Consider the following 463180-nt stretch of genomic DNA (forward strand, 5'->3'; position numbering starts at 1 on the left):
ATCTGCAGCTTCTGCCCCTTACGACTTACCCCCGACTTACCCCCGTCTCTCCACACCTCCTAATCCTCAGCAGCCCAGCCCAGCCCAGCCCAGCTTGCATTCTGTAGCAGTTTCCTGGTCTGTTTTCTTTCAGTTTCTGCCTCTAATCTAGTGGCTTTTAGGATTGTTTGACTGTGACCTCTAGCAAGAAATATAGTTTACATTGTGGTAAATATATATGTGTCTATTTATTAAATGATATACATGTATATATTTACTAAATGAAACACATTTTATGATTTAATACTCATTGAATCACTGGGAATAATGTACCCTGATATTTCCTATCATATTAAAAAAATAGGCCTTGTGGCTATTGGTCCTGATCCTTCTATCACTAGGTTGCTCTCTGAGAAGTATATCTTTCTTTCTTTTTTTTTTTTTTTTTAAGATTTTATTTATTTATTCATGAGAGACACAGAGAGAGAGGTGGAGACACAGGCAGAGGGAGAAGCAGGCTCCATGCAGGGAGCCTGACGTGGGACTTGATCTGGGGTCTCCTGGGCTGAAGGTGTTGCTAAATTGCTGAGCCACCGGGGCTGCCCCAGAAGTATATCTTTCTACATAGGCTAAGGGCAGCTTTGCTTTTACCTTACCTGCATTTTATTTTATTTTTTAAAAGATTTTATTTATTTATTTGAGGGGTGGGGGAGAGCAGGAGCAGGGGGAGGGGCACAGAGAAAAGCAGACAGGGGGACCGATGTGGGGCTTGATCCTAGGATCTTGGGATCATGACCTGAGTCAAAGGCAGACACTTAACTGACTGAGCCACCCAGGCGCCCCAACACCTTACCTGAATTTTATATTCTAGACAATGCAGTCCAGGATTTCCTTAGAAGAAGCCACATCCCACTAAGATCTCATGAGGTTTCTTCTGCTAAATACCAGCCCTGGTATGTATTTGCCCTCAGCTAAGACAGGCAGTGGGCTCATAAGAATCTCAGCTCTTAGCTCCATCTAGCTGGGAAGAGGAGACAAGTATCTGAAATAAAAGCATAACAAAAGGCTGAGATGAGTAGGACAGGAGCTACTTCCTGTTATGGGGTATATTCAAGGCCCTGGCATAACTAGCAGATATGTCATGAAGAGTGGACCTTTGACACCTGAATAACTGTGAGGCAATCCTTGGTTCTTTCCCCTCAGTTTTTTTTTTTTTTTTTAAGATTTTATTCATTTATTCATGAGAGACACACAGCGAGAGGTAGAGACACAGGCAGAGGGAGAAGCAGGCTCCATGCAGGGAGCCTGATGTGGGACTCCATCCCAGGTCTCCAGGATCAGGCCCTGGGCTGAAAGCAGCGCTAAACCGCTGAGCCACCTGGGCTGCCCCTCTTTCCCCCTCAGTATTAAGGAGATTGCATGCAAGAAGCACCTGGATGGTTCAGTTAATCAAGCATCTGACTCTTGATTTCCACTCAAGTCATGATCTCAGGGTTGTGGGATTAAGTGGGGAATCTGCTTGAGATTCTCTCTTCCTCTACCCTTATTCCCAATCTCACTGTCTCTCAAATAAATACATAATCCTTAAAAAGAGATTGCTGAGAGTGGAATGGTAGAGATCAGACTTGGGTCAAACAGAACTTGTTAAAAAAACTAAATACTTGGCATCAAGGCTCATCTTCCTACTCAAAGTACGAGTAATCCCTGTCTTTTACATATTTCACCGGGCAAAAAATACATGTAGTATGATGGCATTATTCAATTCTAATTGGTACAAGTACTGTACTTATTTATCAACTACTTTGCCTCAGGTTTTGTGGGAGACAGGTTTGCAAGGATGCTGGGGCTCTAACAGAAAAATTCAATAGCAAAGTGGAACAATGGTATTTGAACTGTCACCAGGTGGCAGCACATCATTTGTTGCCAGAAGAATGATACAGAAATGGCTTTAGGCCTAGGATACTGGGCTGGGGTGATTTCTTTTTGGAGATACTGTGCTCTATAGCTACCAATTAATCTTACTAAAACAGTGTCCTCTTAGGGCTACTCTGCTCAAGAACCTTTGACAGCTCTCACAGCATAAAAAGAAAAAGTACAAATTTGGCATTTAAGCCCAATTCACATTTAATTTCCATTCTTATGTCCTATCACACATCTTTTAAAATTTTTTTGTTTGGGAAAAGAAAAAAACTTTTTGTTTTTGTTTTTTTGTTTGTTTGTTTGGGATGCCTGGGTTTTGTAAGGGGTGCCTGGGTGGCTCAGTGGTTGGGTATCTGCTGGTTGAGCATGGCCCAGGGCGTGATCCTGGGGTTCAGGATCGAGTCCCGTGCTGGGCTCCTTGCAGGGAGCCTGCTTCTCCTTCTGCCTATGTCTCTGCTTCTTTCTGTCTCTGTCTCTCATGAATAAATAATCTTTTAAAAAAAGATAAAAGTATTTTTTTTCGTTTAAGTGTAGTTGACACACAATGTTACTTTAGTTTCAGGTGTATGACATACTGATTGGACAAGTTTATATGTCATAGTATGTTCACCATAAGTGTAGCTACCATCTGTCACTGTATAATCCTTCTGCTGTGCCTTTTATTCTTGTGACTTACTCATTCCATTACTGGAAGCCTGTATCTCCTTGCCCATACTCCAGTGTTTCCTTGCCTGCTTTAGTCCTGGAAGCCTAACCCTGTTCCAATCTACCCAGGCGAGAGATTATGAGCACCTGAAGTTCATGTATATGAAAAGCATGAGGAGGGAAATGCACATGTTGAACGGTTGAACAGAATTCTTACTCCCTACCCAGCTCTTTAAAAATCTTCAGTTTTCGGGATCCCTGGGTGGCTCAGCCGTTCAGCGCCTGCCTTTGGCCCAGGGCTAGATCCTGGAGTCCTAGGATCGAGTCCCACGTCGGGCTTCTGCCATGGAGCCTGCTTCTCCCTCTGCCTGTGTCTCTGCCTCTCTCTCTATCATGAATAAATTAATAAAATCTTAAAAAACAAAACAAAACTTAAGTTTTCAAGCCAGCCCAAGTGTTATGTCCAGGAAGCCTTCGCCAAATCGAATCTTAGTCTAGATGAATAGTTGCCTCAGTATTTTAACCCTACCCATTACTCTTAGTATCTCCAGTAGTTTAGATTTATCAGTTTTCCCTCTACACTATACTGAGGTCCTGCAGGATTCTGCGTTCATATATTCAGGTAGTCCTCACTTAGCTATACCCCTCACCAACCGAGAAGCCGCGTCAGTCGAATCCATTTTCGGTTAGCTTTATTAATTACCTATCGTTTATGTGTTTGGCATTTTGATTGGTCCCTCTCGAGTTTACTGCCCCCTCTTCGGAGGCTCCGGGACTTGGGTTTCCCCCAGGTGTATTCCCTCCTCCTTGGTTCCGCCTTCCCAACACACTACCACCTCTGTTTTTAACCTCCTCTTCCTTCCTATTGGTTCTCTTCGTCCTCCCGAGTTGGCGCTTGGGGCTGTTGATTGGCTTTCCCCGACGCCCATTGAGTCCCCCTCATACCACGTGGCATTCCTAATGCTAATTGGGTAATTCCGCCAGCTCGTGTATCAAGGATTGGCGATAGATTGGCTGTTCGGAGGCTTGAGGAGAGGGGCGTGCTCACCTCAGGCCCCGCCCCCAGGCCCCCTGCCTGGCTGGGCAGGCGTTTCAGTCGCTCGCAGCCGCGGAGCTCAGCGGAGATTCTGCTGCCTCCCCTGGCCCGCGGTCGGGATCTCCCTCCTGGCCCCGCCAAGCAGACGGGGGGAACGGCCCCGACTGCGGGGCCATGGCAGTAGCCTCCTCGTCCTTCGCCGCCGCTAGTTCCGCCGAGTCGCTGGCTTCTGCGCGAGGGACCCGCACCACCTCCGCAGGCTGAGCCTCTGCCGCCTCCGAGCAGTGAGGGCTACTATGCTCCCGCTTTGCTGCTGCCTCCGCCTCCCGCCCGCGCAGTCACCCCTCCGGCTGCTCAGTCCCGCCTCAGGTAACGCCGAGAGAGCGCGTCGGGCACAAACTGCGGGCGCCCGGCCCGCGCGCGGCTCCCACACGCCGCGGCTCCGGAGTCCTGGCGCTAGGGTCTCAGCACCGACAGGACCCCTTCGGCCCCTGTCTCTTCCCTTTCCACCTTCGTCAGGGTCCCGGGCAGCCCCCACCCCTACCCTCGCTTTCTCGCCTCCGAGGCCGGGAGCCCATTAGAAGTTCCTTCGTATCAGGGACCTGGTCCTTGACTCCTCTCAGGGGCTTTTCTCACTTCGGAGACTCAGGAAGCCCTCATTTTCTCGGGGAACTCGTTTCAGATGGCTCCAGCTCCACACTGAGGGGCTCCCTTGTCCCTCAGAGATCTGGACTCCCTCACTTGACTTTTCTCAAACACACTCTTCCCTGGAAACTTGCCCCTTCTGCGTTAGAAGGGACTCCCCACACCCCCACCCGCGTCCCAAGACACTACCGCCTCGCTCTTCTCTCTTCTCCTGTCATCCCTCCTCCCATCCTTTTCCCTCCTCTGCCTTTTACCCTTCGCTTGGAAGACTCCAGATTAAGCCAGTTGTTTAGATTTAGTTAGAAATGAAACCCATGTTTGTGTGATTTAAAGACCTTTCCTTTTATAACTCTGAGAAAACCTTGCTGAAGAATTTGGACTTTATTCTGTACGAATGGGGAACCACTGAAGGGTTTTTTTTTTTTTTTTTTTTTTTTTAAGATGTAATTTGTTTATTCATGAGAGACACAGAAAGAGAGGCAGAGACACAGGCAGAGGGAGAAGCAGGCTCCATGCAGGGAGTCTGGTAGGTACTGGATCCCAGGACCCCGGGATCACGCCTTGAGCCCAAAGCCGCTCAACTGCTGAGCCACGCAGGTGCCCCGCCACCACTGAGGGTTTTGTAAGCAGGAGTTTGGTATGATTGATTATCTCTGGTGAAAATGTGGAGGAAGAATTGAAAGTGAAGGCAGGGTTGAGGCAGAAAGCCTAGGTGGGCAGGAAACCAGTGTGCTAATCCAGGTCAGAGAGGATGAACTGGAATAGTGGTAGGGAAATGAAGAGAATGGTGTGCAGTTCCAGGTTTCAATTCCATGAGGTTTCCAGAGTTGAGAGGGTTATTGGGTGGTTTCTGGTTTCGTTGGTGGGATGCATTGGTAGGGTTTTTTTTTTCTTTCTTTTTTTAAGATTTCATTTATTTATTCATAAGAGGCACACAGAGAGGCAGAGACATAGGCAGAGAGAGAAGTAGGCTCCCTGCAGGGAACCCTGTGGGACTTGATCCCAGGACCCGGGGTTCATGACCTGAACCAAAGGCAGATGCTCAACCCCTGGGGCACACAAACATCCCTAATTTGAGATGTTTTTCAGATATCACTGTGGTTTGCTGGAAACTTGGGTCTAAAAATTGGGAGACTCTGGTTTGCTAGAAATTAGGTCTAAAAATTGGGAGAGAGGGTCAACAGAGAGTATAACAGGGATATTTGAAGACTTAATATGGGATGGTAATACTGAAAGAAGAGGGGAGCCAGGAGCAACATCATTGTTTGAAGGGTAAGAGAGACTGAGAAAGCGAGGTTAAAGGAATGGGACAAGAATAACAGGATAACATTATAATAGAAATCAAAGGAAGAGGGTTTCAAAATGGGACAGGATGACCGTCACTGTCAGGTGCTGCAAAGGCTGAGTAGAATGAGGATTAGAATGAAACCACTGAATTTAGCAATTAGAAGATCATTTGTTTCCTCCGAAAGATACTTTGAATTGTGCAACAGTGGCAATGATAGCAATAGATCATGAAGGACTGAGGAATAAATGGAAGGCAGTGAGTAAAATTACTCTTTGAGCAAGTGTGATTGTGAAAGAGAGCTGATGGTAAGTAACATCTTTATTGAAAATATGCTCTATGTCAGGTTCTGTTAAGATGCTTTATGGATCACAACAGCCTTGTGGTATAGGTATCAGTATTCCTCTTTGACAACTGAGAAAACTGTAGGCAAGAATTTGAACAAAATCTGTCTAGCCCTGACACCTCTTTTTTTTTTTTTTTTTTTTTTTTTCCCCCACTATGGTACATGTAGTTGAAGGGGCACCTGGGTGGCTCAGTGGTTGAGCATCTGCCTTTGCCTCAGGTCATGATCCCAGGATCCTGGGATCAAGTCCCGCATAGGCTCCCCGCAGGGAGCCTGCTTCTCCCTCTACCTGTGTCTCTGCCTCTCTCTCTGTGTGTGTCTTAAATTAAAAAAAAAAAAAAATTAAAAAAAATGTGGTTAAGGACCAGTTTCTTTAAGAAATATAGAATGGAGGGGTGCCTGGCTGAGTCAAGTAGGAGGAGGAGGAGTGTGGGGCTTTTGATCTAGGGGTTGTGAATTTGAGCTCCACATTTGGTGTAGAGATTACTAAAAATAATAAAGAGGGGCATCTGGGTGCCTCAGTGGTTGACTGTCTGCCTTTGTTTCAGGGCATGATCCTGGGATCCAGTCCCACATTGGGCTCCCTTTGGGGAGCCCACTTCTCCCTCTCCCTATGTCTCTGCCTCTCTCTCTCTGTGTCTGTCAGGAATGAATAAATAAATTATTTTAAAAAATAATAAAGAAATATAGAATAGGACAGCTGAGAGTTCAAGAGTTCAATATTTCAAGGTAAGAAAACCCCAAAAAGGGATCCCTGGGTGGCGCAGCGGTTTGGCGCCTGCCTTTGGCCCAGGGTGCGGTCCTAGGGACCCGGGATTGAGTCCCACGTTGGGCTCCCAGTGCATGGGGCCTGCTTCTCCCTCTGCCTGTGTCTCTGCCTCTCTCTCTCTCTCTGTGTGACTATCATAAATAAAAAAAAAAAAAAAAAAAGAAAACCCCCAAAAACCAGCAGGGTATAACTGCCGTAGTGCAGTTGAAGGGGAATGGAAGTATAGGTTATTGAAGTAATGAGAGGTTACAGGGCTGTGAAGTATGTTGAATATGTCATTGGTATGGATGTCATAATTGCCCAGTATGATCTCAGGAAATGGAGTAGAGGAGGTACTGGGTTCTATAGGTGGGGCTGCTCAGAACTGAGGGACCCAGGATTGAACTGGAGGTTCCCTATTACTTGTTAGAAAATAGTACTAGGTAATACAGATGTTTGTGTGAATTAATGTTGAGTTCCTGTGCCCTGGATCTATGATGTATTATTCTCTCATACAGATGTATATTTGGAATGGTCTCAAATACAGATCTTTTGAGATTTGGTATATGGTGGGCCTGTTTAATTCTGTTTAAAAATGTAGGTGTTGAGAGGCTAAGCTAGGGACTCTCCACCCCAGAATCCCAAATAACATTTTGTGTTTATATTAATTGTAAAAGGAAAATTACATATTTATGTGTACTTATTCTCTGGCTTACTTAAAGTAGAAAGCTGACTTGCTTTAATGTTTTTTTTTTTTTTCCCTATGTGAAAGTGTTTTTAGATATATTCTTAATGTTGTATACTTCATTGTTCAGCAAAATGAGCATTGTGTTGGAATTTGAAACCTATGATAAGGGCTTTTATAAGAATTTCATCTCCTTCCAGTAAATGAAGCCCAGTTATTACAATGTATAGTGTGGGTGATGCTGAATGTTTCAGACCAACAATGGTATTATACTATTTTCCAAGTCATCATATGGAGATTACTTCAGTATGGTCTCACTAGGATTATTTTTGCTGAGCACTCAGAGTGGGTGGTTGTTTCAGAGAGAGGCCTACTTGTGATAATTAAATTTTTAATTGCTTTTTAAAAATTTTATTTTTTATTTATGAGAGACATAGAGAGAGAGGCAGAGACACAGGCAGAGGGAGAAGCCTGCTCCCTGCAGGGAGCCCGATATGGGACTCCATCCCAGGACTCCAGAATCACACCCTCTGCTGAAGGCAGGGCTTGTAAACCACTGAGCTACCCAGGGATCCCTTTTAATTGCTTTTTTAAAAAAGGATTTTATTTGTTTGAGAGAGAGAGAGAGAGAGAGAGAGCGAGCCCACATGAGTGTGGGGAGAGGGAGAGGAAGAGAAAGCAGACTCCTTACTGAGCAGGGAGCTGGTTGGTTGGTTGGATATTGAGAGGCTGGATCCCAGGATCCTGAGATCTTGACTTGAGCCAAAGACAGATGCTTAACTAACACTTACCTCACTGAGCCACCCAGGTGTGCCCCCCCAACCCCATTTTTTTAAAAGTAAGCTCTAGGCCTTAATTTGGGGCTCAAACTCAGGGCCCTGAGATCAAGAGTCACATGTTCCACCAACTGAGCCAGGCAGGACCCCTTTTATTTTTATTTTTATATTTATTTATTTATTTATTTATTTATTTATTTATTTTTAAAAACTTATGTATCCTGAATGGATAGTTTTTTTTTTTTTAATCTTTATTTATTTATGATAGTCACAGAGAAAGAGAGAGAGAGAGAGAGGCAGAGACACAGGCAGAGGGAGAAGCAGGCTCCATGCACCGGGAGCCCGATGTGGGATTCGATCCCGGGTCCCCAGGATCACGCCCTGGGCCAAAGGCAGGCGCCAAACCGCTGCGCCACCCAGGGATCCCAGGACCCCTTTTTAAAATAAAAAAAAAAAAAATAGGATCCCTGGGTGGCGCAGCGGTTTAGCACCTGTCTTTGGCCCAGGGCGCGATCCTGGAGTCCCGCGATCGAATCCCACGTTGGGCTCCCGGTGCATGGAGCTTGCTTCTCCCTCTGCCTATGTCTCTGCGTCTCTCTCTCTCTGTGTGACTATCATAAATAAATAAAAATATTAAAAAAATAAAAAAATAAAATAAAATAAAATTATTTGTGATAATTTTAAAATCTTCCATTCCTAAAAATTTTAGAAAGGCAGGTTTGATATAAGGAAAAAAAAAGTCCTAAATATAATCAACTTTATTATTAGTTAAATGATTGTAGGCAAATTTCTTATCCTCTGTGAGATTGTTTTATTTATTTATTTGGATTTATTTTTTTTTTAATTTATTTATTTATTTTTTATTTATTTTTTAGTTTTTTTTATTTAATCTTTGAATAGGTAATACATTCAAATGGTTAAATAAATTTTCATATTTATATATATATATATTTTAAAATTTTTTCTTATTTTATTATTTATTTATTTATGATAGTCATACAGAGAGAGAGAGAGAGGCAGAGACACAGGCAGAGGGAGAAGCAGGCTCCATGCACCGGGAGCCTGACGTGGGATTCGATCCTGGGTCTCCAGGATCGCGCCCTGGGCCAAAGGCAGGCGCCAAACCGCTGCGCCACCCAGGGATCCTCATATTTATATATTTTATATAAACAGTGAAAGTCTCACTCCTGTGCCTATCCCCTATCCTCCCAGTTCCATACCCCCCTCCCAACTTTTGCTATTTGTTCCTTCCTTCCTTCCTTCATGATTAATGTGGGGCTTGAACTCAGGACCCTGAGATCAAATTGCATGCTCTACTGGCTGAACCAGCCAGGCACTCCTACTTAGTTTCTCTATATTCTTTTAGACTTCCTTTAGGCAAATGATTACAAATATGAATATATAATCTTATTTTTTCTTATTTTTTTTTTAAAGTAAGCTCTGTGCCCAGCATGGGGCTCAAACTCACCTGAGATCAAAAGTCACACACTCCACTGACTGAACCAGCTAGGTGTACCTTATTCCCCTCCCCCACCCTTGTTTTTAAAGAGAGGGAGCAGGGAGGGGTACCTGGGTGGCTCAGTAGGTTGAGTGGTCAACTCTTGGTTTTGGCTTAGGTCATGATCTCAGGGTCATGGAATCCATCCCCAAGTCAGGCTACACACTTAGCAGGTATAGCAGGTAGTCTGTTTGAGATTCTCTCCCTCTCCCTCTCCCTCTTCCCCTCCCCCCTGCTCTTTCTTTCTCTCAAATAAAAAAACAAATACACAAACACTTGCATAGTATTCCATTGAATACTCTATCATAATTTATTTGGTTCCTTATTGTTGGACATTTGTATTACTTCCAGGTTTTTTATATTATAAACAATTCTGTAAGGAAGATATATGTCGTATCTTGAACATAGGTCGTTTTACATGTGTGCAAGGGTAGTTATAAATTGGCAGGAACTGGGTTTCTTTTTCTTTCTTTTCTTTTCTTTTTTTTTTTTGTTAAGATTTTATTTACTTGATGGGACCCTGGGTGGCTCAGTGGTTGGGCGTCTGCCTTTGGCTCTGATCGTGGTCCTGGGGTCTTGGGATCGAGTTCGGCATCAGGCTCTCCATGGGGAGCCTGCTTCTCCCTCTGCCTGTTTCTCTGCCTCTCTCTCTGTGAAGAGAGGAAAAAAAAGAGAGGCATTTACTCTCATGAATAAATAAATAAGATCTTTTTTTTTTTTTTTTTTTTAAAGATTTTATTTACTTGAGAGAGAGCACAAGTGGAGGGAGGGGCAGAGGGAGAGCAGGGAACTCCAGGCGGGGGTTGACCCGAGGACTCTAGGATCATGACCTGATCTGAAAGCAGGTTCTTAACTGACTGAGCCGCCCAAGCACCCCAGAAAGTGGGGTTGATTGATTGATTTAGATTTTATTTAAACTGCTGAGCTACCCGGGCTGCCCAAAAAGTGGGATTTATAAGTCAAAGAATATATGCATTTATAACTATGAAATATTGCCAAATTGCTTTGCTTAAAGTTGTTCTAATATACATTGCCTGTTCACTCACCAACATTAGCTATATCATAGGTAATACTTAGGTGCTTACTAAGTGCAGATATTATTCAAAATACTTTATATATATTCATTTAATCTTACTAATATCCCAGAATGCCTGGGTGGCTCAGTGGCTGAGAGTCTGGCTTTCGCTCAGGGCATGATCCCTGGGGTCTGGGATAGAGTCCCGCATCAGGCTCCCTACAGGGAGCCTGTTTCTCCCTCTGCCTGTGTCTGCCTCTCATGAATAAATAAATAAATAAATCTTTAAAAAAATTTACTAATATCCCTTTTTTGAAACTTTTTGAAAATCTTTATTTGAAGAGGGGAGAGCACAGGGGGAGACTAATCATTATCTCTCTTTTTCATGTGAATAAATTGAAGAGAATTTAAGAGACTTACCTAAAGCATATGAGTACTATGGCAAAAATTCAAACTAAGTACTCTAGCTCTAGGATCAGCATTATTAATACTGTACTTTGCTGTTATCAAAGTAGAATTTAAGAGACTTACCTAAAGCATATGAGTACTATGGCAAAAATTCAAACTAAGTACTCTAGCTCTAAGATCAGCATTATTAATACTGTACTTTGCTGTTATCAAAGTTGAATTTTTGCCGGTCTGACAGAGAAAAGTGGTACCTCAGAGTAGTTTTAAGTTTTAGAAAATTATGTTAAAGTTAAGCATCGTTTTATGTTATTCATATTTCTTTTTTAAAAAATATTTTTTTTATTTATTTATTTATTTATTTATTTATTTATTTATTTATTTGAGAGAGAGCACACACAAGTAAGTGAGTGGGAGGAGAATGAGAGGGACAAGCAGACTCCACACTGAGCACAGAGCCCAACTTGGGGCTAGATCCCATGACTCTCAGAGCACCACCTGAGCCAAAACCAAGTGTTGACACTAAACCTGACTGAGCCACCCAGGTGCTCTAGTTATTCATATTTCATTTTCTGTAAGCTGCCTGTTTAAATTCTTATTTTTTGTTGTCATATGTCTCTTTTCTGTTGATTTCTATGTCTCTCTTTACATATTATACATATATATACATGCACACATATATATTTTATATAATTCATATATATGTCATAGGTTTTTTTCTGTGGTATGTATTATGTATTACAGATATTTTCCCATTTTGGTATATGTCTTGTGACTTACTTTATTTCCCTGCAAAACTTTTAGATTTAGGTGCATTTTTATGTAGACCAATTTTTCTTTTTTTAAGTAGACAAATATCTTAATCTTTTATGGCTTTTGGATTTTGAGTCATAGTTAGAAAGGCCTTCTCCATTTTACTCCTTCACTTTTATCTTTCTAGTGGGAACAAGAAAAGAGAACTATTTTGATGGTCAAAGTACTTTGTGAACTATAAACTGTAAATCATTATACAGATAAAATATGTTATTTATTAATTTGTCTCCTGAATAAATTGTATAAAGGATGTATTCTCTTCTGCATTATTTTTTTTAAAGATTATTTATTTATTTATTTATTTATTTATTTATTTATTTATTTATTTATTTATTTATGGTAGACATAGAGGGAGAGAGAGAGAGAGAGAGAGAGAGGCAGAGACACAGGCAGAGGGAGAAGCAGGCTCCATGCCAGGAGCCCGACGTGGGACTCGATCCCGGGACTCCAGGATCGTGCCCTGGGCCAAAGGCAGGCGCTAAACTGCTGAGCCACCCAGGGATCCCCTCTCTTCTGCATTAATTGAAATACAATGACATAATTTTCTTTCTGCAATGTGGAAATTGGTGGTATTGATGTTGTGGTTGATGGTTTCCTTGGACTATTTGCATGGGATCTTTTTTCAAAAGTAGGCACTGTGGAAATTCTGAAGTATTTTTGCATATTTTAGTTTTGCCTCTGTATATTATTTATTTATATTAGAATTATTTTTTTTATAAGTTTAAAATTTTTTTTTTTTTTTTTAGTTATGATAGTCACACAGAGAGAGAGAGAGAGAGGCAGAGACACAGGCAGAGGGAGAAGCAGGCTCCGTGCACCGGGAGCCCGACGTGGGATTCGATCCTCGGTCTCCAGGATCGCGCCCTGGGCCAAAGGCAGGCGCTAAACCACTGCGCCACCCAGGGATCCCTATATTAGAATTCTATAATTAGAATCTGAAAGTTCAGGACGCCTGGATGGCTCAGAGGTTTAGTGCCTCCCTTCAGCCCAGGGCATGATCCGGGATAGAGATCCCGGGATTGAGTCCCGCATTGGGCATCCTGCATGGAGCCTGCTTCTCCCTCTGCCTGTGTTTCTGCCTCTCTCTCTCTCTTTCTTTCTGTGTGTGTCTCTCATGAATAAATAAATAAAATCTTAAAAAAAATCTTAAATCTGAAAGTTCTCAAAAATTGTTTTGCTATCACATTAGCTATGATCCACAAATTTATACATTGTTTACCTTGGGTATTGTATTTCTGCTGATTGGTAGGAATTTGTAATTTGTGAGGACACCTCGTGTGTGTGTGTGTGTGTGTGTGTGTGTGATTATAAAATTAATGCATTTTCATTAAGGAAAAATAGGGAAATAGGTTATTTTAAAGGAAAAGATATAAATTTTTCTTGTTTTTTTTTTTAAGATATAAATTTTTCATATCTTCCCTAGTTCCTAAAAGTTAATGGCCAATTTTAACAATTTGGACTATATACTCTCAGAATTCTTTTTGTACTTTTTGTGTATATGTCTGTTTTGTCATCACCAACTCTCTAGGGTTTGGCATAGTGTCTGTCACCTAGTAAGTACTAAATAAATGTTGACTGAGTGAATGAAAAATTAATATGCTTTTACATAAAAGTATGGAATGAATGGCCTATTGTCTTTTTTATCTACTGTAAATTTTGATTCATATTGAAATTTGTATGCCACAATTCATTTGGAGGTAAGTTTGAGTCTAAGTCCTTACAGAGCTCATAGTCCAATGAAAGAGATGGATAAACAACAGTTGAAATACTGTGTAATTACTGTAACAGCAGAGATTTGTGCAAGCATTATCAAAGCACATACACAAAAAGGAGATTGAGGGGTCAGAGGACACTTCCCCTGTGAGATGATTACTGAGAGAGCTATGTAGAAGAAGTCAGGGAGAAAGAATATTACCTGTTGAAGGCATTGAAGTGTGAGTAGAGCTCTATAAGTAGTTCTCTGTGTCTGCAGTAGATTTTGGCAGTGGGGAAAGGAGTAGAGAGAGATGAGGGTTGAGGCCAAAGATGAAAGAGCCTTTGTATGACATATGAAGAGTTCTTAAAAGTTTACTCCCCTTGGAGAATAGATTGGAAGAGGTGCAAGAGTGGCAAAAGGAAAACCAAGAAGACATTGAGTATAATAGCTAGAATGAGGTGAATATCACTTCAGCTGAGATAGGAAGGGAAAGCTACACTTGAAAGGTGAGTTAAGTCTGGGGCATGATTAGGCCAGTTTTACTAGAGCATGGTCTTTGAAAGCCAGACTAAAGAATTACACATGCAGCAAATGTCATTGAAGATTATCTGTCATGTGTGTTATATGAACTGTGACAGGTTATAGTTTACTTCCTTTTGGCTAGTCTGAAATGATGCTGAAATCTTTCATGCCTATGAAATAGTAGAAATTTTATCAAAGATAGATTATTTTAAAAGATTTTATTTATTTATTTTAGAGAGAGAAAGAGTGCACACTTGCTAGCAGGAAGAGGGACAGAGGTAGAAGGAGAGAATCCCAAGCAAACTGCACTGAGTCTGAAAGGAGCTTGATCCCATGACTCGGATGTCATGACCCAAGTGGAAACCAAGAGCCACCCAGGCATCCCAAAGACAGATGTATATATATATGTATGTATGTATGTATTTATTTATTTAAATATTTTTTTTTATTTATTCATGAGAGACACAGAGAGGCAGACACACAGGCAAAGGGAGAAGCAGGCTCCATGCAGGGAGCCCGATGCAGGACTTGATCCTGGGATTGTAGGATTATGACCTCAACCGCTGAGCCACCCGGGCATCCCAGACAGATGTATTTAGATGGGAGTGAAATTTTGGACTGAAAGTAACCCTTTATTTGCAAGGAAATATATGTGTATATATAAAGACCTATGAAGATGGGCATTATGAGAAAATACCTTTTTATTTTATTTTATTTTATTTTTTATTTATTTTTAATATTTTATTTATTTATTCATGATAGAGAGAGAGAGAGAGAGGCAGAGACACAGGCAGAGGGAGAAGCAGGCTCCATGCCGGGAGCCCGACATGGGACCCCGACATGGGACCTGATCCCGGATCTCCAGGATCAGGCCCTGGGCCAAAGGCAGGCACCGAACCGCTGAGCCACCCAGGGATCTCTTTTTTCTAATTTTATTTTTAAAATATTTTCTTTTTCTTTTTTCTTTTAAGATTTTATTTATTTATTCATGATAGAGAGAGAGAGAGAGAGAGAGAGAGAGAGAGAGAGGCAGAGACATAGGCAGAGAGAGAAGCAGGCTCCATGTAGGGAGCCTGACGTGAGATTCAATCCCGGGTCTCCAGGATCGCGCCCTGGGCCAAAGGCAGGCGCTAAACGACTGCGCTACCCAGGGATCCCAAGATTTTATTTATTTATTCATGAGAGACAGAGAGAGAGAGAGGCAGAGATACAGGCAGAGGGAGAAGCAGGCTCCAGGCAGGGAGCCTGATGTGAGACTGGATCCTGGGTCTCCTGGATCAGGTCCTGGGCTGAAGGCGGTGCTAAACGGCTGAGTTACCCGGGCTGCCCGAAAATACCTTTTTAAATAGTTGTGTGCTCTTTCCTTTGGATTTTTTTTTTTTTTTAAGATTTTATTTATTTATTCATGAGAGACACAGAGAGAGAGGCAGAGACACAGGCAGAGGGAGAAGCAGGCTCCACGCAGGCCCGATGCAAGACTCCATCCTGGGACTCCCAAGATCATGCCCTGGGCCGAAGGCAGGTGCTAAACCGCTGAGCCACCCAAGCGTCCCTCCTTTGTATTCTTAAGACCAGATAAATCCTCTGGCATAGTAAAGTTCTGGTCTTGTTGGGGCTTCATAATAAGTTTAAGGAAATCACATTAAAGACTCTCTTAAAGCATCATAATTATATCAAATAAAACGTTTAAAACTGGAATTGGATTTTTTTCTTGAACTTAGAAAGAAAAAATATATTTTTTAAAGATTTTATTTATTTATTCATGAGAGACACAGAGAGAGAGGCAGAGACACAGGCAGAGGGAGAAGCAAGCTCCCCTCAAGGAGCCCGATGTGGGACTCGATTCTGGGACTCTGGGTCGCGCCCTGAGCTGAAGGCAAATGCTCAACCACTGAGCCACCCAGCCATCCCAACCTTGTTCTTTTAATGACTATATAATATTAAATTATATGGAGTACTATAATTTATTTAACTTATCCCTGTTGATGGACATTTAGATTGTCTTTGGTTTTATCCTGTTACTGATAATGACAGTGTCTAAGGTAATATTCTTTTTTTTCTCTTTTTTTTTAAGGTAATATTCTTATACATATATCTTTTTTGTGCTTATTGTAGTTGTCATTTTTTTAATGGCTATAAAATATTGCCCATTAGTGGAAATAATACGTTTGAGAAAGAAACAAGGTTGAATAAATATATTTTTGGGAGAATATTCTTTGATAATACTTCATGCTATTATTTTTGTTTTCCCTTTTATCAGAGTCCTCCTTTGACCTTTGTAATGTAAACTATAGAATAGCCTACCTAACCCCAGAACTAACTTCCTCTTTCCTCTTGATTGCTTTCTTTCCCACAGTCTCTGAAACAGCCTCCTCCTCCTCCTCCTCCTTCTTCTTCTTCTTTTTTTTTTTTTTTTTTAAAGATTTTATTCATTCATTCATGAGAGAGAGAGAGAGAGAGAGGCAGAGACACAGGCAGAGGGAGAAGCAGGCTCCATGCAGGGAGCCCGACGCAGGACTCAATCCTGGGGTCTCTAGGATCAGGCCCTGGGCTGAAGGCGGCGCTTAACTGCTGAGCCACCCAGGTTGCCCTGAAACAGCCTTTTAACTCACTTTATCAGAAGAGATGAGTTGCCTATCTGACCTAAGTGATCATGTTCGTTCTTCTTAAAATAGGAACATTTATCAAAAGATATCCTGGAAATTTGCACATCCTCCTAGTACGTTAGCATTTCAGCTTATTTGAATGGGTTCTGATATCAGTTTACCTTGTGTCAAGTTTCATGTTCTAGTTTACAAAGTTATAGTTACATTTAGTATGCTTAGATCAGAAACTATGTTTTTTTATATGCAGATTATGGGAAATAATAGTCCTATTCAATTTTGTCCTAGTTAGATTATATATTTAATACTGTGTACATTTTTTTTTTGCTATTGTGTTTTTAGCAGGGCTTTGACAGTTTGGATGGCATTTAAGGCTAAACTTTAAAGAAGGTAGCCAGGAAGATCTTGATGCCATGTTCCATGGGAAACCTGAAAGACTTTGTATATTTGCCTTGGGGAAGGGTTGGTAACTGAAAAGCTATCATAAAGAAGAAAAAAAAAGTCTTAATTTGTTGTAACACTTGTAACATTCAGTACTAGGATTAAGGGTAGAACAGGGAAGGGAGAGGAAAGGGAATTCACATTTATTAAATTCTTACTGTGTGACAGGCACCTTGCCTGGTACTTCATATATGCATTTTTATCCTTTAACTTCTTAGTATTTTATCCTTTAATTCTTATAATAACTCAATGAAATATAGTTAATATATCTATTTCATAGATAAGAGCAGAATTTAAGTAATGTGTCCAAGATCATTAGGGTACTAAGTTGGAATCGGAATTTTTTTTTAAGATTTTATTTATTTATTTATTCATGAGAGACGGAGAGAGAGAGAGAGAGAGAGAGAGAGAGAGAGAGAGGCAGAGACACAGGCAGAGGGAGAAGCAGGCTCCATGCAGGGAGCCCGACATGGGACTCAATCCCGGGTCTCCAGGATCACACCCTGGGTGGAAGGTGGCGCTAAACCGCTGAGCCACCCAGGCGTCCCTGGAATCGGAATTTTTAAGACTTGTTCTGCTTATTTTAGTCACACACATGTATTTTAAATATATGATAATATTTTATTTTATAAAGATCACTCTTTTCCTGCTCTCATTTCATGAAATTTTATGCCTCTGTATACTTTTTCAACTTTGGTATCTATGTCATCACTAGATTCCTCTCGAATTATCTAGCACAGTTCACCATCATATGGTATTCCATCTAAACCATTTGAGAATAGCAGTTTTTGAATATATATTTGCTACTTTGTTAGAAATTTTGTTCCAAGCAATAAGTACTCATTCATACAACATAAGAGTAGTTGGTTTTTACATTTCTAGTGTTGGTGTTTGTGATATCTGTGCTGTACAGGCATACCTTGTAGATGATGCAGATTTATTCCATTCTGCAATAAAGTGAATGTCACAATGAAGTGAGCAAAGTGAAAATTTTGATTTCTTAGTACATATAAAATTTATGTTTATGCTATACTGTAGTCTATTAAGTGTGCAGTAGCATTATGCATAAAAAATATGTAGACAGGTTAAACAATACAGTGGACTCTGAATAACACAGGGGTTGGGGTGCCAACCACCTGCATGGTTGAAAGTCTGCATATAACTTAACTACTAATAGTGTACTGTTGATTGGAAGCCTTACCAATAATAGAAACAGTTGATTAACACATATTTTGTATATATGTTATGTGCTGTGTTTTTTTTTTTTAAGATTTGTTTATTTTAGAGCAAGTGTTGGGACAAGGCAGAGGGGGAGGGGGAGGAGCAGAGCAGAGGGAGAGAGAGAATTTCAAGCAGACTTCCCACTGAGCACAGAGCCCAACACAGGGCTTGATCTTACAACCCTGAGATCATAAGCTGAGCCAAATCAAGAGTTGGACACCCAATTGAATGAGCCACCTACGTACCCCTATTTCATGTATTGTGTTCTTACAATAAAGTAAGCTACAGAAAAGAAAATGTTATTAAGAAAGTCATAAGGAAGAGAAAATACCTTTCCGTATTGTACTATATTTATAAAAAACTCATAGCTGGGCCCATGTAGTTCAAACATTAGTTGTTCAGTGGTTAACTGTACTTTATTGCTACAAAATGCTAGCCATCATCTCAGCTTTCAGCGAGTCACAATCTTTTTGCTGGTGGAGAGTCTTGTTTCGATGTTGATGGCTCCTGCCTGGTCAGCACAGTGATTGATGAAGTTTGGGGTGGCTGGAGCAATTTCTTAAAATAAGACACTGATTTTCTCTTACTTGCATGAATGATTCCTCTGTAGCATGTGACCCTTTTTAATAACATTTTACTTACCACAGTAGTAGTACTTTCCAAATCGGAGTCAATCTTCTCAAACTCTGCTGCTGCTTTATCAATGAAGTTCATGTAATATTCTAAATCTTTTGTTGGTTATTTCATCAATCTTTGCAGCATCTTCAAGAGTAGATTCCATCCCAAGAAACCACTTTCTTTGCTCATCCATAAAAAGCAAGTTTTATCATGAGATTGTAACAGTTCAGTCACATCTTCAGGCTCCACTTTTTTTTTTTTTTAACATTTTTTCTTAGATTTTATTTATTTGAGAGAAAGAGAGGGAGCACGAGTGGGGAATCAGGTGATGGGAAAGGACAAAAGAGGAAGAGGAAGAAGCAGACTCCCCGCTGAGCAGGGAGCTGAATATGGGGCTCAATCCCAGGACCCTTGAGATCATGACCTGAGCTGAAGACAGACACTTAACTGACTGGGCCACCCAGGTGCTCCCACTTTTTTTTTTTTTTTTAAGATTTTATTTATTTGAGAGAGAGCAGGAGAGAGAGAGAGAGAGTGAGTGCATGAGCATAGGAGGATGAGCAGGGGGGAAGGGCAGAGATGGGGAGTGAGAAACAGACTCCCTGCTGAGCAGGGAGCCTGACTCCAGGCTTGATCCCAGGACTCTAAGATCATGACCTGAGCTGAAGGCAGACACTTAAATGATTGAGCCACCCAGGTGCCCCTTTAAGGCTCCACTTCTGGTTTTCTTGCTATTTCTACCCTATCTGTAGTCTTGGACCCCTCAAAGTTATCCATAAGAGTTAGAATAAACTTCTTTCAAACGCTTGTTAGTGTTGCTCTTTTGACCTCTTCCCATGAATTACAAATCATATATATTTTTTAAGATTTTATTTATTTTGGGGAGAGTGTGTGAGAAAGCACAAGCAGGGGGAGAGGCAGAAGGAGACAGGCTCCTCGCTGAGCAGGGAGCCTGACACGAGACTCAATCCCAGGACCCTGGGATCATGACCTGAGCCGAAACCAGAGGTTTAACTGACTGAACTACCCAGGTGCCTACAAATGTTCTTATTGGCATATAGAATGATGAATCTTTTCCAGAAGATTTTTAATTTACTTTGCCCGGATCCATCAGAGGAATCACTTCCTATAGCAGCTGTAGCTTTATGAAATGTTTCTTAAATAATAAGACTTGAAAGTCAAAATTAACTGGCTTAATTTCAGTATTATATCTCAGGGAATAGGGAGGCCCAGGGAGAGAGAAAAGCTAGTTGATAGAGCAGTTAGAGCACACACAACATTCATCAGTTAAGTTCTTCATCTTAGGGACGCCTGGGTAGCTTAGCATCTGCCTTCCGCCCAGGGCGTGCTCCTGGAGTCTCAGATTGAGTCCTGCATCCGGCTCCCTGCATGGAGCCTGCTTCTCCCTCTGCCGGTGTCTCTGTCTCTGTCTCTCTCTCTCTGTATCTCTCATGAATAAATAAATAAAACCTTAAAAAAAAAAAAAAGTTCTCCATCTTATTTGGTAGTTTGTAGTATCCCCAAACAATTAGAACATTACAGATCACAGATCACCATAACAGATATAATAATGAAAAAGTTTGCAGTATTGCGAGAATTACCAAAATGTGACAGAGTGAGATGAAGTGAGGAAATACTTACTGTTAGAAAAATGGTGCCAATAGTTAATTAATGCAAGATTGCCATAAACCTTCAATTTGTTACAAAAAAAAAAAAAAAAAAGACGGTATCTGTGAAGCACAATAAAATAAGGTATATCTATATCTGCTGGTATTTTTATTTTTATTTTTTAAAAGATTTTATTTATTCATTCATGAGGGACACAGAGAGAAGACAGAGACACAGGCAGAGGGAGAAGCAGGCTCCACACAGGGAGCCCGACGTGGGACTCGATCCCGGGTCTCCAGGATCAGGCCCTGGGCTGAAGACGGTGCTAAACCGCTGAGCCACCAGGGCTGTCCTGCTGGTTTTTTTAATTGACAAAATATTTTTGTTTCTGAAACCTTTTATTATAAGAAAAATGTAACACCCATTTACCTATCTCTCATATATAACAGTTTTTTAAAAGGTTTTATTTATTTATTCATGAAAGGCACAGGCAGAGGGAGAAGCAGGCCCCATGCAGGGAGCCCGACTCGGGACTCGATTCCAGGTCCCCAGGATCACGCCCTGAGCCGAAGGCAGACGACCAACCGCTAAGCCACCCAAGCGCCCCCCTTCTGATATTTTAATGCAAATGCAGACATACTGTTTTACCTCTGTTTCTCCCAAAATACGTTTCTTTTCTCCCCGCAAATAAGTCTTACATAATCTTAATGTCATTATCATACTTAATAATAATTTTCTAGGGCAGCCTGGGTGGCTCAGCAGTTTAGCGCCCCCTTCAGCCCAGGGCGTGATCCTGGAGATGCGGAATCGAGTCCCACGTCGGGCTCCCTTGCATGGAGCCTGCTTCTCCCTCTGCCTGTGTCTCTGCCTCTCTCTCTTCTCTCTCTGTGTCTCTCATGAATAAATAAATGAAATCTTAAAAAAAATAATTTTCTACTATCATCAGGGTGCCAGCCTGGACAGTCATAAGAGCATGTGATTCTTGATCCTGGGGTTGTGAGTTTAAGCCCCACACTGAGTGTAGAGATTATAAAAAAAGGATAAATAAACTTAAAATAATTTTCTGGGTGCTTGGGTGGCTAATTCAGTTAAAGGTCTGTATTTGCTTGGGTCATGATCCTGGGGTCCTGGAATTGAGCCCCACATTGGGCTCCCTGTTCAGCAGGGAGTCCGCTTATCCCTTTCCCTCTGCCACTACCCCCTCCCGCTCATGCTATTTCTCTCATAAATAAATAAAATCTTTTTTTTTTTTTTTAAGATTTATTTACTTATTCATGAGAGACACACACAGAGAGAGGCAGAGACATAGGCAGAGGGAAAAGCAGGCTTCCCACAGGGAGCCTGATGTGGGACTTGATCCTGGATCCTGGGATCAAGCCCTGAGCCAAAGGCACTCAACTGCTGAGCCACCTAGGAATCCCTAATAAATAAAATCTTTTAAAAAAACCCAATTTTCTCTTATCATCTAGTAGTAGTCCTTACTAAAATTTCCACAGTTGTCTTTTATTTTATTTATTTTTTTATTATTTTTTTTAAAAGTCTAGTTGATATTTTTTTTTTTTTAAATTTTTATTTATTTATGATAGTCACACAGAGAGAGAGAGAGAGAGAGGCAGAGACATAGGCAGAGGGAGAAGCAGGCTCCATGCACCAGGAGCCTGATGTGGGATTTGATCCCGGGTCTCCAGGATCGTGCCCTGGGCCAAAGGCAGGCGCCAAACCGCTGCGCCACCCAGGGATCCCCACAGTTGTCTTTTAATATCTAGTTTATTCATATCAGGATTCAGTCAAGTGTCATTATTGTATTTAGTCATTGTAACTCTTTTTTTTTTTTTTTTTTTTTCTGAGATAGAGGACATACACGAGCTAGAAGGGCAGGGAGGGAGGGAGAGAGAGAGAGAGTCTTTTTTTTTTTTTAATTTTTATTTATTTATGATAGTCACACAGGGAGAGAGAGAGAGAGGCAGAGACACAGGCAGAGGGAGAAGCAGGCTCCATGCACCGGAAGCCTGATGTGGGATTTGATCCCGGGTCTCCAGGATCGCGCCCTGGGCCAAAGGCAGGCGCCAAACCGCTGCGCCACCCAGGGATCCCGAGAGAGAGAGTCTTAAGCAGGCTCCATACTCAATACATGGCTCAATCCTAGGACCCTGAGATCATGACCTGAGCCAAAATCAGGAGTCAGATGCTTGGCCAACCAAGCCACCCAGGGGCTCCTATTATTAAAATGTTGTAATTATTATAAAAGTAATCTTTCCAAAGAAATAAAAGTGTAGGGAAAAGCATAGTGTTCGGGGCAGCCTGGGTGGCTCAGCAGTTTATTGCTGCCTTTAGCCCAGGGCCTGATCCTGAAGACCTGGGATGGAGTCCCATGTCAGGCTCCCTGCATGGAGCCTGCTTCTCCCTCTGCCTGTGTCTCTGCCTCTCTGTGTGTGTGCGTGTGTGTGTGTGTGTGTCTCATGAATAAATATATAAAATCTTAAAAAAAAAAAAAGCATAGAGTTCTATTCAAATCTGACTGAAGGAGAATTAAGAGTTATAATGACTGGGGCACCTGGATCACTCATTTGGTTGAGTGGCTGACTCTTGATTTCAGCTCAGGTCATGATCTCAGGGCCCTGGGATTGAGCCCTGCATTGGGGTGCTCAGCAGGGAGTCTGCTTGAGGATTCTCTCTTTCCCTGTCCCTCTGCCCTGCCTGCTGCTTGCTTATATAGTCTTTCTCTTAAATAAATAAATCTTTAAAAAAAAAAAAAAGAACTTTCTAATAATAGAACAAGGCACTGGAGGAATTAGTGAGTTGTTAGTGGTGCTTTTTCAATAGGCTGAACTGACTTGCCTCTGTAGTGTTCAGTCCAGTGAACTCTTTTTTTCATATTATTTGACTACCCTGTGGCATTTGATATATTAATCATTTTCACCTTTGGGTTGTGTGACATACTTTCTCTTGGTTTTATTTTTACTTTGTTGTTTTTGTTTTGTCCTATATATATATGTTGGTGTTCCCTTTGCCTCTTATCTGGTCTCACTTAAAGACCTAAAGAAGGGGCAGCCCCAGTGGCTCAGCGGTTTGGCGCTGCCTTCAGCCCCGGGTGTGATCCTGGAGACCCGGGATCGAGTCCCATGTCGGGCTCACTGCATGGAGACTGATTCTCCCTCTGCCTGGGTCTCTGCCTCTCTCTCTCAGTGTCTCTGTCATGAATAAATAAATAAATAAAATAAAATAAAAAGACATAAAGAAGGAGACTGGGCTTTGGCACATAATAGCAACTCAGTAAATATTAGCTATTACTCATATTCTCTATTTTGGGAAACTCTTTAGAATATTTGTAAGTGCTAAGGACTTTCAAGTCTGTATCTCCAGGCTAGTCCTCATTTCTGAGCTCCAGTGTGGTGTCTTCAACTGCTTTCTGAATGTTGTCACTTGGTATTCCTTTAGGCACCTCAAACTCAGTAAGATTAGAAGTGAAATTGAATCAATTCACAAATAGTTTCCTTTGGGTGAATGCCAACTGATTCCCCTAGTCACCCTAACCTGAAACATGGGAAGGATTCTAGTTAAACTTGGGAGTCATTATAAGTACATCTCATGCCTCCTACTTTCTAGTCACTTTTAAAAATCCCACTTACCTTCTTTCCTAATTCTCTGTTTTCACCATTAGTGCCTTAGTTAAGCCTTCCTTCTTTCTAATCTGTCATTAGCAATTTCCACACTGTATCGTACTCCTTGATTTACATGTGTTTCTAGGGGGAGTCTAAGCTCCTGGAGGATTAAGTCATGTTTTATTTAGTTTTCTATATCCTTATTCCAGAGAGGCAATAGTATAAGAGATTGAAAGTACAGGCTCTGGATTTGAATTCTGACTCTACGACTTCTTGGCTGTAAGAGCTTAGACAAGTTAATTAATTGCTTTGTGTCTTTGTTGCCACATCTATAAAAAGGAATAATAATGGTATCTATTTTTAGGGTTGTTATGAATATTAAACATAAAGCACTTGTAAAGACTATCTGGATTATAGTTAATATTCAGTAAATATTATAGCACTTACCATAATGCCTTGTACCTACTGGGAACCCAACTAACATTTGAGTAAATAAACAGAGGGGAATTCCTGAATTGACCAAAAGACTGGACTAGTTCATCTAAATGCCTTTACAACTTTCAACCTAAATTTCTGTTTTATGTCATGACCTAAAACCTGGTAGATGGTAGTTAAAATAACAGATAAGATGCTTATCCAAAAGAGATAATACAGTTTTAAGAACTGGCTTTTGATCTGTCTGACACCAATATATGCCATTGTGTAATTCTTGGCTAATTAAATAGGGGATGCCAGTTTTTATGTCAGATTGCCTTTGGTTTGAATGGAAACTGCAACTCATTATTTCACAGTAGGATGGCAAGTTCAGCAGTATTGCTTTTATTTTTAATTAGGCAGTCATCCTGAAATGTGTCTGTATTTGTTATGTTGGTCCATAGAAAGGATAGCAGCTGAGCAGACCTGTCATGTAGATTTGCTATGTGATTGGTCTTGATACACAGCTAATACGCTTGTCAGTATTCCTATTCTGGAAAATGGCCAGTTTTCTGAGTTACATCTTACCCATAACTAATCTTTGTTTTATTTTGACTTAGAAAGTTTTTATGATAATAGAAAACAGTATATAATTAGGATATTGTTTATATTCTTTTTCTACTCTTTATACCCAGTATATAAAAGTCCACTTAAATCTCAGCATTCCTTTTTACTCACTCTGTGGGACTTCATTACTAACCTTGTGCACACATGATTCTATATTTGGATGAGTATTGAAAGTTTTTGGTTGCTAGTTGACACTGCCATGTCCTGCCTGCTACCTACTCGTTGATAGCTACCCAGTGCAATGCAGGATTTTCTTTTCATCTCCACTGTTATGAAGTTTCCTCTACTTTGTTCCTGTGAAATGGTAGAGTAAGAAACAACAAATACTATATATTAGAATGAAAAAGAAGGATGATTGGGAGTTGGCATATCTTTCCTTCCAGATTGGCATCCATTCTTTTTTTTTTTTTTAAAGATTTTATTTATTTAATCATGAGAGACACAGAGAGAGAGGCAGAGACACAGGCAGAGGGAGAAGCAGGCTCCATGCAGGGAGCCCAATGTGGGAGTCGATCCCGGGTCTCCAGGATCACACCCCAGGCTGCAGGCAGTGCTAAACCACTGTGCCACCGGGGCTGCCCGGCATCCATTCTTTAGACAGTTTGTCCATTTAAACCAATGCTAATTTTTTAAAAAAATTTTATTTATTTATGATAGTCACACACACAGAGAGAGAGAGAGGCAGAGACATAGGCAGAGGGAGAAGCAGGCTCCATGCACCGGGAGCCTGACGTGGGACTCGATCCCGGGTCTCCAGGATTGCGCCCTGGGCCAAAGGCAGGCGCTAAACCGCTGCGCCACCCAGGGTTCCAAGTTACTGATTTTTTTTAAAAAAAAATTAATTTATTTATTCATGAGAGACACAGACTGAGAGAGAGAGGCAGAGACATAGGCAGAGGGAGAAGCAGGCTCCTCACAGGGAGCCTGATGTGGGACTCGATCCTGGATCCCAGAATCATGACCTGAGCTGAAGGCAAGCACCCAACCTCTGAGCCACCCAGGCGTCCCGGAGTTACTACTTTGAAAGACAAAGTATATAATATTGGATATAGGCTATTTAGCTCACTAATTCTTTTGTTGATAGCTTTTCAGATTACTTTCCTCAAAGCTTTTAATTGTACCTTCTTTCTGAAAAATAAATCAATCCCAGTATAAGTGACAATTAGCCTAAAAAAAAATATTTTATTTATTTTAGAAAGAGAGAGAGAGAGAGAGTGAATATGTGAGTTGGAGGAGGGGCAGAGGGAGAGGGAGATGGAGTGGTCATGGATAGATTCCAAGACTCTGAGATTATGACCTGAGCCAAGATCAAGAGATGGTTGAGGATGCTCAACTGACTGAGCCATCCAGGTGCACCAAAAATTAGCCTTTGAAAAGACATACTTGCCTATTTAAAATTTTTATTTATTTATTTATGAGAGACATGGGGATAGAGAGAGAGAGAGAGAGAGAGAGAGAGAGAGAGGCAGAGATACAGGCAGAGGGAGAAGCAGGCTCCATGCAGGGAGCCTGATGTGGGACTCGATCCCAGTACTCTGGGATCACGGCCTGAGCCAAAGGCAGATGCTCAACTGCTGAGCCACCCAGGCATCCCAAGAAAGCAAAAGTTTGAACTTCTGAGGTTATAAGTATTGAAATTGAGAATCCATTTACGAAAAACTGATTTGTGTCCTTACTAGCAACATACTTTTGTTATTTTTAAAAGACTGCTAAAGAAAAAAAAAAAAAGACTGCTAAAGGATATTTCCTAAAGTCAAGCTGATGAAGCTTTTCTAACACAGTGTTTCTTAATGAGAGCACTATTGACATTTAGGACAGGACAATTCTTTGTTGTGTAGGACTGTTCTGTGCATTGTAGGACATTAGGCTTTCCTGGACCCTGCCCACTAAAATGCCAGTAGTGCCTACCCCACACCCTCACCATTAAGACAGTAACTTTTCCATGACAAGGACCTTCCTCCACCTAAATTTGTACATGTCCCTAAATGAGAACGACTGGGATTCCAGTTGAAATGTTTTTAGTGAAGCAGATTATAGTATCACAAATTTTCATTTGAGAATTCCAAGTTTTGGGATGCCTGGGTGGCTTGGTGGTTGAGTGTTTGCCTTCAGCTCAGGTCCTGATCCCAGGGCCCCAGAATCGAGTCCTGCATCAGGCTCCTTGAGGGGAGCCTGCTTCTCCCTCTGCCTGTGTCTCTGCCTCTCTATCTGTATGTTTCTCATGAAGAAATAAATAAAATCTTAAAAAAAAAAAACACTTATTATAAAACGAAATCTCTGGGGACGCCTGGGTGGCTCAGTCGGTTAAGTGTCTGACTTTGGTTCAGGTCATGATCCCAGAGTTCTGGGTCCGAGCCTCGCCTCAGGTTCACTGCTTAGTAGAGTGTCTGTTGTCCCTTTCCCTTTGCTCTTCCTCCTGTTTGTGCTTTCTCTTTTAAATAAACAAACAAACAAATAAATAAATAAATTCTAAAAAAAAGTAAATCTCTGTGTTCTAGAATTTCACTAGCACTTAGACATAGATGAGTTATTCAAATGAATTAATATATTAACAGTATATAGGAAAATCATATGAGGCCATATAAGGCAATAAAACTGTTTACATTTATAATAAACAGTAAATTTATTTCATAAAATTTTAAAAAGATTTTATTTATTCATGTGAGACAGAGGCAGAGACACAGGCAGAAGGAGAAGCAGGCTCCACTCAGGGAGCCCGACATGGGACTCGATCCCCAGTCTCCAGGATCACTCACTGGGCTGAAGGTGGTGCCAAACCGCTGAGCCACCTGGCTGCCCCTATTTCATAAATTTTTATGTACTAAAATTGTTTACAAATACGTGAACTTCATTGTTAACGTTTCCAACACAAATAGTTTCAATTCCTGACCAGAATGGACAATAATTTTACATTTTTTTCTGGATGAAAGACTTCAAACATGTACCAGTTTTCACATCGTTAAGTTGTAGGTTGGGTATCCCAGCTGTGCCACATTGCCAGAATAGTGTTTTTGGGTGAGAACTCAAGGCAAACTGCCTTTGGAGATTGAAGGAATAGTCCCTTGTTAGCAACATTGATAATATTTATTTTTTCTCATTGCTTCAGGGAAATAAGATGCTATCTTTACTAAAAGTATAGACTTTGCAATGTTTCCCAGATTCCCTTGGAAACAATGTGCTTTCTGTGAAATGTGGTTGTCCATTTACCATATACAGTCCTTCTGATCCTCGGACTGTCAGGAGCAGTATGGACAGCACCATCTTGTCCTGGGAAAATTAGTTATTCTTGATCAACAGTGTAGTCTTTGAATTAAGTAGCCTCTTTAAAGTGAAATTGCATTTTTTCAATCATTATATCTTTCTAGTAAATGCATTATATCTTTCTAGTAATTGTAGTTGTCTCTGCTCCCTAAAATAGTATACATTAAGGGGACCTATTATAAAAAAAGTAATATTCTTTTAAAAAATATTTATTTATTTGAGAGAAAGAGAGAGAGAGAGAGAGCGCACACACCAGTGTATGTGAGAGAGTGAACACAAGCCAGGGGAGAAGGGGCAGAGGGAGAAGGAGAAGCAGAAGCAGGCTCCCCGCTGAGCCAGGAGCCAGATGCAGGCTGGGATACTAAGAACCGAGATTATGACCTGAGCTGAAGGCAGACATTTTTTGTTTTTGCTTTTAAAAATTTTATTTACTTATTTGAGAGAGAGAGGAAAGAGAGAGAGAGAAAGAGAATGAGGGAGCGGAGGGAGAAGCAGATTCCCTGCTGAGCGGGGAGCTGGACATAGAGCTCCATCTCAGAACCCTGGAATCATGACCTGAGCTAAAGGCAGGCATTTAACCTACTGAGCTATCCAGGCGCCGAAGAAAAGATGTTCTGTAAATAAGACCAAGGGAGGTAATTCAGAGGCTGAAAGTATTAAATTTCACACATTTCAAATAAGGTATTTTTTAATTTTAAAATTAATCATTTTCAGACTTAAAAAAATAGGGTGTGGTTTGAGAGTCTGTTCGTTCCTACCATTGTTACCTTTTATGGCTAATTTAAATTTGTCAGATTAAATTGAAAGCCATTTGTAGCTTGATTGATTTCATTTAAAATGTGGTCATTTAGTATGCAGGCTAGGGGAACAGAAGGCAGGTTTGGAAATTTTCCCATGCTCAGCACTTCTCCAAAATGGATTAATAAAATTCTGACTCCCATGAGGAGACTGTACTTTTTACCACTCATCTCAACTGTCTAGTAATTAATATTACTTTAGCATGTATTGTGGGCTGTACAACTAAATACCAGTGTTCTTCATGAATGCTTTTATATATATATTTTTTTTAGGATTTTATTTACTTATTCATGAGAGACACAGAGAGAGGCAGAAACGTAGGCAGGGGGAGAAGCAGGCTCCCTGCGGGAAGTCTGATAGGGGACCCTTTCCCAGGATCTCAGGATCATGACCCAAGCCAAAGGCAGACGCTCAACCACTGAGCCACCCAGGCACCCATGTTTGTGAACTTGGATAAGTTAGGCTATACAAATATTCTCTCAATGCTTTTGAGTTTTTAGTTTAAGATATAAATACTCCTTAGACCAAAATCTATAGTGGAGCTGTTGCAGAATAAGAGTTTGAGAATCTGGAGACTTGGCTTACACATTGGGATGCTATTTATTTGCCAAATTGTTTTTAGTTTTCTTGGATTAAGCATACTGCATAGTTATTGTATTGCAATAGATTTTTTAAAACTATTAAATTTCTTTTAATAAAAAATTAAATGTAGAAGAGAGCACAATATTTTTTTAGATGAGAGCACAATATAATACACAGAACAAATATTAATTAAGGAAAAACAGAATTAGCAAATGTATAATTTTCTGTTGTTTACTATAGGTTTCTTATTTTTATTATTTATTTATTTATTTTTAAAAGCATTCTTGAGAGACACAGAGAGAGAGGCAGAGACCTAGGCAGAGGAAGAAGCAGGCTTCTAGGGGAGGCTGAGGTAGGACTTGATCCTGGGACCCTGGGATCACTCCCTGAGCTAAAGGCAGATGCTCAACCACTGAGCCACCCAGGCGTTCCTGGTATTTGTCTTTATCTAACTTATTTCACTTAGCATTATACCTTCTAGATTTATCTCTCTTGTTGCAAATGACAAGATTTCATTCTTTTTTTTTTTTTTTTTTTTTTACTATTTTACTATTGTTAAAATATCCATACTACCCAAAGAATCTACATATTTAATGCAATCTCTATCAAAATACCAACAACATTTTTCACACAACTACAACAAATAATCCATATTTGTTTGGAACAATAAAAGACCCTGCATAGCCAAAGCAATCCTGAAAAAGAACAACAAAGCTAGAGATATCACAATCCCATGATTTCAGGATATACTACAAATATGGAAACACTATGGGACTAAGACAAAATAGACTCATAGATCAATAGAACAGAACAAAGAATCCAGAAATAAACCCACATTTTTATGGTCAATTAATCTACGACAAAGGAGGCAAGAATATACAACAGGAAAAAGTCTCTTCAGCAAATGGTGTAGGAAATATTGAACAGCTACAAGCAAAAGAATGAAATCAGACCACTTTCTCATACTATACACAAACATAAACTCAAAATGGCTTAAACACCTAAATGTGGGACCCGAAGTCATTAGAAGAGTCCTAGAAGAAAATACAAGCAGTAATTTGTTTGACATGAGCCATAGTAACGTTTTTCTAGATAGGTCTTCTGAGGCAAGGGAAACAAAAGCAAAATTAGACATTTGAGATTGCACAAAAATAAACTTTTTGGACAGTGAAGGAATCTATCAACAAAACAAAAAGCAACCTAAGGAACTTATACAACTCAAAACTAAGAAAACAAATAATCTAATAAAAAAAAGTGGACAGAGGGGGCAGCCCGGGTGGCTCAGTGGTTTAGCGCAGCCTTTGGCCCAGGACGTGATCCTGGAGACCCGGGATCGAGTCCCATGTTGGGCTCCCTGGATGGAGCCTGCTTCTCCCTCTGCTTCTCTCTCTCTCTCTCTCTCTCTCTTGCTCTCTGTCTCACATGAATAAATCTTAAAAAAAATGGACAGAGGATCTAAATAAGCATTTTTCCAAAGAAAATACAGATGGCCAACCAACATGAGAAGATGCTCAACATCACTCTTATGAACTCGATCTCGGGTCTCCAGGATCATGCCCTGGGCTGAAGGTGGTGCTAAACCGCTGAGCCAACCAGGCTGCCCTTTATTTGGTTTTAGTATCTATGGAATGCTGGTGTCAGAATGAATTTGGAAGCTTTCCTTACTCTTTTTTGGAGTAGTTTGAGAAGAATAGAATATTCTTCGGAAATTTGATAGACTTCACCTATGAAGCCATCTGGTCCTGCACTTTTGTTTTTTGGGAGTTTTTTGATTACTGATTCAGTATCATTGCTAATAGTCTGTTTGTTTGTTTGTTTATTTATTTATTTTAAAAATTTATTTATTTATGATAGTCACAGAGAGAGAGAGAGGCAGAGACACAGGCAGAGGGAGAAGCAGGCTCCATGCACCCGGAGCCCGATGTGGGATTTGATCCCGGGTCTCCAGGATCGCGCCCTGGGCCAAAGGCAGGCGCCAAACCGCTGCGCCACCCAGGGATCCCTGTTTATTTATTTTTTAAAGATTATTTATTTATTCATGAGAGACACAGAAAGAGGCAGAGACACAGGCAGAGGGAGAAGCAGGCTCCCTGTGGGGAGCCTGATGCAGGACTCAATCCCAGGACCCCAGGATCATGACCTGAGCTGAGGCAGATGCTCACCACTGAGCCACCTAGGTGCTCCAGTCAGTCTGTTTAAATTTTCTTATTTCTTTCTGATTCAGTTTTGGTAGGCTATATGTTTGTAGGAATTTATCCATTTCTTTTAGGTTGTCCGGTTTGTTGGCATATAATTTTTCATAATATTCTCTTATAATCCTTTGTGTTTCTTGGTGTTGGTTTTTATTTCTCCTTTAGTTTTGAGTTATTATCTTCCTTTTACTGGCTTTAGGCTTTGTTTATTCTTCTTTTTCCAACTCCTTTAGGTGTAAGGTTAGATTGTTTATTTGAGATTCTTGCTTCTTGAGGTATGCCTGTATTGCTATAACCTTCTCTTTTAGAACAACTTTTCCTGCATCCTAAAGATTTTGGACAGTTGTGTTTCCTTTTTCATTTTTCTCCATGTATTTTTAAATTTCTTTGATTTCTTGGTTGGCCCATTTGTTGTTTAGTAGCATGTTGTTTAGCCTCCTGCACTTGTGTTCTTTCCAGATTTTTTCTTGCAATTGATTTCTAGTTTCATACTGTTGTGGTTGGAAAAAATGTATATGATTTCAGTCTTTTTCAATTGTTGAGACTTGTTTTGTGGCCTAACATGTGATCTGTTCTGGAGAATGTTCCATGTGCACTTGAAAAGAATGTGTGTAATCCACTGTTTTTGAATGGAATGTTCTGAATATATCTGTTAAATTCATCTGGTCCAAGATGTCCTTCAGAGCCTGTTTCCTGTTGATTTTCTATCTGATCTATTGATGGAAGTGGGGTGTTAAAGTCCCCTGCTATTATTGTATTACTGTCAATTTCTTTCTCTGCTAATAGTTGCTTTATGTATATAGGTGCTTCTATGCTGGGTGCATAAATATTTACAAATTGTTACATCCTCTTGTTGAATTTTTCCCTTTATGATTATGTAGTGTCCTCCTTTGTTTCTTTTTATCATCTTTGTTTATTTTGTCCATATAAGTATTGTTACCCCAGCTTTCTTTTCACCTCCTTTTTTTCATAACTTAAAAAAATTCTTTTTGAATTAGATTTTAATGATAATACTTTCTTCTTTCCCCTCAATTTGTATTGCTTTTGAAATACATCTACATTGTTAGAGTTCATTCATTGCAAGTGCTGTATATTTCGTTGAAAAATATTCTGCAGTTTCTTTTTTTTTTTAAATCTTTTTTTTTTTTTTTTTTTTAATTTATGATAGTCACACAGAGAGAGAGAGAGGCAGAGACACAGGCAGAGGGAGAAGCAGGCTCCATGCACCGGGAGCCCGATGTGGGATTCGATCCCGGGTCTCCAGGATCGCGCCCTGGGTCAAAGGCAGACGCCAAACCGCTGCGCCACCCAGGGATCCCTATTCTGCAGTTTCTTATTGTTCCTATAGACTATCTTTGGGTTGCCCCCCCGCTTATTACAAACAATGTTGAAATGAAATGAATGTCCTTGTTCAGGTCTCCTGTGCTTATGTGCAAGAGTTTCTATAAGCATATACCTTTTAAATAAATACTTTTCTCCCCTCTTGAAAAGTACCATGAGCCAAGATACAAGTTCCTTGTTTTTTAAAATAAAAATATAAAAAATTTCAGCCTATAAGAGCTCCAAACAAACTAGTTCATTTGCTGTTAAGTATTCTTTACTTTCTCTCAGAACTGTTGAGCTGCAATGAGCATTTCTGTCTTCCAAGACTTACTATAGAGAATAGAATCTACCACCTTCCCAGGAAAAGTAGAGGGCATCGTGGAGGTTAATAATGTATTTCATTCAGAGTGAAAAAGTCAGTAGATGGTAAGTAAGCCAGTCAAATTGTTCAGTGATTTCAAAGGCAGCTGTGCTTTAGATAATTTTAGCTACAGTATTTTGTAATTTTTCTTTCTTTCTTTTTCTTTCTTTCTTTCTTTCTTTCTTTCTTTCTTTCTTTCTTCCTTTTTTTTTTGTTAAGATTTATTTATTTATGAGAGAGAGAGAGAGAGAGAGAGGCAGAGACACAGGCAGAGGGAGAAGCAGGCTCCTTGCAGGAGCCCTATGAGGGACTTGATCTCGGATTCTGGGATCACTACCTGAGCCAAAGGCAGCCGCCCAACCACTGAGCCACCCAGGAGTCCCCTTTATTTTTCTAAAGCTAAGAGTTTTTCTCCCCTTCTTTTCTCTTTTTAATTTTTTTTAGATTTTTTTTTTTTTTTAATTCATGAGAGACACAGAAAGAGAGGCAGAGACACAGGTAGAGGGAGAAGCAGGCTCCATGCAGGAAGCCTGATGTGGGACTGGATCCCAGGTCTCCAGGATTACGTTCTGGGCCGAAGGCGGCTCTAAACCACTGAGCCACCCAGGGTGCCCTCCCCTTCTTTTCTATTTCTGTCGGAATTATTGTCACCCTCATCTTCCTCTGCACTCAAATACTTGTCCTCTTTTCTATGTAGATGACTAGCTAAACTCTGTACAACTCTATAGTGGAAAAACACTGAGCTAAATGATATGAAATGGAAAAAGCTTGATGCTGGATGGACCATGGTTTCTGTTTCTACTAGTTGTGTATCCTTAGGCAACAAGGTACTTAACCTCCTGAGCCTACATTTCTTTCTATGTGAAATAGCAATCATACCTAGCTTCATGTTGTTTTGAGGATTAAATGAGGAAATTCTTGTAAAATTAATTTTTTAAAAAAGTTTTAATATACCCTTTCTCTAAGTAGAGGATCTTCAACTCCTATTGTACATAAGGATCACTGGGGACCTTGGTAAAATTTCCAGGCCTCCAAGAGATTCTGATTTAGTAAGTCAAGGTTGAGACATGGTAATATGGGTTTTAAACAAGCTCCTTGGATAATTTTGAAGCAGATGATTAGCAGACACACTTTTAGAAATGTGCTACCTTGCACTGAGGGGGGCACTTGATGGGATGAGCACTGGGTGATATGCTATATGTTGGCAAATTGAACTCCAATTTAAAAAAAAAAAAAGAGAAAGAGAAATGCACTACCTTTGGTTCCTTGGTCCTGAGGTTAGCTTTGCTAATAAATGGCTTATAGCTATGGGCAAATCATTTCCACATTCTGGGCCTTATGTTTCCTCACATATAAAATGAATGAATAAACTTTATGGTCTTTATTGGCTGTAAAATTTTAAAGATCTTGGTCTTACAATCCTAAATTTTTGATCTGCTGATCTGCCACTTTTTGACAAGATTCTATAGAGGTACTTAACTGTCTTATTCCTTTAGAACTTGGGTTATTTTTCCTTCTATGAAGACTTTGGTAAAATTAGCTTAAGCAAAGATTATTTTTTTGGAGAGAAAGTGAACACACATGAGTGGGAGGGGAGTGGTGGGGAGAGAGAGAATCTTAAGTAGGCTTTGTGCCCAGTGTGGAGCTGACTCTGTGCTGGATCTCCCAACTATGAGATCATGATCTGACCCAAAATCAAGAGTTGGATTCTTTTTTTTTTTAAGAGTTGGATTCTTAACTAACTGAGCCACCTAGGTGCCCCAAAGTAATCTATTTTAATGATACAAGGGTATCTCATGGAACCTTAAATCAGGATGCAATGAGGCCTCAGGAATTGGGAACTATAGCACATTGGGAAAATTAAGAAGTTCTCTTTTTGTCTTTTTTTCTTTGCAGTTTTGCCTCAATCTCTTGACTTTTTCTGCTTTCCAGGCTATATGGTAGATAATGGCCATGGCCCACAGCTCCTGAGTTTACATGGTTTCCTTTTTTTTTTTTTTTTTTTTAAGATTTTATTTTTAAGTAATCTCTAAACCTAACATGGGGCTCAGACTTACAACCCCAAGATCAAGAGTCTCACGCTCTACCTACTGAATCAGCCAGAAACCACTACGTGGCTTCCATTTTAGAAAGCAGCCAGACTGAGGCTAGGACATCTTAATTACAATTCCAAATTGCCAGGAAAGGAACTGTGATTGGTCCCTATTGGATAGAGTGCTGCTGACTTCTGGCTATGGCTAGGGAGGCAAGGTCATATTGTAAGGATGGCCCTGGAAGCCCTGCTGCTGTTCTCCATGGTTAGAAGTGGTAGAGGTAGCCTGGATTAAGTATTTATCAGATTTATGAAAGCATTTTACTAGTTGAAAAGTCACAATGCTGTATTCTGCATAAGACCCTTATAATCATTTCTCATGGAAAAAAAATAGAGGTAGGGAGACATGCCTAAAAGAAAAAGTAGGTTTGCATTTTTATTCTTAATCATGGACCAGATGGGGTAGAGCCTTCTATAGTCACTTTTGCTATACTGTACTGTTTAATCAATAATTTTTAAGTTGCTTAGATATGGTTTTCTTTCTTTTTCCCTTTTTTTTTTTTTAAAGATTGATTTATTTTAGAGAGAACACATGTGTGAGCAAGGCGGGAGGGAGGGGCAGAAGGAGAGGGAGAGAGAAACTTAAGCAGACTCCCCACTGAGTTTGATCTCAACCCTGAGATCATGACCTGAGCCAAAATCAAGAGCTGGTTGCTTAACTCACTGAGCCACCCAGATGCCCCAGTTTTCTTCTTTATTTTTTATATTTATTTATTTATTTATTTATTTATTTATTTATTTATTTATTTATTTTATTTTTTATTTATTTATTATTTTTTTATTTATGATAGTCACAGAGAGAGAGAGAGGTAGAGACATAGGCAGAGGGAGAAACAGGCTCCATGCACTGGGAGCCTGACGTGGGATTCGATCCCGGGTCTCCAGGATCGCGCCCTGGGCCAAAGGCAGGCGCTAAACCACTGCACCACCCAGGGATCCCAGTTTTCTTCTTTAAAAATAATATGTTTTGCTGGGAAACGAACTAGGGGTGATGGAAGGGGAGGAGGGTGGGCGGTGGGGGTGAATGGGTGACGGGCACTGAGGGGGGCACTTGACGGGATGAGCACTGGGTGTTATTCTGTATGTTGGTAAATTGAACACCAATAAAAAATACATTTATTATTTAAAAAAATAATAAAAAAATAAAGGTTTAAAAAAATGAAAAAAAATGTTTTGGGGCACCTGGGTGGCTTAGTTAAGTATCCATCTCTTGGTTTTGACTCAGGTTATGATCTTGCAGTTGTGGGGTTGAGCCTTGCATCTGGCTCTGTGCATTCTGTTTCAGATTCTTTCCTTCTCATTCCTATTCTCTAATAAATAAAAATAAAATCTATAAATAATTTTATGGTATAAAATCTTTGCCATTGTTTTATATATATTGGATTTAACTTTTCAAATAAAGAGAAAATGATGTAATGCAGGCTATGAAGGGCATTAGTATGAATATAGACTTTTATTTTTTTAAGGATTTATTTATTTATTTTAGAGACTGCGAGAGACCGTGAGCATGTGTGCATGTGTTGGGACAGGGGATGATGGGGGAAGGGGCAGAGGGAGAGGGAAAGTCTCCAGCAGATCCTGCACTGAACCCAGAGCCAGATGCAAAGCTGAGCCAAAACCAAGAGTACATTGCTTAACCACCTTTGCCACCCAGGCCCCCCTGGATATAGGCTTTTTTTTTTTTTTTAAAGATTTTATATATTTATTCATGAGAGACAGAGAGACAGAGACAGAGACACAGGCAGAGAGAGAAGCAGGCTCCATGCAGGGAGCCCGACGTGAGACTCGATCCCCTGTTTCCAGGGTCATACCCTGAGCTGAAGGCAACACTAAACTGCTGAGCCACCCAGGCTGCCCCTGGATATAGGCTTCTGAATTAGAAGGTCTTGCATATAAGAGAAGGGAGAAGAAATGTATGGGAAATATCAGAAAGGGAGACAGAACATAAAGACTCCTAACTCTGGGAAACGAACTAGGGGTGATGGAAGGGGAGGAGGGCGGGGGGTGGGGGTGAATGGGTGACGGGCACTGAGGGGGGCACTTGACAGGATGAGCACTGGGTGTTATTCTGTATGTTGGTAAATTGAACACCAATTAAAAATAAGTTTATTATTTAAAAAAAAAGGTCTTGCATTTTAATTTTATCTCTGCCATTTAATGACAGTATGACTACTTGACCTCTCTATGAAATGAACATAATTTTTTTAAATTTTATTTTTATTTATTTACTTATTTACTTATTAAAGATATTTTAGGGCAGCTCCAGTGGCGCAGCGGTTTAGCATCACCTGCAGCCCAGGGCGTGATCCTGGAGGCCCTGGATCGGGTCCCACGTCGGGCTCTCTGTATGATGCCTGCTTCTCCCTCTGCCTGTGTCTCTGCCTCTCTCTCTCTCTCTCTGTCTCTATGAATAAATAAATAAAATCTTAAAAAAAAAAAAAGATATTTTATTTGAGAGAGAGAGAGAATGAGCTGGGAGAGAGGCAGAGGGAGAGGGAGAAGCAGGCTCCCTACTGAGCAGGAAGCCCGACAAAGGACTTGATCCCAGGATCCTGGGATTGTGACCTGAGTCAGAGGCAGTCTCTTAACTGAGCTGCCGAGGTGCCCCCATAATAATTTTATATCATGGAATATTTGAGAATGAAGACATTCGTACAGCTCTTTAAAAATTTTTTAAATTTTTTTTTAAGATTTTAAAAATTTATTCATGACAGACACAGAGAAAGAGAGAAAGAGAGAGAGAGAGAGAGAGAGAGACAGACACAGGCAGAGGGAAAAGCAGGCTCCATGCAGGGAGCCCAATGTGGGACTCGTCCCAGGGACTCCAGGATCACACCCAGGGCCAAAGGCAGGCGCTAAACCGCTGAGCCACCCAGGGATTCCCCAAGCTCTCTTTTTTTTTTTTTTAAGATTTTATTTATTTATTCATGAGAGACACACAGAGAGACAGAGACATAGTTAGAGGGAGAAGCAGGCTCCCCATGGGAAGCCCAATGTGGGACTCGATCCCCAGACCCAGCATCATGCCCTGAGCTGAAGGTAGATGCTCAACCGCTGAGCCACTCAGGCATCCCATATGTACAGCTCATATACTATGTTTGCTAGATAGTAGACACTCAATGAATGATAGATATTATCAGTTATTTTGTTTTTTTATTTTTATTTTTTAAAGATTTATTTATTTATTTGTTCATGATAGACAGAGAGAGAGAGAGGCAGAGGGAGAAGCAGGCTCCATGCCGGGAGCCTGATACAGGACTCGATCCCGGGTCTCCAGGATCAGGCCCTGGGCCTAAGGCAAGCGCTAAACCGCTGAGCCACCCAGGGATTCCCCGTTATTTTGTTTTTTAGAATGTAGTTGACGATTTTTATTTTAGTTCACTCATTTTAAAGATTATGTCTTAGGCTTTTAATATATAAGTATTTTTTGAAAGTAAAGGTATAAAGTTTTTATCTGAAAATCAAGAGCTAGAATGTGAAAGAGCAAATATTTTTGCAATGATAATTCATTGGTTTACATGTATTTAATATTCATGGTTTTAATGAAATATCTTTCTGATCTCTTATTTAGCATCAAACCGGAAGAGAAGTAAAACTCAACAAAATTTTACTATGTGTGGAGTTCCTTCTTAAAAGAAGAAAAAAAAGTGATAATTGAGATTATGGATCGGAGCAAACGGAATTCAATTGCAGGCTTTCCTCCACGTGTGGAGCGTCTTGAAGATTTTGAAGGAGGTGGTGGAGGAGATGGGAACATGACCCAAGTGGGAAGAGTTCGGCCATCTTCATATCGAGCTCTTATAAGTGCCTTTTCTAGACTGACTCGTTTAGATGACTTCACCTGTGAAAAAATAGGGTCTGGCTTCTTCTCTGAAGTGTTCAAGGTGAGTGATGTTTCTGCTTTTCTCATTTTGTTTTGTTGATAATCAGCTTTACTGCTGAGTTGATAATCGTGTATAATTAGGATATTAGGCTTTGCCTAATTGGGATGAGGGTGCTGTGGCTCTTGATCAGTGTTCTAAACTGTCCTCTCCGGCTTCGGGACTGCTGATGGCTCTGGGCCTGGTCATTGCTGCTCTCTTGCTGGTTCACATGTGATGCTGTGGCCCTGGCTAAGATACTGGGTCTCGCTTGCTGGTGGGACCCTGGAGCCATCAGTACATGTGTTCCAAGATGCACTCAACAACAGGAGAATGCAGGAGGTTCCAGGGATGGCCTGAGCCAGCCAACAGACTGAAATCACCCTGAAGATGGAAACTCTCCTGTGATTTACATCATATCTGCTCCTTCCGTTTATGCCTGGGAGGCCTGACCTGCCCCTTCTCCATCAGTGTCTAGAGTCAGAATCTGGATATTTTTGTATTTACTTGGTGGTGCCAATCTTTGCCTCAGACACTTCGGAGCTGGAGGGGGTGGCTGGGAGAATTTTACCACTGGGATTTGTACATAATGGTTATTTATATCCTGTTTTTCCTCTCCTATCTCTCTAGAGACATTTATAAAGGCTCTTATTTTATTTTTTATTAATTTATTTTATTTTTCTTAAAGATATTATTTATTTATTCATGAGAGACACAGAGAGAGGCAGAGACTTAGGCAGAGGGAGAAGCAGGTTCCCTGTGGGGACCCCGATGCGGGACCCGATCCCAGGACCCTGGGATCATGACCTGAGCCAAAGGCAGACACTCAACCACTGAGCCACCCAGGTGTCCCATGTCTCTTATTTTAATAATAATAAAAAATATAGGTAAGCTGTCCTCTCACACTATTAACATCTACTTTAATTAATTAATTTATTAACATCTATTTTATTTTAATTATAAAAATAATACATACTGATCAAAAATCCAAATAATATAGGAGTCTCTTCTATTCTCCCACCCGGTATATATCTCTTTATCCAATAATAAGCACTATTAACAATTTGATATGTATATTTCTAGACTCTTTTCTCTGCTTATACACACATGTCTTATACATATATAAAAATTTATATATAGGGCAGCCCCGGTGGTGCAGCGGTTCAGTGCCTCCTGCAGCCCAGGGTGTGATCCTGGAGACCCGGGATCGAGTCCTGCGTCGGGCTTCCTGCGTGGAGCCTGCTTCTCCCTCTGCCTGTGTCTCTGCCTCTCTCTTCGCTCTCTCTGAATGAATAAATAAATAAATCTTAAAAAAATGTATGTATATATATATGTAAGAAGGTGTATATAACATATATATACCCACACATATAGTTTTATTTGGTTATTTTTTAAAAGGTTAAGCCCTTAGTGCTCCCAAGTATTCATATTTCCCTGGTTCATTTACTTTCCCAGAATGTTATTCCATATTTTTTCTTCTCTTATCCAACATTCGGTATTTCTTCTCAGTGATGACTTTGCTTCCTAATTCACTGAGAAAATTGAAGCAAGCTGGAGAACAGCCCCCAGTCACCACAAATAGCTACTAACTCACATCTTCACCTACTTACTCAATCTTTATACCTGTCATTATGGATAAACTACCCATGTTCCAATCTAAACCATATTTCCATTTGTATTCTATTTCTTTTTTCTAGTTCCCTACTCAAAGACATCACTTAAGAAATTCTCCCCTCTTTCCTACTTGTTTCACTTTCTATTAAATGATTCCCATCAACATATAAACCTTCTATTATTTCTCTCACCTTAAAAAAATTTTTAAAGGAGAATAAATATATTTTGACTCTAACAGCCCCTATAGCTAAACTCCCTCATGTTTTCTCTCTCTCTCTCTCTCTTTTTTTCTTTTTCTTTTTCTTTTTTTTTCTCTTTTTTATTTTTTTCTCTTTTTTTTTTAGAGAGAGAAAGAGAGAATTTGGGGAAGGCCAGAGAGAGAAGGAGAGAGAGAATCTTAAGCAGGCTTCATGCCCAGTGTGGAGCCCGATGTGGGATTCAATCTTATGATCCTGAGATTAGGACCTGAGCTGAAATCAAGAGTCAGAGGCTTAACCAACTGAGCCACCCTGGTGCCCCTCCGTCATGTTCTTTTTTTGAACCAAAGACACTGCCGTATAGTTGCTTACTCACCATTTCTTATACCTTTCCTTCTATTCTCTCTCTGTCTTTTTAATTTTTTTTATTGTAGTAAAATATAAAATAAATTTACCATTTTAACCATATTAAGCATACAAGTTCAGTAGTAAGTACATTTGCAATGTTATGTGCAACCATTGCCATTATGTTTCCAGAACTTTTTTATCATCCCAAACAGATACTTTGTACTTCACTAAATAACAACTCCCCATTTCCTCCTACCCTCATTCCCTCTTTTTTTTTTTAATAAATTAATTTTTATTGGTGTTCAATTTACCAACATACAGAATAACACCCAGTGCTCATCCCGTCAAGTGTCCCCTTCAGTGCCCGTCACCCACTCACCCCCACCCCCCCCCCTCCCCTTCTACCACCCCTAGTTCATTTCCCAGAGTTAGGAGTCTTTATGTTCTGTCTCCCTTTCTCATATTTCCCACACATTTCTTCTCCCTTCCCTTATATTCCCTTTCACTATTATTTATATTCCCCAAATGAATGAGAACATACACTGTTTGTCCTTCTCCGATTGACTTACTTCACTTAGCATAATACCCTCCAGTTCCATCCCCGTTGAAGCAAATGGTGGGTATTTGTCGTTTCTAATGGCTGAGTAATATTCCATTGTATACATAAACCACATCTTCTTTATCCATTCATCTTTCGATGGACACCGAGGCTCCTTCCACAGTTTGGCTATTGTGGACATTGCTGCTAGAAACATCAGGGTGCAGGTGTCCCGGCGTTTCATTGCATCTAAATCTTTGGGGTAAGTCCCCAACAGTGCAATTGCTGGGTCGTAGGGCAGGACTATTTTTAACTCTTTGAGGAACCTCCACACAGTTTTCCAGAGTGGCTGCGCCAGTTCACATTCCCACCAACAGTGTAAGAGGGTTCCCTTTTCTCCACATCCTCTCCAACATTTGTTGTTTCCTGCCTTGTTAATTTTCCCCATTCTCACTGGTGTGAGGTGGTATCTCATTGTGGTTTGGATTTGTATTTCCCTGATGGCAAGTGATGCAGAGCATTTTCTCATGTGCATGTTGGCCATGTCTGTGTCTTCCTCTGTGAGATTTCTCTTCATGTCTTTTGCCCATTTTATGATTGGATTGTTTGTTTCTTTGGTGTTGAGTTTAAGAAGTTCTTTATAGATCTTGGAAACTAGCCCTTTATCTGATACGTCATTTGCAAATATCTTCTCCCTCATTCCCTCTTTTTTTTTTTTTTTCCTCATTCCCTCTTAAAGTGTTCTGTTGTCTTTATAAATTTGCCTTTTGGGGATGCCTGGGTGGCTCAGCCGTTGAGTGTCTGCCTTCCGCTCAGAGCATGATCCTGGGATCTGAGATTGTGGTCAAATACACATAACATAAAATTTATTTTCAACCATTTTTAAGTGTATCATTAAGTAGTATTAAGGATATTCACATTATTGTGCAACCAATCTCCAGAACTTTTTCATCTTGCAAAATTGAAACTCTATATGCATTAAACAACTTTCCCCTTCCTTTGTACCCCACCTCCTGGCAGCAACCATTCTACTTTCTGTTTCTGTGAGTTTGACTACTCTAGATGCCTTATATAAGCAAAATCATGCAGTATTTGTGTTTTTTTGATTGCATAATTTCACTGGGTCAATGTTTAACTTTCAAAGGAACCACCATACTATTTTCCACAGCAGCTTCACCATTTTACATTCCCACGAGCAATGAATACAGTTCCAATTTTTTCATATTCTTACAAACACTTGTTATTTTTCAGTTTTTTAAATGTAGCAAACCTAGTGGGTATGAAGTGATATCTCACTGTGGCTATGATTTGTATTTTTCTAGTGACTAATAATGTTTAGCATCATTTCTTGTTTTTATTGACTTTTTATGTATCTTCTTTGGAGAAATGTCTATTAAATCCTTTGCCCATCTTTAAAAAAATTAATTCCAATAGTTAACATACAGTATTATATTAGTTTCAGGTATAACTAAGTGATTCAACAATTCTGTACGTTACTCAGGGCTCATCATGATAAGTGTACTCTTCATCTCCTTCACGTATTTCACCCATCCTCAGCCAACCTCCCCTCTGGTAACCATCAGTGTATTTGCTGTAGTTAAGAGTCTGTTTTCTGGTTTCTCTCTCTCTTTTTTTTCTTTGTTTGTTTTGTTTCTTAAATCCCACAGATGAGTAGAATCATAAGGTATTTATCTTTATCTGAGTAATTTCAATTAGCATTATACCCTCTAGATCCATCCGTGTTGTTGCAAATAGCAAGATTTCTTTTTTTTTTTTTTTAAGATGTCATTTATTGGGGCACCTGGGTGGCTCAGTCGGTTAAGTCTGCCTTTGGCTCAGGTCATGGTTGGAGAGTCCTGGGATTGAGCCCATCTTCAAGCCTGTTGTGGGGCTCCTGCTCTGCTTGCCACTCGCCCTGCTTGTACTCACTCTCTCTGTCAAATAAATAGATAAAATAAAATAAATAAATATAGAAATAAGTATATTAGTAAAAATCTTTTAAAAAGCTGAGAAAATATTTTCTTTATTTGAGAGAGAACAAGAGCATGAGTGGGGTGCAGAGAAAGGGAGAAGCAGACTCCCTGCTGAACAGGGAGTCTGATGATGGGCTTCATCCCAGAACCCGGATATCATGACCTTGGCTGAAGGCAGATGCTCAACCAATTTAGCCACCCAGGTGCCCCTGGATTTCATTCTTTTTAATGGATGAATAATATTATGTTGTAGATATATACCACATTTTCTTTATGCATTCATTTAGTGATGGACACTTGGGATGCTTCTGTAATTTGGCTATTGTAAATAATGTTTCAATAAATATAGGCATGCATATATCTTTTTGAATCAGTGTTTTTGTATTTTTTGGGTACTCAGCAGAGTTACTAGATCATATGGTAATTCTATTTCTTAATTTTTTGTTTTCTACAGTCGCTGTACCAATTTGCATTCCCACCAACAGTGCATGAGGGTTCCATTTTCTTCACCTCCTCCCCAACACTTGTTATTTCTTGTGTTTTGATTTTAGCCATTCTGATAGATATGAGGTGATATCTCACTGTGATTTTGATGTGCCTTTCCCTAATGATGCGTGATGTTGAGCATTATTTTTAAAGATTTTATTTATTTATTCATCAGAGACATAGGGAAAGAGAAGAGAGAAAGAGAGAAAGAGAGAGGGAGAGAGGGAGAGGGAGAGAGGGAGAGAGGGAGGTGGAGACACAGGCAGAGGGGGAAGCAGGCTCTTAGCAGGGAGCCTGATGTGGGGCTGGATCCCGGACCCCAGGATCACACCTTGAGCTGAAGGCAGATGCTCAACCGCTGTGCCACCCAGGTGTCCCAGTGTTGAGCATCTTTTCATATATCTGTTCACCATTCCTTTGCCCACTGTTGAATTGGGTTCTATTAGTATGTATGTATATGGTTTGAAAATATTTTCTCCTATTCTGTAGGCTGTCTTTTAAATCTCTCGATAATATCCTTTGATGTATACATGTTTTAAATTCTGAATAAGTCCAGTTTATCTATTTTTTTCTTAATGTTGCTTGTGCTTTTGGTGTGATATTCAAGAAATCCTTGCCAAATCCAATATCATGAAGATTTTCCCCAATGTTTTCTTCTAGTTTTATTTATTTTTTTAGAAGATTTATTTATGTATTTATTAGAGAGAAAAAACATGAGTGGGGAAGGGGGACAGAGGGAGAGGAGAAGCAGACTCTCCACTAAGCAGGAAGCCTGATAGGGCTTGATCCCAGGGCCCGGATCATGATGTGAGTTGAAGGCAGATGAGCCACCCAGGAGCCCCGATTTTTAATTAATTAGTTGATTGATAGATTTTTAAAAGATTTTATTTATTTATTCACGAGAGACGCACACAGAGAGAGAGAGAGAGAGAGGCAGAGACACAGGCAGAGGGAAAAGCAGGCTCCATGCAGGGAGCCCAATGCGGGACTCGATCCCGAGACTCCAGGATCATGCCCCAGGCCAAAGGCAGACACTAAACCACTGAGCCACCCAGGGATCCCCCTATTTTTATTTTTTTGAAGTAAGCTCTACTTGAATAACAGTGTGGGGCTTGAACTCAAGGCCCTGAGATCAAGAGTCCTATGCTCTACTAACTGAGCCAGCCAGGTGCTTCAGGAATTGGTCTATTTAATCGAGGTTATCAAGTTTATGGATATAGAGTTGTTCATACTATTCATTTATTATATTCTTTTTTATTTTATTTTATTTATTTATGATAGGCACACAGTGAGAGAGAGAGAGAGGCAGAGACACAGGCAGAGGGAGAAGCAGGCTCCATGCACCGGGAGCCTGACGTGGGATTCGATCCCGAGTCTCCAGGATCGCGCCCTGGGCCAAAGGCAGGCGCCAAACCGCTGCGCCACCCAGGGATCCCTTTTATTATATTCTTAAAAAAACTTTTTTTAGGGGTCCCTAGGTAGCTTAGTCGGTTAAGCCTCTTCCTTCAGCTCAGGTCATGATCCAGGGTCCAGGTCTTGAGTCCTGTGTTGGGCTCCCTGCTCATGGGGGAGTCTGTTCCTCCCTCTTCTTCTGCCCCTGTCCCTCATGCATGCTTGTGCTCTATCTCTTTCAAATAAAATCTTTTTTTTTTTTTTTTTTTTAAGATTTTGTTTATTTATTCATGAGAGACACAGGGAGAGGGAGAAGCAGGCTCCCTGAAGGAAGCCCTGTGTGGGACTTGATCCCAGACCCTGGGATCATGCCCTGAGCCAAAAAGTAGATGCTCAAGTCCTGACCCACCCAGGCAACCCTGAAGTGGTTTATCAATTGGTGTATTTAGACCAGTGATTTTTAAGGTTATTATTCATACAATTGGATTAGTATCTACCATATTTTGTTACTCTTTTCTGTTTTTGTCAGTATTCTTTGTTCCTATTTTTATTTTCCATTAATTTCTACCTTTTGTCTTTTTAATTGAGCATTTTCTATAATTCCATTTTCTTTTTATCTGTAAAAAATGTGAATACTTACTCTCTTGCTTAGCCATGCAGTTTTAGGATAAAGAATACTTGCTAATGAGGCAGCCCGTGTGGCTCAGCAGTTTAGCACTGCCTTTAGCCCAGGGTGTGATCCTGGAGACCTGGGATTGAGTCCCACTTCGGGCTCCCTGCATGGAGCCTGCTTCTCGCTCTGCCTGTGTCTGCCTCTCTCTCTCTCTGTCTGTCTCTCATAAATAAATAAAATCTTTAAAAAGAATACTTGCTAATGATGTATTTTTTTTCATATACTACTGGATTTGATTTGCTTGGGCTATAGTTTTTATTTTTTGGTAGTCTGTTTAATTTTGGTATTAGAATTATGTTGGTTTTATAGAAGGGGTTAGGAAGCCTTTCAGATTTTTTTACCTTATATTGTGGAATGGTTCACATTGCATAGGAACTTCATGAAAAGCTTAGTAGAACTTTCCTGTAAAACCATTTGGTTTGGGGAGCATGTAGAGGTAAATTTTTAAAGTAACTTTTCAAAATATTTTTATTTTTATTATTTTTTAAAGATTTTGTTTATTTATTCATGAGAGACACAGACACAGGCAGAGGGTGAAGCAGGCTCCATGTAGGGAGCGTGATGTGGAACTCGAACCCGGGACTCCAGGATCACGCCCTGGGCCAAAGGGAGGCGCTCAACCGCTGAGCCATCCAGGCATCCCAAAATATTTTTATTTTTATTTCTTTAAAAGATTTTATTTGTTTATTTATGAGAGACACAGAGAGAGAGAGTCAGAGACACAGGCAGAGGGAGAAGCAGGCTTCAGGTAGCGAGCCTGATGTGGGTGGGACTTGATCCAGGGTCTCCAGGATCATGCCCTGGGCTGAAGGCAGCGCTAAACCGCTGAGCCACCGGGGCTGCCCCCCAAATATTTTTAATTTGTAGTTAATCTTTTGAGATATTTTTCCCTTCTTAAGTAATTTTTGTTGATCTTATTATCTTTTTTTTTCTTAAGATTTTATTTATTTATGCATGAGAGACATAGAGAGAGAGAGGCAAAGACACAGGCAGAGGGAGAAGCAGGCTCCACGCAGGGAGCCGGACGTGGGCCTCGATCCGGGTCTCCAGGGTCAGGCCCTGGGCTGAAGGTGGCACTAATCCGCTGAGCCACCCGTGCTGCCCTGATCTTATTATCTTAGGGTATAATTAAACTTATCTAGGTTTTCAAATACATAGGCATAAAGATTGTACATAAGTGATGTGGCAGAGAGATTTCTAGTTTTCCCAATAGCTGTATTTTCCTTCTTTCATATTAATAGATCTTTTAGTTGGACTCATAGATACTATTTCTCAGCTTTCCTTATAGCTAGGTATAATTCTATGATTAGTTCTGTCCAATAGGATGTGAGCAGAAGTGTCATATGGCAGTTTTTGGGAATCTTCCTTTGCCCTCTTTTTGTCCCTTCTTCATATTGTTTAGAACGTAGACATCTGGGATTATAAAAGACCTTGGGAATGAAGACCTGTATCAGATTAAGACAGACCCTGGCTTTTACAGATCTTATGGAGCAGGACTGTGTAGTCCTATATTGCCTCCTCCAGACTTTTTTTAAAGATTTTATTTATTCATGAGAGACCACAGAGAGAGGCAGAGACATAGACAGAAGGAGAAGCAGGCTCCCTGTGTGGAGCCTGATGTGTTCCGCCCTGAGCCAAAGGCAGCCACTCAACCACTGAGTCACCCAGGTGTCCCGCCTCCTTCAGACTTTTATGTGAGAGAAATATCTTAAGACAGAAAATTTGGATCCCTGTTATTTGCTGCCAAACATAATTGTAACTAATGTAGTAATTACGTACCATATCGGTATCTCTCTCCTTCTCTAATGTGGTTGTGTCCTCTTTCCATTTTTTAAATCAAACTTAACACAGATTTATTTTACTTTTCCTCTTAAAAGATTTGCCTTTAAAAAGAAAAATGAACAAAACTCCTGTTTACTGATAAACCAAAGGCTTAAGAAATGAAGGATTTGGGGACTGGGGAGATAGTTGTGAAGTTCATTGTTCCTGCCCTTCTTCGTGTCTAGGGAAAGTTGACTCCAAGTGTTTGCCAAATCTGCTGATAACTCCACCTTGGGCAGAACTTGACACAGTCAAATAATTACTTTTGATTCTATTGATTATCTTCTATTTGCATGTGTTATGGTTCACTATTTTGTACTTCTATCTTTATTACTCTCCTTTGATTATTTCTTATCAGATCTATTTTGTTCTTTATCTAGCTTCTGTAATTTTATTCTTTTTTTTTTTTTTAAAGATTTTATTTATTTATTTATTCTTGAGAGATAGAAGGAGAGAGAGAGCCAGAGACACAGGCAGAGACAGAGCCAGAGACACAGGCAGAGGGAGAAGCAGGCTCCATGCACTGGGAGCCCGACGTGGGACTCGATCCCGGGTCTCCAGGATCGCGCCCTGGGCCAAAGGCAAGCGCCAAACCGCTGCGCCACCCAGGGATCCCCTAATTTTATTCTTATATCAGTTTTTGCCATTATTATTTTCTAATGTATACATTTAAACTTTAAAGTTTCCTCTTGATTTGGCCATATCATAGGTTTTTATGTGCTTTCATAATTTCTAAATGTAATTTGGTTTCATTTTCTTTTTAATCAAAGATTGTGTAAAATGAAGTTTTAAAATTTCCTTATGGTGAGTTGTTTTTTGGTATTTGATAGTCAATTTTTAATATTAGTGCATAATGATTAGAGGAAATGGTCTATATGATGTCTGTCTTTTGGAATATACTTAGATTTTGTTTTGACCTAATAAGTGGTCATATTTTTTTAATGCTGCAAATGTGTTTGAAACATTAATTCTCTGTTTTGTGTATTTGTTTGCATAAAGTTGCATAAAGTTCTATATGTCTCGGATCAAGCTTTTTGTATTGTGTTATTCAATGTTATATGCTTTAGCTTATTTTGGTCTGCTTGATCTATTTCTTAAAAAAAGGCTATTAGAATTACTTAATATTTATAGATTTCTCAGTGTGTTAACTATCAGTGTGTTACTTATTTCTAGGCCATTTTGTGAGTTAGTTATTAATAATGCCTATGATTATTATTGGACTGTACACTATATATGGATTGTATTTTTTACAAATATCAGTTCTATTTTTGTCCCATCTTATGCTTTTAGCTTTGATTTCTGTTTTCTCTGATACTAGTTTGTGTACCTTCTTCCTTGTTGTGTGCATTTGCCTATTGTTTTGGTTATTATTATCTTAGTATATCTTTTTTCATCTCTATTTTTTAAAAGATTTTATTTATTTATTGGAGAGAGAGTGAGTGAGAGAGAGAGAGCACGCACAAGCAGGGGGAGGGTCATAGGAAGAGGAAGAAGCAGACTCCCCTACTAAACAGGGAGCCTAATGCAGGGCTCCCTCCCAGAATCCTGGGATCATGACCCCAGCCAAAGGCAGATGCTCAACTGACTGAGCTACCCAGGCACCCTTGATCTTTAAAATCTTAACAAAAATTTTTCTATTTTCTTAAGAATTATTTTTATGAAGGATAAATGTTTAATTTTACCAAATGTCTTTTCAGAATCTGTGATATGATAGTTAATTTTATGTGTCAATTTACTGGGCCACAAGTGCCCAGATATTTGATAAAACATTATTCTGGGTGTGTCTTTGAGAGTGTTTTTGGGTAAGATTAACATTTGAATCAGTAGACTGAGAAAAGTGGATTGCCCTTCCTAATGTGGGTAGCCCTCATCCAAAATTTGAAAGTCTGAATAGAATAAAAAGACTGACCCTTGATTAAGAAGGAACCCCTCCTTGCCCTGACTGCTTGAGTAGCAATGTTGTTCTTTTTCTGCTTTCGAATTGGAACCAAAATATTCTTGGGCCTTGAGCCTGCCAGCTTTTGGACTGGAACTTACACCATTAGCTGTCTTGGATGTCAGGCCTTCGGACTTGGACTGGAACTACACCATTGTCTCTCCTGGGTCTCCAGCTTGCTGACTGCAGATCTTGGGACTTCTTGGCGTCCATTATCATGTGAGCCAATTCCTTATAATAAATCTCTTTCTCTCTGTGTATATTCTATTGGTTCTGTTTCTCTGGAGAACTCTAATACAAAAAGTATTTTTCTCTTTTGATCTCTTAGTAAAGTGAGTTATATTAGTAGGTATTTCAGTAGTGAGCTATCCTTGCATTCCTGGTATATTACTGTTTCATGTGCTGCCAACATCTTTTTGCTGGGGTGTTTTGTGATATTTGTGAGAACAGTCTGGTTTTCTCTTTCATGCTTTTATTAGGTTTTGATAGCAATGTTATTCTTGCCTCAAAAAACTTATTTGCAATTTTTTTCCCCTATGCTTTGGAATATTTGAAATGACATTAGAAATATTCCTTAAATATTTGATAGAATTCCCTTGTAAGGTGTTTGGTCAGGTACTTTGATACTTTTTTGTCTTTTTCTGGGGTAATTAGTCTATTTAGAATTTTGTTTCTTCTGGTTCAATTTTGGTAAATTATATTTTACTAGAAAATTATTATTTCTTGTAGATTTTCTAATATACTTTCATAGAGATGAGTAAATTTTGACCATATAATGTTTTTTGTTTGTTTATTTGTTTGTTTCTCTTTTAGACTAGTTGCAGTTCTTAGAGTGTGGACTCTGCATTATTTGGTCTGCTGGTTCTTTTTCGTGGATTTTCATTTCTCCTGTGATAATTTTTTTTATTGAAAGTCTGTTTTCAGTGGGAGATAATTTCCCTTGGAGTTCTTGTGTTCTAGGTTGTAAACCTGCTTAATATGGCAGTCTCACATTTGCCTCTCCTGGAGTCCAATATGTCTTAGATCTGAACCTAAAGGCTTTATTTCAATTTCTTGGCTCAGTCTTTCTGTATGGTGTGTATAGTACAAATCTCAAACCTGAACTTGGTCTTTATAGTTGGCAATAAGATCTAGCATTATCCCACTACGAATGCCCACTATGAAATAGGAGAAAGCTAGTTAATTTTATTTTGTGGTATTTTAGAAAGTAATTAGTTAATTTTATGGTGAGAACATTATCATTGGGAAAGAGAGAAACAGGTCTATTTATTTATTCTCACATGTAATAGTCTGATACAGGGTTTGATAAATGATAGCCTGCCACCTTCTTTTTTGGTAAATAAAATTTTAGGGACCTTGGGTGGCTCAGTGGTTGAGTGGCTGCCTCTGGCTCAGGTCGTGACCCCAGGGTCCCGGGATTGAGTCCTGCATTGGGCTCCCCGCAGGGCGCTTGCTTCTCCCTCTGCCTATGTCTCTGTCTCTCTCTCTGTCTCTCATGAACAAATAAATAAAATCTTGGGACGCCTGTGTGGCTCAGCGGTTAAGTGCCTGCTTTCAGCTCAGGGCATAATCCTGGAGTCCCAGGATTGATTCCCACATCAGGCTCCCTGCATGGAGCCTGCTTCTCCCTCTGCCTGTGTCTCTGCCTCTCCCTCTCTGTGTCTCTCATGAATAAATAAATAAAATCTTAAAAAAAAAATAAAATGAAAAAAAATTTTTTTAAATAAAATGAAATCTTAAGAGAAGTAGTTTTATTGTAACACATCCACACTCATTTGTCAATGTATATTTTATGGCTGCCTTTGTGCTACAATGACAGAATTGAATAGTTGTAACAGAGACCATATGGCCCCTAAAGCCTACTATATTTACTATCTAAACTTTTATAGAAAGTTTGCCAATCCTAGGTCTGATAACTATAGTAAAGGTAGGATATGATTAGTTTTTATCTTTGATTACAAAGTACAGATGACTACAGAGTTTTAAAGGTCAGGTTAAATAAAAAGTGTATCACTAGCAATAAAAGGAAATATTTGACTTCTGGTATGGGAAATACAAATTATACAGGTAACTTATGGACTTTCAGTTGCCCTTAGATAGCAAAAGAAAGACTGATTGAAGGATGACTTCACACTGAGGAATGTGGATTTATGTGGCTTGCTTGTATTCCCTTAAAAGAATTCAGTTTGGGGATCCCTGGGTGGCTCAGTGGTTTAGCTCCTGCCTTTGGCCCAGGGGGTAATCCTGGAGATCCGGAATCAAGTTCCACGTCAGGCTCCCTGCATGGAGCCTGCTTCTCCCTTTGCCTGTATCTCTGCCTCTCTCTCTCTCTCTCTCTCTCTCTCTCTCTCTGGGTGTCTTTCATGAATAAATAAATAAATAAAATAATTCAGTTTTAGGGGCACCTGGGTGGCTCAGTGGTTGAATCATCTGTCTTTGGTTCAGGTTTTGCTCCCAGGGTCCTGTGATTGAGTCCCATATTAGGTTCCTAGCAGGGAGCCTGTTTCTCCCTCTACCTGTGTCTCTGCCTCTCTCTCTCTCTCTCTCTTTTTTTAAACGTTTTATTTATTTATTTATTTATTTATTTATTTATTTATTTATTTATTTATTTACTTATTTATTGAGACAGAGAGAGAGAGGCAGAGACACAGGCAGAGGGAGAAACAGGCTCCACGCAGGGAGCTTGATGTGGGACTCGATCCCGGGTCTTCGGGATCACGCCCTGGGCTGGAGGCGGCGCTAAACCCGCTGAGCCACCTGGGCTGCCCTGCCTCTCTCTCTTTGTCTCTCTTGAATAAATAAATAAAATCTTAAAAAAAAAATCTGTTTAAGGAGTTGATTTTGAAGAAACTTGGGCTCCTTTAGATTGTGACTGTCAGAGGAATAGCACATTTCTTAGATTACCGACCTGATAATTTCATTGGTTAAATTTGGGCTGTCTTAATGGATTGTAAATCCCTTAGGACCTCAAAAAATGTTAAACTATTATTGGGTAATGTGTATTTTAGGTTACAATTAATGTGTCATTATTATGCAGATTGTCATGATAGAAGTAGAAGGTTTTGAAGGCAAGTTCCCCCCCCCCTTTTTTTTTAAGATTTTATTTATTTATTCATGAGAGACACAGAGAGGCAGAGACATAGGCAGAGGAAGAAGCAGGCTCCATAGAAGCAGGACTCGATCCAGGAACTCCAGGATCACACCTTGTGCCAAAGGCAGATGCTCAACCACTGAACCATCCAGGCATCCCTAGTAGAAGGTTCTTACCTTCTTTTTATACTGTCCTTGTTTTGTTTGGGAATATGATTGGAAGGAGACTTTCTAGGAAGATGATTGTTCCAGTGACTTGAGATAACTCACCTTTTATTACTCCACGACATAACTCTGTATTTTAACATACATACATACAACTCTGTATTTTAACATAACTGTATTATGAAAACTGTAAAACTTGGAATCCCATTCCAGGACAAAGTATCAATATGACTTTTTTTATTTTTATTAATAGCTTTATGGAGAAATAATTCACATACTAAAATTCTCCTTTTAAAAATATACAATTCCATGTTTTTTAGTTTGTTTATAAGGTTGTGCAGCTATCACCACTGTCTAATTAAAAATTTTTTTGGGATCCCTGGGTGGCCCAGCAGTTTAGCACCTGCCTTTGGCCCAGGGCGTGATCCTGGAGACCCGGAATCAAATCCCACGTCAGGCTCCCGGTGCATGGAGCCTACTTCTCCCTCTGCCTATGTCTCTGCCTCTCTCTCTCTCTCTCTCTGTGACTATCATAAATAAATAAAAAATTAAAAAAAATTTTTTTTGATCATCCTTAAAAGAAAATCTGTACTCATTATTAGTCACTCCCCATTTCTCCTTTCCCCCAGCCCCTGACAACCAGTATCATACATTTTGTCTCTATGGATTTACCTATTCTGGACATATCATATAAAGGGAATTGTACAATATGTAGCCTTTATGACTAATTTCTTAGCATAATGTTTTCAACATTGATCCATGTATGTTATAACATGTATCAGCACTTCATTCCTTTTTATGGCCCAGTAATATTACAGTATATGGATAATACCACATTTTTTTTAAACCTTCATCTGTTTATAAATATTGGATTGTTTTCTTTTGGCTCTTGTGAATAGTGCAGTTATAAACATTTGTGTTCAAGTATTTGTTTCAATACTAGTTTTCAGTTCTTTTTTTTTTTTTTTTTTAAGATTTTATTTATTCATGAGAGAGAGAGAGAAAGAGAGGAGGCAGAGACACAGGCAGAGGGAGAAGCAGGCTCCATGCAGGGAGCCCGATGTGGGACTTGATCCCGGGTCTCCAGGATCACACCCTGAGCCAAAGGCAGGCACCAAACCGCTGAGCCACCCAGGGATCCCCTAGTTTCCAGTTCTTTTGAGTATATACCTAGAAGTGGAATTACTGGGTCATAAAGTAACTGAAAGATTTACTCTTTGAGATATTACCAGGCTGTTTTCCACATTGGCTGTATCATTTTACATTCCTACCAGCAAAATACAAAGGTCTGGTTTCTCTACAACCTTGCCAGCACCTGCTATTTTCTCTCTTTCTTTTTTTTTTTTTTTAAATTAATTTTTAAAAATATTTTATTTGTATATTCATGAGAGACAGAGAGAGAGTGGCAGAGACAGGCAGAGGGAGAAGCAGGCTCCCTGCTGAGCAAGGAACCCTTTTCTCTCCCCCATTTGAAAGTAGTTATTTATTAACTGACCATACTACAAAATAATCATGGTAGATACCTCATTTCATCCTTCTTCTTCTTTTTTTTTATGATTTTATTAATTTATTTGCGAGAGAGCGAGAGAACAATGAGGGAGGAGAAACAGGCTTCTCACTGAGCAGGGAGCCTGACCTGGAGCTCCATCCCCGGACCCTGAGATCATGACCTGAGCCCAAGGCAGATGCCTAACCTGCTAGGCCAGCCAGGCACCCTCCGTTCATCCTTCTAATGAGCCTATTGACACAGCTTTCCCTGTTGCCAGCATGACTACAATAAAAGGAGTTTAGCTAAACAAACAAACAAACAAAACAAAACAAAACAAACCCAGGCGAGTGATCTTTGGTTTGGGAGGATTCTTATACTCATGCAATGAGGACTCTTCTTTTAATTTCAACGATGAACGTATTCGAAGTGGTAGTGGAAGAATACCACTGTCAGTCCAAAGCCAGCTGGTGTCCTCCGAAATGACAGCCAGAGATACCACAGGGAAAAATATAGCCAGAACTGCACTCTTTTTGCCTCAGGAGAGAACTTTATGTCCTACAAGGGGAATGCCCAAGTCACCCTGGATTCTAGGGATAGGAATTAGTTTCTAGTAGTTTTATTGTAGAGGAATTGTTTTTCTAATTTCATTTTTTTCAGACTGTTTATTGCTAGTATAATAATTTTTATATTTGTCTTGTATCCTGTATAACCTTGCTAAACTTATTTTTTAGAATTTTCTGTATATAAGATCATGTAATCTGTTCAACATAAATCTTGACTATATAAGATTAACCCATAGTTGGATCCTGGCAGTCTGAGTTACATACCCATTGTCTTCACAGAAACCTCTGTTACCTTTATTATATTCTGTTGAAATTATTTGTTTAGAGTGTCTGTCATCCCATGTAACTTTAAGCTCCATGAGGACAGGGACCATGTCTTATTTATTTTTGTTTCTCTAGGATATAAGACTGTGCCCAGCATAGCGTAGGCATCCATCCATTCATTCACTATTTTGTAGTTTTTTTATATGCTAGACACTGTGCTAAGTGCTAAGATACAGTAATGATTAAGACTTGTTGGGGCGCCTGGGTGGCTCAGTGTTGAGCATCTGCCTTTGGCTCAGGGCATGATCTCGGGGTCCTGGGATCGAGTCCCACATCAGGCTCCTGGTTCTCTCTCTGCCTGTGTCTATCTCTCTCTCTGTCTGTGTCTCTCATGAATAAATAAATAAGATCTTAACAAAAAAAAGACTTGTTATTCTTGCCCTTGTGGAATTTATAATCTAATGGTAAACATTAAATAATTACAAGGGTGATTGCAACACAAAGAGAAGTATAGCATATTGGTTACCTATTACTTAATAACAATATTACCATGAATGCAGTAGTTTAAAGGAACACCTATTTACTCTATTTGTTTCTGTGGTTCAGGAGTCCAGGCATGACTTAGCTGGCTGGGTCCCTTGCTTCATGGTCTTACAAAGCTGCAATCAAGGTGTCAGCTCAGGTGGGGTGCCTGGCTGGTGTGATTGGGAGAGAGTGGGACTCTTGAACTCAGGGTCGTGAGTTCAAGCCTTGTGTTGGATGTCGAGATTACTTACGTAAATAAAAGCAAACTTAAAAAAAATTAAAGGTGTCAGCTAGGGCTGACATCTTATCCAAGGCTCAAGTAGGAAAGGATCTGCTACTAAACTCATGTGGTTGGTGGCAGCATTTAATTCCTTACAGTCTGTTGAATTGAGGGCTTCAGCTTGATACGCTTCATATGGCAGCTAGCAAGTGAATTTCCTAGTGAGATGGGTTACAGTCTCTCTTTCTTTTTTGAGAGAGAGAGAGAGAGAGAGAGAGAAAGAGCAAGTGTGCATGCCTCTGCGGACAGGGAGGAGCAAAGGGAGAGAGAGAGATAATTTTTTAAAAATTTTATTTATTTATTTTAAGGGAAAGGCAGAGGGGGATGGAGAGAGAATCTCAAGCCAACTCCACGCTGAGCCCCAAGCAGACATGGTGCTGGATCTCAGAACGCAGAGATTATGACCTGAGCTGTAATCAAGAGTCTGATACTTAACTGACTGAGCCACCCAGACACTCCTATGTGATTTCATTTTTGATGATTATGTGATATCAGATACCTTCTTTTCTTATCATTATTGTGTTTTTCATAGCATGATTGCCTCTTCCCCCCTTTGTTTCTCCTGTATCCTGTACAGATTTTTATCAGAGCAATGATACTTTTTATGACATTTTGTTTACATGGAGTTTGCCTTTCTCTGTTAGATCAAACCTCCCTGTGTTTTTCGTCCTTGTGTCTTTAGTACTTAGCACAGATTTTGCCTTGTAGAGGGCACTCACTAAATATTTGTTGCATTAGGAAAAAAATAAGTATGTATGTTATAAGAATGTATAGCATTTGCTAATCAGTATACCTGAAACTTATATAACATTGTATGTCAATTATATTTCAGTATTAAAAAAATAATTAAAAAGAAAAGAATGCATCGAGTGGCAACATAAGAGAGAGACTCTGCCCCTATTTGAATTTTGGTTTTATCACTCATAAGCTTTTTAACCTTGGGCAAGTTACTTGCCTTCTGTGCCTCAGTTTCTTCATCTGCAAAATGGAGATAATGATAGTACCTACCTTATGGGGTTGTTGAGAGGATGTAATGAGCTAGTATATGTAAAATACTAGAATGTCTAGCACATAATATATCCTATGTAAGGGCTACTTATTATTTGTTACATATACAGTTAAGATTTTGAGTTCTTTGTGCTAAGTACTGTGTTAATAACATGTATACGTTATTTTAATTACCACAGCAATTTTTTAAGTGGTTATACTTCTATAAATGAGGAAACTGCTTCTTCCATGGGAGCCATTAAGAAGCAACAGCTATGGCTCTGTGCTACCCTATGACCTTGGGCCTCAGTAAAAGCCACAAGCAAGCCCAGGCACAGCTGCCATTGTGGACACCTCCCCAAGCACACCAAGTTTGTGCAGGGCATGATCCGAGAGGTGTGTGGCTTCTCTCCATATGAGTGTTGTAGCGTGGAGCTGCTCAGGGTCTCCAAGGAAAAGCGTGCACTCAAGTTCATCAAAAAAAGGGTAGGGACATGCATCCATGCCAAGAGGAAGAGAGAGGAGCTGAGCCAACCTCCTGGGAGCCATGAGGAAAGTGGCAGCTAAAATAGATTGAATCCCTCTCCTAAAGGGGTAATAGAGCTTTTTGAAACTTGAAAAAAAGAGAGAGAGAGAGAGAGGAAGAAACTGAGGTCCAAAAATTTTTAGTGTCTTGCCAATAGGTAAATGGTACAGCTAGGATTTGAATACCTATCTGTGTGATTGATGAATAGAATATTATACCTACTTTTGATCCAGTATACAAGAAAAAATTTAAAGATAATTATTTAAAAAAAATTTTTTAAAGATTTTATTTATTTATTTATTTATGAGAGACACACACAGAGAGAGAGAGAGAGGCAGAGACACAGGCAGAGGGAGAAGCAGGCTCTATGCAGGGAGCCTGATGTGGGACTCAATCCCGGGACTCCAGGGTCATACCCTGGGCCAAAGGTAGGTGCTAAACCGCTGAGCCACCTAGGTGCCCCAATATTATTATTTTTAAGGTTTTACTTATTAGAGAGAGAGTGGGGGAGGGGCAGAGGAAGAAAGTGAGAATCTGAAGTAGACTCCCTGATAAGCATAGAGCCTACACAGGTCTTGATCCAGCCATCCTGAGATCATGACCCAGGCTGAAAGCAAGAGTGGGACACTCAACAGATTGAGCCACCCAGGTGCTCCAAAGATTATTTTTATTAATTTTTACATACTTATACTAAATATCTAGGATATGATAATGTATATATGTGTGTGTGTATATATATATATATGTACACATATATATGCACATCACTGCGCGCACACACACAGTCTTTTTTAAAATTATTTATTTATTTATGATAGTCACACACACACACACACACACACACACACACACACACACACACAGAGGCAGAGACATAGGCAGAGGGAGAAGCAGGATCCATGCACCGGGAGCCCGATGAGGGATTCGATCCTGGGTCTCCAGGATCACGCCCTGGGCCAAAGGCAGGCGCTAAACCACTGCGCCACCCAGGGTTCCCACAAACACACAGTCTTACAGAGAGTTCAACCTGATTCAGTTTGTAAGTATACAGCTAGTTACATAAGCTAGAGGCTTAAGTTCCTACTTTCTCCCCTGGTATATTTTCCTAAATTGAAAGTACCATGTCTGGAAGTGCTAAGCTATAAGAAACAGTAAACTTATAAACTAAAAGAGTCAGATGTCTGCCATCTGCTTGGGTACTGAAAAATTGATTTATTCACATTCATAGTTGTACATTTATTATTTAGTGGGTGTGGAGTTATCACGTAAACTCTAAATTTGTAACAGTATTAACAGTTGTACTATAAAGAAAGTAAGGGGTAAGTAATTATAGGAAACAAACAGGGTTGCTGGAGGGGAGGTGGGTGAGGGGATGGGGTAACTGGATAATGGGTATTAAGGAGGGCACTTGATGTAATGAGCACTGGGTGTTGATGAATCTTTAAACTCTACCTATGACACTTACAATACACTGTAAGTTAATTGACTTTTTTTTTTTTTTAAGATTTTAACTATTAGAGAGAGTGCCAGTGCATGCAAGCACAAATGGGAGGAGGAGCAGAAAAAAAGGGAAGAAGTAGACTCCTCACTGAGCAGGGAGCCTGATACCCAGGACCCCTGGATCATGACCTGAGCCAAAGGCAGATGCTAAACCCACTGAACCACCCAGATGTGCTTAGTTAATTGATTTTAAATTAAAAAAAGGGGGGGGGGACATTTTTGTATGCGAATGTTATTTTGTTCTGATATGTTTTATTTTTGTGCTTGGGAAGGTAAAGATTTCATGTTCTCTGGTAGTTTTGTCTGCTTTGTCTGAGAAATATGATATTGGGTCTTAAAATTCTGGTGTTGTTGAAATGGTCTTATTGCCCTAACTGCCTATAATTTTTTAGCTTCTCAAACAACAACTTGTGAAAGTTGCAAGACAGTGAATCCTTTTTAAAAATAATATGATCAGGGGATCCCTGGGTGGCTCAGTGGTTTAGCGCCTGCCTTTGGCCCAGAGCGTGGTCCCGGAGTCCTGGGATCGAGTCCCATATCAGGCTCCCTGCATGGAGCCTGCTTCTCCCTCCTCCTGTGTCTCTGCCTCTCTCTCTCTCTCTCTGTGTGTGTCTATCATAAAATAAATAAATAAATCTTAAAAAAAAATATCGTTGTTGCAGCCTGGATCTACAAATACTCCAGAATTTTTTTCAAGTTCTCTGTATTTTATTTCATGGTTATGTTTGTACTTTTCCATCTGCCTCTCTGAGACTTCACTATAAAAAGTGTTTTAATCACACTGCAAGAGGTAATGACTGTATGTTTTAATAGTCACTGTGTCAGAGAATTAAACTGTATAGTTGTTTGAGGTGTATAAGGCAGCTTTTGCAAGATGACAAGAGCAAAATAGTGAGGATGAAGTGAGGTATGGTGCATGTTCTACCTGAGAGTGAAGGTTAGAAGAAGGCCCATTAGGCATTCGTGAGGTCCCAGTTTTTAGTGTTATAAGATGTCAGTTTATACCAGGGCTGTTTGGAGGAACAAAGTAATGAATTCTGGGAGTGATCTGAACTACCCACAACTCCAAAACATCAGTGAGCAAGGTGTGTGTGTGTGTGTGTCTGGCTGTCTATATTTGTCCCCTCATGTCAGACCAGCCATTTCAGAATTAAATTGCTCCATGGAGTCAGAGAATTAAGGTAACCTTCGATATCAAGAGTAAGATCGGGGTGCCTGGGTGGCTCAGTCGGTTAAGGATCTGACTCTTGATTTCAGCTCAAGTCTTGATCTCAGGGTCGTGAGTTTAAGCCCCATGCTGGGATTCTAAAAAAATGAGATTAAGGAAGAATAAATATAGAGAAAACCTTCATTGTGCAATATTACTCTGGCATGAAAGCAGTGTTATATAGGAATTGAGCACATTTTTTTAAACTATCAAAATGTTTTCAATATGCTATCAGAAATAGTCAAGGAAAAGAGTACGGATAGAGACACTAAAGCAGCGAGGCTTGAACTTTAAGTACCTTTATTTATGGAGTTTGTGAAGAAGGAAAAGAGACAAGTAGTAGTCAGAGATAGGTTCCTAAAGTACAAGGAATGTGCCAGATCTACCAAACATAATGTCTAAGGGACTGACACCATGTTACAGAGATTTACAAAAGAGAGTATAAAGAGGGAAACAAATGTCTCTCTCCACCTTCCACCACCCTTTTTAAGGAAGTTTAGCATTGAAAAGTATGGGAGAAAGGATGATCGTTCAATGCTGCTTAGGGCTTTGCACGTTGATAATGGTCTTTGTTGCATATCCTTAATGTCTGTCAAAACAACTTCTTGCTAAATTTCCTATTGTTTTCCTTGTTGCATTTATCTGGTTCTGCAACCTCTTTGAGGTACAGGGGGTTTCAGAGAGGGAGCTCTTCTGGGAAGGTTCAGTGTTTGGTGTGTGTGTGTGTGTGTGATGATGGATTTTAAAGGCACTATATTTCTATCATATGTACACTTAAGGTACACACACACAGTAGTGTATGATTGTAGCCTTTGGCCATATTCAGTACATTTAATATTTTCTCTAGAGCTGGGTGTGGAAAATTGGGCTAATTAGTAAAGAATTTTGTAGAGGTGTCTCATTGGCCTGAGCTCAGCACTAGGAGACATCAAGTGATAATTTATCAGGTAGCAAATGTTTGTATTGCTGTGCAGAAATACTTGCTAAGATCCTTTACCTTAATTGATAATTCATCTGGGAAAACAAAAACTAGAAGCACACAAGTTGTATGTACAACTTGCATTTGCTCAGTGCTTCTGTTTCTGTAAACATATGATATATGCGAAGGCATATGAGAGATATTAGAAACATTTGATTCTAGAGTGTATCATTTTGCAGCAAGGAGAGAGGGTTGGTTGCTTTCCTTTTGTGATCTCATAGTACTCTGCTGATAGTTCTATTCCAGCATGTGATAATTATTGTAATTATTTGCTATCTTATTCATTTTATTTACTCAGCAGATATTTAGTTAATGCTCATTGGGTGCTAGGGACAGAGGAATAAAATTGTGCCCTAAAAGAGCTCTTTGCTTAAGGTGGAAGACGGGAAATATATTTAAAACACAGTAATTTCTAAAACAAGCTTTAGCAAGAGCCTGAAATTGCTTAATACATATTTGCTAATTGTGTGAAAGTATGCATAGTGTACTAAGGGATGTAATACTGGGCACCAGTATAAACATTGTTTGAAGGGATCAGAGAAGGCTTCCTAGAGGAGATCACCCTTGAGTTTTCCTGAAGGAGAAAATACAGCTTGCCTGATGCACAAGTGAAGGAAAGGGCATTTCAAGCAGTAGGAAAAGCATGTGTGGGAACACAGAGGAATATTCTAGGAATGGTGGGAAATTTGGTTTAGTTCAAGTCTGGTGGGTACATGTAAAAGAATGGCAAGACTCTAATAATGAGTCTAGAGGGATAGGCAGGGGCAGGAAAATGAAAGATTTTTTTCTTGATCCAGAGTCACTGAAGATATTTTTCTTTGTTAGTTTTTTCTATTTCCAAATCAGCTTTTGATTTGTTGAAACTCTGAGTTGTTTCTTTGATTTCTATCATTAACTTTTGCTTTTATTTTTATTATTATTAAACTTCCTTTATTCTTACATTTTTGGTTGAACTGTAACTTATTTTGAATCTTTTGCAAAATCAGTTAGGATTATCTTTGGGAGTATGTTACAGAAACCTGAACGTAGTGGCTTATTCAAATAAGGGATTAATTTTTCTTTTTTTTTTCTCTTTTTAAAGATTTTATGTGTTTATTCATGAGAGACACACAGAGAGAGGCAAAGACATACACAGAGGGAGAAGCAGGCTCCCCATGGGGATCCCAGAACTCTGGGATCACAGCCTGAGCCAAAGGCAGAGCCACCCAGGCATCCCGGGATTAATTTTTCTTTCTTTCTTTTTTTTTTTTTCTGGGATTAATTTTTCTTAAGAAATCTTGAGAAATGCTTATGTTTTACAGCTTCTTGAGAAAGTCATCAACAAATCAGGCTTCTAGCTTCTGTCTTTTTTAGGGTGGGACTTCTGGCCTGTTGGTTACAAGGTAATTGCTCCTGATGCAGGCTCCTCATCTTTGCCTCAGGCTGTAAAAAGGAGGATGACAATTTCATCAGGAAAGCATTTCCAGAATCCCTTCCTAGAAATTCCCACTTACATCTCCTTACTTAGTAGTATGTTAACCTGGCTATTATAGCTGCAAGGAAGACTGCCAGATTGAATGTTTTAATTAACCAAGTACAGTGCTGCCTATTTGGTCCTGTTAGTCAATAAAAGGGAGAAAATCGATAGATGTTGAATAAATAATATTGTCTGCTTTGCTTGTTTTTAATTATCTTTTTATTGTTGACTTCTTTTTTTTTTAAATTATTTATTTATTTATTTATGATAGTCACACACACAGAGAGAGAGAGGCAGAGACACAGGCAGAGGGAGAAGCAGGCTCCATGCACCAGGAGCCCGACGTGGGATTCGATCCTGGGTCTCCAGGATCACGCCCTAGGCCAAAGGCAGGTGCCAAACCGCTGCGCCACCCAGGGATCCCTTATTGTTGACTTCTAATTTTATTTCTTAGTGGTCTGAGAATGTGGTTTTGGAACCATATTCTCTTTTTTTAGGTTCAAAAATTAATTACTTAGTTAACTACTTTATTGAGCATGAATGGGAGGGGCAGAGGGAGAGGGAGAGAGAAACCCAAGCAGACTCTGCTCCAAGTACAGACCCTGACTTGGGGCTCAATCCCATGGTCCTGAGATCAGACCTGAGCCAAAACCGAGAGCTGAATGCTCAACCAACTGAGCCACCTAGGTGCCCTAGAACTACATTCTTTGAAAGTTTTTGAGAATTCCTTTATGACGTAGTATCCATGCATTTTGGTAAATGCTTTTTTTTTTTAAGATTTTATTTATTTATTCATAAGAGACACAGAGAGAGAGAGAGAGAGAGAGAGAGAGAGAGAGAGAGAGAGGCAGAGACTCAGGCAGAGGCAGAAGCAGGCTCCCTGCAAGGAGCCCAATGTGGGACTTGATCCCAGATCCCAGAATCATGTCCTGAGCCGAAGGCAGATGCTCAACCGCTGAGCCACCCAGGCAGGCGTCCCTTGGTAAATGTTTTCATGTGGACTTGGAAAAAAAATAAAATAAATAAAGCCTATCTCTATTGGGATAAGATTAGATCAAGCATGTCAATTTTGTTACTAAAATGTACCATATCCATACTCATTTCTTTTAGAACTTTCAGTTTCTGAGAAGTATGTTAAAATATCCCACGAAGACTGTGGATTTGTCAAATTTGCCTTGTATATTGTTGGCTTTTGTTTTATATGTTACACATCTGTGTTGTTAGATACATACAAGATGATGATTATTTCTTGGCAGAATGATTGTTAGATAGTGTGCATGGAATTCTTTATTCTTTAGATTAGTTCTCATGCCTTTCAGGCCCACTATTTGCATTTTTGGGTTCAAATTCTGGCTCTGTCATTTACTAGATGTATGATCTTGAGAAAGTCCTTTAATCTCTCTGTGCCCATTTTCCATAGCTGTAAATGGGGGACATTAACAATACCTACCTCCCAGGATTATTTTGAGGATTAAATGAGTTTATATATATATGTGTACACACACACACACACACACACACACACACACATATATATATATATAGAGAGAGAGAGAGCATAGCAGAACCTAGTATGTAGCAAGTGCTATGAATAATTGCTATATTATTGCTATTATAACAATTTTTTAATGAACCCTGAAATGAAATTGATGGGTGATTAGGTTACTAGTATTCGTAATTATAAAGCATCAACGTGATACCCTAACTATGATGTGCAAAAAGTGAAAGAATATTAAATTAGTGAAAATATAGATTTCAATATATAAAAATTTGAGCCTGCTACTGTAGAAAACTTAATGAAATAGATACTTTTGCTCTCTTATAAATGACTAGTTTTAGATTTAAGAGAAGCAATTAGAAGCCACTTCGTGCAAGAAGAAAAATTAAAGAGCAGAGATGCCAGTGGTTATTAGAATAAAAGTATAATGGACCAAAAAAGAAAACCAAACCCACAACCAACAAACCGACTAGACTTATTTGTATATGCTAAGGGGAAGAGGGAAGTGACCTCAAATGAAATAGAGATAGCTTGCCAAGGCAAATTACAGTTTGATGAAGGAGAGAAAAGGAGTATGATATATCTTTACCAACTTTATCAGTGTTTCTTTATAAAATGTTCATGTAATCCTGAATATTTCATTGGGGAAAAAAGTTGGCAGAGTAGGCACTTTTTTTTTTTTTTTAAATCTCTCTCTCTCTCTCTCTTTTTTTTTATTGGAGTTCAATTTGCCAACATATAGCATAACACCCAGTGCTCATCCCATCAAGTGCCCCCCTCAGTGGAACATTTTTTTTTTTTTTTTAAGATTTCATCCATTTATTCATGAGAGACAGAGAGAGAGAGAGAGGCAGAGACACAGGCAGAGGGAGAAGCAGGCTCCATGCAGAGAGCCTGATATGGGACTTAATCCCGGGACTCCAGGATCAGGCCCTGGGCTGAAGGCAGGCACTAAACTGCTGAGCCACCCAGGGATCCCATGCAGAGTAGGCACATTGATTACTTTATTTGTGCACAATGCTAAAATATTCTTTATATTTATACTTTTATAAATACATATATATTTATAATATATATATAGGTTTTTTTGTTGTTTTTTTGTTTTTTTTTTAGAGAGAGAGAGAGACAAAGGTGGGGCGGAGCAGAGGGAAAGCAGTAGAATCTTAAGCAGGTTCCATGCCCAATGCAGAACCTGATGTGGGGCTGATCTCAAAACCCTGAGATCATGACCTGAACGAAAATCAAGAGACAGACATTTAACAACTGAACCACCCAGGCGTTCCTATAGTTGATATTTTAAAATAAAGGTTAAAAAAATCATTGATTACAATGGCTTCTGATACAGATATGTTATATTGGGATTTAAAAACCAGGAGCAAAAAAATAAAATAAATTAAAATACATACATACATACATACATACATACATACCTACCTACCAGGAGCAGCATTGCCATTGGTGGTCTGATTTTCTGAAATGTTGACCAATTCTTTTGTTGTTACTGTTTTTAGGTGGGGAGCAGCAGAGAGAAAGAGAGAATCTTAAACAGACTCCATACCCAGTGTGGAGCTTGAAGTATGGGACTCAATCTCACAACCCTGAGATCATGACCTGAATTGAAATCAAGAGTCAAACACTTAACTGACTGAGCCATCCAGACACCATTTTTTTAAAATGTTGATCAATTCTTTTTTTTTTTTTTAAGATTTTATTTATTCATGAGAGACCCCAAAAGAGAGGCAGAGACACAGGCAGAGGGAGAAGCAGGCTCCATGTGGGGAGCCCGACGTGGGACTCGATCCCGATGTTGACCAATTCTTAATGATGTTCTGAAAATAACAAAAATATGATTTTTCCTTAATTTATAAGGTAGTTGTATTTCTAGAGAATTTAGCATATGTTAAAACCATGCAAAGGGACTTTGTTTTTATGTAAAATAGAGTTAGAATCGAAGCTCAGGTGATAATAAATACATTATTCACTCACATGAATGTCTGGCAATATATTTGAATTTCATACAGCACATAGAACAGTGCTTCCTTGTGCAATACTGTCCTGTACCTTGCAGGATGTCTAACATCTCTGGCCAGTAAAACTCCCTGCCCCCAATCATTTTTATTACCCAAAAAACTTAACCTAAAAACTTCAAAAACACCTCCAAAGTGACTTGGAATAGCGTCTATTGAAAATTACTGCTTTAAACCTTACTTGTCAGGGTGGCTGGGTGCCTCAGTTAAGTGTCTGACTCTTGATTTTGGCTCAGGTCATGATCTCAAGGTTGTGGAATCAACCCTGCAGTCGCTCTGAGCTCAGCAGGGAATTTATTGGAGATTCTCTCTCTCCCACTGCTCATCCCTGCCCCGCCCCTGCTCTCTCTCTCTCTCTCAAGTAAATAAATATTTTTAAAAAATAAGCCCAATTTATCTAATATCTATGTTGCTATACCTGCTTACTGTATACTCACTGTGACTTCTTGACTGGAAGTCCTAAGCCATTCAGTTAATAGTTAAGGATTAATTGCTTTGTGACAGACAGTTGTTATGTTGTTGTCATTATTATTTAATTCTTTCCTTACTATTTCTCTGAGCTGATCAGAGGTTTATACTTTTCTCTTGCTCTAGAAATTAGGCTCCCTGATTCAAGTTAATTATTTAAATTCAGCTAACATTTTTTAAGCAATTACTGAATGTCCAACTAAAGGCACTGTGCCAGGGGATCCCTGGGTGGCTCAGCGATTTGGTGCCTGCCTTTGCCTCAGGCCGTGATCCTGGAGACGGGGCTGGGGGCCTGCTACTCCCTCTGCCTGTGTCTCTGCCTCTCTCTCTCTGTCTTTCATGAATAAATAAATAAAATCTTAAAAAAAAAAAATTAAGGCATTGTGCCAGAGAAGAGATTCTCAGCTTAGTTTTATATCAGACTGCTAAAAGTGAATATATTGCATGCGATTTGTTATTAAAAGTTGTTAGTGGGGCACCTGGGTGGCTTAGTCAGTTAAGCCTCTGCCTTTGGGTTAGGTCATGAACCCAGGATTCTGGGATTGGGCCCTGTATCAGGCTCAATGGGGAGCCTGCTTCTTCCTCTCCCTCTGCCTCTCCCCTTGCTTGTGGTCTCTCTCTCTCTCTGTCAAATCAATCAATCTTTAAAAAAAAGATTGTTAGTGTACCAACATCTGCAAATAATTTAATTTAATTTATTATTTAATTTGATTTTAAAAATATAAATTAGAGTTGAAGTGCACCTGGGTGGCTCAGTTGGTTAAACTTCTGACACTTATTTCTGCTCAGATCATGATCTCAGGGTTGTGAGATCCGGCCCTATGTCAGTCTCCACCCTGGGCATAGAGTCTGTTTGAGATTCTCTCTCCCTCTCCCTCTGCCCTTACTCCTCTCTCTCTCAGAAAATTAAATGAATAAATAAATAAATTAGGGTTGAATTAGAGGTACCTCTATATTAACTGTCACTCTCATTTGCATGTTAATATACTTATGGAATGGAATAAAAATAGGCTATGTCCAGCTAATGGACATAGGACATACATAACCTGTAATTTATTTTTTCTATTCATGAGTTTATAGTGATTATATAGTCTATACTAATGTCTGTTCATACTTGTATAATTATTGCCATGTTTCTCTTCCTGCTTACCTTCATAAGATATTTGAGAAAAATCTAGATTGTCCATATGAGAATAAATCCTGCATGGCAGGAGGTGTGTATGTGGGGTGTGGAGCTGAATTACTCTTCTGGGGATAAAGAAATTAATAAAGCAGATTTTCCTTGAGGCATATGGGAAATTGTTCCATATGTAGTTGTAGATTCTCTGTGTCCATGGGACGAGGTGAGTTCAGTATCTTCCTGTGTTGTTATCTTTTTTTTTAAATTTTATTTATTTATGAGAGATGCAGAGGGATAGGCAGAGGGAGAAAAAGGGAACCTAATGTGGGACCCAATCCCAGGACCTGGGATCACAACCTGAGCCTAAGCCAGCCACTCAACCACTGAGCATCTCAGACGGTCCCTGTGTTGCCATCTTGAATCTGAACTGCCCTTAGGCATATAGAAGACTAACCGCATATAATATGCATATACTGTAATACAGATAAATAAGGATAGAATGCTAAGAAAACACAAAGTGGAGCCATCTAGCTTTTCTTGAAATAAAATGAAATTTCCCACAGGTAAAGTGGTGTTTCTTTATCTTAAATATTGAAAGAAATTTAGTAGGGAGATTGGGATGGAACTTTGGGGGTGAAGATTGCATCAAGGCAAGGAGAATAGCATGTGTCAAGGCAAAGAAGTATGACAGAGGATGATGCATTTGGAAAGAATTGTAAATACATAATATGTAATAAGTAAAATAAGGAGAAGAGTCGGGTGGGGATAGTCAGGGAGCAGTAGATGGATTTACTTTGTTATGGAGTTTGGACTTCATTTCCCAAATAGTGGTGAGCCGTTGAAGAATTTTAAGTTGGAGAATGAGATAATTTTGTGATTTGGGGCCATGAGTTGCTGGAAGATCTGATAAGCTGATGCCTAGTGTTGATCTGCAGGCTTCTCAACATCCAGCACAGTGCCTTGTATTATAGAAGATACAATGTTTGTTTCTATTTGAATGTACCTGAAAAGATTAATCACAGTTTATTGGTCACTTCCAGGCTGCATGCACATACTTGACTGGCCTTTAGTGTGTGGTTTGTAGCTCTTGTTTGTAGATTTTGAAGTTATCTTCAACTCTGATTTTAGTTTTAGGGTCTGTTCTGAGTCTTTTTTTTTAAAGATTTTATTTATTCATGAGAGAGAGAGAGAGAGAGAGAGAGAGAGAGGCAGAGAGGCAGAGACACAGGCAGAAGGACAAGCAGGCTCCATGCCGGGAGCCCAACGTGGGACTCGATCCAGGGACTCCAGGATCTCGCCCTGGGCCACAGGCAGGCGATGAACCACTGAGCCACCCAGGGATCCCCCGTTCTGAGTCTTTGATCAAGGGAAGAGACTCTATTCTTTTTTTTTATTTTTATTTTATTTTTTTTAATTTATTTATGATAGTCACAGAGAAAGAGAGAGAGAGAGGCAGAGACACAGGCAGAGGGAGAAGCAGGCTCCATGCACCGGGAGCCCGACGTGGGATTCGATCCCGGGTCTCCAGGATCGCGCCCTGGGCCAAAGGCAGGTGCCAAACCGCTGCGCCACCCAAGGATTCCCAAGAGACTCTATTCTTGATGGTTCCCTACCTAATGCCACTATTTGTTTTCTTGGTGTCTGTGATCACTCATTCTAAGTGGCAACTCTCAATTTTTCTGGTCATCCTTTATATAGTTTTCTTTCTTTTGGTTGGCTTCTTACTTTTATCTTCCTTTTATTCATACTTAATCCAAAAGAATTGTGGGATCATGGAGGATAATCATTAGAATACTACCATGCTGGTAGAGAAACTCTTACACAGATTTTTCTAGTGACTTAGTATTGTTATTTGATTGTATTTTTGCTTTTTTTGTTTGTTTTGGTATACTCTTGAAACATCCTTACAAGCTGCGGGATACTTAGACTTTTGAGCATGTGAATAAAAGAAGCCTCTGTTCTGTAGAACTTTAGTTTTCTCTGAGGTTAGATGTCATGCTCTATCAGTTTCCGTGTGTGTATGTATTGGGGGAGATGTTGTCAATGCATTTTTTAAAGGCCTGGAAGGGTACTCATTAAGCTTAGGACAATAACTACTTCTTGGAATGGGCACAGAAGATTGGGCTTAAGAGATCTGATAGTCAAAGGAACTTAATTTTTATTCATATTGTTTTAATGTGCTACAAAGAAAATATATGCTTAGTTAAAAATGAATAGAAATTGAAGTTGAAAAGCTATATATATATATATATTTTTTTTTTTTTAAGATTTTATTTATTTATTCATGAAAGACACACACAGAGAGAGAAACAGCGACACAGGTAGAGGGAGAAGCAGGCTGCATGCAGGGAGTCCAGCGTGGACCTGGATCCTGGGACTCTTGGATCGTGCCCTGGGCTGAAGGCAGGCACTAAACCACTGAGCCATCCAGGGATCCCAAAAAGCTATATTTTCTATTAGAAAAGTTAGTCAAGAGTACTGTAGAAAAATTGAAAATGAAGAAAAATCATTGATGTTAGTTCTACCACCAATGACAATCACTGTTAACATTTGATCAACTTTTTTTATTTTTCAAGGAGATTCCACACCCAGCATGGAGCCCAATGTGGGTTGAACTCATGACCCTAAAATCAAGACCTGAGCTGAGATCAAAAGTCAGACACGTAACTGCATTAGTCACTGTAGGCATCCCAACATGTGATACATTTATTCTACTTTTTGTTTTAACACAGGCTCTGGTATATATCATCTGTAGGATTTTTTTCTACAATTAAAAAGTGGTTCTTTATTTCTTAATGCTAAATTTATGGGAGAAAATAAAATATAGTTTTTACTTATTTCTTCCAATTTCTGGAAACTTTAGAAATCTATAGAAAATTGAAAGAAGGGCAGCTGGTGTGGCCCAGTGGTTTAGTGCCCTCTTCAGCATGATCCTGGAGGCCCAGGATTGAGTCCCACATCAGGCTCCCTGCATGGAGCCTGCTTATGTCTCTCGGTGTCTCTCATGAATAAATAAATAAAATCTTAAAAAAAAAATAAAAATAAAAAAAATAAAAATAAAATTGAAAGAATAGTACAATAAGCCCCTGTAGTCTCTTCACCTGGATTTACCACTTAGTATTTTGCTACATTGCTTTATCTATCTGTATTTTTTTTTTCTGAAGATTTTTTTTTTTTTTTTTTTTAGAGAGAGAGAGTGCGAGCTGGTGAGCACATGAGCAGGGGGTAGGGACAGGGGCAGAGGGAGAAGCCAACTGCTTGCTGAGCAGGGAGCCTGATGTGGGGATTGATTCCAGGACCCTGAGATCATGACCTGAGTGAAAGGCAGACACTTAACTCACTGAGCCACCCAGGTACCCCTCTAATTGTTTTATGATTAGATTTTTTTTTTAAGATTTTATTTATTTATTTATGAGAGAGGCAGAGACATAGGCAGAGACAAAGGCAGAGGGAGAAGCAAGCTCCATGTAAGGGGCCCCAAGCAGGACTCGATCCTGGGACTCCAGGATCATGCTCTGGGCCAATGGCAGGCACCAAACTGCTGAGCAACCCAGGCACCCCTTATGATTAGATTTGAATTAAATATTTCAACAAGTATATTACATCAGAAGTTGATAATGCCAGTTGTTTCACTTTTGGTAATGCTAAATGCAACCCACCCATTGGTTTAAGGTGCTAGTCAGCAGATCTTTCCCTTGTAAAGATGTATTTTACCCTTTGTAATAAATAAGTAATCTTGGGGGCATGATACAGATAGGAATTTTATTACTGTTTCACTTAAAATTTTTTTAATTTTTTATTTATTTATGATAGTCACAGAGAGAGAGAGAGAGAGAGAGGCAGAGACAGAAGCAGGCTCCATGCACCGGGAGCCCGACAGTGGGACTCGATCCCGGGTCTCCAGGATCGCGCCCTGGGCCAAAGGCAGGCGCCAAACCGCTGCGCCACCCAGGGATCCCCGGTTTCACTTAAAATTACGTGCATTTTCTGTGTTATGTCAAATCCGCCTGATAAGCTAAATTTTTTAAAAAATGATTTGAGAGCAAGAGTGCATGCTTTGTGTGCACGAGTGCACATGCTGAGGGGAAGGGCAGAGGGAGAGGGAGAAAAAGGTTCTCCGCTGAGCAGGGAGCCTAATGTGGGCCTTGATCCTAGGACTCTGGGATCATGCCCTGAGCTGAAGACAGCCGTTTAACTGACTGAGTCACCCAGGCACCCGTAAGCTAAATTCTTATGGGCATGTAGTTTCTTATTTTTATTTATTTTTAAAGATTTCATTTATTTATTCATGAGAGGCACAGAGATGGCAGAAGGAGAAGCAGGCTCCATGCAGGGAGCCCCACGTGGGACTCGATTCTGGGTCTCCAGGATCACACCCTGGACTGAAGGCGGCACTAAATCGCTGAGCTACCCCCGCTGCCCTCTTATTTTTATTAAAAACAATAGCTATTTAATGTTTATTATGTGCCAAATGCTGTATTTAGTTTGTATACATTATCTCATTAACATAACACGATTTTATCCTCCATAGCAGTTCTATGAAACTATTATTCTCTTCATTATACAGAAGACTTCAAAGAGAAGTCGTTCTGAATTCGTTTAAGTGTTAAAGTCTTGGGTTCAGTTTGCTCTTCTCCAGAGCTTGAGCACTTCGCCACTCTGCTGTTCTTTTTTTTTTTTTTTTTTTAAAGATTTTATTTATTTATTCATGAGAGACACATACACACAGAGAGAGAGGCAGAGACACAGGCAGAGGGAGAAGCAGGCTTCCTGCATGGAGCCCGACGTGGGACTCGATCCGAGGTCTCCAGGATCATACCCTGGGCCAAAGGCAGCACTAAACCAGTGGGCCACCCGGGCTGCCCAATTTCCTTCCTTTTTAAGGCTGAATAATACTATTCCATTTTATGTGTATACCACATTTTTTTTATCCATTCATCTGTTAGTAGATACTTGGGTTGCTTATATCTTTTGGCGATTTTGAATAATGCTGCTATAAACATGGGTATACATTGTTTTGAGACCCTGCTTTCAATTCCTTTGGGTATGTATCCAGAAGTGGAATTTCTGGATCATGTGACAATTCTATTTTTAATTTTTTGAGGTCTTGATCTTTATGTTAACATTTTTATTTAAAAATTTTTTTTAAAGAGAGGGGCAGAGGAGAGAATCCCTCCCCCCCCCTTTTTTAAAGATTTTATTTATTTATTCATGAGAGACAGGGAGAGAGAAAGAGGCAGAGACACAGACAGAGGGAGAAGCAGGCTCCATGCAGGGAGCCTGACGTGGGACTTGATCCCGGGTCTCCAGGATTACGCCCTGGGCCAAAGGCAGGCGCTAAACCGCTGAGCCACCCAGGGATCCCTATTTTTAAATTTTTGATTAAAATATAGTTGACAAAAAAAATAAAATATAGTTGACATATTAGTTTTAGGTGTACAATATAGTGATTTGACGATTATATACATTATGAAATGTTCACCACAATAAGTATAGTTACTGTCTGTCACCATACATACTGTTATTACGGTATTATTGACTATATTCCCTATGCTGTAGTTTTCACCCCTTTATTTATTTTATAACTGGAAGTTTGTACCTCTTAATCCTTTTACCTGTTTCACCCATTCCACCAATTTTTTCTTCCCTAGCAACCACCATCTTAACTTTTCTTTTCTTTTTCTTTAAGATGTTATTTCTTTACTTATTGGGAGAGGGGCACGGGGGAACATGCAGAGTCCACACTGAGCACGGAGCCTGATGTGGGGCTCAATCCCACAACCCATTGAATCATGACCTGAGCCCAAATCTAGAGTTAGAGGCCTAACTGACTGAGTCACCCAGTTGCCCCATTAACCTTTTTTTTCAAAGATATTTAAAGATACTACTCTTGAGAATCTTCTTATTAATAGTAAATCTATGTGCAGAGGACAAACTTATTTTTACTCTGAAAATCTAAGTATATTTGTAGTTTTGATAACTTGAAATGAAGGTCATCCTGCATTTAGGCAGGTTCCCCATGTATTGTGGACCTCTATATTTGATGGTACTTTTTTTTTCCTTTATCATGTGCAGTCTATACTCTAAAAAAAACCTATTATTATCTATTAATCTTTTGAGGTTTCACTGAAGTCCCATGAAGTTTTTGCCTAAGTGGTAATTCTGTCAACATTTATGTAAATATCTCTTGTGCTATATTTGATTCTTCATTCTCTGACTAGCCTTATAGCTTATTGTTTGTTCCTTTCTAGATGCTATACTTCAGAAAATTATGCCCGAATTTTATACTACTTTTGTTTCAATCTGCCTCCCCCCCCCCCAAAAAAAAAAAAAGAAAATGAAAATCACTCCTGGCTCACCGATGCTCAAATAAATCACCTGGATAAATAAATGATTCACCGACCCTTAGAAAGTGTATTAGAAATTTTGTTTAACTGTTGTTATCATTGTTTTCACTGTGTCCTTATGATGTACCAGGCCTTCCAGGCACTGCAAGACAAAGATGGATTACAGTATAGATTCTGGTCTCAAGATGCTTTATAGCCTGGTGGGAAGATATTTATATACAGAACCATGTAATGAGTGGTATACTGGTGTTATGAATGTTTGTCTGAGGTAGTATAAAGAAGGAAACCACAAATAGTTCCCAGAGACAGTCAAGGAAGGCTTTAGAGAGGAGAGGATATTTGAGTGTGGTCTTGAAAGATAAGTAGAATTTGAGGGGCTAGAAGAAAGTGTTTTATATAGATGAAAGATGAATACGAGTTATGAAAATGTTCATCATCTTGTCTACTTGTTTAAGGAAGTGGTTTTTTTCCCCCTGATTGGTCTGAAATACACATCATTCATCCCTGAAATTCACACTGTTTTAATATCAAACTTTCTTAAAAGCAGATGTTTTGTTAAAATCTCTGAGTGATAGTTTTCAGATGATGAAAAAAGAGAAGAGTAACATTCAGAATGGAGAGCCCTTATTAAAACACAGATGTCTTCTGTAAATAGAGTTGGAAAAATACTGTCAGTATGTTCTTGTGTATAAATGTCTCTTTTAACTTATCCGTGCAGGATCTGAAAAGGAAAGCCACTTCTCTTTCTTGAATCACGAGGTGCATGACAACAGAATCATTGATGCACTAGGAAGGGAGATGGATTCCAAATCTCACTAAGTGATCTAGAAGAGGGGAGAGATAGCCAGTGTTCTGCCTCAGTTTTTCTGACTAGGGTTCCTGTGGCTCTTTAGTGTTTTGCTTCTTCTTTTCCCTTCTTTCTGACCACTCTGAAACATTGTTTCTTTGAATTCTAAGATAAAATGTGATGTCTGTACTGTATCAATAAGTATGTTAAACTTCTGGGGCTATTGTCATTTGAAGGAATCTCTGGAGATTGAAGAGTTAAGTAGGTTGTCATATTTTCTCTTGAAACTTCTACTTGTTAAATTATAACATAATGAAAGAATACTCAAAGTCCATAGGTTGTCGACATTTTTGGATAGTAAGTCCCTGTTGTGCAGGATCTGTTTTTTTTTTTTAAGAGGGAGAGGTGTGTGGGGAGGGGCAGAGAGAGAGAGGATTACAAGCGGGGCTCGATCAAATGACCCTGAGATCATGACCTGAGTCAAAAATCAAGTTGGACCCTTAACTGACTGAGCCACACAGCCACCTCTAAAATGATTTTTTAACCAGAAACTTCTGAAGTCTTTGGTATTTAGTAATCTTCCTACTGCCTCATTCATAATTTCTTAGTAGGAAAAACACATTTCAGTAAATAATTGAACTTCTTGAGGATCCCTGGGTGGCTCAGTGGTTTAGTGCCTGCCTTTGGCCCAGGGCATGATGATCCTGGAGTCCCGGGATTGAGTCCCGCATTGGGCTCCCTGCATGGAGCCTGCTTCTCCCTCTGCTGTGTCTCTGCCTCTTTCTCTGTGTGTGTCTCTTATGAATAAATAAACAAAATCTTTAAAAAAAATAATTGAACTTCTTTTGGGTAATATAAAATATTTTCTCTGGTAGTATCATTTTGCTACTACTGAGACATTTAGGGGTTGAAAACATAGGTAGTTTTCTTACAAGTATTACATTTTTTGAAACCTGTGGAGTGTGCATGGAAATTATAAAGCGATAGTTTTACATGTAAAAGTATATTGACTTCTATAGAGGGTGAGTGTTTTAGAAGTAGACTTTGTATATATGGGTAATAGGTTTTTTTTTTTTAAGATTTTATGTATTTATTCATGAGAGACACAGAGAGAGGCAAAGACACAGGCAGAGGGAGAAGCAGGCTCCATGCAGGGAGCCTCACGTGGGACTGGATCCCGGGACCCCAGGATCACTCCCTGGGCTGAAGGCAGGCTTGTATGGGTAATAGTTTGAATGGTGTGGCCCATGTTTTTTTGTGTCTGACTTGAGTATGTTTAAACAATTATAAGGTAATTTGGTTTGGCTTACCATAATATTAGCTCTAAATGGTTCACTTGACTTCTTTCTGTATTTAACATGCAATGCTTTTTTTTCATATATGTGTATGTATATGTATGTATTGAGGGAGATTTTGAGGATGGGGCTTTAGTGTCCTATAAATATAGTTCTACAGTTCCTTAAGTGTTATATAAGGCTTATGCATGTATCTTTTCTGTGCACACTTAAAATTACACAAAGGGGACTTTTTTTATCAGTGTCCTAAGACTCCACAATATTGGCCATAAGGAACCAACCTAATAAATTTCCTCTATTTTTCCCTAGGGAATTAAAAGGAACGATGTCATTTCTTGAGGTGTTATTAACAGTGTTTCTCTGGCCACCTTAATGTGAAATAGTTTTGGTCTTAAATGGAGTAAATCTATCTTCATTAATGGATATGAGACCCTAATGTGATCAGTTTACAGAAAAATATCCCTAATGATGTCTATTTTACCTAAACTGGCACTAAAACATCTTGGCATGTTTATATGCGGAGACTTTGAACTCATATTTAACTGCTGTCCTTGAAACAATGTTCTTGCTCTATTTTATTTTCTAGGTGCGCCACCGAGCTTCTGGCCAGGTGATGGCTCTTAAGATGAACACTTTGAGCAGTAACCGGGCAAACATGCTGAAAGAAGTTCAGCTCATGAACAGACTGTCCCATCCCAATATCCTTAGGTAATTGGTTTTCCTTCCTACTGGAGGTCAGTGAGAAAGCCCCAACATTGTTGGAGACTTGTCAGAATAGAATTAACAGCTGAGAGGAGGGATTAACAATTTCGTGCTCTGTCTTGTTGGGGTGTAGCTGTGCTGTAGGTCTTTTTCTATATATTAAGACTTAATTTTTTGGTAATTAGTTGCATTTAATGAAGCAACTTCCTTCTGTTTCTCAAATTGCCTTACTCTTAGTAGCTCCAGAGCTCCATCCTAGGACTCCAGAGACCATCACCTGAGCTAAAGTCAGACACTTCACCTACTGAGCCACCCAGGTGCCCTTAGTTTACCTTTTTAGAGGATAATTATTTTTATATGTTATACAGTTATATAATCATCACTTTCTAGTAATCAGTATCTGAACCTTTCTCACTTGAATTATCTTGATTTTTTTTTTTTAGTGAGATGAGTGTGTTTTCAGATGAAAACCCAATAAGACAATTTGAGCCAATATATATTTAACTAGGGTTTATGTGTAAGACTCTTTAAAAAGTTAAAAGTGCTATTTACTTATTTACTTAGGGTCATTTACTGCTTATATTTATATTAGACTAGAGAGAAATCATACAGCATAAGTAAGACATGTTTGATCAGTGATAGTACAGTATGGAATTAGATTATACTGCTTACTTGATATTTTCTACCTTTATATAGAATTCTTGGCTTCCTAGTCTACTACAAAAATGTTCAGCCAATATTTTTATTATGAATACTTTCTTCTCAATGCATAAATCAAATTAGCACATTTTTTTGAGCCTTTAGTATAAGCCTGGTGATTTGCCAGACACCAGAAAGGTATATAGACATGCATAAAATGGAATATCTGCCAGTAGGAAGGAGTTTGCACTCTTACTGGAGATCTAGGACTTACATATATGAAAAGAGAACTAATAAAATCAGCTAGGACCTCACCACTTGGGAAGAATAAACTACATGTTATGGAAGTTCAAAAGAGTGAGAGATCATATTAGGTTGGCAGAGTCAGGGATGATTTTTTTGGAGGTGATTAACTCAAATTGGAACTTGAATTTTAATAGGATTTTAGAAGAGAGAGAATGAACTCTGAAAAGAGAAGCAAAACAGTAATAAAGCTCAGAGGTGAAAGTGCAAAGCTTTTTGAGGAATCAGTGAATAAAAACCCATTTGGCTAATAATAACAAAAATGGGAAAACCACCATTTAATGAAGGCTTGTATGCTGGATACTTTACCTATATAAAAATTTATTTTTCACAATTAATCACCATTGAAGGAATTGAGGCTAAGAGATTGTGTGTTGGGCACAGTCTGTGACTGAGGCCTGGGCTCTTTCTACCATGCTTCTCCTAGAAGAACTGAGGATTCGATAGCATAGTATTGATAAAGGTGGAAACGTAATACAATTATTCAGGAATGGCTTTCATAAAGCCCAAAAGAGGATATTTTATGCTCTGTGTATTGGGTTCTGAGTAGTTAGGGGGCCTCTATTATTGAGAGTGAGATGGATGAGTCTTGATATTCTGCTTAGGAATTTTTCAATTAGCAATAATCGTGCCTCAGATAAACCTCATTGGCTACGATACTGCCACTGTGCAGAGCTTGCTTAGGAATTTTTAAGCTGATTGTATTTTCATATTGCTTTAAAAATAACATTTATATTGTTTTTGTTGTTTTTATAAAAGTTATACATCATCACTATGAAACACTTAGAAAACAGAGTTAGCAAAACAAGAAAATAAAAATTGCCCTTTATCTCAATGCATAGAGATCAAACTATCATTAACATTTGGTATATTTCTTGACAGTCTTTTTTAATTTCACTACTTGTCTTACTCTCCTTACTGTGAACTTGACTGGTGAATACATGGGAAGAATGACTTAAAATAAATTTTATTCTGGGCACTTGGGTGGCTCAGTGGTTGAGCATCTGCCTTTGGCTCAGGTTGTGATCCCAAGGTCCTGGGATCGAGTATCTCATCAGGCTCCCCGCAGGGAGCCTGCTTCTCTCTCTGCCTATGTCTCTGCCTTGCTTTCTGTGTCTCATGAATAAATAAACAAAATCTTAAAAAAAAATTTTTATTTTATCACAGCAAAAATATTAAATACAGTTATTATATAATAGAAATAGAATAACATAGTATAATGATTAAAAATGCAGACTCTTGGAGCACCTGGGTGGCTCAGCTGGTTAACCCTCTGACTTCGACTCAGGTCACCATCTCAGGGTTCTGAGATTGAGTCCTGAGTCCAGCTCTGCACTCAGCAGGGAGTCTGCTTCTCCCTCTCCCTTTGTCCCCACACCCTCCCCCGCACTGCTCGTGCTTTCTCAAATAAATAAATAAATAAATAAATAAAATCTGTAAAAAAAAAAAAAGGGCCCTAGATTCTAGCTCATGCTGCCTGGATTCAAATTGTAGATCTTGGGAAAGTTGCTTAACCTGTCTGATCTTAGTTTTTCCATCTATAAAATGACAGTAAATACATATAAAGTTGTTGAGGGTTAATTAAATTAGTACATATAAAACACCTAGAATAATATCTGGCTTATGTTAAATGCCCAATAAATGTTAGCTACTATTATTAGTTTCTTTTTCTCTGGCTAGTTTTTATTTTTTTATAATGGCCCATGGAAGCATGTCTTTTATCATTCATTCATTCACCAAACATTTGTGTATTGTTTTTTTTTTTTCTTTTTTTTTTTTTTTAAATTTTTATTTATTTATGATAGTCACACACAGAGAGAGAGAGAGAGAGAGAAAGGCAGAGACACAGGCAGAGGGAGAAGCAGGCTCCATGCACCGGGAGCCTGACGTGGGATTCGATCCCGGGTCTCCAGGATCGCGCCCTGGGCCAAAGGCAGGTGCTAAACCGCTGCGCCACCCAGGGATCCCTTGTGTATTGTTTTTAATACATTCAAAGGTTTTCTGCTGGAGTAATGCTGTTGAATAAAACTTTCTGCAGTGATGGGAATGTTCTTTATCTGTGCTGTCCAATAGCCACATGTGGCTAATGAGCATTGAAATGTGGCTAGCATAAACAAGGAACAGAATTTTTTTATTGGATTTAAGCTGCCACATGAAGCTACTGGCTACTGTATTGGGAAATACTGGGCTAAAGTCCATCTAGATCTTTGCTCTTGTTTTGCTTAATACATTTGTACAGCCTGGAAACATGGTGTGATGAGACCAATGATACCGTTCCTATTCTGATGTCCCCTTGATCTATTTTCTTAGCTTGTTTCTTTTTGGTTTCATTGCTCAGGAATAACCCTTTTAACTTTCAACAAGTAGTATTCTTTGCTCTCAGCTAAATTTTCTATTATATAAAAGGTAGTATTGACTCTGTCTTGATCTTGGCAATAAACCAGCAAATAAGATAGTACAGAATAGCCTGTGGATCTGTTATAATCCATAAAAGTACATAATACATGGGAAATTATTATAATTATTGTTAACCATGGTGGGTTTACACTGTGATGATGACTCTGTTCTGCATGAGCCATTGGTGTCAAATATACTGTGGTTAAAAGCCTAGAAATAGATTACTTTTTTATTATTTTATTATTTTAAAATATAATTTATTTAAATTCAATTTGCCAGCATATGGTATAACACCCAGTGCTCATCTCATCATGTGCCCTCCTTAGTTAGTGCCTGTCACCCAGTTACCCCATCCCCCACCTACTTCCCTTTCTGCAATCCTTTGTTTCCCAGAGTTAGGAGAGTCTCTCATGGTTTGTCTTCCTCTCTAATATTTCCCCACTCAGTTTCCCTCCTTTTGTATGTCATTTTTTTTTTTAAAAGGAGCTTCTAAATTCTACCTCTGAAACTAATAATACAGTATATGTTAATTAAATTGAATTTAAATAAAAAAATAAAAGAAGCTTCTAATTGTTCAAATCTTTCATGTTTTTGTGTCTTCACTTTTACTGTATATTTTGAATACAAGAAAAGGAAACGGTCCTACCTGTTGCCTAGAGGAAGAGGAAGCAGAGTCTTTTTGGCTTTCGTTATTCAGAAGAGTACAAACATAACAGTAGAAACATTTATTGTACTTTACTAGGATGCCTTAAATATGAAACTAAGCATGACTATATGACTATGTTCCATTCTCAAAAATACTTAGAATTTTTATTTCTAAATGCTTTTCTTTTTTTAAATTTTTTTTTAAATTTTTTATTTATTTATGATAGTCACAGAGAGAGAGAGAGAGAGGCAGAGACACAGGCGGAGGGATAAGCAGGCTCCATGCACCGGGAGCCTGATGTGGGATTCGATCCCGGGGCCCCAGGATCGCGCCCTGGGCCAAAGGCAGGCGCCAAACCGCTGCGCCACCCAGGGATCCCTGCTTTTCTTTTTTTAAAAATTTTTTTCCTAAATACTTTTCTAGTTGACTTACACATTTACTGTTAATATTTTTTTGTAATTTAAACTTTTTGTTACTATTTATTAGTCTACTATTATTGGTCTAATAGACTAATAATTAATTAGTCTAATAATCTAATTAGACTATTAGTCTACTATTATTTTTAGTCTATTTTCAAGCTGTGACACAAGCACACTTGTGCTTACAAGTTCTCCTTTATAGGGCACCCCCCGTGGCACAGTGGTTTAGTGCCGCCTGCAGCCTGGGGTCTGATCCTGGAGACCCATGATCGAGTCCCGCGTCAGGCTCCCTGCATGGAGCCCGCTTCTCCCTCTGCCTGTGTCTCTGCCTCTCAGTCTCTCTCTCTCTCTGAATAAATTAAAACAAAACAAAAAAACAAACAAGTTCTTCTTTATAGATGCAGAAGCTGAGGCAGAAATGTGAACCAAGTTTTTCTATCAGACCGAGATTATTGATTTAAATTGGGGAAAATCCATCTCTCAGAACTCTAGGTTTTTCAGACATGCCTCCTTAGAGGCTGATCCCTGGAGGGAGGGGTACTGCCAAGCAGAGGAGGCTTTTGGTTTCCCCCTCTGCTTTATCCAGCCAGAGCTGCTCTACTTTTTATCTGTTTTATGTTAAACTTCTGTATAAGAATTTTGAAGAGTTTCCTGCTTGAAAACAAAGAAAGGGTTGAAAATTGCTGCATTAGTGATTTGGAAAGTCTACTTGGGAAAGACAGCTATCTGCATGACCAGCCAGATGGTAGGCATCTAATCCTTTGGGCATGCCTTGGTCCTCTGCTGGCACAGCTATTTTGTGCCCAGCAGGAGTTAGTGAGCTGAAATTTTGCAGTTCTATTTCTCTTTTCCTTGACCCCAACATCCCTATTTCCTCTTTTTCCTTTTATCTTTCTCTCTCCTAATATTTCTCGTTGGAAGGAAAAGAATGGTCTTGGTAAGTCATAGAGGCAATAGGTGTGTATATTTTATTTGTGTATATGTTTTTTTTTTTTTTTAAATACACGGATACAGTTAAGATTGGTTCTTTTAGGGATCCCTGGGTGGCGCAGCAGTTTGGTGCCTGCCTTTGGCCCAGGGCGCGATCCTGGAGACCCGGGATCGAATCCCACGTCGGGCTCCCGGTGCATGGAGCCTGCTTCTCCCTCTGCCTGTGTCTCTGCCTCTCTTTCTATCTCTCTGTGACTATCATAAATAAATAAAAAATTAAAAAAAAAAAAAGATTGGTTCTTTTATCATCAGTTGCTCTAAGTTATCAGTTAAAACGGAACAATAAAGTACTTTGTTGACTGCATGGACTGATCCTTTGAGCCTCTTGTGAATAAGGTTGTTTATGCCAGGAAGTCTTATGCTCAAGATCTGTAATCCAATTCCATGCCCTGCTCACTTCCACTCGCCAGTGGTCTTTCTGAGGACCTGTACCAAGATTCGTTCTCATACCTCTGTTATTCTTCATGCCATGAGAAATTGAATATTTCTTTTAGATTCCTTCACATTCTTGTGCTTCCTTTTTTTAGGCCACATTCTGAATTTATTTTCCTATCTACTAATTTTTTTCAGAATTATTTTAGCTCCCCTTCAAAAGCCATTTGTGACAATCTGGTTGCCATTTTGTTAAAATGGAGAGTATGCTTTCAGTTCATCAGAGTATCAGCTAATACTATGAGAATGTGGCAGGATGTTTTCCCAGTCTCAGTTATTAAGATAGCTACTTTTCCAGTTATCCATTCTGAAAATTCTGAACTCAACTTTACTTATTACTTTTAGTCCTTCTAATCAGATGATAAATCTGATTTGATAAATCTTGATTCTAAATCTTCAAAGACTTTTGCATCTGTTCTTTCCTTTATGCATTTGTTGGTTGAACCCTCTTGACTTTTGCCTGGAGTGAATTATTTTTCCTGTCTTTTTGCTTCCCTTTTCTCTCTTCCTGATATACACGGCTCTAATTGCATAGCTTATTTCTTATAAACTTTTTATTTCAGAACTGAGTCGAAAATCCTTTGGACTGACAATTAAGTTCTGATCTGTTTTTCTAGCTTTATCTTCCATTATTGCTCATATGCACTTAACATGACTCCACAATTTCCTAATTGTGTTCTCTTGGACAAGTTATTTAACCTCTGGGCTTTTTTTTTCCTTTGTTAAACTAGGGGAATGGACCAGATCAGTGGTTAGAAATCCGCAGTGAATTAATGTTGAATAATTTGTAAATGATGAGGTTTAAAAAATATATTAAAAATAATAATAAAAAATAAAAAGAATAAAAAATATATTATATCTGGGGTGTACATGTGTTTGTGTATGTCGGGGGGCACGTGCACATACACACACATGTGGTCCAGAACAAATGGGAAGCAATTAAAAAATGCTGGATTAAAGTGGATCTTTCTGATTTTAACATTGCAATTCTAGTAAGTAACTAGGTGAAAGAATCTCAGTATAGCCCTCAAAACAAATTTTATAACATTAGCGTGTTAATAAAGAGGTCTTAATTTTTTTTTTCTCTTATCTGTGCCAAGGTAGAAGGTCTAATGACTTAGGACTGTGTCTAATTTCATATAACCAGAAAAATTCTGTAAACTAAAATATGAATAAGCTTCAGTAATATTTATGTCATTGTGTGTAGGTAGTGAAGTAGCATAACCCTAGAAAGATGATTTTTTTAAAATTATTTTTATTGAGATGAAATTGAGATATATAGATGATTTTTAATGTAAACAATGGCTACTATTTATTGAGCACCTATTATGGACCACTATTGATTATTTTTCTATTGCACTCCCATGTTTTCCTCTCCCATCTCAGCAAATGGAATTGCCATTGTTGCTATTATTACTTAGGCTAAAAAACCAAGGAGTCATTCTTAATATCTTTCCCTTACACTCTTATTCAAACCATCAGTGGTTGTACACCTGAAACGAATATAATACTGTATATTAACTATACTGGAATTAAAATAAAAAGCTTGGAAAAAAAGACAATCTTAGGTAAAATCATTTATATTATTATGACTAATAATTACCATGAGACCAAATAATGTATTATAACTACATTTTATTTCTTGCATAATTTTCTTGTATTTTGCCTGATTTTTCATTTACTTAGTTATATGTCTACCACTAATTGTTCCCAAGGCTTCAGACATCATATATTGAGGCTATAGAGCATAAAGCTTAAGCATAAAATTCTTTTGTTTTTTTAAAGATGTCATTCATTTATTCATGAGAGACACACAGAGAAAGGCAGAGACACAGGCTTGGGTCATGATCCCAGGATTCTCAGATCGAGCCCCACATATGGGTCCTTGCTCCATGGGGAGTCTGCTTCTCTTTCTCCCTCTGGCTGATGCTCCCCTTGTTCATTCTCTCTCTGTCAAATAAAAAAAATTTAAAAAATAAGGATTTTTTAAACAAATATTTATTTTATAAATAAAGATTTGAGAGAGAGAGCACAAGTGTGGGGAGGGACAAAAGAAGAGGGGCAAATGAGGAGGGAGAGGGACAAGCAGACTGGAGCATAGACCAGTCTCAGGGCTCACTCTTACAACCCTGAGATCATGATCTGAGCTGAATTGCACTCAACCAACTGAGCCACCCAGGCACTCTGCTATCATTTTTTTTTTTAAGATTTTATTTATTCATTCATAGAGACACAGAGAAAGAGAGGCAGACAGGCAGAGGGAGAAGCAGGCTCCATGCAGGGAGCCCGACGTGGGACTTGATCCCGGGTCTCCAGGATCATGCCCTGGGCTGCAGGCGGCACTAAACCGCTGCTACCGGGGCTGCCCCTGCTGTCATTTTTCTACCCATTTCTTTCTAGACCTTATGCCTTCCTTTCTTTTCTCTCTCTTTTTAAAATTTGTCATAAATGTGTATTATAATATCTTTTATTTTTATTTATTTTATTTTTAAAAAAGATTTTATTTATTTATTCATGAGTGGCACAGAGAAAGAGAGAGGCAGAGACACAGGCAAAGGGAAAAAGCAGGCCCCATGCAGGGAGTCTGATGTGGGAATTGATTCGGGACTCCAGGATCACACCCTGGGCCAAAGGCAGGCGCCAAATCGCTGAGCCACCCAGGCGTCCCTATATTATCTTTTAAAATCTTTTTTAACTGATTTAAATCCTGGGGTCTTGGGATTTTATTTATTCATGAGAGACACAGAAAAAGAGACAGAGACATAGGCAGAGGGAGAAGGAGGCTCGCTGTGGGGAGCCTGATGCAGGACTCTATCCCAGGACCCCGAGATCATGCCCTGAGCCAAAGGCAGATACTCAACCACTGAGCCACCCAGGTGCCCCGAAAAATCCTGTTTTTGATGGGGATTTCATTAAATATGTAGATTGTTTCGGAGACCCAAGATTTTCTTATATAGATATTGGAAGGGAAATAATTTAAGAGGGCTGAATCTTTAGTGTCCACACTGGAAAGTCAGTAGAAGGTGAGAAATAGCAGCATAATCAGTAGATAGCTAGAACTATGATGATAAATAGAAGACACAGCTGAAAGAGTTAAGAGTGGTTCCCTTTGGGGAATAGGATTCAGCAGTGATATGGCAGGCCAGGGGACTGTTTTTTTCCATTATATACTTATTTGAGGCTATGTAAATGTATATTTGATAAAAACTAAGGACACTATTGCAATTATCTAGAGAAAGCTGATGATGGCTTGGACTGTGTGGTAGCAATGAAGGTAGAGAGAAATAGTTGGGTTCTGGATATCTCTGGGTATTTTTTTAGTAGAGGCAATGAGATTTCCTAATGGATTTGGTGTAGGGTATTGGTACAAGGGAAGGAGTCAGGGATGACTTTTTTTTAAAAGGGCTTTATTTATTCATGAGAGACACAGAGAGAGAGGCAGAGACAGAAGCAGGCTCCGTGCAGGAAGCCCGATGTGGGACTTGATCCTGGGACCCCAGGATTACACCCTGAGCCAAAGGCAGACACTCAACTGCTGAGCTACCCAGGGATGCCTCAAGGATGAGGCTTCTGAAATGAACAACTGGGAGAATTAAATTGCCAGTAACTGCATTGGAGAAGCCTGAATAGGGGACAGGTTTTGGCGATAGGAAATCAGGGGTTATCAAATTGGCAGTGGGATAAACAGGTCTAGAATTCAGAGGAGAGGTTCAAGATAGTTGTGTCTCTTAGTAGTTAGGGGATCTTTGGCAAATTATGTAACTTCTATAACCTCAATTTTCTCATCAATGAAGTAGAGTAACAATAGTACTGCTATACCATGTTGATCAGAGAATTAGAGATAAAGAACTTACCACAGTGCAAGGCACTAAATGTTGATTATTATATTTGATTATTGTTATTACTGTAGTCATAACTATCTGATGCATCATATATTGAGGCTATAGAGCATAAAGCTTAAGAGTTAAGAATCCAGTTTGACTCTGCATTTGCAAGTTGTGTGACTTTGGGCAAGCCACTTAGTCTTTTCTCAATTTTCTTATTTGTAAAATGGAGATAATAATAGTGTCTATAACATGATGTTTTCATAGGATTAAATGAGGTAATACCTGTAAAGTACTTATTATACTTACTTGTTATGCATAGTAAGTGCTTAGTAAGTGTAATCCATCATTATCATTATTTGTCCATGAACTCCTTGAAGAAGGGACCATCATCTTTATTTCTCTAGCACCTACTGAGTTCCCTTTGCCTATCACTGTACTTAGTTTATATATAGCAGGTAGTAAAAAGTTTTTAAGTGTTCTGTTTATAGAGAGCACAAACCTTGCACACATTCATTTTCTTGACATGCTTTTTTTTTTTTTGAAGATTTTATTTATTTATTTGACAGAACAAGCGAGTGAGCTTGCACAAGTAAAGCAGAGCGTCAGGCAGAGGGAGAGGAAGAAGCAGGCTACCCAGCAGAAAGCCTGATGTGGGGCTCGATCCCAGGACCCCAGGATCACGACCTGAGCAGTTGCTTAACCAACTGAGCACCCAGGCATCCCAACACATGCTTTTTAGATTGAATTGTTCTCTTTCCTCTATATATTTCTTCTACTTTGGGAGAGAGTGAAGAAATAAATAGTGTGAGAGTGCTTCAGAAGTATGCTCACATAAATCGAAGTTTGTGTTTATTTATTTTTTTAATAAATTTATTTTTTATTGGTGTTCAATTTGTCAACAAGAGTAAACATTTCTTTTTTTTAATATGTTATTTACTTATTCATGAGAGACAGAAAGAGAGAGAGACAGAGACAGAGAGAGAGAGAGAGACAGGCTCCATGCAGGGAGCCCAATGTGAGGCTCGATCCCGGGTCTCCAGGATCAGGCCCTGGGCTGAAGGCTGTGCTAAACCGCTGAGCCACCTGGGCTGCCCAAAGTTTGTGTTTATATTTTGCTACTTGGGTGTTAGTTTGAGTCATCTTAGAATAAAGGACACATTTGGGAAGGAGGAAGCATTTTCAGTGCTTGGCGAGACAATCTGGATACTTGGATTTGTGGATATTAGTTCTCTTCTGAACTTCCCAGATTAAAAAATCAAAACATTTTGGGAACATATATGTATTAATAGTTCTGCCTTTGCCAGAAGATTTGGTATTTTGCTGTTTGCATGTCAGTTTTGAGCAAGGTGGTTTAAGATTTTCTGTGAAGTAAAATATTTAAAGAATGAGTTTAATTATCAGTCTCAGTTTACTTTCAGTTGTTATTTAAGATAGAGAATATTTGTTTTCTCTCAGAAATCTAGGATTTTAAAAATCTATTAAACTGCTTTAAGGGGCGCCTGGGTGGCTCAACTGGTTAAATGTCTGCCTTCAGCCCTGGGATTGAGCCCCACATCAGGCTCCTTGCTCAGCGGGGAGTCAGCCTGTCCCTCTCTTTCAGCCCCACCCCACCGCTGTCCTCTCTCTTTCTCTCTCCCCCCTCTCAAATAAATAAATAAATAAAATCTTTTTAAAAAAACAACTAGTTTCATATTTATAAACAAGCAGATCTTTTAATTTTTAAAATATTTGTACTGTTTCACTAGAAAAAAGTAGAATAGACCATAATTTTCATTGGTCCTCTTGTTATTATATGTAGTATTATCTACATGATCTAAGTGATGGCCGAGCAATGTTTATTTGCCTTTAGCTATCTTAAAATCGGACTATAAAACTGTGGACAGAAAAGAGAACGCCAGACTGAACCAGCCCTGTTTGGTGTCACCTGATGTGAGGCTTTGGTGGTTAATATCTGTTCAGCTGAGTTTTCTTTGGGTTCTCATAGCTAGGACCTAGCACAACCAGTTTTCCATGATGTAATACCTCTAAAACACGTTTGAACTGCAGCAAGCTTTACCAAAAGATATTACTGCTTTTTTTATGGGTCTAGATTCATAGCTCTTTTGGGACTTGAGATCTGAGGCATTGCCCTTTCTTCTCCTTTTTGGTTATTGGTAATTTTTTCTGGTCCAAGAGAGTGGTGGTAACTTTGCTTTATTTGGGAGTAGAATGCAATGCTTGCTACTGCTACTGCTAAAATGAACTGCTGTTCATTTTAGTGCCGCATATTAAAGCTTAGTGGAATCTGGTGGGATATGTTGTAGGGCCTTTCAATTATGGGAGGAAATCAGATAAAAATATAAAAAAACTCCTGGAAAAACTTTTTTAAAGAAAAGTAAACCAGTATAAGTAGATTTCACATGTAGGCATTTTAGAAAGCATATTAATATAAAAATCCTACTCACATTTTAATATTATATTACAGGTTTATTTCAGACCTCTTATTGTATTTACCATAACTTTGGAGCCAGACATTTTTTCTGGAAAACCAGTACAGGTCAGAAGAACTCCTGCAACATGGATGCTGCCTATTGCTCAAAGCTAGCAGTAGAAAGGTTTGTAAAACAAACTAGTTAAATTTTCATTGATTTACAGATAGGTAGTTATTTTTTATGAATAAAAAATAAGTTATTATTTTTAAAGATTTATTTATTTTAGAGAGAGAGCATATGGGGAGGAGGGGCAGAAGGAGAGAGTCTCAGGCAGACTCTCTGCTGTGTGTGGAGCCCCATATGCAGGGCTCAGTCCCACAACCCTGAGATCACAACCTGAGCCAAAACCAAGAGTTGGTTGCTTAACCTGCTGTGCCACTCAGGCGCCCCAAAAATGAAGTTATTATTGAACCACTGGTCCTTTTTCTTCCATACCCATTGTCACAGAACAAAACATAGCTTTTGGAGCCAACAGATCCAGATTCCAGTACTTCTCCAACCTTTGTCAAATCATTAAATGCTCTGAACCTCATTTTCCTAGAGAATAAAATGAGGGTAATTTAATCTCAGATGATACATATAAAACACTTAGCACAGTTTCTATGTGTATTATAGGTTAGCAACAAGTAGTAGTTTTCTGGACAGCTTTGATATAATAACCACAGAATTCTTACTAGGTCCTATTATGTAATATCGAACAGGTCCAAAACTAACAGCAGTGTCAGTGTTTTGTGTGTGTGTGTGTGTGTGTTTTTCCAGAGTGAGAACAGCTAGATGTGTTTTATTTATTATTTTTTTTTTATTTATGATAGTCACACAGAGAGAGAGAGAGAGAGAGGCAGAGACACAGGCAGAGGTAGAAGCAGGCTCCATGCACTGGGAGCCTGACATGGGATTCGATCCCGGGTCTCCAGGATCGCGCCCTGGGCCAAAGGCAGGCACTAAACCGCTGTGCCACCCAGGGATCCCCTAGATGTGTTTTAGATTGCTGTCACACCTCTCCCTCTTCTCTTTCAGTAATAAACTTTTGAAGAGGGATAGTATTTAAACCTTAATGTTTAACCCTGAGAACCGAACTGTGAGCTCAATAAATATTTGACTGAGTGAAGGTAAATGCTCCCACGGAACATAATAATGTTGTTTTCCTTATGCTTTGTTATTTTATTTTATTTTTTTAGTTTTTCTTTCTTTATTTTAGAGACAGCAGAGGAAGGGGCAGAGGGAAAGGAAGAGAGAGAATCCCAAGCAGACTCCACACTGCCCAGGACTTGACTTGGGGCTCGATCTCACAACCTTAAGACCATAACTTAAACCAAAATCTGGAGTTGGATGCTTAACTGACTGAGCCACCCAACCGTCCCTCCTTGTGCTTGTTTAGAAGGAGCCAAAGCCCAAAGTCTATCCTAGGTCTATAAATATTATAACATAAGATTATGTCATTTTTTATTATGTATCATTAGTTTTCTATGGCTGCCATAACAAATTACCTAGTGGCTTAAGACAACACAAATTCATTATCTTACAGTTCTATAGGTCAGAAGTCTGATGTGGGTCTTACTGGGCTAACATCAAGGTATTGAGAAGGGCTCTTTCTGGGGGCTCTAGGGAAGAATCTGTTTCCTTACTTTTCTACATTTCTAGTGGCTGCTTGTATTCCTTGGCTTGTAGCTCCTTCCATGCTCAAAGCCACCAGAGATGAGCTGATTCTTTTTCACATTATATCCCTCTAATACTAACTTTTTGGCCTCCCTCTTCTACCTTTGGAGACCACTGTGATAACACTGCAAGTGTACTTGATAATCCAGGATAATCACCTTATTTTATTTTATTTTATTTTATTTTATTTTATTTTATTTTATTTTATTTTTTACCGATTCCCCATCTTGTGTTTATTTATTTATTTTTATTTTTATTTATTTATTTATTTTTAATTAATTTTTATTGGTGTTCAATTTACCAACATACAGAAAAACACCCAGTGCTCATCCCGTCAAGTGTCCACCTCAGTGCCCGTCACCCATTCCCCTCCAACACCCGCCCTCCTCCCCTTCCACCACCCCTAGTTCGTTTCCCAGAGTTAGGAGTCTTCATGTTCTGTCTCCCTTTCTCATATTTCCCACACATTTCTTCTCCCTTCCCTTATATTCCCTTTCACTATTATTTATATTCCCCAAATGAATGAGAACATACACTGTTTGTCCTTCTCCGATTGACTTATTTCACTCAGCATAATACCCTCCAGTTCCATCCCCGTTGAAGCAAATGGTGGGTATTTGTCGTTTCTAATTGCTGAGTAATATTCCATTGTATACATAAACCACATCTTCTTTATCCATTCATCTTTCGATGGACACCGAGGCTCCTTCCACAGTTTGGCTATTGTGGCCATTGCTGATAGAAACATCGGGGTGCAGGTGTCCCGGCGTTTCATTGCATCTGAATCTTTGGGGTAAATCCCCAACAGTGCAATTGCTGGGTCGTAGGGCAGGTCTATTTTTAACTCTTTGAGGAACCTCCACACAGTTTTCCAGAGTGGCTGCACCAGTTCACATTCCCACCAACAGTGTAAGAGGGTTCCCTTTTCTCCACATCCTCTCCAACATTTGTTGTTTCCTGCCTTGTTAATTTTCCCCATTCTCACTGGTGTGAGGTGGTATCTCATTGTGGTTTTGATTTGTATTTCCCTGATGGCAAGTGATGCAGAGCATTTTCTCATGTGCATGTTGGCCATGTCCATGTCTTCCTCTGTGAGATTTCTGTTCATGTCTTTTGCCCATTTCATGATTGGATTGTTTGTTTCTTTGGTGTTGAGTTTAATAAGTTCTTTATAGATTTTGGAAACTAGCCCTTTATCTGATATGTCATTTGCAGATATCTTCTCCCATTCTGTAGGTTGTCTTTTAGTTTTGTTGACTGTATCCTTTGCTGTAATCACCCTATTTTAAAGTCAACTGATTAGCAAGCTTAATTCTGTCTGCAATTTTAATCAATTCCCTTGCCATATAGCATAACATAACAAATTCACAGGTTTTGGGGTTTATAACATGGACATCTTGGACATCTTCTATCATACCATCCCATTAGGAAAACAATTGAGCGGGATCCCTGGGTGGCGCAGCGGTTAAGCGCCTGCCTTTGACCCAGGGCGCGATCCTGGAGACCCGGGGTCGAATCCCACGTCGGGCTCCCAGTGCATGGAGCCTGCTTCTCCCTCTGCCTATGTCTCTGCCTCTCTCTCTCTCTCTCTCTCTCTCTGTGTGTGACTATCATAAAAAAAAAAAAAATAAAAAAATAAAAAAAAAATAAAAAAAAAAACAATTGAGCATATCCCCAGGTGCTATTATTAACCCATATTAAATATTACTAAAACTCATTTTCTCTTTTTTGTGTAAAAATAATATAGGTAAAAATTCTAATTTTCTTCCCATACTTTAGTGGATAATCTTGCTCATTCTCCATTTTGGAGACTGCTGGATAACTATGAACAAGGCAGTGTTTTAGGTATATATACAGACAAAACTACATGATATATTTATTCCAGGAGGACTAATTACTGTAATAAACAACACAAAATCTTATTTATTTAAAAGCTTGATTTGTTTGTTTCTTTCTCTCTTTCCTTCCTTCCTTCCTTTCCCTCTGTCTCTCTCTGTCTCTGTCTCTCTCTCAAGTTTTTAAGTAATCTCTACACCTAAAATGGAACTTGAACTCATAACCCCAAGATCAAGAGTCACATGCTCCACCAACCAATCCAGGCAGGTATCCCTTAAAGGCATTTTTTTTATTAATGTCCTAGTTCAATGCATGTTACTGAGTAGAGGTAGAAGGGGAGCTTTTTTTTTTTTTTTTTTTTTTTTTTTTTTTTTTTTAAACCTAGGATCGGGCCTCAGAGTCCTTCACTGGATCTTCTGTATCTGCTGACAGATGAAGGAAGAAAGTGTGGAGGATAGGGTTCAGGTTTTTATGGAACAGGCCTAGAAATGACATAATCATTTCTATCCCTATACCACTGTCCAGAACTCAGTATTATTATCTTAACCAATGGCTGTAGACACTGGGAAATGTCATTTACTTAAGGAAGAAGAGGGAAGCAATTTAGTGAATAAATAACCATTCTCTTCCACACATAAGATCCCTGCCCTCAAGAACCCTCTAATTTAGTGGAAGAAGCAGACATAGATAAAACTTGATGTGGAAGGCACATTAAGTTTTTTAATTTATAATATTATAAATGTTATAATAGAGTTTTATTTTTTTTAAAGATTTTATTTATTCATGAAGACACAGAGAGAGGGAGAGAGAGAGAGAGGCAGAGACACAGGAGGAGGTTTGGCTCAGGTTGTGATCTCAGGGTCCTGGGATTGAGCCCCACCTCAGGCTCTCTCCTGGGCAGGTAGTCTGCTTCTCAATATGGAAGTAGGAGATGTCCTAAAGGACATTTTTAGAAGTAGCAAGTTATATAACTAAAACATAAAGAATGTAGGTGGATGTAAATAGGAGATAAAGTAAGAGAGGTGTGGGTCAGATCATTCGCATTCTTGAATAACATCCTAAGGAATTTGGACTTTGATCAGGAGCTATAAGCTGACTCAAAAAATTTGAATTGCCAGTATCTTCTTAATGAAAAGTATTGTGTCTTCATTTTTTAGTCCTTTTTATAACTATAGAGAGAGGTAACATAACATTGTGATTAAGAGCACAGAACCCACCATTTCGGTTTGATGCCTGGCTCTGCCACTTATTATCTATACGACTTTGGGCAGGTTACTTTATTTCTCAGAGCCTAAGTTTCTTTCTTTTTTTTTTTTTTTTTAAGATTTTATTTATTTATTCATGAGAGACACACAGAGAGAGAGAGAGGCAGAGACATAGGCAGAGGGAGAAGCAGGCTCCATGCAGGGAGCCTGATGTGGGATTCGATCCGGGAACTCCAGGATCATGCCCTGGGCCGAAGGCAGGCACCAAACTGCTGAGCCACCCAGGGATCCCAGAGCCTAAGTTTCTTTATCAATATGATTGGGAGGATAAAAGTATTACTTCATTAGATTATTATGGGGATTAAATGAATATAATATAAAAACAATGCCTGCATAGTAAGTGTTCTTTAAGAGTCAGTCAGTTGCTATCATAATCATATAATCATTACCAGTGCCTGGCGCATAGTAGGCATTCAATAATTTTTGAGTGGTCAGAATTGTGTTTTAAATTTACCCAGCAAGTATTATATACTGTCATATGACAGGCAAGAGAATTCATTTCATTTCACAAAACATAGTTAAAGGTAGGAAATGGGGCAGCCCCGGTGGCCCAGTGGTTTAGCGCTGCCTTCAGCCCAGGGTGTGATCCTGAAGGTGTGGGATTGGGTCCCACGTCAGGCTCCCTGCATGGAGCCTGCTTCTCCCTCTGCCTGTGTCTGTGCCTCTCACTCTCTCTGTGTCTGTCATGAATAAATCAATAAAATCTTTAATTTAAAAAAAGGTAGGAAATGATGCCAGGTAGGAGAGTAGTGTAGATGGAGTGCTTTGGTAGTTCAGAAGGATGCTAGTTCAGAAGTACTTCTACTTGGAGCTATATTTGTTTTGTGGGAAAGGAAGTATATGAACTGGGCTTTGAGGGGCATTGTAGAAATGAAGGGAAGGGGCATTCTAGGCAGTGGGAATAGCCTGAGAAAAATCAAAGGATGTATAAAAGCATGATAATGACACTTTATGGAAAATAGTAGATCATGCTATAAGAAAGACTAAGGCAAATTAAGTTTCTGGTCAAAGTCTAGTATACCAGTAGTATCAGAGTTGTTTCCTCTTATGGTCTTACTGAGTGGGTGATCAGCTGTCTTTTATCTAGACTGAGCCTTCTTGCTCAGTGTATGGTCCATGGACCTATCAGCATCAGCTGGGAGCTTATTAGAAATTCAGACTCTCAGCCCCCTACTGCCCCGACCTATAGATGAGAACCTGCAATTCCCAGGTGGTTTGTTTGCACATTAAAATTTAGGAAGTACTTGTCTAAAAAACAAAAACAGCTCTTCCTACTTCTTTTTTTTTTTTTCTTCTTCCTACTTCTTAAGATGAGTGTCTGTATAGTACGAAACTGAAAATAATAAATTTCAGTAATCACTTGGTGTCAAACACATGCATTAACAAAATGCTTTGTTGGGCTGCCTGGGTCGCTCAACAGTTGAGCATCCTGCCTTTGGCTTAGGACGTGATCCTGGGGTCTGGAATCAAGTCCCACATCAGGCTCCTTGTGGGGAGCCTGTTTTTCCTTCTGCCTATGTCTCTGCCTCTGTTTCTGTCTCTCATGAATAAATAAATAAAATCTTAAAAAAAAAAAAAAAAACCCAAAACCAAACCAAACAAAAAGTGCTTTTTTATCCTGAGCTAAGTACTTCTAGCTGGCATGATTTTGGTTGGTGGTAGTGGGGAGTAAGAATCATTCAGAATGGGCAGCCCAGGTGGCTCAGCGGTTTAGTGCCTGCCTTTGGCCTAGGGCCTGATCCTGGAGACCTGGGATAAATTTCCCATGTTAGGCTCCCTGCATGGAGCCTGCTTCTCCCTCCTGTGTCTCTGCCGCTCTCTATCTCTGTCTCTCATGAATGAATAAATAAAATCTTAAAAAGTCATTCAGAATGTAATTTTTTTTTAGGTCTGGTCTCATACCAAAAAAGATTTGAGGCTTCATCTACAACTTAGATTTTATTTATTTTATTTATTTTATGTTATTTATTTATTTTACAACTTAGATTTTAATATAATTAGCAATTTCAGTGAAAACTTACGGTTGATATTAAATATTTTTCTAGGCAAATATTTTTCTGTTAAGGATAGTAATATTTCCCTTTTAATTTTAATTTTTATTATTTTTTAATATTTCCCTTTTAAAGTATATTCTTTTTATAGCAACTGGAATGATAAACTCTGCTCAAACTCTTCTTACAATATAAAGCTAATGCCTGTCTTAGTTTGCAAGCTCTGTGACACTATTTTGGATGTGGTGGGTGGTAGAAAGGAAATGAGGTTGAGGAGGCCAGTCAGAAAAGTCACACATAGAGGTAGAGTTGTGCGATACCACTGTGATGTGGTGATGTGAGTTGGGGGTGGGGAGGAAGGCAGGCAGAAAATTGTCACATGAAGCCAGTGCCTGCCTAAATGTGCTGGCTGTAACATCTCTGTGGATGATGTGGTCATAGTGAATGGTGGGTCTGGGAGGCGAGGGCGGAAGCCAGGATGTATCACACCCAAACCAAGCCTTCAGCTTCTAAGGGACCCATGACTTTAAAATGCAGCCATTGTTTTGCCAGGAGAATCCTATTGCGTACCTTCTATATAAATACTTGATTAAATAAAATAATAAGTCCTGGCTTTCCAGCTTTAACCTGCCTTTAACCGTTCTTTCTTAGAAAATGAATTTACATTGTGAAGTTAATTTGGTGATTATTGCTTTTGCATAATCACCAAACTTGCAGAAGTGTTCTGTTTAGCATTTTAAGTGCAAAGTAAAATCATCAACACTTTTGGAAGTGTTATGTTTAGGGAATCCCTGGGTGGCTCAGAGCGGTTTGACGCCTGCCTTTGGCCCAGGCATCCCGGAGTCCTGGGATCGAGTCCCGCATCGGGCTCCCGGCATGGAGCCTGCTTATCCCTCCTCCTGTGTCTCTGCCTCTCTCTCTCTGTCTATCATAAATACATAAATAAATCTTTAAAAAAAAAGTGTTATGTTTAGCATCTTATGTGCAAAGCACTGTATCAGGCACTGTATATAGAAACAAATGAAAAGAGATCTGTATTTTTTAAAAAGATTTTATTTATTTACACACACACACACAGGCAGAGACACAGACAGAGGGAGAAGCAGGCTTCTTGCAGGGAGCCTGATGCATGACTTGATCCCTGGACAAGGATCACGCCCTGAGCCTAAGGCAGTTGCTCAACTGCTGAGCCACCCAGGTGACCCGAGATCTGTATTCTTGAAAACCTTTCTTATTTTTTAAAAAATTTTATTTATTTATTCATGAGAGACACAGAGAGGCAGAGGGAGAAGCAGGCTCCATCCAGGGAGCCTGACATGGGACTTGATCCTGGGTCCCCAGGATCACACCCTGGGCTGAAGGCGGCGCCAAGGCACCAAATTGCAGAGCCACCCAGGCTGCCCGAAAACCTTTGTTATATTCCAGCCTGGAAAAGGAGAAAATGTTAGAAATGTTAAAAGAAGAAGAAGAATAGGTAACATATATTAGTACTTGTTATGTTCCAGGAGCCCAAGTTATGTCATATCATCTTCACAATGACCATATGGGTTAGGTAATAGTAATACTTCCATTTTGCATGTGAAGAAACTAAAATACGGAGAGATTATCATGAAGGGGCAGAGCCAGGATTCAAATACAAGCAGTCTGACTCCAGACCTGGACCATCTCAGTTATGCTTATGAACAATCTTTCAACGCAGGGTGAAATGTGCATAGCAGTACTCTTGGAGGGAGGAGAAGAGAGGATTAATGCTAGCTAAAGATATCCAGATAAAATCGAGGAGATGAAATTTTAGCTGATCCTGGAAGGATGATTTTCAGTAAAATGAAATAAAGTCTTCCTACTCAGAGGAGAGCTTGAGCTTGAGTTTGTAGGTCATAAAAATCATTCATGCCATTCAACAAACCTTTACTGAGAGCTTGCTTACTATGTGCCAAATACTATACTAGATACTAGAATGCAAGAATAAATAAAACTCTGAATCCTTCATAGTAAGGAAGTTACAAAAGAGTTATATGGGCAGAAGACCAATTATAATGAGTTTAAGAATGAATGAAGGTTAAAGAAATATAGATGGTGAATGTAATCTATCAACCAAACCTATTAAAGTTTGGTAACAAGTGAAAACAGTGAATTAGTATCCTATTTTAGGGAAGGGCAAGAGAAGCATTTTTTAAGATGGGGGAAATTTAAGAATATTTGTAGGAAAGAGCCAGAGGAGATGGAGAGATGGGCAAAGAATAAGGCTCGTGCAAAATTATGAGGATCCAAAGATGCTCCATGAGTTGGAGCAGATCAAGTTTTAAATACTGTGGTAAGGAATTTCAACATTATTCTATTGGCAGAAGGGAGTCATTGAAGCTTTATGAAGAAGGTAATGACATACTGTGTGTTTTAAAAGGTGACCCAAAAGCCATGTAAGGGATGGCATAATTTAGGATCATTAATAATGATAAATTAAAAGTCACTAAGTTTTATTTGAACATGGACTAGACATTGCTAAACACTGTAGCTGAACTATCATATTTAATCCTCCTTTTTTTTTGTTTGTTTGTTTGTTTGTTTTGATATTTAATCCTCCTAACAAGCTTCTAAGATGGTGTTATTTTCAGGTCTATTTTTGAAGCTGAGGATATTGAGATTTATAAATACTAAGTAACTTGCTTAAGTTCCTCTATATGGGAATGGATAGGCCCCTTTGCTCTAGTGCAAGGATCAGCAAACTTTTTCTGTAAAGGACTAAACAGTAAATATTCTGGTCTTTGAAAGTCTTATAGTCTCATCTACGGCCATACCACCCTAAACGTGCCCCATCTCGTCTGGAGGTCTTATAGTCTCTATTGCAACTAAGCTGCCATAGACAATAACGTGACTGTGTTCCAATAAAAGATTATTAAAAAGAATAGTGGGAGGATCCCTGGGTGGCGCAGTGGTTTAGCACCTGCCTTTGGCCCAGGGCGCGATCCTGGAGACCCGGGATCGAATCCCACATCGGGCTCCCGATGCATGGAGCTTGCTTCTTCCTCTACCTGTGTCTCTGCCTCTCTCTCTCTTTCTCTGTGACTATCATAAATAATGAAAAAAAAATTAAAAAAATAAAAAATAAAAAGAATAGTGGGCCATAGTTAGTCCACCCTTGGTAGGGCCTGTTCTAGTTTGGAAAGCCATAATAAAGAAAGAAATGTAGCTTATCATATTTTGCTTTATCTTTTTTTGCTTTGGTGGGATAATGGGAATAGAATTTTTCTTAGGTAGGGATACCATTTAATCTCAAGAGAAGCATCCTTTCTATAAGAGGCTCACTAGAAACAGCTATTTATGCATGCAGTTTAGCCACATTCTGCAAAATACCCACTTAACTTTTTTTTTTCCACTTAGCTTTTATTACAATTACCTTCTAACAGAATGAACCCTAGAATGAAAGTTCTGTGAGAGCAGGGACTTTGTTTTATTCACTGTCCTGTCCCTAAAGCCTTGCACACAATAAATAATTGTTTACTTGCAACAATGTGGATGAAACTAGAGTATGTTACGCTAAGCAAAATAAGTCAGCCAGAGAAAGGCACATATCATATGATTTCACTCATATGTGGAATATAAGAAACAAAACAGATGAACATAAGGGAAGGAAAAATAGGGATCCCTGGGTGGCGCAGCAGTTTAGCGCCTGCCTTTGGCCCAGGGCGCGATCCTGGAGACCCGGGATCGAATCCCACGTCGGGCTCCCGGTGCATGGAGCCTGCTCCTCCCTCTGCCTGTGTCTCTGCCTCTCTCTCTCTCTCTCTGTTGTGTGACTATCAAAAAAAAAAAGGGGGGGGGGAAGGAAAAATACAATAAGATAAAAACAGAGAAGGAAGGACACCTGGGTTGCTCAGTGGTTGAATGCCTGCCTTCGGCTCAGAGCATAGTCCTGGAGTCCCAGGATCGAGTGCCGCATTGGGCTTCCTGCATGGAGTCTGCTTCTCCCTCTGCCTATATCTCTGCCTCTCTCTTTCTGTGTCTCTTATGAATAAGTAAATAAATAAAATCTTAAAAAAAAAAAAGCAGAGAAGGAAGCAAACCATAAAGACTGTTAACTATAGAGAACAAACTGAGGATTGGGAGGGGCAGTGGGTTGGGGGGTAGGCTTAAATGGGTGATGGGCATTATTAGTAGGGCACTTGTTGGGATGAACACTAGATGTTATATGTAAGTAATCACTAAATTCTACTTCTGAAACCAGTACTACACTATATGTTAACTAACTTAAATTTAAATTAAAAAATAAAAAATAAATTAATAATTGTTTAATAAATGAATGGCATTCTGATTCTCATAATTCCAATAACCAAGGAGTTTATTTAGAGAAGATATTTCATTTAATTTTTTTTAAGATTTTATTTATTTGATATAAGCAGAGGGAGAAGCAGAGGGAGAGGGAGAAGCAGACTCCTCACTGAGCAGTTAGCTTGATACGGGGCTCTATCCCAGGACCGCAAGATCATTGGCCTGAGCTGAAGGCAGATACTTAACCAATTGAGCCACCCAGGTGCTCCAAGAGTGACCCATTTTAAAGATACCTGTACAACTACAACTCCCTCAGATTAACTGTTTTCTCATTCATCTTGTCCAGATTTTCTCTACTCTAGTATAGCTTGCTTTCTTTCCTCTCCTCTCCCCTCCCCTCCCCTCCCCTCTTCAGATTTATTTATTCTTTATTTAATAATCTTCCCTTCCCCCTTCCCCTTCCCAAGAGACACAGAGAGAGAGAGAGAGAGACAGAGACAGAGACACAGGCACTGGGAGAAGCAGGCTCCATGCAGGAGAGCCCGATGAGGGACTGGATCCCAGGTCTCCAGGATCACACCCTGGGCTGAGGGGGCACTAAACTGCTGAGCCCCCCGGGCTGCCCTTTTTTTTTTTTAAGTGACAGAGCATATAAGTGGGGGAAGAACAGAGGGAGAGGGAGAAGCAGACTCTCCACTGAGCAGGGAGCCGGACGTGGGGCTCCATCCCAGGACTCTGGGATCATGACCTGAGCCAAAGGCAGACATTTAACAGACTGAGCACCCAGGTGTCCCCAGCTTCTTCTTTTTTACCCAAGTTTCTGACGTTAACTGACACCTTCAGATGCTGTTTCTCCATGGGTTATAGAGACAGTGCCATGCTAGCCAGAAACAGTGTTCCAGATTCAGTCTTTCAGCGCCCTGTATTACTTAGGTTCATTATTTGTTAGACTTTTACCTGCCCCACATTCCTCCCCCTCCCCCTCTTCCATATTAGGTAGTGATTTTCATAGTAAACTGACAGATGAATGAAGTTAAATGTCCCACTTTTCCAAGGCAGGGAGTGGAATGAAGAGGAGACTGGACACATAGAAACAAGCTTTTCAGGGTGCCTGGTTGGCTCAGTTGGTGGAGCATGCGACTTGATCATGGGGTCATGAGTTCAAGCCCCATATAGGTGTAGAGATTATTTAAAAATAAAGTCTTCAAAAAAAAAAGAAACAAGCTTTTCTGCTCAAGCACCTTGCTACCAAATTAGATTCTTAACTAGTCCACATTTAGGTTATAATTATGATAATTGCTTTTTTTTTTTAACTCTTGCTGTATACCAGTCACAGTGCTATGAACTTTACATTTATTATTTCATTTATTATTTTCCAACAACCTTATGTTGTGGACAATGTTATCCTATTTTACAGAGAGGAAAACTAATGCTTGCCTAGTAAAGTGGAAGTGCGATTTGAACCCCTAGCCTCTAACTTCAGAGGCTTTTAACTCTTTTACCAATTTGCTTCCCATTTATTCCCAAGCCACAGGTAAGTTTCGACTAGTCTTTGGCACCTACATCCTATTTTCAGTACTGCCTAGATCTTTCCTTGGGTGCTTTCCTTTCTCAAGTTCCCACCAAACCTCTGGATGTACTTAGAGGAAACTAGTAGTCCAGAAACTACCTCTTGGAGAAACTCTGAAATTTCTACATTTGTAATTTTGTTTGGAGTGACATGTCTTTAAAACTCTACTGTGATATGACAGCCAACCAAGTGTTCTCCTTCAGTTCCTTTTCACTCAACAATTGTTTACTGCATGTGCATACTGTTTGCTGTATGCACATACTATTGGGTGCTGTGAGCACAAGGAAGACTATGACCTATACTCTGCCTACATGGAATTTAATAGTTTTTCCAGCCTTGTCACTGCTTTGCCTTACTCCCACTTATAGTCAAGTCTCCCCCTTTCTTTGCCCTTCTAAACTAGAGCTTACTTGAAACTTGAGGGCATTGGTGTTTTCTTTTAAGATTTATTTATTTATTTGAGAGATAAAGAGAGAGCTTACATGAGTGGGAAGAGGGGTGGCGGGAGGGAGAGAATCTCAAGCAGAGTCCCCACTGAGCATGGAGTCTGACCCTGGGCTCCCTCTCACAGCCCTGAGACCATGATCTGAACTGAAATCAAGAGTCAGACATTGGGATGCCTGGGTGGCTCAGTGGTTTAGTGCCTGCCTTTGGCCCAGGGCGTGATCCTGGAGACCCGGGATCGAGTCCCACGTCGGGCTCCCTGCATGGAGCCTGCTTCTTCCTCTGCCTGTGTCTCTGCCTCTCTCTCTCTCCCCCTCTGTCTCTCAAGAATAAATAAATAAAATCTAAAAAAAAAAAAAAAAAAAGAGTCAGAAACTTAACCAACTGAGCCACCTAGGTACTTCTTGAGGGAATTGTTAATGAGACTTTCTTCTTGGCAACCCAAACCCAATTGTCACTGGCTTTGTGACATTTATCTTCTCCCACTTTTGATCATCATCATTTATTTATGGTTTTTATTTAAAAATTTTTTTGTATAAATATAACCTATTGGGTTTTTTTTTTTAATTTTTTTTTTAATTTTTATTTATGACAGTCACACACAGAGAGAGAGAGAGAGAGAGAGAGAGAGAGGCAGAGACACAGGCAGAGGGAGAAGCAGGCTCCATGCACCAGGAGCCCGACGTGGGATTCAATCCCGGGTCTCCAGGATCGCGCCCTGGGCCAAAGGCAGGCACCAAACCGCTGCGCCACCCAGGGATCCTGGTTCATTCCCTTTTATAGCTGAGTAGTAGTTTATTGTATGGATATCATAATTTGCTTTATTCCTTCAACTGCTGATGAATATTTTTGTACAAGTTTTGTGTTGACATATACTTTCACCTCTTTTGGGTTAAATACCTAGGAATAGACTAGCTGGATCAAGGTACATGTTTATTTAAGAAACTATCTCAGTGTCTTCCAAAGTGATGTGCCATTTCATATTCCCACCAGTAATGCATGACTATTCCAGCTGCTCTTTATTTTTACCAGCATTTGGTACTGAAAGCCTTTAATTTTAGATATTCTATTAGGTGTATAGTATGTCTTGTGTTTTTTAAAATTTATTTATTTATTTATTTTTGTTTAAAGATTTTATTTATTTACTCATGAGACACACAGAGAGAGAGGCAGAGACACAGGCAGATGGAGAAACAGGCTTTATGCAGGGAGCCTGATGTGGGACTTGATCCTGAGACTCCAGGACATGCCCTGAGCCAAAGGCAGATCTTAACTACGGAGCCACCCAGGTGTTTCTGTTTTTTATTTTTATTTATTTTTATTTATTTTTAAGATTTTATTTATTTACTCATGAGAGACACAGAGAGAGAGAGGGAGGCAGAGACACAGGCAGAGGGAGAAGCAGGCTCCATGCAGGGAGCCCGATGTGGGACTCGATCCCGGGACTCCAGGATAATGCCCTGAGCCAAAGGCAGGCACTAAACTGCTGAGCCACACAGGGGTCCCTGCATTTCTGTTTTTTAAATTGAGTTATCACTGTATTTTGAAAGATTAAAAAAAAATCTAAACATTTTTTGTTTAAATTTTAAACAAATGTTTAAATAAAAAAAATTTTTAAACAAATGTTTAAATAAAAAAATCTAAACATTTTGGTGGTTCAGTCAGTTGAGCAGACTTGATTTCGGCTTGGGTCGTGATCTCCAGATTGTGGGATCAAGCACTCCGTGTGGAGAGTCTGCTTGAGATTCTCTCTCTCCCCTTCTCCCTCTGCCCATCCTTCCTCTGAGATAAATAAATCTTAAAAAAAAAAAAATCTAAACACGAATTCTTTCTTAGATATATGCACTGCAATCTATGACTTGTCTTTTCATTCTCTTAATGTGTCTTAAGAGATTTTGATTTTAAGAATCCAATTAATCAGTTTTTAATTTTATAGATTATGCTTTGGTATCATGTCTAAGAAACCTTTGCTTAATAGAAGGTCACAGAGATTTTTGCTCTACTGAATTGCCTTTGTTACCTACCTTTGTAGAAAATCAGTCATGCATTGTATTCATTTCCTGGGACTGCCTAACGAAGCACCATAAATTTGTGGCTTTAAACAATCTAAATTTATTCTCTCATGGTTCTGAAGTCTGAAATCAAAGTATTGTTAGGCAACGCTTCCTCTGGAGGCTGTAGGGGAGAATCCTCTCTTGTTAATTCTGGCTTTTGGTGACTCCAGACATTCTTTGGTTTATGGCAGCATAACTCCTATCTCTGCCTCTGTGTTTACCTGGTCTTCACCCCAGATACTTCTCAACTGACTTCCCCTCTTCTTTTTTCTCTTATTAAATTGAAGTATAGTTGATATTACAAAATTATATCAGTTTCAGGTGTACAACATAGTGATTCAACATTTATATATATTACGAAGTGCTTATCATAAGTTAGTCATCATTTGTCACCATGCAAAATTATTACAATATTATTGACTATATTTTCTGTGGTGTACTTTACATCCCTATGATTTATTTATAACTAGAAATTTGTACCTCTTAATCCCCTTCACCTGTTTCTCCCATCTCTGCCAACCCCCCCTCCCAAGCAACCACCAATTTGTTTTCTGTATTTATGAATCTGTTTTTGTTTTGCTTTGTTTTGTAGATTCCACATATAAATGATATATTATTATTATTAGTGCTTCTAGACATTTTCTGTTAATATACAAACTTTTTTTTATACAAATGGGATTTGTAGCTCACTGTTTTTGTTTAACAGTACAATTTGGATATCTTCCCATATCAGTGCATAAAGAAGATCTACTCTGTTCTTTAAAAAAAAAAAAAAAGATTTTATTTATTTATTCATGAGAGACAGAGAGAGAGAGAGAGAGGCAGAGACATAGGAAAATGGAGAAGCAGGCTCCATGCAAGGAGCCCGACATGGGACTCCATCCCGGGACTCCAGGATCACACCCTAGGCCAAACGCAGGCGCTAAACTGCTGAGCTACCCAGGGATCTCTTACTCTGTTCTTTTTTAATGGCTATATAGTATTCCAGTCTATGAGTATACCATCAATATTTAACTAGTCTTTTATTGGTGGATATTTAGATATACAGTGATGAAGTAGATGTTCTTTTATATGTAACCAAATTGAGTATATTTGTAACATACATTCTGAGAAGTGGAATTGTTGGAGCGCTTAAAATTTTTGCTAGATATAATCAATTACCCTTTGAAAAAGTTGTGCCAAGAACTTAACAGTGTTTCCTGTTCCTGTTTTCTCACCTTCTGGACAACACTGAGCATGATTGATCATAAATTTTGTTCATTTGATAGATTTAAAAAGAAATATCTTCTTGTTTTAATGTGTATTTCCTTAGTTATGAGTGAATTAGAGCATATTTTGATTTTTTATTAGACATTTTACTTATTTTTCTGTGAATTATATACTTTTTTTTTTTTTAAGATTTTATTTATTTGAGAGAGCAAGCATGAGTAGGGGTGAGGGGCAGATGGAGAGGGAGAAGCAGATTCCCTGGTATCATGACCTGAGCTGAAAGAGATACTTAACTGACTGAGCCACCCAGGAACCCCCTGCTTATTTTTCCATTGGGCTCTCTCTCTCTCTCTCTCTTTTTTCACATATTTGGAAGAGTTCTTTTAATGTTAAGAAGTTAGTCCTTTATCTTCCAGCAAATGTGTGCTTCCCCCACCTGCTCCTGTAGTTGGTAGTTTGTAAATTACACACCTTCAGCTTGGGTGGTCCAACCTACTTACTTTCTAGATGAAGAAACTGAACTTCAAATAAGGTTAGTGTCTCTCTCTCTCTCTTTTTTTTTTTTTTTTTTTTTTTTTAATGAGCATGTAGTCAGATAGTAGTGAAGCTGAAACCAGCATCAAGTTTCCACTTCCAGTTAGGTGCTTTGGTTCCTTTTCCCATATACCATGTTATTTTTTTTTAATTTTATTTATTTACTTATGAGAGACACACAGAGAGAGAGGCAGAGACACAGGCAGAGGGAGAAGTAGACTCCCTGCCAGGAGCCTGAAGCGGGACTCGATTCCAGATCCTGGGACCACACCCTGAGCGGAAGGCAGACACCCAACCGCTGACCCACCCAGGCGTCCCATACCATGCTATTTTTAAGGCTTACTCCTTTCTCTCCTCCACAGTTGCTTTTTTTTTTTTTTTAAAGATTTTATTTATTCATGAGAGACACAGAGAAAGAGAGAGACAGGGACACAGGCAGAGAGAAGCAGGCTCCATGCAAGGAGCCTGATACAGGACTCGATCCTGGGTCCCAAGGATCACGCCCTGGGCCGAAGGCGGCGCTAAGCCACTGAGCCACCCAGGCTGCCCCCACAGTTGCTTTTTACCACTAGATCTTGCTACAACCAGATGTCTCATGTAAACCTAGAAATTTACCAGCCTGGTTATCAAAGTTAGGCCACAGGGTTGTACAGGAACGCGGGAGACTTCACAGGTATTGGATTGGTTTTTAATGCACGAGTAACTAAACTAGTTTCTCAATATGTCAATTATGTTCTTTTCATTTGTTTAAAAAATGTGTTTTATTTCATAGGTTCATGGGTGTGTGTGTACATCAAGGACAGTTGCATGCACTCACAGAGGTAAGATTGAAGTAAGCATATTGAAGTGGCTTCTTTGCCTTAGTATCAGCATTTTTGGTTCCATAGTAATTGTTACTTGTGTATGTTAGCAAAATGTGTATGCATTTACATTTATGCAAAAATGGCAGTGTTAACGATACTTTATTCTCTTATCTGGGGACAATGGCCATTATCTCTAAATACTCTTGGAGTCCTTTATAATACTTCATGAGTACTCTGAGATTATGAGTGCCCAAATATTATATTGACTCTTGCTGCCTGAATGACCCCTTCCTAACCTAAGGGATGGCGTCACTTGGCTGCAGACTCATGGCAACAAATTCCCAGACTACCCATAAACATTTGCTGTCCTGATCTAGAATTCCACTCACTGTTCTATTGTCCTGATTGGTCTTATTACTCCTTGGAATCAGTTTACCTTTCCAATCTCATTTCATTTTCAGCCTCTTCTAGGCAGTTAATATGTGAGAGTCACTATTTAGCCTCTGAGGATCAGAGAATCCTCTCTAGAACAAAGGCTTCCTAAATTCAGGTACTGAGCTATTAGCTTCAGAATTTGCTTGGATACTTCTTAGAAACACAAGTTCCTGGAATCTTCTAGGTTTAGTAGGTCTTCATAAGACCCATATATATTCTTTTTTTTTTTTTTAATTTTTATTTATTTATGATAGTCACAGAGAGAGAGAGAGAGAGAGAGAGAGAGAGAGAGAGAGGCAGAGACACAGGCAGAGGGAGAAGCAGGCTCCATGCACCGGGAGCCCGACGTGGGATTCGATCCTGGGTCTCCAGGATCGCGCCCTGGGCCAAAGGCAGGAGCTAAACCACTGCGCCACCCAGGGATCCCAAGACCCATATATATTCTTAAAAGCTCCTCAAATTATTCAGGTGAGCATCTAGATTTGAGAATCTATGTTCTAAGATGTATTCATAATCCTCCTTGGGAAGTAAGTACCAAAATACAAAGTGAAGAAACTTGGGAAGGTAAATTTTTTTAAACGAAGATTTTGTTTTTTTTTTTAATTCAGGAAAGATGCAGAGAGAGAGAGGCAGACACATAGGCAGAGGGAGAAGCAGGCTTCCTCGGGAAGCCTGATGCAGAAGCAGAACTTGATCCCAGGACCCTGGGACAACCACTGAGCCACCCAGGTGCCCTGGAAGGAAAATTGTTTAACAGAATTTGTTAGTATTGGTTTCCTCTGGCTTGGTGCCTGGTATTAGTCCTTAATATCTGATGAAGGAAGGCATCCTATCTTATATGGAAGGCCAAGGAAGGCAGAATAATGAGGTGGTAAAGAGCATGGGCCTTGATGTCTTGATTGCCAAGGTTTGAATTTCTGTCTCAGTATTGTCATCTGTAAAATGGGAATAATAATAAAATATCTGCCCCAGGGAGTCTAGTTAGAGAAGACCAGTGTCTGAGCCCTAGAGTATTTCAATTTTAAAAATCTGAGAAGGGCATTTTGAGAGGGAATAGCTAGTAAGTTAGGAAGAAAACGAGAGTATTTTGGCCTAGAATGGAAAAGAAGGAGTTTCAAGGAGGAGGGAGTAAGTAACTGTGGCAGATCTTGCTGATAAAATGATGACCTCTCAGGGATTTTGTGAAGAGGAAATGTAAAATGCTTATTTAGCACAGTGCCTGGCATATAGTAACTGGTTAATATGTTTTAACTATTACAGCTTTAAAAAAAAAAGATTTTATTTATTCATTCATGAGCAACACAGAGAGAACGGCAGAGACATAGGCAGAGGGAGAGACAGCCTCTCCTCAAGGAGCCTGATGCGGAACTTGATCCTGGACCCCAGGATCATGCTCTGAGCTGAAAGCAGATGCTTAACCACTGAGCCATCCAGGCGTCCCATACAGCTTTATTTTTAACATTGACTGGTCCTTCTGAACTCCTTGAATTCTCAATCTTTTTCATTTGGTACTTAATACTCTTGTTCAGGTACTGCTGTTAATGTTATTAAAAATTTTTTAAACTTTTTATTGAAGTATGACATAACAGAAAAAGCACACATATGAAATATGTACGGCTCACTAAATTTTTACAAATGAACACACCCATTACCAGGATTCCAGATCAAAAAACATATTCTGTGTATTTCTTTTCTCAGAAGTGAGTATATAGATTTTTCAAAGACAAAACTCTCGGGGCACCTGGGTGGCTCAGTGGTTGAGCATCTGCCTTTGTCAGGTCGTGAGGCTAGGGTCCTGGGGTTGAGTCCTGCATCAGGGTCCCCACAGGGAGCCTGCTTCCCCCTCTGCCTGTGTCTCTGCCTCTCTGTTTGTCTCTCATGAATAAATAAATCTTTAAAAAAAAAAAAAAAAAAGAGAGAGAAAACTCTCTCCTCTCAAGCCTTCTATCTGCCAGAGCTCTGCCACTAAAAATCATTAAAGTATTTGTTGTACTTCCTGTTTATATCATTGTTCTCTGTAATGTGAGTTTACTGGAAGGGCTTGCTTGTATGTTGGTTTTGCTGACAAAGAAGAACATGCTTTAAAATCTGTGATCAGGGCAGCCCGGGTGGCTCAGCGGTTTAGTGCCACCTTCCGCCCAATGCCTGATCCTGGAGACCCGGGATCGAGTCCCACATCAGGCTCCCTGCATGGAGCCTGCTTCTCCCTCTGCCTGTGTCTCTACCTCTCTCTCTCTCTCTCTCTCTCTGTCTCATGAATAAATAAATAAAATATTTAAAAAAATAAAAAAAGATAAAATCCGTGATCATGTTGCAAATTCGGAAGTGGGGTGTAATGGAAATGGCAGAAAAGCAGCATTCTTTCGGCCATGTTGCACTTAAATAATATTTTTTGTTAGTTTATTCATAGCCATATATAACATGTAGTGCCTGCTTTGTGAAAGAGTATGTATTTCCAGTATCACTGATGAGATATTGGCATAGCTTATAATATAAATAGTTTTTATTATGGTGATAATTGGCTGATGATCATGCAACCCAAATAGGCTCTTGGTTATTTTCAGAAGGGAATCAGCAAAGGCCATCATGGCATAGATCTCTGGGGAATCCTACATTTATCCTGCAGTTTGACTTGGCAGCACAGCCTTTGGTTTTCACTAAGGATTATAAAAATGAATTACTAATAACATCTAGCACAGTACTGTGAACTTAGATGACATTTAGTAAATTTTTCTTGACTGCTGGAATGGCTGTTTTTTATAATAATGTGAGCATCACTCCTTATTTCTCTTAAAATAATTTGTCAATAATGACAGTAAACAAACATAGCTCTTGTTAGTGCCTATAAAGTATTGATATTATTAGGAAGAATATGTCTCCTTTACAGTAGTGATCTGGACTTTCCTAGGCTTGAACCATTTCTGTGTGTCTTCTTTAAAAGCAGACATTGGGGCGCCTAGATGGCCCAGTCAGTAAAGCATCTGCCTTTAGCTCAGGTCGGGCTCCCTGCTCAGTGGAAAAGACTGCTTCTCCCTCTGCCCTCCCCCTGCTTGTGCTCCATCTCTCTCAAATAAACAAATAAAATCTTTAAAAAAAAGAATAAAATTGTAGACATTAATTGAATTTGGAACAGTTATACAGTTAGGTACTACTAACTACTATAGATAGTTTCATCTGTAGTTAAGTATAGATTTCTGAGTTTTTTTATTTTTTTAAGATTTTATTTATTTATTCATGAGAGACAGAGAGAGAGAGAGGCAGAGACACAGAGGGAGAAACAGTCTCCATGCAGGGAGCCTGACATGGGACTCCATCCCGGGTCTCCAGGATCACGCCCTGGGCTGAAGGCGGCGCTAAACCACTGAGCCACCCGGGCTGCCCTAGATTTCTGAGTTTTTAAGCAAATGAGTTGTTAAAGAAAAAACAGTTTGATAAAAAGATCAAACAAAGCCTTTTAAGTTTAATGAGTTAAATTTAAAAATCCACATTGTAGCCAATAGGAATGCTCTAGAAGTATGTCTTTGACTCAGGAAACTGTAATGTCTTCCATTTGGTCATGAGTATTAAGGAAATCTTCTGTTTTGTTTTTCTTTTAAATCTTCAGTTTTTTATTTTTATTTATTTATTTTTAAATATTTTATTTATGTATTCATAAGACACACACAGAGAGAGAGGCAGAGACACAGGCAGAGGGAGAAGCAGGCTCCATCACGGAGCCTGATGTGGGACTCGATCCCGGATCTCCAGGATCACACCCTGGGCCAAAGGCAGCACTAAACCACTGAGCCACCAGGGCTGCCCTCTTCAGTTTTTTAAAGAAAGAAAATATAACTCTATGTATTAGTTAGCTATTGCTACGTAATACCCAACCACAAAACCTCAAAAGCATACAACAATAAACATTTACTCCTTGTGCATCTGTAGGGCTGAGCTGAACTGAGCACAATTGGACAGTTCTGCTAGTCTCATTTGGGCTCATTCATGCATCTGGCAGGTCAACTGGTAGTCTGTCTAGGTTGGGATTTGCTGGGACTGCTTTCAGTTGCTTCTCATCCTTCCTTTGGGACCAGCAGACCAGCCTGGATGTGATGATACCAGAACAGCAAGAGTATGCCAGCCATTTGCACAAGTGCTTTTCATGATTCTTCTTATATTCAAGTTTGCTTGGCCAACATTCCCATTGGACAAAACAAGTCACACACCTGAGTTCACATTGGGAACATACTGCAAAGTTCTATGTCAAAGGGCATGAATTGCATAAGGGGTAAAGAATTGGAACCACTGTTGCAATCTCTCCTATCCTATAAATATCTCAATTGCCAGATCATAATTTGTCTTTTCTACCCTACTTGAGGGCAAAGAGTTTTTCCCATTACAAAAATCATAGCAGCTATCAGTTAGTTATTAAACACTACTGGGGGCTAAGTGCCATGCTTGATGCTTTATTTTTTATTTTATTTATTTTTTAATGTTAATCTTTTTTTTAAAGATTTATTTTTATTTATTTATGATAGTCACAGAGAGAGAGAGGCAGAGACACAGGCAGAGGGAGAAGCAGGCTCCATGCACCAGGAGCCCGACGTGGGACTCAATCCCGGGTCTCCAGGATCGCGCCCCGGGCCAAAGGCAGGCGCCAAACCGCTGCGCCACCCAGGGATCCCCTTGGTGCTTTATATATTAGCTATAATTCTCACAATTCTGTAATGATATTTTCTCCATTTTATAGGTGAGAAAAGTAGGCTTAGAGAAATTGAGTTTCCAAAGTAGAATTTGGGTCCAGATTCCTTTGACTTCAAAGCCAAACCCTTTCTATTTTAACATACTGTCCTTAATTCCCTTATATATTTCCCATAGTGCTAAGGGCTTATGTATATTCCCCCACAGGTTCTTGAATGTATAGCATGTGTAGTATTTGTAGAGTTGGACTCTATTTTTATATTTTGGTTTACTTGGAAGAGATATTTTCTGGTTATTGGATAGATTAGAATGTGTTTGGTTGCAATTTATCAGCAGCTAAATAGATGTTATCTAGAGACCCTATGTCTTTCTATCTCTTTGCTCTGTCTTTACGTTGTCAACTTCATCCTAAGGTGGTTGTCATTCTACTCAAAAAGTAGCTGCCACCAACTTACATGCTATATACATTTTCTCTTCCATATCCAAGATGGAAGTGTGGGCCATTGCCAAAGATAGTAGACAAAGAGAGAGATGCTTTGACACAGATTATGCATCATCTCCTAATGTCTCCTTTTTAAGCTTGTTAAGAAAGGCACAAAGAGGGAAATATCCTCATATAATCAAATAGTTCAGGGAACCTCTTTGTGCAGAACCTTTTGGTGCCTAGAAAATTGGACGTTTGGGGAATGAGTGGGGTGTAAGGTTAGGTAGGAATCTCAAGTGACAATATTCTGTGCTCAAAAGAGTCAGCAAAAGAATTACTTGGCAGAGGTTTTGGAGTCTCTCTTGCCTTTTCTACCATGCAGAAACTATGCTTTTCTTACCGTTCCAGTAAGAACCACTCAGCTACAGACACAGCAATTACTTGGCCTGTGACGGTATTCATTCTCTTTATAGCAAAGTAACTTCAATCAGCCAGATACTTGGTACTAAAAGACACTTTTGGAGCTCTTAACTCATGAGGGAGTGGATCAGTCCTGCAGGTGGCTGAAAAGAACTTTTTATTCACATAGCCCTCATCCTCTTCTCACTCACCATTTCTACCCCTACTATACACCTTCTTTCTTTTTTAAAGAATACTTTGGAAATTCTTTGTCTATGTGGGTTCACATGCATTGTTTCTGAGTTGTTTTTTGTCAGACTTATAAGAAGCCTTATATAATCAGAGAGTTTATAATGAAAGGAAACTCTGTCGGTTCAGTGACCAAACTCATGCATTATTTATAAAAATGTGCAGCCAGACCCCGATTCCAGTTTCTTGGTGTCCTGTGATATTGCTATTAGTTGTGCCTGCTTCTTTTTTTTGTTCTGTGTGGCCCAGTACAGAGTATTCATGGCCTTATTTACCCAGCCAGATGCGGTATTGTCTGGTGCCTGCCTTGGGTTAACTTTTGCAGCATAGCCATACCTATCTTTCAAGCATGGGGTGACTTTGGGGAAGCTATTTCTACCAGATGCTAGTTAAGAGGACACTCTAGATGTAGCAACAATGAATGATTGCCCTATTGACTCAGGACTTCTAAAGGAGTGGTGAATGTAGGAGAAATGACAAGATGTGAATTAACATCTGCAAGGGAAGAAAGAAATTCCATTTACACATACCACTTTGAGTGGTTCTGCTAGGCTCTGGGCTTATCAGAATGGAAAAGAAGCCTATTCCCCTAGTTATTGATGTATAACAAACTACCCTAAAACTTAGTGATTTAAAACAACCATTTTATTTTGCTTGTGATTTTTGTAGGTCGGGACTTTGAAAGGGCTCTGCTGGGTGTCTGGTCCACGTGTATCAGCTAGAAGGACCCACTTCCAGGATGGCGGCTTCATTCACATATCTGGTGCTATGGTGAATGAAGGTGGCTTGGCCCCTGTCTTACACTACATGGTATCTCTTTCACTAGGTCATCTCCATATACCTTGAGCTCTCCTGAGCTTCCCACAGCTTGGTGATCTCAAGATAGTTAGACTTTATATATGGTGACTAGTGAGAGGTACAGGCCACGTAAGTGGAAACTGAAAAACTTCTTAGGACCTACCTTGGAAGTTCCAGAATGTCACTTATGCTGCATTCTCTTGGTCAGTTCTGATTCACAGGGAGGGGAATTATTAGACTCTACATCTCACTGACCATTTTATTCCACTGCAATGTCTTTCATGAACTCAGTGTTTAGTGACTGGGGTAGTAAGAAATTTCTTACTATGTCCTTCTTTAAAAGCTATTTAAAAATAAAAAAAAAAATAAAAGCTATTTTTAAATAACCATGGGGCATCTCAGGTGCCTCAGCGGTTTAGCGCTGCCTTCAGCCCGGGCGTGATCCTGAAGACCTGGGATTGAGTCCCACATCGGGCTCCCTGCTCCTCCCTCTGCCTGTGTCTCTGCCTCTCTTTCTCTCTCTGTGTCTCTCATGAATCAATAAATAAAATCTTAAAAAATCCAGCCATTACTCCATACTGTTAATTAACTCTTAGATCTCCATATATATTTATAGTTATTACTCATTATAGTTCATATTCGTTTTTTCTGTCATCTCGTTTTCCACTCAATTATTTTACTAATATTTTATTTTTAATTAATTTTATTATTTTTTTATTTTTTAAAGATTTTATTTATTTATTTATTCATGAGAGACACACAGAGAGAGGCAGAGACATATAGGCAAGAAGCCCAATGTGGGACTCGATTCTGGGACTCCAGGATCATGCCCTGAGCCAAAGGCAGATGCTCAACAACTGAGCCACCCTGGTGTCCCTAATATTTCATTAAAAAAAAAGATTTTATTTATTTATTCATGAGAGACACAGAGGCAGAGACACAGGCAGAGGAAGAAGTAGACTCTGTGCAGGGAGTTCAATGTGGGGCTCGATACCGGGACTACAGGATCATGCCCTGAGCCAAAGGCAAATGCTCAACTGCTGAGCCACCCAGGCATCCCTTTACTAATATTTCAAATATAACATAGCTCAGTTAGATCACTCTTTTCAATCTTACCATTTTCTTTTTTTTTTTTTTTTTTTAAGATTTTATTTATTCATGAGAGACATGGCGGGCAGGCGGGAGAGAGAGACAGACAGACAGACAGAGACATAGGCAGAGGGAAGAGAAGCAGGCTCCATGCAGGAAGCCCCATGTGGGACTTGATCCCAGGACTCCAGGATCACGACCTGACCTGAAGGCAGATACCTAACCGCTGAGCCACACAGGTGTCCCTCAATCTTACCATTTTTTATTGTTAGAATACTTATTCCTCCAAATAAAAACTACAGAATTGGTTTTTATATTTTCTCATCTCTTGAATTTAATCATTTCCCAATCCTATTATTTGCTTTGTGATATCTTTCTTATTCTTCTTTCTCTGCATGTTATTCCGTGCCTTGATTCCTACAAAGGCTTTGGCTGGTTTTCCTATCTCTAATCTTTCTTTGCTTTAGTTTGATATATGATTACTCAAATAATCCATTAGGCATACTTTGATAATGTGATGCTTCTGTTTAAAAACTTCTGTTTAGGGGCTCCTGGGTGACACAGATGGTTGAGCATCTGACTCTTGGTTTCACTCAGGTGGTGATCTCGGGATTGTGAGATCGAGCCCCACGTGAGGCCCTGTGCTCAGTGAGGAGTCTGCTTGAATTTCTCTCTCCCTCTGCCCTACCTCATTTCCCCTGTACATATTTCTCTCTCTCTCTCTCTCTCAAAAATAAATAACTCTTAAAAAATTCTTTAAAACTTCTATTTAGCAGTCTAGACTCTATTTGATTTCAGAATACACATTCCCCCCCCCCCCCCCTTTAGTTAGGCAGGTCTTTCTGCTCTTTTCTACACATACTGGCCTTAAATGTGCCTTCCAGAAACTGGGATGCCCTTATTTCTCTTCTTCCTCCCACTTTCCAAGTGATGTCAAATCCCAGGCTCTCTAATGGAGCTCAGTCTCCTAAATAAGGCCAGTGATAATGCTTTGTGTGGCTGGGCCCATCGTATATGTTTAGGCTGTTTGTAGTTAGTTGTTTAGTGTAGACTCAGCTCTCAGAAGGCTGAATTAGCCCCAGTGGAAAGAGCTCAAGGTTAGAGCGAATCACTCTGTGTGAAATGTGTAAAATGTCACATCTCCAGTTGTTTCACAATTAAAAGTTTATTTCATTTATACTTGTAAAAATAGATTAAAAAAATTCCTATAAATACCTCGTGGCATCTTTTTAAAAAGGGTAGCTATAATTTTTTGGTTTGGCCATTTAGTAATAAAAAAATCTCTAAATAAATTGTGGCACATATTTTCTGCCCTTATTTTTAGTAACTCCCTATGACATTTGAGAAACAAGAATTTGAGGTTGGCAGTCTAACCCACAAATAATAGAATAGTTTATTTAGTTTACTTTATTCTTTTTTTTTAAAGATTTTATTTATTTATTCATGAGAGAGAGAGAGAGAGAGAGAGAGAGAGAGAGGCAGAGACACAGGCAGAGGTAGAAGCAGGCTCCATGCAGGGAGCCTGATGTGGGACTCAATCCCAGAACTCCAAGATCATGCTCTGGGCTGAAGGCAGGCACTAAACCGCTGAGCCACCCAGGGATCCCTAGTTTACTTTATTCTTAAAGCAGTTTCCTCCCTGACTTGCTAGCTTGCTTCTGGCTCATTTACTCATTCAGAAAATATTTATTGTGCTTCTACTACGTATTTAGCACCATTCCAGGCACTGGGAATATGATAATGAACAAATAATAATCTCTGCCCTCTGGAACTTACATTGTGATAAGCAGGGGGGTAGGTAGGAGAGTTAGACTATACAGGAAACAAATTGTAATATATGTGGTTTAAGTGCCATGGGGTTTGCAGTGGACAGGGAAGGTCTCACAGAAGAAGCAAAAATTAAGGAGGTAAGGGAACTAGCTGCATGAATATCTGGGGAAAGAATGTTCTAGGAAGTGGGAACAGCAATTCAAAGACATGGAGGCAGAATGTGCCTGGTATTGTCAAAGAACTCCAAGGAGGGTGACGTGGCTGCAGTGGAGCGAGTAAAGGACAGTAGATGGAGGTGAGAGTGGAAATGCGGGCCAGATCACACAGTCTTGTAGATTATTGTAAGAGCTTCAGCTTTTACTCAGGCTGAATTGTGAAATCCTTGGGAGCTTTTGGTTAGAGCTGTGATATGATGTAACTTGTCTTTTAAAAAGATAACTACTGTGAGGGTAAAGTGAATAAACTGAAAAAGAAGACAAGGGTGAAAGCAGAAAGACTAGTAGAGATGATTGCAGTAAAGTCTGTTCAGTAAATAAGGACTATGCAGAAAGGGTGAGAGATGGTGGTAACTTGGACCAGAGTGCTGCTGGTGATTCTGGATCTATTTTGAGGGTAAACTAGGCTTTCCTGAAGCATTAGGTATGGGATATGAGAAGATAAAAGGAGTCAAGGATAACTCTGAGGTTTTTGGTCAGAACACCTGAAGGGTACAGTTGATATTAATGGAGCTGGGGAAGATTATAGGATGTACAAGATGGGAGGGGATTGAGAGGTCAGTTTTAGCAGGTTGAGTTTGAAATATTTATTGGACATACAGGTGGTGATAACTTCATAGAGCATGGGGATTCCAAGGAATACCCTGAGTGATACCTTACTTGTTCAGATCCTGTTTATCAGCGTCTTCTTTAGAAAACATCTCCCTGGTTTGGAAGGAGGCATCTTTCAGCAACTGCTGTATTACTTCCTGAGTAATGATAGTGAAAAAATCACTAAGTTGTCTGTCTTTCTTTTTTCCTATTTTATCCTATGTTTACTAGACTTTAAGCTCCTTGGGCTTCATTATTTTTTTCACTACTCAGTCTTCAACAGGCATATAAAGGCATGCAATAAATACTAGTTGAGTGAGCAGATAAATGTATGAATGAATGAATGAATGAATGAATACTGCTTCCCACAGTTGAACTTAACAGCAGTTAATCTGTTTGCCACAAAGACATTTGCCTCTTTCAAGGTGGTTTTGGCCATCCATTTGATGCATCTTTTCTCAGTGTTGGTAATGATAGGACAGCAAGAGGATTTAAAAAATGCTTAAGGGATTTCTCACTAATCTTTCTCCTAATCCTCTCTATGACTGTGAGACTAGTGTGGCAATTGAATTTATAAAGTTCTTTTTGAGTTTCCCCTAAACCAGTTTGTAACAGAAGTTTTGACAAGTGTGCTTTTCTTAACTTGATAAGTGGTATCATTCACAGGAATTGGGTCTGTGTAGGCCCTTGAGTGCTGTTCTAAAGTAGTTTGGATCCTGTAGCAAGACTGGAAGGACCGAGGAAGGATGGTATAGCTCTCCTACATTCCTGCTACTCAAGGACATTTCAGCATTCCTACACCAGAAACATCATCACTGTCTGTACTTTCTGTGTTTACTTGTTCTTTATGTTGGTCTTTTCTTGTTATCATTATTTGCTTATATAGAAAATTCTTAGATCAATGATTTCCAAAGTGAATCATAAGCATTTCTTTCTTGAACATGCCCATTTTAGCATATTTCGCTTTCCTAAAGAAATGGCTTATGTTTATTTTCTATTCAACAAATAATTACTAAGCAGTTGCTTTGTGTTAAGGGCCAATTTAGATCAACTTCAAAAATGAAAAGCTAGTCTATGAAGGTGGCAGAACAATTGTCTAACGGTGGGCACCCGAGTGGCTCAGTTGATTAATTACCTGCCTTCAGCTCAGGTCATGATTTCGGGATCCTGGGAGCGAGCCCCACCTAAGGCTCCCTGCTCAGTGAGAAGTCCGCTTCTCTCTCTGTTCCTCCCCTTGTTTGTGCTCTCTCTCTCTTTGTATCTCATGAATAAATAAATAAAATATTAAGATTTTAAGAGAGATAGAGAGAGGGAGAGAGAGAGAGAGAGGCAGAGACACAGGCAGAGGGAGAAGCAGGCTCCATGCAGGGAGCCCTATGTGGGACTCGATCCTGGGACCCTGGGATTACGACCTGGGCCGAAGGCAGGTTCTCAACTGCTGAGCCACCCAGGCATCCCTTCCAGCTCTTTTTCATCTTCTACTTTCTGTTTCTATTATTTTGACTGCTTCAGGTACCTTATAGAAGTGGAATCATACAGCATTTGTCTTTTTGTGACAGGCTTATTTCACTCATGATAATATCTGAAAGGTTTATCCATGTGGTAACATGTGACAAGATTTCCTTCCTTCCTTTTTAAGAATAGAAAATATCCATTGTGAATATATACCATTCATCTGTTGGTGGACATAAGCACAGTGTTTAATACAAATCTAATTTTGTTTCTCTCTGCATAAACCCTTCCATGTCTCCTCATTGCCCTGAGGGTCAAGTTAAAACACCTGATTCTACTACTGCTTATCTGTGTAGCTTCACTGCTCACTTCTGTGACCTTTTTGCTGTCTTAATTGTGTACCAGTTATACTGAACTTTTTCAGTTCCATAAATGGCACATGACCCTTTCCACTTCTGGGCCTATGTACCAGCTCTTCTCTCTACCTAGAACACAACCTCTCTATTTCCCATTGGCCTTGCCCACTCCTACTTAACTTATTTTCTCTTGGAAGCCTTTTCTGATCTCCTAAGGTTGGGTACCCCTCCTGTATACTTCCATATTACAATAGCATTTATCATTGATTTTTATTCACTGCTTGTGTATATAGATTATAAATTTTTAAGGGCAAGGACCATTTTTTTTTACATTGGTATCAGTTGGTTCCTAGCATACGTACTGCCTGACAAATGATAGCTGCTTATCATATTTGTTGATTGAATGAATAAATGAATAATCAGTGGCATTTTCTGGCTCAAAACCTTCAGTGATTTCTTCATTGATTACAGTGTTGTTTTATAAGTTTAATTGCTTACCAGAATTGCTTAGGGGCTTTTGAGAAAGTGCAGATACCAGGACCTCACACAAGACCCACTGAATTAAAGTCTTGGGAGAAGCCCAGGCATCTATATTTAAAAACTTTATTAATTTATAGGGTGCAAGGACACCTGAGTGGCTTAGCAGTTGAGTGTCTGCCTTTGGCTCAGGGTGTGATCCCGGATCTGGGGTTTGAGTCCCATATCAGCCTCCCTGTGAGAAGCCTGCTTCTCCCTATCTATGTCTCTGTCTCTTTCTCTGTGTCTCTCATGGATAAATAAATAAAATCTTTAAAAAAATCATGAAGTGCATAGGTTATCCTGTGCACAGTGAGGGTTAAAATATGGAATTCGGGATAAACTCTTAGCTCGGTATCCTAGTCCTCTGTGCCTTTAGCATCATACCTTTTTTCTAAGTCTTTAGCAAGTACTCTCTCATTCAGACAAACTGATTTTTATGTGTTTACTAAATGTAGTCTACATTTTTTGCCTCCTTATTAATATTTTTTCATCCTGGGATGTACTCTTTCTCTTTATCCTATAGAAATCATCTTTCCCTTCAAGACTTTGCTCAAAGTCCACTCATTTCTCCCTAAAACTTTTCCTGATTCTTTCTTTGCCATTGTTTGCTTTCCCCTCCTTGCCAGATTTGGTCATAGTGTTTCCTTCCATAGTGATCTTCTCATATGTAGTTGGGTTTTCTTTTTTTTTTCTTTTTGTACCTCTCTTATTACATATTATGCCATGTATTAAAGTTATTTTTGCTTTGGTTTCCCTATATTTTTAAAAGATTTTATTTATTTATTAATAATAATAATTATGAATTATTATTCATAGAGAGAGAGAGGCAGAGACACAGGCAGAGGGAGAACCAGGCTCCATTCCATGCAGGGAACCCAACGTGGGACTTGATCCTGGGTCTCCAGGATCATGCCCTGGGCTGAAGGCGGCACTAAACCGCTGAACCAGCGGGGCTGCCCTGGTTTCCCTATATTAATGTAAGCTTCCAGAGTAGAAGGAACCCAGGGTTTGGGGTCAAAAGGCTTGGGTTAAAATACAGGCTCTACCATTAACAGTTGAATAACTACAGGCAAATTATTTAAATTCTCTAGGCTTGATTTCCTCATATATAAAAAAATTTTTTAAAGGATAGCAATGTTTCAGGATGTTGCAAGGTTCAAATGAGGTAACTATGAAAGTACCTTATAAAACCAATTAGTTGCTGGTTAATATAGGGATAGTATTTTACTCATCTGTATATTCATGATCTCCCAGCAGTACTTTGTAGTTAGAAAGCACTTTATAGATATTGACTGAATGATTGGATGGGGGGAAAAAGAAACACATTTTATACCATCTAAAAAGCAAAGTGGAGGTAAATTTTCTTTTAAAAATACGTTTAAAAATGTATTTTAGAGCCTGTAGGAATGGCTAGAACTCTTGCCTCATGAATGGAATAATTTCTAAATGGCTTTTGCATTGTTTAATTATAACACCTCTTGCATCATCATCCTTTGACTCTGTCACTAATTTGCTCAACAACTTATTTTCCATCCAGATTAGCTAGTCAGTCAAACATGTATTTCTGGTATGCCCCAAAGGAACAGAACTGGGCACTGGACTTTTGGAAATAGAAATAAAACAATAGATATACTACTTACCTGCTAAGTCAATTAAAGTTTTGGATAAGAAAATATTTCATTTTTTTAAACCAATAATTTATTGCAGTTGGCAGTACCAGGGACACTTTAAAAACAAACACAACTTTTTTTTTTTTAAGATTTATTTATTAGGGGGAGAGAGAGAGCTAGAGAGAGAGAGCAAGCAGGGGGAGGGGCAAAGGGAGAGAATCCTCAAGCAGACTCCATGCTGAGCATGGAGCTCAATGCAGGACTTGATCCCAGGACCCTGAGATCGTGACCTGAGCCAAAATCAACCAGATGCTCAATCTAACTGTGCCACCCAGGTGCCCCCCAAAAAACTTTCTTCTGCTTATAAAATCAGTCTGCTTATAAACAAGGTGCCACCCAGGCACCCCCAAAAAACTTTTTTCTGCTTATAAAATATGTCTGTTTATAAACGAGACATACTCGTTAAAGAAATACCTAATATTTCTGGGATGTTAAGTGTTACATGTATTTTCTTTTTTCATCCTTATGACAACCTTCTGAGATATAGTCATTATTACTGCTATTTTATGTAAAAAGAAACTGAGAATTACATAAGATTTGAAAAGTGATTCTCCCACTTTTTACCTAGTTAACTCATCAATTTTTAAGTCTTAGTTTAAATTTTCACTTCATTGAAGTAGCTTTTCCTTTTTTTTAAAAAAAGATTTTATTTATACATGAGAGACACAGAGAGAGAGGCAGAGACATAAGCAGAGGGAGGGAGAAGCTTCTCCTCATGGAGAAGCTCCATGCAGGGAGCCCGATGTGGGACTCAATCCCAGGACTCCAAGATCGATCACGCCCTGGGCTAAAGGCAGGCGCTCAACCACTGAACCACCCAGGCATCCCAGAGTAGCTTTTCCTAATGACCTTCCCACATCCAGATTATGAGTTGGCTTCTGATTCTCTTTGTTAGCACTCTTTCCTTTTTTCTTTCCTCTTTTCATCGTAGCACATCTTAGAACATACAATTCTTTATTTATTTATTTATTTATTTTAGATTTTATTGATTTTTTGAGAGAGAGAAAGAGAACAAGTAGGCAGAGGAGCAGAGGGAGAGGGAGAAACACACTCTGAGCTGAGCAGGGAGCCAGACTCGGGGCTGATTCCAGGACCTCAGGATCATGACGTGAGCCATAGAGAGACGCTTAGCCAACTGAACTACCCAAGTGTCCCAGAATGTGAGGGTGTTTAGTTACCTATTTGACTCTTAGCCTTTGGAAGAGATTTTTGCCTGCACTTGGAGTGACTATTGGGCTGGGAAGCTGTCTCCCACATAGCAAATTGGAACCTTTTCTCCCTTTCTATGCCTCTACCTACCATTTGCCACTAGAAGATACCCTTTGAGCTTGTAGTTTGCTTCCTTTAACTTTTGCTTGATTTATTCCTTATTCAGAGGCCAAGTGGTGTGCTAATATAGGCAGAATCGGTAGAAAAAATGATTGGTTCATTTGAAGATGCAGTTCCTTTGATATAAGTCACCTTAATTAGAAACTTAGTTTCTGGGGTAGCCCAGGTGGCTCAGTGGTTTAGCGCCGCCTTCAGTCCAGGGCCTGATTCTGGATATCTGGGATCGAGCCCCGCATCGAGCCCCGCATCAGGCTCCGGGCATGGGGCCTGCTTCTCCCTCTACCCTCTCCGCACACCGCGCCCCCCCCCCCCCCCCCCCCGTCTCTAATGAATAAATAAATAAAATCTTAAAGAAAGAAAGAAAGAGAAAGAAAGAAAGAAAGAAAGAAACAAACAAACAAACAAACAAACAAACTAGTTTCTTTTGGTTTCTATTTTCATTTTGTCCACTGTCAAGCCCCCTATTCCTCAGATCTGGTTGGGGGGCAGGGTGTGTTTGTCTTCCTTAATGGATTGCTTTGTTTACTCTGAGCTCAATCACCAAGTGAATGTCAAAGATTCCTATGCGGATCTGCAGAGTGCAGGGTTATAGTAGATATGGGATAGCAGGCTGGACAGAAAAGTGATTTTAATCATGAACTTAGGGATTTGGGGATAGGAAAGCAGACTGGATGGAATGGTTAGGAACCCTGGCCTCATCTTAAATCATATCTGTAACCATTGGTTGTGAATAGAGCTTCACTGGGTAAAGGGAACAGTCTTAGTATTTCTTAAGTTATTTCTTTGAGAAGATTTATTCTACATATTTATCTTTTAATATTTACTTTATTTAAACAAATTTGTTTTTGATTATGAGATGTTTAATGAAACAGTTAAAAATCTGTGGGGAAAGCGTAATCACACTATTTTGAATCTTTTGGGTAAACAGTCTTTTTGATGTTTATAGTAGCTGATAGGGATTGAAAAACACTCCTGCCACTTCAGCTTTGTTAAGCAAACATATTCTTTAAGCAGTGAATGGGCTTTATACTAAATATCTATCTATGGAAAGTGTGAATGAAGAGCGGGAGATATCTTTATGGCTTCTTTAAGTTGTTGATAAAAGAAATACCTTCTGTAATTTCCAGAAGGTCATCTCAGTTATATTTTTTAAGTCATGTGATTTTGACCACTTTAAGGAATTTGCTAATAGGATGATAAGTATCCTCAGAGTTTTATATTACTGAGTGGCCAAATGCACTGTTTTGTATTTCATTTTATTTCCAACGCTACCATAGTATTTGCCACAAAGTAGGAATTATTATTATTATTATTTAAATATTTTATTTTTAAGTAATCTCTACACCCAAAATGGGGTTTGAACTCACAACTGTGAGATCAGGAGTTACACAACCTACCAACCGAGCCAGCCAGGTGCCCCCAATAGTAGGCATTATAAAGTATTTGTTTTGGAGGACACCTCAGTGGCTCTGTGGTTGAGCATCTGCCTTTGGCTCAGGGGGTGATCCCCGGTCCAGTCCAGGATGGAGTCCCACGCTGGGCTCCCTGCAGGGAGCCTGCTTCTCCCTCTGTCTATGTCTCTGCCTTTCTCTCTCTCTCTCATGAATAAATAAATAAAATCTTAAAAAAATAAATATTTGTTTTGGATGGTACTTACCAGAAAAATTCTCTAAAAGCACACTTCTCTTTTGATCTTAAATTGCATTAATGTCTGAATTGGGATAGCTTCTTTTTTTTTGGGGGGGGGGGAGATAGCTTCTAATAAGAGAGAACTTAAAACCTGCTTGCATTTATATAAATGTATTTAATCATTCATTTGTTCATTCAACAATTTATTGTTCACTGGACGCTGGGCTCTTAAAGTTGAGAAAAACCTGGTCCCTGCCATCAAGGTTATAGTACAATGTGATCAGCAATAGTAGCAATATGTACAGGGGGCTAAAGTGGCACAAAGTATAAAATGGGGTATTAGGAAATGCTTTAGAAAATAAAAGACTTGAGCTAGGTTTCTGAAGGGGGCGAAGAGTATCCTGAGCAGTAGATAAGCATATATGAAGGCAGAGAGAGTGGAATGTTTAAATATACTGAAACACATTTTGAATTCCCTTTCTCTTTGGGTCAGTTCATTACTACTGACTGTTTCAGTCAGGCAAGCCCTGGTGGACCTGAACAGTGGCAAACTCAGGCTTTGGCAGATGCGGGGATATATGCCTATAGTGGCTGTAGAACCTCCAGCTGAGAACAGGGGGCTCCTTTGGAGCACAAGCCTCCCACAGGGCGCTCTTGGGATGCCTGTCCTGAAATTACCCAGGGCAGTAACAAAGCTTTCTTTTCTTCTTCAGACCAAGCCAGCAGGATGGGATGTCTGCTAGCCTTTGTGTTTGGAGCCGACCAAAAAACATACAGTGGCTAGCACAATGGCATTGTTGGGCTTCAGTGAAAACTAGGTCGGGGCCCAAGGCCCTCATCTGTAGAGGGCTTATCCAAAGAACAGAGGTTTGACAAGTCACTGATTTGGCTATTTGACATTGATGCTGGTTTCTGATGTGTTTCTGGCTTACTGATGGCACATGAGATTGTAGGATCTCTCCCTCTTGCTTCTCTGAACACCTGAATTTGGAATCTCTGAGTGGCCTTTCTTTTCCTTCAGTTCTCATATTTACCACTCAGTTGCTATACCCTTTAGATTCTGTCTCAGCATATTCTAACTCTAGCCCACCTTTTCATGCCTATAATAATAGCACTCTAAGCTGGGAATTTGGTCACCTCTCCTCTGGACTGTTGCAGTAGCCTCTAAACCTTCTGCTAGTTCCTCCTCTATCCTGCTACCAGCATGATCTTTCTAAAATGTAGTTTGGGGCATGTATTAGTTTCCTAGGGCTGCCATAACAAAGCACCACAATGTGGGTGGCTTATAACAACAGAAATTGATTATTTTACAGTTCTGACGGTTGGAAGTCCAAAATCGAAGTGTTGGCAGGGCCATGTTCTCTCTCTGAAAGCTCTGGGGGAAGATCCTTCCTTGTCTCTTCCTAGCTTTTGGTGGTGTTTCTTGGCTTATAGATGTGCCACTCACATCTCTGCCTCCCTTAACACATAACATTTTCCCTGTGTGTCTGTGTCTCTTTTTGTAAAGATACCAATCTTATTGGATTAAGGGTCTACCCTACTTCAGTATGATCCCATCTTTATTTGATTTTCCATCTGCAAAGACTCTATTTCCCAGTAAGGTCACATTTACAGTTACCAGGGGCTAGGACTTGAGCATATCTTTTGGGGAGACGTAATTCAACACATGCCAGATCATAGTATACTTTACTTATAAATTTTTAGTGCTCCTGTGATCTGACAAATTAACTATAGCTGTTTCATTGTGATGTTCCAGAACTTTTCTAAAAAAATTATATATTTATAATAATAACAGCAATAGATAACAACTGACATATACCGAGAACTTTCTTTGACATTGTTCTAAGCATTTTTACACTTCAACTAATTGAGTCTTCATAATTCTATAGGTTAGATACTAATCTTTTGGGGGAGCATTAGATACTATTCTTATTTCCACTTTATAGATGAATATTAAAGAAATTGAATGACCAACCTAGTGTCAGAGGTGAGATTCAATCCTAAGGAGCCTAACTCTGTAGTATGTAGGCTTAACCACTATACTGTACTATCCATCTTTTCTTTTTAGCTTCATCCCTTCTCTCTACTTATACCTTATTCAGGAAAAAGAAAAAAAATGACTACTAATCTCTTCATTTTATCCTTGTGTTCCTTTTGCACAGTGTCTTTCTTATCCCCAGTCCTACATGTTGGCTTCCATGAAATGGAACTGAATCCTTAACAGGGAGTGATTAGTCAGGCTGATATAGGGATGGGGGAGGAGTGTTCTAGGTAAAAGTACCAGCAGTGTGTGCAAATGTGCAAGTAGGAAGGGGTCAGACCTTTATAAGCAAGAGTGAAAGGCTTTATATTCCATGTTAAGTAAGGGTTGTGGGTTTTTTCCTAACAGTAATAGGGCATCATTGAATAATTTTAACAGGGGATTAGCTTCAGGTTGGCATTTCAGAAGGAGTATTTTGGCTGTATTATGGAAAATGGATTGGAATGAGGGCTAAGTCTATTCAAGATACAAAAAAGGGACAAGCAGACTAGTTAGCCAATAGAATAACCCAGGGAAGGGGTGATGAAATAAGATATTGATAGTAGGGAGAATGAGTCGTGTCCTATGAGCTAAACATTATACTGGCCATACTTTGTATGCTTTATTACTTTTAATTACTCCCTGCCTTTAATTAAGCACGAAATCCTGTTGCTTTTACCTCTAAGAAGTCTCCAGATATTAACCTCCTTTCCATTCTTGCTGTCATTGTCTTATTCAGCTCTTCCCACCTGAATGATTCCAGAAGCCTCCTAACTGTTTTCCTGGCTTCAATCCCTGACTTTTCCATACAGTTTTTACATTACTGTTAGAATGATATTCTCTATATAGGATATACATTACTGCCTTGTGTGATAAGAAAATTGTTAGTTGATTATCACCTTGACTGGACTGTGAACAAAGGACAGGGACTGGCCCCACTTAGCTTTGTGTTTTCACATAATAGATTTTCAGTGTTTGTATAGGTGGATGGATAGAGAGATGGATGGATCTTCCTTAGGACAGCCCTGCTAATTAAGTAGTAGCAAATGATCTCTGTTAGTTGGATAGCAGCACATTTATCTGCCTTGGGTAAATGCCCTAACTTCAGGCCAGTTGGGTAGATTTTTCAAAAAGGAGTAATCATTCTTACAGTTGATATTTTCTTCAGAGCCTCTGAATATGCCTTTGAACCACTATTCGGGGACAAGCTTGCTGGTTACAGGTATCAGTCCATTGATAATTCAAAGTTAAAAAAAAAAAAAAGCAAGCATTTTGTCATCTTATTCTGATTGGTCATGATTGGGTGAGGCCACTGTAGCTGACTAAACTCAGCAGGAATTAGGAACAAGAGCCCTGGATGTAGGGAGTGTTGCCTCATGGAGAGATAAGGGTTGCCTAATGCTGTTCCAGAATATTCTCTATATGGGTATGTTTATGTATCTGTCTCTGAGTTGGTGCCATAAGAACCTATGGGGATATATGGGAAGAACTGTTTTCTCAGCCTACACAACTCCCAGCTATCTTTTAGTATCCAACTTAGATGTTACCTCCTCTCAAATTTTGCAAATTCAGGGAGAGTCACTTTCTACTTTCAAACCTCAAGTATTTACCTCTGATAAGGTATTGGTATTATTTACTTATATCTGTATCTTTCAGTGGACTTCTTTAAGGTATAAACTGTTATTCCCACATTTCATATACCCACATTTACTATGTGTAACAGACTCTTCTAATCCCAGAAGGAAAATAATGTTGATGTAAACTGGCAGGTTCTTACTGTCATATGGGGGTGACAGGAAATGGAGAAGTGCTCACTGAATGGTTGTAGAAATAACTTTAATTGATATTCCTGAGTGGAGAACTGAGTGTCCACTAATCAGAACCGGTGGCAATTGTTTTTATGGTGATAACATACAATTTTTTTGCATACATAATACATAATATTGTTTAGCCTCCAACACACATTTATTGACTGCCTTTTGGGAAAAAAGTCTTTAATGAAATCAAGTGTCAAACACAAATTGGATGGTAGAAACTCTGTTATAATATTTTATTATACCATGAGTTGGAAAGGCAGGTTTTGGTGTAAAGTTGGGGAACCAGTCACTGAGAGGTACTCAGGTACCTCTAACACTTGATTGGCTGACATTATAGTTTTCTGAGCTTGACAGTTTATTTATTTATTTATTTATTTATTTATTTATTTATTTATTTTGAGCTTGACAGTTTAAAAGGACAACCATTAAAATGTAAAAACTTCTCTCTCTCATAGATGATTTAAATGCATTGCCAGTGTCTTAGGTTGTTTTGAAGAGCTGCTCAAGGGAGTGGTCTGGAAGAAAACACAGTGAAGCCGCTATTAACCTCATCCTGGGAAGTTGAATGTGCAAGCACAGATCTTGCTTCTGCTTCCCACACAGGGATTTGTTCAGAGGACACACCAGCTGAGCCTGCACTGGGAGTTGCTTTTGGGGAAGTGAACGTCCCAACTAATGGGCACACAGAGTGTGTAGCAACTTAGAAATCTTCCTTGTTGGCAGATCTCACACTTCCTTTCCTCATACACGCAAAGGTCTTGAGACATTCAGAAGTTGTGGTTTCTGAAGGCCCCAGAGGCTTATCAGCCCCTTCTAAAAATATTCACCAAAGGCAGGCAAAAGAGACAGGTTGTAACAGTAAACTCCATTTAGTTTCCCTCTCTGGTCCTGGTTTGTGCTTCTTCCATCTTGCTTGGGAAAACCAGAGCATACTAATGGTGTGATTCCTTACCTTGCCTCACCTTTCTCCTCTGCCCTCCCCCTTCTGCCTGGATTGATGGATTTCTCAGGTCTTCAGAGACATTCTAAAAAGGGTAAATATGTGTGGTATGCCTGGGTGGCTCAGTGGTTGAGCATCTGCCTTTGGCTCAGGGTGTGATCCTGTGGTCCTGGGATCAAGTCCCACATTGGGTTCCCGACATGGAGCCTGCTTCTCCTTCTGCCTCTGTCTCTCTGTGTCTCTCATGAATAAAGAAATAAAATCTTAAAAAAAAAAAAAGAGTATATATGTGTGTTTCTGAACCAGAATCAGGAGTCCTGGCTTAGCCTGGCCCAGAGAGAATGCAAATACAACCTTTTCATTGTAATTTTTTCTGCTTGGCCCTCAGTTGGAAAACTTCAGTGGCTCCTGAAGTCAGGCCTTCCATGTCACATTGTCATCGTATCAAAGAAGTGAACCACCACCTTTTCAGATCTTACCCTCAGAACTAAAGAAATTTGCGTGATTAGATGTCTGCTATATTGCCCCCAAGTACCTTGGAGTTTGCGAGTTCAGTTTCTTTTTAGCTAATGAGCTCCTCAAATATGAACCATGGACAGATTCAACTAAAGAGATGAAAGGTGCTGTGTTAATGCTGCCATTATGCCTCCTTTTGAGATTTCCAAGATGGATTATCAAGCAGAATGAAGCAGATTGACAGGTTTCCCTTTTGAGAAGTTAGGTGTATTTTAAGCCCTTTCCTCTGGGCCTGATGTGCCTCATGCAAGGATGTGAAGTCCTGCATTGTGCTGCCCCCAACTGGTGCTTTTTGGTGCTTATGTTACCATATCATGACATCTCAGATGATATGGCACTTATAAGCCCTTTTACATTTTTGTATTAGATTCTCATAATGACATTGTGAGTTATGTGGATCAGGAATTATAATATCTATTTTATAGGTGGGAACACTGATTGGATAGCCTCATTAGTTGATTTGCCCAAAGGTAGTTGTTTAGAGGCCAAATTGGACTAAAATTCAGATATCTTGCCTGCTATCCCTTTAGGTTCCCTAGTCTTTAGAAAATTCAGTATCACCCCCCCCCCAAAAAATCGGTATTAAGAGCTTAATTTTAGGCTTAGGGGAATTTTCTATTTTTCTCTCATGGAAGGAAAAGATAGATAATATATCATGTAAGGTTTGAATAAATTCATGACCTAATTGGCAGAAATTTTTGAGCTCCTGTTCTGTATGAGGCTCTTTGACTCAGATGCTGTGACCTGTAGCTGATGTTAGGTTAGCTAACAGGTAAAGAACATGGACTCTGGGCCAAACTGCCTGGGTTTAAACCCTGGCTCTTAACTTCTAACTGCCTCTTATAAAATGAGAATAATAGTATAATTATTTCATTAGTTTATGTGCAGAGTGAATGAGATAATTAATGTAAAGTTCTTAGACTAGTACCTGGACAGAGTAAGCACTCTGTGAATATTAGCTGTTCCTATTGGTTGTTTTGTTGCTATTGTTGTTATTATTACTCTTACACTTATTATCATCTCTATATAAATACATTTTTTGCTTTTTTTAAATTTTTTTAATTTTTAAAATTTATTTATGATAGTCACACAGAGAGAGAGAGAGGCAGAGACACAGGCAGAGGGAGAAGCAGGCTCCATGCACCGGGAGCCCGACGTGGGATTCGATCCCGGGTCTCCAGGATCACGCCCTGGGCCAAAGGCAGGCGCCAAACCGCTGCACCACCCAGGGATCCCATTTTTTGCTTTTTTTTAAGCAAAGCAGCGCTTCATGGGTATATGGAAATGATGAAAAGCCAAATTTATTGGAAGAGTACATCTGCACATAGTTTCTCTATAGCCTTATCTTCTACTCTTCTGTTCACTTTGGTCTTGCTCTAGTCTTTATCATAGTTTCCTGTGACTTAGTTGTAAGTCCAGTGGACACTTTTGTGCTCACCTTACTTTTTTTTTTTTTAAAGATTTTATTTATTTGTTCATGAGACACACAGAAAGAGAGAGAGGGAGAGACACACAGGCAGAGGGAGAAGCAGGCTCCATGCAAGGAGCCCAATGTGGGACTTGATCCCAGAACTCCAGGATCAGGCCCTGGGCTGAAGGCAGGCCCTAAACCGCTGAGCCACCCAGGCGTCCCATTCATGCTCACCTTACTTGATCTGTATAGCACTTGATACTTCTGGTCATTTCCACTTTGGAATGTTCTCCTTCTTTGGCTTCTACGGTAACATTCTTGCTTGGTTCTTCCTTTGCCTGCTCCTTTAAATGTTACCATTCCTTAAGATTCTGTTAATTTCTCACCTTATATGTTAACCCCTGGACAACTTCCATGACTTGGCTTCTGTGACCCCTTCAGCTCAATGTTACTGCCTCCTAAATGTTGGTCTCTACCTCAGACTTTGTTCCTAAATTTTAGGCTCTTTTTAAGACATCTCCACCTTGGCTGTCCCACAAGTCCTTTAACTTAACATATCCTCACTGACCTCACTCTTTTAACCATGCTGCTGCTTCTAAAAACCTGCCCTTCTCTCTATTTTGTAGATATTTAATAATGGCATCCAGGGACTAATAGCCCAGGATCAACCTAGAGATTTTCATTGCACTAATCCCCCCGATCCAGACAGTCATCAAGTTTTGTGTTTGTGTGTTGTTGTTTTAACTCTGCCATATAAGCCATGTCTTGAATCTTACTCTGTTCCAGTGTTTCCACTCTTGCCTTAACTGGGGCACCCTTCTTTTACCAGGATTATTGCAATAATTCACTGTTTACCCTTCTCCTTACTCTCCATCTAATGCATTGATCATACCATTGCTTAAATAATCTTTTCTTTGAAAAGCAAAGATGAAGATTTTGCTCTTCTGCTTAAAAGGCTTATTTTGTTCCAACAGGATAAAGTCCATATATCTTAGCAAAGCATATTGGCTTCACCAAGTTTCTACATGTTTGCATACTCTGACTATATTGAGTGTATTAGTCTCCTGAATATACCATGCTCTTAATCTATAACTTTGCATATACTGCTCCCTCTGTATGGATTGTCTTTCTTTTCTGCTCCCCCAGGTCATCCTTTTGATTCCCTTATTTCCTTTGTACACCTCCCTCTGACATACCCAGATTGACTTTCTAACTTTATCCTCTGCACTCGTGGCACTGTCATACTTGTACAAAGCTATATTTTATTTAGCATTTACTACATGATATTGTTTGTGCCCCTTAATAGATTGTCATCTCCTCAAAGGAAGGGTCTTTGTATGCAGCACCTACTGTAGTACCTGCAAAATAAGCCTTGAGCAACTTAAAAAGTTTTTTAATGTAGAATCTTTATCCTCTAATGGTTTCACCACCAGCCTAAACGTACCTGACAGATGATGGCTGAGTTTTTCCCTTTGTTTTGCAGTATATCAACTCTGGAAACCTGGAACAGTTGCTAGACAGTAACCTGCATTTGCCGTGGACTGTGAGGGTGAAACTGGCTTATGATATAGCAGTGGGTCTCAGCTACCTTCACTTCAAAGGCATTTTCCATCGGGACCTCACATCTAAGGTATGAAGGCATCGCTTGCACAACTCTTTGAGACACTGTCTTCCATTACCAAGAGAGCTCTGTTAAGAAACCAATAATTAGGGCAGCCCAGGTGGCTCAGCAGTTTAGCACTGCCTTCAGCCCAGGGCGTGATCCTGGAGACCCAGGATCAAGTCCCGCATTGGGCTCCCTGCATGGAGCCTGCTTCTCCCTCTGCCTGTGCCTCTGCCTCTCTCTCTGTGTGTCTCTCATGAATAAATAAATAAAATCTAAAATAAATAAATAAATAAATAGAAATAAAAAATAGAGAAGGAAACCAATCATTAATGAGCTTTGAAATGATGGAAATCTCTTATAGATTTAACATTTAATCACAGAGGTTAGGGATGCCTGGATGGCTCAGCGGTTAAAGCATCTGCCTTTAAAAAAAAAAAAAAAGCACCTGCCTTTGGCTCAGGTTGTGATCTTGGGGTCCTGGGATTGGGTCTTGCATCGGGCTCCCTGCAGGGAGCCTGCTTCTCCCTCTGCCTGTGTCTCTGCCTCTCTGTGTCTCTCATGAATAAGTAAATAAAATATTTAAAAAATTATAATAATAATCAGAGAATACACCTTACTACTCAGTGCAGCTAGTCCTTAGAAAGCCAATATTGGCTCACAGCAGGTACCTTTCAGTGCTGAGCCAGGCAACACGTACATCTTAGGAATCTTGGTGCTTGACTCTGGTATGAATGAGTGTTGCAGGAGCAGTTGACAAGGGAGGGTTAAGAGATTCCTGCCTATAGGAGTGGTGGTGGTCAAGCCAACTGGGAGCCTGTGGCTTAGAGCTCTCTCATGGCCTCCAGGAGGTATCTCTTAACTGAGAGCAAGAGTCCACTGGCTTGTCATTTGAGTGCAGGGCTTGAGGGGTCACGACGTACTGACCCATTTTATGCCCATTGGATTGAGTTTCTGCCCTTCTGCCAGTTTTTCTTTGGCATCAGCTAGTCTCTTGCTGTCCAAATTGCTCTGTGACCAGGTTAGAAAGGGGTTGCTTTTAGAGGAAGTTGGCCTTGCTACAAGGCAGGCACTTGAGGGCCAAGTGGCCCAGGACAGCACCATGACAAGGCTTATATAAATAGTACTGTTTGATCATTGATGTGGGAACTATAAACCTCCTGATATGACTTCTGTGCAAGAGCAGATTTAAAGTCTAGGCAGGGCAGCCCAGGTGGCTCAGTGGTTTAGCGCCACCTTCAGCCCAGGGCGTGATCCTGGAGACCTGGGATTGAGTCCCGCGTCGGGCTCCCTGTGTGGAGCCTGCTTCTCCCTCTGCCTGTGTCTCTGCCTCTCTCTCTTTCTGTGTGTGTGTGTGTGTGTGTGTGTGTGTGTGTGTGTGTGTGTGTGTCTCATGAATAAATAAAATCTTAAAAAAAAGTCTTCTGGGGAGCTAGAGAGGAGTTTTGTCCTTGCCCAAGAATAGCTGTCATTTCATTTTTCATCCTGAACACCTACAGGTGCATACATACAGCCATGCATACACAGATTCCTGCACCCCTTCTGTCATGAATACAAAGTTTGCAGAGGTGACACAAGCAAACTGTACTCTCAGACCCAATAAGGCCTAGAACAGTAAGTCCTTGGCTACCTCACACTACAGTGGTTCTGGTGTTCCAAACAGCAGTACTCCCCCTAGCCATTGGTTTATAAACTACTACAGAGAAAAGAGCTTTGGGGAAGTGACTGTAGGGCCCCTGGGTGTGGCAGGGCCATTTGTAGTCATCTGCACTGTTACTGAAGCAGCATTAAGATGGCAAGTGGGGGCTCAACCAGGGTGTCTGACTCAAGTCATGATCTCATGGGTCATCAGATTGACCAGATGGTGAGAACAAATGACATGGCAACCTGAGGACAGGTTGGGAAGTGCACTATAAAGAATCTCAAGTTTGGGGGATCCCTGGGTGGCTCAGCAGTTTGGTGCCTGCCTTCTGCCCAGGGCGTGATCCTGGAGACCCGGGATCGAGTCCTGCATCGGGCTCCCTGCATGGAGCCTACTTCTCCCTTTGCCTATGTCTCTGTCTTTCTCTTTCTCTGTGTCTCTCATGAATAAATAAATAAAATCTTAAAAAAAAAAAAGAATCTCAAGTTCAAGAAAAACAAGTGGATTTTATAAGCCAGACTATCCAGTTGGAGAGACTGTCCGTGTTCATTGCCTTTAAATCATCTCTGAACTTCTGGTAGTTTTCTCTGAATGTTTCAGCCTCATTGTAACGGTGTTGCAAGGATTAGGGAGAGAGTTGTATGTCCACACCAAAGCGGGCGCTCCTAGGAGACCTGTGTGGTGGTGACAGTGACCATAAGAATGAGAAGTCCCAAGGGATAAATAAAGCTAAAGGGACAGAATAGGGCTTTGAAGTTTCCAAATGGTCTCATTGCCAACTTTGAATCTGAGTTTGTTTTTTGTGGTTTTTTGGTTTTTGTTTTTTTGAATCTGAGTTTGATTTCTTTAAGGACTGTAAGAGGTTTACTTCTATTTTCGTAGTGTACACCTCATACTGTGTGATCTGTTATGCTGTGTCTCCCACGAGTTTCTCAAATGCACTTCTTCCTCACCTTTGTATTCCTAGCACCTAGCACAGAGCCTGCCAGGGCAGAGACTTCCTGGCCTTCTTTCAGAGAATGCAGTTGATAGCACAGAGGCCAAAACATCTGCTTGAGAACTTAGATTTTGAGTCCTAAATCCAGTTTGTCCCACTTCTCCAAATGACTTGAGGGCTCTTGGGACCATACTATGCCCAGTCTGTAAGGTAGGTTCTGTCCTTGACTTCACAGGAGCTATCAACCTGGGCTTCTCAGATCAGAGATGACAGGAGGGACTTACAGTAGTGAAACATGTTCGGGTGGGTAAGCGAGGGCAGAGAGAAGCAGATACTTTTTCCACGTGATCCTGAGCCTTATAGTAGAGGCAGAAAGGATCCCTAATTTCCTATCAGAGTGACTCCTAAAAATAGTGTTACCTTTGCAGGATTCACATGTCAATGGTCGCTGCCACGCTACTTTCAGGAGTGAAAAGTCGGGTCACCTTGGTGGCTCAGCAGTTGAGCATCTGCCTTTGGCTCGGGACGTGATCCCGGGGTCCTGGGATCAAGTCCTGAATTGGGCTCCCTGCATGGAGCCTGCTTCTCTAGGAGTATGGATTATGAATTGTTACCTCTATTCTTGGTTATTGGGTTTTGATTTTTGGTTTTTCATGGACTCCAAAGAGGCGACTCTGGTGATTGTACCAGAGTGAAAAGCTCATTCAGCTATGGTCTTAGGCTATACCACACATTTAGGGAGGGGGAAATGCCAATCTTCAGAGACGGAAGAGAGCATGAATTAGGAACAGAGTTGAATGCTGGACAGATGTAGATATAAGAGTGTTAAGACACTGTAGTGGTTTTTTTTTTTTTTTTTAGGATTTTATTTGTTTATTTGACAGCACAAGCAGGGAGAACAGGAGAGGTTAGAATCAGGCTCCCTGAGCAGGGAGCCTGATGTGGGGCTCCATCCAGGACCCAGGCTCAGGACCTGAGCTGAAAGGAAGTGCTTAACTGACTGAGCCACCTAGATGCCCCTCTTTTTTGTTTGTTTGTTTGTTTTATAATGAGAACTCTCAATAGCTTTTTGGAACCATTCATATTGTGCTATTAGAAAAAATAGTATTGGGGACACCTGGGTGGCTCAGTGGTTGAGCGTCTGTCTTTGGCTCAGGGTGTGATCCCGGGATTCCAGGATCAAGTCCTGCATCAGGCTCCCCGTGAGGAGCCTGCTTCTCCCTCTGCCTATGTCTCTGCCTCTCTCTCTCATGAATGAATGAAGAAAGAAAGAAAACATAGTATGGCAGACATGGAAATTACTGGAACCCAGTCTTTACCATCGATGGGCTCTAGTTAGAGTCCAGAGTTAGTCTAGTTGGAGAGACAGTTATGTGAAGATTACTACATAAGAGCTGTGGTAAAGATATAGGATCACAGGGTGGGATAGATGGCAAGGGATGGGACACATTGCAGCAAACCAGATAATCTTTTAAGAGACTTAAACCATAGCAGCCTCTGGAGCATTTAGGAGGGGAGGGCATTTCAGTCTCTGATCTCCTTGTGCTGTGAAAAGAACCTCTTAACCTTTCTTGAGATGTAGAATCAATACTTCTCTCTGATCCTAACTGGATTTACGGAGTGGATTGGTTGAGGGTGAGGGGAAAGAGGTAATGGCACATCGAAAGCCATTTTGTTGTTGTTGCAGAGATTCCTTTAGCTTGGAAGTAACATTAACTAATGGACTTGGCATTTCTCTACCCAGGTGGTTTTATTCAGTGCTAATACTGACCGTGCTGCTGTCCTAGGAGACCTAGGAACTGGTCTCAGGTGTCTACTCAGGCCCAGTTTTGAAGGATTTGTGTTGGCTTCCAGAAATGCATTCATGGCCATCCTTTTGAGTCTCTTGTCAGCTCAGTTCCCACAAGTGGAGAGTTGAATGTATGTTTAGTGTATGCCTTTGACACATGTGAAAAGCCCAATTGTTTCAATTATCTACCCAAATTTCATATAACAAACTTTTGCTAAGCCCTTTCTGTGTGTGTCTGTGCAGGTTTGAGACACAGAGATGAATGGGATCATTCTGTCACTGAAGAGGCAAACACAGAAGTCTCCCTGCTATAGTGTGAAGAATTATAATAGGGCAGAGGACACAGAGGAATGAGAGCCAGGCAGCAGTAGTGCCTAGGCTCCTTTTTGAACCTGAAAATTAGGAACCTCTCACTTCAGGGAAGTCTGTTTGAGCCTCTGTTATGTATGCTGCTTATTCTAGGCAAGGATTTTTTTTTTTTTTTTTTTTTTAAAGAAGGAGCGAGTAGGGGAGTGAGGGAGAGAGAGAGAATCTTAAGTAGGCTCCATGCCCAGCATGATGCCTGACCTGGGGCTTGATCTCAGAACCCTGAGATCATGACCCCGAAAGCAAGTTGGACACTTAACTGAGCCACCCAGGTGTCGCAAGTACACTTTTGAATAAAGCATTCTTCATTTTCTATGTAATGGACCTTGTACCCCACACAGCCTGAAAATTGGTCTGGCTTCTTCAGAACCCCACAGTGGTCTGAGCTTCATATTTTGTACTCTGTAGCCACATAGTCTGTACTGGGGCCATGTCCAGGTTGGATGAGAAATGTAAGCCTTGTTCTAGATGCCTTTGGAATAGCCAGCATTTGAGCTAGTGACTGGGGTCCCAAATGCAGGGGTCTTGGTATTGCACACAGTGCTGCCTTCCCCCTGGGCCTGGCCCCTGCTGCTGTATTAAAACTACACTGCTCCTGCCATAGCTTTGCTGTCCCCAGGGGAAAGCTTTTCAACCTCTTTCTGGAGAAGGCAGAGTCATGTGAGAACCCTTTAGAATTAGGAGACCTGGGACTTTACCACTTAGAGCTGTAAGTTTCATTTTTCTTCTCTTAAATGGAAAAATCTCAGATCTGCACACCTGACAATGTTGTTCTGAAGAACCATTGGGATTGTGTTTGTGAAGGATGTTTTGTAATTCTTAGGGTGCCGTATAGATAGAAGTGGGCAATCTTTCTCTCACGCAGGGGCCTAGGAAGTATTCTCTGGGCCATCTCCCTCTTAAGACATCACTGCTTTCCTAAAGCTTATGGTCTATGGCCATTGGAGACATTATGCAAACACTTTCATACCACATGGTAGATGCTAAGGTTACAGAGAGGACAATGCATAGGATGCTTTTTAAAAAGGTATTTAACCCTAATGAGGGTTAAATATGAGCAGGCTTCTTGCAGGAGATGGTGGCTGAGCTGAATCTTGAAAATGGAATTCCACTTATTAGTAAGTTGTGTGTGTGCACGCACATGCATGTGCACATACTGGGGGTCTTGTGGGGGGGGGCTTTTAAATAGGGGAGTAACACAGATTTACATTTTACTAAGGTCATGCTGGCAGGAATGAGGAAGGTGGATTATGGAGATCAAGCCTGGACCAAACCAGACAGACCAGTTAGAAGAGCATTGTTATATTCAGGGGAAGAATGAGGAGGACCTAGACTAACGCAACGGTAGTGGGGATGAAGAGGGAGGGGCTGATTTGAAAAATATTTAGAAGCTAACTTAGTTGGAATTAAGAGTAAAAAATCGGGGATCCCTGGGTGGCGCAGCAGTTTGGTGCCTGCCTTTGGCCCAGGGCGCGATCCTGGAGACCCAGGATCGAATCCCACATCGGGCTCCCGGTGCATGGAGCCTGCTTCTCCCTCTGCCTGTGTCTCTGCCTCTCTCTCTCTCTCTGTGACTATCATAAATTAAAAAAAAAAAAAAAAAAAAAGAGTAAAAAATCTAGGGTGAATCCCAGGTTGCTAGCTTAGCAAACTGGGTAGAAAATGGCAATATCAGCTGACCTAGAAATACAGCTAGAGCTTTAGATTTTGAAGGGAAAAGGTTCATGTTTGTTCAGGTTTGCACGTATGGAGTTCCATATGGGTAATCCAGGAGATGTCCAGAAATGGACTGGATATGCAAATCTGAAGCTAGAGGAAAAAGGTCAGGTGTGAGGATATATATTTGGGAGGCATCAGCACAAATGGAGCCCGAGAGATGTAGGCCCAAGATAGAACCCTGAGAGCATCAGGTGGGGAGAGCCTGCAGAGTAGCCAGAGCTAGAGAAGGGAGTCTAGAACTGTAGTGTCACAGAAGCCAGGGGAGAAGAATCGAAAGGGAACAGGAATAGCCTCTAGCTTCTAATACCTGGTCTCTTAGCTCCAGGACCACAACTGATTATTTGCTGCATGCCCCAATTTTTTTTTTTTTTTTAGATTTTATTTATTTATTAGAGAGAGAGAGAGAGAGAACATGGACAGGGACAGAAGGAGAGGGAGAAGTAGATTCCCTCCCAGGACCCTGGGATCATGACTTGAGCTGAAGGCAGACGCTTAACCCAGGTGCCCTGCAAGCCCAGTATTAATATGATTCCTGAATCACATATAAACGTGTTGAAAGAAGTAATCAGCAGTATTAACAGCAGAAAGCTCAAATATATAAGGACTAATTTTGTCTATTGAACTTAATGCCATAGAAGTCTTTGGTATCCTCTGTAAGAACTCTCAGCAGAAACCCATGAGGAGGGTAGCCCTGGTGGCTCAGCGGTTTAGCACTGCCTTCGGCCCAGGCCCAGGCCCAGGGTGTGATCCTGGAAACCTGGGATCGAATCCTATATCAGGCTCCTTGCATGGAGCCTGCTTCTCCCAATGCCTGTATCTTTGCTTCCCCCTCACTGTGTCTCTTGTGAATAAATAAACAAAATCTTAAAAAAAAAAAAAAAACTCACGAGGAATGAGTGGGAGATAAGGAAGTAAAAACAGCCAAGTGTGGCCAGTCAAACCTCACTAGCCTAGACTCCATTAAGGGCAGGCTGGGAGTTTGTGGAAAATCCCACAGGGGCTAGTCCATCAGGGTCCCTCCCCATTTTCCTTGTCACCTCAGATACAGACTCCTAAGTTTGGCTCTTTGGGTTTGCAGTATCCCATCTTTGTCTTTGGCGCTGATGCCCAGCTGTTGGCTGTGAGAAACTGCAAGAGGGGCAGTGGTCACTCTCCAGACCAGAGGCAAACTGGGTAGCCTTGTCCCATACTGTGGGGCCGCGATCATCCCTGCCTTAGCCCTTTCTCAGCTGTTCAGAGAAACTCCTGGGAGGCCACTGACCCCTACATGGGTGGTTTGCAGTGAGCGGACAGATGCCTGTGAACATGAAGCTGGGCAGAAACTGCACAGCTTCAACAAGGCCAGTGCACTGTGGCCATGTTCTGGTCCTTATCTGCTCCTGGGCTGAATCGACACGGCTGTTTCTGGGGGCTAGAAAGCAAATAGTAAGTAGGACTTTAGACTGAGCCTTGGAGTCGGGGCCTGAGTTGTTGGTGAAAACGGAGGAGGGGAGAAAAATAGGCGACAGATCTGAGGTGCCAGGGCCTCAGAAGCCTGTGCGCTACAGCCTGGGCTTTGGCCAGCTGGCCTAGGGCCCTCCTACCCTTCAGGAGGTCCAGGGGTGCTGAGCCCGCACGGCTTGGTGGGAGGGCCAAAGCCAGGACAAGCACAAGGGCAGCCCTGCTTGGAAGGCAGGGATGGTGCGTGTCTACCTGGGACCCAGGGGAAGATGAAACCATAGGCTCCTTCCAGCCCAGGGAGAGCATAGCATGATCACGTCGAGGCCAAAGGGAATGATTAGTACCTGAGGTGAAAGAAGCAGGAGATGACGTGGCATTGCCTTGGCAACTGCACGCCAAGCCTGGTGGGGAGGAGGGAGGGCAGGTTTTGGCCAGCCAGGGCTGGCTCAGAGATGTCCCTGAGCCAAGGATCCCTACTTTCTCCTGCGTCTGGAGGAAGGGGGTGGACGGAGGTGTAGGGCTATTTTGAACGCAGTTTGGGGAGAGCTGGTTGCTGCCTTGTGTTTATTTGCGCATCATTTGGATTCATCCTTTCCCCGGGAACTGCAGCATTTGTTTCAGGCGCACATCCTGAGCCCCCCTCATGAGTTGAGGGCTGTACAGAGGGAAGGCCTGAACCCAAACGGCTCTCTGCTAGGCTGTGGGAAGAAGTGGCAGAGAGGAGGTTTTAACCCCTGGGGAGAGAGAGAGGGTGGAGAGAGCAGAGTGGAAAGCTCACTTACCTTAAACACATAAAATCTTCTGAAGTGAAAAGGACAGCTGGGAGAACATTCCAAAGGAAGGGAACAGTATAAGCAAAGACAAAAGCTTGAGGGAGCTGTTCAGGCTCCAAGCTTGTCTACAAGTCTGGGTGGCGATGTGCGCATGGGACAGCAGGGGTGGGATAGGTAGTTGGCTAGGGCCAGGACTGTAACGGCAGAGAGGAAGCTGGCTGTGGTCCCGTGGGCAGTGAAGGGGGGATGCAGGCCTGAGCGCTTCCTCTGCTTCAGGTCAGGCTGGCCTCTGGGTGTCTGCATTCTGAGGACGGGAGGCGCTGGAGAGCCTGTCTCCCCCACTAGACTGTAAGCGCCAAGAGGACAAAGCTGTCTGTTCACAGAGGTACCTCTGGCACAGAGCCATGCTTAGGGTCATAGGAAGCCAAGATAGATAGTTGTTGAGGCACATGAGTCTTCGGGCAGCCCCCCGAGATCCAGGCCTAGGCCATCTCTTGTCGCTGACAGGGCCCCCAAGTCTGACCACTATGGTCAGCCTGAGAGTGTGTTTCACCAAGGAGGAGAGGCCAAGGTGCCCTATGGCAGGGAGGGGTGGTGGTAACCCTGTGGTGGGCTGGTCCCCCTTCTGAGCGCGTTGTCTTCTTCTTTGGGACCCCTAGAACTGCCTGATAAAGAGGGATGAGAATGGTTACTCTGCAGTGGTAGCTGACTTTGGCCTGGCTGAGAAGATTCCTGATGTCAGGTGGGTAGCCCTCATAGGTACTGGGGTCACAGAAGGGACTGAAGCAAAGGGAAAACTCCAGCTTCCTGCCCAGAGGCCAGAACTTGGTCACTGCTCAATCTCAGCTCCCTAAATGTGGTCAGTGTTAGTGCCTGTCCTTCAGGGAGAAGAATTCCCAGGGGTAAGCTCATTTTCCATATAATCTCCCCTCGACCCCCACCCCACAGCATGGGGAATGAGAAACTGGCCGTGGTGGGCTCACCCTTTTGGATGGCACCTGAGGTTCTCCGAGATGAGCCCTACAATGAAAAGGTGAGTCTGGGGACCCGGGGGCCTGGTTCTTTTAGAATCTACTCTTGGCCTAGCGTGTCCAGGATCGCCCTATATATTCTGGGTGAGGATCTATGTCCTGCTAAGAGCAGAGCTGGTACTTGGCATCTGCCCAGTAAGTGAACTGAATGAAACACAGACAGTAGGGCTCAGGCCTGGGCTGGTGGACTTGAGGGGCCTCTCACCCCAATAAGAAGGAACTGGGGTCTCACTATCCACCAGGCCGACGTGTTCTCTTATGGTATCATCCTCTGTGAGATCATCGCCCGCATCCAGGCTGATCCGGACTATCTTCCCCGCACAGAGGTGAGCTACAGGCAGAGGGGGCAGTGCCACTGGATGGGGCTGGTTTTGAAGCTATGGACCTGGGGTGGAGTTGCTGGAACTGTGTGTGTGGTTACTTCTTGGGGCAATTCTTAGCCTCTCCCAAGCAGGCCAGTATGGGTTGGGGGGATTACTGACCAGTCTGCCATGTCCCCTCCCTCCATTGCGCATCCACAGAACTTCGGGCTAGACTATGACGCTTTCCAGCATATGGTGGGAGACTGTCCCCCGGACTTTCTGCAGCTCACCTTCAACTGCTGTAATGTGAGTGTCTCCCTCCCCTCCTCCCAGCTTCGGTCAGGGGCTGACGGAACCCTTTTCATCTGGCTAGGACTGCAGGGAAAGGCTGCTAATTAATTAGCTTCAAGAGGAGCCTCATTTTCACTGATGAATGGCGGTGCCCACGCCCCTCCTCCAGCCTGACAGACTGTCCGGAGCCCTGGACCAAGAAAAGGAAAACTGCTCTGTATTACACAGTCCTCAGCCTGCAGGGTAGACTCCCTGCCTCTTGGATACTGATAGAGCTCTGGTCAGATTTCAGTTGGACTTTGGGTCCAGCTGGTCTTAAGGCCCATGGGAAGAGCTTTTGTTAGCCTTCATTTTATACAGCTCTGGGGCTGGACCTACCTGTTACGACCAAGGGGTAGCTGGGCTTTGTCCAGGAAGCTCCCAGAAACATGAGCAATGGAACACAAGCAGAGAACAAACCAGTGTAAGCGTACCCATTTGGATGGTTCTGTGCCCATCAAGGGTGTAAGACACATACAGAAAGGGTGCTGATGGGGGAGGGTATGAGACAATAGCATCTTCCCTGACCTCAGCTCTGGGAATCACCCTCACGATCTGGGACCTTCAGAAAAGATCTCTTAGCTGCGTATCTGAGTCTTAAAAGATACCAGAAACAGACTCAAATGCCATCCTTGGGGTGGAAGATAAGAGGGCAGGGCTAATGGCTGGTGTGGATAACCACAGATGGACCCCAAACTGCGCCCAACCTTCGCGGAGATTGGGAAGACCCTGGAGGAAATCCTGAGCCATTTACAGGAAGAAGAGCTGCAGACAGACAGGAAGCTGCAGCCCACAGCTAAGGGTAAGAAATCCGACCAGAGTGTTCCACCTGCCCCAAGGGAGGGAATGAGGATGTGGAGCCTTCCTCTCTAGGGCTCATTGCAGGATCCCGTGTCCAGAAGAAGGGCAGAGGGGCAGGAGACGATGGGAAAAGTAGTGGACTTGGCATATTATGACTTGGCATATCGCCTCCCTTTAAGTTTGTTTTTTTCATCAGTGCAACACTTTGTGGCACAAGGTGCTGCTTCTGTTTGTTAGGACGACTAACGTAATCCTGATCTGACTGCTTGTTTCTCAGGACTCTTGGAGAAAGGACCTGGGGTGAAGCGACTGAGCACACTGGATGACAAAATACCTCCCAAATCTCCACGCCCAAGACGTACTATCTGGTTATCCCGAAGCCAGTCTGACATCTTCTCCCGTAAGCCCTTGCGTACAGTGAACGTCTTGGACCCATACTACCGGCCACAACAAGGTGGTGCTGCCCATACCCCCAAAGTCAACCCTTTCAGTGCTCGCCAGGACCTCAAGGGTGGCAAGATCAAGTTCTTTGACCTGCCCAGCAAGTCGGTCATCTCCCTGGTATTTGACCTGGATGCACCAGGGCCCGGAACTCTGCCCGTGGCTGACTGGCAGGAGCCCCTGGCCCCACCTGCTCGCGGGTGGCGTTCTTTGCCCGGCTCACCAGAGTTCTTACATCAAGAGGCCTGTCCATTTGTGGGCCGAGAAGAATCACTATCTGATGGGCCCCCACCACGCCTCAATAGTCTCAAGTACAGAGTGAGAGAGATCCCACCATTCCGAGCATCTGCCCTACCAGCTGCTTTAGCTCATGAAGCTATGGACTGCTCCAGTCCCCAGGAAGAAAATGGTTTCGGGCCCAGGCCCCGGGGTGCCAGTCCATGCCTTGCAGGTGCCTCTGAGGAAATGGAGGTAGAAGAAGAAAGGCCGAGAGGCTTGGCTCCAGTCCCCTTCTGTGTCTCAGGCATGGGCCTGAAACCCCAGGGAGAACACGATGGGTGAGGGGGATTAATCCCCAGCTCACCTGGAAGTGGACCTTCAGTTGAAGCCACAGGGCTCCCCTGGCGCACAGCCTGGACTCTTCCCTGCGGCCTCAGAGCAGGCAGGCTAAGCTACGCCAGGCTCAATCTGGGGGCTCCAAGTGCCCAATGGCTGTGTGTGAGAGGGGAGGCAATGGTGGAAGGCCTTCCTAGTTAGGGCCAACAGCCGATATCAAGCTTCTGGAAGCTAGCAAGGAGCTCTGGCTCCCACAGGACTCCCAGTGCACCTCCCAGACAGGACCAGAGGACTCCTAGTTCTAGCTTGAGCTGGCAGGCAGCTAATACCCCAGGTTCTTCTCCCACCCCAGGTCTGTCTTTTGCCCTTTCCTGGGTCATATAAGCTTCTGGATGGAACCTTGGAGCTAACCAGGAAGCCATAAAGGGCATGGCTATTTCTCAGACCTGAAGACCGGGGAGCTTCTTGCCAGTATGTTTAAGACACTTGAATAATTGCTGTTTGCACTTACTGCACGGCCAGACCACAGCACTACATTTCTATGCAAGGGTGAGGCAGCGTGGTGGTCATGGCTCTTAGCTAACCTATTCAGAGATCTTTTCCAGTCAATTAATCTATTTTCATATTTATGAAGGAGTCTTAATGTTCTGCCCCATAAGACTTTCAGCCTTGTGGTTGGGAGTGGGGCTGGTTTTGTAGGCCTCAGGGTCTGCTCTATGTACTTGTCAACATGTGATACACCCAGTTGGTTAAATGGTTTATCCGTGGACTGATTTTCTTCCCCTCCTGCTGTGGCTGGAGCTATGGGAACAGTCTGTCCTTACAGAGCCGCAATAAGAAATAACCAAAGATGAAGCTGGTCAAATATTTTCATAACTTGTTTCTGTTGATTTTTTGGTAATACTTTTTCCTAAGACACTTTCAGATTTAAAAATAAATAAAGTCTGTGTTACAGGTGCTGGCCAGCCTCCTTGTGTATACCCTGGTTCCTCAGCCTCTAGGGGAACGGGAAGGTCCACAAGTGGTGCAGCAGTGTCTCTGCCAGGACTGCCCCCCTCTGTAGAAGGTGGGAGTAGGACATTCACAGCCTAGAGGGACCCAGACACCTCTGTTCCACTCAGTTCTCCTCCCAGGCCTTGAGTCCTAGGCAGAAGCTGGGTCAGCTGTTGCCCCAAGCCAGCTTCATCTTCTGATTGTGGGCTTTGGAGGAACGGGAAAACTGGCTCTTGGCCACCGTGAGGGGGACAGCTTTGCCACTCAGGTATACCTTGTTGTGGCATTCAGGTAGCCAGGGTCCAGAGCTACAGGGCTGGGGTCCCTGGCTCACTCCCACATAGGCCATCACGTAACCTGTCATAAAGGCATCAAAACCCGCCCGATGCAATCCGTCCCCAGGCACTGGGTGAGGACTGGCTTGACTCTCTGGTGCTTCTGAGGTAGCCGTATCAGCTGTTTCCAGCCCTGCGACTCTAATGCCCATCTCCAAGTCATTTTTGTGCCCTCGCGCCAAGCCAGGCTGGCTCCTACTCTCATCCTCAGCCACCTCCTGCTCAATTTCTTCAGCCTTGAGGCCATCCCCACAGACCTGTTTCACGGGAGGACCATCCTCATTCTCCTCAGAGGTCTGTTTCCCGGGCAGGCCCAACAAAGCCCTCCGCCTTTTTTCCCTACGTCGCCGCCGTCGCCGCTTGTCCTCCACCACAGCCTCATCAGTATCAATGATGAGGTCAATATCATGGGACCGAGGACACTGTGGTCCCAGGGGACACCAACCATAGGCCTAGAGGCAGGAAAGAGGCTGAGAGAGGGGTTCCAGGCATCAGAACCTCCCCTCCCCCAAGAAATGGGTGGGTGCTCTCACCGAAAAGTTGTCACAGACGCTGGTGGAATGAGGACGGTGGGTTGCAGGGGGCATGCAGCAGCGGTAGTCAATGTGAGCCCTCATGCTAGGAGGATAGCTGCAGAACTCCAGGCTGAGGTGTGGGCTGCCGGCTGCCCGCTGCTTCCCGTTTTCCCGCTCACTGAAACAGCGGAAGAAGGTATTGGTCCACTAGCATATAAACTCCATAAGGATTTTGGTCAGTTTTGCTCACTGCTGAATCCTCAGCACCTAAAACAGTGCCTGGCACGCAGTAGGCACTCAGTAAATACCTTAGGTCCATAAAACAGGCTTGTCCCAGCCCCCGCCCCCTCGACCAGTTCCTCACCATTTCCGGAAAGCATACTCTAGATAAGAGGCCACGAAGCGTGCATGAAACTCAGCAGCGTATTTGGTGTCATAAATGCCGGCTGGGAACATTTCACACAGGTCAGCAGTGAAGGTTCCCAAACTCTCGGGCAGGTGTGCGTAGAAGTTCTGGTACAGGAACACCAAGTCTATGAGGCCGTTGTGCAGCACCAGGGGCCGGCGGGCCCGGATCAGCTCCAGGAACAGCGTCCTGACTGACTGGCTCTGGCTCTCATCGCCCTGGGTGGAAGGAAAGGGGTCAGCGGAAGGGCAGTCCCGGAGGGGCCTCTCCTCGGGGCCCTTCTCCCTGGCTCCCCTACCTGGAAAGCTCTCCCTCCCTGCTCTACCCAGGGCCGGATTCCTGTGGGTCACGCTGGTTTCCCCAGCCCCCTAGGGACTTCCCATACTTCGCAGGCGCCCGGCCTAGGGCAAGAGGGGGTGAAGTCACAGAAGGGGCAGGCTCAAGGCTGGAGACCTACCTTGTCATTGCCCTTGTGGTAAGGGATCCCTTGAGCGTACTGGCGGTTGAAGTTGAAGCCATGCTGTACTAAGAACTGCACAGACTTTGGCTCTATCACATACTCCTCCATGCACAGCAGTGTCAAATTGAACACCTGAGCCAGGTAGGAGTGTTCGCCCTGAGAGAAAAAGGATCCACTACCTCAGGATTTGGGATAAAAACACCCCTAGCCTGATGCTCCCCAGGACCTCAACCCTCCTCCCCTCAGCCACAGCAGGGACAGGAACGAGAGCAGCCTGTACCTTGTCTGGCTGCTGCTTGAAGCAGGCGAGGCCCAGGGAGAGAACAGAACGGGTTCTGGCAGCATGACACACGGACTTGTAACGTTCCTCGATGCACCTTGGGGTTGGGTTTAGGGGTGGCTATGGCTGGGAGTCAGCCCTCAAACCCCCCAGGCCTGGGACCGCTACTCCAGGGACGAGGTCTGCCCCTCCTGCCAAGGCTGGCACTAAGGTCAGGCGTATACTTACTGGTTCAGCAAACTCTTCCTGTCACCAAGCCCACTCAGTTCCTATGAGCGCGTGAAGGGAGAGTCTGCGTTAGGTTCCCGGCGCCAGCCCTTTCCCAAATACCCACTGTCCCCATCCCCACCCCTCACCGTGTCCACGGCCACAAAGCTAGCGGTCTTTAGGGCCAGCAGGAGCGATGGCCACATCTCCTTGAAGTTGTCACTCTGCACATCCACCACGGGGACCTGGGCTACTGGCTCCTCCCCAGACTTGGTGCTCTTGCCCACACCACCTGAGGGCAAGGAGAGCGATGGGTGTGGAGGCTCAGGAGGGGCCCGGGGAAACAGACACCAAGCAGGCCATGGCCGGGGCAGGGACGCTCGGGGGCAGTTTCGCTGAGGCCAGAGATGGCAACTCTGCCCTCCGAGCCTTTGTGTCCCACAGACCTCGGAATGAGCCGTGCACTGAATCTGGGGAGACAGAGGGCGCCTGCATCTTCCCGTGGCTTATGTGAAGCTTTGGGAAGAGGACTTCTCCCCTCAGCCTCACAATCTTTAGAAGAGGAAGGCCGGACTAGACCATCCGTGAGGTGGTTTTCCCACATCCCGCGGGAAACCTTTCGCAGGGCTTGAGGAGTGCGACTCTAACACCCCACACAGCTCCACAGTACTGTTCCCACGGCGCCCCAGTTCCTCGCACCCAGGCTCCCAATTCGTCCCACTGGCTCCGGCCCCCGACCCCCACCTGCTCCACTTAACGCAACCGCGGGCTCTAGACTACACCTCCCGACACGCTCCCACCAAGCCAGGCTTTCGCCGCGGAGGCGCGGTGGCCACCGGGAATTGTAGTCTCGTGGCTGGTTCAGAAGGAACGCGCTAGTCCTTCTGAACGTGGAGGTCGGTTTCTAGAGCCAAGAGCCCGAGGCCTTCCCTTCTCCGGGCGCACGGGGGCTTAAGGCGGGAAGCCACTCACCGTCAGGGACCGCTGGGGCCGAGGCCGCGGCACCGTCGCCGTCGGCGGCCATGACACGGCGCGCCCCTCGCCGAGCAGCCGGGGGTACGCGGCGCTTCCGCCTCCGCTCTCCGCGCGGCTCCCGCGGTCGGGCAGGGACGGGGCGGGGCCTCGCCCTCGGAATCGCCGCGTCGCCCGCCACTCGGACTTCCGCTCGCACGTCCCGGGGCGGCGCGGAGGAGGCGGGGCGGCGCGCGCCGGGGCCTATCGGCCGGGGCCACGCCCCCCGGGGTGCGGCGGCGCGGCGCGCGGGAGACCGAGCGGGAGGTAATTCCCGGCGGGAGCATGGGCTGCCTTTCCGCTCCCGGGTCCTCCGCGCGGCCGGGGGTGGGGGCCCCGGGCCCCAGGGGCGGTGAGGCCGCGCGGCCCGGGGGCGTAGGCCAATCCACTGGGAGGATGCGACCTCACCTCCAGGAAGTGAGAAGGGGAGGACTCGGGCTGCCAGAGGGGCAGAACCCCCGACCGGCAGGGAAGCCTTGGTAATCCCGGCGGCTGATAACCGGGACTTGAATTAATGCTCCGGCAAGTGGGGACGGCGAGGAGGGGACAAATTGTAAGCCCCGAGGAGGTGTAAGTTCACCTAGAGGGTGATCGCACTTGACTCCTGGTACCGTGGGAGACGTTCTTTGTCAGGGGCTCCAGCTCCCATCCTCTCCACCCACCAAGGAGCCTCAACCCCTTATCCTTGGCTATTCACTGTGCTATTCACTGTTCGTAGCTCCATCTTCAGCCTTTCTCTCCACGGAGTCTTTTTCATTGTTCGGGTTTCTCCCATTTTATTTAATTTTTTTAAAATAATTTTTTAACTTTTATTTATTTGTGATAGTCACAGAGAGAGAGAGAGAGAGAGAGAGAGAGGCAGAGGGAGAAGCAGGCTCCATGCACCGGGAGCCCGACGTGGGATTCGATCCTGGGTCTCCAGGTTCGCGCCCTGGGCCAAAAAGCAGGCGCCAAACCGCTGCGCCACCCAGGGATCCCAGGGGTTTCTCCCATTTTAAAGAAGGAAAACCTCTTACTATCTCTTATCTGGTTAATTAACTTAACAGTTCTTGTTGTATACAACTTACCTGGCCCAGTGCTCCGCTCTAGGGACTCTACTGTCAGTTTATGGAGTTTTGTAGCCAAGTCGGGGAAGTGGATACTGATCAAAGAAACAAAATGTGAAATTACAATTAGTATAAGAGGAAGAATGGAGAATTACACAAGAGGGTAAGATTTGGGGAGGGGGTGCTGATTTGGACATTTAAGTCAAGACCTGAAAGAATGAGTAACTGTTAGATGAAGCACAGAGTATGAGCTGTCCAAATAGAGGGAACGGATTTGGTGGTCAAGGTGGGTAGACATGTGGGGGGATTGACGCAACTATTTAGGCAAATAGGGCTGGAGCACAGTGAGTGAGGGGATGAGGCAGGTGGGGATCTTTGGACCCTACACAACTATATTAAGAGGACTGGGTTCTCAGAGCAATGGATGTGATAGCCAAGGTCCTCCAGTGGCTCACAATGCACTTAGTGATCCTGTGGGCCCTACTTTCTTTACTTCTGACCTCATCTACTACTCCTCCTTCTTTGGCCGCCATTTGAACCACACTGGCTTCCTTATTATTCTGCAAACACACCAGGCACTTTCCTTAGGGCTAATGCACTAGCTCTTCTTTAGGATGCCTTTGGCTAACTCCTTCAGTTGCCTTAAATCATTGATCAGGTATCAGGTATCACTTTAATAAGGCCCACCTTGACTGTGTGGTTTTATTTATTTTATTTATATATATATATATATATATATATATATTTTTTTTTTTTTTTTTTAATGAGAGACAGAGAGAGAGGCAGGGAGCCTGATGTGTGACTCAATCCCGGGTCTCCAGGATCATGCCCTGAGCCAAAAACAGACGCTCAACCACTGAGCCACCCAGGCGTCCCAACCATGTGCTTTTAAATTGCAACATTCTGGGGCGTCTGGATGGCTCAGTTGGTTAAGCATCTGCCTTTGGCTCAGGTCCTGATCCTTGTGTCCTGGGATTGAGTCCTCCGGTGGGCTCCGTGCTCAGCAGGGAGTCTGCTTCTCTCCCCACCTCCGCCCCACCCCCACTCATGCTCTCTTGCTCTCTCTCTAATAAATAAAAAATCTTAAAAAAAAAATAAATTTGCAACATTCCACCATCACCACTCCTTTTCCCCTTAACCCACCCTACATTTCCTCTTTATGCTAGTACGTATCACTCAATATCCTGTATAATTTGCTTATTATTGTTTGCCACCCCCCCCCCCCATTAGAATATAAGTTCCACAAGAACAGGAACCTCTGGTGTGTTATTTACTGAAGTATTCCAAGTATTTAAAACTGCTCGGCACATAGGCACTACATAAAAATTTACTCAGTGGGGCAGCCTGGGTGGCTCAGCGGTTTAGCGCCGCCTTTGGCCCAGGGCGTGATCCTGGAGACCTGGGATCTAGTCCCATGTCGGGCTCCCTGCATGGAGCCTGCTTGCTCTGCCTGTGTCTCTGCCTCTCTCTGTGTCTCTCATGAATAAATAAATAAAATCTTAAAAAAAAATTTATTCAGTGAATTAGTGGGAAGCTATTGAAGGTTTTAAGTAAGAAAGTAACATCATGTCTTAAAAGGCTGCTTTACTCTGGAGAATGGATTGTAGAATGAATTATGGTGTTAGTTTTATGAAGGGAGTTTGGCTATGAAGAAGAGAGTGGGTTTTGTAAAAAGGATTGAGGAGCAAGACCTTGAGCTCAGTCAAGTTAGGAGAGACCATTCTTTCATATAATGAGGAGAAGGAGAATGCAGGTAAGTGCAGTGTAAATTTGTACATTCATTTTTTTTTCTCTGAAGGAGGAGGCAAGCTCTTGATGAAAATGGGGTGCTGAAGTCAAGTTTGAAGGAAAGAGTTTGAACCAGGGGCTCGGTAGGGACTGTAGTGTGGCACAGCACAGGAGTGCAGTCTCTGGAGGCAGACCTTTTGGGTTTGGGTGGACAAGTTGCTTAATCTCTACAAGCCTGAATTTCCTCATAATTAAAATAGAGGTAATATTAGCATATACTTAACGGAGTTGTCTGGAGGTTGAGTGAGAATTTGGTAAAACTCTTAGCATAGGGTCTGGCATGTAGTAAGCCCTCACTGGCTGTTAGCTCTGTTCGAGAAAAGGGCACCAAAAGAACAGTGAGGGAACAGTGAAGATCAATCAGATACATTTCTCATTACCAGGGGGCAGCCAGCTTTGGTTTACTAGATCAAGGAAAGATTAGGAAAAAAAAAAAAAGATTAGGAATAAAAGTAGCACATCTCCTCCCACCACCACCCCAACTTGCCATCTGCTCTCAGGCAAATCTTTTCCCATCTTTGACCCTTGGAAACCTTTCTGTAGAATGGAAGTTTGAATGCATGATAGTTCAAGGCTGTTTCATTGCAAATATGCTACATCTCTAAGCAGATAAACTTCCTACCCGCCCCATGCTTCTGGACACACCTAATAAACCCCTCTCCACACACACAGTCACAGTGAGCATCTGAGACACACAGGTGCTCCCACACAGGACCCAGCCCAGCCCTGGCCTCTTATCTTGTGTCTCCAAGATTATGCTAATATTGGTCCCTCTGAAGTCACTTGCAGAAACTCAGCCTGAATGGTCCTACCTCAGTGCGCAGCCGGCCAAGAGCAAACTCCTGAGCCTCTGGAGAGTGAGTAAAGCTAGCCACCCTATAATGAATGTTATAGAGAGGGAGGTGGCTGTACCCACTGTGGGGCCCTAAGATTCAGCCTCATTGTGACTACTTTGGGCCTTTCTCTTCTAGGCCATCATGAAGAAGCCACAAGCAGCTGTGAGAAGTCGTCTTAGGAAGCAGGCATCCAGGCAAGAGGGAAGGGAGAAACGTGTCCTCAGCAGCAGCCAGGTCAAGCCTTCTACCGCTGCAGGTGAGGAGCTTGGTCCTAGTCAAAGATGAAGGTGCTGGTTTCATTGGCCATGAGGGGAGGAAGATTCAGGCTGGGAAGGAAGCGTGGTATGTGTCAGGGCCTGAAGGAACTAATTAAGGATCTAATTCTGACTTTGCTCTATAACTTTGGGATAATTGCTCTGAATGGCTGCTTTCCTACCAGTGAAATGGAGCAATTGTTTGTGCATTTCCTTCCTCATGTGGCTTTCATGGGATCAAATGAGTTTATGAGCCTGAATATGTTTTATAAGTGGAAAAGCCCTGCACAGGTATACATTATGCTTAGCTGAAACTGTTGGGCTTTCATAGTGACCCAGAGGCAAAGGAGGCAGCAGAACCACCCTGGGAAAGTTCAGACCAGAAATCCGGCTATGGTAACACACTACTGGAGAATTCTGGTCTGACTCCAAGTCCAAGGCCTAAGCAAGGGGTTGGGGCTGGGGGAAGCCCTCAGTGGGAGAGCAGGCCGCAGTGCCCTGGGCAGTTGGTACACAGCCTGTGCAGGGGCAATGCCTGAGTCTCCTGAGGCCCCCAGCAGGCTTGGCCAAGCGGCAGGAGGAGGCGGCATGGCAGGCCTCTGTCTCCTCATACCATCTGTTCAGAGACACAGCCGAGGTCATGGCCTTTCGGGAGAACCTACTGAACTGGTACGACCGAGAGAAGCGGGACCTGCCCTGGAGAAGGCTGGTAAGCAGGCGACAGGACAGTGTGGTGGGAGGTCGGTGCCCAGCTCTCTCCATCCTGACTCTTCATCTGGGATTGCGTTGGCAGGCAGAGGGTGAGGTGGATCTGGACAGGCGGGCGTACGCTGGTGAGTGCATCTCTTGGGAGTGAGGCTGCTTTGCCCAGATGCCCACTGGTCTGGGGCCCAGGGGCTGTGTGCTGAGAGCAGGGGAGCTCCGCAGCGCCCTCATGCCAACCCCTCTCCCCCAGTGTGGGTCTCAGAGGTCATGCTGCAGCAGACCCAGGTCGCAACGGTGATCGACTATTATACTCGATGGATGCAGGTGACTTTAGGGAAGGAAGGGGAGGTCATGAGCCAGACCCCATAGAGAGCCTAGCCTTTGGGGTGGGGTAAAAAAGGCTTCCTTTACCTCCCTCAACCTTGGTCTCACTTCTTTTTGATCACCTTGGAGCTGTAGAAGTGGCCAACGCTGCAGGACCTAGCCAGTGCTTCCCTGGAGGTAAGAGCCCGGGGTAGGGGGAATGGGACAATGGGGGACTGACCACTGATCCCTCTGATCTCACCCACAGGAGGTGAACCAGCTCTGGGCTGGCCTGGGTTACTACTCTCGAGGCCGGCGGCTGCAGCAAGGAGCTCGGAAGGTAAGGGAGTCACAAGGTTAAAGGGGTGAGCCCCAGGACCTCAGGTGTCTCATAACCTGGAGCCTTCCCACCCCAACCAGGTGGTAGAGGAGCTAGGGGGCCATGTGCCACATACAGCAGAGTCCCTGCAGCGGCTCCTGCCTGGCGTGGGGCGGTACACAGCAGGAGCCATTGCCTCCATTGCCTTTGGACAGGTGAGCCCATAGCCCACCCCCACATTGTGTGTGCCCACCCCCCTTCCTCCCAGACCAGGCTGACTCCTGGGTTCCTCTATGCCAGGCAACCGGTGTGGTAGATGGGAACGTAATACGGGTGCTATGCCGTGTCCGAGCCATTGGTGCTGATTCCAGCAGCACCCTTGTCTCCCAGCATCTCTGGTAGGATATCGGGGTCATGGGAAGACTGGGAAGGGTGTCTCCAAAGGGTCTTTGGTTCACAGCAGTGTTTCCTTATAGGGGTTTATCCCAGCAGCTGGTAGACCCAGCCCGGCCCGGGGATTTTAACCAGGCAGCCATGGAGCTGGGGGCCCTAGTGTGCACCCCACAGCACCCGCGCTGCAGCCAGTGCCCTGTGCGGAGCCTGTGCCGGGCACACCAGAAGGTGAGCCATCTGGGGAAGGGGCAGGCAGGGCTCCTAGAGGGCGACCCCTACCCCATGACATCTGCCTTATGCCTCTTAGGTGGAACGGGGAAAGCTCTTAGCCTCCCAGAGCCTGCCAGGCAGCCCCGACGTGGAGGAGTGTGGTAAGTGCCAGCCCCAGCCTGTACTGCGCCATCCAGGAGCTGCTGCTGGAAGCCTCATTCCAGTTTATCCTGGCAACCTGAATAAGATTCTGCAGAGCCGGGCCATGGCCTCTCTCTGGGCTTGGCACCAAAGCTCACCTGCCTGAGTGGCACTTGCGGATCTCTCTTTCCAGCTTCCAGCACTGAACAGTGCCAGCTGTGTGCGCATCCCACAGAGCCCTGGGACCAGACCCTGGGAGTGACCAACTTTCCCAGGAAGGCCAGCCGCAGGCCCCCCAGGGAGGAGCGCTCTGCCATTTGTGTTCTAGAGCAGCCCAGGGCCCCTGGGGGTCCTCAAATTCTGCTGGTGCAGAGGCCCAGTTCAGGTACCTAGATCCTCGGAGTGAGGGCAGTGGCCTGAACTATAAGGGAGAAATGGAGGAGTCAGCAGCTAAGTTCTGACCACCATGTCTGTGCTTTCCCTCAGGTTTGCTGGCAGGACTGTGGGAGTTCCCATCAGTGACCGCAGAGGCCTCAGGGCGATGTCAGCATGAGGCCCTGCTGCAGGAACTGCAGAGTTGGGCTGGGCCCCTCCCAGCCTCCCACCTCCAGCACCTTGGGCAGGTGAGTGAGCAGTGGGAGGGGCAGGAGTGATGGCTTGTGTGGGCACATCCATAGGCCTGTTTCAGCCCCTTGACCCTCCTCCAGGTGGTCCACACCTTCTCTCACATCAAGCTGACATATCAAGTATACGGTCTGGCCCTGGAAGGACAGACCCCGGTGACCATTGTACCACCTGGCGCACGCTGGCTGACCCGGGAGGAGTTTCACACTGCAGCTGTCTCCACCGCTATGAAAAAGGCACTATTTGTGTTGTCTTTGTTGTACTTTTTGGTGTTTCTTGTCTATTCTATGTGAACCTGTTACCATGTAAACAGGAGGAAAAAAAGCATGTTTTAAACAGATGTACAGGGCCATGAAGTTGAGGAGAGACCTCTTTGGGGGGAAAGGTGCCAGCCCTGCACTCTCCCCCTTTCCTTGCCTAGGTGTTCCGTGTGTACGAGGGCCAACAGCCAGGGATCTGCAAGGTGAGTCTCTTGGCCCTCACCCAGCCTTCTTTCCCCAGGCCCGAATCCTTCGGTTTTCAGTGAGTTAAACAGTACATGTTTGGGGGAACATTATCCACTCCAGACTTCACCATGGGGAGAGGAATAGTTCTTCCTTGGAGACTTTATAGCCTGGAGTCCAGGGTGGAGAGGGAATAAGAACAAATGATGGAGACAACAGGTCACAGGTGTGTGAAATGCTTGTAGTAGGTTTTGTGGTTTATGAGGTGGAGAGTTTTCAGTTCTGTCTGGGAGGCAAGGATCAGAAAAGGCTGCTTAGAAGCAGCAGCTGGTAGGTAATCTCAGTCTAAGAAATGAATCATTGTCTCCAGGTTTGGGAGGGGAATTAGCAATAAGAATGTTCACACTGGGCCCAAGAGTAGTGTGAGCAAAGGTGGCATAATGCAGTTGCAGTGTGCAAGGAGCTGTAAATATTTGATGAGCAGGGCCCGCACAGACCAGGTAGGGCTATGAACACCAGGCTAGTAAAGCATTTTTAGTGGAGAGAGGAGTCAGATTTGTATGTTAGTTAATTACCTTGGGCTGCCACTTAAAGAGTCGATCGAAGAGGTAGATACTAGATTAGAAGCTTTACAACATTCAGGCTAGAACGGGAGCTGTATTAGTGGAATGGAGAGGGAGCTGAAGGAGAGGACTCCCTGCTGCCCCCTAAGTGCCTCCTTCCTTTGGCTTCGCACAGGGTTCCAAGAGATCCCAAGTGTCTACTCCATCCAGCCGGAAAAAGCCCAGCCCTGGCCAGCAACTCCTGGATAATTTCTTTCGGCCTCTCATCCCTACGGATTCATCCAACCTCAACAGTATGGCCCAGTGACATCTCTAGAAGCCCCCATTTCCTGAGAATCCTGGGTTTTTGGTTTTGTTTTGTTTCTAATTTTATTTGACAGAGCATAAGCAAGAGGAGCAGCAGATGGAGAGGGAGAAGCAGGCTCTCTGCTGAGTAGAGAGCCCAATGCAGAGCTCAATCACAGGACCCTGGGATCATGACCTGAGCTGAAGGCAGATGCCTAACCAAATGAGCCACCCAGCAGCCCTTGAGTCCCGTTTTTTAATAAAGCGCTTATTTTTATAGTCATTTTGGAGACTTTTCACCCTCTCCCTAGCCTTCTCATTCTTCTCTGGGGGACCTAGAAAGTGGTAAAGTCCTGCTTGGTGCTGACTTCCATTGCCGAGGGCTCCCAGCCAGCCCTGGGCCAATGGAGGAAGGAGTTCTGTTCAGAGTGATCTGTCTTCCTCCAGCCCCTAGGTGAGAGGGAGAGAGCAGCTGCAGGGGGCCCCTGCCAGTGGCTGACACCCAACACCCTTGGTCTACGTCTCTGGTCAGCTGATTTGCTCCAAATGGTATTGTCCTACAGCAGGTGGTTGGGCTCAGCCCTGACCCAGTCCCTCCCCACCTGTAAAGGCTGCTCCCTAGGGAGAAGGGAAACGAGAGGATTTGTTCTGTCTTAAATTCCTACCTCAAATACTAAATTTACTTCTGTATTGTTTCATACGTAGTGCAACTATACAGCAAATCACGGGGTTAATCATAAAATTGGGGGTAGGGTACAGGGAAATGGGATCAGAGAAGGTCACAAAGATGGTTCAAAAGTATTGGTAAGTTCTATTTCCTAATTATGTAATGCCTTTATTATTCTTTATATCTTGCATATATATTAGTAATAGACTAATAAGAATATTTCATAGTTAAAAAAAAATCCCACCTCTTTGGACCCTAGTGAGAGCTTCACGTTCTGGAATGTACCGAAGAAATGGCGGCCACACCTGGCCTGTAGGGACAAAGCCCTTCACTCCAAGCCTTTGCAGGTGTTTCTTAGTTCCAGCTGGCCCTGCGCTCCAGGACAGGAGGCTGAGCCCAGCCCCCACCTTCTGGCTTCCTGATCCCTGGCGGCTTGCTCCTCCTGCACAGACTGCCACAGGGCCCGGATGTTGCCCTGGCCGAAGCCTGTGGCCCCCTGCCTCTGAATTAGCTCCAGAAAGAAAGTGTCCTCTGGAAAGAGAGACTTGGTGAAGACCTGAAGTAGAAACTTGCCATCCTCGCCATCCAGCAGGATCCCCCATCGGGCCAGCAGGCTAGGCTCATGCCCTGCAGCTAGGATCTGCCGTTCCTTGCCGGGCTGTTGGTAGTACGCCTCAGGAGGGGCGAGGAGCTGGCCCCCAGCCACTGCTACCCCCTCAGTGGCTTCTACGATGTTGGGCGTGTACAGCCCCACGTGCTGCAGCCCTGGTCCCCTGTGCCGGGCCAGGAACTGCTCCACCTGGTCCTGTCCACTAGAAGCCCCCGGTAGGGTCTCCACCAGCACGAGGGTGGGGACAGCACTGCCCGGTGGGCTCTGCAGGGCCGTGAGCTTCAGTCCCCCTAGCCCAGATCCTGCTGTCACCTCGAGGCCCACCTCGGGATCCTCATCTGGACTCAGCGGCAGGTGGCGGAAGCCTAGACAGTGGCGGAACCAGCGCATCAGTGGGGGGGAGCTGCCAGGGGTGCAGGCCAGGGTCAGGTGGTCCACGTGGCTGACCCAGCCCGGGCCGGCTGCAGAGGGCACGGACTGGAATCCTGGCAGGAAAGGCCCTTGGAAGCCGGCACGCTCCACGAGTGTCAGGCTGAGGTTGCCGGCGGGCGGGCTGACCACGGCGTAGGTGGCTGTGCCCTGCGCATCCTTCACGCTGACCGGGGGCACCGGCACGCTGCAGCCCCGCGCGACCAACGCCCGGGCGGCGGCACCCGCATCCGCCACGTCGAAGCACAGGTTGGTGGCGCTGGGCACCGCATGACGCGGGTCCAGGCCGTACAGCGGCTGCCGCGGCCCTGCGCCCTCGTTCACCAAGAAGACCGCGTCGCCGCTGCGCAGGGCCAGCTGCCGCCAGCCTTCTGCTTCCCGCACCGCCAGGGGCTGGAACCCGAAGAGCCGCCGCAGGTCGCGGGCGAGGCGCTGCCCCGCGGGCACGTGGAAGGCAACGTGGCACAGGCGATGGGCGTGCGCGGCCATGGCGGCCGGGATGGTCACCCTGGCTTGGCCTTCCCCCAGGGCCGCTCACCTGTGTTCAGGACTCGCGGACTCCGTCCGGCTTTGTCGTCGGGAGCCTGTGGAGTCCAGTTTTGCCCACAGAGCGCGTCCCTCGCTCTTTTCCGAGAAGTCACGGACGCACCCTGAGAGGCCCCTGGTTCTCCCGGGGACGCCGTCCCGCCCCCCCAGCTGCGCTGGGGCCGCCTGGGCTGCTGGCAGGCGCTGCAAACCACGTGGAGCCGGGCGGGGGCAGAGCCTGGAGGGGGCGGAGCCTGGGGGCGGAGCCTGGAGGGCGGTGCCAGCGCCGCGGCACAGCCCCTCCCACCCAGGTCCCGGCGCCCAGGCTGCGGCGAGGGCGCGGAGCTGCCCTTTCCCGGAGCCTCTGGCTGGGCCACGCCCGAGGGCACTGGGCCGCCCTTCTCCTCCCACCCCGGGGAGCTCACAGTAGCTGCCTTCACGCGGTGCCAGGCGCCGGGCTTTCTCTCACCCCCCCTAACCTTAGAGCCGAGGGAGCCAACCCCAGCTGGGGGAGGACCCAGAATTCCTACCCCCTCCCACCCTCGCCCCCACCCTCTGCACGGAATTTATCAATGTTGTGTTTTAGCTTAAAAAACGCTAGAAAATTTTGCCTTTGAGTCATAATGTTCCTTTAAAACTCTAAAAAATAGGGGATCCCTGGGTGGCGCAGCGGTTTGGCGCCTGCCTTTGGCCCAGGGCGCGATCCTGGAGACCCGGGATCGAATCCCATGTCGGGCTCCCGGTGCATGGAGCCTGCTTCTCCCCCTGCCTATGTCTCTGCCTCTCTCTCTCTCTGCGTGACTATCATAAATAAAAATTAAAAAAAAAAAAAAGACCACTGAGTATTACATCATTGATAGGTTCATTGGCAAGAGGAAGAAGGATGTGATGGAAGGACAGGGCTGAGAAAAAGATGTCCAGCTGTGTGTTCCGTCTTGCAGCCAGGAAGGCAGTACCCAGAAGCTGATCAGCAGTGGTAAAAGTCTACTCTGCAGACTAGTCAATTTGAGAACATGGGTTCCAAAAGCCAGGTAGACCTTGGGTTTGAAAACTACTTCCAGGGGCACCTGGGTGGTTGGTCAAGTGTTGCCTTCAGCTTGGGTCATGATCCCAGGTCCTGGGATTGAGCCCCCTGTCGGGCTACCCCACCCCTCATCCCCTCCCCAGCCAGCAAGGAGTCTGGTTCTCCCCGTCCCTCTGCCCCTGACTCATGCTCTCTCTCTAAGTAAATAAATAAAATCTTTAAAAACCACCCCAAAACAAAAGCAAACTCTACCTCCAGTATTTAGTAGCTGTATGACTTGGGGCAAGTTGCTTACTTTCTCTGAGCCTTAGTTTTCTCTTCTGTAAAAGTGGGAATAATAATAGTACCTACTTCTCAGGGTGTTTGTGATTAAATAAAATAGTATATGCTGCAGCCTGACAAAGGGTCCAGGATTTGGCCTGTGAACCTGGGCCTGGCTATGTGGGGTAAGGGCATACAAAGTGGGTTTCTATGTCACAAGGTGAGGGGCTGCAGTAGTACTCAGGATAACAACCACATTAGGACTACTCCTCCCTCTCTGGGGCTTGAGCCCTGGGAAGGCTCTAGAAAGGCCCTAGCATTGTTGTGGATTCTGGAGGATGGGGCCCTGGGAATAGGGTTATGTGAGGGCTGGGGCAGCTGGGACTATCTTCTGTCCTCACTATCATGATCAGTCTCCAGGTGAGCAGCTCTAGTGCCTCCAGGCCTTTGGTCTTGCCAAAGGGGTTTCCACTCAAGGGCCCTGGGTGTGGACAGGGAACAGAAACTGGTTTCCTGATGCATCACTTCCCACCTGCTCCTGAGGGAGAGGACAGATTTCTAAAGGCCAAGTAGAGGGTGACTTAGAAAAGAAAGGGAGATCTTAGTTAGGGCATGTTGTCCTGCAAGAGTGCTGTGCTGGACCTTGATCCAGGATGCAGGTTGGGCTCTTTAAAGGCCAGACAGGGTGGGGGAGGGTAGAGGTGGTCATTGTCCTTAGTCTCCCACCTAGCTAGACTCCAGTTCCTGCAGCCCTGCTGGCCTCTGGGCTGTGACCAATGTAGGACCCCTGTCTCCTCGTGGTTAGGACCCTGTGGGACTTTCGCATGACGTTGTCCTCCCTGCCTGGCCGGGACTGCTTTCTTGCTGGGGCTAGAGGTGCTGAGGGTAGGCGCTGGAGGGTACACAGGTCCCAGGTGTGAGGCGATGCCACTGCAGGAGTCCTCCTGCCACACCTGCCTTCCAAGAGCCTGTACAGCCACATCCCTCCTGCAGCTCTCAGCCTAAGCTGGGAGGCTGGCAGAGGCCCACTCTTCTCCAAAATCCTGACCTTCACCCCAGTCCTGTCTCTCCTCTCCCAGCCTGAAAAGGTGGGGCCAGGAACTCACGCTAAAGTCCCACTTGCCACTCCCCTCCAGGGCCAGGTGGGTGATTATGAGCTGCTGTTTTTTAACATGACCTCTGAGGGTCACCCTTGGCTTGACATTTTACAAACGGTGGCCTGGAAGACCTCACAGAGGAGGTGACTTTTGGGTGTGTATGTGTATGTGGTAAAATGCACATGACAGGAACGCCTGGGTGGCTCAGAGGTTGTGTGTCTGCCTTGGGATCAGGCCCTGATCCTGGGGTCCTGGGTTGGAGTCCCACATCGGGCTCCTTGTAGGGAGCCTGCTTCTCCCTCTGCCTGTGTCTCTGCCTCTCTTTTGGTGTCTCTCATGAATAAATAAATAAAATCTTAAAAAAAAAATACACATACCATAGTAATGTTTACCTTGTTAACCATTTTTAAGTGCACAGTTCGGTTGTATTAAGTACACCCATCACCATCATCTATCCACTGAACTCTTTCCCTGTTCCCCAGATGAAACCATGTCCCCATTAAAGAACTCTCTCCCCTCCCCCAGTCCCTGGAACCACTAGTTTACTTCTGACTACTCTAGGAGCTTCATATAAGTGAAATCATGCAGTATTTGTCTTTCTGTCCATCATTTCACCTTAAAAGTATTTAAGGTCACCAGTAATTTTCATGTTATTCAATGGACAATTTTAAGATCTCATTTCACTGACTCTCAAAAATATTTTATGCATTGTCTATTTTTTGAAATACTCTTGCCCTGGCTTTTAGAACATCACACCCACCTGGTTTTCCTTTGGTAGCATTCTCTCTCCTCTGCCTGTTTTTAAATGTTGGTGCTACTCAGGGCTTCGGTTATCATCTCCTTGCTAGATGATCCCCGCATGTATGTCCCGCTTCCTAATCTTTATTCAACTGCTTATTTGCCATCTTGATTTGGATATCCCACTGTCACCTCAGATTCAACATGCCCAACATTGTTCCCTTTTTACTCACAGGTACTCCTATCTGAGCACCTGTCCCACTCTCTCCAGTGGTATTATTCAGAAACCTACATCATTTTTGAACCTTTCTGTTTCTCATCCCTTATCTCCAGCCAATCACCATGTCCCTGCCTATTCTATTTCCGAAACATCTCTCAACTCATTCCCTTCCTCTTCATTTCTCTGTACCACCCAAGTGCAGGGCCTCACTGTCTCTGCATCAACTGGATACTACTAATTGCCTGGCTTTAGGTTCACCACTGTCCTAACCAGTCTCCACCTTGTAGCCAGAGTTAGCTTTGAAAAAATATAGATCAGGGCAGCCCGGGTGGCTCAATGGTTTAGTGCCGCCTTCAGCCCAGGGCCTGACCCTGGAGACCTGGGATCGAGTCCCACGTCGTCAGGCTCCCTGCATGGAGCCTGCTTCTCCCTCTGCCTGTGTCTCTGCCTCTCTCCCTCTCTCTCTCTCTGTGGGTCTCTCATGAGTAAATAAAGTCTTTTAAAAAATAAAAATAAAATAAAAAATATAGATCTGATTATGTCGCTGTCCTACTTAAAAACCTTCACTAAGCTCTGGTTGCACATAGGATAAAGACAAAAAAAGTTTCTCCTGGCTGATTAGCCACTGACAACCTTTCCAATTTTTGTTGTCATTCCTCCACACTGTAGTTTCTTGATGTTTCATGCTGCCTCCTACTCAGAACTTTGGTCTTTGCTGTTCCCTCCTGACTAGAATACCTTCTTTCCCACCCGCCTTGACCTGGTTAACACTTTATCAATTATTAGGTCTCAGATGAATTTCTTTGAGGATGTCTTCCAAGACCGTCAAGACTTATGTCTAGTGCCTCAGAATTTATTAATGAACCAATTAAGGCCTCAAGGGGCTGGTGGGTGATTATCAGACTGCAGGTTTTTTTTTAAGATGTTATTTATTTATTCATAGAGATGCAGAGAGAGAGAGAGAGAGAGAGAGAGAGAGAGAGAGAGAGAGAGCGGCAGAGACACAGGCAGAGGGAGAAGCAGGCTCCATGCAGGGAGCCCGATAAGGGACTCGATTCCGGGTCTCCAGGATCACGCCCCGGGCTGCAGGCGGCGCTAAACCGCTGCGCCACCGGGGCTGCCCTGCAGGTTTTAATATAACCTCTAGGTGTCACTCATGACCTCTGCTTAACAAGGATGTGGCTGGGTACCAGGAAGGAGGGGCTGAGTAGGTACCCTCCTGGCCCACCCATCCAGCTGGGAGACGTTATGGGAAGCCCAGCTTCTTTCAGGTCTGACAACTACTCCATCTGCTCTGGGTCAGCTGCCTTGGTAGGGTGACCAACCATCCCAGTTTTCCCAAGACTGAATTTCCAGTGCTCTCAGGATGTGGAAATTTCAGACCTAAAACTGGGACAACCCTGGGCAAACCATGGGCAGAGGGGCCAAAACCTCCATGTCTACATGAGACTAAGGTCTAGGCCTAGCAGGAGAGCTTAGCTATAACCCAACCTGGCCAAGTTGATAACAGCAACACTACTGGTGGGGTGACCCTGCAGCCCAGTGGTTACAAGAATTTTGGGACAGAAAATATATATAGTTTTAAAATTATTATTTTATGTTATTTTTAAAGAAAATCTGAGCTTTTCCCCCCAAAGCACTGATTTTTTAAAAAAGATACTGTTTATTAATTTGACAGAGACAGAGAGAGAGGGTACAAGCAGGGGGAGAAGCAGGCGAAGGGAGAGGGAGAAGGAAGCTCCCTGCTGAGCAGTGAGGCCAATGCAGGACTCAATCCGAGGACCCCGGGACTCCAGGACCATGACCCGAGCTAAAGGCAGATGCTTAACCAACTGAGCCACCCAGGTGCCCCAACTATATATACTGAGTATAAAGAGACCCACTTATATCTGACAATGCTACCATTGCTTGAGTGCCACTGGGCATAACACAATAACATATATTGTTTCTAATCCTCACAGAAACCTCAAGAGTACAGAAGATAATTCCCCTTTTGGGGATGAGAAAATAAGACTCAGAGAGGTTAAGTGATTAGCCTAGGTCACACAGCTGTTAAGTAAAATGGTGAAATTCAAAGGAGGCCCCACCATAGGCTGTTGTCCTAACACTAAGTTGTGTCCTCACTGAGGAGCCAGGGTTGTGTTTCCTAGAGTCCAGGATGAACCCAGTCAGTTCTTATTTGATTGCAAATGGACATCTGGACATGGGAGAAACACAGGTGAGGAGCCATCAGGAGCTAGCATGAGTGAGAGGGACAAGTGAGGGTTAGGAAGATAGGTGGAATTTGTAACAAGGGTCATGCTCAGCACTGTAGCTTGCCCAAAGTTTGGGCTCAGTGAATGGTTGCAATTAATGATCTAGCCAGCCACTTCCCTTTCCCAGAGATATGGTAAGGCTGAGTTTTATTTTCGCCTAGGTGGTTGTTGAGGAATTGAGCTGCTTCTGAATATTCAACAAGAGTTGGTTGTGTAGAATTACTAGCAGAGGACTACTTTGGTGTGTAGAGGTATGGGCAGAGGCCTGGCTGGGCTGGGCAATGGTCAGAGCCCTGATGGGCACTCAATGGTCTGGCTGCCAGATGTTTACTCCATAGGAGGGGTAATAAGACTTTGGATTCCTTTAAGAATGTAAAGTTTTCTGGCAAGACAGTGATTTGGGTTATGCCATTTCATTTTATTTCCTTGGTGATGTCCAAAGACTTTTAGGGTGCGAAAGCTGTCCACAGATGTGCCTAGCCTCTGGACCTAGTATGGCTTGGTGCCCTGTGGCCAGGTTCTGCCCATAGCTCCACTCTGCTAATCCCAGTCATCAGAGAGCTGGAACTTAAGAAAGTCTTCCCCAGAGCTCTCTGCTCTTCCCTAGGTGGCCTTCCAACTTCTGCCAGAGAACTGGGCCTCATACACTGGGAATAAAGGAGGGTTGGGGAGGAGGGAAACCATCAATAGTTGCTTTGTACTTTTATTTTGTAGAAATACCTCATATATTCCAGCTTGACTAAAGGGAGGAGGATTTTGTGAAATAGTCACCGACAGCATATCATCAAATTGATATGGGACCTCTTGCCAGTAGCTCATGGAAGATAGTGACTTGGTGCAGTGGAAAGCACATGACTTTAGAATCAAACAGAATTGGGTTCTGCTACTTTCTTGCTGGGTGATCTTGGGAAAGTTACTCGACCTCTCTAAGTCTTGATTTCCTCAATTGGTGAATAGGAATAATAATAATGTCTATGTTACAAGTTTGTTTTGAGGTCTAAATTTGTTAACCAATGTATATAAAGCTCTAAATCTGGTATAAAAATATAACATTTATTGAGGGCTTATTATGTGGCATGCCATGTGTAAGTGCTCTATAAGCATAGCATGGACTCATAGAGCCCTATGAGTTGTATACTTTTTTTTTTAAAGATTTTATTTATTTATTCATGAGAGACACAGGGAGAAAGAGAGGCAGAGACACAGGCAGAAGGAGAAGCAGTCTCCATGCAGGGAGCCCGACATGGGACTCGATCCCGGGACTCCAGGATCATGCCCTGGGCTGAAGGCGGTGCTAAACCGCTGAGCCACCCAGGCTGCCCAGTTGTATACTTTCATTGCCTATGCTTAATAGTTGCAAAACTGAGACTTGAGGAGCTTGAATAACCTGCCCAAAGTCACAAAGCTGCTAAACAGCAGATCTAGGATTTGGACCCAGACAGTTTCCAGCTCAGGCATACTTAATTACCAAGCCATGATGCCATATGGAACAGGGCTGAATAAAGAAAAGCTATTATGATCATAGTAATTTAGTATTAAGTGCTTTTTATATCCATGGTGCTAAGTGTTAATTATTAGCATATTTGGACGCAACATTTATCCTTTTTGTTCCTATTTTTTCCACAGCCATGGCAACAAAGAGCCTTGTGCTTGCTACAGCAGAGTATCCTGCTTTTGTCCGATCCAGTCCGGTGCGTCAGTCTCTGCAAACAACAAAAGATGTGGCCACCGGCCGCCTGTCCCTGCCCCCACCAGAGGACCAAGGGAAGCTGAGGCCTTTCTGATTGGAACCAAGCTAGAAGTGCAGCAGACAGGTACAGATTGGCAGACTGGGAGCAGGGCTCACAAAAGGGAGGTCATGCTTAATAAGCCTGATTAATTTCTTTGAGTGGCAACAATGCAAAGGGACAGGGGTGAAAGGAGGGACAGTAATTCATCCTGATTCCAAGGCACAGGAACGTTGCTAAAACCAACACAGGGATTTTGTGGAGATGCTGCTGGGGCCTGGAGGGGTTTGATGGGGCTCAGCCTTGGGGGCAGCTGAAAGGAAACTCAGTGAGTGGCTCATGGTGACCTAGTGAAGAGGAAACCCAGAGCAGGGACAGAGCACAACCTGCTCAAGCCATGTAACCAAGACACAAATCTGACCAGGACACCTGCCTATTAATTCCCTTCCAATGGCTTCCCACCACCTAAATATGGTATAATGTAAATGAGAGTGAAACAATAAAAACTCCATTTATTTGATACTTACATGCATAGGGTATTTTACAGAGACGAAACTGAAGCAGATAGCTGAAGAAACCTGCCTGGTCACACAATTACTAATATACACTGAGACTCCACCCCAGTCTGCTTTCATAGGCCCTGTGTTGACCCCAACCTAATTTGAGTACTGTTTTTAACGGTGGTTCTCTTCCATCAGACAGGAAGCTCTTCTGTAGCAGGTCCCATAACTAAATCTCTGCAATGTTAGCCCTCAGTAGATGTTGGTGATGCCGAAGCTCCTGTGTCCTTTATGCTTCTTCCTCTGAACACTCCATAGATGAGTTCATCCAAGCTTTTGGCTTCAATTCTCAGTTCCTGGAGGAAGACTTCATAATAGGCATTATAATGACTCCTTAACTTCAACACCACCCCAGATGATTATTCTGAGTCCATCATATTAATATTCCATCCTTCTCACCTATAATTGGCTTAGGAATGGGGATATGCTCTGGTCCTTTCTAGTGAAGCTAAGGGGACATTTGCTGGGGGGCTTCTGGGAAAGGTTTCTTCACTCCTAGGAGAGCCCCTGGAAACAATAATGATTCTTCTTCCTGGGAATGTTGTCAAGTCTGAATGTGGCCTGAAACTAATGCAGCCATTCTACTAACAGTGGAGGATGAAGTCAACAGCAAGGATGGCAGAGTGCAGAGCTAGAAGGAGTCTTTGTCCTTGACAGCACTCAGTCTGCCAATCCTAGAGGCCACCCTAATGCTGAAATTCCTCAAACAAGGGAAATTAAATATTGTCACTGCTGAAGCCATTGAGAATGGGCTTTCTGATATTTGTAGCAGAAAGCATTCTTACTGAGACAACCAGGGCAGCATTATGGCTTTTGTGGTTCCCTTCCTCCAGAATGATTACTTTTTAAATTATATTTAATGATTGCATTGGCATAAAGATGAATATATTAATATTGTACATTAAAACATCTTTGACTTAAAAGTTTGTTTTTCTTTCTGATTTAAAGAAGATACTTTTTAAAAAAATTTTTATTTATTTATGATAGTCATAGAGAGAGAGAGAGAGAGGCAGAGACACAGGCAGAGGGAGAAGCAGGCTCCATGCACCGGGAGCCCAACGTGGGATTCGATCCCAGGTCTCCAGGATCGCGCCCTGGGCCAAAGGCAGGCGCCAAACCACTGTGCCACCCAAGGATCCCCTAAAGAAGATAATTTTTAAAAAGATTTTATTTTTTCATGAGATGACACAGAGAGAGAGGCAGAGACAGAGGCAGAGGGAGAAACAGACTCCACACAGGGAGCCTGATGTGGGACTTGACCCCAGGACCATGGGATCATGCCCTGAGCTGAAGGCGGATGCTCAATCGATGAGCCATCCAGGCGCCCCTGATTTAAAGAAGATGAAAGCATTTTTTATGGATCCCTAAAAATATTGGAGAACTAATGTGCCTAGTGTGCATAGTAGATAGAATGGCCCTGGATAAAACTCCCAAATAGCCATCTCCAGTCCATACGTCCTTTTTGACCTTCAAACCTTCATATCTAACTGCTTATTGGATAGTTCCAATGGGTGTCTTACCTCAAATTTAACCTACCTATGGCTGCACGCATAATTTTGCATATACCTTCCTTTGTCTAGGGTCCCCTATCTGAAGGAACTATTCACCACCCAGATAGTTGCACCAGTCAGAAACCTGGGTCCTCAACCTCTCTCACCCCATGCCCAATCCATCACTAAATGCTGTTAATTTTCCTTCTGAAATGGCTCTTAAAAGCATTTACTTGCTTCCATTTCCACTCTTATCTCCACTGCTGCTATTGTCCATGTTACCAGCATCTCTTGCCTAGATTACTGCCATGGATCCTAATGGTCTCCCGGCATCTCATCATCCCTGTAATCTTTTATCTACATTGTTCTCAGAAAGATCTTTTCAAATTGCAAACCCGATCCCGTTATCTCCCTGGTTAAAACCTGCTGATGGCTCCTGTTGCTCTTGTGACAGAGACCCAAACCTTTAGCTAGGCTTCTGTGGCCCTGTCTAGCTTGGCCCCTGCCTCATTTTGTTTTTCTCTCTTACTCTGTGGTCACCACATGTTTTTCCCTTAGCTCCTCAAACACAAAGGCTCTCTCCCTCTGTGGGATCTTCGCACATGCTATTCTTCCATTTTCTACTGCTCCTTCAGTTTAAATAAACTTTTCCAAGGAAGCCTTCACTCTCACTCTCTCTCTGACTCCCCAGTCTACCTATGGGCATTGGGCAAGTTTCTTAACTGCCTGATCTTCTGTTTTCTCATCTGTAAAATGAAGATGGTAATAATGCCTAACTCATAGCTTTGTTGTGAGGATTAAATAGAATGATGAATGGGAAGCACTGTGAGGTCATACTGGTGCTGTCTTCTGCTTGGGCAATTGTCCTTCTCTCTGCCTGTCTTTCTAGATGGGAAAAGTAGTGGAGAGACACCCCACCCACCCCTGCACTGCCAATTCTATGTGGGAATCTTGGGGTAATACAGGCCCTAAAATGTGAGGGTTTTGAGGAAGAGCATCTACACAAGGACACTCAAAAACTTCTAAGTGACTTGAGTGAAACCAAGGAGCTAATTGTGCCAAGGAGTCATTGACAATGCCTGGATTGGGCAAGAGGTACTCAGAGAGAGGGAGAGATCAAGAGAACCTACAAAGGTCAGGGAGAGAGAGGAGGTCAGCGGGAGCACATCACATTTCTATCAAATCTCCAAATGGCCTGTAACCTCTAGAACAAAAGAACTTGGCTGCAATGGGGTCTGTATGTCAGGCAAACCTTGGCTTCCATCCCCACCCTATCACGTATGGGCTGTAGGATCAGGAAAGTCACTTTACTTCTCTGTGCCTCAGTTTCCTTATCTATAAAATGAAGTTAATGAGCTTATTTTGTAAGGTTGGTAGGAGGATTAAATAGAACTGTATTAGTTTGCTCAGTCTGCCATGATAAAGTACTATACAGGCTACCTTGATTTATTTATTGTACTTCGCTTTATCATGCTTTGTAGATACTTTTTTTTTTTTTTTTTTTTACAGATTGAAGGTTTGTGGGAACTCTGTTGAGCAAATCTATTGACTCCATTTCTCTAACAACATTTGCTCTCAGGGCACCTGGGTGGCTCAGTTAAGCTTCCAACTCTTGATTTCAGCTCAGATCGTGATTTGGGTCTGTGAGATCAAGCCCTGTGTTAGGCTCTGCGCTGAGCGCTATGTAGCCTGCTTGAGGCTTGAGAGTCTCTCTCTGCCCTCCCCACCCCCTGCTATACTCTCACTCTCTCTCTCTGTCTCTAAGAAAACCAAAAAGAATGTTTCCAACAGCATTTGCTCACTTCATGTCTCTGCGTGATATTTTGGTAATTCTCACAATATTTCAGGGATGTCTGGGTGGCTTAATCAGTTAAGCATCTGCCTTTGGCTCAGGTCATGATCTCAGGATCCTGGGACTCAGCCCTGCATCGGGCTCTCCACTCATCAGAGAGTCTGCTTTTCCCTCTCCCTCTCCATCTGTGATCTCTCTCTCACTCTCTCTCTCTCTCTCAAGTAAATAAAGTCTTTAAAAAAATTATTGCAATATTTCAAACTTCATTATTATTATATTTGTTATGGTGGTCTGTGATCAGTGATTACAACTCACTAAAAGCTCAGATGATGGTTAGCATTTTTAAATTAAGGTAAATATATATATATATATTTACCTTAATTTAAAAATACATATATATATATATTTTAAATTTTTTATTTATTCATGAAAGACACAGAGAGAGAAAGGCAGAAACATAGGCAGAAGGAGAAGCAGGCTTTCCGCAAGGAGCCTGATATGAGACTCAATCCTGGGACTCCAGGATCACACCCTGAGCCAAAGGCAGATGTTCAACTGCTGAGCCACCCAGGGGTCCCTATATGTTGTTTTTTTAGACATAATGCTGTTGCTCACTTAAAAGACTATAGTATAGTGTAAACATACTTTTATATGCACTAGGAAACAAAAAAACTTACTTGGCTCTCTTTACTGGAATATTCACTTTATTGCAGTAGTCTGGAACTAAACCCACAATATATTTAAAGTAGACCTTTATCACAGACTAGGTAACTTAAACAACAGAAATTTACTTTCTCACAATTTGGAGGCTAGAAGTCTAAGATCAAGGTTTCTGAGAGGTTGGTTTCTTTTAAGGCCTCTCTCCATGTTGATAACCATCTTCCTCCAGTGTCTTCACATTGTCTTTCCTTTGTATGTGTCGGAGTCCTAGTCTCCTCTTCTTATAAGAACAACAGAAATATTGGATTAGGGCCTTCTCATAGGACTTCATTTTACCTTAATTATCTCTTTAAAGGCCTTATTTCCAAACATGGTCATATTCTGAGGTACTGGGGACTTCAACATAAGAATTTTGGGGTCACACAATTCAGCCCACAATATAGACATATATCTGTAACTAGCAAACAGCAAAGACTCAGTTATGATAATTACCTTTTGTCTCTAATTGGAACAGCAGACAATGGCAGTGGACTCAGAGTCCCAGAGTTCTGGGACAAACCAGATGTTGTGGAAGACACAGAAATCCAGGACACAGTCCTTGCCTCAGGATCCAAAGGCTTTGATTGGGATGTTAGCTCCTGTCAGGAAAAGACAATAGAAAGCAGCCTCCGATGTGAGCAGGGTGAGGGATCAGACAGTTTGATGTGCTGTGGGACACCCAAATGGAGCTGCCCATGAGCCATTGGATGGATACCTGTGGAGCTTCAAAGACTGTTCTGGTTTGGTGATGTAGATTTGGGAATCATTGTAATAGAGATGAAGCTGTAGTAGAAATGAGGGATAATATGGCATGTGTGGAAAGAAGAGGGCCAAAACAAAGTTCCAGTTTTTTGGGAGAGAGAATTTGATTTGCCCAGCTTGAGTCCAATCACCTGGGGTTAAGGGGTGAGAGACAAGTCAGATAAACATGGCTGCTGGGTCCCAAAGCCCCAACCTTGTAAGCAGACGTAAGAAAGGTCATTCTTCGAGAAGGCAATTGTTAAGCTGATGTGGCATCAAAAATATGGCTACCAGAGTATCCTCCAGTTGAGTTGGCACTCACATTTAGTAGGCACTCAATAAATATATGCTGAATCAATTAATATAAAAGTTAATGAGTTAAATAACAAAGGACTGAATAATCTTGCCACAGATTTTTTTGTAACATTGTTTTTATTGACACATAATGGACATACTATAAAATTCTCAATTTTAAGGTGTACAGTTCTGTGGTTTTTATTTAGTATTGGCACATATTTTATTTAGTTTGATTTCATGTTTCCTTTCATGAGACACATGATTGAGTCCTGTGTGGATATAGAGTCAGTATGATCCCCCATCTATAGTTTTTCTTACTCAGAAGGTAGTCTGAGGAAAGAGACCCCTCTCCCTTCTTTGGAGGATGCTCAAGGGCAGGAACTGGTAAGGCTACAGGTGGCCCTGGCCAAAGTAAAGCCGGTAAATGCCAAAAAACCTCTCAACAATGGAGGCTGGCATTTTAGAGCATGGAAAGGACTAGAAAGAGAGTTCTTATTCCTTATACCTTCTGTCGGAAGACTAATGACCCCTCAAAGAAACCTGTGTCTTAATCTCTGGAACCTGTGACTATGTTATATTATATAGTAAAGGGGAATTAAGCTTGTTAATCACCTGATTATTAGGTGGGCCTGATATAATCAGAAGGGTCCTTAAAAGTGGAAGATGGAGGCAGAAGAGGAATTAGAGGCAGAGAAAGGGATGTAATAATAGAAGCAGAGGTTAGGGTAATTTGATGCAAGGGCTTAATCCCTCTTTGATGGCTCTGAAGGAAGAAGGGAGCTATAAATCAAGGAATGAGGGCAGCTGGAAAAGGTAAGGAAATGGATTATCTTCTAGACCTTCCAGAAGGAACACAGCCCTGCCAATAACCTTCATTTTAGGCCAGTGAGACCCATTTTGAACTTCTGGCCTCTAGAACGATAACACAACAAATCTGTATTGTTTGAAGCTGATAATTTTGTGGTGATTATAAAAGCAGTAGGAAACTAATATACCTTCCTAGCTAATTCCTAACAGGGGTAACAGGAAGATCCACTTTTAGATTTTTGTTTCTTTTTATCCCTTTAAATTGTTCTCTATCTTCTCTAAGATCTTCTAAACTTTGTCTTCATGAGTCCCATTTTTCCCTTCAGGCAGAGGTCCCTTTGGGGATGTTGCTGAATCTTTAAGTGCAAGAACATGTCTACCCAAGTCCATTTGTCCTCCCAAGGCCTGTTCCAAATGCCACCTTCTGCTTGAAACCATCATCATTTTCCCCAATGGATAATCCTTCTTCCTCTCCATTCCTGCAGCACACTCCTCACTGGGACACTTGTCACACTGTCTTTTTTTTTTTTTTTTTAATTAATTTTTATTGGTGTTCAATTTACCAACATACAGAAAAACACCCAGTGCTCATCCCGTCAAGTGTCCACCTCAGTGCCCGTCACCCATTCCCCTCCAACACCCGCCCTCCTCCCCCCTTCCACCACCCCTAGTTCGTTTCCCCGAGTTAGGAGTCTTTATGTTCTGTCTCCCTTCCTGATATTTCCCAACATTTCTTCTCCCTTCCTTTATATTCCCTTTCACTATTATTTATATTCCCCAAATGAATGAGAACATACACTGCTTGTCCTTCTCCGATTGACTTATTTCACTCAGCATAATACCCTCCAGTTCCATCCACGTTGAAGCAAATGGTGGGTATTTGTCGTTTCTAATCGCTGAGTAATATTCCATTGTATACATAAACCACATCTTCTTTATCCATTCATCTTTCGATGGACACCGAGGCTCCTTCCACAGTTTGGCTATTGTGGCCATTGCTGATAGAAACATCGGGGTGCAGGTGTCCCGACGTTTCGTTGCATCTGAATCTTTGGGGTAAATCCCCAACAGTGCAATTGCTGGGTCGTAGGGCAGGTCTATTTTTAACTCTTTGAGGAACCTCCACACAGTTTTCCAGAGTGGCTGCACCAGTTCACATTCCCACCAACAGTGTAAGAGGGTTCCCTTTTCTCCGCATCCTCTCCAACATTTGTTGTTTCCTGCCTTGTTAATTTTCCCCATTCTCACTGGTGTGAGGTGGTATCTCATTGTGGTTTTGATTTGTATTTCCCTGATGGCAAGTGATGCAGAGCATTTTCTCATGTGCATGTTGGCCATGTCCATGTCTTCCTCTGTGAGATTTCTGTTCATGTCTTTTGCCCATTTCATGATTGGATTGTTTGTTTCTTTGGTGTTGAGTTTAATAAGTTCTTTATAGATTTTGGAAACTAGCCCTTTATCTGATATGTCGTTTGCAAATATCCTCTCCCATTCTGTAGGTTGTCTTTTAGTTTTTTTGACTGTATCCTTTGCTGTGCAAAAGCTTCTTATCTTGATGAAGTCCCAATAGTTCATTTTTGCTTTTGTTTCTTTTGCCTTTGTGGATGTATCTTGCAAGAAGTTACTGTGGCCGAGTTCAAAAAGGGTGTTGCCTGTGTTCTCCTCTAGGATTTTGATGGACTCTTGTCTCACATTTAGATCTCTCATCCATTTTGAGTTTATCTTTGTGTATGGTGAAAGAGAGTGGTCCAGTTTCATTCTTCTGCATGTGGATGTCCAATTTTCCCAACACCATTTATTGAAGAGACTGTCTTTCTTCCAATGGATAGTCTTTCCTCCTTTATCGAATATTAGATGACCATACATTTCAGGGTCCACTTCTGGGTTCTCTATTCTGTTCCATTGATCTATGTGTCTATTTTTGTGCCAGTACCACACTGTCTTGATGATCACAGCTTTGTAGTACAACCTGAAATCTGGCATTGTGATGCCCCCAGCTATGGTTTTCTTTTTTAAAATTCCCCTGGCTATTCGGGGTCTTTTCTGGTTCCACACAAATCTTAAAATAATTTGTTCTAACTCTCTGAAGAAAGTCCATGGTATTTTGATAGGGATTGCATTAAACGTGTAAATTGCCCTGGGTAACATTGACATTTTCACAATATTAATTCTGCCAATCCATGAGCATGGAATATTTTTCCATCTCTTTGTGTCTTCCTCAATTTCTTTCAGAAGTGTTCTATAGTTTTTAGGGTATAGATCCTTCACCTCCTTGGTAAGGTTTATTCCTAGGTATCTTATGCTTTTGGGTGCAATTGTAAATGGGATTGACTCCTTAATTTCTCTTTCTTCAGTCTCATTGTTAGTGTATAGAAATGCCATTGATTTCTGGGCATTGATTTTGTATCCTGCCACGCTACCAAATTGCTGTATGAGTTCTAGCAATCTTGGGGTGGAGGCTTTTGGGTTTTCTATGTAGAGTATCATGTCATCGGCGAAGAGGGAGAGTTTGACTTCTTCTTTGCCAATTTGAATGCCTTTAATGTCTTTTTGTTGTCTGATTGCTGAGGCGAGGACTTCCAGAACTATGTTGAACAGCAGTGGTGAGAGTGGACATCCCTGTCTTGTTCCTGATCTTAGGGGAAAGGCTCCCAGTGCTTCCCCATTGAGAATGATATTTGCTGTGGGCTTTTCGTAAATGGCTTTTAAGATGTCGAGGAAAGTTCCCTCTATCCCAACACTCTGAAGTGTTTTGATCAGGAATGGATGCTGTATTTTGTCAAATGCTTTCTCTGCATCCAATGAGAGGATCATATGGTTCTTGGTTTTTCTCTTGCTGATATGATGAATCACATTGATGGTTTTACGAGTGTTGAACCAGCCTTGTGTCCCAGGGATAAATCCTACTTGGTCATGGTGAATAATTTTCTTAATGTGTTGTTGGATCCTATTGGCTAGTATCTTGTTGAGAATTTTTGCATCCATGTTCATCAGGGATATTGGTCTGTAATTCTCCTTTTTGGTGGGGTCTTTGTCTGGTTTCGGAATTAAGGTGATGCTGGCCTCATAGAATGAATTTGGCAGTACTCCATCTCTTTCTATCTTTCCAAACAGCTTTAGTAGAATAGGTATGATTTCTTCTTTAAACCTTTGATAGAATTCCCCTGGGAAGCCATCTGGCCCTGGAGTCTTGTGTCTCGGGAGGTTTTTGATGACTGCTCAATTTCCTCCCTGGTTATTGGCCTGTTCAGGTTTTCTATTTCTTCCTGCTCCAGTTTTGGTAGTTTGTGGCTTTCCAGGAATGCATCCATTTCTTCTAGATTTCCTAATTTATTGGCATACAGCTGTTCATAATATGTTTTTAGAATCGTTTGTATTTCCTTGGTGTTGGTAGTGATCTCTCCTTTCTCATTCATGATTTTATTAATTTGAGTCTTCTCTCTCTTCTTTTTAATAAGGTTCGCTAATGGTTTATCTATCTTATTAATTCTTTCAAAGAACCAACTCCTGGTTCTGTTGATCTGTTCCACAGTTCTTTTGGTCTCGATATCATTTAGTTCTGCTCGAATTTTAATTAACTGTCTTCTTCTGCTGGGGGTGGGGTCCATTTGTTGCTTTTTCTCTAGTTCCTTTATGTGTAAGGTGAGCTTTTGAATTTGAGTTCTTTCCAGTTTTTGAATGGATGCTTGTCACACTGTCTTCTATATTCAGGATTTTGTCTCAACTCCTCTAGGAGCTTGCATCTGTTTGTCCTTCGCTTTTTTAAATTGCCAGCCTTTGTAATCAGGAAAGGGGATGTACTTTGTTCCCAGTTTGGGGAGAGAGCTCAGCAAGAGATAAAGAACAGAGATATGTTGTTTCCCTAGGACTCTAATCTCAGCTCCTTGTTCCTGCTAGCAGATGATGTCAGCCACCAGAAAAAGGCAACAATAAATCCAGTGCTGAAGGCCAGCCAATGGCTGCTTTACTCACTGTACTGGTTATCTCCTGTACCCAGCTCATATCCTCTAGGCCCTTCTTTGACACCATCATTGCTGGGGAACCAACTTTACACACATTTCATGTGACAGCACCTCATCTCAGCTCCTCTATATATCTCACTTTCTGTCTTAGGGCTTCTGTAAGAACCACCTGGTATTCTTGCTGGTGCTCCTAGGAAGTGTGAGGGCTTAACACGTCATGAGACAACCCTTGACCAAAAAGAGATGGGAGTTGAAGGATAAATGCTCTTTCCTTATGACCTATGGGGAGACAATAAAGGTGGTTTTCCACAGCTTCTCAGAAGGTTTCAATAAGATCAAACCCCAGTTTCCATAACTGTGATCAACTCAAGCATACACTTTTTTTTTTTTTTTTTTGTAAGGGAGAGAGTGAGGTTTTGAGGGCAAGGGGGCAGAGGCAGAGGTAGAGGTAGAGGGAGAATCTTAACCCTAAGATGCCTACCTTGTGTCTGAGGCTGTACTTGTATCACATGACTGGACTGACCAATATTAAACAGCCTGAGGCCAATTTGAGTGTCAGCCTTGTAGGTCTGACCCAAATACAGAAACTGTAGGAATCACTTATCTTCATCTATCCTTTCACCCAGATGTAGCAGCCTTTGAGTTCCCTATTCTTTTTTTTTTTTTTTTTTTGAGTTCCCTATTCTGAACATATTTTTGGACTAAATGCTAAGTCATCAATGATTTCAACAAAGGTATGAAGAGGCCTAGGCTATATCTTACTCATTTTGGTATCTTTTGTAGTTTATTACATGTATCAGGTGCTCAATCTGAGCAAGCTGAAGTACCACACCTATTACATAACTCCTCTCAGTGTTTCTAGATAAATCGTGGCTCTTTTTGCCTGCTCCTGCCTGACACGTACTGTATAGTAAAATGATAGTAATATTTATTGAGCACTTAGTATATTCCAGATAGTAAGTGCCTTATGTACACTATCCCAGTTATTATTAACAGCCTTCCTGTATAATAGGTCTTCTTATTATCTTCATTTACAGGTGTGAAAATTGAGGCTCTGAGAGGTTAAGTCATTGCCTAAAGTTGTATAGTATGTAAGTAAATAGTGGAGCCAGAATCTGAATTCAGCATTTCTGACCCCAGAGCTCTCTTAGTCACAATGATCTCCTGGTAAGCAAACATGGACTATTGTATAAGGACAGACATGTAGATCAATGGGATAGAATTGAGAGTCCAGAAATAAATCCATATACCTATGGTCCACTGATTTTTAAGAATGCCAAGACTATTCAATGGGGGAAAAGATAGTCTTTTCAACAAATGATGCTGGGACAATTGAATATCAATATACAAAGTAATTAAATTAGACCCCTAACTATCACCATGTAAAAAGATTAACTCAAAATGGATCGAAGACCTAACTATAAGAACTAAAACTATAAAACTCTTAGAAGAAAACATAAACATAAGTCATATCGATGTTAGATAAGGCAATGACTTATTAGCTATGACACCAAAAGCCCAAGCAACAAAAGAAAGGAAGAGAAGTTTATTTTTTTTATTTTTTAATATTTTATTTATTTATGATAGACATAGAGGCAAAGACACAGGCAGAGGGAGAGACAGGCTCCATGCCAGGAGCCCGACGTGGGACTCGATCCCGGGGCCCCAGGATCGTGCCCTGGGCCAAAGACAGGCGCCAAACCGCTGAGCTACCCAGGGATCCCTGGAAGAGAAGTTTAATTTATCAAAATTAAGATCTTAAAAAAATAAAAATAAAAACAGAATTAAAATCTTTTGTGGTTCAAATGACATTACCAAAAAAGTGAAAAGACAAGCCACTGAATAGAGAAAATACTTTTAAATAATATATCTGGGGATCCCTAGGTGGCGCAGTGGATTAGCGCCTGCCTTTGGCCCAGGGCGCGATCCTGGAGACCCGGAATCAAATCCTACGTCGGGCTCCCGGTGCATGGAGCCTGCTTCTCCCTCTGCCTGTGTCTCTGCCTCTCTCTCTCTCTCTCTCTGTGACTATCATAAATTAAAAAAAAAAAAAAAAAGAGAGGAAAATAAATAAATAATATATCTGTTAAGGATGTAATATTTAGAATAAAGAACTCTTTTAAGTCAACAACAAAAAGAAAAGACTTGAATTTTTTTTAAAAAAAGATTTTATATAAAATATTTTATTTATTTATTCATGAGAGACACAGAGAGAGGCAGAGACACAGGCAGAGGGAGAAGTGGGCCCCATGCAGGGAGCCCTACACGGGACTTGACCCTGGGGCTCCAGGATCATGCCCTGGGCTGAAGGCAGTGCTAAACTGCTGAGCCACCTGGGCTGCCTGTAACTGAATTTTTTTTTACAAGGGCAAAGGATGTAAATAGACATTTCTCCAAAGATACATAATATCATTAGTCATTAGGGAACTGCAAATTAAAATCATAGTGGGATACCACTTTGTACCCACAAAGATGGTTATAATAATATTTTTAAGTGGAAAATAACAAGTGTAGGTGAAGGTGTGGAGAAACCAGAATCTTCATACATTGCTGGTGAGAACATAAAATGTAGCAGCTGTGGAAAACAGTTTGGAAGTACCGCAAAAAAGTTAGAGTTGCCATATGACCCAGCAATTCCACTCACATGTATGTACTCAAGAGAAATGAAAACTTATATTCACACAAAAACTTGTATGTGAATATTCATAGCAGTATTATTCACAGCAGTCAAAAAGTGGAAACAACCCAAATGTCTCTCAACTGATGAGTAGATAAACAAAATTTGATATTATTAATACAATAGAATATTCTTCAGCCATTAAAAGAAACGAAGTACTGGAGTGCCTGAGTTGCTCAGTCAGTTACACATTTGACTTAGTTTTGACTCAAGTCATGATCTCATGGGTTGTGAGATTGAGCCCCATGAGGGGCTCCATGCTCAGTGGGGAGTCCACCTGAAGATTCTCTCCCTCTGCTCCTCCCCCTACTCATGCCCTCTCCCTCTCTCTCTAAAATAAATACAATAAATAAATAAATAAATCTTAATAAAAATAAATGAAGTACTGATACATGCTACAACTTGGATGAACTTTGAGAACATTATGCTAACTGAAAAAAGCCAGACAGAAAGGTCACATGTTATATAATTATGTTTATATGAAATTTCCAGCTTAGGCAAATCCATAGAGACAGAAAGTAGGTTATTGTTTGCCTCTGGATTGAAGGGGAGTCTCGGTCCCTTTCAGAAGAACCATATAGAATTGTCACAAGTATATAATATGAATTTTCCTCCTGAGCCCTTTCTAAAGATAACCTGATATCATTTACTAGAGTGACAGCACAGGAGAAAAGGAAATACTCAGAACTTTGACAGATGATTAGATAATACCTTTGAATTGATGTTAATTCCTGGGAGCCCAAAATGCCATTGTAAGCCACTAAAGTATGGGACCAATTGGTCCATGGATCCACCCTGTAGTTATTTCTCTAGTTCCTGAAGGAATAATTGTAATAGACATACTTGACCAGAGGCAAAATCACTACATGGGCTCTGTAATCCATGGGACAAGGTCATTATAGTAGAAATAGCTATGTGGAAGCCCCTGGAAATTCTTCCTACCAAGATAGTAAACAAGAAGCAATGGTACATTTCTGAGGGGAAATGCAGAGATTAATGGAACATCAAATACTAGAAACATGCAAGAATGGTGATATTTAGCATTTAATTCACTTGTTTGGCCTAGGCAAAAGTAGAATAGATATTGGAGAATGACTGTAGATTTCAATAAACTTAATTAGGGTGTGACTTCAATTGCAGCTCCTATTATTTTTTAAAAAGATTTTATTTATTTGAGAGAAAGCACAAGCAGGGGAGTGGGAGAGTGAGAAGCAGGCTCCCCAGTGAGCAGGGAGCCCGACATGGGGCTCAATCCCAGGACCCTGGGATCATGCCCTGAGCCAAAGGCAGATGCTTAACTGACTAAACCACCCAGGTGCCCCTGCAGCATCTATTGTAAAAGAATTTCTTTACTGGAACAAATCACAAGCCCCTAGTACTTGTTACATGACTAATTCTTTCTTCTCTACACCAGGTTGTAAGAACAACCATAAGTGGTTTACTTTTTTCTTTAAGATTTTATTTTTAAGTAATCTCTCAATTCAGCATGGGGCTTGAAGTCATGACCTTGAGATCAAGAGTCACATGCTCCACTGAGCCAGCCAGGTGTTCCTAAGTGGCTTACTTTCACCTGGCAATGTCAACAGTACACATTTATTTATTTATTTTAAAAGATTTTATTTATTTATGATAGACATAGAGAGAGGCAGAGACACAGGCAGAGGGAGAGGGAGAAGCAGGCTTCATGCCGGGAGCCCGTTGTGGGACTCGATCCCGGGACTCCAGGATCGTGCCCTGGGCCAAAGGCAGGCGCTAAACCGCTGAGCCACCCAGGGATCCCCAACAGTACACATTTATTGTCTGTCTCAGTGCTACATCAGTTTTCAATTTCTGCCATATTTTAGTTAGCAGATATCTTGATTGTTTTGATAGTCCACAAAATATCACACTTGTCCATTACGCTGAAGATATTATGCTGCTTGTATCTGATAATTGGAAACTAGTGTTTAATTTGGAAGCCTTATAAGATATATAGAAACATGAAGTGTAAGAAAAACCATAGAGTCTGTATCTCAATGAAGTTTCTGGGAATCCAGTAGACTGGATGGAGCATGTTGAGATATCCTTTCCAAGGTGACAGAAAGGTTGATGCATAGCCTACTATGACAGAAGAATCACAATGATTGGTAGGCCTTTTTAGATTTTGGAGGTAATATACACCATATTTTGAATTGGAATCATCTAAGGAATAACCCATAAGGCTGCCATTTTAAAATGGGGAACAGGGCAAGAAAAGACTCTGCAACATGTCCAGGCTGTAGAGTAAGATGTTCTTCTATTTGGTCTCTTCTATTTGGTTCTATCATTCTTATCCAATGATACTCGAGGGTCTCCGGCAAATAAGGATGGTGAATAAAACATTAGGTAAGCACTAGTAGGAGAAATATAATATAGACCTCTAGGATTTTAGAGCAAATCTATGACCTTTCATCATTTACCCCAGTGCTTGTTTAATGAACTCATGGATAATGTGGTTATGATGGTAGAGATGAAATACCTTTGTGGGCTCAAAAACATGGACTTCCCCTTAAGGAAGCTGACTTAACTATTGTGACTTTTGAGTACCTAATCTGCTAACATGATGTCAACACTAAGTCCCCAGTATGGCAGCATTCCATAGGGGGAAAAGCCAATTACCTGATGGCAGGCTGAATACATCATATCTCATCCATCCTGGAAAGGTCATAAATTCATCCTCAAGGGAAAGAATATATTATGATATGGATTTTCCAACCCTGCTGGTAATGTTTTATCAGCTCCACTGTCTGTAAACTTTCTTGAGAATGCCTTATCCACTGTTATAGTATTCTGTCCATAAGTAGTACGCTCATGCCCCCAAAATCAGCTGGTCTTACTACATATGCCATTACCTAGAAGTAGCTAGCTCAATGAAAAGGTAGAATGGATTACTAAAGATTCAGTTTTGATATTATCTGGGAGAAAACACTCTGAAACAATGTGGTTCTGCAGTATATGTTTTGAATCAGAGATAATTATATAGTACTTTCCCCCCATAACCAGAATACATGGGTCTAGGAATCAATGGCTGCAAGTAAAATGCATATTTCACAAGTGAAATGCTCATTTCACTATTTTTTTAAAAAAAGATTTTGTTTGTTTATTTATTTATTTATTTAGTTAGTTAGTTATTTGAGAGAGAGCATTTGAGAGGGAGAAGGAGAAGCAGACTCCCCACCGAGCAGGGAGCCCAATGTGGGACTTGATCCTAGGACCATGGGATCATGACCTGAGTGGAAGGCAGACGCTTAACCAACTAGGCCATGCAGGAGCCCCTCATTTCATTCTTATACCCAATAACCTACGCACAGCATTTTTACTTTCCATGTTATTGACTTCTAGCTTTAATAGTTTGGAGGTGTTGTTCTCAAGTGAAAAATGCTTCTGCACAGGAGGGTTCTAGTTCCTCTGTGTGCTAGCACTGGCCATGGTGCCTCATGGAATAGTGGTGATGACTTGAGACTCCCTCAAGGCTAGAAGTGCTTATTGTTGGGACATCATCTTCTGTGCCAGAAGCTTGTGTGTGGAAAGTCTCCCAGACAGCAATGGGTACCAAACTGTTGTAGGTTGTTTCTCGGTTGGGTTTAAAGTTGATGCTGCTTATGGTTTGGGTTTATGACTTGGTGTTTTCCTTATTATGTTCCTTAATATGTAACTTTGTATTATTGGGGAAAATTGGGTCAGGAAATTGACTTTTTAAAAAATATTTTATTTATTTATTCATGAGAGACACAGACTGAGAGAGAGAGAGAGGCAGAGACACAGGCAGAGGGAGAAGCAGTCTCCATGCATGGAGCCTGATGTGGGACCTGATCCCGGGATTCCAGGATCACACCCTGGACCAAAGGTAGGCACCTAACCGCTGAGCCACCCAGGGATCCCCGGAAATTGTCTTTCTGCATTGTTCCATCATACCCTTAAGCTTGAACTTCCCCTACCCCCTCAAGTAGCAATACTCATGCTTCTGCCAAGTACTCAGATTTTCTGCTGCTCCTTTTGTTCACATTGTAACCGTTTAATAAACCAGCATAGGTAACCCAGTCTCCTAGGTCATCTGTCAATCTAGTTGCCCATGGACTTGTATGTGGGCCTGAGCCAGTACAATGTGGGTTATATCTGTTAATGTGATGTCATTTATACCTATAGATTGGTGAGGTCTAGGGAAATTCTGGTATAAAAATATTTCCAAACTGAAAGTTTTTCTGAGAGGCAAAACAAAAATAAAAACAAAAACAATCAAAACAAGACATTTGCCAATATTGGCACATGAAATATATATTTCCAATTTATATCTGAATGGTTATACGCCTTATGTATTAGTGCTGACTGCACACATCAAGAATCCTTCATGGCTATGGACATGATATTCTTGCATTTCCTAGCATTTTCTGCCCAGAAGTTCTCTGCTCCCTTATTAAAAAGAGTTGCCCATTAAAATCCTCAGGAGAATAATTGTTGCAAAAAGTATTAGTGGCATTAACTTTAGAAACATTGTCAAAAGAGCAGAGGGGTAGTTCCTGAATTAACTGCAAGCCATACTTTTGTAGATTACACTGATATCTCTAAATAAAACATTTTGAATGTTTGCATATCTGCTGATAAGTGAACATTTTGGATCTATTGCGTGTATCAAGCAACAGTTTGATTTTTGCCATCTTTGTGGGTACAGCACTGTTAGCCTAACTGAATTTTTTTGTGCATTTTGCTGATATTTTACATAAGTAAATGGAAAATGAAAAGGTGAAATTGCTGGTAGTGGTGATCAAATGTGTATGTCTTATAAACATATTGCAGTTGAGATAAAATGGCTACCATCTGTTTCACCTGAAAGTGCTCTTTATTCTCACTTGAATGCCCATTAGTGTTAACTCAGTTCATTTTGTGTTGATTTCAAAGGGAAAAAAATTAAAGAATAGTTTAAAAATGCTGGAAATATATAATCAGAGATATAGAGATGATATGCATTTATATATATTTATACATACACATAAATATATATTTACATATATATTTGCTTATTAAAGATAGATCTGATCTCTTTCCCTTCCTTGATAAAGTTAAATTTTCATACATTTAGCTTTTATACAAGATTTTATGAACAAATCATCTATGAAAAAAGGGTATTTACTGCTTATACATTTTTCTGGGATGCCAATGATCAAAACTGATAAAGAACCTTAAGGTAGGGATCCCTGGGTGGCACAGCAGTTTGGCGCCTGCCTTTGGCCCAGGGCGCGATCCTGGGGACCCAGGATCGAATCCCATGTCGGGCTCCAGGTGCATGGAGCCTGCTTCTCCATCTGCCTATATCTCTGCCTCTCTCTCTCTCTCTCTCTCTCTCTCTGTGACTATCATAAATAAAATTTTTTTTAAAAAAGAACTTTGAGGTATTTGGAACAGCAGAATTTTTTCAGATTCTAAAAGGACCACAATAAGGACGCCTGGGGTGGCTCAGTGGTTGAGCATCTGCCTTTGGCTCAGGGTGTGATCCCAGGGGTCTGGGATCAAGTCCTGCATCGAGCTCCTTGCAGGAAGCCTGCTTCTTCCTCTGCCTGTGTCTCTGCCTCTCTTTCTGTGGTAATCATTTCACAATATACATAAATCAAACCATCATGCTGTATGCCCTAAACATACACGGTGATGTATATCAATTATTTTTCAGTGAAACTGGAAAAAATGTATAGTTAATAAAATTGCATGACAGGGCTCAACGACAATAGTAACAATAGTAGTAGTAGTAGTAATGGTAGTAACTTTTGTTTAAGCCCCTGCTGTGTTTCAGGCTCTATGCTTGCTATGTCACAAATCTTATCTTATTTGGTTCTTACAGTCATTAATTGAAGTAGTTAATATGCTGTCCCTCCATTTTATAATATAGCTTTGTAGAGTTCATAGAATTAAAATGACTTGTCCAGTATGTAGAGGCATTTGTTGATTCCAAAGTCCATGTAGTAATCACTACCTTGTATATTCTCCTGTTTTCTCAACAGTCAAGTTTGAATAAGCCTCTTTTAGAGTCAGATTTTGACTAGATAATAAAATCTGTGTAAGCAAAAAGGCAAGAATCTCTGTGTATTGTGGTATAAATAGATAAAACGTTTTCAGGAACAAGAAATGATAAACATATTGAGAATAGATATCTTTCACATTTATAATGTATTGAAAAGGGAACAACAAAACACCCAATACATTACAGGTTATTGATATGACATTTTGGAGAAGACTGAGGCTGGTGAAACATTTGCTTTGGTAACCTGTAACGGTCATAGGAATGTTCTGGGTGAATAGAACTAGTAGCATAATAAATAACTATCATGGTATCACTGCCATATTGCATTATCTGTTCCCCCCTTAAGACTGAATCTAAATGAATGTGTGCATTCCTTTCTCCAATTTGCTTCTTACTTCCAATGTGAAAGCAGCCCTTTTCTAAATAATCTAGAGAAGAGTGTTTAAGAAACTGAAAGCAGGGGGCTCAGCTCGTTAAGTGTCTGCCTTTGGCTCGGGTTATGATTCCAGGGTCCTGAGATCGAACCCCATTCTGGGCTCCCTACTCAGTGGAGAATCAGCTTCTCCCTCTCCCTCTGCCCCTCTCCTTGCTTGTGTGTTCTCTCTCTCTCAATCTCTCAAAAAATTAAATCTTAAAAAAAAAAAAGAAAGAAACCGAAAGCACTGTGTTAACCAATAGCTCCTCTTGCAGCTATTCCACTTGCAGAAGCAGAAATGCAAACTTAAAAATGTTGCCCAAATGACAATGTGCCAGAAAGGTCTTTAAAAAAATGTTGCGCAGACCACAGGGAAGCAGCTGGGTTTCTGACAAGCAGCATGCTCCATTCTGGAAATACATCAATTAAAGAACTTAATGAATATGAGGAAGGAAAGAAAAGCATGTTCCAATCTTGGCTAATCTTCAACTTGGAGCAACCAATAAAAATTTTAGAGACAAAGCAGAAAAAGCAGAAACTAGTGGCAATGGTAGCTTAGAATATAAGACCCATTAAGTACTGTTACTGGGTGTTATGCTATATGTTGGCAAATTGAACTCCAATTAAAAAAAAAAAAAAAGAATATAAGACCCTTTAGATTAAATCCAAGTACATTTTGGTCTATTTTTCCTGAAGATCTTTTCTGGAAATGAATGTCATTTATTTTTGAGAGTTGAAAAGACATAATTAATGTATTTATTCAGTCAGCAATCACATATCAGGTGTAGAACATAGTGATGCCTGAGTGAGATTTGAAGTTGTATATGCCATGAGGGGAATTGGGAGGAGTGTATGGGCAGTTCTGGGCAGAGGGAACAGTATATACTGAGGTACAGAGGAAAGGCATATTTGATGTTAAGGAAATCATATTCTCTGTGTACTGGGAAAAATTGCTCTTCAAAAAAAAATCATGGCTCATTTTCACTTTTAGGACAGGAATAGCATTCATGGCACAGATAGATAGTTCTTATTGTTGAGGAAAACAATGTATGAGTTTTGGGAGGGCCCAGAAATGCCTGGAGGAGAGGAGGACTGGGGATAACAGAACTGGTCTGCCAAAGAAAGCAAGAAATGAGAGGAATTTGGAGTTTTGGGACAACTAGGGGAATAGGCCTGGGCACCTCAGAGTAGAGCGGTGAGGAAAAGAAATGAAAAGATGGGAAGGCTAGGTCTAAGGAAGAACCATGAGCAAAGGAAGTCATTATGAGTTGGAGAACAGAAGAATCAGTGAGAAGGAAAACATGAGTCCTTCCCAAAGGATATACAAAACATTGGGAAGTCACAAACTTCTACATTCTGTGGACAATTTATTGAGTAATTTGTATTTGGATATTAAAGAGTAACTCTAGTAGACTGGGGGACTCAATATGATAGTTGAATTACATCTACTTTGCTAAATTGACATCATCTTTTATTTGTGAGTTTTGACTGCTTTTACTGCAAACAATACTTTGTTCTTAAGGTTCTGCAGCTTATTGGCTCCATTTTTAAAATATTTTAAATAATTTAAAAAGTTTAAGTTGGTCATTTTGTAATTTACATTTTGAATTTAAGATGTTTTAAAACATAATATACAAAATATAGTAATCTTGAACAAATAAAATTATACATAATACAAGTTTATGTTTCTAACTGAACAAAAAAGAATTTCAAATGTTTAAAATCTCCCCAAATGTCTAGTTAAAAAAACAAATTCTCTATTATTTAAATATTTCTTGGAAATTTACAAGTCTGATTTGTAGGCTGAATCAGTTCTTTGATTTAGAGGAAGGGCATTATCGACAAAGGATGAAATAAAATAGCTGTTACTGTGTCTCTGTTTCATTAGTCCTTTACAGTGATCCATCCAGGCTGTGTACTCTAGGGGCTATTAAAGTGTATTCTCCAGGTTCTTCATCTTATCCACAACTAGTCCAATCTATTCTGTTTGATTTGGACTCTCATGTCTCTGGGCCTGGATGCTTGGTTCTATGCTCAATGTCATGAAATGAGTTAGACAGAGGTTCAGAGCTTAGAAAAGAGGTCTAGGTTGGAGATAAAAATTTGAGTTGATGTATAGCTAGTTATTAAAGGTGTGGATGTGGATGGGATTGTGTAGGGGAAAACATTTGAGTGAGATGAGAAGTGCAATAAAAACATTTAGAGCCCAGGTCAAGGAAAATGAGCCAGCGAAGAAGAAAGAGTAGATGGTTGGTAGGAGAGCAACCAAGAGTGTGTTGCCACAGAAAGTATGAAAAAGTGTTTCAAGAAGGAGAGAATGATTGGCTGAGTCAGATACTGCTGAAAAATCTAATAAGTTGGCCACTGAAAAGTGTCCATTGGACTTGGCAATATGGAGGGAATTGATGACCGTGGTGAGAAAATTTTGATGAAGTAGTGAGGGTAGTAGCTGTTAAGAGGATATTATATCAAGGGAGGGATTTCCTAAAAAAAAAAAAAAAAAAAAAAGGGAGAGGTTTCCTATTCTATGTGGAAGGTCCTAACCCATGTTGGAGTGCTGAGCCCGTGTTTGAGTGGTAACAATCCAGTAAAATATGTATTAGTTAAGATAAAGCAGCTGCTATATAAACTATCCCAATTATTCATAATGACTCAAACATGATAGAAGTTTATGTCTTGATAGCTTAAAATCTAAAGCAGTTAGGTCTCCTTCAAACGGCACTTTAGGACCTAGATTTTCCTTCATCTTGTGGCTCACCCATTGTCAACAAGGCTTCTCTGGTTCCAAGCTTGTCTGCATCAAGCAACAAAAGGGAAAGAACATGGATGATATTTGTTGGATGTTTTTATGCATCTAGCCTAGAAGTAGCACATATCACTTCAGTACACCATACCTAAGTGCCAGGGAGGCTGGGAAATTTAGTCTAGTTATGTGCTCAGGAAGAAGAGGAAACAGGTTTGGTGAACAGTTAGCAGTCTCTGCTATGGAGGGAGAAGTTAAAGAGATGGAGTTGGGGTGAGGAAAGGTAAAGTGGGAGTGAGAGCAGGGGTAATGGCAAGAGTAAGCTTTCTGAGACGGCAAAAGAGGAAGATACCAGGTCCCAGAACCCATGAAGATATATTATTTTCTTGCCAGGAAAAAGTGGCAGAGAGGTCGAGGGTATTTGCAAGAGAATGATCACAAAGATGGATCGTGTTTAAGGCCAAGAAAGAAACACAAGAATGGACAGAATGGGGGAAAACTATTTAGTTGGAAGTCCCAATAAAGCCAAGAATGGCTTCCATGGAGATTCTTTTTTTTTTTTTTAAGATTTTATTTATTTATTCATGAGAGACACAGAAAGAAAGAGGCAGAGACATAGGCAGAGGGAGTAGCAGGCTCCATGCAGGGAGCCCAATGCGGAACTCGATCCTGGATCCTGGGATCACGCCCTGAGCCAAAGGCAGATGCTCAACCACTGAGCCCCTGGGCATCCCTTCCATGGAGATTCTTAAACAAATGAGCTGGAACGAGAGGGCACTGTGATATTTGCCCTCTCAAGAATAAGATGTTAGAACACATTATTTAGGAGGTGGTTAGATTCCAATGATGACAAGGTCTTTGTGTGACCATGAACATGGGAGGCTGAGACGGAATGAAGAAAATTGTCACTGGCAATGAGGAGGTCAAGGAAACTGGGAGCCAGGGATAGTGAATGGCTTTGCTAAATGGGTACTGGTACTGCCCATAAGGGCAATAGAAATTGTAAAGGAAAGGAAGCTTTGAGTCACACGCCAAAGCCTTCGAAAATGACAGGTCATGATCAAGAGGCTGAAAAATGATAGTTTTTTTGGGAGGAAAGGAAAGTGGTATAGTTGAATGGGGTGAAACTTCAAAGGCACAATAATTTTTATTTTACAAGAGGGAAAGATAGTAAAGGACTGGAAGCTGTGTGGTGGTGAGAATACTGATCTCATCTTCCAAACTTCAGTAGACAGTAGGTTGGAGAAAAAGTTTTGGAGGATGTGGTGTTCCCAAGGGGCCACTAGGCTTCAATTTAGGCAGAAGGTGAAGGTTCCAGTCTAAGAAAATCTTGGGGATATAGGTATTTAAGGAGGTTTGTAGGTTTCAGAATGGAAGTGCAGGAAGATACAAAGGAATGATTGGGGAGCCAGGCAAGGAAGGAGGGCTGAGTCAGTTGAGAGGATGTAGAGAACAGGTGGGAAGGAGAATTAGAAAGTTAAGGTGGTCCTTTTGAATGGGATACAGCCTGAGAGTTCCTCGGTTAAAAGAAGTACACACTGGCCAAGCATAGTGGGGAGCTTTCTTGTGGTGATTTGGCAACAATATGGTAGTATGGCTCTGCAGCTTCACATGCATCTGTCCTAGAAGTAGTATGCAGGGGGGGAATAGATGGCCCAAGGCATCTGCCCTCAGATTCACATGGAACAGTCACTTGGACCCAGAGCTCAACTTGTGGTAGGTCCCTGCCTCTCTCTCCAACTTCCTTTCACTTCATTGCCCTCTTTGTTACAGACTGAACAGTCACCTTTTAAAACCTCCATCCTGCCATGTTCTTCCTTGCCAGGAAGAGGCACATGCCCTTCTCTCTGCCTGGAATGCTCTTATTTATCCTTCAGATTTTGACTAAAACATCACACTTCAAGTATACCCCAGGTTCCCCTGTTATTCTCTTTCATCACTGTGTGTACCTTTCCTTCACAGAGTTTATCACATTTGTGTGCTCATTTAATTAAAGCTTCTCTCCTCCTCTTGTCTAAGTGCCATGAAGACTTACACATGGTCTCCCTGCATTTATCCCAGTACTTGCACAAAACTGGTATAGTAGTTTTAAAATAATGTCTACAAGTGCTTTGACACTCTCCCTTTCCAAGGTGGAAGTCTAATTCTTCTTTTGGATATAGGCCAGACCTTATAACTTGCTTCTAACAGAATGTGGTGGAAGTGATGGTATATGACTTCTGAGGTTATAGAAGGAATATAGCTTTTTCCTGGTGCTTTCTTACTCTTGGATCACTTGTTGAGAGGAAGCCAAGCCCTGCTGGGAGGTCACTCAAGAAACTCTATGGTAAGGCCCACAGGGAGAGAAACAGAGGCCTCCCACTAACTGCCAGCATCAGCTTGCCACCCAGAGGAGGAAGGCACCTTGATTGTGGATCCTCTAGCTGGTCAGGCCTTCAGATACCTGCAATTTTGGCCGATATTTGACTATAACCTCATGAGATAATCTAAGCCAGAACCACCCCATTAAGTTGTTTCCTGAGAGATAAGAAATGATTATTGTTGTTTTAAGCCTCTAAGCTCTGGGGTAATTTGCTATGAAGCAATAGATAACTAATAGAATAGGTTTTCAATAAATACTTTAGTGAATGAATCAGCAAATTTATGAACCCTTCTTTGTTTCTTTCTTTTTTCCTTTTCTTTTTAATTTGGCACAAATCAGTAATTTTATTAGTCATGATTCTAAGAAGTGTCTGAACTTTGTTTTGACTTTTCTCTGCATTTTACTTTATAGAGTTTTTCATCAATATAAATTGGAGTAAAAAATACAAACAGACTAGCATAAATATTTGACCCATGAAAGATGGTGTTTAACTGAGTTAATACAAGGAAAGATTAATTATACTTGCTCTTTTACTATAAACTACCAAAGATTAGGTGGCATAAAAGTATAACAGACAAGATAAAATTATTAAGGATCATCAAATAGTGATGATATTTGGTCAAGAGAAGCTTTTAATTTTTAAAAAGATTTTATTTATTTATTCATGAGACACACACACAGAGGCAGAGACACAGGCATAGGGAAAAGCAGGCTCCATTCCATGCAGGGAGCCTGACATGGGACTCGAACCCCGGTCTCCAGGATCACACCCTGGGCTGAAGGCAGTGCTAAACTGCTGAGCCACCCGGGCAGCCAAGAGAAGCTTTTTTAAAAAATAAATATTAAATATAGATTTTTACTCGATTTTTAAGTCAATAAATTTGGCTAACATGTCTTGGCATCCTTTGAGCAAATGTTTGTACCTTTGGGGTTTAAAGGCCAAATATTGGAGGGTCATCCACCAATGTAATTGCTTTGTTTTTGCCTCTGTCAACAGAACCTCCTGAATCCTTTCAGCCTCACAGAGGCTGGAGGGAATTTTCACAGGGAATCTTGACCTGGTAAGATGTAACATCCTTTGTTCCCTGTTGTAGCTGCAGCACAGAAGCAATGCCTGGCACTTAGCAGGCATTCAAAACATATTTGTTGCATAAATGAATGAATGAATAAATCTCTTTACTCATCATAATCATTCAGATGTTAAGAGCTTTTCCAGATGCCTAAGTAGGAATAAATGCATAACTAATACTATCTGGCAAAAATAGGGAAAGTCTGAATTATGCTAGCATCAGTCTGACAAATGCAATGAACTACTGTGTTATTGTTTGTTTACTCATGTTTAAATTTCCTTCACAAAAATATAATTTTTGTTTTACAACTGTGTGGTCAATTAGGGGTGTGGCTGATTCTGTGGACTGGCCTACTAAACATCTGTTCTAGTCTCATTATAGTGTATCTCCCTGGAATGTTGAAAACTGAAAAAGCTTAAAACTACATTTTCCAGACTCCTTTGCTGCTAGGGTTTTGAATGAGATTTGGGTTCCTTCAATCAAATGCATTCACCTAGGACCTGAAAATGAACTGAGTTAAGAGGGGAAAGAAAGGGAGAGTTTGAGACATCTTTCTTGCTGGTCCCGATGGTTTAGAGGGAAGCAGTTTGGTCTAGATCTGGAAGCAGAGATTATGACTCCTTCATTTGGCAGGTAGCTTCCTGATGTGGAAAAGTTGGCATGATTCCAAAGCTTGTGGCTACTAGTGATGACTCCCTGATTCAGCAGGTAGATACCTTGCAATAAACCCTTTCTGCCTCAAGAAGTAGTTTGTTTTTTTCTCTCTGCCACTGAACTTTAACTGAAGGGCAAGTGGCTGAGAATTACTACACAACTGACAAAATTATTTTCTTTATTTTTCTTCTTAGAAAGAAAGAGAGAGAGCACATGTGAGCAGAGTGGGAGTTTGGAGGTGGGGCATAGGGAGAGAGAGAACCTCAAGCAGGCTCCTCACTTAGCATGGAGCCCAACACAGGGCTCCATTTCACAACCCTGAGATCACGAGCTGAGTGGAAATCAAGAGTCAGATGCTTAACCAACTGAGTCACCTAGGCACCCCCCAAAATTATTTAGTACTATATAGCTCACTAGAATACAAATGTACTTTAATATTTATGAAATTTCACATACTCTATGGTCAGGGAGATCCAATTTCAAACAAAAATATGTCCTCTTAAAATAATCTGTACATTAAAAAAAATCCTACCAAATTTGAATTTGATCGAAGTACTCTTGTTTCCTAATGCCATTAGGACTGCTGCTTGCATTTAACAGAATTCTACTGGATTTTAAGCAAAAGAAAAATGAATTTATATAAGGATACAGGTCCTTTCATAGAATCCAAGGGCAAAGATGCATCTGGACCTCAGAAATGCCTGAAGCCAAGGACTACAGTGCTATCGAGAACCTGGGAAGCCCTCTCACCAGCTCTCACCATTGTTTCCCTCTGAATATCTTCTTCATTCCTTTTCACTACTAAATTTCTCTGTATCCCAATCAACAGGGTTAAAAAAGGGGCTCCATTTCCACTTACATATTCTTTCTTCAGAGGACATAATCTCCTAGACTCAGTACCGGAATCTTGAGGAAAGACTATAAGTAGCCTACTTCATCAGGTGAGAAGTTCAGCTAAGTTGCACAACTCTAGAAGTTGCCATTTACCTTGTTTTCTATGCAGAAGTCATCCATGGAGCACATTTTCTAGAATAGGATGTGAATCATGCCCCTTAAGAGTTGTGTCACTACCTACTCTGAACCAATCAGCTGGAGTCTAGAGTCAGAGTCCTGTTGTGGGAACCTGGCAGTAGGTGCTCTGCTCCTAAATTCATATAGATTGTGGGTGAGGGTGTGTGGATCTATAGGGAGGGCAAGTTATCATGTATGAAGGAATTATTGGGAATTCAGGAGACAAGCTCACTGATGTTCATTATAAGAATGACATACTGATTTTAACCATATTCGATCAGCCATAGGCAAACTATAGCCCAAAGGCCAAATCCAGTCTGCCCCTGGTTTTTGTAAATATGCTTTTATTGGAACATAAGCACACTCATTTGCTTCATGTTGTCTATGGCTGCTCCTGTTCTACACTGGGAGAGTTGGGCAGTAGCAGCAGAGAACATATATTTCATTTCACAAAGCTACCATATTTACTATCTTGCTCTTAACAGAAAAAGTTTGTTGACCTGCTGCTCAAAATGAGGCCCCTAACCCAGGAGTCCTGGTATCACCAAGGAGCTTGTTTGGCCTCTACTTGGAACTATTGAATCAAAATCTGCCTTTTTTTTTTTTTTTTCCCAATTGAGACATTTATTTGCATGTATGTATTACATCCCTAGATAAATAATTCCAGGATTTTCCCTCCTGTGTGTTTTAATCTTGTCTCTTCATAGTCCATGATACCAGTATCAGTATAATGAAACCAAACCAAGGGCATAGGAACAGGTTATTCTGCCGTTTTTCTTGTTGTATATCTTTTTCTTTTTCTTTCTTTTTTCTTTTTTTTGCAGGCCGAAACCCTAGTTTATTTCAGCATCAGCAGCATCTTAGCCATCACAAAAATAAACTCTACCAAGGGCGACAGAAGTCTCTCCAGTGAGGCTAAGGGCTCAGCCGCCAAGTGGTGAACATCAGAGGGGTGCATGGCGGGCACTGCTGGGGCAATAAGTTAGGAAGCAGTGGGGCTGGTGGTGGTGGCAGATGCGGGCTGGGGCCTCATTTCTGGGCAGGCACAAGGTCATCGATGGCCTGGCCTTGCTCCAGCAGCTGGTCCATCTCGATGAGCAGCTTCACACCATCCACCACCATCTGTACCAGCTCCACCTCTGAGAAGCCCAGGTGGTCTGTGCTGGAGACATCAAAGATGCCATCCACAGTAGCTGTGTCCACAACACCTGTGCCTCGTTTCTGAAGCCACAGATGCTTGAGCACCTCCAGGAACTTCTCATGCTTGCCCAGGTGGGGCAGCTTGATGTTCACACCTGCCCGCAGGCCTGTGCCCAGGTTGGATGGGTAGGTGAGGATGTAGCCAGGGTGAGGGTTCCACGTGAATTCGTACTTCTTTGACTTGAAGAGGTTTCAACCTGGGTGAGGCTGTTACAGAAATGAGTGAACACCTCCTTCATGTTGCCCCCTTTCTGCATGGAGATGACCCGCAGGTGGTCTTCCTCGTTGATCCACACCAAGAAGGTCTTATTGTCATTGTGCCAGATGCCACGAGCGTCCTGCCAGTCGCAGGCCATGCCGGAGACCGGGAGCAGGGGCTACACGGGATTATCAACGAGGAAGCGGTTGTCGATGAGCTGCTGCTCATCAACTTGGACTGGCCAGGTCGCCGACCAGGCTCGACAGAGCTTCCACAGCGAGCTTCTCAGATGCACTGTGGCTGCAGTGTGGGGGTGTGGGGTGTGGGGTGGGGAGTGGGGGGGGGGTGGGGAGCGGGAGGCAGAAGCCGTGGATGCTGCGATGGTGCGCACCCGCGAGCTCAGCACATAGTTGGGGCCCAGGTTGTCTCCGCCCTGCAGGTTGGCGGGGTTGAGGTCGGTCTTGTGCTGATCACTGGGCTTGTAGCCGCCGAGCCAGTCCTCGATGATGGGGTCAAAGAGCTCCTTGAACACGTCATATGACTCAACACCTGCCGTGCAGCCCACGGTCATGATGTAGGGGTGGCCCGGGCTGTCCACCCCGGTCTGGATGACGTCGTCCACAGGGAAGCCGCTCGGGGTGCTCTTGGAGCACAGCTCCGCGTACAGCTCGGGGGTTAGCACCTCGGCCGTGGGGTTGTTGTGGCCGCTGAGGTCGGGGAACTCGTCCTCGGCCGGGAAGCGGAGCTTCAACGTGTTGTGGCTGTTGGGAGAAGGGCATGGCGGTGGCGGGCGGCAGCCGGGTGGCCGCGCGGGGAAGGGGCGCTCGCCGGTCGGCAGCTCCGGGCGCGGCGGGGGCGACTCTTGTGTATCATATCCTAGATCATTCCACACTTGTTTAACCTCATGAGGTTCACAACAGCTTTCCAGTTCTGTGATCATCAGTGATTTCAAATTTACCAATGTAACCATGCTTCAGCATGATAGCTAGAAACTGGACAATGACTTTGGAGCATGGCCTAATAAGCTACTATTTGTCTCTTTTCAGTATTGTTGACGTTCTGGAGAGCATCAGTCAGGACACTGTTGTGCATCATTATGACAGCATGGAAAGATGGCACAAAGTCTGCTTTTTAACAAGATCCCCAGGTGATTTGGAGATACATTAAACTTTGAGAAGCACTATATTAAACTCAGTGGGCATAACCAACACTATTGAAAGTTTTGTTTCACATAAGTCTCTTTTTAGCTCATGGGACATGATGCAATCCCCCAGGTACATTAGACTAGTGTGCCACTATCCCTGGATTTGATGTAGTAATTTTTTTTTTTTAAGACTGTGTCAGGCCTGGTTCTGGCTAAATCAGCCTGGACAATGGGATATCCAGCTACAGTTTGTTAAGTGTCTACTCACTCATTCAGTTGTGACAAATATTTATTGAGGGCATACTCTGTGCCAGCCATTGAACTACAAATGGGGAGCAAATTGGCATAGTCTCAGCCCTCATAGTTTTGTGAAGCTTTCACACATCATCTAATTTAATTCCTTCTCTAATCTCTGATGTAGGTACTCTAATCCTCATGAGAAAACTTTGGGAGACTGATTAACTTTCTCTAAGTCATACGGCTGGTGAGTGGCAGAGCTGAAAATTGAACCTATGTCTATCGGATACCATGGTTTATGCCTTTTTCTATGTAGTATTGCTAAACATGATTCTAGGAGATTATAATCTAAATTAGATCTATAGCCAGAGAACAGTGTTTTATAGATAAGAAACAGTATTCTTATCTCCCACTTCCCAGATACAGCCAAGATGATGCCGCAGGCTAAAAACTAGAGGAGCTGAGCTCTTCTCCTAAGACCTTCCCTTCAGAAGTGACACACCTGCCACTTTTATCTGTGAGAAAGACAGATGACTCTGGTTCAATCACTCCTTCCAGATAGTTGAAGTGAGAAATTTACCTGAGGTTCTAGGGTAGGATTAAAAAAAAAAAAAAAAAGCACTTCCCTGAGGAGAAGAGGGATCAGGGTTAATGCTACTTCCTCCATGGGACTCTCAGGATGAATTTTATTCACTGGGATCACCTTACCTTTTTGAGTGTCCCTTCCACCTATTCTATAGGTCTCCTCAATGGACTCTGCCCTCACTCCTTGCCTTGCTCCTCAATCATTCCATTGTACCATCTTGAACTTCAATTCTGAGATCTTCAAATATACCTCTCCTATACATATATATCTTCAGCTGGAGGAAAAAGATAAAGTGGAGAGAATGTGAGAAGTGGGCTGACCAGGACATAAGTGCATGAGGAAGAGAGAAATACACAGGCAAAAATGGTGTAAAAATGGTTAAATCTGTAATGTGAGCATCACTGAGTAAAAAATTTTAAAGCTAGATTAATTCTCATGAATGTAACATTACAAAATAGGTATCAATTTCCCTTAGCCAGCAGCAGTGACACACAATTAGATATTTTAATTCTATGCCTAAAGCATTACCGTTCAGAAAAAGTAAGGCAGGTAACTGAAAAGTTGCAAAATCCAGCAGCTAGAATCGGGAGTGCTCCTGCTCTGAGACAGAATCAAGCACCCAGGAAAAGAAGAGGTGAGGCACAAATGGGAAGGGGGAGGGAGTTGAGGTGATGTAAGACTAAGTAGAAGAAAGTCTGGCAATTAAGAGAAAGGAAGTCGTTTGACATTGGAAAGTGCCTGGCATGTAAGATGAGAACCTGGCAAGGGATGGACAGGTGACGAATCAATGACAACAGATCTTGCCTGCCATTATCTGGGCTTTGGAAATAAGTTGATGAGGCTTGGATTTAATAAATATTAAAATTCTAAAAACACTTAACTGCTGAGGGAGGCTGTGTAGCAATCACTGTATGAATAGATTTCTAAGGCTAGACTAGACACCCATCTATTATGGATGGTTTGAGACTAACACATCCATCCTGCTACCACAAAGAGAATTTAATGACCCTGCAGGCCTTCCTTCCAAACTTCTAAAAAGCTGAGGTGGGTGGAGGGAGGGAGGTTAAATGGTGCTAACTTTCATTCTGTGGTTTTATCACAGATTCCCTGCCATTAATTCAGATACAGTTGATGAGCATTTTCTCTGAACAAAAGAAAAGATTTAGTTGTCCGTCTTTTCATTAACATTGCTGTCCAAACTTTATATACCTTTTCATACAGTTATCTCCCTACATTTATATATCCCCAAACATGGTAAAGTTCTACTAGATAAGTTTATTTGTAATTTATAATAACTTGAACAGGGGCTGGGTTAAAATTGAACTTTGCCTAGCAAACCCATTCCATCGTAGATTAAAATTTATATTTTAAACAAAATCTGGATTTAGAATGACAAATTTCCTTGAATACTTTAAAGCAGTGTCTTATGACAGGAAACTAAAGTGATGATCACCCTCTGCGAAAATATTTTTAGGAAAGAGTGTCTGTTCTCATATTTATCTCCCCACTAGACTATGAATTGAAGCCCATGAGGCAGGGGCTTTTTGGTTTGTTTACTGGGTGTTCCTGCCATTTAGCTCAGGCTGGCACATAAAGGATGCACAGTGAGTTTTCTGATAAAATCAATCAATGGAAAACTTGGTGGGATTTTGAAGCCCTGTCTTAGGACATGGTGGGAACTATCTTATATTAGGAAGTTTTACGTAGGTTTTTATCCAGGTTCCCCTGGTTACTGAGAAATGTGTAATCTAGGACAAACCACTCAACCTTGGAGTCTCAGTTTTCTCATTTGTAAAGTAAGGATAGTAATAGTACCTATGACCCAGAGTTATTGTGAGGATTCAGCGAGCTAATGTACTGTCCTATTAGATTTCAAGTCATCTATAAAGCAGGGTTTTCTATTATTTACAATAGCTCAGACATGCAAGCAACCCAAGTGTCTAGTGTCTATCTATAGGTGAATGGATAAAGAAGATATATATATATACACACACACACATATATATTTTATCCATCTATATACCATATACTATATAGTATACATATATATAGCTGGATAACACAAAACAGTACATTGATTGTGAGGAGCACTGAGTATATAGTTGTTGAATCATATTGTACACCTGAAACTAATATAATACTGTATATTAACTATACCTAATTAATGTGTTATAAGTGCAAAGATAGACAAATAGATCTGTGGAACAGAAGAAAGAGACCAAAAATAGACTCTTGCGAATATGGAATGTGATAAATGATGAAGATGAACTTGCTTGCCAAGGAATAGGTTATTAAGTGGTGCTGGAGCATTTGATTGAAAAAAATTACCATCTTATACCATTCATAAAAACTTTTAGAAGAAAATATGGGAAAATATCTTCATCATCTCAGAAACTAAGGATTTCTTAGTTTTTATATATTTTTAAAGAGATTTATTTATTTGAGAGAGAGATCGAGTAGGGGGAGGGACAGAGGGATCTCATTACCCTGAGATCATGACCTGAGCTGAAACGTTGGACATTTAACTGACTGAGTTGGATCAGAAAATATCTTCATCATCTCAGAAACTAAGGATTTCTTAGTTTTTATATATTTTTAAAGAGATTTATTTATTTGAGAGAGAGATCGAGTAGGGGGAGGGACAGAGGGATCTCATTACCCTGAGATCATGACCTGAGCTGAAACGTTGGACATTTAACTGACTGAGTTGGATGTTTAATTGACTGAGCCACCCAGGTGCCCCAAGTATGAAGGATTTCTTTTTTTTTTTTTTAAATTTTATTTATTTATGATAGAGAGAGAGAGAGAGAGAGTCAGAGACACAGGCAGAGGGAGAAGCAGGCTCCATGCACCGGGAGCCCGATGTGGGACTCGATCCCGGGTCTCCAGGATCGCGCCCTGGGCCAAAGGCAGGCGCCAAACTGCTGCGCCCCAGGGATCCCGTATGAAGGATTTCTTAAACAGGACATGAAAAGCACAAAACATGAAGGAAAGTGTTTATTCTTTTTGTGTTAAAAATGATGTACATCAGGGGCTTTATAGACAAAGCGAAAAGCTAAGTAGCAGATTGGAAGAAATTGCTTATGACCCAAATGTCCAACAAAAGATACACATTTAGAATATAATGAAGAAGTACTAATCAGCATCAAAATGCTGACTGTGTTAGTTTCCTGGGCCTGCTGTAACAGATTACCACAAACAGAATAACTTAAAAACCAGAAATTTATTTTCTCACAGTCCTGGAGACTAGAAGTTCAAAGTCAAGGTTTCACAAGGCTGATTGGCTCTAAGGAAGAATCATTCAATGTCTCTCACCTAGCCTCTGGTGGTGGCCATCAATCCTTGACATTTCTTGGCTTGTAGCTGCATCACTCCAATATCTGCCTCTGTCTTTACCTGGCCTAAATTCCCTGTGTCTCCATCTGTATCTTCACATGGGCTTCTTAGGCCACCAGTCATTGTATTTGAGGCCCACTCTAATCTAGTATGACCTCATCTTAACTTGATTACATCTGCAAAGACTGTACTTTTTTTTTTATATAAGATTTTATTTATTTATTCATGAGAGATACAGAGAGAGAGAGAGAGAGCAGCATAGACACAGGATGAGAAGCAGGATCCACATAGGGAGCCTGACATGGGACTCAATCCCAGGTCTCCAGGATCAGGCCCAGGGCTGAAGGTGTAGCTAAACCGCTGAGTCACCCGGGCTGCCCAAAGACTGTACTTCTAAGTAAGGTCTATTTTGACGTTCTGGTGAAACACTATTCAACCCCCTACAGTCTGCCATCTGATCCTCCAAATTCACATCTGTGCCATATGCAAAAAACACTTATCCCATCCTAACATCCCCCAAAGTCTAATTTAATTAATTAATTAATTAATTAATTAATTAATGTCTTCATGAGAGACACACACAGAGAGAGGCAGAGACACAGGCAGAGGGAGAAGCAGGCTCCATGCAGGGAGCCTGACGTGGGACTCAATCCTGGGACTCTGCATCCCCCAAAGTCTTGATTTACTCTGGTATCAACACTAAACCTCAAATCTCATAATATAAATAATCTAAATCAGGTATTAGTGAGACTCTGGGTATGGTCTACCCTGAACCAAAATTCCTCTCCATCTATGACCTCTGAACCTAGAAAACAAGTTGTCTGATTCTAAAATACAATGGTGAGACAGACATAAGATAGATACTTCCAGTCTGAAGGGAGGAAATGGAAGGAATAAGAGAAACTTGTCTCAAGCAAGTTCAAAACCTAACAGGAAAATTCCATTTAGTTTCAAGACCTGAGAATCATTCTTTGTGGCTTGATCCTTCCTCTGGGCTGGAGGAGGCCTCTTTAGCGGGTGCATCTGGATCCATCTCTTTGTTCTCTGCCTCTGTGTCTACAGTACTGCCGGAATCATTCTTCCTTTTACTTGAAGCATAGCACATATTTGTAGTTAAGTACAGCTCATTTCCTGCCATTTCCTTCAAAGTGGAATCTTTGAAGTCTGACAGCCTTCCTCATTTAGTTGTATCTCTGGCCCCTTCATCCAAACTGGTAGTGTTTCTACTGATATACTATTCTCAAAAAAATATGTTGATCTTCCATATACATCAAGGGGATCCACACCATTACATAAGAGAGTTCTCCAAAGATCCTTGGACCCATTTCTTTTTTTTTTTTTTTTTAAGATTTTATTTATTCATTCATGAGAGACACAGAGAGAGAGAGAGGCAGAGGGAGAAGCAGACTCCACGCAGGGAACCCGATGTGAGACTTGATCCCAGGACCCTGGGATCACGACCTGGGCTGAAGATAGGCGCTCAACTGCTGAGCCACCCAGGCACCCATGGAAGAACCCATTTCTATTCCTGGATTCTGCTGAGATGGTTGATTAGAACCATAAGTCACAAATTTAACCTCCTCAGCAAAAGTTTATCTAGCTACACTCTTGGTTCTGTTTCCAGAGCACACTATCTGGATAGGCTGAGAAATCTCCAAATCATCAAGTGCTGGTTCCTTTTTGTTTAATATTTCCTTCCTCAATTTATCTATTTCCTCTCACATTATACTATAAGCAATAAGGAGAAATGAAGCCACACCTTCCATACTTTTCTTGGAAATTGTTTGAACTAAATATCTAAGTTCATTGCTTACAATTTCTACTTTGCACCCAACAGTAAAACACAATTCAGTCAAGTTCTTTGCCATTGTATAACAAGGATTGCTTTTCTTCCAGTGTCCAGTAATAGGTTTCTCATTTCCTCTGAGATCTCATCAGGAGCACCTTAGTCTCCATATTTCCAAAACGATCTCTTCAAGGAAATCTAGGCTTTTTCTATCATGTGCCTCAAACTTTTTCTAGCCTCTACCCATTACCCAATTCCAAAGCTACTTCTATAATTTTAGGTATTTGTTACAGCAGCACTCTACTTCCTAATACTAAAATTTGTATTAATCTGCCTCAATCTTAGGGTTCTCCAGAAATATAGAACAAATATGGGAGATATGAGAGAGGGGAGAGAGAGAGGCAGGTTGGGAACTTAGGCAGGAGTTGATGCTGCAGTTTTGCACTCTTGAGACAGAATTTCTTCTCAAGGAAGCCTCAGATTTTGCTTTTAAAGGCTTTCAACTAATTAGATGATACCCACTTACATTAATGGGAGTAATCTACTTAACATCAACTGATTGTTGATGTCAACCACATCTACAAATCTTCAGAGCAATACCTAGATTAGTGTTTGATTAAAAAACTGGGTACTATAGCCTAGTCAAGTTGACATATAAAACTTACCATCACACCAACCATAGAATAATGGACAAATAATAAGAATAGCTAATTCATAAAAGAAGAAACTAAAATAGTCAATAGCATAGTAAATTTATATAACCACTTAGAAATTTAGATTCCTGTGTAAATAGGGGCTGAACAGAAAATGAACCATCTTATGTTTTCTAGGTATAAAAGGTTTAATATATGAATTAGGGGCTTATACAACTATTGGAAGAGCAGGAGAGTAAAGGTTGGAGAAATCAAAATCACAGATTAGATGCTACCAAGAAATTCTCTAGAGCTTGCTGAGAAGGTGCCATAATTATCAAGAACCTGAGAGCCAATTGTCTTAGTCCGCAGTAGTGAAGCAGAAGCAGGTGGTATTCAAGAGCTTTCTGGGAAACTACAATGGCTTTAATGCCTTCCCACGTATCTGACTGTAATTGACTTCAGAGAATAATAGTATCTCCTCTGCTACTCTCCATTTCATCTTGGAGAATATATCTTTACATGCCTCAGACTACTAGACCCCTGGAAAATTCATCATGTAACAGTCTCCTTAATTTTTTTAATGTTTATTTTCTGCCCACGTGTCTTACAAAGGCTTCCAAGGTATTTGCTAAGCAATTTCCTGTTCATTAAGTATAGTCAGCAAGATGTTATCAAGGTAGTGAATCAAATATCTATGGAAGTTGGTTACATAATATGGAAAGATGATATAATCAAAGTTTCTATACAGTCTAGAGTATGACAGAGAATTGGAGAATTGACACAGACTTGAGACAAGATAATGAAGGTATATTGTTTCTGCTAAGTAAAAGGGCCCTGCTCTGGTTATCTTTGCACATGTGTGCGGATTGCCCCCCACCCCCCTTGCACAGTAGAACAAGAGAGAGCAATGCCTTCCTTATCTCTAACAGTTAAGTGCTCCACTTGGCCTCCATCACTCTTATCACACATTGAATTCAGGGAGCCCATTTTAATGACAGCATTTCCCACTGTCTTGCAGAGAATGGCAATACAGAACCTTTTAAAGGCTGCTAGTGCTCCCTTCCCAATGCATTTTTTCAGTCTGGTGAAAGGACTGTATTTTTAAGAGACTGCTGTAACTGATCATTTTGCCATCTTCAAACCAGAAGTCCTATACCTTGCCCTTTTCAAACCACTTAATTTGGCTTTTATTCCTATTATTCCAATGCTCTTATTAAGATTACCAGTAATCTCATGTTGCTAAATCCAAGGGACATTATAACCTTTAGCAGCATTTAACAATTTCTGTTCTTAGCTTTAATATTGCTATTCTCTTTTGGAGTTCCCTGTACATCTCTGCTTCTTCTCTGTCTTAAGCCTGGCTCTTCCTCCACCATTCATTGTTTAATGTTAAGGTACCTTAGGACTATTCCCTCAGCTCTTGTCTTTTCTTGTCACACAAATCATTCTCCTTAGGTCATCTCATACATCTCAGGTCTTAACTTGGGTTGTACTCTTTTCCTAGAATACTCTTCATCCCCTTGCTGCCTGACTAATTTCTGCAGGTCTTTAGATGTTAGCCTAAATGTCACTTCCTGAGTCTAAGACTTCCTTGATGCCTTGTTAACTAGGTTAGGAACCGTTTTTGAGCACTCAGAACTTTCTCTTTACAAAAGTTACATTTCTAACTACTTATTCATGTCTCATTTCCTGCTAAGTTGTAAGCACCTTGAGAGCAGGGGCAGTGTTAATACCTAACATAAAGCCTGGCATGGGGGATCCCTGAGTGGCTCAGCGGTTTGGCACCGGCCTTTGGCCCAGGGTGCGGTCCTGGAGTCCCGGGATCAAGTCCCGTGTCGGGCTCCCGGCATGGAGCCTGCTTCTCCCTCCTGTGTCTCTGCCTCTCTCTAGATCTATCATGAATAAATAAATAAATCTTTAAAAAAAAAAAAAAGCCTGGCATGTAGGTGGTGCTCAATAAATATTTATAGATTATTCATAGATGAATACATAGAAGTAAGGATCAGGTTGGATTTCATTTCAGATTCCTAAACATCTGTAGTCTAACCTTATTTGTTGAATAATATATATATTACCCATAATTTATAACACTATCTTTTTCTTATATACTGTCTATTTCTAGGTAATATTTTCAATCTTATTGCTCTATCTATGTGTGAATATGGCAACATTATGCTATTTTTAAAAATTAATTTTTATTTTAGAGTAATTTTAGATTTACAGAAAAGTTACAAAGAGAATACAGAGAGCTCTGGTATACTCCTCACTCAGCTTCCCCCACTGTTAACATTTTACATTAACAACTGTGGTACAGGGCAGCCCGGGTGGCTCAGCAGTTTAGCGCCGCCTTCAGTCCAGGGGCCTGATCCTGGAGACCTGGAATGGAGTCCCACATTGGGCTCCCTGGATAGAGCCTGCTTCTCCCTCTGCTTGTGTCTCTGCCCCTCACCCCCTCTCTGTCTCTCATGAATAAATAAATAAAATCTTAAAACAAAAACAAAAACAACCCATGGGACATTTGTCAAGACTAAGAAACTAACATTGGTACATTATAATTAGCCAAATGCAAGACTTTGTGTTTCACTCATTTTCCCATTAATGTCCTCTTTCTGTTTTAATCCAGGACATTTAGTTGCTATTACTTCTATTAGTTTCTCTGGTCTATGGTAGTTTCTTAGTCTTTCCTTGTTTCTCATGACTTTGATAGTCTTGATATACTGGCTAAGTATTAGGTAAAATATCCCCGAATCTGAGTTTGTCTATTTTTCTCATGATTATACTGGGCTTATGAGCTATTGGAAAGAATATCACAGAGGTCAAATGCCTTTCTCTGCATATCCCATGGGGGGTAAATAATAATCAATGACATCACTGATGATGTTAACTTTCATCACTTGGTTAAGGTCAAATCTGCCAAGTCTTTTCACTGTAAAGTTACTATTTTTTCTTTTCCCTGCCCTACCTTTCCCCCCTCCCCCATCCTTTCATAGAGAGTAAGTATAGCTGAGCCTTGGAGGGAAGAGGGCAGAAATTAAGCTACACATCCTACTTATGCAATCTCTACACGTTATTTGGAATTATTATTTTTTAAGATATTATTTATTTCTTCATAAGGGTCAGAGAGAGAGAGAGAGAGAGAGAGAGAGATAGGCAGAGGGAGAAGCAGACTCCATGCAGGGAGCCCAATGTGGGACTCCATCCTGGGACCCCGGGATCATGCCCTGGGCTGAAGGCAGGCGCTAAACCGCTGAGCCACCCAGGCATCCCTGTTATTTGGAATTCTTCTGAGAGTTTTACCACTGTTTTAATTATAGTTTTTAAAACATTTTAAGTTTCTGTGGAGGGAGAATCTTCACTCATCTTTTATTATGATATTATGTTATAATTAAAAAATTAATTTGATGACAATTAGAATTGCACTTAAAAATACATTAATTCAAGGATTGACATCCAGGAATATGGTAAGTGTCTCTATTTAGTCAAATTTTCCTTTATATCTCTAGGAATTATTATATGCTGATAATAAGTTCTGAAAGCACATAAACAGATATGCAAGGATCTATTTTATAGTCAGACACTATAGTCCTGTGACTTGACAGTCTGAAGACTGAAATAATGTCCAGATTGTCCCAGGGAAGAAACTTATCAGAGATATAAAGTTGAGGTTGTTACTGAATTTTGCTACATCAAAGTCAATTATATAGAAAACATGATTACAAAACCCCAAATGAGGGATCCCTGGGTGGCGCAGCGGTTTGGCGCCTGCCTTTGGCCCAGGGCGCTATCCTGGAGACCCGGGATTGAATCCCACGTCGGGCTCCCGGTGCATGGAGCCTGCTTCTCCCTCTGCCTGTGTCTCTGCCTCTCTCTCTCTCTCTCTCTCTCTCTCTGTGTGTGTGACTATCATAAATAAATTAAAAAAAAAAAACCCAAATGAGATTTGGGGAAAAGGCTGATAAAAACCATACATTCCTTGAGGTCAGGGACCAAGTTTGATTAATGTTTTTATTCTCCACTGCTACGACACATTGGCACACATGAACACTTGTTGAATATCTGTTGAATAAGCAAATAAATCAATGAATAAATATTCACTTAAAGTCTTGGCCTTAAACTCTTGACCACATAAGGTGTGGTTTTTCTTTTATTCAGCCTTAGCGATACTGTTTTCTTTCTTTCTTTCTTTCTTTCTTTCTTTCTTTCTTTCTTTCTTTCTTTCTTTCTTTCTTTCTTTCTTTTTTTTTTTTATGATAGTCACACACAGAGAGAGAGAGAGAGAGAGAGAGAGAGAGAGAGAAGCAGGCTCCATGCACTGGGAGCCCGATGTGGGACCTGATCCCGGGTCTCCAGGATCGCGCCCTGGGTCAAAGGCAAGCGCCAAACTGCTGTGCCACCCAGGGATCCCTGTTTTTTTTTTTCTTATTCCAGTATATTTAACACATAGTGTTATATTAGTTTCAGGTGTACAATATAGTGATTCAACATTTCTATACATTACTCAGTGCTCATCATGATAAGTGTACTCTTAATTCCCTTCACCTATTTCACCCATCTTCCCCACCTACCTCTCTTCTGGTAACCATCAGTTTGTTCTCTAAACTAAGAGTCTGGGGCAGCCCTGTGGTGCAGCAGTTTAGTGCTGCCTACAGCCCAGGGCCTGATCCTGGAGACCCTGGATCGAGTCCCATGTTGGGCTCTCTGTATCTCTGCCTTTCTCTCTGTCTCTATGAATAAATAAATAAAATCTTTTAAAAAAATAAATTAAGAGTCTGTTTTCTGGTTTATCTCTCTCTCTCTTTTTTAAAGATTTTATTTATTCATGAAAGACAGAGAGAGAGAGAGAGAGAGGCAGAGACATAGGCAGAGGGAAAGGCAGGCTCTCTGCAGGGAACCTGATGCAGGACTCGATCCCCAGACTCCGGGATCACGCCCCAAGCCAAAGGCAGACGCTCAGACATTGAGCGACCCAGGTGTCCCTGGTAATCTCTTTTTTTCCTTTGTTCATTTGTTTTGTTTCTTAAATTCCATATATGAGTGAAATCATATGGTGTTTGTCTTTCTCTGACTTATTTTGCTAAGCATCATACCTTCTAGATCCATCCATGTTGTTGCAAGATTTCATTCTTTTTTATGGCTAAGCCAGAATAATATTCTTCCTTATCCATTCATCTATCCGTGAACACTTGGGCTGCTTCCATAATTTGGCTATTGTAAATAATGCTGCAATAAGCACAGAGGTGCATATATCTTTTCAAATTAGTGTTTTCATTCTTTGGGTAAATAGTAGTGTAATTATTGGATATTGGGTAATTCTATTTTTAATTTTTTGAGGAACCTCCATACTCTTTTCCAGAGTGGCTGCACTAGTTTGCATTCTCACCAATTGTGCAAGAGGGTTCCTTTCTCTCCACATCCTCATGAACACTTGTTTCTTGTGTTTTTGTTTTAAAAAATTGGGGGATCCCTGGGTGGCTCAGCGGTTTAGCGCCTGCCTTTGGCCCAGGGCGCGATCCTGGAGTCCCAGGATTGAGTCCCAGGATTGAGTCCCACGTCGGGCTCCTGGCATGGAGCCTGCTTCTCCCTCCTCCTGTGTCTCTGCCTCTCTCTCTCTATGTCTATCATAAATAAATAAATAAATAAATAAATAAATAAATAAATAAATCTTTAAAAAATTGTTTAACAGTAAACTCTATCCCCAAAATGCAGCTTGAACTCATGAGCCTGAGATCAAGAGTTGTATGCTCTACTGACTAAGCCAGCCAGGCATCCGTTTCTTATGTTTTTGATTTTTAGCTATTCTGACAGGTTTAAAATAATAGCTCATGGTGGGGTTTTTGTTGTTTGTTTTTTAAGATTTTACTTTTAAACAATCTCTACACCCAACCTGGGGGTTGAACTCAACTCCAAGATCAAGTGTCAGATGTTCTTCTGACTGAGCCAGCCAGGCACCCCCTCATAGTGGTCTGGATTTGCATTTCCCTGATGGTGAATGATATTGAGCATCTTTTCATGTGTCTGTTGGTCATCTGTATGTCTTTGGAGAAAAGTCTGTTCATGTCTTCTGCCCATTTTTTAAAAAGATTTTATTTATTCATAAGAGACAGAGAGAGAGAGAGAGAGAGGCAGAGACATAGGCAGAGGGAAAATCAGACTCCCTGGAGGGAGTCTGATGAGGGACTCAGGACTCGACAGGACACTGGGATCATGACTTGAGCCAAAGGCAGGTGCTCAACCACTGAGCCACCCAGGCACCCCCTTTGGCCCATTTTTGATGTTGAGTTGTATACCAAAGATGTGTTTTGATCATTGTGTGTATCATGATCATTGATCATTGATACAACAGCTCCCATGCGTCGGGCTCCCGGTGCATGGAGCCTGCTTCTCCCTCTGCCTATGTCTCTGCCTCTCTCTTTCTCTCTCACTGTGTGACTATCATAAATAAATAAAAACTTAAAAAATGTTAAAAAAAAAATAAGGGGATCCCTGGGTGGCGCAGCGGTTTAGCGCCTGCCTTTGGCCCAGGGCACGATCCTGGAGACCCGGGATCGAATCCCACGTCGGGCTCCCGGTGCATGGAGCCTGCTTCTCCCTCTGCCTATGTCTCTGCCTCTCTCTTTCTCTCTCACTGTGTGACTATCATAAATAAATAAAAACTTAAAAAATGTTAAAAAAAAATAAGGGGATCCCTGGGTGGCGCAGCGGTTTAGCGCCTGCCTTTGGCCCAGGGCACGATCCTGGAGACCCGGGATTGAATCCCACGTCGGGCTCCCGGTGCATGGAGCCTGCTTCTCCCTCTGCCTATGTCTCTGGCTCTCTCTTTCTCTCTCACTGTGTGACTATCATAAATAAATAAAAACTTAAAAAAAATGTTAAAAAAACCCAGCTCCCATGGATGATTAATTTTATAGGCTTATATGATTTGAATGACTTGTCACTAGCTTTTTACATTCAAGTTTAAATGATGACAGAGTCACTAGAAATGGCATCAATCTAACAGCATTGAAAGTATGCTTACTATTGGCCAACACATTGAAATATAATTCTATAGAAGATTACACTTAAAAAGCAGAATATAAAATCACATCCAGGCTATGATTATAATGATAAAACAAATCAAGCTTACACATAGTAACAGGCATATATTGTTTAGCATCCTTTCTTTATTTTTCCTAAGAGCACATATTTAAAAATAATTTTTTTTTTAGATTTTCTTTATTTGAGAGAGAGAGCGAGCACTAGCAGGGGAAGCGAAGGGGCAGAGGGAGAAGCAGGCTCCTTGCTGAGCAGGGAGCCCAACAGTGGGTTCAATCCCAGGACCATGAGATCATGACCTGAGCTAAAGGCAGAGGATCAACCAACTGAGCCACCCAGTTGTTCTAGAGCATCTTTGTTTTGTTTTTTATTTTTTTAAGATTTATATATTTACTTGAGAGACTGTGCAGGATTGCATGCGGGGGTGGGGTGGGGAGAGTCTCAAGTCAACTCCACACTGAGTGCAGAGCCTCACATGGGGCTCTATCTCAGAATCCTGAAATCAGGACCCGAGCAAAACAAAGAGTTGAACACTTAACCAACTGCACCACCCAGGCACCCCTCCTACATTTTTTTAAAAAAAAGATTTATTTATTTACTCATGAGAGACACACAGAGAGAGGCAGAGACACAGGCAGGGGGAGAAGCAGGCTCCCCACAGGAAGCCCCATGTGAGACTTGATCCTGGACCCTGGGATCACTCCCGAAGCCCAAGGCAGATGCCCAAATGCTGAGCTACCCAGGCGTCCCCTACATTTTGTTTTTAAGGAAACCACTTCTCACCAGTTCTCAGCCATGTAGGTGGGTCCTGATAATTCAGGTCAATCTGAACTTCATCTCCCTGGCCATAGTGGTTGGTTTATGGATGGGCAGGTAACCGAAAGAAAGCCTATTTGCTAGGGCTTGATGAGGTATCAGGATGTGGGATCTAGAACTTCTGCAGCTGTTTTGCTATCATTCTGGGAGGGACTGGAACTCCCTAAAGTTACCATGTTGCACCTGAGGATAAAGCAACATAGCAGTAGGTAGAATAGTGTAGATGAAGGAAACCTGGTACTTCCTTGGTGATTTAGTTTGAGCTACTGGGTCAAGACTCATCTGAAGTAACACTTTTCAGCAATTCCTTTATCATTTAGTCATTTGCAAGAGAAATATCTAATAGGTATTTCAGATAGGAAACATGGAAATAGAGTTTTGGGGGCAGCCCTGGTAGCTCACTAGTTTAGCGCCACCTTTAGCCCAGGGCGTGATCCTGGAGACCTAGGATTGAGTCCCATGCCGGGCTCCCTGCATGGAGCCTGCTTCTCCCCCTGCCTGTGTCTCTGCCTCTCTCTCTCTCTGTGTCTCTCATGAATAAATAAATAAAATCTTAAAAAAAAAAAAAGAGTTTTGATTTGTTGCCATGGTAGGATTGAGAGTAATTTTTCTTTTCTTAAAATTTCTACTAATATTTTTCATATAACTCATAACTGATAAGGTTTTCTGGATGTTGGTTAAAAAAAACCCTCAAAATATAAAAGGTCTCAGGCATAGTGTTGTAAATGTATATTTACAAGATAGCATTCATTGTAAATATTATGACAATTCTCTTAATTCTCTTCTACATTAGGCATGAACAAGTAGAGGGCTCAGTGTTAGACCACATGCTTTCAGAATAGAAGCAAGGCCATTCACAAGTGCATATGGTAAATATACAGCTTACCGGTCATCTAGTATGTGGCACTTTTCAAATCTTAATAGAAAAAACTGGAGACTATAAAAATTAAATCTGGGTTGATTGATTTTACCTAGTGTTGGTACACTAGAAGAATAGAATGAGACGGCACAATAGACATTTCATAAGGAACCATATTTCTTCATTTTCCTCTCAGATCCCTGCATTGCTGCCAATTCTGCTGAACACCAACTCTACCTCTCAGGAGTCAAGGGCTGAGCCTCACTCTGTGGCATCCTCCTTTATAAAGTATGATGAAAGGTAATCCTTACCTCCTTCAACTGTTGAAGAGCTGCATTTCAAAGATCCTTTTGGTTTCTGATTACTCAAGAGAAGAAGGGGAATAGAAGACAGAAGAAAGACTCTAGAGAGAGAGGAATGAAAGTGTCAAGAGCTTCTTTAAGTGGGAATGCTTAAAGTGAAGGGAACTAAGAAATGACAAAAATACTTAAAGTCTTCACACAGACTAAACAGTTTATAAAGGCAACACAAACATCTTTAAAACATTATTGGAGTATATTAACTAACTAGAATTTAAATAAAAGCCTAAAAATTTTATTGGATTTTGTTAATACTGTCCCCAAAATACAGTATAAATATATTTAACTAACAGAGTAACTATGAGTGAAGAAAAGACAAGACTTTGTAGTAATTTCAATTCCTCACTTTGTATGTGGACATTAGCCAAGGTGCCTTTTGGGTGTACTGAGGAGCAGAGCCACTCTACCCTCTCTAAGGGCTATGTGTTCATCTTATTTATGGCCATCATACTGGGCACTTTGAGGTTATGTCTTTGATTCAGTTTGATTCCAGCACCAAAGCCTTTATCATTTCTCACTGAATCAATATCTCTATAAATATTTATGTTTAAAATACTTAAATATTTAGCTTCTGTATAAAAACCACAGAGCAAAAACCTGCATCTACTTGAACTAAAACCTGACGAATATAGTGAATAGTTTTAGTGAGTCATAGAATTTGTAGGTATCTGAAAATGTGAGGTTTCTCTTGGTTTGTTTAAAGAAGTTCCTTCCTTCCTTCCTTCCCTCCCTCCTTCCTTCTTTCTGACTTTATTTATTCACGAGACACCCACACACAGAGAAAGAGAGGCAGAGGGAGAAGCAGGCTCCATGCAGAGAGCCCGACGTGGGACTGGATCCCAGGTCTCCAGCATCAGGCCCTGGGCTGAAGGCAGCTCTAAATCGCTGAGCCACCCGGGCTGCCCTCATGTTTTTAACAACATAAATTTTATCATTTATCTCAAGCTTCCCCGTGGCCCCACCTGCACCCAATTTCCCTTCTCAAAATAACATATAACAGCACTTTGATTTTATTCAGGTATTTGAAAAGCATTTTTTGAGTGCTCATTTTACCCAATCTTGACTTCTAATTACTAAGTCTGCTGAAGGGTATGGATAGGCAAACAGACAATTTCTATACAAAGTAACAGTGATAAGAACACAATGCTGTTTTAGCTCAGGAGAGGGAAAGGTTCCCAGGCCACAGGATAGGACAGAATAAATGCGAGTTACTCAAGTAAAGAAAGGGAGAAGGGCCTTCTGAGGAAACAGCTGTACAGACTTGAGATTTAAATTCAGGGAACTAGGTGCTTGTTGCTTATTTAGCAAGGCCAAATCATAGCTAGAGACAGTGGATCAAGGAGTAGTGAAAAAAAATCACTTTACTCATTGTTTTTTAAACTGTACAAGACTCTTTACTGAGTCACTAAAACAATGTATTTTCTGAAAATGGATAAAATAGAATAGAAAATACCAGAATGCGGGGATCCCTGGGTGGCTCAGCGGTTTGGCGCCTGCCTTTGGCCCAGGGTGTGATCCTGGAGTCCTGGGATCGAGTCCCACGTCGGGCTCCTGGCATGGAGCCTGCTTCTCCCTCCTCCTGTCTCTCTCTCTCTCTCTCTCTATCTCTGTCTATCATAAATAAATAAATCTTAAAAAAAAAAAGAAAGAAAATACCAGAATGCTTCACACGCAGTAAGGCTAAGTATCGGTATGTCAATCTGTTGTTTTATAGTCGTGTTTATAGTGTATAGTGTGTACGAGTGGTGTGTGCATGTGCCAGGTCACAATGTAAAATGTATTTCTTAGAATGGGATATGGAAAAAAAAATTGAAAGTCGCTGTTTATAATATAGAACATTTTATTTATAGTTGACAAGGTAGTTTTAGGTATCCTTATTACATGGCCCTGCTTCCATATTTTATTTGTCATTTATTCACTCGTCAAATATTTATCAAATACATATTCAAATGTTACTTCTTTAGGAAGTGTTCCCCCAAACTCTAGGCTGCAGAAAGGGCTTTTGTTATATGCCATCTTGTGAATATGGGGGCAGCAATGAAATGACTGCTCCTTCTCAAAAAAAGGACTATTAAGAGTAAGGCCCACTGACAGCCAGCTGTTAACTCCTTCAGTTCCACCTCAGCTTTTGAGAGGAGGTTACACTCTTTTCCCATGGCTTCAGCCAGTGACTAAGATTGTGGTTTAAGAGACTGGCTTTTCTGCCCATGTAGAAGTCCTGTAAGGTGCAGTCTTTTCTTCAGAGCCTCCCATTGGACTGGCAAAGACTTTGACAGATTTGTATTGCAATTCTCATTGCCTCTCTTGTCCAATCCTGCTTGCTTCTCTTCCCTTTTCCTTTCATAGGTCTTACTCCCAATAAGCCTTTTGCCTTTCTAACTCTGTGTCAGCATTCCTTCCCAGAGGATTCAACTGCTATACTTGTCTTGGTATTGTTGGAAGAAAGAAACTGAAGGGAAAGGCATAAAACCAGGCTGTAGAGGTAAGCAAAACCACAACACACAGGACTTAATAGGCCACACTAAGTATTTTTTACTTTATCATTAGGGCAGTTGGAAGTCACTGCACATTTTTAAGCATATTGGGGAGACGTGGGGAAAGTGATCAAATGTAAAATTTAGAAAGACCACTCTGGCTGTTGTATGTTAAAAAGGCTGGAGACCTATGAGATTGAAGACAAGAAGATCAGTAGGCATGCTATAACTGGAGTCTAAGAAGAGGGAATAGTGTCTTAGATTAGGATGAACCAGAGACAATGAAGATTTGAAAGATATTTAAAAGTAGAATTTCCAAAATTTGGTGATTTATTGGATATAGGTGGTAAGGGAAATGTAAAGGTCAAGAATGTCTAGATTTTTAGCTTGAGCTATTGTGTGGAAAGTCGTGCCAGACACTGATACAGGAAGTCCTGTGGGAAGCAGGTGTGGGAGTTCAACTTTGGACATGCAGAGCTTGAGATGCCCCTACAACATCTGAAAGCACTATAGAGAGTTAAATATATTGTTCTGGCGTATGAAGCAAAATTTAGGCTGGAAAAATCCATTTGGGAGCCCTTAGCATATAGATGGGAGCAAATGAGATCACCCAGGAGAGGAATAATGTGTTGAGAGAGGCCTATGACACTGGCCTAGGAAGAAACTCCAGCATATAAGGTTCTGGTAGAAGAGAAGAGGTTAGCAAATGAAACTGAGGCCAGGGATATGGAGTCACAAATTTTGAGAGGGTTTTTGATAGGGAGGGGATATCAAATGCTACCTAGTGCCCAAGGAAGATAAGGACTGAAAACTATTATTTTGTTTTAATAATATGGAGGTCATTGGTGATCTTAGTAAGAGCCATTTCATTTTTAAAAAATATTTTATTTATTCAAGACACACACACACACACACACACAGAGGCAGAGACATAGGCAGAGAGAGAAGTAGGCTCCATGCAGGGAGCCTGATGTGGGACTCGATCCCGGGTCTCCAGGATCATGCCCTGGGCCAAAGGTAGCACTAAACCACTGAGCCACCCGGGCTGCCTGGTAAAAGCCATTTCAGATGAAGTGGTGGAGGTGGAACCCAGACTAGAGTGGCCAAAGAATGAGGGAAATGGAAGAAGTTGACACAATTAGTGTCATAATTCTTTCAAGAAATTTGTTTCTGAAGAGGGAGGGCAATAAGGCAGTAATTAGGGAAAATATGTAATTAAGGTTTTGTGTTTTTTGTTTTTAGGATAGAAGAGACTTGAGTGTGGTTGAAAGTTGATGGAAAGGAGCCAGCAGTGAAGATAGAGAAGAAAGTGATAATCAAAGGCATGATTTTTGAGAAAGTGGGATGGTGGGGATTGGGGTCAGGACTTTAGGGCTCAGGTAGAAGAACTGACATTGGAGAGAAGAAATGCCACTACTTTCTTTGGAATAGGAGGGAGGATAAAAGTGTGGATGTGGATACTAGCAGACCTGTAAGTTTAGTGATAGGAAGAATTTTTTGTAATAGGAGATAGGGAAGGTGGAAGGTTGGAGAAGAGTAGAAGAGGAGGTTTAAAATAGTCTTTAGGTAATGGGGAAAATGAGCTCTTTGACCACCAGGGTCTTACTAGAAAATGTGGTGGGCTCAGATAAGTTTTAAACTTTAAAAAATTTTTAAAAATATTTATTTATTTATTCTTGAGAGAGGGAGAGGGAGAGGGAGAGCATGCATGTTGAGAGAGCAACTGGGGGGAGGGGCAGAGGGAAAGGGAAAGAAAATCTTTTTTTTTTTTTTTTTTTTTGGGAAAGAAAATCTTAAGCAGGCTCTATGCCCAGCATGGAGCCCGATGTGGGGCATGATCTCACAACCCTGAGGTCATGACCTGAGTCTAGATCAAGAGTTGAACTTTTAACCAACTGAGCCACCTAGGTGCCCCACCTACTTTAGAACTTCTTACAAATGGAATCATACTCTTTTGTGTATAGTTTCTTGTACTTAGCATTATGTTCATAAAGTTTACCCATGTTGGTATATGTATCAGGAGTTTGTTTCTTCATACTTCTTTCTTTTAAAAAAATATTTATTTATTTATTCATTCATTCATTCATTCATTCAAGAGAGAAGGAGAGGAAGAGAGAGTGAGCCGGGGGAGGAGCAGAGGGAGAGGGACAAGCCAACTCTGTGCTGAGTACAGACCCCAGTATGGGGCTTGATCCTATGACCTTGAGATCACGACCGGAGTCAAAATTGAGAGTCAGATGCTTAACTGACTGCCCATTTCTTCATATTTCTGAGTAATTATAGGAATATGCTGTAATTTGTTTATCCATTCAATAGCTGAAGGACGTTTGGGTTATTTGCTGTTTGATGCTATTATAAATAAAGCTGCTATGAACATTCCCCTACAGTCTTTTTGTGGCTATGTATTTTTAGTTCTTCTGGCTAAATACTTAGGAGTGAAACTTCTAAATAAAGAATACATTTGTGTTTAAAATTGCTTAGCCTTTTCCCAAAGTTTTCCATTTTTAATTCCCACCAACAATGTCTGAGAGTTGTTTGCTGCACATCCTTTTCAATATTTGGTGATGCTAGTTTTAAAATTTTTTGAGCCATTGTAGTGGGTGTTAGTGGTATTTCATGGTGGTTTAAATTAGCATTTTCTTGGTGAGTAATGATGTTGAATACTTTTTCATGTGCATATTGGCCTTTCATATATCTTCCTTTCTGAATCATCTGTGTCAAAGATTTTGCCTATTTATTAACTTTAGGAATCCTTTATATATTTTGAATATAAATCCTTTGTCAGATATATGTTTTAAATATATATTCTTTCATATGTGGCTTGCCTATGATTTTCTTAATATTTTTTGATGAACAGAAGTTTTATGTTTTGATGAAGTCTAACTTATTACTTGTTTTCTTTTCTGATTACTGCTTTCTGTGTCATGTCTAAGAAAATTTGCCTGCTCCCATGTCTCCTATTTTTTCTAAAAGTTTTATAGTTTTAGGTTTTACATTTAGGTCTGATGTGAATTAATATTTGTATGTTTTATGAGGTAGGAGTTGAGATTCATTTTCTTTAAATGGATAATCATCTGTTTGAGCACTATTTATTGAAGGGATTTCCTTTTCCTAATGGATTGATTTGGTGCCTTTGACTCACCATATACATGCGAGTCTATGCATGGGTTCACTATTCAATACCATTGATTTATATGTCTATCCACATATATCCATATATGTCTATATGTCAGCATCACACTGTCTTAATATTAAAGTTTTTTTTTTTTTTTTAATTTATGATAGTCACAGAGAGAGAGAGAGAGAGGCAGAGACATAGGCAGAGGGAGAAGCAGGCTCCATGCACCGGGAGCCCGACGCGGGACTCGATCCCGGGTCTCCAGGATCGTGCCCTGGGCCAAAGGCAGGCGCCAAACTGCTGCGCCACCCAGGGATCCCTTAAATATTAAAGTTTTATAGTAGATATTGAAGTCAGGTAGTATAACTCCTCCAGCTTGTTTCCTTTTCCAGGATTGTTTGGTTCCTTCTAAGTCCTTTGCATTTCCACATACATTTATGAAACTAGTTGTAAATTTCTTAAAACAACAATAACAATAAAAGATATACTCGTATAAACTGATTGAACCAATTTGGAGAGAATTGGCATCTTAATAATATTGAGTCTTTTGATCCACAAACATGATGTATCTCTCTGTTCATTTAGGTTTTCTTTAATTTTTTCTTGGTTTTGTAGCTTTTCATACTTAAATATTTGATGTTTTTTGATGCTATTGAAATAAAATTATTCTAAATCTCATTTTCTAATTATTTCTACATCATTCATGAAGTTGATCAGATATTCTGAGTAACTATGGGATTCATACTATGGGGGTGTTATAGGGTCCCATGGTTAAGTCCCAGTTTCAGGAAGGTGGTCTAGAGATTGAATACTCTCTAGGAATCAAGGTATTTTTTTTAAAGATTTTATTTATTTATTTGAGAGAGAGCATGAGTGAGAAGGGGCAGAGGGACAAGGAGATTTCTTGCTGAGCGTGGAACCCAATGCTCTCAGGGTCTTGGTCCTAGGATCCTGAGATCGTGACCTGAGCCACAGTCAGACACTTAACTGACTGGGCCACCCAGGTGCCCCCATCAAGGTATTCTTTTATGGGATTGCGTGAAATTGGGTCACCAAAATGGCACTGACATGCTGGTTTTTGATGAAGTAAATTGTTTATACCTATAGGGGTCCTATACAAAACTTTTTCTAAGCCCTAAATTCCCTAGGGGTAGCCCTGACTAGGATTGTGGTTGTCCTTCTTGAAGGAGGAGATAAACAACATGTCAGGGGACTTATCTTCTCTCCTATGTGATATCATTCATTCTGGCAAGAACCACTACTCTGTATCTTTCTGAGACCCAAGAGAAGGGTAGTTACTACCTTTCGTTCTTCACCACTATTTCCAGTGAAGCCTCTGAAATTAGTCATCATAGTAAAATAATTTATCCCAATGTTACATTGCATCCTTGGTCAAAAATTTATCCCTTATTTCTATTTAAGTACACATAATTATATGGCCAATATACATTTCAAGAAAGCTGATTCCATGGGGATCCCTGGGTGGCGCAGCGGTTTGGCGCCTGCCTTTGGCCCAGGGCGCGATCCTGGAGACCCGGGATCGAATCCCACGTCAGGCTCCTGGTGCATGGAGCCTGCTTCTCCCTCTGCCTGTGTCTCTGCCTCTCTCTCTCTCTCTCTCTGTGTGACTATCATAGATAAATAAAAAAAAAAATTAAAAAAAAAAAGAAAGCTGATTCCTTACCCCTGCAGCCTGCTGTCTCTGGCACAGGAACTCATTATATATCTAAAGTGTGGTTGAGCCTAGTTGAGCTTTATTCTGACTGTGTCACATTGAACTTTGGAGACATTTTAAGTCTGTGAAGTTGAGATGGGAACCATTATGAAAAGCTAATATGAATGTTCTGTTTACTCATGGCTTTTATATAATTTATTCATGCTCTTTTAGGCTAGCAAAATAATTCCCATGTTATTTTAGTATTTCTAATTAACCAAAGTGAACATCGTTGATGAGTGACAGGGCCTCTCAACTGAAGGATGCCTTTGTGCTGAAATCAGCACCACTCTGGCAGCAAAGGAAAGACTCTAAGCCTGTTTTTATACACTGACAAGTAACTGTCTAGATTCTTATCTGCTCTTAGTTTTTGTTCCTGGGAGGAAAAAGATGGTGATTTTTTCCAGATCTGAATATGTCTTCAACCTATATTTTAAAATGTTTACTCTCAAAAAAATGTTTACTCTCATAAGAACTTGTAGCCTAAAAGGCAACTGCATTTGATATAACTACAAAGTAATTAGCTGGCTAGATATTTTCCATAGGGAATCCTGATATCATCATGGACAGCACTCTACCCACCATATGGGTAACATGTTGGAAGGGCATCTACATGGGCAACAATGGGAGAGTTATGGTTTGAACCTAAGAAGGATAACCAATAAATAATTTAGTTATAAATAGATGTGGGAAGTTGAATAACATAGCTTGGGGGGCCCCAAAAGATACATCCTCTAATGTGTAAATCATGAAGTGTAACATTAGCCAAAATAAAGGTATGAACTTACTAAATTCATTGATTCTAGATGTAGTTTTTATTCCAAAAGTTTTTGATATATTCTTTGATGAGTATATTACTTGTCTATATCTCCTTCTTCAGATCATTGACTTTAGACCAAGAAGAATAAGCTTACTGTAAATACATGATCATTCCTAGAAGTTCCCCATGATTTATAGGACTTCATTATGTTTCTGTTTTTTTTCATAGCACTATTTCTCTATTTTCTTTGAACTTAAAAGCTCCTGTTATCACTAAGTGACTGCCAGTGAATTTTAATAGTTGTTAGCTCTTTAAAAAATAGTTGCTTGTTCTGTAAACCCTTTCCCCAAATTTTATTATTTTGTTTTTTAAAAGATTTATTTATTTATTCATGAGAGACACACAGAGAGAGGCAGAGACATAGGCAAAGGGAGAAGCAGGCTCCTCCAAGGAACCTGATGTGGGACTTGATCCCCCTACCAGGGATCATACCCTGAGCCCATGGCAGATGCTCAACCACTGAGCCACCCAGGCATCCCTATTATTTGGAATTCTTCTGAGAGTTTTACCACTGTTTTAATTATAGTTTTTAAAACATTTAAAGTTTCTGTGGAGGGAGAATCTTCACTCATTTTTTAATTTTATATTCCTTAAAATTATTTTATATTCCTTCCTCAAAATTTTAGCTGTTAGTCCAAAATCAATATTCTTCCTACATGGGGTAACTGAGAAATTAAAACCTATTAGGTTCCCTCTTCTCAAACTCCATGTCCCCTTATATTTTCAGCATTTAAAAAAAGGTCATATTGACTTGGGAAAGTGTGACCTGACACTGGTGGAGAAAACTGGTAAGAGTGGGTGGCATGTGTTAGTGACAGTGAAAGACTGCTTTATGCTGCCTGCCTGGTTTAGATGGTGGAGTAGAGGGGAGAACTTCCTGAGCAGTGGTAAACCTCTTGCTATCCCCTTCTTCCTCTAGTAGAGGAATGGGCAAAACTTAAGACAATACAATTATTTTTTTCATTAAAAATTTTAGAAGATTTTATTTATTTATTTACTTGAGAAAGAGAAAGAGAGAGCACAAGTGGGGAAGAGCAGAGGGAAGAGAAGCAGACTCCCCGCCTGAGCAGGGAGTCTGACACGGGGCTTGATCCCAGGAACCCAGGATCATGACCTCCTGACCTAAAGGCGGATGCTTGACCAACTGAGCCACCCAGGTGCCCCTACAATTTCTTTTTTTAAGCCACATTATTGAGTTCAAAAAGTGACGACATATAAAAAGTAGTACATATTTAATGTATACAACTTGATGAGTTTGGAGAGAAGTATATACATCCATGAAACCATCACCACAATTTATGCCATAAACATATCCATCATCTCCAAAGGCAGGACTCTGAGGGAACTAGCCTTGTTTTGCTTGAAAACTTGACAAGCAAACCTGACTGAGGACAGATGCCTTGCAAGGGGGTGTGCATCCTCTATAAGAAATACCACAATCATACATGGTTGCTAGTAGAATCATAAGTAGGGTCAAATCTCAGTCTACTCTAGGGAGTCAGATATACAATATGGCCCGGAAAAGAGTAGCTAGTACATCAAATGAATTATCACAAGGTTTAGCTAATATATACAGTGTTAGCACAAACCTGGAAATGTGTAGGAGTAGATTCTAAGGGTATCAGATCAAAGAAGGCAAAACATAACTATATCAGGAAGAATTCATTGATTTGGGGCTGCTTACTAGAGATTCTAGATTTAACGTGTTAATTTATGTAAATGGAGGTGGCTCTAACAACTTAATGGGTTGGTTGACTAAAATTTTGTTTCACTGGTGGCTTGTTGAATGAGGATAAGATACCAGAGCTTCACAGGCCTGAAGTAAAAAAGGGTATCCAAAGACTTAAGGAGACAGGCAGGTTAGAGTGGATTTATCTTGTACAAATGGCAAACTCCTGGGGTGGCCTGGACAGCACTCCTGCCACTGAAGCACTGAAACATACATTAGTGAGAAGAGAAATACTAAACATTGAGAAATACAGTAGAGAGGTTTGTGGTTGCTCTCCTTTGTAGGAAAAGGTATGACCATGCAAGATGCTGCCATTGTGATGAACGCCCTGATTTCACTAGAAATGATGGGATCCCAAGTAGCAGAGGTCAAGTGGCAGCACTTAACCGTAAAAGACAAGGTGGGCATGTTTAGTCTAAAGAGAAGGAGGTATATTATTAGTAATAAGAATGCTCTGGCCCATAGAGACCTTTGGTTGTGGCTAATTGATCATGATATTCCTTGGAGTAAAAGAGACGAACAGCCTGGTATTTGTTGGATAGCCAAAAATCTGACTTGAGTTACCATAATGGAGAGTCATGGCTTCTTGCCCAGTTTCCAAACTTAAGCCAGTTCATAAACGTAGAATCTTTTGATTGAATGGCTTCCTTCCCATGAAGAATGATCTTACAGCATTGCTGCATGAATACATCATAAATCTTCCTCCAGGCCCTTTTGCTAGAGTGGCTATGCACTGGAAAAAAGGGAATATCTAGATATTTCAGGTATTAATGTTAATCACAGGGGATCCAAAATGACACTGTGGCTCCCAGTGGGGGCTATGATTGGGAGGTGATAGATGGGAGTTTTAGCCTAAGTTAAGGTGGGACTGGTTGGTCCATAGACATATCCTATGGCTATTTCCCCAGTTCTTTATGTATAATTAGAATAAACATGCTTATGAGAGCCACTGTGGTAGAGACGCTAACGCTTTCTATGAAGATAGCAAACCAGAAGCAATACTGTGTCCCTGAAGGAATTGCGGATATTAGTACCACCATCAAAGACTTGACACATACTAGGATGCTGATACCAACACATCTGCATTTAACACACCTGTTTGGCCTCTGGAGAAGTTGGATGAATCTTAAAGAATGACTAGATTATCAGGTTAGGAGATGACACCATGAAAGGATAGGATTCTGTCTTATGGTATGTCTTACCATATTACCATTATATGGTGCTGTCTCCTCCATATTCGGAATCTAAAAATCAAAGGAAGAAGAGATGGCTCCTCTCACCATTAATACTTAGTAACCCACTCACAGGATTTTTGCTTCCTCTTTCAGCTACTTTGAGTTCTGCTGGTTTGGAGATCTTTGCTTCTAACAGGGAATACATACAATGGTTCCACTGAATTAGAAGATGAAACTCCATTTGGCTATTTGGGCTTTTTACGTCACTGAACCAGCAGGCAGATAAAAGAATACTCTACTGGATGATTACTTCCTGATTACCATGGTAAATCAAGTTGTTGCTATGTGGAACAAAAAGAGTGATTCTGGAACCAGGGAATTCCCTGGGCTACTTTTAAAGATTCTATTTATTTATTCGAGAGAGACAGAGAGAGAGAGAGAGAGAGAGAGAGAGTCACAGGCAGAGAGAGAAGCAGGCTCCATACAGGGAGCCTGACATGGGACTCGATCCCGGGTCTCTAGGATCAGGCCCTGGGCTGAAGGCAGCAGTAAACCACTGAGCCACCCGGACTGCCCCCTGGACTACTTTTAACACTCCCACACACAAAGTAAAGGTTATGGAAAACTATAGCAATCAAACAAGGGCACAACTATTGGAGGGCCCTTCCCAAATGACGGTTCAGATCACCCTAATGTATAAGAGACCAAAATAGTTACTGTGGTTAGTGGAAGAAGGAAGTCACAAATACTAACCATGGCCTCAGGACCAATTGCCAAAATAAGGACTATAGTAGCCTCGCCTATTTTCTCTTCACTGTTTACGTGTATTATATTTATTTGCACATTTAACTATTTTATTCTTCTCTTTACTCTTCATTATTTTCTATACAATTGCTATTGGCTAACTTGTTAGGTGGAAACAGTTCTTTTACTGTTTTATCTAAGTTTGAATGTATGAAGAAGGGTGTATATGGAAGTTAAAGGGATGAACTGGGCCAGTTGTTAATTTACTGTTTCTTAGATCCAAATGTACTCTTCTTTGTTTCATTTTTGATAATGGGCCCTGTAAACTTTGTCAGTTGGCTTGATATTAGCCTTTGTCAATAGAAAGTTCTGAAGGGACACCGCAGTTCATAGGAGAAATGCTGGTTCCAGTGAACCGTTTTTTTACAACACGATGGAAGCCTAGAAGTGCTCACCCAGCAATCCTCATGGACTAGCTGTGACCTGCATTCCTCAGCATATTTCTCTTCTACCCAGCAAGTTGGATTCTGACTGATACAAAGGGAGTTATCAGCTTGACATGGAATTCCTCAGTCTTAGTCCTTTAATGTAAGTTTTTTTTTAATGTAAGTTCATTTTTTAATGTAAGATTTTAAATTGCTTGCCTCTATCATCGTAACTGATGTTTGATTCTGTTTTTCAGAACTTGTTTTATGTATTTGGCTCTTATGATTCCTTGGCATTTTCTTTATTTACTTTTTAGTCCTTTTATTAAACTGAACCTCCAATTAAAAATGGATAATTGGGGGCAGAGACAATGTATTTGTGTTGTTTTTTATTCAGAGCTTAATTCTTTGCCCTTAACCTAGCAAGAACTCTGGACTAACACTGGATAGGTTCAAATAATATCTCTGCTATTTAGCAGCCACATTAGTTTGTTACTTTCTGAATCAGTTTCATTTCCTGTAAAAAATAAAGAATTAGCTCAGTGCCTGATGCATAGTAAATGCTCAATTTATGTTAGTTATTAATATTTTTCTTCATTATTTCCTACCTATCTCCAGCCTTTTATTTGCCATGGGACTTTTGAGGACATTGAAAAATATTTCCAGTGAAATTCTGTGGTTTGCTTTAAGTCCAGAAATCTGAGAAAGAACTTGAAATTGGGATATACATATTTGTTTGCAGGACAAGATTTGAGGAAGACTTCGTAGATCATATGAGAGAAAAACATCATGAATGAAAAAGTCTGATATAGGGAACTAGACTATATGGCAAGTCCTAGGAGTGGTGGCTATAGAAGTTGCAGGTGTGGGGAAATTGTGTTGACCATAATATAATCTAGCTCTCTCCAACCCCTTCTGGAGTGCCTATGTGTTCTAGAAAGAAGAGAGCTGAATGGAAGAAATCTTAAGTAGTAGAGGCCCATCAGCTCTACTGAGCTGCTGGTTCTATGGAAACAGAATGTGTTCTCCTGTTGAATAGGCAAGGGGAGGAATATTAGAGGTTGGCATAAGGGCAGTGTCGTCTGGGTAATTTGGAGTCCAGCAGTCTGAAGGAAGGCATCTACCATGTAGACAACAGACCATGGGCAGCAGACGACTACTAAGAGAGTAGAAGAATATATGTTTAAGTTCTTTGTTTTTAAAAAAAATATTATTTATTTTAGAAATGGAGGGAGTGAAGGAAGAGGGACCAGCACACTTCATGCTGAGTGCAAAGCCCAATGTGGGACTTGATCCCACGACCATGAGATCATGACCTGAGCCGAAATCAAGAGTTGGACGCTTAACTGACTGAGCCACCCAGATACCCCTATATGTTTACCTTCTAACACAATACACATACTGCCTTGTATTACAGTTATTTGTGTTTACATGTCCTCATTTCTTCCTTTCCTATTCAATCCTTAAGAAACTAAAATCTGGTGTATGACCCACCACAATAATAAAACTGAATCTCTTAATTGTCAAACCCAATTTTTTTTCTATCTTTATCTTATTTCACCTCTTCAATGTTTTTTGTCTTGCCTTTCCTTTCCTTTTTTTAAAAGATCTTATTTATTTATTTATTTATTTATTTATTCATAAGAGACACACAGAGAGAGGCAGAGACACAGGCAGAGGGAGAAGCAGGCTCCCCGCAGGGGCCCCGATATGGGACTTGATCCCCGGTCCCCGGGATCATGCCCCAAGCAGAAGATGCTCAACTCCTGAGCCACCCAGGCATCCCAGTAGTCACTTCTCAAACAGCTTTTTACCCAATCCTCACTTCAGCCACTCTCCTTTTTTTTTTTTTAAGATTTTATTTTTATTTATTTATTTATTTATTTTTTATTTATTTTTTAAAAGATTTTATTTATTTATTCATAGACACACACACACACACACACACACAGAGAGAGAGAGAGAGAGAGAGAGGCAGAGACACAGGCAGAGGGAGAAGCAGGCTCTATCTAGGGAGTCCGACGTGGGACTCGATCCTGGGACTCCAGGATCACACTCTGAGCCGAAGGCAGGCACTAAACTGCTGAGTCACCCAGGTATCCCCTCAGCCACTGTCCTTTATCCCTAGTTCCTTGGTGCTTGGTGTACTTGGTGCCTGTGAGTTTTCCTTAATGGATGGATGCCAGACCATTAAGGAGATCGTGGTGAGGAAATAGAGACCTTTATGTGTATCACATTTTTTCTAAAAGTGTGATAATGAAGAGAGTGTGACAAATAACAGAAGTTAGGGATAACTGAGGAGTCAACTAGAGGTTCCTTTCCCCCTCAAAATGAGAGGTTTTGTACATACTAGAAAGGAGAGTGCAAAGACCCAGTGGAGAGAGAGAAATTGAGAACACTTGAAAAACTAGGGATAATTGTGGCAGAAAGATCCTAAAGGACATAGAGAGGGTAGGATTGAGAATACAGGCAGAGAGGTTAATTTTGGTAGGAAGCAAGATGAAAAGAAGGCAGAAAGGAAGGTTGTGATTTTTAGAGATGGAAACGAGGACAGATGAAGACTAGTCAACAGCTTATTGTTTTGGTAGAATAGGCAGATAGCTTATCTAATGAGAAGGACAGGCTGAGAGCTTTAAGTAGAGTCTTGAAGATTTGGAATAGATACTGTGGGAAGTAGGTCAGAGGATTAACCAAATTAAAAAATATTTTAAAGCAGAAATTAAGGTTAAGAGGTTTTGCTTAACATATCTGTGCAAACTTTATTAACATATGGAGTATAAAAGAAATGCCACAAATTTCAAAGATTCCACCATGATTGCCATCTTTCAAGAAGAAAGACTGATTGTGGTAACTATACTGACAGTTCATCCTGTCCTCTCATTGCAAGCAAGATCCTATTTGAGAAGTAACCAATTTAAAGGCAAAATGGTTAGTTTAGCAGCAGTAATACTGGTAGTCCAAAGCAGGAACACAGATATATATTCCACAGGAGCTTTTGGCTAAATGATTGGAAGAAAGAATATAAAGAAATTTGAGATCTAAATTCTTTGGTTCCTAATTATACCCTGTAGAAGGGAAGAGGCAAGAAACAGCAAGAAGCCAGCATCCTTGTTTTTTCCTGGATGAAGGACTAATTCTAGGTTCTTTGCCTTTGATATGATCTCTCCTACCTTTCTCTTTCATCCATCTCTAAGATTCATGCTTAACCTGCATTCTGTCCTTATCTGCTGGGCAGCATTCTCAGGCTGCCCTCTTAGCAGAGTCCTCACTATAACACAGAATGTGATTTCTAAGGAAGCAATGCTATTACAAGTCTGTGAAAACTGAACTTGAATAGGTGAAAACTTGCATAGTACTTTTTAAATTATTTTAATTTACTTATTTGAATATAGTTGATAAAAATGTTACATTAGTTTCAGGTGTACAACATAGTTATTCAATATCTCCATATATTATGCTATGCTCACCACAAGTGTAGCTACTGTCTTTCACCATTCAACACTAGTACAATATCGACTATATTCCCTAGGCTGTACCTTTTATTCCCACAACTTACTCAGTCCATAACTGAAAGCCTATATCTCCTACTCCCATTCTCCATTCTACCCCACAATAGTACTTCTTTAATGATGTTGATTCTCATTATTCTCATTGGCTTCTAAACAAGTCACTGATCGATCCATCACTATGCAAACTTCGGTAGAATTTAAAATCACAGTGTGGTTGAGGTGATGTAAGTGCTGCTGTAAAGCAGAGGGAATTGAATAAAAGTCTTTGAGGTGCTCTTTGAGTTATCACATCAGTTTTTTCACAGCATGTTTCAGAGGCATTATACAGTGATTAAGAGCAAAGGCTTGAAGTGGGATGTGGTTTTGAAGTTCAGTGCACCTTAACCATGTGTGATCTTGGGCAGGTCAGGCTCTTCAAACCTGTTTCCTCATCTCTAATAGCTGAAATGTTGTTGAATACTGGCTAACCTGACTTTAACAAGGTGACTTTCTGCTTGGTTCACTTCTTATAAATCTACATGGCTGGGGGTTCCTTTAATCTACCTTATGTTCACTTATGTTCCACATCTTAAGACCCATCCAGTTCCTAGACATGGTCATATCAGGAGCCCCAGGGCTACGAGCTCAGTGACTCAGGTCTAGCCAATCTTGTTCTTGATCTCTTTTTGCATATGGTTCTTGTGATTATTCCTCATTACTTTTCAGAAATGGGACAGACCTAAGTTTTGTGTGGCAAGAGTCTGTGCAAACTTGGGGACTCTCTTTATGAAGAAGAACACGGGGTGCCTGGGTGGTACAGTCAGCTAAGCGTCTGACTCTTGGTTTTGGCTCAGGTCCTAATCCAGGGATCATGAGATTGGGCCCTATGTTGGGCTCTCTTCTCAGCACAGTCTGCTTGAAACTCTTTCCCCCTCCTTTTGCCCACCCCCTGTGTACATGCTTCCTTTCTCCCTCTCAAATAAATAAATGAGTATATCTTAAAAAAAGGAACACAAAATTATGAATAATAAAATTAAGTATAAAACCAAATTGAAGTCACTTCAATTAAAAGTAATAATCTTTAAAAAAAAGTAATGATCTTTTGTCTATTTTCTAGATCTGAGCCAATTTACAGACCTGGAACCTAATGACTGAAAGGTGACTGAGTTCTCAGGGAGAAGGACCCTCACACACCACAGCAAATATATGTAATAATGATTTGCCAAAGCAATGGCCATTTCTTTGAATAGCTACATATTTAGGAAAGGGGAATATCCAGATATTTCGAGGACTTTTGAAGACAGGATTTGAATTGATACTGATACCCAGAGACCTGAGATGTCATCATGATCCTCACATTAGAGAGTGGGGGCACATGGAGGCCAGGTAATAAATGGAATTGGGGACAAGTTCTCAACTACAGTGGGCCCACAGACTATCCAGTCCTTTCTAGTTATTTCCCTGGCCGTTAATATGTATAATTGGAGTTCATATACTTGGCATTTGGGGTAACTCCCACATTGAGTTCGTAGCCTATGGGATAAATTATCTTAGTGTGAAAGGCCAAATACATTTGGCCTCTGAAAATGCGCCACTTCCATGCATCCTTGGAGTGGGAGTGGGGGGATAGAGGAGATTAATGTTATATTTAAAGATCAAAAGGATGCAAAGAATCCATCCTACTGTAACTACATTTAATTTGCCAGTCTGACCCCTTCACAAAGGGGATTCTACAGGATGCCTGTAGATTTCCACAAACCTAGATTGGTTGTTAGATTACTCAACCAAGTAGCAGCCCTAAATGTAACTGCTATACCAGACATGGCATCATTGTTAAATTAGATTAATATGGCCTGAGGTTCATAGTATGTAGCCATTAAGTTGGCAAATGCATTCTTTTCTATCTTACTCGAGAAAAAGGATCAGAAAGAATTATGTTCACATGGAACATAGTTATTGTATTAGGATTATTCAGAGAAAGAGAACCATTAGGATTATACATATGCACACATTAGGAGATACACACACACACACACACACACACACACACACACATACACATACACACTGGTATTCCTTTGCCCCGTAACTATGAACAGAGAAAACAATCCTGGGATTATTATTAAGGGCTCAGAATCCTAAGGACTGAGGGTTTGGGTCATACTACTAAGCAAGCTCTAAGACCTGCTTAGCTGACAGCTGAGTGTGAGAGGTATTTAGAATAGATAAATTGAGGATGAAGATGAGGATGAAGTTTTGGCTCTAAGACCAACACTTCAGCAATGAGGGTCGTAGTTCACTCCACCAATCTTCCTCTTCTGAGTTTCCTCTTAGTTACAGAACCATAGAGGATCTGCTTCTTGATCCTGCATGGAAAAGTATATCTGTGAGGTAAAAGAATGGACTGTGGCAGCCATGAAAGTGTTCTTCTTTGATCTCTGGCTTCAGGGATCATATTTATTGATCATCTTAGCTGCTGTGCTCTAAAATCCATTCCTGCATCCACTCAGAGGCCATGGTTTCCACATGTTGCTCCACTCATTAAGTATAGAAGGAGTACTAAGGCAGGCCTGTTTCTCGGAGATGGAAGACTCTTCTGATGGGTGATTTTGGTCTTGCCTAAATTTCTTAGAACTACATTGCAGCCTAAGACTCTTCTACTTAACTAACCTGCCTTTCCTTTGTCCTCTTTCTGCATTGAGGTCTGATGGCTCTCACAGTATTCCCTAGTTCCTAGCTCCTCTGCATGTTCCCCATCAAGCATAACCTCTAATAAATCTCTTACACATCTAATCCTGTCTGGACTAACATACATACCAAGTGTCCATCAGAGAGAAGGGGTAAGCAATGTGTGCTACATTTATATAATGGGAATACTACTGAGAATTAGAACAGATACACCTGAATAACACAGATGATTCTTAAAGACATGCTTAGTGAAAAAAGCATACATAAAAGAATTCATACTGTATGATTCCATTTAAATGAATTATGGTTCTTTCTGGGGGAATGGATATTGACTAGAAAGGAGTACAAGGGGACTCCTTTGTCCCCAAATTCCAGACATCCCCAAATTCCAGAAAGTTCTGGAAATAATCCCAGAATGGAATTGGAATGGAATGATAGAAATGTTTTTTTTAAAGATGTTATTTATGAGAGGGAGCAAGAGAGTGGGAGCATGAGCAGGGGGAGGGGCAGAGGGAGAGGGGAGAACCAGACTCCCCACTGAGCAGGGAGCCCAATATGGGGCTCCATCCCAGGACCCTGGTATCATGATCTGAGCCCAAGGTAGACGCTTAACCAACTGAGCCACCCAGGTGCCCCCGATAGAAATGTTCTATATTTTGATCTGTGTGTTGGCCCCATGTGTGTGTATATATGTAAAAAGTCATCAAGCTGTATGCTTAAGATTGGTTCATTTTAGTGCATGTAAATTATACCTCAATAAAATACTGAAAAAATAATAAAGTTGATTTATTGGCTCATGTAACTGGATATTAACAGGCATAGGGGGCTTCAAGTAGGTTTGATTCAGCTGTTCAACAATGCCATCAGAAATCTAATTATTTTCTATCTTTTTCATCAGCTTCAACCTAAGTCTAGCTTTCCCTTTGTATACGTGACATGCTAAACAATCTCCTCTTCTATGTCAGGACACTAAGAGAATTGCTTCCAAAGGCTCTCCTAAAACAGTGAGAACATTTTTTTTTTCCTGGAAGTTGCTAGCAAACCACATGTCTTATTGGCCCCAATGAGTTATGTTCATTCCTGAACCAATCTCTATGACCAGGGATATGCCATTCACTGACTGACTTATATTTGCTTATCTCTGAGTGAATACCTTTAGAATGGGGTATGGGATTATTTCAATCAATTAGGTTGGGGCTAACCCTTGGAGCTAAATTCCTTTAATTTAGTGTGGCTATTCCACACTGAAGAGGGGTGTAATGGATTTAAGGAAAACAACCACAAAGTCTACTATAAGAAATATGGCAGAGTTGGGTAATAAGTCCAATTGGTTCAATATTGTTTTAATCATGGGTTTCTTTTCCATTTCCCAAATACCTTTCCCTACCCCTACTTCATCCAGTTTTTAATATATTCCCTTTCAAAGTTAGCATTATCAGCAAGCACAGGTGTCTAGCTTTTACTCCTTGAAAGGGAAACTAGAATAAATGCCATTACTAAACAAATGACTCTAGATTGCATATGGTTTGCTTGCTGGACAATGCCTAAATCTTCATCTGAGTCACACTTTGCCCCTCACTCTCATCTCAGCACTGATTTTTGTTCCATTCCTGAGGGATTGAGGATGTTTCACAAATGCAATTTTATTTTAAGATTTTATTTATTCATTCATGAGAGAGAGAGAGAGAGAGAGAGAGAGAGAGACAGGCAGAGGGAGAAGCAGGCTCCACGCAGGGAGCCTGATGTGGGACTCGATCCCGGGTCTCCAGGATCATGCCCTGGGCTGAAGGCGGTGCCAAACTGCTGAGCCACCAGGCTGCCCACAAATGCAATTTAAAAGATTTGTTTTTAAGGTTGGCTCAAAATTTTCCTGACATCAAAAGATCTGTTGTAAGATGTCATATATTCTTCTTGGTCATTGATTTTGATATGTGTGTTTTCACCCAGGACATTGCAATGCTGTAAAAGAAGTATTTTAGACTTCCACAGTCTCTTTGGGATGGGTCAATTCTCTCACTAGAGGAGAGAGATCAAACAGAGTAATATAGATCTAGAGCCACTGCTTATATAGCCACTTGGTGAGAAATAGAAAAAGGCACCCAGATGCAACCCTTTAGGTGCAGGGCTCAGCAAATGGAGTGCAGGCTGGATTTCAACCCCTAGACCTAGATGCTCTATGCCCTCTACAGGACTTTACCATCTCCATGTCACACATTGCCATAGCCTCCTAATTTATCTTCTGACTCTAGACACTTAATGCTTCTCCTCATTCATCCTGCACACTTCTGTCTGATTAATTTTCCTGAAATATTTCCTTTTATCATGTTATTTTCCTGCCCAAAACATCTTTTTCAACTTCTTTCAGCCAACCTAAGGGAGTTCAGGTTCTTTAGCATTTTAAAGTTTTGTGTGACGTCTTTTAAGTCTTCTTTGCAGTACTTTTCTGCTACAATACTTACCACAGTCTTAGTGTTCCAATCAACATGGAGCACTTGCTGTTCCCAAACACATTTTGCATATTCATAAATATCTTATACACCATATTATTACCTTCTGTATTTATATATTTATGTATTTATTTAATGTCTGTTTCCCAAACTAGACTATAAGCTCTACATTATATGTTGACTTTTGTATTTAAAGCAATAGAACAACCAACATTAACATCAACAATTGTTTTAATCTGAACCAGTATTTAGACTAGTCCTTGAAAAGAGCTAGCAGATGTCAACAATGGGCTCACATTGCCCTCAATAACACTACTGACCTCTGTATTTACTCCACACAAGCCACATATCAACAAGGCCTTACTTTGGGTATCATTATTATTCCACCTGCTGATATTTCCAGTGTATTTTGGTCTCTCTCTTATAAGTCACTGCTGCTTTTCCTTTTCCTTCTCACCTTCCCCCTCTCCTTCATCTTGTTTTTGCCCTCTTTTTCCTTTTTCTTTCCTTGAGTTTCACTATTTGACTATAGCCAATGAATGGTTCTCATGCTTCATTGAGAAGTCTAATTGCTTATTCCCTTTTAAGTGAATCAATCTGAGAACTTCTTTCTAGCCAAATTTGAGTCCTTGTCCAGGAAAGAGAATATATATTCACTTTCATGCTATCCTTACAAAAGCCTTTGGCTCTTAGGTGAGACAACTATGGTACAGAAATGAAATTTCACTAGGCTCAGAATTCAACAACATGGATTTGAGTTCTGTCACTCACTTGCTAGTGACCTTGATTAAGAAACAACTTTTTGAACCTTTCTTCATTGGTAAAATGGGATAAAGGTGCTAATCAGTTAGGGATGAATAAGAGAGTTTACTAAGCAGCGTTTAGGGCTTTATTTTATTTTATTTTTAAAAAGATTTTATTTATTTACTCATGAGAGACAGAGAGAGAGAGAGAGAGAGAGAGAGAGAGAGGCAGAGACACAGGCAGAGGGAGAAGCAGGCTCCAACAGGGAGCCCGACGTGGGACTTGATCCCAGGTCTCCAGGATCACGCCCTGGGCTGAAGTGGCGCTAAACTGCTGAGCCACCCAGGCTGCCCTAGGGCTTTATTTTGATCTGAAATAAGAATTAAATTAGTATTTTTGGTCAACGCAACTCAGTGAATTTTCTTCAACACTGCTTTATTTTCCAGCTGAAACTGTAAAACACTGTATCAATTTTAAATATCATTATTATTAGATGTCCTTGCTTCCTTATCTTTTGGCAACTTGCTCTATCAATTCCCAGTCCCAGATCAGGGCTAGACTGTTTTAATTAATTTAGTATCCTTTGGGGATCTCTGGGTGGCTCAGCGATTTGGTGCCTGCCTTTGGCCCAGGGCGTGATCCTGGAGTCCCGGGATCGAGTCCTGCGTCAGGTTCCTGGCATGGAGCCTGCTTCTCCCTCCTCCTGTATCTCTGCCTCTCTTTCTCTCTATGTCTATCATAAATAAATAAATAAATAAATAAATCTTAAAAAAATAGTATCCTTTGCTATATTTAACTTATAATGCCTCACATAAAATGGTTTATTCATTTTATTTGTTTCAAAATGGCACAAATACCAGAAAACAAAAAATGTAGCTTCATAGTCTATAAAAAAAAATCACTCTGCTACTCTAAGGTACAGTGCTGATATTACTAAATATTCATTGTATCAGTTTTCAGGAACAATATGGCAGAAGCACTTTATTTTTATTTTTTTTCAGAAACACTTTATTCAGGGAAATTTTTCTTTTCCTATGTCATCTGAATTGAGGCCACTAATAACTAACTCATGACCAGATTATTGGAATAGGTTCCTATGTCTTCCATTTTTTTCCCCTTCAAATAGGTTCTCTGCATTATAGCCAGATCACTCACCCATTTATTCATAAAATGTTTACTGAGAATCTATTATATACTAACTACAAAGCACAGACGAATGGGAGGAAAGATGTGAAAAAACAAACAGAAAATAGGTTATACTCAGTTTTGTAATGTTATATAGCTGTCTAATAACCTTGGTTTCCCATTGTTCATTCTGTATACTCAACTTCAAATTCCTTACCTGGCATTTAAGATTATCCATAATTTGGCTTTTTTTCCCCCCACGATTTGGCTTTAAAAGACCCTTCTAATCTTTATTTTTCATTATTATAGCCAAATGGATTTTTTAAAAGATTTTATTTATTCATGAGAGACACATAGAGACACAGGCAGAGGGAGAAGCAGCCTCCTCCACAGGGACCCAATGCAGGACTCAATCCCAGGATCCTGGGAACACACCCTGGGCCAAAGGCAGAGGCTCAACCGCTTAGCCACCCAGGCATCCCTAGCTACATGGATTTTTAAAAACTGTTCCATTAAAATGTTTTGTACTTTTCAAAGCTTTTGGGTTTCTGTTGAAGTAGCTCAACTCAATTTAAATTCCTTCCCTAAGCCTTTGGGCCTTTTGAATTATACTCATTCTCCAAGATCTAGATGAAAGAAGACTATAGTAGAGCTCATCTCACAGTTTCTACTAAAGTGATCCTTCTGATTCCCAAAATAATCACTGCTTCTTCAAGTCACTTGACAATCCTTTGAAGCTTCTTGTACCTATTGCTTTTTTGTATTCTTTCAATCTTCTACTGTTATTTAACTTTTCCTGTGTTTCATTTTATCTTACTAACTGGATGTTAAGCTACCAGAAGTGAAATTATTTCCTGTTTAATGGTATCTTGGAAAAGATCTAGCCATCACTAAGGCCACAAAATAAATATGAGTAATAATAAAATATTTAGTTCTTTAAAAAATATTAGCAAAGAAGACTCATATAAATGAAGAGATAACTACATTTATGAAGCCTGAATTACTATTTTTTTAATGAAGACTGAATTATAAAAATATTAGCTGTCCCCAAGAAATTCAATGTAATTCCAAGAAAAATCCCTGCAGGGAAATACAAATCAAAATCACAATGAGACACCCTTACACCAGTCAGAATGGCGAAAATTAACAAGAGAAGAAACAACAAATGTTGGAGAGGATGTGGAGAGAAGGGGGAACCCTCTTGCACTGTTGGTGGTAATGCAAACTGGTACAGCCACTTTGGAATACAGTGTGGAGTTTCCTCAAGAAGTTAAAAAGAGAGCTACCCTACGACCCAGCAATTGCACTACTGGGTATTTACCCCAAAGATAACAGATGTAGTGAAATGCCAGGACACCTGCACCCCAATGTTCATAGCAGCAATGTCCACAATAGCCAAATTGTGGAAGGAGCCACAATGTCTTCAACAGATGAATGGATAAAGAAGATATGGTATATATACACAATGGAACATTATTAGTCATCAGAAAGGACGAATACCCACCATCTGCTTTGACGTGGATGGAACTGGAGGGTATTATGCTGACTGAAGTAAGTCAATCGGAGAAGGACAATCATCATATAGTTTCACTCACACATGGAATATAAGAGATAGTGAAAGGGATTATAGGGGAAGGAGGGGAACTGAGTAGGAAAAATTAGGGAGACAAACCATGAGAGATTCCTAACTCTGAGAAACAAAGGGTTGTGGAAGGGGAGTGGGCAGGGGGATGGGGTAACGGGTGATGGGCACTGAGAAGGACACTTGATGGGATGAGCACTGGTGTAATACTATATGTTGGTAAATCGAACTTAAATAAAAACAAATGTAAAAAAATAAATAGTTACCATACGAAACACCAATACCAGGAAAAAAAAGAAAAGAAAAATCCCTGCAGGACTTTTTTGAAACATACTAAGATTGGTGCATGGATAGCAAAAACAAATTTGAAAAACAAGGACAAAGAAGGGAGATTCATCCTACCAGTTATCTAAACATTTCCAAAGTTAGTTACTTATTACCAAATTATTAAGAAAAATGTATTTTTGTAATAGGAAGAGGTAAAAAGGTAGGTAGGTGAAACAGAAAAAAAAAGGACCAGAAACAAACCTACAGATGTAAGACAATTTGGTACATCACAAATCAATTCAGGAAAGGCTGAACTATTTGACAAATGATTTTAGAGCAATTACCAACTGCCTTCATAGAAAAAAAAATTAAAATTACATCCATAGAAAGAAAAAAAATTCTACTAGGAAAAAAGGCCAAAAAGTGAAAATATTTCAAAACGACTAGAAGAAAATACAGACCAGGTAAAGCTTCCTTAAATAAGCTAAAATATGTGCAAAACTTAAAAGAATAGTTAGGTAATTTGGTGTCGCCAAAATTTAAAATCTCAGTATAGCAAAATATAATAAAAAACATAATAAAATTAAAAGACAGAACACATACTGGAAGAAGATATTTGCAATGTATATAACAAAGAAATTCTATCCAGAACACATAAATTACTACAAATCAAAAAAATTTAAACAATCCAATAGAAAAAAAATGTAATTAGGCAAAATATAGAAGAGGTATATTGTGGCCAAGAATATGTAAAGTGATGTTCAACCTCACCAGTAACCAAATAAAAATAAAGCATAAATACTTCTTGTTAATCAGCTGTTAAAAATTAAGTCTGACAATATTGCATATTGCTTATTGGTAAGAATATAGGGAAATAGTATTCTTACTCAGTGCTTGTGGGAGTTGGTTGTTGTAGCCAATATCCAATATGGCTTTCACTGATCCTTGCCTCTTCCTTGGTGTTCACACTTTTGTAGTCTTTTCCCACACTGAGTCAGAACTGTTCTGAGAAAATAGAATATGGGGATCCCTGGGTGGCGCAACGGTTTAGCAAAAGCTTCTTATCTTGATGAAGTCCCAATAGTTCATTTTTGCTTTTGTCTCTTTTGCCTTCGTGGATGTATCTTGCAAGAAGTTACTGTGGCCAAGTTCAAAAAGGGTGTTGCCTGTGTTCTCCTCTAGGATTTTGATGGAATCTTGTCTCACATTTAGATCTTTCATCCATTTTGAGTTTATCTTTGTATATGGTGAAAGAGAGTGGTCTAGTTTCATTCTTCTGCATGTGAATGTCCAATTTTCCCAGCACTATTTATTGAAGAGACTGTCTTTCTTCAAATGGATAGTCTTTCCTCCTTTATCAAATATTAGTTGACCATAAAGTTCAGGGTCCACTTCTGGGTTCTCTATTCTGTTCCATTGATCTATGTGTCTGTTTTTGTGCCAGTACCACACTGCCCTGATGATCACAGCTTTGTAGTACAACCTGAAATCTGGCATTGTGATGCCCCCAGCTATGGTTTTCTTTTTTAAAATTCCCCTGGCTATTCGGGGTCTTTTCTGATGCCACACAAATCTTAAAATGGTTTGTTCTAACTCTCTAAAGAAAGTCTATGGTATTTTGATAGAGATTGCATTAAACGTGTAAATTGCCCTGGGGAACATTGACATTTTCACAATATTAATTCTGCCAATCCATGAGCATGGAGTATTTTTCCATCTCTTTGTGTCTTCCTCAATTTCTTTCAGAAGTGTTCTATAGTTTTTAGGGTATAGATCCTTTACCTCTTTGGTTAGGTTTATTCCTAGGTATCTTATGCTTTTGGGTGCAATTGTTAATGGGATTGACTCCTTAGTTTCTCTTTCTTCAGTCTCATTGTTAGTGTATAGAAATGCCACAGACTTCTGGGCATTGAATTTGTATCCTGCCACGCTACCAAATTGCTGTATGAGTTCTAGCAATCTTGGGGTGGAGGCTTTTGGGTTTTCTATGTAGACTATCATGTCATCGGTGAAGAGGGAGAGTTTGACTTCTTCTTTGCCAATTTGAATGCCTTTAATGTCTTTTTGTTGTCTGATTGCTGAGGCTAGGACTTCCAGTACTATGTTGAATAGCAGTGGTGAGAGTGGACATCCCTGTCTTGTTCCTGATCTTAGGGGAAAGGCTACCAGTGCTTCCCCATTGAGAATGATATTTGCTGTGGGCTTTTCGCAGATGGCTTTTAAGATGTTGAGGAACGTTCCCTCTATCCCTACACTCTGAAGAGTTTTGATCAGGAATGGATGCTATATTTTGTCAAATGCTTTCTCTGCATCTAATGAGAGGATCATATGGTTCTTGGTTTTTCTCTTGCTGATATGATGAATCACATTGATTGTTTTAGGAGTGTTTATGGGCTATTTTGAGCTAGAATCACACAGTTAAGCTGCTCCCAAATTCCTTACTCATAGAAATTGTGAGAGATAATAATTCCTAGGGTTATTTGAAACCTCTTAAGTTTTAGAGTTGTTCTCAGCATTAATAACTAATATGGTATAGCTACGTTGGAACACAAATTGGCAACATTTAGCAAAACTGAAGTTATTTCTATCCTATGATCAGTAATTCCATTCTGGCTATATGCCAAGGAGACATTCTGGAATATATGCTCAAAGAACAAAGATGTTCATTGAGGCACTGAGTGTTCATTGAAGTACTATTTGTAATACTTAGTAATAATAAAAAGGGAACATGTAAACATCCATCATTAGTGAAGTACATACATAAATAATAGCTAACATTTATTGAGTACTTACCACGTGGTAAGTACTATTCCATTCAATTCACATATATTAATTACAAAACAAACTATGTAAGAACTCTTATTATTCCCATTTTATAAATTTGAAAACTGAGGCATGGAGGGTTTAAGTAACTTCTTTATATATAGCTAACAAATGATGGAGGGAGGCTTTGAAATAAAATGTGATATATTGTCAAGAAGGTATATTTTTATAGCACTTAGAAGGAATGAGTGAGTTGTTTGTGTATCAATATGCATGGAAAAAAGAAGGGTACCAGTATGTTAGGCAGTGTGATACCATTTAATTAATTAAGATACACAGGAAACAATGTTACACTTCCACGTAATTTAAAAATGGGCTGCAAACTATGGTTGTACTTGCTCTGGGAATGCTAAATGCAGAGGGTTGAAGTGGACTTTTGATATATTAAGTAATAATTATTAATTCTGAGTGGTGAGAATATGGGTGTAGGTTATGTTATTCTTTGTACTTTTCTATATTGTTTAATGTTCTCAAAATAAAGAAAGAGCACCTAGTTAAATCAAACTCATAAGAAACAAACTTTGTTTTTTTTAAAGATTTATTTATTTGAGAGAGAGAGTGCTCAAGGTGGGGAGGGGCAGGAGAGGGAGGGAAAAACTTTAGCAGACTCTATGCTCAGTAGAGCCTCATGCAGGGCTCGATCTCACCACCCTAAGATCTCCACCCAGTTGGATACTTAACCAACTGCACCACCAAGGTACCCCTCAAACTTAACTTTTAATAAATATGTTTAAGTGACATTTCTTCCTATGTCCCAACGTCTATTAATCATATTTACCAGCTGCTGATTAAATCAGAGTAACATATTCATTGACTCAAAAATCAAGTATTTTTTGAGATCTTCCATGTGTAAAGCATTATGGCAAGTGATAGAGATAGGCCCTTCCTTACACAGAAATGGTTTCTGCCTTTACATTCTCATACCTGTAGTCTAGTTAGGGAGAAAGGCATTAAAGAAATCCCGCCCCCCCCCCCCCAAACCTGTAAGTTCTAGGAGGGAGAAGAATGAATGCCATGGAAGTCTAATTGTAGTATCAGATTTAAGAAGGAGTAGAGATTATGCTATTTCACAACAAACAATTAAGACGTCTATAGATATAAATCCATTTATTGATATCGAGTACTACATAAACACTTGATTTGAAATATTTGTAATCCTTACAATTATATGAGCATAATTACTAGCTCCCTTTTACAAATCATTTAAGTGAGTCATGACTAGCATCCCACAAGTAATAAGTGTGATTGACAACCAATTCTGCCTCTACAGCCTATGCTCTGTATTTCTGAGGTTATAGCAAAACTAAACTACTACTTTGGCTCGGTTGTCTTCAATCATTTACTCTCTTCTTACTTTACCCTAGAACTCGTTCATTTTAAAGGTTGACTGCAATTAAAGGACCATACAGTTCTTGGAATATTTTAAAGTTATAGAGATTAGTCAGCAAATCTGAAATAATGAGTTTTCTTTTCTTTTCTTTCTTTTTTTTTTTTTTTTGTAAATCCATTTAAGATTATTTATCTATGAGAAAGAGAGAGAGAGAGAGAGAGAGAGAGAGAGAGGCAGAGACACAGGCAGAGAGAGAAGCAGGCTCCACGCAGGGAGCCCAACGTGGGACTCCATCCCTGGACCCCAGGGTCACGCCCTGGGCCCAAGGCAGGTGCACTAAACCGCTGAGCCACCCAGGGATCCCCAATAATGAGTTTTCTTGACCGAGCAACAGTCGGCCGCTTACAATTCAGTGTTGTTTCTGGAGGAATTAGTGAAGTTGCTGTTCTTGAGCATCCACTATATGCCAGGCAGAAGATAAATTATAGTGAAGAAAATACTTGTGAGTGATCCTGGCTCTCATGGAGTTTACACGCAGGTGGACAGACATTACACAAATGTTTTTTTAAAAAATGTGTACAATTGGGATCCCTGGGTGGCGCAGCGGTTTGGCGCCTGCCTTTGGCCCAGGGCGCGATCCTGGAGACCCCAGGATTGAATCCCACGTTGGGCTTCCGGTGCATGGAGCCTGCTTCTCCCTCTGCCTATGTCTCGGCCTCTCTCTCTCTCTCTCTCTCTCTCTCTGTGACTATCATAAATAAATAAAAATTTTTAAAAATGTGTACAATTTGTTGTAATTGTCGTAATACAGAGGTGTAAAAAACTGAGCCAAGTGAGAAAAACATCAAAGACCTAATTTAGACTGGTGGCAGAGGATCAGAGAATTCTACCAAAAACACACACAGAAATTGTTTTCTTTCCTAGGGTGCAAGGTGCTAAACCCGCCCAAACCTGGGAGGGTGCAGCCGCCCGGGCGGTGAGACCTTGGCGTCCCACTGTCCAGGCACCGGCCGGTGCAGCTTTGATCGGCTCTGGAGGGGACCGCCGACTTCATCCTACGTCACTGCGGCGTGAGGAAAGTTTACATCACTCGAACTTACCGGTTTTTTTCCCCGGTGTCTTCCCAGCATCTTTCTGCCGGCTCCTCTGCTCGGCGGTCTCCTGTCATTACTTCTACCACAGCAGCCTGGTTTCGAACTTTCTCTCAGCCTGTGCCCGGCAAGCCTAGAAGTTCGCGGAGGCGGCTCCTCGGAGGGCTCCCGGCCCGGCCATTTCTCTTGGCCCCACAGTCCAGCCCTCCTCCTGGCCGGGCGGCAGGTGGGCTCGTGGCGCGCCGGTCGGCCGCTGCGCGCGGCGCTCCTCGCCCCTAGGTGGCCGTCGGCCCCGCGCAAGCGCTCGGCGCGCGTTCTGGGCTGTCTGCGCCTGGCGCGCGCCACCAGCCGGCGCTCGCTCCCGCCCCCTCTCGCGCCCGTGGCGGCCCGGACGGCGCGCGCCGCCTCACGCTAGTCCTGAGGCCGCCCTCGTCGGCGCTTGCGGCGCGCGCACCGGGCCGGCCCAGGCTCCCCACTCGGGCCGGCCGGCTCGCGGGGTTGCTCGCCCCGCCCCCCGGCGCCGCAGTTGGGCGCTTGCGCGGGGCGCGTGGCCGTGGCCGGGGTCTCCGCCGCAGTCGGTGCCGCCGCCGCCGCCTCCGCCGCCGCCGCCGCCGCCGCCTCCGCCTCAGTCAGTCAGTTCCCAGCAATGGCGGAAGGAGGTGAGCGAGAGGAGCTGCTCTCGCCGTCGCCGGTCTCTCCGGCTAAGCGCCTGTGCTCGTGGCCCAGCCCGCAGGCTCACCACCCTCGCGGTTCGCCCGGGGCGGCCAGCGGCGGGGTGGGGGGCGTCGGCGGCAGCTGCCTGGCCCCCGGGGCCCGCCCCCACCTGCAGCCGGAGTCCCTGCTGGACTGCGCCGCCAAGACGGTGGCGGAAAAGTGGGCGTACGAGAGGGTGGAGGAGCGCTTCGAGCGGATCCCGGAGCCCGTGCAGCGCCGCATCGTCTACTGGTCCTTCCCGCGGAATGAGCGGGAGATCTGCATGTACTCCAGTTTCCAGTACCGCGGCGGCCCCGGCGCTGGAGCGCTTGGCGGCGCCGCGGGGGCTTCGCCGGCCGAGGAGGGGCCGCCGCCGCCCCCCGGGGCCGCCGCTCCGACCAGCTCCGCCCCCGGGGCCGCCGCGGCGGGGTCATCCCCCGGGCTGGGCACAGCGGCCGGAGCGGTGGGCGGCGGCGGCGAGGGGCTGCCGTTCCGCCGGGGCATCCGTCTGCTGGACAGCGGCTCGGTGGAGAACGTGCTGCAAGTCGGTAGGTGCTCGCCCGGCTCCTCTCTGGTGCCTGGCCTTCTTTTCCGCAGGTGCCTTCTCTCTGCCGGAGCCCGGGGCCGAGATTCAGGCTTTCTTGTCCAACTCTTGTTCCCATGCCGAAGGACACAGTAGTCACATAAAAAACTTTTCTCAACATTTCATTCAGGTCCACTGCTGCTCTTTCCCCCACTGGCCCTCTACCCCATTTCTTTTTGTTCGAAGAGCAAATAGATCTCTCTTTTCTTTTTTTACTCTTTATTCTACACTCCATACCAAAGGCAAAAGGATGGAAAGGAATGCCTCTTTGGATGCAATAATTTCAGAAATGCGTTTTTAAAATTTTAAGTTTGGAGAGAAGAAAATTCTTAGTGAATCTGGAGCAAGCAGCCTTACAGGGAATGTTTGAGGGACAGGCTGTCAGAGGCAATCTGCAGATTTAGCAGATTGAAGCTGGGTATAATTAACTTTAAAATTGGAAAAAAAAATACTGTGCATTTCAGACAATTAAAATTATCTGCCTTAATTTTTTTTTTTTTTCCCTTGGACCAGTGGTACTTGGGAATCTAGGCTGCGGACTTAACAATAACCGAAGATGGAAATGTGACAGCTCTCTTCTCTACACCCCCACCCAAGGAAAAAAAAAAGCCACACAATCTGGAGTGGGGGTGGGGTCTGTCTTCCTTGTCAGACTAGGGTAAATCAAAAGCTGGTTACGTTGGGTTTTTCAAATGCTTCTCATTTAATGAGTCTTCGGATTTGCTTTTGTTTTTATCTTTTTTGGTTGTGGAAAAGTGAAAAATGATTTCTTTTACTCCTCCGGATCGTCTAGTCAATTTGTTAATCCTACTAAATACACAGATACAGTAGAAGACTTGAATAGTGGAATAGGGAGAAAGGGGAAAAATGACATTGTTTAACATTGAATTGATGTGTAGAAAATTAAAACACTGAATTTTTTTTCTATTTGGGTTATTGTAACATTCTGGAAGTGCATATTATGCATTTTATTGCCCTGTATATGCTCATATTTATTGAAAAAATATTGATTTTTGAAAGGAGTTGGAGAAGGGTTGTTTTTAGAATTAAACAAGCACTGGAACACATACACAGGCACGCCAGACATCTAGCTTTCTTTCCCCCAGGTAAAACTAATATATTTGAAAAAAATTTTTTTTGAAGAGTGGTGCATTGTGGTGTTTCATATAAAGCAATCTACTTCTGGTTATTGAGAATCATTGAATCCTCTGTTTCTTTTTAAACAACAGTATATCACAATTTGTTTTGCAAATGTGAAATGTAAATTTATCTAAATTCATCCTGTGTCAGAAAACAGTGACAGTGGATTGAGAAAGTTTTCTTTGGAAAAGGCTAGCTTGTCCTTTGTGCATTTGTGTTTTTGAAAGAATGAGTTGAATAATCAGATAATTAAAGTGTTCAGCTTTAGTACTAAATATTAAAAATATGAAGGTGAATGTCTATTAGTCTGTAAACTTTGTATGAGTTTTGATCAGCTTTTATAATTCTTGTTTAAAATATTTTAAATAGAAAAATGTCAATTTAAGCAGTCTTTTTATAGTAAGGGATGGACTTGAAAGAATTTTCAAACTTGAGAGGGCAAATGAGCTACAGGAAGAGTTTTAAAAGGGTGTATATCTTTTAAGTGACTATAATGTCAAATTCCAAATGAAATCAGATTTTGTGGATGATCCAGGTCATGTTTAAATCAGGTATTTTTCTTTCATGATATGACAGTTGGCATGCTTATTGGGGTAATGAGCTCTTGGATGGGAATTGTGAGGTCTGGAGAAAAGACACATAAGCACATTTTCTGATTCTCACTGTGGATTTCATAGATGAAGGTAGGAGAATGAATTATGACTTTTAGATAATGCTATTTGAGAACTGTGAGCTGTGTAATCTTTATTTTTCTTATCTTCATTTATGCTAATGAGTGTGAAAGAGAAGGGTATTCTATTCTGTAGCATTTTGAGTTCTGTATGTTGGCATGAATCACCTTTTTTTTTTGAATCACCTTTTAATACGTGACATTAAGACTCATCTCTCATCTCTTAAAAATGTATGTGACTTAATCTAGATGATAGGCTTTATAAAAGTATTGCCAAGAGATGAGTGAGAAAGTGATTTGTATATAGGAAGATAGTAATCATGTTCTTCCGTTTATAACTTAAACTCAATTTAATTGCTCAGTGGTGCTAATTTTAAAATGCCACATATTTCCTTGCTGTTTGTAAACCAGAGTCATAACCTCAGAATTGGGAAGTTATTGAAGGCTGATGGTTTAGAAAGGAAATGAGATTAGGGTATGTTTATAGCAATATCCTTTTAAGGAAAGAATTCATAAGGGTATTTAAATGGAGAAAATAAAATACCTCAAAATTTTAAAAAACCAAATTTTTAAAAATGAAGAGAACAGCACAACACAAAACAAAAATTTTGAAGGAAAATAGACAATAACAAAAAGACATGTGGAAAGAGTAGGTATATTACATTCTGTAACTTCCGATTACTTTCCACATGGAATCTGGTAATGGGAAGTAATGGACTTACTGAAAAGCAAGTACTGTGTAGAAAACATCAAATTTTGAATCAGAACTGAAACTTCCCCAGCTTGATATAAACAAATGGGAGAACTATAGGTTGTTATCCTCAAAGGATACATTTCTTCTACATAACAGTAGAATCAGAAGTATTGTTCCTTTTAAAAAAGGGAAAATTGTAAATTAGTCTTTTCATGGACATCTGTAAATTTAAAGCTGTGTGAATAGACTTATAGTCTGATCTCTCAGTATTATGACGGTAATAGAGTTCAGATGTTTTAGGTATTTGCTTTCTAACCTGTTTAAGAAGCCCATGGAAATTAGCAGTAGTATAAACTTTGGAAAAAAATACTTATTTAGGAGTCTGCAGATGGTATAAGAATGGAATAATTATAATTTACTAATAGTTTAAGATGTTGACCCTTTTTTGCAACTCATATTTTAAATTAATTTATCTGTGTTTGGTAAAACTTAAAGTAGGTTTGTGTCTTCTCAGGGAAATCTGGATTAATTTAGGGGAAAGAAGCATTAACATGACTAAGAAGAAGTACCCAGGGGTCTTTAGGTGGTCTGACAATGCTCTATGTCTAAACCTAGGTTGTAGTTGTTGGATATCCACCTTATACTAATTCCTTTTGCTGTTCAGTTCCTTTTGCTCAATTGGAATGTATAATTTGAAAGAATTTTCTAACTTAAGGAGACAGATGAGGTACCGGAAAATTTTTAAAAGGGTATATATTTTGTAAGTGACTATAATGTCAAATTCCAAATGAAATCAGATTTTGTGGGTGATCCAGGACATTTGTCTATTATATCTCAACTAAATGCTGTTAAAAATAAATGCAATTGTGCTTTTTTTTTTTTTAAACATTAACGGTTTTTCTTTCTTAAATGCAGAAATGTTTATTTGGATATTTAGATTTTTAAAAAATTAGATGGGCTTTCTGTGCTGGTATATCTTAGCTATATAAATTATATATTAGTATATATATCTTATGTATATTATATATATTCATATATTGTAATTTATGTATTTACCCAGAAATTTTCACAGATTATGACTGTTGACTTTGACAGAACCCCATGTTTTTTTAGTCCATACAGTTTCTAGCAAGTGTAATTTGTCCTTGGATAGTCTTCCAAGATTAGAGCCCCAATGCTAATGTACTACCTTATATGGAAAAAGTATAATTACAAAGACAATAATTAAAAGATCCATTTCAGAAAATTATTCATAGCTTAAATAACAAGTAAAAAGCTTATAATTATGAGTACTTGTATATTATCAATGAACTTCTATGAAATTTTTCTATAGCATAACTTTTGTGAAGTACATTGTGACAAGTATTACTGTTGATTTTTTTTTTTTTAAGATTTTATTTATTCACTCAGGAGAGAGACAGAGAGAGAGAGGCATAGACACAGGCAGAGGGAGAAGCAGGCTTCATGCAGGGAACCCGACATGGGACTTGATCCTGGGTCTCCAGGATCACACCCTGAACTGAAGGCGGCGCTAAAACCGCTGAGCTACCCGGGCTGCCCACTGTTGTTGATTTTTATGTATAATTTGTTTTGATCTGTATTGGGGGGGAACAAAAAATACCCTCACCTAAAAAGCTTTGTAGCATTGTGTTTTTAAGTTAGAATAGCTATTAAAATAATAATAAAACTTCATGTGGGGAAACAATGAATTTATATTTAAGCTGTTCCAGCACAGAAGGTAGCCGCATGCCTTTAGGGGGTAAGTGGTAACATTTTTTAGAGTAGAAACTTACCAAGTTTTAAAACCACACTAGTTCTTTTTAAACAGTAATTTCTATCTTTCTACCTCCCTCCCAATGCACCATACATACATCTTAATATTTAATGAATGTTTGTTGAATAGTGAAGGTTAAGAATGACTTCTCAGTGTTATAAAACTTAAAAAAAAAGTAGTGAAGCTGGATTTTAGTATTCATGTGGTATTAGAAGACTATGGGAAGACTTCATACTTGTGCATATTAATAAATTGATAGCATTAAGTAGTGTGAAATGTTACATGTGTGTATCTTCTGTGTTGACTATCTGTTTTGTGTGAAGAATGGTGACTTATTTTCTTCAAATGAAAGCTTTAGATAAATTCTTACTGAAGGTGATTTTCTCAAAGATAGAGCTTTAGATTAAAAAAATTTATTTAAATTCTAGTTAATTAACATACAGCGCAATATTGGTTTCAGGAGTAGAATTCAGTGATTAGAGCTTTGGATTTGAAAGATAATGAATAAACTAAAGATAGTGGATTTTATTTTAGAGATTATCTCCATTTTAGGAATTAAAAAAATACATTATTGAAGTTGAGTACAAACTCTAAAATTTTGAAGTGAAAGGGCTGGAAATTTACTTATGCCTATGTGAAACAATTTCATTTATGTTGTTTCAACAATGGCTATTAAAAATCAAGACTTAACTATCAGTATTCTATTATGATGATGGTTATATAAATATATGTAAATATGTTAAAATATATAGAACTGTACCCAGTCAAGTTTACTGTATTATACCTTAGAGAATAACTTCTAAAAATCAAAGCATTAATATGTCAGTAAATTAATGAATGAATACAAAAGTGATACTGAAATGCTGTATTAGTTTCCTATGGCTGCTGTAATAAAGTGCCACAAACTGTGTGGCTTAAAACAACACATATTTATTGGCTTACAATTCTGGAGGCCAGAAGTCTGAAATCAAGATGTGGCACAGCCATGCTCCCTCTGAAACCTATAGGAGAGTTCTTCCTTGCTTTTTCCTAGCTTCTGGGGGTTTGCTGGCATTCCTTGGCACATAACTCTAATCTCTGCCTTTGTTGTCACATGGCATTCTTGCTATGTGTCTCTATCTTCACATGGCCATTTTATAAGGATAGCAGTCATATTGGATTAGGGGCCCACCCTACTCCAGTATGACCTCATTTTAACTAATTACATGTGCAGTGACCCTATTTCCAACTAAGGTCACATTCTGAGGTGCTGGGGGTTAGGAACTTCAACATACCATTTTTAGAGGGACATAACTCAATTCATAACAGCTTCTCATACTTATTTCTTATTGTATAACAGTTTCATGTGAATTTTAAACTTTTTTACATTGGATATGGCTTAAATTAGAAATCACATTCATTTTATTAGGTAAACATTACTTCAATTTAATTGATTTGATTTGCATGATTGATATTATTTAGTATTTTTAGTACATGTGGAACTTTTTTGACAAGTAGGTGGTTATTTAAAGGTTAAACCTGTCATTTTTTTATAAATGATGACTGCAATACAGCACTCGGTATATATGCATGGATGAACAGATTACTGTAGGAGTTTTTTTTGTCTTTGGAAATAGGTTACCCTGAAAGCATATGAACCTTGTTTTACTCTGTTTCCAAATCCAAGTTAATATGGCTTAGAATTAGTGTTTGATATTAGACTACAACTCATTCCAGATCACTTTTCTGTATATTTTCTACCTTCTAGCTTATTTATAGGCTTGTTTCTTTCCTGATACAGGCAGTATGTTTCTTGGCCTTATTTATGTATTTATTTATTTATTTATTTTTAAATTTTCATTTATTTATTTATGATAGTCACAGAGAGAGAGAGAGAGAGAGAGAGAGAGAGGCAGAGACACAGGCAGAGGGAGAAGCAGGCTCCATGCACCGGGAGCCCGACGTGGGATTCGATCCTGGGGTCTCCAGGATCGCGCCCTGGGCCAAAGGCAGGCGCCAAACCGTTGCGCCACCCAGGGATCCCTCTTGGCCTCTTTTAGCTTGTCATTGAACTAGTATGCCAGGGAAATTACACTCATTTTAATACTAGCTTTAGCATTATGTTATCATCTGCTAACTTACTGTTACTTTTTATAATCATATGTAGCCAACTGATTAATTTTTGGTTTTCAGCATTGAAAGCATTTTTTACCCCCTTAGAATGCATAATGTGACATGCCCTATGTTGGTGTTCAGTAAATGTTCCTTAAATAAACGAGTAAATTGTTAAATATTTATTTATTTAGATTTTATTTGTTCATGAGAGATACAGAAAGAGAGGTAGAGACATAGGTAGAGGGAGAAGCAGGTTCCAAGTAGGAAGCCTGATGTGGGGGGACTTGACCTGGGACTCTGGGATCATGCCCTGAGCCAAAGGCAGATGCTCAACTGCTGAGCCACCCAAGCGTCCCAAATGATTTTTTAATATTTATGTAATATGGACATATCTCTTCATTGATTTATATGTAATGGGAGCCTAGGAGATATATTGGCATTTTGTAATTTCTGGGTGTGTCTGATTTTTAAAACATTAGATAGATTAAAAAATACCCTTGAAACTTATTATTAACTAGTTCTTGATTCACTCATTGAATTTTTTAAAAGATTTTATTTATTTTAGAGAGAGTGTGTATGTGAGAGTGGGGACACGGGCAGAGGGAAAGGGAGAGAGAAAAATCCCAAGCAGACTCAGTGCTGAGGTTGGAGCTTGATGTGGGGGCTTGATTCCATGACTCTGAGATCATGACCTGAGCTGAAATTAGAGTCTGATGCTTAACTGACTGAGCCCCTCATTCATTGAATATTTAGTCACTTGTTTTGTGTAAGTCTCAATAAATAACTGTTTACCTGCTTTTAGTGGACCTCATTCCAAAATATTTTCCTACGTTAGAATAGAAACCCAAGGTGGACACTAAAGCCTAAGTGTCTAAGGAGTACATTATGTTGACATTTTTTGTAGGTAAGTGGTTATAAACTGAGTGGGTACTTGACTCTACGATTCTCTACGAAACCTGTTTTGGAAGTTTTATGTGTATATGTTTTTTGGTCATTTGCTTGTTTCCCATTAAAACTGGTGAATGTGGTATACAGGCAGATTAACATTGTTACTTTATTTAATAATGGGCTATTGAATCAAAAGATAAAATACCCTTAATCTTAGTGCTTTTCTTGCTTTAAGAACAGTTATTTGTATACTTATTATCATTTAGTCCTTAGGGAAATGCAAATTACAACCAGAGAGATATTACTACATACATACGCACTAGTATAGCTAAAAGTAATGCTATACTAGTGCTAACAAGGATGTGGAGCAACTCTCTTACCTTGTTGGTAGGGATGCTAAATGATACAGTCACTTTGAAAAACAGTTTCATATTAAGTTAATAATATACTTAATGATAAGATTCAGCAACCCTATTCCTAGATATTTACTTAGAGAAGTGAAAATATCTGTTCATAAAAAGACTTGAATATTCAGAGCAGTTTATTTCAGAATAGCCCTAAACTGGAAATATTCCAAATGTCTATCGGATGTGTAAATAGATAAATTGTATATCCATACAATGGACTACTATTCAGCAATAAGAAAGAACAAAGTATTGATAGCCTAGAAACATGAATGAGTCTAAAATGCATTATGCTGAATAAAAGAACCTAGACCAAAAAGAGTACCTACAACATAGTTCCATGTAAATGAAATTTTAGAAAGCAGAAGCTATTGTGACATAAAGTAGTTGCTAGGGTCCAGGGTAAGGTATGAGAAAACGTTTTTGGGTGATGGAAATGTTCTATGTCATGATCATGGTAGTGGTTGCATGACTGCACTTACTTATCAAAACTTACTGAATTTTGTATACTTAAAATTGGTAAATTTTATTGAATGTGAATTATGCTCCAAAAATTTGATTTTAAAGGAAAGAATAGTGAGTTTCACATTAAAATCACCTGGGGAGATTTTTTAAAAGACAGTGTCCATCCAGAACTCACCCCAAATTAATTGAGAATGAAGACTCAGCTTCAGAATTTTAAAAAAGGTCCTAAATTGTTTTGTACAGCCAAGTTGAAACACTGCTATAGAAAAATAATTATCGTTATTAGTGTTACCAGTGTTTTTAAACTTACTGTGGGCAGTCAAAACATTATGTAATACATATTACAAAAATGCTATGGACCATGTCATCTTTCTTACCTATCTTTAGGTTTATTAATGGATTTCAAGGAAAATTATTCTCTTACCACTTAAAGAAAGTGTGCCTGTGTTTTGGAAAGGTCTTATGCAAAAATATCTAAATTCTTTGTCTTATCACCATCAAAAGACATTTGTCTGAATGTAATACCAACATATAATTTTCTAAATGTTTGTTCATTTACTCATTTTTGAAATTTATATTTAACATTTTTAATGTTCTGTACCAAATAGAACATAATTTCTATACTTGAGTACATAATTTAGGATACACATGTAAAATAGCATTTAACATAATATTTCATAATAATAGAGGTAGTTACTATGGGGCAAAAAGTAGGAAGTGATTAACAGAAGAAATGGGGACAGCTGGATGTATTGTATTTTGATATAATTCTAAGATATAGTTCTAATTATAAAAAACATTAAAATTATGTCTAATATTATTATAAAGTTTGAAAACACAATTTATTGCTTATAAGTTAGATTAACCCTTCATGAAATTTCTTCTGTATTGACATTGCTATGCCCCATAATACTCTAGTCCATAATGATTCAAAGGAGTAACATTGGCAGGCAGGAAGATGATAGAAATATTGCCAGGTGTTAATCCTTTTTTCTCAGAATAAATTTTACAGATTTCTGTCTTTAGAACAGTTTTGTTACCTTCATATAATCTCTTTTTTCTCTTTGTTTTTTTAAAAAATATTGCTTCCTTTAGGTATAAACATATGATAGAGCCAATCAACAAAATGGATTTTGGTCTATCCATTCATTATCAATGGTCTGTAAACAACAGGGAACTGTATTAAGGCTTTGCAAGCCTTGGAGATCATTGTATTTTTCCCCTTATTCATTCAAGGTTTTATTGAATGGAAGCCTGCAGCATTAATACTTTCAGGAAAAGCCAGCCTGTCAACACCTGATAAACTGACATGACTGGCAAGTATCATGTACGTACGTTGATGTTAGCAATATAAAATTCAAACTCATGTTATGGTTCTCTATTGTGAAAAATAATCTTGTTAATTTTTTCTCTCAATATTATTTTATTCTTTGCTACCATATATATTTACATGTATCTACTTAATCTGATGTAGGATATATATTATATAATATTAAATTAATATTACTTAATATGTAGGATATATATTATATAATATTAAATATTATCTCATATGTGCAGGGACTATGCAGCTGGTAGCCTCAGAATTCTGGCTTCTCACTGTGTCTGTTTCATTACCTGTAGATGGACAGAATGATGATACCAACCATTGTTTTGAGGATAAATTATCTTTTTTTTTAAGATTTTATTGTTTGAGGGAGAATAGCGACAGACATAGGGAGAGAGTATGAGCAGGGAGGAGAGGGAGAAGCAGGGCTTCCAAGAGGTTTGGTTCCAGGATGCTGGAATCATGACCTGGGCCAGAGAATGACACTTAACCAAATAAGCCACCCAGGCACCTGTCTTTTTTTCTTTCTTTCTTTCTTTTTAGAGAGAGAGAGAGAGCATGAGCGAGCGCCCTGTGCGTACCCTTGAGTAGGGAAGAGGGTGAATGGAGTGGGGAGGGGTAGAGAGGGAGAGGGAATGTTAAGCAGGCTTCATGCCCAGGGACAAGCCTGAGGTGGGGCTCCATCTCATGACCCTGATTTGAGGTCATGATCTGATCTGAAATCAAGAGTTGGACACTTAACGGCTGAATTACCCAGGTGCCCCTGAGGATAAATTAATTAATATGTTAAATATTTAGACCAGAGCCTAGCACTTATTAGTGCTATGTAAGTGTTTTCTATTATTAATATACAATTACTGAAAGTATTCTCTATTTGTTACCTTTCCTTCTTCAACATTCTCCCCATATCTGAAGCCCTTTCAGTTTGACTTCTGCTTTTATTCACTGTACTATAATTGATCTCTTAAAGGTCACCAGTGACCTCATGATTGCCAAGCTTAGTCTCCTTTTTCCAGTCTTTATCCTTCATGAACTCTGTATAGAATTTTCTATAGTCTATTGTATCTTCCTCTTGAAATACTAATTAGGTTTCAGTTACTTCAACATTCTGGCTTTCTTTCTGCCTACCTTCTTTTTTTTCTTATCCCACAAAAGTAGGATGTACCTTTTTGTCCCAGGCTTTCTAATTTAGCAATCTTATTTATTTCTATAACTTTAATAATTGTTTTATGACACGAGATATAATGTAGTGGTTTAAATTTTGTTTAAAGCAACTCTGTTCATTTTCAAATTAAATCTCAGATGGTATTCTAGTTTTTGCAGCAGAAAAATTGAGCTGTTTGGAGGATTGGGAAGGCGCCCACAACTCTATCAGCTTGGCCAGCATCTTTTTGCTTCCATCCAACACTTCCAACTAATAATGTTGGGATTTGAAGTCAGAAGGTCTGCCTTAGTTTTCTCATCTGTAAAAGTGTCAGGATTTTTGTGAGATTTTTTTTTTGTGAGATTTTAAATAAACTAATATTATACAGTGGAAGCACTATATAAATATCATTGTGCAAATAATATAACTATTAAATCTATGTTGTTTCTCCCTCTGGAATTCAAGATCACCAAGTACATTTGCCTATTAATTATTTCTAAATGGATAACCTCCTGGCCACTGAAAATCAACATGTCTAGTAAAGGATAAATGTCCAGAATATATTAAGAACTCCAACTTAACAACAAAAAACAGCCTGATTAAAAAATAGGTCAAAGAGTTGAATAAATACTTCTCCAGAGAAGGTATGTAGATGTCCCATAAGCACGAGAAGAAGAAATGCAAATAAAAACCACAAGGGACATCACTTCACACCCATTAGGATGTCAGATATTAAAAACACAGAAAATAACAAATGCTAGTGAGAATATGGAGAAATTGGAGCCCTTGTGCATCACTCATAGGAGTATAAAGTAGTGCAGCTGCTGTGAAAATAGTATGACAGTTTCTCAAAAATATTAAACATAAAATTATCATATCTAGCAATTCTGCTTCTGGATATAACCAAAAAATTGAGTGCAGGAACTCAAATAGGTATTTATACACTTATGTTTAACAGCAGCATTAATTTTAATAGCCAAGGGTAGAAGCAACTTAAGCGTCCATTGACAGATTAATGGATAAACAAAGTGTGGTAGATATATACAATGGAATATTATTCAGCCTTGAAAAAGGAAGAAAATCGTGATACATACTACAGCATGGTTGAACCTTGAAGGCCTTATGCTGCTTTCCAGATGTATAATCCTGGATGACAAGTTACTTAACCTCTTTGTGCTTCAATTTCTTCATCCATAAAATGGTGACACAATACTGTCTCAGAAAATTTATATCACAGTTAAATTTGATAATGTATGCAAAGTCAGCTTGGAGTTTCTTATATTATAGGGGGTTGTGATTCTTAGTTCTATTTCTCTTCTTCCCTGCCTCTTAAAAGCCTGTTCCTCCATTCTAAAAAGTGCCATTTCCTTATCTGCTTAGTTGAAATTAAATTTTCCTTCCACTTTGGTCCTATGCATTGATCAGCAGTTGTTTGATTACCTATTTTGTTCTAGACTCTGGTCTAACCATTGGAGACATGGCAGTGTTTTATTCAAACAGACTTCCTGTTTTCATGGAGCATAAATTTTAGTGAGGAGACAGCACTTTCCATTTTCAGTTTGTGTTTTAATTTGTTACAGGTATTATCTTCCCTTCCAGTCTGCAAGTGCTTCCAGGGCAAGAACTGCATCCTGCAATATGTTCAATATCCAGTACCACACCTAGTAGGTTTCATAAATGACCCCTTAAGAAGTCTTTGTGGAAATGAATTGTGAACTTGTTCATGACTTCCTTTTCCTTTTTTAAAAAAGATTGATTGATTGATTTAGAGCGAGGGAGCGAGCAAGAAAGCAAGCATACATTAGTCTGGGCAAAGGTGGAGGGAGAAGGTGAAGGAAAATCTTAAGCAGACTCTGTAGTGAATATGGAGTTGGTCACGGGGCTTGATCTCACAACTGTGAGATCATGACCTGAGTCAAAGTCAAGAGTGGGTTGCTTAACTGACTGAGCCACCTGGGTGCCCCTCTGTGACTTTCATAATCGTGATTTCCAGCACTGACTGCTTTACACTTTACTCAAGTCACTTGAGGAGTTTTGGTAAAATACAGATTCTGTGCTTCTACCCTTGGAAATTCTAGTTAACTAAGATTGGAATGGGACTTAGGAATCTTTACTTTTGATAAGCTGTCCAGATTTAAACGTTTGGGAACCATTGCTCCATTGTGTTCACACTGGTTTACATAGAATGTGCATGGTAGTGTTGGTTGAATTAATTTATTGCTTCATTTATACAATAGCTTGTTCCAAATTGGATTTGGAACTTGTGGGTCAAATCAAATTAAATGGATAGACTGGATTCAGGAAAGAGTTACATGAAAATATCATTAAGCTCAGCAATACTGCAATTCGCTGATGTTAGTAAAATCACTAGTATCTATCCTTTGTTGTTTTTATTTTTATTTTTTTAAAGATTTATTTATTTGAGAGAGTGGGGAAGGGGCAGAGGGAGAAGGAGAGAGACAATCTTAAGCCTACTTCCTGCTGAGCATGGAGCCCAATGCAGGGCTTAATCCCACAATTCCACAACTCTTAAAATCATGACCTGAGTCGAAATCAACAGGATGTTTATCAGATTAAGCCACCCAGGCACCACCTTCGTTGTTTTTAAATGCTAGTTCTTAAAATATTTACCCCAAAATAATTCTATACATTTTAATAGTTATGTAAGTTTTTGAAAAGGTATTGAAAAATCTAAAAGGATTTGAACAAAATTGATAAGTAATCTCTGAGGAAGTGGAATGAGTGGTGACCAAAAGGAAGTTTAGTTTAGTCTGTATTGCTTGAATCATTTTATGATGACAGCCTATCTATGTATTTCTTATATAATAAAGCAATTAAAATAAGTAACAGATAATAATATAGTTTATTCAGCTGCATTATTTTGTTTAGCATTTTTTAGCCTTTTAAGTTAACATGATTTAGAGAAATGTCATTTTACTTTTATAAACCTGATATAGATCAGGGGCTTTTAACCTGGCATCTGTAAATAGCTTTCAGGGATCCATGAATTCCTGAAATTATTTTCAGATTTTACAAATGGATATGGACATTTTTCTTTTCTTTTTTTTTTTTTTTTTTAAGATTGATTTATTTTAGAGAGATCATGGAGGTGCAGGGGCAGCTGAAGAGGGAAAGAAAGAATATCAAGCTGACTCCCCACTGATCATGGAGCCCAAAATGGGTCTTGATCCTCAACCCTGAGATCATGACCTGTGCTGAAATCAAGAGTTGGATGCTTAACCCATTGAGCCACCCAAGTACCCTTGGATATGGACATTTTTCAAAGAAGACAGTTTATAACTTTCATTGGATACTCAAAGGGATCCATGACTCAAATAAGTTCAGGAACCGCTAATTTATGTAGAATAATCTACTTTGTTTGATAACAATTCTGCAATTAATTCTTCTATTGCTTTTGAGCCTTGATGTATATAACATGGGTGAATGTGATTCAGTAAATTTTTTTTTATTCTACCCATTTTCAGGTTATGAATGGTTTGAGACAGAGAGAGAGAGAAAAAGAGGCACAGGCAGAGGAAGAAGCAGGCTCCATGCAGGGAGCCAGACATGGGCCTCGTTCCTGTGTCTCCAGGATCATGCCCTAGGCTGAAGGTGGCGCTAAACTGCTGAGTCACCCGGGCTGCCCTGAATGGTTTATTTTCTTAAGGATTGACACAGCTCTACTATTTGCTCCTCTAGTAGTTAAATATTTCAGTTTTGGCATCTCTGACATATTCATCTTTTTCTACTAATCTAAATGCTGGTGTATACTTTTTGTTTATTTCAGAATGATGGCTTGACATTATTGTGCCACAGACAGCTGAAGTTTAAGGATTTGCACTATCTGAAATAAAGTAATAACCTATGAGGTTACTGAACAGAGTAGGCCATAGCTATTTCTTTATGGAATCTTTCTAAGGAATTGGGTTTTTTAGATTATATTTTTGGGAAGTGGACTCTGAGATTGGCTTGTGGAAGGTTTATTGAGGAACAAGACTTGTAATAGAGTAAGGGATGCAAGATTTGGAGGGCAGAGAGATTGAACTGATGGAGTTGCCTTGGAGACTTCAGTCAATCCTTTTGGGAACTTTGGAGCTAGTATCATATTTAAGAGTTATTTGGAATTAGAGACGCCTGGGTGGCTCAGCGGTTGAGTGTCTACCTTCGGCTCAGGGCGTGATCCCAGGTCCTGGATCAAGTCCCATGTGGGGCTTCCTGCGAGGAACCTGCTTCTTCCTCTGCCTATGTCTCTGCCTTTCTCTCTGTGTCTCTTATGAATAAATAAACAAAATCTTAAAAAAAAAGAGTTATTTGGAATTAGATGTGGGCTGACCTGAGGAGAGAAGGTATAACCTTGGGTGGGGCAGTTTCTGTGGTAGAGATGGAAATGAAACTACATAGTTTCCAAACTACAAGTTTCCTTTTCCAGCTGTAGGAAGTGCTTTCAGTGGATGGTTTCCAACTTTCACCTGGTTCAAATCTGCCTCAGCTACAGAGAGCTGCTTTACCTGAGATCACAGTCCTCTACAGTCAGCTTGCAAATGGCCGAACAAGTTTGGGTAAAGATTCCAGCTGTTTAGCCTAACGTGGAGCTCCCTGATAGGCAGTACTTGCTCCTGGGAGTTGTACCTGATTGTCAAAGACATGCGTGTAGTTTGACTTCTTCTAGTCTTGCTTCTGCTGCCTTTGCTTCATAGGTATCAATTTCTGTTAAGTATCTTGCATCTTAAACTCCATCTCAGGGACTGCTTCCAGAGAACTCGGTCCCCTGATACAGTTTGTTGAGGAGGGTTTAGCTGCTAGACTCCTGGAGTTAGAGGAACTCTCCAGGCAGTTGGAGGAATGAATGCCTTGGTCTTGAAGGGAATATCTGGTCACTGCACTCCTTTTGCCTCTTGAATTCATTTCATATGAATTCATACCACGTGAGAACAACTCCTCAGCATTCTCTTTGGTTTCTTTTTCTGCGGACTGACTGACAATAGTTAAGATTAGTAGATGAATTAATTACAACCTCTACCACTACAGGTAGTCCCTAGGTCACAACTAATACTTACTGTCTCCCTCTAAGCTCCATTCTAGATTCTTGGCCAATATCTCCACTTGTCTAGATGCCTTACAAGGTAGGGTGACTGTTATGACTGAGGAGCCCGAGCATAGTTACCATGCCCTTTTTAGGCGTTGACCATTGTACTTGTACATTTACTGTCAAAATTGGGCAGAGAAATACCAAGAGATACCCCAGGGATAACCCAGATGCTAAATTCATCTACTCCTTTATGTTACTTTTCTGTGTGTTGGTGACTCTATGTTATTTCATAAACACCGTGTGTTGCTAAGATAGCACATTATGTAACATTAAAATCAGGTCTGTTATTTTAGTTTTAAAGATCAATTTTTTAAAAGATTTGTTTATTTATTTATATATTTATTTATGAGAAACAGAGGCAGAGACATGGGTAGAGGAAGAAGTAGGCTCCCCTGGGGAGCCTGATGTGGAACTCAATCCCAGGACCTCAGGGTTACTACCTGAGCCGAAGGCAGACGCTCAACCACTGAGCCACCTACGCATCCCTTAAAGATCAAGTATTACATTGATTTTGCTTTATTATTGTAACTGCAGAGGTTTATAGATGTCACCTTTTGTGTTGTCCCTTGCACATATTATTAATATATTATCAGGATAATTATCAACAAAAGAACTCACACAACTTAAATTTTTATTTCTAGTATTTTAGCATAGTTTAGATTATATATATATATAGTATAGTATAGTTATTTAGTATTGAGTGGTTTTCTAGCACCTACTCCCCTTTACCTATTCACTTAGAGGTTAGAATTGAAAAATTGTAAAGGAGTTGGAGTATAATTTACTGCAGTTATCAAGCCTTGTGATAAATATGCCATTTAGCAAACCATCTAGACAAATTCACATTGCTAACTTGTGGTAAGGAAAGCAAGAAGTAAATAATAAGTAGCATTGCTAACCTCAGTAAGGAAACTTTGAGCCCATGGCTGCCTGATGAGGCCTTAAAGAGGAGAGTGTCAGCAGTGTCCCTGAAGAGACTCAGTATTTTGGAATTGGGGGCCCTCACAACAGCTGTTTCTTTTTTTTTTCTGTTTCTTTTTTTTTCTTTACACTTTTAGTAAGATGTAATTCACATAACTCATGACTCACCCATTTAAAGTATAAAATTAAATGATTTTTAGTATATTTACAGATGTGGGCTACCATCACCACAGTCAATTTTAGAATATATTTTTAAAAGACTTTATTTATTTTTTTGAGAGAGCAAGAGAGAGCATGAACAGGGGGGAGAGGGAGAACCAGACTCTGCTGAGCAGAGAGCCCCACATGGGGCTCAATCCCAGGACCCTGGGATTATAATATGAGCTGAAGGCAGATGCTTAACCAACTGAGCTACCCAGGCATTCCTAGAATATTTTCATCATCTCAGAAGAAACCCTGTACCCTTTAATATCACTTTCCAGCCTCCCTCCAACCCCATCCCCCAGCCCTAAGCAAATACTGCTTTCTGTCTCTATGCCTATTCTGGACATATCATATAAATAGAATCACATAGTCTATAGTCTTGTGACTGGCTTTTTTCACTCAGCATTAGCTTTTCAAGGTTCATCTGTATTGTAGCATGGATCAGAATTTCTTTTCTTTTTTTTTAATATTTTATTTATTTATTTATTTATTTATTTATTTATTTATTTATTTATTTATTTATGATAGTCACAGAGAGAGAGAGAGAGAGAGAGAGAGAGATAGAGGCAGAGACACAGGCAGAGGGAGAAGTAGGCTCCATGCACCGGGAGCCCGATGTGGGATTCGATCCCGGTCTCCAGGATCGCGCCCTGGGCCAAAGGCAGGCGCTAAACCGCTGTGCCACCCAGGGATCCCAGAATTTCATTTTTTTTTTATGGCTGAATAATATTCTATCATGAATACACTACATTGTTTCCATTTACTAGTTGTTATACTTTTTTAAAAAGATTTTATTTATTTATTCATGAGAGACAGAGAAAGAGAGAAAGAGAGAGAGAGAGAGAGGCAGAGACACAGGCAGAGGGAGAAGCAGGCTCCATGCAGGGAGCCGGACGTGGGACTCTATCCCAGGTCTCCAGGATCACACCCTGGGCTGCAGGTGGCGCTAAACTGCTGCACCACAAGGGGTCCCCATTGTTATACTTTTAAAATATATATTTTATTTTTAAGTAATCTCTACATCCAACTTGGGGCTTGAACTTATAACCCTGAGATCAAGAGTCGAATGCTGCACTGAGTCAGCCAGGCATCCCAGTTGTTATACTTTTGAGTTTCCCTTTTTGTTATGAATAATGGTGCCATGAACATTCAGTATAAGCTTTTGTGTGGACATATATTAAAACATCTTTTGGGAATAGAATTTTTGGGTTATATGATAACTGTATGTTTAACTTCTTGAGGAACTGCCAAACTATTTTCCCAAGTGGTATACCATTTTACAATCCTACCAGTAATGTATGAGGGCTCTAGCTTCTCTACATCTTTTGCCAACGCTTACTATTATCCTGTGTTTTTTATTACTGCTCTCCAAGTGGAGGTGAAGCAGTATTCATTCCATTGTGGTTGTTTTTGATATGCTTTTCATTTCCCTGATGACTAATGATGTTGAGCACCTGTTTATGTGGTTATTGGTCATTTGTATATCTTCTTTGAGGAAATGACTAGATTCTTTGCCCATTTTTATTTTATTTTTTAATTTTTTAAAGACTATTTGAGAGAGAGAAAGAGCGAGAGAGCATGAGCAGGGGGAGGGGCAAAGAGAGAGGGAAAGGGATAAGCAGCCTCTCTGCTAAGCAGGGAGCCTGCCATGGGGCTCAATCCTAGGATCCTGAGATCATGACCTGAGCCAAAGTCAGATGCTTAACCCACTGAGCCACCCAGGCGCCCTGCTCATTTTTAAATTGGATCATTTGTCTTTCTGTTGTTGAGATGTTAAGAGTTTGTTACTTATTTTAGATACTAGACCCTTATCAGATATGCAAACATACCTCCCTGTTTTTTGTTTTTTTTTTAAGATTTATTTGTTTGAGGGGTAGGGAGAGTGCAGGCAAAGGTAGAGGGAGTGAGAGGGAGAATATTCAAGCAGGCTCTGTGCTGAGTGCAGAGTCCCATGTGGGGCTCAGTCTCACAACCCTGAGCTGAAACAGAGTCTGATGCTTAACCGACTGTACTACCCAGGCACCATTCTGTTTTCTGAATTATCTTTTTACTTTACTGATAATACTTTTTGGAGCACAAAGTATTTTAATTTTGATGATAGCTTATCTGTTTTTTCCTTTGATGCTTGTTTTTTTGATAGCATGTCTAAGAAACCGTTGCCTAACACAGTCATGAAGGTTTACTTTTTTTTTTTAAAGATGGGATGTTCCCATTTTTATTTTATTTTTTTATTTTATTTTTTAAAGATTTATTTATTTAATTATTCATGATAGACATAGAGAGAGAGAACACAGACACAGGAGCAGGGAGAAGCAGGCTCCAAGCCGGCAGCCCGAAGTGGAACTCGATCCCAGGACTCCAGGATTGCGCCCTGGGCCAAAGGCAGGCGCTAAACCGCTGAGCCACCCAAGGATCCCCACGAAGGTTTACTTCTATGTTTTCTTCTAAGAGTTTTATAGTTTTAGCTCCATTTTGAGTTGATTTTTATATATGGTGTCAGAAAGGTCTTGAATTTCATTCTTCGAATGTGGCTAGCCAGTTGACCCAGCATCATATGTATTATAAAAGACTGTTCTTTCTCCATTGAATGGTTTTGGCATTTCTGTTGAAAATTAGTTGATCATAGACAGGTTTATTTCTGGACTCTCAATTTTATTTCATTGATCTATGTGTCTGTCCTTATGCTAATACTACACTGTCTTTTTTAAAAAGATTATTGATTTGAGAGAGCACACAGGAGAGAGAGGGAGAGGAAGAAGCTGACCCCCTGCTGAGCAGGGAGCACAATATGAGGCTCCATTCCAGGACCCCGGGATCATAACCTGAGCCAAAGGCAGATACCTAACCGATTGAGCCACCAGGTGCCCCTACACTGTTTTGCTTACTCTTGGTCCATAGTAAGTTTTGAAATTGAGAAGTTTGAGTTTCCTACTTTATTCTTTTTCTTTCTACAGTTTTACTGAGGTAATTGACATTTAGTATAAGTTTAAGGTGTACAATGTGATGATTTGATATATGTGTATATTGCAAAGCATCTGCCATAGAATAGAATTAGTAGTTAACACATAGAATTAGTAGTTAACACATTCTTCACCTCACACAGTAACGTTTTGTTATTGTTATGGTGAGAACATTAAAGCTGTATTATAATTAACAACTTTCAAATACACAGTGTAATTTTTTTTTATTTTTATTTTTTATTATTTATTTATGATAGTCATACAGAGAGAGAGAGAGAGGCAGAGACATAGGCAGAGGGAGAAGCAGGCTCCATGCACCGGGAGCGCGACGTGGGATTCGATCCTGGGTCTCCAGGATCGCGCCCTGGGCCAAAGGCAGGCGCCAAACCGCTGCGCCACCCAGGGATCCCACACAGTGTAATATTTTTAATTATAATAATCATAATGTACATTAGATTCCTGGAACTTATTCATCTTATAACTGAAAGTTTGTAGCCTTTGACTTACTTCCCCATGTCCCCCTTCTGAGCCCTTGGCAACCACCATTCTGTTCTCTGTTTCTGAGTTTGATGTTTTTTATTGTTTATTTTTTTAAAAGATTCTATTTTTAAGTAGTCTCTATACCCATGTTGGGGCTCGAACCCAAAACTCTGAGATCAAAAGCTGCATGCATGTTCTACTGATGAGTCAGCCAGGTGCCTTTATATGAATGAATTTGCTATTTTTAGATTCCACATAAAAATGAGATCACGCAGAGTTGCCTGGCTGGCTCAGTTGGAAGAACATGCCACTCTTGTTCTCAGAGTTGTAAGTTCGAGCCCCACGTTGGGTGTAGAGGTTATTTTTAAAAAATTAAATTAAAAAAAAGTGAGAACATATAGTATTCTTTTTTTTTTTAAGATTTTATATATTTATTCATGAGAGACTCAGAAAGGGGGTGGGCAGAGACACAGGCGGAGGGAGAAGCAGGCTCCATGCAAGGAGCCTGATGCAGAACTTGATCCCAGGACTCCAGGATCACGCCTTAGGCCGAAGGCAGGCACTAAACCACTGAGGCACCCAGAGATCCCCTCTTTTTCTGTCTGACTTATTTTACCTACCCTAATGCCGGTATAGCCCTTCCATGTTGTTACAAATGGTAGGATTTCCTTTATTTATGCTGAATAATATTCTTTTGTATGTATATACACAATACACAGACCACATTTTCTTTCATACCTCGATGGCACTTTCATACCTCGATGGGCACTTAGGTTGTGTCCATGTCTTGGCTATTGTAAATGGTGCCGTGAACGTGGGAGTGCAGATATTTCTTTCACTTCTTTGAGTCCCAGAAGTGGGATTGCTGGCTCATATGGTAGTTCAATTTCTAATTTTTTGAGGAACGTTCATACTATTTTCATAGTGGCTGTACCAATTTACAATCCTACCAATAGTGTGCCAGAGTTTCCTTTTTTCCACATCCTTGACAGCATTTGTTCTCTCTCTCATTTTTTATAGTAGCCATTCTAAAAGATATGAGATGGTATCTTATTGTAATTTTTGATTTACATTTCCCTGATGACTTTGAGCACCTTTTCATGCATGTACTTGCTGGTCGTTTGTATGTCTTCATTAGAAAAATGTCTATTCATGTCCTCTCCCTATTTTTAAAAACTGGATTGTTTGTTTTTCTGCTATTCAGTTGTAGGAGTTCCTTGTATATGTTGGATATTAAGTCCAATCTGATATATAGTTTGCAAATATTCTCTCCCATTCTTTTTTTTTAAGACTTTATTTATTTATTCCTGAGAGAGACACACACACACACACAGAGGGGGTTGGGGGCAGAGACATAGGCAGAGGGAGAAGCAGGCTCCATGCAGGGGGCCTGACATGGGACTTGATCCCAGGTCTCCAGGATCACGTCTGAGCTAATGGCAGTGCTAAATCGCTGAGCCACCTGGGCTGCCCTATTCTCTCCTATTCTGTAGGTTGCCTTTTCATTTTGTTGATTTTCCTTTGCTGTGCAGAGTATTTTAGTTTCACTTGTTAATTTTTGCTTTTGTTGGGTAGCCCTGTTTAGCACCGCCTTCAGCCCAGGATGTGATCCTGGAGACCCAGGATCGAGACCCACATCAGGCTCCCTGCATGGAGCCTGCTTCTCTCTCTGCCTGTGTCTGCCTCTCTCTCTGTGTGTGACTCTCATGAATAAATAAAATCTTAAAAAAAAAAAAAGAAAAAATTTTTTGCTTTTGTTGTTTGTGCTTTTGATATCCAAAAGATCATTGTCAAGAAGTAGGTTAAGGAGCTTTTTACATATATATATATATGTGTGTGTGTGTAACTTTTTCCATATATATATATATATATGTAATCTGTAATGTATGTAATATATAATATATATTTATATTCCATGCCCATGTGGAGCCCAGTGTGGAGTTTGAACTCATGACCCTGAGATCAAGACATGAGCCAAGATCAAGAGTTGGACACTTAATTGACTGAGTCACCCAGGTGCCTGTCTTTCTTTATATTTTTGTCTAGGAGTTTTATGGTTTTGGGTCTTATGTATAATTTCTTTAACGCATTTTCATTTAATTTTTGTGAGTGGTATGAGAGGTGTCCAGTTTTTCTTTTGCATGTGGGTATCCAGTTTTCCCAACACCATTATTAAAGAGACTATCATTCATTCTCCCATTGAGTATTCTTGGCTCCCTTGTCAAATATTAGTTGATCATATATATATATATATATATATATATATATATATATATATGCATAGGTTTATTTCTGCTTTTTGATTCAGTTCCACTGGTCTATTTTTATGCAGTACCGTACTGTTTTGGTTACTTTTGTTCTTTTTCAAGATTGTTTTGCCTGTCCTGGTTCTCTTGAATTTTCATATAGATATTAGGATCAACTGTCAATTTTTGCAAAAAAAGCAAGCTGGGATTTTGATAGGAATTGCATTGAATTCTGTTGCTACTTAACAAATACCACAAACATCGTGGCTTAAAACAGCACAAATTTAATATTTTATAATTCTAGAGGTCAGAAATCTGAAATTGGTCTCGCTGGGCAAAAATCAAGTTGTTGGTCAAGTGTCAATTGATAGATAAATGGATAAAAAAGATGTAAATATGTACAATGGAATATTATTCAGCCATAAAAGATGTAATCTTGCCTTTCATAACAACATAGATGGACCTAGAGGATATTATGTTAAATGAAATAAGTTAGACAAAGAAAAATACCAAATGATTTCACTTATATGTGGAACCTAAAAAACAAAACAAACAACAGACCAAGCAAACTCTTAAATACAGATAACAAACTGGTGGTTGCCAGAGGGGAGGTGAGTGGGGGAATGGGCGAAATAGATAAAGGGGATTAAGAATTACAAACTTCTGGGATCCCTGGGTGGCGCAGTGGTTTGGCGCTTGCCTTTGGCCCAGGGCGCGATCCTGGAGACCCGGGATCGAATCCCACATCAGGCTCCCGGTGCATGGAGCCTGCTTCTCCCTCTGCCTATGTCTCTGCCTCTCTCTCTCTCTCTCTGTGACTATCATAAAAAAAAAAAAAAAAAAAAAAGAATTACAAACTTCTAATTATAAAATAAATGAGTCATGGAGATGGAAAGCATAGCATAGGGAATACAGTCAGTAACAGCTGGTGACTATACTTAGAGTGGTGACCATTGAGAAATATATAGAATTGCTGAATCAATATGTTGTACACCTGAAACTAATATAACATTGTATGTTAATTATACTTTAATTAAAAAAAAAAAAGATGTTGGCAGAGCTGTGTCCCATATGCAGGATCGAGGGGAAAATCTCTTTCCATGCTTTTTTCCAGCCTCTAGAAGCCACCTACATTCCTTGGCTCATGGTTCTTTCCTCCATTTTCATAGCATATCACAGCAACCTCTGCTTCCATTGTCATATTTCTGTCTCTGACTTTAAGCCTCTTGCCTCCCTGTTATAAGGACCCTATGATTACATTGGGCCTAATCAGATAATCTGCACATTTTAGGAACCTTAATTTAATCACATCTGCAAGTCCCTTTTGCCAAGTTCTGGAGATTAAGATGTGGACATGTTTGAGTGGAGGGCATTGTTTTGTCCACCATACCATTTTAACAGTATCCAATCTTCTGATTCATGAACATGGGATCTTTTCCCATTTATTTGGGTCCTCTTTAAATTCTTTCAATAATGTTTTGTGCTTAGAAGAATACAGACCCCATACTTTCAGGGCTGAATTTACTCCTATGTGTTTTATTCTTTTTTATGCTATTTTAAGTGGAATTGTTTTCTTGATTTCATTTCTAGATTGTTCGTTGCCAGTGTGTTTAAATATAATTGATTTTTTTGTATTGATCTTGTACCTCTAACCTTGTTGAACTCATTTATTATTTTTGTCAATAGAGATAATTTTTTTTTTCCTTTCCAGTCTGGAACATGTGGACCTTATTCTTGCAGGTCACAACACTCACAAAACTCAGTGTTGTTAGTTCCATAGAATGCATTGGACTAAGGAAGATTTCCTGCTTTTCGGTGAACTTGGAAGTGCTTTTTAATATGCTATTATGTTATTAGGAAGTGCATTCCTAGGGAAGCAAGAGTGAGAGAAAAGGGAGTGAGACAGAGAATGAGGGAGAGATAATATAATGGTATGTTATAGAGGTGGTTACCATTTGGTATCAGGTGGCAACTGATTGCTCAGACTCCCTGAATTGCCTTATAGACAGGACAAAGACTTATCTTCCTGGCTCTTATTTCGCATTTAACAAGATTCAGTACTGGGAAGTGTTTTCCTATTAGAAGTATATTTTAGGGGTGCCCTCGGGGCTCAGTGGTTGAGATTTGCCTTCCCGGGTCTGGGGATCAAGTCCTGCATCGGGCTTCCTGCAAGGAGCCTGCTTCTCCCTCTGCCTATGTCTCTGCCTCTCTCTTTGTGTCTCTCATGCATAAATAAAAAAAAAAAAAATTTAAAGGTCTGTTTAACATATCCCTTTCTGATTTTAACCATTATTGATTATACAGTTTGGGTTATAGGGATTGTAAGATTATAGGAATTGTTCTGCTGTTGCTACTCTGCATAGTCTGTGAATTTAAGTTTCCCGTGTGTGGTGTTTTGTTTGTTTGTTTGTTTGTTTTTTCAGTTACAAGATGAGAAAAGGGGATTGGCTATAGGTCATACTTTTGTTATAATCTGTGACAACTCTTAATGGTTGAAAGCATAAAATAAGAACAAAAATTCAGTACATTTAAGAAAATTTTTTCTTTTTTAGTATCATATTCTCTTCCCTGTTATTTTTCTTTTTTCTTTTTTTTTTTTGCACTCTTTATTCTTTATTTTCTGAGGAGATTTTGGGAACATGAGGATCATAATTTAACAAAATAGCTAATTGTAAGAACTTATAAAATGATATTTATTCTTCCTCTTTCTTTTCTTTAGTCCTTGAACTCTTAACTGTTCTCTTCTCTCTTCTATCTTCCCTTCCTGAAAAATTCAGTCCAAACCAGGAGGAAGCAAGAAAGAAAAGGAAGTGAGACAGGGAAGGAGGGAAAGAGGCAGCACCAAGTGGTAGCAGTCTAAAAGGAACACTTGGAGCCCAGCAACTTACTCTCAAGTGACCCATAAAAAATTATTTGAGAATCTAAAAAATTGGACTCATTGGAATAGAATGGTGGTTGCCAGGGAATGGGGGAAAAGGAAGATACTGGTTGTGAAGGGTAACAAATTTTCAGTTACAAGATGAATAAATTGTTAGGATCTAATATATGGTGATTATAGTTCCTATACTCTGTTGTATACTTGAAATTTGCTAAGAGAGTAGATCTTAAGTGTTCTTATCACTCACACGTGCACATGCACACATACATGCCCACAAATGGTAATTATATAAAGTAATGGATATGTTAATTAACTTGATAGTGGGAAGCATTTCACTATATATGTATATTAAATCATATTACACATCTTAAAAATCACATCATACAACCTAAATATATACAATTTTTATTTGTCAATCGTACTTCATAAAGCTGGAAAAAATGTATTCCTCCCTCCAAAAAATTATTTGAAATATACTTGCAACTTTTATGCAAGTGTGAGATTGTTTCAAAATAAAAAGAAATAAATATGATAATCTTGTGTGAACTTTATTTAATAGTATTTCCTCATTATCTGTTTACTTTGAGCTGTTTAAGGGAATATTTTTTGTAGTCCTGGAGATAAAAGGTGCAGCATAGAAAATATAGTTAGAGGTATTGCAATAGCATTGCATGGTGACAGTTGGCAGCTACACTTGTACTAAGTATAGCGTAATGTATAGACCTGTCAAATGAGTGTTGTATACCTGAAACCAGTATAACATTGTGTGTCAACTATACTTCAATTAAAAAAAGAATTTTTTTTGTTTCTTATGTTTCAAATCTGCAAAGTTACTTGAATAAGAATCATTTTTTTAACATTTTAGATTTATTTCATGTTCATTCTGAAGGTTAAATTATCAACAGTTCAAACCCATCACTCATTTTATTTTATTTTATTTTATTATTTTTTTAATAAATTTTATTTTATTTATTTATGATAGGCACACAGTGAGAGAGAGAGAGAGGCAGAGACATAGGCAGAGGGAGAAGCAGGCTCCATGCACTGGGAGCCTGACGTGGGATTCGATCCCGAGTCTCCAGGATCGTGCCCTGGGCCAAAGGCAGGCGCCAAACCGCTGCGCCACCCAGGGATCCCCATCACTCATTTTAAATGATAGTTGGTTTCTTATTCAAATTGTAAGCTGAATTTTAAGTTTTAAAAAATGATTATGTCTTTCCTGGTTATGCAGTCTTCCAATTTATTAAATTTATGTATGTATGTATGTATATATGTATGTATGTATGTATGTATGTATGTATGTATTCCCCCCCTAGAGAGAGAGTGTATGTGAGCTGGGGGGGGCGGACGGGCAGAGGAAGAGGGAAAGAGCATCCTAAGCACGCTCCACAACCAGCGCAGGCACGGGGCTTGATCTCACAACCCTGAGATCATGGCCTGAACCGAAATCAAGAGTTAGAAGCATAGCTGAATGAGCCACCTAGGCCCCCCTTAATTTAATTCTTAAACCAATCTTTTGAGGTATATACTGGGATTTTATCCCAGTTTTACAGATGAGGATATGGTGCTCACATAAGCAATTTATGTAAGTTCCCGTAGTCAGTTAAGTGGTAGAGCTGAGGTTAGAACCCAGGCAGTCTAGTGCCTGTGTTTAAGATCTTAATCATTATAACTGTATTCAGTTATACATAGTGAAAAATAAAATGAGCAATTTAGGTCCAACAGAGTGATTGAGAAGGGGGGAAAATAGTTAAATGAAGATAGAATATACCAAAATTACATTTCCTTTGCTGTCCATAAACAAGAAAATTCAGACGTAAATTTTGTATAGTGTGTGACAAATCTTTATTGCCTTTAATAACACACAATCTTGCCTTCTATATTATATCACATCTTTAATGTGCAGACTTTAAAAAAATTAGCTGGTGCTATACTAGAACCATAATTCTACTGTTGAGCCCAATATATTAAATTCATATAATCATGGACCTATTATGTATTCATATAAATTGGTGATGGTTATAATTTTAACACAAGGAAATAATTCGCTTTGCAGTATAGATAGAAAAAGTCAAACAGGTGACTTCATAAATGGGAAATGTGTTATTGATTTTATTCAGCTTATCTTTATTTGGCTTTATGATTTACCCATAGCAATTTGGATATTTTCAGTTTTCCTTATGTTATGGAATTTGTCAGAAAGCAGTAGGTTTTTACAAAGGAAGAAAAGAGGCAGAACATTTGGAAGCTTTACTGAGGAGTGGTTTATGAATCTAACTTTCATAATAATAATAACGAAAAGAATGATTTGCATGATGGTTGTAATCTAAATATGTGGCTCATTTACTAACTGCTCTAAACCCCGTGATCCTAGAGGTCCTAGGAAGATTCTATGATTATTATATTATAGGAGAAAAAAGTGTGCAGCACTTTTTGTAGCTCCTTTTTTTTTAAGATTTTTATTTATTTATTCACGAGAGACACACAGAGAGAGGCAGAGAGACAGCAGAGGGAGAAGCAGGCTCCCTTCAAGAAGCCTGATGTGGGGCTTGATCCTGGATCCCGGAATCGCCCTGGGCCAAGGGCAGATGCTCAACCACTGAGCCACCCAGGCATCCCTGTAGCTCCTTTTTATGGGAGGATAGTTTTCCCCATATTTCCACTGCAGGAGATAATATATCTGAAGTACTTGTTAAAATACACAGTTCTGTATTGATACTAGTAGTGACTTTTCTAACATCATGTGTATTAAATTTGCTGCAGAACGGTACACTAGCATTTTTTTCAGTTTTATGAACAGTAAAATATTTTTTTAAGAATATATTTTGTTTTTATTCATTCCACTAAAAGTATATTTTTGAGTGCTAATTTGGCTCTCAGTTCTTCACTTATATACTGTTGCCTTTAACTAGCATATATGCTATTTACTTACAACTGAAGTTGACATTTTATCTCTTTTTTTGAGTAGATTAATTTTTTTGAGAGGAAAATACAAACTATTAATATTTGTTCAACAAATATGGTCAAAACAAAGTATATGAGTAGAACCTGAACAGTATCCTGTTGGTTCAGCTTCATAACCATTTGGGTTACATTTTGGCTCTAACATTAAGTGGACAATCTTTTCTTTATTTTTATTTTGAACATTACATCTGAATACACATTCTTTTTTAAAAAATATTTAATTTATTTATTCATGAGAGACACCGAGAGAGAGGCAGAGACACAGGCAGAGGGAGAAGCAGGCTCCATGCAGGGAGCCCGATGTGGGACTCAATCCCAGGACTCCAGGATCACGCCCTGGGTGGAAGGCTGGCGCCAAACTGCTAAGCCACCCAGGGATCCCCTGAATACACATTCTTATAATATGTTTTGATTTCTTTCTGAATTTTGGATGATATGGATTGGAAGGATTTTAGAAGAATTTTTAGGCTAAAAAATTCATATAGTGAAGTTTATGATTCTTTAAAGCAGGAAGTGGGTGAAAAAGGTAAACTGTTACTTGGATAGCCTCATTTAAATCTCAAATATTTTTTTTAAAATATTGTTTATTTACTCATGAGAGACACAGAGAGGCAGAGACAAAGGCAGAGGCTCCCCTTTGGAGAGCCTGATGCGGGACTCAATCCCAGGGCTCTGGGATCACACCCTGAGCCAAAGACAGACACTCAACCACTGAGCCACCCAGGCACCCTAAATCTCAAATATTTTTTACCTTTATAAAAAGGGTGAATATAGAAACAGTTGGAATTCCAAATAATTGTGTAAAGATTTTGCTAAAATAATTGCTGGACAGTTGGTTAAGTATCTTTTAAAATATATTTGTTGAATTGTTCATAATTAACAAAAAATGATTACAGTGATGTAATGTAACTATAATAATTTGTTGGCCAGTTGGTAAAATTTCTTTTAAAGTATATTTGTTGGGGATCCCTGGGTGGCGCAGCGGTTTAGCGCCTGCCTTTGGTCCAGGGCGTGATCCTGGAGACCCGGGATCGAATCCCACGTCGGGGTCCTGGTGCATGGAGCCTGCTTCTCCCTCTGCCTGTGTCTCTGTCTCTGTCTCTCTCTCTCTGTGACTATCATAAATAAATAAAAATTTAAAAAAAAAATAAATAAAGTATATTTGTTGAATTACTTCTAATTACCAAAAATTGGTTATAGTCATATAATGTTCCATACAGTATTCCCTCAGCATATTTCTAAATTGGTTAATGTTCGTTCTCACAAAGCCTCTTAGATCATGCTATATCTTTATAATTATACTTCTGTACTTTTGTGATTCTTATGGGGTTATAGAATATAAAATACGAAATATTCTTCTATCTTCTGAAAATAGGCTGAACTATTTCTATAGGAAGTGTAAGGGTCAGCAGAGCTGCAGCAAGAGAGGTTTTCCTGCTGCTTATAAGCTATAGGCTGTGAAACTGTTCAGTGGATTTTGGTGTGAGAGACAATACCTGTTTGTTTTTTTTTTTTTTTAAGATTTTATTTATTTATTCATGAGAGACACATAGAGAAAGGCAGAGACATAGGCAGAGAGAGAAGCAGGCTCCATGCAGGGAGCTGGATGTGGGATTTGATCCCGTGAGTCCAGGATCATGCCTGGAGCCAAAGACAGACATTCAATCGCTGAGCCACCCAGGTGCCCAACAATACCTGTTTTAAATTAATCTTTGTGGGACGCCTGGGTGGCTCAGCAGTTGAATGGCTGCCTCAGGGCGTGGTCTTCATCAGGCTCCCTACATGCAGCCTGCTTCTCCCTCTGCCTGTGTCTCTGCCTCTCTCTCTCTGTGTCTCTATAAAGTCTTTAAAAATAAATTAATTAATCTTTGTGAGATACATGCTATAGTCAATTCAGATTCAATGGACTTTCTACCCTTAGAACAAAGAAATACCATACACTATTTTTTTCAATATAAAATTAATTTTTGAGTCTTAGTTGCTGTGGTATAATCCTAGAAGTTACTGAAAAAGCAACAGAGGAGGTTATTGGCATTTTATTAAATTTTTTTTTAGCAAAGCTTGATTTTAGGAAATTGAAAATGTAAATGCAGGAACAGAGCCATCCTGGAAGCCAGCATGGAGTAGTTGTTCCATTGACAGGATTTTTCAGTAAATGATATAACAGTTAATTGTTGTTTGAATAAATCCTTATGTTGAAATTTCTTAGTTCTATACTGTTAAATGTTTTTTCCCTAAAAATTATATTTAGAGTAGGCATGACGAATAATTTCTAAAAAAAACCCAGATTGCTGTGTTGTGAGATAAATACTTTTTATAATTATGTGAAATAATGTAAATTTAATACTCTGCTAAATATTGGTAGTTCTGTGATCATTTTTAATGTTATTTCATGGCCTTTATTTGAGTGTATAATATGCATTTCTAAAATTAAAACTGCCTTTTAATTTATATAGCTGCCTGTTTTTAGGACTTCAATATTTATTTCCCAAATGTGATTCACTGTGTTTCTGAGTGAAGTTGGAGGGATTATGATTAATCCCATTACTGTTGAGGATTCAAAAAGAATTATTTTAAAAAATAGTTTAGACAGCCTGATTTTATTTAAAAAATTATGTACTAATTAATTACAAAAATATATAAAAATTCAGAGGAAAAAGGTAAAAGTCATCTGAACATGTTCCCAGATAGTTTTCTCAGTATACAGGCACAGAAATATATGCATATAATTTTATAAGTAGGCTCATAGTAGTATGTGCAACCTTTGAGTTGTTTTAGATCATTTGTTTAAAATGAAATAAAATAGTTTACATACACATACATATGTGTGTATACACACATCAGTATTGCTAAGTTTTAGTATTTCATCAGTTTAGAGGAATAATGTTATCTGTGGGGAGATTAAAAACTGCTAGTGTTATATGTGTATTACAGGTTTCAGTAAGTCTTTTTCATTCACTGCATATTGTGCATTAAAATTGGTGATGTGGGGGACACCTGGGTAGCTCAGTGGTTGAACATCTGCCTTTGGCTCAGGTCGTGATCCTAGGGTCCTGGGAGAGTCCCACATCGGGCTCCCTGCAGCCTGCTTCTCCCTCTGCCTATGTCTCTGCCCTTCCCTCTGTCTCATGAATAAATAAAATCTTAAAAACAAAAAAGATTGGTGATGTGGGAAATGCTTAAAGCATTCAGATTCTACCCTCTAATACAGATTATCAGTACAATAGTTTTCTCATTTGTTTATTCATTAATTCAGCAATATGAGTTGAATTAGTTGAGACTATATATTAAGCTTGTATTGTGGGCCAAACTGTGATATGCAATAGGAATATAAAGACAGAATGATTTGGATTTGTTGATAATAGGGAACTGTTGGAGGTACCTGATTAGAAAAATTACACAAAATATATTAGGAAAGAATCTGACAGTTCTGTGTCATTTGAGTTAAAAAAAAAAAAGTATAGCCTGGTATAAGATTGGGGTTCATATTTCCAACTATGTGTATCACTTACTAGCTCCTTGGTCTTGGCTAAGTAATTATTTTCTTTAAGCAACAACATCCTTTTATATGAGGTCATAATACCTACCTCTTAGAATCACTGTTAGGACATTTAAGGTTACTATATGCCAGGCTCTGTGCTAAAGGTTTACAAGCATTACCTCATTTATGTTTCCCTACCTATTGTATGGTTGGATTTTGAAGAAGTAGAGGAATTTCTTAGATGCTGGTGGGGTGGGGAAATGAATGTAAGAAGGACATTTCAAGCAGAAGGAACTAGATGTACAGCTTGCAAGTGTAAAAGAATGTGTGAAAGAACAGGGTGTATTTGAGAAATGATGTGCATGTGTGTGAAGGCAGAACATTGATGAGAGTTGAGAGTGGAAATTTAGCGTGTACTCAGATGATCAAAGGTCCGTCTTTCTAAGGAGTTTGGGCTTTTTCTGTAAAGCAGGTTGCATAAATTCAGTTGTTTATGGGGAACCAAGCAGGTAAGATAAATGAGTGAATTGGATTGGGTAAGGACTATGATAAGCCAGAAGTCTCAAATCATGTATGCCCTTTCCTACCTAAATATCCTCTCTTCTACTCCAACTGAATTTTGCTGTGTGGAAATTTGGGCCCAGTGTTGCTAAATTTTCTAATTTTTTTTAATTTTTAATTTTTATTTTTTTATTTATGATAGGCACACAGTGAGAGAGAGAGAGAGGCAGAGACATAGGCAGAGGGAGAAGCAGGCTCCATGCACCGGAAGCCTGATGTGGGATTCGATCCCGGGTCTCCAGGATTGCGCCCTGGGCCAAAGGCAGGCGCTAAACCTCTGTGCCACCCAGGGATCCCAAAATTTTCTAATTTTTAAAAGTGAAACCAGATATCTGTATTTTTAATGTGAAGTCTTCCTGTTTTCAAAACACCTGTGTATGGGGGCAAAAGCCTTTTTTATTCAACTCATCAGTTTATGGCTTCTGTTAAAGATAGCTGTGGAAGCCTACTTGCTTTTTAATAAGGGTAACTGACATGGCCAGATTTGATTTTAAGATAGATCTCATCTCAGTGTGGAGGGAGATTGTATTGGTGAGAATAATGAATGAACATAGAATGGCAATTGTAACAGAAAATGTGAGAGAAGAGGAGTGGCTAACCTAAGAAGAGGAGTGGCATTAGGACTAGAAGAGGAATGGGAGATGAATTGAAGACAGAATTTTAGCGCAGTACATTTGAATATTTTCTCTTTCATGGGCTACTATGGATTTACTGTTTCCAAAGATTTATGTCCTGCAAGAAAGCTATGTTTATTAATAATCATATTGCCATAAAAATTAGATTGCCACCTATAGGGTCCTGTAGGCACAAGATGACTAGTGCATACAGTATTGAGTTGTGCGATTCTAGTTCATAGTAAAAAAAAAAACACACCAAAACATAAAAAACCTAAACCCTGAAATTGTAATTAGCTTTTATAACCTTACTGTAAGTATAACTACAATAGGGAAAAGTGAATGTGTACAATTCTTAATTACTACTCTAATTAGGTCTATCTAAAAAAGGAAAAATAAATTACTCACAAGTTTGATAGGCCATACTATATTTTGAGTCAGGAGAATACACATCTTTTAAACAATTCATTATATCAATCTCAAACATTTTGGTCTCAGGACCCCTTTACATTGTTAAAAATTACCGAGGACTCCCAAAGAACATTTGCTCATGTGGGTCATATCTATCAATATTTACCATATTAGAAATGAAAATTTAAATAAGGGACCTGCTTTGGAATTAGATCTCTCTAAGAAAGAGACATCTAAGCTGAGATCTGAAGAATGCAGAATATAAAATGTCAGTGTTTCCAGTCAGTTTGAGAAATGAATCATAATCATTTCTCAGTACCTCTCCAAGTTGGCAAATGTGAAGCCCAGGCTAGTCACAGAAACTTAAGAAAAGCTTGATTAACATACTTTAATGACAATAGTAATGACTAATATTTATTCATGACTTACTACACATAAAAGTGTTCTGTGCTAAGGGCTTTATAAGCTTTTACCATTTAAGCCTCATAGTAATTATAAAAGCTACATAATATTATTATCCTCATTTTACAAATGAGAGAAAAAAGATTTCAGGAGTCAGCTAACTTGACTACTAAATTAAGGGGACAGAAGTTGGATCCACAACCTGAAATTTTTTGTAACAAATAAGTGTAGGAACAGCAAACAATAAAGCAAGTCCTGCACTGTATAATAACTCCTATTTTTAGTAATTACTGTAACTTGCACTAGCTTATAGTGAGTTATTAGTATAACTCTTAAAGTAATATTAACATATTTAAGTTATTCCTTAAAAATGACTTTGAGTTAAACTTACTTTTTTAAAAGATTTTATTTGAGAGAAGGGGAAAGAGTGTGTGCATGCTGGGGGAGGGTGGGGCGGATCAGTAGGAGAGGGAGAGGGAGGTAATTTCCAGCAGACTATGGAGCACGAACCCTGTGCGTGGCTTGATCCCACGTGACCTGAGCTGGAACCAAGAGTCCAACACTTAACAGACTGAGCCACCAGGAGCTCCCGGATTAAACCTGTTTTTATGTGAATTTTATGAGGTGAAATACAACTAGCTAGTATAGATAGGAGTCAGTACAGTTAGTTATAGTTTGCAATGCCATGTCATTTAAATATTCCATGTGCTATGGCAGATGACTGTTATTAGCACAACACGATTTGAATTTTTCACCTTTTTCTTTTTCTTTTTTTCTTTTTTTTATTTATTTATGATAGTCACACACACACAGAGAGATAGGCAGAGGGAGAAGCAGGCTCCATGCACCGGGAGCCCGACGTGGGATTCGATCCCGGATCTCCAGGATCGCGCCCTGGGCCAAAGGCAGGCGCTAAACTGCTGCGCCACCCAGGGATCCCAATTTTTCACCTTTTTCTTTTCAGTTTTACATCCAGATGAATTTCATTTGATTCAACTACTTTTAGATTCAGATTTATTTTGAATATGTTCCTGAACTAGAATAAATGAAAAGATACATTACTCTTTTCCCAGGAGCCCTTGTTTGTTTATGGCCTCCACTATTGCAATGATTTTTGCCATTGTGAAAATTCAAATTTTTAAAGAGCTTTACAGTGTAAAAATTGCAGTTCAGCTTTCTAAAGCAGCAACTGCTATGCTATCATAGAACTAAAATCCAAAAAGAACAAACATTTATAGAAAACCTTTCATTTGTCAGATACATTGAAATACATTGTCTAAATCATCACAACAATCCTATAAAGGGATTATCTCTATTTTACAGATGGGAAAAAAATGCTCCCCCAAATTAAATACCTCATTCAAATTCCCACAGCTAGGTATAGGTAGAGCCAGGATTTAAACCCAAGTGTATATGATTTCAAAGGGAGAAGTTCTGTCAAACTGCTTAAAAACTGTAAGCAGTTTAGTCGATAAATACTTGTCACTTGGGAGATAATATTTGCCAAACATGTTCAACAAAAGATTGGTATTTAAGATATATAAAGAACTTTTGCAGTTCAATAATAGCAAGACAAACAGCCCAATATAATATGGGCAAAGATGTAAATAAAAACATCACAAAAGTTTATATACAAATGGCTAACAAACAGGGGCCCCTGGGTGGCTCAGTTAGGTGTCCAACTCGTGGTTTCCACTCAGATCATGATCTCAGCCTTGTGAGCTCCATGCTCATTGGAAGTCTGCTTGAGATTCTCTCCCTCTCTCTCTGTTTCTCCCCTGCTCACTCACTCATTCTCTTTCAAGTAAAATAAAATCTTTTAAAAAACCCAAATGGCTAATAAACATATTAAGAAACACTCAACATCATTAATCATCAGTGAAATGTAAACTAAAACCTCAGTGAGATATTACCAAATTCCTGCCAGCATGGTGAAAAATAAAAAGCAAGGATGTGGAGCAATCAGAAGTCTTACACGTTGTTGTTACAACTGTTTTGGAAAAAGGTCTATACATTCATCTATACTATAATCCAGAAATTCCACTCAAATATTTACTTAAGGTAAATTAAAGCACATTTCAAAAATATCAAGAAAAAACCTTGTACAAGAATGTTTATAGTAACTTTAGTCATAATAACCCCAAACCTGGAAATAGCCTAATTGTACATGAACAGAAGAATGGCTAAAAAAAAAACTGTTATACATGGACTACTACTCAGCAGTACAAAGGAGTAAACTACTGATACATACAAGAACATGAATACATCTCAAAAATATTAAGCTGAGTGAAAAAAGCCTCACTTAAAAGGGTATATGTTGTTTGATTTTATTATAGCAAGTTTTTTCAAAAGGCAAGACTAATCAATAGTTTAATAAAATCAGGACAGTGTTTGCCTATGGAAGAGATTGGCTGGTTAAGGGGCATGAGAAAATTTTCTAGGGTAATGATAAGGTTCTATATCTTGATTTTTTTAAAAAAATTATTTTTGGATTGTTCATTGCAAGAGCATGTAAGTACAATTAATTTTGGTAGGTTGATCTTGTAACCTTGCTGACCTTAGTTATTATCTCTAATAGTTTCTGTGTAGATCCTGTAGGATTTTCTATGTATAAGATCTTGCCATCTATGAATAGTGTTAGCAGTTTTATTTCTTCTCTTCCAATTTGGATGCTTTTTATTTTTCTTTGCTAATTGCCCTTTCTCGGTCATCTTTGCAGTCTCTTCCTACTCTACCCTGCCTTGGAATAAGCATCTCCTGGGTATGTTCATTTGCATATCTCTTTAGATCATCAAACTCACTATGTCCAAGTCTGAACTCAGAATCTATGACTGAACTTTTCTGCAAAAATCCTCCTCCTCCAGAGCTTATCTTGGTAATGACATCACATCCAACTAATTGTTCAGGTAGAAATCATCCCTGACTCCTCCATTTTTCCTTACCTATCATATCTAATCCACTTGTAAGTCCTGATGGTTCTGCTTGCTAAATATTTCTTGAATCATTCTAAATCTTATCTTCTCTATTACCAGTACCTTTGCCCAAATTACCATCATCCCTTGCTAGGATTATTGCACTTGGCTAACTGGTTTCCTCAGAAGCTTGATTTTCTGTTATCTGTTTTTTACCTTTCTATCAGTCTGATCTTTCTGAAAAGACAGATGTGATCATGTCACTACCCTACTTGCAACTTTCTAATGACTTCCTGTTCAAGTAAAAAATGGCTTGAGTCACTGCCTTCTTGCTTCCCATTGTTCTTTGTATAAAGATTAAAATATGGTCTGCAAGGCCCTGCAAGATACGGCCTCTGCCTACCTCCCCAGAGAGTATCACACTGGCTTTCTTTTGCTTCCTTGAACTAGACACCTATTGAACTTTAAGTACCAGAAAAACAGGGATCATGCCCCAGTGTATAGTTAGGGCCTGACATGGTAGATTATGTACCAAGGTGGAGATGTGTGTGTTCATTATCTTGATTGTGATGATGGTTTCATGTATGTATGTCAAAACTTATGTCAAACTTAATATATGCTAAACCATAACCAGTTGTACACTTTAACTGGGTACAATTTATTGCATGCCAGTTTTTTTCTCAATAAAGCTGCTAAACAAACAACTGTATGTTCCTGCTCTTCTTTGTTTACCCAGTTCCTACCTATTTTTTCAGTCTTGGCTCAAATATAATTCTTCAGAATCTAACTTGGAACCCCTCTACCCATTTCTCCAGATTAGGCCTCCCTATTACACATCCTATACTTTCCTTCAGAGCATTTCTCATAATTTTGTATAATTATATAATACTTGTTTAATATCATCTTTTCCTCTACACTATAGGCTTCATGAAGATAGGAACTATGCCTTTCTTGTTCACTAATATATTCTAGGGATATATTATAGGCACATATAACAAATAAAATATATATCCATTTATTTATTCTGTAGATATCCATTTGAGCTCTGCCATGAGCTAAGTACTGTTCTCAGTTCTCCTCAGAAACTCACAATGTAGTTGGCGAGACATATGGGAAAAATAATTATGATATAAAACAATGTAATAAAAGAAATAGAAATGTGAATTGCTAAGGGATCAAAGAAGGTAAGAATAATTGCAAAGAGTATGGGGACAGAAAGGAAGCTGGAAGGTGAAATAGGGTAGAGGAAGGTAAGATTTCAACCAGTGGAAGTGGTAGGAAGTACATTTTAAGCAAATGAACATTTCTGTTTAAAGGTCTTTCTTGGGGATCCCTGGGTGGCTCAGTGGTTTAGCGCCTGCCTTTGGCCCAGGGCGTGATCCTGGAGTCCTGGGATCGAGTCCCACATCGGGCTCCCTGCATGGAGCCTGTTTCTCCCTCTGCCTGTGTCTCTGCTTCTCTCTTTCTCTGTGTCTTTCATGAATAAATAAATAAAATCTTTAAAGAACAAAGGAATAAAAATGTCTTTCTTTTACTTCAAACTTAGCATGCGTAAAGCAGATATTTTCCACAAACTTTTTCCTAATTTCCTTGTTTGTGATCATTCTTTCCAATACCCAAACTGTAAACCTTATAACCACTCTTTCCCTCTAAAATAATAAAAACCATAATTACTACCATTTATTGGTTCATTGGAGTGATCCAGACTCTGTACTAAATGTTTTACATTATGCAGCTGGTATGATCTGCTTTACAAAACTCAAGGTGAAAATCCAGTCCAACTCTTATTTCTCTAAAATTATGACCAACCCAAGTCCCTATAATGTGTTTAACAGAAAGATCAATATCACTCTTTTCTAAGACATTTCTCTTTACGCTGTATTGTCTGAAAGCATCAAAGGGTTGTTTTTTTTTTTAATTGTAAACAGAAAGTGTATCTGGTTTCTACTTATGAACAGGGAATAATCATGGTGACTCTCAGTTGGCTATTACTGTTATTGCCAGATGGTACAGATGTCAGATACCTCCATACTCTTGCTGCTTATCCTCATACAATAAAATTTCACTGGCACAGCTTTTGGTGAAGGCTGGTAAATTCCTTCCAAATGAAGATGATTCCGTGGACAAGTTCACTCTCGGTGGTCCAGTTGACCCAGAGTATTCCTTTTTGTATACTTTTAGTTCCCAGTCTGTTCAGGCATGCAACACAGTCTATTCTTTTATAAGGCCTTGTTGTCACAGAGAAGTTGTACTCAGCTAAGTTCAGGTATCATCTCATTGTAGAGCCCACAATCAAAATCTCTTTGTGAGAATCCCCCAAGAATAAAGCAATTATTTTTCTACTACCAAAATGTAGAATGTGTCCTCTGGTGTTACTCCCAGAGTCTTGATTTGTTTAAGACAATTAATTCTCCCTGGTAACTGGGAATGGAGGGATCCAGAGTGTGGTATCTATTCCTTTTTTTTTTGAGAGAGAAAGAGCACATGAGTGCACATGTGTGCCCTGGGGGTAGGAGAGGAGCAGAAAGAGAGAGAGAATCCTTTTTTTTTTTAAATAAATTAATTTTTATTGGTGTTCAATTTACCAACATACAGAATAACACCCAGTGCTCATCCCGTCAAGTGTCCCCCTCAGTGCCCGTCACCCATTGCCCCCCACCCCCCGCCTTCTTCCCCTTCCACCACCCCTAGTTTGTTTCCCAGAGTTAGGAGTCTTTATGTTCTGTCTCCCTTCCTGATATTTCCCACACATTTCTTCTCCCTTCCTTTATATTCCCTTTCACTATTTATATTCCCCAAATGAATGAGAACATACACTGTTTGTCCTTGAGAGAGAGAATCCTAAGCAGCTTCCTGCCCAGCATGGTGCCCGTGGCATCAGGCTTCATTCCATGACCCTGAGATCATGACCTGAGCTGAAATCAAGATTCAGGTGCTTAACTGACTGAGCCATCCAGGTGCCCCAAGAGTGTGGTATCCTTTTTTTTTTTTTTTTTTTTTTTAAGATTATTTATTTATTTGAGAGAGAGAAAGCAGAGCAAGCTGGGCAACTGAGAGAGAACACGAGTGTGGGGGGATGGCAGAGGAAGAGGGAGGAGCAGGGAGCCTGATGTGGGGCTTGATCCCAAGACTCTGGGATCATGACCTGAGCCAAAGCTGGATGCTTAACCGATTGAGCCTTAAGGCAGCCCATGTGGTATCTGTTCTTGAGAGTATCAGAATATTTTGCTACATTCTAATCACTAAACCTTTTTTATTTCTTTATATTTACATAAAAAATTAAACTACTTAAGTGACCTTTTTTAGGATAAAGGCCAGTTTGTTTTAAAAATAATTATCAGCTACAGTTCTGAAATTCTGATGTACTTAAGATCTCTTTGACTGTTGCTATGATTACATATTACTGGACCCCCTACTCCAGAGATTCTGATTGATTAGATCTGATAGAAGACCTAGAAATCAGCATATTGTAACAAATGTGTGCTCATTCCGAAGCAGATGGCCTGCAAACCATCTTTGGGAAATACTGAGGAGTTTGTCTCACGCTGTTGAAATTTATGCCATTATAATTATAATTACTTGTCCCTGAACTCCCTCCCTTTCTCCCCTCTCTTCCCTCCTCCTTAAAGCCTTACTCATGCCTTTCATATGTACATGTTCATACACTTTCCATATTCCCCTCTTCTGTGTGTGTGTGTTTTGAGGAGTGGGGAAGTAGCATCTTCATTATTCTGCCAAATCTCTCTTTATCCTTTAAAACTGTATTCAGGGGTGCCTGGGTGGCTCAGTTGGTTGAGCTTCTGCTGTCAGCTTACGTCATGATCCTGGAATTTTGGATCTAGCCCCACAATAAGGCTCCCTGCTCAGTGGGGAGTCTGCTTCTCCCTCTCCCTCTTGCTCCTCTCCCCTACACGCTCTCATGCTTTCTCTCTCTCTCTCTCTTAAATAAATAAAAGCTTAAAAAGATCTGTATTCAGATGTCACCTTTTCTATAAGTCTTCCAGGTAGGAAAAAAAAAGGACTCTTTTTTTGGTACTGTTTCTTATGTATTGTAAGTACCACTCTAAATTGTTTACATTAGATTGTAAATTCCTTGAGGACAGGGACAAATATAGGTGAGAAACAATAGCAGGTTAACTATTCTGGAATATTAGATAGAGCCTAGAGCAAGTGATGTTTAATTGAGATCTGAAGTTTGAGTAAGAATTAACCAAATAAAAGCTATAAGGACTAAAAGCTATCTCTGGGACACCTGGGTGGCTCAGCGGTTGAGCGTTTGCCTTTGGCTCAGGGTGTGATCCTGGGTCTGGTGATCAAGTCCCGCATCAGGCTCCCTACGAGGAGCCCGCTTCTCCCTGTGCCTAGGTCTCTTCTCTGCTTTTTTCTGTGTCTCTCACAAATAAATAAAATCCTTAAAAAAAAAAAAAGGAAACTATCTCAAGTAGAGAGAATGCAAAAAAATCCTAGAGGTGAGAGTGACACATTCAAGACGGAAAGAAATTTAAAGCTAGAAAAGTTTGGCTAGGGTCAGATCAAAGAAGGTCTTCTAAATCTTAAGCCAATTAGAAAACTAACTCTCCAGTTTAGCATTAGGTTACCTTAAGTGCAGGCAGAGAGAAGGGGTTTTGAAAAACTCTAGCTGTTAAAAAATAGTGTCGATCTGGGTTAGTGAAATCCATGAAAAAAAGTGATTGGATTCTAGACATATATAGAAAGTAGTCAACATGAGTTTGTGATTACACATTGGGAGGATTGCTGGTAAGGCAACAGTTGGAGACAAGAATGACTGCCAGTTTTCTGGCCTTATGGTGGTATCTTCTTGCTGAAAGGGGGAAGGAATGTGTTAGGATGGTTGAGTGCAGTATTAGGTGGGGAAAGCTGTTGAGTTCAGTCTTTAACGTGTTGGATTTGAAATGTCCATGAGACATCCAAGTGTATATAACAAGTGGAGTTTCAAAGAAAGAGGAAGAGGTTTGATGTTGAGAATGGGAGAGCAAGCCAGTGAAGAAAATATGATATGAATGCCTGATAATGTAGTGGGCCCAAATAAAATTGGTGAACCTGAATTTTCAATACTACTACTCACCCTAATTATGTGATATTTAACAGTGTCTTGTCTGGTCTATATCGCAAGATGGATGAATCTCATAAGCATTATGCTTAGTGAAAGAAGCTTTATTTAGAAGAATATATACAATATGGTTCCATTCATATGAAGTTCTAGAATGGGCAAGGCTAACCTGTGCCCCCCTCCCCCTGAAATTAGAATAGTAGCTGTCATTGAAACAGATAGGGATTGACTAGGAAGTGGCCTGAGGGAACTTTCTGGGATGTGGTTATATTACTCCTTTGAAATGTTGTTGGGGTCATTTGTTCCTGTTTGCATTCAGTTCCTACCCCCCATCTTTGTTGATTTAATTTTAGTTTTTGAGTATGTAGAACATTATAAACATGTTTATGTAGTCAAAACTGTGCAAATATGCTGAAGGGGTATTACTCTCCACCATATCCCTCTATCATTGCAGTTAATTTCATTGGTTTCTGGTTTATTCTTCCTCTTTTTGTAAAAATAAGTAGATACAGTTATGTATTTTTATTTCCTAATTCTTTATCACACAAAGTAGCATGCTTTATTTTTATTAAAATTTTTTTTATTATTGAAATATAGTGGACATACAATGTTAGTTTCAGGTGTATAGCATACTGTTTGGACAGTTCTGTACATTATTTAGTGCTCACCATAAGTGTAGTCACCATCTGTCACTGTGCAATGTAATTACAATAATATTGACTATATTCCTTATGCTTTTCATCTCTGTGACTTATTTATTTTATAATTGGAAGTTTGTACTTCTTAATCCCCCTGACTATTTTGCCCACCTTCCCTATACACCTCCTGTCTGGCAGCACCATTGTTATCTGTGTTTATGCATCCATTTCTGCTTGTTAGTTTGTTTTGTTTTTTAGATTCCATATATAAGTGAAATCATATGGTATTTGTCTTTCTTTGCCTGATTTATTTCACTTAGCGTGATACCCTCTGGGTCCATGCATATTGTAACAAGTAAAAAATAGCATAGTTTATATACTGTTTGGAAATTTGATTTTCCCACTTAACAATATATGTTGGAAATCACTCCATATCAGTTAATAGAGATTTTTTTAAACAACTCTACAGTACCTTAATGTATGTATGCATTATAGTACTATGGTTTATTCAGTCAGTTTCCTATGTTTAGGTATTATTTTGCTGCAATAAATAACCTTGCACATGATTATGTAGGTATTATTGCAGAATAAATTCTTATTAGTGGGATTGCTAGGTCAAAGGATAAAACTGCATATGTAGCTTTGTAGTTACTGCCAAATTCTCCTTCAAAAGGGTTATACCAGTTTCCATTCTCAGTGGCAGCTTATGAGTGCCTATTTCCACATGGACTCACCAAGAGAATTAGTTGTCATACTTTAAAATTTTTGCCCGTCTAAAGGGTGAGAAATGGTAGTATATTATTAATTGCATTTTTATTTTTTATTATTTATTTTTAGATTTTATTTATTTATTCATGAGAGACACACAGAAAGAGGCAGAGACATAGGAAGAAGGAGGAGAAAGAAGCAGGATCCAGGCAGAGAACCCAATGCGGGACTTGATCCAGTCATCCCAGGATCACACCCTGAGCTGAAGGCAGATGCCCAACCGTTGATCCACCCAGACGTTCCTAATTTGCATTTTTATAATTATGAGTAAAGTTGAACATCTTTTTCATATATTTAAAGATTGTTTAAAAATTGAGTGCATTTTTATATCTGCCTTTGTAAATTTTCTGTTCATGTCTTTTCCCCATTTTTTTCCTCAATATTTCAAAGGACTGGTGAGGGCTTTTTGTTTTAAATTTCAGAAGGGTTTTTGTTTTTCTCTCAGTTTTTAAAAGAACCCCCAGATTTTATTATCTTCTCTCTTGATTTTTAGAAGTTCTTTAGCAAGTTGTCATTTGTCTTTTGACTTTATGATGTTTGGGACCACACAGTTTTTTCATTTTTATGTAATCAAGTGTAACAGTCTTTTCTTTTATGCATCTGTATTTTGAGTATAGTTAAAAGCTTCTCCCTATAACCAGGTTATAGAGAAACTGACTCATGCTTTCTTCTAGTACTTGTATAGTTTCATACCTCTACGTTTAGATCTCTGAGCCATTTGAAGTTTATTATTGTATGTGATATGAAAAGTAGATCTAATTTTATTTTTCCAGTTCCAACATTATTTTTTTTAAAGATTTTATTTATTCATGAGAGGCACAGAGAGAGAGAGGCAGAGACAGGCAGAGGGAGAAGCAGTCTCTCTGCCGCTAGCCCAATGCCGGGCTCAATCCCAATCCTGTCCAGGGACTCCAGGATCACGCCCTTAGCTGAAGGCAGACACTCAACCACTGAGCCATCCAGGCGTCCCTAACAACATCATTTATTTAAAAGTCTATCTTTGCCCTTGTGATTTGAAATGCCACTTTTATCATATACTTCCAAACTGAGTCAGTTTCTGGACTTGCTGTTTTATTCCGTTGGTCTTTCTGTGTACTTTTGTGCCAGGACTATTATGTTGTTTTACTTTTAAAGGCTTTGTATGTTTTATATCTTTTAGTAATACCTACTTAGAGCTTTCCCTTTTTAGTGTTTTCTTAGCTTTTGATTTGTATCTATTTTTCCATATGAGCTTTATTTAAAAAAAAAAAAGATTTTATTTTATTTGACAGAACACAAGCAGGGGGAGCTCCTTGTTTAGCAAGGAGCTGATGTGGGGCTCGATCTTAGCACCCTGGGATCATGACCTGAGCCATAGGCAGACACTTAACCGACTGAGACACCCAGATGTCCTTCCATATGAATATTAATACAACTTGTTTAGCTCCAGAAAAAAAAGTTTGTTGGTATTCATCATGTTAACTTAGGACATACTGAAATCTTGAAGAGGTTGAAACATCCTGAGTGAGGTACATCTTTGAACAAGCACTTTTGATCTTTCCGGAATGTTTTATATGTTTCCTTAAACAGACTCTCACTTTTCTTAAATTTATTCTGCATATTTGTCCTTTTTGTTGCTGTTGTAAAGGAGTTTTCTATTGTCATATTTTATTGACTTTTTTCAAAGGGCCAGGACTTTATTTATTTACTTAAAGATTTTATTTGTTTATTCATGAGAGAGAGAGAGAGAGGCAGAGACACAGGCAGAGGGAGAAGCAGGCTCCCTGTTGGGAGCTTGATGTGGAACTCGGACCCAGGACCCTGGGATCACAACCTGAGCCAAAGGCTCAACCACTGACCCATCCAGGTACCCTGTCAGTTTTATTCTATTTTAAAGTTTTTAAAAAGACTATTTTTAAGTAATCTCTGCACCCAATGTGGGGCTCAAACCTACAACCCTGAGATCAAGAGTCACATGTTCTACCAACTGAGCCAGCCATGCACCCTGTTTTAAGTGATATGCTTTGAATCTCACTATTACCTTTACCATAATCTTATTTTACTTTCTGCTTTCTCTTTTTTTCTTCCCAGAGCATATAACATATTACTTTATATACTATTTTGTCCTAACTTTTAAAAATATAAAAGCTTTTACTTATTTTTATTGAGATGAATTCACACAACACAGTCATTTTAAAGTATACCACGTTACTGACATTTGATGCATTGACAGAATTGTTCACCACTACCTATCTTACATTTTGAGAGAGAGATTTCTTTTTCATCACTCCAGGAGAACACCTTCTATTTATTAAATTGTCATTCCTAACTTCTGGAAACCTCTAATCTGCTTTCTGTCTCTGTGAATTTGCTTATTCTGGGTATTTTTTTTTCTTTTTCTTTTAAAGATTTTATCCATTTACTCAGGAGAGACACAGAGAGAGGCAGAGACATAGGCAGAGGGAGGACCAGGCTCCTCGCAGGGAGCCCGATGTGGGACTTGATCCCGGGACTCTAGGATCCCACCCTGAGCTGAAGGCAGACACTCAACTGCTCAGCCCCCACTAGGTGTCCCTATTCTGGGTATTTCATGTAAACGAATCATCCCACATACAACCTTTTGTGTCTGACTTCTCTCTCTTAATGTTTTCAAGTTTACTCAAGTTGTAGCATCATACCTTTTTATTTTATGGTTGAATAATACTCCATTATATGGACCTACCACAATTTGTTTATCCATTCATCTGTTGATGGATATTGGGTTGTTTCTACCTATTGGATATTATTATTTTACTTATATAAATAATGCTTAATACATTTGTGTACAAGTTGGCCATATGTTGGATGGTCATATGTTTTTATTTCTCTTGGGTGTATACCTAGGAGAGGAGTTACTGGGTCATATGGTAATTCTGTGTTCAACTTTTTAAGGAACTGCCAAATTGTTTCCTACAGTGCCTGCACCATTTTACCTTTCAACCAGCAATGTAAAAGGGTTCCTCTTTCTCTACATCCTTGTCAACACTTGTTATTTTCTGTTGTTTTGATTATGGCCACTATAGGGGTGTGAAGTGGTAGCTCATTGTGGGTTTTTTTTTTAAGATTTTATTTATTTATTCATGAGACACACGTACATACACACAGAGGCAGAGACATAGGCAGAGGGAGAAGCAGGCTCCATGCAGGAAGCCCAGTGTGGGACTCGATCCTGGGCATCCGGGATCACACCCTGAGCCAAAGGCAGATGCTCAACTGCTGAGCCACCCAGGCGTCCTGCTTGCTGTGGTTTTGATTTACATTTTCTTAATGATCAATGATGTTAAACATCTTTTAATCAGGGGCACCTGGGTGGTGCAGTCAGTTAAGTGACTCCTGGCTTCAGCTCAGGTCATGGGATTGAGCCCCACATTGGGATCTGCCCTCAGCGTGAGTCTGCTTTGGACTCTCTCTCCCTCTCCCTCTGCACTCCTTCCCTCCCTGCTTACTCATGTTGGTTCATGCTCTCTCTGGAATAAATAAATTAATCTTTAAAAAAAGCCAAATATTAAAAAAAAATTTTTTTTTATTTATTTATGTATTATAGTCACAAAGAGAGAGAGAGGCAGAGACACAGGCAGAGGGAGAAGCAGGCTCCATGCACCGGGAGCCCGACGTGGGATTTGATCCTGGGTCTTCAGGATCGCGCCCTGGGCCAAAGGCAGGCGCCAAACTGCTGCGCCACCCAGGGATCCCCCCAAATATTTTTTAATGAGTTTCTTTACAGCATCTTTTCTATGGTAATCTAAATGTTATTGTATCATTAATTTGTGTTTTCACATGATTTTAAGGAGAAAATGAACAAAATATTGTTTTGTAAAAAATGTAATAAACTTGGGGATCCCTGGGTGGCTCAGTGGTTTAGCACCTGCCTTTGACCCAGGGCATGATCCTGAGTCCCGGGATCGAGTCCCACATCAGGCTCCCTACATGGAGTCTGCTTTCCCTCTGCCTGTGTCTCTGCTTCTCTCTCTGTGTGTCTCTCATGAATAAATAAATAAAATCTTTTAAAAAAAAGTAATAAACTTGAAATAGTTTTATTACAAAGATACATGTCATTTTCCAGTACGAACAGATATTTGTGTTCTGTACTCCCATGTGGGTGTTCTGGGTAACGCACCTGCTATATGTAAATAAATGAAAGCAAGATTTAACTGATGTAATACTGTTAATGTATGTTTTCACGTTAAATCTTTGATTTAACTTGGTTACCTTAATGAATTTTGTTAGGAAGCTCCTAAAAGGCTTATATGTTCGGGATTCTACTTATATAAATAATGCTGTGTAATGTGTACCAATATGTAACATTACTTTCACCTATAAATCATAAATTTAGCAGTGTGGTATAGGATTTATGTATACCTTATATTGGCATAGTCACCCCATAAAGATCTATGCTAAATTGTATATTCAGTTGATGGCATTTATCATTAAATCTGATAAAGTAGTATTATCTTTCCTTTAGTACTTGCAGATTACTGTTTTTTAACAATTAGATATTTTGAAGAGTTTGTTTTCTTTTGTCACTCTCCTAAGCAGCTGTGATCTTGTGGTATATTGATATGAATTGATAGGAGAAAAAGTTAATATAAATATTATAGGAAGTACTCTAAGTATTATAAGAAAAGTGTCTATTTGGTGTATCATAAAAGGGTTCAGTGCCTACCTTTGAGAAAGGAAGCTACTGAACATTAGCTGTCCAAGGGAGGCTATCACTGTATATATAGCTTTGTCTGCTCCTTTTAGAGAAACTTCATATGCTCTAGAATATGCAGTTAGCAAAGCTTTGGATCTCACAAAAGCCTGAATGCATCTTTGATTGGTTATATATTAAAGGAAATAGCCCACAGCATGGTGCCAGACAAGTGTAGAGCCCAACCAATTTGATCCTTAAGTAGGGAGAAGAATTCTATTCATCATTAAGAGGTTGGGTTGTAAAATGTTGTAATTATTTCAGCCTAAATTGGTTTAAAGCTGTTTTTTTTTTTTTTCAATAAAACTTCTCTTCAAATTGCAAGGCAAGAAGACAGTTTTCATTTTGACGACCTTTCCTGCATTGTGTTTTTCTTCAAGTCCTCCTACCCTACCCTGTGGCCTACTCTGTTTACTGTTCAAAGCTGAATCATAATGTGCATCTGGAGGGATCCTGAATCATGTGACTGACTGAAGTGTCTCTTGTCATTTATTAACGTTCTTTGAATATCTAATTTTTGACATAGTATTTGGTTATATCATGAGGAAACTTGCTTCTGCTTTTGACTGTTTTAGAGGTGGGTGCATATGAAAAATTATTTTTTCTCTTTTTTGTCTATATACAATTTTTTTGTTTTGTTTTTAAATTACGAAATGGAACAAAGAGTGACAGCCACATTGGGCCTTGACAGAGATCTTTTTACTTGAAGGACTATTCCTGTAATGAATGATTTTTATTCAAGTGAATATTCATATATTTCTCTGACTCTAATTTGTATGAAATGACAGCCTGCAGACCATTTTGTTTGATTACAGTCCCTTCACCTTCATTATCTTTTATGTCTATTTAAACTCTGGACTTGCCATATCCATCTTGACCCTCCCCCACATCTCTCTGTTTGTATTTTCTTTCATTGCAATTTTCCTCTTTTCTCTTCTGTGGGCATTCACAGATTGTTTTTGGAGTTCATTAAAAAGAGAGTGTGTTGTCTGGGTAGAAAATTACATTTGCATGCCTGAGAGAGGCCTAAGGGTTTTTGTGGGGTTTGGCAAGGGTCCTGCTTTTTTTCTCCCCCCTTTCGGGAGGGAGGAATGAGAAAAGAGGGTACTAATAAGAAGGAATTTTTGGAAAGGAGAAGAGTAAGAGTTGTTGAGGTGATTTCTTCTGTCCCTGTTTTTTCTTTCCATATTATATACATCTAACTGATTTTCTTTTCTTTTTTTCTGCATATATAAACCACTTGACTAACAATGGAACAGATTAGAGGCCTTTCTTAGAACTATTTTGAATGCACAGCAGAGTTCTGCAAAGCAGGAACCTTTCCTATGATGGTAATTGTACATTTACTAGTGAAGCTAGCAAGTTGCCAATATATATACATATATATGTGTGTATATATATTATATATATTATATATGTATATATATTTTCATCTTTTTAATAATTGGAGTAGGGTTTATATGGAAAGTTATTTCTTGAATATGGCATTTCATGTAGACTGGTATCTACATAGAACGTTTAGCCATGTTTTGAATTAGGATTTCTCACAGAATTTAGGTTTTTAGGTATAATATTTAACTCTTTTTGAAGCTGATAATTTTCATTTTTTATTAAAGATAAAACCTTTATTAGTAAAAACAAACAAAAAGACATCTTATCTAGAGCTTTTCTCTTATGCCCAAGGACTCTATTTTACAGCAGTGAAAACTCAGAAAAATTCAGCTAGTTCATAGCTGATACCAGAAATTAGGTGGTGTAGGACCAAGGATGATCATGTTGTAGGTCAGGAGTGGACAGGGAAATCAGGGAATTAATTTATGGTGTATCAGATAAAGTAAATTGCTTTATAGTAGAGCTGGCCAGTAGAGTTGAATCTTTTTTTTTTTTTTAAGTCTGACTGACTTACTACAAACTTGATCCATTTAGCAAATATTTTTTTTTAATTTTTTTTAATTTTTATTTATTTATGATAGTCACAGAGAGAGAGAGAGAGGCAGAGACACAGGCAGAGGGAGAAGCAGGCTCCATGCACCGGGAGCCCGATGTGGGATTCGATCCTGGGTCTCCAGGATCGCGCCCTGGGCCAAAGGCAGGCGCCAAACCGCTGCGCCACCCAGGGATCCCGATTTCAAATATTTTTAATTGAATACTGACTGTATTGAATTGAATACTGACTGTATTGAATTGAATGCTGACTGAATTGAATACTGACTTCCCCAGCTACTAGGACTGCAGAGATGAGTAAGATATAATAGTTATTCTTAGGGGGCTTCTTCAGTATGGGTATATATATTTACAGTTGTGTGTATATGATATCCATGAAGTCTGGAAACATAGATATTTTTATATATACTTAAGATCAAAAGTCCTTGATGACAGGTATATTTGCCTGTGTTTCCAGACTTTTTGGTTACCATATGGTGTGTGTATGTGTGTAATAAGCAAAGTTAATAGTTTTTAAGTGTAAGTACTTAGACAAGATGTATGCAAAATAATTTGGATTGGATCACTGGTTTCATTCTTTATTGGGTATTCCCATTATCGGATAAACATACTTTTATTTCTTGCCTCTTAAAAAAAATCTTTTTTGTAACTCTGTTAACTTCTTCTGTCAGCTATTGTTTTATTTTACTATCTGCAGGAAAACTTTAAGAGGTCTCTATACTTGCTAACTCCCAATTTCTTTCCTCCTATTTTCTTTTAAACCATTTCAGCCAGTGTTTATACTATTCTCAATCTGTCCTCATCAAAGTCACCAATAACCGCTATATTGCTAATTGTCATTTCTTAGTCCTTGTCTCATTTGCCTATTAGTAGTATTGATAACTGCTATCAGTAGTAGAATTTGATTACTCCCTCATCCTTGATTTATTTTCCTCACAAGGTTTCCAGGATATGACATTCTCTTAGTTTTTCTCTTACCTTATTGACAGGCACCTATTTCTCAGTCTCTTTGACTTGTTCTTCCTCTTCTCTTTTTCCCCTCAACTTAAAAAAAAAATTAGAAAAATACCACATTAAAAAAGTTGGCTGTTTTTCTTTTGGTGTACAGTTCTATGAATTTTAACACATACAGATTTGTGTAACTGGTGCCATAATCAAGATACAGAATGATTCCCTAATCCCCCAAACCTCCCTCATGTCATCCCTTGTATAGTTACAACTTGGTAGTAACCTGGAACCACCTTTCTCCATCATCATCATAGTTTTGTCTTTTTGAGAATATCATACAGTGTGTAACCTTTCTAGACTGGCTTCTTTTACTCAACATAATGCCTTTGGTATTTTCTCTGAATTGTTGCATGTATCTATTGTTTGTTTCTTCTTATTGCTGAAGAAATCCTTTGTGTGGATGTACCACAATTTGTTTATCCATTTGCCTCTTAAAGGACATTTGGGTTTTTTCCAGTTTGAGTTGTTTTTGGCAATTATGAACAGAACTGTTATAAACATTGATAAGCAGGTTTTCATTTCCCTAGGGAGGAATCCCAGGAGTAGGATTGCTTGGTAATATGGTAAGTATATATTTAACTTTGTAAGCAACTGCCAAATGCTTTTCCAAAATGCCTGTACCGTTTTGCATTTCCACCATCAACAGAAGTCTTAGTTGTTCTGTATCCTCATCAGCACTTGGTATTGTCAATATTTTTAAATTTTATCCATTCTCATTAGTATGTAGTAGTATCTCATCATAATTTTAATTTGCATATCTCTAAGGACTAATGATGTTGAACATCTTTTTATTTGCTTACTTGCTGTTTGCACATTTTCTTAGGTGTCTAAATCTTTTGCTTGTTTTTGAATTCAGTTCTCTCATTTTGAGTTTTGAGAGTTCATTATGTATTCTGGGTCTAAGTCCTTCATTGGATATGTATTTTGCAAATATTTTCTCCTACTCTATGGCTTGTTTATACATCTTTTTAGCGGTATGTTTGATAGAGCGAAGATTTTTTTAATATTAATGAAGTCCAACTTAATCAGTTTCTTTGTTTTATGGATTGTGCTTTTGGTGACTTGTCTAACAACTCCTTCTATAATCCCAGGTCACAACGATTTCAGTGTTTTATTCTAAAATTTTTATACTTTTATATTTTACATCTAGTCTGTAATCCATTTTGAGTTATTTTTTGTACAAAAGGTAAAGTTTAGGCCAACATTCCTTTTTTTTCTTTCAGATAGATGTTCTGTGTCCAATCCTATTTGTTGAAAAGACTGTTCCTATTTCATTGAATTGCTTTTGCATCTTTGCCAAAAATCAATTGGCTATATTTATGTAGATCTATTTCTAGATTTTCTGTTTGGTTTCATTGATTTGTGTGTTTATCCTATTATCATCACTACACTGTCTTGATTACTGAATTTATAGTAAGTCTTAAAATCAGTTAGTGTGATTCTTCTAACTTTATTATCTTTCAGAATTATTTTAGCTGTTCCAGTTCTTTTTAGAATTAGGTTATCTATATTTTTAAAAATTCTGCTGAATTTGACTGGCATCATATTGAACCTATATATCAATTTTAGGAAAATTGAAGTCTTTACTAAGTTGAGTCTTCAATCTGTGAACACAGTAGGTATCTCTGTGTAGGTCTTCCTGGATTTCTTCCATCACTCTTTTGTAGTTTCCAGCATATAGGTCCTGTACATGTTTTGTTAGACTTATTTTTATATATTTTACTTTTTTGAAGTTTTTATAATGAATTCTAGTCCATTTATACATTGCTAGTATTAGGAAATATTGATTTTTTTTTTTTATGATAGTCATACAGAGAGAAAGAGAGAGGCAGAGACACAGGCAGAGGGAGAAGCAGGCTCCATGCACCGGGAGCCTGATGTGGGATTCGATCCCGGGTCTCCAGGATCGCGCCCTGGGCCGAAGGCAGGCGCCAAACCGCTGCGCCACCCAGGGATCCCGGAAATATTGATTTTTATATGTTGACCTGTAACTTCCTCCTTGATAAATGCACTTATTCTAGGAGTTTTTTGATAAATTCCTTGGGACTTTTTATGTAGTCATGTCATCGTTGAAAAGTGATGGTTGTATTTCTGCCTTTTCGATCTGTAGGATTTATGTCACTTTTTCTTGCCATGAGACACACCAGCTGAGATTTCCAGAATGATGTTGAATAGGAGTGGTGAAAGTATATATTCTATCTTTATTCTGGGTCTTAGAAGGAAGACATTGAATCTTTGATCAGTTAGTATGATGTGGCTGGAGGGTTTTTTGTAGATAATACCCTTTACCAGGTTGAGGAAATTTCCTTCTATTCCTAGTTTGTTAAGAGTTTTTTTTTTTTAATTAATTTTTTAAAATCACAAATGGATGTTATGTTTTGTCAAATACTTTCTTCTATGTCTGTTGGTAGGGTCATATTTTTTTAATGTAGACTTTTAATACGGTGGATTATGTAGATTGATTTTCAAATATTGAGCCAGCCTTGCACTTTACAGGATAAAGCCAACCTCTTGTGGTGTGTTATTCTGGATTCAATATGCAGACATTTTGACGAGAATTCTTGTGTCTGTGTTCATGAGAGATATTGGTCTATTGTTTTCTTCTTTCGTTTCCCTTCTCCTTCCTTCCTTCCTTTATCTGATTTTGTCTGATTTTAGTACCAGGGTGGTGCTGGCCTCATAACATGAATTTTGAAGTGTTTCTTTCACTTCTGTTTTCTGGAAGAAATTGTGTAAAACTGGTGCTATTTCTTCTCTAAATGTTTGGAAGAGGGGATCCCTGGGTGGCTCAGCAGTTTGGCGCCTGCCTTTGGCTCAGGGCACAATCCTGGAATCCCGGGATCGAGTCCTGTGTTGTGCTCCCGCACAACAAATAAATAAATAAATCTTTAAAAAAAATAAAAATAAAAAAAGATAAATGTTTGGAAGAATTTGCCTGGGAAATTCTTGGGAATTTTTGTTATTGGTAGATTTATTTTTCAAAAGTATTTATTTATTTATTTACTCACTCACTCACTAGGGGGGGAGGGGAGAGGGAGAGAGTGAATCTTAAGCAGACTCCATGCCCAGTACAGAGCCCAAATTGGAGCTTGATCTTGCAATTCTGAGATTGTGACCTGAGCCAAAATCAAGAATCAGATGCTTAACTGATTGAGCCACTCAGGCACCACCAGAAGAATTTTAACTACACATTTAATTTCTTTAATAAATATAGAACTATTCAATTACATATTTAATTTCTGGTGAGTTTTGGCAGTTTGAGTTTTTGAGAGATTCATTCATTTAATCCAGTTTTTTGGATTTGTATGTGTAGGATTATCCCTAATCATTCTTCATAATCCTTTTAATGTCTACATGGTCTGTAGTGATATTATCTCTTTCATTCCTAAAATTGGTAATTTGTGTCTTCTCTTTTAATTCTGTCAGTCTTTTTTTTTAAGATTTTATTTATTTATTCTTTTTTTTTTAAAGATTTTATTTATTTATTCATGAGAGACATAGAGAGAGAGAGAGGCAGACACACAGGCAGAGGGAAAAGCAGACTCCATGCAGGGAGCCCAACGTGGGACTCAATCCTGGGTCTCCAGGATCAGACCCTGGGCTGAAGGTGACGCTAAACCACTGAGCCACTGGGGCTGCCCTATTTATTTATTCCTGAGAGACACACAGAGAGAGTCAGAGACATAGGCAGAGGGAGAAGCAGATGCTGAGCCTAAGGCAGACCCTCAACCACTAAGCCACTGAGGTGTCCTATTCTCTTTGTCAGTCTTGATAGAAGTTTATCTTTTATATTAATCTTCTAGAGAATTAGCTTTTGGCCTCAATGATTTTTCTCTGTTGTTTTCTGTTTTTAAACTTCAAAAATTTGGAAGTTTTCCTTTTTTTTGTTTTAATTTAGTTGAAGTATAGTTCAACTGTATATATATATTATAATAATATTATATTATTAGTTTCAGGTGTACAACATAGTGATTTGACAATTACAATTGGCAACCTGAGGATTAGGGGCGCCAACCTCTGCACAGTCAAAAATTCACTTAATAACTTTTGACTTCTCTAAAACTTAACTATTAATACTCTACTGTTGACTGCAGGCCTTACTGATAATATAAATAGTCGATTAACATGTATTTTGTATATGTATTATATACTGTATTTTTACAATAAGGTAAGCTAGAGAAAAAATGTTTTAAAGAAAATTATAAGGTAGAGAAAATACATATACAGTACTGTACTATATTGGTATTGTAAGCTTACAGTATCTGTTCACAAAATGAATTGTCTGTCAATACCTACATCAATATTGTCTTCTATGAAAAAAAAAAAATATTGTCTTCTATGAGGGACACCTGGGTGGCTCAGTGGTTGAGCCTCTGCCTTCGGCTCAGGGAGTGATCCCCGGGATCAAGTCCGCATTGGGCTCCCTGCATGGAGCGTGTTTCTCCTCCCTCTGCCTGTGTCTCTGTCTCTCTCTGTGTTTCTCATGAATGAATAAAATCTTTTTAAAAAATATTGTTTTCTATGATACAAAGTACTGTAGATATTATATGTATTACTCATACAAGACATCAAAAGTGAAAAGGTAATGTGAAAAAGAAATTCATATTTATTTACAAGTGTAAGAATTAGTGCATTGGTAACAAAGGAACAGCAATAAAATTGCTTTTTATGGTAGCCTAGTATAATCGACATGATTGCTTCATGCTAATCTATACCCTAGTGAATGAGTCATTTATGGTATAAAATATTACAGTTATATTCCTAATACAGTATTGGAAACATTGTTACATTTTAAAAAAACCCTACTTACCTGTGATGACAGGCTGACGCTTTCCCCATTTTGGGAGAGGTGGGGGGAGGTGAGAGAGGGATGTATATACTGAATGCTATTGTTGAAAGCAAAGTTTTAAAACGGCAAGAAAACTAACACATTATTTTATATTAAATATCACTCACCTTATGCTTGTATAAAGATAGGCTATTTCCTTTCAAGTCTTGCACATGATGTTCTACATGGTGAATATTTAGGTGCTGCTACTGCTGATGACACAAAACCATCTCATACAGTTCTTTCTGCACAGTTATTAGATGTTCACACAAAGATATACACGTACACAACAGATAAGTTTATTAATGTACAACATGATGATTATTTACTTATTCATTAACTGGAAGTGGGTCATCATAAAGACCTTTATTCTCATCCTCACATTAAGTAGGCTGAGGAGAAGGAAGAGGAAGGGTTGGTCTTGCTGTCTCAGGGGCACAGGGGCAGAAGAGTGGGGGGAGGTGAGAGAAGAGGCAGGAGAGGCAGACACACTTGGTATAACTTTATAGGAATACATTGTAATTTCTGTCTGACATTTTTGCTTTTTTGCTTTTCTAAATACATTTCTATATAGTACCAATCCTTTTTTCACCATTTGTTTTGTTTCAGTGTTTGTATCATCCAAGGGTCCATGTCATAAATGAAGTCAAATCTGGGCCTTCAGTCAGATTGTCTAACCTCAGTTTGTTTCCCAGAACTGCTTCTTCTACATTTTCTTCCTCATTGTCTGGCACTGGTTCAGTAGTACTCATCTCCATTAAGTTGTCTTCTGTTAATTCCTCTGGTGTGGTGTCACTTAGCTCTTGAATTTCTCCAAGAAATGTATCTTGAAACCCTTCACCCCCCCCCCCCCGACCTTTCTTTGCCATATCCATCATTTCCTTGATTGACCCTGTCATAAATCTTATGAAGTCATGCACAAGATCTGGACATAGTTTTCTCCAGCAGGAATTTACTGTTTTGGGCTTGATGATTTTCATGGCTTTTTCTATAACAACAGTGGCATTTTCAGTGATATAATCCTTCCAAACTTTCGTGATGTTCTCTCTGTTGGGATTCTTCCTTTCTGTTGACAGTCTTTTCAATAGGGTACTGTGCATAATGAGTCTTAAAGTTCTTAATGGCCCCTGATCTAGACGCTGAATTAGAGACATTGTGTTTGGGGACAACTAGACCACTTTGATGCCTTTGGTGTTGAACTTACGGGGTTTTGGCTGGCCAGGGGCATTATCTACTATCAGAAGAACTTTAAAAGGTAGTCCCTACTAGTAAGGTACTTCCTGACTTTGGGGACAAAGCAGTGACAGAACCAGTACAGAAAAAGTGTTCTTATTGTCCAACCTTCTTGTTGAATAACCAAAAGACTGGCAGCTGGTGTCTATCTTTTCCCTTCAAGGGTTGGGGGTTAGCAACTTTATAGATAAGGGCCGTCCTGATCATAAACCTGACTGTATTTGTACAAAACAGTAGAGTTAGCCTATCTCTTCCTGCTTTAAATCCTGGTGCTTGCTTCTCTTTCTAATGTTCTTAGTGGCATTTTTTCCCAGATAAAGGCACTCTGTCTGCATTAAAAACCTGTTCAGGCACATCTTTCCTCCTCTATGATTATTTTAATGGTATCTGGGAACTTGTCTGCTGCTTCTGTTATCTTGACATTTTTTAGGTAAAACCTCTTTCTAAAATTATCAAACCACCTTTTGCTGGCATTAAATTCTCCAGGTTTAGATCCTTCACCTTCCTTTTGCTTTAAGTTGTTGTATAATAACTTCATTTTTCTGGAATCATATTAGAGGCTATAAGTCTACCTTTTCTTTTCTTTTCTTTTCTTTTTTTTTTAAGATTTTACTTATTCATGAGAGACACAGAGAGAGAGAGAGGCAGTGACACAGGCAGAGGGAGAAGCAGGCTCCATGCAGTCCTACACTTACATAAAAGCTGCACTTTCAGTGTGAGATAAAAAGATATTTTACACAAAGTGCAATGTTTTCATATCTGCTCGTATGGCTGCAGCAACATCTTCATGAATTTTCTTTTTTAAAATTTTAATTAATTAATTATTTTTACCATGTCCTTACACTGTATTCATTTACCTTGAAGTGACCGACAACTGCAGCTGTTAACCTCAATCTATGGCACATACCAAGCAATTCAACTTTTTCTTAAAATGTCTGCTTCTTGGTAGCACTTCCAGCATCACTACTCATCACTTTGTGTGAGAAGTTTTATGATATATACTAAACACGATGAAAAATATGTGAGAACCACGAGAAATCACTTTTTTACTGCAATACCTGCAATTTACTAGAGAAACAAACTGCTCACACAGAGATGATTAGTGTCACATGGTATTTTAAGTAGGTACTTGCAACACTTGAGCTCACCACAAGAGCAACAGGAGGTGGCTATGAAATTATTATAGTAGTGCATATACATTAGAGTTAATTTTATGCAGTTATGATATAATAGCATATCTTTACATTTGCTTACATTTCTCTAGACTGCAAATGGCACCATGTATAGTCTGTGTGTGCTTAAGTTTTGATAACTTTTAACTTTTTTCCTTTTTAAAGATTTTTATTTATTTATTAGAGAGAGAGAGAGAAAGCGCACACAAATGGGGGGGGGGGGAAGGGTAAAGGGAGAGAGGGAAGCAGAATACCAGATGAGCAGAGAGCCCAATGTGGGGCTCAATCCCAGGACCCTGAGATCATGACCTGAGCCAAAGGCAAGATGCTTAACCAACTGAGCCAGCAAGGCGCCCCTTAACTTTTTATAGTAGATTTGTGTGTATTTTATGGTAGTAAATAATAAAAAAGACTAGTATTTACATATATTTTATACATTCATGACATACCTAACTTAATTTTTTTCAATATTTCTAAGCTATTTAGTTTTTCTGTGAGTTTTTTCAAATTGTGGCAAATCTCTAAAAATTTTTATAGCATAATTATAGAAAAAAATCCATGTATAAGTGGACCCATGCAGTTCAAACCTCTGTTGTTCAAGGGTCAACAGTATATATGTTATGAAATGCTTACCATGAGAAGTGTAGTTACTCTCGGTTACCAAAGTTATTTCAATATTATTGATTATATTCCTCTTTCTGTATTGACTTCTAATTTAATCCCATTATCTGAAAACATACTTTATATAATTTCAATTCTTTTAAAATTGTTAAGGTTTATTTTATAAACCCTGGTTATGAATGTTCCTCATGCTTTTTTTTTTTTTAATTAATTAATTTATTTATGATAGTCACACAGAGAGAGAGAGAGATAGAGAGACAGAGACACAGGCAGAGGAAGAAGCAGGCTCCATGCACTGGGAGCCCGACGTGGGATTCAATCCTGGGTCTCCAGGATCACGCCCTGGGCCAAAGGCAGGCGCTAAACCACTGCGCCACCCAGGGATCCCCTCCTCATGCTTTTGGAAAGAATGTGTAAGGGCAGCCCCAGTGGCTCAACGGTTTAGCACCACCTTCAGCCCGGAGTGTGATCCTGGAGACCCAGGATCAAGTCCCACATCAGGCTCCCTGCATGGAGCCTGCTTCTCCCTCTGCCTGTGTCTCTGCCTCTTTCTCTCTCTCTGTGCCTCTCATGAATAAATAAGTAAAATCTTAAAAAAAAAAAAATAAAGGAAAGAATGTGTAAAAGTTTAGTTGTTGAGTGGTATTCTAAAAATCTCAGTTACATTCAGTTGGTTGATGGCATTGTTCAGTTGTCTATATCCTTGTACATTTTCTCTCTATTATTTCAATTTATTATCGATAGAAGAGTGTGGAAATCTCTAGTTAAAATTGTGAATTTGTGTATATCTCTTCATTTTTCACTTTTTATGTTTTGAAGCACTGTTAGGTGAATATACATTTAGGATTGTTGTTTTCTTGGTGAATTGACCCTTTCATCATTACAAAATATTCTTCATTATCTGCAGGGTTTTTTTTTGCCCAGTCTACTTTGTCTCATATTAATAGCCATTCCAACTTTATTTTCATTAGTGTTTTCATAGTATATTTTCCATTCTTTTATTTATTTTAAAGATTTTATTTTTATTATTATTATTTTTGAAGATTTTATTTATTTATTCATGAGAGACACAGAGAGAGAGAGAGAGGCAGAGACACAGGCAGAGGGAGAAGCAGGCTCCATGCAGGGAGCCTGATGTGGGACTCAATCCCAGGACTCTGGGATCATGCCCTGAGCCACTGAGGCATCCCGTTCTTTTAGTTTTAATCTTCCTGTATCGTTATATTTGAGGTGAGCTTCTTATAGTCAGTCGGATCTTGCTTAAATCTAAGGGGAATGTTGATATCCTAAGTAAGTTAGGTTTGGGCCCCAAGTTCCTACTGGGATTCTGTGGAATCACCTGTTGGTGATTCCAGTGTCAGTTCCTAAACAGTTTTTTTTTTCTTTTTAAAGATTTTATTTACTTATTCATGAGAGACACAGAATGAGAGGCAGGACACAGACAGAGGGAGAAGCAGGCTCTATGCAGGGAGCCCAATGTGGGACTCCACTTGATCCCGGGACTCCAGGATCACACCCTGAGCTGAAGGCAGATGCTTAACTGCTGAGTCACCCAGGCGTCCCCCTAAATAGTTTTTAAAGCCAGTATGTGTGCCACTAAGTGACCAACTTGGAGCTTTGTCTGTTTGTTAGTTCAGTTCTCAGAGTCTTTGGTGTGCTGAATGGAATCAGGTCCACATTATTTTTAGCTTGGCCTGAGCCCATGGGTTCATAAACCTTTGTGGGGTTACTCTCCTGAGTTCCTCTATCTCAGTGATCTTCCTAATATACTTTCTGGTTCTCTGGAGCTCCCCTTTCCTGCTCTGCAGCCAAGAAATTTGGCACTAGTTAGCCCTTTCTGGTTGTGTATTTCCACATCCAGGTCCAAGCAGTGTGAGATCAGAGAAAGGAAAAAAGCTGGGTGTTGGTCCTACCCTGTTAGAACCACAGCTTCTACCAAATAAGAAGGTCTTTCTCTTTAGTTTTGGCTTCTGAAAAAAAAAATTTTTTTTTAAGATTTTATTAGAGAGCATGAGTGGAAAGAGAGGCAACAGGATGAGCAGACTCCCCACTGAGCAGAGAACCCGCTGCGGGGCTCAATCCCAGGACCCTGAGATCCTAACCTAAGCTGAAGACAGACACTTATTAGCTGATGGAGGCACCCTGGCTTCTGATGATTCTTATTACCACTGTTTATTACCACTTATTGCTGCTGCTGCCTTCATTACTGCCACTACAGGATTGCCTGGGGGTTCAAGTATGAGAAAATAGAGAAAAGAAAGAGAAAAAATTGGGGATTTTCATATACTGAACCAGAAAAAGGGCTTCTCTTAGAGCTGTCTCTAGGTGTACCCGTTTTCACTGCTAGATTTTTTTTGAGGTATTGAGTTCAGGCTTTAGGATACTAAAGGAGAAAAAAACTTATGTATATGTTGGAATTCTGGTTTTCCCCAGTCTGCCTGCTGATAATAACTTTTCAGAGTCCTCAAATACTACTCCATGTATTCTGTCCAAGTTTTGTAGTTGCATTCAATAGGAGAGATAGAGTGAAGTGTGCTTATTTTATCTTATCCAGCTCCGGAATCCCTATCATTTGTCTTAACCTATTTATGTCTATATTTTTAGTGGGTTTCTTGAAGGCAGCATATGGCTGGGTCTTACTTTTTTTTCCAACCTGATAATCTTTGCCTTTTTAGTAGGATATTTAGACTGTTTATTGAGGATTATTGATACAATTATGATCAAATCTACTGAGGCTATTTGTTTTCTATTTGTCCTACCTGTATTTTGTTCTCCTTTTATTTTTCTCTGTCTTCTTGGATTGAATATCTTACATGTTTCCATTTTATCTCCTTTTTTTTGGTTTATTAGCTATAATTCCTTGTGTGCCTGTTTGAGGGTTTATAGTATACACCAGAGATTAGCATACTTTTTTAAAAAAAGACTTTATTTATTTATTCATGAGAGACACAGAGAGAGCAAGGCAGAGACACAGGCAGAGGGAGAAGCAGGCTCCATGCAGGGAGCCCGACGTGGGACGCAATCCTGGGACCCCAGGATCACACCCTGGGCTGAAGGTGGTGCTAAACTGCTGAGCCATCCAGGCTGCCAGCATACTTTTTCTATAAAGATCCATGTTGTAAATATTTTGGATTTGATGCACTATACTATCGTTATTATAACTATTTAAATCTGCCATTATTGTACAAAAGTAGCCAGACAATATGTTAACACAATATGTTAATGGATGACTGTGATTGTTCCAGTAAAACTTTGTTTATGAAAACAGGTAGCAGGTCAGATTTGGGCTCCAATAGTTTGCCAACATCTGGTCATATCTTTAATTTAACACAATCTACTTTCAAGTGATATTATACTACTTCACTTATCGTATTATAACCTTTCCACAATATACTTCCAATTTCTGAGATGCCTGAGTGACTCAGTCTGTTAAGTGTCTGCCTTCAGCTCAGGTCATGATCCCTGATCCTGGGATCAAACCCTGTGTCCTGGGGCTCCCTTCTCAGTGGGGAGCCTGCTTCTTCCTCTTCCTCTGTCCCTCCCTCTGTCATGCTCTCTCTTTCAAATAAATAAATAAAATCTTTTAAAAAATATACACTTCCATTACTTCCTTACCAGCCTTTGCAGTATTATTTTCTTACATTTTACATATGATATAAATTTTATAGAATACGTGTAATTAACATTGTTATTGTTTTTACTTTGAAAAGTCAGTTATATTTTCTGGGATCATGGGATCCCTAAGATGATGACTTGAGCCAAAGGCAAATGCCTAACTGACTGAGCCACCCAGGTGCCCCTATTTTCCTGGCTCTTGTTAAGATTCTGTCTCAGTAAAAAACAACTTTATTGAGATGTAATTCAAATATCATAAAATTCACCTTTTAAAAGTATTTCCTTTAGTGGGCTTTATTGTATTCACAAAAATGTACCACCATCATCACTAATTTTATAATTTTGCCACCTAAAAATGAAACCCTGTGCCTATTAGCAGTTACTCTCAGTATTCCCCCACTGGCAACCACTAATCTAATTTCTGTCTCTGTGGACTTGTCTTTTCTAGACATGTCATGTTTATGGAATGATACAATATGTGTAGTCTTTTGTGATGGACTTTGACTTGGCACAATGTTTTCAAGGTTCTTTCATGTTATAGCAGTACTTTATTCCTTTTTAGTTCAAATAATATTCCATTGTATGAATAGATCACATTTGTTTATCCACTTATCAATTGATGGACATTTAGCTTGTAGGCATTTCTTGGCTCTTATGAATGATATGAACACTTGAATATAAGTTTTAATGTGGACATAGGTCTTCATTTATCTCAAATAGATACCTAGGAGTAGAATTACAGAGTCAATATAGTAACTCTGTGTTTATTAACATTTTCAGAAGCTGCCTGTTTTGGAATGAATACAGCATTTTACATTTCCATCAGCATTATATGAAGTTCAGTTTCTCTGCATCCTTGTCAACACTCATTATTGGCTTTTTAAATTAAGATTTTGTCTATTGATATGACAGAGCAGGAGACAGTGAGCATCAGCAGGGGGAGCAGCAGAGGGAGAAGGAGAAGCAGGCTCCCCACTGAGCTAAATAGGGAGCTAAAGGGAGCCAGATGTGGGCCTCGATCCCAGGATGCCGGGATCATGAACTGAGCTAAAGGTAGATGCCCAACCAGCTGAGCCACCTAGGTGGCCCTATGGCTGTCTTTTAATATTAGTCATCCTAGGAAAAAAGTAGTCATCCTAGTGGATGTGAATTAGTCTCTTACTGTGATTTTGATTTGCATTTTCCCAATGACTAATGATATTGTGCATCTTTCCATGTCCTTATTTCTCCAAAGAAGATACACAAATACTTGATAATGTTTATTCAAATCTTTTGCTCATTTTAAACATTGACTTCTCTTTTTTTAAAAAAGATTTTTATTTATTTATTTATTTATTTATTTATTTATTTATTTATTTATTTATTTATTTTAGGGCAGGGAGAGGGGCAAAGAGAGAGGAGAGACTCTCAAGCAGACTCCACACCTGGCATGGAGACTGATGTAGGGCTCAATTCCACGACCCTGAGATTATGACCTAAGACAAAAATCAAGAGTAGGACATTAACCAACTGAGCCACTCAGACACCCCAACATTAGCTTGTCTTTTTATTGTTGAGCTGTAAGAAGTCTTCATATATTCTGGGTACATTTCCCTGTCATAAATTATTTGCAAAAAAATTATCCCATTCTGTGCATTGTCTTTTCACTTACTTAATGGTATCCTTTGAAGCCAAAAAGGTTTTAATTTTTATGAAGTCTACTTACTTTTTTTGGTTGCTTTTGCTCTTGGTGTCATAGCTAAGAGATTATTGCCTAATGCAAGGTCATAGAGACTTCTTTGTTATACCACTCTTTAAGAGTGGTATAATTTTAGCTCTAGCATTTAAGTCAGTGGTCCATTTTGAGTTAATTTTGGTGTATGGTATAAAGATATAGTTTAACTTTATTCTTTTGCATGTGAATATCCAGTTTTTCCAGTACCACTTGTAGAAAAAAGATTATTTTTTTCTCACATTGAATGGTCGTGGCACTCTTGTGGAAAATCAGTTTGCTATAAATGTAAGAGTTGATTTCTATGTTCTCAATTCTATTCCATTTAAATATGTGCCTTTGTATATTTATATATACTGTCTTTATGTCAGTATCTACTGTCTTGATTACTATAGCTATATAGTAAATTTTGAAACTGAGAAGTGTGAGTTTTCCAATTTTGTTCCTTTGGAAGATTGTTTTAGCTACTGGGGGTGCTTTGCATTTCTATATGAATTTTAGGATCAGTTTGGAGTTTCTCCAAAAAAGATAGCCAGGATTTTGACATGTATTTCAGTGAGTATGTAGATCAATTTGGGTAGTATTGCCATCTTAACAATACAGGATATAACCAAAAGTCCCATTTATACTGTCTTTTGTATTTACCTATATAGTTTATCAGTGTTCTTTTTCTTTAGTTCATTTGAATTATTATCTAGTGTCCCTTCATTTTAGTCTGAAAGATTCCATTTACTCTTATAGAACAGATTTGTTAGCAGTGAATTCTGTTTTTATTTGTGACTCTTTTAATTTCTCTTTTTTTAATTTAAAAATTTTTGTTGTGGTAAAATATAACATAAAATTTATTATCTAACTGTTTTTAAGTATAGAGTTCAGTGGTATTTAAGTACGTTTATAATGTTATATAACTGCCACTACCATACATGTCCATAAATCTTTTCAACTTGTAAAACTGAAACCCTATACACATTCAACAAAGCCCCCTTTTCTACTCATCTTTCTAGTCCATAGCAACCAGTTTCCTTTTTTCTTTTTTCCTTTTTAAAGATTTTGTTTATTTATGAGAGACACACAGAGAGAGAGAGAGGGAGAAGCAGGCTCCATGCAGGGAGCCTGAGGTGGGACTCAATCCCTGGTCTCAGCATCACGCCCTGGGCTGAAGGTGGCGCTAAACCCCTGAGCCACCAGGCTGCCCTCCTTTTATCTTTTTTTTTTTTAATTTTTTTTTAAAAATTTTTATTTATTTATGATAGTCACACACAGAGAGAGAGAGAGAGAGAGGGGCAGAGACATAGGCAGAGGGAGAAGCAGGCTCCATGCACCGGGAGCCCGACGTGGGATTTGATCCTGGGTCTCCAGGATCGCGCCCTGGGCCAAAGGCAGGCGCTAAACTGCTGCGCCACCCAGGGATCCCCTCCTTTTATCTTTTTAAAAAATATTTTATTTATTTATTTATTTATTTATTTATTTATTTATTTATTTGAAAGAGTGTGCATATGCATGAGCAGTGGAAAAGGGCAGAGAGAGAGGGAGAAGCAGACTCTCCACGAGCAGGGAGCCTGCCATGGGGCTCGATCCTAGGATACTGAGATCATGACCTGAGCTGAAGACAGACACGTAACCGACTGAGCCACGCAGGCACCTCCACAGTTTTATTTTCTGTCTCTGTGATTATTGAGTACTCTTAGTACCCCATCTACATGAAATCATACAGTATTTTACTTTGGTCACTGGCTTATTTTATTTAGCATAATGTCTTCAAACTTCTTCCATGTTGTAGCATATTGCAGATTTCCTTCTTAAGACTGAGTAATATTCCACTGTATTTTGCTTGGTGATTTATTGCTTGATGGACTCTTGGATCATTTCCGTGTTTGAGCTATTGTGAATAATACTGCTATGAACATGAATACACAAATATCCCTTTGAGAAGTGTAATTGCTGTCTATAAGAGACTCATTTGAGATATAACTATTATATAAATTAGTTTTATTTTTAATTTCTTAACTTTTATATTTTTATGTTTCAGGTTTTTATTTAAATTCTAGTTAGGTAATATACAGTGCAATATTGATTTCAGGAGTAGAGCTCCATGATTCATCACTTACATATAGTACCCAGGGCTCATCACAAGTGCCCTCCGTAATACCATTACCCATCCTCCACCCACCTCCCCTTCTGCAACTCTCAGTTTGTTCTCTATAGTTAAAGGGTCTTAGGGAGAAAGACTCTCTCTTTCCTTTCTGTCCAGTGGCAACCACTGGTTCAGAGGTAAGCCAAGATGCGCGTTTACAAGTATATCTAGGAGCCATGGAGGAAGAAGTGGTCTGATACAATGTGCTTTTCTCTCAGGGTGTGCTGCTGGCAGTACTGCTCCACAGGCCCCCTGCCCAGCCAAGCCTGATCAAGTGTGCAGACTGGATTACAAGGCCAAGCCAGGTTATGTCATATATCAGATTCATGTGCAATATGGTATCCACAAATGCTCAATTCCTAAGGGTGCTGCAGCAAGCCTGTCCATCATGGTGTTAACCAGCTAAAGTTTGCCCCAAACCTTCAGTCCATTGCAGAGGAATGAGCTGGATGCTACTGTGGGGCTCTGAGAGTCTTGAATTCTTACTGGGTTGGTGGAGTTTGCATGTACAAATTCTTTGAGGTTATCCTCATTGATCCTTTCCATAAAGCTACCAGAAAAATCCTGACACCCAGTGGATCACCAGACCAGTCCATAAGCACAGAGAGATGTGAGGCCTGACATCTGCAGGCCTCAAGAGCCATGGCTTTGGAAAGGGTCACAAGTTCCACCACACTATTTGTGGTTCTGCCATGACTCATAGAGAAGATGCAAATATTCTCCAGCTCCACCATTACTGCTAATATAAATAATGTTTGTAAAATCCTTACCTAATAAACAATTTAGGACAGTCATGTCTGCTTAAAAGTGTTCTTTAATTTGTCTAAAATTAGTTGTCTGTGGATTGTTCCATGAATGCATTGTTAAATTGTGAAAGTTAAAGTACAGTAATATTTGAAGACTATAAGTGATAGTATATCTTGTTTCTAATAAGATAAACACTTTTATTTTTGCTTTATCTTACTAGGGAGTTAGTTAATATGTCAGTGTTTAAAGTGCTGTTTGGTATAATAGGTGTAAAATAAATTCTATAAAAGTGGAATGCAAAAACTAGCCATGTAGATTTGTTGGTTCCGTAATGAAACTTAATCTCAAATGGCTGTTTTTAGGAATTTGGTAAGAACAAGCTTTTAAAATTGGATTTTGCTTGGAAATGTGAAGAATATCCTAATCTTTTTATCATGATCATATGAAGAATAATGTTAACTAGGAGCCACATTTTTAGGTTGAATCCAGCATTCCATTTATGTAACTGCTGCTTCTGAAAAAATACTTTAAGTGAATGTCACCATTTTTAGGAGAGTTGAATAAACCTGTTGCAAGAGGGTTCTCTTACAAATGAAAATAAATCCTGCTTAACCAAAGCAAAATTGCCTTGATCTCCACAGTACCATTAAAGTTCACATAAAAGGTGGAGGCTCCTGATTCTATCCCATGATTCCATGGGATCTGCAGAATACTGAATTTCATACAGAAGAGTAGTAATGATACTTACACTGGTCTATATTAAACTGATTAAGGGGCAGCCCAGGTGGCTCAACAGTTTAGTGCCGCCTTTGGCCCCGGGCCTGATCCTGGGGACCTGGGATCGGGTCCCACGTCAGGCTCCCTACTTAGGGCCTGCTTCTCCCTCTGCCTGTGTCTCTGCCTCTCTTTCTCTCTGTGTCTCTCATGAATAAATAAATAAAATCTTTTAAGAAAAACAATGATTAGGTAAAGAGGAAGGAGAAGACTTCACCTTGAGATTTGTAAGCTAGTAACCAATACCAGAATTGAGAAACTGGTGGCCGTCAGATAACCTTTTAAGTGAGAGGATTTAAAAAAGTTGGCTTTGTCAGAATTTTAAATGGTTAATCCGTGGTGTTTGTGTCCATTTGTGAATCCACCTTAGGGGGAGAAATATGATTGGCTATAAAAGTACAGCATTGCTCATTCTAAGTCCTGGGTCATCTTGGATTAGCCCACTTTATGCATTCCCGTAGGCTACTGAGGAAAGTCATGTAGTTGGTGTCAATACAAGAATAGCTTCCAATCTAATCTTATGTGTTGTTTGCAATCACTTTTCTCATCCTTGCTCAAACCCCTCAATTTCTTGCCATTCCATAAACTTGCCAGCCCATCAGTTGTGCCCACCTTGATGTTAAGCATAGCACCACATTCTGTTTCCATTCTGTCTAACAGTAAATGAGGTTTCTGTTTCCCAGGGTGAGTTTGAGTATGTAGGAAATACAGAAGAGGAATTGCCCCAATTCTAAGTTTGCTGACTTAATCCATAGTTTGATTCGAAATCTAATTGCTTATTTTCTTTTTTTTTGAAGCCTCCAGCTTTTTTTTTTTTTCTTTCTCAAGAGTGCTTTGGCTATTTGCAGTCTTTCATAGTTTCATACATATTTTAGGATCGTATATTCAATTTCTGTGAAAAATGCCATTGGAATTTTGGTAAGGATTGCATTGAAGCTGTAGTTTGCTATAGGTAGTATGGACATTTTAGCTGTATTAATTCTTCTAATTCATGAGCATGGAATATCTTTTGCTTTATATGTGTCGTCTTCACTTCCTTTCATTAGTGTCTTATGGTGTTCATTGTACAAGTTTTTCATCTTTGTTAAATTTATTTGTAGGTATTTTATTCTTTTTGGTGTAATTGGACGTGGGATTGTTTTGTTAATTTCTCTTTCTGATAGTTCTTTTTTTCATGTATAGAAATGCAACTGATTTTTATATTTTAATTTTGTATCCTTCAACTTTACTGAATATGTTTATTAGCCTCACCGTCTTTTTGGACTTACTTTATCTGATACGTCATTTACAAATACCTTCTCCCATTCTGTCAGTTGCCTTTTAGTTTTGTTGATTGTTTCCTTTGCTGTGCCAAAGCTTTTTTATCTTGATGAAGTCTCAGTAGTTCATTTTTGCTTTTGGTTCCCTTGCCTCCAGAGACGTGTCTAGTGAGAAGTTGCAGCAGCCGAGGTCAGAGAGGTTGCTGCCTGTTTTCTCCTGTAGGATTTTGATGCTTTCCTATCTTACATTTAAATCTTTCATTCATTTTCTATTTATTTTTGTGTATGGTGTAAGAAAGTGGTCCAATTTCATTTTTCTGCATGTCACTGTCCAGTTTTCCCAACACTATTTGTTGAAGAGATTGTCTTTTTTTCCATTGGATATTCTTTCCTGCTTTGTTGAAGATTAGTTGACCAAAGAGTTGAGGGTCCATTTCTGGGTTCTCTATTCTGTTCCATTGATCTGTGTGTCTGTTTTTGCCTGCAACTTCAGTATAAAGCACATAATTGAGAGCACAATTGAATAAAACACCTCAACACATTATGTATTTCATCATAAGAAAACTTTCACTGTTGTGATTTGATCTTGGCTTTACTTTGGTAGAACAAGAATTCTGACTTTTCTTCTCACTGGTAGGGATGAAGAGCTAAGAGAAAGTACTGCTCTTAGTTCCTCTTAAACTACTGGGTTCCGCTAGAAGCTGTGTGTATTCTGCTACTGCTGCTCAGGATTTGCTTCCTTCATAGTATCTTTCAGCATCCTGCTTTTTTCCCAATCTAAACCAGAAAGAAAGGAAATGATTTTGTTTACATGTGCACTGTTTTCTAAGATTATCCTCTGCTGCTTTTTTCCAGTTTGGTTGGAAATTCTTTCTTGAATTCTTCCCTGACGCTTCCTGTTCTTTGAGCCTGGAACTGTCATAAAAGCTAATTGGCATCAGACACAAAAGATTATTCATTAACTTTTCTCTAAGACTCACAGCTTCTTCCAAGCCTGATTCTAATTTTTTAAAGGAACTCTTTCTTTTCTTTAGAACTGACATATTAGAATCCATTTGGATGACCGTGCATGATTTTCAAACAATTGCTTTATATGCTATATTTAGTTTGAAAGTTATTTTCCCATAGAAACAATAATATAAATGGTGGTTTGGTTTCCCCAGCTAACTCCAAAGCCTTGTGTCAAGTGTTGTTTCATTTATTTATTTATTTATTTATTTATTTATTTATTTATTTATTAAGATTTTATTTATTTATTCATGAGATACACAGAGAGAAAGAGAGAGAGGCAGAGACACAGACAGAGGGAGAGCAGGCTCCATGAAGGGAGCCTGATGTGGGACTTGATCGTGGGTCTCCAGAATCAGGCCCTGGGCTGAAGGCAGCGCTAAATGGCTGAGCCACCTGGGCTGGCCAGTATTTCATTTATAATTGACAATAGCTATACCCTTATTTCTTGGACACACTGACACCTTGCCTATAAGTTAGTATAGCATAGAGCCAAGAAACAGCCTCCCAATAATTTGCTTAACTCTCTATATTAGTAGCATAGAATCATAGACTATAGGAGTTAGGAGACCCTTTAGAGATAACTTCCAAACTACTTATTTTATGAGGAAGAAGACTGAAAACAAGGGAACTTAAATGACTTTTCCTTAGTAGTATTTTCTTACTTCACATCACTGAACTTTGTATGTATTGATTTACCTGTTTAAAATTCCAGATAAATTACTTAATATCTATTAAGATTCAGTTCTTCCATAAAACTTTGTGTTCACCCTTGACCCTTTGGATATAGTCAGGCACTCCAATCTCTTCTCTGCATACATTGTATATAATAACTTTTATAGTGCTAGTTAGGTACATGTTGTGGGATCTTGTTCAAGTCACTGAACATCTCAGTACTTAAGTTTTTTCATCCATAAAATAATAATAATAATAATACCTACTTCATAGGGGTGTTGTGAAAATGAAATGAGTTAATTTAGGTAAGAAATGGATATAGACCATGATGGTACATCTTTCACAAAAAATTAACTCAAAATTAAAGATATAAATGAAAAAGGCAAAACTATAAAACTTCTATAAGCTATATGGGAGAAAATCTATGTGAGGTTGGGTGTGGCAGTGAGTTTTTAGGTATAACGCCAAAAGGAAAAAAGTTATGATGGACTTCTTTATGTTAAAATGGATCAATCTGTGAAAGACACTGTTAAGAGAATGAAAAGACAAGCCATAGACTTGGAGAAAATATTTATAAAAGATATATCTGACAAAGGACTGTTACCCCCAAAATATAAAGAAGTCTTAAAAGTAAAAATTACAAAAACAACCCAATTAAAAAATGAACAAAAGATCTAGACACCCTGTTAAAGAAGATATACAGATGGCAAATAATCAAATGAAAGAATGTTCAACATCATATGCCATTAGGGAATTGCAAATTATAATAACAATTAGATACAACTATAGACCTATTAGAATGGTTAAAATCCAGAACACTGATAACACCAAATGCTGACAAGTTTGTAAAGCAACAGGAACTCTCATTCATTTTTGGTAGGAACGCACGTCTAACCACTTTGGAAGATAGTCTGGAAGGGTTTTTTTGTTTTATTTTGTTTTTTTTTTTTTACAAAGCAAAACATAATTTTACCATATAATCCAGCAATTGTGCTTCTAGGCATTTACTCAAATGAATTGAAAACTTCTACATAAAAAGTAGCATGGGAATGTTTATAGCAGGTTTTTTCCCCATAGTTGCCAAATTTTGAAAGCAAACAAAACATACTTCAGAAGGCAAGTGGATAAATAAACTGTGGTACATCCATATGACAGAAAAATGAAATGAGGGATACCTGGGTGGCTCAGTGGTTTAGCGCCCACCTTTGGCCCAGGGTATGATCCTGGAGTCCCAGGATCGAGTCCCATGTTGGGTTCCCTGCATGGAGCCTGCTTCTCCCTCTGCCTGTGTCTCTGCCTCACTCTCTCTCTGTGTGTCTCTCATGAATAAATACATTTTAAAAATATTTTTTAAAAATGAAGATTTGAGCCATGGAAAGACATGGAGGAACCTTAAGATGCTTATCATTAAGTAAAAGGCCAGTCTGGAAAGGCTTAAACTGTATGATTCCAAGTATATGACATTCTGGAAAAGACAAAACTGTTAGGGACAGTAAAAAATATTAGTGGTTTATAAGGCTTTGAGGAGTGGTGGAGCTGGGAAGGGTGAATTACTGGAGAATGGGATATACATATACGGCAGTGAAATGACTATGATGCTATAGTGGTAGATGTGTGACATTATATGTCAAATTTAGAGTGAATCTTTATGAATTTTAAATACCATTTGGGCATTTTTGTATAGGTCTATTTTTGGGTTCTCTACTGTCTTCCATTAATCTTTGTATCTATTCCTCCAATAGCACAAAGTCTTGATTTCTACAGCTATTTAATTGCTATTTAATTCCTTTTTTTAAAAAAAGATGTTATTTATTGATTCATGAGACAGAGAGAGACAGAGAGAGAGAGAGAGAGAGGCAGAGACACAGGCAGAAGGAGAAGCAGGCTTCATGCAGGGAACCTGATGTGGGGACTTGATCCCAGGTCTCCAGGATCAGGCCCTGGGCCAAAGGTGGCACTAAACCTCTGAGCCACCCAGGCTGCCTGGGATTTTTAAAAAGTAATTTAGAGACTCTTCTCTTAAAAAAAAAAAAAAAAAAAAAAAAAAAGATTTTATTTATGTATTCATGAGAGACAGAGAGACAGAGACATAGGCAGAAGGAGAAGCAGGCTCCATGCAGGGAGCCCAATGTGGAACTCCATCCCGGGGCTCCAGGATCACGCCCTGAGCCCAAGGCAGACACTTAACCGCTGAGCCACCCAAGCGTCCCAGTCTGTCACCTTTAAGTGTAATAATGCTATCTGTAGGTTTTTAGTAGACACTTTTTATTACATTGAGGAATTTCTCATTTATTTCTGTATTTTTCCTAAGAGTTTTTATCATGAATGTTTGTTGTATTTTTTAAAATGCATTTTCTGCATCAATTGATGATTGTCATCGTTTTTTAGTCTGTAATATGGTGGATTACATTCACTGGTTTTCAAATATTGAATTGTTTTCAAATATTGAATCAGCTTTGTATTCCTGGAATGAACTCTACTTGTTCATGGTGTATAGTTCTTGTTATATATTGCCAAATTCTGTGTGCTCATATTTTAAAGATTTTTGTGTCATATTTATTTTTTAAAAGATTTTATTATTTATTTATTCATGAAAGACACACCCATAGAGAGAGAGAGAGAGGCAGAGACACAGGCAGAGCGAGAAGCAGGCTCCATGCAGGGAGCCTGATGTGGGACTCGATTCCGGGTCTCCAGAATCATGCCCTGGGTTGAAGGTGGCGCTAAACCGCTGAGCCACCCAGGGATCCCTTGTGTCATATTTATAGGGGATATTGGTCTTTAGTTTCCTTTTTTGTTACTGTCTTTGACTTGGTGTCAGAGTAATATTAACTTAATAAAATGATTTGGGAAGTGTTTCCTTCACATTTTCTGTAAGAGATTCTGTAGAATTGATGTTAATTCATTTTTAAACATTCAGTAGAATTCTCCAGTAAAACCATCTGGTCATAAGTATTGCTCTTTTGGAGCTTTAAAATTAGAGTTCATTTTCATTAACAGTTTATGGATATTTCAGTTATCTATTTCATATGGGATGAGTTATTGCTCATCATTAGGTTAATTTGTGGTTTTTGAGGAAATGGTTTATGTCATCCATCTTGTCAAAATTATATGTAGAGTTTTTCATAGTATTCCCTTATTCTTTTGTTGTTAGCAGGTTTTGTGTAATATCCCGTTTCATTTTCATATTGATATTGTGTCTTCTCTGTTTTTTGTTGTTGTTGTTGGCAGTTTTGCTAGGGATTTGTCAGGTTTTTTTTAAAAAAATTTTTTTTATTTATTTATGATAGTCACACAGAGAGAGAGAGAGAGGCAGAGACATAGGCAGAGGGAGAAGCAGGCTCCATGCACCCGGAGCCCGACGTGGGATTCAATCCCGGGTCTCCAGGATCGCGCCCTGGGCCAAAGGCAGGCGCCAAACCGCTGCGCCACCCAGGGTTCCCGGGATTTGTCAGTTTTATTGATCTTTTCATGAACCACCTTTTTGTTTCATTGAGTTTTCTTTGTTTTTCTGTTTTCAATTTCATTGATTCCTGTTTTTATTTTTGTTATTTCCTTCCTTCTGCTTGTTTTGGGTTTATTTTGCTCTCTGTTTTCTAGATTCTTGAAATGGAAGCTTATGTTATTTGAGATTCTCCCTCTTAAAAAATATAAATATTTCATGCTATAAATTTCTTTTTCAGCATTGTTTTCACTGCATACCACAAATTTCCATATGTTCTGTATTTTCATTTTTTAAAAGATTTTGTTAATTTATTTTAGAAAGAGTGAGAGAGTAGAGAGAAAGAACAGAGGGGGAGGGAGAGGGACAAGCAGACTCCATGTTGAGGGTAGAGCCCAACATAGGGCTTGATCTCACAATCCTGAGGTCATGACCTGAGCCAAAACCAAGAGTCAGAGGCTCAACCAACGGAGCCACCTGGGTGTCCTTGTTGTATTTTCATTTTTATTCAGCTTGGTATATTTGTAAATTTCCCTTGAGATTTCCTATTTGACTTACAGATTATTTAGAAATATGTTGTTCAGTTTCCAAGTGCGTGGTGATTTTCCTGTTATATTTCTATTTGATTTCCATTTATTTTATTTCTTTCATTGTAGTCATAGAACATACAGTTTTCAATTATTTCAAATTTGCTTTATGGCCTAGATATGGTCTATTTTGACGTATGTTTTATGAGTACTTGAAACAAATGTTTATTCTGCTATTTTGGTGGAGTAGTTTTTACATTCTGTTGCTTGATAGTGTTGTGTTTTTCTAGATTCTTGTTTATTTTCTTGCTAGTTGTTCTGTTCTATCAACTCCTGAGAGAGGTGTGTTGACTATTATTGTGGATTTGTCTATTTGTTCTTTCTGTTCAGTTAGGTTTTGTTTTACATTTTTTTTTGTTTTGTTTTACATATTTTGTTAGCGAGTTGTTTGATTCATTCAAGTTAGGGATTGCTATGTCTTTTGGGTGGTTTTATCCCTTTAACATTAAGTAAAATCTCTCTTTGCTTCCATAATTTTCTTTGTTCTGAAGTCTCTCTGATATTATGATAGCTACTCCTGCTTTCTTCTGATTCATGTTTGCACGATATATCTTTTTCCATCCTTTTCCAGTCAACCTTCTTACATTGTTATAAGTGAGTTCCTTCTACACAGAATAGCCTTGGGTCATGTTTTTTTTTTTTTTAATTATATACTTTTTGTTGCTGTCTTTTTTTTTTTTTTAAGATTTTATTTATTTATTCATGATAGTCACACAGAGAGAGAGAGAGAGGCAGAGACACAGGCAGAGGGAGAAGCAGGCTCCATGCAGGGAGCCCGACATGGGATTCGATCCCGGGTCTCCAGGATCATGCCCTGGGCCAAAGGCAGGCGCCAAACCGCTGAGCCACCCAGGGATCCCTGTTGCTGTCTTTTAATTAATATGCTTAGATTATTTACATTTAGTATAATTATTGGTATGTTATGACTGATTTATTTTATTTTACTTTTGTGTTTTGTTTTTTTCTTACTGTTTCCTATTTCTTTTTTTCCGAGGGTTACTTAAACATTTTTTGGAATTCAGTCTTTATAGTGTTTTTTAGTGTATCATTTGTATAGTTTTTTAATAGTAATTGCTCTAGGTTTTATAATATAAATAACTTCTAGTTTACTGATGTTGACATTTTATCACTTCAAGTGAAATGGGGAAACCTTACTTTTCTTTACATTTCTTAACTTCTTCATTTATATTATAAATTGTCTTAAATATTCCCTCTATACGTGTAGAAGCACAGCAGTGTTATAGTTTTTTCTTTAACCAGCAAACATAATTTCGCTGACCCATATTTTTGCTTGATGCCTTCTTAGTGTTCCAAAATTCCTTTTGTTATCATTTTCTTTCTATTTAGAGAACGTCCTTTAGGTATTCTATAAAAGTAAGTATGCTGGCAACAGATTTCTTCATTGGACAATACCCTGATATCACCTTCATTCCTAAAGGATATTTTTACTGTATATAGATGTCTAAGTTTAACAATAGAACAAATAGAAAAAAAATAGAACAAGTTTCCTTCAACAATAGAAAAATGTGCCACATTTTTCTGGCCTCTCTGGTTTCTGACGAGAAAGCTCCTGTTACTTGAATTGTTTTCCCCTTATAGATGTGTTGTTTCTTTTGCTGCTTTTAAGAATTTTTTTTTTCAGAACTTTGATATATTTTGTGGATTTCTCTGGGTATATTGTTGTTTGGAGTTTGCTCATCTTCTTGAATGTTAAGTTTATGTCGTCTGCCCAATTTAGTACATTTTCAAATATTATTTCTCCAAGTATTATCCTTTTTTCTCTCTCTGTGGGACCCCAGTGGTGTTAGAGTTGTTGTTGTTGTTACAGTACCAACAGTATTGTGCGGCTGTTTTAGTATGTTGGAGATTTTTGGTTTTATTTTCCATCTGTCAGCCTGGGTAATTTCTATTACTCAGTCTTCAAGTTTACTGGTTACTTTCTCTGTCCCCTTTATTTTGCTGTTAAGTCCATCCATTGAGTTTCAGTTTTGTATTTTCTAGTTCAAAGATTTCTACTCAATTCTACTTTATGTCTTTTATTTCTTTCCTCAGAGTTTTTATTTTATAAATTTGCTCTAGTGGTGTGTATGATTGCTCATTGAAGCATTTTTATGTTGGTTTCTCTAAGATAGTCAAATAATTTTAATATCTCTTATTTTGGTGTTGTTGGTTTGTAATGGTTGACTTTTTTTCATTCAGGTTGAGATTTTCTTGGTTCTTGGTATGATGAGTAATTTTCAGTTGAAACCTAGACATTTGGGTTTTTGTTTTAATTAAGACTTTGCATTTTATTTAAGTCATTTTATTCATTTAGCTGGCTTCTTCTCACTCTATTGTGGCAGTGGTAGGAAGGGAGCTGCCTCATTACTGCCAGGTGTGAATATGAGTAATCAATAAGACAATGTAATTTATCAATTGTGAAACAGATAATAAATGTCAGATAAGTTAGCAAAGGGAGAAATCAATATAGTTTGATATCATCAAAGAAGAGACCCTACCATTAATGGGATTTGAATTGGTCAAGAGGGATGACTAGAATTGGAGAGAGGAAAACAATGATTATTTTAGTAGACAAAGATAGAAATGAGCTAGTCTGTGTTTAAAGGGAGCAGAAGGATATTAATAAGATAGCCATACTTTCCTACCTTGACCACTGTCTGACACCATACACAAAAATGAACTCAAAACATATTAACGACATGAACATAAGGCCTGAACTCATAAAACTCCTTGAAGAAAACATATGTGGTAAGCTCCTTAACATCAGTGTTGGTAATTTTTTTGATTTGACATCAATAGCAAAGGTAACAAAAGCAAATATAAGTAGAACTCCCATCAGACTAAAAAGTTTCTGGATGGCAAAAGAAACCATCAACAAAATGAAAAGGTAGCCTACTAAATAGGAGAAAATATTTGCAAATCATATATCAGATAATGGGTTAATTTCTAAAACATATATATGTATATATAAAGAACTCATATAACTCAGTAGCAGAAACAAACAAAAACTCAGTCTAATTTAAAAACGGGCAAAGGATCTGAATAGACATTTTTCCAAAGGAGACATTGAGATATTCAGACACATGAAAAGATGTTCAACATCGCTCATCATCAGGGAAATGCAAATTAAAACCACAATGAGATATCATCTTATACCTGCCAGAATGGCTATTATCAAAAGGACAAGTAATAACAATTGTTGGCAAGGATGTGGAGAAAGGAGAACCCTTGTGCACTGTTAATGGGAGTATAAATTGGGATAGCCACTATAGAAAACAATATGAAGGTTTCTCAAAAAATTAAAAATTGAAATACCATACAGTTCAATAATTCTACTGCTGGGTATTTACCCAAGGAAAACAAAACACTAATTCAAAAAGTATATGCAGCCTATGTTTATTATAGCATTATTTATAATAGCCAAGTTATGGAAGCAACCTAAGTACCTAAGCATCTATACATAGATGAGGTTATAAATAAGATGTAATACATATATATTATATATTATGTATATATATAATATTACAATATTACATTGATTATATATCTATATCTATAGAATGGAACATAACTCAGGCATAAAAAAAGAGTGAATCTTGCCATTTACAAGAACATGGTTGGACCTAGAGGATATTATACTAAAACTATGTCAACAATGCTTCAATTATTATTATTTTTTAAAGATTTTATTTATTCATGATAGACATAGAGAGAGAGAGGCAGAGACACAGGCAGAGGGAGAAGCAGGCTCCATGCTGGGAGCCCAATGTGGGACTCGATCCCGGGAGTTCAGGACTGCGCCCTGGGCCAAAGGCAGGTGCCAAACCGCTGAGCCACCCAGGGATCCCCCAATTATTATTATTTTTTAAAGATTTTATTTATTTATTCATGAGAGACACAGAAGAGAGAGAGGTGCAGAGACACAGGCAGAGGGAGAAACCGGCTCCATGCAAGGAGCCCAACGTGGAACTTATTGTTCAGTTCTGTCTGCTGTGACTTCATATATTTTGTTGGAGTACTATTATTAGATACATCTACTTTTATGATTTTAATATCTTCCTGTTGTACTGATTCTTTTTATCATTATAAAATTTCCCTCTTCTTTTTCATGAACTTTCATGATTCTGAGCTTTCTCATTGCATCAAGGTAGCATAGAGAAACAGGTTTTTGATTGCTTGAGTCTTTTCCTGTGTACCTACAAAGTAGAGATGATGCCAATCAAGGGAAATCCCAGTCCTGGAGTCCCAACACTCCATCCATATCTACTTTCAAGGATGTATAGTGCCTTTTGAATATTTCTCCACTGTTATGTGAAACTTTTCCATAACTAGTGCCACCTTTGCCTTGACTCACCTCCCGAAAACAAGCTATGAATTTAATTCATCAGTACATTGAGCACTTAGTGTGTACCACACTGCCATGCACTAAGCGCTAAGAATACTGCAGAGAACAAAACAGATTAAAAAAAAAAAAAAGACAAAACAACTTTATACTCATGGAACACATATTCTACTGGGGGTAGATAGATAATAAATAAGAATACAGGAGGTGGTAAGTGCTAAGGAGAAGAAGCCGTAATAAAGAAATTGAATTTGTAGTTAAAAGTCATTCTACTAAAAATACACCAGGCCCAGATGGCTTCACTGGTGAATTCTAGAAAACATTTAAGGAAGAATACTAACTCTACACAAACACTTCTAAAAATTTGAAAAGGAAGGCATACTTTCCAATGCATTTTATGAGGCCAATGTTACACTGCTATCAAAACCAAAGACATTATAAGAAAACTACAGATCAAGGGCACTTGGGCAGCTCAGTGTTGAGTGTCTGCCTTTGGCTCAGGGTTTGATCCCAGGATCCAGGATCGAGTCCCACACTGGACTCCTTGCAGGCAGCCTACTTCTCCCTCTGCTGTTTCTGCATCTCTCTCCTCTCTCTTTCTCTCTCTCTGTCTCTCATGAATAAATAATAAATAAATAAAATTTTTTTTTAAAGAGAGAACTCAGACCGATATCCCCCATAGCCAAAGACACAAAAATTATGACCAATATTTTAATAAATCAAACCCAACAATATATGAGAAGGATAATGAATCTCACTGAGTGAGATTTTTTCACTCAGTAATGCAAGTTTAAGATTAAAAAATTAATATGTGTAATTCATTATGTTAACAAAATTCAAGGATGCAAATAATGCATTTAACAAAATCCAGCATCTTTTCTTGATAAACCATGAAAAAGGGGTGTCTGGGTGGCTCAGTCAGTTAAATGTCTGACTCTTGGTTTTGATTCAGGTCATGATTATCAGAGTCATGAGATCGAGGCCTTTGTCCAGCTCTATGCTGGGCATGGAACCTATTTAAGATTCTCTTTCTCTCCCTTTCCCTCTGCCCCCCTCCAACTGCCCACCCACCCCACCCCCACTTGTACATGCTCGCTCTCTCTCAAAAAAAAGGAATAGTTATTAGCAAAAGACAAGAAATAAGTGTTGGCAAGGATGTAGAAAAAAAGGTACCCTTGTACACTGTTGGTGGGGATGTAAATTGGTACAGGCACTATGGAAACTCCTGAAAAAATTCAAAATAGGGCACCTAGATGGCTCGGTTAAGTATCTGCCTATGGCTTAGGTCATGATCTCAGGGTCCTAGGATTGAGTCCCATTTGGGCTTTCTGCTCATCAGGGAGTCTGCTTTTTCCACTGCTTTTCCTCTCACTCTTCCTCTGTGCTTCCCCACCCCCCACCTCCGCTGCCATAAATACATAAAATATTTTTAAAATAAAAATAAAAATAGAACTACTATAAGACTGAGTTCCAGGGAAGATGATGGAGTAGGAGGACCCTAACCTCACCTTGTCCTACAGATATAACTAAATAACAGCCACATCAGTGTAAATTATCCAAAAAATGACCTGAAGACTCACAGAACAAACTCCCACAGCTAAATGTAGAGAAGAGGCCATATCAAAGAGGGTAGGAAAGATGGAGTTATGGTGGGGAGTAAATGGACCTGTGGGACTGTAGTGGGAGAGAGGGCCACCACAGGCACAGAGAGAGGAGAGAAACAGACTCTCACAGTAGAGAGTCTTGGGAAGATGAATCCCTATAACATTTGGTTTTGAAAAACAGAGGAGTTGATTTCACAAGTCGATTTTCACTAATTCAAAAGGATATATCAGTGGGGCTTAAGACCTAGAACTTTAAAAATAGGCAGGCTCATGGGAGAGCAGGGAGAGCCAAAAGAAACAGAGTTCCTGCCCTTAAAGAGTCAGCTCAGTAACCCCATGGTGATACAGCATAGAAGCAGTTTGAAAAAAGCCTGGGGTAAACATGAGGGGGATTTGTTTACTAATCACAGAGTGTGTGCTGGAGGGGCAGGGATCTTTGGGTAACTTCTCTAGGAACAGAGGAGCTGGCAAGCACCACTTCCCTCTCCAGCCCCCCAGATGAGACACAACTTACTAATAGCATGCCCCATCCCTGAGTTCTCCTGTGGACACACCCCCCTTTAGCCAGCCCTGAGCTCCAGGTCCCCTCCTATAGCATACCTGTGCATATCTTGCTTTAGCCAGCTGTGAGCTCCAGGTCCCCTCCTATAGCATACATGTGCATATCTTGCTAACTAACATCATGTGTCCCATCCCTGTCCTTCTGCAGATTTGCTCCCTTCAGCCCAGCCTGCCTTGGTCTGGGGAGCTGCTGGGCCCTTCCCACTGGCACAGACTTTGCTGGCAGCACATACCCTGCCTCTGCGATCTTCTGCAGTTCAGTGCTACTGCATCTCTGGCAAACACCAGACTGGCACCTTAACAACAAAGGGACTAAACCCTGCTGCCCACAACAGGAAAAGAGAGCCATTGTAGACAACTGGACTGAAGGCAAAAGTGTCTCAGCCACAACAGCAGGGTGCATGCAACACACATAAGAAACTATGTACAAAAAATAAACCTAAAATGGATTGATTAAGGACTTTTTGTTTGTTTGTTTGTTTGTTTGTTTGTTTGTTTTTTGGGGTTTGTTTGTTTTTTTTTTTTGGTAGAGAATGTGGGCATGATTAAGGACTTAAATGTGAGACCTGACACCATAAAAATCCTTGAAGAGAGCACATAGCAAGATTTTTCTAGATATGTCTCCTGAGGCAAAGGAAACAAAAGCAAAAATAAACTGTTGGGACTGCATCAAAATAAAGAGCTTCTGTACAGCAAAGAAAACAATCAGTAAAACTAAAAAGCAGTCTTTGGAACGGGAGAAGATATTTGCAAGTGACATCTGATAAAGGGTTAGTATCCAAAATATATAAAGAACTTCTAAAACATCCAAAAAAGAAGTAATCCAATTTAAAAAAATGGGCAGAAGACATGAACAGGCATTTCTTCAAAGAAGACATAACAGAAGGCTAATTACTATTAGCCAATATTCTGCCACACATGAAAAAATGTTCCACATTACTCATCATCAGGGAAATTCAAATCGAAGCTATAATGAAATATCACCTCATACGTGTCAGAATCACTAAAATAAAAAACATAAGCAACAATAGGTGTTGGTGAGGATGTGCATAAAAAGGAACCCTTGTGCTATTTGGTAGAAATACAAACTGGTGCAGTCACAGTGGAAAACAGTATGGAAGTTCTCCAAAAAGTTAAAAATAGAACCACTGTATGATCCAGTAATCACACGACTGGATATTTACCCAAAGAATACAAAAACACTAATTGAAAAGGGTATATGCATCCCTATGTTTATGGCAGCATTATTTACAGTAGGCAAATTATAGAAGCAGCAAGTGTCCAGCGGTAAGATGAATGGATAAAGAATATGTGGCGCGTATATACACACACACACAAATACACACTACAGTATTATTCCACCATAAAAGAAGAATGAAATCTCACCATTTGCAACATTGATGGAGCTAGAGAGTATAGTGCTAAGGATAATAAGTCAGAGAAAGACAAATACTATATGATTTCACTCATGTGGAATTTAAGAAACAAAAAGAGGAACAAACTAAGAAATAGACTCTTAACTAGAGAGAATAGGTTAAGTTACTAGAAGGGAAATGGGGTGGAGGATGGGTGAAATAGATGATGGGGACTATTATTATTTTTTAAAAGATTTTATTTACTTATTCATGAGAGACACAGAGGGAGAGAGGCAGAGACAGAGGTAGAGGGAGAAGCAGGCTCCATCAGGGAGCCTGATGTGGGACTCGATCCCCGGGCTCCAGGATCACACCCTTAGCCAAAGGAAGACGCTTAACCACTGAGCCACCTAGGCGTACCCGGTGATGGGGATTAAAGAATACACTTATCATCATGAGCACTGAGTAATGTATAGAAGTGTTGGTTGAATCACTATATTGTACATTTGAAACTAATATAACACTGTATGTTAACTATACTGAAATTAAAATAAAAAATTCCAAATTATGGTATATCATTATAGTGGAGTAAATTCGCAGTATACAGAAATGAACTTTGTTGTTGATACATAATTATACTGAACGTGATAAACCAGACCAAAAAAAAAAAAAAGCACATACAGGAATGATTCCATTTATATAAAATTCTGGAAAAAACAAGCTAATTTATAGTGACAGAAAATAGATCAGTGTTTACCTGGAGTCCAAGGGAGTGGGGGGGCAAGACGGAACATGAGTTGGGTACTACAAGGGTGCATGAGATACTTTTGGGGATAATGGCCATGTTCATATCTTGATGTTGTGATGATTGCATAGGTACATACATATGCCAAAACTCACCTAATTGTACCCTTTAAATGTGAGCTTTTATTATATGGTATGTCTCAGTAAAACTATTAAACTTTACAAATTAGAAATGTTATTAACTCACATTTTTTGACATGTTGTAGTCCCTGTGTACATGCGTTATGTATTTATCTCAATCCTTACAGTAACACTGTGAGGTGATTCTTATCTCCATTTTATAAATGTGGTTTCAGTTCCACTGATTTCTAGGATTGAAGTAGCTGGAAGATCATCGCAGCACATTTATACCTAGCATGTGCTATGTGTGAAACTCTAGGTCCACAAATCTGGACTCTGGTTAAACAGTATGTATATATGTGTTTATGAGAGCATGAGTAGAGGGAGAGGGAGAGGGAGAGAATCTTTTTTTTTTGTTTTGTTTTTAATTTAAATTCAGTTAACATATATTATTGGTTTCAGCGGTAGAGGTCAGTGATTCATCTGTCTTATATAACACCCACTGCTCATTATATCACTTGCCCTCCTTAATGCCCATCACCTAGTTATCCTGTTACCCCACTGCCCCTCCTCCAGTGACCCTGTTTGTTTCCTATAATTAGGAGTCTCTTGTGGTTTGTCTCCCCTTCTGATTTTGTCTTGTTTTATTTTTTCCTCTCTTCTTGGGAAAGAGAGAATCTCCAAGTTGAGACTCCCCACTGAACACAGAGCCCAACACAGAGCTTGATCCTAGGACCCTGAGATCATGACCTGAACTGAAATCAAGAGTTGGCTGCTTACCCAACTGGACCACTCCGGTGGAGGGGCTCTTATCTCCATTTTGTAAATGAGAACACTGAAGATAAGGCTAAATTATAATGTTCAGTCCTGGAGAGTAGAATAGTCCTAAAGTTTTAGAGAAAAATTACCCAAATACACCAAACCAGAATTGAAGGAGTCAGCATCCAAACCCCAGCTATTTTGATTTCAGAGTATATGCTTTTTTAAATTACGCCAAATATTTTTTTAGTTGTATTAAAACACTCTTTGAAAAGATACCACATTAATATAGAACCACAGTGTGTAAAATCAGTAAGATTTTATTTTTTATTTTTTATTTTTTTAATAAATTTATTTTTTATTGGTGTTCAATTTACCAACATACAGAATAACACCCAGTGCTCATCCCGTCAAGTGCCCCCCTCAGTACCTGTCACCCATTCACCCCCCACCATCCTCCCCTTCCACCACCCCTAGTTCGTTTCCCAGAGTTAGGAGTCTTTATGTTCTGTCTCCCTTTCTGATATTTCCCACACATTTCCTCTCCCTTCCCTTATATTCCCTTTCACTATTATTTATATTCCCCAAATGAATGAGAACATATAATGTTTGTCCTTCTCCAATTGACTTACTTCACTCAGCATAATACCCTCCAGTTCCATCCACATTGAAGCAAATGGTGGCTGAGTAATATTCCATTGTATACATAAACCACATCTTCTTTATCCATTCATCTTTCTTTTTTTTTTCTTTTTTTTTTTTTTAAGTAGAGTTTTTTTTGTTGTTGTTTTGTTTTTTTTTTTTATTTATTTATGATAGTCATAGAGAGAGAGAGGCAGAGACACAGGCGGAGGGAGAAGCAGGCTCCATGCACCGGGAGCCTGATGTGGGATTCGATCCTGGGTCTCCAGGATCGCGCCCTGGGCCAAAGGCAGGCGTCAAACCGCTGCGCCACCCAGGGATCCCTCCATTCATCTTTCGATGGACACCGAGGCTCCTTCCACAGTTTGGCTATTGTGGACATTGCTGCTAGAAACATCGGGGTGCAGGTGTCCCGGCGTTTCATTGCATCTGAATCTTTGGGGTAAATCCCCAACAGTGCAATTGCTGGGTCGTAGGGCAGGTCTATTTTTAACTCTTTGAGGAACCTCCACACAGTTTTCCAGAGTGGCTGCACCAGTTCACATTCCCACCAACAGTGTAAGAGGGTTCCCTTTTCTCCGCATCCTCTCCAACATTTGTTGTTTCCTGCCTTGTTAATTTTCCCCATTCTCACTGGTATGAGGTGTTATCTCATTGTGGTTTGGATTTGTATTTCCCTGATGGCAAGTGATGCAGAGCATTTTCTCATGTGCATGTTGGCCATGTCCATGTCTTCCTCTGTGAGATTTCTCTTCATGTCTTTTGCCCATTTAATGATTGGATTGTTTGTTTCTTTGGTGTTGAGTTGAATAAGTTCTTTATAGATCTTGGAAACTAGCCCTTTATCTGATACGTCATTTGCAAATATCTTCTCCCATTCTGTAGGTTGTCTTTTAGTTTTGTTGACTGTATCCTTTGCTGTGCAAAAGCTTCTTATCTTGATGAAGTCCCAATAGTTCATTTTTGCTTTTGTTTCTTTTGCCTTTGTGGATGTATCTTGCAAGAAGTTACTGTGGCCAAGTTCAAAAAGGGTGTTGCCTGTGTTCTCCTCTAGGATTTTGATGGTATCTTGTCTCACATTTATATCTCTCATCCATTTTGAGTTTATCTTTGCCACCACCATATTTTTAGATAATTATCACATAGCTTGTTGTTTACGTGAGAAGGTCTGTCTGGTTCCTTTGTTTTGCAGTAGCTTAAGAGTGTACCAAAACAAATGTTTAGTATTATGAAAATCACACAACAAAGAAAAAGAGTTCTCTACGTGAATAATTTGACATTGATAATCTTATCTATGTAAGTCTTGTTGCATTGAGCAAAACCTTTCTTTGTCAATTAATATTTAACAGTATTATTTTATAGAAAAAGAAACCATAGCCCATGATTTTTGAAACTCAAGTCATACCAGAGATATTTTTTAAAATATTTTATTTATTCATGAGAGACACAGAGCGAGAGAGGCAGAGACACAGGCAGAGGGAGAAGCAGGCTCAATGCAGGGACCCCGATGTGGGACTTGATCCCGGGTCTCCACGTTCACACCCTGAGCTGAAGGCGGCGCTAAACCACTGAGCCACCCAGGCTGCCCCAGAGATGTTTTTATGAAGCTCATTTTTCAAAGTGAACTTGTAGCATTAAAGTCAAACTAGTTTTGTTCTGTTTGTGAAAGTAATCAGTTTTCATGGTGACTTTAGTCTATGTGAGAAATATAAGGGAGGAATTTAATACTAGATTAAATATTTGCTCAATGCACCTTAGGAATGGTATAATTTGGGTGAAAATAGAAGATGCCTAGCTATAGTTTTAATAGAGGTTTCTAAAGATTAATTAGTAGTCAGGAGTAGGTTCTTAAATATGGAAACATTTGCAGAGGACAAGGCATGTTTTCTATCTGTAAGTGGTATTATAATTCACTGTTACTCTGAGATTAGGAGAAGAGAAATAGTTTGTTTAAAATACATTAGAGTCATATAAATGTATACAGCACCAAAAGACTAATCTACAAATTGGACTCTTTCAGCAATAAATAAATAAATAAATAAATAAAGCAGTTTATAAAACGAGGAGTTGAGAAAAAGAGCAGAGGTGAGGTAACTGGCCCACTCTCATATTGCTACAGTTAGTTATAACTTGTTATAACTCAGACTTGTTCCAGTTCTGAATACAAGATTTGTTATGTATCACATCAGGCTTCCTTTTGGTTGATTGATCACTTCAGACTTGGATCCCTATAAAAGTTTTTTCTTCTGAAGTAAATCAACATTCAGGCCGCTGGCTCCTGGCATGATCAGGCCTCTCTGGCTCTCCTACTTATGAGTTATGTAATAAAGTCACTTCTGAGTGAAGTTAAGAAGTAAACTTCTCTAAACCTCAAGTTATTAATGTGAAAAATGACACTATCATGAGGTTGTTGTAAGAATGAGATATAAAAGATATCCAGCTGAAGGGCACTCAGTATAAGGGAGCTCTTAACTTTTTTTTTTTTTTTTTTTTTTTACCTTATCAAGTGCTCCATTTATCCCTTTTGTAAGGATGTACTATCCCATTAAGATGCATGGCCTTCTGAAAAAATGCTGGATAGATCAGATAACATGGTTTTATAATTCCTTTAGAGTCCCAGTATTTGGTATATTTTACTTTGTATCAGAACCACCCAATAAGCTTATTTAAAAACCGGATTATAGTCCTTTGGCCAAGAGACTATATGTGGAATGGAGCTTAGAAATATGCATTTTGACAAGTAGCACATTCTTGAAACTCAGAGTAGTGGTTTTCAACAAAACAGCCTATTTGGAGGACTTGGCTATAGTATTTTCTTTTTTTCTTTTTTAACTCATTGTATTTTCTAAAATTAAGTATTCTGATTTTTTTTTATCCTATTCAAAGAAATTGTTAGCTGAAGGTGGGAAAAGTTTAGTAAATTTGGTCATAGATATGAGGAAGCTAAATTGAGGCTGATCTTAAGGTAGAATAAATCTGGCTGAAAAAGAATAGAGCTGCCTTGAGACTCAGGGTAGAATATGGTTGACGGGCAGCATGCCAATCCTCTAGCAAAGGCTTGAGTTTTATTCTGCTTCTGAGTGGCCATCTATCATCCAGTGCTCCCTCTAGCCTTGCTTTCGCTAATGTGCTTCTTTGCCTCTTTATTTTTTTTTTTTTTTGAAAATTTTTTACTTGACCCATCTCCTTTTATTCTTGGTTACAAGTCTGTCAGAACATTTCACCAGTTGGTGTTGGCTAACAATGGGGATGTCAGATGATTCTAGAGCTAGGTCCACATTTGTGGTGGCATAGACAGTCTTTCTAGGGTCACCTCTTTAAGCCTGGTGAGGGATTACTTCATTAAGAGGCGCCTAACGACTTCAGCTGCACATCAGCTAGGCACTCTTTCCCGTCCAGAGTTCCCAGTCAGCTTGGGGCTGTCAGCTTTCCATCTGTGCCACCTGCTCAGCATCCAGAGAGCCTTTTCGTGGATGAGCAGATATCTGTCTTTGCCTGTAACTCCTGCCTGTCATAACCTGTGAGGAATTTCTAGGTGCTTAGCAATTAGGAGAGCATATAATATAAGCAGCCTGAATGCCAGGGGCACCTGGGTGGCTCAGTCAGTTAAGTGTCTGCCTCTGGCTTGGCTCTTGATCCCAGGGTTCTGGGATCAGGCCCTACACTGGGCCCCTGCTTGTGCTCTCTGGCTCTCTCTCTTTCTGTCAAATAAATAAGTAAAACATCTTTTTAAAAAAACTCTTGGGGTTCCTGGGTAGCTCAGTCAGTTTAGCATCTGCCTTCGGCTCAGGTCATGAACCTGAAGTCCCAGTATTGAGCCCCACATTGGGCTCCCAGCTTGACAGGGAGTCTGCTTCTCCCTCTACCCCTCATCTTGTTTATGTTCTCTCTTTCTCAAATAAATAAAAAATCTTAAAAAAAAAAAAACCTTTCCCCTTTAACATCTTTTTCTTCTGTATCTATAAGATGAAGAAGAAACAGTGCTAGACTGCTAGACTAAGTTCTGGCTCTGCTCTTTATTAACTGTGTGACCCCAGGAAAGTTCTTTAATCTCTATAAATTTCAAGTATTTTATTTGTAAGATGAAAAGAAAAATAACAATGCAAGTGTTTATTATGTTAGTCCCTTTCTGTTATTTCTGCCTTGCCTTTCCCCCTCTCTTTCCTTTTCTATATACCTCTTAACCTCTTCCCAACCTGTAGTTGTGGGTCATAGCCATCAGTTTAAGCCTGACATGTCGTATATCATACCTTGATTTGTAGGGAAATAAAAGAACTTAATGTTTGGAAGAAATCTTGGAAGTTGTCTATACCAACTCCATCAGCATCTCTGCTACTACTGTATTTTATGCTTCATAAGAGTAGAAATTGTTTCTGTCTTCTTTACAGTTATATTCCCGCGGTCCATGGCACAGATTAGGCAGTCAGTATTGTAATTTAAATGAATGAATGGATGAATGAAAAAATGAACCTTATATGATTCAAAAATCTTTATACTTGGATCCCCTTCAACTATTAGACACTGAGATCAATGTTAGGGATTATACCTTACTCATTACTATATTTTTAATACTTTCCATAGGATCTTGAATGCAAATGAATGATTAAAATGAATAAAATAATAGGTGGTCATATTTTCTTTAATATCTCCAATGACAGGGAGCTTTTTATCTTTAAAGGTAATCAAATAAAAGGCAACCATTACATTCATTTAGTCGACATTTCAAATGGTGATATAGTGATCCATGAGTGTCTGAATGAAATATTATGAGGTTTATCCATTGTCTTCTTATAATTTCAAGACTCCCAATCCTGTCCTTGTACCTCAGAGTTGATCATGGTAAGTTCCACAGGTTATGTAGAAGACAACCTAAAGTAAATAAAAAGTGTAGTAATTGATCATAAACCAAAAACTGAATAGGTCAACAGTCACCTGCCACAGAAATGAGATACTTGATTATACTGTGGCATTAAGGTTCAGAGTCAAGAGCTGCCACTAGACCTAGAATTATGATGATTATTTAAAAATTTAGAGAATGCTTGGGGTGCCTGGCTGACTCAGTCATGAGGTCTTGGGGTCATGAGTTCAGTCCCATATTGGGTGTAAGGCTTAAATATTTTAGAAATTGCCTAATAATGATATAAAGCAGAAGACATCTCTCACTTTTATGGCCTTAGTATCTAAATTGGGTCTTAGAATAGAAAGATGAGAGATTGTAGGAAGAGTGGAACTAAAATAGCACCTATAAAACTTGATTGCTTTTATTTGCTAAATACCTCCCCACAGTAGGACTGTGCCCTCCTTAAAGGCTGGACTGGCCAAGTGCCAGGCACAGCATAAGCATGTAATGGATGTGTAGATGATTAAGCAAACCACCCTGATAAGATGATGAATTAAGCAAGGCACCCTGCAGTTCTTATTCTTGATTGTGTCTCACCAAGCCTCAAGTACTGTGATACAATTGCTGTGATGAGGAATACTTTGCCTCAATTAAAAATAATAACAACAACAACAATAGCTAACATTTCTGTAATGCTTACTATATGCCAGGTCCTCCTCTAAGTGGTTTTATATGCATTAAAACCATTTTAATACTTATTACAACTCTTTGAGGTAGTTATTATTTATCCCTGTTTTACAAGTGAAAAAACTGAAGCAAGAGAAGCATAAATAATTTGCTTAGGTTCTCATAATTTGCAAGTAGCTCATGCTACTTGCTTCGAGCAAGTAGCATGGCTCGAATACAATTGAGGCTTCCTGATTCCAGAGTCTGTCCCTTAAACACCCTTTACTACTCTATACTTCCCTCCATTTGTGCTGTTTTGTCTATCCAGCATACTTTCCCTTACCTCTTTTAGTAATGCTATCCTTTGTTCTTGTGAGTAAATCATTTAATGTGGTCCAGATAGGGTTGACCACTTCTCTTCTTAACTCTATATGAAAGTACATGAGAGGCCTGGCTGACTGGGATGATTGATTCAGGATTCAATCAAATGCATGTGCTTTTCACTGGTGATATTAGTCATAAGAGTTCCATTAGCCTAAAGTAAACAATAGCAATCATTTCACATTTAATAAGTATTAACTGAGTGCCAAACATTTTAGGTACATAAGACACATTAATGAATAAAGCAAAGATCCTGGTCACCTGGGTGGTTCAGTTGGTTAGGTGTCTGCCTTCAGCTCAGGTCATGATCCCAGGGTTCTGGGATTGAGTCCCATGTTGGCTTCTGCTCCATGGGGAATCTGCTTCTCCCTTTGCCTCAGCCCCCTGCCCCCACTCATGTGCATGCTCTCTCTTTCTCATGCTCTCTCAAATAAAATCTTAAAAAAAAAAAAAAAAAAAAAAGCAAAGATCCCTGCCCTTGTGGTAGCTTACACTGTAGCAAAAGAAAGCAATGATAAATACAATAAGCAAATACATTACATACCGTGTTGGTAAGTGCTATAGAAAAAGGGAATGGGAGAGTATGGTTTGAAGGAATTTAGAACGTAGGAATGGAAGCAGAAAGAACAGTTTCAGTATTTAATGGGACTAATTGGGGAGACACATGGTAGAAGGTAACATCTGAGAAAACTTAATTAAATGAGAGAAGAGTGTACCCAGGAGATATTTGGAAGGAACACCTAGACCAAAGGCTTTATGGTAGGACTGTGCCTAGTATGTTTGAAGAGCAGCAAAAACTGTAAGAGGCAGGGTAATAATAAGTCAGAGAAGTAAATGAGAACCAGTTCATAGCCTATGTAGGCCATTGTAAGACTCTCAGCTTTGGGGATCCCTGGGTGGCGCAGCAGTTTGGCGCCTGCCTTTGGCCCAGGGCGCGATCCTGGAGACCCGGGATCGAATCCCACATCGGGCTCCCTGTGCATGGAGCCTGCTTCTCCCTCTATGTCTCTGCCTCTCTCTCTGTGACTATCATAAAAAAAGAAACAAAAATAATAATAAGACTCTCAGCTTTGAATGAAATGGGAAACCACTGGAAATATCTGAGTAGAGGAGTCTCAGGATCTGAGAGATTTTTAAAAGATCACTCTGACTGCTATGTGGAGGATAGATTGAAGGAGTGGAAAGTAGAGCAGGTACACCTGTTAAGAGGCTAGTGAAATAATCTATGTTTGGACCAGATTGAAATAGTGGAAATGTTGAGAAATTGTTTTGGAAGTATTATATAAGTAGGGCAAGTATAATTTCCTGATGGATTGAATATAGAATATAGAATCAAGGATGCCTGCAAAGTTTTGGGTCTGAGCAATTGAAAGGATGATGTTTGCCATCAATTGAAGTGGGGAAGCTACAAGTGAAACAGGCTTTGGACTTGTTGAATTTGTGATGTTTAACAAGACCTCTGAGTGTTTATGTAGACCTCCAAGTAGGGAGTTGGATGTATGAGTCTGGTTTTGGGGAGAGAAATCTTTATCTGAGATCTATACTTGAGAGTTATTGGCACATAGATGTTATTTAAAAGCAAAGGCACTCATTGAAGTAACAAAGGGAGTTAAGTAGAAGTTGAGAAAAGGACTGAGCCTTGGGGCATTCCGACATGGAGAACTGGGGAGAGGAGGAGGAACCAGCAAAGAAAACTCAGAAGCAGGGGAGTCCAATAAGATAAAATGAAAAGCAAGACAGTATGTTGTCCTGGAAGCCAATGAAGAAAGTATCAAAGATGCGGGAGTTATTAATTGTGTCAAATGGAAGATAAGGACTCAAAATGCTGATTGAATTTAGCCATATGGAGGTCATTGGTCACTTGGATGAAATCATTTTCACTGGAAAGGCAGGGGCACCTGGTTAGAATGGGTTCAGAAAGAATGGCAAGAAACAAATTACAAACTATGAACGATTCTAGTCTTGCCCTAAAGGGAACAAAGAAATAAGATGATGGGGCAAGAAAAGTGAAGTCAATAGGAGATGCTTTTGTTTTTATTTATTTTGGGGCTTTTGTTTTGTATTGTTTTAGTGCTTTTGTTTTCAAAGATGAGAAAAATTATATCATGTTTTTATGTTGGTAGGAATGACTCATTGCCATTGTGAAGGCAAAGTTAAGGCAGATTTTCTGTAACATTACTTGAATCACTGCATCCAGCCATGTCTAAATTTGGAGTCACCCACTTGAATATCCTGATTAAATGAGGTGACATTCCCTTTTTTGTTAAGTAATTTAAGTCAAATGCCACTTTCAGTGAAGAATCCTAAACTAATTTTTCTTCCTGTCTTCAAGATGGTCTTCATATTTTTATTATTTTTAATTTGTTTTTATTGAAATTTGATTTGCCAACATACAGTATAACACCCAGTCCTCAAGTTCCCTCCTCAGTGCCCATCACCCAGTAACCCCAACCCCCTGCCCACCTCCCTCTTCATATTTTTTTTAAGATTTTATTTATTTATTCATAAGAGAGAGAGAGAGAGAGAGAGGCAGAGACACAGGCAGAGGGAGAAACAGGCTCCATGCAGGGATCCCAATGTGGGACTCCATCCCAGGAATCCAGGATCACGCCCTGGGCTAAAGGCAGGCTCTAAACCACTGAGCCACCCAGGGATCCCCTATTTTTTTTTTTTAGATTTTATTTATTTATTCACAATAGACATAGAGAGAAAGAGAGGCAGAGATACAGGCAGAGGGAGAAGCAGGCTCCATGCCAGGAGCCTGACGCGGGACTCGATCCGCCGTGGGCCAAAGGCAGGCGCCAGACCGCTGAGCCACCCAGGGATCCCCAAGATCTCCTATTTTTAAAGTTAACTTTCCCAGGGTACCTAGGTGGCTCAGTTGATTGAACATCCAACTCTTTGTTTCAGCTCAGGCTATGATCAGGGTTGTGAGATCCAGCCCCACATCAGGCTCCATGCTCAGCCCAGAGTCTGCTTGTCCCTCTCTGTTCCCTCTGCCCCTTCCTCACCTCTCTAAAATAAATAAAATCTCAAAAAAATAAAGTTAACTTTCCCTGGGTTTCTAATATAAATTATGATTATATTATCATTTATTATTATACATTATTGTATACTTATATACATGCACTAGTTTTCCTGTAAATAAATAATACTTTGCAATTTTACAAATTAAAAATGAAATTATAATAGGGAAACCTGGAAAATTAGCTGCTATCCTTTTAGTTAAAACATGCTCTTTTATCATGGTTTTATTTTATATAACTCAGTGTTTTATTACAAACAAAACCATTCATTTAACCACTTCTAGACCAAGAAATAGAATATTGCCACCACCCTTTAACACTGATTCATGCTGCATCCCAATCACTGTGTCCACCTTCCTTACAAATATAAGAACTGCACTGATTTGATGGTAATCAGTTTCTTGCTTTTCTTTATTGTTCCACTTAAGCATATATCTCTAAATACTATGATTTAAAGTTGGATATTTTTAAACTTTACATAAATGTAATCATACATTAAGTATACTTTTATCTGACTTATTCAACATTGTATTTATGGCATACATCTATGTTGTTAAATGTTGTAATACTGTTGTAATACTGTAGTATAATCCACACTTACATGATATAGAACATTTTCGTGTCTCCAAAAATTTACTTCATGTGGCTCCTTGTAGCAATCCCCAACCTACTAAGAGATAACCACTCTTAATATTTTCCACCATAGATTAGTTTTCCTGTTCTAGAGCATCATATAAATGAGATTATATATAGTGTATTTATTATCTGTTTGTGCTGGGCATTATGGTTATGAGATTCATTGTATTATACTATGTATCAGTAGTTCATTCCTTTTCAATACTTAAGTAGTATTTGATTGTATGAATATATCACAATTTGTCCACTCTTCTTTGAATAATATTTGAATTTTGTCAATTTTTTTGCTATTGTGATTGTAGCTACTATAAATATTCTTATATAAGACTGTGTTGTGTGGGCTTTTTTTTTTTTTTTTTTTCATTTCTCTCAGCTAACTACCTGAGGTTGAATGGTTGTGTCAAAGTGTACCTTTATGTAAATGATTATATAATTTTGGAATTCATCAGCTTATTTATGGCAATTCTCCCTAGCAGTATATGAAAGTTCAGTTTGCTCCACTTCTTGGCCAACTTATGACGGTGTCATTCTTCTTCATTTTAACCATTTTAGTGCATGTGTAATGGTATCTCATTATGGTTTTAGTTTACATTTTTGTAATGATGAAAGAGTTGAGTTGAGCATTTTTTCATGTATTCATTAATCAGTTGTACATCTTCCTTTATGAAGTATGTTCGATTTGGGTTTTTTTTCCCATTTAAAAAAATTGGTTTTGTGGGTTTGAAAATTTTTTTATTTTAATTTTTTTTATTTTATTTAAATTCAAGTCAGTTAATAAATAGTATATTTTTTTTAAGATTTTATTTATTTATGAGAGAGAGAGAGAGAGAGAGAGAGAGAGGTAGAGACACAGGCAGAGGGAGAAGCAGGCTCCATGCAGGGAGCCTGACATGGGACTCAATCCCGGGACTCCATGATCACACCCTTGGCCAAAGGCAGGCACTAAACCGCTGAGCCACCCAGGGATCCCCCAAATACTATATTATTAATTTGGGGGTCAAATTTAGTTTTTTACCAGTTGCATGTAATACCCAGTACTAATTATGTCAGGTGCCCTCCTTATTGCCCATTACTTCATTACCATATTTCCCTACCCACCTCCCCTCCAGTAACTCTCAGTTGGTTCTCATTAAGAATCTCTTATGGTTTGTCTTACTCTCTATTTTTATCCAACTTATTTTTCCTTCCCTTCCCCTGTGTTCATCAATTTCGTTTCTTAAATTCCACATATGATTGAAATTATATGGTATTTGTTTTTCTCTGACTGACTTATTTCGCTTGGCATAATATACTCTAGTTCCATCCACATCATTACAAATGGCAAGATTTCATTACTTTTGATGATTGAGTAATATTCCATTTTATATATATACAAATAATATTCCATTTTATATATATAAATTACATATTTATATATTAATGTATAAGTTATATGTTTATATATTATGTAAATATTAATAATATTCCATAAATATATATTATGGAATGTGATATCTATCTATATATATATATCACATCTTCTTTATCCATTCATCCTCGATGGACATCTGGGCTCTTTCCATAGTTTGGCTATTGTGGACATTGCTGCTGTAAACATTGGGGTGCATGTACCCCCTTCAAATCACTATTTTTGTATCCTTTGCATAAATACCTCATAGGGTGATTGCTGGGTTGTAGAGTAGTTTATTTTTCTATTTTTAACTTTGGAAGAACCTCCATGCTGTTTTCCAGAATGGCTGCAACCAGTTTGCATTCCCACCAACAGTGTAAGAGGGTTCTCCTTTCTCCACATCCTCAGAAACATTTATTGTTTCCTGAGGTGTTAATTTGAGCCATTCTGACTGGTGTGAGGTAGTATCTCATTGTGGTTCTGATTTGTATTTCCATGATGATGAGTGATGTTGAGCATTTTTTCATGTGTCTATTAGCCATTTGTATGTCTTCTTTGGAGAAATGTCTATTCATGGCTTCTGCCCATTTCTTAATGGGATTGTTTATTTCTTGGGTATTGAGTTTGATAAGCTCTTTATAGATTTTGGATACTAGCCCTTTATCTGATATGTCATTTGCAACTATCTTCTCCCATTCTGTTAGTTGTTGCCTTTTAGTTATGCTGATTGTTTCCTTTGCTGTGCAAATGCTTTTTATCTTGATGAAGTTCCACTATTCATTTTTGCTTTTGTTTCCCTTGCCTCTGGAGACTAAACTAGTAAGAAGTTGCTGTGGCCAGGGTCAAAGAGGCTGCTGCCTGTATTTTCTTCTCAGATTTTGTTAGTTTCCTATCTCACATTTAGGTCTTTTATCCATTTTTTAGTCTATTTTTTCTATATGGTGTGAGGAAATGGTCCAGTTTCATTCTTCTGCATGTGGCTGTCCAGTGTTCCCAAAACCATTTGTTGAAGAGACAGTCTTTTCCATTGGATATTCTTTCCTGCTATGTCGAAGATTAGTTGACCATAGAATTGAGGATCCATTTCTGGGTTCTGTTCTACTGCTCTGTGTGTCTATTTTGTACCAGTACCATACTGTCTTTTTTTTTAAAAAAAAAGATTTATTTGTTTATTCATGATAGAGAGAGAGAGGGACCCCGGACCCTAGGATCACACCCTGGGCCAAAGGCAGGCACTGAACCGCTGAGCCACCCAGGGATCCCCAGTACCATACTGTCTTAATGATTACAGCTTTGTAATACAGCTTGAAGTCTGGAATTGTGATGCCTCCAGCTTTGGCTTTCCTTTTCTTTTTTCTTTCTCTCTCTCTCTCTCTCTCTCTCTCTTTTTTATTGGAGTTCAGTTTGCCAACATATAGCATATCACCCAGTGGTCATCCCACCAAGTGCCCCCCTCAGTGCCCGTCACCCAGTCACCGCAACCCCTCCCCACCTCCCTTTCCACCACCCCTTGTTCATTTCCCAGAGTTAGGAGTCTCTCATGTTCTGTCACCCTCACTGATATTTCCCACTCATTTTCTCTCCTTTCCCCTTTATTCCCTTTAACTATTTTTTATATTCCCCAAATGAATGAGACCATACAACGTTTGTCCTTCTCCAATTGACTTACTTCACTCAGCATATTACCCTCCAGTTCTAACCACATTGAAGCAAATGGTGGGTATTTGTCGTTTCTTTTTTTTTTTTTTTTAATTTTTATTTATTTATGATAGTCACAGAGAGAGAGAGAGAGGCGCAGAGACACAGGCAGAGGGAGAAGCAGGCTCCATGCACTGGGAGCCTGATGTGGGACTCGATCCCGGGTCTCCAGGATCGCGCCCTGGGCCAAAAGGCAGGCGCCAAACCGCTGCGCCACCCAGGGATCCCGTATTTGTCGTTTCTAATGGTTGAGTAATATTCCATTGTATACATACATCTTCTTTATCCATTCATCTTTTGATGGACATTGAGGCTTCTTCCACAGTTTGGCTCTTGTTGTCATTGCTGCTATAAACATCGGGTGCAGGTGTCCTGGCGTTTCACTGCATCTGTATCTTTCGGGTAAATCCCCAGCAGTGCAATTGCTGGGTCATAGGGCAGTTCTATTTTTAACTCTTTGAGGAACCTCTACACAGTTCAGTTTTCCAGAGTGGCTGTATCAGTTCACATTCCCACCAACAGTGCAAGAGGGTTCCCCTTTCTTCACATCCTCCATTTGTTGTTTCCTGTCTTGTTAATTTTCACCATTCTCACTAGTGTGAGATTGGTGTGTGGTTTTGATTTGTATTTCCCTGATGGCAAGTGATGCAGAGCATTTTCTCATGTGTTTGTTGGCCATGTCTGTCTTCCTCTGAGAAATTTCTGTTCATGTTTTTTGCCCATTTCATGATTGGATTTTTTTGTTTCTTTGCTGTTGAGTTTAATAAGTTCTTTATAGATCTTGGATACTAGCTCTTTATCGGATATGTCATTTGCAAATATCTTCTCCCATTCTATAGGTTGTCTTTTAGTTTTGTTGACTGTTTCTTTTGCTGTGCAGCAGCTTTTTATCTCGATTAAGTCCCAATAATTCATTTTTGCTTTTGTTTCCCTTGCCGTCATAGATGTATCTTGCAAGAAGTTGCTGTGGCCAAGTTCAAAAAGGGTGTTGCCTGTGTTCTCCTCTAGGATTTGGATGGATTCTTGTCTCACATTTAGGTCTTTCATCCATTTTTAGTTTATCTTTGTGTATGGTGTAGTTTCATTCTTTTGCACGTGGCTGTCCGATTTTCCCAGCATCATTTATTGAAGAGACTGTTCTTTTTCCAGTGGATAGTCTTTCCTGCTTTGTCGAATATTAGTTGACCATAGAGTTGAGGGCCCATTTCTGGATAGAAATGGATAGGGCCCATTTCAGAATAGAGATTCTGTTCCATTGATTTATGTGTCTGTTTTTGTGCCAGTACCACACTGTCTTGATGATCACAGCTTTGTAGTACAACCTGAAACCTAGCATTGTGATGCCCCCCGCTCTGGTTTTCTTTTTCAATATTCCCCTGGCTATTCAGGGTCTTTCTGATTCCACACTAATCTCAAGATGATTTGTTCCAACTGTCTGAAGAAAGTCCATGGTATTTTGATAGGGATTACATTAAATGTGTAAATTGCCCTGGGTAGCATTGACATTTTCACAATATTAATTCTTACAATCCATGAGTATGGAATATTTTTCCATCTCTTTGTGTCTTCCTCAATTTCTTTTAGAAGGGTTCTATAGTTTTTAGGGTATAGATCCTTTACCTCTTTGGTTAGGTATATTCCTAGGTATCTTATACTTTTGGGTGCAATTGTAAATGGGATTATCTCCTTAATTTCTCTTTCTTCAGTCTCATTGTTAGTGTATAGAAATGCCACTGATTTCTGGGCATTGATTTTGTATCCTGCCACACTGCCTAATTGCTGTATGAGTTCTAGCAATCTTGGGGTGGAGTCTTCTGGGTTTTCTATGTACAGTATCATGTCATCTGCAAAGAGGAAGAGTTTGACTTCTTTGCCAATTTGAATGCCTTTTATTTCTTTTCGTTACCTGATTGCTGAAGCTAGGACTTCTACTATGTTGAAGAGCAGTGGTGAGAGTGGACATCCCTGTCATGTTCCTGATCTTAGGGGAAAGGCTCCCAGTGTTTCCCCTTTGAGAGTGATATTTGCTGTGGGCTTTTTGTGGATGGCTTTTAAGATGCTGAGGAATGTTCCCTCTATCCCTACACTCTGAAGAGTTTTGATCAGGAATGGATGCTGTATTTTGTCAAATGTTTTCTCTGAATCTACTGAGAGGATCATATGGTTCTGGCTTTTTCTCTTGTTGATATGATCTATCACATTGATTGCTTTATTAGTGTTGAACCAGCCTTGCATCCTGGGGATAAATCCCACTTGGTCATGGTGAGTAATCTTCTTAATGTACTGTTGGATCCTATTGGCTAGTATCTTGTTGAGAATTTTTGCATCTGTGTTCATCAGGGATATTGGTCTATAATTCTCCTTTTTGGTGGGGTCTTTGTCTGGTTTTGGAATTAAGGTGATGCTGGCCTCATAGAACGAGTTTGGAAGTATTCCATTTTTTTCTATCTTTCAGAACAGCTTTAGTAGACTAGGTATTGTTTCTTCTTTAAACGTTTGATAGAATTTCCCTGGGAAGCCATCTGGCCCTGGACTTTTGTGTCTTGGAGGTTTTTGATGACTGCTTCAATTTCCTCCCTGGTTATCAGCCTGTTCAGGTTTTCTATTTCTTCCTGTTCCAGTTTTGGTAGTTTGTGGTTTTCCAGAAATGCATCCATTTCTTCTAGACTGCCTAATTTATTGGCGTATAGCTGCTCATTGGCTTTCTTTTTCAACCCTGGTTTGGCTATTTGGGGTCTTTTGTGGTTCCATACAAATTTTAGGATTGTTTGTTCTAGCTCTATGAAAAATGCTGGGGGATTTTTTCCAGCACTGAATGTGTAGATTTTTTTGGGTAGTATAAACATTTAAACAATATTTGTTCTTCCAAACCATGAGCATGGAATATTTTTCCATTTCTTTGTGTCTTTGTCAACTGCTTTCCTGAGTGTTCCATAGTTTTCAAAATACAGATCTTTTACCTCTTTGGTTAGGTTTTTCTCCCCAAAAGAAAGGTCAGGAAGATATCACACACAACCAGGAACCTGTTCAAAGTACATGTAAGCAATATATATGAACAAGAATTTAGATCAACAATTATAAGACTACTAGCTGGACTTGGAAAAAAAAGAACATAGAAGACAGCAGAGAAACGCTTGCTGCAGAAATAAAAGACCTAAAAACTAGTCAGGGACAGCTGAAATAAAAAATGCTATAACTGAGATGCAAAACAGACTGGATATAATCACTATGAGGGTTGAAAAAGCAGAGAAGAGGATAGGTGATATAGAAGATAAAATTATGGAAAATAACAAAGCTGAAAAAGAGGGAAAGAAAACTATTAGATCATGAAGCAAGTCCATAAGCAAAATAATATCCATATCATAGGAGTCCCAGAAAAGTAAAAGTAGGAAAAGGGGGCAGAAAGTTTATTTGAACAAATTATAGCTGAGAACTTCACTAATCTGGGGAAGGAAACAGGCATTCAAGAGCAAGAGGCAGAGAACTCGCCTCAAAATCAACAAAAAAAATAGGTCAACACCAGAATGCATCATAGTGAAACTTGCAGAATGCAAAGATAGAGAATCCTGGGGGTGCCTAGGTGGCTCAGTTGGGTAGGCATCTGCCTTCAGCTCAGGTCATAATCCCAGCCAGGGTCCTAGGATCAAGCCCCATATCAGGCTCCCTGCTCAGTAGGGAGTCTGCTTCTCCCTCTTCCCCACCTTCCCCTCAACTCATGCTCTCTCTCTCTCCCTTGCTCTCTATCTCAAATAAATAAATAAAATCTTAAAAAAAATATAGAATCTGGTAGCCCAGGTGGCCCAGTGGTTTAGTGCCGCCTTCAGGCCAGGGTCTAATCCTGGAGACCTGGGATCGAGTCCCACGTCAGGCTCCCTGCATGGAGCCTGCTTCTCCCTCTGCCTGTGTCTCTGCCTCTCTCTCTTTCTCTCTCTGTGTCTCTCATGAATAAATAAATAACATCTTAAAAAAATAGAATCCTGAAAGCAGCCATGAGAAAAAGTCCTTAATCTACAAGGGTAGACACATACGGCTGGCAGCAAACCTGTCCACAGAGACCTGGCAGATCAGAAAGGACTGGCATAATATATTCAGTGTGTCAAATAAAAAAAATATGCAGCCAAGAATACTGCATTCAGCAGTGCTTTCATTTAGAATAGAAGGAGAGATAGAGTCTCCAAGACAAACATAAAACTAAAGGATTTTGTCAACACTAAACCAGCCTTGCAAGAAATATTAAAGGGGACCCTTTGAGTGGAAAGAGAGAACAAAAGTAACAACGACTAGAAAGGAACAGAGACAATCTACAGGAACAGAGACTTTATAGGTAATAAAATGGCACTAAATTCATATCTTTCAGTAATTACTCTGAATGTAAATGGACTAAATACTCCCATAAAAAGACATAGGGTATCAGAATGGATTAAAAACAAGACCCATTAATATGTTGGTTGTAAGAGACTCATTTTAGACTCAAAGACATTTCCAGATTGAAAATGAGGGGTGGGAGGGACACCTGGGTGGCTCAGCGGTTGAGCACCTGCCTTCAGCTCAGGTCTTGATCCCAGGATCCCGGATCGAGTCCCACATCAGGCTCCCTGCGAAGAGCCTGTTTCTCCCTCTCCTATGTCTCTGCTTCTCTCTCTCAGTCTGTGTCTCTCATGAATAAATAAATAAATCTTAAAAAAAAAGTGAGGGGTTGGAGAACCATTTATCATGCTAATGTACATCACAAGAAAGCTAGAGTAGCTATACTTATATCAGACAAACTAGATTTTAAAACCAAAGATGGTAATAAGAGATAGAGAAGGACACTATATCATAATAAAGGGGTCTATCCCACAAGAAGGTCTAACAATTATAAATATTTTTGCCCCTAACTTGGGAGCAGCCAAATATATAAATAGATTAGTAACAAACATGAAACTCATTGATAAGACAATATTAATAGGGGACTTTAATACCCCACTCACAACAATGGACAGATCACCTAAACAAGATAAACAAGGAAACAAAGGCTTTGAATGATACACTGGATCAGATGGACTTAATGGATACATTCAGAGCATTTTATCCTAAAGCAGCAGAATACACGTTCTTTTTGAGTGCCCATGGAACATTCTCCAGAATAGATCACATACTAGGTCACATATCAGACCTCAACTGCTACAAAAAGATTGAGATCATAACCATGCATAGTTTGAGACCACAATACTATGAAACTTGAAGTCAACCACAAGAAAACATTTGGAAAGACCACAAATACATGGAGGTATCATCCTCCAAAAGAATGAATGGATTAACCAGGAAATTGAAGAAGAATTTTAAAAATATATGGAAGCAAATGAAAATAAAACATGACAGTTCAAAACCTTTGAGATGCAGAAAGGTGGTCCTAAGAGGGACATATACAGCAATACAGGCCTTCCTCAAGAAGCAAGAAAGATCTCAAATATACAACCTAACCTTACACCTGAAGGAGCTGAAAAAAAGAACAGCAAATAAAGCCTAATTTCAACAGAAGAGGAATAACAAAGATTAGAGCAAAAATCAATGATACAGAAATTTTTAAAAGTAATAGAACAGATCAACAAAACTAAGAACTGGTTCTTTGAAAGAATTAACAAGATTGATAAACCCTGAGCCAGACTTTTCAAAAAGAAAAGAGAAAGGACCAAAATAAATAAAATCACGAATGAGAGTTCACAACCAACACCAAAGAAATATAATTATAAGAGAATGTTATGAGAAATTATATGCCAACAAATTAGGCAATCTAGAGGAAATAGATAAATTCCAAGAAGCATATAAAGTACCAAAACTGAAACAGGAAGAAATAGAAAATTATCCTTCTGAGTATTGATATATATATATATAGGCACCTAGAATGAGCTGAAGCCTCTGATTCTTGTTTTTGTTTTGTTTTGTTTTGTTTTGTTTGTTTGTTTTAAGTAGGCACCATGCCCAGCATGGATCCCAGCATGGGGCTTGAACTTAGGACCCTGAGATCAAGAGCTGAGCTGAGCTGAGATCAAGAGTTGATGCTTAACTGACTGAGCCACTGAGGTACCCAATGTAGCTTATTTTTAACCAGATGTACTGCATGTTACACTTTCACTCTATTTTAAGCCTCACTGTAATCCAGTAAATAGATACAAGGGATAGATTACAAGTAAACAGATTAGTATCATTAAATACAATGGTGTGATGTAAAGACTAGCTCTCTGATTAGGGCTTGCCTAAAATAATCTATCTAGTGACTGGCAGGACCCAGACTTAACATATTTTTATTTAAAGTATACTATAGAGGTGGCTCAGTGGGTTAAGCATCTACCTTTGGCTGGTATGATCCTGGGGGCCTGGGATCAAGCCCCAAGTTGGGCTCCTTCCTCAGCGGGAATCCTGCTTCTCCCTCCCCCTCTGCCTCTCCCCCACCCTTGCTCGTGCTCTCTCTCTCTCTCTAATAATAAATAAATAAAATCTTTTTAAAAATAAAGTGTAATGTGTTCTTCATCGTATCATTGCTACTTATACTTGTGCCTGAATGTTGGTTAGTTTGGTGAAAAGAGACTAGCTTATAGATCATTGGAAGTAGTAAGAATGAGATCCTAAACTAAAGAGCAGTGGTAAGAATGAAATAGGATATAACATGCAAATTGTATTTTGCCATTCTCTTTGCTATTTTTTTTTATAAATTTTACTCAGTTCTATCATAGGAGGTCTTTCCCTATCATGTATCATAACTACCTATTTACATATCTCTCTCTTCAGATTATAAAGTACTCAAGGGCTGTGTCTAATTTATATATCTTCACTACTCAATATTAGCACATTGTTCAAAAGATGGTATTTGATTGTTTGCTTGCTTAGCTGAGTGAATGAATAGATTATAGAACCATTTTTGGAGAACTTGTAAACTTAGTTTTTCGGAGGCAAGGTTCAACATTGAGTGACCAGGATGTTTTCCTTAATAGGGTTTAGGAAATCAGGAGAAGCATAATTTTTAGGGGAAGGATGACAAATTCAGTTTGGAACATGTTGAATTTAAGTGACTTCCTTAGGAGATGTCCAGCAAGTAGTTGGAAGTGTAGATCTGGAGCCTAGAAGATTTTTAGAGGTGTGTGTGTGTGTGTGTGTGTGTGTGTGTGTGTTATAAGCAAAAAGCAGTCTTTCAGATTACTTGAAACTATGCTGTTCTAACATCATTTCTCTTCTATAAATAACTTTAATAGCCTCCTGACTAAGCTCTCTGCTTCTGTTCCAGCCTCTTTCAGTCCATTTTCCACATTCCTATCAGAATGATTTTCCTAAAATATAGATCTGATCATGATATTGCCTTATTTAAAATGTTTTTAATGGTTGTTTCTTGTTTTCAGAAAAGAATTAAAACTCTCTACTTCCTTATAATCTCAACCCTCCCTACTTCTTTGGGCACACCTCTACCATTCTCTTCTTTATATTGTACCCTTCAGCCATACAGACTACTTGCAATGCTATGTATAGGCCAGCATTATAGTAGTATTGGTGGTGGAGGTGGTGGTGGTGATACTACTACCAATACCAGTATTTTTCCTATAAATGTTAGGATTGTGCCAGTCCTTCTTCTGTGCAATTTATATGTAATAGTAATAGCTAACAATTTGTATAGCATGTATGTACCATGTAACAGCACCTACCTAAGAACTTAACACTTTGCTGCACCCAGCAGAGAAAGGTGTCTTCTTAGGTTCAATTAAACATTCAGACTCACAAGACTGTAATAGGCCATACTTGACATTAGTCTACTCAAAACTATATAGGACATTTTAAAATGTGCTATAAAACTACAGTTATCAAAACTGTGTGGTATTGGCATAAAGACAGACATATAGACCAGTGGAATGTAATGGAAGCCCATAAATAAGCCCTTATATATGTGTTTACACACACACACACACACACACACACACACGGGTACCAAGACCATTCAATGGAGAAAGGGTAGTCTTTTTAACAGTTGGTGCTGGGAAAACTGGGTGTCCCCATGCAAAAGAATTAGGTTATTAGGCCCTTACCTAACTCCATATACAAAAATTATCTCAAAAGAATCAAAAACCTAAATGTAAGACCTAAAACAATAAAACTCTTAGAAGAAAGCGTAGGACAAATCTTTTTATTTGTATTTGACAGTGATTTTTTTGGATATGATGCCAAAGGCAGAGGTAACAAAGAAATTGGATGTCATGAAAAACAAAAATTTTTGTACATCAGAGACACTATCTACAAAGTAAGAAGTTAACCCATTGAATAGCTGAAATTATTTGCAAATCATAAATCTAGTATGAGATTAATATGTAAAATATATAAAGAACTCCTACATGTCAACTACAAAACCAAAGAGCTTGATTCAAAAATGGGCTAAGGACTTGAATAGACATTTCTCCCAAAAAGATAAACAAATGTCCAATAAGTACATGAAAAGATGCTCACCTCACTAGTCATTAGGGAAATGCATACCAAAATTATAATGAGAAACTAGCTCATGTTCATTAGAATGGCTGTTATCAAAAAACCAGAAAAGAAGTATTAAGAAGCATGTGGAAAAATTGGAAGCCTGTACGCTATTTGTAGGAATGTAAAATGGTACAGCCACTGTGGGAAACAGTGTGGAGTTTCCTCAAAAAACTAAAAATAGAGCACCTGGGTGGTTCAGTCAGTTAAGTGTCTACCTTTGGCTCAGGTCATAATATCAGAGTCCTGGGATCAAGTCCGGCATTGGTGAGGAGGGAGCCTGCTTCCTGTCCCACTGCTGTTCCCCACAGTTGTGCTCTCTGGCTGTCACTACCTCTCTGTCAAACAAACAAATAAAATATTTAAGAAAAAAATTAAAAATAGAATTACCATATGACCTAGATATTGCACTTGTCGGTGTATGTCTTAAAGACTCAAGGTACTTAGGTGGCTCAGTTGGTTAAGTGTCTGACTCTTGATTTCCACTCAGGTCATGATCTCAGGGACCTGGGATTAGGCCCCACATCAGGCTCCATGCTCATCACAGAGTGTGCTTCTCTCGCTCTGTCTCGCTCTCTGCCCCTCCCCCACTCATGCACACTTTCTCTCTCTCAAATAAATAAATAAAATATTTAAGAAAAAGAACTTAAAGACTCTCAAAGAAATTGTACACTCATGTTCATAACAGCAGTTATTTACAAAGCTAAAATATGGAAGTAACCCAAATGTCTATTTGATAGATGAATGGCTTAAGTGACCTCTGATAATGTATATACAATAGAATATTATTTAGCCTTTAAAAGGAAGGAATTTCTCTAATATGCCACAACGTGGATGAACCTTGAGGACATTATGCTAAGTGAAGTAAGTCAATGACAGACAAATACCATATGATTCCACTTACATGAGGTACTTAGAGTAGTTAAAATAATAGAAACAGAAAGTAGGATGTGTTTGCCAGGAGCTAGAAGAGGGAAGAATGGGGAATTATTATTTAATAGATAATAAGTTTGTGGGGATGGATGGTGGTGTTGGCTGTGCAACAATATGAATGTATTTAATACCACTGAACTGCACACTTTAAAATGACTGATAGTAAATTTTATATTATGTGTATTTTAATACAATAAAAAAAAAGAAAACAAAACATATAGGACAGGAACCAAAGCTTCTTAGCAAGACAACATCAGGCATTCTTCAGTGAGAGTTTTGTAGCAGTTCGTAGAGTTGTCTCTGCAGCTGCTCAGGAGCTACTCTTTGCCCCCATTCCCCTAGGTGATGCTCATGTGAAAGAAATGAGATCCACATTGGCCATATCTGGAAGTTGCCCTGACTTAACAGACTCATGTTCTACAGGAGCAAATAAATATCTCTTATGGCAGTTATATAGGCATAGTATCCAGGGTCACCTAAAGGATTGCGCCAAGTTATACGAGTCATCAACACTTAGGGGAACCAAAAGATTTGGCTTACAACTAGGTATTTACACTTCTTCCCATTATTACCAATCAAGTGTCATTTTTAATATAACATTGCTTAAGACCATAGTTGACATTTTACCTTTATCAGGTTTTCAGGGAAACATAGTTAAAAGTTTAAATCAAAGGCCAAAGTCTCATGAAGAAAGGGAAAGAGTTTTGCTAACCCTTTACCCACTCACATAGTAAACTATTCCTCCCTACAACAAAATAAGGTAGTTACTATTATTATCCCATTTACAGACAAGGAAACTGAGGTACAGAGAGGTTATGTAACTTCCTCAAGGTCACACAACTATTAGTCAAGATGGTAAACATGAACCCAGGCAGTGTGACTCCAGCATGTACACTCTGAGTCACTATGTTAGGCAGAATGATAGCTCTCCACAGATGTCCACATCCAAATCCCTGGAACCTGTGACTATGTTATGTCAATAGTGGCAAGAAGGAATTTAGGTTGCAGTAGGAATTTACTAATCAGTTTATCTTGAGATGGCATGATTATCCTGGATTATCCAGATGGTCCCAATGCAACCACAAGGATCCTTGTAAGTGAAAGAGAGATAAAAGAGATTCAGTGGCAGGTTGATTCAATGGAGATTTAGCCATTACTAATGATGGAGATGGAGGAAAGGGCCACAAGCCAAGGAAAACAGGTGAACTCTAAAAGCTGGATGGGGCACCCTGGTGGCTTAGTTAGGTGTCTGCCTTTGGCTCAGGTCATGACCCAGGGTCCTGGGATTGAGCCCTGCTTCGAGCTGTGCTTAGGGCTTTTTGTTCAGTGGGGAGTCTGTTTTTCCTTTTCCCTCTGCCGGTGCCCCGCCCCCCCGCCTGCTCATCCTTTCTCTCTTGCATACTCTCTCTCTCAAATAAATAAAATGTTTGAAAAAAATAAAATAATAGCTGGATAAAGCTAGGAAATGGATTTTCCCCTAGAGCCTCTTGAAGGAATGCAGCCTTGCCAACACTTTGATTTTAGCCCAGTGAGACCCATTTTGGACTTCCAGCTTCTGGAACTGTCATGTAATAAATTTGTGTTGTTTTAAACCACTAAGTTTGTAGTAATTTGTTACAATAGCAGGAAACTACTACAATCACTACATATTATATCGCGTCTCATATTGTACTATACTTCATGCTGCCAGGCCTTGCTTTTGCATATGACATTCTGGTTCCTTTCCCTACTTTGGAGACCCTTTCGGAGACCCTTACCTGGCCCTCTCTTCAGCTTAGATTGGTTGTTTCACCTGTGTGTTCCATCTTACTCTGTACTACTTCTCATATTACTTATAAAATAATGTAGATTTTTTTGTTGTTGTTGTTCATCTTCTACTCACCTTTCAAGATTTAACTCAAATATCCCTACTTTCTGGAAGTCTTTCCTAAACCACAGACCTTCAGCCTGAACTAGGTATTTTTGCTCTGTCCTTCTATAATACCATTTGCTAATCTTTGTCATAACATTTATTCCCTCAACTATAAATGTTTACTTGTCTGTCTCTCCCAGTAGACACTGTTCCGTCTCAACTTAGTATCCTTGGTATTCAGCTTAGTATCTAGCAACAGTAAAGATTTAAATTATGTATGATAAATCACTTGGAATTGCTGCTGGAATATTATATTCATTCTGAGGTTGAAAATCACTTTTTTTCTCCAGCACAGTAAAAAAAAAAATGAGAAAAAGAACTCACTGTGGCCACTACCCAAAATATGGTAGCCCTGCTGATCTGAGGTGTGTCCCTTTCAGTGTTCATTCTCTCAATTGATCATTAAATTTTAGCACTATTTCCCTAGATTATAGCCTATTTTTCTTTTTCTCTCCCAATTTTGCATTAGAAAAAAAAATGTAACGTGGCATAATGTTGTGGTGCAGAGACTGGGATTCCACGATGTGGTCCTAGATCTTTGAGATAAAGAAAGAAACTTCTTTGGCTCTCATCTATGTGAACTTTGTAGATTTTTATCTTTCAGCAACCTCTCCAGTAAGAGTATTTTATTCTCCCTCTAGGATGACACTGCATTTCTTTACCTACAAAAAACAGCCGTCTTCTTCACCAGCATTCTTGGTCTTGCAAATCCCTGCATGACCACAGAGGAACTCTTGAATCTAGACCTGGATTATATGGGAGAAAGCTTCAGGTAGCTGTTTTCTCCTACAGGCTACTCAAAAGGCAAATTCGCTTTGTTTGACTCATAGAAGGAAGCTTTTCTTTTCTTGGTATATATACCTTCTGAGTTCTAGTCTGCTGTAATTCTGTGACCAGGCTAGAATAAATTGACCTTTGGTTCAGATGATGACTAATTTTGTTTTATACACAAATTTAAGTCAAGTTAAAAAAGAAAAATAAATTATATCACACAGTGAGAATCCATAAATGCATAATTCACAGTTTAGATATTCTAAAGATTTTCAGGGAGTCTTTCTTAAAAAAAAGCATACAAGTGGAAAAATACTTCATTTAGCAAATTTATCCCCTGCCTTTGGGGTTAGAGCAGCAAAGGAGTTAAAAGCCATGTAAGAGCAGCACTCACAAGGAATTGCTGGCCAATTAATGGGATCTTACAGTAAGAATGTAATTTTGATTCAGAAAAGTTGCTGACCCTAGGGATTTTTTTCCTATGAAGAGGTGCTCCTTAGATCCAGTGTATGATGTGAATGTATTTAGAACCTTGAGTGAAGGCTTAATGAGAAAGTCTTTTATTTGATTGGTGTTTGTATGGAATCAGGTTACTCTAGAATGTGGAAAAATGGTTTTGCTCCAGTTTCTCAACAAAATGAAAAGCATTGTCCTAATTGAATTTGTTTTGACATTCTTGCCGCCCCACACAGGTCAAGTTGCAAGATGGAACAAAAGAAAAAAGCTAGAGGGTAATATGAGGCCTTGTCCAAAATGCTGTAAATGTTAGGAATGGCGTTCTTACGAGAGTATGAAATCTTTAAATAAAGAATGTTATGTGGAATATGCATTTATCTCCATATTAAAAAGGCCATGTTGGAAATAAAATGTCATGGAGTTAAGATCTCCTGAAAATGAGTCTTTTGATTGCTATAAGAATTTGATTACAGTTCATAGGATATTTATGCAGAAGCAAAAATATAGCATTTTTCTTTAGCTCATTTGAGGTTAGACTTGGCTTTAAATGAGACGTCTTTAGATATTAGAATAAGGGAGCTTGTGACAGTTATAGTCAGAATGCTAATAACATGGTATGCCAGATACTGATATATATATTAACTCATTGAAGTATAATTTCATTATATTCTGATGACTTGATTGAGTGTCTTGGAGAAGTAGCCAGGAAATCATTTTCCTCTAGAAAAAAAGTGGGTAATATTTTAATGCTTTAAAATAAACCTGAATGCTATTTTGAAGACTCTTGAAAATAAACATTTGATCACACAATATTGTAGTTGATCAAAAATAGCTATATGTATCCTTTTCCTTTCAAAAAGCAGCTTATGGTTTAGTTTTTATTTTCCCCCATTGATGTAGCCTACTGACTGTAATGGGGTAATTTCTGAAATCATTTTACAATTACATGTTGCCCTTTTCTCTCTCCAAATGAATAATCCAGGTGTTAATTATTAGCCTATAACATTCATTTTGGCAACATGTGTACCTTGTATTATGCACATTGTTTCTGGCAGACAACTGCATAAGGAGTACTGGTATATTTTTTCCTAGTCTGTGTTCAAATCTGTGAACTGAGGAGCATGCATCAGATCTGCAGTTCTGAATGGACTGGTTATCTATCAACGTACAAGACAACTCTAAGTCTTAGGCTCCGGAGAGTGGTTGGGGAGAAATGAAATTACTATTTTTAAAGTGATTATATTTTATACATGTTAGATTTTTAAGTGAATTTTCCAGACAGTCTTCCTATTTAAGTTTTTCTCCATAAAGTGTTTCTAAAGTAAAAGAGAAATAACTCAATCTTCTAAAATATATTTAATCCCCTTATAGAGATCCAAGTAAGAGTACTGGAAAACTAAGTGAATGAATGCTTGGGTTTGGGAAGGCTCATTGTTCTTTAACTGTAGTTACTGGCACAGATGGACAGCAGAGACCATTGCCTGCTAAAACTGGTGCTGAGAAGGGCCTGTGGCTGCTCTTCAGAGGTTAATACAAGGAAAACCTCTTGATTTGCCAGAGGAGTCTGGGAGGGGAGCAGATGGCCACAAGGAGGGCCCCCCAGCTTACTCAGCTGCTCCAAGAAGCTTAGACCGACCTCTCTAATACAAACAAACCAAGTAGCTCTCAGAGTAATGGGGCATCATCATTTGTATTCTTGAATAACAATACTGCTCCTCACTTGCAGTCTCTCGCACCCTCACCCAGTGTGTGGGTGCCATCTGCTTCTTGTGAACTTATATAGGCCCTGGCCCTGGCCAGTTGGGATTGCTATTGAATGGTATCTCTGGGAAATGTGTTCTTTACAAATTACTTTCACGTGAGTCTGATAGGCATATAACTATTATTATGTCTATTTGCATAATTAAGAAACTGAGGCAAAGTGGAATTGAGGAATACTGGAATTAGAACTCAAGTACCCTGATTCCCTGATTCATATATCATAATATGAGTCCACAAAGCCATTGCAATGCTCTTGGTTAGGCGGTAGTTATTATCCAGCTTTTGAATGGGCTTTCTGGAAAAGAAATTAGTTGTTTTGAGAATGTCACTTTCATCGTTTTAAGTGTTCTTGTGGCTACTATTTTGTCAGTTCACAGAAAGGAGGAAGAGTGCCTGCTGATACTGCTATGGCCTTCCAGGAGACAGGAATTAAGTGAGAAGGTCTAATTTATACTATGCAGTTTCATCAAAACCTAATTTATTCAGGAGGAAAGCGTTCTCATTCAAAGGAGCTACCTAGTTTATATATCTCTCTGTGTGTGTGTATACACACACACACACACTTAAAATGACTATAAGAAAAAATTATTCTTTCTGTAAACCTCAGCTCTCCTTTTCTCTGCCATTGGCTGAAACTACATTCATTTTCATGCATTAGCACCTGCTCATGGGTCTGGTGAATCAAAAGAGCAATGAGCAAAGTGGTTTTAATTGCCCAAGCTTTACTAGAGCCTTTCTTGCACTCAGAAACACAAAGACTTTGAGTGGTGTCAGAGGGCTATACTGAGAAGTGCTTTCCTTTAGAACTCTCAGCTGATAATTCACTCACTCACTGTGCAGAAACATTGTCTGTACAAATGAGTTCATGAGTCCATCTTCATTCCAACTGTGAAAGCATCACAGACCACTTGTCAGTTTTAGTTGCGTTGAACAATTAATTGCCCAGGAAACAGGGCAAACATCAGAATTTACTGACCTGTCATTAGTGCATCTTTGTAGAATTGTACTTGCATAGTCATATTTGATGTATTATAGTAGTTAAGACCACAGGCTCTAAAGCCAGACTACCTGTGTTCAAATTCCAACTTTACTTCTTATAGGCTGTGTGATCTTAGACAATTTCTTTACCTCTCTGAGCTTCAGTATCCTCTAAATGAATGTATCTTGTAGGGTTGTTCTGAGGATTTAGTTAATATATGGAAAATAATTAGAACACTGGTACATAGTAAGTATCCAGTAATTATTAGCTAATAAAACTGCTCAAATTTTATATTTTTAAAAATGGGTTGAAAATTGGCAGAAGCATAACAGCTGTCCATTTGAGATATAAATATGAATTATGGAAATTATCTTGGTGCCTTACTATTTTTAGCATGGTGTAAATATTGTTACTGTGCTCAGCATCCCAGTAAAATTGTTTAATTATTGTCTGGTTTCTTTTTCTTTTTTTTTTTTTTTTTTTTGGTTGGGTACAGTATACTTTACTGATGGTACATAACAAGGTAGGGCTCCCCAAACCTCTCCTCTTCTTCAGGGGGGTCTAGGATGGAAACTGGAGGTAAGGAGATTCTCAGTGTGTTGGAGGATAAGTTGGGGCAGGGACTCCCCAGCAGCTAAGGGACTCTCTCTTCCTTTTACTCTCTGGAGCTATAGTCAGGGGGGCTCTTACTCCTTGGAGGCTATGTGGACCATAAAGTCCACCACCTAGTTGCTGTAGCTAAATTCATTGTCATATCAGGAAATGAGCTTGACAAAGTGGTCATTGAGAGGAATGCCAGACTTGGCATCAAAATGGAAGAGTGGGGGCGGGGGGTGGGGGTGACTGGTTGGCGGGCACTGAGGGGGGCACTTGACGGGATGAGCACTGGGTGTTATTCTGTGTGTTGGCAAATTGAACACCAATAAAAAATAAATTTATTATTTAAAAAAATGGAAGAGTGGGTGTCACTGTTAAAGTTACAGGAGACAACCTGGTTCTCAGTATACACCAGAAAGCCCTTGAGGGGGCTGTCTGATGCCTGCTTCACCAACCTTCTTGATGTTGTCGTATTTGGCAGCTTTCTGCAGGTGGTAGGTCAGATCCACAACTGACACGTTGGGAGTAGGGACATGGAAGGCCATGCCAGTGAGCTTCCCATTCAGCTCAGGGATGACCTTACCTACAGCCTTGGCACCACCATTGGAAAGAGGGACGATGTTCTGGGCAGCCCCTCGGCCGTCACACCTCAGCTAGAGGGGCCGTCAATAGTCTTCTGGGTGGCAGTAATGGCATGGACGGTAGTCATGGGTCTCTCCATGATGCTGAAGTTGTCATGGATGACCTTGGCCAGAGGGGCCAAGCAGTTGGTGGTGCAGGAGGCATTGCTGATAATCTTGAAGGAGTTGTCATACTTCTCATAGTTCACACCCATCACAAACACATGGGAGCATCAGCAAAAGGAGTGGAGATGATGACCCTCTTGTCCTCACCCTTCAAATGAACCCCAGCTTTCTCCACGGTGGCGAAGACCCCAGTGGACTCCACAACATACTCAGCACCAGCATCACCCCATTTGATGTTGGTGGGATCTTGCTCCTGGAAGATGGAGATTGATAAAGTTTCTCTTTCTCAGCCTTGACAGTGCTGTGGAATTTGCCGTGGGTGGAATCATACTGGAACATGTACACCATGTAGTTGAGGTCAATGAAGAGGTCGTTGATGGTGACACTATCCACTTTGCCAGAGTTATAAGCAGCCCTGGTGTCCAGATGCCCAATATGGCCAAATCTGTTCACTCCAGTCTTCATTTAGGCAGGAGATTGTTAGGATCTTGAGCTGAGGCAGTGTTAGAAGAGTTAGGGGGAGGAGCTAGAATGGAGAGATATTCAGGAAGCAGAATCCACAGGATTTTGTGACCTCTTGAATACAGAGCAGAGGGAGGAGTTGGGATGAATCCCAGAGCCATGACTCTTGCCTGCTTCTCCCAGTCTCAACACCTGCCACTTTACCTCTTCCTGTTGGCTCTCCAGTTGCTAGCCTTCTTTCTGTTCTTTGAATATTCCATGTTACTCCATCCTTAGTACCTTTAGCCTTAGTATAACCTTTTTCTTCCTCCTACCTCAGCACTTCTGCATATATGTTGTGGTTTTTTTTTTTTTTTTTTTTGCTACCTGGAATACTCTTTACCACTCTTCTAGTCATTCCCCATCTTTATACCTAATTAATTCTTATTTATTCTATAAAATTTTGCTCAAAATGTTATTTCCTCAAAGAAATCCCTTGCCCTAAATAAGGTCTGGTCTTCATATTATATGCTATCCTGTCATCCTGTAACTTTTCTTTCATACCACTTACCACAATTAGAATTAAATTACTTCTGGACTTAATCATTTAATATCTGTCTTTCCAGCTAGAATATAAATGCCATAAGGTCAGATATTATTTGGTCTTTTCATGTGTTTATTCTCGGTACCTAACACATAGTAGATGTTAAATAATTACTAGTTGAATGGATGAATTGACCTTGATTTAAGATTTACTTTTTAAAAAGAGAGAGAGAGAGAGATTAACATCTTTATGTGTTTTGGCTCTTTGAATTTCTTATAATCTCTGAAGGAAAGATGTATGCTATAGGTTACCAAATTAAATCTGACCAGAGAGGCCAAATATTGCATATTCTCTACCATTTGTCTCTGTTAGGATTCCATATTTCTATCAGTTTGGTAATTATCATAGTAGCTGAGTATATGTAAACAAAAGATGAAAATTGGATTAGAATGATTTTGCAGCGTTAAAAAAAACTTTAAAAATTTTTAAGAAGCAGTACCAAACATTACTCTGATTTTCCTAAACTAGGAAAATTAGGTTGATGTTTGAGCACATTCTAATAGAAATATAGACCTCCTAGGTTCAATTCGTAACTCTGCCTCTCACTGGCTGTGTAAATTTAGGCAAGTTAATTAATTTCTCTAAGCCTCAGGTTTCTTTACCTACCAAAAAATAGAGATAATAATAGTATTAAACACACAACATTATGGTTAGAATTAAATGAAATAGTGCTTGTAGGATGTCTTAGGGTCTAGCACGTGGTAAGTACTCAAAAACTGTTAGTAATTAAAAATTATTTTCTTTTTTGACCAAAAGAAGCAATTTGGCTGTATTTAAGAAGTATATTAACTTGAAGGAATCCTTTACTAGTTTATTTTTTATAGTTTTTAAAGCACAAGATGTTTCAGAATATAAAGTTATGGTCATTTTAATTTCTGTTATTGTGACTGTAATCATGCAATGAAGTTGGGTCAAATTGTGTAACTTTTCTGAGTCTGTTCCTCATCTGTGAAATGAGTATCTCTTAATATCTATGAGTATCTCTTAATATCTGATTCTGGGTAAAATCTCTCTCTTGTAAACAAGATTATAAACTCCATTGGCATAAATGTTAAAGCACCTTCATTTAATATGATTGAATTCAGCATTAGGGCAACAGGTAGAGTTTCATATGAAGGTGATATTTGAACTAAGCCATGAAGAACATAGGATTCCTTATTTGGGGAAGGGAAACTTTATTTATATTTTCCACAAGTGGAAAACTGCTCTTTGGTACTTTCTGATTAGTCCAAGCTGGTGTCCAGCCCATGCCCTAGATTCTTCAGCCTTGATTCTGGAAAATAAAATTATTAAGTAAACAATTTCAGTCATTTCCATTTCCTCTGGGTCACTATTTGGTTTAGAAGACAGAAGAATAAGAACTCTTTTAATCCATGAGCCATTCGTGTATTGTTAACAGTTCTTGTTAATCATCAGGTTCTCAGAGTTATTGCTGCATATTTAAGCATGGCAAGCTCTAGCAAGGACCACCTGCGAATAACTTGGTTGTTAGGAGCCTATGGGGCCATTTCTGCAAACTTTTTGAGACTTGCCCCATTCTACAGTTGGCAATTGGAACATGTTGAAGCAAGGGAAATTGAGATATCAGAGCCATTGTGATATGAATGGAGAAGGGACTGTGATACAGTTTTATTCTTAAATTTCTAATCAGTGTGAAGACCAAGTGGGAAAGATATCTCAGCCACAGAACAAAAAGTTGGAATGAAATCTCTCTTTTTCTCAAGGCAAAGCTTGCTTTGTGATTTAGGGATAGTCTTGGGGGGAGTATGTAATGCTTGCAAAATGAAACAAAAACTCCTTGAAAGTATTTGGTACATTATTCAGGGCTTGCTCAGTGTTAAAGCACTTGATGTTTTTTTTTGTTTTTGTTTTTGTTTCTCCTTCTGTATGAAGTGATAAGGCCACCAGGGGAACAGCTGCCTGATTGTTTTCTTCAAAAAGCCAGGTCTCATCTCCCAGACCTACCATCCCTGACTGCTTTGCACCAAAAATATATGCTGTATGAAGGAAGGAAATATTGGGAGTTTGACCATTATGGCCTTCTGGAGCCACTAGTGAAGCAAATGTATATTGATTGTTTCCCTGTGTGTGTTTGCCTCTGCCTTCTCCCACCAGTCCATCCATTATCTTAATCATTCTAAGACCACAATTGATAAAAGAGTTTTTAAAAGCCAGTAGTTCTTGGACATTTGAATATTTGATAAGCAGGATGATTTCATAATATATGCATTTTCTTTTTGTATTTTAGAAAAATGTGATTGAAGGATCATCACAAATATGATGTTCTCTAAAGTAGTTATTTTTCCCATGAATTCTAAGCAATTTTTGTGGTTGTCATTTCTGTCATTTTTTTTAAAGCCCACCATGTTCTAGATGCTGAATTTGGCACTTTACATGTTTCTTTCCTCATTTTACAGATGGGAGTGTTAAGAGAGAAGGTGAGAGAGTCAAAATTGAAATAAAAAATAAAGCCACTCTAATGAAATAATTGATTGAGACAATGATCATCAATGACTACTAAAACTATTAGGTAGAAAGTTGACAAGGAACTTTATAATGGATGGATCAGGCTCACAACACCTGAATGCACTGATCAATCCTAAGAGCACAAAAAGAAAAATAATCAGGCATTATGTATCTCCTGATGTGATATATTAGAAAGTATGCAGCCCAACCTATGAAGTAATTTTACCCAAAACTCTGAATCTGGTCAAGTCACTCTAGAGCTAACTTCCTATTTTTCAGTAAATAATTGGGTGGAGGGAGGAAGAGGAGGAGAGGGACTTACAGCTTAAGAGACAAATCAACCAAATATAATGGCTAGACTTTGTATCCTGACTTGAACAAACTTCCTGTTTTTGTTTGTTGTTTGAGAGGCTTTTAAAAGTCACTTGTGGCAATCTGAACACTGGATATTTGATTTTAAGGAATTACTATTCATTCTAAATTCTTATTTTTTAGAAATGTATACAGAGGTATATAGCAATGAAATTATGTTTCTGGGATTTACTTTAATACAATCCATTGGAGAGGATAGAGAAGGAGTTGGGAAAGGGTAAAGATTAACCAGTGTATGTCTCTGAAAATTATTAAAGCTAAGTAATAGAAACATGGGGTCTCATTACACTAAGCGCTCTCTACTTATTTGTTTGAAAATGTTCAAATTAAAGAGTTAAAAAGTAAAAACTCAGAGCATACAGTGGCTATTCAGTAAATACATGCTGGATTCAGTAGAGATTTTGAGGCTTCTGCATGTTTGCTTATATCAGCAGATTATTGATGGACACGTTTATGGCAGTTAGGTTTGCAAGGGGAAAGAAACACTACACTGAACCTATCTCAGGAGTAATTAAACTTAAAGTTACTAGGTTACAATAAGGCACAAAGTACAAATATGTGAAACTGGCTTTCAGTTTACATTCTAAGCAGTTTACATTCTAAGAGATATGAAGGAAAAAAAGAACTCAGAGCAAGGAAGCTTCCACAGAGCCACTCACAAACTTCTGCCTTTCAAATGGGCTTAGGCCTGGAGCATGACCAAAGATTTGGGCCTGGAGCCCAAAGATTTACCAAACTCAAATGAACATGTTCCCAAGAGTATCATGGGCTTTAATCAAAGCCTCTAGGAAGTCATGTCTGACTGCTTTTAAAAAATATTTTGTAGGGCAGCCCTAGTGGCTCGGCAGTTTAGCGCCACCTTCAGCCCAGGGCATGATCCTGGAGTCCTGGGATTGAGTCCCATGTCAGGCTCCCTGCATGGAGCCTGCTTCTGCCTCTGCCTGTGTCTCTGCCTCTCTCTCTCTCTCTTTCTGTGTCTCTCATGAGTAAATAAAATCTTTTAAAAAAAGTATTTTGTAGAAAGTTTCTGAGTTGTTTAACTTTGACCTACTGTGGAGACCACTGGAATCTAAATTGATACTTAACATTTTGTCTCTAATTCCAGATTAACAAAGAGGGTTCAAACCATTACCTATGCTATAAAAACTGAATTTCTAGAATTTCATTAGCCTGAAAGTTATTTTCTAATAATGTTTCTAGTTGTGTTGTTCTGTGATTTATGTAAATGTGGTATTGATTGCCAAGCAACACAATATTATATACAGAGACAGTGCAGTGTAATAGTTAAAGAGAATGTTGAGGGCAGCCTGGATGGCTCAGCAGTTTAGCGCCGCCTTCAGCCCAGGGTCTGATACTGGAGAACCAGGATTGAGTCCCACATCAGGCTCCCTGCATGGAGCCTGCTACTCCCTCTGTCTGTGTCTCTGCCTCTCTCTCTCTCTCTCTCTCTCTCTCTCCCTGTATCTAAACAAAATCTAAATAAATAAAATAAAAATAAAATAAAAAAATAAAAAATAAATAAAAATAAAACAAAATCTAAAAATATAATATATAATAAAAATAAATAAAATAAAATTAAAAATAAATAATAAATAAAATTTAAAAATAAAATAAAATAAAATAAAAATTTAAAAAATCGTAGTAATCAGAGTTTTCCATAACAGAATCAGGATAGATGTATATACACACACACATGGATATATGTATATGTGTGTGTGTATGATTTATTTCAAGGAATGTGTCTACACAATTATGGGAGCTGGCAAGTCTGAAATCTGTAGGGCAGGCCAGAAATTTGAAAATTCTTGGGCAGGATCTGATTCTGCAGTCTTGAGGCAGAATTTCTTCTTTCCCAGAAAAACCTTAATTTTATTCATAAGGCCTTTTAACTGATTGGATGAGGTCTATCCACATTATTGAGGATAATTTCCTTTATTTAAAGTCAACTGATTGTATATGTTAACCACATCTACAAAATACCTCTACAGCAACACCTAGATTAGTATTTGATTGAATGATGGAGTCCTATAGCCTAATCAAATTGACACATAAAACTTAGATCATACCTACTATCAGATTCATAAGAATTGTGAAAATTTAATGAGTTAATGGCATTTAAAGCACTTAGAATAGAGACTAACACATAGGAGCCACTCATGAAAGTTAGCTATTATTACATACTCTTTAAACCTCAAAAGTAACCTGGTTTAGGAAAGATAATAAATTCGGTGATAGTCACTATAAAATCAATTAGTATTCTCATTAGAATGAATCTTGGAGGTCTTTTAAGCCAGACTTTCATTTTAAAAACATGGATGCTGAGGTCCAACCTCTTTTTCATATAGCCAGAGTGATTTTTATTTTGATAGTGATGAACACACACAGAGCCCTGCCATAGTGGGGCTTATAGCTTAATAAGATACTCATTGTTTCTGTCCCAGATCTCATCAATATTCTTATTCATTTTTATGCAGGAAAGGAATTAGAGATTTGGGTTCAGAGACTGTGCTGTAGGCCAGGTGCCCCAAAACATTGAACTGATGAAGTAGAAATGTTTATACTCACCTTTTAGATTCAGAAGCTTAGAACCCAAGTTCTTCCTACATTGACATCACTATCATATTTGAAATTTTAAAGTTACTTTTTCATTTGGACCTGTCATTTCTCATAGATGTACTAAATTCTTCTGAGTAGCCTAAGTGAAATTAAGAGTGTACATTTTTAGCAGCTGGTTTTCAATCACTGTGAAAACTTGGCCATTGGGGAAGTTCTCTCTGATGCTCTTCACACAGAGACTCATTAACAAAAATTACATAAAAGCATGAATAATAAGCTTATAGGACATTTTATAATTTTATAAACCACTTTTGAGAGATGGCAAGTATTATTATCCCCACTTTACTCAGGAGGAAGCTAAAGCTCAGAGTTGTAAAGTCTCCTAAGACAACATAGTTAATAGCAAATGCTGACTGCCTAATCCCAGTATAATATGCTCTCTGCTATATAACTCCACTGACCATGTCCCATGAATATAGTTCTGGAAAAAGAGCTGCTTTTCAACTCTGCAGTTCTTTTCTGTAGTTCTAAAATGAAAGCAGTCTTGGAGATATTCTCAAAACAGGCACTGGGAACAGGGTACACTACTTGGCAAGGCAGTACAGGACCTCTTCTGTATAAGGCCATTACTCTAAAGAATAGGAGACATAGCTGATTTTCCTAACACACAGAAAAAGGCACAGAGATTTAGACAAAATGAAAAGACAGAAAAATTTATCCCAAATGAAAGAACAGGATAAGGTCATGGACAAGAATCTAAGGGGGAAAAAACATAAGTAACATGCCTGATAAATAATTTAAGGTAATAATCATAAAGATACTCACTAAACTTGAGAAAAGAGTGGAGGACATCAGTAAAACCTTAACACAGAGATAAGGAATAACATAGCAGAGAGAAACGTGCTTGATGGAATGAACAGCAGGCTGGAAGAAGTAGGGGAAGGACTTAATGACCTAGAAGACAGAGTAACGGAAAGTAATCAAGCTGAATGAAGGAGAGAAAAAACAATTATCCAAAACGAGAACAATTATCCACACTTACAAACGAGAATATGATGGTGACTCCATCAAACATAAACACATTTGTATTATAGGAGAAGAAGAAGGAGAAGGACATATTATAATTAAATTAGCAAAATATAGTGATAAGAAAATGCTAAAAAGCAGTAAGATAAGGGCACCTGGGTAGCTCAATCAGTTAAGTGTCTGACTCTTGATTTCGTCTAAGTCATAATCTCAGGGTCATGGAATCAAGCCCTGTGTCAGGGTCCATGCTCAGCATGGAGTCCACTTGTTTCTCTCCCTCTGTTCCTCCCCCTTCTCTGCCTCTCTCTCTCTCTCTCTCTCTCCTCTCAAATCAATAAAATTTAAAAAATAATAATAATGAAAAACAGCAAGATAAAAGAAGACAGTTACATACAAAGGAAACCCCCACAAAGATCTCAGCAGATTTTTCAACAAAAAAACTTTCCAAACCAGAAAGGGTAGCATGATGTAATCAAAGTGGTGAATGGGAAGAACTTACAGCTAAGAATATTCTATCCAGCAAAGCTGTCATTCAGACTAGAAGGAGAGATAGAGTTTCCCAGACAAAAACTAAAGGAGTTCATGACCTCTAAACTAGCCCTGCAAGAAATATTAAAGGGAACTCTTTGAGTAGAAAGGAAAGATTTACCAGTGACAGTATGATGGTAGGAAACACAAAAGCAGTAAAAATTAATAATTCTGTAAAAAATCAGTCAAGGAACTCACAAAACGATGTGTATACCTAAAATCTGGGGAGGAGAAGAGTAAAGAATGGGTTCAGACTTAAATGATCATCAATTTAGTATAGACTGCAATATACGGAAGAGGTTATATGCAAACTGGTAACCATGTGTCAAAAGCCACCGATAAATATGCAAAGAATAAAGAGAAAGAAATTCAAATATGTTACTGAAGAAAAACAGAAAACCATGAAACAGAGGAAGACAAGAAAGCATCAGAGAAAATCTTTAGAACAACTGCAAAACAAATAATAAAATAACAATAAATACATATCTACCAATAATTATTTTTTTAAGTAGGCTCCATTCCCATCCTGGGCCTAACAGGGGACCCTAATTCATGACCCCAAGATCAAAACCTGAGCTGATATTAAGAGTCAGACTTAAGCTACTGAGCCACCCCCAGGCATCCCAATCAGTAATTACTTTGACTATAAATGAACTAAATGCTCCAATCAAAAGATAGAGGGTGATAGAATGGATTAAAAAAACAAGACCCATCTATACACTGCCTACAAGAGACTCCTTTTAGACCTAAAGACACCTGCAGATTGAAAGGGGATAGAGAAATATCTATCATGCAAATGGATGTCAAAAGGAAGCCAAAGTGGCAGTATTTCTATCAGACGAAAAAGACTTTAAAGCAAAGACTGTAACAAGAGTCAAAGAAGGATACCATATCATAATAAAAAGGGCAATCCAACAAGAAGATACAACAATTCTAAATATTTATGGACACAACATGGGAGCCCCCAAATACACAAGATAGTTAAGAACAAACATAAAGGAACTAATCAATAATAATACAATAGCAGTAGAGGACTTTAACACCACACTTAACAGCAATGGACGGACATCTAAACAGAAATTCAGTAAGGAAACAATGGCTTTGAATGACACAGTGAACCAGATGGATTTAACAGATATATTCAGAACATTTCAGTCCAGAATAGCAGAATACACATTCTTTTCAAGTGCATATGGAACATTCTCCAGAATAGATCACATAGTAGGCCACAAAACAAGCTTCAGTAAATTCAAAAGGATCCAAGTCATACCATGCATCTTTTCTGACCACAATGCTATGAAACTAGAAGTCAACCACAAGAAAAAATTTGGAAAGGCAACAAATACATGGAGGTTGAATAACATGCTGCTGAACAATGAATAGTTCAACCAGGAAATAAAAGAAGAAATTACAAAGTACATGGAACAAATGAAAATGAAAACAACAATTCAAAACTTTTGGGACACAGCAAAAGCAGTTCTAAGAGGGAAGTTTATAGCAATACAGGCCTACCCCAGGAAGCAAGAAAAACCTCTAATATAGAACCTAACCTTACATCTAAAGGAACTAAAATAACAACAACAACAACAAATGAAACTAAAATCAGCCAAAGAAAAGAAAAAATAAAGATTAGAGCAGAAATAAATGATTTGGAAACTAAAAAACATAGAACACAGCAATGAAACCAGGAGCTGTTTCTTTGGGAAAAAAAATCAATAAAATTGACAAACCTCTAGTCAGACTTATCAAGAAAAAGGGGAAAAACCCAAATAAATGAAAGCACAAATGAGAGAAGAGAAATAACAACAAACACCATGGAAATAAAATTGTAAGAGAATATTATGAAAAACTACCTGCCAAAAAATTGGACAATCTATAAGAAATGGGTAGATTCCAGAACCATATAATCTAACAAAAGTGAAACAGAAGAAATAAAAAACTTGAGCAGGCTGATTACAAGCAAAGAAATTGAATTGGTAATCCGAATACTCCCAGCAAACCGAAGTCCAGGACTAGATGGCTTCACAGGTGAATTCTATGAAACATTTAAGGAGTACCAGGGTGGCTCAGTCAGTTAAGCATCTGGCTTCAGCTCAGGTCATGATCCTAGGGTCCTGGGATCTAGCCCCACATTGGTAGCCGCGATCAGCAGGGAGTCTACTTCTCCCTTTCCCTCTGCCCCTCCCCCTTGTTATCTCTTTCTCAAAATAAATAAATAAAATCTTTTTTTAAAGGTAAAAAGCATTTAAAGAAGAGCTAATGCCTATTCTCAAACTATTCCAAAAAATAGATAAGGAAGGAAAACTTCCAAATTTATTCTGTGAGGCCAGCATTATCCTGATACCAAAACCTGACTAAGACACCACTAGAAAAGAGAACTACGGGGCAATGTATCTGATGAACATAGATGGAAAAATCCTCAAGAAAATACTAGCAAACTACATCCAACAATACATTAAAGAAATCATTCACCACAATTCAGTGGGATTTCCTCCTAGGTTGCAAGGATGGTTCAATATTCACAAATCAATCAATGTGATACATTATATTAAGAGAAAGAATAAAAAGCATATGACCATTTCAACAGATGCAGTAAAGACATTTGACAAAGTACAACATCCATTTGTGATAAAGCTCTCAACAAAGTAAGTTTAGAGGGAACATACCTCAACATTTGAATAACCCATAGCTAACATCATCCTCAGTGGGGAAAAACTGAGAGCCTTTCCCCTAAGATCAGGAACAAGATAAGGATGTTCACTCTCACCATTACTATTTAACATAGTACTGGAAGTCTTAGCCTCAGCAGTCAGACAACAAAAAGAAATAAAAGGCATCCAAATCAGCAAGGAAGAAGTCAGATATTCACTATTTGCAGACAACATGATATTCCCCATAGAAAACCCAAAAGATTCCACCACAAAATTGCTAGAATTCATACATGAATTCAGCAAAGTTGCAGGATATAAAATCAATATGCAGAAATCTGTTGCATTTCTATATACACATAATGAAGCAGTAGGAAAAGAAATCAAGTTATTGATCCCATTTACAACTGCATCAAAAACCGTAAGATATCTAGGAATAACCTTAACCAAAGAAGTAAAACATCTGTACTCTGAAAACTATGAAACACTTAGGAAAGCAGTTGAAGACACACACAAAAATGAACAGACATTCCATGCTCATGGATCGGAAAAAAAAACATTGTCAAGATGTCTATACTACCCCAAAGGAATCTACACATTTAATGCAAACCCTATCAAAATACCACCAGTATTTTTCACAGAGGTACAACAGACAATCCTAAAATTTGTGTAGAACCACATAAGACCCTGATAGCTAAGCAGTCCTGAAAAAGAAAAGAAAATCTGGAAGCATCATGATTCTGGACTTCAAGCAATGTTACAAAACTGTAGTCATCAAGACAATATTGTACTGGCACAAAAACAGACACATAGATCAATGGAACAAAAAAGAAAACCCAGAAATGGGCCCTCAATTATATGGTAACTAATCTTTGACAAAGCAGGAAAGAATACCCAATGGGGAAAAAAAATACAGTCTCCTCAACAAATTGTGTTGGGAAAACTGGAGAGCAATATGAAGAAGAATGAAACTGGACCACTTTCTTTAACTATACACAAAAATAAATTCAAAATGGATGAAAGGGCCAAATGTGAATCAGGAAACTGTCAACATCCTAGAGAACACAGGCAGCAACCTCTTTGACCATGGCCATAGCAAATTCTTACTAGACATGTCTCTGGAGGTAAGGGAAACAAAAGCAAAAATGAACTATTGGGACTTCATCAAGATAAAAAGCTGCACAGCAAAGGAAACAATCAGCAAAACTATAAGGCAGCCTATGGAATGGGAGAAGATATTTGCAAATGATGTATCTGAAGAAGGATTAGTATCTAAAATCTATAAGGAACTTACCAAGCTCAACATCCAAAAAAGAATCCAGTTTAAAAAATCTTCAAAAAAAAAATCTTCAGAAGATATGAATAGACATTTTTCCAAACATCATACAGGTGGCTAACAGACAAATAAAAAAATTTTCAGCATTACTCATCATCAGGAAAATACAAATGAAAACCACAATGAGATACCACTTCACACCTATTAGAGTGGCTAAACAATACAAGAAACAACAGGTGTTGGTGAGGATAGAAAGAAAGAGGAACCCTCTTGAACTATTGGTGGAAATGCAAACTGGTGTAGCCATTCTAAAAACAATATGGAGGGCAACCCTGGTGGTGCAGCGGTTTAGTGCTGCCTGCAGCCTGGGGTGTGATCCTGGAGACCCAGGATCGAGTCCTACATCAGGCTCCCTGCAGGGAGTCTGCTTCTCCCTCTGCCTGTGTCTCCGCCTCTCTCTCTCTCTCTCTCTCTCTCTCTCTCTCTCTCTCTGTGTCTTAATAAATAAATAAAATCTTTTTTAAAAAAATAAATAAAAACAATATGGAGGTTCCTTAAAGAGTTAAAAATAGCACTGCCCTACAACCCAGCAATTGCACTACTAGGTATTTATCCAAAGGATACAAAAATAGTGATTTGAAGGGGCACATGCACCCCAATAGCAACAATGTCCACAATAGCCAAACTATGGAAAGAGCCCAAATGTCTATCAATAGATGAATGGATAAAGAAGATGTGATACACACACACACACACACACACACACACACACAGAGTGGACTTACTCAACCTCAAAAAGAATGAAATCTTGCCATTTGCAATGATGTGGATGGAACTAGAGAGTGTTATGCTAAGTTAAAATACGTCACTCAGAGAAAGACAAATACCATATGATTTCACTCATATGTGGAATTTAAGAAACAAAACAGATGATATGAGAAGGGAAGATTTAAAAAAAAAAGAGAAACACGATAAGACACTCTTAATGATAGAGAACAAAGTGAGGATTGATGGAAGGAGGTGGGTAGGGAATGGGCTAGGTGGGTCATGGGTAATTAAGGAGGGCACTTGTTATGATGAGCGCTGGGTGTTTTTTGTAAGTCCTATTCCTGAAACCAATATTGCGCTGTATATTAACTAGAATTTAAATAAACATTTGAAAAGAAAAACATTTTTAAAAATAAGGAACATAATACCAACTTCATATTATGATAAATTATTAAAACCACTCAATACAGTTCTGCTACATGATAGGTGCTTTACAAATATTTGATATTCTTTTCCTTTTTCTGTTAATATCCCTAAGCCTAGGGTCTTCTGATACTTAAGGTCTCATTAAACTTTGATTTGAATGACTGAATTATTCCTACATTTCAAAACTATCAGTGCTATGTGCTAGTGAGTAGAGGGGTAACACTGCATAGTGTCATTGCACTAAGCTGTGCTTTCTGTATTTTATGAGGTTTCTTGCCTTTTAGGTATTCCACATGGCCACCATTTTGAAATTGTATGTTTTGAGGAAGAAATGTCCATATCCTCCATGGCCTTTTCTTGTCTTTGTCATGGCGTTTTTTTGGTTTCTCTTGCATTTATAGCACTTACCTTAATCTAGATTGTACTGATGTTATTTGTAGACTTGTCTTTGCCCCCAAAGAGCTTAAAATCTACCTTAGAGGTTCTAACTTATTTGGGGTTTGTTTTTAACCTTTTGAGACTATAATGAAAGCTTTGAACCATTACCCCTTCCCCTGAGCAAATGTACGTATGTACATATGTACATATAAGAGTTTTCGGGATCCCTGGGTGGCGCAGCGGTTTGGCGCCTGCCTTTGGCCCGGGGCGCGATCCTGGAGACCTGGGATCGAATCCCACATCGGGCTTCCGGTGCATGGAGCCTGCTTCTCCCTCTGCCTATGTCTCTGCCTTTCTCTCTCTCTGTGTGACTATCATAAATTAAAAAAAAAAAAAAAGTTTTCATAATTAGTTCAGGAGGTTGGACTCCAGTGTAAGGACTCTTTTTCTCAATATTGTATTCCTTAAGAGCTGTATCTTCGTTTCATTGACCTTTTATTATGGTAGAGCCTACTACATAGATAGAAGGTACTCAGTAAAAAAGTTTCTGAATTAATTGAAATGCAAAATGAAAATCTTCAAGTTTCCTACTACAGAATCTCTAATCACACTTTTTTTTGTTTCCTTAGGCTTCCATCTCAGTGGCACAGTAACTGAGGCAGCTACTACTTCTGAACCAGCAGTGACTTACAAAGTTGCAATCAGTTTTGATAGATGCAAAATCACTTCAGTGACATGTGGCTGTGGGAACAAAGACATATTCTACTGTGCTCATGTGGTAGCACTCTCACTCTACAGGATCCGTAAACCAGACCAAGTCAAATTGCGTCTTCCTATCTCAGAAACCCTTTTCCAGATGAATAGGGACCAGTTACAAAAGTTTATTCAATATTTAATTACGGCACACCACACTGAAGTTCTTCCTACTGCACAGAAACTGGCAGATGAGATTCTTTCCTCCAACTCAGAAATCAACCAAGTGAATGGTAATTATACAACATTTTTATTGCTAAAAACCTACTTTGTTGCTTTTTTGCATATTTAGAGATTGAAATTTGCAGGAGGGGGGATATTTTGCAATTGCAATCATTTATTTTTAATGAATCAATTCTATCCAAACAACTATTTAACTCTTAGTTTCTTTCTTTCTTTCTTTCTTAAGATTTTATTTATTCATGAGAGACACACAGAGAGAGGCAGAGACACAGGCAGAGGGAGAAGCAGGCTCCATGCAGGAAGCCTGATGTGGGATTTGATCCTGGGACTCCAGGATCATGCCCTGGGCCAAAGGCAGGAGCCAAACCGCTGAGCCACCCAGGGATCCCCTAATTTTTAGTTTCTTAAAGCAGTCACGTTGTCTGCCTTATAAAGGTTTTGGCAAAAAAAAAAGGACAGAGAATGTTAGAGTTATATATTGATCTAGTTTATGGACTTTATTTGTCCATATAATCCTGTCCCCAGGAGCCTGGAATATTCAGGAGTGAGAGAAAATAAGGCTTTCTCTCATTTGATGTCATTTGATGAAATTAGATGGATATGACAATTCCCTTAACATTTTAGAATCCCACATGAGAGTTATTTTAAATAGCATCTGTTAACATTGTGCTTATGTGCTATGTGTGATGGAAGAGTACATGGATGGAGAAAGATATTATGCTCACTTATTTGTTCAACAAGTATATATTTGAGTACCTGCTTTGTGCAAGCAGTAGTGCTGATTGTTGCATGCATAAAACAGACATGCTTCCTGCCTTCAAGTGGCTTAAAAATCTAGTAGAAAAGATAGCTAAGTTTGAAACAAATGCTTTTTTTTTTTTTAATGAAGCCAGGTTGTAAAGGAAACTAATCATAGGAAAATTTATCATAGGAAACTAAAGAATAATGGATTCCTGGGTGGCTCAGCGGTTTAGCGCCTGCCTTTGGCCCAGGGCGCAATCCTGGAGTCCCGGGATCAAGTCCCGCGTCGGGCTCCCTGCGTGGAGCCTGCCTCTCCCTCTGCCTGTGTCTCTGCCTCTCTCTCTCTCTCTCTCTCTCTCTCTCAGTCTATCATAAATAAATAAATAAATCTTAAAAAAAAAAAAAAGGAAACTAAAGAATTTTGAAAAGACATTTTGTTTGTTAGATCCTATACTGTTCCAGGCACCACCGAAGGGTCTCTGAATATGTTAATTCATTTAGCTTTCAAAACTAGTCTGTGAAGTAAGTGTTTTAACTATTCCCATTTTATAAATAAGGAAATTATTTATAACCCAGGCTCACCTGACCTCAGAATTCAATGTTTTTGTGTTTCTCTATACTGCCTCTTTATTTTTAGAAGATAATTTTGGTTCCAGCGTACAAGAGGCAGAGAGACCAGGTGGATGGCCTGTATAATACCGTGGTCCGTGTTCCAAAGGGTCTGCCTTTCCTAGTTGTCCAATAGAACTAATCAAGTCCTACACACGACCTCACCACTCCTCAGAAACAAACATGATCAGACAGATGAGCTTCCAGGAACTCTTGCTAACTAGCAGAAATTATCTCCTCTTGCTTTATACAGAAAGTTGTGGTGTTTACATAATAACTGAGCTCTCTCTATTTGAATGATACTCTTAAAGAGTAGCTTCACGTATCTCTTATCCCACATAGGGAGGCTGTGCTACTACTCTGGCCTCCTTCAGCCTAGAGCTCTTAGAGACCTGAGTTCTGCCTCATACCAACGTCTGTAGCATCAAAGAGAAATACTGCTCTGTAACCTAGTAACTAGGTTTTGATCTGTTCTCATGCTTTATTCCCATTAGCTCTTTCTTAAAAGTTTTGCCTATTTCCAAGCTCTCTTACCTTTCTTGTAGTGACCACCTCAGTTAAGGAGATGAGTTAATAAACCTGTCTTGTTTGTACCACTGCTGTCATCAAAACAACTCTCTTCTCTCCTTACCACTTGCTAAAGCAATTTTTGTCTTTCCTTGAACTTCCCATCTGAGTATGCTATTATGTATTTGTCTGAAACTAGGCTTAAATTGCCGCATTGATATGATTTTCAACCTTCCCCAGGAACAACATCTATACCTGTGTTTATTCCATACTAATATTAGCTTTCTACACCACAAGGCCTTTCCTTTTTTCTTTTTTTAAGATTTTATTTCTTTATTTGGCAGAGAGAGTGGGCACACACATGCACAAGCACAAGCAGGGATAGCAGCAGAGGGAGAGAGAGAAGTACGCTCTCCACTAAGCAGAGGGCCTGATGTGGGACCCAGTCCCAGGACCTTGGGATCATGACCTGAGCCAAAGGTAGACACCCAACCGACGGAGCCATCCCCACAAGGCCTTTCCTAATCTATTTCTAATAACCAGTGTTGATATCAGTAATGCTACTGAAAAGAGGGACAGAGAATGGAGATATCTTAGAGATACTGGATTCAACATCCAGGTATATAGGATGTGTAGGGAATAAAAAAAAAAGAGAAAGGTGAGAGAAAACAATCTTAGAATGTCTAGCTAGGATAACGTTGATGAATTTGATGATAATGTTGCCATTCACTGAGGGAACATAAGAGGAGGAATGAACTTTGGAGGAAGATGAATTTAGTTTAAATTGGAGATGCTTGTAGAACATTTAGGAAAAGGTTTCTTTCGGAAAGTTGGATATATGGATCTGCAACTGAGGTCAAAAGTCAGAATTTTGGAGTTATTAGCATAGAGATGCTTGAAGTCATGTTTCTTTTCCCTGCTAAATCTTTAAACACTTAGATCATCTTCCTTCTCCTCTTTCTCAAACTTCTTCCTTACCAAAATAGACTTAAAGAGCAGGAATAAGATTTCTAAAACTGCTAGCTCTCTGCTTTTAATCCCATGAATGGATCCAGGCATTGCTGTGATCCTTACTTCCTTGAAACCCTTTTTTTCCCATGTGGTTTTACCTAGACTTTGCCTTGTCCCCTTTGGTAGACTGTCTTTCTACATCTACTACTGCTCCATATTCTGTGATTTGATTTGGTAACTCCATACCCTGAGATTCTCTGGTATACCACATCCTACTCAGGGATTCAGTTGTTGCTTACCCATGAAGAGAGATTGGATACCTTGAGACAAGTAAGGTAACTTGAAGAGTAGCATCAGAAACCATGTTTTACTAACTTCTGAGTCTCTGTCACCTAGCATGATACCTGCAAAATAATAAGGCTTATTGAATGAACACAGCCATGCATATACAGGTGATGAAAACAGGAGTCAATATAGGTATGAGCAAAGTAAAATGAGAAATGAGAAAAAAATAGCTAGCAATTATCAAAGTCAGTATAGAACTGAGTGAATAACTGAGTTGTTTCAAGAAGTGAATAGTCAAGAACATTGAATATTGTAGAAGATTTAGACCAGAGTTAAGAATGTAGAAAGGCAAGTTGAGGGACATAGAAACTATCCAGAGAGAAGAAAACTTTGAGAAACTATTAATAATATTATCATTAGAGTAAAAGAAAATATTGCAACCATGAAATGAGAACTGGATGCTATAGAAACAAATTCACCCAACAGAAAGAACTAATGAAAATTACAAATATAATGGCAAAATTTTATAAAACTAAGTGATGGAAAATAAGGGTAAGGAAAGTTCCAGTAAAGCAAAGCAAGAAGACAGATGTCAAACAAGAGAGAAGAAATTTATCAAAAATTAAGAGAACAAGTCCTAGGAATTCCATTGTTTGAGTAATTGGGGTTCCATGAAACCCTTCAATTAAATAATTAAAATTTTCTAGGGACGCCTGGGTGGCTCAGCAGTTGAACGTCTGCCTTTGGCTCAGGGGTGTGATCCTGGAGTTCTGGGATGGAGTCCTGCATTGGGCTCCCTGCATGGAACCTGTTTCTCCCTCTGCCTGTGTCTCTGCCTCTCTTTGTGTGTCTCTTACGACTAAATAAATAAAATCTTTAAAAAAAAAGAAAAAGAAAACTTTCTAGAATAAATGCATGTTAGTTCCCAAAGTAAAAAGACTCCACTAAATGCTCAGCAGTGGAAAAAGAAGAATCATTTCAAAAAATGGAGCTGGATCAAATAGATATTCATGGGGGTGGGGGGGACAAAACTCGATTCCTTTCTCATATCTTACAGAAAAATCAATCATAGATGGATTGCAGATATAACTGTGAAAAATAAAACAATTAAGTATATAGAAAATAACAGAAAATAACTTCATGTCTTTGAGTTAGGAAAAAATTTTAAGTAGGAAAAGATTTGAAAATGGGACTACATTAAAATTTTAGACTTCTTTTTATCAAAAGGCCCCTAAGACACTAAAAAAGGCAAGTAGTGGGAGAAGGTATTTACACTATATATATCTAATAAAGAGTTTATATCCTTTTTCTTTTTTAAAGAGTTTATATCCTAAATACAATAAAGAACCCCTACAAATAGTAAAATTGACAAGGCAGAAAGACAGAAAGGCACTTGACAAAAAGGATATCCAAATGGTTAATAAGCATACTAAAAAGTGCTTTAACTAATTAGTAATTAGGGAAATGCGACTTAAAACCACTGAGATACCAATACATACCCACCAGAATGTCTACATTTTTAAAACTCAGTAGCAACAATTGGTGAAGATATTGAGCAACTGGAATTAATAATATATTGCATGTGAGAATTAATACATTGCAGCTATAAATTGTGGCAGTCACTTTGGGAAATTGTTTACTATCATCTAACTAAAGTTGAGCGTATGCATACTCTGTATGACCCAGAAATTCTTCTAAATGTCTACTCAGTGGAAATGAGCAGCATGATTTGTAACAGCTTAAATAGAAACAATCCAATGTCTATCAACAGTAGAGAGACTAAATAAATTGATACATTCATATAATGGAATTTATACATTCATATAATGGAGTTTATACATCAGTGAAAGTAAATGAAGTACTACTGCTAAGCCCCAAAATATGGGTGAATCTTACAAACATGATGTTGAGTGAATGAAGCCAGACACAAAAGAATAACTGTTGTATAATTCTATTTATGTAAAGTTCAAAAACAAGTCCTTGGTGTTAGAAGTTAGGATAGTGGTTAATTTGGGGGAAGAGGAAAGGAGATAGTGTTTGTGAAAGAGCTTATGGGATGCTGGTAGTATTTTATTTCTTAACTTTGGTGATAGTTACACAGCTATAATCACTATGTGATAATTCATCAACCTGTACACTTAAGATTTGTGTACTTTTTATAATTTATATTTCAGTTTTAAATATCAATGTAATTTTATTTATTTATTTATTTATTTATTTATTTATTTATTTATTTATTTATTTATTTATTTAATTTATGATAGTCACAGAGAGAGAGAGAGAGAGGCAGGGACACAGGCAGAGGGAGAAGCAGGCTCCATGCACCGGGAGCCCGATGTGGGATTCGATCCCGGGTCTCCAGGATCGCGCCCTGGGCCAAAGGCAGGCGCTAAACCGCTGTGCCACCCAGCGATCCCTCAATGTAATTTTAAAAGCAATGTGTGTAAATGCGTATATGTACATGTGTACACAAAGACTGGAAGGAAATAAGCCATAATATGAACAATAGTGATCTATGACTGGTAGCATTATAGGTGGATTTTATTTTCTTTGTGCTTTTATGTTTTACACAATAGCATGTATTATTTTTATAATTTAAAAAAGGATGTTTAACAATGAAAGAAAAATTGGTTCCACAGGCTTAATAGTTTCCTCAGGACAGGTCTCATTTTTACAGCCTCAATGCTAACTAACTTAGAGCCTCAATCCACATGATGATTTGTTCCATAATTATTTATAAAAGACATCCTTTATATTTTATTTTTATCTTCACTTGTTACCATTTCTCATACAATCCTGTGGAAAATTTCACACTGTAACATTAATGTGTCATTTACACCGACTGGGTCCACTTTACCAGAAGATAATTAGTTTCATACTCATCTCTTTATTTTCATAAAAATAATCTAACATGAACATATATAGAAACATTTTTCTCTCTTTTTTTAACCAAAGGACTTTTTTTAAGGATTTTGCCTGGGAGTTAGTGAGAGACAGCCCACAGCTGGAGAGACTATGAACTACCAACCTGGTTTATCTAATTAAAATTATCTGTGTTCTTGTTCATTCATTCCTACATGCTCTACCCTCCTCTACAATCTGACCTTTAATCTTGACATTTCTTACAGATTAATCTTTTCTCCTGTTCTTATATTCTACATGATCTCTTTAGGAAATCTCAGCTACATCCTTGACTTGAAATGTCATCTATATACTATGACTCACAGATTATTTCTCCTGTATCCAGCTGACTATTCCGTATCACAGAGACATCCCCAGATCAGCATATCCAGATGTGAATTTATCTTTCTCCCCAAACTTGTTCAATAAATAGCATCACCATTTACCCACTGGATCATGATAGAAATCTTATAGTCATCCCTAATACTTTTTCATTTATAACCCATAGGCATTTGATTACAAGACCTGTTAATTTTACCTCTAAAATATATTTCAAAAAAAATAAATAAAATAAAATATATTTCATTTTTCACTTCTCACTTTTGATACAGCCATCACCCTAAGTCAAACTACTATAATCTCTCACCTAGATTGCTACTGTACAGTTCTAACTTATCTTTCCATTTCCACTATTGTTCCCTTCTAGTCCATTCTCCACACAGTGATCCAAAGTAACTTTTCTATATCTACAGATTTTGTCATGGATAAAGTCCAAATTTCACATGGCCTACAAAACCTTACATGGTCTGGCTTTTGTTACATTTTCACATGACTCTTCCCTCTTCCTGAAATACTTTTCCTGTCCTCTCTACCCCTTATTATAAATGTACTTACTACAATAATTTGTGACTTTATGCTTTTTTGAGCAAAAAGTACACACAGTATTTCCTCCACTCTTCTAGGCCAACTCCTAATTCATTCCTCAGGGTGTTCACTTATATGCCACTTTCTCAGGGAAAATTTTGACCTTTCTTCTCACACAAATATGTTTATGTGTAATTATTTGTTTAATGCCCCTTTCCCCAACTAATCTATCAGCTCCACAAGGATAAGAACTGTATCTGCTTTGTTGACACTATATATCCAGTATTTGGCACAGGTCCTGCACATAGTAGGCTCTCAATTAATACTGGTTGAGTAAATGAATATGTCTTAGAAAATCCCTCTTGAGGCCTCTTGCCAATTCATGCTCTCCCAGATGACTTTAATTCTTTCAACAGTCATACCAACTCCTTATAATAATGTTATCTGGATGCCTCAAATATTGACTCCTTTTTCTTTTTTTTCTGCAACCATCCATTTTGGCAGCTCCATTTCTCATCTCCTGGGTTCATTGTAGATCAGCAAACATTTACATAGTTTACCTTCCTTTCTTTCCTATCAAATAAACAAATCCTTATGAAGTTCTGGTTGAAATTTTACTGTTAGTAATTTCAAGGCTTTGCCTTATCCTAGCCCTATCCCAGCAGTTTTCTATAGTCTGTACACTGCATATTTATAAACTGTGCCTTATTTCTTCCAGAGCTGCTGCCACTAGCACCACCTGGGCCCAAAAGATTCTTCAGTTTTCTCCATACCCCTTTGAGATTTTAGAGGGGGTATCACTCCACATTTCTAGTCAGTTAATTAAGGCCATCTCCCCTGGGAGAGGACTGGGTCCTGTTCCTACTTTTTTGTATCCTAGTTGAATCACCCAAAGGTCAGAATTGGTATTCAGACCATTTCTGGTTTTTGGAACACCGTTTCTATCCTCCCTCATCCCCATCCTTGGTAACAAGATACTCAGAAGCCCAGGCTTGGTTCATACCTAGTATACCTCATTTTATCTCAGTTCTGTCTTTATAGAGCTACTGAAAACTAGAATCATTAGAGATGAAACTCTATAATTTGCATTTTTAACACAAACCCCAGGTGATTATTCTGTATATTAACATTTAAGAATCACTGTACTGGTGAGAACTCTATTATCCCCACTAAGGGGAAAATGCCTTATTCTGACTAATCTTATATTCTATGTAGTGGAATAGGCCAAAAAAGGATTTAACTATTCAAACACACCATCCAGCTTTACTAAGTTCAGGGCCCTGAAACCAGCTGGTGGCTCTTCATGCTCAGGCCTATGAGACTAGAGGTTCAAGTCTAGTGTTGTAGTGAAAAACAGACTTTGAAAAAAAAAAAAAAGAAAAACAGACTTTGAAGAGATACCAACATATAGATAATGGCTCATGTACTTTCCATTTGTTACATTACTTACCTGTATAAGCTTTAGTTTTTCCATTTTAAAGTTAGGATAATAATACTACCTTATAGAGTTATGAGTTCATTGGAATTTACTTACCAAATAATCACTGATCACCTACTGTGTGCCAGGTACTATTCTACACATTGCAAATATACCAGCAAACAAGATCATTTATGCTCTCAAGGAGAGTATGTTCTAGTGAGGATCTGTATAAAGAGTGCTTAGACTCTGGCATGTAGGAAGCACTAAAGAAATGGCTCTTCTTTGACAGTTTAGGGATACAAATGAAGTATAGGATATATTATTTGCCCACCTGGAGTTTAAATCTGGATGGCCAGTGAGACATCTTTTTGTTCATTCTATGAATATTAACTTAGTGCTGTAATGAGCCAGGCACTGTGAGGTACAAAACTAAACACTTACCCTTAAAAAACTTCAGTTTGGGGAATATATGAGAAATGCACAATTCTGATATAGAACAAAATGCAACAGGTCTTTAGGAAAAGTAATAATAAAGTGCTAAGAGTATTGCTCCTTTTATATGTATTTGAGCATAAAATGGACATACTTTTGACAGGTGGAAACGGGTTATATGGCTAATTCAATGAGAGGATAAAAAGAACCTCTCCTGCTAAATGAACTGAGTAGCACATAAAGCATGTTGGCCTTTCTGTATACTTATTTTATGGTTTCCATTGCTCATTGCAGCCCTGACTAGAGCTGAATACTGACAGTAAGAAGTATTATTTGTTTGGCCAAAGAACAGGTTGTAGGAGGGGGAAAGAAATAAAGGAAAAAGCAGAAGTAAAGTCCTAAGGAAATGTGATTGACTAAGTAAAGTCATAAGGAAATGTGATTGACTTCTGGGAGCACTAAGTTTCTAGATGAAACAGCATAAATATAGGGTAGACAAAGCTAGAATTGAAAGATAAGGCCAGAGCATGGAGAGCCTTGAATGCCAAGCTTAAGGCATTTGGACTTAATATGATAAAAATGGTGCATCTCATTGAAGATTTCTGAGTGGGAAAGTGACATAATCAGAACTGTGTCTAGAAAAATACATTTGAAGAAAAGTAGCATATAAGTAGATAACCATAAATTGGACAATCAAATGTATTAATTAGTACTTGTAAAATAACTGAACTGTGAACCCACCTGATTTCGTGGAGAATCAGATGCACTAAAACTCAGCAAAAGAGCAGATTTTCTGTGTAGACTTGAATTTCATTTAAACAGGACTTTGATATAGGAAGACAAAAGAAAAAGTAGACTGATGAAACATGACATGAATTTATAATCTATTGCATGTGATCACACCTGTAGAGTGTTTTATACCCTTGTATCACTTGAAGACAGATTTCTAAAAACTTAACACAGGATTCTGTCTTTGAAAAAGTGAGAGAAGGGGATCCCTGGGTGGCTCGGCAGTTTAGCGCCGCCTTCGGCCCAGGGTGTAATCCTGGAGACCTGGGATCTAGTCCTGTGTCAGGCTTCCTGCATGGAGCCTGCTTCTCCCTCTGCCTGTGTCTCTGCCTCTCTCTCTCTCTCTCTGTCTCTCATGAATAAATAAATAAAATCTTTAAAAAAGAAAAAGAGAAGATAGAGTTTTCATTCCATAAATATTTCCTAGGTGCCTGTCACATTACCATCCCTGTGCTATTGGTGATTCAACTGTGAGCAAGCAGTTAACAGGGCACTAAGGGAGAGGGATGGGTAAATAACTAAAACTGTTTTCAGGTGTTGCAGTGAGTCCAGAAATGAAAGATATTTTTGAGTATAAATTTATAAAATTTTGTCACTTTGTATCAAGTTTCTAGAAATTTAGAAGTGTTGGCTGCCAAGAAGCTACAATTTTGTAATGAACTTTAAAAAAAGAATTTTTTAACCTGTATTTTCAGGTTTATTTGAACTTCATAGAAGGGCAAAAGGAAGAAAAAAATAAGTGTCACCCTCCTAGGAAAAAAAAATACATCACTATTTTCATGTTTGGGCATTTCGTTCTGGGATTTTTCCCCCTAGAATGGTATTTGAAGACCTTGGAAGGGGATATGACGGAGACATCAGTGCATGTGAAACTAGCATTGGCCCTCTTATATTTATTTAGGACCACACAGTTGACGAAGCCCAGAATAAGGCAGAATAAGCCATCCATTTTTTAATATACTCACAGAGTACCCCTCCTGCCAAGTGTGTAGCATATGAATTCAGGGGATTCATTTCACCATTCCCATTCCTTGCAGGTGCCCCTGACCCCACAGCTGGGGCCAGCATTGATGATGAGAACTGTTGGCATTTGGATGAAGAACAGGTGAAAGAACAAGTGAAGCTCTTTCTCTCCCAGGGTGGTTACTATGGCTCTGGAAAGCAGCTCAATTCAATGTTTGCCAAGGTAAGATATGAAAGGTACTTTTTTTCCTTTAAGTAAACTGGGCTCACCACACTCCTGGCTTCTTGCATTGTAGTTAGCTCACTTGATCTATCTATACTGAATGCTTGAAAACTAATGGGAGGGCTAATCAGAGCAGACCTAATCCAGAGCAGGTGGCATCCAGGGACCCCCCAGCCTCTACTACCTCACCCTGGTAGTCCTCTTCCTTCTGCTCCACTCTAAATAAGTTAGCATTGCTGGGGGTTTTAGTAAGGAAGCCACCAACTCTGTACTTTGAACCCAAAGCTGCTGGATGAGGCCTTGAAGAGATGTGATATTTTGGAACTGTGGGCTCTCACAGCAGACTTTCTTTTTTTTTTTTTTTCCTAACACCTTTAGTGAGATAATTCACCCATTTCAAGTGTGCAATTCAGTGTTTTTTAATATATTCAAAGATATGTGCACCAGTCACCATAACCAATTTTAGAACATTTTTATCACTCTAAAAAGAAACCCTGCACCCTTACCTGTCACTTCTCTATCCCTCACTCCCCTGCCCCCAGCCCTAAGCCACCACTAATCTCCTTTCTGTCTCTATAGATTTCCCTATTCTGGGCTTTCCTAGGAATGAAATATAGTCTTTTGTGACTGGCTTCTTTAACTTAACATAATATTTTCAAGGATTATCCATGTTGTAACATTACCTGTACTTAATTCCTTTTTGTGGTTGAATAATATTCCACTGTAGAGTATACCACTTTTGTTTATCTATTCTCTGTTAGTGGATATTTGGATTATTTCCACCTTTGGGCTATTAAAAGTAATGCCTTTTTAAGCATTCTCATGCAAGTTTCTATATGGACGTTTCTATATGGTGTTTTCATATCTCTCTAGAATTGGAATTGATAGGTCATATAATTCTACATTTAGTCATTTGAGACACTACTATACTGATTTCTGAAGTGGCTACATCATTTTACAGTCCCACCAACAGTGTTTCAGGGGTCAATTTCTCTATGTCTTTATCAACACTTGTGGTTATCTGACTTTTTGATTCTAACCATCCTAGTGGATATGAAGTAGCATCTCATTGTGCATAGCAGGCTTTCTTGATATATGCAGAGAACTTGCTTATAGAACAAGAAGCCTTCTTTTTGGCTCTTTGGGTATGTTATGCTTGGATACTTCATCTTCTCCTCCCCTCCTTCTCCTCCTGCTTTTTTATGATGTGCAGTCACCAACCCCTGGCCCCTCCTTATGTGTCAGGTTCGAGAGATGCTGCGGATGAGGGATTCCAATGGAGCCAGGATGCTGACGCTGATAACTGAGCAGTTTATGGCTGACCCACGACTCACACTCTGGAGGCAGCAAGGAACAAGCATGACAGATAAGTGCAGGCAACTCTGGGATGAGCTAGGTAAGTCCCCAGATCTCAGAGAAGTGCTACGTCTGTCCCACCAGTTTGCTCCCTGCATCAGTGTTAGTGAACACTTGCCATCAGTCATTACCTGGGTCTTGCCAAATGAACTTTAGCCTAACTGTGGGAGATAAAGGCTCTACAAAGGCCACCCAGAGTGTTCTGAACTCACTTGTGTTGCTTCCACATTATTGTGCTTTGCTGTTGACATCAGTATTCTTTCTGTTCCAGATGTTACCACGTAGAAGCCATTGCTGAAGGAAAATGTCTTCCCTTGGCATTTGTTGCTTAGCACTAGCCTGGCTCTCCAGATACTTATCAACTACTTTTCTTGCTTTCCCTGGGTCTGCTCTTTTTATCACTACTAGACACACCCCTTAGATGTAGGGCAGTTTCCAAGACTTGGGCCTTGGACTTCTATTCTTCTTCCTCTATACCCCCTTGAGAACTTGTATTTTAAGATGTCATGGCTTCAGAGCTTACCTCTCTGTTGATCTCAGCTTCATCTTCTTTCCATTTACCTGAGTTCCAGTCCCATATTGATGCTGCCCTATAACCATTTCCACTGAAAAAATCCCCTGATCACCTCAAGCTTGAGAAATCAAAAAATGAATTCAGGCCTTCTACCAAAAAAGGTTCCACTAACTCTCGCAGTGGCATCACCATTCCTCACTCTACCGAACTTACTGGCAAGCCTTCATTTTTTTTTTTCATTCCCAACATTCAGTCACCAGTCTCATTTGATGTGATGCCTTGACCTTCAAAATACAATTCAGTGTCCATTTACACTTTTGGGAACTTTTTTTTTAAGATTTTATTTATTTATTCATGAGAGACATGCAGAAAGAGAGAGAGAGAGAGAGAGAGAGAGGCAGAGACACAGGCAGGAGAAGCAGGCTCCATGCAGGGAGCCTGACATGGGACTCCATCCCAGGTCTCCAGGATCAGGCCCTGGGCTGAAGGTGGCGCTAAACCGCTGAGCCACCCGCGCTGCCCTGGAAACTTGTAGATTAAGTTGGATGTGGACTCTCTGTTCTAGATTCTCCTCATCAAGGCCATCTTCTTTGGTCATCGTTTCTCTGTATCCTTCTACTGCTCCAAGGCCAGTTTTTCTTTGCTAATATTCAGCCCCTCTCTCTGTTTTCAGAATCTTCCATACCCTAAATCCAGTCATGGCCCCACTTTTCCATTATGCTGGAAAACTTCTGTGCAACATATTCTAAAAGTTCTAATATAGCTCCTCCTATCTCCATGCCAGAAAGCAACAACAAACTTTCTACTCATACAAAGTAATACAAGAGAAAACCTCAGGTTAGGAGTTTATTGAGTTCTTCTGGACTGAAGCCTCTAGAACATATGTTTCATAGCCTCAAAGCTAAAAGCCCTGCAGAGTGAGGCTTCATGACTCTGCAACTATATTCATTTACTTTGGGGCTGGTAAGTGTGTGGTTTCGTTTTGAATGCTGAGGCTTTTTTATTTCACCTTTGGCACTAATGGCTCTGGAGCTCTCAATACTAACAAATAGCTATATTTCTGAGCGTTATGTGCCAGTCTTTGTGTTAAAGATTACACTCACATTCTTTCACTTAATTCTCGTAACCACCCTATTAGGTAATAATGTATTTATTGCAAAGAAACAGAGATGGTTCTGGTTACTTTTGGGTACAGAATAAAATAGAAAACTGTCTCTACCATGACATAGTCACACTTTCTGAAGTATAGGAATGTTGCACTATTAATCTAAAGCTACTGGTCCAACCTGTTGTGACCAGAGTCACATGATACAGCACATGGCAACTTGGAGACTACTTCTAGACTCTTTAATCATAATGGATTATAGTCATGGACTCCCTTCCATTGTAAGATTTTGGCATCTTCATATTTTTAAATGAGAAAATTGAGCTTAGGAAAGTTAAGTATTTTATTCAAGATCACACACTAGTGAGTGGTGATTCTACTGATGGAACTGCAGTCTGTTTGACTCCATCCAAATCAAGCATCTTCTGTGATATCTCCCTTAATTCTATCTTGTTATGTACTTTTTTTTTCTCCAAAGTGCATGTTTGTAAATTTAAAATCAGCCTTCTTCAGTGAATCAGTTTCATCTGAGGCCTGAATCTCATGGAGTGATTTCTGTCATATTCATGGGATTGTGTTGTGGACTTGTGCTTGGCCTTTGGGCCAAAGATAGGTGAGAAGAAGTTAACATAGCTGGTACTTTTAAAGCATTTGTCATATATTTAGGTTTATCATGAAAAGCTCTTCCTTCTGACATTTTTTTTTTAAGATTTTATTTATTGGGCAGCCCAGGTGGCTCTGCAGTTTAGCGCCTTCAGCCCGGGCCTGATCCTGGAGACCACGGATTGAGTCCCACGTTGGGCTCCCTGCATGGAGCCTGCTTCTCCCTCTGCCTGTGTCTCTGCCTCTCTCTCTCTCTTTGTGTCTCTCATGAATAAATAAATAAAATCTTAAAAAAAAAAGATTTTATTTATTTATTCATGGGAGACACAAGACGCAGAGACAAAGGCAGCAGAAGGAAAAGCAAGCTCCCTGCAGGAAACTGAATTCTGGACCATATCCCAGGACCCCGGGATCGCTCCCTGAGCCAAAGGCAGACGCTCAACTGCTCACCCAGGCGTCCCATCCTTCTGACATTTTTGTAACTAAGAAATTGCTATATCGATCTTCCAAGAAACCCTCAGCATTCTGCAAAGATAGTGGTTCTCAAACTTCTTAAAATATCAAGAGTACTTATTTTTTTAAAGATTTATTTATTTTTATTTATTTATGATAGACATAGAGAGAGAGAGAGGCAGAGACACAGGGAGGAGGGAGAAGCAGGCTCCATGCCAGGAGCCCGACTCGAGACTCGATCCCGGGACTCCAGGATCGCGTCCCAGGCCAAAGGCAGGTGCCAAACTCCTGAGCCACCCAGGGATCCCCCCAAGAGTACTTATTTAAACAGGTTTCTGGGTCCTATCCCCAGAGTTTCTAATTTAGTAGGTTGGAGTAGGGACTGATAATTTGCATTTCTAACAAATTCCTAAAGAATGCTGTTACTCCTGTTCCAGAGACCACAATTTGGGAACCACTACACTAAGAGAAGCCTTATTGGGTTATACACTAGAGTATGTTGTATGCATGCTTCCCCTTATTACTCCGAGGTTTCCTTATTGTTCACAGGGCCTACTCACTTGGGAGGGCCTAGGCAGGGTGTGTAGGAATTTAGATAAATGGACTCACTATTTTCAGATACTGAACCAGAGGAGATAGAAGCAGTCAGACATGAAGTTTTCTCATCTCCCCATATCAGTACCTATATGCTTTGCTTTATATTCTGTTAAAATCTATGAAGTACCTCTGCTCCTGTAAAAGGGAAATTCTTACATATTTTCTTTGGGTCCTATGCCATCTCCTTTTCTCAAGAATTTTGCTTCTGCAATTATCTCCTTTCTCTGACATTATTAGTTTCTCTCTTTCTATTGGACCAATCCCATCAGCATACAAAAATACTTTACTATCTTCAATCTCAAAAAAAGTGCCTCTGTTGTTCCCATCCCCCTCCAATTATTACCCCATTTCCCTTCTTCCTCTCAAAGCAGTATTTTTTTAGGATTTTATTTAAATTCCAGTTGGTTAACATACAGTGTAATATTAGTTTCAGATGTACAATATAATGATTCAGCACTTCTCTATAGCACCCAGTGCTCATCACAAGTGCATTCCTTAATCCCCATTACCTATTTAACCCATCCCTCTACCCACCTCCATTCTGATAACTATCAGTTCTCTCTAGTTATGAGTCTGTTTCTTGATTTGCCTTTTTCTTCCCTTTGCTTCTTTCTTTGTTTTGTTTCTTAAATTCCACATCTGAGTGAAATTATATGGCATTTGTCTTTCTTGAGTTATTTCACTAAGCATTATACTCTCTAGCTCCATCCATGTCATTGCAAATGGCAAGATTTCACTCTTTTTTGTGGCTGAGTAATATTCCATTGTGTATATATGCCACATCTTCTTTATCCATTTGTCAGTCAGTGGACATTTGGGCTCTCTCCAGTTTGGCTATTGTTGATGCTGATGTAAACATAGAGGTGCATGTATCCCTTGAATTAGTATTCTTGTATTCTTTGGCTAAGTATCTAGTAGTGCAATTGCTGGATTGTAGGGTAGTTCTATTTTTAATTTTTTTTTTAAATTTTTTATTTATTTATGATAGTCACATAGAGAGAGAGAGAGGCAGAGACATAGGCAGAGGGAGAAGCAGGCTCCATGCACCGGGAGCCCGATGTGGGATTCGATCCCGGGTCTCCAGGATCACGCTCCGGGCCAAAGGCAGGCGCTAAACCGCTGCACCACCCAGGGATCCCTATTTTTAATTTTTTGAGGAACCTCCATATTGTTTTGCACAGTGGCTATTCCAGGTTGCATTCCCACCAACACTGTAAGAGGGTTCTCCTTTCTCTGCATCCTCACCAACATCTGTTGTGTCTTGTGTTTTTGATTTAAGTCATTCTGACATGTGAAGTGATACCTCATTATAGTTTTGATTTGCATTTCTCTAATGATGAGTGATGTGGAGCATCTTTTCAGGTGTCTGTTGGCCTTCTGGATGTCTGCTTTAGAAAATGTCTATTCATTTCTTCTACCCATTTTTTAACTGGATTATTTGGTTCTTTTATATATTTTGGATATAATCCTTTATCAGATACCTCATTTGCAAATATCTTTTCCCATTCTTTAGGTTGCCTTTGAGTTTTGTTGATTGTTTCCTTCCCTGTGCAGAAGTCAAAGCATAGTTCTTTTTTTTTTATTAGAGTTCAATTTGCCAACATATAGCATAATACCCATTGCTCATTCCGCCAAGTGCCCCCATCAGTGCCCATCACCCAATCACCCCAACCCCCCACCCACATCCCCTTCCACTACCCCATGTTCATTTCCCAGGGTTAGGAGTCTCTCATGTTTTGTCACCCTCACTGATATTTTCACTCATTTTCTCTCCTTACCCTTTATTCCCTTTCACTAACTTTTATATTCCCCAAATGAATGAGACCATATAATGTTTGTCCTTTTCCGATTGACTTATTTCACTTAGCATAATACCCTCCAGGTCCATCCACGTGGAAGCAAATGGTGGGTATTTGTTGTTTCTAATGGCTGAGTAATATTCCATTGTATACATATACCACACCTTCTTTATCCATTCATCTTTTGATGGACACCGAGGCTCCTTCCACAGTTTGGCTATTGTGGACATTGATGCTATAAACATCGGGGTGCAGGTGTCCCGGCGTTTCACTGCATCTGTATCTTTGGGGTAAATCCCCAGCAATGCAATTGCTGGGTCGTAGGGCAGGTCTATTTTTAACTCTTTGAGGAACCTCCACACAGTTTTCCAGAGTGGCTGCACCAGTTCACATTCCCACCAACAGTGCAAGAGGGTTCCCCTTTCTCCACATCCTCTCCAACATTTGTTGTTTCCTGTCTTGTTAATTTTCCCCATTCTCACTGGTGTGAGGTGGTATCTCATTGTGGTTTTGATTTGTATTTCCCTGATGGCAAGTGATGCGAAGCATTTTCTCATGTGCGTGTTGGCCATGTCTGTATCTTCCTCTGTGAAATTTCTGTTCATGTCTTTTGCCCATTTCATGATTGGATTGTTTGCTTCTTTGCTGTTGAGTTTAAGAAGTTCTTTATAGATCTTGGATACTAGCCCTTTATCTGATAGGTCATTTGCCAATATCTTCTCCCATTCTATAGGTTGTCTTTTAGTTTTTTTGACTGTTTCTTTTGCTGTGCAGAAGCTTTTTATCTTGATGAAGTCCCAATAATTCATTTTTGCTTTTGTTTCTCTTGCCTTCATGGATGTATCTTGCAAGAAGTGGCTGTGGCCAAGTTCAAAAAAGATGTTGCCTGTGTTCTCCTCTAGGATTTTGATGGAATCTTGTCTCACATTTAGATCTTTCATCCATTTTGAGTTTATCTTTATGTATGATGTAAGAGAATGGTCTAATTTCATTCTTTTGCATGTGGATGTCCAATTCTCTCAGCACCATTTATTGAAGAGACTGTCTTTTTTCCAGTGGATAGTCTTTCCTGCTTTGTTGAATATTAGTTGACCATAAAGTTGAGGGTCCACTTCTGGATTCTCTACAAAGCATATTTCTTGAAAAACTTGTCTGCAGTCACCCTTTCCACTTTGTCCCACATACATTCTATCTTGAGCCCACTATAATTGAGTTTTCATTGCTGCCACTTTATTCAAGTTGCTCTTGTCAAAATCACCAGTGACTTCAGTATTGTTAGACACAGTGGTCAATTTTCTGTTGTTATCTTATTTGACTTTTTAGCAGGGCATGGACATAATTTAGCCAACCTTTCCTACAGTTTCCACTGACATGTTCCTCATTTCCATCCAAAGACCTCATCAGGATGGCCTTTACCATCCATATTGCTACCAACACTCCATTCAGGTTTACTAAGGAGATTAAGACTTTACAAACCTCTGCTTTCCCTTCTGGGACCTCACCAGAATCATATTTAAAGGTCTTTTCACAGCAGCAAAGGCTTTTTCAAGCAGGCAACTCAAAATTCTTCCAGCCTCTACCCTTTACCCAGTTCCAAAACTGCTTTCAGATTTTCAGGTATTTCTTATATAGCACTCCACTTGTTGGTAACAGTTTTTGTCTTAGTCTGTTTGGGTTGCTACAAAAGAACCATAGACTAGGTGACTTACAAGCATTCTTAGAACTTTGAAGACATTTCTCCGTTGCCCTCCAGCTTCCACTTGCCGTTGTGAAGTACCAGGCCATTCTGGTTCAGGAGAATATCGTGTCTTTTCTCTGTGGAACCATATGTTTTCTCTTTGTCATCATTAATCTGAAATTTCACACTGATATCACTTACTGTTGGTCTTCTAATCTTTTTTTAAATCAACCTTCTTGGAGAAGGAGTTAGGACGGAGGAGTGGTAGGGAAACCCTGGGCTTGTCTTGTCCTTCAGACATAGCTAGATCAACATCAAATCATTTTGAACAATGGGAAATTGATCTGAGGATTAAGAAAATAATATGCACAATTTGAGGGAGAGAATGTGGCAGATGCAAGGTTTGGAGATATGAATTGGAGGAGAGAAAAGCCACAGTGCTGTGGTGGGGAGGGAGCTGGAGAGAGACTAGTGTGTCAAGTTTGCACAAGATGCCAAAATCTGTGATGTGGGGATCCCCTGGGTTGCACTAGGAGAGAATGATCCCCTTCCAGGAATACATTTGGAAGAGGGTATATTGCCTCTCGAAGGACAAAAGACCCACTGGGCACCACTGAGCATCCATTTAATAGCAGGGTACAGAGGCAGGTGCAAAGGGCAGATAACCTGGTTGCAGTTTTTGGCAGTGCTTCACCATAGATTCCAGACACCTGCATGGCCATGGGACTGCTTTTCTGGGACAGAACAGTATGGCCACAGTGCTGTATCTCCTCCAGAGGAAGCGAGTGGTCCACACCTTGCCAGGTCCTTTAAGATTTGGAATTTTGAATCCCAGCCTCCAGCCAGAGATAAAACACAGGAGAACTGTGGTGCTGGATCTGCCAGCGGCCCAAGGCACTGACAGGTTTAGGGCAGGGATCTGCCAAAGCCTGGAACACAGAAGGGGAGATTGTTCACTTTTCTGTGAGGGCCTTCTGAACTGTGGTGGCCGCAAGTTCCACTCCCTTCAGGACAAGAGGGTGGGATGACATTATCTTCCACCCGCACTTCCAGGTCCCACCCCCACAAGCACAGTCAGATGTCAGAAACACAGAAACCCCAGGGGGGGCTGGAATTACTTACACCAAACCCCACCACTCTCCAGGGGCATCTTTACTAGGGCAGGTCTGACTGTGAGCCAGTGTAGTGGGGACCAACACAAGCCCTCTGCATGTACCAAGTCCACTAATTATAGAGTGTCCCAAAGCATCAGCTTCAGTTCTGGTAGAAATAGGACTAGGCTATTTATTTATTTTTCCCCTTTTGAATCAGGCTTATAGTTTTCTATTTGTTGGTTAGTTGGTTGGTTTTCTTTTTCTCATTTTTTGGATCAGGCTTCTTTTTTTTTTTCTTTTCTCCCCCCCCCCTTTTTTTTTAAAGAAATGCAGAGGAGGAAGGACAGAGAGAGAAGGAGAGAGTAATCCTAAGCAGGCTCCATGCACAGTACAGAGCCCAACGCTGGACTTAATCTTATGACCCTGGGATCATGACTTGAGCTGAAATCAAGAATCCAACATTTAACCAACTGAGCCACCTGGGCGCCCCTCCCTCCCTCCTTCCTTCCTTCCTTCCTTCCTTCCTTCCTTCCTTCCTTCCTTCCTTCTTTCTTTCTTTCTTTCTTTCTTTCTTTTTTTTGGAATCAGGCTTGTAGTTTTTAGTTTGTCTCTCTCATTTTTTTTCCCTTTTTTCTTGGATCAGTCTATTTCTTTTTCAGGCTCATCTTAAGAAATGAACCCAATGACAACATGAGAGACTAATTCTGGGAAACGAACAAGGGGTAGTGGAAAGGGAGGTGGACGGGGAGTTGGGGTGACTGGGTGACAGGCACTGAGGGGGGCACTTGATGGGATGAGCACTGGATGATATGCTATATGTTGGCAAATTGAACTCCAATTAAAAAAAAAAAAAAAGGAAACAAATCCAAGTATACCTAGTTAAAGGTCCAGACACTCCCCACTGCAAGCAAGGAGGAACTCTGCAGAGGACTGACTGACCTGCGGGAAAGCGCAAGCAAAAACACAATAGCAGAGTGCACATAGCATACACGAGAAATACTTCGTGAAGTGCCAGGCCCTGGGCAGTGTATAACTCCTTAATACTCTTACTCTTTTTTTTTTTTTTAATTTTTATTTATTTATGATAGTCACAGAGAGAGAGAGAGAGAGAGAGAGGCAGAGGGAGAAGCAGGCTCCATGCACCGGGAGCCCGACGTGGGATTCGATCCCGGGTCTCCAGGATCGCGCCCTGGGCCAAAGGCAGGCGCCAAACCGCTGCGCCACCCAGGGATCCCAATACTCTTACTCTTTTTATATAGTATTTCTCTCAGGAGCAGGAAACATAACAAGCTTTCATAACATGCAAAAGACAGACACCTAGACATAATGACAAGACAGGAATTCTCCCCAAAAGAAAGATCAAGAAATCACAGCCAGAGACTTGCTCAAAACAAATATATGCAGTAAATCTGAAAAAGAACTTAAAACAACAGTCATGAAAACATTGGCTGGGATTGAAAGAAGCATAGAAGACACCAGAGAAACCTTTGCTGCAGAGATAAAAGACTTAAAAACTAGTCAGGCCAAAATAAAAAAATGTTATAATCAAGATGCAAAACCTGGATAAAAGACAAAATTATAGAAAATAATGAAGCTGAAAAGAAGAGGGAAAGAAAACTATTAGATCACAAATATAGACTTAGGGAATTCAGCAGTTCATCAAGCACAAAAACATCCATATCATAGGAATTCCAGAAGATGAAGAACAGGAAAGGGGTCAGAAAGTTTATTTGAACAAATTTAGCTGAGAATTTCCCCAATATGGAAAAGAAACAGGCATTCAAGGCCAAGAGGCACAGAGAACTCCCCTCAAGATCAACAAAATAGGGTAACACCAAGACATATCAGAGTGAAACTTACAAACTATAAAGATAAAGAGAATTCTGAAAGCAGCTAGGGACAAAAGGTCCTTAACCTATAAGGGTAAATGCATAACACTGGCAGCAGACCTCGCCACAGAAATGTGGCAGGTCAGAAGAGAGTGTCATGATATATTCAACATGCTAAATGGGGAAAATATGCAGCCAAAAATACTTTATCCAGCAAGGCTGTCGTTCAGAATAGGAGAGATAAAGAGTTTCCAAGACAAACAAGAACTAAAGGAGTTCATGAACACTAAATCAGCTCTGCAAGAAATATTAAAGGGGATCCTAAAGAGAGACTAAAAGCAAAGACTAAAAAGGGACAACCTACAGGAACAGTGACTTTACAGATAATACAGTGGCATTAAATCATATCTATCAGTAATTACTATGAATGTAAATGGACTAAATGCTTCAATCAATTATGCAGTATCAGAATGGATAAAAAATAAAACACCCATTGATATGGTACTTACAAGAGTCTCATTTCAGACCCAAAGACACCTCTAAATTGAAAGTGAGCTGGTGGAGAACTATCTATCATGCTGTTGGACATCAAAAGAAATCTGGAGTAGCCATCCTTATATCAGACAAATTAGATTTTATTTTTATTAAAAATTAGATTTTAAACCAAAGACTGTAATAAGAGATGGAAAAGGGCACCATATCATAATAAAGGGATCTATACAATAAGAAGACCTAATAATTAAATATTTACACCCCCAAGTTGGGAGCAGATAAATTATACATCAGTTAATAACAAACTTAAAGAAACTCATTGATAATAATATGTAATTATCAATTATGTATTAGTAAGAACTTTCAATTAGTAGGACCTTGATACCCCACTCACAGCAGAATGCACATTCTTTTGAAGTGCACAACAGAACATTCTCCAGAATAGATCACATACTGGGTCACAAGTCAGGCCTCAACTGGTACTAAAAGATTGAGATAATACTATGCATATTTTCAGACCACAATGCTGTGAAACTTGAAATCAACCATAAGAAAAAAATCGGGGGATCCCTGGGTGGCTCAGTGGTTTAGCACCTGCCTTTGGCCCAGGGCGCAATCCTGGAATCCCAGGATCGAGTCCCACATCAGGCTCCCTGCATGGAGCCTGCTTCTCCCTCTGCCTGTGTCTCTGCCTCTGTGTGTGTGTGTGTGTGTGTGTGTGTGTGTGTGTGTCATGAATAAATAAATGAAATCTTAAAAAAGAAAAAAGAAAAAAATCGGAAAGACCACAAAATATGTGGAGGCTAAAAAACATCCTACTTAGGAATGAATGGGTTAACCAGGAAATTGAAGAAGACATAAAAAAAAAATACATGAAAACAATTGAAAATGAAAACACAACAGTCCAAAACCTTTGGGATGAAGCAAAGGCTATCCTGGGGGGGGGGGGGTGTATATAGCAGTACAAATCTTCCTCAAGAAGCAAGAAAAGTCTCAAATATACAACCTAATCTTACACCTAAAGGAGCTGGAAAAAGAAAACCAAATAAAGCCCAAAACCAGAAGAAGGGAAATAATTAAGATTAGAGCAGAATTCAGGGAGCCTGGGTGGTTCAGTCGGTTAAGCATCTGTCTTCAGCTGAGGTCATGATCCCAGGGTCCTGGGATAGACCCCCGCATCAGGCTCCCTACCAGACAGGGAGCCTATACTTCCCCTGCTTGTGCACACTCTCTCTCCCTCTCTCTCTCTCTCAAATACATAAAATCTTTTTTAAAAGATTAGAGCATAATTAAATGATACAGAATATTTTTAAAAACAGAACAGATCAACAAAACTAGGAGCTAGTTCTTTGAAAGAATTAACAAGATTGATAAACCTCTAGCCAGACTTTTCAAAAAGAAAAAGCACCCAAATAAAATCATGAATGAAAGAGCAGAGATCACAACCAACACTGCAGAAATACAAACAATTTATAGAATATTATGAACAATTGTATGCCAACAAATTAGGCAATCTGGAAGAAATGGACAAATTCCTAGAAACGTATAAACTACCAAAACTGAAACAGGAAGAAATAGAAAATCTGAACAGACTCATAAGCAGCAAAGAAATTGAATCAGTAATCAAAAATCTCCCAACAAAGGATCCAAGGCTGAATGGCTTCCCAGAGGAATTCTACCAAACATTTAAAGAATACCTATTCTTCTGAAACTGTTCCCAAAAATAGAAATCAAAGGGGGGCACCTGGGTGGGTCAGTGGTTGAGTGTCTGCCTTTGGTTCAGGTTGTAATCAAGTCCTGGGATCAAGTACTGAATCAGACTCCCCACAGGGAGCCTGCTTCTCCCTTTGCCTATGTCCCTTCCTGTCTGTGTCTCTCATGAATAAATAAATAAAAATCTTAAAAAGAAAAAAGAAATGGGAGGAAAACTTCCAAACTCATTCTATGAGGCCAGCATTACCTTGATTCCAAAAGCAGACAAAGACCCCACTAAAAGGGAGAATTACAGACCAATATCCTTGATGAACATGGATGCAAAAATTATCAAGATACTAGCTAATCAAATCCAACAGTACATTAAAAGGATTATTCACCATGATCAACTGGGATTTATTCCTGGGCTGTGGGTGGCTCAACAAACACACACATCAATCAATGTGATCACCACATTAATAAAAGAAAGGGTAAGAACCATATGGTCCTCTTAATGCAGAAAAAGCATTTGACAAAATTCAGCATCTTTTTTTTTATTTTATTTATTTGTGAGAGACACAGAGAGAGAGAGAGAGGCACAGGCACAGGCACAGGTAGAGGGAGAAGCAGGCTCCGTTTAGGAAGCCTGGGTCTCCAGGATCACACCACGCCGCAGGCTGAAGGTGGCGCTAAACCGCTGAGACCCGGACTGCCCAGCATCTTTCTTGATGCAAACCCTCAAGAAACTAGGGATAGAGGAAACATACCCTCAACACCATAAAGGCTATATACAAAAGACCCACAGCTAATATCCTCAATGGGGAAAAACTGAGAGCTTTTCCTTTAAGATCGGGAACAAGATAAGGATGTTCACTTTCACCACTGTTGTTCAACATAGTACTGAAAATCCTAGCCTCAGCAGTCAGACAACAACAGGAAATAAAGGCGCCCAAATCAGCAAGGATGAAGTTAAACTTTCACTATTTGCAAATGACATGATACTCCATGTAGGAAACCTGAAAGACTCCACAAAAAAATTGCTAGAAATAATACATGAATTCAGCAAAGTCGCAGGATATAAAAATCAACATACAGAAATCTGTTGCATTCCTGTATACACATAACAAAGCAGCAGCAGGAGAAATCAAGGAATCAATCCCATTTACAATTGCATGAAAACCCATAAGATACCTAGGAATAAACCTAACCAAAGAGTTGTAAAAGATCTGTATTTTGAAAAATATGGAACACTTAGGAAGGCAGTTGAAGAAGACACAAAGAAATGGAAAAACATTCTGTGCTCATGGTTTGAAAGAACAAATATTGTTAAAATGTCTATACTACCCAAAACAATCTACACATTCAGTGCAATCCCTATAAAAAAAAAAAATACTGCCAGCATTTTTCATAGAGCTAGAACAAACAATCCTAAAATTTTTATGGAACCACAAAACATCCTAAATAACCAAACTAGGGTTGAAAAAGCCAAAGCTGGAGGCATCACAATTCGACTTCAAGCTGTATTACAAAGCTGTAATCATTAAGACAGTATGGTACTGGCACAAAAACAGACACATGGATCAGTAGAACAGAACCCAGAAATGGGCCCTCAATTCTATAGTCAACTAATCTTTGACAAAGCAGGAAAGAATATCCAATGGAAAAAAGACGGTCTCTTCAACAAATGGTTTTGGGAACACTGGACAGCTACATGTAGAAGAATGAAACTGGACTGTTTCCTCACACCATACAGAAAAATAGTCTCAAAATGGTTGAAAGACCTAAACGTGAGACAGGAATCCATCAAAATCTAGAGGAGAACACAGGCAGCAGCCTCTTTGATCCTGGCCACAGCAACTTCTTACTAGACATGTCTCCAGAGGCAAAGGGAAACAAAAGCAAAAATGAATAATGGGACTTCATCAAGATAAAAAACTTTTGCAAAGGAAACAATCAGCATAACTAAAAGGCAACAACTGACAGAATGGGAGAAGATAATTGCAAATGACATATCAGATAAAGGGCTAGTATCCAAAATCTATAAAGAACTTATTTTTTAAAAATTATCAAACTCAACATCCAAAGAACAAATAATCCGGGACACCTGGGTGGCTCAGTGGTTGAGTATCTGCCTTTGGCTTGGGATCGTGATCCCGGGGTCTGGGGATCAAGTCCCACATCAGGCTTCCTGTGAGGAGCCTGCTTTTTCCTCTGCCTGTGTCTCTCATGAATAAATAAATAAAATCTTTTAAAAACAAAACAAAACAAAAAACAAATAATCCAGTTAAGAAATGGGCAGAAGACATGAACAGAGATTTCTCCAAAGAAGACATACATTTGGCCACATGAAGAAATGCTCAACATCACTCATCATGGAAATATAAATCAAAAGCACAATGAGATACCACCTCACAGCAGTCAGAATGGCTAAAATTAACACAGGAAACAACAGGTGTTGGGGAGGATGCAGAGAAAGGGGAACCTTTTTACACTGTTGGTGGGAATGCAAACTGGTGCAGCCACTCTGGAAAACAGTATGGAGGTTCCTCCAAAAGTTAAAAATAGTACCCTACGACCTAGCAATTGGCACTACTAAGTATTTATCCAAAGAATACAAAAATAGTTATTTGAAGGGGCACATGCACTCCAGTACTTATAGCAGCACTGTCAGCAATAGCCAAATTATGGAAAAAACTCAGATATCCATCCGCTGATAAATAGATCAAGAAGATGTGGTATATACATATATGATGGAATATTACTCAGCTAATCTGCTTAAGCACCTGGCTGGCTCAGTCAGTAGAGCATGTGACTCTTGGTCCCAGGATTGTGTGTTTGAACTTCACATTAGGTATATAGATAACTAAAAATAAATAAATAAACAAGCTTTAAAAAACCTAATTTGCTTAATACTCAGTAGGTCTTCTCAAATGGGAAGCTTATATCTTTTAATTTGAAATGTTTTCTTGAAAAGTTTTTTCATTTCCTCACCCTTATTTTCTCTCTTTGTCTGGAACTATATCTGTTATTTGAATATTAGCTTTAGGTTACTATGCAACAGGCTTAGAGTACAAACAGTCTAGATCAAGAATAAGAAAATAGAGGGTTCCACCTCTTACACTGTTGGTGGGAATGTGAACTGGTGCAGCCACTCTGGAAAACTGTGTGGAGGTTCCTCAAAGAGTTAAAAATAGACCTGCCCTACGACCCAGCAATTGCACTGTTGGGGATTTACCCCAAAGATTCAGATGCAATGAAACGTCGGGACACCTGCACCCCGATGTTTCTATCAGCAATGGCCACAATAGCCAAACTGTGGAAGGAACCTCGGTGTCCATCGAAAGATGAATGGATAAAGAAGATGTGGTTTATGTATACAATGGAATATTACTCAGCAATTAGAAACGACAAATACCCACCATTTGCTTCAACGTGGATGGAACTGGAGGGTATTATGCTGAGTGAAATAAGTCAATCGGAGAAGGACAAACAGTGTATGTTCTCATTCATTTGGGGAATATGAATAATAGTGAAAGGGAATATAAAGGAAGGGAAAAGAAATGTTGGGAAATATCAGGAAGGGAGACAGAACATAAAGACTCCTAACTCGGGGAAACAAACTAGGGGTGGTGGAAGGGGAAGAGGGCGGGTGTTGGAGGGGAACGGGTGACGGGCACTGAGGTGGACACTTGACGGGATGAGCACTGGGTGTTTTTCTGTATGTTGGTAAATTGAACACCAATAAAAATTAATTAAAAAAAAATAGAGGGTTCCAGAGGGATTTTTCTAATGAAGGTAGTGAAATTGCTAGATTATTTCATGTGACTGAACATACTAAATAGAGATTGATTCTCGAATTTTATTTTTTTTTCTTTCATTGTTTTGTTGCATTTTTGTTTTTGTCTTTTATCTTCTGGAAGTGTCCTCAGTTTTATCTTTCAGCCATCTTAAAGACTTTATTTGTTTATTTGAGAGTGTGAGAGGGATAGAGCATGAGTTGTGGGGGGAGGGCAGAGGGAAAAGGAGAAGCAGACTTCCCCCTGAGTAGGAAGCCTGACATGGAGCTAGATCTCAGGACCCCTGGATTACAACTTGAGCGGAAGGCAGATGCTTAACCAACTGAGCCACCCAGCACCCCATCAACCATCTTATTAATTTGTAATCAATTTTTTCCATCATATTTTTAATTTCCAAGAGCCCATTTTTTGTTGTTGCATCCTGTACTTTTTTCATAGATGTGGTATCTTCTCACTTTGAGGATCTCTTACAAAGGTTTTTTTCTTTAAGTTTTCTCTCCTCTCTGTCTTTTTTGTATTTCCTCTAAGTTTTCCTTCTTTCTGTTTGCTTTGTTTTCTGTCCTTTATGTAAGATGCTTTCCTCAGATATCTAAAGTTTCTTAGATGTCCATTCCTATTAAAGAGTAACACTTAAGAGCTAAAAGGAAGCTCAGGGCGGGTGAGGTGGTCTCTTAATTAGTTTAATCAAGGATGATCCGGCAAGGCTTTTTCAGTGGAGAGCCCCAACTACAGTATCTGCCATGTTTTTCCCCCTTGGGTTTATTTGTTTCAAGATGAATCCTGTAGTCTCTTGTCTCTGAGTTATAAACCTGTCACAGTCTTCTTAGAACCAAGTAGGGAGAAGAGGGTTGGGTCGGGTGGGGGGTTGGGGGAGTATCCATTTGTTCAATATGTATATCTTCCCTGATCCCTCAGTTTGTAGTATGGACACCTCACTCATGGCTGTACATAATATTTCCAATCCAGAGCCTCTCTGAGTCAACCTTCCCAGGGAGTAGAGCTCTGGTCTTCTTCCAGGAGAGGGAAGGAGCAGGCACTCACCTACCCTGAATAGAGGAAGAACTCGGAGAGCCTGAGATCTTTGACAAACTTCTAACCAATTTTACGAATTTCAGCCTCACTTTCAGCAGGGTTCTGCAGCATGAATCAGTTCTGCTTCTGGGGTTTCCTAACTGTTGATGGAAGTTTCAACTTTGTTCTGCTGTTAGCTATTTCTCATCCACACGCTATCCAGATTCTAAAATTTTGTGGCTGTTCTCTTTATTTCTCCCATTCTCTGTATCTATGTGAGTTTATGCCTGTTTTTATCTGTTTATTTTCATTTTAGTGAGGTTTAAGAAGGAAATAGTGGTTAGCTAGCTATCCTTAACAAGAATTAATTCATGTTTATTCTTCAACTGAAATGTCATTTCCTTTCTATAACTTCTCTTGAGTCCACATGCAGAATTCATTGCTCCATCATGTATATTCTCATGGGATTTTATGTATGTCTATGATACGTATGTCTTTGCCATACTTCATTTTCTTATTTGAGTGAATCCTAACTGTAATTCTCTTTAGAGTTATCATAGTATAATAATATTTTATTACATAGTATGGTTTATTTTTTTAATATTTTATTTATTCATGAGAGACTAGAGAAAGGCAGAGACATAGGCAGAGGGAGAGGCAGGCTCCCCACAGGGAGCCTGATGTGGTGCTCGATCCCAGGTCCCTGAGATCATGACCTGATCCAAAGGCAGATGCTCAACCACTGAGGCACCCAGGTGCCCTTATTACATAGTATAGTTTATATTTCATGTTAAATTTTAATTTGTTAGATACTTATTTAAAAAGATTTATTAATTTGACAGCACAAGCAAAGAGGACTAGCAAGCAGAGGGAGAGGAAGAAGCAGACTCCTCATTAAGCAGGGAGCACAACGTGGAGCTTGATCCCAGGACCCTGGGATCATGACCTGAGCTGAAGGCAGACATTTAACCAACTGAGCCACCCAGGCACCCCTCCTGGTAGATTTTTTAAAACTGAGTCAATAGGGATCCCTGGGTGGCGCAGCGGTTTGGCACCTGCCTTTGGCCCAGGGCGCGATCCTGGAGACCCGAGATCGAATTCCACGTTGGGCTCCTGGTGCATGGAGCCTGCTTCTCCCTCTGCCTATGTCTCTGCCTCTCTCTCTCTCTGTCTGTGACTATCATAAATAAAGAATAAAAAAATTTTAAAAAACTGAGTCAATAGAAATGAATTTTCACCATCTTCAGGTAGTATCTGAAATTGAAGCTAAAAATCCCCTTTAAAACATTCCTATTTGAGCTTAAGGAGCCTTGAAATAGTATTTCAAAGTACCTCTGTCCAAAGATGTAGCTTTATCTCAAAGGATTTTTTATTTGAAATACTCTACAGCCAGGTTTATTGCTGATTTGAGATTGAGCCTACATCTGGCTCAGCCACATAGCCAACCCTGAAAAGAAGAAGCAGGTTTGCTTGAAAAAAGGGTGATGTGGTAAGAGAAACAGTAGTCATTGGTTATATGGAATATGTAATATTCTGCTACAGTGACAGAGAAGATCCAAGAATGTAATAGTTTTAAGGCATCATAGTTATCAACAGTATCAAAACCCAAGCTGAAATAAACCATTTTTCTTGGAAAAATGGAAATACTAAAATTCTATTTGCCAAGTAATATGCTAGGCCTTTTACAAATGTTATTTCATTTAATTCTTATAATATCCCTACAAAGTAGTTGCTTTTATGCTATCAGTTTTACAGTTGAGGGATTTGAGGTTCAAAAAAATCTAAGGTAAACTAATCAAAAATTGATATCTTTCCTGAGCACCTCCCTCTGACCTCTGTCCCGTTAAGTGCTCTTCCTGTATGCTGCTGTTGCACCCTGAACATATATTTATCTTAACACTCATCTTATTCAAATGTCATGTTTATGTATCTCTCCCATTAGACAGTTCCTCAAGGGTTGGAACAATGTCTTATTCTCCAGTAGGAGAATAGGCCTTAAATGTAGAAAGCTCTCAATAAATAATATGTTAGACTATAAATCTGAGCTCAGAATTCAAGCCCAAATCTATTATAGGCACACATCCAGATATCCAGATTACCGATACTTTAAGGAAGCTTTGGGGAGGAAAAATAAGCCATTTCTGAAAACTTTAGCAGATTTAAGTTTTGTTTTCTTCTGTTTTTTAAAGATTATTTATTTATTTATTTATTTATTTATTTATTTATTTATTTGAGAGAGAGCACAAGTGTGGGGGGGTGACAGGCAGAAGGAGAGGAACAAGTAGAGTCCCTTCAGAGCAGGGATCCTGATGCGGGGCTGGATCCCAAGACCCATGACCTGAGCTGAAGGCAGATGTTAAACCGACTGAGCCACTCAGGCACCGTAGATTTGATTTTCTATATTAAGAAAAGCTGATGTTTTGGGGAACTTTTCCTGCCAACTAAAAATGGAAGGAAAGAGTAGCCTGAAAAATTAAAACTTACACATACATCCAAGGAAAGATATCAGAATGTTGGTTCCTTTATTTCCAGGGGCCTTATGGGTGTGCATCATTTTAAATCCACATTGCAAACTGGAAGAGAAGTCCTGTTGGCTACAGCAGCTGCAGAAGTGGAGTGACCTGGATGTCTGTCCCCTGGAGGATGGGAACTATGGGCATGAGCTACCCAACATCACCAATGCGCTTCCCCAAAATGCCAGTCACAGCCCAGGTGAGCTATATATCCTTCTAGGTTCTTTGTGCCTGGAACACCAAAAGTAGGAGGGTAAAACTCTAGAACAAAGGTGGCCAGACACTTGGCTATCAGTACTGTCGTCCTAAATAAGAAAAGCCTGTCCTTTTGTTTTTCTTGAAATTCCACGCTTTAAATAAGGGTAAGCTTTTTACCTTTGACATTTGGGGATGCTGTGTTTTTTCCCATATCTAGAGTGTCCTTTCAGTGCCCACAATAAATTCCTGCATTAATCCTCTTTACCTTTCAGTTCCTCATGACCAATGGGACTCAGTTGGGGTTGGTTTTAGCTTAGAAGGCCTACCTCAAGGGAAGGATGGAAGGCCTGCGAAAAACAGCATGCATGAGTGCATTCATTCATTCATTCATTCATTTTTTTAAATGCCCTGACAATTGCTTTTCTTACTTTCTCTATTTTCCTCAAATTTTTATTTTTTTGAATTTTTAAAATTTTTTAAAAAGATTTTTATTTATTTATTCATGAGAGACACAGAGAGAGAGAGGCAGAGACATGGGCAGAGGGAGAAGCAGGCTCCATGCAGGGAGCCCGATGTAGGACTTGATCCCAGGACTCCAGGATCACACCCTGGGCCAAAGGCAAGCACTAAACCGCTGAGCCACCCAGGGATCCCCTCACATTTTTAATAAAGCAAATAGCTAGGATGGACTAACCTCCCAAATTACTGCTAATACTCTTGTCCCATTTTAAGATAAATCCAGTACAGTGATACTGTACCCTCTGCCTTTTGAGCCCCTGGCCTACAGATATCTCTGAGCATCAGCATGCTGTCTGCTATTGGCAACTAATTGCTCCTTAGCCCATTGGGAAACTTTATTGGTAGGAGATTTTTTTTCAGACACTGATTTCACATGTCCCTTCTATTTTAAGAGATAAATCTAGTATTTTTAATCTCAAGGAGAAAGTAATTTAAATTATTGTTCTGGCCAGGACTGCATCTACTGTACCATAACTGATTGTCAGTATATTTAAGGCAACTAAGGTAAACAAGTTTGAAAAGGCTACAGTTTTGCCACTTCTTTATGCTGCGTTTTACTGGCACTCATGTAACCTCCACAACACACCATCCCTTTAGTATTGGTTTTGGATTGGCATAGAGTCAAATGCATATAGAGATATGCCTCCAGTCTGGCAATTTCTTCCTGATCATACTGGTTGCTTACTGTTACTGGTTCTCATTTGAGGATGTTGCTTCTTCTGCAGTCTTCTCAAATTGTGGCTGATTTAGCTCTCGAGTCTCTATACCTAATGGAGCAATAGGTATCTCACTTATTCTTCATTGCCATTCTCATATCATTGTCCTTATCTCCTTCTTAAAATACCCACCACCCCCCCAGCTTTAAAGTTTATGCTGTCAAAATGTAGTGTCTGCTACCCTTCTGGTTTTGGTCATTTGTAGACCTGGGTCAGTCCCCCTCATTTCTTTATTTTTTTTTTAAGATTTTATTCATTTATTCATGAAAAATACAGAGAGAGAGAGGGAGAGGCAGAGAGAGACACAGGCAGAAGGCAGGCTCCATGCAAGGAGCCTGACATGGGACTTGATCCTGGGACTCTAGGATCACACCCTGGGCCAAAGGCAGGAGCCAAACCACTGAGCCACCCAGGGATCGCAGTCCCCTTCATTTCTTGAAGATTTTTGGCTATTGGCTCAGTAACACTGCTGTCACTACTTCTATTATAATTGTTGGCAATTTCAATAGCCACACAGATGATCCTTCCAATATTCTAGCCTCAGTTCTTTGACCTCCTCTCTTTTAATATGTCTTACCTTCCACCATAATTGAGCCACATAATCCCAAGATCACACCCTAAACCTTGTCATTGCCAATAACTGCCTTCTTCATAATCTCAATTTCAGGCAGCTCTAAATACCATCATCAGTTTTGCTAGCTTATTTTCTTTAATATCCCAATTCCAATAATTCTTTGACCCATTGAGACTTTTGATCCTACCACTTTTTCATTCTCCTGGTAGCCTCATTTTCTTCCTTATCTTGGTTAGATTCCTTGGTGAATAATTATAATCATTCCCTCACATACACACTCAACCTCCTCTTTCCCTTCATTTCATGCAGATAGTAACCTTAGGGGATGCCTGGGTGGCTCATCGGTTGAGCATCTGCCTTCAGCTCACGGGGTGATCCCAGGGTCTCAGGATCGAGTCCCACATCGGGCTCCTAGCCTGGAGACTGCTTCTCCCTGTGTCCCTGCCTGTGTCTCTGCCTCTCTCTCTCTCTCTGCCTCTCATGAATAAATAAATAAAATCTTAAAAAACAAAAAACAAAAACCACTAACCTTAGTAGCTCAGTCTCACTAACTCCTCAGTACTCACACCCACACAGCTGAACATAGTGAAGAGAAACAAAACCATGTGGTAACTAGTCTTACTTCAAGTTTATGACCACTGATTTCAAATGGGTCCATAGTATTATCCATACATCCACCCCATTTCCCTAATCTATGCCTCCTTTTACTCTTTTAAATTACTGTTTCATACGTCTTTCCTTGAAAACTTTATTTCTTCTCCTTCCTCACTTTCCGCTGATGGCCTTGCTTTCTGTTGACTGAGATATAGAAGCAATCACAAGAGAATTTCCATGACTCTCTCAATATATCTGCCTCTGTCTGTGCCTCTTCCTTTTCCCCAGTTTTTATTTGTGCTTCTAAGCCCTAGCCCTCTACCTATTCTCAAGATCCTAGTCCTTCTCTTTTATCCAGGATTCTATCTCTTTTATCACTCCAGAAATTATCTTCCCCCTCTCCTGCTTCACAGATTTTTGTGGAGTATTCCTGTGAGTATACAAGTACATTGCTTTCTCTCTCATCACAAAACAAAACACACTCATGTTGTTCCCATATGCCTGTTTAGCTACCACCCTGTTTCTCTAAGGTAGTAGAAATAAGTGGTAGAATTAAGAAAAGTAATTTAAAAAATAGTATATATTTATTATCTCTGCTTCTGCTCGTATTCTCCCTTAAACTCACTCTAGTCAGCTTTCATCTTCCACTACTGAAACTGCTCTTGTATGGGTTACTCATGCTAAACATGGCCAAATCTGGTGGCTAATTCTCAATAATAATCTTACCTAACCTACTAGCAATATTTGTTACAATTGTTTACTTTCTCCTTGAAACCTTTTTTAATCTTATTTCCAAGACACTACTCTCTTAGTTCTGCTCTTCATTGGTTCCTCCTTCTCAGCCTCCTTTACTGTCTCCTCCCCACTTCCTAATCTAAAATGTTAGAGTGCCTAAGGCTCCATCATCAAACCACTTCCCTCTATATATACACTACTTTGGTGATTGCATTGTTTTGATAATCATCTGTATACTAACTACTCCCTAATTTATATCACCTTGACCTTTTCCTCCCAACTCCAGACTTGTATGCTCAACTACCTTTTCAGTATCTCCACTTAGATATTAATAGGCACTTCAGTAGGATATCTTACCTGCCAAGCCCTACCCAAACCTGCTCCTCCTATAGCCTTCCCTATCTCCATGTATGACAGTTTTGCCTTAAAAACCATGGAGTAGTCATTCTTGATTCTGTTTTCTCTCACTCGAGATCTAATCCGTAAGTAAATCCTATTGGCTTTACCTTCAGAATATGGCCAGAATCCATCGTATTTTTTCCTAATTTTTATTTAAATTCTGTTTAGTTAATATTCAGTGCAGTATCTGGTTTCAGGAGTAGAAATCAGTGATTTATCACTTACATACAGCACCCAGTGCTCATCTCAACAAAAGCCTTCCTTAATACTCATCACCCTTCTAGCCCATCTCCCACCCACCCCCCTCAATTACTCCTCGGTTTGTTCTCTGTCTTTAAGTCTTCATGGTTTGTTTCCCTCTCTCTTTTTACTTTTTTCCCCCTCCCATATGTTCATGTTTTGTTTCTTAAATTACACATATGAATGAAATTTATCTTTCTCTGACTTTTTTCACTTAGTATAATACACTGTAGCTCCATCTACATCATTGCAAATGGTAAGGTCTCATTCTTTTTGATGGCTGAGTAATATTCCATTACACACACACACACACACACACACCACATCTTTATTTGTTCAACAGTTAATGGACATTTGGGCTCTCTCCATAGTTTGGCTATTGTTGATAGTACTGCTGTATATAAACATCAGGCAGGGTGCATGTACCCCTTCCTATCTGTATTTTTATATCCTTTGGGTAAATATCTAGTAGTATAGTTGCTGTATCTCTATTTTTAACTTTTGGAGGAACCTCCAAACTGTTCTACAGAGTGGCTGCACCAGTTTATATTCCCACCAACAGCACAAGAGGGTTCCCCTTTCTCTGCATCCTCACCAACACCTATTATTTCTTGTGTTATTACTTTTAGCCATTCACAAGTACGAGATGGTATCTCACTGTGGTCTTGGTTTGTATTTCCCTGATGATGAGATACATTTTTTTCATGTATCTATTAGCCATCTGGATGTCTTCTTTGGAAAGGCATCTATTCGTGTCTTCTGTCCATCAGAATCCATATATTCTTTAAAAAAAAAGATTTTATTTATTTATTCATAGGAAACACAGAGAGAGAGAGGCAGAGACACAGGCAGAGGGAGAAGCAGGTTCCATGCAGGGACCCCAAGGCGGGACTCAATCCCGGGACTCCAGGATCACACCCTGGGCTGAAGGCAGGCACTAAACTACTAAGCCACCCAGGGATCCCCTGGAATCCATATATTCTTATTACCTCTGCTGTTTATTAACTAGCCAAGTTGCCATCATCTTTCATAAATTATTGCAGTGACCTAATTGCTCTTCCTGCTTCTGCCTTTCCACCTCATGGTCTTTTCTCAGTACTGTTGCCAGTTATCCTCTTAAGAAGCAGGTCACATCATACACCTTCAAAAGCTCAGTGGCTTCTTATCTTTCACTCATGGCCTGGAAGGCCCTCGATGATCTAGCTTCCTAGTATCCCTCTGACCTCATCTCCTATGATTTTCCTGCTTGCTCATTCCATTCTAAGCACACTGGCCTCCTCACTACCCTCAAACACTCCAAAGATGTACCCACGTCAGGATTTTAGCATTTGCTGTTCCTTTTGCCTGGAATGCTCTTCCCTTAACATCTCTAAGACTTTAATTCTGTTCAAATGTTGCCTTATTAGAGACCATCTGAATAAGACAATAACCCCAACCCAAAACCAGCCCGCCTTTATTTCTTCCTAATTCTGCGTTAGTCTTTTCTGTAGAACTCATGATCATCTAATATATCTGTTACACTGTATACTTATTCAGCCATCTCTGCCCATTTAAATCTAAAGTTCCAAGAAGGCAGAGACTTTATATATCCTCAGCATCTATACAAGTACCTGCCATGTAGTAGGCTCTCATTATTTGCAGACTAGATGAATATTGGGAGCCTAGGGGCACCTGGGTGGCTTAGCGGTTGAGTCTTTGCCTTTGGCTCAGGTCATGATTCTGGGGTCTTGGGATTGTGTCCCACATCGGGCTCCCAGTGGGAAGCCTGCTTCTCCCTCTGCCTATGTCTTTGCCTCTCTCTATTCACGAATAGGTGAATGAAATTTTTAATACACACACACACACACACACACACACACACACGTACATACAGAGAGAGAGAGAGAGAGACAGAGAGAGGAAGAGAGAGCACCTAATCCCCACTGTGGGCTGAGCAGACCCAAGGTAGAGTCTCAGTTCAGCAAAAGAGGGGTTTAGACTGCAGCCAGTAGAAGGCGCATTGTGCTACTGAGAGACAGTATGAAGGAGAATAGCATGACAGTATCTACTGAAATAACAATATTATTTCAAGCTATTTCAGTAGGCCTTGTCATGCTATTCTAATTTAATCATCTAAACCCATACTTTATGGAATGTATCACATTCTGAAGAGATGACCATATTCTAAGGACTTTTGCTTAATGAATGAATATGTTCATTTCTTTCATCTTCATTCTGAATCCTCTAGCTTTCCCTCCCAGTTTTTTTGCATAGGCTCAGTGGATGTACACCTCATTTGGGCATCTCTGAAAACATCTGATAAGGTATCAAGGGTACTTTATCCCTTGATCCCAAAATAGTTCCAGTTGCCCTTAATCTGGCAGAGAGTCAGTTAAATAATCCTTTATGGGTTTTTAAATTTTTCCTTAAATGTAATTTCTATGAGTCCTTCTATCTCCACAGTTTATGATAAGGTATCTTTCATTTGGTCTTTCTGCATTCCACCCTTAAGAATTGAGCATTCTTTCTCTAAACTGTTTTGGTTTCCTTGCAGCCCTTTTCCTGAAGAGAAATGACATGGTAAGAGTCCATGTTAATTAGTCTTTTGTCAGCATCAATTTTGCATATTAGAGAACAGGACTGTAAGCTATAGCTATCAGCGTAATAAAGGGACCAGAATACACAGGGCTTCTGCTTTTTTTCAGCTTTTAATATCAATTACATGGAAGTCCTTAGTCTGATAAGGGTCATGCTGTAAATGAGACAGGTTATGGATTGGCCGGAGAAATTACCTAGCTGCTTCTCTCTTTCTCTGACTTCTGTAGAAGCAGTTTGTATCCTCATAATTGAGGAGCTGAGCACCACTGTCATTCTTCTCTTTTATGTGGCTCTCAGCCCTAGGAGAAATTGGTCTCCTGTAGAAGTAGAAAGGCAGCCATAGGTCTCTGTAGAAAGGTTCTTCTCACAGATGGCACAGACACATTAAGGGCTATCCAATAAAGAGGTAGCACAACAAACACCCAGACAGATGACAGAGTGTCTGCTCTCACTGACCACATACTATCCTTCCCATCCTCCTACTCTGAAGAAGACGTAAGAGTTAGTTTCAAATTACCTGTCATTGAACTGCTGCATTTCTTTCTTTTCCCAGACTCCTTATCCCGACCAAGACGAACAGTGTTCACTAGAGCCATCGAGGGCCGTGAATTACATTGGCAGGACAGCCACTTACAGCGAATAATAAGCAGTGATATATATACAGCTCCTGCCTGTCAGCAGGAAAGCGAGAGACTACTGTTTAATTCCCAAGGCCAGCCGCTGTGGCTTGGTAAGTGTACCTCTCCTCTACTCTAAGAATTTCAGAGCCCAGTCTTACCTCATGCCAGGCCAGAACTGCATAGATGCTGGCAACACAACTACAATTTGGACAGATCTTTTAGGACCTTAACTAGGGACTCAGAGTACTTATGTGAGGCCTCAGCCATTTGCATGTGTACTTAGCTGAGGTATAATGGCCTCAAACAGAGAAATTTGTATTCTGTTTCCTGAGTTTTAGGAGGGGTAAGGAGTTAGTAATCTCAAAGAGTACTAATAAAACCATTAAACATCAGTTCATAGTCCCTTAGTCAGCAGTTGCTGAGCAACAGTATAATCTACTCTGAAATTAATATATTTTGCTTAAAAAGCACTAGTTTTGAAACTTAAATTACTCTGTGCTAGTAGCTTAGGGCATTAATGCATTTGTCAGCAAGCTGTCATCTTTTCTTCCCTTCCACCTTTCCTTCCTTCCTTCATCATAAAGGAACAGAGCTGTACCATTGTAGGTTTAAACCTTCCCCTGGCTGGCTATTAGTCTCTTCTTGACTTTATCACAGGATTCCCATTCCAAAACAGACACTTTTAAAAAATACTCATTTTCTGAGTCTTACAACAGCGACATATACATTTTTATATCTTCTCCCAATTCCCTACCTCCATCCTTCACCCCATTTGTCTGTCTTTCTCAAGATCTTGCTGAATATGCATATGCCCTATCTCTCTCTTGATAGCCTTGGCCCCACTCACTGTGAGCCACTACCTGAAGTCTCCTTTGGTCACCTTTTTTCTTCTCTGATATAACACATCTAAAACATAAATCTAACAAGCGTATGAAAATATACATCTCATCAGTAAACAAAACTGAAAATCAAAACAACACTGAATTATGATTTTTTTGATTGTCAGATGGTCAGAGATTTTTAAAGTAAAAATAATTAGTTCATGGTGTGGGAAAGGTTACATGGAGATACTTACCCTCATTTACTACTGGTAGAAATGTAAATGCCTATCTGAAGGATATTTCAATAATACTTATCAAAAGCTATTAAAATATATTCATACCCTTTGATCCAGGAATTCTACATCTAGGAATTTATCCTGAGCTATAGTTAAGAATATATGTAAAGCTAGGGGGTTTATTAGAGCATGGATGTAAATAATGTACAGATGAGAAAAATTAGACATAATCTAAATGTCTAACAATAGAGGATTAATTGAGTCAATGGATAATATACATATATTCAGAGGAATGATATATCGTCATTTTTAATGTTATAGAGGTATATTTAATGATACAGAAAAATTTTACAATATGTTACTCAATGGAAAAATCCAGTTATAAAACAATAATTATAATATCATCCCATGGGGGCTCCTGGGTGGGTCAGTTGGTTAAGTTGGACTCTTGATTTTTTGGCTCAGGTCATGATCTCAGGGTGGTGAGATCAAGCCTCAAGTTGGGCTTCATGCCCAGAGGGGTGTCTATTTCTCTCCCTCTCTCTCTGTCTCTCTCCCTCTCCTTCTGCCTACCCCTACCCTTGTTCATGTTTTCTCTCTCTCTCTCAAATAAATAAATCTTTAAAAAATAATCATACCATCCCATGTGTATACATATATATATAACATATATATATACACACACACACATATTATACATATATGTATATACACACATACATATGCATACATATACACAAAACTGGAAATAATGGTTACCTCTGATTTTTATTTTATATTTTACTTATCTGTATTTTCAAATTTTCTGCAATTATTTCTATGATGATTAATGTTATCTTTAAAATAAATCACACAATGGGGGCACCTACGTGGCTCAGTCAGTTAAGCATTCAACTCTTGATCTCAGTTCAGTTCTTGATCGCAGGGTCACAAGTTTGAGCCCTGCACTGGGCTCTGTGCTAGGCATGGAGCCTATTTAAATTTAAAATAAAAAAAAATCACAAAATGAACCAATAATCTCATTATAATCACTTGCCCATTTATAAGCCTTTGATGCTCCTCCATTATCCTTTTTTTTAAGATTTTTTTTTTATTTATTCATTCATGAGAGACAGAGGGAGGCAGAGACATAGAAAGAGGGAGAAGCAGGCTCCCCACAAGGAGCCCAACACGGGACTCGATCCCGGACCACAGGATCACGCCCTGAGCTGAAGGCAGACACTCAACTGCTGAGCCACCCAGGCATCCAGGTCCTCCATTATCCTAAGTTAAATCCAATCTCCTTATAATGGCATCCCAGACTCTACATTTCCAGGTTGTCTCTAGTCACATAACCTAACTCTGCACAGAACTATTTGCCATACCCAGAAGATGCTGTATAGAATATTTTTTATATTTTTATTTATATGCCTTTATTTATATGTTATCTTTGCTTATGTTCTTTTTTCTAGGAATGCCTTTCCCTGTTTGTCCACCTATTTAAAATCTTGCTAGGGCAAATTGAACACCAATAAAAATAAATTTGTTATTAAAAAAATAAAAATTAAAAAAAAATAAAATAAATAAAATAAAATCTTGCTAGTTCTACAAAGTGTAGCTCAAATATTATTTTCTCTCTGTATATATTACTGTCATGTCATTCATTTTTAACTGTTTTATAATAATCTGTTTATATATCATTTTTGAGGTCTTTGAGGGAAGTAACCATCTTATTCACCTTTGTACTTCCTTTGCCTGGCAAACTAGCTGGCATATAATAGGTTCTCAGGAAATATAGGATTAATAAATGAATGAGGCCTTTCTCTTTAGGTAGTTAGTTGCTACCTCTACTGGGTTCCCATAGTACAAGTTCACAAAGAGGTACTACATTTTATTTTATTTTATTTTATTTTATTTTATTTTATTTTATTTTATTTTATTTTTTTAAGAGGTACTACATTTTATTGTCATAGTTGTGTCTTCCTTTCTATATCATACCATTCTATGAAGGCTACATGGTAGCTCTTTGAAGGTAGTGCCTGTGACTTATTCAACTCTATATTCTTTTTTTTTTTAAGATTTTATTTATTTATTTGTGAGAGACACAAAGAGAGAGGCAGAAGGATAAGCAGGTTCCCTGCAATGAACCTGATGCAGGACTTGATCCCAGGACCCCAGGATCACAACCTGAGCCAAAGGCAGATGCTCAACCACCAAGGCGTCCTTCAACTCTATATTCTTTAAAGATAAAATATAGGTCTTGGTTCACAGTAGATGTCAGTTGAATTTTAGGAACTGAGCCAAACACAAACTCCCTTTGTCAAGCATGAATTTTCCTGATTGGAAAATCCAACCCAACCAAAATATTTTCTCCTCATCTGCTAGAACACGTGCCTACAGCCTGTGCACGGGTTGATGCCCTGCGTTCCCATGGTTATCCAAAAGAGGCCCTCAGACTCACAGTGGCCATTATCAATACTCTGAGGTTGCAGCAGCAACGACAGCTGGAAATCTACAAGCATCAGAAGAAAGGTTAGTGATAAGGAGCCATCTTAACTCTTTAGACTGGGGCTGATGAGAATCTGATGGGAATCTTTAGGGGCTATATGGCATACTATTTAATTTTCATTAAGTTTCATGGAGTGGCAGGGGCTAGGGAATTTCAGGCTTTTCTACCTGCTGAGTGATAGAAAAGTGAGCCTAAGGGTTTTTTTTAATCTGCAAAATGGGAATAATAATGCTGGTCTGCCTCCCTCACAGGCAGCTGGAAGGCCCACTAAGTTCTTACATAAGAAAACTCTCTTTAAACTGTAAAACTATATTTACATATATGTGTTGCCAGCAAGAAGCCTAAATGCAGACCTCAAGACCTTATAGCTGGCTAATAAGCTTGTGACCAGTCCTATGAATCCAAGGCAAGACAATCCGGGAAGATTTTTAAGTTGCAAGGCCAATGCCTAAAAGAGACTAGTGAGGAGACCCAGGCAGGGACAGAGAGAAATGTGACTTTATCATTTTCTAAAATCTGGATCCGTTTATTTCCAGAACTGTTACAGAGAGGAACCACAACCATCACAAACCTGGAAGGCTGGGTGGGCCACCCCCTGGATCCCATTGGCTGCCTGTTTCTCACTTTGACTGAGGCCTGCCGTCTAAATGATGATGGCTATCTGGAAGTGTCAGGTACAGGGGTCAGCCTGAGGAGAACTAGAACTGGCCTTGGCCTAGTCTGGCCTCCCTTCCCTGCCAGACTCTGTTCTACATTTACTGAAGCCTTTTTCCTCTTATCCAACTTCACCTTAGAGGTTTCCTTAGGCTTCATCTCTTTGCCACCTTGTGAACTGGCCCTGTCCTGTTCTCCCATTTTACCTTGCCAGCCTTCCTTTGCTCCTCTTACTTCCATACTATGAATGCCTGAAGAGTATGATCCAAAGGGAATAAGAGGAGCAACAGGGATTTCAGGAGGCAGAGGCCAAGTATCAGAGCAGTCTTGAAGTGGAAAAGAACTTCCAACAAGAAGAATGTGTGTAACCCTTGCAATTGTGTAAGACTCTCATGTGTCCTTTGAACTTTCTTCCTCATGATGGTTATATTCTAATTTTACCAATGAGAACTAGAAGGGAAGAGACTTAGTAGTCTCAATGTAGCAAGGACTAAAGACAGAATTGGCTCTTCTCTCCTTTTGCTATCACTATATTATATAACTACATCTATTAGAGTATTTAACCCACTGCATTACAATTTATTTATAAGTAATTATCTTACTAGACTTCAGCTCCTTGAAAGTAGAAATTATTACTTATTTTATGATCCCAGCACTTAAGTGCAATACCTTTCCTTTAATAGTCTTCCATAAATAATTACCAGATGAGTGGAGGGGAAAGAAAAGAAACCAAGACTTTAAACTCCTGTAATACTTAAAACCTGTGCTCTTTTTCTGAAACTCTGAGCCCAGAGGTGGAACGTATAAAGTAATAATAACATAGAAGTTGCAAATGTTACAGAAGTAATAGCTTAACTGGATGGATTTGGATTTCTCTGGGTAGAGATACAAGGGGTGGCCCCAGTCTAAGCTAGAGCTGCCCTTATTGTCCCTCTAATCCCCTGAAAGGAAGTCATCACCTTTGGTCTGTTTCATCTGCACAATGACACTTACATCTTGAAAACCTGAGATTGCACTTGGAATTTATTCACCAATGACGTACACTTAGCTTCTTTCATATACCAGGCCCTGGAGATGCATACGGCAAGGTGCTCATACTTTAGGGAAGCAGACATAAAACCAGATAAGTATGGTATTAGATAATGTGTTAGCAAAAGATTAATATAAGATCTACTTCTTCCGTAACTGGTCTAGCCAGTTTACATATTGGGAAAGAATTAGAAATCTTTGTGGCTCTGTATAATCCTTTTTCAGGATATTTTCCTTATTGCTCTGAGGTTCTGACTCAGCTTCCCTGTGATATCTGCTGACCTAACTGTATTTCCAAAGTGGGAGGGAGAGAGGAGTACAAGAATCCACAGAGCTGACCTAAAGAATCTTGTCCCCTGTTGCCCTCAGATATGAATGAAAGCAGACCCCCTGTGTACCAGCATGTACCTGTGGCTACAGGCTGCCCAAACAGCCATGAGTCCTTCCTGTCATTGGCCCTGGAAGTTGCTCTGATGGGGATGGGTCAACAGAGGGTGATGCCTGAAGGCCTCTACGCACAGGACAAGGTGTGCCGTAATGAGGAGCAGCTCCTGAGTCGACTTCAGGAGCTGCAGCTGGATGATGAGCTAGTACAAACACTGCAGAAACAGTGCATCTTACTACTGGAAGGTAAGTAGAGAAGGGCTTTTGTCACAGTACCTTAGGCCTGTAACTCTGGGTTCCCGTCTCTAACAGAGCACTGTACAGAATTGTTTTTTACATTAAAGTGTAGTTCAAGTTCCCCTGGCTAGCAAACATGTGCAGGATTCTACAGTTTAAGTCCAGCTTGACAAATAGAAGCATGTAGATAAATAACTGGCTGTCCTGTGTTCTTCCTGCAGGAGGCCCCTTCAGTGGTCTAGGAGAAGTCATTCACCGAGAGAGTGTTCCCATGCATACCTTTGCCAAGTATTTGTTCTCAGCTCTGCTGCCTCATGATCCAGACCTGTCCTATAAGCTAGCCTTACGTGCCATGAGGTAGGTAGCCCTTTCCCAGGCCAGTTGCCTCCATCAAAGAAAGTCTCCCTTGCTCTTTTTCTTTATCTCACTTTCTTCTCTTTCTGTCTTTGTCTGTTCTATTAGACCTGACAATATTGGATCAAGCCTACCCTAATATGCTCAGGCATATTCATATTGATCGAGGATTCCTATCTGGAATACCTTGCTGGTAACTCACTTGGCTCCCTGGTTGTACTCTTGGTGGGTCATCTGAGGAAGCCCCTGAGTTTTTAATAGATATGGAGCACCCAAGACCTGAGTATCTTTGTTCTGGGGCCCAATAGGCAGCTTGAGAATAGGTTTGAGCCCTTCTGTAGCTCAAATGAGTCATGGTTCCCAGGCATAGGTCACCAGATGCATCTGGAGGAAATAAAAATAATTATTTCTATACCAGGACTTGAGAACAATGAGCTATAGGCATCCAGTTTCCAAAAAACTAGAATGGGGTCTTTGGATCAGGCAGGTAGACCTCTAGGATGCAGCAGACTATACAGAAGAATTTTAGTTAGATCAGAAGGCTAAGAGAGTTCTTCACTTCAAACGGAAGGGGATTGCTGAGGCTTCCTTGGCATATATTTCTTATACTTTAAAAAGTAATCATAGGGCTTTTGAATGCCTTTCAAATCTATTTGCAGTAAGGAGTATTCAGCTTGAGTTCTGCAAGTGCCAAGGCACTCACCTTACATACAATATAGTACTCTAGGTTTTAAAACCCTTAAAGCTCAGAGTGCCTGGGTGGCTTAGTCAGTTAGGTGTCCAACTCTTGATCTCAGCTCAGATCTTGATCTCAGGGTCATCAATTCAAGCCCTGTGTTGGGCTCCATCCTGAGTATGGAGCCTACATTAAAACAAACAAACAAATAAAAAAACAGCCTTTAAAGTTCTTAGTTAATCCTTTCCTGCCCAGTTCCTCCCCAGCAAAGAACAAACTTCTCTAAGGTGGCTCAATGTCAGGAGTCTGGATGGTGGCTGATGACTCTCCCTGGGTCTTCTAGGTTACCTGTTCTAGAAAACTCAACTTCTACAGGCGACACTTCTCACCCTCACCATATGGTGTCTGTGGTGCCCAGCCGTTACCCTCGCTGGTTCACGCTTGGACACTTGGAATCACAGCAATGTGAACTGGCCTCCACCATGCTGACTGCTGCCAAAGGTGAGCATAGATAGACCTTAGGCTCCAGTACCCCCACTATGCTGGCCCAGTCATGGCCTGCTAGGGGCTTGGTCTGCAGTCTCCTGAAAAAGAAAAGCTATTCTTGACTACTTAGAGTGATAGCGATCCTCACTTTGCTCTCATTAAAATGAGCACCCAGGCCCAAGGCAGAATTTTGCTTTTGTCACTAATGTGGGATGCTTAGTACATAAAATGAAATCATCTTTAAGGTAATTTCTAAATCTAACCTTCCATATGAAACAGTCACTTCATCTTTGCAAGCCTCAGGTTTAAAATCTATAAAATGGGATTCATTGTCAGTGATCCTATCAGCCTCTCCAGGGCCACTGGAAGTCCAGTGAAGTCATGACTTAGAGCTGTAAATCTCTTTACAGATATGAAAGTTTGTGATATTTCCAGAAGAGGCAACCCAGAGTGACTCTCAGGTTTTCAAACTCACATACTTCCCTATTAGCTATATAGCTTTCACCACAAAAAGAATGAAAATAAGCCCCTAAGAAGCTATAATGAAATACTAGCTAGCATGGGTTATGAGCATTTTTCTGATACCAGAAAACTAGATATTTTAAGGTATTTTTTATTAAAATTAATTTTATGTTATATCTTATTGCCCCAAAAATATATGCTCTTTATGGAAAAGGTAAAAGATACAGATAAATCAATGTGAAAATGATGAATACACCAACACAAAAATTGAACAACGAATATGATCAGTTCACAGAAAAGTAATTTTTGAACAATTAAATATCTGAACTCCCTTGAAAAATACAAATTAAAATTACCCTGAGATAACATTTTTCACCAATCTTATAGGCAAAAATCAATAAATTTGACAATAGGCATCACATGTAGGGGCTTGGGGAGAGGGTGTCAGTGGCATGGCATGGAGTATCAGATTCCCAGCAGTATAGGATGACTACACATCCAAGATGTTCAGTTAACCTCGAGCACTAGAAACACGAAGAAAACCATACCAAAGCACATCATAATCAAATTGTTTAAAACCAGTCTTAAAAGAGAAAATGTTACTTAAAAGTAAAAAAGAGAAAAAGACATATACAAAATACAGAAGATTAAAAAAAAATACAGAAGATTAAATATGATAGCAGGTTTCTCCCCAGAAGCAGTATAAACCAGAAAAAAAGTAGAGAGAATTCTTCAGTACTTTTCAAAAACTGTCAACCTAGAATTCTAAAATATCATTCAAAAACAAAGGTGAGGGACGCCTGGGTGGCTCAGCGGATGGGCATCTGCCTTCGGCTCAGGGCATGATCCTGGAGTCCCAGGATCAAGTCCCGTGTTGGGCTCCCTGCATGGGGCCTGCTTCTCCCTCTGCCTGTGTCTCTGCCTCTCTCTCTCTCTCTCTCTCTCTCATAAATAAATAAATAAATAAATAAAGTCTTTTAAAAAAAGGTGAAATAAACTTTTTCAGACAACCTCAATTGAATTAGAAATCAATAATAAAAAGATAACTGGAAGATCCACCAAATTTGGGGGAATTAAATGACACTTCCACATAACTCACTGGACAAAGGGGGAAAAAAAGAGGATTAGAATATATTTAAACTGAAGGAAAATGAAAGAAAAGCATATCAAAGCTTTTGGAATACGTCTAAAGCTTTACATAGAAGGAAATTTTTGCACTAAATGCCTATATCTGAGAAGAAGAATGGTTTCAAATCAGTGATCTGAGTTTCCACCTTAATCAGAAACCAGAAAAAGAAGATCAAATGAAACTCAAAGTAAGCAGAGGAAAGGAAATGATAAAAATCATAGCATAAATCAATAAATAGAATGTAGAAAAACAGTAGATAAAATCTGTGAAACCAAACCCTGTTTGTTTGAAAAGAAAAAGAAAATTGAAATTTCTTTCCAGACTGATGAAGAAAAAAAGAAAGATGAAAATCACCAATCCCAAGAATAAGAAAGGTGATATCACAACAAATTCTAAAGACATAAAAATGATAACAAAGGAATTTTGTGAACAATTTTGTAAATAAATTAAATAATATAAACAGGGTGGTCTAATTCCTTGAAAAATACAAACTACCAAAACTCATTCAAGAATAAATAAGGATGGGGGCAGCCCCGGTGGTGCAGCGGTTTAGCACCGCCTGCAGCCCAGGGCGTGGTCCTGGAGACCTGGGATCGAGTCCCACGTCGGGCTCCTTGCATGGAGCCTGCTTCTCCCAGCCTGCTTCTCCCTCTGCCTGTGTCTTTGTCTCTCTCTCTAGCTGTGTCTCTATGAATAAATAAATAAAATCTTAAAAAAAAAAGAAGAAGAAATAAGGATGAGCTCGGAATATACCCAAAAGAATTAAAAACTTGGATTCATGGGGCAACTGACTCCATGTGTTAAGCGCCTGGGATCTAGCCCCTTGTCAGGTTCCCTGCTCAGTGGGAGTCTGCTTCTCCTTCTCCTGCTCCTCCTGCTTATAGTCTCTCTCTCCAAATAAATAAATAAATAATCTTAAAAAAAAATCTTGGACTCCGATACTTGTTACATCAATGTTGATAGCAGGATTATTCACAATAGCAAAAAATTGGAAATGTATCTTTCAATAGATAAACAGATAAAATGTGATCTATGCATTCAGTGGAATATTAATTTAGCTATAAAAAAGAATGCAATTCTGATACCTGCTATAACATGAATGAGCCTTAAAAACATGCTAAATGAAATAAAAGGAGAAATATTCTATGATTCTGCTTATATGAGGTACGTAGAATAGCCACAGGAAAGAAACATCAATAAATGCTAAACTAACGGGCAAACATTTTATTAGGAAAGGGATATTTATGTAGTCTCAATGTATCTCTCTACAAAGCACTTCTTAATCATAAAAGGAAAAAGTGCAACCCTACTAAAGAGTAAGTTTAAGCTGGCAGAGTAAAGTGGCTGCAGTTAATACAAATCCGAAGAGGCAGAAAGCAACATAGAGGAGAAATTTAAAAAAAAAAAGTAGAATACTGAGCCTGAGGAAGTTATTATTTAATGAGCCATAGCGTTTCTGTTTGGGATTATGAAAAGTTCTGGAAATGTATAGTGGCCACAGCTGCATAGCATTGTGAAATGGATTTAATGTTATGGAATTGTACACTTAAATAGTTAGAATGGTGAATTTTATGTATATTTTATCACAATAAAAATAATAAATAGAAATGAACATCAGAGGGCTCCTGGGTGGCTCAGTGATGGAGCGTCTGCCTTTAGCTCAGGTCGTGATCCAGGGGTCCTCGGATTGAATCCCACATTGGGCTCCCCGCAGGGAGCCTGCTTCTCCCTCTGCCTATGTCTCTGCTTCTCTCTGTGTCTCTCTTGAATGGATAAATAAAATCTTTAAAAAAAATGAACATCAAAAAATTGAATTTGTAGTTAAAAACCTTTTCACAAAGAAAAATCCAGGCCTACATGGCTTCACTGGTAACTCCTACCAAATATTTAAGGAAAACTTAACAATTCTATACAAACTCTTCCAGAAAATTGGAGAGGAGGAAATATTTCCCAGCCTGATCTATGAAGCCAACATTACTCTGATAATAAAACCAGTCAAAAATCATTATTTAAAAAAAAAAAAAAAAAGGGGGGATCCCTCAGTGGCTCAACGGTTTAGCGCCTGCCTTTGGCCCAGGGCACGATCCTGGAGTCCCGGGATCGAGTCCAATGTTGGGCTCCCCGCGTGGAGCCTGCTTCTCCCTCCTCCTGTGTCTCTGCCTCTCTCTCTCTCTCTATGTCTATCATAAATAAATAAATAAATCTTAAAACAAAACAAAACAGGGCAGGCCCGGTGGCCCAGCGGTTTGGCACCACCTTCAGCCTGGGGTGTGATCCTGGAGACCCGAAATCGAGTCCCACATCAGGCTCCCTGCATGGAGCCTGCTTCTCCCTCTGCCTAGGTCTCTGCTTCTCTCTCTCTCTGTGTCTCTCATGAATAAATAAATAAAATATTTTAAAAATAAATAAAAATTTAAAAAGGCACTATAGACTAATATTCTTATGAGCATAGATGCAAAATTTCTTAATTAAAATGTTAACAGATTTGATCCAATAATATATGTTAAAAAGATAAAACATCATGACAAAGTAGGGTTTATCCCAGGAATGTAAGGTTAGTTTAACACTCAAAAATCACCGTGTGATTTTTTCAACATTCAAAAATGAACCGTGATTCACCATACTAATAGAATAAAAGAGAAAACCCATGGGTTATTTCATCATTTTAATAATCCAGAGAAAACATTTAATAAAATCTAACATGAATTCCTAATAAGAACATTAAAAACTCTTAAACTAGGAAAAGAAAGAAACTTCCTCAACTTGATAAAGGATATCTAAGATACAGCTACTCTTATATTTAATAGTAAAAGATTGAATCCTTTATTTCTAACATCGGGAACAAGGCAAAGATGTTTGCCTTCAGCTCTTCATTCAGCATCATACTGGTGGTTCTATCTGTTAGAATAAGACAATAAAAAATAATAATAAAAGATATCCAAATTAGGAAGGAAGAAGTAGCGATGCCTAGCTGGCTCAGTTGGTGAAGCATATGATTCTTGATCTGAGGGTTGTGAATTCAAGCCCCACACTGGATGTAGAGATTACTTAAAAGTAAAATCTTTTTTTTAAGATTATATTTATTTATTCATGAGAGAGAGAGAGAGGCAGAGACACAGGTAGAGGGAGAACCAGGCTCCATGCAGGAAGCCTGACGTGGGACTCCATCCCAGGACTCCAGGGTCACACCCTGGGCTGAAGGCAAGCACTAAACCGCTGAGCCACCCAGGGATCCCCCTTAAAAATAAAATCTTAAAAAGGAAGTAAAACTGTCTATTCTCAGATGACATGCTCATCTATGTAGGAAATCCTATGAAATTTACAAGAAGCTAATAAAATTAATAATGAGTTTAGCAAAGTTGCAGGATACAAAATCGGTATACAGAAATCAGTGTACCAGCAATGAACAATTAGAAATTGAAATTTTAAAAATATTCAATACTATTATAATAGTATAAGAAAATATGAAATACTTGAGAATAAACTCAACAAAAAGTGTTCAAAACTTATACAATGAAAATCACAAAACAGAGAAATGAAAGAAGACCTAAATAAATGGAAAGACAAAAAAAAATAAATGGAAAGACATACTGCACCTATAGATTAGAAGACTCAATATTATTAAATGTTGATTTTCTACAAAGTGATGTATAGATTCAATGCAATTCCAATCAAAATTCCAGCAGCCTTTGAGATAGATATTATCTGATTCTAAAATTTGTATGAAAATTCAGAGGACCTAGAGTAGCCTGCAAAAAACAATTTTGCAGGAGGAAAAAAAGTAGCAAACCTAACACTATCTTATTTCAAGACTTATTATAAAGCATAATATTCAATGTGGAATTATTTGTATTAAGATAGACAAATCAGTGAAACAGAATAGTCCCAAATTAGACTCATACATATTTGGTCAGTTTATTTTAATAAACAGCAAAGCCAATTCCATTGAGAAAAAAGGATAGTCTTCTCAACAAATGTTACGATACAAAAATTGTCTTATAATGGATCAAGAAGTTTTACATCAAGCTTTTAGATGTAAAAGCCAAAACTATACGACTTTTAGAAGAAAACATTGGAAAAATAATTTTTATTTTTTGTTAAGCAAAGATTTTGGAGATACAACAATAAAAGCACACCCTTTTTAAAAGAAAAAGTTGATAAATTGGACTTACCAAAATTAATAACTTTTGCTTTATGAAGTCTCTATTGAAATGAAGACAAGGGCAGCCTGGGTGGCTCAGTGGTTTAGCGCCGCCTTCCGCCCAGGGCCTGATCCTGGATACCCGGGATCGAGTCCCACATCAGGCTCCCTGCATGGAGCCTGCTTCTTCCTCTGCCTGTGTCTCTGCCTCTCTCTCTCTCTCTCTCTCTCTCTGTCTCTCTGTCATGAATAAATAAATTTTTTAAAAAATGAAGACAAGCCACAGACTGGGAGAAATATTTGCAAATCACATATCTCCTAAAGGATTAGCATCCAGAATATGTAAAGAGTTCTCAAAACTCAATAATAAAAAAAAAACAACTCTTTTTTTTATATGAGCAAAGATATGAAGAGATAACTCCACCAAAGAAGATATTCTGATGGAAAATAAGCACATGAAAAAAATGTTCAATATTGTTAGTTCTTAGGTAAATACAGTAAAATCACAATAAGAAAAAGGTTAAATTAAAAAAGCTACAAGGACTGGCAAGGATGTGGAGCAAGTGGAGTTTTCAGACACTACAGGCAGGAACATAAGTGGCAAGACCACTTTGAAAAAACATTTTATAATTTTTTAAAAAGTTAAATGGATACCTACAAATACAATCTGCATTGCACTCCTAGGTAGTACTCTAAAGTAATCTGTATGAATTCTTCAACATGAATGTTCATAGCAGCTTTGTTTTTAATATCCAACAACTGGAAACAATCCAAATATCCATCCATAAGTGAAAGGACAAAAAAAAAGTGTGATTTTAACCATACAGTGGAATACTACTCAGTTATGAAAAGGAATGAACTGGTGATACACACTACAACATGGATGAATCTCAAAATAATTATTGCTAAGTGAAAGAAGTCAGACCAAATGAAAACTGCATATTGTGTTATTCCATTTATATAAAATTCTGGAAAATGTACACTATAGTGACAGAAAGAAGATCAGTAGTCTCCTGGGAATGGGAGCTGGGGCAAGCTATGGTGGAAGGGAAGAAGGGATTACTAAGGGTCACAAGGAAACAACTTTGGAGTTGACCATATAATAATATTTAATTCAGCCCAGAAAACATCAATGGATACTAAAACTAGTGGATGAACATTTGATGAGGGATATTTACATTGACTCAAAGTATCTTTCCACAAAATACTTGTCAATCACAAAGGGATAGTATGTAACTTTACAATAGAGAAACTTGGCAGACATCGTTTTAATCAAATAATCACAGTTAAGACCATCAGAAGTGAGTCGAGTCAAAATTATTTATCACCACTTAGGAAGCTATAAGAACTTCAGGAAACACCAGGCATACCCAGATTGAAAGATATACTTACAAAATAACTAGTTTAATCTGCAAAGTGTCAAGGTCATGAATGTCCAGGGAAGAGGGAGGAATTTTTCCAAAATGATGAAGACTAAAGAGGCAGGACAAATTAAATACAACATATGATCTTGTATAAAATGTGTTTGCTATAAGGTACGTTATTGGAACAATTGGTGAAACTTGAATAGAATCTGTAGTAGATGATAATAATATATCAAGATTAATTTCCTTATTTTGATGGTTGTATAGTGAGTATGTAGAACAGTTTCCTTGTTTGCCAAAAGTGTAGACTACAGTATTAAGGAGTGATGGGGCATCAAGTCACATACTTACTTTGAATGCTTCAACATTAAGAAAAGATCACTCTACTATTCTTAAAATATTTCTGTAAATTTGAAATTATTTCAAAATAAATAATAAAAGAAAACATTTTGATAAAACATTGTGTTTATAAAGGTGTGGATGGAGTAGGAGTATAGATTGGTAATCCTTTGTGGAGGGTAGTTTGGCATAGCTAGGAAAATTACAGTGCGTATTTCCTTTGACCCAGAAGTTTCATTTCTAGTATTTTATCTTAAAAATATATTTGTGCCCAAATGTGAAATGATGTTTGTACTAGGCTATTCAGTCCAACATTGTTTGTAATTTTAAAATATTTGAAACACTCTAGGTATTCATCAATAGGAGATGGATTAAAAATATATTATGTCCAAAATCTCTTTCATGGAATTTGAAAAGCTGTGAAAATCCAAACTTTTTGTAAGTTTCACAGCAAAACCTGACCTCTGCTGACATTAGGCATTAGTTGTTCAACACTCTTAGTCACATACATCTTTGCTGTTCACTGATACTGTATTGCCTTCTTTGTGTTGTCATTTTGTCCACTTGAGTTCAATTGTCCTGTAAAATGTCCAGAAAATTGAAGATAAGAATAAGAAGAAATGAAAGCGTCTATTTAGTAGCTATGAAATGAAAGCATCTATTTTAGTAGTGCAGAAAACAGAGTTAGTGTAGAAGCTTGATTAGGTATGTCTGTGAGGCATATTACCAAAGAATAGGGTTTGGGAATTAACACATGTGACTTGAAAAAAATAGACAAAGTGTTGAAGTTTTACCAGGACAACAATACCCAGGCCTAATAAAGAACAGAATATTTTTCAGAGGGCAAAAAATGAAGATGTTGACATGACCATGCTTGAATAGATTCAACAATGAAGCAGTGTGACTATGCCACTGACTGATTTTTGGTCATGAAAAAAGCTAGAATATGTCATGAAGGACTGAACATATTTAAGGTGAGTATAAAATATCAGGACTGGCTGCAGAAATTTAGGAAGCATCATGGTATAAAATATCTTAATATCTATGATGAAGAAGCTTCTATTTATCATGAAGTAAAAATTATTTTGATAAATTTGTTAAGATAATTTTTTATTAAAGATTTTTATTTATTTATGAGATACACACAGAGAGGGAGAAAGAGGCAGAGACACAGGCAGAGGGACAAGCAGGCTCCATGCAAGGGAGCCTGATATGGGACTCAATCCTGGGTCTCCAGAATCACGCCCTGGGCCGAAGGCAGCACTAAATTGCTGAGCCACCCAGGGATCCCCTGTTAAGATAACTTTTAATGAAAACCTTAGTACCAAACATGTATACAATGCTGATGAAACAGTTCTGTTCTAGCCTGTATTCTTTTTTAAAAAAAAAAAACTAATAATGATTAATAAGCAAAAGGTTTTAAGCACAGCTTGAAAGTCCCAGGATATGTCAATGCACCAGACAGGTAAAGTTAGAGAAACATCCAATATCCAAGATGTTTCAAAAGTTGTTCACAATTTATTTGTTAGGGTGTAAACAAAAAAAAAAGAAGCATAAGTAAGAGATTTTTCTAACGGACTCAATACTCTGTACCAATGATAGGAACTTGTTGCACAGAACCTGGACTGGAAGAAAACCATATACTATTCCTGGACTGCCACCATTCCACACATACCCCTCCTGAACTTATGACCAAGAAATTTCACTCCCAATGAGGAGCAAATATAAATACTTTTTTCATACTCTATGCTTAGCAGCAGTTAATTTCCAAGATTTCTTTAAAAAGTTATTACAGAAGCTTGATCAAGCCATAATGATGCCATTTACACAGTTGCTGGTGCTCAGAATGATTGATTTGGCAGAGACTTTGGCTTGCAATAATGTTTGAAAGTAAACCTATAGATAAAGACTTGGAAGGATTTTGTGACATTAATGAGACGATATATATAGTTTTATTACTTACACTAAAACTTTACTCACTGGAAGTCTAAATAAGTCAGAATCTTGCTACTCAAAGTGTGGTCAGTGGACAAGCAGCATCAGCATCACCTGGAGGCTTGTTAGAAATGCAAATTTCCAGACCCCCTGAAAGAATCTCCGTGGGTGTAGCTCAAGAATATATATTTAAACAAATTCTCAAGATGATTTTATGATCATTACGGTTGTAGAAGCACTGAGGTAGAGCAATCTGATATCAAAAAAATTCTGAATAAAAGTATTTATTGTACATTCCTTGCAAGATAGAAAAATTGCTACAGTAGTGTTAACATTGGTTTCATGTTAAGTAAGCATGAGACTAGTAGTGATGACAGTGGTGAGATACAACAGATGGGAAAAAATCTCCATAGGTAGTACAGGGGAAATGCATGAGCATTTAATTGAGCTTGAATAATATGCATTTATCAGTGTTGAGGGTGTGGCTGCTTACTTAATTAAAGAAACTGACTATCTAGAAAACCATATTAATAAGATACATTACCCTAGATTTTTAAAGATCATCTATTGTAGTGTTGCTTTATCATTAAAGAATTCCATTCCTGGCCCATCATTAAATATCTAATTCTGATCCTTGGTAACAATAATAACAAACTTGATGAAACCTTTTGACCTAGATCCTCAAGAAATGAAATGTAGCAAATATTTGTTGCATGTATATATAGAGATATTTAGTTTGGTTTTACAAATTTTTCAATATTTTATTGAATATTTTCTTAAAAATAAAGAATACGAAGTATTTGTGATCTGTATCACACCATTTCATTTCTCAGTTTACAGCTGTAGTGATGAATAACAAAACTGATTTTGCTCTTCATCCCAACTAGTGTGAATATTTTTTTATTCACAGTGTATTTAATTATAGGGTCTTGCCCCAAGCCTACTGCAAGGATTATGTATAATGTGTGCATAAATTATCTTTCTGTTAAAAAAGTGCTGAATTCCAAAACACCAAGGGTTTTGAATAAGGAGTTGTGGATCTGTACATCCATAAATGGAATACTGTGCAGCCATTTAAAAGAAAAGGAGCTTTTTATGTGCTAATGTGGAAGAATCTCCAAGATATGTGGGGGGAAAAATAACATGTGAATCTTTGTATACTAGGCTACTGTTTATGAGGGCTTTTTTAAGGAGTGGAACTAGATAATCTATTTTCTTATATCCATCAAATATCCTAGAAGGAAATTTTATTTTATTTTTTTTTTAAATTTTTATTTATTTATGATAGTCACAGAGAGAGAGAGAGAGAGAAGCAGAGACACAGGAGGAGGGAGAAGCAGGCTCCATGCTGGGAGCCCGACGCGGGACTCGATCCCGGGACTCCAGGATCGCGCCCTGGGCCAAAGGCAGGTGCTAAACCGCCGAGCCACCCAGGGATCCCCTGGAAGGAAATTTTTAAAAACCCATACTATTGATTGCATATAGGGTTAGAAGTGGGTGAATGAGGGTCAGGGGTGAGGGGGGAGAAAGAATTTTTGGTTATTTACCTTTTGTATCTTTTCAACATTGAACCATATGAATATTTCCATTTTTTTAAATTATAACTGTCAATAGAAACTCCTTAAATTGAAATGCAAAGAGAAAAAAAGAATGGTGGGATGGGGGTACCTAGAATAGAATACTGAGAACTTCGGGACAATTAAAAAAGATATCTAGCATATACATGATGGGACTATCAGAAGGAGAAGAAAGAAAGGAACAGAAGAAATATTTGAAGTAGTAATGGCAGAGAATTTTCCAAAATTAGTGACAGACACCAGAACACAGATCCAGGAAGACCAAGAAGACCAAGAAGTATGAACACCAAAAAATTTTCTTCTAAACATATCCTATTCAAACTGCAGGAAGCCAAAGACAGAGAAATCCTGAAAGAAGCCAGAGAACAAAACCACCTTACCTATAGAGAAATAAGGATAAGAATTACACCACTATACAAACCATGCAAGCAAGAGAGAGTGAAGTGAAATATATATAAGGTATTGGAAAGAAAAAACCACCAACCTAGAATTCAGTATCCAAATAAATTACCCTCCAAAAGTAAAGGAGAAATAAAGACTTTCTCAGACAAAAACTGAGGGAATCTTTTGCCAGTAACTTGCTTTGCAAGAAGTCCTTCAGAAAAAAGGAAAATTGGGCAGCCCTGGTGGCGCAGCGGTTTAGCGCCGCCTGCAGCCCAGGGCGTGATCCTGGAGACCCAGGATCAAGTCCCACATCGGGCTCCCTGCATGGAGCCTGCTTCTCCCTTTGCCTGTGTCTCTGCCTCTCTCTCTCTCTCTGCATCTCTATGAATAAATAAATAAAATCTTTTTTTAAAAAAAGGAAAATTATACAGATGTGAAACAGATCTACAAAAGAAGGGAAGAGTATTAGAGAAGAAATAAATGAAGGTAAAATAAAACCTTTGGGTATTTTAAATTCTTAGTTGAGCTAATAGATAACTGCTTGTTTAAAATAATAATAGCAGGGGTGCCTGGCTGGCTCAGCTGATAGAGCATGTGACTCTTGATCTCTGTTCTGTAAGTTTGAGCCCCATGTTGGGTATAGAGACTACTTAAAAATAAAATCTTAAGGGGACACCTGGAAGCCTCAGCGGTTGAGCATCTGCCTTCAGCTCAGGGCATGATCCTGGGATCCAGGATCAAGTCCCACATCAGGATCCCTGAGGGGAGCCTGCTTCTCCCTCTGCCTATGTCTCTGTCTCTGTGTGTGTGTGTGTGTGTGTGTGTGTGTCTCATGAATAAATAAATAAATCTTTAAAAATAAAATAAAATCTTAGGGATGCCTAGGTGACTCAATCACTTAAGCATCAAACTCTTGATTTTGGCACAGGTCATGATCTCAGGGTTGTGAGATCGGAGCCACACATCTGGCTCCAAGCTGGACATGAACCTGCTTAAGATTCTTATTTTCACTCTCTCTGCCTCCTTCCCTCCATCCCTCTCTAAAAATAAATAAATAAATAAATAAATATCTTAAAAATCTGTTTAAAAAATTTAGGGCTTGAGTGGCTCAGTTGGTTAAGCATCTGCCTGCGGCTCAGGTCACGATCCCAGGATCCCAGGATTGAGCCCTGCATCAGGCTCAGTCAGCTCAAGCAGCTGGGAGCTTGCTTCTCCTTCTCCCTCTACTCCGACCCCTATTCATGCTTGCTCACTTTCTCTCTCTCTCCCTCAAATAAATAAAATCTTAAAAAAAATAAAAATAAAAATTTAATAATAGCAATGTATAGACACAATATATTGGGTGATTATAGCTTAAAGATAATGAAATGAATGACAGCAATGATGTTACAGAAGGAAAGGAAAAATTGAGAATACTATTATAAGGTACCTTATTAAATGGTATAGTTATTTGAAAATAAACTTAGATTTATTGTAAATGTATACTAGGGCAAACACTAAAATAATTTTTAAGAGAAGTATAATTGATAAGAAGAAAAAAATAAATCATTAAAAAGAATGCTCAGTGTAAGCCAGATGGCCAAAAAGGGAAGAGATTTAAAAAAAGAAGAACAAGTGTAATGAATAGAAAACAGATGACAAATATGGTAGATGTTAATCCAACTATATCAGTAATCACTTTAAGTGTTAATGGTCTAAATACAACAATTAAAGACAGACTGGGGTGCTGGGTGACTCAGTCAGTTGAGCATCCAACTCTTGGTTTCAGCTAGGGTCATGATGTTGGGGTCTTGGGATCAAGCCCTGCATCAGGCTCTGTGCTCAGTTGGGGAGCCTGCTTGAGAGTTATTTTGCTCTCCCTCTGCCCCTCCTGACACTGGAATGTTCTCTCTCTCTCAAATGCATAAATCTTTAATAAAAATACAAATCTTTAAAAGACAGAGACTGACAGCAAATTTAAAACAAAAAACTGAAGGCTTAATTATACGCTGTCTACAAGAAACCCAGTTTAAATATAAAGACACAGGGTGACCCTTCCAAGTCATTGGTAGTGGGTGTCACAGCAGCCTGAGCTGGGGGTCTTGCACTGAGATGCTTCAAAACCTTGTTAAAAATGTTTGGATCCCCATGAAGCCCTACTATACCCAAGCTTACCATGAGATTTAGTTAGGAATGGGGTTAATAAGCATCATCATTTATAAAATCAGGAGTGCTGATAAAAGAAGTAAAGCTTTGAAAGCTTCGAGTCCTGCCCCTGTTCATGGCCAGCTCAGAGTACATATCAGATGGAATGTCAGTTTGGCTGTAAATCTCAGCACACTCTCTTACCCAGGAACATGGAGCCCCGCCATACACTTATAGATGTGTTGTGTCCTCTGTGGTGTGAATAAATGTAACTGTGAGGGGAAATAAATAAATAAATAAGTAAAGGGAGGGATCAATGACCTAAATATAAGAGCTAAAGCCATAAACTTCATACAAGGAAATGTAGGGATAAATCTTTATGACCTCAGACTTGTCAGTGGGATCTTAGATATGACATCAAGGGCAGCCCAGGTGGCTCAGCGGTTTAGCGCCGCCTTCAGCCCAGAGCGTGATCTTGGAGATCAAGTCCCATATCAGGCTCCCGGCATGGAGCCTGCTTCTTCCTCTGCCTGTGTCTCTGCCTCTCTCTGTGTGTCTCTCATGAATAAATAAATAAAATCTTTAAAAAAAGAGATATGACATCAAACTATGAACAGCAAAGGAAAAAAATTAATTGGACCTCATCAAAATTAAAAGCTTTTGGGGGTGCCTGGCTGGCTTGATTGGTGGAGCATGTGACTCTTGATCTCAGGGTTGTAAGTTCAAGCGCCTCTACATTGTGTGTAGAGGTGACTTAAAAGTAAAATGTTTTAAAAAATTAAAAACTTTTATTTAAAAAAAAGATTTTATTTATTTATTCATGAGAGACAGAGAGAGAGAGAGAGAGAGAGAGAGAGGCAGAGACACAGGCAGAGGGAGAAGCAGGCTCCATGCAGGGAGCCCGACACGGGACTCGATCCTGGGTCTCCAGGATCACGCCCTAGGCTGAAGGCGGCACTGAACCACTGGGCCACTGGGGCTGCCCATAAAGAAATTAAAAACTTAAATAATGTTGTCAAGAAAGTAAAAAAAGACAACCTGCAGGATGGAAGAAACTATGTGTAAATTTTTTATATCTGATAAAGGCTTAATAAATAATATAAAGAATTACAACCCAATAACAAAAAGACAACCCAATTTTTTTATAAATTTATTTTTTATTGGTGTTCAATTTGCCAACATATAGAATAACACCCAGTGCTCATCCCATCAAGTGCCCCCCCTCAGTGCCCATCACCCAGTCACCCCCACCCCCCGCCCACCTCCCCTTCCACCACCCCTAGTTCGTTTCCCAGAGTTAGGAGTCTCTCATAGACAACCCAATTTAAAAATATGCAAGACTTAAACATTTTTTCAAAGATGATATATAAGTAATAAGCAAATGAAAACATACTCAACATCATTAGTCATTAAGGAAATACAAATCAAAACCACAATGGGATACTACTTACATCCACTAGGATGGCTATTATAAAAAATAATAAAACAAGTGTTGGCAAAGATGTGGAGAAATTGGGATGTCAAACATTCCAACAGCTGCTGTTGGAAAACAGTTCCTGAAAATTTTACTTTTTTCTTTTTTTTAATGTAAGCTCTAGACCCAGTGTGGGGCCTGAATTCATGACTCCAGGAGCAAGAGTCACAGGCTCCACTGATTGAGCCAGCTAAGCAGCCCGCTCCTGAAAATTTTAAATAGAATTACCATATCACCCAATTATTCTACTTCTAGGTATACATCCAAAACAGTTGAAAAGAGGGATTTAAAAGATACTTACACATCAATGTTCATTGCCGCATTATTCATAACAGCCAAAGGTTGGAAACAACTGAAGTATCTTTCAACATAAGAATGGATAAGTAAAAAAAAAATATATATATATATATAGGTATGTATGTATATGTGTATATATATATACACACACACACACACACAAATGGATATTAAATCATAAAAAGAAATGGCATTATGATAACATGCTACAACTTGAGGGAACCTTGAAGACATGCTAAGTGAAATAATCCAGATACAAAATGATAAATATTATATGATTACATTTGTATGAAATAGCTACAACAGATAAATTACTAAAGACAGAAAGTAGAGTTTTACCTGGGGCTTCTGTCCGGGGTGATTAAAGTTTTACAAATAGTGGTAATATTTACACAACATTTTGAATGTGACTAGAACCATTCAGTTGTACACTTAAAATGGTTAAAATAGCAAGTTTTATTATATATATTTACCTCAAATTAGATAGATAGATAAATTAATAAACTGGTAAAGAGTGCTAGAACAAGCAAATAGGCCCTATGGACAAACACTGAACATCACTAGGCTTCATCTTTATCCCAGTACGTTTAGGCAGATATTTAATTTCTCTGTGACTGAACTTATATGCTTTGCCTTTCAAACAGAGGCCCGGAGCACCTGAGTGGCTCAGTCAGTTAAGGATCTGACTCTTGATTTCAGCTCAGGTCAGGATCTCAGGGTCTTGGGATCAAGCCCTGCATCAAGCTCTGTGCTGGGCACGGAGCCTGCTTGAGATTCTCTCTCTTTAATCCTCCCCTCACTTGTGCACTCTCTCTCTTAAAAGAAAAAACAGAGGCCAGGGCTTTAAACAAACAAAGAGTGTCAGCACCCTGGCCCTCACTTTCCACACCCTATAGCCTACTGCCAGACTAGCTGCACTGAAAGCAGGAAGAATCTGGGAAAGATACTCTCCCAGGAAAGCATGCATGGTAGTTTAGCCAGTCTGTTTTTTTCATCTTTATTTTTTTTAAGATTGTTTTTTATTTACTTATTCATAGAGACAGAGAGAGATCAGCAGAGACACAGGCAGAGGGAGAAGCAGGCACCATGCAAGAGAGCCTGACGTAGGACTCGATCCAGGGTCTCCAGGATCACGCCCTAGGCTGCAGGCGGCGCTAAACCACTGTGCCACCGGGGCTGCCCTGTTTTTTTCATCTTTAAAAATATTTCTTAAACACAGTCAGAGTTCAACAACAACAAAACATGGAGAAAGGTATACCATGCTAACACAAATCAAAAGAAAGCTTGAGTGCCTGTATAAATTTAAGACAAGACAACATCAAAACATGGAAAATTACAGAGATAAAGAGGATTATTCCTTAGTGATAAAAGGGGTCAGTTCTCCAGAAGACATAATAATCCTTAATGTGTATTTAACAAAAGAACACCAAAATGTGTGAGGTAAAAACTGAGCAAGGCGAAATAGACAAATCTATTGTAGTTGGAGGATTCAACATCCTTCTATCAGTAATTGACAAATCCAGGAGGCAGAAAATTAGTAAGGATATACTTGAACTAAATAGCAATATCCATGAACTGGATCCAATTTACATTTATATAATACTTCATCAAATAACAACAGCATGCACATTCTTCTCAAGCTCGCGTGGAACATTCACCAAGACAGATCACATTCTGGACCATAAAACACACCTAAGTAATTTGAAAGAAATTATACAAAGTATGCTCTCAGACCACAGTGGAATTAAACTAGAAATCAATAACAGAAGGATAACTGGAAAAATCCCAAAAACATGAAGGTTAAACAAGTCCCCGACGTGGGACTCGATCCCAGGACTCCAGGATCACACCCTGGGCCGAAGGCAGATGCTCAACCGCTGTGCCACCAGGGCTGCCCTTTTTTTTTTTTTTTTTTTTTTTTTGAGGAACTAAAAAAGGAATTTGTTTATTGAGGGTAAGAGGATGCAATAAGCAATATAAAAATCAAAAGCTTATCTGGCTTTCTTTTACTGACTTTTCTTTCTCTGCTTCTCAAATGGGGGTTGGATTTCATTTGTACATTTTCTGAGGGTCCTGATCTGCTCATGGAATCCTTTATACAGGGGGAAGCTGTGGGACAGATTCCTTGAGACCCTTTGGGACACCTCACTCCGGGCGGAGTGTTGCTCAATGGTGCCTATTTCTTGCCCTTCTGCTTCATGTGTATTACAAAATAGTCATTGCATGCAATGGTGAGCCCAGCAATTAGTGAAAAGAAGCTCTGGAAGCCCACTTTGCCATCTCGGCACTGGTCGAGGTCCTTCATTATTTTGTCCACGGCCAGAGGGTCTTTTTGATTTTCCAAAAATCCTGGGAATTCTTTTTCCATGAGTACTCTCAGGTCTTCCTTTGTCAAGTATCCTTTATCCCCAGCAAACTTGTGAAACGTGAACATCATGGTTTCCGTGGCATGTTCCATTTGAGATGGCATCTTGGTGAGGTCTGTTGAAACCTTGGCGCGAGGCGCGGCGGGCACACGCGCCTAAATTGCATGTAGGTTGGGCAGCCCCGGTGGCTCAGCGGTTTAGCACCGCCTTCAGCATGGGGCGTGACCTTGGAGACCCGGGATTGAGTCCTGCGTTGGGTTCCCTGCATGGAGCCTGCTTCTCCCTCTGCCTAAGTCTCTGCCTCTCTCTTTCTGTGTCTCTCATGAATAAATAAATAAAATCTTAAAAATAAGTAAATAAATTGCATGTAGGTCGAAGAAATCTCGAGAAATTTTTTAATATTTTGAACTAAATGGAAGTTAAAATACAAGTGATCAAAATACATGGGATATAGCAAAAACAGCTTGGAAGGAAATTTATAGCATTAAATGCATATGTTAGAAAAGAAAGAAAATTTAAAATCAATAATCTATCACCTCACACCTGTTAGAATGGTTATTATTAAAAAAGAGAGAGAGCTAGTGTTGGCAAGGATATGGAGAAAAAGGAAACCTAATGCGGTGTTTGTAGAAATGCAAATTGGTATAGCTACTTTTGAAGACAGCATGGAGCATCCTCAAAAATTTAAAGTAGAACTATCATGTATGGTCCAGCAATCCTTCCAAATGTATATCCAAAGGAAATGAAATCACTATCTCAAAGAGTTATCTACACCCCTGTATTGATTGCATTGCAGCATTATTCCCAATAGCCAAGATTTGGAAACAACCTAAGTGTCCAACAATGGATAAATAAAGTATAGTGTGCACACATACACAGAGGAGTTTATTCAGCCATAAAAAGAAAGAAAACACAGCCATTTATGACACATGCTCCTGAGGGCATTGTGTTTAGTTTTCACTGTATATATATAAATCAGAAAAAGACAAATATGGTATGGTCTCAATTATATGTGGAATCTAAAAATGCCAAACTCATAAAAACAGTGAGTAGATTGGTGGTTGCCAGGGCCTGAGGGCTGGGAGAAATGGGAAGATTTTGGCTAAAAGGTACAGATTTTCTGTTACAATTAAATAGTTCTTGGAATATAATGTGTGACACAATGATTGTAGTTAACAGTACTGTGTTGTATTCTTGAAATCTGCTAAGAGAATAAATTTTATTTTTTTATTTTATTGCAATTCAATTAACATATAATTACTGTCGGTTTCAGAGGTAGAGGTCAGTGACTCATCAGTCTTACAAAATACCCAGTGCTCATCAGATCATGTGTCCTCTTTAATGTCCATCACCCAGTTATCATATCCCCTTACCCCCTTCCTCTCCAGCGACTCTGTTTCCTATTATTTTTTTTTTAATTTTTTTTTTAAATTTTTATTTATTTATGATAGTCACAGAGAGAGAGAGAGAGAGAGGCAGAGACACAGGCGGAGGGAGAAGCAGGCTCCATGCACCGGGAGCCTGACGTGGGATTCGATCCCGGGTCTCCAGGATCGCGCCCTGGGCCAAAGGCAGGCGCCAAACCGCTGCGCCACCCAGGGATCCCTCTGTTTCCTATTATTAAGTCTCTTATGGTTTGTCTCCCTTAAGAAAATAAATGTTCTCACCATAGACACACACACACACACACACACACAGAAAATGATGAGAGGTGATGAATGTGTTAATTAACCTTATTGTGATAATCATTTGTAATATGTATATCAAATCACACTGTATGCCTTAAACTTACACAATGTTTTATATCTCAGTAAAGCTGGGAGGGGGATAAAATAAAATCAATAATCTAAGCTTCCATGTTAGAAAACTAAAGAACAATGTAAGCTTAAAGCCAGCAGAAGAAAAGAAATAATAAAAACTAGAGAAAAAAATCAATGAGATTGAAAATAGGAAAAAAATGCAGAAAACTCAATGAAAGCAAAAGGTACTTCTTTGAAAAGATCAATAAAATTGATAAACACCTAGCCAGACTAACCAAGAAAAGAGAAGACATAAATTACTAATATCATAAATGGAAAATTATGAACAGCTGTATTTCCACAAATTTGATATCTTCATTGATGAACCAATTCCTTGAAAAATACAATCCACCAAAACTTAAATATGGAGAAATAAATCAAATTCCATCAAATATTTAAAGAATAAACTATACAAACTGTCTAAAATCTGTTCTAGAAAATAGAAGCAGAGAGAACACCTACCTCATCTTATGAGGCCAGCATTACTCTAATACCAAAACCAGATAAAGACAATACAAGAAAGGAAAACTGCACACCAGTATCACTCATGAATATAAGTACAAAAATCCTCAACAAAATATTAGCAAAGTGAATCCAACAAAGTATAAAAAGAATTCTATATCATGACAAAATGGGATATGCCAGGCTGATTCAGCACTTGAAAATCAATTAATGGGGACACCTGGGTGGCTCAGTGGTTGAGCATCTGACTTCAGCTCAGGGGTGATCCCGGTCCGGGGATCGAGTCCTGCTTTGGGCTCCCTGTGAGGAGCCCACTTCTCCCTCTATCAATGTCTCTGCCTCTTTCTCTGTGTCTCTCATGAATAAATAAATAAAATCTTTAAAAAGAAAATCAATTAATGTAACCCATCACATCAACAGATTAGAGAAGAAAGGTTATATATCAATATATGCAAGAAAAATATTTGACAAAATCCAACATCTATTCATGATTTAAAAACAACAACTTAGCAAACCAGGAATAGAAGAGAACCAACTCAACTTTATAAAGAATATCTACAAAGAACCTATAGCTATCATCATACTCAGTGGAGAGAAACTAGATACTTTCCCCTGAAAATCAGTAATAAGATAAGAATGTTCCTTCCCACTCACTCCTATTCAGTATCATACTGGAAGTCCTGGCTAATGCAGTAAGACAAGAAAGGAAATAAGAGGTGTATAGATAAGGAAGGAAGAAATAAAACTGCCTTTGTATGCAAATGAGATGATTGTCTATAAAGAAAGTTTTAATCAACAACAACAAAATACTAGAATAAGTGACTCTAACAAGGTTGCAAGATACAAGGTCAATACATAAAAAATTATTGTTTTCTAAAAACTTTTTTTTAAAAAGTATTCCACATATTGCATACTTTGAACCTGTTCCCATAAAACATCCTAGTTTGTAGCCTATAGAGTATTGACTTTAAGAATTAAAGATTTCATGCAAAATTTAAAATCTGTATAAACAAAAGTCTACCATATGATTTCACTTATATGTGGAATCTAAAAAACAAATGAATAAACAAAAAGCAGAAGCAGACCCCTAAATACAGAAAAGAAACTGGTGGTTGCCAGCAGGGAGAGAAGCAAGGGAATGGGCGAGATGGGTAAAGGGGAGTGGGAGATACACGCTTCCAGTTATGGAATGAACATGTCACAGGGATGAAAGGTACAACATAGGGAATATAGTCGCTCATGTTCTAATAGCATTGTTTGGTAACAGATGGTCACTACACTTGTGAGCATAGCATAATTTACAGAGTTGTATCACTATGTTGTACACCTGAAACTGTAACATGTAACATTGTGGGTCAACTATACTGCAGTTTTAGAAAAAGAAACATCTTTAAATAAATAGGTATGTATGTAGGCAAAAACATGAATATAGGAATGCAGTTGACTTTTATTTATATTGTATGTCAGTAGCTTCCCTATATACTAGCAATGAGCAATTGAAATTTGAAATTAAAAACAATATATTGGGGATCCCTGGGTGGCTCGGCAGTTTAGCACCTGCCTTTGGCCCAGGGCACGTTCCTGGAGTCCCGGGATCGAGTCCCGCGTCTGGCTCCTGGCATGGAGCCTGCTTCTCCCTCCTCCTGCGTCTCTGCCTCTCTCTCTCTCTCTCTCTCTCTCTCTCTGTGTGTGTGTGTGTCTATCATGAATAAATAAATCTTTAAAAAATAAAATAAAAATAACAATATATTTAGGGGCACCTGGGTAGCTCAGTGGTTGAGCATCTGCCTTTGGCTCAGGTAGTGATCCCAGGGTCCTGGGATCAAGTCCCATATTAGGCTCCCTGCAGGAAGCCTGCTTCTCCTTCTGCCTATCCCTGTGTCTCTCATGAATAAATAAAATCTTTAAAAAAAATACATTTACGTTAGCACCCTCTAAAAAAGTACTCAGTAAATCTAACAAAATATATACAAGATCTATATGAGGGAAACTATAAAACTTTGATGAGGGACGCCTGGGTGGCTCAGCAGTTGGGCGCCTGCCTTCAGCTCAGGTCATGATCCTGGGATCCAGGATTGAGTCCCACATTAGGCTCCCTGTGAAGAGGCTCCCTGTACTTCTCCCTCTGCCTATGTCTCTGCGTCTCTCTCTCTCAGTCTGTGTCTCTCGTGAATAAATAAATCTTTTAAAAAAAAACTTTGATGAAAGAAATCAAAGATCTAAATAAATAGAATTTCCATGTCCATAGATAGGAATACTCAATATTATTACATTAGTTCTTCCTAGCTTGCTCTGTAGCTTTAATACAATCATAGCCAAATTCCCAACAAGTTACTTAATATGTCATTAGGAAAATGAAAATTAAAACAGAAAGGAGATACCATTACATACCTATTAGAATGGCTAAAATCCAAAATATTGACATCAAATACTGGTAAGGATATGGAGCAACAGGAACTCTCACTGCTTGTAGGAATGCAAAAGGTGCAGCCACTTTCAAAGAAGAAAGTTTGGCAGTTTTTTTACAAAGCTAAACATAGGCTTACCATCGTGCTCCTAGGTATTTTACCAAATGAGTTGAAAACTCATGTCCACACAAAAACTCGCGCACAAATGTTTATAGCAGCTATATTTGTAACTGCCAAAAACTAGAAGCAACCAAGATGTCCTTCCAAAGGTTATTGGATAAACAACTGTGGAGGGCACTTTTGAGGACTGGGTGTGGTACGTAACTGATGAATCGCTAAGTTCTACCTCTGAAACTAGTAATACAGTATATGTTAATTAAATTTAATTTTTAAAAAACTGTGGTACATCTCATACAATGCAATATTATTTCCCAATAAAAAGAAATGAGCTATCGAGATTTTTTTTTTTTTTTTTAGCTATCGAGATTTTTAAAAAAACATGGAGCGACCTTAAATGTATATTGCTTGGTGAAGGAAGCCAGTCTGAAAGGTTACATACTGTGATTCCAAGTGTATGACATTGTGGAAAAGGCAAAATTATAGAGACAATAAAAATATCAGTATTCTTAGAGGGAATGAGGAGAGACATGAAGAGGGAGGCACAAGAGATATTGAAAGCAATCCATCTATGCTGTACAATAATGATGGGTCCATAATACCATGCCATGCCTTTATTAAAACCCATAGAACTTGGGATCCCTGAGTGGCACAGCGGTTTAGCGCCTGCCTTTGGCCCAGGGCGCAATCCTGGAGACCTGGGATCGAATCCCACATCGGGCTCCCGGTGCATGGAGCCTGCTTCTCCCTCTGCCTGTGTCTCTGCCTCTGTGTGTGTGTGTGTGTGTGTGTGTGTGTGTGTGTGACTATCATAAATAAATAAATAATTTAAAAAAAAAACATAGAACTACATAACACAGTGGACCCTAATGTAAACTGTGGTCTTCAGTTAATAATAATATGTCAGTGTTGAAAAAAAAAATAATATGTCAGTGTTGGTTAATCAAATGTACCACGTTAATGTAAGACCTTAATAATAGGGGATGGGGCGTCCAAGTGGCTCAGTGGTTGAGCATCTGCCTTTGGCTCAGGTCATGATCCGGGGTCCTGGGATCAAGTCCCACATCAGGCTCCCTCTGCTATGTCTCAGCCTCTCTCTGTAGTCCTAAAAAATACCTCCTTCTGCATGGGCTGCTCAGCAGATGGTGAAATTTAAAAAAATAATAATAATAATAGGGGAAACTGGAAGTGGGGACAGGGTATATAAGAACTTTCTGTACTGTCTGCTCAACTTTCTGTAAACCTACAACTACTTAAAAAATATGAAGTCTGGGGTAGCTGGGTGGTTCAGTTAGTTGAGTGTCCAGCTCTTGGTTTCAGCTCAGACCATGATCTCAGGGTTGTGGGATGTGGCCCCATGTCAGGCTCCGCACTCAGTGCAGTCTGCTTGCGACTCTCCCTCTGCCTTTGCCCCTCTCCCCCAAATAAATCTTTTAAAACATAAATAACATGAAGTCTATTAATTTAAAAAATTTTTAAAGATGATAGAAGAATAAAGGTAATCTCTCCCATAATTCTGACATCAAAAGATAACTACTGCTAAGACATTGGTATAAATATTCCTGGAGATTTTCTGACCATGTATATGCACTCATACACCATACACACACGTTGCTATTTATCTTTATTTACAAAAGTAGGATCATAGAATATTAACTATATATGTTATCTATAATTTTTACAGCCCTAAAGTTTGTTTCTATTTTATAGATGAAGAAACTGAATTAGTAAATGGCTAAACTAGGTTCAATTCCCAATGCATTTCATTCCAAAGCCTATATACTCTTATCACTACACCTCTTTGTCAAAGAAGACCTACTTTTTGTTCTATCTTTCCATTTTATCCCTTCATAAAATACACCAGTCTTTCATATATTACCTTCATACAGTGACCTTCACTTCATATAGTATACATGCCCTTCCAGTGATATGTTTAACTCTGTGCACTAGTACTTTGTATAGAATCCTTGCCTGCTGAATGGGAAGTGGTAGCCCAGCTCCTTTTTGTTCTAGGAAGCTGCAGTGGGAGGCAATCAATGGGATTAGCATACTTTTTTGATAATAGTGTGGCTTCCTATGTCCTCTGTAATTAGCTCTCAAAAGTCAAGTGTTCATAAAAATTATTTCTGGGACTTAAGGAGTCTGAGGGAAGAAGGTGAAGGGTAGAGGAAAATGAAAAGGTGGAGAGAAGTGAATTCATGTGGGTGCCTGGTGAAGGAAGCAATCTCCAGTGGGTTTAGTGGAGACAGAGCTTGTCTGCCCAAAAGGGATGGTTGCATTCAGAAGCATTCAGTGAATTGATAGTAGCCAGTTCAGCTAGTACCTATGTGATCAGTGGACCGTTCAGGGAGGCTTTAAAGAAGACCTGTCACTGCCCTTTGTCTCTGCACCTATAGGGGACACTCTGAGGCTCCGAACGATTCTGGAAGCAATACAGAAGCACATCCATTCTTCCTCTCTCATCTTCAAACTGGCCCAAGATGCATTCAAGATTGCCACTCCCACTGACAGTAGTACTGACAGCACCCTGCTCAATGTGGCCCTGGAGCTGGGGTTACAGGTATGAAGGAGGAGTGGGTCATTCCTGCTTTAGGCTTCTGGTCTAGGGAATTATCATTAGTAGAAGATAAGATCCCAGAGGCCCTGGGCCTGAACCAGCCAAGCCTGGTTCTTTCTGTGTCCCCAGAACACAACTTGTCGGCTAGGCCTCTAGGTAAGGACTCTGTAAATTCAGCTCCATTTTTTTTTTTGTTTGTTTGTTTTGTTTTTTTCAGCTCCATTTTGAAGTTAAGGACAGAAGCAATATAGCTTTAGGCTCCACAGGGCTCTCATTTTCTCCCCACCCACCCCCCATCCTTCCAAGTCGAGTCAAGCAAGGTGTGATAATAAGGACTTTATTTGTTACAGGTCATCAGAAAAGCGTTCTACCTGATTGGTGGGAGGGGTGGACAGAAATTAAACAAACCTGTCTGTACTTATCAGGAGAGAGATGGCTGCTTAAAGCACCAGTAAATACTTGTGTAAATGAATGGCAGGGGGAAGTGGGGATGAAGAAGTCCTAACAATTATGTGGAAATGCCTCTTTTTTGCCCAGGTGATGAGGATGACCTTATCAACTCTTAACTGGAGGCGCCGGGAAATGGTGCGGTGGTTGGTGACATGTGCTACAGAAGTGGGTGAGTCTCCCACCTCCCTCTAACTCCCAGGGGAAAGGAGTTCCTAGGCTCTACTCATAGAACAAGACAGAATCCTCAGAGTTCTCATATTCCTATTACTGGTGGTCTGGGGAAAAATGGGGCTGCTGGTAGGAAAGATAGCCTTTGTTTAGCTAGCCCAGGCTCTGCCCTCACTGGTTGGACCATACCCTGATGTCAGCAGCACTTTGGCCCTCCAATCAGAGACATGTTTGAGAGGTTGAATTTTCATCACCAGTATACAAGTGCACCCTTGGGAGGTGCTTGGCCCAGTGGTTTGGTCCGTCTGTCTATGCTTCTGAAAAACCCCAAACAACTTGGAGTCTCAGCACCATCTAGAACCCAAAGTCCCAAGATAAGACTCTACCCTGAAAGGCTCCACTTCAGCTAAACCCCCAGGTAGATCTGCAACCCCTGCCTGGGGGCAGGTAGACCACAGGCTCTGCTGCTCCATCCATGGGAGGGGCTGAGAGCACCTGCAGAAATCTTCAACCCTCTGACTTGGGGAAGGAAGGGATGGGAAGAGACCCTAAACAAGGTCTGGCCACCTGGGATGCTCTCTGGTTTGCCTCAGATCATCTCAAGGCTGCTGAGGAGGAGGGAGAACTCATCTCTGTGGGCCAAGTTCTGCCCCCAGGTGGTAATCTGGGCAGCCCTGGTTTGGGACCCAGATGGCCATGGCTGAGCTCCGGCTCTCCTTGACAGGTGTGCGGGCCCTGGTAAGCATTTTGCAGAGCTGGTACACACTCTTCACCCCCACTGAAGCTACTAGCATTGTGGCCGCCACAGCTGTATCCCACACCACCATCCTGCGCCTCAGTCTTGACTATCCCCAGCGGGAGGAGCTGGCTAGTTGTGCTCGCACACTGGCCCTGCAGTGTGCCATGAAGGATCCCCAGAGCTGTGCCCTGTCAGCCCTCACGCTCTGTGAGAAAGACCACATCGCCTTTGAGGCAGCCTACCAGATTGCCATTGATGCTGCCACTGGTGGCATGACCCATTCACAACTGTTCACCATTGCCCGCTACATGGAGCTCCGTGGCTATCCGCTACGTGCCTTCAAGTTGGCCTCACTGGCCATGAGCCATCTCAACCTGGCCTACAACCAGGATACCCATCCAGCCATCAATGATGTGCTCTGGGCCTGTGCCCTCAGCCACTCTCTGGGCAAAAATGAGCTGGCGGCCCTCATTCCCCTAGTGGTGAAGAGCGTGCACTGTGCCACAGTGCTTTCAGACATCTTGCGGCGCTGTACAGTGACTGCACCTGGCCTAGCTGGCATCCCAGGCCGCCGCAGCTCAGGAAAGCTCATGTCCACCGACAAAGCTCCACTGCGCCAGTTGCTGGATGCCACCATCAATGCCTATATCAACACTACACACTCACGCCTGACACACATAAGCCCTCGCCACTACGGAGAGTTCATTGAGTTTCTGAGCAAGGCTCGGGAGACCTTCCTGCTGCCCCAGGATGGCCACCTACAGTTTGCCCAATTCATCGACAACCTCAAACAAATCTACAAAGGCAAGAAGAAGCTGATGCTGCTGGTGCGAGAGCGCTTTGGCTGAGAAAGTAGACAGTTGACTGCCAGGGCAGCCTGGGCTCCCAGGTACCAGGTCAGGCCAAGGACACTGAAACATTTGTCCACCCTGAGAGGACTCTGAGCACTTGTGGCTAAAGCCAAAGCACCACAGGGCTAAGCATGGGAGAGTCCAACTCTAGCCAATATGCCTTCCTTGGCAAGGTTCTCACTACAGCCCACTGTTCCTGAAGGAGCTGGGCCCTGCAGATCGATCAGAAATCCCACAACAGGCCACCTCACGCCCCTATATCCTGCGTGTCCTGGGCATTGGCCCCCTCTCCCTTGGCAAACACAGAACACTGTTCCGTCTCAGGGATTGCTTAACCAGAGAAACAGAAGCATTTATGGTACTGTAAATAGTATAGTATATGTGTTGCCAATTACATTGTAAAATTGTAACTATTTATAATTCTGGTTCTAATTTGATGGGTACTTGAAGTAGTTATGGGTGGGAAGATAGTCTTGTTTTCTGAGGAGACACAACCATTTCTCAGGTTTCCCTTGCAGAATATATACAGTTTGCAGTGGAAGAGTGGATTGGCAGGGAGAACAATGGCCAGTTAGAAAAAATCCCAGGTCTAGTCTATGCAGAAACCCCAGCCTGCAGACACAGGGCATCTGTAGCCCAGTGGTGGGAGAGGGGCAGAGCCAGGACTGGACTTAGACTCTTGCCTCATAAAGCCACAGGGACAGTGAAGCTCTTGCTCCTGCCACACACAGGAGCCTGTTGAGCTCCTGAGAAATAAGTGCGGGGGGAGGGTGATGGTTTGGGAGGCCACTGAGCTCATAATATTCATCTACTGTGGTCAGCTTCTGTTGAGAGTATCTGGTTTTATCTCTATGTATGTGTGTGTATCTGTATGACTAAGTATATGTGTCTGTGTGCATAGATGTATCTGTGCATACCTGTCTTGCACATATACTTAAGTGTGTCTGTGTCAGGTCTGTGTCTGTGTGAGTACGTGTCTGTGTGCTGGACTGTGGGTTTCTGTGTGAGGGTATACACATTCGTGAACACGTAAGAACACATACTCGTGTGTTGTGTGTTCATGTTTGTCAATGCATGTTTAGTGGGGGGCACACATGGATGCATGTGCATAAACATGTTTGTGTGTATGCTTGTTCTTCTTTGGTCTGTCTTTATATGTGTGTGTATATTTTGACATGTACGTCTGTAAATTTGAGAATCTGCATGAATGTGTCGCTTTTTTGCCAGATCTCTTTCCTATTCTTCATCTCTCACCAGCTAAACACGTTCCCCATCACCTTGGCTCCCTTATTCACCATTTTCTCAGCAAGCTCCTAAGTACCAGTCTCCCTTTACCCTAAGAGTGACTCCTCCAGCTCCAGTTCTTCTTGCCCGGTACTTGCTTTCTTCCCTTGCCTTTCTACCTCAAGCTTCCTCTGCCTGCCCACTAGTCACTGTTCTGGAGGCTGGGGCTGGAATGCATTTGGCCTTTCCCTTTCTGAGTAGTTTCTACCCCTAGCAGGTAATGCCTGTCTTAGCCCTAGCTGACCTCTGGTGTATCATGTTCCTTCTACCTTCTTCGCTCCTGTGCTCAGCCTGGAATTATTATAGGAGGTAGCAGGGGCTTTCAGAAGAGTCATTTGGATGCCAGTGTCTTGGTGTTTACTGTTTCATGTTTTAGTTCCCAAGTAGGGGTGGGGTGTAATAGGGAAGGGGTGGTATAGCTAGAGTGTGAACTAAGGACTTCTTTGTCTGCTTTATGTTCCTTTCTTTGACAAACTATGTCAGTTTTTCTTTTCCTCAAAACTAACCAGTAAGTCATTTTTGCTGTTTGTGGCTATTTAAGTCTAACTATCCAGCCGTGGGCCTCCACAACCTCTCAGCCCAACAGGCTGCTTTAAAAAAAAAAAAAAAAAAAAAGCCACTCCCATTTCTGTATCACAATTGCCGTTTTATAGCAAGTGTGTGAACTCACAGTGCTTTTGTATGAATAAATCATGGATCACAGAAAATATCATTTTTCTAAAATTAGAATTGTGTTCTCTCAATAAATGGGGTCCTTCTCTTTCTCTCTTGCTCTGCCCCAGGCTGGGACAGGGAATTGATTGGGCCTATAGAGCAATGGGTCCCTAATGGTCTAAGGAGATGTGAAATGACAAATGAAGAATTTCCTGCCACACCACACCCCTCTCCAGAGCTCACAAGCACCTCAGACCTTGTCCCAGGAAGTAGGTACCACTATGTTGGGCAGAAATACCAAGGTCCTAAGAAAATTAGATGGTATGCTCAGAAAAGAATGCAGAGCAACGCTGTGTGCCATAGGGCTTTTTTGGCCTCAGAGGCCTCCTCACCTCAAAAATGCAAGTCTAAATAAGTCTTTAATCCTAAGCATCCTAGCTTGGAGTCTTTATGTCTTCCCCCCATCTTTTGGTATCAAAGCTGAAGGCCTCTCACCTTCTCCCAGCTCACCTAGATACTATTTTCCTGAACAGGCCTCTCTAAAATATCCTGGCAATTTCTATGCCACTCTGATCTATACTCCCCACCATCCCCAGACACAAATCCCTATCAGTTCGGCCTTGTATACTATGGAGACCCCATTTCTCTGCAAATGTAATAGCTCTAGCTGCTAGGAAGTTTTACCTAACCCCACGTAGCCCTCAGGCTCCGAGAGCTGAGAGCAGGATGGTGGTGAGGTCCTGACAGTAAGTCCTACAATATATACTCATTGATACCTGAGCTCCTGTGACTTGGAGAAGATGCAGAAAGGGGCCCCATGGAAGCAGCAGAGGCTAAGAAGGAACTGAGGGTAAGGGCAAAGATCTTCCACACATGAAACCATATGCTAAACTCCAACTCTAGAATTTTTATTCTTCTAGAAACATCATCTTTGTTAGTGGTAGTTGAGGGTGAATGTGTACGCTCAGTTCTGTCGAAGCAGACGGGAGTATTTATGCACGGCATCCACAAAGGCCCCCACGTGTTCTGGGTCCATATCAGGGTAGAGTCCATGGCCCAGGTTGGCAATATAACGCTGTGGCCCAAAGTCGTCCAGCATCTTCTGCACCAGCCGTCCGATCTCCTCCTGGAGGACCAACAAGGCACTCACTACAGGGGGCCAGCAAGCCCCTGTACTCCCTATACATAATCATGACACATACTCATAGGCATGCTCCTACTCAGTGTTACTCATTCAGTCATTAATTCAAAACAGTTTACTTGATGCTTAGTACAGGCCAGACAACTATAAAAAGAAACTTTTGCTTTCCTCGAGCTCACATGGTGTATGTGTAGAGAAACAAACATACAATAAAGACACAATAATATGACCATATCCACAACCATCACAACCATGGGAGTACACAAACTCACACATAGGGACTCTGGTTACCTCAGATGCATACAGAGCACAGGGGTCCAGGTTGCCCTGTAAGGTCACCATCTTCCCCACACGCTCCCTGAAAGCAGAGTCAGTGCCAAGTTCTGGTGACTGCACATAGGGCAACTGTACCCTCTCCACCACACCCTCTATCACTCACCGGGCTTTCTCTGGGGCCACTGTCCAGTCAAGCCCAACCACCTCGTAGCCAGCTTGGGCCAGCTCCTCCAGGGCAAAATGTCCATCTTTAGCAAAGATGATCTGAAGGAAAGGACAGATTTCTGAAGCTACACAGGGCCTTGCTATGCCCACTAACTTATCTTGGCTGCACCTCTGCTGCCCTCTAGTGGTCACTTCAGCCCATGCAGGACATACCCTGAAAGTTCCACAGGCCCACCTTCATTTCTTCACCCTCCATCCTTACCATAGGCACTGGTGCCAGGCCTGCCTCCTGCAGCCTGGCCTTCACTCGCTTGGCCACATCACGGACATAGGGCAGGGCAAACTTATTGAAGAGCTGTGGGCCAAGGTGCCCTGCATGGGACTCAAAGAGCTGCAACGCCTACAGTTGGGGGTTAGTAAAGAGAAATACATAACATACAAACACGAAGTATCTCAAGCCCCACACACACAAAGTGTCTCAATTTTCCCCTAGTGATTTTGGATCCTCATACTGCCTAAGCCTATAAATCCAATTCCATTCAAAAAGTTTTGCCATCTCCAGATCCCAGTGCTAGCTTTGGTCTTTGAACACAGATAGCATTGCCAATGTCAATGACAAGGTGGACCTAGCTGTTTCAGCCAGATCGTTGCAAGCCAAGCTTCTTTCCTGCCTGGCATTATTAACACACCTACCCTCTCAAGTGTAGGGAACTCTGTTACTTCTCATCCTTCTAGAGCCCAACCTATTTCTCTCCCTCAGGACCCACCTGAGCACCAGCAGCCACTTGTCCCACCAGATATGGGACCAGAGCATCAGTGAGGATTCGAAGCAGCTGGTGACTAGCCTGTGGTTTCTGGTAAAGCCAACGCTTGGCCTGAGCCATGGTGCTTGAGCTACCACCCTCAATCATGTATGTCATCAGAGTCCACTGCAAAAGAATACAAAGAGAATATCACAGGTGTAGAAGCCAGGCTGATACTTCCTTCCCTTGTCTACACCAGACCTGCCAGTGTTTTCCCCATGCCCAAGTCCCTGCCCTGTTCCACATTACCGGGGCACCAGCAAAGCCAATCAGTGGCACACGCCCAGCCAGCCGTTGTCGGGTGAGGGTGATGGCCTGGAACACATAGCCTAGTTCAGAGGCCACTGCTGCTGGATCCCGGAGGCGTTCTAAGTCCCGTTCTTCTCTTAATGGCTCTGGGAAGCTGGGCCCTTTGCCAGGCACCATAGTCACCTCCATACCTAGTGCCTGGAGGGAAAGAAAATATCTGGATTCCCAACGTGTAACTCTAGGAGGAAAGGCTCTGTTCAGCCCATGCCAAGAAGGAAAAAATGGAGAATGAAACTTGGCCACACTCCATCTTTCAGCCCAAGGTCTTCCCTCTGTCCAGTGAGGATTAAGTGCTTATTTTGAGCCTTGACTATCTTTACCCTTTCTTACCCATCAGGTTTGAGCAGGTACCTGGGGTACAACAAGGATGTCGGAGAAGATGATGGCAGCATCCAGAGGGAAGCGACGAAGTGGCTGTAGGGAATAGAAAACAGGTTACTAGGAGGCAAGCTGAGGGCATATATCCCTCCCTTTTCTGTGGAGGCCTCACCTGCAAAGTCAATTCACAGCAGGCCTCTGGGGAGCGACAGGTGCTGAAAAAGTCCTGGGCAGCCCGAGTTTCCTTAAACTCTGCAAATGGAAGAGGAAATGCAGGGCTCGAGGGCTGAGTAACCTCTGGATCCCTCCCCTTCCCCTCAAAAACTTTTCACCCTCCAGAGTTTCACTTAGCCTCCAGACCTGGTAAGTAGCGGCCTGCCTGCCGCATGCACCAAACTGGAGTGTAGTCTGTGTCTTCTCCCCAGGCTGCTCGCAGGAACGTGTCATTCTTCAGCTCTGGAAAACCCTGGGATCTGGAGATCAGAATGGGGGGAGGTGGTAGGTGTCAGTAAGCTAGGCCAGGGGTTGGGGAAGGCCCAGGTTCTTAAGGCGGATTCACTGCACCACACTATCTGCCTCATCCAGGCCAGCTCCTAAGTGGGACTCCCCACCCATTCTGCCTCCTCCTTGCCTATCAGATAGTGCACAAGACTAGAAGGGCCCGCGCTGGGGCCTCTATCTCCCAGACAGTCCCAACTTCCCCAAGCTCAAAGAGACTGGGGGAAGGGCAGAATGAAAGTCCAGTAAGAATTGATCGGGGTCTTTGGACCATAAATGTCAGGAACGGGGGGTATCAATGGGCTAGCTCGGAAGCTGTTTAAGTCCCCAAGCTGGGGACAGTGAATGAGGAATCAGAATAGACGGTCCCAAAATACGGATCCTAACTGAGGATTAGAAAGGCCTAGCGACAAACCCTCAGTAAAAGTCTCGGGAATCCATGGGTGGAGGACTCAGGATTCCAGAGACTGGAGTCAGATTGGGAGCTCTCCAGGCTGGGAAAGGGGTATAGGGACATATTCCTGAGTTGGAAGACTGGCCATCCGGCGTGGTGCAGAGAACTCACCCCAACCCGTTCGTCTCCATGATAAGCCTTCGGTAACTGCGACCGCAGTCCTCGCTGTAACCTCAACCGGAGCAGAGTCTGAGATCAGGCTCCACCCCTTCCTGCAATGAGCCAAGGCCGCCGCCATATTGAAAGTCACATGATCAGATCCCGGCAAACGCTCCTGGGCTGCCCGAGCTGCTGCCCGGAGGACCCCCACTACCTCTGCACCGTAAAGACCGCTGTAGCGTCGCAGCAACACCCCCACCCCTGGCCAAGAACTCCGCTATAGCTACGCCTTTCGGTCTCATCAGGACCTTCCTCTCCTTTGATGGCTTGGAAATCCCGAAGTTTCGGCCTAACAATAACTTTTACTCCCATGCCTCATGATTCTAATAACCTTATGCCTAGCAACCAGACACAGAGTGGATTAAGCTTGGTGTGCAACCAAGCTGCACAGGGAAATGAAATCATCAAATACTTATATTACTGGGGTACCTGGGTGGCTCAGTCAGTTAAGTGTGGGACTTGTGATTTCTGCTCAGGTCATGATCTAATGGGTGGTGTAATCCCCCCTTCCCCTCAGTGGGGCTCCACACTCCTCCTGAAGTCTGATTGGGAGACTCTCCCTCTGCCCTCCCCCCACTCATGTGTCCGAAATCCAGGCAACTCTCTCTTTAGAATAAATCTTTAAAAATGTATATTTATATTACCTACTAAGGCTAGCACTATAGTTGGTGCAGAAGTTACAATGATGACCAAGACAGCCCTTTCCTTTAAGGAGCTACAGACTGGTGGATCAGCAATCATAATAGTAAACGTTTTAAGAGTAAAATGCGAGACCGCAAGGGCTCCTCCCTTAACTGGGGAAAGCGGTGGAGGTGTTCCAAGCAGAGGGAATAGCACGTGCAAAGAGAAAATGCAAAAGAACAAATGGCTATTATGGAAACCAGAAAAATCAACCTAGTGGAATTAAAGAGGCTCTAGATGTCTTCAGGGTCCAGGTCCTGGGGGCCCTCGTTAGAGTAATGTGTCCACTTTATTCCGTAGTAGCATGGTAGCATACAAATAGCTCAGAGAGAAGAGAAGAGGGGCACTGTTCCCAACTTACTAGGAAGAAAAGAAAAAGGGGGAAACTGTCAAAATGATATGAAATCATATATTATTTCTTTCTTGGTAACTTTGATTATTTGGAAACTATATCAAAACAAAGTTTCCATCCAAGTGTCCATCAACAGATGAATGGGGTATAGGTAAAAGGGATTATTAGTCAACCCATAAAAAGGAATTAAGTTCAATCATGCTATCATATTGTTGTGATACTATTGTAAGTGAAATAAGACAGACCCTAAAAGACAAATATATGGGTCCATTTATGAAATATCTAGAATAGGCTAATTCATAGAGGCAGAAAGTAGACTGGAGTTTACCATGGCAGCCATTTTTTTATTTACTGCATTTCTTTATTGCTTAAAGAGAAAGCCTTTCTGTTTGGAGTGATGAAAAAGTCTTGGAAATAGGTAATTGTACTCTTAAAATGGTTAACATGGCAAAAATTTTGTTACACTTATTTTATCACAATTTTAAAAAACTAATATCAAAAACCATTGAATTGTACACTTCAAATGAGTGACTTATACGGAGTATGAATTATATCCCAATAAAACATTTTTAAAACTGTTTGCAGGGGAGACAAAGTTTCCTTTTCCCCCATGATTATACTTCATCAACAGCTCCTGTCCATGTTTTTGCCTCCATCCTATCTTCCCACATCAGACCTTTCCTCTCATCTGGTTCAGAATTACTGAGAGAAATTGGAACATGATCACCAGTGCCCTAGAATTAGGAGTAGCCACCGGGATGAAGCCCGAACCACTCAAGACTCCCGAGGAGGGGATTATTCTCCCAAACATTTTAGCACCACTATCCCTAGGATGAGGAGGAGCCTGAGAGGATGTCTAGCACTCGCGGTGGGAAGGCAAAAAAAACAAGAGGGCAGAGAGCCAGAAAAATGGCTGTTGCAATGATCCAGGCTAGATAGGATGGTGGTTCGATGAGGGCAAAAAATGGCAGCAGCAATGAGGATAGACAGGGAGAGACCGATCAGCCAGAGACTACTGGACTTGGGTTTGGTTGGCTGAGTACGAGGCACATCGGTTTGTAACACATTGACGTATCCGAGTACACAGGGTAATACGGCGAGCAAGCGGGGTGCCTTTAGTCCAGGACTTACGGCGCAGGCGGGGCAGGCGGTGGGAAGCTCGGTCGGTCTCGGCGGCGGCGGCTCCCGGAGCCGGACGGCCGCCGCGGGGCTCTGGTCTGCGGCTTCGCCATGGCTGGTCCCGGCCCGGGCGCGGCTCTCGAGTGCCCGCGGCAGCTGCTGGGCCGCGTGCGCTTCCTGGCAGAGGCGGCGCAGAGCCTCCGCGCCGGACGGCCGCTGCCGGCGGCGCTCGCCTTCGTGCCACGCGAGGTGCTCTACAAGCTCTACAAGGACCCGGCGGGGCCGTCGCGCGTGCTGCTGCCGGTGTGGGAGGCGGAGGGCCTGGGGCTGCGTGTGGGAGCCTCGGGCCCGGCCCCCGGAACCGGCTCCGGGCCGCTCCGCGCCGCCCGCGACAGCATTGAGCTCCGGCGCGGCGCCTGCGTGCGTACTACCGGCGAGGAGCTGTGCAACGGCCACGGGCTGTGGGTGAAGCTGACCAAGGTACTGCCCACGCCGGGGGCGCCCCACGCGGCTCCCCTCCCATCCCCCGCACGGCGCTCGCGCGGTTCCGCGTCCTTTGCCTGGGGCTGGGCAGGGCAGGGCGGGCCGGCCGCTGGGCAGGGCCCCGACGGCTGTCCCCAGCGTGCGCGTCTCGGCAGGAGCAGCTGGCGGAACACCTGGGCGACTGCGGGCTGAACGAGGGCTGGCTGCTGGTGTGCCGCCCGGCGGAGGGCGGGGCCCGCCTCGTACCCATCGACACCCCAGACCACCTCCAGCGGCAGCAGCAGCTCTTCGGCGTGGACTACCGACCGGTTCTCAGGTCCTGCACTGGAAAGGCCGAGGCTGGCTGCTCGGCGGCACGGCCCGGAAGGGTCGGAAACTAGCCTGGCACCGGCTGGGAGCTGGGATGAGGAGCGAGGGCAGGGTTGGGAGAGGAAGGGGCGGGACCTGAATGGGCCTGGGGTGGAGCTTCTGGAGGCACGGTTGGGGGAGAGTCAACGCTGGGGACAGCTCTCGGGGGGTGTCCTGTTGCCCGCCGAGGCCTCCCGGTCCCATCCCCTACTCTGTGCCCGCAGATGGGAACAGGTGGTGGACCTGACATACTCTCACCGCCTTGGATCAAGGCCCCGGCCAGCCGAGGCTTACACGGAAGCTGTACAAAGATTACTGTGAGTGAGCCGGAGTGGGATAGGGAGGAAGAACCTCCGGGTCCGGGCCTGACCTAATTAGGGACTTGGGGTTGCTTAGCTACGTGCCCCCGACGTGGACCTACGAGTGCGACGAGGACCTGATCCACTTCTTGTACGACCACCTGGGCAAGGAAGATGAGAACCTGGGTAGCGTGAAGCAGTATGTGGAGAGCATAGACGTTTCCTCCTACACGGTGGGTTCTGGGACTCCTCCCACCCCAAGCAAGATGTCACTTATTGCTAGATCCAGAACCCTCACCTTTAGGCCAGGGCCAAAACCCTACACGCCAGACTCAGTCGAGCACCCCATTCTGGAAGTCCTATAGGAATCCCTAGACACTTCCACTCGTACCAGCTGCTCTTTCAACCCAGCTCCATGTGTTTTCTCTCTTTTGCTCCCTGGCCCAAAGCACACTCTGCAGTGCAGGGAGTGGGATAAACACTGACTTCACCTCTCTTACCCTCCCTAGGAGGAGTTCAACGTGTCGTGCCTGACAGACAGCAACGCAGACACCTACTGGGAAAGTGATGGGTCCCAGTGCCAGCACTGGGTACGGCTTACCATGAAAAAGGGCACCATTGTCAAGTGAGTGGGCTCTGAGGTAGGACGGAGTGGGCAGGCCTCATGCCTGTAAGTGTACTGAGGCCCATGTGCATACTCTGACCACCCAGGAAGCTGCTACTCACAGTGGATACCACAGATGACAACTTTATGCCTAAACGGGTGGTGATCTATGGGGGCGAAGGGGACAACCTGAAGAAGCTGAGTGACGTGAGCATTGATGAGTGAGTGAGCAAGCTGGTCTGGGAGGGGAGATGGGGCATGATCCTAGCAATGGGGCCTGGCCCCACTTGGAAGCCCCACTTGGAAGGTCAGATGAGAGCCTAGCAATGCATGAAGGCAAAGGGTATTCAAGGTGCCTCACATCCATCTCCTCAGGACCCTGATCGGAGATGTTTGTGTCCTGGAGGACATGACCGTTCACCTCCCAGTCATCGAGATCCGCATTGTCGAGTGCCGAGGTAGGGCTTCAGGCTATAAGGAGGGAATGGAGCCCCACTGTATAGACTTTGGCTAGCTGGCAGTGAGTGTGGAGAAGAAATGGGCTTGGAGTTGGGATGAAGGTGACAGCTGAACTAACTCCAGGAGTTGAAGCTTTGGGCCTGAGCCAAGTGGGAGGCACCAGGTATAGGCCTTCCTTAAAGCCATAGAGGTGGTTGGGCTCATCTAGAAAAGGAACTGAGTTGGGATCCTCAGGCCTTCCAATATGATAGCGATGGATGGAGGAACCAGCAAAGAATATGGTAATCAGAGTAAGATGAGTAGCAGGGGATCTCAAAGGTCCTGAGTTTCTAGGGGCTAAGGTCTGAGCATTAAGGAGCCATTCTCAGGTCTGAGGGTCAAGGAGGCAGCAGGTGTCCTAAGTAACCTCATCCTGACATCCCCAGATGATGGGATTGACGTGCGTCTTCGAGGGATCAAGATCAAGTCATCCAGACAGCGGGAACTAGGGTTAAATGCAGACCTGTTCCAGCCGACCAGTCTGGTGCGATATCCCCGTCTGGAAGGCACTGACCCTGAAGTACTGTACCGCAGAGCTGTTCTCCTGCAGAGGTGGCTGTGGTCCTGGGCCTGCCAGGCCCTTCTCTTCCCCCAATCCTGAATCTCATTTGTTGTTATGAAGGAGGTCTCCAAGGCGCTATACTGTGAGCTGTTCCACTTTAAGGGTCAGAGCATCCCCAGGGCCCTGCCTCCTCCTGTCCTTGTGTGTTGGGGAGTAAAGGGATCTTAAATCCATACCATCCTCTTTAGTTGAGTTATCTTTACCTATTCATCCCAGATTCATAAAGATCCTAGACAGTGTCCTGTACCACCTGGTACCTGCCTGGGACCACACACTGGGCACCTTCAGTGCGATTAAGGTAAGCCTGGCCCACCTGGTATTGGTGTCAGCAGTAGGCTCCTCCTTTCTGCTCTGTTCTCTCTTCTACAAAGTTCTTAAAACCTACCTTAGGCCTGGGCCTTTGCTGGGCTCTAGGAATGTAGGAAGAAAGCTGGACACAAATAGCTAAAGCTTAGTGTTGGGATGCCATTCTCCCAGCCAGTATGTGAAATACAAAGACCTGGGGGGTGAGAAGTAACAACATAGACAGGGGAGGTTGCATGAAAGCTGCATACTGGGAGTTGTGAGCCACTAGAGGTGCCTTGAGAGAAACACACAGGTAGATGTGAGTATGACTTGGGGATGAGGCTGGGAGTGGTATGCAAATAATAGGCCCTGATAGCAGAGGGCACTATGGGCCAGGCTGTGAAGGAGGAACTATGTTCTAGGTCAGAGGAGCCATTGGAAGGCTTTTAAGTAGGTAATGACAGTATGATTTTTTTGTTTTAGAAAGCTCCCCCTGGTGGCTGGACTAAGGGAGGAATGGAAACAAGGAAGGGGGAGGGTGGTAGGGGGATGGAGTAAGATGGACTGGAATCATGGAATTGGGTCCAGGCATAGAGGAAGTTTCCAGAGTCTGGACAGACACTAACTGCCTGCCAGTCTTTCTCTGGCCACCTTTCCTCACCAGCAAGTGAAGCAGTTCCTGCTGCTGTCACGCCAAAGGCCAGGCCTGGTGGCCCAGTGCCTACGTGACTCAGAAAGCAGCAAGCCCAGCTTCATGCCACGCCTGTACATCAACCGGCGCCTCGCTATGGAGCATCGTGCATGCCCCTTAAGGGACCCTGCCTGCAAGAACGCAGTCTTCACCCAGGTCTGGACCACCTGGGGTCAGACTAAGGGAGGGTCTAGGGGCTGGGCCATGAGGAACCTAAGTAAGGTCTTTGGGCCAGAGTGAAGCAAGATCTTGACACAGACTTTTCTACAACTCCCTTCCCTTTGCCTTGCCCCCAGGTTTATGAAGGCCTCAAGCCCTCTGACAAGTATGAAAAGCCCTTGGACTATAGGTATGACATGCGGGTGAGGGACTTGAGCTGGGCCCGCATAAACTATATATATGCCTGCACACCACGTCTGTAACCCCTCCCCATTACCCCTCTCTAGCCCCTACTCCTGGCTGGTGTCTGAGCTGGAGAAATGTCCTAAACCCTGACCCAGCCTGGTGACAAAGACCCACACTTCTTACAGGTGGCCAATGCGCTATGACCAGTGGTGGGAGTGTAAATTCATTGCAGAAGGCATCATTGACCAAGGTAAAACCCTGAGGAAGGATAACAAGGGTCCTGCCCTATTTAGAGTGGTAGAGGCTTCCTGGGTCACAGCTAACCAAGGTGGAGGACCGTTTTAAGGGTGCTGGGGCTCTTGAACACCCCAGCTGAGAGCATCTATCTGTCATTTCAGGGGGTGGTTTTCGGGATAGCCTGGCAGACATGTCAGAAGAGCTGTGTCCTAGCTCAGCGGACACCCCTGTGCCTCTGCCCTTCTTTGTGCGCACAGCTAACCAGGTAACCTTCCTATCCCTACTTCTCAAGTGGTTTCTGTTTTCATCTCTGCAAACCTCTCAGGTGCTGAACTGGGCGGGGGGAGGGGAGGCAGAGGAGGGACCAAGTTGCCTGGGGTAGCCTTTGGGCAGACAAGGAAAGAGGAGCCATTGTACAGATTGGACAGAGGGATCATTCAGGGCATCCAGTGGAAGGTGTGCAGGCAAGCCTTTGGAGCGTGTGGGGCAAAAAGTAGGGTCCATTCCACGCCATGCTGACAGCTCTGTCTTGGGGGCAGGGCAATGGCACTGGTGAGGCCCGGGACATGTATGTGCCCAACCCCTCCTGCCAAGACTTTGCCAAATATGAGTGGATCGGACAGCTGATGGGGGCTGCCCTTCGGGGTAAGGAATTCCTGGTGAGTAGTCTAATCTGCACCTCCCTCCCACCAGCCTGGCCCCTGGAAAGAAAAAGGGCCAGCTAAACCTGGGCAGCCCCAGATGAGAATACGATAGTATTTGTTCCATAGGTACTGGCTCTGCCTGGTTTCGTGTGGAAGCAGCTCTCTGGTGAGGAGGTGAGCTGGAGCAAAGACTTCCCGGCCGTGGACTCTGTGCTGGTAAGTAGGTCTGTTTCCTCTGCACAGCCCCTGAAGGTTGCTGCTCCCCAAGGGTATCCTGAACCTTCTCTAACCTCACACATGCTCCTTGGCCAATTCCTTCTATTCCCACGGCTTCAACTACTATCTTTATTCCCCAAATCCTTACCTCCAACTCCAGCCTCTTTCCTAAGCCTGGACCCATATATGCATTTGCCCGCTGGACATCTGCCCCAAGATGAGCCTCAGGCTCAGCACACTCTTTATCACCCACCTATTCTACTGCCCTCAGGGCTCCTGTCTCAGAATGGCACCACTATCCACCCGCCCCATGCCAAGGCCCTCAGTGTCATCCTCCAGTCCTCCTCCGTCCTCACCTCCTACTCCCTGTCACATCTCCCTCTGGAATCTGTCCATTTCTTCCATCTGACTACTGTCCTCCTGGTGCAGGCCACCTTCCTTTCTGAGACAACCACTGACTGCAAAGCTAGTGTTCCTATCTCCATTCTTACCATTCTTACCCATCTGATCGCCAGCAGCCAGAGCACTTCATTCCCTTCCCCACCTTGTTTAAACCCTTTAGTGGCTCTGCCCTGGACTTAGGGTAAAATGCAGAACCTGGTAAGCCTTATATGACCTCTGTATCTCTGGTCACTGGGTTCACATTCAGGCTCCAGCCAAACAGATTCCAGGCTTTTTGCGCTTTTTACCTTTTTTCTCTTTTTTTTTTTTTAAGATTTTTTAATTTATTTATTCATGAGAGACACAATGAGAGAGAGAGAGGCAGAGACACAGGCAGAAGGAGAAGCAGGCTCCATACAGGGAGCCCGACATGGGACTCGATTCCAGGTCTCCAGGATCACACCCTGGGCTGAAGGTGGCGCTAAACCGCTGAGCCACACGGGCTGCCCTCTTTTTACCTTTTTTCAAGGTGTTCTATCTCTCGGTGCGGCCCAGCAAACTCCCAGCTGTCATTTAGGTCTCAGCTTAGATGCCGTTTCTTTCAGGACGCCTTCCCTGGCAGCCTAGGCTGGCAAAGTGTTGTCTTGATGCTTTCGTAGCCCTTGTACACCCTCTCTGCCTTCATTGCCTGCATGGAGACTGCCTTGTTTAGCTGCCTCTCCTTCCCTGTGAACATCTTGAGAGATAACAAGGACTGTCTCCACAATGAAAGGCTGACCTCCTTGCCTCTCTCCAACCCCCAGGTGAAGCTCTTGGAAGTGATGGAAGGAATGGACAAGGAGACATTTGAGTTCAAATTTGGGAAGGAGCTGACATTCACCACCGTACTAAGTGACCAGCAAGTAGTAGAGTTGATCCCTGGGGGTGCAGGCATCGTGGTGGGATATGAGGACCGTTCTCGTTTCATCCAACTGGTGCAGAAGACACGGCTAGAAGAGAGCAAGGAGCAGGTACTACGCAAAGGCCAGGAGGACAGAGAGCCTTGCACAGTTGCTAGTAGGCAGAGCCCAGCCTGATAAGCCACCAGTAGCCAATCCCAAGAACTCTGGTCCCACCATACCTCTGCCTTACGTTCCTGCTTATCTGTGGGGTCAGAGATTGGCCCCCAGTGCTGAGCACAGATCGTGTCCCACATTATCTCTACGAGCGGAGGCCAAGTACCCCCGCCACACACTGACTTGGGAGTTGTACCCTCTTCCCTAGCCAGGCCTTCTCCGCTCTCCCCAGGTGGCAGCCATGCAGGCAGGTCTGCTAAAGGTGGTGCCACAGGCTGTGCTGGACTTGCTCACCTGGCAGGAATTGGAGAAGAAAGTGTGCGGAGACCCAGAGGTCACTGTGGATGCTCTGCGCAAGCTCAGTGAGTGTGGGGCAGAGTAGCACAGTGATAGGGGCTTGAGGACTAGTAGGTTGGGACCTGAGAACAAATTCTGACCTTGTCCCCAGCCCGGTTTGAGGACTTCGAGCCATCTGACACTCGGGTGCAGTACTTCTGGGAAGCACTGAATAACTTCACCAATGGTCAGTGGAAGAGGAGAGAGTGACGCCTGGGTTCATATCCACTTGTGGGGTACAGAGGCAGGGTAGAAATTGTAGAAATCCTCCCCCCCCAATCACCATTAGTGTGGCCACAGATTTCCTTCTTCATCCAGAGGATCGGAGCCGCTTCCTGCGCTTCGTCACTGGCCGCAGCCGTCTGCCCGCACGGATCTACATCTATCCCGACAAACTGGGGTGAGTATGGAGGGAACGGGGTACGGGTTGGTTGCCAAAAGGACTGTGACTGGCCTTTGCCTTCACCCACACGCTTACTCGTCAGACCCTACAGACCCTACCCTGCATCCCTACAATTCTTCCTAATCTGTGGCCCCCCCACACCCCCAGCTACGAAACCACAGATGCGCTGCCTGAGTCTTCCACTTGTTCCAGCACACTCTTCCTACCACATTATGCCAGGTGGGTTTCCTAGGCTTGAGCCTAGAGAGTGAGGAGTGGGGGAAGGAGTGGCCTTCCAGAATGGAGGAGGATTTCCAGTCCTGAAGTGCACAAACTGGAGCCCCATCACCCATCGCCCCGCGAGCCCTGGCCTCTAGTGAGCCCTGGCCTCGTAGTGATGGAAGACCTTCGCGCCTGGCGCTGACCCAGTCCCTGTCTCCCTCAGTGCCAAGCTGTGCGAGGAGAAGCTCCGCTATGCAGCATACAACTGCGTGGCCATCGACACCGACATGAGCCCTTGGGAAGAGTGATGCGGCGCCAGGGGGCAGCCTCAGCCTGCGGGACTGTGCCTGCACGGGTCCCACTAGGTGGCGCTCAGGGTGAAGACTCATTACCTGGACCAGCTGGGGTGTGTGCTCCTGACCTGAGCAGACCCATTCAGGAAGACAGCACGCCCCTGCGTCTGGTTGGAGTGGGGGCCGTTGGTTGACCCTGATGACCCAGCCCCGCAGACCCACAAGAGCCCTGTGCGTGCTCGGGCTTGCTTTCTGAGTTATTTAGCCTCTGTGAGAGGGAATCTTCCACAAGCCCAGCACAAGCTGCCAGGCCTGAGCTACTTGAAGGGGGCCTTCTAGCCCCCCATCCCATGGATTTTACTTAAGGGTTTTTTTGGCTCCTCCTCCTTTCTCCTTGTTTTTCTCGGCTTCAGCCTGGACTCAAAGCTAAAACCTCTGTAGGGTGGTGGAGGCTCCTCCCCAAACAAGGCATCAGGGATAGAGCATAATGGCCATCCTCTTTGGTCACCTGCCCCAAGAAAGAAGCAGCCGCTGAGCACCTTCTCCCTCGCATACTTATTTTCTCCTCCCCCCCCCCCCCCCCCATACCCAAAGTGTGAGCTCTGTTCTTCTTCCAACTCAGTCTTAACTGATAAAGTGCCACCATCTTCCCTGGCTCAGAACCTACATCTACTCAACATTAAATCTTTAATACCACCACCATCACACCATATTCAACACTTAGCATCACCTCCAGGCTGATTCCCCATCTGCCATGTCATCCCCAAGATGGTGCAAGGTTAAGGCCAGTTAATATCCTTTCTGAAATCTTCAGTGGCTCTCTTTCAGCAAACTGAAAGCCTAGACTTTAAACCTGCTTCTAACTCTTAGGCAGGTCCTTGCCCCAGTCCTCCCTCCCATAAGGGCCTCTGTGACACTCCATCAAAGGTCTTGCACATGGGAAAGTGTAATAAATGGATGCATTCATTCCTTCAGACTGCTTATTGGGCTACTGAGGGATGGCAGAGAAGGTTCTTCTAGGACTTCGGGGCCCTTGGCTGGAAGCCAAGGAGATTGTGTGTCATGTGGGAGTGGTGGATCTTCACAGTGACAAACATTAAATCTGAAGTCAAGCAGGGAACTAAAGATGCTACTATGCAGGGGAGGGGAGTGGTGCTCGGAGCCTGGCCTGGCACCTTCTGGGATGGGTGTGGTGATTTGGAGGATGGGAGCCCACCTTCAGGAACCAGGTGGGCAGAACTTGACATCATAAAAGACAAATCCTTGAGATGGTTGATAAACCAGCTAGGTCAAACTTGACAACTGAGGCAGCAGCATAGCTACCCATCCACCTACTCTGCCCCCAGTTCTCACACAGCTAAGAAGCTGTCTTTAAGAACAAGTATCCAGTGAGAGATCTGTGCATATAGACCATCCTCCCTCCCCCAATGGAAGGAGTCAACGTCAAGCACAGTCTCCAGCGAAGTGGCCTGTCTCCCATCACTTCTCCCTACTGCCCTTTAGGGTGAATCCTGACTCGACTCTGGCTGGGAAATGCCAGGCCTTGGCCATGAGCTCTGCCCTCTGGGGCTGTGCAACCCAAGGCCTATCTCCCAGTAACTCTGAATCTGACCCCCCAGCTGAGACTCCTGGGCAGCCCTCATCTTTTGGCTCTCCAATACCTGTGCCTTGGGTGGTCCATGGGAAACACACCTCCCTCTTCCAGCAGCCTCTTGCCCAGGGAGCTGGAAGGGGAGTAGCCCCAGAGGCCACCACTTCCATCAGCTCTGTTCTTCCCAGCAAACTCCTGCCCTCTTGTAAAGCCTGC

General features: G+C 40.2%; 7 protein-coding genes, 2 long non-coding RNA genes and 6 pseudogenes across 28 annotated transcripts; 8 read left to right on the forward strand and 7 right to left on the reverse strand.

Moving 5' to 3' along the window:
* Window positions 1–3590: 3590 nt before the first annotated feature.
* TESK2 (testis associated actin remodelling kinase 2) lies at window positions 3591–146615 on the forward strand. 4 transcript variants are annotated; one of them, XM_025991953.2, is made up of 11 exons: window positions 3591–3949; window positions 39329–39641; window positions 77755–77876; window positions 107592–107640; window positions 133412–133558; window positions 142857–142939; window positions 143146–143230; window positions 143471–143554; window positions 143750–143836; window positions 144545–144662; window positions 144939–146615. In XM_025991953.2, the coding sequence occupies exons 2-11, from the start codon at window positions 39420–39422 to the stop codon at window positions 145661–145663; spliced, it is 1722 nt and encodes a 573-aa protein (XP_025847738.1). In that variant the 5' UTR covers window positions 3591–3949; window positions 39329–39419; the 3' UTR covers window positions 145664–146615. The 4 variants fall into 4 exon arrangements, with proteins under 4 accessions (XP_025847738.1, XP_025847739.1, XP_025847741.1 ...); XM_072724143.1 differs by lacking the exon at window positions 3591–3949 and adding an exon at window positions 89988–90117 and having other exon boundaries at window positions 39465–39641; XM_025991954.2 differs by lacking the exon at window positions 143471–143554 and having other exon boundaries at window positions 3603–3949.
* LOC112914790 (large ribosomal subunit protein eL36-like) lies at window positions 58234–58535 on the forward strand (annotated as a pseudogene).
* On the reverse strand, window positions 79412–79489 carry LOC112915076 (U4 spliceosomal RNA; annotated as a pseudogene).
* On the reverse strand, window positions 146523–149956 carry TOE1 (target of EGR1, exonuclease). Its single transcript, XM_025991959.2, has 8 exons — window positions 149826–149956; window positions 149003–149145; window positions 148875–148915; window positions 148647–148743; window positions 148364–148522; window positions 147865–148124; window positions 147519–147678; window positions 146523–147437 (listed from the first exon to the last, which is right to left on the reverse strand). The coding sequence occupies exons 1-8, from the start codon at window positions 149875–149877 to the stop codon at window positions 146817–146819; spliced, it is 1533 nt and encodes a 510-aa protein (XP_025847744.1). The 5' UTR covers window positions 149878–149956; the 3' UTR covers window positions 146523–146816.
* HPDL (4-hydroxyphenylpyruvate dioxygenase like) lies at window positions 149063–160554 on the reverse strand. 2 transcript variants are annotated; one of them, XR_011994826.1, is made up of 3 exons: window positions 158686–160554; window positions 150932–151005; window positions 149063–149145 (listed from the first exon to the last, which is right to left on the reverse strand). XR_011994826.1 is itself a non-coding variant. In XM_072724144.1 (1 exon), the coding sequence occupies exon 1, from the start codon at window positions 159967–159969 to the stop codon at window positions 158770–158772; it is 1200 nt and encodes a 399-aa protein (XP_072580245.1). In that variant the 5' UTR covers window positions 159970–160554; the 3' UTR covers window positions 158580–158769. The 2 variants fall into 2 exon arrangements, 1 of the variants encoding a protein (XP_072580245.1); XM_072724144.1 differs by lacking the exons at window positions 149063–149145; window positions 150932–151005 and having other exon boundaries at window positions 158580–160554.
* On the forward strand, window positions 149803–158057 carry MUTYH (mutY DNA glycosylase). Of its 14 annotated transcripts, none has more exons than XM_072724137.1 (18): window positions 149803–149909; window positions 153478–153555; window positions 153670–153790; window positions 154346–154497; window positions 154582–154621; window positions 154744–154817; window positions 154953–154994; window positions 155065–155136; window positions 155217–155330; window positions 155416–155513; window positions 155592–155736; window positions 155816–155879; window positions 156053–156244; window positions 156346–156482; window positions 156537–156719; window positions 156905–156946; window positions 157665–157782; window positions 157870–158057. In XM_072724137.1, exons 3-18 carry the CDS (start codon window positions 153676–153678, stop codon window positions 157920–157922), a joined length of 1641 nt encoding a protein of 546 aa, XP_072580238.1. In that variant the 5' UTR covers window positions 149803–149909; window positions 153478–153555; window positions 153670–153675; the 3' UTR covers window positions 157923–158057. The 14 variants fall into 14 exon arrangements, with proteins under 14 accessions (XP_072580238.1, XP_072580242.1, XP_072580239.1 ...); XM_072724141.1 differs by lacking the exon at window positions 149803–149909 and adding an exon at window positions 150033–150131; XM_072724138.1 differs by lacking the exon at window positions 149803–149909 and adding an exon at window positions 150035–150131 and having other exon boundaries at window positions 154349–154497.
* An 18662-nt stretch (window positions 160555–179216) lies between the features above and the next one.
* On the reverse strand, window positions 179217–243051 carry LOC140594203 (uncharacterized). Its single transcript, XR_011994840.1, has 3 exons — window positions 242618–243051; window positions 212777–212868; window positions 179217–179398 (listed from the first exon to the last, which is right to left on the reverse strand). It is a non-coding gene; the product is annotated as an uncharacterized lncRNA (long non-coding RNA).
* LOC112914963 (creatine kinase B-type-like) lies at window positions 195649–197004 on the reverse strand (annotated as a pseudogene).
* Window positions 197081–217684, forward strand: LOC140594204 (uncharacterized). Its single transcript, XR_011994841.1, has 5 exons — window positions 197081–197181; window positions 197600–197662; window positions 212662–212765; window positions 215171–215306; window positions 216541–217684. It is a non-coding gene; the product is annotated as an uncharacterized lncRNA (long non-coding RNA).
* A 6-nt stretch (window positions 243052–243057) lies between the features above and the next one.
* Window positions 243058–447270, forward strand: ZSWIM5 (zinc finger SWIM-type containing 5). The gene is made up of 14 exons (XM_025991961.2): window positions 243058–243849; window positions 372075–372431; window positions 382918–383066; window positions 384312–384462; window positions 403619–403798; window positions 410705–410881; window positions 414193–414339; window positions 414853–414990; window positions 416369–416629; window positions 416842–416977; window positions 417994–418151; window positions 442911–443074; window positions 443609–443690; window positions 444414–447270. The coding sequence occupies exons 1-14, from the start codon at window positions 243255–243257 to the stop codon at window positions 445274–445276; spliced, it is 3558 nt and encodes a 1185-aa protein (XP_025847746.2). The 5' UTR covers window positions 243058–243254; the 3' UTR covers window positions 445277–447270.
* LOC112914926 (large ribosomal subunit protein eL15-like) lies at window positions 309892–310865 on the forward strand (annotated as a pseudogene).
* Window positions 431465–431896, forward strand: LOC112914795 (ATP synthase subunit ATP5MJ, mitochondrial pseudogene; annotated as a pseudogene).
* Window positions 435289–435971, reverse strand: LOC112914794 (protein S100-A10 pseudogene; annotated as a pseudogene).
* Window positions 447271–448104: 834 nt separating the features above from the next.
* UROD (uroporphyrinogen decarboxylase) lies at window positions 448105–453635 on the reverse strand. Of its 2 annotated transcripts, none has more exons than XM_072724153.1 (10): window positions 453505–453635; window positions 450590–450702; window positions 450402–450481; window positions 450263–450325; window positions 449852–450049; window positions 449567–449728; window positions 449062–449199; window positions 448798–448898; window positions 448650–448716; window positions 448105–448343 (listed from the first exon to the last, which is right to left on the reverse strand). In XM_072724153.1, the coding sequence occupies exons 1-10, from the start codon at window positions 453603–453605 to the stop codon at window positions 448182–448184; spliced, it is 1185 nt and encodes a 394-aa protein (XP_072580254.1). In that variant the 5' UTR covers window positions 453606–453635; the 3' UTR covers window positions 448105–448181. The 2 variants fall into 2 exon arrangements, with proteins under 2 accessions (XP_072580254.1, XP_025847749.1); XM_025991964.2 differs by lacking the exon at window positions 453505–453635 and adding an exon at window positions 451293–451456.
* Window positions 453604–462339, forward strand: HECTD3 (HECT domain E3 ubiquitin protein ligase 3). Of its 2 annotated transcripts, none has more exons than XM_072724152.1 (21): window positions 453604–453972; window positions 454131–454291; window positions 454548–454640; window positions 454720–454855; window positions 455132–455247; window positions 455334–455447; window positions 455602–455684; window positions 456111–456276; window positions 456503–456584; window positions 457236–457418; window positions 457559–457611; window positions 457793–457857; window positions 458006–458109; window positions 458384–458503; window positions 458615–458704; window positions 459889–460095; window positions 460373–460502; window positions 460589–460663; window positions 460766–460876; window positions 461027–461098; window positions 461304–462339. In XM_072724152.1, exons 1-21 carry the CDS (start codon window positions 453604–453606, stop codon window positions 461369–461371), a joined length of 2598 nt encoding a protein of 865 aa, XP_072580253.1. In that variant the 3' UTR covers window positions 461372–462339. The 2 variants fall into 2 exon arrangements, with proteins under 2 accessions (XP_072580253.1, XP_025847748.1); XM_025991963.2 differs by having other exon boundaries at window positions 460795–460876.
* Window positions 462340–463180: the final 841 nt, after the last annotated feature.

Source organism: Vulpes vulpes, chromosome 10 (assembly GCF_048418805.1).
Source record: "Vulpes vulpes isolate BD-2025 chromosome 10, VulVul3, whole genome shotgun sequence".
Classification (NCBI taxonomy): Eukaryota; Metazoa; Chordata; class Mammalia; order Carnivora; family Canidae; genus Vulpes; species Vulpes vulpes.

Coding starts and splice junctions, on each gene's coding strand:
- TOE1 (XM_025991959.2), bottom strand. CDS start 149,877: ATGGCCGCCGACGGCGACGGTGCCGCGGCCTCGGCCCCAGCGGTCCCT. Junction 149,146..149,825: donor GGCCCCAGCGGTCCCTGACG/GTGAGTGGCTTC, acceptor CCTTGCCCTCAG/GTGGTGTGGGCAAGAGCACC. Junction 148,125..148,363: donor ACCACAAGGGCAATGACAAG/GTAGGTCTCCAG, acceptor CCTTCCACCCAG/GGCGATGAGAGCCAGAGCCA.
- MUTYH (XM_072724131.1), top strand. CDS start 150,379: ATGCTCCGGCAAGTGGGGACGGCGAGGAGGGGACAAATT. Junction 153,791..154,345: donor CAAGCCTTCTACCGCTGCAG/GTGAGGAGCTTG, acceptor TGAGGCCCCCAG/CAGGCTTGGCCAAGCGGCAG. Junction 157,783..157,869: donor GGATTCATCCAACCTCAACA/GTATGGCCCAGT, acceptor TTTATTTGACAG/AGCATAAGCAAGAGGAGCAG.
- ZSWIM5 (XM_025991961.2), top strand. CDS start 243,255: ATGGCGGAAGGAGGTGAGCGAGAGGAGCTGCTCTCGCCGTCGCCGGTC. Junction 410,882..414,192: donor AGGCCAGCCGCTGTGGCTTG/GTAAGTGTACCT, acceptor CTCATCTGCTAG/AACACGTGCCTACAGCCTGT. Junction 416,630..416,841: donor GTGCATCTTACTACTGGAAG/GTAAGTAGAGAA, acceptor TTCTTCCTGCAG/GAGGCCCCTTCAGTGGTCTA.
- HECTD3 (XM_072724152.1), top strand. CDS start 453,604: ATGGCTGGTCCCGGCCCGGGCGCGGCTCTCGAGTGCCCGCGGCAGCTG. Junction 456,277..456,502: donor AGAGCTGTTCTCCTGCAGAG/GTGGCTGTGGTC, acceptor TATTCATCCCAG/ATTCATAAAGATCCTAGACA. Junction 460,877..461,026: donor ATCTATCCCGACAAACTGGG/GTGAGTATGGAG, acceptor CCACACCCCCAG/CTACGAAACCACAGATGCGC.
- UROD (XM_072724153.1), bottom strand. CDS start 453,605: ATGGCGAAGCCGCAGACCAGAGCCCCGCGGCGGCCGTCCGGCTCCGGG. Junction 450,703..453,504: donor CCGCCTGCCCCGCCTGCGCC/GTAAGTCCTGGA, acceptor TCTGATCTCCAG/ATCCCAGGGTTTTCCAGAGC. Junction 448,899..449,061: donor GCCTGGCACCAGTGCCTATG/GTAAGGATGGAG, acceptor CCTTTCCTTCAG/ATCATCTTTGCTAAAGATGG.
- TESK2 (XM_025991953.2), top strand. CDS start 39,420: ATGGATCGGAGCAAACGGAATTCAATTGCAGGCTTTCCTCCACGTGTG. Junction 107,641..133,411: donor AGTTGCATGCACTCACAGAG/GTAAGATTGAAG, acceptor TTTGTTTTGCAG/TATATCAACTCTGGAAACCT. Junction 142,940..143,145: donor GAGAAGATTCCTGATGTCAG/GTGGGTAGCCCT, acceptor CCCACCCCACAG/CATGGGGAATGAGAAACTGG.
- HPDL (XM_072724144.1), bottom strand. CDS start 159,969: ATGGCCGCGCACGCCCATCGCCTGTGCCACGTTGCCTTCCACGTGCCC.